This window comes from Trichoderma asperellum, chromosome 6 (assembly GCF_020647865.1).
Source record: "Trichoderma asperellum chromosome 6, complete sequence".
Classification (NCBI taxonomy): domain Eukaryota; kingdom Fungi; phylum Ascomycota; class Sordariomycetes; order Hypocreales; family Hypocreaceae; genus Trichoderma; species Trichoderma asperellum.
Window position 1 is genome coordinate 2,371,527 of NC_089420.1, and position 455,213 is coordinate 2,826,739.

At 49.8% G+C, this 455,213-nt stretch overlaps 157 protein-coding genes and 2 non-coding genes across 171 annotated transcripts; 75 read left to right on the forward strand and 84 right to left on the reverse strand.

The window, feature by feature from the left end:
• Positions 1–2,257: 2,257 nt before the first annotated feature.
• Positions 2,258–3,495, forward strand: TrAFT101_010204 (uncharacterized protein; the record flags this gene model as incomplete). Its single annotated transcript, XM_066128878.1, has 6 exons — positions 2,258–2,308; positions 2,501–2,543; positions 2,599–2,626; positions 2,710–2,777; positions 3,094–3,113; positions 3,180–3,495. The coding sequence occupies 6 exons, from the start codon at positions 2,258–2,260 to the stop codon at positions 3,348–3,350; spliced, it is 381 nt and encodes a 126-aa protein (XP_065985003.1). The 3' UTR covers positions 3,351–3,495.
• On the forward strand, positions 3,478–4,130 carry TrAFT101_010205 (uncharacterized protein; the record flags this gene model as incomplete). The annotated part of the gene is made up of 2 exons (XM_066128879.1): positions 3,478–3,835; positions 4,014–4,130. Exons 1-2 carry the CDS (start codon positions 3,614–3,616, stop codon positions 4,128–4,130), a joined length of 339 nt encoding a protein of 112 aa, XP_065985004.1. The 5' UTR covers positions 3,478–3,613.
• Positions 4,131–6,685: 2,555 nt separating this feature from the next.
• On the reverse strand, positions 6,686–12,141 carry TrAFT101_010206 (uncharacterized protein). The gene is made up of 4 exons (XM_066128880.1): positions 12,108–12,141; positions 10,461–12,051; positions 7,663–10,341; positions 6,686–7,599 (listed from the first exon to the last, which is right to left on the reverse strand). The coding sequence occupies exons 3-4, from the start codon at positions 10,043–10,045 to the stop codon at positions 7,226–7,228; spliced, it is 2,757 nt and encodes a 918-aa protein (XP_065985005.1). The 5' UTR covers positions 10,046–10,341; positions 10,461–12,051; positions 12,108–12,141; the 3' UTR covers positions 6,686–7,225.
• Positions 12,142–13,163: 1,022 nt separating this feature from the next.
• TrAFT101_010207 (uncharacterized protein) lies at positions 13,164–15,146 on the reverse strand. Its single transcript, XM_024902115.2, has 2 exons — positions 14,751–15,146; positions 13,164–14,627 (listed from the first exon to the last, which is right to left on the reverse strand). Exons 1-2 carry the CDS (start codon positions 14,969–14,971, stop codon positions 13,328–13,330), a joined length of 1,521 nt encoding a protein of 506 aa, XP_024756000.1. The 5' UTR covers positions 14,972–15,146; the 3' UTR covers positions 13,164–13,327.
• Positions 15,147–16,033: 887 nt separating this feature from the next.
• On the reverse strand, positions 16,034–18,355 carry TrAFT101_010208 (uncharacterized protein; the record flags this gene model as incomplete). The annotated part of the gene is made up of 4 exons (XM_066128881.1): positions 16,034–16,500; positions 16,740–17,080; positions 17,503–17,766; positions 18,321–18,355. 4 exons carry the CDS (start codon positions 18,353–18,355, stop codon positions 16,034–16,036), a joined length of 1,107 nt encoding a protein of 368 aa, XP_065985006.1.
• A 1,811-nt stretch (positions 18,356–20,166) lies between these two features.
• TrAFT101_010210 (uncharacterized protein) lies at positions 20,167–24,594 on the forward strand. The gene is made up of 3 exons (XM_024910253.2): positions 20,167–21,114; positions 21,188–21,502; positions 21,579–24,594. The coding sequence occupies exons 1-3, from the start codon at positions 21,082–21,084 to the stop codon at positions 24,486–24,488; spliced, it is 3,258 nt and encodes a 1,085-aa protein (XP_024756003.1). The 5' UTR covers positions 20,167–21,081; the 3' UTR covers positions 24,489–24,594.
• TrAFT101_010211 (uncharacterized protein) lies at positions 24,539–27,214 on the reverse strand. The gene is made up of 2 exons (XM_024903977.2): positions 25,260–27,214; positions 24,539–25,162 (listed from the first exon to the last, which is right to left on the reverse strand). Exons 1-2 carry the CDS (start codon positions 26,700–26,702, stop codon positions 24,851–24,853), a joined length of 1,755 nt encoding a protein of 584 aa, XP_024756004.1. The 5' UTR covers positions 26,703–27,214; the 3' UTR covers positions 24,539–24,850.
• An 834-nt stretch (positions 27,215–28,048) lies between these two features.
• On the reverse strand, positions 28,049–29,933 carry TrAFT101_010212 (uncharacterized protein). The gene is made up of 2 exons (XM_024902799.2): positions 29,256–29,933; positions 28,049–29,185 (listed from the first exon to the last, which is right to left on the reverse strand). The coding sequence occupies exons 1-2, from the start codon at positions 29,532–29,534 to the stop codon at positions 28,319–28,321; spliced, it is 1,146 nt and encodes a 381-aa protein (XP_024756005.1). The 5' UTR covers positions 29,535–29,933; the 3' UTR covers positions 28,049–28,318.
• Positions 29,934–30,959: 1,026 nt separating this feature from the next.
• On the forward strand, positions 30,960–34,477 carry TrAFT101_010213 (uncharacterized protein). Its single transcript, XM_024901211.2, has 3 exons — positions 30,960–32,567; positions 32,640–32,844; positions 32,903–34,477. The coding sequence occupies exons 1-3, from the start codon at positions 31,676–31,678 to the stop codon at positions 33,366–33,368; spliced, it is 1,563 nt and encodes a 520-aa protein (XP_024756007.2). The 5' UTR covers positions 30,960–31,675; the 3' UTR covers positions 33,369–34,477.
• Positions 34,478–35,999: 1,522 nt separating this feature from the next.
• Positions 36,000–36,643, forward strand: TrAFT101_010214 (uncharacterized protein; the record flags this gene model as incomplete). The annotated part of the gene is made up of 5 exons (XM_066128882.1): positions 36,000–36,022; positions 36,092–36,157; positions 36,266–36,373; positions 36,449–36,518; positions 36,641–36,643. 5 exons carry the CDS (start codon positions 36,000–36,002, stop codon positions 36,641–36,643), a joined length of 270 nt encoding a protein of 89 aa, XP_065985007.1.
• Positions 36,644–36,661: 18 nt separating this feature from the next.
• Positions 36,662–38,377, forward strand: CMT1 (Alpha-1,3-mannosyltransferase cmt1; the record flags this gene model as incomplete). The annotated part of the gene is made up of 5 exons (XM_024901188.2): positions 36,662–36,982; positions 37,043–37,088; positions 37,136–37,807; positions 37,882–38,147; positions 38,318–38,377. 5 exons carry the CDS (start codon positions 36,662–36,664, stop codon positions 38,375–38,377), a joined length of 1,365 nt encoding a protein of 454 aa, XP_024756008.2.
• Positions 38,378–38,568: 191 nt separating this feature from the next.
• TrAFT101_010217 (Type I Iterative PKS) lies at positions 38,569–46,745 on the reverse strand. Its single transcript, XM_024905548.2, has 9 exons — positions 46,293–46,745; positions 46,181–46,237; positions 46,031–46,118; positions 45,896–45,961; positions 45,619–45,821; positions 45,323–45,563; positions 44,863–45,212; positions 40,382–44,801; positions 38,569–40,314 (listed from the first exon to the last, which is right to left on the reverse strand). Exons 1-9 carry the CDS (start codon positions 46,461–46,463, stop codon positions 38,816–38,818), a joined length of 7,095 nt encoding a protein of 2,364 aa, XP_024756009.2. The 5' UTR covers positions 46,464–46,745; the 3' UTR covers positions 38,569–38,815.
• Positions 46,746–49,186: 2,441 nt separating this feature from the next.
• Positions 49,187–49,824, reverse strand: TrAFT101_012061 (uncharacterized protein). Its single transcript, XM_066129461.1, has one exon. The coding sequence runs from the start codon at positions 49,790–49,792 to the stop codon at positions 49,388–49,390; it is 405 nt and encodes a 134-aa protein (XP_065985008.1). The 5' UTR covers positions 49,793–49,824; the 3' UTR covers positions 49,187–49,387.
• On the forward strand, positions 49,264–53,568 carry TrAFT101_010218 (uncharacterized protein). The gene is made up of 6 exons (XM_024911082.2): positions 49,264–50,422; positions 50,467–50,600; positions 50,658–50,781; positions 50,852–51,058; positions 51,126–51,467; positions 51,522–53,568. The coding sequence occupies exons 1-6, from the start codon at positions 50,253–50,255 to the stop codon at positions 52,291–52,293; spliced, it is 1,749 nt and encodes a 582-aa protein (XP_024756010.1). The 5' UTR covers positions 49,264–50,252; the 3' UTR covers positions 52,294–53,568.
• On the reverse strand, positions 52,265–53,561 carry TrAFT101_010219 (uncharacterized protein). Its single transcript, XM_024908876.2, has one exon. The coding sequence runs from the start codon at positions 53,356–53,358 to the stop codon at positions 52,804–52,806; it is 555 nt and encodes a 184-aa protein (XP_024756011.1). The 5' UTR covers positions 53,359–53,561; the 3' UTR covers positions 52,265–52,803.
• A 243-nt stretch (positions 53,569–53,811) lies between the features above and the next one.
• On the reverse strand, positions 53,812–54,246 carry TrAFT101_010220 (uncharacterized protein; the record flags this gene model as incomplete). The annotated part of the gene is made up of 2 exons (XM_024908877.2): positions 53,812–54,039; positions 54,142–54,246. The coding sequence occupies 2 exons, from the start codon at positions 54,244–54,246 to the stop codon at positions 53,812–53,814; spliced, it is 333 nt and encodes a 110-aa protein (XP_024756012.2).
• A 511-nt stretch (positions 54,247–54,757) lies between these two features.
• TrAFT101_010221 (uncharacterized protein) lies at positions 54,758–57,568 on the forward strand (the record flags this gene model as incomplete). The annotated part of the gene is made up of 2 exons (XM_024904478.2): positions 54,758–54,793; positions 56,453–57,568. The coding sequence occupies 2 exons, from the start codon at positions 54,758–54,760 to the stop codon at positions 57,566–57,568; spliced, it is 1,152 nt and encodes a 383-aa protein (XP_024756013.2).
• An 842-nt stretch (positions 57,569–58,410) lies between these two features.
• On the reverse strand, positions 58,411–59,724 carry TrAFT101_010222 (uncharacterized protein). Its single transcript, XM_024907040.2, has 3 exons — positions 59,572–59,724; positions 59,348–59,427; positions 58,411–59,167 (listed from the first exon to the last, which is right to left on the reverse strand). The coding sequence occupies exons 1-3, from the start codon at positions 59,668–59,670 to the stop codon at positions 58,666–58,668; spliced, it is 681 nt and encodes a 226-aa protein (XP_024756014.1). The 5' UTR covers positions 59,671–59,724; the 3' UTR covers positions 58,411–58,665.
• A 411-nt stretch (positions 59,725–60,135) lies between these two features.
• On the reverse strand, positions 60,136–61,997 carry TrAFT101_010223 (uncharacterized protein). The gene is made up of 4 exons (XM_024901216.2): positions 61,535–61,997; positions 61,242–61,443; positions 60,836–61,161; positions 60,136–60,757 (listed from the first exon to the last, which is right to left on the reverse strand). The coding sequence occupies exons 1-4, from the start codon at positions 61,805–61,807 to the stop codon at positions 60,596–60,598; spliced, it is 963 nt and encodes a 320-aa protein (XP_024756015.1). The 5' UTR covers positions 61,808–61,997; the 3' UTR covers positions 60,136–60,595.
• A 523-nt stretch (positions 61,998–62,520) lies between these two features.
• On the forward strand, positions 62,521–65,287 carry TrAFT101_010224 (uncharacterized protein). The gene is made up of 4 exons (XM_024902800.2): positions 62,521–63,175; positions 63,243–64,221; positions 64,306–64,832; positions 64,904–65,287. The coding sequence occupies exons 1-4, from the start codon at positions 62,942–62,944 to the stop codon at positions 65,147–65,149; spliced, it is 1,986 nt and encodes a 661-aa protein (XP_024756016.1). The 5' UTR covers positions 62,521–62,941; the 3' UTR covers positions 65,150–65,287.
• TrAFT101_010225 (uncharacterized protein) lies at positions 65,196–73,808 on the reverse strand. The gene is made up of 3 exons (XM_066128883.1): positions 73,306–73,808; positions 71,879–73,178; positions 65,196–71,765 (listed from the first exon to the last, which is right to left on the reverse strand). Exons 2-3 carry the CDS (start codon positions 72,342–72,344, stop codon positions 66,205–66,207), a joined length of 6,027 nt encoding a protein of 2,008 aa, XP_065985009.1. The 5' UTR covers positions 72,345–73,178; positions 73,306–73,808; the 3' UTR covers positions 65,196–66,204.
• A 2,633-nt stretch (positions 73,809–76,441) lies between these two features.
• On the reverse strand, positions 76,442–78,228 carry TrAFT101_010226 (uncharacterized protein). The gene has a single exon (XM_024908878.2). The coding sequence runs from the start codon at positions 77,747–77,749 to the stop codon at positions 76,805–76,807; it is 945 nt and encodes a 314-aa protein (XP_024756020.1). The 5' UTR covers positions 77,750–78,228; the 3' UTR covers positions 76,442–76,804.
• Positions 78,229–78,875: 647 nt separating this feature from the next.
• On the reverse strand, positions 78,876–79,304 carry TrAFT101_010227 (uncharacterized protein; the record flags this gene model as incomplete). The annotated part of the gene is made up of 1 exon (XM_066128884.1): positions 78,876–79,304. The coding sequence occupies one exon, from the start codon at positions 79,302–79,304 to the stop codon at positions 78,876–78,878; it is 429 nt and encodes a 142-aa protein (XP_065985010.1).
• Positions 79,305–79,750: 446 nt separating this feature from the next.
• On the forward strand, positions 79,751–85,143 carry TrAFT101_010228 (uncharacterized protein). The gene is made up of 9 exons (XM_024907041.2): positions 79,751–79,809; positions 79,875–81,786; positions 81,843–82,092; positions 82,145–82,177; positions 82,240–82,335; positions 82,386–82,520; positions 82,597–82,665; positions 82,730–83,342; positions 83,437–85,143. The coding sequence occupies exons 2-9, from the start codon at positions 81,269–81,271 to the stop codon at positions 84,783–84,785; spliced, it is 3,063 nt and encodes a 1,020-aa protein (XP_024756021.1). The 5' UTR covers positions 79,751–79,809; positions 79,875–81,268; the 3' UTR covers positions 84,786–85,143.
• On the reverse strand, positions 84,863–88,183 carry TrAFT101_010229 (uncharacterized protein). The gene is made up of 2 exons (XM_024910255.2): positions 87,535–88,183; positions 84,863–87,480 (listed from the first exon to the last, which is right to left on the reverse strand). Exons 1-2 carry the CDS (start codon positions 87,960–87,962, stop codon positions 85,464–85,466), a joined length of 2,445 nt encoding a protein of 814 aa, XP_024756022.2. The 5' UTR covers positions 87,963–88,183; the 3' UTR covers positions 84,863–85,463.
• Positions 88,184–90,545: 2,362 nt separating this feature from the next.
• On the reverse strand, positions 90,546–92,102 carry TrAFT101_010230 (uncharacterized protein). Its single transcript, XM_024908879.2, has 2 exons — positions 91,501–92,102; positions 90,546–91,199 (listed from the first exon to the last, which is right to left on the reverse strand). The coding sequence occupies exons 1-2, from the start codon at positions 91,569–91,571 to the stop codon at positions 90,998–91,000; spliced, it is 273 nt and encodes a 90-aa protein (XP_024756023.1). The 5' UTR covers positions 91,572–92,102; the 3' UTR covers positions 90,546–90,997.
• A 313-nt stretch (positions 92,103–92,415) lies between these two features.
• On the forward strand, positions 92,416–97,310 carry TrAFT101_010231 (uncharacterized protein). 2 transcript variants are annotated; one of them, XM_066128885.1, is made up of 4 exons: positions 92,416–93,781; positions 93,870–94,361; positions 94,433–95,925; positions 96,621–97,310. In XM_066128885.1, the coding sequence occupies exons 1-4, from the start codon at positions 93,758–93,760 to the stop codon at positions 96,790–96,792; spliced, it is 2,181 nt and encodes a 726-aa protein (XP_065985011.1). In that variant the 5' UTR covers positions 92,416–93,757; the 3' UTR covers positions 96,793–97,310. The 2 variants fall into 2 exon arrangements, with proteins under 2 accessions (XP_065985011.1, XP_065985012.1); XM_066128886.1 differs by having other exon boundaries at positions 92,416–93,115; positions 93,176–93,781; positions 94,433–97,310.
• Positions 97,311–99,972: 2,662 nt separating this feature from the next.
• TrAFT101_010232 (uncharacterized protein) lies at positions 99,973–102,101 on the forward strand (the record flags this gene model as incomplete). Its single annotated transcript, XM_066128887.1, has 2 exons — positions 99,973–99,995; positions 101,789–102,101. 2 exons carry the CDS (start codon positions 99,973–99,975, stop codon positions 102,099–102,101), a joined length of 336 nt encoding a protein of 111 aa, XP_065985013.1.
• A 78-nt stretch (positions 102,102–102,179) lies between these two features.
• On the reverse strand, positions 102,180–102,482 carry TrAFT101_010233 (uncharacterized protein; the record flags this gene model as incomplete). Its single annotated transcript, XM_066128888.1, has 1 exon — positions 102,180–102,482. The coding sequence occupies one exon, from the start codon at positions 102,480–102,482 to the stop codon at positions 102,180–102,182; it is 303 nt and encodes a 100-aa protein (XP_065985014.1).
• Positions 102,483–105,772: 3,290 nt separating this feature from the next.
• On the reverse strand, positions 105,773–106,165 carry TrAFT101_010234 (uncharacterized protein; the record flags this gene model as incomplete). The annotated part of the gene is made up of 2 exons (XM_066128889.1): positions 105,773–105,868; positions 105,971–106,165. 2 exons carry the CDS (start codon positions 106,163–106,165, stop codon positions 105,773–105,775), a joined length of 291 nt encoding a protein of 96 aa, XP_065985015.1.
• A 298-nt stretch (positions 106,166–106,463) lies between these two features.
• TrAFT101_010235 (uncharacterized protein) lies at positions 106,464–107,024 on the reverse strand (the record flags this gene model as incomplete). The annotated part of the gene is made up of 2 exons (XM_066128890.1): positions 106,464–106,492; positions 106,661–107,024. 2 exons carry the CDS (start codon positions 107,022–107,024, stop codon positions 106,464–106,466), a joined length of 393 nt encoding a protein of 130 aa, XP_065985016.1.
• A 1,342-nt stretch (positions 107,025–108,366) lies between these two features.
• On the forward strand, positions 108,367–108,750 carry TrAFT101_010236 (uncharacterized protein; the record flags this gene model as incomplete). Its single annotated transcript, XM_066128891.1, has 1 exon — positions 108,367–108,750. One exon carries the CDS (start codon positions 108,367–108,369, stop codon positions 108,748–108,750), a length of 384 nt encoding a protein of 127 aa, XP_065985017.1.
• Positions 108,751–114,209: 5,459 nt separating this feature from the next.
• Positions 114,210–118,951, forward strand: TrAFT101_010237 (uncharacterized protein; the record flags this gene model as incomplete). The annotated part of the gene is made up of 7 exons (XM_066128892.1): positions 114,210–114,309; positions 114,383–114,962; positions 115,026–115,611; positions 116,559–116,955; positions 117,192–117,363; positions 117,461–117,608; positions 117,669–118,951. 7 exons carry the CDS (start codon positions 114,210–114,212, stop codon positions 117,969–117,971), a joined length of 2,286 nt encoding a protein of 761 aa, XP_065985018.1. The 3' UTR covers positions 117,972–118,951.
• On the reverse strand, positions 118,197–119,618 carry TrAFT101_010238 (uncharacterized protein). Its single transcript, XM_024908880.2, has 2 exons — positions 119,321–119,618; positions 118,197–119,188 (listed from the first exon to the last, which is right to left on the reverse strand). The coding sequence occupies exons 1-2, from the start codon at positions 119,405–119,407 to the stop codon at positions 118,394–118,396; spliced, it is 882 nt and encodes a 293-aa protein (XP_024756033.1). The 5' UTR covers positions 119,408–119,618; the 3' UTR covers positions 118,197–118,393.
• A 94-nt stretch (positions 119,619–119,712) lies between these two features.
• On the reverse strand, positions 119,713–122,000 carry TrAFT101_010239 (uncharacterized protein). Its single transcript, XM_024901193.2, has 2 exons — positions 120,762–122,000; positions 119,713–120,684 (listed from the first exon to the last, which is right to left on the reverse strand). Exons 1-2 carry the CDS (start codon positions 121,679–121,681, stop codon positions 119,868–119,870), a joined length of 1,737 nt encoding a protein of 578 aa, XP_024756034.2. The 5' UTR covers positions 121,682–122,000; the 3' UTR covers positions 119,713–119,867.
• Positions 122,001–122,184: 184 nt separating this feature from the next.
• CYP1 (heme binding) lies at positions 122,185–123,253 on the forward strand. Its single transcript, XM_024902801.2, has 3 exons — positions 122,185–122,306; positions 122,387–122,961; positions 123,022–123,253. The coding sequence occupies exons 1-2, from the start codon at positions 122,274–122,276 to the stop codon at positions 122,840–122,842; spliced, it is 489 nt and encodes a 162-aa protein (XP_024756035.1). The 5' UTR covers positions 122,185–122,273; the 3' UTR covers positions 122,843–122,961; positions 123,022–123,253.
• TrAFT101_010241 (uncharacterized protein) lies at positions 122,708–125,578 on the reverse strand. Its single transcript, XM_024901204.2, has 2 exons — positions 124,838–125,578; positions 122,708–124,617 (listed from the first exon to the last, which is right to left on the reverse strand). Exons 1-2 carry the CDS (start codon positions 124,904–124,906, stop codon positions 123,592–123,594), a joined length of 1,095 nt encoding a protein of 364 aa, XP_024756036.1. The 5' UTR covers positions 124,907–125,578; the 3' UTR covers positions 122,708–123,591.
• Positions 125,579–125,974: 396 nt separating this feature from the next.
• TrAFT101_010242 (uncharacterized protein) lies at positions 125,975–128,572 on the forward strand. The gene has a single exon (XM_066128893.1). It carries the CDS (start codon positions 126,518–126,520, stop codon positions 127,697–127,699), a length of 1,182 nt encoding a protein of 393 aa, XP_065985019.1. The 5' UTR covers positions 125,975–126,517; the 3' UTR covers positions 127,700–128,572.
• On the reverse strand, positions 128,236–131,109 carry TrAFT101_010243 (uncharacterized protein; the record flags this gene model as incomplete). Its single annotated transcript, XM_066128894.1, has 6 exons — positions 128,236–128,348; positions 128,403–129,783; positions 129,859–129,938; positions 130,055–130,367; positions 130,837–131,030; positions 131,103–131,109. 6 exons carry the CDS (start codon positions 131,107–131,109, stop codon positions 128,236–128,238), a joined length of 2,088 nt encoding a protein of 695 aa, XP_065985020.1.
• A 441-nt stretch (positions 131,110–131,550) lies between these two features.
• On the reverse strand, positions 131,551–132,172 carry TrAFT101_010244 (uncharacterized protein; the record flags this gene model as incomplete). Its single annotated transcript, XM_066128895.1, has 2 exons — positions 131,551–131,676; positions 132,131–132,172. The coding sequence occupies 2 exons, from the start codon at positions 132,170–132,172 to the stop codon at positions 131,551–131,553; spliced, it is 168 nt and encodes a 55-aa protein (XP_065985021.1).
• A 2,626-nt stretch (positions 132,173–134,798) lies between these two features.
• TrAFT101_010245 lies at positions 134,799–134,893 on the reverse strand. The gene has a single exon. It is a non-coding gene; the product is annotated as a tRNA-Phe (tRNA).
• Positions 134,894–135,922: 1,029 nt separating this feature from the next.
• Positions 135,923–136,284, reverse strand: TrAFT101_010246 (uncharacterized protein; the record flags this gene model as incomplete). The annotated part of the gene is made up of 2 exons (XM_066128896.1): positions 135,923–136,104; positions 136,248–136,284. The coding sequence occupies 2 exons, from the start codon at positions 136,282–136,284 to the stop codon at positions 135,923–135,925; spliced, it is 219 nt and encodes a 72-aa protein (XP_065985022.1).
• A 360-nt stretch (positions 136,285–136,644) lies between these two features.
• Positions 136,645–140,397, forward strand: TrAFT101_010247 (uncharacterized protein). Its single transcript, XM_066128897.1, has 4 exons — positions 136,645–137,806; positions 138,024–138,128; positions 138,188–139,559; positions 139,656–140,397. The coding sequence occupies exons 1-4, from the start codon at positions 137,225–137,227 to the stop codon at positions 139,853–139,855; spliced, it is 2,259 nt and encodes a 752-aa protein (XP_065985023.1). The 5' UTR covers positions 136,645–137,224; the 3' UTR covers positions 139,856–140,397.
• Positions 140,398–141,735: 1,338 nt separating this feature from the next.
• Positions 141,736–142,627, forward strand: TrAFT101_010248 (uncharacterized protein; the record flags this gene model as incomplete). Its single annotated transcript, XM_024907042.1, has 2 exons — positions 141,736–141,753; positions 141,833–142,627. 2 exons carry the CDS (start codon positions 141,736–141,738, stop codon positions 142,625–142,627), a joined length of 813 nt encoding a protein of 270 aa, XP_024756042.1.
• Positions 142,628–142,675: 48 nt separating this feature from the next.
• TrAFT101_010249 (uncharacterized protein) lies at positions 142,676–144,540 on the reverse strand. The gene is made up of 3 exons (XM_066128898.1): positions 144,159–144,540; positions 143,825–143,993; positions 142,676–143,684 (listed from the first exon to the last, which is right to left on the reverse strand). The coding sequence occupies exons 1-3, from the start codon at positions 144,177–144,179 to the stop codon at positions 143,191–143,193; spliced, it is 684 nt and encodes a 227-aa protein (XP_065985024.1). The 5' UTR covers positions 144,180–144,540; the 3' UTR covers positions 142,676–143,190.
• A 268-nt stretch (positions 144,541–144,808) lies between these two features.
• Positions 144,809–145,577, forward strand: TrAFT101_010250 (uncharacterized protein). Its single transcript, XM_024908881.2, has 2 exons — positions 144,809–144,965; positions 145,040–145,577. The coding sequence occupies exons 1-2, from the start codon at positions 144,956–144,958 to the stop codon at positions 145,360–145,362; spliced, it is 333 nt and encodes a 110-aa protein (XP_024756044.1). The 5' UTR covers positions 144,809–144,955; the 3' UTR covers positions 145,363–145,577.
• A 106-nt stretch (positions 145,578–145,683) lies between these two features.
• Positions 145,684–146,141, reverse strand: SOH1 (suppressor of hpr1; the record flags this gene model as incomplete). Its single annotated transcript, XM_024901237.1, has 2 exons — positions 145,684–145,956; positions 146,028–146,141. The coding sequence occupies 2 exons, from the start codon at positions 146,139–146,141 to the stop codon at positions 145,684–145,686; spliced, it is 387 nt and encodes a 128-aa protein (XP_024756045.1).
• Positions 146,142–146,430: 289 nt separating this feature from the next.
• On the forward strand, positions 146,431–148,214 carry TrAFT101_010252 (uncharacterized protein). The gene has a single exon (XM_024908882.2). The coding sequence runs from the start codon at positions 146,506–146,508 to the stop codon at positions 147,868–147,870; it is 1,365 nt and encodes a 454-aa protein (XP_024756046.1). The 5' UTR covers positions 146,431–146,505; the 3' UTR covers positions 147,871–148,214.
• On the reverse strand, positions 148,101–149,392 carry TrAFT101_010253 (uncharacterized protein). The gene is made up of 2 exons (XM_066128899.1): positions 149,163–149,392; positions 148,101–149,031 (listed from the first exon to the last, which is right to left on the reverse strand). Exons 1-2 carry the CDS (start codon positions 149,238–149,240, stop codon positions 148,435–148,437), a joined length of 675 nt encoding a protein of 224 aa, XP_065985025.1. The 5' UTR covers positions 149,241–149,392; the 3' UTR covers positions 148,101–148,434.
• TrAFT101_010254 (uncharacterized protein) lies at positions 149,313–150,426 on the forward strand. The gene is made up of 2 exons (XM_066128900.1): positions 149,313–149,989; positions 150,048–150,426. The coding sequence occupies exons 1-2, from the start codon at positions 149,908–149,910 to the stop codon at positions 150,209–150,211; spliced, it is 246 nt and encodes an 81-aa protein (XP_065985026.1). The 5' UTR covers positions 149,313–149,907; the 3' UTR covers positions 150,212–150,426.
• Positions 150,427–150,662: 236 nt separating this feature from the next.
• On the reverse strand, positions 150,663–153,313 carry TrAFT101_010255 (uncharacterized protein). The gene is made up of 2 exons (XM_024903994.2): positions 152,673–153,313; positions 150,663–152,500 (listed from the first exon to the last, which is right to left on the reverse strand). The coding sequence occupies exons 1-2, from the start codon at positions 152,911–152,913 to the stop codon at positions 151,161–151,163; spliced, it is 1,581 nt and encodes a 526-aa protein (XP_024756047.1). The 5' UTR covers positions 152,914–153,313; the 3' UTR covers positions 150,663–151,160.
• Positions 153,314–155,415: 2,102 nt separating this feature from the next.
• Positions 155,416–156,101, forward strand: TrAFT101_010256 (uncharacterized protein; the record flags this gene model as incomplete). The annotated part of the gene is made up of 2 exons (XM_024901168.2): positions 155,416–155,930; positions 156,002–156,101. 2 exons carry the CDS (start codon positions 155,416–155,418, stop codon positions 156,099–156,101), a joined length of 615 nt encoding a protein of 204 aa, XP_024756048.2.
• A 712-nt stretch (positions 156,102–156,813) lies between these two features.
• TrAFT101_010257 (uncharacterized protein) lies at positions 156,814–158,890 on the forward strand. The gene is made up of 3 exons (XM_024910779.2): positions 156,814–157,386; positions 157,529–158,136; positions 158,299–158,890. The coding sequence occupies exons 1-3, from the start codon at positions 157,271–157,273 to the stop codon at positions 158,523–158,525; spliced, it is 951 nt and encodes a 316-aa protein (XP_024756049.1). The 5' UTR covers positions 156,814–157,270; the 3' UTR covers positions 158,526–158,890.
• Positions 158,891–161,609: 2,719 nt separating this feature from the next.
• Positions 161,610–161,987, forward strand: TrAFT101_010258 (uncharacterized protein; the record flags this gene model as incomplete). The annotated part of the gene is made up of 1 exon (XM_066128901.1): positions 161,610–161,987. The coding sequence occupies one exon, from the start codon at positions 161,610–161,612 to the stop codon at positions 161,985–161,987; it is 378 nt and encodes a 125-aa protein (XP_065985027.1).
• A 1,102-nt stretch (positions 161,988–163,089) lies between these two features.
• TrAFT101_010259 (uncharacterized protein) lies at positions 163,090–164,103 on the forward strand (the record flags this gene model as incomplete). Its single annotated transcript, XM_024901234.1, has 1 exon — positions 163,090–164,103. The coding sequence occupies one exon, from the start codon at positions 163,090–163,092 to the stop codon at positions 164,101–164,103; it is 1,014 nt and encodes a 337-aa protein (XP_024756051.1).
• Positions 164,104–165,205: 1,102 nt separating this feature from the next.
• TrAFT101_010260 (uncharacterized protein) lies at positions 165,206–167,082 on the reverse strand. Its single transcript, XM_024903995.2, has 3 exons — positions 166,333–167,082; positions 166,065–166,208; positions 165,206–165,979 (listed from the first exon to the last, which is right to left on the reverse strand). Exons 1-3 carry the CDS (start codon positions 166,665–166,667, stop codon positions 165,391–165,393), a joined length of 1,068 nt encoding a protein of 355 aa, XP_024756052.1. The 5' UTR covers positions 166,668–167,082; the 3' UTR covers positions 165,206–165,390.
• A 559-nt stretch (positions 167,083–167,641) lies between these two features.
• TrAFT101_010261 (uncharacterized protein) lies at positions 167,642–174,586 on the reverse strand. Its single transcript, XM_024910780.2, has 2 exons — positions 172,909–174,586; positions 167,642–172,853 (listed from the first exon to the last, which is right to left on the reverse strand). Exons 1-2 carry the CDS (start codon positions 173,070–173,072, stop codon positions 168,560–168,562), a joined length of 4,458 nt encoding a protein of 1,485 aa, XP_024756053.2. The 5' UTR covers positions 173,073–174,586; the 3' UTR covers positions 167,642–168,559.
• Positions 173,759–175,002, forward strand: UBC35 (Ubiquitin-conjugating enzyme E2 35). The gene is made up of 4 exons (XM_024908883.2): positions 173,759–174,024; positions 174,100–174,188; positions 174,250–174,381; positions 174,443–175,002. The coding sequence occupies exons 1-4, from the start codon at positions 173,972–173,974 to the stop codon at positions 174,616–174,618; spliced, it is 450 nt and encodes a 149-aa protein (XP_024756054.1). The 5' UTR covers positions 173,759–173,971; the 3' UTR covers positions 174,619–175,002.
• Positions 174,939–175,959, reverse strand: ATP7 (ATP synthase d subunit). Its single transcript, XM_024903999.2, has 3 exons — positions 175,913–175,959; positions 175,279–175,761; positions 174,939–175,222 (listed from the first exon to the last, which is right to left on the reverse strand). Exons 1-3 carry the CDS (start codon positions 175,919–175,921, stop codon positions 175,193–175,195), a joined length of 522 nt encoding a protein of 173 aa, XP_024756055.1. The 5' UTR covers positions 175,922–175,959; the 3' UTR covers positions 174,939–175,192.
• A 359-nt stretch (positions 175,960–176,318) lies between these two features.
• EGD2 (GAL4 enhancer protein) lies at positions 176,319–177,458 on the reverse strand. Of its 2 annotated transcripts, XM_066128902.1 has the most exons (4): positions 177,394–177,458; positions 176,987–177,236; positions 176,861–176,919; positions 176,319–176,799 (listed from the first exon to the last, which is right to left on the reverse strand). In XM_066128902.1, exons 2-4 carry the CDS (start codon positions 177,224–177,226, stop codon positions 176,454–176,456), a joined length of 645 nt encoding a protein of 214 aa, XP_065985028.1. In that variant the 5' UTR covers positions 177,227–177,236; positions 177,394–177,458; the 3' UTR covers positions 176,319–176,453. The 2 variants fall into 2 exon arrangements, with proteins under 2 accessions (XP_065985028.1, XP_024756056.1); XM_024901196.2 differs by having other exon boundaries at positions 176,987–177,458.
• A 204-nt stretch (positions 177,459–177,662) lies between these two features.
• On the reverse strand, positions 177,663–178,625 carry TrAFT101_010265. Of its 2 annotated transcripts, XM_066128903.1 has the most exons (3): positions 178,565–178,625; positions 178,331–178,470; positions 177,663–178,262 (listed from the first exon to the last, which is right to left on the reverse strand). In XM_066128903.1, exons 2-3 carry the CDS (start codon positions 178,457–178,459, stop codon positions 177,948–177,950), a joined length of 444 nt encoding a protein of 147 aa, XP_065985029.1. In that variant the 5' UTR covers positions 178,460–178,470; positions 178,565–178,625; the 3' UTR covers positions 177,663–177,947. The 2 variants fall into 2 exon arrangements, with proteins under 2 accessions (XP_065985029.1, XP_024756057.1); XM_024901212.2 differs by having other exon boundaries at positions 178,331–178,625.
• A 570-nt stretch (positions 178,626–179,195) lies between these two features.
• On the reverse strand, positions 179,196–179,922 carry TrAFT101_010266 (uncharacterized protein). Its single transcript, XM_024901244.2, has 4 exons — positions 179,725–179,922; positions 179,627–179,667; positions 179,517–179,579; positions 179,196–179,469 (listed from the first exon to the last, which is right to left on the reverse strand). Exons 1-4 carry the CDS (start codon positions 179,858–179,860, stop codon positions 179,371–179,373), a joined length of 339 nt encoding a protein of 112 aa, XP_024756058.1. The 5' UTR covers positions 179,861–179,922; the 3' UTR covers positions 179,196–179,370.
• A 1,668-nt stretch (positions 179,923–181,590) lies between these two features.
• On the forward strand, positions 181,591–183,330 carry TrAFT101_010267 (uncharacterized protein; the record flags this gene model as incomplete). The annotated part of the gene is made up of 2 exons (XM_024902802.2): positions 181,591–182,598; positions 182,665–183,330. The coding sequence occupies 2 exons, from the start codon at positions 181,591–181,593 to the stop codon at positions 182,983–182,985; spliced, it is 1,329 nt and encodes a 442-aa protein (XP_024756059.1). The 3' UTR covers positions 182,986–183,330.
• A 219-nt stretch (positions 183,331–183,549) lies between these two features.
• TrAFT101_010268 (uncharacterized protein) lies at positions 183,550–184,265 on the forward strand. The gene is made up of 3 exons (XM_024907044.2): positions 183,550–183,640; positions 183,711–184,013; positions 184,068–184,265. Exons 1-3 carry the CDS (start codon positions 183,629–183,631, stop codon positions 184,146–184,148), a joined length of 396 nt encoding a protein of 131 aa, XP_024756060.1. The 5' UTR covers positions 183,550–183,628; the 3' UTR covers positions 184,149–184,265.
• Positions 184,266–184,517: 252 nt separating this feature from the next.
• Positions 184,518–186,919, forward strand: TrAFT101_010269 (uncharacterized protein; the record flags this gene model as incomplete). Its single annotated transcript, XM_024907045.2, has 3 exons — positions 184,518–184,619; positions 185,310–186,141; positions 186,198–186,919. The coding sequence occupies 3 exons, from the start codon at positions 184,518–184,520 to the stop codon at positions 186,917–186,919; spliced, it is 1,656 nt and encodes a 551-aa protein (XP_024756061.2).
• A 987-nt stretch (positions 186,920–187,906) lies between these two features.
• Positions 187,907–190,544, forward strand: TrAFT101_010270 (uncharacterized protein; the record flags this gene model as incomplete). Its single annotated transcript, XM_066128904.1, has 2 exons — positions 187,907–187,932; positions 187,982–190,544. The coding sequence occupies 2 exons, from the start codon at positions 187,907–187,909 to the stop codon at positions 190,542–190,544; spliced, it is 2,589 nt and encodes an 862-aa protein (XP_065985030.1).
• A 233-nt stretch (positions 190,545–190,777) lies between these two features.
• On the reverse strand, positions 190,778–191,843 carry TrAFT101_010271 (uncharacterized protein). The gene is made up of 3 exons (XM_024901238.2): positions 191,667–191,843; positions 191,256–191,362; positions 190,778–191,128 (listed from the first exon to the last, which is right to left on the reverse strand). Exons 1-3 carry the CDS (start codon positions 191,750–191,752, stop codon positions 191,040–191,042), a joined length of 282 nt encoding a protein of 93 aa, XP_024756062.1. The 5' UTR covers positions 191,753–191,843; the 3' UTR covers positions 190,778–191,039.
• A 235-nt stretch (positions 191,844–192,078) lies between these two features.
• On the forward strand, positions 192,079–193,526 carry TrAFT101_010272 (uncharacterized protein). The gene is made up of 4 exons (XM_024898717.2): positions 192,079–192,149; positions 192,333–192,575; positions 192,687–192,823; positions 192,917–193,526. The coding sequence occupies exons 2-4, from the start codon at positions 192,336–192,338 to the stop codon at positions 193,038–193,040; spliced, it is 501 nt and encodes a 166-aa protein (XP_024756063.2). The 5' UTR covers positions 192,079–192,149; positions 192,333–192,335; the 3' UTR covers positions 193,041–193,526.
• A 308-nt stretch (positions 193,527–193,834) lies between these two features.
• On the reverse strand, positions 193,835–199,856 carry TrAFT101_010273 (uncharacterized protein). Its single transcript, XM_024901236.2, has 3 exons — positions 195,751–199,856; positions 195,023–195,694; positions 193,835–194,957 (listed from the first exon to the last, which is right to left on the reverse strand). Exons 1-3 carry the CDS (start codon positions 199,246–199,248, stop codon positions 193,980–193,982), a joined length of 5,148 nt encoding a protein of 1,715 aa, XP_024756064.2. The 5' UTR covers positions 199,249–199,856; the 3' UTR covers positions 193,835–193,979.
• Positions 199,857–202,839: 2,983 nt separating this feature from the next.
• On the forward strand, positions 202,840–204,456 carry SOD1 (Superoxide dismutase [Cu-Zn]). The gene is made up of 5 exons (XM_024910256.2): positions 202,840–203,315; positions 203,650–203,829; positions 203,896–204,047; positions 204,112–204,208; positions 204,287–204,456. The coding sequence occupies exons 1-5, from the start codon at positions 203,303–203,305 to the stop codon at positions 204,307–204,309; spliced, it is 465 nt and encodes a 154-aa protein (XP_024756067.1). The 5' UTR covers positions 202,840–203,302; the 3' UTR covers positions 204,310–204,456.
• A 144-nt stretch (positions 204,457–204,600) lies between these two features.
• Positions 204,601–208,305, forward strand: TrAFT101_010275 (uncharacterized protein). The gene is made up of 3 exons (XM_024901190.2): positions 204,601–204,904; positions 204,973–205,173; positions 205,480–208,305. Exon 3 carries the CDS (start codon positions 205,513–205,515, stop codon positions 208,171–208,173), a length of 2,661 nt encoding a protein of 886 aa, XP_024756068.1. The 5' UTR covers positions 204,601–204,904; positions 204,973–205,173; positions 205,480–205,512; the 3' UTR covers positions 208,174–208,305.
• A 517-nt stretch (positions 208,306–208,822) lies between these two features.
• Positions 208,823–211,145, forward strand: TrAFT101_010276 (uncharacterized protein). Its single transcript, XM_024904485.2, has 6 exons — positions 208,823–209,357; positions 209,574–209,592; positions 209,660–209,671; positions 209,806–210,089; positions 210,170–210,553; positions 210,617–211,145. The coding sequence occupies exons 1-6, from the start codon at positions 209,100–209,102 to the stop codon at positions 210,851–210,853; spliced, it is 1,194 nt and encodes a 397-aa protein (XP_024756069.2). The 5' UTR covers positions 208,823–209,099; the 3' UTR covers positions 210,854–211,145.
• TrAFT101_010277 (uncharacterized protein) lies at positions 211,125–213,199 on the reverse strand. Its single transcript, XM_024901191.2, has one exon. The coding sequence runs from the start codon at positions 212,756–212,758 to the stop codon at positions 211,556–211,558; it is 1,203 nt and encodes a 400-aa protein (XP_024756070.2). The 5' UTR covers positions 212,759–213,199; the 3' UTR covers positions 211,125–211,555.
• Positions 213,200–214,875: 1,676 nt separating this feature from the next.
• Positions 214,876–215,877, reverse strand: TrAFT101_010278 (uncharacterized protein). The gene is made up of 2 exons (XM_024911084.2): positions 215,729–215,877; positions 214,876–215,631 (listed from the first exon to the last, which is right to left on the reverse strand). Exons 1-2 carry the CDS (start codon positions 215,748–215,750, stop codon positions 215,258–215,260), a joined length of 396 nt encoding a protein of 131 aa, XP_024756071.1. The 5' UTR covers positions 215,751–215,877; the 3' UTR covers positions 214,876–215,257.
• Positions 215,878–216,055: 178 nt separating this feature from the next.
• On the forward strand, positions 216,056–218,870 carry TrAFT101_010279 (uncharacterized protein). Its single transcript, XM_024901201.2, has 5 exons — positions 216,056–216,719; positions 216,790–216,869; positions 216,934–217,029; positions 217,105–217,400; positions 217,459–218,870. Exons 1-5 carry the CDS (start codon positions 216,688–216,690, stop codon positions 218,620–218,622), a joined length of 1,668 nt encoding a protein of 555 aa, XP_024756072.1. The 5' UTR covers positions 216,056–216,687; the 3' UTR covers positions 218,623–218,870.
• Positions 218,871–218,918: 48 nt separating this feature from the next.
• Positions 218,919–223,464, reverse strand: TrAFT101_010280 (uncharacterized protein). The gene is made up of 5 exons (XM_024910257.2): positions 222,638–223,464; positions 222,500–222,580; positions 220,795–222,435; positions 219,762–220,715; positions 218,919–219,683 (listed from the first exon to the last, which is right to left on the reverse strand). Exons 1-5 carry the CDS (start codon positions 223,095–223,097, stop codon positions 219,472–219,474), a joined length of 3,348 nt encoding a protein of 1,115 aa, XP_024756073.1. The 5' UTR covers positions 223,098–223,464; the 3' UTR covers positions 218,919–219,471.
• A 200-nt stretch (positions 223,465–223,664) lies between these two features.
• TrAFT101_010281 (uncharacterized protein) lies at positions 223,665–231,595 on the forward strand. Its single transcript, XM_066128905.1, has 3 exons — positions 223,665–224,396; positions 224,455–230,724; positions 230,795–231,595. Exons 1-3 carry the CDS (start codon positions 223,899–223,901, stop codon positions 231,248–231,250), a joined length of 7,224 nt encoding a protein of 2,407 aa, XP_065985031.1. The 5' UTR covers positions 223,665–223,898; the 3' UTR covers positions 231,251–231,595.
• A 458-nt stretch (positions 231,596–232,053) lies between these two features.
• On the forward strand, positions 232,054–233,143 carry TrAFT101_010282 (uncharacterized protein; the record flags this gene model as incomplete). The annotated part of the gene is made up of 2 exons (XM_024898716.2): positions 232,054–232,362; positions 232,577–233,143. The coding sequence occupies 2 exons, from the start codon at positions 232,054–232,056 to the stop codon at positions 233,141–233,143; spliced, it is 876 nt and encodes a 291-aa protein (XP_024756074.2).
• Positions 233,144–233,672: 529 nt separating this feature from the next.
• Positions 233,673–233,762, reverse strand: TrAFT101_010283. The gene has a single exon. It is a non-coding gene; the product is annotated as a tRNA-Pro (tRNA).
• A 168-nt stretch (positions 233,763–233,930) lies between these two features.
• On the forward strand, positions 233,931–237,329 carry TrAFT101_010284 (uncharacterized protein). The gene is made up of 2 exons (XM_024907046.2): positions 233,931–235,658; positions 235,740–237,329. The coding sequence occupies exons 1-2, from the start codon at positions 235,502–235,504 to the stop codon at positions 237,038–237,040; spliced, it is 1,458 nt and encodes a 485-aa protein (XP_024756075.1). The 5' UTR covers positions 233,931–235,501; the 3' UTR covers positions 237,041–237,329.
• Positions 237,330–237,354: 25 nt separating this feature from the next.
• Positions 237,355–237,695, reverse strand: TrAFT101_010285 (uncharacterized protein; the record flags this gene model as incomplete). Its single annotated transcript, XM_024901170.2, has 2 exons — positions 237,355–237,501; positions 237,609–237,695. The coding sequence occupies 2 exons, from the start codon at positions 237,693–237,695 to the stop codon at positions 237,355–237,357; spliced, it is 234 nt and encodes a 77-aa protein (XP_024756076.2).
• A 14-nt stretch (positions 237,696–237,709) lies between these two features.
• TrAFT101_010286 (uncharacterized protein) lies at positions 237,710–239,723 on the forward strand (the record flags this gene model as incomplete). Its single annotated transcript, XM_024907047.2, has 2 exons — positions 237,710–237,715; positions 238,941–239,723. The coding sequence occupies 2 exons, from the start codon at positions 237,710–237,712 to the stop codon at positions 239,394–239,396; spliced, it is 462 nt and encodes a 153-aa protein (XP_024756077.2). The 3' UTR covers positions 239,397–239,723.
• Positions 238,915–240,571, reverse strand: TrAFT101_010287 (uncharacterized protein). Its single transcript, XM_024901227.2, has 2 exons — positions 240,040–240,571; positions 238,915–239,965 (listed from the first exon to the last, which is right to left on the reverse strand). The coding sequence occupies exons 1-2, from the start codon at positions 240,413–240,415 to the stop codon at positions 239,595–239,597; spliced, it is 747 nt and encodes a 248-aa protein (XP_024756078.2). The 5' UTR covers positions 240,416–240,571; the 3' UTR covers positions 238,915–239,594.
• A 144-nt stretch (positions 240,572–240,715) lies between these two features.
• Positions 240,716–243,064, reverse strand: TrAFT101_010288 (uncharacterized protein). The gene is made up of 6 exons (XM_066128906.1): positions 242,675–243,064; positions 242,377–242,512; positions 242,206–242,307; positions 242,067–242,139; positions 241,924–242,007; positions 240,716–241,872 (listed from the first exon to the last, which is right to left on the reverse strand). Exons 1-6 carry the CDS (start codon positions 242,691–242,693, stop codon positions 241,159–241,161), a joined length of 1,128 nt encoding a protein of 375 aa, XP_065985032.1. The 5' UTR covers positions 242,694–243,064; the 3' UTR covers positions 240,716–241,158.
• Positions 243,065–243,528: 464 nt separating this feature from the next.
• TrAFT101_010289 (uncharacterized protein) lies at positions 243,529–251,566 on the reverse strand. Its single transcript, XM_024905552.2, has 9 exons — positions 250,925–251,566; positions 250,212–250,864; positions 249,875–250,158; positions 248,689–249,826; positions 248,383–248,631; positions 247,093–248,331; positions 246,568–247,039; positions 246,027–246,510; positions 243,529–245,953 (listed from the first exon to the last, which is right to left on the reverse strand). Exons 1-9 carry the CDS (start codon positions 251,490–251,492, stop codon positions 243,718–243,720), a joined length of 7,323 nt encoding a protein of 2,440 aa, XP_024756080.2. The 5' UTR covers positions 251,493–251,566; the 3' UTR covers positions 243,529–243,717.
• A 219-nt stretch (positions 251,567–251,785) lies between these two features.
• On the reverse strand, positions 251,786–254,230 carry TrAFT101_010290 (uncharacterized protein). Of its 4 annotated transcripts, XM_066128908.1 has the most exons (8): positions 253,921–254,212; positions 253,719–253,867; positions 253,397–253,658; positions 253,062–253,343; positions 252,566–253,008; positions 252,451–252,511; positions 252,091–252,400; positions 251,786–252,021 (listed from the first exon to the last, which is right to left on the reverse strand). In XM_066128908.1, exons 1-8 carry the CDS (start codon positions 253,999–254,001, stop codon positions 251,984–251,986), a joined length of 1,626 nt encoding a protein of 541 aa, XP_065985033.1. In that variant the 5' UTR covers positions 254,002–254,212; the 3' UTR covers positions 251,786–251,983. The 4 variants fall into 4 exon arrangements, with proteins under 4 accessions (XP_065985033.1, XP_065985035.1, XP_065985036.1 ...); XM_066128909.1 differs by having other exon boundaries at positions 251,786–252,400; positions 253,716–253,867; positions 253,921–254,230; XM_066128910.1 differs by having other exon boundaries at positions 252,451–253,008; positions 253,716–253,867; positions 253,921–254,230.
• A 292-nt stretch (positions 254,231–254,522) lies between these two features.
• TrAFT101_010291 (uncharacterized protein) lies at positions 254,523–257,013 on the forward strand. Its single transcript, XM_024902803.2, has 2 exons — positions 254,523–255,421; positions 255,490–257,013. Exons 1-2 carry the CDS (start codon positions 254,794–254,796, stop codon positions 256,119–256,121), a joined length of 1,260 nt encoding a protein of 419 aa, XP_024756082.1. The 5' UTR covers positions 254,523–254,793; the 3' UTR covers positions 256,122–257,013.
• Positions 256,411–257,400, reverse strand: TrAFT101_010292 (uncharacterized protein; the record flags this gene model as incomplete). The annotated part of the gene is made up of 1 exon (XM_024908885.2): positions 256,411–257,400. One exon carries the CDS (start codon positions 257,398–257,400, stop codon positions 256,411–256,413), a length of 990 nt encoding a protein of 329 aa, XP_024756083.1.
• A 1,078-nt stretch (positions 257,401–258,478) lies between these two features.
• TrAFT101_010293 (uncharacterized protein) lies at positions 258,479–259,831 on the forward strand. 2 transcript variants are annotated; one of them, XM_066128911.1, is made up of 3 exons: positions 258,479–258,816; positions 258,932–259,494; positions 259,674–259,831. In XM_066128911.1, the coding sequence occupies exons 1-3, from the start codon at positions 258,576–258,578 to the stop codon at positions 259,827–259,829; spliced, it is 960 nt and encodes a 319-aa protein (XP_065985037.1). In that variant the 5' UTR covers positions 258,479–258,575; the 3' UTR covers positions 259,830–259,831. The 2 variants fall into 2 exon arrangements, with proteins under 2 accessions (XP_065985037.1, XP_065985038.1); XM_066128912.1 differs by having other exon boundaries at positions 258,932–259,831.
• A 445-nt stretch (positions 259,832–260,276) lies between these two features.
• Positions 260,277–262,853, reverse strand: TrAFT101_010294 (uncharacterized protein). The gene is made up of 3 exons (XM_024910258.2): positions 260,702–262,853; positions 260,551–260,629; positions 260,277–260,485 (listed from the first exon to the last, which is right to left on the reverse strand). Exons 1-3 carry the CDS (start codon positions 262,726–262,728, stop codon positions 260,417–260,419), a joined length of 2,175 nt encoding a protein of 724 aa, XP_024756086.1. The 5' UTR covers positions 262,729–262,853; the 3' UTR covers positions 260,277–260,416.
• On the forward strand, positions 262,798–264,304 carry TrAFT101_010295 (uncharacterized protein). 2 transcript variants are annotated; one of them, XM_024908886.2, is made up of 3 exons: positions 262,798–263,402; positions 263,473–263,647; positions 263,711–264,304. In XM_024908886.2, exons 1-3 carry the CDS (start codon positions 263,295–263,297, stop codon positions 264,121–264,123), a joined length of 696 nt encoding a protein of 231 aa, XP_024756087.1. In that variant the 5' UTR covers positions 262,798–263,294; the 3' UTR covers positions 264,124–264,304. The 2 variants fall into 2 exon arrangements, with proteins under 2 accessions (XP_024756087.1, XP_065985039.1); XM_066128913.1 differs by having other exon boundaries at positions 263,154–263,647.
• Positions 264,305–264,371: 67 nt separating this feature from the next.
• TrAFT101_010296 (uncharacterized protein) lies at positions 264,372–267,543 on the reverse strand. Its single transcript, XM_024901225.2, has 3 exons — positions 266,532–267,543; positions 265,114–266,461; positions 264,372–265,049 (listed from the first exon to the last, which is right to left on the reverse strand). The coding sequence occupies exons 1-3, from the start codon at positions 266,806–266,808 to the stop codon at positions 264,980–264,982; spliced, it is 1,695 nt and encodes a 564-aa protein (XP_024756088.2). The 5' UTR covers positions 266,809–267,543; the 3' UTR covers positions 264,372–264,979.
• Positions 267,544–269,709: 2,166 nt separating this feature from the next.
• Positions 269,710–271,214, forward strand: TrAFT101_010297 (uncharacterized protein; the record flags this gene model as incomplete). Its single annotated transcript, XM_066128914.1, has 7 exons — positions 269,710–269,743; positions 270,192–270,288; positions 270,381–270,417; positions 270,575–270,707; positions 270,796–270,810; positions 270,971–271,049; positions 271,193–271,214. The coding sequence occupies 7 exons, from the start codon at positions 269,710–269,712 to the stop codon at positions 271,212–271,214; spliced, it is 417 nt and encodes a 138-aa protein (XP_065985040.1).
• Positions 271,215–271,752: 538 nt separating this feature from the next.
• TrAFT101_010298 (uncharacterized protein) lies at positions 271,753–273,765 on the forward strand (the record flags this gene model as incomplete). Its single annotated transcript, XM_024910259.1, has 2 exons — positions 271,753–273,309; positions 273,364–273,765. 2 exons carry the CDS (start codon positions 271,753–271,755, stop codon positions 273,763–273,765), a joined length of 1,959 nt encoding a protein of 652 aa, XP_024756089.1.
• Positions 273,766–274,575: 810 nt separating this feature from the next.
• Positions 274,576–276,466, reverse strand: TrAFT101_010299 (uncharacterized protein). Its single transcript, XM_024911085.2, has 4 exons — positions 275,977–276,466; positions 275,334–275,817; positions 274,883–275,184; positions 274,576–274,828 (listed from the first exon to the last, which is right to left on the reverse strand). Exons 1-3 carry the CDS (start codon positions 275,984–275,986, stop codon positions 274,941–274,943), a joined length of 738 nt encoding a protein of 245 aa, XP_024756090.1. The 5' UTR covers positions 275,987–276,466; the 3' UTR covers positions 274,576–274,828; positions 274,883–274,940.
• An 803-nt stretch (positions 276,467–277,269) lies between these two features.
• On the forward strand, positions 277,270–277,614 carry TrAFT101_010300 (uncharacterized protein; the record flags this gene model as incomplete). Its single annotated transcript, XM_066128915.1, has 1 exon — positions 277,270–277,614. The coding sequence occupies one exon, from the start codon at positions 277,270–277,272 to the stop codon at positions 277,612–277,614; it is 345 nt and encodes a 114-aa protein (XP_065985041.1).
• A 48-nt stretch (positions 277,615–277,662) lies between these two features.
• On the forward strand, positions 277,663–278,595 carry TrAFT101_010301 (uncharacterized protein; the record flags this gene model as incomplete). The annotated part of the gene is made up of 1 exon (XM_024907048.1): positions 277,663–278,595. One exon carries the CDS (start codon positions 277,663–277,665, stop codon positions 278,593–278,595), a length of 933 nt encoding a protein of 310 aa, XP_024756091.1.
• Positions 278,596–280,096: 1,501 nt separating this feature from the next.
• On the forward strand, positions 280,097–282,268 carry TrAFT101_010302 (uncharacterized protein; the record flags this gene model as incomplete). Its single annotated transcript, XM_024910260.1, has 3 exons — positions 280,097–280,183; positions 280,265–281,925; positions 281,983–282,268. The coding sequence occupies 3 exons, from the start codon at positions 280,097–280,099 to the stop codon at positions 282,266–282,268; spliced, it is 2,034 nt and encodes a 677-aa protein (XP_024756092.1).
• Positions 282,269–282,313: 45 nt separating this feature from the next.
• TrAFT101_010303 (uncharacterized protein) lies at positions 282,314–283,467 on the reverse strand. The gene is made up of 3 exons (XM_024901185.2): positions 283,157–283,467; positions 282,858–282,980; positions 282,314–282,777 (listed from the first exon to the last, which is right to left on the reverse strand). The coding sequence occupies exons 1-3, from the start codon at positions 283,345–283,347 to the stop codon at positions 282,417–282,419; spliced, it is 675 nt and encodes a 224-aa protein (XP_024756093.2). The 5' UTR covers positions 283,348–283,467; the 3' UTR covers positions 282,314–282,416.
• A 400-nt stretch (positions 283,468–283,867) lies between these two features.
• On the reverse strand, positions 283,868–288,829 carry TrAFT101_010304 (uncharacterized protein). Its single transcript, XM_066128916.1, has 4 exons — positions 287,994–288,829; positions 287,055–287,919; positions 286,537–286,984; positions 283,868–286,471 (listed from the first exon to the last, which is right to left on the reverse strand). Exons 2-4 carry the CDS (start codon positions 287,130–287,132, stop codon positions 284,154–284,156), a joined length of 2,844 nt encoding a protein of 947 aa, XP_065985042.1. The 5' UTR covers positions 287,133–287,919; positions 287,994–288,829; the 3' UTR covers positions 283,868–284,153.
• A 569-nt stretch (positions 288,830–289,398) lies between these two features.
• On the reverse strand, positions 289,399–290,582 carry TrAFT101_010305 (uncharacterized protein). Its single transcript, XM_024908887.2, has one exon. The coding sequence runs from the start codon at positions 290,516–290,518 to the stop codon at positions 289,484–289,486; it is 1,035 nt and encodes a 344-aa protein (XP_024756095.1). The 5' UTR covers positions 290,519–290,582; the 3' UTR covers positions 289,399–289,483.
• Positions 290,583–291,609: 1,027 nt separating this feature from the next.
• TrAFT101_010306 (uncharacterized protein) lies at positions 291,610–295,838 on the forward strand. 2 transcript variants are annotated; one of them, XM_066128918.1, is made up of 2 exons: positions 291,610–292,002; positions 292,409–295,838. In XM_066128918.1, the coding sequence occupies exon 2, from the start codon at positions 292,576–292,578 to the stop codon at positions 294,862–294,864; it is 2,289 nt and encodes a 762-aa protein (XP_065985044.1). In that variant the 5' UTR covers positions 291,610–292,002; positions 292,409–292,575; the 3' UTR covers positions 294,865–295,838. The 2 variants fall into 2 exon arrangements, with proteins under 2 accessions (XP_065985044.1, XP_065985043.1); XM_066128917.1 differs by having other exon boundaries at positions 291,610–292,335; positions 292,409–295,485.
• On the reverse strand, positions 294,998–297,413 carry TrAFT101_010307 (uncharacterized protein; the record flags this gene model as incomplete). Its single annotated transcript, XM_024901239.2, has 3 exons — positions 294,998–295,023; positions 295,775–297,078; positions 297,388–297,413. 3 exons carry the CDS (start codon positions 297,411–297,413, stop codon positions 294,998–295,000), a joined length of 1,356 nt encoding a protein of 451 aa, XP_024756097.2.
• A 3,310-nt stretch (positions 297,414–300,723) lies between these two features.
• On the reverse strand, positions 300,724–301,772 carry TrAFT101_010308 (uncharacterized protein; the record flags this gene model as incomplete). Its single annotated transcript, XM_066128919.1, has 1 exon — positions 300,724–301,772. The coding sequence occupies exon 1, from the start codon at positions 301,156–301,158 to the stop codon at positions 300,724–300,726; it is 435 nt and encodes a 144-aa protein (XP_065985045.1). The 5' UTR covers positions 301,159–301,772.
• Positions 301,773–303,398: 1,626 nt separating this feature from the next.
• Positions 303,399–305,087, forward strand: TrAFT101_010309 (uncharacterized protein; the record flags this gene model as incomplete). Its single annotated transcript, XM_066128920.1, has 2 exons — positions 303,399–304,743; positions 304,852–305,087. 2 exons carry the CDS (start codon positions 303,399–303,401, stop codon positions 305,085–305,087), a joined length of 1,581 nt encoding a protein of 526 aa, XP_065985046.1.
• A 1,126-nt stretch (positions 305,088–306,213) lies between these two features.
• TrAFT101_010310 (uncharacterized protein) lies at positions 306,214–308,587 on the reverse strand. Its single transcript, XM_024901180.2, has 2 exons — positions 308,280–308,587; positions 306,214–308,209 (listed from the first exon to the last, which is right to left on the reverse strand). The coding sequence occupies exons 1-2, from the start codon at positions 308,470–308,472 to the stop codon at positions 306,399–306,401; spliced, it is 2,004 nt and encodes a 667-aa protein (XP_024756099.2). The 5' UTR covers positions 308,473–308,587; the 3' UTR covers positions 306,214–306,398.
• A 271-nt stretch (positions 308,588–308,858) lies between these two features.
• Positions 308,859–310,220, forward strand: VPS21 (Vacuolar protein sorting-associated protein 21). The gene is made up of 3 exons (XM_024908888.2): positions 308,859–309,201; positions 309,275–309,338; positions 309,436–310,220. Exons 1-3 carry the CDS (start codon positions 309,133–309,135, stop codon positions 309,990–309,992), a joined length of 690 nt encoding a protein of 229 aa, XP_024756100.1. The 5' UTR covers positions 308,859–309,132; the 3' UTR covers positions 309,993–310,220.
• Positions 310,221–310,486: 266 nt separating this feature from the next.
• Positions 310,487–314,373, forward strand: TrAFT101_010312 (uncharacterized protein). Its single transcript, XM_024904488.2, has 5 exons — positions 310,487–311,011; positions 311,068–311,177; positions 311,246–311,574; positions 311,640–311,952; positions 312,008–314,373. The coding sequence occupies exons 1-5, from the start codon at positions 310,971–310,973 to the stop codon at positions 314,050–314,052; spliced, it is 2,838 nt and encodes a 945-aa protein (XP_024756101.1). The 5' UTR covers positions 310,487–310,970; the 3' UTR covers positions 314,053–314,373.
• An 83-nt stretch (positions 314,374–314,456) lies between these two features.
• On the reverse strand, positions 314,457–318,646 carry TrAFT101_010313 (uncharacterized protein). The gene is made up of 5 exons (XM_024901250.2): positions 318,171–318,646; positions 317,830–318,016; positions 315,335–317,759; positions 315,052–315,256; positions 314,457–314,954 (listed from the first exon to the last, which is right to left on the reverse strand). The coding sequence occupies exons 1-5, from the start codon at positions 318,248–318,250 to the stop codon at positions 314,915–314,917; spliced, it is 2,937 nt and encodes a 978-aa protein (XP_024756102.1). The 5' UTR covers positions 318,251–318,646; the 3' UTR covers positions 314,457–314,914.
• Positions 318,647–320,013: 1,367 nt separating this feature from the next.
• TrAFT101_010314 (uncharacterized protein) lies at positions 320,014–320,862 on the reverse strand (the record flags this gene model as incomplete). The annotated part of the gene is made up of 1 exon (XM_066128921.1): positions 320,014–320,862. One exon carries the CDS (start codon positions 320,860–320,862, stop codon positions 320,014–320,016), a length of 849 nt encoding a protein of 282 aa, XP_065985047.1.
• Positions 320,863–322,759: 1,897 nt separating this feature from the next.
• On the reverse strand, positions 322,760–324,867 carry TrAFT101_010315 (uncharacterized protein). Of its 2 annotated transcripts, XM_024908889.2 has the most exons (4): positions 324,430–324,867; positions 324,069–324,328; positions 323,902–323,980; positions 322,760–323,843 (listed from the first exon to the last, which is right to left on the reverse strand). In XM_024908889.2, exons 1-4 carry the CDS (start codon positions 324,554–324,556, stop codon positions 323,023–323,025), a joined length of 1,287 nt encoding a protein of 428 aa, XP_024756104.2. In that variant the 5' UTR covers positions 324,557–324,867; the 3' UTR covers positions 322,760–323,022. The 2 variants fall into 2 exon arrangements, with proteins under 2 accessions (XP_024756104.2, XP_065985048.1); XM_066128922.1 differs by lacking the exon at positions 324,430–324,867 and having other exon boundaries at positions 323,902–324,083.
• Positions 324,868–325,319: 452 nt separating this feature from the next.
• Positions 325,320–326,513, forward strand: TrAFT101_010316 (uncharacterized protein). Its single transcript, XM_024908890.2, has 2 exons — positions 325,320–325,554; positions 325,660–326,513. Exons 1-2 carry the CDS (start codon positions 325,422–325,424, stop codon positions 326,169–326,171), a joined length of 645 nt encoding a protein of 214 aa, XP_024756105.1. The 5' UTR covers positions 325,320–325,421; the 3' UTR covers positions 326,172–326,513.
• Positions 325,559–326,950, reverse strand: TrAFT101_010317 (uncharacterized protein). Its single transcript, XM_024901242.2, has one exon. The coding sequence runs from the start codon at positions 326,821–326,823 to the stop codon at positions 326,332–326,334; it is 492 nt and encodes a 163-aa protein (XP_024756106.1). The 5' UTR covers positions 326,824–326,950; the 3' UTR covers positions 325,559–326,331.
• A 262-nt stretch (positions 326,951–327,212) lies between these two features.
• On the forward strand, positions 327,213–331,098 carry TrAFT101_010318 (uncharacterized protein). The gene is made up of 2 exons (XM_024904020.2): positions 327,213–330,331; positions 330,393–331,098. Exons 1-2 carry the CDS (start codon positions 327,902–327,904, stop codon positions 330,462–330,464), a joined length of 2,502 nt encoding a protein of 833 aa, XP_024756107.2. The 5' UTR covers positions 327,213–327,901; the 3' UTR covers positions 330,465–331,098.
• A 601-nt stretch (positions 331,099–331,699) lies between these two features.
• Positions 331,700–332,555, forward strand: TrAFT101_010319 (uncharacterized protein). Its single transcript, XM_024901208.2, has 3 exons — positions 331,700–331,849; positions 331,978–332,115; positions 332,200–332,555. The coding sequence occupies exons 1-3, from the start codon at positions 331,840–331,842 to the stop codon at positions 332,361–332,363; spliced, it is 312 nt and encodes a 103-aa protein (XP_024756109.2). The 5' UTR covers positions 331,700–331,839; the 3' UTR covers positions 332,364–332,555.
• A 43-nt stretch (positions 332,556–332,598) lies between these two features.
• On the reverse strand, positions 332,599–333,400 carry TrAFT101_010320 (uncharacterized protein). The gene is made up of 2 exons (XM_024908891.2): positions 333,107–333,400; positions 332,599–332,953 (listed from the first exon to the last, which is right to left on the reverse strand). The coding sequence occupies exons 1-2, from the start codon at positions 333,289–333,291 to the stop codon at positions 332,647–332,649; spliced, it is 492 nt and encodes a 163-aa protein (XP_024756110.1). The 5' UTR covers positions 333,292–333,400; the 3' UTR covers positions 332,599–332,646.
• Positions 333,401–333,578: 178 nt separating this feature from the next.
• On the forward strand, positions 333,579–334,449 carry TrAFT101_010321 (mitochondrial 54S ribosomal protein mL60). The gene is made up of 2 exons (XM_024901229.2): positions 333,579–333,908; positions 333,986–334,449. Exons 1-2 carry the CDS (start codon positions 333,629–333,631, stop codon positions 334,036–334,038), a joined length of 333 nt encoding a protein of 110 aa, XP_024756111.1. The 5' UTR covers positions 333,579–333,628; the 3' UTR covers positions 334,039–334,449.
• CBP20 (Nuclear cap-binding protein subunit 2) lies at positions 334,221–335,315 on the reverse strand. Its single transcript, XM_024907049.2, has 3 exons — positions 335,083–335,315; positions 334,909–335,006; positions 334,221–334,838 (listed from the first exon to the last, which is right to left on the reverse strand). The coding sequence occupies exons 1-3, from the start codon at positions 335,146–335,148 to the stop codon at positions 334,469–334,471; spliced, it is 534 nt and encodes a 177-aa protein (XP_024756112.1). The 5' UTR covers positions 335,149–335,315; the 3' UTR covers positions 334,221–334,468.
• A 164-nt stretch (positions 335,316–335,479) lies between these two features.
• TrAFT101_010323 (uncharacterized protein) lies at positions 335,480–338,686 on the forward strand. Its single transcript, XM_024910261.2, has 2 exons — positions 335,480–336,033; positions 336,129–338,686. The coding sequence occupies exons 1-2, from the start codon at positions 335,692–335,694 to the stop codon at positions 338,451–338,453; spliced, it is 2,667 nt and encodes an 888-aa protein (XP_024756113.2). The 5' UTR covers positions 335,480–335,691; the 3' UTR covers positions 338,454–338,686.
• Positions 338,687–339,976: 1,290 nt separating this feature from the next.
• Positions 339,977–342,256, forward strand: TrAFT101_010324 (uncharacterized protein). The gene is made up of 2 exons (XM_024908892.2): positions 339,977–340,547; positions 340,629–342,256. Exons 1-2 carry the CDS (start codon positions 340,295–340,297, stop codon positions 341,921–341,923), a joined length of 1,548 nt encoding a protein of 515 aa, XP_024756114.2. The 5' UTR covers positions 339,977–340,294; the 3' UTR covers positions 341,924–342,256.
• A 1,391-nt stretch (positions 342,257–343,647) lies between these two features.
• Positions 343,648–345,053, reverse strand: TrAFT101_010325 (uncharacterized protein). The gene is made up of 5 exons (XM_024911086.2): positions 344,630–345,053; positions 344,527–344,553; positions 344,294–344,430; positions 343,980–344,214; positions 343,648–343,894 (listed from the first exon to the last, which is right to left on the reverse strand). Exons 1-5 carry the CDS (start codon positions 344,832–344,834, stop codon positions 343,812–343,814), a joined length of 687 nt encoding a protein of 228 aa, XP_024756115.2. The 5' UTR covers positions 344,835–345,053; the 3' UTR covers positions 343,648–343,811.
• Positions 345,054–345,598: 545 nt separating this feature from the next.
• On the forward strand, positions 345,599–348,372 carry TrAFT101_010326 (uncharacterized protein). Its single transcript, XM_024908893.2, has 5 exons — positions 345,599–346,178; positions 346,270–347,552; positions 347,629–347,934; positions 347,999–348,087; positions 348,141–348,372. The coding sequence occupies exons 1-5, from the start codon at positions 345,789–345,791 to the stop codon at positions 348,206–348,208; spliced, it is 2,136 nt and encodes a 711-aa protein (XP_024756116.2). The 5' UTR covers positions 345,599–345,788; the 3' UTR covers positions 348,209–348,372.
• Positions 348,272–349,564, reverse strand: TrAFT101_010327 (uncharacterized protein; the record flags this gene model as incomplete). Its single annotated transcript, XM_066128923.1, has 5 exons — positions 348,272–348,846; positions 348,905–348,990; positions 349,054–349,108; positions 349,162–349,351; positions 349,439–349,564. 5 exons carry the CDS (start codon positions 349,562–349,564, stop codon positions 348,272–348,274), a joined length of 1,032 nt encoding a protein of 343 aa, XP_065985049.1.
• A 2,050-nt stretch (positions 349,565–351,614) lies between these two features.
• TrAFT101_010328 (uncharacterized protein) lies at positions 351,615–352,001 on the reverse strand (the record flags this gene model as incomplete). The annotated part of the gene is made up of 1 exon (XM_024910263.2): positions 351,615–352,001. The coding sequence occupies one exon, from the start codon at positions 351,999–352,001 to the stop codon at positions 351,615–351,617; it is 387 nt and encodes a 128-aa protein (XP_024756119.2).
• Positions 352,002–353,045: 1,044 nt separating this feature from the next.
• TrAFT101_010329 (uncharacterized protein) lies at positions 353,046–354,465 on the reverse strand. Its single transcript, XM_024908894.2, has one exon. It carries the CDS (start codon positions 354,345–354,347, stop codon positions 353,175–353,177), a length of 1,173 nt encoding a protein of 390 aa, XP_024756120.2. The 5' UTR covers positions 354,348–354,465; the 3' UTR covers positions 353,046–353,174.
• Positions 354,466–356,652: 2,187 nt separating this feature from the next.
• Positions 356,653–357,986, reverse strand: TrAFT101_010330 (uncharacterized protein). The gene has a single exon (XM_024908896.2). The coding sequence runs from the start codon at positions 357,540–357,542 to the stop codon at positions 356,838–356,840; it is 705 nt and encodes a 234-aa protein (XP_024756122.2). The 5' UTR covers positions 357,543–357,986; the 3' UTR covers positions 356,653–356,837.
• Positions 357,987–358,411: 425 nt separating this feature from the next.
• Positions 358,412–362,474, reverse strand: TrAFT101_010331 (uncharacterized protein). The gene is made up of 2 exons (XM_024901251.2): positions 361,318–362,474; positions 358,412–361,225 (listed from the first exon to the last, which is right to left on the reverse strand). The coding sequence occupies exons 1-2, from the start codon at positions 361,735–361,737 to the stop codon at positions 358,925–358,927; spliced, it is 2,721 nt and encodes a 906-aa protein (XP_024756123.2). The 5' UTR covers positions 361,738–362,474; the 3' UTR covers positions 358,412–358,924.
• A 2,265-nt stretch (positions 362,475–364,739) lies between these two features.
• On the forward strand, positions 364,740–366,688 carry TrAFT101_010332 (uncharacterized protein). The gene is made up of 3 exons (XM_066128924.1): positions 364,740–365,488; positions 365,557–365,617; positions 365,674–366,688. The coding sequence occupies exons 1-3, from the start codon at positions 365,426–365,428 to the stop codon at positions 366,552–366,554; spliced, it is 1,005 nt and encodes a 334-aa protein (XP_065985050.1). The 5' UTR covers positions 364,740–365,425; the 3' UTR covers positions 366,555–366,688.
• Positions 366,689–367,192: 504 nt separating this feature from the next.
• TrAFT101_010333 (uncharacterized protein) lies at positions 367,193–369,736 on the forward strand. The gene is made up of 5 exons (XM_024908897.2): positions 367,193–367,561; positions 367,676–368,290; positions 368,355–368,537; positions 368,828–369,358; positions 369,438–369,736. Exons 2-5 carry the CDS (start codon positions 368,228–368,230, stop codon positions 369,573–369,575), a joined length of 915 nt encoding a protein of 304 aa, XP_024756125.1. The 5' UTR covers positions 367,193–367,561; positions 367,676–368,227; the 3' UTR covers positions 369,576–369,736.
• Positions 369,593–370,728, reverse strand: TrAFT101_010334 (mitochondrial 54S ribosomal protein mL67). The gene is made up of 2 exons (XM_024911087.2): positions 370,519–370,728; positions 369,593–370,456 (listed from the first exon to the last, which is right to left on the reverse strand). The coding sequence occupies exons 1-2, from the start codon at positions 370,720–370,722 to the stop codon at positions 369,896–369,898; spliced, it is 765 nt and encodes a 254-aa protein (XP_024756126.2). The 5' UTR covers positions 370,723–370,728; the 3' UTR covers positions 369,593–369,895.
• Positions 370,729–370,954: 226 nt separating this feature from the next.
• HSP98 (Heat shock protein hsp98) lies at positions 370,955–375,316 on the forward strand. The gene has a single exon (XM_024908898.2). It carries the CDS (start codon positions 371,391–371,393, stop codon positions 374,166–374,168), a length of 2,778 nt encoding a protein of 925 aa, XP_024756127.1. The 5' UTR covers positions 370,955–371,390; the 3' UTR covers positions 374,169–375,316.
• TrAFT101_010336 (uncharacterized protein) lies at positions 374,287–377,319 on the reverse strand. 2 transcript variants are annotated; one of them, XM_066128925.1, is made up of 7 exons: positions 376,938–377,319; positions 376,678–376,784; positions 376,254–376,547; positions 375,741–376,178; positions 375,393–375,640; positions 374,675–375,316; positions 374,287–374,603 (listed from the first exon to the last, which is right to left on the reverse strand). In XM_066128925.1, the coding sequence occupies exons 1-7, from the start codon at positions 377,025–377,027 to the stop codon at positions 374,452–374,454; spliced, it is 1,971 nt and encodes a 656-aa protein (XP_065985051.1). In that variant the 5' UTR covers positions 377,028–377,319; the 3' UTR covers positions 374,287–374,451. The 2 variants fall into 2 exon arrangements, with proteins under 2 accessions (XP_065985051.1, XP_065985052.1); XM_066128926.1 differs by having other exon boundaries at positions 376,254–376,784.
• Positions 377,320–377,449: 130 nt separating this feature from the next.
• On the reverse strand, positions 377,450–379,511 carry TrAFT101_010337 (uncharacterized protein). The gene is made up of 3 exons (XM_024905554.2): positions 379,034–379,511; positions 378,914–378,971; positions 377,450–378,853 (listed from the first exon to the last, which is right to left on the reverse strand). Exons 1-3 carry the CDS (start codon positions 379,324–379,326, stop codon positions 377,711–377,713), a joined length of 1,494 nt encoding a protein of 497 aa, XP_024756129.2. The 5' UTR covers positions 379,327–379,511; the 3' UTR covers positions 377,450–377,710.
• A 342-nt stretch (positions 379,512–379,853) lies between these two features.
• On the reverse strand, positions 379,854–382,080 carry TrAFT101_010338 (uncharacterized protein). The gene is made up of 6 exons (XM_024902116.2): positions 381,854–382,080; positions 381,318–381,792; positions 381,187–381,255; positions 380,685–381,121; positions 380,342–380,605; positions 379,854–380,235 (listed from the first exon to the last, which is right to left on the reverse strand). The coding sequence occupies exons 1-6, from the start codon at positions 382,020–382,022 to the stop codon at positions 380,099–380,101; spliced, it is 1,551 nt and encodes a 516-aa protein (XP_024756130.2). The 5' UTR covers positions 382,023–382,080; the 3' UTR covers positions 379,854–380,098.
• A 488-nt stretch (positions 382,081–382,568) lies between these two features.
• TrAFT101_010339 (uncharacterized protein) lies at positions 382,569–385,914 on the reverse strand. The gene is made up of 7 exons (XM_066128927.1): positions 385,766–385,914; positions 385,564–385,695; positions 385,153–385,482; positions 384,999–385,102; positions 384,150–384,942; positions 383,279–384,075; positions 382,569–383,212 (listed from the first exon to the last, which is right to left on the reverse strand). Exons 3-7 carry the CDS (start codon positions 385,192–385,194, stop codon positions 382,942–382,944), a joined length of 2,007 nt encoding a protein of 668 aa, XP_065985053.1. The 5' UTR covers positions 385,195–385,482; positions 385,564–385,695; positions 385,766–385,914; the 3' UTR covers positions 382,569–382,941.
• TrAFT101_010340 (uncharacterized protein) lies at positions 385,648–386,735 on the forward strand (the record flags this gene model as incomplete). The annotated part of the gene is made up of 2 exons (XM_024901194.2): positions 385,648–385,822; positions 385,894–386,735. 2 exons carry the CDS (start codon positions 385,648–385,650, stop codon positions 386,733–386,735), a joined length of 1,017 nt encoding a protein of 338 aa, XP_024756132.2.
• A 376-nt stretch (positions 386,736–387,111) lies between these two features.
• TrAFT101_010341 (uncharacterized protein) lies at positions 387,112–388,908 on the forward strand (the record flags this gene model as incomplete). The annotated part of the gene is made up of 4 exons (XM_024907050.2): positions 387,112–387,394; positions 387,501–387,670; positions 387,765–388,517; positions 388,606–388,908. 4 exons carry the CDS (start codon positions 387,112–387,114, stop codon positions 388,906–388,908), a joined length of 1,509 nt encoding a protein of 502 aa, XP_024756133.2.
• Positions 388,909–389,743: 835 nt separating this feature from the next.
• On the forward strand, positions 389,744–393,029 carry TrAFT101_010342 (uncharacterized protein; the record flags this gene model as incomplete). The annotated part of the gene is made up of 5 exons (XM_066128928.1): positions 389,744–389,824; positions 389,963–390,067; positions 390,132–390,442; positions 390,521–390,550; positions 390,620–393,029. The coding sequence occupies 5 exons, from the start codon at positions 389,744–389,746 to the stop codon at positions 393,027–393,029; spliced, it is 2,937 nt and encodes a 978-aa protein (XP_065985054.1).
• A 6,391-nt stretch (positions 393,030–399,420) lies between these two features.
• On the forward strand, positions 399,421–399,662 carry TrAFT101_010343 (uncharacterized protein; the record flags this gene model as incomplete). The annotated part of the gene is made up of 2 exons (XM_066128929.1): positions 399,421–399,459; positions 399,531–399,662. 2 exons carry the CDS (start codon positions 399,421–399,423, stop codon positions 399,660–399,662), a joined length of 171 nt encoding a protein of 56 aa, XP_065985055.1.
• Positions 399,663–400,580: 918 nt separating this feature from the next.
• TrAFT101_010344 (uncharacterized protein) lies at positions 400,581–401,030 on the forward strand (the record flags this gene model as incomplete). The annotated part of the gene is made up of 1 exon (XM_024910266.1): positions 400,581–401,030. The coding sequence occupies one exon, from the start codon at positions 400,581–400,583 to the stop codon at positions 401,028–401,030; it is 450 nt and encodes a 149-aa protein (XP_024756136.1).
• Positions 401,031–403,647: 2,617 nt separating this feature from the next.
• Positions 403,648–404,837, forward strand: TrAFT101_010345 (uncharacterized protein; the record flags this gene model as incomplete). Its single annotated transcript, XM_024904490.1, has 3 exons — positions 403,648–403,758; positions 403,812–404,547; positions 404,611–404,837. The coding sequence occupies 3 exons, from the start codon at positions 403,648–403,650 to the stop codon at positions 404,835–404,837; spliced, it is 1,074 nt and encodes a 357-aa protein (XP_024756138.1).
• Positions 404,838–408,286: 3,449 nt separating this feature from the next.
• Positions 408,287–409,485, reverse strand: TrAFT101_010346 (uncharacterized protein; the record flags this gene model as incomplete). Its single annotated transcript, XM_066128930.1, has 3 exons — positions 408,287–408,683; positions 409,085–409,249; positions 409,298–409,485. 3 exons carry the CDS (start codon positions 409,483–409,485, stop codon positions 408,287–408,289), a joined length of 750 nt encoding a protein of 249 aa, XP_065985056.1.
• Positions 409,486–412,473: 2,988 nt separating this feature from the next.
• On the forward strand, positions 412,474–412,703 carry TrAFT101_010347 (uncharacterized protein; the record flags this gene model as incomplete). Its single annotated transcript, XM_066128931.1, has 2 exons — positions 412,474–412,528; positions 412,570–412,703. The coding sequence occupies 2 exons, from the start codon at positions 412,474–412,476 to the stop codon at positions 412,701–412,703; spliced, it is 189 nt and encodes a 62-aa protein (XP_065985057.1).
• A 1,090-nt stretch (positions 412,704–413,793) lies between these two features.
• TrAFT101_010348 (uncharacterized protein) lies at positions 413,794–417,887 on the forward strand. Its single transcript, XM_066128932.1, has 7 exons — positions 413,794–413,827; positions 413,915–414,868; positions 414,927–415,206; positions 415,269–415,485; positions 415,545–415,847; positions 415,903–416,388; positions 416,446–417,887. Exons 2-7 carry the CDS (start codon positions 414,646–414,648, stop codon positions 417,439–417,441), a joined length of 2,505 nt encoding a protein of 834 aa, XP_065985058.1. The 5' UTR covers positions 413,794–413,827; positions 413,915–414,645; the 3' UTR covers positions 417,442–417,887.
• A 350-nt stretch (positions 417,888–418,237) lies between these two features.
• Positions 418,238–419,292, forward strand: TrAFT101_010349 (uncharacterized protein; the record flags this gene model as incomplete). Its single annotated transcript, XM_066128933.1, has 3 exons — positions 418,238–418,512; positions 418,632–419,202; positions 419,284–419,292. The coding sequence occupies 3 exons, from the start codon at positions 418,238–418,240 to the stop codon at positions 419,290–419,292; spliced, it is 855 nt and encodes a 284-aa protein (XP_065985059.1).
• TrAFT101_010350 (uncharacterized protein) lies at positions 419,275–420,422 on the reverse strand. Of its 2 annotated transcripts, XM_024902805.2 has the most exons (4): positions 420,329–420,422; positions 419,892–420,201; positions 419,647–419,804; positions 419,275–419,564 (listed from the first exon to the last, which is right to left on the reverse strand). In XM_024902805.2, exons 1-4 carry the CDS (start codon positions 420,330–420,332, stop codon positions 419,416–419,418), a joined length of 621 nt encoding a protein of 206 aa, XP_024756142.2. In that variant the 5' UTR covers positions 420,333–420,422; the 3' UTR covers positions 419,275–419,415. The 2 variants fall into 2 exon arrangements, with proteins under 2 accessions (XP_024756142.2, XP_065985060.1); XM_066128934.1 differs by having other exon boundaries at positions 419,892–420,422.
• A 603-nt stretch (positions 420,423–421,025) lies between these two features.
• Positions 421,026–422,823, reverse strand: TrAFT101_010351 (uncharacterized protein). Its single transcript, XM_024910782.2, has 3 exons — positions 422,661–422,823; positions 421,433–422,594; positions 421,026–421,383 (listed from the first exon to the last, which is right to left on the reverse strand). Exons 1-3 carry the CDS (start codon positions 422,799–422,801, stop codon positions 421,250–421,252), a joined length of 1,437 nt encoding a protein of 478 aa, XP_024756143.1. The 5' UTR covers positions 422,802–422,823; the 3' UTR covers positions 421,026–421,249.
• Positions 422,824–425,883: 3,060 nt separating this feature from the next.
• TrAFT101_010352 (uncharacterized protein) lies at positions 425,884–426,395 on the forward strand (the record flags this gene model as incomplete). Its single annotated transcript, XM_024910268.1, has 2 exons — positions 425,884–426,197; positions 426,263–426,395. The coding sequence occupies 2 exons, from the start codon at positions 425,884–425,886 to the stop codon at positions 426,393–426,395; spliced, it is 447 nt and encodes a 148-aa protein (XP_024756144.1).
• A 1,283-nt stretch (positions 426,396–427,678) lies between these two features.
• Positions 427,679–429,611, reverse strand: TrAFT101_010353 (uncharacterized protein; the record flags this gene model as incomplete). The annotated part of the gene is made up of 5 exons (XM_024902806.2): positions 427,679–428,525; positions 428,593–428,835; positions 428,901–429,112; positions 429,182–429,452; positions 429,519–429,611. 5 exons carry the CDS (start codon positions 429,609–429,611, stop codon positions 427,854–427,856), a joined length of 1,491 nt encoding a protein of 496 aa, XP_024756145.1. The 3' UTR covers positions 427,679–427,853.
• Positions 429,612–431,315: 1,704 nt separating this feature from the next.
• Positions 431,316–433,014, reverse strand: TrAFT101_010354 (uncharacterized protein). The gene is made up of 4 exons (XM_024901223.2): positions 432,729–433,014; positions 432,562–432,671; positions 432,333–432,444; positions 431,316–432,270 (listed from the first exon to the last, which is right to left on the reverse strand). Exons 1-4 carry the CDS (start codon positions 432,902–432,904, stop codon positions 431,523–431,525), a joined length of 1,146 nt encoding a protein of 381 aa, XP_024756146.1. The 5' UTR covers positions 432,905–433,014; the 3' UTR covers positions 431,316–431,522.
• Positions 433,015–433,175: 161 nt separating this feature from the next.
• TrAFT101_010355 (uncharacterized protein) lies at positions 433,176–434,551 on the forward strand. The gene is made up of 3 exons (XM_024908899.2): positions 433,176–433,869; positions 433,926–434,018; positions 434,089–434,551. Exons 1-3 carry the CDS (start codon positions 433,415–433,417, stop codon positions 434,522–434,524), a joined length of 984 nt encoding a protein of 327 aa, XP_024756147.1. The 5' UTR covers positions 433,176–433,414; the 3' UTR covers positions 434,525–434,551.
• A 414-nt stretch (positions 434,552–434,965) lies between these two features.
• Positions 434,966–435,384, reverse strand: TrAFT101_010356 (uncharacterized protein; the record flags this gene model as incomplete). The annotated part of the gene is made up of 2 exons (XM_024901178.2): positions 434,966–435,113; positions 435,182–435,384. The coding sequence occupies 2 exons, from the start codon at positions 435,382–435,384 to the stop codon at positions 434,966–434,968; spliced, it is 351 nt and encodes a 116-aa protein (XP_024756148.2).
• Positions 435,385–436,955: 1,571 nt separating this feature from the next.
• Positions 436,956–438,103, forward strand: TrAFT101_010357 (uncharacterized protein). Its single transcript, XM_024901245.2, has 2 exons — positions 436,956–437,675; positions 437,740–438,103. Exons 1-2 carry the CDS (start codon positions 437,228–437,230, stop codon positions 438,048–438,050), a joined length of 759 nt encoding a protein of 252 aa, XP_024756149.2. The 5' UTR covers positions 436,956–437,227; the 3' UTR covers positions 438,051–438,103.
• A 1,164-nt stretch (positions 438,104–439,267) lies between these two features.
• Positions 439,268–440,217, reverse strand: TrAFT101_010358 (uncharacterized protein). The gene is made up of 3 exons (XM_024902807.2): positions 440,089–440,217; positions 439,671–439,994; positions 439,268–439,595 (listed from the first exon to the last, which is right to left on the reverse strand). Exons 1-3 carry the CDS (start codon positions 440,188–440,190, stop codon positions 439,443–439,445), a joined length of 579 nt encoding a protein of 192 aa, XP_024756150.1. The 5' UTR covers positions 440,191–440,217; the 3' UTR covers positions 439,268–439,442.
• A 225-nt stretch (positions 440,218–440,442) lies between these two features.
• TrAFT101_010359 (uncharacterized protein) lies at positions 440,443–442,960 on the forward strand. Its single transcript, XM_024908900.2, has one exon. It carries the CDS (start codon positions 441,017–441,019, stop codon positions 442,619–442,621), a length of 1,605 nt encoding a protein of 534 aa, XP_024756151.1. The 5' UTR covers positions 440,443–441,016; the 3' UTR covers positions 442,622–442,960.
• An 860-nt stretch (positions 442,961–443,820) lies between these two features.
• Positions 443,821–446,969, forward strand: TrAFT101_010360 (uncharacterized protein). The gene is made up of 5 exons (XM_024902808.2): positions 443,821–444,044; positions 444,121–444,891; positions 444,955–445,377; positions 445,441–445,849; positions 445,905–446,969. The coding sequence occupies exons 1-5, from the start codon at positions 443,917–443,919 to the stop codon at positions 446,373–446,375; spliced, it is 2,202 nt and encodes a 733-aa protein (XP_024756152.1). The 5' UTR covers positions 443,821–443,916; the 3' UTR covers positions 446,376–446,969.
• On the reverse strand, positions 446,483–446,863 carry TrAFT101_010361 (uncharacterized protein; the record flags this gene model as incomplete). The annotated part of the gene is made up of 1 exon (XM_024910269.1): positions 446,483–446,863. The coding sequence occupies one exon, from the start codon at positions 446,861–446,863 to the stop codon at positions 446,483–446,485; it is 381 nt and encodes a 126-aa protein (XP_024756153.1).
• A 338-nt stretch (positions 446,970–447,307) lies between the features above and the next one.
• Positions 447,308–449,861, reverse strand: TrAFT101_010362 (uncharacterized protein). The gene is made up of 5 exons (XM_024908901.2): positions 449,600–449,861; positions 448,707–449,544; positions 448,315–448,646; positions 448,117–448,250; positions 447,308–448,060 (listed from the first exon to the last, which is right to left on the reverse strand). The coding sequence occupies exons 2-5, from the start codon at positions 449,341–449,343 to the stop codon at positions 447,364–447,366; spliced, it is 1,800 nt and encodes a 599-aa protein (XP_024756154.1). The 5' UTR covers positions 449,344–449,544; positions 449,600–449,861; the 3' UTR covers positions 447,308–447,363.
• Positions 449,862–451,343: 1,482 nt separating this feature from the next.
• On the reverse strand, positions 451,344–453,439 carry TrAFT101_010363 (uncharacterized protein; the record flags this gene model as incomplete). Its single annotated transcript, XM_066128935.1, has 5 exons — positions 451,344–451,526; positions 451,598–452,756; positions 452,832–452,939; positions 453,012–453,383; positions 453,432–453,439. 5 exons carry the CDS (start codon positions 453,437–453,439, stop codon positions 451,344–451,346), a joined length of 1,830 nt encoding a protein of 609 aa, XP_065985061.1.
• Positions 453,440–455,213: the final 1,774 nt, after the last annotated feature.

Below are 455,213 nucleotides of genomic sequence, written 5' to 3' on the forward strand. Positions count from 1 at the left end.
ACTTCGTACTTGTATCTTTCTCAGAGCTGCCACGCGCCTCGTGCATATGGCGGTCTGGCTCATGTTGATTAGAGGCCGAGAGTGACGAAATTCCGCCGAAGAGAGACTGACATGCTGCGCTATGAAGTTGCTAGTACTACCTAGTACCTAGTATTACTACTGCCAAGGTGAACTTGCCTCGCTGCTCGCACGGGTACGCGCAGCTAGGTATGTACAAGTATGTACCTATATTCTTCGTGGACGTCGGGTAACTTTCCAAACAATATCACTGTCCATTGTGTGGTTCGCAATCTACTTCCGATACTGCCTAGACGGATTCAGGCCGAGACGGGAGGTCGTTATGCGCACGCGGGTACATGCCTCACGCACGCTTGCTCCGCGGCGACTGAGGCTCGTGGGGGTTGTCCAACTTCGGATATCTACAGCATCTGTCTACGCCTACAGAGTAGCAACCTACACTTGGAGCAAAACAACCGTTTCAAATTCTGTAATGAACATGAGGCGGTTTCTCCTCATCAAACCTTAGCAGCGGTATGTAACATTCTCAGCAACCACCCTTTTACTCTCCTCCATGCCAGTAGTATGCATAGGTAGTTGTGGTCTAGGCAGAGGCATTGGTTCACCACCTGCGTTAGATGATAGGTCATTCTCGCCTTACAAGTACTGATACCCCTACAGGCACTCTATACTCAAAGTGTAAAGCTCATGTCAAAAGCAGCTTTAGATACTGCCAAATGCGACAATGGCCTGACACGCCCCCGCTTCAGCTATTTGTTCCTAGATAGCGGTGAGTCGGTGAGCTTCCAGAAGCGAACTGCATGCGAAGTGATACTCCAGAATCCATGTGCGGTTTGTGAGCTGGCATTTTCAACTACGGCTCCGACCGATATGATCAGGTAATATCTCTTCCAAGGTATGTGCTGGTGGCGTCGATAACTATGCGTATGTAGCTTAGCAACCTCCCGCCTCGAGCCAACATTTGCCCCAAGCTGTCGCGTTCAAGTACAAGCACTGTCTAATAGCATGTACTACACGGGCTCCCGCTCGTATGTGTATGTGTGCGGACACAATGCGCTCCACGAGTTCATCTCCCAGGAGTTTCTTAGTATGGAATGCGGAGTGCCTGTGTCTATAACCTACTGTGCTGGAAACGCAAGCGTCCTGCTCACATCGAGTTCCAGGGGGGGGGGGGGGGGGGGGAACCAATTGGTATATCCTACCCAGTGTACTCCGAGCTACAAGCACCGAATGCCGTATGGAGTGCCTAGCACTGAAAGTATTCGAGTGGGCAGAAGTGGGGAGGAGATCTTTCACTTGTACCCCCAATAACCAGCCCCTATCCAAAGGGTCTGCCAGAGCCGGCAGGGGTCCGAGCACCACCACAAGCAGATTGCTATATGGGCATGGAATCCCCTTCCAGCCATATTCCTGGTAAATCTGCATCCCCTGTCGGACAGCAAGCGGCCTGGACACATCGGGTTACATCCTCTGCAACGCGCCCACTGCAGCCCATCAAAGACATCCCTTCTTGCATCCGAAACTCCCTGCTCATCTTCGTGGGGAGGTGAGACGGCCAACACGGCTGCAGCCGCGTGTATGCCATCGTGACCAGGGCATCATTCGCCGCGGTACAGTGGGGAGAGAAGCGTGCGTTCTCGCCGCAACAAGCTAGCCTGTTGCTGGTACGAGCTACGCGCGAAGAATACGCTTCCAAGGCTAACGGAGTCGATTTCGCTCCGCTACCGACACCCCAATAGTCATGCCGTCAGTTCTGCTGCTATGTATGTACAACAGAGTACAGCCGCGTCTGTTCCGTACAAGGATACCAGTTAGGAAGCGATAGCTGTGACTACACAGCACTCTGTATGATGACAGGACTTACTGTTTACTATACAATTTAAGCATCTGGAAAGTCAACTAACACGAAGGAGAGACAATGGTCATGGCGGTCTAAGGAGTGGGTTAGCAGACTAATCTAGTGCGCGTTCAGACCCTTTCTTCTTTTTTTTCTTTAGCGGCATTCGATAGCTCAAGGACTAATAGCCACATAGTTGGATAGTATGTTATTTATTATGCATGGACAAGTCAACGCAACGGCCCGCCGATCACCATTACTCATGCTGAAGTACACATGACATTAGAAGTTTAGGGCACTGCGGCAAATTTTGACGTTATCGAATGGCTTTACACTAAGTACCGACTACTTACTAGCAGCAATATCAAACTCAAAGGCTTTCATCTCCCCCTCCTCTAAAGAATGCGTTCCACAAAGTTAACTAGAACAGGATCCGCGCCAACGTGGCGCGAGGTTCATTGGTCCGGTTGTTTTCTTGCAAAGTGAGATGTGAATGAAGGGGGTGGGGGCTGTTATGCCCGGCTGTACTGTAAATGGGAAAATTTGATATGAACGCGATGTCAGGAAAAAAAAAACCCGCAGGCACAACAGGTATTGTTTAAGGTTTGGAGTTGATAACTCGCGTGATTGGTAATGCTATGGTAGGACCTTTTGAAAGAGGGGCCGGTGTACAGTGATGGAGTACGAGGTAAGGAAGCGGACGCCGTTGAATTTTTTGACGCTCTTGTGCTAACATGATCGAGTTACCAATACGCCTTATCAGATGTTAAGGTATGATACAAGGAAAGAAGCGGCTCAGATTTGAACTTCTATTCTTTGGCCGCGAGACAACGAGGCTGACCATGGAAGCACAGAGAGGCTGGGATAGGTGCAGGGCAGGGGGGAGAGGACCGGCGTGTTCCGGGGACGGCGCTGGGTCTCTGTCTCTGTCTCTCTGCTGCCTGCCGAGCACCGCATTTACCTAGACAGGCAATCAGGGGGATTCCTTGTCCCAGCGCTGTCTTTCCATGGCTTAGCGACAGCATATACCTACTACCGACTTGTAGTACCTACCCGTACTCGCACATACTTGCGAGAGTATCTATCATGTGAGAGTTGTGGAATTCTACTAAGGACGGAGTGGTACAAGTACGATGCTGCCTGGTGTAAGCTGCAGCACCCTATTCTGCATGTATCCAAATCCGAAGTGCTCCGTTGAGAGTGGTGCTGGCTTTTTCCGCATGCTTTGGCTATTCTAGACTTGTTCTTCACTTGCCTTGTACTGCCAAGCTGGGAAGTGAGAGCGTGGGTCGATGCTAACGTTAGCAGATGTGTGTATTATTAGACTGCCAATGATGGACGGTCAGGGGTGGGAATGCTGGGAGCTAGCACCGGGGAGCAGCGCAGAGGCACTCCTAGTGCTGGTAGCAAAGCAAACCGCCACGACGCGCCCCGGGAGCGCGCAGCCAGGAAGCCGGGCAGAAAGAAGGGTGAGATGTACAAGCAGGTTGAATGAACTGCGCATATTAAGGGGGTGTGGGTGGGCTGGCAGGTGGAGAAGCGAAGACAGGAAAAGGGGCGCGGGGGGGCCTGGAAGGATTTGTTGGACTTGGATTAGGGGGTAGGGGGTTGAGGACAAGGAATAGGGGGGTTGGAGCTGGCCGGTCGTCGCAAGGAGGTGCAAGCAGGTACTCTCTACAATCAGCCGCGCTGGAGCCCCCTCACAACCTCGGAGCATACGGCGGAGACGCAGCGGTCTGAAGTGGACACCGGCGAGGTATGAGATACTTGTCTCGACGTGCAAGACTGGCCATGGGCGGCGTGGGGTGTGCAGGCGGCTTGCCAGTCCTAGCACTCGGTACCTGCTTGACTGCTGGGATCTCGAGAGCAGCGCAATCCAGGGTGCCTTGCCGCGGCAGCTTACAGTATAATACAACTATGTACAGTGGATGTTTGAGATTTTCTGATGCTGCCAAACGAGATATCGAGGTGATGGATTGGGTCAGTGGTGACATTCCGGCGGAGGGGGTGGAGAGAGAGAGAGAGAGAATAATTTTGGGGGGGGCTGGGGAAAAGAGACAAAGACAGAGAGAGACGGAGAAGGAGAAAAAAAAAAAAAAAAGAGGAAAAAGGGAAAAGGAAAAAGAAACCCCGAACTCGCTCACACGTACTCGGTTAGAGGACAAACGCGGTTATACAGAAAAAGTGCCTAGAGGCCAAAGAGAGAGAAAAGAACGCCATGATAGAGCCATTTACAGTAGTGCTCTGTGAAAGGCGGAGCTTGAAGACCCCGTAACGGGACACTAGCGGTGACATGTGGTGTCTGGTACTGGCTACACGCTGTGCTTCGGGGAGCTAGGGAGGAGGCTAGTGGTTATATTGGGATGTTCTCGCTGCTGTGGACGAGTCTGGTAGCGATGCGCGACGTGGGAATCCTGCTGAGGCAACTGGATGATATCATGGCATTGATTGATGTGTGTATGTATATACGTACATGTATTCTGTGCGGTATATCGATATCAGGTCCTATACATACACGCTTACTATACTTAGTACATACCGCCTGATGGTACACAGTCAGTACCTGTAGATATGTGCATGATACGGCAAATTCCACTTAGTAACTTCTGCACTTCTACATGCACCCTCGGACATTTGGCAGTCGGAGGGTTTTCTGGGACCCAGCAGCAGCATTGTCGGCGCTATTAAGTACCTAATGATACCAGGCATCAGCTATTACTGTGCTGCATGCTTGAAGAAATAGTGGTAGGTACTTGAACCGATGGGTACTGTACTAAGTAGGTACTACTGCCTTGTTTGGTCATAGCGAGGAGACGCTTCGTGTACTTGGTACTCTGAACGAATGTATTCAAGAAATAGATGATACTTGGAGATATACCTGGTAGAGGCAGTAGAAGCAGTAGACTACATGCAATCGTAATTCACGACTTTGGCCACAGCTGGATATTAACAATTCCTTTTTTTTTTTTTTTTCCTTTTTCCACTGAGACCGGCTATGGTACCTACCGTAGGCGCAGCTCATTATAGAGAGGTACTGCTAGAGTGTATGGATGGCAGCTAAAGAGGCATAGTAGGTAGCTACTAAAGAAAAACTCTCGCCATGGCACGCGGTACTTTTTGGATGCAGAAATCAGGCGACTCGAGTCCCAGAGCAGAAAGGATGCACCCGTGCTAAAAGTTCGAGGTACGTGCTGCTTACGCATTTGCAAGCTGTCACAGAAAAGACGACTCGATAATAGCCGCAACTTGCATGTTTTGAGAAGGACCAAGGGTGGGCTTGACTTTTTTTTTTTTTTTTTTTTTTCTTTTTAGTGAAAGACGTCACCTACGTATTGGAGTTGAAGGCTTTTAAAATAGCGTTAAAAAAACACAAAAACAAAAACAAAAACAAAAAATTGGCTCGTGCTGTGCGACCAACAGAACGGGATCGTGGTGGAGGGGGCGTGAGTGTGGTGGTTGAGTTTGAATAGCACATGCTACAGTCATTTGTGGTAGGTAATAGGTCATAATAGAGAAAAAATTATTGTGGCCAACCAGGGAAACCTGTATTTTTTTGGAACAACGCAGAGAGTACAGAGTACGTTTTGCCATTTTTTGATCACGCTGAAAATCTTCATTTTCATCATCGCTGTAGCCACGTATGAGCAGCAGCAGTAGCAGCAGTAGCATTCATCTACTTCATGGCCTACCCTAGAGTACGTCCACGAAATCTCAAACTCATATCAACATGCAAGCGTTCAAACCCGGCAGCCTTCACTCACACGTCACTACACTTGTCCAGTATTAAATACCTTAGTAGCCAGTCCGTAAATGAAAATACACACACGCAGACTTTCTCTCTCTCTCTCTCTCTCTCTCTCTCTCGTTAATCTGAACCCCATCAGATACACGAGCACAACCCCTCAACGAATATACCTGCCTGTATCCTCCTTTCCACCCCCCCTGGCCTCTTCTCCAGGATTGTAAACGAAAGGGGTGGCAACACAAGGACAAGCACAGGCACAAGGCTTTTTTTTTTTCAAGAATAAAAAAAAAAAAAAAACCATCGCAGCACAGCATCCCAAAAGCAGGGCCCGGGGGCGACAATCTCACAAATCTCTGCAAGGGCCACATGGCGAGGGGGGCAACTTTTCCAGAGATGAGATGGGAAGATGGTTGTGTGGTAGGTAAGGCAGGGGGTTGCAAGATGCTGCTACTCCAAGATAATATCACCCACAAGCAGTAGGATTATCCGCAATAGCCCGTAGACAAGGCGGAATGTCGTTATATTTCCGCTACCTACTGCCTACCTACCTACCTACCTTACTCTCCAAAGTCGCCATGTACTCGCGAAGCACCGAAAGTATGAATACCTACCATACCGTTTGTTGGGAGTAGCCCGAGCTTGATGATCCTTGTTCCTCCCATGTTCGCCGAAGACCAGCTTCTAATTGCAAGTACGTGTAAGGTACCTATGCAAGGAGGGTACGGAATAGGAATGTGCGAATAGAGCAGAGATTCGGCGATGGCGACGACTTGACGAGAAGTAGAAATAGCCATCCATCAAAAGGTAAGCCATCAACTGCCACGAGACTTTAATGACAGCGTTTCGGAATGATACGGGATAGATGGCAAGTAACGCACATCCATCCAAGAGAGCGAGTGAGAAACAATCCCAGTATTTGTAAAAAGTAGCGCTGAGCTTTAAATAGGTATGGATAGATGGGACCATACTTGCATACCGTAACACTGTCAGGGTTCGATCAAGAGAGCAATAGTCCGCAATAAACTCTCAATCACCTGAAAGAAGTCACTATGGGCTCAAGCGTGGAATTAAGATGCAAAAGAAAACCAGCCCAAGCTTTTATTCCCACATATGCCTATATAAATATAAAAAACAGAAAGTTCATCCAAAAGTTTTGATAATATTTCGGTATAACGAATAAAAAAGAAAGAGAAACAGAAAAGAGAGAGAGAGAGAGAAAAAAAAAAGAAGAGAAATAGATCTCGTTTTGCCATCATTCAATCATTGTCACATACCCCTCTACTAAATCGCCAGTGTACATTCGTCAAAAACCCATTCAATTTCGCCAGCATGTAAACGGGAGAAGCAACGATATAAAAGACCCAAGAAGAAGAAGAAGAAGAAAAAAGAGGAAAAAAGGTCCATAGGAAAATGTCAAGTCTCTTCAGTTACGATAAGTAAGCGGAAGAGAAAAGAGAACAAAAAGGTCAAGGAGAAACATCTTCGCAAGGCCGTCATACACATACACGCCCAGTTGGATCGGATTGGCAAAGAAAAGAAACGGGAAACGAAGATAAAGGAAGAAAAGGCAAAGAGTAAAGACGCGCAGGCTCTCAATGCTTTTATAGGACGTCATCGTACCATCTTTACACCTCTCGGTGAGACCTGTGGTGATGGTGGTGCTCTGCGTCTCTTGACCTGGAGTCGTATTCTTCGTCATCGTCGCGCCTGTGTCGACGCCGTCTCTCACGCTCACGATCGTGGTCATGATCACGCTCACGAGGGTCTGCGCCATCCGCATCATCTCGATGACGGCGATGGCGATGGCTTCCTCGCCGCCCTCTATCGTCTTCATACTCACGCTCGTAATCGCGGTCATAATCTCGACCGTAGTCTCTATCATATTCTTTTTCATCATACTCACGATCGTACTCTCGACCATGATTGTCTCGATCACGGTCGCTTCGATCACGGTCGCTGTCTTCATATTCGCCGGTATAGTCCTTGTTTCGTCGCCGCTCTGTTTCATATGTCAGTCAATAGTAAAGCGTCATGAGGGGGTGGCCATGATGTGTCGTCTTACCTCTCAGGACTTGCGTGGCATTAGCATAAGTCTGAATCTCCTCTTTGCTCAAGACTCGAAGCACAATAACAAAATCGTCGCGGATTTCAAATCTCTCCTTGCCGATTTCCAGAGCCTCTGGGTTGACAATCTTGCGGTTGATCTTGGTCCATCGAGCACCCGAAGGGACCTCTTTCAGCTTTTTATCCTCCTTGTGCGGTGCTACGCCTTCACGAATAGGATTGGGCTCCTCCGGGAACTTTGCGCTTGGCTGCTTGAGGATGCCCTTGAGAGGCTTATCCTCTTTCTTCTCATGTGGCGGTGATACAACACGGACCTGCTTTTCCTCCGGGGGACGGACGATAACAAGGTCACGGCCGCGATTTTCTTCCCCGGCAGGCGACTCGGAGCGTCGATCATCCTTCGCAGGAGGAGATGACCGGCCTTTACCATTGGTTTCAGCCTTCTCCTTCTCACTATCAGATACCTTCACAGCAGCAAGCTGCTCGCGGATTTGGCGCAAATCTCCAGTGTCATTGGGATTAAAGCTGTGAGAGGGACGATGCTTGCGAGCCGACTTCTTCTTTCCTTCATCAGAATCCGAAGACACAATCGCTGCCGATTCGCCATTAAGCTTGGCTTCAGCGTCTCGCCTGCTCCGATCTTTAGTCTCTGCATCGGCCTTTGCATCAGCCTTTGCGACTGGACGGTCTTTGTCTTCATTGCGCTTTTGCTCTCGCTCTCGGTCCCGCTCTCGGTCCCGGTCCCTCTCCCTCTCCCTCTCCCTCTCCCTCTCTCGGTCTCTTTCTCTTTCTCTCTCCCTCTCCCGCTCACGATCGCGCTCACGGTCGCGCTCCTCAGCCTCATCAGAGCCTCGGCGTCTCCGCGACTCACTTGGCTCGGGCTTCTCGTCCTTCTTGCTACTCGACGAGATGCCGCCAGCTACGGCAGCAGTAGCGGCAGCTCCCGCTCCAAGGCCAGAGGCAACCTTGTCTCGGACTCGAGATCGGTCATTGTCTTCTTGATCACTATCCCTTCGTCCATCTAGTCTCTCACGGAGGTTGTCTTTGTAGCTTCGGTAATAGTCTTCCCTTTCCCGGTCGGATACTCGCTCTTCATCGGAGTGAGACCTCTGTCCTTCCTTGGGAGCTTCTATCCTCTTCCTAGAATGATCTCTTCTGGCCGAGTCATCCCTTCCTTGATCGTCTCTTGGATCCCAGTAGCGGCCGTGGTGGTCTTTAAGGTCGTCTGTCTGGGCTGTCCGGAGACCAAAGCCTCGAGCAGTGACACTGTCATCGTAGAAACGCCGGGGGTCATAGTCGTCATCCTCATAACCTCTATAATAGTCTTCGGGATGGGAAGCACGTGATCCTGGTTCTTGAACGAGTGAAACAGGCCGCGGGCGTCCGACAGTACGTCGATCAGAGGATCCCCCAGCCATATCCAGCTGCCCAGACGAGCTGGAGTTGGGAGGAGCTGGGGCAAGCGGTGGAATGTCATATGCTCGGTTGATCTTGTCAAATCCACGAACTGAAGGTGGAGGCCCGCCTCGGCTGTCATACGGCCGGCTTGTGCGACTTGGATCCATTGTCGTGTTGACGTTGAAGCTTCGCTGATCCGCGTTATAGTTGATGTTGGGCCGAGAATACCCTCTATCAAAGCTTTCGTGCCTGCGTGAACGGCTGGGAGCGGGGGCAACGCCATGGTCCAAATCATATCGAACCAGCTCGCCGGCGTTTGTGTACTGATATCCCTCGTCCCCGTAGTCTATAGCGGCATTGCTGTGCCGAGAGTTGCTTGGATACACAACATGAGGTCGGGAGCTGCGGTAGGCATCAGCGTCCCGGCTGGCCAACACAATTTCGCCTTGCTCTCGAGAACGACCAAAGTCGTCGCTATTTGTGGAGGTATGGTATGGACGGGCGGTGCTCCTGGATCTTATGGACGACGCTGGCTGGGAGTAGAGTCTCCCTTCGCTTGCTCGGTAGGCATCTCGGACGGGGCTTCCTGTGTGAGCGAGAGCGTCGGTAGTGAGCGCAGAAGAAGTGTGCGGGCGGTGATCTTGCATAGTCGTGACGATGATGGGTGGTCTGGCAGACGCATCGACAGTATTCGAGCGCCGGGTGCGGCTTGGTTCTCGAGGGGCCGGCCTGGGTGCGCGCGGCTCTGGGTTGACCGTGGAATATGATCGTGGAGGCGGCACGACAGCGCCTGCGGGAGCTGCAGCTGTTGTGTAGCCTCTGGGGGTGGCGGCAGAAGCGTATCTCGTAGGCGAAGCGACGTAATCTGCATCGTTGGCATATAAGGCTCCATATCCACCCACGCCAGAGGGAAGAGAGATCCGCGCCGGGTTGTTGAATGTGGCAGGCCGGCCAGCCGCAGGATAACGATATCGGTCACCCATGGTGCCAGCACTGGAGGAGACTGAGAAGCAAGATGTTGTCGTCTAAGACCAGACGGAGAAGTATCCAGAGATGTAGAAAAGAGCAAGCCTTGGCCTAAGCAGTGGGGGAAAAAAGGCGGCAAAATGCACGTTGTTTGGGCTGCGTCACAGGAGGCCAAAGTCTTTTCTTGCAGTCAGCCGAGCAATGGACAGACCGGGCTGGCAGAGAATGAGGGGTCGTCGTCGAAGTCGTCAGATAATAATTACGGCGGGAGAAGTATATATAAGATAATATGATCGCGGGGTTCCTAGTCAGCCTAATAATGAGCTTCTCGGCCGCTCGTTGACAGACTGTCCCCTCAGCCGGGGTTCAAGGTTCCATATATGAGAAGTACATACGCCGGGAGCAGGGAAGGGGGAGAAGAAAAAAATTTACCTGGTGTGCAAAGACCCGAACCATGCAGCGCAGGGTCCAGAAAAAGAAGGGTTTGCGTCGTGGAAACAGACTTGGTTGGACGCAAGGGAGAGGGGACAAACGGTTAATGTGCGCGATGCGGGTTAAAACGGTCTGGGGTCATGGCGACTTTGGGTGAAGCAGCCAGGGGCACGATGTTCAGTGGACAGGCAGTGGACAGCGCCCCCTGTAGAGTTACCGCTAGGAGCTTCCAGCAGCCACTGGGGAGAGCTGTAAGACGGCGCGCTGTCGATGCTAAATGCTCGTGTAAATCGCTGCACGATGCTCCCATTCTTAGCGGCGCAGGGCGCTCTAGCGGCGGTCCGGCAGTTGCCCGCTCGCGGTGGCTTCAGCTGATGAGAGCTGCTGCTGGAGCTTCCCGCTGGCGTCTCGTTCCTTGTGGCATCAAGGTTGCGTTCCCGCAGATAGCGAGGCGCGATGACGGATTACGGCTCTGGTGACGCCCTGGTGATGGGCTAACGACTCGTCTGAGCTGCCGAAACTTGGGCCCGGACGTTCGGATCGCTGTTTGGACTCGACTGTTGTTCAGAAAGTGGAAACCAACGGACCCAGTTCTGAGTCCCCTTGGGCATGAATTCTTTTTTTTTTCCGTCTATTTTCGTCTTGTTTTTTCAACTAGAAGAATTCGTCCATGCCTCGTACAGCAATCCTCCATCCGCCGAATCCTTGGGCGCAGAATTAAGCTGGCACGCTGGAATAGCCTCGCTTGGAGTCTTGGGGAAAATACGATGATGACGTCGCGATTCGTTATTGCCACCACGCCAACGTCAGAACTAGCATCCGGCCACACGCCTCTGGTTGCCTTTTTCTCTCTCGTCGAGATCCGCTTGGTGCCTTACCGAGGGCCTGTGCACGGCTATTCTAATCTCGAGCAAAGTTTGAATGGTTCTCATCTCGAGCAAAATTTTGGCTGAGGCTCCGGTTTTCCTGCTGGATCGAGTTGGACGCTTATGAGGCACGTTTCCGTACGTGCTCGCTTGCCAGTTAGCCAGGAACGGCCGGATACACTAATACGACGTGTGCCATCCAGCATCCAACCTCATGCCATCACGCCCAGATTCCATCTCGTCTGCCCAGCGAAGCCGATGTCGCTGTGCCGGCATGGCAAATTCGCAAAGACACCACAGGCGGGAGATCTGCTTCCACTGATCCCGAGAGATCATGCGTCCCGCGGCTGCTACGGCTCTTTTTGCCAACGACGAGGCGACAACTAGCAAACTTTACTCCACCAGTGTATGAAAATAAAATTTCGCCGGGGCTTCTTCTGAAAGCCTCAATTCTGTCTTCAAAGTAGTGGCACGCCGTCTGATTGATGGACTGATTACCCCTCGGGTGCCTTTTCTCTGGCCATGCTATTCCATTCTCGATAGCTAACCTTTGGGTGGATCTGTGCTTGAAGACTTAATCCCGAGATTGGGCTGCTGTGCTCATGCCCAATCTGACCAGGGGCTGAGCAAACCTCGGTCGATTTCTACGGGGAGAGCTTCAACGCCCTTTTGACCCCGGGTTACAGCCATGTGGGAAGACCTGAGCTCCTTATCGCCCAGACTTGCTATAGCATTGTCAAGTTTGAAGTTGGGAACAGCGGATGACCGAATTTTAGCTTACAATGGCTCTTGCAGATATAACAATGGGGGGCCAATGGGCCAATGTATCAGCCTGATATCGAGCTGGTGCTACTTACATGCCTATACATCCATGTCATATTATACGGCGCATGGTACACATGTATGCTTATATGATCAATGCCTGCCCACATGCAGTGTCCAGTCCGGCACTTGACATTGACTTCTTCCCGTCTGACACGTGCATACAGACACTAGGTATATGACATATGCCGTGCATAGGCAAGAAATACATGCTCATGCTTGTAGTACGCACACCCGTATGTATGAGTATTAATACCTACCAAGTACTAGGTAGTACTCCATACGCACGCATGGAAAAGTGCTTGCATTCCCGTTGCATGCGTGTACATACAAGCTAGGCTTCAAATCCTGACATACGGAATAGCAACCAGCCGGGTGCTCACTTATGGAACCCATAAAAAAAAAAAAAAAAAAAAGCTTGGGCACTGCGTTCCTTGTTTCCATCACCTCCCCATTAGCAAGAAGAACAGATTGTCTCTGAGAATTCCCAGGGCTTTGGTAGCATCGACTTCAAAGAGCCCACTCGGTGAGTCCCACACTTTGCACAGCCGGATCCCTGTTTCTCTTGAAGCCCAATGCAGCTATTTCCCGGCTAAGAGCAAGCGTGGTGTTGGGCATATACGACAATAGCTGCATGTTATTCCAGAAGCGTGAAACGCTGAACCGTCACGGTTGCGTTCGAACCGTATTGGGGCCAATCGCCGAGTTGCGAGCCATTATGACAACTGATCTACAAGAATTGTTTTTTTTTTGCGTGCCATGAATACAAATGTTTCATTGGAAATGGCTCATGTCTCTGAATAAACTTTAAACGAGGATTAGAAGATGAAACAGGGGGAGCAAAGCGACTGAGCCAAATTCATGTAATAAAAGGCTAAAGTGTGATGTAACGTGCGCGTACTTTGTGTTTACCTCGAGTTTTCTTCTTGTTCAATACCGTAAGATATCAAACATGTGGAGAGCTAGATATTGGAGCCAAGGAGCTTACTAACAACCCAAAGCGGCAATATCTGAACGGCTTGTGTGTTCAAAAGACAATAGATTAACGTAATTGGATACGAACTATCTAGATATTGTGACCTGAGCAGGAAGAAAGGGAAGACAGAGAACTACAAGCCAGAGTTGTCTGGACGCCAAAAAAAAAAAAGCCAAACTCACGGCACTCCTCATATATTCCCTCTAAGCCAACGAACCCATAGGATCCCACAACGGGAGCACAATAGGCTCCTGCTTCAACACATCCCTCACCTCCTTGCTGAGATATCTCGGGTCTACAACAGCCTGGTACACAAACTCATCCATCCACGCATCACTCATGACAAACCACCCCTTCTCGCCAACCGCCGTGCCCCAGCTATTCTGCACCCTCCATCTCACCGGCTTCCCCGTCTTCTCATCCACATGCACCGCCGTCAGCACCATGGCATGCGTCATGGCACTCTCGCCCGTCATCAGCCTCTGCGCCTTGTCCATGCCCAGCAGGCTGGTGTTGATGCCCGCCTCATAGTCAAACAGATCCAGGTCCATGATGCCCGCCACTCGATCGCTAAACTTGCCCACGTCGCAGCCGAAGAAGACAGGCACGCCCGCCTTGAGCAGCTTGACGCACGTTGACTTGAGCGTGTCCATCTCGACGTTGACGTAGGTGATGTCGCGGCCACCGACGATGTTGCCCAGCCGAGAGACGGTGAGCTTGCGGAGAGACTCGTGGCGCGGGTCGTGGACGAGCGAGACCATGCTCTGGATGGCGTCGGATGTGACGCGGAACTCGGAGCTGTAGATGTCCTTTGCAAAGGCCTTTGGTGTTGTCTTGACTTGTTGCGCTTTGCCGTCCTTGTCGAGGAACTGCCATGTGAACTCCTCGGTCGGCTTGGGAGGCTGTCCGAGCAGGAGAGTCATGATGAGAGCAATCTCCTTAATCATGTGGATCTTGTGCCCGCTAATGACCGAGGGCGAGACAGAATCTCCATTGACCACCTCCCGCAGTTTGAGCGCGTACTCGCGAAGCTTAGTCTTGACGATGCTGTTGAGCGTGCTCGAGTTCATGGCGTTCCAGCTATCCGGGTACAGGGCCTGGGGAACAAGCCCATACTTCTCGACCAAGTTGTACACCATGTCCCACTGGCCGCCGTCCGAGACGAGATCGCCCAGCAGTCTCTGCACGACGCGGCTGTCGATGTCGTCCTTGGCCGTCTGGACAATCTGCTCAAGGAACCAGTTGGCCTTTTCCAGCTTGTCCCAGTAGAAGAGATAGGCCTGGGACAGCTCAAACGACTCCAGGTTGTGGCGCTTCATGAGCGCCACGCGGAAGACATTGGTCGAGGCGAAGAGCCAGCAGCGCCCGCTAGACCGCTGGTTGGTGATGGGGTCGCCTTCAAAGGGGATCTGAACGTTGAAGACGTGCTGGTTGGCAATCTTGGTCGCTCGCGAAGTGAGAGCTTGCTTCGGGTCAGACGAGCTCAAGGCGGCATGCGCCAGTCTAGATGGTAAGATCTCATGGTCAGCATACATGTATGTATTGATGATGCTATTAATGAGGCTATGGGATCTTCCCACTCATCATCCCAATGTCTTGAGTGCTCAGCTGGAGCTCATGACTCACCTATTCTTAGGATCCTTCACCACGGAATCTATCCAGACTTCCAGCGACGACACAGGCAAGCCCTCGGGTTCTCGAACGAATTGTTCTTCATAGTGCCCTTCAGTCTTTTCGTCACTGGGCCTGATACAATGCCCCTCTTCTAGCTTAAAGCTTCGGAGACGCTCCAATATGAGCTTCTCACTCTCCGCGGCGGTGATCGGCTTGGACGGCTGGCCACCCATTGTGAGCGACTTGAATAAATCCTCCTTCTTTCACACTCAATTACACAGCTCTTCTCCGAGAGCAAATGGGTTACGTTTTCCTTATATCAAGATAAGCCGGATCTTATGTGACTTGATTCAGGGCCATCAGGGTGCCTTTGAATAGCTGTCACAATATTGAAAGATATGGCGTGGCCTGCATATACGCCCTTCTTATCTGCCCCTCACGAGTCCCCTCCCGTCGGCGTAAGAACTGGCCGGCAATCACGAGTTCTACTGTACTTGTACTAACTGTCCGCCGGCTATATTCCTACTGGTTCTTTTGCAGCGCCACCTCTTTTCAGCGATCCCGCGTTGCCCGCTGTCTCTGCCTGGAGTACCTTCTTGTTTCTTCGCTCTTGAGCGCCATAGTTGCGATCTTGCACACTGGTTGTTTCAGTTGGCCTGGCAGAAGTCATCATACATTACTGTACCTATCTACCCGCCTACTGGTTCTGTATGTAAGTCAACACCAAGGGCAGAGAGACATACTACGACAGTTTATCAAGTAGTAGTAGTAGGTACCTACTAGGTACTAGGAATACTACCATACTTAGTAATACAATTAGCAGCATAAAAGCAGGACGGCATACAGCGGGGCTGAGCAATAGCTCCCCGACGCTATCAATACTCACAAAAGCCCGAGGGCCACTTGTGGGGCCTCCCCCATGTTGGTGGCGTTCAGCTGGGTAATCTAATATTACAAGCTACGCGCTCGGAAGCTGCTCGTAACGCGACAAGACGGATGGACGCAATTCCACGATGCATGCGGGATTAATCACGATGGTGAACGGCAAGAGTATACGAAATCCATCTTAATTACAGTGCAACATATAGGTAGATCCTATCTACTGGGCACTCTGCCTCATATCCAAAGTACATCCCAACCCAATCCAAGTAAAATTAGCAAAGCCATCGTCCCACAACACCCTCACTTTCCAAGCCCATGGGGTATTTTTCACATTATTCAGACTAGAAAGCGAGCCTGGAATATCCACAGGATGGATAGAACAGCCGTCCTGTCAGAGACAAGAGATGGCGTCCTTACAAGCGGGAGCCGTGGATGACCTTCATCTCAACAGCGAGCTCACGGCCGCCATCGTTGAGAACGAGGACACGGACGCTGCCGCGGCCAGACTCGAAAGCCTGCTGGAGACGAGACCACAGGTTGGACTGGTCAATGACGGACAGGCCCTGCTTGACATCACCGGTCTCGGTCATGGCAGTGACGTAGCCGTCAGCCATGTCGAGGACACGGTACTGCTTGAAGACGGGGCCGAGCATGGTCTGGACAACAACGCTGGGGGCGGGGTTGGCAATGAAGGAAGACTCCTCGTGCAGCTGCTTGGTGAAGAGGTCAACACCAAGGTAGCGGTACTGGCCGGTGGCAGACGAGGTCGAGATGCGGATGACCTGGCAAGGTCGGCCCTGGAGCATCAAGAAGTCACCCAGACGGATGTGGTGGCAGGGGATGGAGACAGTGTTGGGCTGCTGCTCGGCGGCAGGGGCGGCTGGACGGCGAGAGGTATTAGCATCTTGGTGGATATCAATAATATCAATTTGCTCTGTGATGGTAGTGTTATTATTGTTTTTATGGTGATGGTGGTGGTGGTGGTGGTGATGGGGGAGGAGCCTGTCCACTGCTTTGGCCACGCCTTGGCGGACAGAGTGGTAGGAGCCTACCGGCGACACGCGTTAGCGTACGCTTGCACGCGTCTGGCAGACAATAATAGAAAGTTAGTGAGCTTACCCTCATCATCGTAGTAACCCATCTTGGCTGGTTTTTCGGCGGGAGAAGACTCGCGAATTTCCTCGGTGATCTTGATTTCCTCACGGAAGTTGGGACGAGAAACAGTGGTACGTTCTTCAACGGTGAACTCGGTACCCTTCGATTTCTCGGAGTGGTGGTGGTGGTGTCGAGGACGACGGACTTGAACTAGTTCAAGGCCGGTAGAGCTCTGGGGTTGAGGTTGAGGACGGAAACGTTCTCGGTATTCACGCTCAGCAGCGTCAATGGGGTTTGAGTAGCGGCGAGAAGAGTCAACCTTGACTTGAGTCTCAGTGTAGTCGCGAGGAGGAGGTGGAATAGATCTAAAAGTACTCGAGTTAGTTGGAGGGATTCCCTTTTGTGCTTGAGCTTGCTTGGCCTTGGTCTCTGGGCCAACACTTGTGGGCCTGGACTAGACCCCCTGAGCCGGGATAAAATAGCATGGCTGGGAACCCTAGCTGAACCTCGCCCCCGGCTGTCAGCTCCCCCATAGTGAGCTCCGCCGCCCTCCGTGCTCAATTCGCATCTCCACCCCCAATTGACGCGTTCTAGAAGCCGCGGCAAAAGAGATTGTAAGAATACGAAGAGCAATTTCAGCGCTGCCTGTGGCAGGCGGGTTCCTCTCCCCACGGCTATTTCTCCTGTCCCCCTTCCCTCGCTCCCTCCAATGGCTCACGCAAAATGAGGCCAGGAGAGACAGAAAGCGAAAGGAGTGAAAACAGATAAGAAAAAGGTTGCAACTTACTTGAACTCTTCCTTTACGAAGCGTTCAGAGTGGCGTGAACCGGGACGGCGGTGGCGTTCTTCCTCGCGCGTAATACGGATCTCTTCTTCGACGCGGTGTTCACCACGATGAGGAACTAGATCGGCACTTGGGGGGAGAGAAGAGAATTGACCCTCCCGTCCGGCTGGCTTTTGTTGAGGGAGGGTGATTTGAACCTCCTCGAGAGTTGTAGTCTGGGTTTGAGGGCGGCCTGCTTCGTTGTCCTTGTAAGTGGACGGGAAGATGCTAAAAGGCACGGGGACTCGAGCTTCAAAATCCAGGTTGGCGGCTTGCGCTGGCGCGAGAGAATCTTCTCATACAACCTTCCGTAGTATCACGAAAGGAAGATAAGAAGGATCTCAAGCTTCTGTTCCTGGAAACAAAAGTCGAAGAGGGAAGAAAAGAGAGAGGGATATGATACCTCTGAGAGTCTTTTCTTTCAATTGTCCTTGCTTCTTTGCTGGAGATTCAGATAATTGGAGGAAAGGAATGGCGGATCAGAACCAACGTCGCTCGATGGGCTTTTTGAGGTCGGGGGCCAGGCCTGCGATTGTGGGCGTGCTCGTTGTGTTGCGTTGCCAAGGAGGGTAAGCCTATCGGCCCTCCATGTTTACCTGCCACCAAGACTGGGCATGTTATTGTTTATTCTCATCACAAGAGGATTAGTCCTGTCGTATCCTGGCCTCTCGTCTCCGCCATCAACTCCACATTCAGCCAACCTCATCCAACTCCCCTGCAAGCCCAGCGAGCTCAGCAGGCATCTCGTCCACTGGCCTCTCGAGGCTGCGTCTCAGGCGTACTAGAGTCTCCAGTCGCCAGTGGACTCCTCGGACATGATGCTGCAACCCAGCGGTAAGCGTGATGGGGCCCCAAAGGCAACCCAGAGGTCCCCAGCCACCTTGCTTTCCTTTACTTCCCTTGCGTCCCCCCTGAATCGGCCGCTGATTGACCAGTCAGGCTCGGCGATTGATGTTCATGGCTACTGGGCCACTAGTGGTAACAATATACCGGTAATGTAATCTGGTAGCAGCAGTAGTGGTACCCCGTAGGAGTGGTAGCTCCTCCATAGCGCGTGGTCAGCTACAAGGACGGCCCATTTTTAAGCGTGAGTGTGTGCCTCTGCTCTGTTTATTTTCGGGCCAGCCTTTGGCGCGACTGGTTCCTGGCCTAAAGGGCCTTCCTGTTTTCCCAATAGCCCCAGATCCAGCCTCATCGGCTTACTCGTACCGAGCAGCACGCAAGCGAGAGAGAGAGAGAAGCGCTGGGAGCAGCGGTACTCGTAGTAGTGCTCGTAGCCGGCCCTGTGCCTGTTGAGTACGTAGCAAGCAACCCGTACCCGGCAGTAACTTGAGCCGTACTGGGACCACAGCTCGTACATACATCGTACAGCATTGTACTTTGTAACTCACTGACATGGCGCCACCGGAAAAGCTTTTTGGCTTATCATGGAGGGCAGGCTGCGTCCAAGCTGATGCTGCATCTCGCCCATCGCCTATTCCTGCGACGCCCACGCCGGCTGTATGAGGACTGCCAAGCGCCCACTTTTGTGATGCACATGCCGTCTTAGCTGCAGCAGTGCAATGAAAACAGAGATGGCTGGGGCTCAGTCTTCGCGCTCTGGGCTATTGCTCGCCGGACAAGGCGATCGTCACCCTCGGAGAGCTGCGTGGACTGGGCTGCCATTGGCCAGCTTGGGCGTGCCGCCCGCCTGAGACTACTTTGTATGGTTCGCTGCACGTAAAGGCGCTCCCTCCCTGCCGCCCGTATTGATATCGTGTAATGCCGCCATTGGGCTGGAGCTGTTTCGGTGCTAATGCAGCAGGATAATTGCAGTATGGTAGCGGCGTGGTGCGAGCGCTGCAATCGACGCTGTGCATGTAGCACCCGAAATTTCGTGGCTGGGTGCTGGGAAGAAGCCAGACCTCGTCGGATCGCTCCAACGAGAGGGGCCATTGCTGCTAGCACCAAGCTCAGATAGAGATGGCTGGTCGCCAGCCGTCCAGTCGCGGGCCAGGCCACGGTCCGCTTTTGGGGCAGCTCATTTCCCTCTCAGTTGGCCATGACGCTTGCTGTGGGCTTTGCGGCGGCGCCCGGCACCCAATCCATGGCAGATCTGTGTCTTTAAGCTCCCTCTGTCAAGCCGTCCCTGGCTTGCCCGTACATGTGTCCTGAACATCAGCATGGATCGGGGGACATTGGCGTCTCGTGCATGCTCAAAATGCTGGGGACCTTGATTGCCTCCCGCCTCATCTCCACCTCAATTATCTCGGTTGCTGGGACGATTCAGCATCGCCATCGCAAATGTGTTCTCTTGGAGGGGGGGACAAGGATATGCCGCTTGTGTTTCAATATTAGACATCCAACAAGGTGGCAGGGTAGAGGTCCGTGCTGCCTGCTACGACGCGTCGAATCGCGATAATTTGGGGGGTGGACCGAGGATGAAGCTGAATTGCGCGTTCGATTGGATTGATGAGATTGGATGTGGCGGGTCCAATCGTAGCCGCATGTGCCTCGGTCGAATGGCTTCAGCTGCTGATTTCCCCAGAGGTTTGTCCGAAAAGTGAAGCCTTGTTGATCGCGTTGGAGCACTCGTCAGCTCAACTTAAAAGATTAGCGGCCGCGTGGCCTAATGGCTAAGGCGCTAGATTTCGGTTCTTCAGCAACTTTCCCTCTAGAGATTCCAGGTTCGACTCCTGGCGTGGTCGTTTTTTTGCCCTTTTTGACAACCTTTTGACTTGCAATTGCCATTGTTGATGGCAATGGCCGTCAATTGGGCCCTCTCGACGGTTAGATCAGTTGTGAGTGCTGTAGGGAGACGACGACAGCTGGCACAAGGGATCCTTTGCTACAAGTAATAACCCTAGGCGCCCGCCCTTCTTTGACTGTTATGTCCGCATTGGGTAATTTGCAGCGTCCGTCCCTCGTATCAGAGTGATGAGCGTCTCACCTTTTTGCAGGCTAATTTCTCTACTGCAGGTTTCACTAGTAAATACGACTGCTTGGTCGTAAGCCATGATTTGCACCAACTTCTGCAACTGGCAGGGCAATCAATTAGTGCTTGCTTCCTACCCTGCTGTCAGGTTTCGTCCAGCATTGCTTTTACACATGCTGCATGAGCGCTGCTGCGCATAATTGACAACGTAACTCCCCAGTCAGAGGAACAGTCCGCCACATACAAAGTACCTAACCTATACTCCGTACTAATATAGTACTTGGACTACCACCTACGGCAGTTGTCAAAGATCTCAACACTCACCTAATAGTCTAGATGCCATGTGCCATGTTAATTGGGCCCCTTCTTTTTAAACTGGAATCGCGAATCTTGCTATTGCCTCAGAATCCCAGTGACAGCGACCAGGATGCTGAGCACCCTTATATCCAATATATAGTAGTACATGGCTCTAGTACATGGCTCTGGCTCGATGGTTACCTTATGCGTTATGCGAAGCCACGTGACGCCATGGCGTCACAGCTTGAGAGCTTGCCCCACGGTAGGCTATCGAGCCTCGCACCAAGCTTGATATATACAGCTCGGAGCCTGCACAAAACGCAAATGCCAGTATGAAGCAGAGATTTTCGTCATTAGATGTCAAGGTACTTTGCAATTTTTCTCCCCAGGCGGATTTACGTCTCGGGCGACCTGCTGACTGCCCTTCCCTTACTCTAGGTCATTGCGCACGAGCTCCAGGCGAGCTTGGTGACTCTGCGACTCGCGAACGTCTACGACCTATCCTCCAAGATCCTGCTCCTGAAATTTGCCAAGCCCGATAACAAACAGCAACTGCTAATAGAAAATGGATTTCGCTGCCACTTGACCGACTTTGCCCGAACGACTGCCGCCGCTCCATCTGCCTTTGTAGCTCGGCTTCGCAAATATCTCAAGACCAGACGACTGACGGCAGTTACACAAGTGGGGACCGACAGAATCCTCGAATTCCAGTTTAGCGATGGCCAATATCGAATGTTCTTGGAATTCTTTGCGGTATGTCAGCTATTGGAAAGCAGAGGCATCTTCTCAACCGTATTGTTCCAAGTCGCCAGAGGCTAACATTGGGTAGAGCGGAAACATCATTCTTACTGATGCGGATCTTAAGATCCTAGCCATTTCTCGTAATGTTGGTGAGGGAGAGGGGCAAGAGGCGCAGCAAGTTGGGCTGCAGTATTCTCTGGAGAATAGACAAAACTATGGCGGCATTCCCCCGTTGACAAAAGAAAGGATAAGGGATGCTCTCAAATCTGCTGCGGAGAAGGCTGAAGCAAACGCGGGGGCCGGTACTTTTTCTGGACACAAAGCGAAAGGTAAATCTGGTGGCGATTTGCGAAAGGCCTTGGCAGTATCCATAACAGAGCTGCCCCCTACTCTGGTCGAGAATATCTTACAAGCGAATAGCTTTGATATCACCGCTAAACTAGCTGATGTGCTTGATAATGAGTCATTGCTGGATGCATTGGTCAAACATTTATCTGAGGCTCGTGATATTGTTGAGAACATCACCGCATCTGCCACCTGCACGGGTTATATCTTCGCCAAGAAAAAAACAACATCTTCCAGCGATTCAGTCGAAGCAAATGAGTCTCAAAAGCGCGAAGGGCTGCTTTACGATGACTTCCATCCGTTTATTCCGCACAAGTTCAAGAAGGACTCGTCGTTTGAGATATTAGAATTCGAAGGCTATAACAGAACAGTCGACGAATTTTTCTCATCCTTAGAAGGCCAAAAGTTGGAATCTCGACTTACTGGAAGGGAAGAAGCTGCCAAGAAGAAGCTTGAAGATGCTAGGCATGAACAAAGCAAGAGAATCCAAGGTCTACAAGATGCCCAGGCGATGAATCTCCGCAAAGCAGCTGCAATTGAAGCAAACGTAGAGCGTGTGCAAGAGGCCATGGACGCGGTAAATGGTCTTCTCGCTCAAGGCATGGATTGGATAGACATTGGGAAGCTCATTGAGCGAGAGAAGAAGCGACAAAACCCCGTTGCCGAAATTATCAATCTTCCTCTCAAATTGTCTGAGAACACGATCACTCTCCTTCTCGCAGAGGAAGAGTTTGACGAGGACGAGGACGAGGCAGAAGAAGCCAACCCGTACGAAACCGATGAGAGCGACTCAGAGGAAGGGCAGAATGAAGCTACTTCAACGAAGGATATTAAGCCTGCCAAGCTTCTCACTGTTGACATTGTCCTCAATGTTAGCCCTTGGAGCAACGCTAGAGAGTATTATGAACAGCGAAGATCAGCTGCTATCAAAGAAGAGAAAACCCAGCAACAGGCAACCAAGGCCTTGAAGAGTACGGAACAAAAAATTGCCGAAGATTTGAAAAAAGGTCTGAAGCAAGAAAAAGCCCTTCTTCAGCCCATTCGGAGGCAATTGTGGTTTGAAAAGTTCCTGTGGTTCATCTCCTCTGATGGCTACTTGGTCCTTGGAGGGAAAGACCCCCAGCAAAGCGAAATACTCTACAGGAGATATCTGCGGAAAGGGGACATTTACTGCCATGCCGATATACGTGGCGCAGCAAATATTGTGATTAAAAACAACCCAAACACGCCAGATGCCCCAATTCCCCCAGCAACTCTGTCTCAGGCAGGATCGCTGTCAGTCTGTTCCTCGGAGGCCTGGGATTCCAAGGCGGGCATGGGCGCTTGGTGGGTCAATGCAGATCAAGTATCCAAATCGGCTTTGACAGGAGAAATTATGCCTGCTGGAAACTTCATTATCCAGGGGAAGAAGAATTATCTACCCCCTACTCAACTCCTGCTAGGTTTAGGATTCGTATTCAGAATTAGTGAACAGAGTAAAGGCTCGCATTTAAAGCACCGAGTACAAGACGATCGCTCGTCAACAGCCGCAGAAGAGGCGACCGCTGGCGAAGATGGGCCAGAAGACAAGGAAGAGATTGATGAATCAGATGTCTCGGACGACGAGTTTTCTGAAAACCCTTCTAGCCGTGAAAAACGAGCAAATCCTCTACAAGGCTCTGGCAATGAAGATGAAGCCATAGATGACACGGCTGACAGGCTGTCAACAGTGAATATCAGCCATCAGCCTGCAAACGATGAAGCTGCTCCCTCAACTGTAGCTGCCACTGAGGATGGGCAAGGAGAGGGAGAAGACGAGATAGATGCAGATGAAGAGGAGCATGGCAGCGAGGGAGACGAAGTAGCACCTTCTGAACCTGCCACCGAAATGTCTGAGGCGCCTAGCAGAATCTCTTCACATTCAACAAAAGCTTCTGAGACAACCAAGAAAGGAGCCCAAAAGCGTGGACAAAAAGGAAAGGCGAAAAAGATTGCCCAAAAATACAAAGATCAGGATGAGGAGGATCGCATTACAGCAGAAGCCTTGATAGGAGCTACGGCGGGCCGGCAGCGGGCTGAAGCAGAGGCAGTCGCGAAAGCCCAACGGCAGGCTGAAATGGAAGCTATGAAGGAGCGCCGACGAGCTCAGCATGAGCGTAAGCAAAAGGAAGTTGCAGAACAAGAGGAGATACGCCGCGCTATGATGAACGAAGGCCTCGACGTACTGGAGCCTGACGAAGCTGAAAAAGCGACAAACTTGGACACCTTGGTCGGCACGCCGCTGGCTGGAGATGAGATTATCGAAGTCATTCCCGTCTGTGCGCCTTGGAACGCTCTGGTTCGGTTCAAGTACAAGGTCAAGATGCAGCCTGGTTCTGTGAAGAAGGGCAAAGCTGTCAAAGAGGTGCTGGACCGACTGAAGACCGATTCTGCCAGGAAAGGTGTCATTGACGAGGCTGCAAGAGATAAGGAGAAGATGTGGCCGAGAGAGATTGAGCTCATCAAGGCCCTTAAGCCAGAGGAGATTGTCAATACTATCCCGGTCAGCAAACTAAGAGTCATGCTGGCCGGCGCAAGCGGAGGGGAGAAAGGGTCTTCTGGCGGTGGCAAAGGCAAAGGAGGAGGTAAAAGCCAAGGCAAAGGAGGTAGAGGAGGTAAAGGCTCCAAGAAGTAGCCTGTGTTTATTCTGAATAGAGGCCAGGACTTTACGATTGCATAAAATTGTGCCAAATAAAACAAGCATATATATTTTGTATAAATGGGTAATACCTACTAGTTGATTGCAATCCCCCTTCCTTAGGACACGCAGTAGATGCCATGTCGTGAAAATGCCATGTCGTGACATGGCATTTATAACGTTTCTCCACGCTTCATTCAAATTCCATGTTATTTATTAATTAGTGTCTTTCCAAAAACAGATAATACCAAATCAAGCCCAACATTTCTCATATAAAGTAAGCGTCATCCCCCCTTCTAGCCAGATGAGGTATCTATGGATATATGGGTAATACATATAAAAAAAAAGATTTTCACAATTTATCGAGTATTCTCCATCCTTCGTATCTCGTTGGGCATCCGCGCAATGCACAGCTCGCGGCAGAACATGCCCCATTCGCCGCTGGTGGCGCCGCGCACGGCGTCCTGCAGGTCCTGGCCGTAGCGCTCGCGATAGGCCTTCTTGACGTCCTGCATGTGGAAGGAGTCCCAGTGGAAGCGCACGAGGCGCGAGATTAGCAGTTCGCGGCGCAGAGAGTCCTTGCGGGAGGCGGTGATGGCGTGCTGCAGGAGGAGGGCGTCGCGGACGGGGCGGTTGATGACACCGTTGAGGATGTGTGCCAGGAGCTCGCCCTAGATTTTAATTAGAAAGTTTTTGTTAGCATTCGCTTCTCTCTTTCTTTCTTTCTCCTCCTTTTTTCCCTCTCGAGGGTTATCAAGAGATACATACCACAAGATTGTTGCTCTTCTTGAGAGCGTCACGCGCAAAGTTGCTGCGGTATTGGTGTTCGTACTCCTTGAGGACGGCGCGCAGGTGGGCGTCGCTGCGCTGCACGACAATTGTGATCATCAGGGTTTCTCCGCCCTTGTCAGACTTGACCGCCTTGTGCAAGTCCTCGACATCCTGATCGATGAGCTTATAGTCGAGCGGCAACCGGCGGCCCTCATAGTCGTACTCCTCCATGCGGCGCTCCTCCAAGACTATCAAGACGGCCTTTTTGAATTTATCTTCCTTGAGCTCCGTCTTCATGCACTTGGTCAGGCTGTTGTCGTACTTCTTGTCCGAGAAGGAATCCTTGATGCGGCGGATCTCGTCGTTTGTCCGGCCCATGAGCGACTCGATCAGCAGCTCTCGGCGCGTCTTGTCGCCCTGGTACCAGAAGTTGGCCCAGTAGGCCTCGCTCTCCCACTGTCCCAGAGCAACGGCGTAGCACGCCTTCATCAAGAGGGGATCCTCGTCCTTGAAGCGGGCGCGAATGTGCTTGGCAATGTTGACGCCCTTGCGGTCCGCACCGGTCTTTACAATCTGTTTGTACTCGGCGCGGAGCTCCATGACCTGCTCGTGCGACAGGCTGGGAAGGATTTCAATGACCGGCGCAACATCCGGTCTGTGATTGCCCTTGAGGGCCTGGGCAAGACGAGAGGCAATGTCCTGCGGATCATGGAAGCGAGCTCGCCTGTTGAGGCGGGTGTCGCCTTCACCGTCAGAGAGCGGTGAGAGGGCATCCACGACTCTTGGGAGATCTCCCGGGTGCCTGGACGCCAGCAACAAAGGCGAGGGCATGGGCGAGCAGTTTTGATATGTTCCATGGTATGACTCCAGCAGGGGAGATGCCGGCGCAGAGGCGAGCGAAAGAGAGGCCATTCGAGGCCCGGTGTTGACCGTCAAGTTGGACATGCGACCGGTAGGCGGCTGGGGAGACCTATCACGCCCGCTTCGGCCATCTCTTGACCGTGAGCGGTCCCGCGAACGAGACCGATCGCGAGGATCAACATCCACGGTCAAGGTGTGGGAGCGTCGGTGCGATCTTGAGTCGCGGTCGGAGTCAGAGTGCTTCCTAAGCTCGCTGCCGTAGTCGTGCGACTTGGAGCTGTGATGGCCTCGGCTGGGCGATTGGCCGTAAGCCAAGGCGTCATCGTCGTCACGGCGACTATACTTTTGGGGCAGGTGAATCAGCTTGTCGTCTTCGGGGTATGGCAAATAGGCGCCAGAGCCACGGCCGGATCTGCGATCCAGCTCATCATCGGCGTACACGTAGCTGGACTCGCGGGAGTCGCCGTACGCAGGCCGCTGTGGCTTGGGCTCGTCGATGAAGCGCCCGTCACGGGACCTCGATCTGGCCCTGGGATTGGTGATTGAGGCCAGGGAAATGGTCGCTCCGGGATGGTCCATGGCGGGAGCTTCGCGCGCGGGGTGGCGTCTGGCGGGAGTGAGTTTGTGTCAGTTATTGGTTCGTCTTTGTTTCCGCTGGAGAACAAACGCCGGCCGTGCTCCGCTATTAACAGCCACCAGTGATCGAAGTGGGCTGTGTGTGATGGTAGTATTCCCTGGGGAAGCGCAACAGCAGCAGAAGCAACAGCAATGCCGACGTCGATGATGATGATGATGGAGGAGGAAAAAAAGAGACGGCTGGGCCACAGCTGTCGGAGGACTAGAGAAAACACGAGCAGTCGGCCTGTCAGTCCTTTGCAGCGCAAGAATATGCACCTAGCAAGTAGCCCAGACAGTAAACTGGAGGCAATACAGGCCACCTGCATATGCGCTACGCCTTACAGGTGCTTAGAGGCAGAGCCGCTGCAGGTGGGCAGGGCCAGCGGCAGTTCAGGCGCTAGAGCGGTTGAGGAGCCAGCTGAAGGGCGCCCCTCTTTTTGCGCGTCAGAGGGCATGGACCGCGGTGCGAAGCCATTATCCATTATCCGGCTGGGCTTTAAGGCAAGACTTGCAATGAATAACGGGGTTGAGGACCTCGTGTCAGCCGCCTAGTTCAGGTGGGTGGCAGCGCTGCTTCAAGGCAGTAGTAGTACTTGATTGTTTGCCGCCGCCGAGAGGTACGGGAGGGATACTGCTTGTTAGGCATTCGATCATTATCTGAGACAAAGACGGCGGTACGGGACAAGCATTTGACGTAATGGACGAGTTGATCAGTTGTTTTGTCACGGTTGCAGCTTGCGGCGCCTGTACGAGTTTGCAACGCGTAAACAGGGCCCCCCCATGCCAACAGGGTCACATCGCCGTCCCTGAGTGCCCTGAAAGTTTCTATTAGAGTAGCGTGATCCCGCTATTGTTGCGAGCTCCATAGAATAGACATTCAACGCGTGCTGCTGCTCGGCCCCAAGCAGGAGGTGGAACTTGTCAGTTGGTTTCGATCCTGCTGTTTAACTTGGTTCCTATACTGTCTGTAATCCTCACTACATGTACGCAGTATGCATCTGGGCACCCGGTGGCCCGTGGCAGGCATTCGTACACATGTACCCATCCGTTGATCTCTGCTATTACTACCTAGTATTCCGTGGCATTCGCACACTACCTCCGTACATGATGGTGTGTGTATGTACTCACTCCGTAAGCAAAGGCCGCAGTGGCCCGAAACTAGCGTCATCATTCCTGCAGAGCCTCACGCATGTCACATGAAAGGGCGAAATTCAACGCGATGAGTGCTAGTAAGCATTTGCTCCAATCTATCGCTCTCTAGCGCCTCATACACGGTGTCCTGGAGTAAGCTTACTTGTGAATTTTATCCGAATTCTGCCAACTTATCTTAGCTTTCTTTGATAGAGCCTACACACCTATATTTGAGATTAACAGCAGCTATTAGGCTAAGAAGGATGCGAAATAGCGCTCGGAGCCGCCAGCTGTCCCTATTCTTCCATTATAAGTCTTGATATCATACAAGTCCATACATTAACCATATTCCATTTTACTTCACTTCATACCTCCTTTCATTTTGTATCCCATACCCAAGTTTTCGACCCCCAAAGCATACTCCTTGCATCCATTGATACGTCACTTCAGTTTGAGCTCGATGCGGTGGGCGCTCTCTCTCCTCTCTGGAAGACATACAGCGCCTCGTCCTTGCCAGCAAAGCTCGGCAGTGGAATCTGTACCACCTTTGTCCACTCCTTGTGCTCCTGCTCCATAAAAGTATCCATCGTCATGCCCTTGAATCCTGTATAACCGTTCATGTTCTGTGTTCCAACAACCGCAATGGTGTCTCCTTGGAAGGCACTGACGAGGCCTCTGGTAAAGCTGCCCTCGGCGCCTCCTCCGACGCCCCCTCCGACGACGGGATAGACCAGCAGGAGGACCATGTCTTTGCCATTTTCATTCTTCCGTAGCCATTTCACGCCATCTATAATGGCCGTATCGTCGATCCAGTTGACTCTCCACTCGCTCTGCATATTGTCCACCGGATAGACGGTCAGCCCATACCGCCTCAGCAGAAACGTCCAGTACCCATTACCCGAGCCCATATCCGCAATGGCTCGGCCGTCTGCCAGGATCCTCAACACCTCCAAGCTCTCGTGCGATGGCGTCGCACAACCAAAGTGGTGCATGAAAATAGGGAGCACATGGTGACTCGTTGCTACTCTCTCCGATGAAGCGCACGGCCCGCACCACTCCAGGTTCCGGCACGACCAGGCCCAAAAGTCAAAGTACGGATTGTCACTCGGCGGCTTCTTTGATTTGGGGATGGTTAGTTGAGTGGCCAGAGCCGGGTGGATGAACCGCTTTCCTGCGATATGGCTCGCAACCTCGGAGCGGATAGACGTCTTTTTCGCATTGGTCTCAAAGTTTTTCAGGGCTGACGCTGTGGCAGTTGAGGGGCTGAATATAGAGATGTATGCCTCGATATCCGGCAGGGGTGGAGGGTCTCTCTGTGTTCATGAGATTTCCCACTTTAGCTCATCGCTCATGTAATTTGAAATCAGAAGGGGGCTGGCTCACTGGCGTGCCATCTTCACCACGATACCAGGCGTGCAGGCCATTGATGCCGCCCAGCCCGACAACGTGCTGGACCTCGGCTAGCTTGACGCTTGTCATGGCATGATACGTGAATGTATCTCTCTCAGGAAGGCTAAGCAGGACACGGCTGGCGTTGTACAGATCATTTGCTGCAAGTAGCTCTTGCGCCTGTTTGAGTCGCGGGCCATCTTGGATCACTTCATCTGGAGCAAAGGACGGGCTGCCAACGCAGCGAGGCGCCTTTGTGTTGCTGCGCGACATGAAGTGAGGGGCTGGTAGTGTTATGCGTAGTTTCTCGAATTAAGATGAGTCGTTACGAGATGCGCTGTGCTGCATATGGACGAATCTGGAGTTGAAGGTACCCAGGGGTTGTGCGATATGAGATGTTGTGCTACCAGTACCTATATAACGAATGTTCCGTGTGCTGTTCCGTAGGTAAAGAGGCGCTAAGCTAGATGATAGTTGATATCGCCGATTTGCTAAGGTCCGATGAAAAGCGGGCATTTTGGGATGGAAAGACGGAGTTAAAATGAGGACCACGTCTGCTAAGAAAAAATAAAATAAAAAACAACTGCTATTGATTTTTATGAAATTTACTTTTATCATTTCAGACTGCCGGGTAGTACCATGAATGAGATGAATAAGATGAGATGAGATGAAGTGAGGTGAGGTAGGGCTCGAAGCGCTCTCTCATTCGCGGCCTCATTCCTTGTTGGCGCACATAGATGAGAGTCGAGTCCTTGTTCAGCACATGCAAAGTCCAATGGCTGGCTAAAGGATCTGCCGCTAATGAAACTCCCCGCTTGCCGGCGGCAACGATGGATAGCAAAGCTTTTATTTCATGCATCTGCAAATGAAACGTCGGGCAACGTCCTCCTTGCAGCCAGGCCTGGCAAATGGACGGGGCTCGGATTTCTCACAAAAGTAGTTGGTTCAACAACCATAGAGTGGGTATCAAGCATCCATCTCCTGTCGCACTGCATCTTAGTTTGCACCATTCATCTATACAGGAAATTCTGTTCAATGGAGCTGCGTTGGTTCGAGCCACACCGAAGGCTACCTCATCCTCCGTGCGGTTTGTTGGTTCTGCGTGCGTACCAGAGTTACAAATCACCCAGTAGACGTAATGGAACGCGGAATACCAAATCGAGAGATTTGCTTGCCACCCTCCCATTATCGTCGAGAGAGAACTGGGCGCCCCTTTGAGTCTGACCTCTGTCTGTTCGACAGATTGGGTATATCCTCCGCTGAGAGCTTGAGAACATGAACATCATGTAGCCTTGCACTGAATGCTACACAGAAGGCGCTCGCAACCATACATGGTGGCATGTACCCCAGTTCCACTACAGGACACACAAAATTAAAGAAGAGAAACAGGCAGCTCAACACGAGACATCGAAAGAAACGAAAAGCGAGGCAGAAAGCTGCATTATTTCGTAATAATCTGCCCCAAATGTGGTTCCTGTTGGCCGGCCTAACCAGCACGGAGCACCGATGAAATCTGAGTGTGACGCATCGTATTATGGGGTACGTATCCCCTGTTCGTGGGCGAACATCCCCCAACGGCTCAGCCCCGCAGGTGGCTGCAATCCCACTAAAAAAACGACCTCGAGCGCTGTAAATCGTATCATCAAGGTCGCCTTCAGCTGGCTCTGCACAGAGCGTCTCGGCGACTATATGATGGAGCCCGATCATCCAACCTTTGGCATCTTTAGTGGCCCTCTTTGATTCTAGACTCGTCGATTCTAGCGCCAGATGCTTTGCTCCCCAGCATCGTGATCGGGCTGGGCCTTGTTTAAGCTGTTCTCCGCCTGCTTCAACGTCTGATTGCCGTCCAATTGCCACCACCCTAGATATACGTACGATTGAGAGAAAAAGGCAGCCCATTTGCCATTCATTATACAGCCTTTAATCTTCATCAACGGACCAGGCTGCTTTCACATGTGAGATCTCGAGCTTCAGCCGCCAAGCACGTCCTCAAGTACCCCTGGACTCTGGCAACCAATCCTCCTTCCTTCCCGGCTGCGGCGGGCCACTAGAGCTGCCCTTACCAAGACAATCAATCATTGCTTTTTTTCTTTTTTTTTTTTCTTTCCTTTTGGCGACCATAAAGCGATTCCCCGAGACATTGCGGTCTCCAAGTCCCCGAACAAAGACAAGACAGCGTTATGCATTTTACCCGAAGGCCTCTCTGTGTCAAGCAAGATAGCCACCAGAGGGCTAAATTCACGTGTTAAGGTACCGTCCGTGACTTGGTTTAATCGAGGCCTGGCCTCTGAGCAACACTTAGTACTTCCTTCGGAATACTTCGTTCAGCAAGCCACGATCATACATTCTTTTTGCTTCTCCTATCATATCGGCTACTCTCTTTATACCGCAGATTAACTCGTCTGGCCTTCGCTATGGATAGATATCCCCAGAATGACTTCCAGAGCTCGTCTCACAGGACACGCTCTCCTTCTCCCACTAATGGCGCGACGAGCACTGCCAGCCGCACGGGCAGCTCTTCCAGGGCGAACCACAACTTCACAGCCAACACCAACGGTGGTGATTTGTATCACGAGCCCACACCTCAATATGGCGCCGCCTCACAGGCTCCTAATGCTACTGATTACCAGCAGCCAGCTTTGAAAATATCAAATCTTTTGCAAAACTCGATGGCCATCTCAACTGAAAATGGAAATGGAAATGGAAATGGGAATCTATACGGACATGAACAGAGCGATGGTGTTATGCCTCCTTTGGATCTGAAGCAAGACGCAGAGAAAGAAACAGCGACGGGACCAACAGAACAAACAAAAGGTTATTCAGAAACGCTCAAATCGCCGCAGCACGCGACAGGGCCAGAATCAATAGGCTCTCCCTTGACCCATCCAAATGGCGTCTCTATGTTTCCAGATCTTTCTGCTGCGGAACAGGAGGAACTATCTCGAGAAGCACTTGACCAAGCCGAAGAATCCATCATTGCCGATGATACCGCCGATAGCATCGGATCCGTACATGGCGATGACGCTGGGTCTGATGCCGGCTATGACAGTGACACTGCCAGCTCAGCAAGCACATCTGTCATGTCTTCTGTTCGCGATTATATGTATGAAAATGGCCGACGATACCATCGATATCGCGAAGGCACCTACAACTTCCCCAATGATGACGTGGAGCAAGAGAGGGAGGATATGAAGCACGCCATGGTCAAGCTGCTTTGTAGCCAAAAGTTGCATTTTGCCCCCATCGGTGACAACCCGCAAGAAATTCTCGATATTGGAACTGGGACAGGAATTTGGTCAATTGAAAGTGAGTTGTCATCAATCTTGTTCATGATACCGTAACTCTTGATAGTGGGAATCTCTAACGTCGTCTGCCCAGTGGGAGACAAATACTTAAGCGCCCATATACTTGGAATCGACTTATCGCCTATTCAGCCAGATTGGCTGCCGCCCAATGTTCGATTCATGATAGACGACGTGGAATCGCCGTGGTTGCACCCCCGCAACCACTTCGACTACATCCATTCTCGACATACAGTGATGGCTGTTAGAGATTGGATGAAGCTATTTCGAAGGGCTATCGAGTGAGTTATCTTGCCTTATTTTCCTTTGCCATAGGACAGCTGCTTACAGATATGCTAGACATCTCAAAATTGGCGGTTGGATTGAGCTCCAAGAAATCCACCACACCCCCAAAAGTGCCCTGCCAGATGGAAATGGCGAGATGCCTCCAGATCATCCTGTTACGCGTTACTGGAAACACGTATCAGAAGGATTAGCAGCCCTTGGCATCGATTTGGATACCGCGTCAAATGGTAGAATATCTGACATGATGCAGGCCGCAGGCTTCACCAATGTTACGGAGCGGGTGCTGCATGTGCCCATCGGGACTTGGCCCAAGAATAAAGTCCTCAAGACGGTCGGCCTCTACTGGCGGACTATCCTTTTGGATGGGATTCAGGCAATTGCTCTGGGGCCGTTGACGCGGGGCCTGGGATGGAATCGAGACCAAGTGGAAGTGCTGCTGATGGAAGTCCGGCAGGCCTATTTTGACGATTCTAAGCTCATGTACATGCCTTTTCATGTTATTTATGGGCAGAGGCCATGAGACTCTGCAACATGGTGTTATTAGCGATCTACCTATATTTTGCGTGGCAACACTTGATACGGATCTCGAACTAGCATCCGAAATAATAATTCTACTTTGGTTGGGGATTGATTAAATTAGACACTTTAAATATGAGATTTTAGAGAAATTGCGCGGTATTCTGCGGTGTCTCCCCTCGGTTACCGGTCTATACTTTCCACCCGAAGATACCGTGACGATGATCGATCACCATTAGCGAAAGAAGCACGCACAAGAAAAGGGAATTGCGAATACGACGCAGCAACGTTCTGGATATGGCGGGACGGGACTGTGGCTCCATCTACTCAACACCTGCGTACTGCAAGGGACAACTTGATATACGAATGGGCCAACGAGAGCACCCACCCGCGCTCCACCCGCGCCTCTCGTCGTTTATTACAGGTATACTAAAGAGGAACACATCCGAGACCATGCTCGTTCGCCTCTTTGCCGCCAAGACGGCGTCTCGGCCGCATCGTCTAGCGCCTCCGTACACAGTTCATTTCTCTGACCCGGTTCTTGGGAGCGGTTGACACACTCGTATTGCGTACATGTAACACACTTTGCGGTAGTGCTGTCGACGGGTTGACAGCGAAAAAACAGGTCTCACAAGGTGGCTTGGCTTCCGGTATTCACATGCTCTTGTGCGGTGACATATGGGTAGATGATCAGCCCGCTTGGCACTATTGATGCCAGTAGACTGGTCCTTGGGTTTCCTGGTATCTGGGACAGTCGGCGATGCGGACGCAAGGGTCTTGGAACAGCCAGGAGGATTTGGAGATGCTCCGCCAGGCCACATGGCCGTCCGTGTTGCGTATCATATTGACAGTTATGTTGGTTCGTGTAACTGCGTAGCAGCAGAGCTCACTAGTTCCAAGTTCTTTTGTTTGGCTGGTCCATTTAGTGGCCCTCCTTATACAGTAGATGTGCGAGATGCTGCTAGCTGGCTACATGTATTCTAGGCCTATTTCTGAGCTGGAGCGAAAATTAAACGTCTGAGAACGACGGCGGCGGCGGCGCTACGGTCCGGACCTAGGGATTACTACTTAGTATAGTAGATAGCAGTAGTGCTACTACTAACTGCGACGGGCTGTATATGCAGTATTAGCAGCACCACTATTACGGGGGCATGGCTTGCCGCTAAATGGGCCGGTTTGTGGAGAGACAGACATTGGATGGCAATCCTTCAATCACTTTAACTGCCACTATCATGTGCTGTACAGTAACACAAACTTGTAGAGTATATACATGGCTCCACCCCCAAGGATGTACCATCGGAACTGACATGTTTTGCAATTTGTAATGGTCTGAAAAGTGTGGCTCTGCTTGAAGATTTGGCACTTTCTCGGAACGGAACCGGAAGCTTCCGAATGCTTGTATTACTACTAGGCACTGCTGGGAATATAGCAGCATGTAATATTGCTGTAGCAGTAGCAGTGGGATCTCTCTGCTGGCAAGGGCCACGATCCAGTTGTGCGGACCCTGCTCGGAATACAATGCCAACAGTATCTGGTGAAAATGCCATTGAATAAGGTGTTGCTGGCAGAATGCTAATGGGGTACAAGCTTGTGCCTGTACACAGCTCTTGGTACTCTGGTATATATTCCAGGTACCTATACTACTGCTGCAACCACCACACTTCAACTACGAGTGCATTGTAGGCCGCGGATACATATCCAGAGATTCGAGGCCATTTTAGCCCGCCGGGGGTCGCCGGATAAGATGGGATGCACGACAAGGGTTCTCTTTAGCTTCTCACGAATAGCGGCTCTTGCATAGATCGACCCGGGCCTGCCTGGACCAGAATGACGGCGAGCACGCGGAGGCCGTTTCGGGGGCTTGCTCTAGTTTGATTGCTGTGAGTCTGCATGTCTTGGGCGATGTGGTTACATTTGGCCTCTTCCCTCGTTCGTCTTCTTCTCTTCTTGTCGACACTTCCCGTCCTCTTCTGTCCTCCTCTTTCGCCTTTCTCGCTCTGTTATTCCTTTCCAGATCTGGGGTTTGTATAACCAAAAACTCAGCCTTTGTTGCCTTGTGTCTCCTTTGGTTGCTGGACGTGAGAGCAAAACAGACGACGTCCTCTAGTAAGACAGGATTCTTACTGCCAAGAGACATCCAAGCATCTTCCAGAAGCACGGCTCGACGAAGACAGAAATACGACAAAAGCGGAAATACGACACATCAGATTGCTCTCGTTTCCCCTCACGTAGCAGGGGCATCTACAGAGCGTTTACCAACTCTGGCGCGGAAGAAATTCACTCGGTTTCAACGCAGAATTGCACGTAAGTATAGAGTACATTTACATCTTTTCAAAGCCAACTTGCAACCATTCTTTCAACCCTTGCAACACCGCCTCTTCTTGCTGGATAGCGCAGCCTGCCAAGGCCGTTGCGTTAATTTTGCTGCTCAATTGCGTCGGCTATTTTGCTTGGGTCCTGGATCCTGGCTTGTCTATGCATAACATGGATGGGAACAAGTGGATCGATCTGTTTGCGGCGTGCTGCAGCACCAGTCAACGCAACATACCAAAGCCATTATGCGGTGCTGTCAATCGCTTGTACTACTATTCGTACATGGCCGGGATTGCAAGGGCTCTCAGTTTCATCACACATCATGCGGTCACAGTCTCTTAAATTGTGAGGCTCCTGCAGATACATGATGCTTTGCTCTCTGGGACTCTGGCTTATACTTCCCTTGCTTCTCAGCTTACTCCCCAAGCAATGCAATGGGACAAGAAGCGTGGATTACTGGATAAGCAGTATGAAAACAAGGTACAGCCGCTCCTAGAGTAGTGTTACAGCTGCAATTCGGCAATTCGGCCTCTTCGGACGCTCCATCTTGAAAATTCAAGGACCAACAGAATTATCTTAATGGGACAGGCCATCAGCAACCCACCTCCGCACAATGGCTGAGCTTATTGCTGCGATTTGCCGCAAACTACACCGCTTGGCGGCGAGTTCAGTTCTCCCGCAAATTCGCAGATCGGAGTGGGTTTTGGACCGTTGTGGGTTCACATTCCGAGGCACGCATCGGAAAATAACACCAATTCCGAAGTTGATTAGAACAGGCTCACCTGAGGGCGAGGAACCATCACCAACACGACAAGACTTTAAAAACCTTCCCTTCTCTCAGGTTCAAGCCACCCTGACTTGTCTCACTTTCCACAAACACATCTTGCCACAAACCTTCTCGTCTTGCTTTTAGCTCATACAAGTCCTTCCAAAGTAAATCTTCTCTCTGACTTTGTCTTACAGTAACTCCAATCGCCAACCACCATGGCTAAGCTCAGCATCCCATCTAACGAACGTAACGGTTCGACTACGGCTGCTGGTCAGCATGCGGCCGGCGGAGTAGCATCCCAAGAGTCTCGCATGGGGGTGCTGGCCGAAATTATCCGTGTTGAAACAGAAAAGTTGGAAACATACCTCAAAGAAAACGGCATAACTCAACCGAGTTTTCATGTGGACGCGCCTGGCGATTTCCCCCACTTGCCGGACGATATTCAGGAGAGCCGTCAAAAGATTGTCTTCGCCACGAATGAGCTTGCAAATCTTGTCAGGGGTCCTCGAGAGAGCGTTAGGTTTGGTGCATGGAGTGTAAGTAGTACATTTGATTATGCTTTTGCGTTTTTTTGTTGTGCTAATTCGATCCGGTAGTATTTGGACAGCTTGAATCTACAACTTATCAACAGCTACCAGCTTGGTAATACAATGTACTCTTGGTGTTGAATCGCAACTAACATCAAATAGCTAAGCTCGTCCCGCTGGACGGCCCTATTTCGTTGAAAGAACTTCAGTCCAAGACTACGCTGGAACCCATCTTTCTTGCTCGCACTCTACGCTATGCTATGACAAACTACATCTTTCACGAGCCGTCTCCAGGCTACATTGCCCACACCGCCAATTCCCGTGTTCTGGCTCAAGATACTTCGCTTCAAGCCTGGGTTGGCTTCAACGTAGAGAGCTGCTTTCCTGCTGCTAGCAGGGTACCAGAGGCGTTGAAAGAACACCCCGAGGCAACCGAACCAACTTTTGCAGGATTTAATTATGCTTTTAACACAGTGGGCAAAGAACCCATGTATGCAACTATGAGCAAGAAGCCGATTGAAGCCGACCGCTTTGCCCGCGCCATGCTAAGTTTCACACACGGAGAGGGCTATGAAGTCAGCCACCTGGTAAATAATTACGACTTTTCAGACGTGGATGCGCGTGGGGGTACATTTGTGGACATTGGCGGTAGCCATGGCTTTGTATCAGAGGCTTTGGCAAAGAGGTGGAAGAATATCAACTTCATCGTGCAGGATAGGCAAGAGATGGTAGATTCTGCCCCAGTCCCCATCTCCGAGGATCCAACAGTAGCAGAAAGGCTCTCTCTACAGGTTCACGACTTCTTTAAAGAGCAGCCTGTCAAAGGCGCAGACGGTAAGCCGCTTTCCTGTTTCTTGAATCAATCGCCTCGATTCTCTCTTATAGACGAAGCTAACAGAGATTCCTAGTCTATTACTTCCGCTGGATTTTTCACAACTATTCTACGCCGTATGCTGTTAAAATTCTGAAAGGTCTCATTCCTGCTCTTAAGCCGGGAGCCCGCATCGTCATCAACGATTACTGCATCCGGGAACCAGGTTCAGAGACCTTGTGGGATGAAAAGCTTCTAAGAAGTCTGGATACGATTATGGGAATTCTTTTCAACTCTCAAGAGCGAGACGAGCAGGAATTTCGAGATCTGTTCAAGGCTGCCGATCCTAGGTTTAACTTTAAGGTAAGTTGAGTGTCAATAATTTCCGTGCTCTCTCTTTCTTTCTCTCTGTCTCTCTGTCTCTCTGTCTCTCTGTCTCTCTCTCTCTCTCTCTCTCTCTTTTTTTTTTTTTTTTTTTTTTTTCACTTTATTTCTTTATTGGTGGGGTAATTATTCACTAACAGATTTATCAGGGTGTCTTTAGGGCTGAGAATTGCAAAATGAGCGTTATAGAGGCAGTATGGGATCAGTAAGATCTTGATACGAAGGGAAACGGCACAAGCATACGAAGAAAGGATATGGGCATAACATGAATCAACTGTAGGGAGGCAAAAATGATTTCACCAAGATGTTCATATAGCAAAACTAAGCTTGGTCCTTCAACAAGAAACCCGCGTAATTGGTTTAGTGGTAAAATTCTCCGTTGCCATCCGAGCAACGTCGGGGAGCCCTGGGTTCGATTCCCAGATTACGCAAGCAATTTCTTTTTGCCCCTTTTTTTCTTTCTTTTTATTGTTCATTCATTACTGCTTCAGCATTCAACTTTTTTTTTTTTCGGTTTCAGACGCAACTCATTCTTTCTTCACCTAGGAAACTTTTCATAGACCTAACTGCTAACCGTACAAACAAAACAATTCTCATATCATTCATTCATTGTCCTGGATCCCCTTCCTTTTGTCTTCCAGCATCGCTCACTCTGTCTTGACTCCTCCATACCCTCCCTTTTCCGCAATCGCATTCGCCATTTCTGCAATGGGGGACTCGCCGAGTATGTCAAATACCGACAGCTGCACGCCGTAGTTATTCAAGATCCAATTCCGAAACGTGACGGCCACAAGGGAATCCACACCATAGGCATTCAGCGACTTGTGCATATCAATCTCAGAGGGCAACATGTTCATCGCCTTGCCCAGCATGACAGAGATACCATCGCAAATAATAGACGCTGCTTCCTCGATGCTTGCAGCAGAGGCTAGCCTAGACTTCATGCCCTTATTTCCTGCGCCGTCGCCGGCGTGTAAATTCGGTGAAGGGATATCAACCAAGTTGAGGTAGGAATACAGTGCTTTATGGGCCCAGTATGGATCCGAGGTGTTGATTTGTGCATTGATGCCTCCTGTGCCAACAGCCATGGTTATCTGAGGAGGAGTAGGCACTCCTGGTGCGATCTCTCCGGTGATGGCATGCTTGACAACTGTGAGGAAATCTTCATGCTGAATGCCAAAGAAGCCATTGGAACGCAAAGTATTCAATATTTCTTCATTTTCAGCCAGCATCCCGGCTCCCAGAACTGGGCCAAGGTCAATGGCTATAGCATGCTTTCCTTGCTGTCGTAGATATCTTGCAAATGAGTCTTGGAAACAGTTGCCTGCGGCATAATTGGCCTGGCCACGGTTGCCGATAATGCCGGATGAACTGGAGAGGAAGATGTAAAAGGGATCATGTCCCGTAGCATGCATTGCATTATACAGATTCCATGAACCATGTGTTTTTGGTTTGATGGCCTCATTCCAGTCCTCAAACGTCATGTTGTCAAAGACAGAATCTCTGAGTACAGCAGCGCACATAAATACACCTCTGACAGGGGGCATCTCCGAAGTAAGGACATTTTTGATAAAGTTGTGCAAAGAATCTTCATCGCATATATCCACAGCATAAGCTCGCACGTCAACTCCCTTTAGCCTCATATTCTCGACAAACGACTTTGAGGCATCCGACGATGCGCCGGATCTCGAAAGAAACGCCAAGTGTCGGGCACCGTTGTTTACAAGGAGCTCAGAAATGCTCTTCCCAAGACCTCCAAGTCCGCCTGCCAGAACATATGTTCCCTCGGGCTCTAGAGATTCTTGGAGAGATTTTGTAATATCCTTGTTCAATACAGAAACGGTGCTTGAGTTGTCTTCGGCTACTATTAGCGAAACAAAACCGGTATATGGTGTCTGCTGAAGAGAAAATAGACCATCTGTCAATGCGCCAATGTCAAATGACGGCCTGAGCTCGGTGGATAAAGATGGCTTGAAGTCGACACCCTCGACGAACCGGATCGCCAAGTCAAAAAGCTCCGCCACATACACTGGGTCTTCCTCAAGAAACTGGCGAAGATCCCAATTGACAACAGTCGCAGATGTTGATAGCATACGACTTGAAGTAGGAGCCATAGACTTGTTAACAAACCGAATAATGTTGCCACCTAATAAATTAGTTAGCTAATTAGATAATCGAACACGAATTCGAGAAGCGTAACTATCATCACTTACATCTTCGTACGCAGTCGAATTGTACGTCAAATGCATCCAAGGTGGGGTTAAACACACAGTCAACGCCATGACCATCGGTAGCCCCTAGCAAAGCAGTGACAAAAAGTCCAGATTCAACTTCGAGGATGTGGTTCACTGGGATTCCATGCCTTTTTAAAACCTCTCGCTGTCGATCAACATCTGAGCCGGCAGCGGTAGCAAAGACTTCTGCGCCAATGGCAACAGCCAAATCGACTGCAACGAGCCCAAAAGCACTGGCACCAGCATGGATTAATATCCTACGGCCCCGCTTAATTCTTCCGATATGAATGAGGGCAAAGTAGGCGCTGATAAGGAAGCTTGGGACAATAGCGGTGTCAACACGTTTGACGAACTGCGGTTTGACTCTCAAGAAATTCTGAATCGCGCCGTCAGGAGTCAAGGCAACTACACTATCACCTGGGGAAAATCCCTTGACTTCACTACCAACCCGAGTAATATGACCCCTAACATCTACTCCTATATTTGACTCTTTAGACCTTCCAAGGACAATTTCGAGATCTACGAAGGTCAGAGGCACTTCTTTAACAGCAATCTCTACCTCGTCCGGTCTCAAATCATGTAGTTTAGACTCAACGAAAAATAAGCCATCTTCACTGATACCAGGACTGTTAATTGTGAGCTGAAGTCTTGGGCTAGCTGCGAATGGCTTTTGAGAGAAGCTCGAGGGCGAATTTTCATCCTCGATAATGCTGTTGAGAGGTCGAATTGTAGTGAGACGAGGGATGTAGATTTTCCCGCCACTTTCGGCAAACTCGGTGTCTTGAATGGACCCTGACTTGGATCCGAAGGCTGTATCAAGAAGACGCAATATATGCTTTATAACGGTAGTATCTCCAAGATTTGATCCTTTTGCCAAGTCAAAAGTGACCATAGACTTAACAGAGTCCTCGGAATTAAGTGTTCTGGCAAGTCCAACGATGGGCGACCCACGAGGATTCTTGCAGCTCATCTGAGCCCCTCGAGTAATCCAGAGCATGTTCTTAGCACGAGTCTGCAATACGTGGAAACTGTCAAAGTCTTTCTGTTTCCAGGCAAATACAGCATTGTCACAGGATTGAGGAAAGCCAGAGAATTCGAGTAGCGAAATAACCACCTTGCCTGTGAGAGTAACTGGATCTTCTATTGCCTCGTCGACAGTCATGACAGAGACACCGGAAGATAACTCCCTAGCTTGTTCAAAGCGTCTGATAGAATTGACAAAGTTTTGTACCTCCGTGCCAATTTCTGATGGTATGACAATGACGACGGGCCTTGTTGAAGGGAATGCTTGCTTGATCCTACGAGCCTCGAATATTATCTCGCCTTGGCTTCCGCTGTGACGTACAAGCGCATTATCATCTCTTGTACCCTGAAGTATTGTTTCACTGCCGAATATGCTCCTAAGTTTGCTTGTCTCCAGTTCATGAGAAACCCGTGTCAACAGCAAACCGCCATCTTTTAGGTACGCTTTCAAGATATCGGTATCTAGCCCATTATTGTCGCAAGCCACGATCATATGGTAATCGTACTTGATATCTGAAATATCAGACGCCTTCTCAATGAACGGTTGAAGCGGGGTACCTTGGACAGATTCAATCACCCGAGACGCAGCATCATCTCCTTCTGCCTCAACAATTGTGTACCTCAAAAGCTGAGGGGCCATGCCGTGGCCCGGAGTGATTGCCTTGAGCGTTGCTTGCGACAGCTGATAGCCACCACCTATTTGAAGGATTGATAACCCTGCATACTTATGGGCTAGGATAGTAACTTGCTCGCTATATGAGCTGGGCCGAGCGAAAGTAGCATCCTCGTTCCAGATGATCTCGCTACACAGATTGCGGTTGGTGGGTAGGAAACTCCCCTCATCACGCGTCGAGCTCTCCAGGGCAACAAAACGTAAGCCTTCGATGATAACGTAAGATTGGTCTCTCTTCGTATGACTCATGAAAATCGTTGCTTCTGCGTTTCGAATTCCAATGGCATTGGCTGTAGAATAACCAGAGAAGTCTTCGCCGGATTCCGCATCGCTCAAGTTTGCCGTTACAAAAATGCTCTTGATGAAAACCGGGACCATTGGTAGCGGCTGGACTGCCAACAAAGTATGAATCATTGAATCCAAAGTAGTCGGATGTATGAGGTGTGGGTACTCAAACTGGCAAGGCATCTTTGATTTGGTATCCGGAATCTTGATTTTGCTTACACAGTGATCGCCATGTTTGCGAACTTCCACAATATTCTGAAATAAGGGTCCATAGTTCATTCCAATGGAGTCAAGATGCTCGTAAAGATGGCGTGGAACTATTGACTCCTTGCACATGTCGTTTATGGCACTTTGACGCTTGTCATAGGATTGGAAGGCAGTCTGCCAATTTCCAATCTTGTAGTGGAAACGCAAACTTCCGCTGGCATGTCGGTCCCAGCATCGACCTTGGGGTCTGGAGTAAATTGTAAACAGTTTTGCACCAGTTTTTTCATCATCGATTACGCTTGTTGGATCGTCCTTTATGCTGAGAGATACTTCTAAGCCGAAGGCAGTATCGGGGACGGTCAAGGCCTTCTCAATCTTCATATCTACAAGCTCGTAGCCTAGAATATTTCGTGTATCTTGAGCCAGTTGTTTTGCTCCTTCCAGAACCATTGCGATTATGCCTGAGGCTGGGTAGACAACTGTCTTTTGCACTTGATGGTCTCGAATCCAAGGATTTTCCGAGATCCGCAAGAACCCGCGCCATCTTGGTTCGAAAGGCGCAATAGAATCAACTACTCTGGCTCCGATAAGGTCCATTCGAGGGTATTCCCTCAAACGGCTCTCAATACTCATCGCAGTCTCATGCCAGTATTTCTTGCTGTGGTTCCATGAGTATGACGGTAAATTGGAGAGACACCTCAAAGAATCCCGTTGATAGCCCTTTGAAACGACATTTTTCATGTCAACGGGATAACCTCTAGACCACAAAGAGCCAATGAGGCTGAGTAGTGTCACGCATCCATTTTGATTTCGTTCAAGAACAGAGTAGTATCCAAGGTTAGAAGCCCCGTTGATAGTGGTGAGGATATCAGCTGTGGGTGATCGAAGGGCTGCGGCTGGACTAAGCTCGATCAAGATATCTGCACGGGCATCCGTCGGAGCGTTCATGAGCGATTGAACCGCTGCAACATATTGAACAGGAGAGACCATGTTATTTGACCAATAGCGAGCGTTCAGCTCACTGCCTATAACTTGTTTGCCAGTTACAGAAGAGATCATTTTGACTCCATCGAAACACTGGTTAGCGACAATGTCGTCGAGAGAATCAGCATAGTCGTGCTCGACAAGCTTCATGTGAGATGAATGGTAAGCAACTGAGACGTTAAGAACCTTGGTAAAAATCTTCTTTTGACGCAAGTCGTTTGAGATAAATTCGATGGCGTCGGCTTGGCCGGAAATCGTAACTGATCGGGGACTGTTCACGCAGGCAACTTGCGCAGACTTATTAACCTTGACGAGATATGCTGACGCTTCCTCAGTCGACATTCCAACTACCATCATGCCTCCAATGAGTTTTGGGGCTCTAACCGGAAGGCTGGCCGCGGCTAGTCCACGGTAATAGGCAATTTTCCATGCGTCATATCTTGAAATAGCTCCGGAGGCATACGCAGCAGCAATCTCGCCCGAAGAATGCCCAAAAACATAACTGGGTTTAATACCAAAAGATCTAAGTAGATCGACAAGAGCGACCTGAAGAGCTGTTGTTGCTGGCTGTGAGATTTCCGGATCAGATATGTGTGTGCTATCTGCTCCCTTAAGGATCTCTTGAAAAAGATCGAACCGGGAACCGAGAGCAATCTGTATGAAACAGCTGGCTTCCTTAAGACTGGTGGCGTAGGTGTTGAAAGACAAGAGATCTTTACCCATCTGTGCCCACTGGGCACCCTGACCGCAAAAGATGAAGCCTAGCTTGGGCTGCTTCTTTAGCAACGAACGAGTCGCACAGTTTGCATCAAAAACTCGAATCTTATTTACAAGCTCCGCGGTAGATTCAGCCACAATGAATCCCTTCCATTCAAGATTTGATCGACGACAGCCGAGGGTATATGAATAATTGCGCAAGTAATCTCCAGAATCTTGTTGGATCAATTCAAGAATCGGGATGTGTGAATTCATAACACGAGACACACCCGACTTGTCATTTGCTGAGTAAAAAAACAGTCGTGCTTCATGCCGTTGTTGTTCTGAATCTCTACTACGCTCTAGAGGCGTAATGTCCAAAGAGGAATGGTTTGCCTCCAACTTTTTCTCCAAAAGATAACCTGGGGCTTCATCTACTACAACATGGGCATTGGAACCACCAAAGCCGAAAGAATTGACGCTTACACGACGAATGCCAGGAATTGGCCAATCGAGCATATCTAACGGGACCTTGAGTTGAATTAGCAATTGAAAGCATTAGCATGTCTTTTGATGTGATGATTGCAATTACCTTGACCTTCCAACTCTCGAAGTCGATGTTAGGGTTACCTTTTTCGAAGTTGATGTTTGCGGGTATGCGGCCACGCTCTAAAGACAATATTCCCTTTATCAGACCCGCAATGCCGGCTGCGCCCTCGAGATGACCGATATTTGTCTTCACGGAACCGACAAGTATCGGGTTGTGAATAGAGCGGACCGAAGCAATAGTTTCGGAGATAGCTTGGAGCTCTTGACAATCGCCTGCCTGTGTTCCTGTACCATGACACTCAATGTAGCCAGTCTGGTTAAAATCCAGGCCCGCTGAAGCATAGATCGCACGGATATTGGCAATCTGAGCATCTTTGTTGGGAAAAGTAATACCTAGAGACTCATTAATACCGTTATTTCTTCTCCTTTTTTTTTTTTTTTTTTTTTTTTTTTTTTTTTTTTTTTTGGAGAAAGAGACAGCAAACAACTCCTGTTAAACATACCTTTGGTGCGGCCATCTTGGTTTATAGAACTAGCTCGCATGACGGCGTGGATGGTGTCATTGTCACGGATAGCATCTGACAAACGCTTCATGACTACAACACCAACGCCCTCACCTCGTCCATAGCCATTGGCTCGAGAATCGAATGTGAAGCATTTGCCATCGGGACTCAGCAAGCTCAATGCTGTCATCGGAAGCATCGTCTCAGGGGTCAGTATCATGCCTGTTCCAGCAGCCAGAGCCTAATATTCAAGTCAGATCTGGAGCGTCAAAGGGTTTAAACTCATTTGATCTTACTAGGGATGTCTCTCCTGTTCGAAGGCTCTGCGCAGCCAAATGAACTGCAATGAGGCTTGAGCTGCAACCAGTGTCGACAGTCATGCTGGGGCCATGTAAGTTAAAGAAGTACGATATGCGATTTGACATGATGGCAATTCCGTTTCCCGTTGCGGCATATCGTGGTCCCCAACTCTGGTCACGGAGGCTGATATATTCGTAATCTGATGGCTCGATGTCGTTAACATATTTACTCTTCAACACCGCCTAGATGGCAAGATATGTGGTGCTTGCTTACCTTTGACAAATGATCCCACGTACACTGCAGCATCGCTGCCATCGATGTCCTCTTTTCGAATGCCAGCTAAAGGACAGAAAGTCATGTTAGCTTTTACTTTTTGCAGTGATGGGCTTGACTCTGAACTATGCGCACCATTTTCGAGAGCTTCGTACGAAATCTCAAGAAGCATCCGCTGCTGGGGGTCGACTGCATTCGCTTCTTCTGTTGGAATCGAAAAGAACTTGTTTCTATCTGTGAGTATGTGCCTAATACTAAACTTTAGGATGATTCTTATGTTCTTACCGAAGCGTCAAATGCACTGATATCGTCTTTCAAGAAGTGCGCTCCCCTGAATGAGATCTGCGATAGATCAGTAAAGCAATTAGAGCACAAAAAAAGCTGAATAGAAACATACACTTCCCAACCTCTGACCACTTGGGTGATAGTAGCCATCAATATTGAGACGATCTTTAGGAAACTCCGACCACTGCGATTCCTTACGCTCCAGCACATCCCACAGCTTTTGCGGGGAAGTTGCATCGCCTGGGAATCGCAGTGCGAGACCAACAATAGCGATGTCATCCATGCTGGTGGATCGAATGGGTAGTTTGTAGGTAGTTTACTATCCGTAGTTGAGGCACTTATTTGTTTTTCGGTGTATGCGAATAAGAGTTTACGAGAATGAGGTTGAGAAGAGGTGCAGCGGCAGAAATGAGCTCGCTTGCGCACTGGGCAGTAGAAATTGAATCAATGAAATAAATCCTGAGAGATTTAGAGTGGAGAGTAAGTAAGAAGATATTCAATAAGGCGACCATTGAGAGTCTTTATACGCCAAGAAGAAGTTTTTGAAATTTCGTTTGCAAGCCTGCGTCACTGAATCACAGCTCTCTCTTGATCAAGTACCAACACCTCGCCATGTGAATCTTAACCTAGGTATATTCTCTGCTTTATAATGGCGCGGTTAATATCGTGACAGACATGGCCTGTACCGTATAACGAGAATAGGCGCCTGCAAAGTTTGCCCTAGAGAGAATTGATTAAAAGTTCTAGAGCATGCTGCAAATAGCAATTTGAATGGCAGCAAACAACCGTACCGAGACGAATGGGCGTGGAGACTTCTGAGCTGTTAGCTTTAGCTTTATCTGCACAGGCCGCCGACTTGACCAGGGGGCGTAGCCTCTAATCCGGAAACGGGCCGTCATGGGGACAAGAACTGTTAAAGTGTCGATGCCCCATGAGACAGTTAGCGGTGTTGGGAATCCTGCAGGAAGCTGGCCCATGCTCCTGCATGTGGAACAGGCAGCATCGGAGCGTCAAAGGACAGATGAAAGGAATGGCTACGGAGCTGATCTCATCAGATTTGATTAAGCTCATGCGTCACGCTCCGCACAACATTGTCAGCCTTTCTGCAAGAAAGAGTCTCGCAGGAATTGCCGAAAGGAACGAAGTGATCCCGAAGATTTGCGTCTGGGGCATTCGACCGGCCAATAGGAAAGGTTGTCTTGACATGAGCGGCTGAAAGGAGTAGCTGTATTTCTAATGACTCGGAATATTTTCTTAGATAGTCCTGTGAAAAAGCCTTTTAGAGTGACGGCTGGTATACCATACATTCCTTGTTGAGGGATGCCTCTTAAGCAATTGTGATAATACTCTTAATTTCTGTCGGATATATTTCAATGGTTAATTATAATGCTCAATTCATCAGAATGACATACTTGAATGCATCTCAGAGTCCAAATAGAATGTCTAATTTTGGTAACCCCGGTATTCCAATTGCCACACCGTATATGGCTGACTCCAACAAGAGACGAACCATATCTGCCCCGACTTTGATTAATAGTGTAGCTAACCCTAAGACTTGGTAACATCCACGCGCTTAGAGAAGTTGCGGTCAAAAGATTTTGCTAAGTGGACAGTAGAAGAATGTACGGGTACAGGCATTTGACCTTTGTACTAGTTGACCAATGTTGACGCGTGGTGAATCAAGAAAATCCAGTGCTGGAATATCTTAACAAGGGGCAAAAGAGGAATAGGGAGCACGGTAACGTGGATAGATAGCATAGCTTGTGCTAAAGCAAAGGTACGGAACTGAAAATAAGAACGGGTTTCGAATTTGGCACAACAATGAAAAATTCGTTCTCAAATGTGACTTCAAGTTGGACGCCGCAGATAAAGATTTGGTTTCTCAAGCAGATAAGACGCTTTCATGAAAGAATGTATCAATATGACTAGAGTACAAAAAGAAGGCTGGACCAATTAAAGGAAATGCCTTGACTGTGACGCTCTTGTAGAATATTCGCAGCACGTAGTCAAGCATCTGATTTTGGTACCGTTGGATGAACACTCTGATGAAAGAAAGTAGTGGCGGTCAGCTTCAATGGACCCGAAGCCAAAGCGCTCCAAGATTATATCGAAAATGAGTCTAGTCGCGGAATCAAGCATCGATTGCGCAGCTCCCCGTTTAGTGCTCCTCCTCATGTGATGTTTTGCAGGGCCCGTAGCCGTGGAGCCGGTTGGCTCGATGAATATAGATATCATAGATCTTCAAGGTCTGCTAGCTGGACCATCGGATATAAGCAGCATCTCTTATGGAGCCCCATATGTGGCATTCCGGCTCCCCTCTCGCTTCTGCATTTTGTTTTAACCGGAAGAAATTCCATTAACCACGCCTTTGTTGTATGTTCCACTATCGAGTGCAATGCGCTCAAAGCTTCAAGAGGCTCACTTTGACCGGTATTTCGAGGCAGTCTTGTTCGTTACTACCCTCATAATCTTAGGAGGAGCACCAATGGATTGGAATGTAGGAGAGTGTACTCGTCCAAGTTCATCTACCAAGATTCCATGGACTGTATTTGTGATTTGACCTACTCCCTAGCTCCCGTGATCTGGTGACACAAAGAACGGCTGAGCCGAGAGAATATCTAACGGCGTCTTTGGATCGATATCCTGGTAGACTTCTGTAGACTTCTGTAGACTTCCGATAATCACTCAAGTCTCTTCCCGCGCAAGTATTTTCACGGCGGCCAACTAGCCAGTCTCATGGAGGTTGTCTTTCCGCTATTATGCCCGGGAGCTGGGGAGATATTAGACGGGCAAGCGGATGAGACGCTTACGTGACGAGCCGAGAACTTCTCTTACCTCCCCCACATAATCGATTTCATGCCGTGTCTTCTCTAATCTCGGCCGCTAGATCTCTTTGCGATGCGGCTTAAGCGGCCGCATGCTGGTCCAGATCCTCGTACGATGAAACGTTGACCTGTGTACCACAGACTCATCCAGCAGTCGATCGCTACTTGCTTACTCAAGTGCTCTCACGTCTCATACGCCTGACTGGTTGAAAGAAGATGAGGTGTAACCTGCTTGCAAACGAACGGGTCGGCGCCGGGCGTCAAAAACCAGCCAAGTTTCGTTGCTGCCTGTGCACTTGCCATTTCTCTAGCGGTATAACATCGCGACATATGCCGGAAAAGCCGTGATATCCCTAGGGAATAGAGCATACGACAGTGTCACTCAAGTCAGTGGCCGTTCCCAGTACCCGTGAAGCCGCCCGCCGTCGGAGTAATCGGCTCGTCCAATGTTCGTTGAGCGCGGAGTGAGAGAAGGCTCGAAACACCCCAACAAAGCATATGGCTCGTTGCCGCCTAGCTGGTGCCCAGAATGGACGCCATCCAGCATCGCATGCACACCCTCACGCCAGCCATCGTGGTTGCGCCTCTTCTGTGGGACACAGGTAACGTACATACAGCTCCATGAGCCGCACAGGTGCAACCGAGCCCAGAAATGTTTCGGATACATATTCAATGAGGACCCTCTGGCGCCAGAGGCCGTCATCCATCGCCCAGACTCGCCGACCTGTCTCAGCACAACTATGTCTGACTTCGGCTCCCACGGCTCTCTCTGTCCCAGGATTGCCATGGCTGCGCATGGCTTATCATGGGAGCAATAATCGGCGCAAAAAGAGGTCTGATCTGGGGACAGTTTGCGGTCCAGGTCTTGGTTTTTAGTGCCGAAAACCTTTCACATCGACAGTTCCACGACCAAGCCGCGCCCTGTCTCATACTACCCTGAAATCGTGGCGTGGGCAGTTCCTTCCTTGCAGCTTATCGAGGCGTAGTGCGATCACCTTGAGCCACTCTACCAAGGAAACCTGCCGCAATCATCTCGCTTGGCTCTTCCTTCCCTTGCAGAACAGCTGTCAACGGTCGAGAGTTTAAACCGTAAAAGCTCCCCTTTCTTTGGCCATCTTCATCCCCTTCCTCTTCGCAAGGAATCGATCGCTTGAACGATCAGGTAAGACGCCTGATTTTAACTGCTTGGGCAGTCTTGACTCGTTTGCAATAAAATCGCGATAAAACAGGCGTCATCTCCAGAAACCATGGCAACAGAGTACCGTGTCTCGCTCTCTTATCCGAACCCATCGCTAGGCCAGATGGTGGCAGGATCACAAACTTCCAACTCTATAGATGATGAGGTCTCTCGCTCGAAATTTGGCTATGCAGGCTCGCAGCAGGTGAAGGGGCTGCAACAGGTGGTCTTGGTCGTAACGTATGGTTTATCTCCCGTCCATACTCTAATTCTAACGGTGGCAGGCTGCTTGTTGGTCTTTTAATCTCGACCCTCGATACGTCGATCGTATCTACGTCCTTGGTCACAATATCGAATGACTTGGGCGATTTTGTCAATGCGCCATGGATTATTTTGGCATATTTATTGACCTATATGGGTTCGAATCATGCTGTCAGGCCTTGAAAAAACAGTCTACTCTGACAACGTTTTATAGGATTCGCCGTTTGTATCTCCAAAATGAGCGATATATACGGACGAAAGAACGTTCTAGCTCTTTGCTGGGTCATCTTCTCTGGATTTTCTTTGGGCTGTGCCAACGCAAAAGATATGACTGCACTGTACGTAATCTCTTGATGGCGCTTTCTCTATGGTAAGGAGGGAAAGAAGATAGTGACACAAGCCTCTTAGCATCGTGTGCCGTGCATTTCAAGGCATAGGAGCATCAGGGTTATACAGTTTGACGCAAATAGCCCTTGTCGAAGTCGGCCCTGCCCACCGCCCTAGTCTTATCGGAGCCTTAGTCGGAGCAACACTCGCTGTTGCCTTTATTCTTGGCCCTCTTCTTGGAGGCTTGATATCAAGACTCTCCGATTGGAGATGGCTTTTTAACCTCAAGTAAGTTTGACAACATTTCAGCTCACCTTGACCTGAACTAAACTACGATTATTATTTGTTACCGAAGCATCCCCTTTGGATTGGTCGCTATCCTCGCTATTACAAGCTTCTGGCCTCAGGAGGACGTTTCGAATTTGCTCTCCTGGGAGGCTTTTACGAGCATAGACTTTTTTGGCGGCGCTACTCTGCTTTGTAGCTCAGCTCTGCTCGTATTTGCCATTCAACAGGCTGGTTCTCAGACATTTGCATGGTCCAGTCCGTTGATCATCTTGGCCCTTGTCATATCTGGCTTAAGCTGGGCCGCATTTTTATGCTGGGAGGTGCTTCTAGATTCGAAGAGGCATCGTCATATTGAGCCAATATTTCCAATTCGCTTGATGTTGCATAGGGTCTATGCTTCAGGTCTCATGTAAGAGTCTCGTTTGCTTGTACCCTTTGAACAAGTCTTAACGCGGCGATGCAGACTTACTCTTCTCACCGGATTTTCATACATCTCTCTCACAATCGTTATACCGGAGCGTTTCCAAATCGTCAATGGGGACAATGCTCTCATAGCCGGTATCCATCTCTTCCCACTTCTTTGTGCTTGCGCTATCGGATCCTTTCTTGGTGGAGCAATATCTAGCAAGCAGAATAACACTTCGTATACACTCATCGGATCCTCTTGTCTCCAGTTGATAGGGCTTGGATTGATGACAACTCAGTCAAGAGAAAACAGTACACAGCCCTCCCAGTACGCGTATCAAGCATTGTTCGGATTAGGAGTTGGTCTCTGCTTTTCTGCAACAACAATCATGACGAGCATCTCTACAGCTGAGTCGAGTGAGAAAGCTACGGCGCAGGGCGCCATTGCGCAGGCCCGAGTATTGGGGGGCAGCATAGGCCTTTCAATTTGCACGGTAATATTCAACATTCACGTTAACCGATATCTAGAAGGTCACTTGACCGAGTCACAGCTTGAGAGCCTTCATCGATCGCCGTTATCAGGATTGCAACTTCCCATTGACCAACGAGATCTAGTCAAGACCGTCTACGCCGGAGCATATGCCGAGGAGATCAAGATTATGGCCTGTATTTGCTCTGTCATGGTGGTTGCTGCTTTCTTCACTCTGGAAAGGCACCCTGTGCCACTAACGAGAATAAGGTCAGGATCAGAAGAAGGACGATTTTCGAAGCGTGGAAATGACTCAGAGACCGAAATGATTAGCATCAGCAACGCCCGTCAGACTGCTTGAGTTGACTCATAGCCATTTGGATCACCACATTTTCAGGTGCTTATTTCTTTATTGAAGTGTACTCTTGTGAAGCATATTACCTCTTTGTCCAACCCATACAAAAATGACCAGCTTGACGTTTGCAGATTTAAGGCAAAGCTCAAGTTGAGCCCCTTTCCTTATCATTCTGTCTACCTTATGATATATTTCAGAATCCAATGTGCTTATTTTGTCTCTATTTTTTTTTTCTTTGCTTTTTTCTTTTTCTTTTTCCTTTTCTTTTCTTTTCTTTTTTAAACAATTTTGTGTTTGTTGTCTAGTGTTAGGGTTAACTTCCTAGGTGACAAGCGGTCACGTCAATGTATGATATGAAGTCGTTTATTTTATTTTGTTTCCGCCCCATATGCCTCTGGCATAGGAGAGTATATAGGGTGTATAGATTAGGTGTTTTCGCGTTGAATCTCCTCCATGGTACAAGCTGAGGACACCATTCGATGGTGACGCTAAAGTCATCCATGCTCCAAAGATAATTTACGTATCCAACGCAGGCCCTTGGTCACCATAGATGGGGTCTTTACTAAACCAGGAGAGATTCTTTATGTTGCCTATTTTTGACTCCTCGTCCTGGGTACCGTAGCACATGTCCCAGCTTTCACCCTCAGGGTAGCATCCAACCATCAAAAAATGATCGCGATCCATATCTTCGAGGAGACGGTGGCCCACGCCTGCAGGAACTACAATAACGTCTCCTCTCTCGACAATGGGTTCGACACGCCCAGGGTTGTGTTCACCTCCAAAACAGAGCCTCGCACGACCAGCCGTGACGCAGAGGACCTCGTGAGTTGTACTGTGGAAGTGCGTGGTGCTATACATGGTATAGCGCCATTGAGGGGCGACGACGCCAATCTTGCAGACGTGCGACTCGATCCGGTCTGCTGAGGCGTCCGAAGGGACAAAGGCAGAGTGGTAGATTATGAGGGGCTTTGAATGGAGGGATGAATTGGGGATGAGCTTGTAAGCTGGTATTTGGTGTGCGGAAACGCGGAGCTTGGACAGGGGAGTGAGATGAGAATCAGTAGGGCTCATGATGGGCTGGAGATGGTTGGCTAGAATGAATGGTATGGGTAGAAATGAGAAATGAGGTTTCGATTATATGGTATGCGTGATATGGATTCTGCTATTTCATCCATTTGCTATATTCTGCTTTGGCATCCCTTGACGTGGATATGGTAGGACCTGAGTCAAGATGATGTAATGCGATGGCATGTGGGGTTTGGCAGAAGCAATCAGTTTGCCCCTTGTGCTTCTTTTCTACGCATATGCTATGTGTACTGTACGCGTATGACAGCATTTACGTTGTTAATGGACCAGATCGTTCACGAATGAAGATATTCGTCCCTCAAATTATACGGGTTTTCATTTTTTTTTTGTTCTATAGTCTAGAATGGCAATTTTGTCTGTTGTGCAAGTGCTTATGGAGCTCCAGCACGGATAACTCTGGCTCTCTTTTCTCCGTCCCCCCTCTTTTTCTTTCATGGCCTAGATGCCTCCCGTGAGCAGCTCCTTGAAGTAAATCGTCATCAGTCCATTAACCTCCAAGCCGCGAGCCGCCGCCTTGAGGGCCTGGTGAGCGGGACACACGTCGTCGTAGTACCGCATGTCCTCCAGACTGGCAAACTCAAACCTGGCGGCGAAGTCAAAGCCCTGAGAGCGCTGGTCGGGCTCACAGGCACCGACAGCCATATTAAGAATGTAGGGCTTGCCATCCTATTTCGGGGGGTTGCTCGAGTCAGCTCTTTGGTTTTGTGCCTGTGCTAGGAGGGGAGGTTATGGCTGCTAGGTTGGATAAGGGCCGCAAGCGGGTTTCACCTTGGTGCTCGTGTCTCTGACGGTTCTGTAGAGCTCCAGGAGCTTTTCCTGGTCCTCCTTCTTGGGGATCTTGAACATGGTGACTCGGTGGACGCGTTCAGCCATTTTGATGGGATGTTTCTGCTATGGCGCAAGGCGAATGGGCTGCGGGGGCTTGGACGGAGACAGATGGAGGTGAGCGACGGAGATGTATAGCAGGAAAAAAAGAGAGGAGAGGCCAGAGGACTGCGTGAGTGAGGCTGGCAGCTTTTAATACAGCGACGATGATGTGAGCACGACTTGCTAGTGAGTTTGGAGAATTGCCGAGTTTGGGTACTTGATGCTGCGGCTGGTATCGGGAGAACGATTCAAGTACCTGCGGTGCCGAGGGGGTTCGCAGCGCGGAAAGACGACAGGACGGAAATAAGGTGGGCGAACAGATCTTATGCGAGATGCGGAGATGCGGAAAAAAGATGAGGAGATGAATCTGTTTAGTTTATTTCATCTATGATAGAATTCAAGACTTTTATTTATTTATTTATTTTCTTTCCTTTTCTGATGATTTGATTTGATAGCCTCGGGATTTGTATACTGAGCTGACTTTAGCAGATGTACTACTAATAATTACTAATCCTCAATGAGCCGACCACAGGCGGTCCGCCAGAAATCCGGGGTTGATTGAACTTTGCGGATTGCCGCGGAAGCTTAGCATACATGCATGCATTATCCATATAATACATAATTCCGTGTAGATGCATGCGCGTCAATAGACCATGACTACCTAGTAGGTAGGTAGGTAGGTACCTCTGTGACGACGATGCTGGCGTCGTCGCTTCTCCTTGCAAGCAAAGAAAGGGGCGAAAAAAAAAAAAAAAAAAAAAAAAAACATGGCAGCAGTTGCCAGTCAAATAGAGATTGATACTGAATCTGACTTTGTATAGGAATAAAGTTCTGGAAATGAGGCTCCGCTTGCAAAAATAGCTTTGTGGTGGTGATAGTGTATTATGACCGCCTTGGTTTTGTTTACTGGACATTAATTTCATGCACCTATACTACGTACTAAATAGATGTCGCATCAATAAATAGCCTTTATGCCATGTCTTGCTTTTGGCCTTTAATCAGCCAGTTCCCACCATGCCTCCAACTTTGACCGAAGCACTCACTCAAACTTCAAGCTTCAAGACGATATCTCGGATTTCCCTCCAATTTCCGCAGTAAAGATATCGCCGACAGTGCCAAAGACGCAATGAAGAGAGCGAAGCTATTTTTAGATTAAAGTTATTTGTACTAAAAATACCAAACACTAGACTTGAGAATGGACGCCGCAGAGTTCCCTGGAAATACGGAGACCATTTCTTCCCAACTTTCAGACTGACCCAACGTCTTTTTTCAGAATAAATTTAAATTTTTTTCTTACATATAGTTAAAAAGACATACAGAAGAACAATATTCCATTTCAATAGGTAAAAAATGAGAGATGATGGTGGAAGAGAAGCCGAGTTCTTTCAAAGTATCTCCTCTTCCCCTGAAAGAGGAAAGGTTATATAAGCACCGACACTGCTCTACATCGAGGTCAATATTCCTTTGCATATCAAATAAATATTAAGAACAACATTGTACATGATTTCCACTCATGGAGACGTATCTGCTAGGCGGATAATTCTAATTTTGGTGGTGGCGTCGACTTGTTGGGATTCCCTGTAACTGGGCATACGCCCGTCGTCCGTTTACCGACACGCCCTTAATCGCCCCGTCTCTAGAGATTGCTGTATATCATCTCATGCTGGCTCCCTCTTTTCCACTCTTCTATTCTTGTCCTTGCAAATACATTCTTTCTCCCTGTCTTCCTCTTCCCATCTGAGCAGGTTGCCCCAGGCAGCAGTCGTTCAGCAACTGGCCGCAACACTCTACACTCAAAGGTAATATTGCACTCTCTATTTCTCTAGTCTTTGCACTGTTTCCGCCATCTAGCCAGCCGGCAGACATACCATCGTTTGACTCGGATCCATCCGCCAGCTGGCGGTGGCGCTTCTCGAGGCGCTGCGTGTTTGTTTACCGGCGGGTTATTTATACTCGCCCACCTCTTTTATTTATTTCCCCCCTTTTCTTCCCTCTTTCTTTTCTTCTTCTCATAAGCAACGCGAAACTCTCCTTCCGCCGCGCCTGCTTATCAGCACCGATCGCATCTCAAGCCAAGCAACGCAAATACGCCAGTTTACATCCTCCAAACCACCAAAACTGGCATCATCGCCAGCGTTTCCCCCCCCTATCCTCAATCTACATTGTTACCTGTGCCGAACTTGGGTCGAAAGGCCTCCTGACCGTGTTTTAGACCATCAAAACTCTTACATGCACCATGAACTGCTTGTGCGATTGTTCCTACGTTGTGCCTGCTCGGGGACCTGAGCCAGAATATGAGAACCCTATCTTTCATCATTGGCAGGTCTCCCAGTCTGGCTACAACTTCTACTTTTGCGCATCGCACCGAGCCTATCATTGCATGTACATTGATGGCAACCTCGATCAGCCCTATTGTGGCGAATGTGCCCCCTTTTACTATCAAGGCTACCCAAATATAGTTTGGCAGAAAGATCTTGATAGACATGCCGAGCTGCCAGCCACTCGTCTCAACAATCCCACCATCGTCGCTTATGAGCTGATCATGATGAATCTTGCCATCCGGGCCAATCATGAGGCCCAAGGCCAGCATCGCCACGCCCCAGCGGCCGACGCTGGACCCATTGATTATAGAGAAACTCTAGCGGATCTCCTTCGAATGCCATCTGCTAACGACCTCCCTCGTCCCGGCATAGCCGTCCCGCGAGACCACTTTACGTACGAAGGCCTCGGCACTGTTCTGGTTGGCAGTCCTCGTCAGCGTGGTCTGTTTCGCCTAGCTTTCCGTAACTACGCGGGAGCGGTGGGATGGATGCCCTGTGGCCCAGATATTGGCCGGCGAGCAGAATTCCTAAACCTGGCTCAGCACGAAGAGTTTGGTGATCCCATCTTCAAGAGCGCCCGCCTTTGGGCTTGCAAGGTCCAAGGCTATCTTTACATGCCCAAGGATATCCGCTGGGTCCTGTGGAGCATCTATATGCTGAGCAACGAGGTCCTTTACAACAGCCAGGAGGACGATGAGCAGGTTCTTTGGCTCATGCGCGTGTGGCTCAACGACCTGTACTTCACAGCTCAGAAGCTCTTTGATCGTTACCAGCTTGAAATGCCCGTCCCCATGCCTGAGCATGATTGGCTCGAGCGCCCCATCGGCCGCTTTAACCCTCCTGCGGGCGCTCCCGAGCAGCAAGCCATGGGCGGACAGCCCAACACTCCCGCGGTGGCTGATACGGGCTCTAACAGCGATATGTCTTCCTTTGTTGATCTCGCAATAGTCGACGAGTCTTCTGGAGAAGATACTCCCGACGAGGGCAACTCCGAGATGAACTTTTAGCCCTTGGCTCAAATGAGGCAAAACACTGCCTGCTCTCGTGTTCACGTTTCTCTAGCCACGTCTGCGCTTTTGACAGTCGTCTTGTTCCTGTCAATGTCATCGTTGAGTCAAGAAAAGAAAAGAAAAACCCCCAGAAAAAAACTAGAAAACGGAAAAAGCCGGAAAAAAAGGGCATAAAATAGAAGATAAAAAAAAAAAAAAGGGGGGGGTTCCTTCTTGTTGGTTCGTTCTTGTTCGCAAGTAATAACTGTTTCATCTGGCTGCAAAGGGTTTTTCGTCATTCCGCTTCCACAATAGAGAAGCATATGGTATCTGGCATGGCTACAAAAAGTATTATCGTCGCTCACTTTCCATATCAGAGGAGCAATAACGAATCGAACGCATCAAAAAGACAAAATACACCAAAAAAAGATGGAAAATATAAACTCCAAAAAAAAGAGAGAGAGAGAGAGAGGTTTTACTTGACCTTTGTTCTTGTATCAGCTTCTGGATGAGAGAAGCGATGATTTTATTTGCTTTTGCTACAGTGAGTTACCATACAAAAAGATCCGACTTCACCTGCTAACTTCTTTTGAGTTTTCTGTTGCTCTTCTGTACTTTGGGATACTCATGAATGGATCCTAACGCTTGATCACCGTCGATTTTCCTGCATCTGCTGGCTCTTGGTTGAGGAGATATAGCGCCACAGCAAGGGATAGGATATCAGAGGCACATGGATTCAGGCTTTACGACTTGAGATGAGGATACGAATAAGGGTTTTTTTTTTTTTTCGATTTGGTATGGCAAGCTTGTATTTAGGACATGTTTTTGTCTTTTCTTTTCTTTTCTTTTTTCTTACTATCGTTCTTCCTTTCTTTCTTCTGTTAGGAATAGCGCTAATATACCAGCGCGTGTATGACTTGTGTTAAAACCTATTGTCAAGTGCCAAGTGAGAGTTTAGAAGCAGCAAATGGGATACAGAGTGAGTAGATTGCTACTTTTGATCTATCGTCGTCTATCGTTCCAAAATTTAACCAATATCACGATCGACCGGCCAAAATGCCCACCGTCATCATCATCACCATCATCACCTGTCCCCCCCTCAGCAAACCCCCAGTTCAGCTTCCCATGGCCAACGAAACATAGACTCCCCACACAACTCCCGCCAGCGCACCCACCAGATTCCTCCCCTGGACGGACTTGACGAGCGTAAAGTTGATGAGCGACACGGCGGGCCAGAGCTTGGCGGCGGCAATCATGAGCGCCCAGAACTCGGCCTTTGCCTCCTCCCAGACGACGGCGAAGTCGACAACCCTGAAGTCGACGGCGTTGGGGCTGGACCAGTACTTTGCGGCGGCGGGGAGGTTGGTGATGCGCGGGGCGTGGAGCATGGCATAGCGGAGGGAGCGGGTGAAGGTGCTGAAGAGAAGCGTGTTGAGGGCGGCGCCGACGGTTTGGTCGAGGACGAACTTGATGATTGTGTTTGTGAGGGAGAGCTTTGGGGGAGGTGATGATGGGGACTTGTCCTTGTTCTTGTTCTTCTCTTTGGAAGAGCCTGGAGATGCTTTGGATGGTGGGGGGCTGGGATGTGCGGGGAATGTTGATTCGAGAAAGTCTTGCCTGTTTTTTTGGCGGTGTCAGTGGCTGTGATTCAAATGAGATGTGGGAAGTTGTAGAATGGATCTGGAAAAAAGGGGGATTGCATCTTGGGCCGTGAAGATGTGGCGGGAGGGGGGGGGGAAGTGAGGTGAGTGGTTATAGTAAGGTTATAGTTGGGTATAAAATTATTGAATGGCTCACCAGAGAAAGTTTGGCGGCGTGCTCACTACCGCGAACAGGACGAACTGAAAGACGGGCACCCAGTCGATTGTCACGGCTTCCTATTGCATGTATTAGCTGCTGCTCCGTTTTGGAAAGATGAAAGGCAAAAGAGAGAGAGAGAGAGAGAAAAAAAACAAGAATAATTCAGATAGGGAAGAGGAATTTGAGAATGAAATGCTTGCAAAAAGACGACGCCGACTTACATTGTTCTTGTATGCGGTAATGGCCTGCGCCAAAATATTGGACACGGCTGCCAAGAGAGAAGACTGCAGAGTCGCCTGCACAATGGGTGGAGGAGCCATGATTTCAGTGCTGGAACTAATTCTTCGCTTCCTTCTTGTTCTTGTTCCTCTCTCCTTTGAGTTTTCTTTTTTTTTTTTTTTTTCTAAGCGTTTGGGCAAGCTTTTGCACAAGGCTTGGGGCTGGAAGTTATCAGACTTCGATGGAAGAAAAACAAGCCCAGCACAAGCGATATCGCTATCGAGTACTAATACTAATACTAATGCTAGGGCGGTGAAAATATTCAGTGGCGTGCGCGTTCCACCAAGCCACGGATATCCGTCGTGGCCCAAGTAACGTACTTACGTATTAATGGGAAGAGTGTGATTACAAGCTGCCTAGTTCTAATAACACGTCGAATTATCACAGGGATTTTGCGGGTAAAATACCCGATTGCGACTTAGAGACAGCTCACTCAATGCGGCTCTCGCGAGGAACCAGTCATAGGAGAAAGAACACCTGTCATCATGGACGTTATGATATGATTATACTGCTTTTTATTCTCTTTTTGTCTGCTTTTTCGTATGATCAAATATGCTACTGTATCTGTTCCATGCACCTCGTGTAAAAGACACCTGGCGCATTCTCCTTGCCCCCCTTTGAAAAAGCCCAAGCCTTGGCTTACATCCACAACAGATGCATCGTGTATCGTCTGGTTAGAAATTAACGTGGGATATAGATATGTAGTAGTATCTACCAAACCCCGCAGTGGAGCGGGAACCCTGAAAACGCCGGTGGCGCGGCAGTGAAGCGCTTCTTCCTCTATCAGGACCTCGAACTACGGCTCTTCATACAGCGCCGTGTCCAGCATTCTGGGCACCGCAGATGACCCTCTTTATCCCGTGTCTAACGCCTCCCGTGAAAAAAAAAATATAGTGAACCTTTCTCCTTTTTTTCTCATAGATGCAACGCTTTAGTCGTCGTCCTTGTCTTCCCTTAAATGGACTTTCAAGACCTGGTCAGAAGCCACATGAAGAAAAGCTGGACGAGGTAGGAGTAAAAGAAAAGGAATTGTGTCCTCTGGTTGCGCTTTGCCCTTGTGTCGGTCTGCATAGGACCTCCAGAGTTAGAGGACGTTTCAGGCAAAAGGACATATTTCAGTGATCGCATCTAAACACACGTCGTACCGCTTCGGTCAGCATTCTAATTACATCCAGGGGGATGAGTGATGTGGGCTGCAAAACGTACCAGGAATAGAGAATTGGCCAAGAAGGTGTAAATGAAGACCAGCCACCCGACCCAGCCGCCAGTGCCCTTGCCACCGTTGACAACTTCCGCAATGGCTATGGTAGCAATAATACCAACAAACTTGTATCCAGAGTAGGCGATCAAATCAAGTAGCTGGGACTGGCTGGAGATGCTCAGGAGGTAGCATCCCACCTTCAACGCGATAATCTCGAAAATAACCACACCGAGCGCAGTTGTTGCTGTGTATCCGAAGAGCTCAGGGTTGAATTTGCCCCTTATGCCGGCAACCAGTGTAGACAGGAGGATATATGTGACCAGTGCCATCACTATTTGGCACATGTATTTATGTTAGCTGTCATTCATTCTTGTCCATGATCTTAGTATAGTGTTTCGAGGCGCGACCGACCTGGAATGTACATATCGGGACTATTGATGTCGTCTCGCGGGGGCAGGTAGCGCAGATCCTGGCCATTCGTGCCAGCGACCTGCTTGCGGGACCAAGGCTTATGCCTCCAGGGGAAGAGAACGATGAAGAGCTTGTTGATGACGTAGAAGTTGGAGACGTTGAAGTAATACTTGAGCGCGGACACATTGACATAGCGACCAATCTAGAAACGCAAAAAGCGTCAGTACGAAGTAAGCAATGCACAAAAGTCTCAGTTCAAGATGACAAGACAGAAAATCGAATCAATCACGTACGTTCTGCTCCACGTATTCCTGGCCATGCTTGAAGGCAGTCTGTCCAAACTGCGCCGCGACCTGGGCCGTGGGATCGCTCATAAACTGCCCGTATGCGCCAAAGGCATTGCCCATGTTGCCCCCCTGCTGCTGCTGATAGGGATTCCCCCCGTAGCCCATCTGATGCGACTGCGCGGAGCCCGGCGGCGGAGGCGGTGATCGGAGCTGAGGGACGGTCGACACATGTTGCGGCACTGGATGGTGCAAAGGAGGCGACTGAGCCGCCCGATGCATGGCTGTGGTTTTGGCTTTGACGTTGGTTTTGGGTGGGCGAGGGGAGAAAAAAGATGTCTTTGTATTTCAATTCGAGGCGGAGAGAGCGAGAGCGAACGCGTGGCTGGGCTAGGCCCCAAGGGGTTATCGTTGCTGTGGCCGCTGTTGTCGACGACGAGATTCGAGATGCGAGTTTTGAAATGTGGTCGATAGCTTTGCTTGTGCTGTGAATAGAGCAGAGAGAGTACCCCCCTGCAGCAGCGTCATAGGCCAGCCAAGGGACAGCGGGTTGGTGCCACTACAGTAAGGTGCTGAGCTGCTGCAGACGGGGTAGTGGCCAACAAGGCATCCAAAAAAGCACGGCAAGTACCTGCGAGTACATTTCTACACGTGCAAGACCCGCTGCTACCTCCGGATACCTCCCACCAGGTACGGATTCGCCGCTGCGGCCACTGCTACGGGGCTCTTGATTGCTATACCGTGGCCTCTAAGGCCCATCCGTGGCCAATTACCACGTGATTCGGCTCTTGGCCATCCGCGCATCGGCCTCACTAGAAGTGCCATCACGATAGTCGAATCGCAGGCAATACGCGGCCAATGGCGAGGATTGCGAGTCGTCGCAGTTCTCGGGGATGGTTCGGTCGCCGGCGGAATTAAATGCCAGAATTCAAATAGAAAAAGGATAAATGCCATTAATTTAATGCCTTCTGACGCGTGAAGGCGAGGCGCCAGAGCCGCCATCTGCTGCCCATGTACACGCGCATGTAGACGGATAAACCTTGATAACTTAGTACCATCGCTCCGTTATCTTCAGTGGTGGTCGCAAACCAACTCTCGCCACTCCAGCTCGCAACCAACCACGCGCAGTCGCTTTCTTGCTTGATCTCTACAAAGACGGTGTGGGAATCTCGTTATTGCATCTTTGTTACCACTGCTCCAATATCTGCTGGCTTTGCCAGGGTCGAGACTTCCCTAGCCCGAATTTTTTTTGCCTCCCAATTCCACCACCTTCCACTCCTTATCGTCCATCTGGATGACTACGCCTGTTCCCTGATCTGATCCTCAACCTCCCTCCCTCTCGCGCTCTCGCTGCTCCTACCGATATCGCAAGCTGTCCTCAAGCCTCGTGAATCCGTCACAGCTGGCAAATTCAACATGTTGGATGCGTTCGAGGTTCTCACCACGTCTGGCGTCGTTGTCTGGTCCAGGACTTATGCGCCAGTCAGCCCCGCCATCGTCAACAACTTCATTGCCGACACATTCATAGAGGAGAAGAATGGCAGCATTGCGCCCACCGATTCGCAGTCGGCCGCGACCAATCCCGCCTATAGGAGCGATCAGCACACTCTGAAATGGACCTTTGTTAAGGAATTGGGCTTGATCTTTGTGGTATGGAAATTCCCCATCAACGTCATCCTCCGCCCAGTATACTGACAACTGCCTTGCCTCACACCAGGTTGTATACCGTTCTCTGCTGCACCTATCATGGGTCGATAAGCTGGTGGATAACATCAAAACCATCTTTGTCCAACTCTACGGTGATCAGCTCACCAAGCCCCATACGACCCTCGTCGAGTGCCATTCGTTTGATGAATATTTCGACCAGCAGCTTCGAGAACTAGACAGATCGAGCAATATCGGAACTATAAGCCCTATAGAAGAAGAGGAAGTGCCCTCAAACGGTCAGCAATCGGCGCCTGGCCTGACTTACAGAGGTCGCACACTCAATGGTGGCGGAGCTGGCACTCAGGACCCCGTCTCAACCGACTCTACGCCTATCCCAACGCCAGATGCCTCACGCCCCTCAACCCCTGGCAATTTGGTTGTTGCCAAGGCCGGCCCTGTGGCCAAGATGTCAAGAAGAGCTCGTAAAGCTCAAAACAGTAGCTCGGCGCCGGTATCCTCTGGAGACGAGTCTTTGACCTCGTCTCGGCAGAAGAAGGGCGCCAAGGCGACAAAGAAGGGGCGCAAATGGAATGCAGAGGGATTCGCAGACGAAGAAGACGATAGCCTACAGCTGGATTACTCCCAGCCTAACAGAGCAAGCGAGTCGGAAACCGAGGCGGTTGGGCGGTCCAGTGCACTTGATGCCGTCGAGTCGTCGACCTGGGGATCTAGGAGTAAAGGAAAGTTCATCCTCAAGGATTTGGGAGATGAGGTACATGACATCCTGGCGTCGGCAGAGGCTGAGAAGGCCGAGAAAGCCGCTCGCGCAGAGTCCAAGACGGGCCTTTTGGGCTCTGGAGTCAACACCATTAGCGGCCTCTTCCGAAACATTGTGGGTGGCAAGACGTTGACCAAGGCGGATCTTGAAAGTGCAATGAAGGGCATGGAGGACCATTTGCTGCGCAAGAACGTAGCCCGTGAAGCAGCCGTTCGCCTCTGCGAAAGCGTCGAGAAGGAGCTGGTTGGCGTCAAAACTGGAAACTTTGAAAGTATGTTTGGCAATCCCTCGCCCCCTTTCTTTACCGCCATTCCGTTCTTTGCCAAGGACTTTTACTCATGATTTTGTGTTTTAGGTATCAACGCCAAGATTCATTCTGCAATGGAATCATCTCTTACCAAGATGCTCACCCCCACCTCATCGCTTGATCTTCTCCGCGAGATTGACTCCATCACATCTCCGCCTGTCACCTCGCTGCGAAAAGCTCGGCCCTATGTCATCTCAATCGTCGGCGTCAACGGTGTCGGCAAGTCTACTAATCTGTCCAAGATCTGCTTCTTCCTGCTACAAAACAAATACAAAGTCCTCATCGCCGCCGGTGATACTTTCCGTTCCGGCGCCGTTGAGCAGTTAGCCGTGCACGTGCGAAACCTCAAGGAGCTCACGGCTCGAGAAGGCGGACAGGTAGAGCTGTACCAGAAGGGATATGGCAAGGATGCTGCTGCTGTCGCCAAAGATGCCGTTAGCCATGCAGCTCAGGAGGGCTACGATGTCGTCCTCATCGATACGGCTGGACGAAGGCACAACGACCAGAGACTCATGTCGTCGCTGGAGAAGTTTGCCAAGTTTGCCCAGCCCGATAAGATTCTCATGGTTGGCGAGGTACGTTTTCTGTCACATTACATCCGATGCTCGAAATATATTGATTCATCTACTAACATTCTGTCCTATAGGCTCTTGTCGGAACAGATTCCGTTGCCCAGGCTCGCAACTTCAACGCGGCCTTTGGCTCGGAGCGTGCTTTGGATGGCTTCATCATTTCCAAGTGCGATACTGTCGGTGACATGGTGGGAACTCTAGTCAGTCTGGTTCACGCGACCAACGTGCCCGTTGTGTTTGTGGGAGTCGGTCAGCATTACTCTGACTTGAGGAATTTTTCTGTCAAGTGGGCTGTAGGAAAGCTGCTGAGCAGCAACTAATAATGTATAACAAGAAAAATGAGCACATGAAACCCTTTTTATTTTACACCTTGGTAATTTTGGATATAGTAATTTGATACGATATGCGGAACCAATTGAAAAATTGGCCACCTCTGCTATCATCGTAATACACTTTCACTTCAAAATACATTTACAATATAATAATACCTTGTGGTAGAATCAAGTCGTTTTTCTCTAATCTCCTTTTGTGAGCTTCTTTTTTCATCATTAATACTATAATCCTGCATACTAGTCCATACTATGCATCGAATTAACCATTCTTTTCAATCCAGCATTCCATCCTGTCATATCATAACCCCCTTTTCAATTTCACATTATTCGCCAGGCGGCTACAATGAGCGCGATCTGGGAGTTCATATCCATCCATCCATCCATCCATCCCACCATGCATATAAAAAAGAGAAGTACAAAGGAGATAAGGGGAAAAAAAAAAAAAAATAGGAAATTGAAAAGCCAAACAAAAAAGCTCAACGGGGGCAAAACAAGGCCAGCGTCTGAGTCTAAAAAGGTGTGGTAAAGAAGAAAAGATAATATGTATCAATATCGAAAACCGAAAATCAAAAAACCATCCAGCTTAAAAAACGGAACAAGGCTTTTTTTTTTTTTTTTTTCTTAGATATAGTGCTAGCGAGAATTTTTTTTTTTTTTTTCTTTTTTTTCTTTTGGTAGAATTTTTGCGTGTATCTTCCAAAGATGAGCGACTTATTAAACAAGCAGCACAAAAAATCCAAACGGGTATCTCTTTCTAGGGGTGGTTGATGTTTTCGCATTCTGATATTTGATCCGGAGAAGGTAACGAGTGATTGTGACTCGATGAAAACCTCAAGTTCGATGACATATATAAATATATCTTTGTATATGTATATCTCTTCATTTCGGCGTAGGGGGGAAATAGCGGACATTACCGTTAAAAAAAAAACGAGACAAAGGAAATGATAAAGGGATAACAATCTTGTAGAGTTATAAGAGCGCATCGCTCAGTAATATCAACTTTTATTCTTCCACAACAGCGCAAACATCAAACATCATGCTGCTCAGTCCTCTTCAAAAAAGTCATGGTCGTCAAAGTCACCAGGCTGCGCATCCTCATCATACACACTCTTGTGTCCTAGGTGAGGAGGTGTCACCGGCTCGGCTGCCAACTCCTGACGTCGAAGAGGGAGGCCTTGGAAGGGTTGCTTGTCAGACCTATGAGATACATTTGACTCTCTACGTGTCCGATCATGAACGCTCTGGCCTGTGAATCGTCTTCCGATGCTCGAAAATGCCGTAGGCTGCAGTTGGCTGTCCGGCGTGGGGGGCTGGCGAAGAGCGGTAGCTGGAGGGGTGAGAAGCCCGCTCACCATGCCGCCGTTCTGCTGCGTCGAGTCATTTCTGCTCTTAGTAGGAGTGGAATTGCCCGTGACAGCGGGCGAACTCAACACTCCCGAAATTCCTCGGAAGCCAGACTGGCCACTCTTGCGCCAACTATCCCAAGCCGCAGCGATAGGAGCAATGGTTTGCGCTACACGTGGCGTCGCAGCTTGAATTGTCTGAGCAATGTTGGGGAGAGTTATGGCTGAGCCACCATTCATGGCCCTCTCACGCTCTTGTTCCTCCATCTGCAAGTTGGCCTTGAGTCTGATGGCAGCATCCTTGACAGCGGCACGGTCAAACCTGTCTCCCGAAAGAGCCGTGATGATATCTTGAAGATCTCCCTGTCTCACAGCAAGAAGCTCGCGCAGCCAGTTAATCTCGTCGTCGCGCTTCGAAATCTTGGCTGCCGCATCGGGATCAAGTTCAGCAACAGTCTGTTCAAGTTCCTCAATGTGTTGTTCGCGGGCCTGCAGCTGTTCTTGGAGAACCATGATGGATTCCCGGAGAGCTTGTGGGGAGATCTTTTCAGGCATCTCAACCCGCTCTACTGGTTTAGCCATCACGGGGCTCAAGATAGAAGAGTCAACGCCAGCCGACTTCGCTGCTTGAGCTGCGGCGGCAGCGGCCTGCTTCGTAATCTCAAGTTTCTCTTCAAGGTGAATGACACGGTCTTGGAGAAGCTCGGTCTTGGATGTAGACAAGCTGAGACGCTCCAGGAGGTGCTGCTCTGTTCGCTGACCGTCCTCAGTTGCGTTGTTCAACTGGCGCTCATAACGAGCCTGAATATCCTCCAACTCGTTCTGATGCTTTTGTTTGAGTTCACTCAACTCGGCGATCCTGGTGGACTGCGCTTCCTCTAGAAGCATCTCGTTCTGCGCCTTGGCAGTATCAATCTGAAGCCTGAGGTGGTCAAGCTCAGCGCGCAATTTCGCGTTCTGCTCCTCGTACTCTTCTCGGACAACGTTTACCTGGTTGTTGGCATCCTCGAGCTCGGCCTGCAGAGACATGCGAGTCCTCTTGACTTCGCTAGCCCCAGACTCACGAGCCTCTTCAAACTCGCGTTGATATCGGGCAGCAGCCTGCTGAAGCTTGAAATTCTCGCTGCGAAGCTCAGAGAGCAGCCCCTCAAGGCGATTGCACTCATTGACAGCACGCATACCAGTCCGCTCGTTATCTTGAAGTCGTTCCATTTCGACTTCGAGACGTTCTCGAGTCTTGGATTCAGCTTGCAGCCGAGCTTCCAAAACCTCTTGGCGCGCCAGCATGGCCTGTTCTTTCTTGATGCGTCGCGCACTTTCCTCTGCCACCTCGCGAGCGGCCTGGCCCATATCGTTCTGAAGCGAGAGGAACTTGGATCGCCATGACTCCCGAAGTCGCTCGTTTTCTTCAAGTTGGGAAACGACACTATCAAGTGATTTATGCAGATGCTTATTTTCATTCAAAGCATGGCCGAGCTCACCATTGCTACGGCGTGCGGCTTCATCAGCTCGTTCAGCCTCTGCTCTCCAAGTATTGTTATCTTGGCGAACGTTGCGAAGATCGGTTTCGAGGACATTGATCCTGTTAACCATTTCAGCTTGGTGGTGGGTCCAGTGATCACGAGCAACCTCCATCTTGGATATTTGCAAGGCAGTCTTGCCTGCAGAGTGCTCCAGTGACTTGATGGCCTGGTTTCTTTCTTCCACCACTTCACGTAGTCGGGTCTCTTCTTCGGAGGCATTGCGTAGCAAGCGTTGAACTTCGGACAAATTATCTTCGGCTGCACGCCTAGCTTTGACTTCCTGCTCATTGGTATCCTCTTGCCGTCTAACCCTCGCTTCGAGCTCGGCAACACGGCCGTCGAAAACGCTTCGGTTAATAACTTCAACTTCCACAAGTGCCTCTGTAGACTGTAGCTTTCGGTTGAGCTCAGCAACTGCATCTTCTGCAGCCCTGCGCTCATTAACCTCATTCTCAAGGCTCTCTTGGTCTAAGCGATGTCGCTGCTCGAGATCCATAGCCTTTGTCTCGAGTTCACGAACCTTTGCAGCAAGCTCTTCATTGGACTTAGCTTGCAGCAAGCCCTCGAAAGGAGTAGAGTTGGTGTCATCGCGAGGCGTGTACCTGGCGCTGGTAACCAGCAGTTCTTTGATCTCATCAAGAGACCTCAGGAGAGTTCCATCGCCAAGAGCTTCCGTATTGGCAGTTGGTAGGTTGCTACGTGACTGCGAAGCAAGAGCTTCGACAACAATTGAACGAAGCTGGTCTAGTCTTCGGTCTCTCTTGGGGCTCATGGAGCGACGAGGAGCAGGCTCATCGTCTTCATCGTCAGCGTCGCTCTCCTGATACTCGGTTGAACCACCACGGACATCACGTCGGGACGAGGGAGCCCGCTGGTCTTTAGATTTGAGAGAGTGAGAGAGAGTAAGGATAGCCTTCTCAAGGGGTTCAAGTCTGGATGCCAGGAGCGTACCAACGACGTCGTTAACACGGCCGTCGAAAAATTGGGCACGATTCTCAAGCTTCGAATGTTCCTCCTCTGAGAAAGCAGCTTCCCAGTCACTAACTTGGTCACTCTCAAGCTCGCCCTCTTCAAATCCGCTACCTCGTCTCAGAACTTGGGCGCTCAGTGGTGGGTCTACAAACGGATCTTCCAGTTCAGTACTCAACATTGGCTGAGACGCGTTGTCTGGAATGTCGCTATACTTGCGTGGAATAACGCTCATTTTCTCGCGCGCATGGTCTGAGGGGATATGCAACTCATCCGACGATGCATGAGCTTCGACAGCTGGATGAGGCCACTTGAATGTCTCAATGGATTTGTTAATGCCCTGAGAATGATCTCTCTCCATTCGCTGCATGACCGCATCAATCTCCTCAAAAGTAAGCTCACGCTTATCGCCATTTGTAGTAGGTGTAGCGTTGAAACCGCTTGTTCCTTCTTCTGCAAACTCAATTGTGTCATCGTCATCGTCATCTTGCTCAGCAGCAACAGCCGGAGTCGGCTCTGCGAAACGAGATGAGGCCAAACCAGCTGGCTTAGGCAAAGGAAGAGCAAATCTGGACCCAGCCAGACCTTTAGGAGTAAGCTTGCGTCTGGCAATTGCGAGTTGAGGATCTTCAGGAGCAGATTGAGCATTGGGCTGTGTGGATTCAGATAAGCCTTCTCCGTCTGAGCGAGCTTCGGTTTCGTCCGGAAGGTCTGGAAGAGACGCTGGAGTAGCCGCTGACAAATGTCGAGGAGTTAGTTCAAAAGATGACGTCCATTTAATGGATGCTTCCGCTGGTGAGGTCTCAGAGGGAGCAGCAGTGGTAACTTGGGTATCAATCTGGTCAACCGAAGACATGGAAGTATCGGCAGGCAACACAGCTTCTCCATCAACTGAGCCTTCCTCAGCAATGCTCCGCGATTCTTTAACCGACGATTCAACCATGCCAATGTCTTCACCTCCACCTTCTTCTTCCTCTCCCTCTTCCTCTTCCTCTTCCTCTTCAATCAAGTCGTTTGGTCTCTCAGCAAAGAGAGGCACATCATCGCTATCAGCGGCAGCGCTCTTAGCTCGCTTAGCTCGGGAGTCGTCCTGAATGCGACCATCAGGCTCTCTAATATCACCTTCAGAAGCCACTGGCGATTGGCTAGTAGGTCTCAAGATGGGGATGGCTCTGGACTTCTTGGGAGCAACAGAGTCAGCATGTTGATTAGGTTCAATCCTGATATTAGTAAAGATAGAATCGGTCCGTCTCGGGAAACCCTTGGTGCCAACTTCAGCAGTATTGGATGCGGCGCCTTGGGGTTGGAAAGGTGTAAAAGCGGGGGCATCAGGCCGGAACTTGGGACCAGAAGAAGAAAAGTTAAACTCGCTCTGCCCAGGAGCAAATGCTGGGGCATTGACATTGATCTTGGCTGCTAGAGGCTGCTGTGGCGGGACTCCGAAAGGAGTCTGCTCCATAACATCTGGCGCGCCAGCATGATACACGCCAGGCTGGAAGCTAGGAGTGTTGAAGTTGAAAAGGCCAGGAGTGAATGTGCTTGTTGGGTTAAACTTGAACTCTGGTGCTTCCACGTTGAACTTGGACAAGGAAGACTTGCTGTCGTTGGCTGAATGTTGGCTACCAGCGTTGTTAAGGGACACTGCGTCCTGCCATGGGTTGCTTGAAGCAGACACATTCTTTTGATGCTGGCTAAAGGCAGCAGCAAAGTCGATATCCTGAATAGGGGTGCCGAGATTGCTGGGATTGGTTTGGATTTCCTCATAAGCCTCGTCGACGCGCTGAGTCTCCGGAATGTCGTTCAATGGGCCATATGGTGGCATGCCACCCTGGTTAACGCCTTCAGAAGGGTCATTATCCCGATAGAAATTCTGGGTGAGAGAATGGCCGCGGCTGTGGGGTCGTGGGTGGTGCAAGACGAGAGGCTTGCCAGGTTCATTAGCGAAATGCTCAACCTGCGCAAAGCCGCCAGCAGAAGGCTGGTGAGCATGCGCAGCGGCAAAGGGCGGGTGAGCAACGGATTCTGCTCTAGTCTGAGGATTGTAATCCTCGTGTTCCAACTCATTGCGCAGCTGTTCCTCCAGGTGATATTCGGCATCATCAATCTCGGCCTGTAGTTGGTCGGCGTTGCGTTGCGTAGGCTCTGGAGTCTTGGATGGGCTTTCGACACCCACATGTTCTTCCTCTTCTTCGTCTTCTCTAACGTCCTGAAGACGGGGAGAAGCTCTAGCGTACTGCTGTGGTAGATACTGCAGTGACTGATGCCTCTGGTGTAAGTTGAATGCTGGGCTGCCAGCCTGGTGGAATTCTACACCGTAAGGAGACTGGGGAGACATGATGCCATTGAAATTCACAAGGGATGGCGAATCCTGAGGACTCATAGCTTGCAAGATACCGGCCTGGTTGGGCCATCCCTGCGGTGGCTGTTGGAAAGGTGAGTTATTTGCAGGGAATGAGATGGATTGCCGTGCATTGAATTTCCCAGCCACGCTGAAAGGTACTGGCGAAGCGCCCGATGCCAAAGGGCTCTGGTTGGCGGCAGCGCCGGGGATGAAGGGAGATGGGAACGGAAAACCGGGTACCGCATGGTTGCTGGACGCTGAGGAAGTCGGAATTGGGGGTGAGAATGGCAGTGGAGGATACTGAGCTGAAGGTAGGCGTGAAGGTTGTGAAGATATTGAGGGCGCAGCTTCGGCTTCATCGTCGCCAAATGAGACGCCAAGGGCCCTAAGCTTGGCTTCTTGTAACTCATTGACGTAATTCTTCCACGCTGTGACAAGTAGTAATGTTAGTCGTCAGCCTCTTCAGGAGATCCGTCCATATATATATATATATACACATATATATATAGAGAGAGGGGGGGGCTATCCATATGTAACATACCATTCAGGTCTGGTAAGACTACTGTAAAGTCTCGTTCACAACGCTCTTGCGCCAAGTCCTCAAAACTTGGCCAAGCCTCTCTGCTTTGAGATTCACCAGTCGTATCATCCTCTGCCGGCAAATCAAAGCCGTCTACGTTATACCCCAACTCCACCCATGAATCAAACATTCGCTCAATCTCGTGTTGTCGAAGAGGAAATGGTGGTCGTCCTGGGAGGCCGCGCTCCTCATCTTGTGGTAGCATAATCATGATGCTCTTACCCTTCCATGGTACCTTTTTCTTAATTCGTGGCGCAGCAAGCGGTTCCCTGGGCAGGGGCTTCTCTGAGACTTTGATGGGCGGGATCGAAGGCATCGCCTTGTTGCCGTTTACTTGTTCAGGTCCAGGCGCCGCCATGTCGTTGTGATTGTTTGGGAGCGACAGGCCCACGACCGAGCCCGTCTCGGTGGCGACTGAGCTCGCCATATCGTCGTCTATTTCCGATTGTAAAGGATCACCGGCCTTTAGGGTCTCGACGCTAGAGATAGCACGAGGGTGTCGCGAGGTGGATCGAGACTTGGCCCTATATCTGCTCGACGGCCTAGGTGTTCGAGGATCTCGACTTTGATACCAGTCAGCTTCCGAGCCGCTCAGTGAAGAGTGCTCGCTGCTGTCTCCGTCGCTGAACCAGAGTCGAGCTTCCGTGTTCTGGTCGCCGGCGGTGTGAGTGCGGATCCAGCCCTCGGTAAGTCCCCTGTTCCGACGCCTGGCCCTGTGCACAAGCACGGCAGCGGCAGCACTCGTGGGTAAAAGCGACTGCGCCGGGGTTTGAGGCCGTCCGCTCAGGATAATAGGCGGCGGGCGCAAGAAAGGAGTATTGATATCCAAGGAGTGGATGGGGAAGCTCTCGGACACGTCGCTGTCAGACCCCTCGCTTTCGTAGCTCTGGCGCCTGAGGTTGACGTCGCTGCGGAGATATGGAGAGCCCCAGCTGGCAGTGCCAAACTGGTCGTCGTCAGAGGCGAGGTTGCCGTCACTGTCGTCCTGTTCGTCGTCGTCGATCTGGAAGTCGTGGATGTCAAATGCAGGCGCCCTCAAGATTGCCGAAGCCCGTTCGGATAGCTTGGGGGCAGGAAGCAGAGGAATCGCCGGGGACGATCCGAGGTCGTCGTCTTCGTCGTCGGCCGTTGAGGCTGTCGACAAGGCGGGAGACGTCGGGGTCCTGGATCCCGGGCTAGAGTCTCCAAGGCCGTCCTGCGCAGGTGCAGCAGGAGGAAGAGGGATTGTCGACGTAGCTGGAGACGACGTCGTAGCGAAGTTCTACACGGCGGGAAAAAAAGGAAGAGAAAAAAAAGAATTAGCTACTCTGGACTTTTAAAGCACATGGCGGTGTTGCTGCACAGGAAGCGGGCCCCGGCCAAGGCGTCGGATTGGAGATGCTGCTCACCAGGTGAGATCAGCGCAGACGAAAAACGTGTTCGCCTGCAGCTGATTCTCAACATCCGCCTACTGGGAGTCCCTCTATTTCTAACTCGTCCGTCCCGTCAACTGCCAGGGACACTCCAGGAAACACACAGCGACTGGCCGTCGGGGGGTGTGAAAATACGCGACGCGTTGACGAGGCCACCGCGGACGGATTAAAACTAAATAAGAAAAAGGGGGGGCGGTGGGAAACTGGGGACCAGGAAAAAGGCGCGGGTGTGTGAGTTGCGAGAGTGTGTGTGCTGGTACAGTATCTTTTGCTGGATCGGATCTGGAGTCGAACTCGGGGCAAAGCACTCAAGCAGCGCCGGGACGAGGACAGAGTCGATGAGTGGCCGCAGTCATTGGGGAGCTGGGCTGGGGCGGGTCTGGGGTCAGAGAGCGAGGCTCGCAGCGTCAGTCCAGTCTGGAGGCGAGAGATGGCACGGCAAAGAGGACAGACGGAGGAGAGAAGAAGAGAGGAGGGGAGTGAGCAGATGGATGGGCCCTGATGGAGAGCTGCAGCTCCGACTGAGTGTCGTGGCCCGGTTGCCAGCAAAGAGCTCCAGCGGCCTGCGTTTTGCATCGGTTGGGCCTTCAGCCAATGGCCAGTATACGGGCATGCCTAATCCGACTAGAGAGCAGCCCGTATAGTGCTGCAAATAGTAGGTCGATGCCCCCATCTGGGCGATGCGACTCCATACGAGCGCTACTACGGGCCATATCTGGCCTGGCATCTGGGCCTAGCATTACGGGGAATTAGAGTGCCATTACTAGAGAGACAGTTGAGAAAGAGCAGCAAACAGGCATATGGCCTGCACCAGCGCTCGGTAGTTGCTGCTAAACACAACACCACCTTTTTGCCTCGCACGCCGGTGCTGGACATTTAATGAGAGGTTCCGCTGGCCAGACCCAGTGGCGCGCTGAAGTAACCCAATGTCGGGTGGCAGCGACAAGGGTCCAGAAGGCTGCCACGAAAGTCGGTACGAGGCTTGAGGTACAGGTACTTGGCTCGGCCTGGAAAAGTGACGGTGAAGTGAGCGAGTCGCCGTCTCAGACACTTTACTGTAGGTGCTGAATCGTACGCGCTCGTAGCCAAAATGCAGCGTGGGTGACGTAGCTTTTCTTTTTTTCTTCTTCTTCTTTTTTTTTTTTGTTCAAGCATCGCCGCCTATGCAGAAATGCATGTACATGCAGCGTGAGTTGGTAGTGGCTTAGAAAGATGGAATACCCAGAAAAAGAATTGAAGCTGAGACAATAATGGCGAAATAACTGCTCAAGTGCTTGTGGTGGCTGACCAGTGATCCGCCGCTAAGGGAAAATAAAGCTGGAGCGTGATTGTACCTTGACTTGGGGCAAATGTACCAAAAACGCGGAGAGACGACGTCGAAACACTCGGCCAGACTCTAGAGGGCTATTGGAACTACCTACTACCCCATACCGAAGAGGAGCTGCGAAACAGGCCTTTGCAAGGACTCGGGTACTCATTGTCAACACGGGCCAGGTCAAACCACAACGGCTAATACTTTCTGTTTCGGTACCTGCAGTCTGCGCTCAAGTTGCTTGAATCAGCACAACTTCTATATTGCGTCAGAATGCAAACCCTCAACTGGCTTTTGACCTCTTCTCGGCATGGCAGGAGACCGGGCGCTAGCACAAGCACAACAGATACTCCGAGAGTATGTACAGTACTTGGCAGCCACTTTTAGAGCGTCATTCGCCCCCCACGAAATACCACTAAAAGCCGTCACGCCGGAAAAAAAACATTCTGCTTCACGTGTCGCGCAGATCAATGCTCAACTGCTCATGACCCTTCATGACGACGCGATCGCCCTAAGGGTACTAGACAACGCAATACTGTACTACATAGTAGTTGTAGTAGTATTATTCAATATTCATCTATATTTATGTCATGGAAGAAAAAAAAATATTGCAGCTGCTTAACTTGACATCATGGTGGCCAGCACTCCAAACCGCGGGCACATCCCCGTGCGAGTCGAGTACCTGTACTTTCTCTAGCCCCAGGGGTCGCGGGTTCAATCCTCGGGAGCTAAAAGACACCGGTGGGGGGGCCACGAAGCGGCTGTGAGCCACCGTTTGAGCGTTTGTGCCACACCTAGGCAACAAAAAATGCTGGAGATTTTAGATTGACTTTTTAGCGTCAGCAACATTCATAACAACGTATTGGGAATATCCCTGTGTCTGCTGAAATGAGCAAGCCATGATGCTACCTCGTACTACTCCAGAACTACTCCTACTGTTTAGAAACGCTACGGCTACCACTGATAACGGGCTACTATTAGTACTAGTAACCAAGCCTAGAGAATAAAGGTGGGAGAAGCCAAGGGAGACCTCCAGACACTCCAAGTTTGCTCGACTCACCCTCCCCCCCACAAAAAAACACAATATGGGAAGGAAAGAAGGAAAAGAAAGAAGCAGCCTCGGTGTTGTATGTGACGCGCCCACGATGCATCGCAGCGGCTAGTCCTGCATTGTCCAGCTGGAGCCGCCCTATTGGCCGATTGGAATGAACAGACGGCATTTCAGCCAGCATGGGTGGCCAGGATAATGCATGCAGCTCTTCGGGCGGGACGGAAGAAGGGAAAATAGAAACGAGAAGAAGGAAAAAAGAATCCATCAGACACTGCATTCTATTTGCCCTGGGCAAGCGAATTAGAGAGAGTGCGTTGGGTAGCAGCGTATGTAGGTGTGTGTGTGCGTGTATCTGCCACCTATGAATCCTGCCAACGGTGACGGAGCACTCCGTAGGCCAAAAGAAAAGAAAGAAAAGTCGGGAGAGAAAGAGAGGGAAGCGGTTCAGGTTAAAAGAGAGGCTATCTACTTGCCTAAACACGACAAGGGAGAGGGGGATGCCAGATAGGCGTGCCCAAGTGAAATGTCTCTAAAAGACAATGCCTGAGGGAAGAGAACTGAACACGGTATTCACCACTATGTGAGAGGAGAATGGGCATTGTCTCTTCCTCGCCATTGTTCTCTGGACATTCCAAAGTACCAAGGGAGTGGCAACGTTGCAACAATGTCGTACCTTGAGTGCCCTCGTATGGAAATAAAACCATTTTACAAAAGGCTCATATGCAACTCATCACGTCGGCCGTTCCAGAAGAAGGGAGAAGGGTAACGTAAAAAAAATATATTCGGTGTTTAGAGTAATTAGTTAGGTATCACGCTTTCTTTCCAGAAAAAAAAAAACAATATCGATTCTATATGCCAAGTGACAGAAAAATAATAAGAGCTCGCTATGCAGTTTGCAGAAAACAGTCTCGCATAAACGTATAGCAGCATCGCTCCAAGAAATTCTTTTTTCAACCCTTCACTCTGTTTCCATCAAAAAGTTTTTTGCGGCATCACCAGTCAAAATCTTGTCGACATACATCGTAACCCATGCTTAGGGCGAACCATACCCGTGTGCCGCAACAGCTGCAAAATGAACAACAGCCTCACCGCAAGAAAAAAAAATTATTGTGTTAAAAGTTGGCCGACGCGTTTACTGGCTGGTGATAGTTCTCCAGCGTCGACTGGAATGGGTTCCGCGGACCATTGCCCGACGAGCTACCCCGGGGAGACTTCTCTGCGGCACTGATGTCGACGTCGTAAGCCATGAGGCCGTCAGCCTCTTCGGCATGCTTCTTGCGGCCCCAGACTCGGAAGGCAACCAGTCCGAGCGCGCCGAGGATAACGGCACCACCAACACCGACAACAACGCCAATGATGGTGTTGCGAGTCTGCACCGACATGCCCGAAGAAGCTTTAGAGTTATCCGCGTTGAGGCCCGCAGTCTGGGTGGTCTTTGTTGTGGTAGTCTCGGTTGTCTTGGATCCATCGCTAGCGGTCTTGACGATAACCTCAACCTTGGTCGAAACAGGGGGTGGCGTCGTGGTGGCTGCTGCTGCGTTGTTGTTATCGCCACCAGCAGAAGTCTTGCTGCTACCGCTGTCGGTGCTGCTGTCGTCATCGCTGCCTTTGCTAGATGTGGTCTTGGACGGGGGAGGGGTGGTAGTAGAACCAGAGGCATCTGCTGCTGGAGTCGCAGAGCTAGAGCTGGCAGTGGTAGAACCAGCTGGTGTAGACGCGGGAGTAGAGCTGCTATCTCCTCCGCTAGCACTTGAAGATGGTGCATCCGAGGTTGGGGCAGACGATGGAGAGGAGGCGGAGCTTGATGGCTCGTCAGCTGCAGACTGGGAATGCGCAGGGGTGGAAGATGGGCTCGAAGCTGCTGTTTTGCTGGAGTTCGAATCGTCTGCGCCTGCAGAGCTCGATGAGTCGCCGCCGGTGAGGCCAGAAAGGGGGTTGTCGTCTCGTCGAATCAAGCCTCGGTGGTGAACCTTTTGAACATCCCACCAGGTAGCCTGTACCACACACAGGATGGACACCACCGCGACCAGCACCTGAATAACCCTTGTTGCATACATGGCGAGTGTTTTGTAGAGTGATAAAGAACGTGAAGAGAGAAGAGAAAGAAATCGAAAAAGAGCAAATTTCTCGGCTCTTGCTGACCGGGGTCGTTTGAGGGCCTTTGGCGTCGACAAGGTAGTCGAGTCAAGGCCACAGGGTAATGTTGAGTGCGATTTAGTTCTTAGATACGATCGGTGTTTTCTTCCGCTGTCAATCAAGAAGCTCTCAGGTGGAGGACCAAGGAGAGAAGGGGGACAGAGAGAGAGCGGATAGTTGGAATAGGAGAGAGAGGAAGAAATGAGAGATTGAGGTGCAAATATGCGTTTGCAGGTAGAAAGAACGAACGGCACCGAGATACAGAATAAAGCGGGAGACCGGAAAGGCCTTGCGGGAGTTGAGTAAAACGTCAAAAACGAGAGACAAAAAAGGAGAACGATTGAGAAGTGAGGATAAAACGAGAGTGTTTTAATCTTGAGGTGACAGGGTTTGACAAACAAAGGAACGGCGAGGGCTCGTATTCAAAGCAGCAGCGGAAAAAGGAACCCCCCCGAACCCAACCAAGCTTGCACAGCACTGTGCCGCACTGTACGCGGCGAGCTTAGAGCTACCCGACGCTTTGTCGCATCGGCCCAGTCGGGACTAGGGGCTCTCGGGGCAGGCCGCCTAGCTCGCTATAGCGGCCTGCGCCTCCGCCATCTTCTCCTGTGGATCGGTGCTTGGCGTGCGAATTGCGCCACGGCTACGGTGCTCCAGGGCTTGGCTGCAAAATTCTGCACCGCCAAGGCCTGCGTTTCTGGCTGCCTGTCACGTCACGCGGCTTGCTCGCTAATGAAAAGAAAACAATAGCCATGGTGCTGTTTACCGTTTGGCAGCGTGTAGGTATTTTGCGTCGCAATAGGGCATCAGGCCAGAGCAAAAGCAGAGAGCTGCTGGACGAACGATGATGATCACATCTCATGCTCAGGACATTTTAAAATCACATTAGCGCGAGCTATTATTAGCCCTCGCGGTTCTAGACATACCGCACAGCAACTACAGCGGTCGTAAGATAGCACCTAATACGGTGGGCATAACGGTGGCAGGCACTAAGATATGCAAGTAGTACTGCGCACTCCTGGACGAAGAGCCGGCAGCAGCATCACCTCACGCAAATTGCTGGAGCCATCGGTTGACGGAGCCACATGTGCCGCACGGAGTACCTGCTCGCCGACGCGCAACATGCGGCGCAGCCCATGTACTCCGTATGGATCCGAAATCCCATGCTTTGGCGCCCTCACGAGCATTGACTGGCGCCCATGGCCCGCGCATGCCCTCTTTTCTCCTGCCAATGCTCGCGAAGTCTTGACGTCCACGGACCGTTCGGGCACCTCCTGTGCCCAATCGATGCCGAACCTCGCCAGCAGCACAAGTAGAGGCAGCGGCAGAAGCGCTGCCGATTCGCAGGGTTTCACGGGGGGCCGAGTCAGTGCGACAATCGTCGTAAGCGTCTGCACGCTGTCCCTCCTGAGTGTCGCAGTGGGCGCCAGCGCCTCGGTCAAGCCCGTGGGAGAGTGGCCGATCTAGCGAGGCCATTGGCGGAGGGGACGCACGCTGTATGCAGGAGAGCACCACCAAGACGATGTTGTCCTCCAGAGTTCTTCGCACGGTTCGTCGTGCTGCCGAATTCCTGTTACAAGCACGAGCACCCCGTGTGCTCTGCAGAAACAGGGGGCTCTGACAGCTCTGATAGCGCGAATAGCCAGTGGATGCGGCTTGGCCAGAGGCCTCTCTTGTTGACAAGAATCTTACTGTACAGCACAGCCCACTTCATATCCAACGACTACGTACTAGTCTGGCGTCTTCTCGATCGACATAACCGCAGATCTACCGAGTTATGACGAGCCTTCGTTATGCATATGACAGCTAACCAAGTATTTTGTCGTATTTCATCATATGGGCAGCAATGACGACCAGCAGGTTCTTCTCTCCTGTTCTGTTCGCTCTTTTCCTTTTCAAAGTAGAGGGTTGAAAAAAAAACAAGAAATGGGAGCATCAATTACCAGTTATCAAATTATGTAATCTTCAAATTCCCATAACGGTCAGTATCAGAGCGGCACGAGATACATTTCGCACATGCATGCACGTATAAGCTTACGGTCAAAGCTTTAGTCTCAAGAGGTGCCAAGACTAAGTAGCCAATGCGTTTTGTGCAGCATCATCCTGCCAGTATTAGCAGTCGCTATTTTACTTTTGCTCCCCATTTCGGTGAAACGACTACTATGGTCTAGAACAGGAAGGAGAACGCTGACTGAGAGCAGCTGAGTGCGCTTGTGCTCCGTGGGAGTTGGTATTATGTACGGAGTGGCCATGGCGCAGCCACTGAAGATGATACGTGATGAAACCGATCTGCACCGTGTCATTATTACAACGCCTCCTCAATCGAGCTTGTCGGCTTCAAGGGAGCCCAGGGGAGATCTGCTTTGCTACCACCGCTCCCAGGCTGCCAGATACGACGTATTTTAAACAATCCAATCCGACTTGCACTTCTGAATGAGACAGGGGAAGGATGGATATGACGTCAGGGAGAGCGGGTGCTACGCCAAGCAGACGATGCAATATCGTCTAGATGTTGGATAGTAATTGCAGATGATATACTCCGTACCTGCATGCCGTTTGCTCATCTCGCCAGTTATCAGCTGCTCGAGACACAGAGGGAAGATAGAAACGGCGGGCACACAGATGGTGCCGTGATTGACGTATCGCCTCAGAACGGAAACATCTACCCATGCGGCGGAGGATAAAGCTTTATCCTTTATTTCCGCGATTGCCGTCTTCCTACATACATCACCGTGAATAAAAGAAAACATCACAATCTATGATGAAGTGTTTTTTCCGAACTTTTGCCTCGAGAAGACAATGGGCTTCTTCTTCGATGCAATGCCAATCCGCTCAGCCTCGGCATGCAGAAATGGACGGGCCGTGATCAGCCGCTGCGAACACATCCATTGGAGGAAATGTCTTGGAAATTCCCAGACGTGACGGGAGCAAAAGTTCACCGCTCATCAATTCCGCTGCATCAAAATCAGCCTATCCTCCCAACCAGGTTGCTGAACTCGCTTCTATTCGCTCTGCTCTGCGTGTTATAGGCAAAAATCAACTGCAACTTCGCGATCATCTTACCAACTACGCGCTCCAATGAAATGGCATCTCCAGTCCCGACCCCGCGTTAGCCAAATCTCATCTTGTCTAGCTCATCTATAATTACGGAAGAAAAATTCCACTTAGTTCACATTTGGCGTCGAAGGAATGGCGATGAGTTGCACAAAGTGCTAGTCAACGACATTTGTAAGGGGAAGTGACGCTATCAATATGCAGTGAAACCCTACAGAGTCGGCTTTGGCCCGGACCCCTCAAGAGAGTGTGACATGCGATCTGAGTTGAAGAAAAGCATAAATAAAGTCTGGAGAGCTGATGATCTAAACGAGATGTCTGGATACTCATGCTCGTGTTAATGGGCGGCCAAAAGCAGCCAAAGACAGAGAGTAATCGGAATAGCAATGAGATCAGTTACTCTTCTGACAGCAGCGTCTGCGCTGCTGCTCGCCGGCACTGATGCATTAAACACCGGCGTTCATGCTGGCCGGCCTCGCGAGGTTGTGCTGGACAGTTCAAAGGGCCCTCTGCTTCAAGACATTGTCACCTGGGACGAAGATTCGCTTTATATCCATGGCGAGCGTGTCGTCATCTTCTCCGGCGAGGTCCATCCCTTCCGTCTCCCTGTGCCATCCCTGTATCTCGACGTATTCCAAAAGATCAAGGCCTTGGGATTTAACATGGTCTCGTTTTATGTCGATTGGGCACTTTTGGAGGGAAAACCGGGACACTTCCGTGCGGACGGCATATTTGACCTTGAGCCCTTCTTTGAGGCTGCCACCAAGGCTGGCATTTATTTGCTGGCTCGCCCGGGGCCTTATATCAATGCGGAAGCGTCAGGGGGTGGGTTCCCCGGGTGGCTAGCGAGAGTCAAAGGCATTCTCAGAACGAATGCAACTGATTACTTGGATGCTACCAATAAGTTAGTTGAGCCTTTTATGAAGTCTGTTATATAGTTTCTCAGCTAACATTTACCAGTTACGCGGCACATGTCGCCCGTATCATCGCAAAAGCACAAATCACAAACGGAGGACCAGTGATTTTGTATCAGCCAGAGAACGAGTACAGCGCTGGCAATGCGGGCGTCGTGTTTCCAAACAAGCCGTATATGCAGTACGTCATTGATCAGGCTCGAGATGGTGGCATTATCGTCCCTCTGATAAACAACGACGCGTTCGCCGGTGGCACAAGCGCCCCTGGAACCGGTCTCGGCTCCGTAGATATATACGTGTGTTCTCCCATAACAGGTATCTGCGGGGGTATATGCTAACCTAGTACAGGGCTGGGATGCTTATCCTGTGGGATTTGACTGTGTACGTTTGAGAGCTGCTATCGAATAAGCCTTAAAAACGTTGAGATGCTAATAGTACGACAGGCCCATCCATATTCCTGGCCGGAAAACGGGTTACCTATAGGACAACAGCAAACACACCAAAGGATAAGCCCAAATACTCCATTTTCTCTTGTCGAGGTCAGTACGGCTTGCCTAATGGAGTTATATGCTTGCTAAAATGGAAACAGTTCCAAGGTGGCGCTTTTGATCCATATGGTGGATGGGGCTTCGACCAATGCTCCATTTTGGTTAATCACGAGTTTGAGAGAGTCTTCTATAAGAATAACTTCGCATCCGGCGTAAAAATCTTCAATATTTACATGGTTTGTTTTCCTGCTCTCTTGTGAGATGAAATATATGAAAGAAATGCGAAGCTGATGAGGAGACGTACGAAACTAGATATTTGGCGGTACTAACTGGGGCAACCTCGGACACTCTGGCGGCTACACATCGTATGATTATGGGGCGGTGAGTCAAATATTTATTATTTATTATGTATATTTGAATTGGTCATAGCTGACTAGATGATTAGAGCATCAGAGAGGACCGAACAGTTGATAGAGAAAAGTACTCGGAGTTGAAACTGCAGGGCCAGTTCTTGAAAGTCTCTCCTGGATATATGACAACTACCCCTGGCAACTTAACCCAAGGAGTATACAGTGACAACAAGGACATTTCGATAACGCCACTCCTAGCGAAAGAAAATGGCAACTTTTTCGTTGTGCGCCACACAAACTACTCAAGCCTCGATTCAACATCTTACACAGTCAAGCTACCAACCTCTGCTGGAGAATTAACCATCCCTCAGCAAGGCGGAACGCTCACTCTCAACGGCCGCGACTCCAAGTTTCACGTTACTGATTATCCCGTGGGCAACTTTTCGCTGCTTTACTCAACTGCAGAGATATTTACCTGGAAGCAGTTTGCCAACAGGACCGTCGTGGTTCTATACGGCGGCGCCGGAGAGCTGCATGAATTTGCTGTCAAAAATCCATTTGGAAGCACCAAAGCAGCTAAAATCAATAAGATTGAAGGAAATGGTGTTACCGTTCATACTGCAAGCGATTTGACGCTTGTTCTTCAATTCACGGCTTCGACAGACAGACAAGTTATCCAGCTGGGTGACTTGGTCGTCTACATGGTTGGTAAGTGCTGATTGCAAATACTGATGGCTGGATAAAATGGCATCCCACTCGTGCTCTTGTCTATTAATGAAGATACTGACAATATACTACATAGACCGTAATGCTGCGTACAACTACTGGGTTCCTACTCTCCCTGGAAGCGGTAGCCAGCCCGCTTACGGCAGTTCTTTGATGAATCCCGCTGCCGTAATCGTAAACGGAGGCTATCTTGTCCGCTCTGTTGCTGTTGATGGATCAACTCTCTCTTTACAGGCGGATTTCAACGTCACAACACCACTAGAAATAATTGGCGCTCCTCAAGGTGTCACAAAGCTAGTTGTCAACGGAGAAGAGCTTCCATATACCGTTTCAGAGCTCGGAGACTGGACTACCAACCCAAATACCGTGCTGCCGGTCGTCCAAATTCCCGAGTTAACGAAGCTCACATGGTACCAGCTAGACTCGCTTCCCGAAGTACAGAAGAACTACGATGACTCCCACTGGCCCCTCGCCAACCACAAGACATCAAACAACTCAGTAGCACCTCTGAAAACGCCCGTCTCGCTCTACGGCTCAGACTATGGTTTCCATGCCGGAACGCTCGTCTTCCGCGGCCGCTTCACAGCGCAGACTTCACAGCAGCAACTCTCCCTTACAACCGAAGGTGGCAATGCCTTCGCCAGCTCTGTATGGCTAAACGACAAGTTCATCGGTTCCTTTCATGGTTATGACGCGGGCGTAAGCGCCAATTCCACCTACAAACTCAACAACCTCGTTCGAGGAAAGAGATACGTCCTCACCGTTGTCGTGGACTCCACCGGCCTCAGCGAAAATTGGAACATAGGTCTCGACGAGATGAAAACCCCGCGCGGCATCATCGACTACAGCCTCCTCTCCTCCACCGGCGCCCAGGTCCCCATCTCATCATGGAAGATAACGGGTAACCTCGGCGGTGAGGACTACCAGGACACCTTCCGCGGACCCCTCAACGAGGGCGGCCTCTTCTTCGAGCGCCAGGGTTACCATCTCCCCTCCCCTCCCCTCCATGCTTTTGATGGCCGCCACGGCGTATCTCCCTACAAGGGCATCTCACAAGCGGGAGTCGCCTTCTACGCCGCCAAGCTTACCTTGAACCTCCCCTCAGACGCATACGATATCCCGCTATCCTTTGTCTTCGACAACACCACCACCGCGGCGCCATACCGCTCTCTACTCTACGTCAATGGCTTCCAATACGGCAAGTACGTCAGCAACGTCGGCCCGCAGACGGAGTTCCCCGTCCCGGAGGGCATCCTCAACTACAACGGCGACAATTGGATCGGTGTGGCTCTCTGGGCGCTCGACGGCGATGGCGCCAAGGTCCCAGGACTGGAGCTCAAGGCCAAGTCGCCGATTCTGACGAGCAGGCAAAAGGTAGAGCTGGTTCAAGGCCCGGCATATAAGAAGCGATGGGGAGCGTATTAAGGGGGGGGGGCATTCTCTACCATAATATGAAGTAATGAGGTTCTTTCAACCTTTCTTTTTCTGAAATGTCATCAAGTCATGTCAATTCAAGCTTCTAATAATAACCAAAAAAAGAAAAAAGAAAAAAAATACGTCCAGCGTCCCCCTTATAGATGCCTAGACGCGCAAGTGATTCCCTTCCATCATGTATGTCCAGTAAAAATGTATTGTTCCCTTCAAAACAAGGCAGAAAAAAAAATAGAAGCCTTATACAGATAGCCCACCGGAAAATAGGGGTATCAAAATCCAATATGTGAGCCAAAATGAATGCTAATTAATATACAAGCGCAATGCGATTCCGTATACAGTGAAGAGCGCGCATGGTAGAAAAGATAGAATAAGAAAAAATAGAAGCTTCTGTGCCTGTAGGTAAACAAGAAGGAACATTTTTTTTTTGTTTTGCTTTCAAGTGTGCCAGCGTGATATTAGCACTGAGTTCGAGAAAGCATATGTACCTTATATACCTTATGTGACAGAGCAGATTGTACCCAAATCGAGAAACAAAGATAGGTGACATATATACGATATGAAACAACGCCGGCTGGATTCGGCAGTTAGAGTTGGTAAGTAGAAAGATTGTTGCTTAGGAGCTGATATTGAACTTGGCAAGATGAAAATAATAACAAGCGTATATCGTATTCAGATTCGAACACCCCTATACGTTGGGATATAATGCCTTGTAGGCTGGCCATGCCTCGGAGAAATCGGGCTCTCATGAACGCGGTGTCTAGCAGGACTGCGCTGTGCTGGGTATCCCGTGGGTACATTCTGTGGCTGAGTCCTATCCCAGGATGCTTGAGACTGGGTAAGAGGCCAGTTGGGCGAGCTATTTGGAATGGCGAGCGCTGGAAGCGCATCGAAATTTGGCGCTCGGAATTGCGGCGGAATAGGCGGTGGTACGCCTGAGTCCCTGAGTCCCCGAAATCGTGGGGTCCTTGGCGATGGCGTTCTAAGGGTTGAATGGGAAGAACGATTGTCAGTGTTTCTGTTGGCGTGAGGAGTCGGTATAGCAACTCGAAGCTCTGGAGCGGATGCTCGACCTTTAACACCAGAATTTCTAACATCTCGGTTGGATGCTTTGGGAGATTGTGAAGTCGCAGCTGCTGGCATAGACTTGCCGCTGGCCGCTGAAGATACGTTCCCGTTTACGAGTGAAGACGCTCGCTTCCTTTTTTCAGTAGCTGAAGGCGTCATATTCCCGGCGGCAGACTTTCGACGATTCAAGTTAAGTGACGACATTCTCGATGTTGCAGCTTCAGCAACTTTTCGCAGTGAACGTCGCTTTTTCAAAGACTTGGCTCCATCCATTCCGGCATCAACTTCAAGGAAGCCGTGGCTAGACAGGGCGGCGCTATCAGAGGGAACCAAATTATCCACGCTCATAATTGTATTGAGAGTTGCACTGCTCGCATCCAGTCTGTGGGAAGGTAAGCAAGACGAAGAAGCTAAATGATAGTGCTTATCATTTCGCTTTGCTCTCGGCCTCACAAGTGCAGAGGCCGATTCGGCGGCTCCTCTGGCCGAGTCGTTTGTCGTGGTACTGCTTCTTTCAACTCGAACAAACGGCCTATATAGTCGGCTGTGCTTCTTAATTCCATCAGGAGTTGAGATGGGAGCCATTGTTGGTTGCTCTAACGTGCGTCGCCGTGTTTGGAGTGGGCGGGTATAACCTTTATCATCGGCGTTGTTCGAACTCAAAAAGGAACGCTCCGATGCATTGGAGCTATATCCACTATCAGTTTTTAGCGAAGGCCGGTGCGAAGACTCAGATGAAGTTGTGGAGGCAAAGCCGCTGTTAGATCTCCTTACTACTGCCGTTGCCTTGCCAGAAGTCCCGTCATTCTCTTCGCTATCGAGATTCTGGAGAGGGCTAGGAACTTTTGACAGTGGGCTGGGCATCAAGTCACCTAGAGGATCTGCCTTTTTGTTTGATGGCTGTGGGCTCTTTCCGTTCACATTAAAGCCAGAGATAGACGCCAAGGCACGAGACTCTGCTACTGAGCCAATGACGGTGTGACGCTGCTTGCGACGTGTCATTTTCAGTTCAATACCAGAGTCGTCGAAAGCTGTTGCTGACGATGATTCGGGTCCTGGCCCAGACGCACGCTCCTTTTGTTGCTGCCGCTTAATGATATCTTGAGGACTTGAAGGAGGTGACCCGTTCATGATCTTCAAAGACCCAAACTTCATGCCTCCAAGCTGCCTGTAAGCTGATTCTTGCGGGGTGACAGCTCGCTCCAGTGGCGCAAATCCTATAGGCATAGGAGGCATAGAGATATGTTTAGGCGCCTTGGAGCTGGGCTTGAAGGTATACGAGTCGTCTCCAAAGACCGGCTGGCTGTTTCGAGAGCTTGTTCTGTCTGGGATAGAGAGCATGTCATCTCGCCTTGGTCTCGTTGCTACACCGGGCGTCTGGATCACAGAGCGCCGCCGCATCGGAGCATAGAATGATAAGTCTGAAGTAGTCCTTACAAGAGAGGCACCAGCAATACTAGAAGCTCGACGGTTCTGATGCGCATCGGATTGGCTTTTCATGGCGGCTGCTTGAAGCTCCTGTAAGAACTCTGAGCTTGTTCGAGGCAGTTGTTGAGACTCGTAAAACTGCAGCAGCTCAGACTGCATTGACCTTCCCCTGTCCATGCGATTACCATGCCAGCTAGTTCTCTGTCAGCATTACGAGGCCAGTGGTGAGAATATATAGAGAACAAACCTCTGCGTCCGTGACAGTCGTTGCTCGGGGTCACTATGCATTACAGAACTGGCCCGGCGCATCTGGTTGTTGCTTGCAACCGAGTTTGCATATAAGGAGTGGGATCTTGTGTTTGTTATGGGAGATTCGGGCAGAACTGGGCTCCGCATGTAGTCGGACTCTCTCCTAGACAGCCGCCTAGAAGGTTCATACAGCCTCTCTACGTAAGGCTCTGAGGCTTCATTGCCGCTACCCGCTATATTTTGCGAATCTCTTGAAGAAAAGGGTAGCGAGGCTGCGAGGTAGGATTCAGACATTCGAGTGCTACTGGATGCAGCTGCTCCCGTAGGATTCCGTGGCCTCGGCATAGCTCCATGGCTAGCTGCCCGGGGCTTAGATAGCTTCTGAGGCGCCTTTCGAGGCGCCTCTGCTGATGTTGTATTCCCCATCAAATAGCCGCCTCCGCCACTGATATTCAGAATAAGAAGACAAAAAAGAAAAAAAAAAAAGGAAAGGAGTGTGGGTATTTTCCGTAAAATAGAATGACAATTAAGGAATTGAGGGAAAGTCTTGGAGAAAAACAATAGCCAGGCCAGCTGTGTAGGGCTCAAGTATGGAATGCAGTCGTCTCCATGTCTCTCTAGGTTTGGGTTGGGTGTAGATTTCAAAACATGGAGATGGGGTTCTCCGCAGGGGAATTTGTAGGAGAACTGTAAGAGAATTCGTCGTCCTTTTGTGCCAAAGTTAAAGATGAGAAGAATCGTAATAATATCTCCAGAGCAGGCAAGAAAAAAAAAAAAGGTTTCAATGAGGGCGTAGCGCAATCGGGTATATAGTTTGTTTGGCTTCCGAGAATCGAGGCGACAAACGACACCGTGATGCTTAATCGATGGAGAGAGGGGTGAAGCTTTTGACCAGAACGCCACCTCCAACTGCTTGTTTAAGCCAATGCCCACTGTGCCCCGATGCCGGTTCCGGCGACTGCAAATCGCGGAGTAGAAGCTCAATTGAAGTCGGACTGCATCGAGGCAGTTGGATGAAGGAGTGGCGCGTCGCAGAGCAGCTGGCAGGCGTGAAGAGAAGTCTGGGGCACTCAACTGGCAGCCCAAAATCGCGATGCCAGGGCCCTTGATCATCGCTGTCGCAACACATCATCTCCCACACACTCAGTCCAACAAAGCCCACTAAGCTGTCGTATATGCGGCTCCACAATTATCGCACGCCGCTGATGGAATTGCTGCCGCTTCCTAGCCAACTGTGACAGGGGCGACTAATTACAACCGAAGCTACCCCTGTGAGATTCCCTGGTTGGCGCATTCGCGGCCAAGAGTTCGTCATGCTGCATGTCTGAGACGGCTCGCAGGAAGAGCAAGGATGCCGTACACAATGGCGGAACGCCGGAGCTCTTTGTTTGCGTCTCTTGCTTGTTGCGCAAAATCTTAAGTCTGGATGGTGAGATTATGAGACACAAGAGGGAGCAGCAAACGGCCTGCCAGCTGCAGCCCATGCCCGTTTCCAGACGCCATGCATGAGGCAGTCGGAGAAAAAACCTTGGAGAATGCGAAACATGACTCTCCTATTCGCCCGTCGTTGAGTTTCGCCGTGGTGCCAGCTGGAAATCAAGATTCGGGACTAGCTGGTCTAGCGCACTCGATAGCTAAGAGGTAGCCAGTCAGCTATGGGGGTCTTAGTCCGAAGACCGCAGCTCGTCTCCAACAGGTACGTGCATTGTTCGGGCATGATGCTGGAGACCTACTGGCATGGGCTCATCGTGAAGCTGCGAGGCCCGACCTGATGCGGCCAGCTATTCGGCTTGCGGCACCTCGAAAGACGGATGACCGGCTGCTGCAAGAGCAATAGGTGCTGCAGGTACTGCAAGTAGAGACATGGGCCTGCGGACACTTCGGTGCAAAAGATCCGGCGCAAAGGATCTCCAATTGGTCTCCATGGCATGTGGGGAGCTCTCATCATGGACTGAGCAGAAACGGATCCCACATCACGATCTAGTGATAATTACCGGGCCCCTCACCACGATCCGGCGAGAACAGCTGAGCTTCTCTGCTTCTAATTTCAGACCGGGCAGCGGGGGAGCAGAAGCTGGGCTGCGCTGGCTCGGCATTGTGCATATTCGATGGTTGATCCAGCGCAAAGTCGCAATCGCAGTGGAGATTTTGCCTGGTGAGGGAAATGAGCAAGGCCATGACTAAGCAGGCATCTCCCGTGTGCCCCCTTTCTATTGTAGGTGCCTAGCAGTAATACTTGGACTCTACAGCAGTGGTCTTGTAATATCAAGTAAAACGAGATGCTGGGAGTACGAAGTGGTAATACGAAATTTAGGTAGTTGGGCAGTATTCCCTGTGAGCATTGAATGAAACGGGGCCATCTTTACAGCAGTATTTCCGTGTCTTGGGGTCGTGGCGTGCAAACTACACAGGCGTCGGCTTCTTGGAAAGGAGATGGCTTGGGGTGAGGAGGAGTGAGGAGAAGAAAATAGCTTCTGAGATCGACGCAAGCCATGAAGCATAATTGCTCCATTTGGAAGTCGTGACAGCCGCGGCTAACCAACGCTGCCATTCCCTCTCCAAACAACATTCGGACTGACTGCGCTGACGTTGACCCTGATACTGCCCCCGGCAAGCGAAATCTCGCCTCGTATCAGCCAAACATGGGCTGCACTGATCTCCATGCGCTCTCGCCTCTTGACCATTGCACTTCCAATTACTCAATTAGTGCTCTGTATTGTATCAACTATATTAGTAGCATATTATTAGTACAGTCGATCGAACCGCACGGCATTGCATCATTCTGGCACGGCACGCCCGGAAGGGAGGCTTCCAGCTCCAAGGAGCTATCAGCTCTAGGCATGAGCACATGTCGAATGTTTGGGTTAGAGTTACCCTAGACCATCGTGAGAGTTTGAGCGTATAGTTTTTTTCTTTTTCTTTTTGGTCATCTGCATGCTTGACACTATATTGATTCGATTTCGTTTTATTTCATTTCATTTCACTTCATTTGCTTTTCCTTCTTGGGATGCGATACTCGTTAATAGCAATGCATTAAACCATGAAGTAATTGGTACATAGCTATTCTCACCTTGTGAAGTGTAAATTTACTACTGACTGGTAAACAGCCTTGCCTGTCCCCTCTAATACAAGCAAACTCTCTCGTACGAGAACACCCAAGTATTGGTATCCATAGCTACACACTAGGTATCCATTTCTTACCACCAAAACCATATCACAACATCAGACATGGTGCTAATGCTACTGGCTAGGAGTTGATGCGTGAGACACTGCGCATCTTTGACTTTTTCTTCCACAACTACTACCACAATCTAGGCACGGCGTTACGTGCAACAGAATCCGTCTCTATCCGGACACGGACACATGCTTGCCTCGGGCTCTCCTTGCCTTCAAATTTCCGTTGAATGTATTCAAGCTGAGTTTGTGGCGTTGCATCTCATCCCCGTCTGAGTCGCCGAAGCTCATTCTCCAATCACGTACGTGCAACCTTGGCTCCCAATCCAAACCTCGTGCACTCGCCCAGCCTCCACGTCGACTCTGGACCCGACGCCATATGTTACCTTTTTACGATCCGGCTCGTCAGGATACCACAGGGTCATTTCGCCATCGACAATAAGATGCGTTGTCAGCCCGCTGTGCGAGTGGGGAGCATAGTGCGAGTTTCTGCCGTTGCACAATTAGCGACTGTGAACACAGCCTCCCTGAGAATGCAGCAAAATCGCTATTGCGTCAGAGAGTGCAGTTCAGAGATTCAAATAAAGTGGTTGTTGATCGCTATTGAACATGACGCAATGCCTTGACAAAAGCTAGAATAGGGGCTTTTGAAAAGAGTAACAGGAGAGGAAAGAGAGGTGCGCAGGAGGGAATAAGAGAATATGATGCCATCGTATCATAATACTAGCATCATACAGCAGAGCACAGTTGTGCATACCAGGTTAACCACAGCAAAGTGAAGACGACTTACGGCCCATCACTCCATGTAAAAACATGCCAAAACCCCCACGATCTGACCTGCGCCTCATGCCGGTCACCCATCTTGGCGGGTGCGTGCTTTTTGATTGCAGGCAGCGCCCCGCAAGCAAGATCCTTAGAGAATGCTTGCCTTTTTGAGGCGAACCTGCCGGGACGCCTGCTTGAAAGCCTGAGAGGCAGGGCCTGATGATGCAGCTCGAGAGTGGCTGTGATCTTGGGTGCCTATATTCTTCGGTGACACTTACAAGATTCGGTGTCTCACGAGGAACAAGAAAACGAAGCGAAGAAGATGAGGCAAAGTGAAAAATGCCAATGAGGACGGGATGACCTCACTGGGCGCGGCCCACCGCGGGGAGAAAAAGGAAGCAGCGGTGCCACGCCCGTGCCGCAGCGCTGGGAGGCTTGGACAACCTTAAAAACACCCGCTGAAGCCGTTGGGCGGTAGCGGTTGTTTTAGCGAGGAATGACCCGCGGGGCCATTACTAGATGCCGTATCGATCCAATCCATATCGCACTGGACTCGGTTGCAGCATTGAATTAGGGGACGGGGATCATGGCCACAGCAGACTTCTAATGATTAGAAGATGACATCGCCTCTTAATCAAAGAGATGGGAGACAAGGCAGGATGGCTTGGCAATTTATCCATAATAGATAAATAAATATAATAATTAAACAAATCTGCCCAAGGCGGAGTTTTCTTGGGCACACAGTTGATCGTCTCAACTCGGTTGTGTTCTTCCTCAGCTTGGACGCAATTGGCCCGCCTGGCTTCAACTGGGCAAAAGCAGCAGCGGGAGGGTTGCACTGGCGAATCCTTCCTCCGACAGCCCTGCCCGTAGAATTTAGCATGTACCCTGGCTCTGGACCCAGGTATCTCCATCCTCCATCTCCCTACGACTGGTACTCGCAGTCCCATGGCCAAACCAGCTTGGCCGTCCTAACATTGCGCCGTATTATCGTGCTCCCCTCTTTTTCTCTCTCCATCTCCTCCTCCAATCCCAGGAGAGGCATCCGACGGCGTGTCCGCTGCCGCCAGCCTCGCTTCTCTGGCCCGCCACGGCACACCAATGACCGTCGACCGCATCTCAGTCTGAGCCAGCAGAAGCTGTCACAGACAGGGCACGAGAGCACGCCACGCATGAAGCTGCTTGGTCCAATACCGCACTGCACCAGCATTATTGCACCAGCAAGATGAGGCTGTGCTCGTGGCCCAGTATGCCAGCAGAGCCCCCCGTCCTTTCGAGCCGAAGACGCAAGATAGAGACAGAATAATAAGCAGCGCTGGATGCACGAAGCACGGCTCGCAGTCTCCATCTAATGACTCGCACACTGTGCCATCAGCCGCCCTTGCCAGCCATTCCCGGCGCCCGCAGCCCGATTTTTGAGGCTCAACAAAGGCAGACGCCAGGCCGCCTCACATTCACACGGTGCGCGCCGTCGAACCGCCCCGGCGAGCCCATTCAGGCCGCCTATCCACCAGAACCTCTCCACAAACCCAAACGACTGACTGGGCCCCGGCAAAGCCCCAGGCCCTTGGAGAGCTGCTTCGGCGCTGCTGCTGCTGCTGCACTGCGACTGCTGCACTGCGACTGCTGCTAGTACAAAAGTGAGGGACCCTAGCCCTACCAAGCAAGATGTTGGCAGCTGAAGGCGCTAAACCTGCTAGACACGCAGCGCTGCTAGCACTAGTACTTCTCTCCAGTCCCCAGTAGCGGCACCTAAATTAAGAAGCTGACAGCTCGGTTCCCCGAATCAGTCCCTCTCAGTCAATCCTCGTTTAGATTGCCTCACCCGTCTCTTTCTTACTCTCTTCTTACTCTCTTCTTCCTCCGATCCTCTCCATATTCTCTCGCGTTTCTCCTTTGATACCCCTTTGACAGCTGATTGCCGGGTATACTCGCACACACTCGAATAACAGCAACCCTTTTTGTGATAGATAAGACGGCCGACCAAGGGTGGGAACAGACAACTAAGACAGCCACACGTCAACGGCACCGCAGCTTAATCCAGGCACAACGCACCGCCAAAAGAGCCACAGCCACATCATCTTCCGCCGATATCTCTGCCCTTTGGACCCTCGCATCCTCTGAGCGTCTCTTTCTCTCCTTTGTTTCTTGTCCGCTCCAAGAGCGGCTGACACTTTGTCGCCTCTCATGAAATCTCTACAACAGCGATAACGACGGCAGTAGCGATAGTATCTCGCTTCTCGTCCTGGTCTTTGCCCTCCCACTAGTCTCCCTTGGCCATCATGTCTTTCACCTGCGGCATGTTTGTACGTCTCCAAATAATTTTGCTTCTGCTTCTTCCCCTCCACTCCTCACTCCTCTAAGCATTTTGCTAACATGAGCTGCAACTCCCAGCGCCGTCGTTCCAAGTCGGAAGAGAAAAAGCCAAAGCGGGCCCACACTTTTTCCATCTTTGATCCGAGTCTCGACGCCCTCAAGCGAATGATCAGGAACGCCACCATGATCACCCCCGTGAAATTCCACGGTGATACGGCAGCCTCTCGAGTCCTCGCCCTGACGCGCGAACATAAATTGACCCACTCAATGCTTGACATCATGCAGGTCGTCTTCAACAACCTGCGAAGCAACGATCCTGAGCTCTCAAAGGAGGACTTCGTCAAGTTCCTCTCAAAAGTCCAAGGCGAAACAACGATCCAGCTGGACAAAGACACATACAACGAGGGTGATTTCCTTTACGTATTGGCACACAATTGGGACGCCACTCGGAAGCCGTCAGAAAAGGACTACTCAAAACCCATAACCAATTATTTTATCAACAGTAGCCACAATACCTACATTAGCGGCAATCAATTAGCCTCTAAAACTTCCCCAGAGGCCTATACAACTGTGCGTATAATCAACTTGGCAAAAAATCGATCATAATTTGACAAAGCCATGCTGACAAGTATATCATCTAGGTCCTAAGGAGGGGTGGCCGTTGCATCGAAATCGACGTCTGGAATGGAGACGAGATCCTAGTGACTGCCCCCAAGTCTCAGGGTGGCGGCGGTCATACGAGAGCTATATCGGGAAGCGCTCTTCCCTACGCTGCCGCTGCCCTCATAGAGACAGTGGAAGACAAACTCGAGGCCGCTAGGGATTACCTAGCGAGCTCCAACCCCAGCGGGCGCTCGCGGAGCCCTAGCTCTCATAGCAGAACCACAACTGACGATAGATCGTCAAGCTCTAGCGACGCATTCCTTCCTGGTGGCAATGAATTGATCGAGAAAGAAGAGGCCCCTCGCCTTTCGAGAACTCGGCAAAACCTCCCTAGGGGAGAGCCCATTGTAACCCACGGCTGGACTTTTACGACTCCATGTGGCTTCCGAGAGGTGTGCGAGACGATTCGAGACAATGCGTTTGCTCACGGGAATGACCTGCCTATCATTATCAGCTTGGAAGTTCACGCTGACCATAGCCAACAAGAGATCATGGCGAAAATCATGAAGGAAGTTTGGGGGGATATGCTTGTCCAGCAGCCCTTTGACGGCTGTGATCCCAAGTTTAGGGTGCCCACCCTTGATGACCTTCGACGCAAAATTCTAGTCAAGGTCAAGCGAGCCGCCGCCAAGATGCCGAGCCCAGAGGACTTGACAGCTTCTATGCCAATTTTAGCGACCGAAGACGATGGCTCGACTTCGGACGATGAGCCTCATCTCCCTCGCCTTAAAACATCTGCATCATCGCCGGCCGAAGTACCGCAGCAAGATGCTCATGGAAAAATGACAATATGCAAACCTTTGAGTGATCTCGCTATATACACCCGCAGCGAACGGTTCATAAGTCTCAGCACTCCGCAAGCAAAACAACCTACTCACATCTTTTCCATTAGTGAGAGTAGAATCATGGAATTGCATGAGAAATATCCGCGCGAAGTGTTTACTCACAACAAGAACTTCTTCATGAGAGCATTCCCAGCTGGGCGGAGGATTAACAGCTCTAACCCGGACCCCAGTCTCTTTTGGCGGCGGGGGGTCCAGATGGTGGCCATGAATTGGCAAAACCTGGACGAGGGAATGATGATCAACGAGGCAATGTTTGATGGCGAGGATGGTTGGGTTTTGAAGCCTGGAGCATATCAGAGTTCTGACAAGTCCATGGTGACGCTGGATCTGGCTGCAAAGCATACGCTGCACCTCACAATCACCGTCTTTGCCGGACGCAATATTCCGACTGACGACAGCGACAAAGGCGATGACTCCCAGAGCAGGAAGGACCTTCGCCCCCGAGTCAAGGCCGAGCTCCACATTGGCGAGAATGAGAAAGATGGGCATGAGCACTCTTACAAGCACCACACAAAACCAGCCAGCACAACATATCCCGTTTGGAACGTTCAGAACAAGAAGATTCTCGGTGAGAAATTGCAGTTTCGCAACATCCCCAAGGTGGTGGAAGAGCTGAGTTTCATTCGGTAAGTGATTGAAGACCCCTCCTCCCTCTCTTTTTGCTTTTGTCCATCCTATACCATTCCCTGCAGTGAGCCTCACATCCCCGGAGCATCGCGTAACACTATTGCTATCACCTGTACATCTCCTTTCCCCTCACAACCTCACTTCTGGCGGGATTTCAGAGACTTTCTGTATCACGTCCACACGCAGCGGAATACGATGTGTCTAGGCAATTGTCTCCCCTAAAAAAAGACCAAGCGGTCCGGCTTCATATCGTCTATCCGAGCCTTTAATGCCACATCCCTTCTGTTGTCACTAAAGCTGTGTATGTGTCGCATGACTGGCGGCCGAACTCAGCTTCGGATCCAGTTTGTCGGGCCTCGTGGGTGTAATAGCTCTTGCCCTCCCTTTCACCACTCTTTGCGGCACGTTCCTATCCGCTTGCAGCAACGAAGCCGCCTGTTTTTTTTTTAGTGACCTTGTTTGGTTTAACCTACACTGTTGGCTAGAGCTAGCTTTCTGGTTTGCTACACCAAATGGATGCCTCTTGAGCTAGTTCCGTTGCGTGTTCCCGTCCAAAAAGAGGCAACTGAGCACAAAATGCCTTCTCCCCCTTTTCAAGCCACCTTCCCCGGTAACGCTGCATATCGCCACCCAAAATGAGAGAAGGTTAGATGTGTGAAGCAAAGCAAAAAGAAACTAACGGAAAGAAATATAGATTTAAAGTTGAAGACGCATCTCACACGGTTAGCCAACCGTGCCTCGCCTGGGCATGCATCCGCCTCGACCGACTCCAGCAAGGTTATCGCTTCGTTCGCCTCTACAACAAGAGAGGTGGAGAAATCGATGGCGGCAAGCTACTTGTCAAGATTGACAAGATGCTATACTAATAGGGAGGTGGAAAGAAGGGCGCGGTAAGATGACGCCGGTACCCATCCTATCCGCCTCTTCTCCCTTTGCTTTTAATTATACCCCTGTTGTACAGCAGCTTTGGTTTTATTTTCTTTGGTTGGACACACTATGGTGCCATATTTATTACTTTTTTTTCTATACCTTTTCATTTCCTTTGTATAAGAAAGACTCTTAGAAGGCTTTGGAAAGCGCGGGCTTAGCGTGCGGAAACGGCGTCTCTCGTTTTATTTACAACTTTTTGGATACCTTTGGACTAAGGGATGGGGAACCCCATTGCGTGATAGATACGCATCTACAAACATTGGCCCTGGATTTGGGAAACAGGCAGACACAGAGAGCACCTTCTTAGAGAAGAGTGTAAAATTACCTAGCTAGGCGTTGGGAGGAGATACAAAGCGAATTAAATTATGCCGGCTTGGCAGGTAGTATTAGACTTGAAGTTATTTCAAATGGCCCTGAGCCGCACATATTGAAAGCATTTACTGTGTGTCCTGTCCCCTGCTACCTTTTATTTTTCTTCGTTCCTGGGATAAAATTGTTGTAGTTCTGTTTATTAGGGACCTCATACGTCAGCGCCTATATTTCAAATGCTTCGTAGAATGACAAGCGATGTGATGTACAACTCTGCTGCTCCCTTTGTCAAAAACACCTTTACTCTTCTCTCTTCTTTCACGTTTTTTACGCCAAGAGGAAAAAAAAAGGGGGGCATTTGAAAAAAAAAAAAATCCTCCACTTCACGGGAATGGCACACGGATGTAACTATGCTTCCATCCTTAGTGTAACAAGCTATATATGCATGCAGCTTCATGCCGGCCGAGTGTTGGAATAACATGGCGCCCCCGTCCTCCTCTTTTTTTTTTCTCCATCCACACCACCACAAAGACACATTTGCTGCCGCTAGAGGTTATTATCGAAACACCGTTGCATGAAAGAAACAAAAAAAAAAATTAAAGTAAAAAACAAAAATAAATAAATAAATAAATAAATAAATACTTTGTCACTAGCTCGGGAAAAGAAGCAGCATAAAAGTAGGAATAGTAGCGCGCGGGAGGATTTCCCGGAAATTAGAACACACAGCCATTACGATCAAGCAGCGAGCCAATTGGATGCGTTTGCTGGCCGCTGGCTCGGGCCCCAAAAGACTTTCTTTATCTCTCTCTCCCTCTCTCTCCCTCTCTCTCTATTTGAGCGAATGGTTACCTAGTGGCATTGGGCATGTCCCGATACCCTGCAGCGGTACTATCACGACGCTGTTTGCCGATGCAGGTGATTGGCAGAGGGCTGATAATCTCCATTCTGCTAATTCACGGATGCGGCTGTATCCGCAGCATCCATTTAAAGCACCCGCCGTAACACAAACTCATCCACTCACCGTCGCCGGCAGACATGCGTATGGGGTCACGGAATGGACGAGGGGTCCACCATCGACGGTCGGTGGCCGGGCACGAGCTCGCTGCCAGCCGAGTACGAGTCCTTTCGCCGTCTATCTCTGTTGGAAAACCATCCAGCCTGCAAGCTACCATTATTGCCGTCTTGGCTGTTGGCGATGCGGTGAGACAATGCTATTCAAACCCAAGCACGGATGTCATAAACGATGAGTCGTGTATGGCGTGGTGGTAGATGTCGGTCTGGCAAGCCGCATCTTGTCATGTCATAGTCGCCGTCGACACGTCACAGCAAGAGCTGGCATCGTCCATGGTGCGACTTTTTTTTTCCCTCCCTCACTCTATCCCCTTTTCGAAGTGGGGGAAGACAGACTTAGGCATAAGAAACAAGTGTGTCGAGAGAATTCTCTGTAGTCTGATAGGTCGTGAGTATTGGCTTTCATTGGTCCAGGTGTCTCGAGCTATATATGCCCGGCAAGGAGATGTCTGCAGAGCAGGACATTTCAATGCGTTCTAGTTTACCCGGATAGGCTTGTCTTTCTTTAGGTTGTTGTAGAAACAGGAGTTCTCTCCTGAGGCCGCAGTTTTCGCCGATCGAAGCTAGCTTTATGCCATCACCAAGGGGTGGTAATGCTCGTCGTTAATGTGGTGTGATGGGGCCAGATAGCTCGTAGTTGCTGCCAAAAGCCTGAAGCTACGATCTGATGGTTGCTTAGACGGGCTTGTGCTGCTGCAGAATATAACAAGGAGTAGAGGAATTCAAGCGCGGTGTTTATGCGGCCGGGGGTTTGGCACCTGCGTCAACGTATGAAGGCGGAATCCATATCACACCAACTATAACTAGGATGCCACACAAGCCATTGGCTGGTAGCAGAACCTGGAAAGATGCTGTAGCATCCGTATTAGCCATTCTAAGAGACCATAATCCGTTCTGGTTAGCGGTTGGCGGGCTGAAGCCAAGCGCCTCTGGAACACGCATGTTGAAACCTGGCCCAGCAAGTGATAACAGCATATAGCATATTAATCAGGTCACAATAGTGGCATCATAGAATCAACAACTCCCCTGGCTGCAGCAAATTAACAGTGCTTCTCTTGAGAGAATTTTTTTGAATTTCTTCGAATTTTCCTTCATCCCACGCCCCCCCCCCAACAAAGGTGGCTGGCCTGTCTGGTAGATTGAAACAGTGGACGAGAGGGTGTGGTCACGGGGGCCGGGTATATCTGCATGCCTTGTCAATGGCAAGCTTTGGAAGGCCCCCGGATTAAAATCACGCTGCTGTTAGGTCTATGGTATATGGCTTCTGCGTATCCATAGTTGGCGGCCTCGGTTTACTTCTAACTGGCTTTTGTACTCACGACTTATTTTACTGAAGCTATCTGATTCAGTGGACGAGAGCCATAGTAGTCGTGCTATGCCAACACACTGCACTGAACGTAAAGTATGAATTAGACAATGCTTGTTGTTCCCGAGCGTGCTTCTGGGATCGAGTGCTTGTAGCACTCATATTATGTAGTATTGCAGCATGCGTAAGCGCCATATTGCTAGGCAATAGGTTTGCTGTGCCTAATCACTTGTTGGGCACTAAGAAAGCTCTTCAAGGGGTGTTCTGTCACGCTTCGGATGCGGTTTTGATAGTCCTCCCGCCAGTGTATGTAAGACATCCTTCCGCCGGTGGCTTGGCCAATCTTTCCCCTGATCCCAGAAAGCTCCGCTTTGATAATCTAGTTTGACCGATGGCATGATATAAGCAACGTGGTCTTAGAAGCGCTGCTATGGCCTCGTCTTTGAAGGGCTAGTTCGTGGGTGGTACGAGGTTTTAAGGAGAAAGGCAGTTGGAGGCTGTCCTTGTTCCATGTGCCGCACCAGCAACTTTTGTGCCACAAGCTCGGGGTTCCCCTTTCAAGTTGGCTACGGCTACAAGTATTGGCGGGTAGAACTTGTAAAATCAACCTTGTTACTCGTGTTTGAGTTGGAACTGCAAAAAAAAAAAAAAAAAAAAAAAAAAAAAAAGAAGAAGAAGAGAAACAAAATGTTTAGAACTGCGAATATGCGTCGCCTGTCGTCCTATCTCTCTCCGCTTGCAGAGCTCAGAGGTACGGATGCCACGGACGCCTTTGGGAACATTGCCGCGACGTGGTATGCAGCATACTGTTGTAATTGAAGCAGGTCGAAACTCTGTTTTGCCAAGGCGTCTGGGGTTCTGTAATCCGCCGTTGGCGGCATTGCTGCTGGCTATTGATCACTTTAACATTGGTTGGTCCTCTCGATTATGAAGAGGACCCCTCCCCGCGTCTTTCATGCTCGCAACTCAGCCTAGGATCTGTCTAAGAGCTATATCAGAAGGACACTTTAGTATTAATCCCTAGTCCAGCACTGCCGTGTACTCCATTCTAGTACATACCTAGTGCTTTGCATTTCAGTATCCGCAATCTCAAAGAGCCCAGTGACTGGGGTAAATTCTACTACAAGGTAGCAGACCCAGTAGTTTGCAAGCCTATGACCCACTAGCCTATGCAACCGCTGAGATGGTGAAGTGGGGAACGAAGGCGTGGAACGAAGGTCTTTGTCGCCCTTTTCTCTGTTTCTCTGTTTCTCTGTCTCTCTGTCTCTCTCTCTCTCTCTCTCTCTCTCTCTCTCTCGCCAGGCACAGAGATGCCAGGAGTGATGGATACAAAAACATGTACCCTGGACGGCTAGTTTTTGTGGAGAGATACTGTGTGGAACAGTAGCTGGCGTCCCCGGACCTTGCTTGTTGTACCGTATAGGCTCTGTCAGACATCGTAGAGTCCACGGTAATAAGAGAGCGGCAAGGTTTAATTTCAACAACCGCTAATATCTGACGGAAGAAGGGCCAAAAATAAATAAATAAATAAATTGCTTGCAGCACGAATCATGTTGAACCAGCATTGATTTGGCACATTGAGTGTGCTTGAGAGAACAAAGAAAATAAAAGAAGAAAAGAAAAAGGAAGAGAAGCATTGCATTGCCAGTACTCACCAGGCCAACTTATGTTACAGCCGTCTTGGCAGAGAATTGCTACGGCATGATTGTGGCAAAATAGCTTTCTTGGACGGGGCATGCTTGTATCCAGGTAAACTTGGAATTGAACATACGAGTAATATGACAAGTAGGATACTACTTACCGTGAAAGAACGCCATACATGTACGCATTCGCAATATCTGACGAGAGAAGGAGAAGCTCGAAAAAAAAGGGGGTCCGTTGTGTCAATAGCGCTCTCGCTGGGTTCCCCTGGCTAAACTGCGCAAGCCTAGTTTTGCTTTTACCGTTCAACTTGTCGCCTGACCGTCGAGCCAAAAGATAGAGAGAAGCAACCCATCTGAGAAATGACAGCCGCAATGCGTGTCTCTCGTGACGCCGTATCCATTCCCCCCTCTCTTCTCTGCCAGAATGGAGCATGTCGTAATCTGGTCTTTTAGCACTGGCAGTGGCACAAGACGGCAGATTGACCAATACCCGCGGCACGGTTCCGTCGAAGCAAAAATATGAGCAGAGGGATGCTGCGCGTTGTCTGTTTGCTCCCGCCGGCCGGCCCAGGTGATGGGGTGTTGGCTAAGCGGCGACCTCAGTGCTAAAGGTGGTCACGAGACGCTCATTTGCGTCCGCGTCGTCGGTGGTCCCTTTGAGCAAGCAGGAAATGCTCTTCTCTGCGTGCTCCGTATAAGTCTGCTTGCCCTTTTAATGCAGATCGTCGCACTGGCGGCAGGATCAAAGTCTCAGTCTGAGTCGCTGGCCAAAGGCGATGGCCACCCACGTTGCCGGGCTCTTCTGTGCGCGAGATCGTCAGACATTTTCGCCCAACGACCAGAGCAGTGGTGTCGGGATATCAGAGAGGGGCAAGAGGAGAGAAATCGCACAGATCCCTGTTCCATCGACTACTGAGGGCTGCTGGCATGGGGTCCCGAGACAGACAGACCAAAGGATGAGTCCCGATTCTGAGCATCGCGGGTGGAGGATGCTTCAAATGGAGCAGCAGTAGAGAAGCTCCAGCATTTTGTTTCCCTTCTGGCTTGCCGAGGGCAGCGCCCCGTCTGTTCTTGCCTGTTCCAGCCGCGCCAGCCCGCATGCGGCAAAGTAGACGAGCCGCCTATCTAACATGAAATCCTGGACCGTGATGACCTCAGGGTTGTTGTCCTCGCACAAGTACACATACATGGGCGGGGCTGGTGGTCCTTTGTGCGGCTCGGGTACCTGTACCTGCGCGTACATAGTATGTGCTCGCATCTCAATGCAACTCTGGCACATTACTAGGTGGTAGCCCATGCGGACCCCTTGCCTGTAAGGCACTTGCGAGCCTATGGAGTAGTGGACAGCCCATATGGCCAGCGGCCAGGGCCACTGATGGGCCTATATGCTACGGAATGGGGACAAGGCGGCCCATATTTGTACCAGTGTGGAAGGTAACCCAACGAGGGGGGCATGTGCTGAAAAGTTGATGATTGTCTACAACGATAACATTGCCTGTTAACGCATACAGCAGCAAGTAAGCATCAGTCTCTAGATCAAGGGATGCAGTAGACCAACCTAGGAAGCGAGAGACTTGGATAAACATAGCACTAGAAGCCATCTCAAGGCTACTCAAAATGCTGTTTAAACATGGAGCTATACATAGATACGCAAGAGGAAAAGAACAAAGAGAAGGAAGAAAAGAAGAAGAAAAGAAAATAACACCCAAATCGGAAATACCGGGGGTTCGGCCATCTGTGGAAGGCCCGAATTGCAAGGTGGTTGTATTCAGCTGGCGATAGGGCTGCCCTTGAGTTCGGGCCAATGTCTATACTGCCGGTTGTAGCCTGTCATATCGGGATATCGTTGTAGGTAGGCACTTGCATGGCATCTGCTGCGCTCTCATATAGATGGTTGGTGTACGATACTCTGCTTTTGATACTTACTCGTACTTCGTATAAGCACGTATTGGCTTTGGTAGTAGCCACCACTCTTCGCTGTCAATCTTAGACTTGACACACACGATGATTCGCCTAGAGAGTTGTTTAGTGCGTGTACTTACTATATCCCGTGCCCAATCAATACTCACAGTTCGCTAGTACGAGTGAATGGTAGCGGGCTTGATCCTAGGATAAACGCAATGTCAGGTACGAAGTACTTAGTGCTTTGCATCTAGAGGGCATGTACAGGCACGCCTACACTTGCAAGCACTACTACGACAGAATAAGGTAGTAGTGGTAGTGGTAAGCATACAAGTAGTAGATGGGCCTCTGAGCATGGGCAAGGGTATGAAGAGCGATCTAAAAGCAGATTGATGGTGGGGTCGTCAGTGCTAGAGGCGGTTGTAGAGCCTACCTGTGCCCATGCCTTATCCTGTACTCTGTACATCTCGCAGCAGTTTGCATCTTCGAGACAGGGAGAAGTAATTCTCTGCCAAGTACAGACCAGTGGAGCCAATATCAAAGCAAAGCGAGAGTATCATTTCAATAGCGTGGGTGGGGTATACTGCTCCTGCAAGTACGGCACGCTGGTGTACACGGTACTCTATAAGATTATTAGCAGTTGGGGAGCCCTTTTTCTGAGAGATGATAAGCGATAGTGAGAAATGAGGAGTGACGAAGAGGACAAAACACGGAAAATATGGAGTAAAGAAGATGAATCAAATTCATGGCCTTTTTGATTGAAATTGGCCTACGCCTGCGAAACGAACAAGCCCTAGGACCAACATGGTTAAATGATGCGGCGATGGCCGTGCTGTCTCCGCGGCACAAGTTGGCGATAGTGTCATCTGTATGGCTGCCACAGCGAGAAGCATCAACGAGCGTCGCGAGCCCAAACCAAGGGCTCGAACACTCTACAAAGTTAGCGGTTGCCTGCACTGCTAGCGCACTCGTACTTTCTAGCGATGCATGGGGCACTCGTACATATGTATGTATGTCCAACATGAGTGAACGCCCGCGTCCAGAGCGCAATACCGGGAGGTCCATGCTTCGTATGCGAAGAGCCTTTGTGCATACCCAATGGCCGTTGTCCTCTAAAGACTTATAGCTGCGGAAGCTTTCCAGGTCGTCTCGCGGGGTGGTGAAGAAGATGGCCGCTCTGGACCGCCCGGCTAACACACAAGCACCGGGGAGCAATTCTTTGCCCCTGTGTAATCTTTCAAGTCTAGCCCCTTGCCGGCAAAAAGAGGGAAAAAAGTGGCATCGATATGACTGCTGTCGCTGACTGTCCGGGACACTTGCTCAACATGAGGCGTCCGACTATCACTCGAGTCGAGCGGCAGGCTGGATGTGTGAAGCATTAGCCCGCCCGTAGGATGATACCTACTCCATAAGCATGTTTTACCCACCGGCCGCTTCTGCACACAACTAGGCCGGCCGTCGGCATTCCATCCCATTTGCAAATCGCCGCATCCAAACCGGCTGTGATCCGCAAGTTTTAGCAGCTCTGGTCCGGGTTTGCTCCTAGTGGCTCAGCTCCTGCCGGCAACCAATGCGTTGCCGCGGAGCACCCTGGTCCATCTTCCAAGAGGTTTTCCCATCACAACAGAACCTAGCTGCGCTAGCTGGGGGCACATGTGTGCAGCGCTGTGCTCCGTACCTGTCATCAGCGTGGTGCATGGGTATGCCCTACAGAGTAAAAGCAGTACAGTAAGTAGGTAAGTGGGTATTTACAAGTGCGGCGTGGTTGCATCCTGGATATTGCTTGTTACTGTACATATTGCTGGGCAGGTAGGTAAGTCGATGGAGTAATGAGGAGTATGCAGAGCCGCAGAGCATGAGTATGTTTCCTGCTTTCTCTTTGTATTGATGGCAAGGATAGAGTTCCGTGCGCTGCTCTCGTATATATCTTATATGTGCTCACGTGTGGCATGTGGCATGTGGTCCCGGTGTTCTGGGAGTTATTAAGGAGGAGTAGAGCCATGTAAGAGAGGGCCATTAAAAGAAAACCGATTGGACATGCACTAAGCAACCGCGGCCCCCTTCTGGCGGCCCCCTTTTTTGAGCACATGCATGCCGTAGACTTGCAGGAGTTTCATCAAAAGACTTATAAACTAGTGTAGCTGCACACGGAGTGTTCGTAAAGTTCCCGGCGACCGGGATCTCCTGTATCTGGAGGGGCGATGGTTGTGCGAGATGTCTGATCCAAGATGTAAGATGACTGAGCTGCTCCTTGCTGAATTCGGTAACGAAAGTACAGGCAATACGGAGTGTCTAGTACCAGTTAGGAATTCTCACTTGAGTAAATAAATCAAACAAAAATAAGAGGGACAGTGCACGGGCTATTTCCGCGCCTTACTCGGAGCTCTATTCTCGGTTGCACAAGGCGGGATGTCATACGAAGGAATGAAGGTACTTGTGTGTAGTTGTGACCAGTAGTAGTACGTACTCGTATAGCATCAATACCGCAATAGTGCTCTTGGCGATTCGCAGAGCCGAGTTGCAAATCGCGCCTCGCATCAGCAGGCTAGCATTGGGTCTCAGGGGTTATCTGAGAGGATCGTCGCGGGGGTTTGGGGGCGAAGCTGCAGCAGACCGTCATCGTAGCTAGCAGTAGTCGCCGCGGAGGAGTGGAGGCTGTCCTGTACTCACCGTTGGCGCCCAATATCATCCATCGCCTTTTCTTCTCTCGTTGCCATTTCTGTGCTTGCGTAACCCGTCAATGATGTCGGCAAAGCGCGCCTCGTGCCTATGTAAAGGCTGCTGCTGCTGGTAAGCGTAATTTATCTCGGACTCCGTGGAGTGAAATGCGGAGGCCAGAAATTAACCCGCCCCACGCACAGCAGAGCGGCTCTCTTACTTTACCTTGTCTTTGGGCTGCTCTTGAGTGCATGTTTGCTCATCCATGGCTTGCTGGATGTGATCCGGCCCGTGTAAGTCACCGCCGCCACTCTGCTTACCGCTGAGCACTATCCATCCACCCTCTTGTGCTTTAATATGTCTCCCTCTCCGTTTAGGCTTGGTGTGCTCTGGAACAACTCGGTGGGCGGCTGCATGCATGCTGGAAATGAAGGAGGCGCCTCGTCGATGCTTTTTCTGTCGCAGAAGAACAGGCATGCGGGAAATCACGCGCTCAACGTACGACCACAAAGCGGGCGGTCTCGTACGTTCCCAGGCTGCAGAAGTGGACTTGGTCTCGAGCCATTGCTTTCCATCGTGACTCAATCGTCTGCTCTCTGGGGTCTAATGGAGCGTTGGGGATGGAGCTAGCCGGAGAGAATGGCATCCAGACAGCGTCTAATACCTACTCCAACTCCATACAAGATACTGTACGTGGTGAGGGGTGGATGCCGTGTGCCTAATAAGCGTGCGTCTTGGCAGGCTTGCCTTTCGACGCGATGAGTATTTTTTTTTTTTTTCAACAGGGAACAAGGGAGAAGGAGAGGGAGAAGAAGAGGGAGAGGGAGAGGAGAGGGAGAGGGAGAGGGAGAAAAACATCGTCATAATTGCCGACTTGCCATCAATCAATCGCTCGCATTTGCTGTGACCCCCAACCATCCTTGTCTCTCAGTCTGGCTCTAGAAGCAACGCCAGCCAAATCGGCTCGGTATGCTGCCGCAGGATCCATGGCTCTGCCCAGTAGCAGTTTCCTCTTCTTCCCTTTTCCCTTTTTGAGGGAGAGGGCGTGTGCCATGCGTGGGAGGGGAGCCAGCAGACGAACCAGACGGCGGCGAGAGATAAAACCAAGTCCAACAAGGCCCTTCCCGCCAGCATTGGGCATCCAGCTGCTGCACTGGCTTTTGCCGGCTCGCGTCTCATTTGCTGGGCCCTGCAGCGCTCGTCCGATGCCGTCGGCGACTACGAAAAGGGCATCGCATCGGCGCCATGTGCTTGGGACAGCGGCTGGTGGCGCCAGCATGACACCGAGCGGCTTGGGCTGGTGGTGCTGCCAGCGCGAATGGCATCCAAGGCCACGATGCTCAGAGGCTGAATGGAGCTTCGACGTCAGCCAGCAACAGGCCACCGCAGGCGCTGGGCCGATTGATACCTTGCCCGTGCCTGCCTGTTCCTTGTCGTGCTTTGCCAGGTACTAGCCTGGAAGTCTGGATGGTATCACTGCCCAAGCATGCAGCTTAGGCTGCCGTTAGCGCAAGGCGCGATCAATGTGTAGGTTCCAGTGCAGTCTGTCGTTAGCTCTCTGCAGCCGTGCCTGTAGCGACACGATACCTGTACCATACCTCCTCCTGCTGCTGTTGCTGCTGCTGCTGCTGCTGCTGTATCAGCTACTAGTATCTGTTGCTCAGGATTGCTAGTCCCCCGCGGGCTATTAATAGTGGGCTCCTCGTCCTGTCGGCAGCCTTGCTTTTTCAACAAGCAAGATCGCATCGTGGCAGCTGGAAGGGCCAGGCTAGCCCCAGCAGCTTCAGTGCGGTAGCGCAGCTGGGCAATTGGCGAGCTCTGGGCGCTCCACCGACGTGCGTGTAGCGTGCAGGTACCTTTGGGGCGCTCAGCTAATGCTAAATTGCCTGCCGCGTACCTGTACTAGAGGCATCACCCAACATGTCCAGCTGGGCGTGTACTGCCCAGAGCCGCACACGCCTTGCCCGCAGAGGCACTGGTATCAGTACATGCCAGGTATGACCCGTGAGCAGTCGCACTGCAGTTGCTGCTAGAGCAGGTAGGCCTGGCTAAGACATAGTACACCTGATACTACCCTCGCACTCGACTTCGCACCAATTTTAGGCGGACGAAGCCACTGCCATCATTACATGTAATCGGAACACGGGCTGTAGCGACTGCCGGCTCCATTCCACCGCATCTCTCTCACCTTCCAGCCCGCCATCCCACTCTCATCTCCATGTCTCTGCCCTGTTCCTCTTGACGGCTAGCGAAGCTTCATCTCTGTGCACACGCACCGGTATAAGTGGCCCGGGTCTCGTCCCTACCCTTGCCACACCATCCTTGTCCTGGCCCTATTCTGTTTCTACCCACAATCTACCCACGAACAGCAGGCCTACTGTACACGGCCATGACGTCCATACAAATCTCCTACAGATCTCCTCCTCCGCCATGGGACTAGGACTGCTGCTAGGTAGTGCTAATGCTGATGCTAATGCTAATGCTAATGCTGATGCTGATGCTGATGCTGATGCTGATGCCAAAGGCAAAGGCAATAGCAATGGTAATGGCAATGGCAATGGTGATGCCAACTGACACTCGCACCAACACTAATTCTTAGCTTTGGATTCGTGCGGCCCATCATGATGCACATAAAACAAACCAAGCTCCCGGGAGCAATCGCACACAGCACAGCCCACCAACTCGTCGAATCTGCGCTGCTCCCATACAAGTCCAAGCACCAGCTCCCAGCACGCCGTACCACCGTTACTCCGTACGGGAGCATGAGCACGAGCATGCTGGACAAGTACCGGCAGTGTTCGCACATGCATCCGGGCCAGCATCATGCGTCACGCTGCCAGAGCCTGACTGACTGCTGGACTGGACTGCTCTTCTCCCTTACTTTGCCCTGCCCTGGGGCAAAAGGGGGGCCTGGCCCCAGCTCAGATACAACGCCGGACCAGCATCCATCCTCTACCAGGTTCCTGGACCTGTTCCGCGCTGGCGCTGCCAATGGGAATGTCTAGCCAGCGCCTGAATCGCTGCTCATCTGTGTCTGTTTGCCGTGCCCCAGCCTGCCACCCCTGACCCTGCGCTGCATTCCCTTGCTACAGTATAGCTTCCCCATCTTCTTTGCTTCCTTTTTTCTTTCTGCTCCAGCTCTCAAGAGCCGCCGCACCGTCACTGCCGCACGCCCCCCCGGAAGACTGCTGGCTGCTCCTAGAGCCACCCCAAAAGGGCCTCCAGACAAGACGTGCAAAGTACATGCCCTCCTCGTACAGACGGAATTCCCCGTACTCGCGGTGCTGCCAGGTACAAGGCCCGGCCGTCCAGCGCCGCCTTGCCGCTGGTACTGCTGCCGGCGCTGGTACACGGCGAGCATGTCGTCCAGCGTCTCACAGCCGATATGACATGTCTGCTGCCACCCACGGCCGGCCAACTCGCAAATCCCACCCCCAACACACGGTCCATTCTGCTTCCTCTCAGACATCGGCCTCCCGATCAACGGACGGATAGCTTGGCCGCTGCCCGCATTAGCTCTGGACATGGCTGCTTTTTGCCTTTTGCTTTTTGCTTGTGCCGCCCCTCCCCAGCGCGCCCGTCTCCAGTCTACCACCTAGCGCCATCGACTTGTCACCAAATTCTGGTGTTCCTGGAGAGCTGCTTTGTATAATCTGATAGACGCCAGCCCAAAAGCACAAACAAATGTCAGTGGGCCCCACACGCTCTTTTTTTTTTTTTTTTTTTTTTTTTGGCTCTCGATCTGATCAAGACCAAGCCTCTCTTGGTTTCAATTGTCTCTAGAGGCCTTCCGCCGGGCCCTTTTTTATTCTATCCAACCCCACGTTGGATCCGTCTCGACATATAAGACGCCTGGCCTGCCCGGCCCCAACACCATCGCCATCACCATCTTGTCAATCCCAACTCCAACACCAACATCAACAGCTAACTACTGCTGCTGCTGCTGCCATTGCCATTTCCATTGCCACTACTACCACCTCCACCACTCCTTTGGACCATTATAACATTGGACTATTCTTCCGTCCATTCGACTGGAAATCTCATCGCCTTACATCCGTCTTCCTGCTCAGATATTTCATCAAACCATGCCTCTCTCACACACTCTCCGTGGCATACAAGCCCCCGTCTTTCCTCTCATGCCAGGACAACAGGGTTCCTCACAGCCCTCGGCCATGCCTGCCGGTATTATTATGTTAGGGCCCAAGGTCAGAAAAGCAAGCTTTTCTTTAATGTCTGTTGCCATGTACTCCTTGATACTAACCTTCAATGTAGGTCCCCGGCACAAGATGCCCAACCTGTGCCCTAGCCGGCAAGGAAGTTTGGGTCATCCCGGGCAGGTGCTGCGGTTATTGCGGTACTCCTTGTGACTCTGATCATTATCATGAATAGCGTGAGTTTGTATGAACCACGAGCATTGCCAGATCAGCCCAACTAAGCAGTTTGATATAGTTTTTGATTCTGCTCCTACGAAACCTGCTATTGAAATGGCAGTATAACACCAAGGTTTCCGCGTCAAACTCTCTAATACTTGGCCATTTTTCTCGAATCTCCTTTATACAAGGAGCATCTCTCTAAAATGATTTGCCAGGGCATACAAAAAAAAATCGAATCATACCAAAAGACCAAAAAACAAGCTCAAAGCTGTCTATCTTTCAATTTCGGACATAGATGACACTAATTGCTCGTTTGGACACTGACGAATGGGTATCATCTCGGCTCTTTTTTTTTTTTTTTTTTTTTTTTCGTCTTTTTCTTTAATCTCCTACCTTGTTCTCCTCCTGGTCTGGATGCTTTTACCTTCTTACCCGCTTTCAAAAGAAAAAAAAACAGAGGTTATACTTATACATTGGGCAGCACGCGAATGTTCCATCGTCAAAAGGCGGAGTCTGGAAGGCTTGGGAAAAACAAAAATTTTGGGTAAAAATTTTTTTTTTCTTTTTTCTTTTTTCTTTTTTCTTTTTTCTTTTTTTTTTCTTTTTCTTTCTTTGGACAGGGCAATTAATTTGGCACGAGCTTTGCAGACAGCGAAATCTCTGCATGGATGTTCTGCCTAGGGAACCAGGGCGCTTTTTTGATACCAGTATGTTCTATTTGTAGATTAGATGTAGCATGTACGTTGATATATTATGATTTTACGAGACAAATCCTGTTTTGCAACTCTTCCTGTGATGCCAAATCCGGATTTCAGGTATACAATGCTCGACCACCGGCGTTGGGCACATGCACAGAAACAAGGAGATGCATGCAAGTGCATAAACCAATTACTCGGTATGTGTTTTGGGAGAAGTACATGAGCCACATGTTTCTTGGGTTTATGCAGGGAGTCAATTCCCAACATGCAAGGTTGTGTTTCACAAAGACATGATTGAGTGTGTAATAGTGTGTGGGAGGGGATGAAAAGAAAAGCCATTGGCACCACACAATTCCAAATGACGTGGGGGCAAAAACGGTATCATTCGAAGCAGTACATCCGCTATCCATGCGAGACATGGGCATCTGAAAGGTTGGTAGCGCCGGGTATTGAATGACGAATTTCCGGTTTTGGAGCTAAGGAGCCCAAGGTGGTATTCTGGTGCCGGTATGTATCCTGCATGATTTGATTCGCTGAATGGGCCAGACCGGGGCAGGCCTGCGAAAAGCACCAGTTGGTAGGTACTTGGACCTACTTACATGGAGGAGTGTACTTTACAAGGTAGGCAGGTAGGCGTGATAGGAGAGGTAAGATGCTACCAAAACATTTCGCACGAGTGCTGACTTTGGGCGAGATACGATAACTCATAAAGTGTCTCATCAGAATGAATAGGAGAAACCGGCGCATAAGTTGCTCTTCTGATACTAGTGGTACCGTCGGAATGGACGGGGAAGGCTTTTCGCATCCAAAGGCAATTCCTGCGATCGACCACTCTCTTTTTGACTGGCGGCTTTGCAGGCAGGATGGTCTTCCGAGCAAATAGTCTACATCTTCAAGATTGATGACATTTTGGGGGGGTCCTGGCCCGGGGGAGGCACTAATAAGTGATGCATGTTTCTCCCACTGTGTGCCGTCCAGAAAGCACAAGGACTCTGCCCCCGTCAAGTTGACCTGTCTTGTGTCTCCTCAGGCGCTATAGGTTGCCCAGGGGCGCACACGTCTTGTGACCTTATCGACGAGTTTGAATTGATGTGTAGTCGAGGCACTAACGACTCATCGATGGCAGGCCTGTGCTATGAGTTGAGCGCGGTTTGGCGTTGAGGCTGAGGCTAAAGAGCCATGCCTGAATTAACTTCAGCTCTTCGATGACGCTTTGTCTTGCTGCCCCTGCCGTTTCGCATCTGGCGTTCCCGAGTCCCTGGGTCCTGGAGCCCTTTGAGTACACCTCAATGTTCCAACGGCATGGAGTGTCAGTACGAGTAGTACGGAGCAGGTGCGGCTGTATAAATTGCATATGCAGATTGGCTATCACTAGCGCTTAGTTTTCCGACTTGCCGGGCTTCAGCTAAGCCGCTGACAGTCCCATGCCGGGCTCGATTAGCTTTGGCGTGGCCAGATATATACGGATCATTGCTGCTATCTGCCGTGCTTTTATGCACTCCGGGAATATGGTCAAGGCTGTCTGAGTCGTGAAATGAGGCCTACCGCTATGGAGTACTAGCAATGTCTCAAAATATGGTATCTTTGTCCCTAAGCCAGTGGCGGCCAGAGCATCCCATCTTCCCCCTATCGCCGAGACAGTTTTCGCTAGGATATCCACTCTGGGACGGACAGGGCACTGAAATGAGGCGAACCTGCAGCAGCCGATCGCTTAGAGAGAGAGATCGCATGTCACTGCTTACCGATGGCCTGTTCCTACATATGCCCAACTAACTAGTAATACAGTTAGCCGTAGCCCCTTCGTAGCAGCCGTGGCATCAGCAAAGTCTCCGAGTCAAGCGATGGCGGGGCAGACACACGCTCTACTTGGTCCTGAATCCGCGGTGGCCGCCGCTGTTACGCAGATTTCTCTTGACAGGTTGGGTCAATGTGCGAGCAAGGGGGCCGGCTGCAACTGGGAATGTAATGCAGGGACCACTGACCGCCGCTATTGGAGAGTCCATGCTCCTGGTTGCAGCCTGTACCGACAGATAGTCTGGGTCACTGGACCACGCTAGCTGCAGGCCAAATGTGCCGAAGAGGGAGGGATATGGAAAATTACCAGCTAGCCGGGTCGTAAGTACTGCACCAAGCATGGATGTTGGATGTAGGGGGTGGAAGCTCGGACGTGATGCAAAGTGTGCGTTGGTTGGTCGGCCGAGGTCCAGGCTGTTGTCTGAGACTCAGAAGCAGCTCACCTTGCGCATTGGATTCGGGCTACTTCTTTTGTTAGTGACGGCTGGTAAATATACGAGATGCTAGTTCTAAGCTGGAGGGTGGATTACCTGGAGCCATCTAGCCCCGAATTGTGATAGCGGCAATGACGAGGACGAGGGTTTGTTGCAAGTGACAGCTGCCAAAGCCAACCTGGAATGGTCAAGGGTGTGGTGCGAACCGCACGAACGGGGAGAAGGCTGTTGGCTTCGATGCTGGTAACTGTCATCCCTTTCTTTTCCTCGCTCTCTCTGTTGTTTTCCCTTTTCTACCCGCTACCGCTCTTGATCCCCGCGGGCTTTTCTCCTATTGGTCAGTGCGGGGGCGTGCAATAGTTGCCGCAACACCAAGTCCTAAGGATGAATTGTTATCTCCAGAGCCTCCCTCGATCAGCAGGGGTAAGTAGGAGGATGAGAAGGTTGCGGTGACAAAGCATTTTATGATAAAATAGAACGGGACTTGTGGAGATTGATCAAACTTTATCGCAGTTGCTGAAAATAGGAGTAAAGTCGGGCGGCTTGGAAATGAATTGGCCAGACACAGCTTCGCAAAGGTGTCGAGAAGAAATGCAAATTCGGCATTAACAAGCAAAGGTGGGCTGATGGCTCTTTGGACCAACGACAATAAGAAATTGGTACTGTTGAGGGGGGATCATATACGCGAGAACAGATAGTAAAGAAAAGCACACGTGTGGGAAAAGGAGAAGGGAGGAGAACTGAGGAGAAATAGGAAGAGGGCAAGAGAAGAAGAGAAAAGCAGGGCAAGAGAGGTTCAGATTGTAGTAACTCGTAGCTTCCAAAATGCTGTGTATCCTTGAACAGCCGCGGTAGGGAAGGCACGTCAACTTCGACGGCTGCGAATGCGAGCGTCCAGTGGTTCGTTTTCATGTTTATTTCTTTCGCCACGCAGAATCCCCAGACAAGCTACGCTCACCAAAGCCAAACGGCTAAGGTGCTCTCTGGCTTTCTCATTGGTATTTTCTCCTCGTGTTCCTTGCTGCAGGCTTCTTTAGGCGCATTGGATAGCTGTTGGGCTTGTCTACTGCTGGGCTCTTTACATTTACATCTTACTCAAACTTACGCCGTGCATTTGTTTACGTGCATTTGTATCAAGAGAAAAGCCAGATTTTTGTAAGCAGCGATGGGCGATTCCGTACAGAGACTCTTGGCAGAGGCCCCCAATGCTGGAAATGATGTCTCTTATACAGACTTACATCCCGATATCAACAAGGCAAGACTCTGTGAAGCTGCTCGCTAACCTATAAACCCCCAAACTAACCTCATTACTCTTTCAGAATGAAATTCTACGCCTAGATAGATTGACTGCATGGGGGAAGCTGTTGATCGAATGGGACCAGGAGACGGCGCGTCGTTGGGAGGGATGGCATGAAAGAATAGTAAGCGACGACTCTGGCGATCCATTTACAGGAGACGACGGTCCAGTTCCCAGCAGCTCTGTTCAGGATACTACCATTCTTGGATATCCAAAGACAACAGAGCAGATGCGAAATTATTGGCGGATGGTTGGATGGTCTGTGGATGAAACTTTGCGGACAGATGATTACTACAACTTAGAGAAAGCAGCGACGAGTATCCTACCACCGAAGGGTGACCAAGAAACTTGGCTCCTGCTCGATGCTAGCAATCACAATCTCGTCTATACAGGAGCTTCTGCTTATCACAGACAAGGGCTCGTGAGCACGACCAAAGGGGGCGCCAAGCTGGTCCGAGCAATGGTCATATCACAAGTAATCACGGATTTTGAAAATCGGAATCAACGGTTTGCCACGCATTTCCTAAAGCTCCTAGCTGAACAGATAGATAGCAGAAAGGGCGAGGAGCACATTGCCTTCAGCGTGCTGTATAGCGGCCCCAAGACGCAACTGTTTCAAAGGTGTGGCTAGAGGCCACTTCCTGCTAGACAGCTTCGAATCGCACTGGGAGACTTACAATTCAGCGCATTAAAGGGCTATTTCGACCAGTACCCAAATTATGTGCCGCACTTGGCATATTTGAAGGTGGAGGATCTTGATCTTTGGCATCGTGAGTATAATGGTCTCCCCATGATGGCGATGAGTGCCGTCAAACACCCTACTACGCATGCACAGGTCATCTTGTCTACAGAGCTTATGAAATGGCACTTGCTGCGAGCTTCATCCAGGGAGTTTATGTTAAGACGATGGGCTGCCTGGTTTGCCCCAAACAGCATCACTGTGGGGGCCAGATTTCATGATGTGAAGTCAAACACCACCGTCTCGGCGTTTTGGGTGCACGACTTTGAGAAACGAAGACTGTACTTGGGGTGTATGGACGTGCGGCGTCGCGATAGAATGGAGGGTGGGATCAGGATGGTGCTCTCCATGGCTGTACAAGAAGCCTGTGGATATGGCCTCAAAGAAGTCATCTTGTGGGAACCAACGGCTCAAATCATGGAACAGGCAGAAAGACTTGCCGATGAAATTGGCCATGGCGTGACAGCAACATGCGAGAATCGATCTGAGATGATACCCTGCTTCCGATGGCACGGAGGAGAGTCGAAAGAGGTGATATGGACAGAGAGCGGGTACTTTTGCCATGCCTGAAGCACAATAAAGGACAAGGATCCTTCGACATATTCCCCATCTCGCTATCTCTCTCTTCTTTTCATATATTCTTTGCTTTCAGCCGACTCTGATGGGCGGCCTGGAATGGTTAGCTGTGAGATGGATTGCATACTTGATGAATCAGGCACTGGGAGTCTCTCTTAGAGTACGACTAGGAATATTCTTTGGTCTTACAACACTTTGGGTGAATATCTGAGTATCTATTGTTCATCTGCCAACTCTGTCTGCCAGACGTATGAAGGTGATGCTGAATTTTCTTTCTTGCTCCTTTTCTTATGTTTACGATTACTCTCCTTCTGTCTGCGACAGGACCAGTAAGGAGATATAACTACCAAGACTACAGCCCCTCTTTCATCTTTTTCTTCTTTTATTCATTACTACTTCTCTTCTTCTTTTTCTCCATCATCCTCTTCTACCTCCTCTCCATCTCGACCGCGTATCTTTCTCATATATCGCTACATGGCCATTTCGCTGACATCACCAGCTGGTCTACCCAGACCCCGCCCCCACCTTGCTGAACCTCGGAGCTCTCAGACTTTATGGCCTCCACTTGTTTTCTCAATGGGCTCTGCTGCTGTGCTTTATAATGCCAGTGTTAGGTATGAATGATGCATCCATCCCCGCCTCTGGTCCATCCACAGCCCGAACTTTTATGGGGACATGTAAACAAAACCAGCAGTGGTGTTTGTTGCTTGTATTGTTTTATAGGCCATTGCCAATTCAAGTGGCGATACCGCTGTGTGCAGACAGGTGGTATTGCAGCAGGGCTCCTTACAAAATACCTACGTCAGCGCCCAAAGACTGTCGTCACATCGAGTCGCTTGATTGATAAGGTATGTAAACGTTTAGATGCTCTTCGCACTGCTTGCATCAACGCCAGCACACAGAAGCAACAGCGTCAAGAATCACGCGCTGTTTTGAAGCCCAACCGATTGCCCGCTGTTCGGCTCGACCCGCACCGTCTCATGAGACGTGCCACGCATCTCCAGCTTCCATCTGGTGGTCCCCGCAGCAACAGAAGCCTCCGCCCCCTCTTCGACCTCTCGCAACGCCCCTCCAATCATCTCCAGGCCAGCTCCCGACAGCTTCAACCCCAATCTCGGTCTCTGCACCATCACCAACTCACATCCGAAGTCGCAGCCGCCGCCGCAGCCCAGATCCGCGCCATGTCTGCCATGCCCGCCTCTCACGGCCACAGCGCCGCCTGCTGCAACATCCCTCCAATTGTGTCCAAAGGATACAAGCCCAAGGGCTCATACGAGGAAATCGGTGGCTACAAGACATGTATGTCCATCTTTCTTCAAGCTTCTCTTCTTCTCCCAGCTCCCGTTTTTCTGCCTCCTTCGCACATGATCATGATCACGATGCCCTCCTTCATTTACCGGCGTTGCTTCAATGTGACAGCCACGCAAGCCAGTCGGTGAAAGGGAGGGGTCCTGAGAAGAATGAAGTGAAAATGAAGTGAAAATGAAAACGTAATCAGATCAAAGGTTGATTCTGCTGCTGATGAAACCATCTAGATGTCACTGGCCCCGCCGACGCTACCAAGGCCATTGTCGTTGTCTATGACATCTTTGGCTACTTTGACCAGACCGTCCAAGGTGCCGACATCCTCGCCTTCAGCGACGAACATCAGAAGTATAAGGTGTTCATGCCCGACTGGTTCAAGGGCAAGCCCTGCCCCATTGAGTAGTAAGTTGATCCTACCCCAGGTCACCTAAGTAGACATTCATCGAAATTGTGGATGATATCATGTTCCTGAAGCATCAAATGCTGACACTCGAGGCAGCTACCCTCCTGATACCCCGGAGAAGCAAAAGGCCCTGGGCGAATTCTTTGCCACTTTCCCTCCTCCCAAGATTGCTGGTTATGTTCCAGAGTACGTGGATGCCGTCAAGGCTCACAGCCCGTCAGTTTCCAAGTTAGCCATGCTGGGTGTAAGTCTATCTATATCCATTATCTTAATGCCGTGTTACCCACACTTCTCCCCTCTCAAGTACTATCAAAGCCCACGCAGGAAAGAGACTCTGACACATCCCAACAGTACTGCTGGGGCGGCAAAGTCGTTGCCCTCACCGTCAAGGCTCCCACCAACCCCTTCGCAGCCGCCGCGGCCGCCCATCCCGCCATGGTCGACCCGGCCGACGCCGAGGGCCTCACCGTCCCTTTTGCCCTGCTGGCATCTAAGGACGAGGATGTCACGGCTGTCAAGCAGTTCGAAGAGGCGCTCAAAGTCCCTCACCACGTCGAGACTTTTGCGGACCAGATCCATGGCTGGATGGCCGCGCGTTCCGACCTGACGAATGACCGTGTCAAAGAGGAGTATGAAAGGGGATACAAGACGCTTTTGGAATTTTTTGGTAAGCAATTGTAAAGAAAGTTAAAGAAGGAAAGTGAGAAAAGGTGGACGCGTTTCTCCGCTTTTTCGCAAAAAAAGTCTTTCCATTACAGCAAAAATTGCAAAGAGAGATGACTCTCTCAAAGAAAATAAGCAAATTAAAACAAAGAAAATAAGAAAATACATGCAACTGAACTGTGAGATTTTCCATTGTCTCAAAAAAAGAAGGTTGTCATAATCTGCAATACATGTGCTCTGCTCGCTATCAAATAAATCATGTATAATCCATCGCTTTCTGCTTCATGTCTCTCTTTCATTTTCATCCCATCTCTTTCATGAATAGGGAAGCATACATGCCACAATATATATATATATATATATATATCACTGTCCCAGCTCCTGCAACAAACCCTCCGCAGCCTTCAACGTCTCCTCCAGATCCAAATTCTCCGGCGGCGGCACATCCAGCCCTACATCTCCCTCTCCCCTCCTCACAACGGTGCTAATCATGTACTCGTCCCCAATGGCCCTGTCCAGCTTCACATCCACATCAGTCACCCTGCTGCCCTTGAACCACACTTCCAGCGTCTTGTTGGACCCCTCGGGCGGAATCTCCCCGGGGGGCGAATAGTACCGCATCTCCAAGTCGGCCAGCCACGGCGCAAGCAGCGCCTCGCCCGTCATCTTGACATACGCCTCGCGGAGACACCACAGCGCGTAAAAGTAATCCAACAGCTTCTGGCGGTCGGGGATCCGCAGCCCGCACAGCCGCTGCACCTCCACCGGCGAGAGCACGTCGCTGTGCAGGTTGACGTACGACGGCCACCCCTGCGTCTCAACGTGCCTGAGATCCCGCTCGCGCCGCTCCCCCGCGCAGACAATGTCCGTGCCGATGGCGACGCCCGCGGGCGGCAGATACGCGCCGAAGAGCACCACCACGCCGGCCTGGTGCGTGACGTTGAAGAGCAGCGGCTCGTCGCCAGAGGGCGTGATGAAGACGGGCTTGGTGCGGGCGTCGCGCACGGCCGTGGCGGAGGCCCAGGGCACGCGGCAGAAGCGCGAGATGGCGAGGCGCTTGAGCAGCGATGAGGCGAGGGACAGCTTGGCGTCCCGGACGAAGTAGTACTTGAGGACGGCGGCCTGTTCGGTTTCGCTGAGGAGAGCGAGAGCGCGGCGGGCCTGTGGAAATTGGGTTGGGCGTTTTTAGTCAGTCCCGATGGAAGGTTCAAAATAGTGGGAGTTTGATAGTGTGAGTCTGATGAATGGCTGTGAAAAGATGAAGACTCATGAGAGGGAAGGGGGGAAACGTACTGCTCCGGGAAGCTCTTTGGTCTCTTTAGCTTCGGGCCATAGGTTTCGAGTATCGAGAGCCCAAAGGAAGACGGCAGGCTGGGCCATGATGGCTTGTTCGTGGGGGGGGTTTTATTAAACCTGCTTTCTTTCAAAGCATATGTGTGGATGTATATAATGGCGAGAAGTCGTGTTTCAATAAACGATACGCTGTATCAACGCTGCATATGACTATGTTCTATATGAGTGAAATCTAGCATCGCGGATGAGTGAGATGAGTCTTTGAGACAGACGGGTGAGATTGCCGCTGCCAATCAGCTCTCCCGCCGTCAGTTCCCCGCCTTCGGCCCGCAGAGCCGCAGGCTTGGTTACATTCATACGTGTACATGCTCTTGCATTATTCTTGTACAAGATGGGATATAAACTGACATGTTTTCGGCTTATCAACCCGGTTTTAACCAAATATTGGACCAGGGCACGATGATTATACATTGTTCCTCTATTCCTTTATCTGATAATTCAAGAGATCCGTCTCCTTTGTATATGACAAGGATGCAACTGCTTCATCTTATACTCCCTCTGGCGGTGCTTCCAGTGATATTGAAAAGACTTTGTGCCCTTTTCTGCTCGTTTGTCCGGCTTCAGCACTCTTCTTTTTCTCTTCTTCTTCCTTCTTCTCTTTTTCCTTCTCCTTCTCCTTTTCATCATTATTCTTCTTGTCATCCTTGGTCGTATCTACCACGCCATTCTCCAGCTTGCCAATCGTCTTCACCGCCTTGCCATTGCCGTCCAGATCCACCACGACGTCGACTGTATCAAGGCTTCCATCCTCCGTGTACATCCATAGCTCTTTGAACTCTCCACGCACCAAGCTGGTCAAAAGTAGCGACCCGAGCACGCCTGGCACGAGATATAGCAGCGCCGGCTGCCCGTGCTTGAAGATGAGCAACATGGCGAGCGTGACCATCATTCCCAAAAAGTATCCTACCATGGAGGCATAAAAATACGTCTTAGAAAACTTTGATGCGGCTACATCAGGAGGTAAGCTTTCTGAGCCAGATAGGCCCAAAGACTGGCGAGTCCAGATGCGTTCTCCCCAGTTTCCCTTGGCATCCACATATGGAACCTTGATTTCTCTGTGCTTAGTCTCACTTCGTGTGATGATCTCCCCCGAGGTAGAATCCTTCTCCATAATTTTCAAGTCGGTAGATTCGTACTTGATCTTTCTGTAGTAGTGGATCCAAAGATCGAGTCGCAGCGCCCAGCCAATGACCATTCCAGGAATCACAATGTCTCCCAATCCGAGGATGCTCTTCCTTGATGCCGCCTCAAATGTGAGCTTAATAGGGACATCCAGAGTTGTTGCTACCGTCACCATATAGGGGCTACACGAATACATAACGGGTAAGTAAATAGTCCCAGCAGCATATCAAACGGCGCAAAGAGAGACAAGGCAACTCACGTGTAAAAGACCATGAAGATATCGTAGAAGAAGAGGCCCCACAAAACCAGCGACCCAGTGAGAAAATCAGTAGGCGAGAGAAGCAAAAACGACCCGTAGCACATTCCATAGCCCAGTATGTTGGAGAGAAACGACCAAGAAGTTGCAAAATAGACAATTGCCGTCACCACGGACATCAGAAGCGCCATCATATGCGCAAACTTGATATGGATCGTCTCCTTACCCATGCCATGAGCAAACACCTCCAGCAGCCAATGTCTCGTAAAAAGATCTCTCAGCTCCCAGGCCTTCTTCTGCAGCCACGCAGCTGGCGCAAGGAAGGCCAGCGCTCCGGGGAGCGGGTTCGTCCCCCCAACACCAGAGCTCTCAATTTCGTTACCTGCATCATCACACACGGCGACTGTATTCTTGGTTTGATCGACTCTGCGGAGTTTGCCGTCTCTGCCACGCCAAAAACGAGGGAATACAAACGACGATACCACTTGAATGCCATGAGCATAAAAGGTCAACAAGCTCGCCATAGACGCCGTCGTCATGTAAGACCGTAGAATCTTGTTAATGAGAGCAGGGTCTTGAAGCCACTGGATAAGATAATACAGCCCAACAAGAACGATCGCTGCCATGATTGGGAAAAGGATTGCATCAGAAAGCTCCAGTCCTTGGGTAAACGCCTCGTCATCCTGCTTCCGCCGCTTCTTATCCTTTGAGATGGCCGCAGATGGTGGACGGCGTAAAGATGCATGGGCCCCGAGGTAAATGATTCCCATGGCACCAGTGACGAGCTTGAGCTCAAGAAGGAGGAAATCCATATCCTGTAAGGTGTCCATTATCGTGGCAGGAGTGGCACCAGCTGCTGTGTCATTGAGGGTAACATTAAGGCCGTCCAAGCCCTCCATGAGGGTGACATTTGTGGCAGCCATCGCTCTATATCAACATATACCGTGGCAAATGACAGATGGGCAATAATCTCAGAGATTCGTGGAGATGTTGTCGAATAAGAGAGAGCAAAGAAACGAAAACGTGGTCTGAACTCAATAAGGCTGGCTTTATGGCGTCGGCAGCGACAAACGAACCATTTCAAGTCTCCAATCCGTGCGATACCTTGCTGAATCTCCAAAGACAGTAGTAAAACGCAAAAGGGAGAATGGAAGAAGAAGAAAGAAGGCAATAAGAAGGAAAGTCTGCGCTTGAAAAGGCACTGGTGCCTTATATGCCAAGTCACGAGCTATGAATCAAAGCTGTTGCAAAGCCTGGCCGCTACAAGGCAGAGAGAGGCCACTAAAGCGGCCACTAAAACGACTATCGCTGCAAGCTAGGCGAGGCAGCCAATAGGGCGCCGCGATAGCGCCCAGCAGCAACAGGCATCTCCAGCGCCTAACATCGCAGCCTCGTCCCGCAGTGACAACATTGATCCTCTCCATATCCATTTTTTTAGTTTTCCCCATACAATAACATCACCAATTCTAAGCCATTATTCAGCCTTCAATTGAACCAGCCTCGATCTCAATAACCATGACCACAAACGTCGTCCTAGAAACCTCAATGGTAACCACTCACTTCCAAAGACTGGGTTAAAAAAAAAAAAAAAAAAAGAATACGTGCTAATTGTCAAACAAAATAAACAGGGCACAATCACCCTCGAACTCTACACCACCCAAGCCCCCAAAACCTGCGACAACTTCGCCACCCTCGCCCGCCGCGGCTACTTCTCCTCCACAATCTTCCACCGCATCATCCCGGACTTCATGATCCAGGGCGGCGACCCCACGGGCACAGGACGCGGCGGCTCCTCCATCTATGGCGACAAGTTCGAAGACGAGATTGACCCGAGCCTGAGACACACCGGCGCGGGCATCCTCAGCATGGCCAACGCGGGGCCCAATACAAACGGCTCACAGTTCTTCATCACGCTGGCGCCGACGCCGTGGCTTGACGGGAAGCATACCATTTTTGGCAGGGTCAAGAGCGGCTTGGGCGTGGTGAAGCGAATGGGCATGGTGCCCACAGGGCCGGAGGATAGGCCAGTCGAGGATGTCAAATTGATCAGCGCCAACGTGGTGGAAGGTGAAGAGCAAGATTGAAAGGGCGACGATTCGTTTTATCCATTTTTCTTCAGAATTTTTTTTTTCCGCCTTGGGGCATGCGACGTGCGACGGAGAGGAGAAATAATGATTCGAGATGTACTTGAATCGGCTTCGAGGTATGATACATACGTAATAGGCACGTATATACGTGTGTTGTGGCTTACGGCTCTGTATAGATAGACAGCATAGCAAGGCGTTGGTTGACGAATATCCAACACACGCGTCAATGTAAATGAAGCAGCAGTGGTGGCATCATAAAAAGAAAGAAATCTCACAGATCATGGACAGCACCACAAAGAATTAAAATGGCACAAGATTTAGAACGAAAGAAATGCCGTGCTTTATACATACAGGCTTAGCCAGCCTGATAAAAGAAAATCAAAAAGTAATAGACTCATTTTAGCCCCCAAACGCCAAGTTCCCGTGTTCTCCGGGATGCTGGTTTAATCGTCGTCTTTATGTAAAGCCAGTAGGCCAGCCCATAGCCAACCACCTCCAGAATCCGCACATCAAATCAAATGCAAAAAGCAAATAAGCCTGAGGTTTCGTTCCCCGTTTGCCTTCACCTCTTTTGTCTTTATAGTGCGTTGAAAGAAGAAAAAATAATACAGTTACCATGGATATAAAAGCGTCAAGCCCCATCCGTTTCGAGTCTATCCATATCCAATCCACCAGCAATAGTAGCGATGCAAAACATATGCATGTATGCGCGAATTCCTAGATTGCTTGATTCAATTCTCTTGTTTTTAACGGTGGCCTGCAGGCGGCGAAGAGAGGGTTTCTGAGGACTCGGACTCTGCATCGATATCTCGACCATTCTTCATGGGTGAGCTCATAACTGGTTTGCCCACTTTCAGCTTCTTAACTGGGCTGTCTGTTTTGGACTTGACCTTGTTCAGCACCTTTGGCGAAGGCACACTGTAATCTGCCTTCTGCTCCTGGCTTAATGAACTGCTCTTGATCTTATCCTTCTTCAGTGAGGACTTTGTCTTGATTATGACTTTCTTCGTCAAGCCGTGCTTTATCTTCTTCTTCTTGTGACTAGTCTCCGAGTCGTCATCGTCGTCGCTCACGTCTCGCTTCCTAGGGCTTTGGGCTCGGGACGCCGGCGTGGGCGTGGCCTTTTGGGAGGGTGGAGGAGTAGGTTCGTTCTGAGAGCCGCTGCCATTCATCCTTTGAGCAGCTGCTCGGCTGGCGTTACGACCGCTGTTGCCAATGCAAGACCCCATGTGATTATTTAGCCGTGTAACCAGGATGCATCTCTTGCACTTGCTGCACGTGGCAGAAGGGAAGGAGAGGACATTGGGAGGGCGCTGCTCGGAGCCACCGTCATCTTTCTTATCCGAGTCCTTCTTCTTCTTGCCCCTACCAGGGCCCGGTCCTACCCAGCTCTGGCCGTAGATGTCGCATCCGGGCTTCTCGATGAATGGGTGCTTTTTGCAGTAGACGACGGTAGGGTCGGGCTTTCGGGCGCCTTTGCCGTCGGTGGGATACAGTAATCGCGGTAGATGGCATCGGGGGCACAGGATATCCGTCGTCGTCTTGAGAGGGTTGCCTTTTAGGAGCACCTTGCCATCCTCGTAGATGGCGGCATCCGTCTCGACTCGCACGTCGGGTCTTGAGTCGGGCGTCGAACTCTCCGAGGCATCTGAAGCCAACTTCTCCACTCGAATGGCGGCAGTGGTCGCTCTAGCCGTCTTCTCCTCCCGGTGCGTCTTCATCAACAGATCCGACACGATGTTGTACAGCACATCATCGAGCACCGAATGCGCCTAAAGCAAACAAAGGGCAGGCATTGTCAGCAGCTACATCTCACCAGAGAGATGACTCGAGGCATTGATTGGCGATGCGATGCATGCAGCAATGCTCCTCTTCTATGGGGACGGCGGCGGCAGCGCAAAGCCAGCAGCGCCTTAGCCTCTGGGGCCCAGCAAGAAGTGGTGCTCCGGCCTAAAGGGCGGGAATGGGAAATGCATCAAATCGACGACTCACCAGTTTATCCATGCTGCCAGCATCATCACGGGCACGGATGATGCCCGCCCGACCCGAGGCTGAATTCATGATGGGCGGCTGCGAGCCCTGGATGGGGGACCAAGGGTGAATAAGATAAACAAGGTAAGATAATAAAAAATTAAAAAAGTTCCCAGCACAGCTGAGGTGTGTGTGGTGCGTGGAGTGTGCGTGTGCCGGCTTCTGTGCAACTTGGCGTCGTGTGATGAATGACGGAGGAATCCCGGGCGGAATGGAACGGTGCCGGATGTATCGCCCCCGGCTGATCTGACGGAAGGCTAAAGACAAAGCGAACAGAGGATGATGATTAAGGTTCGAGGTTGGAAAGCGAGTGATGCTGCTAGCATCGAAATAGTGGTTCGCCGCAGCGGCTCCTTTCGTCACAGCACGCTTGCACTTTGCACTAGGCACCGTGCACCATGATTTTCGCTGCGTAAAGTCGGGGGTTGGGCCGTGGGCGTGCTGTGAAGGGGTGATTGCTGGTTGGATTCTTGGCCACGAATCGGTTTCCTCGCGATGGAGATGAAGGATCAAAGGCGACAGATGAAGGAATTGATGGTGGTTGATTCTCCCTTTCTGCGGGCTGCGTCGAGCGGTTTGTGCGCCCTCGCTGTCTGGTTATTTATGCAGCGTGGCGAAAGGCAGAGCGTCTCTCTTTCAGCTCTGCTGGCTGCAAGGCCTTCTGTGGGTGGATTTGCGAAAAGAAGTTTAAAGGCTAAATCGAGCGCAGTGCAGAATCGGAGTTGCGATTGAGGCCAGACGCACCCCATGCTCGCTTGCCTGCTGACTTTACAGTGGCTGCCCGCTCTATAAGGCAGTTGCATGGTCGCTAAAACCTCCGTTGTAGTCACTGGGTACAGGTACTGGGCGCTTCTGTAGCCGCTGGGGGTCTAGGGGCCGTCAGGGAGCCTGTAGGAGGGAGCACTCGCTGATTAGCGGTACTTTACAGGTACCGTCTCGCTTGCGCCGCAGTGCAGCTCTCTGCAGCCAACAAGCCGAGCCCAGCAACATCCCTTACAGGCTTCATACACCCAACAAGAGCGAATCCGGCCAGCAGACGCCCAGAATCGAGAGCAATCTCTTCTCGGCGACCCCCCCTCCCCTGCCCGCATCGCGCAATCACAGATTCGCACATCGATTTGCAGATTACGTACATGTACACACAGATTTGCATCGCACATCGCCGCCCAGTCACAGGCAGCGTCGGCAAAAACCGCCCAGCCACGCGAAACTCTCTCGCAGTTCAGTCCCCTGAAACGCCGCCCAATCTTATCGCTGTGGCTGATAAGAACGCCGCTAACGTAGAGATGGAGTTGATCGCAGAACCGTTTTTGCAAGCAGCCACTCGAGACTCCGGAATTACTCCGCCGTCAGACGGTCCCCTGAATGGATATAAGTCAAGATCGGCAGGCTATCCAGAAAACCCATTGACACGTTCCACTCCAGAATCTACGTGTTTGCTTGCATTCTTGCGGCTCTTCTCCGGAGACTTGGTTCCCTTTGCATTGATTCACTCACTGATCCGAGATTGTTTGTTTTAACTCTCGCCCTCTCTTTAATTCCCCCATCTCTTTGTTCCATCATCCTTCTCTTGTCCACCCACGCGACCTCGTCAATCCCTTCTTCACCCCCCATCCTTCGTTTTATACCTGCCTGCTCGCCATGTCACTCCCCACCACCAGCAAACCATCGCAAATGTCTATCCGATCCTTCTTCCAGGCCAAGACGCCCAAATACGCTCCTCCTCCGTCACAAAGCCAAAATAGCAGTAATAACAGCAGCAAAGACATCGCCGTCGACGCCTCTACGATTCCTCTCTCTTCTGTACCCGCCACATCAACATCACCACCTCAATCGCAATCGCAGTCCCATCCTCTCTCCGATCTCACCCCGCATCGGACGTCTCCCAATCCAAGTCCAAGCTCAAATCCGAATCTACCCCGCGAAGCCGCCATCCGCGCCATCATCCCAGCCGACATCAACGCCCTGCGCCGCCTCAACTCCCTCCTTCTACCCGTCAGCTACCCCGAGACTTTCTACAACCGCGCCGCCGACCCCGTCACCGGCCGCTTCTCCCGCGTCATCACCTGGTCCCACGATGGCAGCGAGCCCAAGCCCATAGGCGGCATCGTCTGCCGCGTCGAGCCCGACATTGACGTCCGAGCCCCAGACGGCGGCCCCCAGGTGCCCCAGAACCTGTACATCCAGTCGCTCTGCCTGCTGTCCCCATACCGCTCAATGGGTCTCATTGCCGCTGCGCTGGACAACGTCATTGCCGCTGTCGTGACGGACCCGGCATTGGATGTCCGGACTGTGACGGCGCACGTATGGACCGAGAATGAAGAGGGTTTGCACTGGTACAAGGCGAGAGGCTTCGAGAAGCACGAACCAGCTATCAAGGGCTACTATCTCAAGCTGCGTCCCGACTCAGCCTGGGTCGTCTCCAAGCCCGTCGGCGCTTCCGTGCTCAATGCCCTTCCCTCATCAACACCGCCCATCTCTCGACCTAATATAACCAGCACCACCGCTGCAGTCATGAGCCTTCCGCCAATGACGAGCCAGATACCGCCGCCTGCTGCTGCTGGTGCTCCTGCCACTCCTCCCGCTGCCAGTAACGGTGCTCCCCCGGCGACAAGGCCTCCCGTCAGAGTCGCATCAGGCCAATCCTTCCAGAACCAGCGCCCCGAGACAGAGTGGAATGACCTCCCCGCGGACATGGCGCCGACTCTTCTCGGGCCGCCAAAGAATGGCAGCGAACCCGGATCTGGCGCGAGCTCGAGGAGCAGCTCCACCGTAAGGAAGAAGAGAGATAGATCTTATCCAGCCGCCGCATTTGGACAATAGGAACAAAAAAAAAAAAAAGCGAAAAAAAAGACATTGGCGCCATAGAACTTCTAGGTGAAACGATTCTATAAACTACGAATAATGCACTCCGTATGGGAGTCACGAATTACCACAGCGATTGATGATGTAGACTTTTCAAATAACAAACTAGAAACACTTTTAATACGACTCTGAGAATAGAAATCACTTCTTCTCCTTAGTGCAGTCAGTCTACTTATTCATCACGTAGACTTCCAAAGAAAAATGAAGACACGGTTACATAAAAACATAGACATACAAACATATAAATAGATAGTTGATGTCTCCATAGCGTACATGACAATCGTACTAAACCCGTCCCATCAACGAGATTCTTTGATATCCAGAAAAAACTTTTTGTCCACAAGTGCAATGACGCCTCCTATAATCTTTGATATCCCCCTTCCAAACGTCGGTGTAAAAAAAAAAAAAAGAAGAAGAAGCCGTAAAACAAAATTAGAATCAGTTATAAAAAAACAGCCTCCCCAGATTATACAGCGCCTAAACATGCCACCTCTTTAGTTGCTGAGCCTAAAGCTGCTGTATCTGCTCCATAAAAATGCAGCAAGTGCGCCAATACCAACGCCGCCCGCAACCAATGCTGGAAAAGACAAAAGTGATGATTCCTCCGCTGGAAAGTAGGTTAGCATGCCTGAGGGCATTCAAGAGGGAGAGGAAACTATACCAGGTGATTCAAATGGCTGAGACAGTCTCCGCTTAATATCCCGTCGCAGGTCAGCAAGGAAATCTCCAGGCTTCTCCATCTTCTGCGCAATCAAAGCAATCAACGCTGCGCCAACTCCACTACCGTCCTTAGCGATACCGATGCGAATCTTATCCGCGCCACTGGGGCCAATGCCGTCGATGGCACGCAGAGCTTCATAAATCATATCTCGGAAGAACGGGTAGTGCTCAACCAGACTGCCGTCCACACCAATGTCGACAATCTCTTCTTCGGGGTCGTCTAGCTTTCCTGATTGGAGAACGATGGCACCAATTGCGACAGCTGATAGTCTAGCCGCTCTGCGGACAACAGCGCCTGCAACAGCCTTGAATGCTTGCGCATCTTCCAAAGAGGGAGTATAAACTTGGAGCGTGTTCTCCAACTCTTGTCGGATAGTTGATAGCTCAGGAGTGTTGTCGGCCGCAGCTACGGACAAGATGGCAGTGTCCAGTCCCCATTGGGACAGAAGTCCAGACTTAGGGCTGATGTTTGTGGTGGTTGACCAATCATTGTAGCTGGAGTTTGTGTCGCGGAATAAGGATGTGTCCTCGTCCTTGATCATGTCTGCAACCGCCAATCGTACAATCTCGCCCAGGAACATGCCCGAGACTCGCTTCTCGTACATCTGAATGCCCGGGTTGACACTGTCTCTGTCCAGAGCGGCGTCCCATACCGTTGAGGGGAGAACGTTGAGCTGGTTATCAAAGGAGCCCCACTCAGTGTTGATGACCATTTCGCCAGTTGAGGTATTGTATTCGCCCTTGATTGGCTTCTTGATATTTGATGTCTTCTCGATGTAGGCGCCATTAGTACCCGTGCCAAAGATGGCACCAAGGATAGAGCGGTGCTTTCCGGCAGAAGTGTATGAACGAGCCATGAGTGTTCCTACGGTGTCGTTGACCAAGGCAGCGACCTTGACCGGAAGACCAAGTCGATCAATCTCGTCTTGGAGAAGCTTGCAGACATCTTTGCCGATTGCATCGGGAATGTCGAAGCCCTTGGTCCATCGGATCAGCTTGCCCTTGTTGATGCCAAGCTGCTGGACTGGGAAGCTGAATGTGAAGCCAAGGCGAAAGATCTGCTCATCGTGGTAGCCCTCGGGGAAGCTACTGGTGTTGCGACGAGATGTCGCGCCCTCGAAGTGCTCTTTGTGGTGCTCTCGGAGGAAAAGCTCAATCTGCTTCGCCAAGAAGGCGAAAAGATCTCTTGCGGTCTTGGCGACCATGAGATTCTTGGGAATGGCAACCTTGTTGTAGGTCAGGTTGAAAGTGCTGTCGCCGTTGAGAGAAACGGAGCAAACGCGAAAGTTTGTGCCGCCCAAATCTACGGCTAGATAGACACCCTAAAAAACGGAGCCGAATTGTTCAGTTTGATGGCCCCTCTTCAGCTAAGCTCGGGAATGAGTGAGATTACTTACGCTCTCAGTGCCGTCGGGCACGGCAGTTACGTAGGAAGGAATTTGGCTGAGACTGGTTCCATCTTCTTTCAATCCCGACTCTACGATGATGTTGATGTTAGTAGTGAACGCAAGCAGTTGAGCGCAAGCAGTTGGGCACAAGCAGCTGCAAGACCAGCTCCAGCTCAATGCCATGAGGAATTGCGGCAAAACATACCGGTCTGCTTCAGGAATTCTTGGACATGGCGATTGAGCTCCTCGTCCGAAAAGTCGAACTCGGAGACAATCTTGTTTGTGTGCTCTGCTAGACCCATGGTGAGGACTCGCGACGTTGGTGGTGAGAGTGTGAGGTGCGTCAGTCGCGGGCAGATGAGGTCTTCTTGGATCGTGAGCTGAGAGGTCAGAGAAGAGAGTGGCCAGTGAGCTGTTGGAGGAAGATGGAGATGGAGAAAGGAGAAAAGCTGGCACGCCCACGGGAGCTGGAAGATGAGTGCGTCGACCTTGGCGTCATGGAGCACGAGATGAACGAGCTAGAAATCGGTAGCAATAAACGTTAGCGGCCAGACACTATCGTGGGTACGTTATACTTTGCGCATTGATGCGGATTGAGTGCAGCGAGCATGGATCGCACAGGGATTAGCCCCAACTCTGGGGACGGCGCGGGGCGGTTTTTGGCCGAGAGCTCCATGCTTAGCGCAGCCTACCACTGAGACTCCCGCAGACGTGGACGCGGCCAGCGAATCATGGCGGCCAAGGCTCAGGTCTCTCCACCCATCACACGCCGGAGCAGCTCCAGAGGCTTTGGAGCTGATGGCCACCGGAATATCCGTCCAAGCTGCAAACTCTGGAATGTTCCCCAAGGGACACGGGCATCCACTGAGGAGCTGGTCGTGCCTAGCTGTTACGTCGGTACGGGGCAGAGGACGGAGTGACGTGGGCGCTGGAGAGTTTCCAGAACAGCTTGGGGCAGAATGACGATGGAAATGAAAGCACACTCACGAGAGCCAGCAGCACTAACAGCATGGATAGCAGCCACACATGATTGGCAATGGGCTGCGTCGACCTGCGTCCGGCGCATTGCTCGGTTTGCCCTCGCACCACCCTGTCGCTCTCACCACCACCGCGCCACGAGGCGCCGAGGCCTCGAACCTTGTCCTGGTGGCACGCCGTCTTGACGGTAGGATCCTGTGCAGCTAACAGAGCAAAATTAAGCAATTGGACCCCCAAAATTCGGCCAAGGTCCCCCAATTCGCGTCATCACTCACAGTACATGCTCCAGCCTACAGCCGCTATCAAGCCTCAAACGCTCCCACGGGATTGTACTCCGTATGAGAAAACCCTCGCGCAGTCAGCCGTGGAGAAACAACCGTCCATGGAGACGCCCGCATACGCAACTGCGGAGCGAATGTGGCCCAAGCTGGAGACGCTGGTGAAAAGGGCCGTATACTGACGATGTACTCCGTACAAGTAGTACTCGTTCTGCGCACGAGAAATTTGGTGGTAAAAATGTCCGTCCTAACAGAATGGAGAAAATTCGCGCGATTTTCGGCTGGGTGGCTGTCGGATTGGCGACTCAGAGCTCCCCAGTGGCGTCCATTGAGTGGTGCTGCGGATTTGGCCCCTGTATGGTTTAATTTCCCCCCAAATGGCCCGAAGATGCAGGATGCAGGCACAGCGTACCACTCAAAACGCCAAACTGCGAAGGCCGGACGATCACGACGCTGCAATGCAATGGCACGATGACCAGCAGCGAGGAATTTCGCCGAACTGCGCAGTCAGGCTGAGCCGGGAACCTTCGAGCTGCAGCTCTATATCACGGCCGGCCTTCAATCGCAGAGACTAGCGTCAAGTTAGGTGCCAGCTCCTATGCGAGACTTGGGAAATGCCGAAAAAAAGGGAAGCCAAACCTGCAAGAGCGAATTGTTGAGGGTGTGGTAAGGGGGGCAACAGAGATAACGCCAGCAGCAACAATTGGAAAAGGGGTTTGCTGAATGCCTGACAAAGCGAAATAGCGTGGTAAGAAAAAAGAGAGAGAGAGAAATGAAAAAGATCGAAAAAAAAAAAAAAAAAAAAAAAAAAAGACACTCAGAGTATCAAGGATCTTCTGCAGTGCGCTCCTCTTCGCGTAGATGGTGGTTTTGCTTGCTTGATCCTGTTAAATTGTCTAAGTCTAACAAGACAAAGAGCTTAGGTACTCGATCACAAATGACAAATGAGAGGGTGTGCTATGCAGCCATAGATCAACATGCTATGTCTTACTCAGGGCTCTTATATAACTTCGTCAGATGCAGACAAAGATGGGGAATTCCCTCCCTCGAGCCGAGCAATCAGCCATTGGCGCGGGGAAGCTGGTCTGTTTTCAGCGAAAAGCGACTGGTCCGTCTCCGGGTCTTTAAAAGGCGGTAGGTATTTGATAATATCCCCTCGCTCGCCCATTTTAGCCTGACTCAAGAATTTTTTTAATTTTTTTCTTATATTACTTGTACGTAACTTGGGGAAATGGCCCATTACCCTCCGGCTATCTGAGTAGAGAGGCCCGAGAGTCTGGGAAAACTGTCTGGCCCCAACATCGTACTGGCCAAGCTGTATACAGACGGCAACATGCATTAATACGGCGGCAAACGTGGGTTGAAAGCGAACCAGCGCTGGGCCAAATCGCAGCAACGTGGGCATGTGGACCACCTTCCAAAAAGGAAGCAAATGAGGCCAGATATCAAAGCGGATCCTAGCAGAGATGAATAACGGCATGGCCCTCAAGTCTGCCTCGAAATAACGAGAAACGCCGCGAGCAAGAGCCCTGAACACACTAGGAAAACAGTATTTCGATGCTCATCGCCTAATCTAAGGGTTAGCAGGATTATTGTATACGGGGAAAGTGGAACGGTTTTGAAGGACCCTGACCATCACGATCGAGACTGTGTACAACAACCACGAAGATATTCAGTGGTAGTCTAAGAGTGCTATACACTCCACCTCGCACAGAATCATCGACTACATTACTTTTGATGAGTGCCATTCTTGGGAAATATATCCCAACACAACCCTCAATAACACAAAAGGCCCAAAAGAGTAAATGCTCATGGCCAAGCATAGTTGAAACGGCAAACGCTGCAGAAGCTATGATGAATATGAACGAGAGTGTATCCATTGTTATGCTGTTCGAAAATAAAGCATTCCGAGTCGTCGATATGCTAGATCCGGCCATCATTGCGCACATGAAGCTCGAAAAGATGAGACCAAGAGGGAGATCATCCTGATATCCTGACTTTACTCTGGCACTCCCCAAGGCGGCCGGCCAGAAGAATACGAACAGGTACATTGAGCCCTCAAAGCAACACGAAGCAAAGACCAGGGCTGCGACCTGGGGGTTGACCAATGTTACAAGCATGCGAAGTTTGAGCGTCTGAGATTCGGGGCTTCCTTTGCAAGTTTCAGTGCTGCCATAATTTTCTCGCCATGCTGCCAAGATGAAGATGCCGGCCCCAATGCAGCAGCCAAGGCTGGCCAGAAACGGTGCCAGCGAAGAATCACAATATTGAACGAGACCATCTCCTAACACGCCAGAGCATACTGCTGTGATGCTGCTGATGGTTGTCATGCTAGCAAAGACGGTGCAGAGAGAAACTCTGGTTTCTTCCAGGCGCGACAAGTGGTATTCAGTAATCATCCAAGCCTCGAAGACACTGAAGAGCAAAGTTGTAGCAATCCCGCCGAAGAATCGGCCAACGTATAAGATCTTAAGATTGTAGCTTAGCATCGCCAGACATGTAATCCCGTAGCAGACACAGTAGGCAACACATGCAGTGCGTCTTCCGTAATGATCTGCGAGCTGTCCAGCAAAAGGGGCGCTGGCAGCACCCGACACAAAGCCAAAAGCATATAAAAGAGCGACTGTCTGTTCTGCCAGCTGCTTTTCGTACTTGTATACAGCGTAGGTGTATGGTCCCTGTGTGTTGTACCTCGTATTAGTCCGGCATGTAGAGGAAGGGAGGCTTGATTATATCTTTGTACACACTTGAAGCCAATCGGCCGCGACCACCAAAGTGTAGACAAGGAGGAATTGCCGTTGAAATCGGACAGCAATTACTTCTTTGGGCTCGTCCTCTTGGGTGCTGCGATGACACGGCTTGTGATTTCGAGGGCGATGACGATAGAGGAAAAAACAAGCATTGACCAGAGCCAAAATGGCCAAGTTTGCCTGATAGAAGTTCATTATGAACGGACCTTTGCGTCTCAATATTGCCGGTATTAACAAGACGGATTCGCCTCTCTTAGCTTTATATGGAGAAGAGTTGCACATTACGCTTGGCAATAGGAGATGGAGCCTCCTGCTCGGGTTGCGTCGCTCTTTCCATTTCAATGCGAACCTGTAACTACCCCTTGAGACAATTTGCCCTAAATCAAGACGGTGCATATAACTGAAGTACCTGCCTGGTAGGCAAGACAACTTAATATTAATGCCAATTGGTAGTAGGCATCTGCAGCAGTAATGATGAAATGGCAAGTATGTTGAGTGTACGTGCTTTAGAGGCGGAATATGCTAATGCTACCCGGGAACGCGTGGTGCAATATGGACGGACCTCAGCAAACTCAACAAGTCGCTTTATAAAATGTGCAGGTTAGATGATTATATTTAGGTGAAGTGGTATATATTCAAAATTGGATAATAAGGAGGAAAAATCAGTTGGAGCTGTCGTACTGTATGTTTGGAAGTAATATAAGAAAGTCACAGGTTTCACATGTTAAAGAGGAAAATTGGAAAGGCAGCAAAAAGATGTGCTACTACTGAGCGTATAGAATCCAACCCATTTCAGTAGCTGACAATTCAATGATGAGTAAATAAATAGTGAGCGAAAAGCAAAAAGAGAAGGGGCCAGCCAACAAAAAAGAAATTTAGAAAAGGATATCCGTTCGTTACAAGCAACGAATATCCCGATAATTTGTTGCAACGGGCAAAAAATTGCGGCCTGTGTGGATCGAACACACGACCTTCAGATATCAAGTGACTTGAAGTTGGAACTTCAGTCTGACGCTCTCCCAGCTGAGCTAAGGCCGCAAGGTTTTCGTTGGAGAAAATGCAAGCGTTAGACGATATTAGAACCATACAGATAACACAAAATATGTGGAGACGTGCGCTTGATTTATAGTGGGGATTTGATTCGCTGCGGCTCTGCGGCGGCGGCGGCCATGCCTGCGAGGGCTAATAATAGCCCGCTGTCTCTTGGAGACGGCTTACACACTACCCACCGTTTTGGGGCATATGAATTGAGGCCGGCCAGGGACGAAAGGAGTTCTACAGCCTACAAGAGATCCATACCGCAGTACGTATGGCATTACCAATTGTGATGCTCTCCGCGCTAGTCGAAACCTATAAATACCAGGCCCCGATATCTCTCGCTGGAGAGTCAGGTCCCTGACAGCTAAGGTAGGTAGGCATAGAATAGTTACTACTGCTAGGTAGTTTCAGTAAATCTGGCAGTGGCCCCACCGTTCCGCGAAGAACGAGAAGCGGGCTGCAGCCCAACCGACCCCCGCCTTGCCCAAACAAAGTCCTACCCGCCAAGAGCAAAAGTCCTGGGCTAGTGCTGCCACAGGACATACAGCGCAATGGCTTCTGGCCCTGGGACAAGACGAGTCCTCCATCTCATTGTGGCTAGCGGAGGTGGTGGCCATTTCTTGTCCTATATCACGACATGTGAGAATAGAGAGATAACTCGAATGAGATGGAATAGGGCGCACAGCCTGTCTCCGGCACGTGGCGCGCCATTTGGAAACAGAAAGGGCAGCAGAATTTTATTCAGCGCTTGTATCGATTTCCGAGTGGCTTTGCCCCGCCTCTCTCGATCACCGCCTCCACCAGTACCGTACGGAGTGCATGCTTGCTTGTACAAGGGAAGAGCAAAAGCCCACTTTGTGCCTGTTTTGCGACTCGGGATGCGGAGATGCTGTTTCGTGAGGCGGTGTTTGCCACGCTCTTCACGCTCTCCAATCCGTTCAGCCACTGAATGAAGATGGACCAGAGAAACGCTGTAGAGCTGCTGGGCCCATCGATATCCTATTGCGTTTTCAATCCAGATCTGCCCTATTACTCGCCTGCATCGCTAGCACCAGGCGAGTTTGTCACTAGCCCCGCTGCTGTGGCTTCTGCCATTGCTGATCGCTGGCGTCTCGACTTCTCAGCCGCACGGGCTACAGCGCCGTGTACATGCGGCCAGACCTGCACCCTGCAGGTTCCTAGGCCAGCTAAACAGCCATAGCTCAAAGAGACTGCATGAGGGACTGAGCATGGTCTGAGCTGAGTGGAGGTGAGGCAAAGAAGGGGGGAAAAGTGAAATGAGTTGAAGTGCAAAAAAAAAAAAAAAAAAAAAAAAGACTTAGCAGGACAGATAGTAGAAGACGGTCTGGTATACAGTTGCGTTCCTGGCACGGTACCAGCCACAGGGCCATATAAGAGGGTCTGGTGGTAGCGCACACAACGCTCTACGGGGACCAAATACGGAGTGCATATACGGGCGGAGAAGCTGGTTGACGTCAAGTCGATTCCGTTTTGCAAGTACCGACGCAAGCAGCTATCAAGCAGTCACCTTGCTGCTGCGTAGACCATGTACAAGTACGTGTAGCTGGAGCTTGCAATGCTGGCAAACGTTCGCAGCGTTCGTAGCTCTACCCGAGTTTCCAAGGGCTGGCGTATTACTGTGGTTCCTGCTGCGCAAGGCACATCGCCGGGCCCTGCTTAGGCGTTCTCAAGGTGCGGCTCAGCCCTGCCAACGCGTTGGGTCGGCTTGCACAGCCAGGCCCGGCCTCGTGTTGCTAAATTCTGACTGCCAGCCCCGGGGGCGCGTTGCGGTGCTTGTCCAAGCCCAGTCCTCAGGTAAGCAAGCGCTCGTACGAGTACGAGAGAAAGAGGCGGCGAGTCCTGGCCGTGTCCTGCGCTGCTACATACATACGCTGGAGAGAGAGATAGCCCTCTGTGCCCTCTGTTACGGAGACATTGAACTGTTGCGTTGCACCCTTTCCGGCTCCCCTCCCCTTCTCCATCTGCCAAGCACGGTACCCAGCAGTACTTCAATCGCTGTCGGGCAGCAGCGCTCGTCCTACCTCTAGCACGGGCGTCCTAACTCTCCGTCCTATCGCAAGCTCCAGAACCTGTCAGCGCGGACACTAAATTTAAAAAAAGAGGAAAAAAAGAAAAGCTGCTGCTATTTCCACCACCACACCTCTGCTGCCGACCTGATCTTACACTATCAATCGATCTAGGCCTAATCCTCTCGCCCCAGCACCCTGCCTGCGCCTTTGCCTTCCCCCATCGTATCGCCCGTCCGGCCTCCCCTCCACTCCCTCCTCCTTCATCTTCCCTTCGGGACCTGTCCTTCTTTTCCTCCTCCATATGAGTTCGCTGAACTCCCGCTTCAAGAGCTTTGGTCTCGGCAAACGCAAATCCGTCGCCAGCATTCACAGCATCCAGCAGCCAGTGCCCCCCACCAGCGCCAGTACCCCTCCTCCCGGCCAAATACCTCAACACCAGCTCCCGCATCCCGGCCAGACGCCTCCTCCAGGCGCCGCGTCGTCCACCACCAGCCTCCCGATGAACCACCCAGGCCAGGGCGCGCGTCCGCCCAGCTACTCTGCCGGCAGCTATCCGCAACCGCCTCAGGGCCAGCCCATGGGCCGCACGAGTCCCATGAACCCCGGCCAGAATCGCACCCCGCCGTCGCAGATGACTGGAGGCCCTCCCCCGATCAACACAGGAGCTCCCGCTGGATACCCGCCAAACATGAATCCCATGGGCCAGATGCCTCCGGGAATGCCTCAGGGCGGCCCTCCCGGCTTTGGCCAGCCTACGGGATACCCTCCTGGACCCCCGCCTGCGGGAGGACCTATTGCGCAACAGTTCCAGCAGGGCAACCCCGCGGCCGAGGTTGAGGGTGCCAGCCGAAGCAAGGCTCAGCTCATTGTTGGCATTGATTTTGTTAGTAACCCTTTGATTCCCAAGCTCTCAAACTTTATTTTGCCCTTGTCCACGTGCTGGGCCCTGTCTCGGCAGTAGAAATACGAGCTATACATGGCCTGCTGGAAGAACATGGGGAAAAGAAAATGAGAGAGAGAAAGAGAGAGAGGGGGAGAGAGAGAGAGAGAGAGAGACAAAAGAAGACAAACGACACTTTCTAACACGCTGCTATTCATAGGGAACAACATTTTCTGGTGTCGCTTTCGCTTTCGCTACTAACAACGAGGCCAAGGAAGACATCATCACAGAATGGCCCGGTGCGGGTTCATACACTAAGCAGAAGGTGAGCAGTGTCAAGACAATGATGGCGCCACACAAACGCTTGAACTAACTCTAAATCAGATCCCCACTGTCCTCTACTACGACCAATATCAAAAGGTGGTCGGCTGGGGCCCCGACATTGCCGATGCTCTGGCACCGACTGGCTACCCCAAGCCAGGAGTCCAAAAGGTTGAGTGGTTCAAGCTGCAGCTGATGCTTAGCGGCAACACATACATTGACCCCATCAACCTGCCTCCTCTGCCTCCAGGAAAGTCCGAGATCGATGTCGCTGCCGACTACCTCTTCAAGCTCCGCCAGGCTATGCGATCATCGCTGCAGAAGACTCTCGGTGAGGTGTTCAACAGAGAAGAGCGAAATATCCGATACTACCTCACTGTACCGGCTATCTGGAACGACGCAGGCAAGGCTGCCACTCGAGCTGCAGCTATTCAGGCCGGCTTCCTGCGTGACGAAAACGACAACCGCCTGACTCTTGTTTCCGAGCCCGAAGCAGCAGCCCTGTTCTGCTCCAAGACGGGTCTGCTCAACCTCAAGGTGCACGATGCCGTCTTGATTGTTGATTGTGGTGGAGGTACTGTCGATTTGATTGCCTACGAAGTCGAGGATGAGAATCCTTTTACCGTCGCCGAGTGTACTGCCGGTTCTGGTGATTCGTGCGGTTCCACAGCCCTGAACCGCAACTTTAGCAACATCCTGCGGACCAAGATTCGAAAGATGAAGCTGCCCGACGGATCCAAGACAGCCGGCCGTGTCTACGCCAAGTGTATCATGGATTTCGAGAACCGAATCAAGGCAGATTTCCGAAACAATGGCCAAAAGTGGGCTGTTGATGTCGGCATTGAGGCTGAATTCCCCGAGGCTGGCATCGAGGAAGGCTACATGACCTTTACCAACGAAGAAATCCTGCAGTGTTTCGAGCCTGTCGTAAACAGAATTCTGGAGCTGGTGCGAAACCAGATCATCGCCATCCAGGCCCAGAACCGTACGCTCCAGAACATCTTGGTTGTAGGTGGATTTGGTGCTTCCGAGTACCTGTTCCAGCAGATCAAACTTCATGTGCCCCCTCAGTTCCAGTCCAAGGTGGTCCGACCCATGGACTCGGTGGCTGCCATTGTCAAGGGTGCCGTTACCGCTGGTATTACGGAGCGTGTCATTACTCACCGTATTGCCCGACGCCACTACCTCATGGCCACCCTGCAGCCCTTCAAGGAAGGCTACCACCCCGAGGCCTACCGAGTACCGTCGCTTGACGGCAAGGACCGATGCAAGTTCACGAGACAAATCTTTGTGCACAAGGGGCAAAAGGTCAAGAACGGAGAGCCTTACAAGGTTTCCTTCTTCAGACAGGTTGCTCCTGGAGCTACCCTCATGTACGAAGATGTTTTGTACGCCTGTGACGATGACGTCTGCCCAGAGTATACCAAAGATCCTCGTAAGTGTCCCTCCTTTTTCTAACTTACCTGATATCTCTTGATAGGTACTCAGTGATATAATTTGCAATTGATAAACTAACGTCTTTACCCAATAGGCATCAAGGAAGTTGTTACCCTTACATCTGACCTGTCTCGCAAGAACCTTGAGAAGGACTTCGAGCGAATGGATACGCCTCAAGGTACCTTTTACAGAGTATACTTTGACATTTACCTGACTCTGGACGGCTCGGAGTTCAGTGCGGAGCTTGTGTGCCAAGGCGAGGTTATGGGCCGCTGCCGAGCCCGCTTCAGGTAAAAGAGGGAGAAAATTAGACGAAGAAGCCTTTAACAGTACATACGTTGTTTGAAGCCGAGAGCTTTGATTCAGACAGCTAGCACGCGTTTGAGGTCAAAGATATATACACATGATACCTACCTGGGGATGCAGGCGAAAAGAGAGGAAGAATATAAACGATCCAGCGGTATTTTAATATAACCGGCGGAGTGCTCGGAGAGGACCAAGGAGGACAAGGGGGGGTTTTTATTGCCACATTAGCAGCATACTTTTTATCTTTTTTTTATTTTTTTCAATTTTTTTTTCTGATGGATGTTGGATTCGGATGAGAAACAAGCCGAAAGCATGGCATGCTTTGACACGTGCTTTTGCTTGTTGATTTGAGGAAGATGACGAATGAAACGAAAGGGAAGATTACGACTGGCAATGTTATTAATAGACAGTCTAAAAGGGTAGACCAAGGAATATGTTAGTCCATTCGAGTGCAGTCTCCACGAGGTGTAGCAGTGATGTTTAGTTCATTTGCCATATTGCTTTACACGATAATACATTGTAGCATGGGAATCATAAGACTTACTGTTCAGGTGCTCACCCAAGGTACTAAGCCAGATATTGCAGACCTCAAACTTGATCTGACTCTACTTGGCAGGTACAAGTATTTGGTATCTGTAGATGCTATTTTTGGCATTATGGCGACAACATCGGGAGGTGTGCTCAAATGGCTCCTGCATTCTCGCAACCCGACCGCGACTCAATTTGGAGATGCCTCGTAGCCGGATGGACTATCGAGCGGAAGGAGGCACATGGGCTCGTCTTTAATCTCGCTGCAGCTTTATAGGGTCAAATCTTTGTTTTGTCATCCCTTTTCTCTACTTTCCAGTATCAATATTTAAAAATTTCCTGCTCACAGCACCGATTTACTATCGATTCACATATTTAGCCCTCGTTTACACTCCTGGTTGTCGACTCTCCCTCTTCTCTTCAATTCTTACTTCTTCCTTGATCTTTTTTTTCTTTCCAATAATATACTATTAGACACCGTTGTACTGGAGACAACGGATACTCTTCAACCCTACTTATCATCTTGATGTGTTACTCTGCACCTTAAGACGCGCTGCCAATTGCCGGCGCAACCGCTTCTTTTTGCGACCTTCTTCTTCCCTTCTCTTGGTAAAGCCATTGTTGACTGTGCCTTCGCCGCCCTTTGTTCATCTGTTGCTGCAAACTTTCACGAGTTGCTTTGGATTAGGACAACTCAGGCGGCCAAACACGCAAACAACTAGATTTTACGACTGAGTCGATCGCCCTCTAGTCCATTAGATCTCAAGAAAAAAAAAGCCTTGCTCGTCTGGTAATCAGGTATGGTAACACCTTTGTCTCTATATAATGGTCCTGAATTTAATTAGATCCACGGCTGTAGTCTCTAAGTGAGTTGGACACGCCTTCATCAGACTAGAGCCATGGTATATATGTCGGGAGCCTCGAGACAGAATACAGGCAACAGGCATTCTATGACCGAGCAAGCGCTACTAACGCTGATATGCGCCCTGCTATTAATTCCTGGCACTCAAGCAGCACAGGATTCATTTATGAACCACAACTGGCAAGCTGCCTTCTTCAGCGAAACCTCGGACAAGCCGCAAAGATTCATACGGGGGCCTCCCGGCGATTCCGACGAGAAAATTCCGCTGGTAGTAACAAACAAATGCGACTCGACAATATGGCCCGGCGTCGCCACTCAATCTGGAACTGGTCCGGGGATTGGAGGGTTCGAGCTGGCGACCAACAAAAGCAAGAAGCTATAGGTAGGCCCTGACTGGCAAGGTCGCGTATGGGGGCGGACGAACTGTACCGTGAATGGGGAATCATGCGCCTGCAAGACGGGAGATTGCTTCGCAAAGATGGACTGTGAATTCAGCGTAAGTGGTAGTTACTCTATCTTTGATATCTTGGACTGCTAGGCGTTGGGAAGACAAGCCTTAATATGAGCTGCAATAGGGAGCTACACCTGCAACACTGGCAGAGTTCAACCTCGCTGGCGGAGTTGACAACATGCAAACCTTTTACGATATTTCTCTCGTCGACGGCTACAATATCCCCATGGGCATCAACTACATCCCTGCCAAGAACACCACCTTTATCCCGCCGAATCTTACAAACTGCGCTTGCATCGCCACCACCGGCTGGGTATTCCCGCCGACGAGCAACGGTACAGGCACCTTTTACTCCAACGTAACTTACCCGATTCCTCTAGAGTCTGAAGAGACAAACGAAAGTGTTAGCGGGTGGTGTCCTTGGCTGAATCTTGCTTTCCCTCCGACTCATCCCGGAAATGGCATCTACCCCTATCCTGATGACAACGTTGAGCGGCCCGCCTTTGCTCCATGCAACAGCGCCTGCGCAGCCACAGGCACAGACAAAGATTGCTGCATTGGCAAATACCACGACCCCAATATTTGCAAGCCGTCACAGTATAGCAAGTCAGTCAAGGCCGTGTGCCCCGATGCCTACAGCTTCGCCTTTGATGATCAGCAATCGACGTTTATTATTCCCAAGGGCGGAGGCTGGGAAGTTGTCATGTGCCCCGAGGGACGGTCGACTGACATTCTCCGCAAGCTGGGAGCTGAAATGTTCGAGTTGGCGAGCGGCGGTAGATTATCGACACATTCGCTCAAGAGACTCAGAAACGCGACGTATATCAGGGAAGAGCGGGGATCCGCGGGTGCGACAAGATCGTCGACTGCAGTACTGATGGTCTTTGCTGTTGCTGCTTGTATCTTGATAAGAGCTTAAGAAGAGGGCTGTGGAAATGTGAGCTTTGGTCGATGATTCCTCCTTAGGATGGCAGACATGGAGTATAATTTTGTATACACACGATTGTTATCCTGGAGATGTATATATCAGCCTCTTGTGCAGCAATAATACCTAAAGAAATCATTGAAGAACACGACAACAGTATAAGACACGATCATGGCCACACGAAGGGTCTATGTTGAGTATGATTTTTCTGGCTCTTCAACGATGGCGTGTATAAGAGCGCAAATCTAGCCACTCCAACATGCGCACTATCGTGTCTTTGCGACAAGATGTACCTATTGTATACAAACGTAGCCTTCTTCCTCTTCGCCCCCTTGTCATTGTAAGAATTGGCAATCCTCCAACGCCTAGCCTCGGTTCGCTCAAAGGTGCTCAGGTGTGCTTCGTTGCTGGCTCCCCCTTTCACCTTTAACTCTTCTCTTTGTCTCTCTCCTCCGCTATAGGCCCGCTCCCGAGATTTCTTCTTCTAGTAGAAGTTGTGCGTATACATTTATATATATATATTGGTGTTTGGTTCCTCCTTGGGTTTCTAGTTTAATTTACCGCCTGTTCTTTCTCCTGCGCTCCCACTCGGCTCGCTCCTCCTCGTCGCTGCCGCTAAACTCGGCATCGTCGTCGATATCGTCATCCTCGTCGTGGGCGCCAACGTGGTTCACCAGGGGAGGTGCCGCTCCGGGCGGCGGAGGGGGCGGCGCGCCGCCGGGCGCAGCGACGCTGTTGCTGCTGCTATCGCTGACGTTGATGAAGTCGCCGGCGTTTTGGACGGCGTAGATGTGCTTCTGGATGAGGTCGCGGAGCTCCTGGTTGCGCGGGTCGACGAGCTGCAGGGCGGTGAGGCCGCCCTTGTTCTTGATGCGCGGGTTGGAGCCGGCCTCGAGCATCATGTCGATGAGGTGGTGACCGAAGGGGCGCTGGGCGGGGGGTTCGGCGTTGAGCCAGCGGATGGCGGAGTGCAGGGGGGTGTCGCCCTCTTGGCGGTTGATGGGGTCGCATTCGAAGTCGGGCTGGTCGAGGAGGTGGTCGATGATGTCGTCTTTTTTTTGGTGTGTTAGTTTTTCTTTTTCTTTTTTTTCTTTCTGGTTCGGATGGATGTGGAAAGGATTATATGAGGGCGGAGAAAGGGGACACGGGGGAGGAGTATATAGTATGGAAGAGGAGGAGGAAGAGACGGACAGTTACCGCGCGAGGCAGCCTCGTGGTAGAGGTGGTTCCCCATGACGGTGGTGGTTTGGTTGAGGAGCCTGGTGATTTCGGAGTCTTCCTTGTCTTCGAGGAGCTCGGTCAGGAGTTCGACGTTGTCGCGCCGGCAGGCTTCGATGAGCTGCTCCTCGATGGATGCGCCCTGTTTTGTGTGTGCGTCACATCTGCTCGTTAGTCTGGTTCTGAACAAAAACAAATGATTCGTTTTTTTTTTTTCTCTTTCTTTCTTCTCTTATTGTATGGTAGATATCCAATATGGGCGTTGGGGGGGTGTGTGTGTTTGAAGAATTGACGTAATTGTACGCACCTCATGCTCCTCGTTACTCATGATGGGGGATGACGACTCTCTCTCTCTCTCTCTCTCTCTCTCCTGTCTATACACAAAAAGAAAGGGGGATAGCACGGGAATGAATTTATGCGCTGAGCAAGGAAAGCCGACGACGATGACGACGCTGAAAGGGGAAAAAAAAGACAAGAGAAGAGAGGAAGAAAAAGAAAACAAAGGTACACAGACGCGACTGCGGAACAGTTGGGAGGTTTAAAAGAGGCGAAGCGATTATAGCACCCACCCCCGGCGGTTGGTCGTGAATGGCTGCAGGCAACTGGCGGTGATAGGCTGGGACGAGCGACGCTTTTGGCGGGCTTGTCTCAGGATGGAGGGGTCGTTTTCGCTCGCTGGAAACCCAGGGGGGAGCAATTGGAAGGCATTGAAGCTTAGCGGGGTCGGTTTTAGCGCTCAGCAGCCCATTTTACGGGGGACTGCCTCTCTGCTCTGCAATGGACTACTGGCTGCTGGGCTGCTGACTCAAGAGCTAGTGCCGCTACGTAATACCTGAGGTGTTGTGCGGACCCCACCATCGCATTTGTCTGGCTTGTCGGTTTTTTTGGCTTTTGGATGCCGAGTTGGACGAACTTCATTTTTTTTTTTCCCTTTTTCAAAGCTGCGACAGATCACTTCCGAAAAGAACCACCAAGCTCCATTCTATATTCTATAGAGCGCGCGCAAAACGGCTACGACATCTTATACCATTATTTGATTTTGTCCATCTATCCCTCGCGCAGTCATAGGGTATTTATAGCATAAGAATATATACAGTCACAGCCATGCTTCTCTGTAAGCACATGATTCCACACCCAGTTGAGCATTTCTCCGTTTTCCCATCTGACCGAGAATTTCCTCCGATATAGTCTGCCCGCACTGCGCAAACATCTTGACCGTCTCCTTGACGCTCAACCGCACAAACCGTCTCGAGTGCCGCACATGCCCGTACGAACACGCCATTACCGATCCGGTCTTTTCCCGCCGAGTCTTTGAGCGCAAGGAGCGCGAGGACGTCTTTGGCGGCCCGGGGGCCTGGGACAACGCGCAAAAGTCCAAGGCGCAGTGCCCGAACGAAGGATGCAACGGCGAGGAGGCGGCGTTCTTCCAGGTGCAGATTCGAAGTGCTGATGAGCCGATGACGAGTTTCTTCAAGTGCATGACCTGCGGTCACCGATGGCGCGAGAACTGATTCTTGGGGGAGAATGCCAAGAAGCCCAAGAGGATTTGCCATTGTAAAACTGAGAGGAAGGACTTTTTCCTCGTTGTTTTTTTTTATTTGTTTCGGCGTTGGAGGATATCGGGATAAATATGGGGGGCATATTTTGTTTGAAGCATTTTAGCCAACTTTTTCGTTTATAATAGACATTGAAAAAAGCGTTCTTCTTTCAACATTGTAATGGTCGCTCATCCTCTTGCTTGCTGATTCGTGAATTGCCTCGTCAAAAGTGGAAAAAAAAAAAAAAGGCATCGAGTAAATAAGCCGTTGGCATCGTGAGGATATCCAGTAGCATCACGGCTCGCGATGCCACTGCACCGACGCCTTCATCTCGTCCTCGACCAGCCTCTGGACCAAGTCTGGGCTCATGATATCCTGCCTGAACCTCTCCTGCTGCAAAAGCTCGAGGTGACGCAGCGTTGGCCCGGGATAGGTGAGATACTTGAGGTACGGCGGCTTGGACCAGTACTGCAGATAGGCAAGGTAGGCGATGAAGGCGGGCTGAGTGAGGAGCTTCTGCGATGCGAGATGGTTGAGATAGTAGGGATTGGCGAGCGATTGGACAAACTGTGTTGGGGGGGTTTTGGCAGTTAGATGGAGACGCAAAGCTGGCTGCAGAAATGATGATGAATCCTCACCTCGAGCTCAATCTCGAAGCGCGAGTAGCCGCCGTACTTGGGCTCGTCGTCTGAGGCGGGGACTGGGGGCGGCGAAGAGCCCATGGAAACATCTCGGGTTGCATCCGAAGCCATTGTGTCCTTGGCGCTGCGGGAATCCAGCAGGCAGAGAGCTTGGGTTGTGGAGATGCGGACGCGAGTTGGAGATTTGGATCGCGAACGGTGTTTCGGTGTCTGGAGATGAAGTTGGCTGCGCTAGAAGCTCCACTAATGTTCAGTGCAGCTCCCCCCACAAGGTCAACTAACTAATCGCGTATCAGTCCCTGGATCTATCAGCCTCACCTGGGCAGCCTTCCTCACTCAACCTCTCATTCGGCCATGTTTAGAGCTTACCCCTTGCATGAGCGTTTCTTCTTTTTAAAATGTATTAATGACTCATTTGAATATTCCTGCTCACTCACCCTCTTCTTGTCTCTCCTTTTTTTAAGGCAGCCATAATATGCTCCTAAGCCTCTGTCCGACGGCCATCTGGAATGCTGCCTGGAGTTTACCGCGGAGAAACATCATTGGCTGCACCACTTACACGCCGTCACTTTATCACAGCCAGCATCTTCATACTCAACCCAAATATCACAGCACATCACCACCTCGACGAAAACCAAAAGTCTCTTCATCCATTCAACAACCATCCAACGGCATCATTAGCATCGATTCCATCATGACAATCCCTCCCAAGCCGAACCTCTCTCCATCCTCTCCCACCATCAAGACCCGCATCCTCATCATCTCCGACACCCACGCCACCGTCCCCCGAACCAAGGAGGCCCATCCCGCCGCCGACACAGAAGACGAACTCAACAAACCGGGGGGCCCAATCAGCTTCCCCACCGGCTTCAGGTCGCCCCTCCCAGAGGCCGACGTCGTCCTTCACTGCGGCGATCTCAGCAAGCGCGGGAGGCCGGATGAGATGCGCAAGACGTTTGACATGCTGAGAGGCCTGCACGCGCCGCTGAAGCTGGTCATTGCGGGAAATCACGACTTGGCCTTTGACGACACGCATTATTCCCATGACGATAGTAGCGATGGCAGTGACGACAATGCGATCAAGCGCAATCCCAAGCCCAAGCCCATGTATATGGAGGCCCTTGAGATTGCCAAGCAAGCCGAGGTCGACGGCGTCAAGTATCTCACCGAGGGGACCTATTCTTTCGACCTCGCCAACGGCTCCAGGCTACGCATCTACGCAAGCCAGTACACGCCTCAGTATGGCTACTGGGCGTTTCAGTACCAGGCCGGGGAGCACAGCTTCGACATCCCCTCCGACGTCGACGTCGCCATGACCCACGGCCCTCCACTCGGCATCCTCGACCGCACTTCCGGCGGGGACAGAGCCGGCTGTGGAACTCTCTTCAGGGCTCTGTACCGCGCGAGACCCAAGATCCATTGCTTCGGCCACATCCACGAGGATTGGGGCGCTCAACTCGTGCAGTGGAAGCCCGAGCCCAGCAGTTCCGCGCCCCAGTCCTCGTGGACGGTGCCGAAGCCATGGAACTCAGAGCCCGTCATCTCATCTGCCACTGTTCTCGATAGAGAACACTCACGCATGCTTTATACGCTCACTCCGCCTCCCATGTCTGTTGCCACCAATACTACGTTGATTGATATGGAGGAGCACAAACACCTCTTGGAGTGGAGCAAGGATCGGGGCTGTTACATTGACCTGGCAGACGGTGAGAACAAGATCAAGGAAGGCGAGCAGACGCTCTTTGTCAACGCATCGATTATGAGCGTTCGATATCGGCCATCACAGATGCCCTTGGTAATAGATATGGACTTGCCGAGAGCAGCAGAGTCAAACCCATGAGGGCGTTATTGGCGCGTATATGAGACAACAAGTTGATATAGTGAAGATGAGAGGGTAGTTTCTTCCAAACGATTCTCACGTATCACGCACGCATTGATTCGAATGAACAGATTTTACAACTTTCAAACTTGAGATTTTGCCAGCGACGTTTCCTATTACCACATGTACCTATATATATATATATATATATATGCCCTTTAGCGAGAGTTTATGCTACGATATTGTATTTCAAGTTAGACATGAGAAATAATACGGGGAGGAAAAGTTTCTATGATATATCAGTCTTTCATATTACTGCGTCGTTGTATTTAAATAACCGCTCCATCAAAATACTGAATTTAACGAAAACAAAAAAAAAAAAAAAAAAAAAAAACAATTCTGACCAGATCGATACATCGTGGTCCCAGAAAAAAGGAGAGAAAGAACAGAAAAAAAGCCCATTTTGATTGTCCACGCCACTTCAAATTATAACTTCGTCACATCATGATTACATGCTAGCCCAACACCTTTGACAAAACTATGAACAGTTATGAATGCGATTGGTAGTAGTAGCTGTTGGTGGATTTACAGAGCCATGAGAGCGGCCACGACGGCGCCGAGGACACCAGCAACAGGGCCGGTGGCATCGTTGAGGGAGGTGGTCTTGGGAGTGCTCGAGGTCTTGGAGCCGCCGCCGCCGCCAACAAAGGCAGTGGAGGTGCGAGTGACGACGGAGCGAGAGCCAGAGACGGTGCTGTTGGAGACGCCGCCAGTCGGGCTAGAGGTAGGGATGGAGGCACCGCCGGAAGCAGCAGTGGAGGCCGGGGCGCTGGTGTCTGCGGCAGAGGTCTGGGCAGCAGAGGTCTCGCCAGCAGTCGTGCTCTGGGCGGCAGAGGTCGTGCCCTCGGAGGTGGCGGCGGCAGAGGTCGAAGCGGGAGCAGACGAGTCAGCGGCTGAGGAGGCGGCTGAGGTGGCGGCAGCAGAGGAAGAACCGCCGGCGTTGGCCTTGCAGGCAGCGGCCGCGGCAGACTGGGCCTTGGCGAGATCAGAGGCGCTGCACTTTTCGATCAGGCAGGGGGCAACGAGGCCGGCGAGCTGGGCCTGGGTGGAGGTCTTGCACTGGCAGGCGGTGTCTGTGAGGGCGCAGCCGGCCTTGGGGATGGCGTCCTTGAGACAGGGGATCTGAGAGCGTGCGTGTTAGTCCAGAGAGAACTCATATGGTGTGCGGCATTGGATTATCCAGCAGGCAGAGAAGGAATTGGTTTGTTTTCCTCGACTCGATCTCTTCAATGCTGGTTTCCGTCTCAACTTACAGCGCAGTCAGGCTGGCCGGTGAAGTCCTGGGCAGCGACCAGGCCGGCGAGGAGGAGGGTGACGACAGAGGCCTTCATTGTGAAGATTTTTTCTTTTTTCTTTTTTATTCTTCTTTAGTTTTTGGTTTGGTTCTGAATTGGTCCAGCAGGCACAAAAAAAAAGCGAGTGAGGTTTCTAACGACCGGACTTGGAGCAACTCTTATGTAGAACGCAAAGGAGAAATCGGGGAGCAAAAAAACTGAAGGGGAGGAAAAGAAGGTGAGCCGCCGGAAGGAAGGGCCTCTTTTTATCAGTCCACCGGTACTACTAGTTGAGTCGCATTCTGGCTGGGGGTCCAAGGGAGGAAGGATCGTGCGGGCAAGCGACTGAGACAGACTCCCAGCGCAAGCTCGTCGGATGGAGATCCCCCGGTCTGGCAGCTAGCTGTACTAGTGCTTTGCCGTTGCTACAGGGGGACGGGTGAGAGCGACTGGAGCGTTCTATGGAGTCGACTAATCACGACCAGCTACACGTCTCTTGTTGGTGACGAAAATAGCACACCCGCAGCGAACGAGCGCCTGAACTGGAACTGGGCCTAGAAAAGGAAGCAATCTGTCAATAATACTAGTACCAACGCGAGCAAAAAAAGGGCGGCTTAATATCAATTCACCCGCGGGGAAAATAAAAATAAAAGTCACACCAATCAATATTGCTCGCTTCATCACAAAGCAGCAGCAGCAACAACAACAAGGTGAGACACCCCAGATGTCAATACGAAGAGCACCGCCCGTTGCTGATTGGCGCGTGGGCCCCCCTCTAGCGCACCTGCGAGAGCGCCACCTGCAAGGTACGTGAGAGCCACTGCGACTGCTTGCTTGCCCTTTGTAGACTCACTAGCTCAGCAGGCAAGAGCACTAGCCGTTTTGCGCGTATAGGGGGATGGGCTCCCGCTCCGATTACGAAGTACTTGTACGAGGAGGGCGGTCGGTCGGTCGCACAGCACCAACGCAGCCCAATTTGGCCCTGCAAGGGTTTCCGCTTCTGGTCAGCTGCTGTGCGCTGTTTGTGAGCTGATGGAGGGTTGTTGTGGCGATGAGACCCTGAGCGGGGGGCTGTTTGGCATACAGTAGAGTCGCATTGGGCGAAGGGAAGGGAGGAAAGGAAGAAAAGACCCGTCGGCAGGGTGTTCAAACGGCTTTGGAGGAGGAATGGTGGTGGATTTCGCCTTTTCCAGTAAGGAGATGCTCGTCGATACGAAAATGTGATACAGCGGCCCAGTGCAACGACCTGCTAGGAGTGGTATTGATGTACGTCGGTGCTTGTACTATTTCAAAACACCAACATGCCACTCGCAAAAGCAAATCAGACGCTTTTTCCAATCGCCTCGGCGGTATTCTAAGACAATCCAATTTCACATCGGAGATGATCCCAATATTTATTATGTATAGCCTTGTGCCGCCGAGATAAACATCCGTACCATCTAACGAGCACAATTCTTTTCTTTCCGAATACGCAAATTGTGATTCGTGGTGGCCAGAGGCCAGAGGATACGCTGCTTGTAATAAATAGTATTGTTGTCTTGAACTGCTTCCTAATAGCACGCACGACAACCTCGAGTCTTGCTTCTCATAAGACATTACTACTACTACTAGAACCTAGTACTACTGCCTAGTAATCTAATAGTAGTACAGCTGCTCACATGGAGCAGCCGGTCCTGTTTCAAAAAGCAAAGAAAATGGAAAAGAGAAAAGAAAAAAAAAAAAGAAATCCTGCTGCCTATGCTTATACCCACTCCAACGGGCATGCAAGACCTATGACTACCTATATGTTTGAATTTCACGCACGAGCACAGAATGCATTACGTTTCACTCTCATATTCCACCTCTTATCCATCCCAGCCCAAGCTTCGTAAGCTGCTATAGAAAACCTCATACACGTCTTATGCCATGAACCCTCACCGCTGAAAGAAGGAGAGAGGCAAAAAAAAAAAAAAAAAAGAGGAGAAAAAGAAGACATCACTAATTTTCCCACCGCTGCCTGCTCATGATAATAGGCCTCGCCGGATCCCAAGGCCCTCGAATCTCATTCTTATACCTCTGCAGCCCAATCAGCCACCAGCTGCACCCGCCCGTCGCAATCGCCGCAATCAGCACGCTCACAACCATGCCGCCGAGGCCGCGCTTCCACGGCCAGTAGTCCGGGCTGGGCTCGCGCATCACCACGCCCACGCCCCATCCCGCCCCGAGGATCAGCAGCACCGTGAGGATGGCGTGCTGCCGGAAGCTGCGGTGCTGGACGTAGCGCCTGAACACGGGGAATAGGCCAAACACCTCGATGCTGAAGAGCGTCAGGCAAAAGACCTGCTTTGTGGAGGGCAGCCGGCTGGCCAGCACGGTCGAGGCCATCAGGGCCGCGTTGGTAGATAGCGAGGCGGGGAACTTTGCGCCCACGCCGCCCGAGTAGTCGAAGAAGAAGATGTTGATGGCGAGCAGCCAGAGGGACATGGCCCATATGCTGTCGCTCGACGTGGATTGCGTAAGGGATTTGAGGATGGGGCTGAGGCCGAGGAGCGTGCAGTAAATCAGTATGGCTGACTTGATCGTCCCGAGACGCTGGTGCAGCCGATTCGCCTCGTTGGGGATTGGCGCAAAGTCCGGAATCACATCTGAGCTGGCTCTGCGCAGCAACGGCTGGCCGCCGTCCGCGCCAGTTGCATTCTGAGAAGGCTCCTTGAGTGATATGGGCGATATAGGTGACGTAGATGACGTAGGCGAAGTAGGGGAAGTAGGAGAAGTAGGAGAAGCCGGAGAGTTGGTCGAAGAGGGAGAAGTGGTAGTAGAAGAGTGGTGAGCTGGGCGGCTTGTCCGCAACCGCTCGCTCTCTGGAATCTGAATCTGAATATTGACCGTCGAATTGCCAGCAGATGGCCTTGAGGAGGCCGCCTCGGACGAAGGACGACTGCTGCTACTCGGCGTAACGGACGTGATGCGTGGTGTAATGATGGGCCGACGAATGCTAGCTGCGCGAGCCCGCCGCCGTATGCTCTCGCTCTTGGTCGCAGAGGCCGCGATGCCGCTCGCGCTCACCTCCTCCTCCTGGTTCATTTCCTCCGAGACCCATCGCTCCCACAGGATCCAGCCGAGAAACGTCGCAAAGGTGCTCCCGCCGACGAGCGAGACGGGCGAGACGCGCTCCTGGTAGATGCCGACGAAGCACACGACGAAGAGGCTGACGGAGCAGACGTGCTGCAGGATGACGGTCGAGTCGGCCACCAGCGGCCAGAAGTCGTAGGGTTTCAGTCTCGGGTTGCGTTGTAAGTTTTCGAGAAATGTTGCCTGATCGGTATAGTTGTCTGGATCTGCATCATCGGATCTTGCCCGTTAGTTTGCCATTCTTTTCCCCTATCCAGTATCTTCTCTCTCTCTCTCTCTCTCTCTCCCCCTCACTTTTTTGTTACCCCCTATCTCGTTCCCGCTCCGCCTCTCTCTTCTCGCTCAGAGTTTCCACTTTCAAAACAAAACAAAACTTACACGACTGCTTCACCCACATGAGCTTCTTCCAAGCCCTCTTGCGCCTCCGGCTCCTGCTACGGTCATCCTTCAGGTGCCTCAAATGGGATAGCGGATCGGCCGCGCCGTCGCCATCGTAGGCCTGCCGCAGCGGATACGTGAAGGCATCGTGGGGCGATAGGTGCGAGCGATCCAGCGCGCTGAGGCTCGCGGAGTGGCTCAGCGCAGGAAACGGCGTTTCGTCGTCAGTCGGCGAGGGCATGACTCTCTCTCTCTCTCTCTCTCTTTTCTCTCTCCCCCGATTTGCTTGTGAATTTTGTTCTTTATGCAGACCCTCCCCAGCCCAGCCCCCCCGTCCGTCGCCTATCGCCGGATCTCGCTAAACTGACTGGGCGAGGCGCAATAGGGTGGTCCTAGCGGGTGTTTTGAAATTTGGTGACGGCTGCTTTTGCTGGTTATAGAATTAGAGCATAGAGCTGAGCGGTCATTTGGGCAGATACGAGCGCGGGCGCCGAGGGTGGTGGCTTTGACCGTTTCATCTGTCGCTGCTTTGACTGCAATTTCGGGTTTTGACAGAGGGAACAAGAATAGTGCAGGTTCGCTGTTTTTTTTGGGCGCAGCTCTCAGAAGAAAGGCACCGCGGTCCTTATGTCACTCGTGGGGCTCGGCGGGTACCTACAGAGAGGTACCTGAGCTGAGGACAGATGGGTAACACCTCGCGTGTGTCTTGCATTGCGTCAGGAATAGGTCCATGTAGTCATTGCTACAACTCAATTGAAAAAAAAGCTGCGTCTGTTGGAAAACTCGCAGTAAACAGCTTAGTAGGAGCTCAAACAACGCAATAAGTGCTTAGGATCTGACACTCGTCAACGACGTCTAACGTCTGAGAACTGCTAAAACTCCGGGCCATGCTGTTACTTACCACTAGCGAGGCGGCATTGGGATCGTTTGCTCAGAAAGGCGGTGTTTACGTAATGCGCCCAGCAAAAGCAAACCTGATCCAGAGACAAACTCGGTTCTTTGCTTCTAGAATGCAATCCAGCTCTCCTATGAGGAGAGATAAAAATAAAAATAAGAATCGCCTGAGTCGAGCTAGAACAATCGATCAAGCCTCGGCTGTCGCTCGCAACGCAAGAGCCAAGGCGCACAACACGCTGTGGCCCGCCGTCCTGGCGCTGGGGAGGATCCGGGTCGCCATGTGAAATCTCCCTAGAGAGAGGTGCCAAGACAAAGGCAAATCTTGAGCTAAATCGTAATTGGGCGATCTACATTCCATTTCGGGAAATTGAGGGGAGGGATTCAACGAGACCGAGAGCCGTTTTTTTTTTTATTCTCTCTGCCGTGTGTGTGTCTTTGGTTTTTTTAAACTAGGAAAAAATGCTCGAACAAGCACAGCCCAGGATATCGGGGCCCGTTGAAGATTTTTTTTTTTTCCTGAATTGCAGCTCCTTACAGCACTAGACGCCGTTTTCAGGCCCTATTCCATTGTTCTAGACTAGTACTGGAACCGGGCACCGACGAATCTCATACAGCAGAGTGGATCAACGCGGCGCCCACGTTCCCTCTTCCCTCTTTATTAACCTTGACAGCTTCGCCGGCTCATCGATTGCGCCTCGTAAAAAGTCGCGTCTTTAATCTTCTTGCCGCCTCACTCTTAGCTCGGATATCTGCCGAAGCGCCAGGTTCTCCACTATCACGAATAGTAGACCCGGCTCAGGATCCTGCTGCTAACTCCTGCAAAGTAGTCGGTACAACTAACCCGCCCTCTCCTCTTTGTAACGTCTCACAGCATGTACGTGGCGTGAGCGTGTAGGTGTGTGTGTGTGTGTGTGTGTGTGTGTGCCTCTTTACCGCCAATGGTATCACTAATACTTGTACCAATCTCGATTGAATGGTCCATTACTTGTCCAAAGGAGACAAGGCAAGGCAATTAGAGCAAGCTGGGGCTAACCCCTGACCAATATTGTGGGAATCGTGTAAGTCGGCCGCCATCTCTCTCTCACAGCAAACAGTTTGGGCGTTTCGGCCAGGGCCCCAAAACACACTCTTCATCTTGGACGGGTAGCTTTTGTCTGGTTATGAATTTTGCTGGCTCCGCGGACAGCGATGCGAGATTTCCGCCCACCCACTCCACCACCAAACAACCCCCCTTGTCCAAACTCAATACGTACAAACAAAATAAACAGCAAGGGGATAAAAAAAAAACAATTGTCTGCTTTCTCGGCTCGTTTGTGGGCTTGCCAAAGGGGGCATGACTGGCGCCTTTTGCTGCGCCACGATTCGCGGATTTCTTTTCTGCTTTGACGTGGACCACCGCATCAAGTACCCAATACTATTTGCCCCCCTCCTCCCACTTCTGACCCGGGGATTTTTGTCAGTCCAAGTTTGACGGGCTGTGCACGCCCCTCTTATTAAGAAAAAAGCTTAGTTGCCTGGTGTCCTCTTTTTTCTCTTTATCTCCGTCTTGGCTCCTTTTCTCTGGGTCGGGTGTAATCCTTGAGAAGTTCGTTTGAATATCGTCACTTATATCGCCACGTTATCTTCAAGTCTTTATTTGATAATCAAGCAAGCACAAACAATAACTATTACAATCTTTGAACTCATATCAAGAGGAGTCTCCTAGTCTTTCTTATTCCTCAGTCAACTCATCATCACCTCAAATCACGCCTGTTGGGGATTCTATAAACCACTAAACGAATCTTGCCCCTTTATCCCTCACCACCATCACCACAATCATCAAAATCATCCCCTCCATCCATCCAAAATGACCGTCAAGATCACATCTCTCCTCATGACTATCCTCTACGTTACGGGGTTGGTACTAAGTGCCCCTACGCCGAAAAACACCGTCTCGGAGCCCCTTGCCGCCATCACAAAGCCCTCACAACCCCAGACCCCATCAACCGAGCGAGCCTCATGGGTCAACGAGAAGCGAGCTCGCATCTTCAGAGTCGACAGGGCCTTGTTGGCAAAACTTTCCAAGAGCAATAAGCCATCAAAATACTTCCTTGATGCAACGCTCGATCTTATTGAGACGAGCCAGGACATCGAGGGGGTTCCCGTCTTTGCCGGTGACAAGGGGAAGACGGTCACCATTGATCCAAACGGCGACCTGATGGCATCATATGGCTCAGAGAAGTTCGTTCCTGTCTGGGGCCACGAGGGGAAGCACCATGGACATCATCATCGTCGTCCTCCTCATGACCTTGGTCAGAAATTTGCCTTTTTCATCTTGGGTTTCTCTCTTGCTCTTGCCATTATCTGCTCCTGTATGAGAAGGTAAGTCAAAACAACAGCACTCAAGGCATTCCAGTATGATTTTGCTCTCTCTCCTAACACCTCCATTCTAGTCTATGTTCTCAGGAAGATCTCGAGACGACTAGTCCTGCCTCTGATCCAAGTACGGCCGAAAAAGGGACGTCCTCGGAGGTCCGGAACGAGAAGGTCTAATGGATAGCAGTAAGCCCCATGTCTGACGGAAAGAAAAAAAAAAACAACGAAGAAAGAAAAGAAACGAAGAAACTTAAACAATAGATACACGCCAACTACATCAGTGGCATGGCCATCATTCTGCATGATTTCAAGAATTGATTTACGAGCTACAGTTTTGCTCTGGCGTTGAGCTACACAGCAAGAGGAGGATTTTTTTTTTAAGAGCGGATGGATAAAGAGCAGGCCTGTGGCAATGGATGGGCCGCGTCTATAAATTCCATAACTTTATGGAGTGTATACATGAACATGTAATAATATTTAATCAGACATGATGAACGCAAAGAAGGGCAAGATTGAATACCCAAATTATTTTAGATATTTCTACCGATTTCCAATCATCTCAATCCCCGAAGCGAAAGGTGCCTTATTTTCAACTATAGCAAAGCAACACGCAGTTTCAGAAGGCCTCGTATTTTCCTCGTAGAAGACGAGGCTCAGGCTCAGCCATTTCCTCATGCCTGTACTTGTATACATTAGTATTTCACAATTTGAGCCCTCGTCAATCGCCGCATTGGGACACAGCGCTAAATGCCAAGAGGCTAGAAGCGAGACGGGCGACGCCTATTAGCCCACCCGGTTCCACATTCTTTGATGAGCCGAACTTTTCTTTTAACCTCGGGCCAAGCCTCGTAGCATTCGTAGATGCTATACCACTGCCAACATTGGAACTGCAGTGTGGTTTAAAAAAAAAAAAAAAGAGAGAGAGGGAAAAGAGAGTAAAAAAGAAGAAGACGAAGAAGGCAAACCAGAAGAATACATCAAAAGAGTAAGCTGGAGATCGCGACGCGCGGTTACATGCCTAGCCGTGAGTCTTCATCCACTCGTGCTGCCGTTCTGGTTCACAACTGAGGGGAATTGCCCACGCGAGACGGTGGGTAGATACGGCGCTAAAAGCACTATAAGTGCGGGAGTAGTTAATAATATCTTCGGACTATGGGGTAATCGCCAGATATAACTACTGCACCACCGCCAAGAAGACTCTAGAGCTCCAGTTGGCTGTTGCTTTTTGTCCTTTCTTGCAGGGCACGCCTCGAGACACGGGCACGAGGACATCTACATATGCACTCCTTGTTTGGATTGTGTTGGGTCTACAATTACAGATTACAGGTTCATTTATAAACGCGGGTATGGCTACTTACCAGGCGGCCAAAACGCAGTTTGTCAAGGTAGACGGCTGTACCTTTGCCTATCGACTGCTCGGCCAATCGCATGGCATCCCGCTGGTATTTATCCCAGGGTTCAAGTAAGTAGTAGTGCCTGAGTGGGTGGTCGCAGTGGCCGCCTTCTACCTCCCAATTCTCTCCCACAGGATCCGAAACAGTGGAGAGAATCTCTCTTGAGAAGACTATTTGCTGATACCTGCCGGCTTGGTCGCTGCGACACAGACAGACCATGGATTACTGGGATCCAGCGTTGGTCAATCCTCTTGCGGCTCAGCGCCCAGTGCTGCTGATTGATAACGCTGGAGTTGGCCGATCTGAGGGCAAAATTCCCGATACCTTTGCCGGCTGGGCAGAGCACTACACTGCCGTAATCAAGCAGATTCTTGGCCAGAGCAGCAAGGTTGATGTTTTGGGTTATTCGATGGGCGGCTGCGTTGCGCAGCTTATGGCCTTGAACGCGCCAGAACAGGTGCGACGATTGGTGCTGTGCGGGACGATTCCCAGTTCCGGAGACGGCGTTAAACCGTCTCCTGATGGCAAGGCATTCAAGCGTCTCAAAGCGGCCAGAACTGCGGAGGAGGAGCGGCAAGCCTTCCTGGATGGGTTCTTTGTGCAGCGCTCTGAGCGTAGTCAGGAAGCAGGCAAGAGGGCATGGGAGCGCATTATTAACAACAGAAGCGATGCCGGCGAGGTGAGATGCGAACCAGTACCCCCAGGGCCAGCTCATAAGCAGGCGCTTGCGTTTGTCAGGTTCATGGATAAGAAAAATGCCTCCGAAGGCAGCTATGAGCGGCTCCGACAGCTGCGTCTGCCCGTGCTAATCGCCAATGGTGAGTCTCTTGCTTCTCCTTGCCCTTGCCCTGCCTTCCCCCCCTTAATCCTTTGCGTGCCCCCCAGCCAATGGAGTAAATATCCGCCTAGCCACTCCATGAAGAAAAAGAAAGAAGCAACCGGATGCTAGTATGCAGCTAACTTTGTTATACGCTCTGTAGGTTGCGACGATTTGCTGCTACCTACTGACAACAGCATCCTGATATGGAAGATGCTTAGCTTCGCGGATGCACGACTGCATCTGTTTCCAGATTCGGGGCATGGGTTCCTGTACCAATACGCCGATGAATTCGCGAAACTTGTAAATGATTTCCTTGGCGCCAATGGCAGCAGCAGCAGCGGCGGCGGCGGCGGCGGCAGTAGCTCGATTCGCGACAGTCGGCTTTGACTGCTCAATGCTGTTTGATAGGACTCCGTACTAGTGTCCATGCCTGTCTCGCATCTTAGTGAGCCTGCAAGGCGCGTCTATCGACGACGACGACGCGACGCCAGTTATTTTCCTTATTGGTCCTTCTTTGCTTTTGGGGTCACTGCAAGCCCCGCCGTGATCAGCTAGGTCGCCATGTAGTAATGAGCAAACGATGACCAAGGGGCAGCTAGATGAAAGGTAGCATTGCAACAAAACAAACACGGGGTACTCTGAATGCTGCCAGCATGCTTCGTGTATTCTTGCCAACTTTCTCTTGTGCGCTCCGTGTTTCCCTTTTGAAGCTGGTGTCATATGCAAGTTGGGCCATCCATTATGAAGCTGCACATCGTGCCCAAGCAGGGAGACAGCTAGCCAACCAATCATCTACAGAGGTTGACGATAAGAACGAAGCCGCTGTTCACAGCGCTGGCCATTTGATCAAGACGGCAAAATACTTCGTAGCTGTGTAGATAATTAAATTGCCCCTGGAAGTAGAAAAGGACCAAACTCTAGCTTCTTAATTGTGAGGTACCTCAACTTATACTCGGCAAATGCGACGGCTGCAAGAGTCCCTCTAAAGAGCGATAGTCGGAATAAACTCTCCTTTCTACCTGGGCCTCTTCTCTCTCCACACTTGCTGACAAGAGAATGGGTAACACGAATTTTTTTCCCCAGTAGCATTTTCCGAGGTCGTGATTGTGCTCTTGTGCTGGCCCTTGTACCAAGAATAATGCCCTTCCGCTCTCTGCAAGCATCCAGGGAGCTAGTAGTACTACTCATAGGTAAAGCGCCGCTCCCGGTATTTGCGTCACCATCGGCCGGTAAGAGCAGGCAGTTGGTAATAGTAATAGTAGTGGTAGTAGTAGTAGTAGCAGTACTTCGTATGAGCAGAAGCCGGGTTGTTAGTCATGCCGAAAGAAGTATTGGGCAATGACGACGACTTTTGTCTTGAAAACGAGTCGGGGGCATCGCGGCCTGGATCTGACGCCGCTCCGGGGAAAAGCAATTGGTTGGTTGTTTAGCGTCGTCCTGTCAGAGTTGGCTGGCCACCAACCTGCAGCTCCGTCCGCCTCAGCCGCTCTTATTCACGAGGACAAGTCAGCCACCTGCCCGCTCCATCGAGCCGAGCCTTGGTAGCCGTCGACGAACAAGAGAGCGAGACCATGGGCAAGATAGGGGCGGCTACCGGCGTCTGTCACGCCACCCGGTAGACCCGTTGGCCGCCATCACTATCCTGCTCAGGGAAAAGCAAGCGCACGAGACACAGCAGCGAGTGACAAGGCAATTGGGCGGCTCCCTCTGCAATCCCGAAGAAGCAGAAGAGACGCGATTGGGAAGCGCTGCACAGGTGTGGAAAGACTTTGTTGGATAATCGGTCTGGTTCAGGCAGAGGAGATGCGCATGCTATGGATACTTGGTACGCCCGCGGGTAAAAAGGTCCAACTGTGCCCTTCCGTTTTGGCTTTTTTGCCCCATTGGCCTCGTTCGTAAACCTTGAGGTCGGCGGAGGCCCACGCAGCCGATGCAGATGATGAGGTACGACAGACGCAGGCTGCACGCCTTCGAGATGGTACCTACATAAGTCAAGTAGCGTCAAAAGCTGTGCTCCAAGCTGTGCTCCAAGCAGCACTTCGTACTCGTAAGGGATGGCAAACAAGATGCAAAGCTGATGGAAAGCAGGGAGGGCGAGACAGGCGGCCAGCCAGGCAAGACGGAGTTGAGAAAGGCATAGAGAGGCAGAGGCGGCAGAGAGGCAAACGGCAACTTTTTGAGCAACACCCAAGAGCTGAGCTGCGCAGGAGCCGACATCATAGCTTTATCATCACCATCAGAATTCATAACCGTAAACACACCGGCCGGCAGCAGGACCTGCTAGTGCTCCTGTTGGATCTAATCACTTACTCCTTTTTGACTCCATGCCCGTGTCCGTGCTGCGCCCGCGGCTGCTGACACTGGAAGCTGAAGCTCATTCAATATATTACCGCGGCATCCAATTGGCGATGATGGCCAGGGAGTGAGCTCGCATCGTTAAGGGTTGCCCGCTGGTGTCCAGCGCTGTCTGCCAACCACGCTGGGAGGCTGGCATCCACTGTAGGTGCGCTAGGCTCTAGCGGCATCCGCCCAGCAGGCTATGTACCTAGCGGGCGAGTGATCAGCGCCTAGGTAGGGAGCAAGAGCCTGCAAGCACCCGCCGTCACAACCCGTCGGTGAAAACATGGATGGATTTGATGCTATCAAATGGGCGGCATCCATCCTTGGAAGGGCCATGTAAGTATGAGTACTACTAGGTAGTGTGGAGTGGTAGTATGGGGCAGTATTGCGTATTACTGATAATACTCGTACGAGTTCGAGCATCTACCTGCCAGGTAGCAGTACTATTGATAGCAGCAGCGGTGCTTGGCCTGCAACAACCCTCCTACTGCCTTAGTACCTACTAGGTAGATATGTAGGTAGCAGTATCACTGTACTCCGTTGTGCGTCCTTGCTTTAACAGCCGTATGGGATGGCAAGGGCTAGCTTTGCCGGAACGTGGCTTGCTCGGCTCCCTTGGCTCCCTTGCACCTGGCCAATCTCGTTGCTCGCCGTCCCTCCTCCTCGCAGCAGCATCTCTCTTTCCCAGGTAGGCTACACATATCCACACTTGTAGCAAACATGAAGGCAAGTCGCAGGCAAGTCGCAGGCACTTGCACCTGCACGCGTGATGGAGTAGCATTGGGTTTGGGAAGGAGGTGCGGATGGGGGCTCTATCGGCCGGCTTCCTCCTGTCTTCTGCTGCTCGTCTGTACAAGCAACACTGGTATTTATACAGAGCCTTGCACACGATAGCTGCAGGTCGCTGTGTACCGCACCTGTCTGCCTGGGTGCTCTCCGTGCTTCCCTGCTCCCGTCCCTGCTCCCGTTCTTGCCCTGTCCCATCAATCCTACCTGCCTGCTGTGCTAGTCGTGGCTACAGCCAGTTAATGCCTGTAAACAGTGCTCCATTGAGGCGGCCCGCGGCCTTGAACTACGGCTAGGACTGGCAAAAAGCCCGCCATCGAGACAAGGCTTTGGGCGATTCAGGCCATGCAACTTGTGCCATCAGCCGCTCGAATGGCTCTGCCTCTCGTCTCGTCTCGTCTCGTCTCGTCTTGCATCGCATCACATCGCCTTGCATCGTCGCGTATTTGCCTTTGCATCGCCTTGCATCGCCTTTCCAAGATTGTGCCTAGCTCTCCTCGCCTTGTCCATCTACTGGTGCTTGGTGCTGGAGGGCTCCGCTTTACTGCCTGTCTTTGCCTGTATCGGCTGGTCATGTTGAAATTCAGCTGCATACGCTACGTCCAGAACCAGAGAAGCTTACTAGGGGAAAAGACAGCTCGTCTTCTCTGGTCACCGGCTTCAGCTGAGCCCAGCGCAGTCCGGCTTGGCTCAGCTCAGCTCACTTCAAGGTTTTGTCGCTGATGAATAGCGCCGCCACCCGCTTGCTCAATACGCAGCGATGCTTATCCACCCGAGCCCACGATGGCCTCACGCGCCGGATCCAATAGCCAGGTACGGAACCCGCCAACGACGAGAAATGGATCTGTCTCCGGTTCTTTTGGCCCCGTCGTCGCCAATCCCACGCCCCCGGGATCCCTAGCCTCATGCTTGCACCTATCCGCTTTGCATTGCGACGGACCACCACCACTGAAATGCTACATACCGCATGCATAACAGCCGACGAGCACGCTCGCGCAGAGCCAGCCATGTACGAGGCATGGACCAAGTGGTATTAGCAGTATTACTCGTACATGCCCTTACATGGACAAGGCCTCGTACGGACGCCCCCGTTTTGGTTTCTTGTGCTTTGCCCGGCCAGGAATCCTGCTTTGCCAGTCGCATTGCCAGTGCTGCTAAGCGTGGTACTTGCAACCGCCGGGCCTTACACTGCTTATACGACGCAGACATGCGCATTGCCTTGTACCTTGCTTGCTCGGTATGACCACCGTCCTGCACATATCCACATCCCAGGCCTCTCTCTTGTGCTTCTCTCACGCGCACATCCGCCAGTCCATCCTCTTTATCCCACTCATCCATCCCTCCAATCCCTCCCTCCCTCCCTCCCTCCATCCATCCATCCATCCATCCATCCATCCATCCTACCAAGACCCCCCCTAGCATCTGCCACGCCGCATATAGCGTCTCCCCAACAACGTGCTCCGTCCGCCTATATGACGCTGCGCCCGACCTCCGGCCTTGTCGCACCCCTTACATTATTAAAGAGACGGGGAGACCCTGCGGCTGTCCTCTTAGCTTCTTTGACCTCCGCGTGATTCGAGTCTTTTTGGTGATAGTGTCTCTTTACCGTGTATGAGACTTGCGAGTCGTGATCCGACATCCGGCTTGTACACTTCTTCTCTCCGTTTTTCTATTCCTGCTCTGCGCCCATATCACACGTACGCTTACGCATACGCATACGCATACACAGACGCACGCGTACAGGCATACATACGTACATATCTATATATCTATATCTATATATATATACGGCATCTCACTTGTGCTGTAGACAATCCGGTTCGCAATGATACCGATTCATTCGCTCCCCAGCGCTGCCGACGGCGAGGCTGATGACCAGTCCAGTTTTGACGATGACCACTCGTCCGCCGTCTCGGGCTTTACTCGTCTACCCGCAGAGCTTCGTCTCAAGATATGGTCTTGCTCGGTGGAGCCGCGTATCGTCATACTGGACGATCTTGTCCACAAGCCAAACTCGTATCCTATCCCTGTTGTCACTCGCTTGAACGCGGAGGCTCGCATTGAGACTAGAGAAGGCTACGAGCCTGTAGGCCGTGGATCTCATATTCACTTCGCCAGAGACATTCTGGTCTGTGACCCCAACATAGCTGACCAGAGCTCCAACACTCCCCTGGAAGAACTGGCCCCGCTTGTCGAGAGGCTCGCCTTTTGGGACTGCTTCCCTGACGATGGGCGTATCGAGGAGCCTGGCCACTACTCTGCCTATCTAGAAAGATGGTACCCCCAGGAGAGGCCTGGAAAGGTCGAATTTGACAAGTTTTGGTTTCCAAATTTGAAAGACTTGTGGATTGTCAAGGTTGGCGAGGTGGACAGGTCATGGATGGTTGGCGTGGACCAGAACCTCCCCTACGACGTACGACTTAGAAAGACGGCCCGGCAATTTCGCTACTGGATAGATGAGAACATTGTGGAGATTGCCCCCTTGGACTTGGATGAGCCGGAAACGAAAGCTGTCTTGCGAGAAGGGCGATGTGGCAAGGAAGATTGCCAGTCGCTGAATCATGGCCGATCTAAAATGGTCTCCAAGGTCATCTTCATGGATGGCAAGTATCGCAAGATGGAGAGCTCAGAGGGTTGGCAGCGCATTCTACCATGGTCCACCAAAGTCACTCAAGCTACAGAGAAAGACACGTCTGAAAATCGAATGAGATGGATTATTGTTGAGAGGATATTAACCTTTTCTCTAAGATGGGAGGGCCCTGATGATGAGGTAACGATTTCGGCTCGACGAAAAACGCCAGAAATGCCATCACGACGGGCAATCTACGAGACAAGATAGGGGAAGGCAAATTATCCCTTCTCAATCTAATACTTTGATGGCCTACACAGACGCAGGTGGCAACATTTCTATGATTTTTCATAGATATTTGTCATTTTCACAACCCAGCCTAGAGCTATGCCGGATTATTGGAATTTAAGCGCTCAACATATATTAATTTAATTTCGATCCACATGGTTGATGGAATCAAGCGCATTAAGCTTTTACCCAAGAGGACGAAATTTTCGACGAGCGTGTCACAAATCGATGCGATTATTGAATCATACGAATAACTGGAGCAAAGTGAGAGGCGCCAAGCAAAATTATATGATTTCAATGAGCCAATCATTATATCAGCAAAAGACGTCAAGAAATATCATTTACATAGTCCGCTCATTCTAACTGCTCGCTTTTTCACTTCATAACGGAGGGATCTGAGCTACCTACCAAAAACTCAACCGTACGGAACATCGCCCGCCTGGATCTCTTGATTAGGGCGACCAGCCTTTAGCTACACCGACGCTGCTTAAATGGAAGTGGTTTATAGAAACAGGGAATTGCTGCTTGAAATTAACCATAGAGACACTAATTCGGTCGATCCAACCTAGCATCTGCTTCTCCGAGCTCGATTAAGCACTAGCGATTTTGTTTTATCCTGCCATGATATTCACAAGAACGCGATGTGTATTCAGTTCACAGAGGGACAGGAATGCGAAGGTACTTATGATTTCTCCATACTCTTGCCTCACAATTTCTCTCGATTTCTACTCTCTCTTTGCTATGCTATTGTTTCTTTGCTATTTCCTTCTTCTTTCTTTTCTTGTCATTTTGTCTTTATTTTGGAGTACACGGATTAGGATGGAAACAAGATTGCTCATTTATTGAAGGGAACTATATGATTTCCTTTTAGAGAAGCGTAGAAGTCGCATGGGCGGCCCGAGATCAAACACGGAGAAACTGGCAGACTAATAGGCCCTTCGCAGGGATGAATGTACGAGTTTGACGATTTAATGGTAAACGAAGAAAATGCTTCATAAAGTTCCATCTTCGTTTATATATACATACAGACAGACATATACACACAAGTCCTGAAATCGCTTCCCTATGTGAGAATACCATCGAGTCTGGGATCAATTATTGTAATTGTTTAATATAAATTATGCAATTTTGCTTGATAGCTTGGCTGGAAGCTAGCTTCATTTGGTATATATCTACGTTATGCACGGCTATAAATTGCAAAAGCTATGGTTACAACTGCTTACAATATCTTGCACTCTCCTAGTTCACCGCTTTGAGAAGTTCGACCGTCTATCGTTTGACTCGATTGAGCAGAGGCTCCCCTTTATCCCACCTCTCCAGATTCTCTAGGATGATGGCTGCTATGCGCTCAGTTAAGCGTGAAGACTGCCAACTGATATGGGGCGTGATAAAGACATTTGGAGCCTTCCATAGCGGGTGTCCCTTTGGCAAAGGCTCTGGATCCGTGACATCAAGAGCGGCTCCACGCAGGAGGCCAGTCTCCAGAGCTTCAACTAGAGCAGGAGTGTTGACGATGGGGCCCCGCGCAACGTTGATGAGAAAGGGCTTCTTCTTGCCGAGGATCTTGAACTGCTCGGCTCCGATGCATCCCTTGGTCTGGGGATTCATGGGAAGGCTGAGAAGCACGACGTCCAGGTCCTGGCTGAGGAAGTGGTTGACAGCTTCGGGGCCAGAGCCGGAGAACCATTTCGCAGGGAGGAGGCCATCCGGGTCGCTGGTTCCGGGGACGTGGTATTCGGAGAGCTTCTTGGACTCCGGGGTGGGCCGGGGGCTGAATGTCTGAACGTAGATTTCCATGCCGAGGGCGTGGGCGAGACGGGCGACTTGTCGACCGATGGTGCCGTATCCCAGGATGCCCCTGGATATTTTGATAAATACATAAATATTGATGAGGGACCAAAAAAACAGCAAATGGGAGAGGAGGAGGTGCCTCGGAGACTTACATTCGAAGACCAGGAGAGTCGGTGGTTGTGCCGCTGAGACTTAACTTCATATCCCAGTCTTCCTCGTCTTGTTGAGCCATGAAAGTCCTGAAGTTGTGTGCGTGGGCGAGCCATGCGCCAATGGCCCATTCAGCAATTTGAACTCTGTGTACGAAAGGCAGTGATTATTAGCCATGCTGGTACGTTTTTTTTTTTTTTTTTCTTCTTGTTTTTTTTTTCTCTCTCTGTATGTGGAAGAATGAGAAGAAAGAAAATTGAAAACACTTACGAATGAGCTCCGCTTGTGCAGCAAAAGGTTATATCCTTGTTCGTATACGCCTCGTGCCCAATCCAGAGATCACTGCCCGCAGACGCCAGCTGGACAAACTTGACATTCTTCATCCTCTCCGGGGTGGGCGGCGGCATCACGCACAGCATGGTGACGCCCTCCCAGGCCTCGTCGGGCAGCTCGTCCGAGTTCATCAGGCGGTGGTTGACGACGGGGGCGACTTCATAGTGGATGCGCAGCTGGGGGAAGCGCTCTGCGACGGCGGTGAAGAAGGATTTGGGGAGGGGCATGGGGAGGTGGAGGAGGAACTTGTCGTCTGCTGTAATGGCCCCCATGATGATTTTTTTGGAGTTGATTTTATCTTTCTTTCTCTTCTTCCTTCTTTTCAATTGCTTTGATCTGTTTCGGTACAAGATGAAGATGAAGAAGCGATTCTTGACGGCGACTGATGAAAAGGACGGAGTTGAATGGGGTGAGTGAGGGGAGACAAGATGACTGTTGTGCTCCTATATAACAAGTCTCTCCCTCTGGGCGCAGAGAGTGCTAGGTATAAGAGAGAAGCTGCTGTGCTGTCATATACGAAACTTCAAGCTACAGTGTAATAAGACCTAGCAAACTCTAAGTATAACAACGGCGATAAGATTTCAAATTCCGGGACGAGAATCGGACACTGCTGGATTGGAGGATGAGATTGGATGAGATGAGATGAGATGAGATTAAAGGAAGAAGGGAAAAGACGGCTACTTGAGTAAAGAGGATATACCTCCTATGTACGCGCTTTTTTTTTATCACAATTGATTAGTTATATTCCTGCAACCCTCTTATCTCTTATACTGCCGCCTCGTCTCCTCTTTTCTACTACCCCATGCCCCAAGCATACGACGCTTCCGCAATACGGCTCAAAGCCACACCACGGAAGGTGTTCCGACTTTTTTTTTAATCGAAATTTAGCCCAGTTCATGCCGAACATTTGTGTGTGGGGGTGGAACAAGACTTGCTTAGGAATATTACAGCACCTACGGAGTACTACTAGTAGTATTCAATATCCTCCTGTTAAAGGCGTCATTTCGGGGGGGCATGTGACAAATGCGTTCGTTATACATACTACTACTAATATCAAAGATCGATCTGGCGCGTGTAAAAATAACCGCCTTGTTTCGTTCGAGACCCACCCGTAAACTCCGAATCTCCGTCACATGTTTTTTTTTTGTTTTTTTAAGAGAAGTTGAATGTAATAATGCCTACCTACTACTACTACTACTACCTACTAGCAATATGATGGGTAATAAGCATGAGATTACAGCTTTGTCATAATGTGGCTTTGGGCTTGTAGGATAAAAGCCACCGTGGAGACTGGGCTACATGGAAACTCTAAAAGTGGCCAGACAAGTCTCTTCCTTTGACTCGAATTGTCAGATCTTAGGGCTGAGTTGTTTTTTATTTTATTTTACATGCTTTGCAGAGGCTAGAGCTGATGGAGCCTCCTGTGAGATTTTAAACAAGGTCCTTAGGGGGGCCTACCATACTCAATACTTGTGGGTTTGGAATCCTCGGGTTTAACTGAGCCTCGCGTCTCTACTAGCTAGTAGCTGTACTTCGTGTTATATTAAGTAGTAGGTATTTAACCCGTAAATGCCCCGTATGAAGAGGATCGCATGTAGCCGAATGCAATGTTATGCCGTCTCTTTTTTCCAGCCCCGAGATGCCATGCCAGATAGGTATTAGGAAATACAATGTGTTGTTCATTCCGGGCATCCAGTATCAGTCCGGCGTTGACTCCAGGATACGATTATACGGCAAGATAGCGCTATAGTATTTATTACAGGGGGGGCCGGTGGCGGAAACCCACGGCGCGGGCAGCGTTCCGCAGTGTCGGGCTCGGTGTAGATGCAGCAGCCGTGGCTCTCTTTCCTGATTCAGCATATGCCCAACTACCGCTTCAAGAAGCACGCGTCACATACAGCCATGACAAATACATGACTCATGCAGCAAGAGGGCATCTGGATCGATTCAATCTCACTTCCTCTCTCTATTCAGAAAGACGTCTATCAATAGCAGCAGTGAACCAACCACCTACTAGGTAGCTGTAGGCGATTATAGATGCACAAGTTTTATATTGCTTCATTTGTAGCTTCAAATCATCAACTGCCTGCATCGACATGCCATGAGCTCTTGTAACCACTGCGGCATACATGGATATATCCTCATCCATCACATTACAACGTCTTCAATTTCCCCTCTTCCCATTTCGCCTTTGGCTCGACGCCCTTGACCATGCCCCCGTTGGCGTTTTAAAGCGTACAAAACTCAACCCTGGAGTCGCCGCCGCGCCCTGCGCTCTGCTTGGCACGTTCTTACCGACCCGTTCCCAGTCACCATTGGCGTCGTCCCCGTTATTATTCATGTTGGTCTTCCTCTCGTACTTGTACCCTTCGTCGTGGTCTCCCAACGCCGGGCCCGGCAGCATCGATAGCTTGGACTGTGACTGTGACTTCATCACGGCGCCTCGAAGAGCAGCCCACGATTCCACTTGGCCGCTGGACGCCTGTTCGACGCAGTTGCATTCATCTCCAGCAGGGCAAAACATCTCGCCCGCCGCGTGCCATTCTGCGAGGCAGTCTTCGTGACTTGCGCAGCCGCACGTCAGACACGGCGGGAAGAGAGCATCCACAGGTTCTAAACAGTATACGCAGCGGAGCTGGCTCTGGATACGGCGGCAGCGGTCGCAGTTACCCACAGCCCCGCCAACTTTAGAATCGGTAGAAGTGTATCTTAGGGGGTCTAACTGAGTCTCATGGACGCGGCAAATTCCCGTCACGTCCAGATTGCGACCCGATGCTGCCAGGATCTGCAGCTGATCCTTCTTGCCCATGATGATGGGCGACGACCCTGTCTTGAGATGGTTTGTATTCCCACTTGCACCATCTGGAAGTGTAAATGAGTCGTGGAAACTTCCTTCTGCTCCAGTAAAGGGCGATTCATCCTTCAAGACATTGAATTTCATGACTTCAAGTCGAGCAAGAGGCTGTCTCCACATCTGGAGCATCTCTGCATATGCGTAGCGGTAGTTGGCATAAATGTTGGCGCGGCTTGGCTCCAGCAGCGGCTCACTTAACCAGCCGTCATCATCAAACATTGTCTGATCTTCCACAAATACAGAAACGCTTACTGGTACGAGAGATAGTGTATCATCTCGACGGTATTCATCATCCGATACGGAATTCCTACCTCCACTGGAGTCTCCCACGGGATAGGATGGCCCAGCGCTGGCGTACCCGGTACGTGGAGTCAGTGTATTCAAGATCATTTCTGCGGGGCTTGGCTTCTTTCTTAATTGCCCTGCAGGTGGTGACGATGAGCTGGCCCCGGTGAATGACCGCGGGAAGTTGGTTGAAAAGGCTGAACTAAGTCCAGTGCTAACTCTTGAAAGAGGTCGATTGGAGGGGGACCGCGATAACATCGTTGGAGGGGGGTCTGCATCGGCAGTCAGAGGCCTCGCTTTTGGTGGTGGGGTCTCGCCGCAGGAATACGAATTTGTTCCAGGCTCACCCGTCCATGTCATTCCATCGTCCGACGCGTGTGAGCCAGCATAAGGTAGTGGTGTGTGGAGAGTGCCGGGCGTAGTCACATTTGAGTGCGGTATGCCTCGGCCATAGATATTCCACATGGTAGCATCCGTAGGGAAATAGTCTAGGGAGAATGACGGTGCCTTGAGAGGGAGCGGTGTTTCCTGAGAAGGAAGCTGTGATTCCACATAGGCAACGCTATCATCCGTCGAAGACTCGCTAAAGATGCATGACAGCATCGCCAACATTTGTACGTCGGCAATCTTTTCAAAATAGTTGAAAAGTTCTTGAATAAAATCCTTGGCCAGCGGGTGCCGACCCCATTTCACCCGACCTAACAAGGCACTGTCTCCTGCTGGGGTGATGCCTTGCTCATCATCGATGGAGCGAGTCTTGGATACAGTGTCCCGGGCAATGACAAGGATAGAGGCTCGTCTCTGGTTGCTAGCCAGGACTTCAAGCGGTATCCCTTTCTTCAACAGCAGAGCCAAGTACTGCCATACGCTCATCAGATCAGGATAGCCATATTTCTCTGCAACTCTTGCGTTATGTTCGCAAACATCTGCTCCGTCGCCAAAGATAGCATACTCCTGAGCAAATTCCCGTTTGGAAGGCAGATCTGGCCGCAGGTCATGGATAGAGATTGCGTTTCGAGGCCGACCAATCCGCCGGCGGCTTGTCCCAGTACCTGTACCGGTGCCGATTCCAGTCCCAGTTCCACCACCACTAGATCGGATAGATCGATCCTCGCTCCAAGCCTTCCTAAGATGTCGGCTTGAGTGATACCATAGACTCATTTTATTTATTGATGTAGACTCGGAGTCACTTGAAGAAGAAGATGACTCGCCTGATTCATCAGAGTCCGACTGATCATCCGTAGCGGATGCCTCCTCAGTAGTATACTTGTACCGCGGAGGTGGATCATGTGTTAAGCGACCAAAGCCAGCGAAGAACGGCTGGTCCAGCCTCGGACGGTCTTTGTTCGCATCTGCAGATGTTTGGAACAAAGCGCGTGCCTTTTCCTCTTTTGTAGGGAAAAAGCAAACAAGTCGTCCATCGTGCGAGAATCGAGCGCCACAGGTTAAAGGAGGCGGTGGGACTATAGTACGAGCCGGGATGGCAATTGCAGTGTCTGCGTCAGCAGGAGGCAATTCCTGAGACATAGATGCCGAACCACCTGCTGGAATATCCTCTTCTTCGTCTGTGGAACTATCATCGGCAAGTCCATCGAGATCATCATCTAAGTCACGAACGTTCTTGAAGAAGGTGGTGCTGGATTCAAGATCGACTTCACCCAGCAGATAGGTAAAGATTACTTCCAGGCAATTTTGTTTTCTTCGCAGGAATTGATCTGCAAGCTCGTGCAGCTCTCGGTCGAGTCGCTTGTGCATTTCCTCTTGCATAAATGAGCTTCTCTCGATGGTGAATTTCGGTGCCTTGAGCTTTGGATACTCTGTAGGTATATCGATTTTCACCTTGATAAAGATGTTTTCTCCATCCTTTCCCCAAGGACCATTAAGCGAGGCACTCAGCGTTAGGTTATCCATATCGATGTTGTCCCATTTGACTTTTGGAATCTGTGTGCTGACACGCAAGAGCTCTTCCTGAATTGTGTCAGGCTCGCCCCATTGGTCATCGGGATAGCCATGGCCCATGATGCCAGAATCCTTGGACATGAGCCGTCTTGGGCCATCCATCAGGCCTTTTCTCTTCGTTATACTAATACCTTTCATCCATCCAATTTGAGCCTGACTTGGGTCCAGTCTCTTGCCCAGTGTATTCTTGGCTTTCATTGATGGCCCGCGCCACGATGGCCTCATCTGACGGCCAAATGGAACAGAAGATCGTGCGGCAGCTGTAAGGGCGCTTTGCTTGTGTCCCAACCCGCCTGTGCTAGTCTTTGAATCTTTCATCGTACTCGCTCGTTTATCAATTGTAGAGGCATCGTCAACTGCCCGGAATGTTTTGTATGTCGCCCCCTTCCGCGTAGTGCTGATTCCGCCCAAAGCTGTAGATCCCCTTTTGTATCCCACGGCCGTGAATATGCTGGGATCAATGCAATGAAGCCTCAGCTCGTTATCCGTACCCCAGGATACAAGTTGGAATTCTCGCTCGTCAATGCCATCATCCGTAACCCCACCTCGAGTTCTCCAGAGAAACTCTTTTGCTTGATGATCTCCATGACCAGGAAACAGAGCAACTGGTGTCCGTGTCGCTTCCATACTCTCGTCTTTTGACCACAGTCGATCATATAAATACAAGTCGCCAGGTTCATTCTGCGGCATCGCAAGGAGACCATAGCCAAACGGTGTATGGCGAGCTCTCCAAACCGGGTATTCCGTATGAATAACATGCTCCAATTCATTGTCGTCCTTGCTATAGTCCCAGAATTTGATACTCTGGTCTAATGAGCATGTAACAATGCTGGTTTCCTCGCTTCGATTCCAGTCCAATCCATAAATCTTCGACGTGTGTGCGGTGATCGACTTGACGGGCTCAGAAACCTTTCGCTCATCCCAAATCCGCAACCAACGATCATGCGACGAAGCTAGAATATGAGGGTTTCGGCGATTATACTTGACCTGAGTAGCTCCGGCAAAAAAGTCGCAAAACGTAAGCACCGGCTGGCGAGGCCGACGGAGATCCCACCAGTGCACATAGCCATCTACAGAGCAGGTTGCAAGGAGATCAGGGTGATGGGCGGAAAAATTGACGTCCGTGATGGCTCTGGTATGGCCCTGAAGGGAGTGCTCGATTGCTCCAGTGTTTGAATCATCTCTGAGATTGAGATTCCACACCAATGCGCGGTGATTTGCTGTCGAGACGACCCAATAGTCTCGAGCAGTGAATGGGGACCACTGCACATCTACAACCAGCCATGGCTGGCCAGAGCCTCGCAGACGCCGTGGCGGGCTGTATGGTGAGTCCAAGTCAATAATCGCAAGACCTTCGGGCCTAGAAAGAGCCATTAGTGGTCATTACAGAGCGCTTCGACGCGTTGTCAACTCACGATGCCAGAGCAATATCTCTTCCTGAAGGCGAAATTGTAGCAGAGCCGACAACGCCCTCAACATGGATTGAGCCATCAGACTCAAAGCTCTCGCTGTCATACTCCGACTTTACGATTCGGCCCTTCTTGGGCGAATCCACGGGCTGGTCAAATGCCGGCATCATCCTCTGTTGTCTCCTGAAGATTGGCTGTGTCTCGCATGTCGCGGCTCATTTGCGAGCCTCGGTGGCGGTATTTGTCCAAGCTGAAGTGACAGTCGTACAGCTGCCGGCAGCTATGCGCAGCTCTCTTTACCCATCCGACGACATAAGAGCGATATGAGATTTCAGTCTGGCCACAAGGGATCCAATACGATGATTCCGGCTGGGCGTCGTCAGATGATGCGAAATGGTGGTTGAACTTTCGTCTGGATGCGCGCCAAGCTGAGAGAGAGCTAGGGAGGTCATTGATCATTGATGGCCAAGTACCCTGTAGGTCACTGAGCTAGGAAGTTGGGCTATGTCAGTACCTGGCCTAAACCTAGACAGCGCTGTAGGGGACCTATCAAGGTTCTGGATCACCCATCCATCCACCCTGAAACGCTAAGCCATATGCACTACAGCACTGTTTAGCACACAATAAACTCATTGCGTACCTTGATCATCAGCGCAAGTTGGAGAAATCATCTGGTCTGGTGCAGCAAGAAGACTTAAATCAAGAGCTCGTTTAGATGAATGTCATACTGTACGGCCAGCCGTAGGAGAAGGGGGCAAAATATCATTGCATTAAAAGTTTGTCTCCAGCCTTTTCTTACTCGCTCTGCCTTGCTGTTTGCCGTGCTCTTATCGCAAACAGCCCCTCGGGCCTGCCTGGGGTCTTTTCAGTGTCGCATGCCCCGCCTTATATTTCCTCCCTGCAACATTCTCAGTCATCACGTCCTCTCTCAAGCCCACCTAAACTAACGACTGCAACATTATCAGTTGGAGTTGTCGGCGCGGGGCCTCCAGACTCCCACTCTCTTTATTTTCATCTTTGCATCATACCAAACTGTATCATTTCTCAGGACAGCAAAAGTTACGCCAAGATGGCCCTCCCAAAGCGCATCGTGAAGGAAACAGAACGGCTGATGGCCGAACCGTGCGCCCCTCCATGCAGCTGCCTTCTGCCATCCAGGTCTTACCTGAGTCGCTGACGTTTTTTTCTTTTGTGTAGAGTCCCCGGAATCAGCGCTGTGCCTCACGAAGATAACCTGCGGTACTTTGACGTCGAGATCCACGGCCCCGCATCCTCACCATACGAAGGTACATGGGCAGTTTCTGAAGACGTCGCAAGCAGAAGTTTAGGTATTGACCGGATGTATAGGCGGCATTTTCAAGCTGGAGCTCTTCCTCCCAGATGACTACCCTATGACTCCTCCGAAGATTCGATTCCTTACAAAGATCTTCCACCCGAACGTTGACAAGCTGGGTCGCATTTGTCTAGATGTGCTTAAGAGTACGTATTGAATGCGAGTCCGTCAAAGTTGAAATGACCTAGTACTCATACGTCATTGCAGATAACTGGTCGCCTGCGCTGCAGATTCGAACGATTCTGCTTTCCATCCAGGCCCTTCTCGGCGCTCCCAACCCCGATGATCCCCTCGCCCCCGACGTTGCTAAGAGCTGGAAAGAAGACGAAGCTGCAGCCATCGCGACGGCAAAGGACTGGACCCAGAAGTATGCAAAGGCATAAATAAGTACAGAAAAAGAAAAAGAAAAACGAGAGATAAAAAAGATATATATATATACGTGTCGAAGACTTGCGATAAGATTCGGGCATGCGTAAACAGGTTTTTTTTTTTTTTTTTACTTCCGGTGTATGAGCATTATTACGGGAGGAGTTGAGAGATTATTATGGCTTGATTTCACATATTTCTAGAAGGTTCATATTGTTTCGAAGAAGAGTATAAACAAGGAATACTGGCAGCGGTTCCCTAGTGTAGGTTATTTTAGTATTTTAAATGACCTCGCAGACAAGATAGGGTCACTGGGCTACATATCATCCTATCATATTGGCTGTTAGAAATTTCATTATTATAACCTATCTCACTCATACACTCATGCGAAGCTCCTCCACCGTTTTGAATCTTTCGCCGCCTCGATGTTTATTTTTATATCTTCTTGTTTCCCCTCTTCTCGTGCACAGGTACATAAAGGGACGCAGGAAATGGACAATTAGCAGAAACTGGACGCCCCTGCCCCAAGTTCTTGTATCTACAATGCTAGAGTACACAAAGGGAAGTCGAAATAGGGTAAAAATGAGTTTCTTAGACCATGGCAAGATCGCCAAACTTCTCCTATAGGGGGGATTAGCGTTGCATATCAAAATAAAATCCGGAGCAAATCCACGAACCTTGTAGCCAGGCACCATCCATCTGCCCTTGGACACCAGCTCGGCGGTCTTCTCGTCGATGGACTTCTCAGCGGCGGCAACCTCGTCGACGGTAAGCTCCTCGAATGGTCTAGCCTCCTCAATGTTCTTAAGGGTAGCAGCAAGATCCTTCAGCTCCAGATCCACGGCCTGCTTGGTGGCCTCGGCGTTCTTGACGGCCTCGACCTCGAAGGCATCAATGGCCTTGATCTGGCGGCTGACATCGTAGGTGGTGGGCTGGAAAGCCTTGAAGCGCTTCTCGATCTCGTCAACGACGGCCTGGTTCTTCAGGATGGAGCGGTACTGGGCGAAGTCGACGGTGGTGGGCTGCTCGGTCAGCTGCTGGACCTTGCGGCGGGCATCCTCGTTGCGCTTCTTGAAAGCCTGGAGGGAGGCGACGGTCTGGCCGCGGAGGCCCAGGGACGAGGAGACCTTGACCCAGTCGAGCTTGAGAGCTGCGCTTCGCTATTCGACGAGAAAATGAAAATTAGCTCATGGATCCTCCCAAGAGTGATATTGCGCATAAATGGTGGTTGAAATTCTTCATCGGTCGCTGCATTATCCGTGCGATACTAGAGATTCAAATATTCTGCGCCAATTAGGGAGGGAAACTAACCGTGGCCATTTTGAGATGCGTTGTGAGGTCTCTTTTAAAGATCAGAGAGCGAGATCTTTAACGGAGGTTTGATTGACTTTGCCGAACTTGCCCAGTCTGGTCCGGTTGCAAATCGTGGCACGTGACTTTTGGTGTGACTTTTTTCTTTAGCCGCACTACCGCTTTGGAGCTGGGTGCATGCCTTGCATAGTGCAGCACTTTTAGTCCCTATAGCTGCTGCGGGAATGAGCGTATAAAGAGCTCAGATCATCGAGTACACGCCTAGACGTATGTGTAGATTCCATAGGATTACAAGATTGGGGATTTCGGGATAAGGTGTAGCTATCGTATGGCCTTTATATGCTCATCGACTACACGGGCACCAGCAAAACTCCTGTCACAATGGCATGATAGAAACATGTCAAGTACGCAATAACTTGCTTTCTTAGAGGACGAGTAAAGCTCTTTGATGAACAATAATACAGATCCCTATGCGCATTTATTCGCGCATACTAATGATATAATTTCAAGCACCCTGCCCATATACCCCGTCATCAGATACTCAGATACTCAGCGCCATAATGGAATTGACAATATCATTGTCGTTCTCCTTTAGTGCTTTCACGGCCTTCTTCCGGCTGACGTTGGCTTGGGTCATGACGAGCTCGATATCCTTATCCTCAAGGCCCTCGGCATCGACCTCCTCACCATCATCTTCCTCTTCCTCCTCCTTCTTGGCCTCAGAAGACTCGCCCTCCTTGCCGTGGTCGTGGTCGTGATCGTGATCGTGGTCGTGGTCGTGGTTGTGGCCGGCGTGCTCAGCCTCAGCGTTGGCAGCAGCGAGCTGAGCGGCAGCAGCCTGCTGAGCAGTGGCGTTGATGTCCTCGATCTTAGCCTCACCAAAGACACTGATAAAAATGTTAGATATTTTACGTCCGTTTTTTTTTTTGTCACAATGCCATTGCTCACATGTAGGTGTTGCTGTTGGGGGACTTGTAGACTTCGGGGTTGTTGATGACGAAGAGGATCTGTACATATCCGTTTTAGCTCCCGTCTGCCAATTTCCAGTTTTCCCTCTCAAATATGGAAACCTACGTTCTTGGGGCGGCGGAGGGTGACACGAGTGATGCCAGGAACTCGGATCAGGTTCAGCTTCTCAAGAGCCTTGCGGGCCTTCTTCTCCTGGCGGGAGTGGACAACGGCGGTAGAGCCAGCGGGGAGAGTCTCGCCGAGCTCTTCAGCTTCGGATTCGTCGCTGGACTCATCCTGTTCCTCGACCGTGGGCTTGGTCTTGGTCTCGTCGTCGGGGAGCTCTTCAACTCGAGGGTTGGCCATTTTGATGTCTCTGGTGGGGGATAGTGGTATTAGCTTGTGTCCCCTCTTTCGTTTTCGCACGAAAATATTCTTCCTTGGAACGAGACGAGCGAGCTTCGTTGTCACCTGATGGCGCCCTAGCTGCTTCGAGAAGAGGGCAGAAAAAAGTCCAGCGGCCGGATACTCACATTTTATGCGATTAACCTGACGATTAATTTGGTTTGTATCTACAACGTGACACTGCGCAATGCCGATTTGTGTTGGAGACTGAGAGCTGCGAATTTCTAGGGTTTGGTGGATGGCGCCGGCTAAACCGAATTAGGTAATCAAGGCATTTGGTTTTCGTCGCAGTATGATGAGCCAGATTTTGGCCTGCGTGATAGGACTCGCGGAATTTAACGTACGCTACGGATCGCATTTATCAAAATGTGAAGGAAAAGGGCGCGATTTTGTAGTGATTTTACATGCATTTCATAGGTATTTTTTTTACTACACGAAATCACAATGATCCACAATGAGAATCCTCCCTATAAGCTTTTGAATTCATTTTGTCTGAATTTCCGTATTGACGCCGTTCATCATAAACGATGATATGTGACAACATACAGCCCTTCCAGAAAGGGAGTGAAAATGAATCCAGCAGAACTTTTGCTGCTGTATATGCGTTTCCTGCCCGGATCCATGCCCTTCATTCTAATACCATCCGATCAACCTCTCCGTGACTCCAGATCGAACAACCAAATTATGCGGAGGCCTTGATCTTGGCCAGAGCCTTGCGCTCCTCGAATCGTCGCTGCTTCTTGAGGCGGAGGACCTTGAAGCGGTCGAAGTCGGTCAGAGCCTTTCTTCGCTCAATCTGTTCGCGCTTCTTGGCCCAGTTGCTGCCCTTCCACTTGGCATCGATCTCAGCCTTCTCCCAGGCCTTGGTAAGAGCGGCCTGTCGGGCGCCTCGGGGCAGGTTCTCGATAACGAACTGGGAAAGGAGAGCCTTGGTGAGGTGCAGGGCTTGTCGGGGAACCTTGAGCTTGGGGTCTGAAGAGGGGCCCTCAACGAGAACCTGAATGTCATCGGATTAGCCATCTGCTTGTGAAGAGTCGCACGCCTTGAGGAAATACGTCAACGTACTCGCTTGTGATCGATGATCTCGACGATGGCAGCCAGACGGCCGCTGTAGGGGTGCTCGCCGTTAATCAGCACAATACGGCCGACCTCAACGAGGCGCCAGTTTGAACCCTCAATCAGTGCTTCGCCCATTGTGACGGAATCTATTTCGATGGCGTGTTAGTCGGATAATGTTGGTTCGAAGAAGTCGCAATTCATTCGGGATAGGAGTGAAGTGGAGGAGGGCGCATATCATACCAACGATTATCTGCCGTTCGGGTTTGTTCTCGGAGTAGCGGTTCACCTCTGCTTTTTTTTTGATTAAAGCATCTGGTGGGCAGAAAACCCTAAGTCGGATAATCGCGGAATTTTGTTGTGCCGTGCTACCGAATGCGCGCTAGTCTAAATGTGCGCACAGACCAATCGCCGTTCCTTTTTCTTCGCCCAGCGTCGAGCTAAAATTTTCGAGCTCTTTGTCCAACAATTTTGCTGGCATTTGTGCCGAAGACGCAAAGATTCTTCACAGGGAATTGATGCATTCCTGTCATTCCTGAATCTTTGAGGTAAGGTAAGGACGATTGTCTCTTTTATTTCTCTGCCATTTTAAGCGCTACGCCAGTACTATGATGAAGTAATTTGCGGTTGATCACATGCGGTGGCTCTCTCGCCGGAGATGCTATACCAAATGTCTAAATGAGAAACTTTTCTTACATATTCTGAGACTGGTGCCTATAATGGCTTGCTCTTCTTTGTTGGGCTCGAGCTTTTCGCTAACAGAGACCATTACAGATGATAGATACATTAGTATTGAAATCAATTGAATATTCTTCGCTCGAGCCTTTACTTGTCCCATCCACATGCAATTGTGACCGTTTTGGTGATTTAAATATGTTGCGCCTTTGTATGAGTATAGTACAGGTGATATATATGAATATCTATATCATGTACGAGGTACTTTGAGAAACATTATCGAATACCCAAGGGAGGGCAGATATACAGAATCCTAATAAACATATCTCCAAAGTTCGTCTCCGACTCGGTTCTTGCATAGCCGTTCAGTTTGTTTACGCCTTGCCTTTCCGTCTCAGGTACTCTTCCTCATCCGCCGCTATCTGAGCGTCGACCTTGGCTCCTCTCGATGGTTCATTGCCGTGCATTTTAGCCTTCATCTTGTCAGTGGTTGTTATAGAGTCTGGAGATGAGCACTTACAGGAAGTGTCGGGTCTTCTTTCAATAAAGCTGTTTCTCTGTCATCGCTGGGCTCTGACTTTCGCTGTGGACATGTTAGTCATGTATAAAGAACAGAATCAAGTTGCGTACCTCTTCCGCGGCCAGCCTGTTAGCGATGGAGCGTTCGTCTTCTAAGAAATAGTCAGTATAAACGGCCATGTACAGCCAACATGGTCGGGAATTCATACTTGAATCATTTCCGATATGTGATCCCGGCTGCCCTTCGTTGTATCGCTCAGCGTTTTCCATCTCGGATCTCTTGACATTCCGCTGATCACCAGCTTCATAAACGCCAGATGTGCCAACGTTGGAGTATCCCGACATGACTGCTAGTTATGTTTGTAGTTTATAGAAATTCGAAAGATTCGATCAATATAGTGATTTACTTTCTTTCGTTTTTACTTTTAACTAGAATGCTGCGGATTTCGTTTCCTTAAATATTCATCGTCTCGAGCAATGTTCGATAGCATTGTCGCCATAAGTCTCCACATATTGATCTCATCATACGTCATGATAGCTGAATCGCGCTGATGGACATGAAAACACTGTTATGTGGAATTAAACGTCATAGATATACATAGGTAATGATGCGCTGTAAAAGCTGTCCAGGTAAATTGAGTTTAGGACAGCGTTGATGTAAAATTGGTGTCAGAGATAATCTTAGCAAGCTCAGATACATGGTGGCAAACGCGCCCACCTACTCACATCTACCGTAGTTGAGCAAAAACAATATCAGGATAGATAATGTTTTAAAGCAACTCATACTGTTTCCACCTTTGACCAAAACATCCACCGTTCTTTTTTTTTCTCTTTTCACATGTCACATTTTGGAACGAGTCGCTAGTTTCTCTGCAGTTGGGTCCTATTGCTGTATTACCCTGCACGGAGACAGCATATGCCAGGCAAGGAATGCATGCTGCACTGTCGCCTAGGTCTATCTATGTTTACGCCTTTCACCTATTAGACCTGCTCTCTCTCTAACCGTTCTGCACTTCGGACTGGAAAAGCTGATGATAGTACTACTACTATGTCTCGGATCTGAGACTATAACATTTCTACATGCAATGTACTTGTGTTATTCGACTGCGGCGCTAGTGACCCTTGTCTTGCCCCCTTTCAAGATGCGCCGCTGAGCGCTGAGCGAATGAGAGCTGAGAGCCCTTCTATTGGTTCTAGAATCAGGCGATTTAATCTGCAACGCTGCTTAGAATGGGCAGTGGCAGACGCAGCTCAGCCCCGAAGCAGTACGCGGACAGGGTTTTTTGTTCTAGGCCAGGGAGCTTCGGACTCTCACAATCTGCCATAGAGCTCGGAATATGAAACAAGGCCTTCAAGGCGAATAGTACTCAGGAAGCATAGAATGACGGCATATATGATACGCTTCAAATGCGTGAAGGTAACAGTTTTAAAACAAATATACACGTCGTCGCGGGCGCAGTCACCTAGCACCAGTCATCAACTCGTGCCATATTCCGTGTTACCATTTTAAGACGACGGTACTTCAATTTGGCCCAGATTCACCGCAACATTGCCCAAGTTGAGATCCACTATTAGGGGACCAAGTTGACCAAATCTGCCAAACAATGGTCTCCTTTGCTTTGCATCAGGCCAAAGTAGCCTGGAGGACCTGGCCCTGGCAGAAAATCAGTGGAGACGCCAGAGCAGCCGGGCAAAGATTTGGCGAAATGGCTTGGTAGAAGCCATTGCTGTCTGCCAAGTTATTAGGCGTAGAAATTGAAATAGTGCCGCAAATACCACGAATAATTGAAACTATTTGGACTATAAGTTCAAGCCATACGGCTTGTAGTGGCTTGCGTAGGTTGGGCTAGGTCTCAGAGCTTAAATCTACTAACACGGCGAAGGCGTGAAGGATAGCAAAATGCGGAGACCCATGCAATCTCGCTGGTGGATGCGCTGGCAGGCCTGTCCGCAGGAAGCGGTTGAGCGATAATTAGGGGGGCTTTTTTTTCTGCCGTAGTTAATAATAAACTCGGTGCGCCGTTTTGAAAAGCTTTGTGAGCTTTTTGTAAATATCTGGTTGCGATAAGCTCACCATGGAGAGCCAACTGTTTTACGACAGCGGTCTCACCCGTGCAGACCATATTGTGCTGAAAAATTTGGAGAACGACATCATCAAGAGACGGGAGGCTCGCTCGGAACTATCTAAAGCTGACAATGACTGGCACCATGTCTCAGCAGAGGCCCAGGCTGAACCGCAAGACGAAAAGGACTCAATTGAGGCTACCAAGGACATTGCTCTCCTCAAGTCTCTGAGAAACCCCAACGATGCTCACTTTGAGCCAACCATATTTGTATCCATTGACGACCTTCCAAATCGTCTTCCCAAGTCTGTCAACAATCTTGTGCTACAGCCATTCGTTCGTTGGGCCAGGAAAACAGCCCGATATGACACGGATGTGGTGATGATTGTGCATTTAATACTCTACTTTACCACCTCAGTACCAAGTGCAATCCTTCTGTTCCGGAACTTCAATCTCATCCACGGATGCATCCATGCTGTCATGCAGGTATACTATGTTGGCACCTACACCCTTATGATGCATCAGCACATTCACCAGCGGGGAATTCTGTCCAAGAAGTACGCCCTGTTTGACAGGCTATTTCCGTACATCACGGATCCTTTGATGGGACACACGTGGAACTCATACTTCTACCACCATGTCAAGCACCACCACATCGAAGGCAACGGTCCAGATGACCTGTCCTCCACGATCCGCTACCAACGGGACGATATCTTCCATTTCCTTCACTACGTGGGGCGTTTCTTTTTCCTCGTCTGGCTGGACCTTCCATTGTACTTTATGCAAAAGCGTCGCTGGGGACTGGCTTTACGAGCGGCGGGCTGGGAATTCGGCACCTATTTCTTCTATTATTCCATGGCAACATTTGTAAACAAATCAGCCACCTTTTTTGTGTACATCATCCCTTTCTTGCTGATGAGACTGGGATTGATGGCGGGCAATTGGGGTCAGCATGCCTTTGTCGATCCCGACGAGCCGGACTCTGACTATCGATCAAGTATCACCTTGGTGGATGTTGCAGTAAGTAAACCCTTATCGTATTTCTGCTGTGGTTCCAAGAACCTAGTAATTGACACGTTTTTGTAGAGCAATCGATTCTGCTTCAATGATGGCTATCATACTTCACACCATCTCAACCCGCTCAGGCATTGGCGGGATCACCCAATCTCTTTCTTGGAGCAGCGGAAGACCTATGGCAAAGAAGGAGCAATCCTATTTCACAACATTGACTTCTTGATGATCACTTACCGACTGATGGTAAAGGATTATGAAACCCTTGCCAAGTGTATGGTTCCCCTTGGAGCTCAAGCAGATCTCACGATGGAGGGTCGAATCAAGTATTTGAAGAGCTTGACGCGCAAGTTTTCCGAAGAAGAAATCCAGAAGAAATTCAAAAAGCAGTCCTAACATTCCACATCGGCTATTATAACGGTGTTGGCACTGAATCCGTTCTAATACTCATTGATGTGGATCTGCTTGCCCGATTACTTGGAGAAATATGGTTGTATGATAGGCAGAAGATCACCTTCCGAGGCATTGAGAGCGCTCTGATAGAAAGGATATATCTGGTTAAAGCTGTACGGTATTATGGTTGGCTCACTGGGTTACTTATTGCATATGATTGCAAGTAATGGCGGCGTTTTGGCATAAGGATGATACGGAATGGCCCTTGGATTGAATCAACACATTGATAGAGTTCACATAGCAAGACACATTGCCAGATGGATAAGAGAGACGAGCATGCATTCGGATGAATTTATAGCCTAGCCAGTGCCTAAGACAAAAACTGTATCTAGGTAACTTTTTCGTCCACCACCGTTAGAGAGGTGCATACCTCAATTGGTAGGTGCATGTAGCTGATGCCTTGGCGGCTGCATGCCAAGAGCTGCTGCTAAGACCCGCACGGGCCACGCTATATGTAGCTTAATCTGCGCGCGATAAGTTCTGAACGCAAATAACGTCATTCTTCACTTCTGCCTAAGTTGCACAACCACTTGCGGCTTTCCGACTCAAACACCAGCAGATATCTTGCACAGCACCACTGCCCAATATGTTTGGATTTGTAGGTCGACTAAGCTACTCCGCTTATCTGCTACAGTGGCAATTGTAACTAACGTGGCCCTGCCGTATAGCGCAAGACCCTCGACATCATCACGCTCTTCCACAAGGCCAGCTCTCCGGCCTCTGTGCGAGTGTCCAATCTGCTGAAGCAGGCGTCCACGAGCGCCCAGACAAGTGCTGTCAACGATGTCAGTGCTCGCCGTGACCCATTTGAGCTGAACATTACCGAGGACGCCCCGACTCTCGACCAGGTGCAGACAATCCTGCAGTACGTTGGCCAGAACGGCGCCTCTCAGGTCATCAAGGGCGCAAGAGACGACAAGGATGCGTTGAGGAAGTTTAAGGAGAACAAGGATAACTTGCTACGGCCCCTGGTAAGCGCCATGGCAAGAAACAGCTCATGGGTATAATGACTAATCGTTTTGCAGACGGTTGACTGGAGCAATGGCAAGGCGATTGCAGGAGACAACGAGTCCGAGATCTTGAAGCTACTAAACGCTCAAAAATGAGCATTGCTAGCAAGCCATCATGTATAAACTAAGCTTTAGAGGCTGCATATTCATATATATACCCCACTCTTTACCATGAAAATATTTAGGAATTATAGACGGCAGTAGGAAAAAAATAGGATTGTTTTTTATATTTTTAAGGCCTCTGCTTTCTATCTGTCTTTAATCTTGATGCCGTCGAACAACTTGAGCCTCTGCAAATAGCGCATATTCCACAGATGGGTGAGATCTCCGACAGGCAAAATAACTCCGTTGAATCACACTTCCACCTCTTTTGCTCACTTGGACAGCGAATTCTGCTCTGCTCAATAGGTCAATATAGGACACTAAATCGTTAAGGGTTCTATGCTATATGGTGGTGCTATAACCATGCTCTGCAGCGACAAACAACCTCGTTACAAACAGCCTCTTGAGGGTGTTTATCTCATGGAGCTCCGCCGCTGCCAGCTGCCATCCAGTTGTCAGACCCACGTTACGGGTCTGTCACTGTTGATTCACTTTATCATCTCTCTTTTTCTATTGCTCTCCCACATCGGATGAAAATTTAGTTCATTTCACCCAATTTATTCACTCAATTTACTGAGCCCGCCCTCTTCTTCTATCTCTTCTACTCTCTTCTCTTCCCTTCCCTGCTCTCACCGGCAACGCACAGTAACTGCAAAGCATTTCATTGCACAACAGCAAAGTCGTTGGATACGCACACAAGATCCTTCCTGTTCTATATTCTATTTAAGACTTGCATCAAGCCTCTTTATAGGTAGCTTGTGAACAGTTTCTCATCGATCTCTTGTGCGCTCCAGAAGCTCGCCTCTATCTCACACTAAGCGAATCTGCAGCTATCTAAGCTCGCCGCACCTTCCTCATTAGAAAGAAGAGCTCGCAAAAAGGTACGTCCATTCATCATCATTCTCCTCGTCTTTTATTTTCTTTTTCTCCCCTACGAAACGTCACGGCCTTTCTGTTTCTCAATCTGCATCTCTCGCAACTTTTTGGATTTCGTTTTTGGAGCTTTGTCAAGCGCCGTCTTTCCCTGCCAGCAATATTTGATGCTCGCGTCCTCTCGTTTCAACGATTCACTTCGCCTTCTATCCCTTTACGCTCGCTTCTCTCTAGCTTCCCTTGGAATATATTGCAATATCACTCTTACTGACAATGGCCAAGAACTCCATCATGGCTGAGGCTATTCGTATGAACCCACTGCCAGCGCCGCATCCGGTTCTCCCTGCGGCTGCCTTCCCTCGTGTTCACGCCGAAAACTTTCCCCATGGAGACCGAGAAGCATATGCTAAATACTATCCATATGGAATTCCCGTCACCTACAAAATGATGTATGGCGTATACTCGCAAGGAGTGGCCCAGACATATCTGGAGGACAATCTTCCTATCGGGTTCTACACCAATATACCTCCAAAGGCGACAGCTATCATCTCAACTTCGAACGGAAGTCGACCTTTCCGAAAGTTGGATCACATTCTACCCCAACGTCGAATCCACCTGTGGTCTAAAGACGAAATCCAAGCGATTTGCAACTCACTTCGCAAGCTCCATTGGGATGGGCTGAAGAATATGCAGCAGCCTTACTGCTGGGATGATTTATGGACATACTTCGACGCCTATGACCTCTATCATAACGGCTGCCTAAACCTCTGGAATGTCATCAACACCATTTGGGATGAAAATAAGCTCATTTCGATCGATGTGAGGCGTGAAATAGCCGCTCATATTGGCCATTGGGCGGACGAATGGTTGAAGCTAGAGAAAAACCAAGACAAGTTGATGCAGTGGAAAGAGTCTCAAGGCTCTATCTATCGTATTCTCGATGATGAAGACCATGAATCGCTGGGCTCGCTGCAAGATGACGTTGTGCCACTTATTGCGAGCGCATTGAAGGGCCGCCGTGCCTATCTTCTTTCTAACGTGGAAGCAGAGAAAGCTGAAGAGCCTGCTGATCTGATAACGGCATTCCGTACAAATGGTGTTGAGAACTGGCTTAGTAAGTTTCCTAACCATCTATATCTCGTGAGACTCTGGGAGCTAATTTATATCTAGCCGGACAGCCTATTTTTGACTGTAATGGATTGCCACCGCCTCCAGTATCCGAATCTCACCGGCTGTCAAACGATCCAGCTCCCTGCTTTGAACAAGATGGCAAACACTACTTTCTTCCGTCAAATTTTTTCCCGCCTCCAGAGTCTTTTCAAAACTCTGTCAAAGATTTTCAAGCTTTGAATAACTCCCCCGAACCTGTTTCGTCTCCAGCAGAATTCCCCAAATCTGGCGTAGTAATCGTCAACGGTAGCAATGTACCAAAACTGTCGCAAGAGCCAATCAACAGGGCCTACCAGCAGACAATCGACGAAGTGCAAAGCAAAAATGGTACTCGGAGAACCTCATCGATGCCTGAGACGTCATCTCCTACGATCTCTGGCGGCAGCCAGGAGCTTGAGCGTGGATGGTCCCCGCTAGCGGTGGATAATGAAACTACTGCCAACGCTGATGTTAGACGAAGCTCTGAGCCGGCAGCTTTATCAATCACTGGGCAAAATCTATCTGATAATCCATCATGTTTCAAGAAAGAGGGATCAGAGGCTATGATGGACAATTCCATAAAGGAGATTACGGGAAAAAGGCAAAGAGAGCAAGATGCTACTCATTTTAGACAATCAAACGATGTGCGAGCAAGTTTGGCATCGGTGAAACCCCACCACCACCACCACCATCATCATCATCATCATCAGCAGCAATCTCAGGCTATTGAGCGATCTGATTAGTACTCAGGAATGGCTCAAAGACGTGGAGGCAGATTTCAGCCAGAAGTTGAAAGTCCTTTCCCAATGCACGATACCGCGCGATTCGATCAACGCCAAGCTCCGAGTGCGGTTACAAATCTGGTTGGTTCTACGGTCCCGAAACAACTACCGCCTACTCAAAGAGCTCGTAGGCTATCTCAAGAACAAAGAAAGCCTACTGATTTCTTACCCGGCGACTCTTTCAAACAGAGCTTCAATCCATCCACTCTGCCATCAGCAGAGACTGCAGCTTTCTATATGCAACCCGAGAAAGGAGGCATGCAACACCATGTAGGGCCCCATGGGTTCCCGTATCAAAATCAACAATTCAATTCTGCACCAAATAAACCAATTCCTCACAATATGACATACAGAGAGTTTTCTGGAGCTCAGCAAGGCATGTCATCTCATCAGTTTCCTATGGGAACACACTCGCACGCAATGCCATCTACTGTACCATACAACACTCCCGCCAATGGCTCTAATGATAGTATCCACCTAGCTCAGCAACCGAGACAGGAATATTTATATGCCTCCTCAATGCCGTCAGCGCACAATGGATACCAAAATAGTGACCGTCCGTACTACAATAACAACAACAATAATAATAACAACCGGGTAGGACACCGTCGAGGATCTCAAAGCCAAAAGCCTCATGGATATGTTCCTGGCCAGCAGCCTCAAACTGAGCACAATGCTGCATTCCAAGAAAGCCATTTAAATAAATCTTGGAGGCGAGGACCTCCACATGACAGGGCCCGGCAGAGCTCTTGGTGTCGCAACACGGCCGGCTCAAACATAGAGTATTGCCATTGCACCTGTGACCAGTGTAACGAACGCAACAGAAGTGTTTGGGTGAGAGTGATTAGCCCTGAATCTTTTGTGTCGATAATGGAAATACTATCATTCCTTAAATTTGGATTAAGCACTAGGTTTGGCAGGGTGGAAGAGGCTTATCCAGCACCATCAATGAGGAGGGATGCGTTTATCGTGAGGTAAGATTTATTATTCAACGACGGGTTTGTTCACACTAACGCCTGATAGATTCGAGAGCGAATCCTCGGTTTCACAAGCTCTTGCTTTTGGTGGAGGCATGGTTCCAGAAAAAGACGTCAGAATAACCATTCAACCGGTCCATCGATCAAAGTGGATGAAGCGCCACCCGCAACACCAACCAAGAAAGCTTCTGCCTCTGCCAATCACGCACCAACAGACATCGCAAGGCGAATCTCTCTCGCCAAGTAAAAGTCTTGTTCATATTCAGGCGCCTCCTAGTTGTTCGCTGGGATCAAGCCATACGTCCACACCAGAACCAGATCAGCACGAGATTCCTTCCCGCCCTCTGAGTGTCTCAACTTTACCCCAAGCGGATTTATCGAGTCAGAGCATGGAACAGCAAATAATCTCGCCAACTGCTGAGTTTAATTGGGATGCAAAGTCTGACAAAGTGCCAACTCCTTCTGAAGTGCCTGTGGCCAATTGCAAACACTTCGCTTCTGAAGAATTGAGGGAATATGCTGCCGATCCAGCTTCTCTCTCTCTTCAAGCTATGAACTATCCAAAGGCGGAGAAATTTGAGAAAGAAGGTTTTCTATATTTAGAGTCACTTTCTGAGGAAGCCGTTATTGAGAAGGGCATCAGATGCGACATTACAACTGCACATTGTGACAGCAGCAAATGTTTGTCGCCAGAGAAAGTCGACAGTACGCTACCAAGTACGCCTATCAACTCGGTCTGTTCTTCAAGTGATACACCTAAAGCAAAATTTTCCAACAAAATTTGTCCAACTACAGGGACGAATACTCCGATGTCGAAGAGTAACAATAGAAAAGCCAAACAATCCTCTTCAGTTGTAATGGAGGACCGTCAGTGCCAAAGTTCTGGAGTAATTGGAAAAGTTGAGAATGCAGTAGGGGTAAAAGAAAACAGTGATAATGAGGCTATAAGAGCACCAAGTGACCTGAGGAAGGCGCAAAATCCCACCAAAGATATTGAGAGACCACTGCTGACCGCAGCATCATCTGAGAAGCACATTGAGTCTAGTATAAACAGCCATGCGCAAGCTTCTAGCTATACTGAGAAGGAGATAAAAGAGCGAAAACAGGCCTGGAATAGGATTCCTATGCCATTGGATCCACGAAAGTCCAAAAAATTAGGAATAATAATTACGTCTAGCCAGCACTCTAGTCTACCAAGCCGAGATGCGTCATCGAACAATACAACAGAGAAGGCGGGTATTGCTAAACCATATATCGGGAAGTGGGATCAACTTGAGTCGATTCATACGCCACGGTTGGACAAGGTAAAACCAGAGCAATTAACAAAAGCTGCTGAAGTATCAATCAAAGATAAAACTCATAATCTTACGGAAGAGAAACCGCTGGACTATGAACTAAGATCAGGCACATTAGCTCAGCTACCTATGGTGCCCCTAGCAAACGAAGTTTCCACCAATATGACGACCACGGGAGAGCCTCAAGCCTCAAGAATGAAGACATCTAGCTCATATCAGACTGCATCAGAGCATACCAGTGCTACTGCTTCGCATTTGCAGCTACCCACTGGTGAAAACAAAACGAACAATACGGAAAATAGCCAAACCAAGCCAAGACCCAAGTGGAACAAACCCAAGAAAAGCAAGAAACGTCTAGCTTTGGCATCGCAGATTGTGCTGCAGAATGAAGGTAGTAGCCAAGAGATATCGCCATCTGTCTCGGAGACGCCCTCTATGGTAAAGGAAGAGCCGCGAGCAGATTACCATATGTTTACGTCGGCTCCTGCAATATCCGAATATCACTCCCATCCTGTTCATTTTACGGGAAAGCCTGACGAGACAGAGCTTTTCAAGGGTTCTATAGAACAGGCTATGACAAATAATAGAAGCCAGTATTCATACGATACTCTACCTCGGAGTCGGCACGATTTCAGAAATAACGCAGGCGGCTCATTAAGGGTTCCCAAAAAGCGGAAGAACAAATATCCTGCAATCACTTCGAAGACATTCGAAGTTTCTCCAACCAGTAGATTCGAACCATCACAACTTGAGTATTCTGAAAGTGGCCAGATGCCCATGAGGAACACCGATAATACAAATATACCGGACCCAGCAACACATATAACGGAACCAGACTCTTCCAAGAGAAGTCGACTTAACCCGCTTGCAACGGCTTTTGAATCTCCCCAAAAGACCACTATTGCAGCAGTGGATATCGGCATAACACCAAATCTTTGCAAAGCAGGCTCACCCCGAATCGGGGAAGGAGAAGATTTGCTCAGAGAGAACCGATCACCTTCAAAGTTTAAGATTATTCAAAGGTCAACGACTACGCATGAATCGCCTACCAAATCGCAGCATCTGAAAGAGAAGCTTGTTCGACGCATTGATAGCTCAAAAGTGAGCGGTAGCCTTGAGATTTCGACAAGGCAGCGGGAGAATAACCCTTCCGAGATCCAGCGCAGCTGGTCCAAAGACAAACATGGAAATGACAGCGAAATCAGGGAGCCAATCAATTCAAAAGCTACATCACCTGGAAGAAAAGCTGCCCTTGATAAAGAGGACTGGCCTTCGTTGCCTGCATCGCGTATAAGATCTGCTACTCTCCAGTAACGGTCTTTCTTTTAGGGGAAGAGCATGCATGCTAGACACATATGATCAGCTGTTACCGCATTGTTATTTTCGTTCTACATTACGATATATCATAGTAATTAAAATATTGTTAGATGAGACGGCTTCTGTCAGGATATTGAGTCATGGGTATATAATCGAGCATTTAGCTATGTAAAAAATCAGACCATTTAGCATTGTTTATGACCATATTGAATTATTTTTGTGATTAGGTCGCTCAAGCCTTTCGTATTATCATCAATAGTTTGCCTGGCTGCTGGCACAAAATTGTATTGTAGATAGGCACAAGTTTGGCATCAAAGTAGTAGTTTAGTGTTGTATCTAATGCGGCTGAACTTGTACACTATAGCGTCTATGTCATTACGCCATATTGAGATCTTGTCCTCATCTTTACTGGGATGCAAGCCAGGAGCTTTGCTCCGACACAATCTCCGCTTTTATTATTCCATTTTAATATATACAATTTTTCTTTCCCATTTATGCCTTGCTGACCAGCCCTGAGACGGTATCCTCGATTTGCTTGTCTGTCAGGCCCTCAAGAGACTGTGACTTTTCATTGCCAAACTCTAGAAACGCATGTGTCCGTTAGCACATGATCAAAACATCTTCTTCCTCTTTTTCATTCTTCCTCCCTCCTAAATTCTTCTCCCACTCTTTAAAACTTTGAGTTGAAGATGGCATTGGGAAACGTACCGAATCTGGCGTAGACTTTGGGAAGAGTGCCGGCGGCTTCGCGGAGGAGGATCGGGGTGTTGGGGTTGGCCTTCTTGATGGCTGGGTACTGGGTTGTGAGGAACGATCTAGACGGAAGCCTCCCAGTTAGTTCTATTTTTGCCTGGATGGTATGTGTATGCATGTGCATGTGCATCTGCCAATTCCTCCCCGCTGCGGGAAAGATTGGAAATGCGCTCTTGGGTTCTGGAGCTCGACATGGGCGATTGGCCAACGGTAGCTGCCTTGGCAACCTAGCAAGGTGGATAAAACAGCTATAGCACTATGCGCAGAGTGCATATCGCGAACCTTTGCTGCTGACTCCATCGATTGACAAGGGAAAGGAGAGAGGTGGTGGGCTGGAAGCGGGCGATATCAAAGGCTTCGACGTACCGAACAGCGGCGCTCTTCTCGGAGGTCTGGCAGAAGAGGAAGCGAACCTCCTTGAGGGACTTGGCGAAGGCGAATTTGGCGGACATTTCGAGGGTTTTGGGTGGGGGGAGAGAAGAAGAGGAGGAGGAGGGACAATTGGGAGTGCTTGGATGGAGGGTCTGGAAACTTGCGCCTTTCGCTGCTGAGTGCACGGTATCGAGATAAGTCGTTTGTCGTTGTTTTGGGGTGGAGCTTGGGATGGTTGTGCACGTGCATAAATTGCTAGCTTAATGCAGCACAGGTATAAGCAGCTTTGCATAACTCCCACTGCGGACTCGACGACTCGGGTGCATAAAGTAAAGTCCGGTGTCGGCTGAATCCCGGTGCTAAAGGAAACGTCCGCCCGCGCATTATTCGGAAGCTCATCTCCAACCACGCTTCCCTTTCTGTCTAGGCATTTACAGTAAACAAGTAACGACTGTTTCCATTGTCCAGACATTTGCAGTGAGTCCGCGCGCTTGCACTCCCACGGAGCACAAACTTTGTCTTTTTCGCTCACCCCTGTCGATTTCGAATTGTGCGAAAACAGGACAAGGGCAGCTTAGAAAACCACCGTCGCGATATATATATATATATATATATATAGAGAAGAGCTTCAGCAATACTAATTCACGGATGTTTTCGCAGGCCATGGCCCCTACGAGCAACATTCTGCGCGCCGCCCGGCCCATCCTTCGCCAGCGCGCTGCCGGCTCCTCCCCCTTCTTCACCAGCCAGAACCAGCAGTTCTTCCGCCAGCAGTTCCGCCAGCAGGGCAAGCGATGGCAGAGCACGGCCTCCGGTGAGCAGGAGTCTGCCAGCTGGTTCAAGAAGGCGTGGGAGAGCGAGGTTGGCATCAAGACGGTGCACTTCTGGGCTCCCGTCATGAAGGTGAGCTTTCCCGACCCTTCCCTGATCCCTTATAGCTAGCTATATATAGTTACTATGGATGGGTATTATACCTGTGGGTGAATAACTGGCTGACTCCTGGTGCTTCAACAGTGGGCTCTCGTCCTGGCAGGTGTTTCCGACTTCGCCCGGCCCGCTGACAAGCTGTCCTTTGCCCAAAACTTCTCTCTGATGTGCACTGGTTTGATCTGGACGCGTTGGTGCTTCGTCATCACCCCCAAGAATATGCTGTGAGTAAAGAAACTTATTTAAAAGAAAAAAAAAACCCCAGTCGCCGTAAAAAAGAATATACAAAACTGACATGGAACTCATCGCATCCAAAGGCTCGCCGCTGTCAACTTCTTCCTCGCCCTCGTCGGAATCACCCAAATCACCCGTATCACCCTGCACGAGATGAACAAGAAGGACACCGTCAAGGACGTCGTTGAAGCCAATGCCAAGGCTTAAAAAGTTGAAGTGCTTCTTAAAAGGAAAACTTTATACAAACCGTTATAAACAAGGCCTGATATATCATCATATCCGTCATATCATGGAAAATCTCTCCGTCTTGATAGACGCGACCATGCCGAGACTAAACAAAAGACTTTGTTAAGAATCATCAAAGGGGGGCAGATGCACAGATGCGAGGGGATTCACTTAATTGCGCAATTGCTATGGGCTTGGGTTTGTTTGTACACACTACTTGCTCGCCTCTAAGAGGGGTTTCAATTTTCAATTTTTTTCTTATTGTGTCAACCCCGATGGCCGACATCGGTATCGAGTAAGGGATTATGAATTCCGCAAGGAAACAAGGGAGAAGGAAGTTGGATTGCTTACGTAGGGCACTATAAGCAATGTTATGTTTTTCTATCCAACAAGAACCTGTCTATTTACCGGAATGACTGTGTAAGACCAAGCGACACCCATGCAAGAAGCACTGAATTTATCTTCTCCAAAAAAAAAAAAAAAAAAAAAAAAACATTGATATTCCAAAAAGACATCAAAAAGTGATATAAAGCACGTTCATCTAGTAGACATGAACTACCTAGACAGATCTCTTATTAAAGTCATCAAGAGAAAAGTGATAAAATAATGAAATTCATTCAGAGGCTTTTTGCATTATTCCCTCATGAGCTTTCTTCTTCCACTGTTGCACCCATCTTCTCCCAAGCGCCGTGCCAGAAAAAAAAAGGAGAAACAAAAGGAGGGGATATATAAGAAGTAAGGAGTAGGAGTTGTCAAAGTCCACTGCTCCGAGATACAATAGAAATAATAGAAATAATAGAAAGATGAAACAGAAGAAAAGAAGAGAATCCAAGCCCTATCTGAACAGGATAATTAAAATAGAGCTCCCAAAGCTCGGCACTCATCGTCAAAAAGCTGCCTCCTTGTGCGTCTAGGTTTTAGTTACTCAGCATGGCCGTCGTTAAGAAGCATCTCCAGAATAATCTGCCTGCCCGACAGCTCTGGGTGAGACATGGCAATCTTGACAGTTCCCTTGGAAACGTCGCCCGCCGTTGACAGGCCACCATTTTGGTTATACACTTGCGAGGCCTGAGCCGCGTTGTCTCCCGTCGGACCTCTCACGCCAAAGTCAATCAACCGCACATCTCTTCCAGCAATGATTTGTCGTAGCCGTCCGTTGTCAGCGTTACGGACCTCGACGTAGTCCTCATTGTACAAGATGAGATACTGTCCGTACATGGTCGCACCCTTGGCCTTCTTCTGCTTGCCCGTATACTCCATGATGAGGGTTCTGCTCACTTCGCCATGTTTGTCGACGTATACGGCACAGTCTTCATATGTGAGGATGAATTCGTTTTCGTTAAGTCGGAACATGCCCAGAGGATGCTGCTCTCGGATACGGTTGGCAATATTGGCAATTGCTGGGGCCTTGAGATCAGGAATGGAGATTGGCTGCTTCTTGTCAAGCGTCAACATCTCAATACCTTTTGATGTAGACACGGCGATATAAGTCTGGAAAAGGCTTAGAGAGAAACATTCTGTCGGGAAAAAGAATTCGTCAAAGTCACGGAAGGATTCAGTGCTTCCTGAGGTACCCTTGCCCCTTCCAAACAATCGCGACTTCTTTTCCGACGATTTCTGCAAAATGGGCTCAAGCACCTTGAACATGGTGTGCAAACCTTCCTTTCGTTTGTGGAATAGCAGGGTTCGATCCTTCATCCTTGCCGTCGCAAAGTAGGTCACGTCCTTGGCCAGCCTCTGAGGAGCTTTTCTGGGATTATCATTGACAGGCGCGGCGTATTCTGAGACTGGGGCCACCACATCCAAAGGATAAGATATCAACGACTTGTCTGCAATTACAACACACACGTTGAACTCCTCCAGAACGGCGATTTGCGTAACTCTAGCGATTTGGACAGTCTAAATTTATATTTCGGTTAGTCACATGAAACTCTCATAAATTTGCAGTAAGTCGATTTACTTACCCGGGTCCATCCTCGGGGATTTGAAGGGTCAGCAATATAAATGCCATAGTCTGTTCCAATGGCAATTACGGCCTTGCCGAACGCTGAGAAAGCTGTGGCGCAATTCACCTGGGCACGACAGACGGGAGCCACGCCTTGCCCAGAGCCAAGGACGCCTTCTAATTCCTGAATTGCTCTGTCGAGCGGCGTACCCTTGACAGGAACACCAGCAGACCTTGCGTGAGGAGAGGCGATGTCATAGTTAAAAGAAGCATCGGCAAGTACACGAAGCCTGAATGGTTCTGCGTTCTGAGAGAACAACGCCTTCGCATGCTTTGTCTTCGCCTCAACAATCTTCGTACACCAGTCTGCTCGATCTCGAGCAGTTGATGCATAGAGTGTGTACACTTCATGGCCTAAATGCTTAATCTTGAAGGGATAGAGGATGTTGGCTTCGCCATCGTTGGAACCCGCTGGCGTGAGCGTCGTTGACGAGCCAGTGGTCGAGCCGGTCGCAGTATGCTCAAGGCCTGGTCGGATAGCATTATTTGTTGGAACTTTGTTGAGCTGGTTTATGGGTCCGGCGGCAGGCACAACGGCTGCTGTTCTGGCCAGAGGAGCTGTAATACCCTTTTGTTTGATAACGGGCTCGTCATTGTTACTTTCCAGGAACAAAAGAGGCATCGGAATTGGCTGTCAAGGTTAGCGCTCGTTTCTCGGAAACTGAAGGACAAGATATAGAAGCTTACCTCTCTGGATACATCATATTTCTTCTCTCCTCTACCATCTCTAGAGATGACCACCTTTGCCAAAATCAAATAGTGGTCAAATAGCAGGGCATGTGTATCCACCCATTTTATACCGCTCGAACTCAATCTTTGCAAATCACCCTGTATTTCAAGAGTTCTACCGAGGTGGTCAAGGTTAAGCACAGACTGGAAGCCTGGTCGCAAAATGAGCATTCTGTCGAGCTCCATCATTTCCACTCTCTTGTTGGTCTCCGCAACCTTGGCATCACATTCCAAAGTGACCACACGAATCTCCTCAATGGCTCGCTTGAGGTTGGTCAGCTCTTCGCTATCCCCTACCATCTTTCGCTCTACCGTTTCAAGAAGGAGGATATATCGCTGGAGACGCTGCAGCGGAGTGATAAGGAAATGAGTCCAATCTTGTTTCAGGGAGGCTTTGTCTTTCTGTTTGTCTTCCAAAAATTTCTTGAATAAGAGGTTTCTGCTGGCCTCCTTGCGTATCATATACGCGGCGCGAGGATATCCAGTAGCATACTCAATGTAGTCATTTTTAGCTTTACGAATCCACTCTCGGAAGAGATCGCTAAAGCCGACAATCCACGGCCCTTGCTCCTGTTGGCGATACTTGAGCTGCGCCAAGAGATTGTCCTTGTTGATGTGGACAACTGTGTCGAGCTTTCCAAAAACTGCGGTCAAGAACTTATCGCGCTTGTCGGGATGGATAATGGGCGGCTGCCTGGTTCGCAAATCGTCTCGGTAGAGTGTGCGGAAGATATCTAGCTGTCTAATGTAAAGCTCTTCACCGGTGACGATTTCGTGTAAAATGTTTTGGCGTTCCACCTCCTTCTTTGGGCGGGATTCGATGTCTTCTTTTGTAAGCTTATAGAAAACGTGCCAGTCATCAGCGGCCTTTTCGTTCAAGCCCTCAAGATCCACCTTTTTGAGTGTACGCATACAGTGGGTTGAATAGCAACGGCCACTGATCTCCACATCGTGAAGCTTGGGAGCGTAACATCCAGACCCGGTCAACTGCCATAAGACTCCCGAGATGTGGCCGCTTCCAAGTTTCACCCATTCCTCATCAGGTAGAAGGACGCCGTATTTGAGCATGTGAGACAGCACAGTGGTACTCAGAGCCTCGGCATCGGCAACATTCATAGTTGGCACTTTGAAAGTAAACATGATGGTTAACGCCTCCTCGATAATCTTCTCTCTCAGGTCAAGCTCTCCCTCGGCCATCTCACGGATCCAAGCTTCAATGCCGCTGAGTGCCCACGGCTCTGGACATCGCCTAAAGTCGGCAGGCGTAAGCTTTGACGGAATAAACTTCTTCTTTCTGCCTCCAGTGGGCAGGGTGATGCTGTCGAAACCTCCTACTGGAGCATTCATTCCGCCATCATATTCAGTAATTGGCAGGGACGGCTGATGCGGCACCCCCTGTTGCTTGGCCAATTTCCTGCGCTCTTCCGCCGCATCTGTCCTTGATCTTGCCGGTGTCTGCACCTGCGGCGTATGGCTATAGCCCGCCAGTGAAACCGATCTTTCAGGCTGATGCGAGGAGGAAGAATTACCAGTATAAAAGTTCTCTGGGTTCTCATACTGCTGGCTTCTTGAATCGCTACTTCGAGAATATGAATGGTACCCGGTAAGACTGGTGAGTTGCCCAGAAGTCATGGAGCTAGTGTCTGAGCCCGGGGCCGGGGGCAGGGCTGGTAGAGGTCGGTTCGAAAGACCTGGGTGATAAAAGAGGTCTTCATAATCATCTTTACTCGGGGATTCAGCTGTTGAACTAAGGCGAGAATGAAGGGAGACTCTCTCATCGCCCTCGTCGAAGCTGAGTCTCTTGGCACGGGGCGCCTGTAAGCCGCCTGTATCACCGTAGTCTACTTGAGCAGGTCGGCTTTGGCCAGGTGTTGGCAAAGGCCGAGGAGATCCTTGAGACAAAGAAGAGCCCGTGTAGTTTCCGATGCCATCTCCATAGGTGAGTGTCCCTGCATAGCCACCGCTGAGGCCTCCCAGGTCCATGAATCCTCCAAAGTCACTATCACTGCTATGATCTTGCTCTTCAGGCGGTGGGGGGAGCGGATTGGACTGAGGTGGGTGCGCAATAGTCGGTCCCTCGTTGTATATGAAGCTGCTTCCGCTGAATCGCCTCTCCTCCAGTTCAGCTTGCTGCATTGCCAGTACGCCGGCAGCTCCCTCCAAGTCATCGGAGTCATCCCCGTCGTCGTAGACGGCTTGCGCCGCAGTACTGCTCGATGGTCGGTGAGGAAGCGTCATCTGGCCGTTAGCCGGGAGCGGCGAGGGCAGTGGCCGGGGATCCGTCCTTCCTAGTTCAGCCTCGATTTCTTGCATGATGCTTTCTTGGTCGTAGGGTTCATCCTCATGGTACGGATGGGGCTGAGGAAGTGGGCGACCGTTCGCATCCCAGGGGGTAGCCTCCTCGGGCAGGTCAGCCATTGGTCGGCTGGGCAGAGGAGCATTGGTTGGGTGCCTAACTACCCCGGGAGATCCAAGTGGCTGCATATATGGTGATGCCAGTGAAGATGAGCCCTGTGAGTCTGACCGCCCAGGTCGAGTAAAATAGGCGGCGTCATTACTTGTAGGATATGCCGGCATCTGAGAGGTGGTTGGGTATGGCGCCTGAGAGTTGGAAGAATAAGCAGCAGGGCTTGGACTGCCGCCGTTAGAGCCATATGCCTGATACTGCCCTGTGCTGTAGGTTGGAGAGGCATAAGCCGAAGACTGAGTTTGAGAGCCAGTGACGGCGAACGACGACGGACTGGTGGGCATGGTCTGCTGATACGAGGCGTTTCTTGTTGGAGACTGCGTCGGATATGGCACGCCTGGGGACTGAGGCGGGAAGGACGGCGATGTCTGCCCAGCGCCAGCACCATAGGATTGGTCATGGCTGCTGTTATGCCCGTGATACGTAGGATATCGCTGCGGCGCCGCAGAAGCATAGGCCGCGGGGTTGTATGTCTGAGGGGCGCCGTAGTTGTTCGGCGAGGGGCTGCTATAAGCGCTGCCTGAGCTGATCGGAGTCGCATTGTATCGTGTCGACATGGTCTGCTGATGGACATAGGGCACGTTGGTAGACTGCGACCGATGGAAGTTGGAAGGCTGCGCAAACGACTGGGGGTTGTACGCAGCGTGCGAGGGCGTAGGCGGCGGCTGCTCTTGTTGGTACTGGTGGGCGTAGCCAGACATTGCGGTGTTGCCGGCAGAGTTGGACGCTGGCCGGCCGGCCGGGTAGTTTGTCTGGCTTGATATGAAGAGTTCGTCGTCGCCAACACTGGCCGACGGCCGATGCGCATGTGTCAAGGCGCCGCTGTATTGGTCCTGGGGATGGCCCTCGTAGTAAGTGCCATCGTCGCCATGGTTGAAGCTCGCCTGGCGGGCCATGTTGGAGTGCTCCGCGGGCTGCTGGCCAGCGACTGGATACTGGACGGGCGGGACGTGTCCGTACCGGCGTCCTTCGTTGTTTCGAAAGGACATGCTTGGGGGTGAGGTGGCCGCCGAAAAGTGTCAGGCGAAGTAGGCTGCTAGCGACGAATCGAGAGACTGGTATGTAGCAGCTGACGCCTTTTTCTGGCGGGTGGGCTGTCTGAGACGAAGCCTCACGGGTCAACTTTATCGCGATAACACTGCAAAGCGAGCGAAGGAGGCCAGAGTCGCATTGGGCGGCATCAAAGGAGACAATGGGCTCATCAACCGCTAGGCTGCTTGCAGTCGAAGGCTTAGCTCCTGTGTTTGCTTGGCCGACGAAAATCCCCTCCGTTGTGCCCGAGAGGCTGACAGGACAGCTTCACGGTGGAGTTTGCCTGGAAGCCAAGACGAGCGCTGGGCGGGTGGGTTCCTGTCGCTGTACGAAGCCTCGCGCAGTAAACGCTCAAGCACGGCGTCGACGAGGTCTCGGAATCAGAACCACGGCGCACGTCAGAAAAGAGGAAGAATTAAAAATAGGTTTAAGACAGACGCAGCACAAACGAGGAACCCGTTCGACGCCAGTCAGCCGTTGTGCGGGAGACGGAGCTTCGATCAAGCCTCAAAAAAGAGGAGGCTTACGCCCATGCGTACGCTGAGGTCACTTCACTTTGGCTGTAGGTGCGTGCGTGTGCTGGAAATTAGGTGCTAATAAGCCCAAAGAGGCGCTGGCGGGGCTACGGACCCAGGGCCTGAAACCCAGTGGCAGTGAGAAGCCGCTGCTGTCTTGCTGCTCTCAGAAAGCGCCGCGGCTTCTGCCACAGCGTGCATGATGGGCAGTAACATTAGAAGGCCTAGCACCTGTGCAAAGTATCATTGTGCCTTATTTAGAAGGGGCGCTAAGAGGTTGAGGGGACCACTAGACCGTATAGTAGTGGTAATGATTGGATAGTATAAACTACGAGAGGTCCCTGAAAAAAAGATCAATTTGATCCCATGCACCAAGGATATGTATAAAATTGAACCTAGAGAAAAAACAAATGCGCTAGCTTCCAGCTGCCATCATTGCCGGCAATGTCATACCTGCAGATCTACTGGAATTAGGCATCGCTTATTTCCTTGAACGCATATCAGGAGTGAATCGAGGAATAGGTTGAAAAGCCTCGCCGTCGCTGAATATCACCAAATAAGGATGTCATTGGTCAGTGGCGCGTGGAGAGCGCACAAGTAAAATACGAAGACTCGCCGGCCCTAGCCTCGGTCGCCGTCCTTGGCCGTCTCAGTAACATTGGATGTTTCTGGTGTTCCTGTAGCGTTCGCAGGGAGTAGTTGGTACTGTGCTTCGTACTCTCAACTCGTATATACGAGGGGCTTGATGAGGATCAGCGCGGCTCTTGTCTGCATACGCGGAAGTACGCCGTATGGAACAGGGCAGTGCACGGTATAGTTCACTCAAATGCCAGATTGCCAACTCCAGGTTGGCAGAAATGGTTCTGTGGGTGTGCCGGTTTGAGCACCAAACAGAGAAAGGCCTCGCTCCCTCTTTAATCAATTAGCATGGCGTCGAAACTTGGTTGAAACCACAAAACACGCCATTGCAGGGGCCATGAGCTCTTAGGAGGGTGCACAGGCAATACGAGGATGCTACCTGGAGCCGAAAATGGAAACTATCCACGACACCAAGAGGGAGCTAGCGGTTAATCTGCAAATGATGAATAGTGGTATTCTTCTGCTTCTAAACCAGAGCTGTCGAACTTATAATCCACGACCGACGGGTTTTATTTTCTCCCCTTTCTTCCTTAGTAGATAGCAGGTAGCTGCCCCCCTGCAAATCAGTGAGTGTGAAGCGGATAGAAACATACCTACCTAACGCTTCAAGACTGCTCCGTACGGTGCATATTGTAACACTATTGTGCAACCACCACTGCCACTTTCGCGACCGGCGCCTCATATTAGAATGAACGATATTTAGGCAGCATAATTAACTCTTTCGAGTCAAAAGCATCGTTCGTGCACACAACCTGCTTGATATCATACACCGTCGTCGGCCTCATCCTTATGCCTTAAGGGCTTGTAAGACAGTAGATCGGTGGGCTTTGTGTTAATCGGGCTGCTATAAGCGTGCAACTTAGACAATGCCTCTGAAAGTCAAGATGATTCTCATCTGAATAATCCACTTTTTCGTAATATCAACCTTGGGAGCCTTTTTGCCCGAGTTCCTGGTCAGAAAACCGTCACTGAGTGCGGTGGTCCCTGGCCCCACCTGGTCGGCTCCGTGCCGAAATTCGCTACCGGCCCTACTAATGTTGAGCCGTCGACGGAGAAGGATATTTCATGGATAAAGAGATGCAAATGAGGTTACTGATGAATGCACTGAGGTAGGTATATTTAGATTTTGTATCAATCCGCCATGAGGTGTTCCGACCGAGGCAGAGCAAGCTGATATCAGCTTACCAGCTTGAAAAATCGACGCGGTTCCAGATGCCGATTCCCCCTCTTTTCTAATATTAGACTAGAATCGATTTACTGAACAGTTGTCGACCCATCTTGGATCGGCAGGCCTATAATTGTTTCCCATACGGTAGATGCTAAATTTAACAGGTTCGCTGACAAGAGACTATAACTCTAAACGGGGACGGAATTATAGTCGGCACTAGACTCGCACCATCAGGAGGCCCGCAAACCGATGCATTATGTTTTCATAATCGCACCACCACATCGTAGCAAACGATAGCAATACATAATTTGTTGTTTTATGTGAGATTCCTAGTTGAAATATAGTCAAATTTTACTAAATAGCATCGCCTTTTGCCGAATTCTACGTTGGTGAACGCCACGATTCGCGCAGATTTCAGCTGTATCCTATAACACCAATTTATATAAGCTAATGTGTCTGTGGAGGAAGTCCAACAGCTGGGCGGCCAATTTTTTTTTTTTAATCCGACTCTGGTTGTAAGTTTGCCATGGTCTTTGATTTTTCTGTTCCCAAAAAGTTTAGGGAGAATTATTCATTACCAGGGCTATTGCAGTTATATAGTACCCGTTATTCAGCTACCCACTCAATATTGATCTCGATTGTTATTATTAAGGTCATGTATCGGTATACGATGCTACCACTTTCCTTGAGATTCTACAATCAACGGTCTTAGACTATACGGATCATGATTGCGGCCATGCTTAATGCTATGAGAATTGAGAGGAAGGAAATGCAAGCGGTATCAAAACCACTCCGGTAGTTGAGCTAACGAATGGACTAGTCCGTCGCCTCAAGACCTTTCCTTGTTGGTCAGTGTCATTTAGGATCCACAGGTGGAAAGGTGAGCGTAAACAGGTAATTATACATAAGATGAGCTGCTGACCTCAATAGCGTCTCACAGAGTGTTCCAGCGTGATATAACAGCCGTGATGCGTAACACTAGCTGTTGTTACCCAAAGGTTAAGGAGAATCATTTTTACATCAGCATGGACGATATTCACCTCTTACAACAAGGGCAGCCTTAGTCATGCATCTTCGCTCCCGCCAATCACAGCGATAGAAGCTTCCGGAGGGGCTGCCAAGCCGAATCTACTCCATACAGGCAACACAGCCTTGCTGCTGATTCGCAGCTCTGCAATCCCGTTCTTGTCAACGTATGAACGCTCCTTTATCGGCACCCAGCCGCGGCTTATATGCACATAGGACCGCCATAGCGATGCGGAATTGCTCGCTTTGTCGTCATTTGTCAGCCATCAATGCCTAGCGTTGCGGGCTTGGAGTGACATTAGAGGTCGCCTTTCGGCAAGTCAGAATGACGACAATGACGCTGCGGGGCAAAATGGAGCTGCACTGAGCTCCCACGAAGACCTCCCCCTCCCCAAGCTCAATCGTGGCTAGTAGTACCACCTGGGTGCAGAATTTCCATGCCCGAAGCTTGCTGGAGAGTTATTGGTAGGCCGCTGGGCAGAGCGCATCGATAGCAATCCCCACCCTTGAAACGAGCTGCGTTCGTAACTCCGGAGCAGCGAAAGGCTCCCTTCTCTTTTAGCTGGCCCGAGCCTCTCCAAACTCTGTCCTCTCCACCTCTTCATCATCGCCATCTCGCCGTCTTTTTCGTGCAAAAAACAATCGTAAAACCCAACCGCCAAAATGGTCAAGGCTGGTAAGACACCTCCCGGCCCCCATTGTGCCAGGCAGTAGCTCCTAGCAGCGCCATGCTCGGCTTTATATAGTCGTCGCTGGTCTAGCGGAGGGGCGCGGCCATGCTGTGCTCATCCCCGAGCTGGTTTGAGGGGGTTTTTGCTCTTTATCTGCTCAAACGGCTTCGTTAGACAGCGGGCCGCGCCGCAACCTTGATAGACATCTGGCCCTGCTTCTTCTTCCCATTGGAAGATGTTGCTGGCGCAAGCGTGTCCCTTGATGGCCGCGGCGCGATCGCATCGCAGCCTGATGTCCTTTTGAATCGTCTGGGAACGTCCGCTAACGACGAGCTGTAGTTACTATCCTCCGAGGAGACGCCAAGGTCTCCGGCACCGTCATCTTCGAGCAGGCCTCGGAGGGTGCCCCTACCACCATCACCTACAACATCACCGGCAATGACCCCAACGCCAAGCGTGGCTTCCACATCCACACCTTTGGCGACAACACCAACGGCTGCACCTCTGCCGGCCCTCACTGTGAGTTGATCCGATAGTATCGGACGAAAGAAGAGGGCTCCCTTTGCTTACCAAGTTCTTCGGCAGTCAACCCCTTCAACAAGAACCACGGCGCTCCCTCTGATGAGGTCCGTCACGTTGGTGACCTCGGCAACATCGAGACTGATGCTCAGGGCAACGCCAAGGGCACCATCACCGACAACCTTGTCCAGCTGATTGGCCCCAACAGCGTCATTGGCGTAAGAAACTTCCATTTTTGTAATATTTCTAGAACTGCAAAGCGTGCTGACAATTCATATTTAGCGCACCGTCGTTGTCCACGCCGGCACTGATGACCTCGGCAAGGGTGACAACGAGGAGTCCCTCAAGACTGGTAACGCTGGTCCTCGTCCTGCTTGCGGTATGTGCCTTCTTTTTTTTTTCCTGATCCATCAGATTGCTTTCAATGTCCAATTGCTAACGCGGGGCGGTCATAAAGGTGTCATTGGTATCTCTGCCTAAGCTCGTCAACGCACTATAGCTATGCTTCACCTAAGCTTCTAGAATATGGAAACAAAAATCTTTTAGGCAACTAGAATGGGCTTGCCTCGGCTAGGTAAAATATAGTAAACAAGCAAACAAACAAATAAAACAAGTTAAAGGCTTCGCATTACTATGCCATGTACATCTCACACGAGAATTATATCACCCGAATACCCAACGTGCCTACCTACATGTAGTATTGATAGCTGGCCATGGAGGGGTAAAGACGCATCATCGGTGCAATTACATCACATATTGCCTCGTGCTGCTGCTCCCTTCCATCTACTTGTGCCCTCTCTGTCCATCTTAGGCGCGGTCCGTTGCAGTGGTTCGTACTTGAAAACCACATGGCTCATGTACCTACAAATGATCCCCAACAGCGCCTTGTCATGTTGTGTAACACAATCCGGCTGCCGATTAGTTGATCTCACATCGCCCATAGCTCGGCACAGGCAATTTCATTGTGCCCCTCCTTCCAAACACCCCTTTGCCGCCACCTTTTGCCCCGCGCCTCCATTTTCGCTTAGTTGCCTATTTCGGGGCCCGGCCAGCAGCACTCAATAGCACGCCAAAGGTCCCTGGAGGTCCCCACAGTAGAGCCACCTGTAGTGTTGAAAGCCGCGTGCTAACAAGCTCTACCAGACCATTAGCTGGCTTCTCGACACTAGGAGAGGTACTCGGCACTAAGAGACTTGACACCTTGCCCAAAGACACACGACAAAGCTGCTTCCTCCATCAGCTTTGCAATCTGCTCTTTTATTACTCAATTCATCTTTCCAAGCTCAGACTCTGCTTGGTAGACCCTCAAAGACCGTCTTATTTCTTCCTTGGTCCTCCGCTCAGGTATGTCTAGAACCCCGAGCCATGCCCAAAGTCATGCCATTGCCACTCCCAACTGTTGTCCCTCTTTCTCCGCCTGGTGGTGACATAAGTTCTCTTCTGCTCGAGTCCAGTCCCTTGAAACGACTCAATTGCAGTTTACGTGCAGCTTTACTTCAGTTACTCCAAGATCCTTTCCTGTTCTCAGCAATTACGGCTGCATTTCCCCATGTCTACTTGAGACATCTACTCCATACCAAAACCACACGGCCAGGCCAGCTCTCTTCGAAGCAGGCAAGCATAGCTAACCAAGTGCCCTATTCCAATTAGGCTTCCCCTTGTTTTCCACCTTACTGGCCCATCATGTCGAAGACCTTTATCGGCAATGTCAAGAGTGTCTTGAGCGGCGACACCTTGATCCTGACCAGCCCCAACAACCCCACGGCCGAACGCACGTTCTCTCTGGCATATGTTTCGGCCCCTCACCTGAAGCGAGAAGGAGATGAGCCTTTTGCATTCCAATCCCGTGAATATCTTCGAAACCTCGTTGTTGGCAAGCCTGTCCAATGCACAGTCCTCTATACCATTCCCACGACCGGCCGAGAGTTTGGTACCGCCCAGCTCAAAGATGGAACTCTCCTTCCCGATGAGCTTATCAAGGCTGGTTGGCTGAAAGTCCGTGAGGATGCTGGCCGCAAGGAAGAATCCGAAGAGCTTCTCGATAGACTCGAGACGCTTCGTTCCCTCGAATCCGAGGCCAAGTCTAGCTCCAAGGGTCTATGGTCAGGCGTCAACGGCACCATCGAAGTTCAGAACGACCTGGGAGGCCCTGAATTCCTGACACAGTGGAAAGGCAAGACCGTAGACGGTGTTGTCGAGAGAGTGCTAAGCGGTGACCGTTTGTTGGTTCGCTTGTTGCTTTCTGATAAGAAGCACGTGCAGCCCCTGACTCTCCTTGCCGGCGTTCGAACTCCATCCACCGAGCGTACGCTTCCTTCTACCGGTGCCACACAGCCTGCCGAGGAGTATGGAAATGAGGCCAAAGCATTTGTCGAGGCGAGGTTGCTCCAGCGCCAGGTCAAGGTTGAGATCGTTGGTGCTAGCGCTCAGGGACAACTTATCGCCAATGTCATCCACCCCCGAGGCAACATTGCCGAATTCCTGCTCCAGGAGGGATTGGCTAGGTGCAATGACTTCCATTCTACCATGCTGGGAGAGAAGATGGCTCCTCTGAGAGCTGCCGAGAAGAAGGCTCAGTCTCAGAAGATTCGCCTGCACAAACATCATGTTGTCAAGGCAGAGACCGGAGACAAAGAGATGACCGTCACTAAGATCATTGGCGCCGATACCATTCTGGTTAAGGCCAAGGGCGATAGTGCAGAGAAGAGAATCAGCTTCAGCAGTATCCGTGGGCCTCGAACCAACGAGCCCTCCGAGAGCCCCTTCAGAGACGAGGCAAAGGAATTCCTGAGATCAAAGTTGATCGGAAAGCACGTTAAAGTTAGCGTTGATGGAACCAAGCCTCCTTCTGAAGGCTTTGAAGCCAGAGACGTGGCCACTGTTACCGAAAAGGGCAAGAACATTGGTCTTGCGCTGGTAGAAGCCGGTTGGGCTTCTGTCATCAGACACAGGAAAGATGATACCGACAGGGCTCCCAACTATGACGAGCTTCTTGCAGCTCAAGAGAAGGCCAAGGAGGAGAAGAAAGGCATGTGGTCTGGAAAGCCTCAAAAGGCTAAGCAGTACCTGGATCTCTCAGATAACATTCAGAAAGCCAAGATTATGCTCGCTACACTACAGCGTCAGAAGAGGGTGCCTGCTATTGTTGACTTCTGCAAGGCCGGTTCTCGATTTACCATTCTTATTCCCCGTGAGAACGTCAAGCTGACGTTGGTTCTGGGTGGTATCCGCGCCCCAAGGGCCCCTCGTGCTGATGGACAAGGTGGCGAGCCTTTCGGCAAGGAGGCTCTCGACCTAGCCAACCGACGATGCAACCAGAGGGACTGCGAGGTAAATATTCACGATATGGACAAGGTCGGTGGATTCATCGGTGAATTGTACATTGGCCGTGAAAACTTTGCCAAGGTTCTTATCGAAGAGGGCTTAGCTTCGGTACACGCCTACTCTGCCGAGAAGTCAGGAAACTCTGTCGAGCTGTTCGCGGCCGAGAAGAAGGCAAAGGAAGCCAGAAATGGTTTGTGGCATGACTATGACCCTTCACAAGACGAGGAGAATGCCGATGAGGGTGCTGAGGAGAACGGCACTCCCGAGGCGGAAGTCACATTGGACAAGAAGCCGGCCGATTACCGAGATGTTATCATTACCAACATTGATGGAAACGGAAGGCTCAAGATTCAAGAGATTGGAAAGGGCACAGCGGCTTTGGAATCTTTGATGAGCGAGTTCCGAAAGTTCCACATCGATTCCAAGAACAACAAGCCCCTTGCAGATGCTCCCAAGACCGGAGAATTCGTGTCTGCCAAGTTCTCAGCCGACGGCCAGTGGTACCGTGCCCGAGTCCGGGCCAATGACCGCACCGCGAAGCAGGCAGAGGTTGTATATGTAGACTACGGCAACAGCGAGAAGATTGCTTGGTCTGATCTGCGGTCCCTGGATCAAACCAAGTTTGGCGTCCAGAAGCTCAAGGCCCAGGCCATTGATGCATCGCTGTCATTTGTCCAGCTGCCCACCGCCGCGCACTACTTTGAGGATGCTATCGGCTTAATCTATGAGCTGACGGAGGGTAAGCGCCTCGTCGGCAACTTTGATCTTGTTGACAGCAAGGAGAACATCAGCTACATCACCCTATATGACACCAAGGGAGATGGCTCTCTGCCCGGACCCAATGATTCCATCAATAAGGAGATTGTAGCCAGCGGATACGGCATGGTGCCCAAGAAGCTCAAGGCGTGGGAGCGCAGCAAGGCCTTTGAATCATATCTAAAGCATCTGCGGGAAGTCGAGAGCCAGGCGAAGCAGGATAGGCAGGGTATGTGGGAGTATGGTGATATCACCGAGGATTAAATGGAAGTCAAAATTTGGGGATAAGGGGGGTTGTTTCAAGGAGAGATTTTCTTCTTCTTCATAGTTTACGTAGCATAAAGCGAGAAACTGCATTCCCGACGATACGTCACAAAGATGGTTTTTGAAAAGGTCCTTTTTTTATGATAATCCAGTACGAGTCTTGGAGGTTTCTTAGGTTCACGAGAATGTGAGTGGAAAACAATTTTGAAGTTAGGTGGCAACATGTGGTCGAGACATCTATCGGAAAGAGCCGAGATAGGCGCACATGATTGATGATGAAGCCATCGCCATCATATTTCCACGGACGGATAGAGTACGATATCCTGACGAAGCGATTATAAACGGACAGCAACAAAAGGGGGCCCCGGATGGAACTCAAAGCAGCATCCTTTTGGTCAGCTGGACCTTACTTTTAGTTGAAAGGAAATACGAAGACCAGACGCGCGCGGCCGGGCGAAGCCGGTTTCCATTTGCAACCGATTCTTGGGCTATGCAGGCTATACAGGCTATACAACAACACCGTGCATGTCATTCACAGCACATCGTGTGCATCGTCGACAGCAGAGGCGTGGCGAGCGGCCCGCGCGGTTCCCGCGTATTCCACGGCGTTCCAGCAAGAAGCTGCCCATTGGCGCCTTGCAAAAAGGTTCCCAAAGTTCCGGCATCCGGTGGAGCCGCAGAGGAGGCGACCCGTTGAGACGCGCCCGGTGACCGGTTCAACAACTTTTCTCTGCTCTCCAGCATACGAGGCCCGGGAAAATAGCGGTTAAGGCCCGCGAACCAACGGCGCATGCCACTGGCCGGCGGGACTTGACTGGCTGGATCCAGGTCCGGCAGCGCTGCTGGGAACTTTGAGGGAACTTTGCGGAACCGCCTGACTAAGGAGAACTGCTCAAGTCGCTCAACCAGGGTGCCACAATGACTTAATGGTCCCCCCACTCCGTGCACCCAAGGGGGGCGAAACTGGCGTCGGAGCTGTGCTGCGTTCTGTAGCAACAGCAACCAGGGCCGAGTACAAGTATCCAATATCATCTGGTCGCAGCCAATCCGCCAAACTCTGTCTCCTCTCTCAACACCATCATCGCCTCTGTACTGGCAACTGCATTATTTGTCTACCGTTTTCACCACAGCAATTCGCATTCACAATGTCCAGCTCTCTCGAACAGCTCAAGGCCTCTGGCACCGTACGTTCCTCCTCCTTTCCCCCACCCCGCCAAAAACCACACCACCTACCGGCATACCCCTCCAAACGAGGGGCGAAGCTGTTGCGAGCTTCGGGCTGCTGTCAGGAGGAATCGGCAATGCAGCTTCTTCCTCGTTGGGGGGATCGCAATCACTAGCATTGGTTTTCTTGAGTGCCTGGAACATATGCTGACAATTGACTTTTTGGCGAACAACAGGTTGTCGTTTCTGACACTGGTAATTATTCCCGCACTATCCGCCCAACTGTGGTTTGTTCCAGCCCAGCTAACTGTTTCTCTCATAGGTGACTTTGCTGGTTAGTATTGCTCTCACCGACGGAACACCCGGGCGCTGCTTTGGCGAGCTGCTACGTGCCGTGCTCTTTTTTTTCCCCTCCCCGAATTGTTGCGTCAGAACAAGAGGCTAATCAAGAATACTCGGTTCCAACAGCCATTGGCAAGTACAAGCCTCAGGATGCCACCACCAACCCTTCTCTCATCCTGGCCGCCTCCAAGAAGCCCGAGTACGCCAAGCTGATAGATGCTGCCATTGCCTACGGCAAGGCTGAGGGCGGCGACCTCGACAGCCAGGTCGACCACGCTCTCGACCGCCTGCTGGTCGAGTTCGGCCGTGAGATTCTCGCCATCATCCCCGGCAAGGTCTCCACCGAGGTTGACGCCCGATTCTCCTTCGACACCCAGGCCTCCGTCAACAAGGCCCTGCGTATCATTCAGGTAAATCTCGACAAGACAAAGCAATGCCACAAAAATAAAATCCGAAGAAGCTAATCGTCTTTCTCCATTCTGAAATATAGCTCTACAAGGAGCAGGGTATCCCCAAGGAGCGTATCCTGATCAAGATCGCCTCCACCTGGGAAGGCATCAAGGCGGCCGAGATCCTCCAGCGTGACCACGGCATCAACTGCAACCTGACACTCATGTTCTCCCTTCCCCAGGCCATCGCTGCCGCCGAGGCCGGTGCCTTCCTCATCTCCCCCTTCGTCGGCCGCATCCTTGACTGGTTCAAGGCCAGCACCAAGAAGGAGTACTCCAAGGAGGAGGACCCCGGTGTTGCCTCCGTCAAGGGCATCTTCAACTACTACAAGAAGTACGGCTACAAGACCATTGTCATGGGTGCTTCTTTCCGAAACACTGGAGAGATCACCGAGCTCGCTGGCTGTGACTACTTGACCATCTCCGTAAGATTTCAGCCAATCCCCCCTGCCAAGTTATCTTATGGCTAACATCCTGCTCTTCTTTAGCCCAACCTTCTCGAGGAGCTCCTCAACTCCACCGAGGCCGTCCCCAAGAAGCTGGACGCCTCCGGCGCCTCTTCCCTGAACATTGAGAAGAAGACCTACATCAGCGACGAGTCCCTCTTCCGATTCGACTTCAACGAGGACCAGATGGCCGTCGAGAAGCTGCGCGAGGGTATCAGCAAGTTCGCCGCCGACGCCGTCACCCTCAAGAACATCCTCAAGCAGAAGCTGTCTGCATAAAGAGCTACTGATTTGGCAGTTAGGGAGAGAGAGATGTGAGAAGAGGAGAAAGTTGTTTCAAAAGGTGCAAAATGACTTGCCCAAGCAACCCAGGAGGTAAAATTGGGATATAAATTTTTTTGTCTTGGCTGTTGATAAGAAACGCTTGAACAAGGGTCCTGTTTAAAATGTGAATATGGAGACCCGCGATTCCCTTTTATGTTTGTTATCTATGCCTTCAAAAAACAAAAAGCTCTTGTTGAAATTTAGGTTAGCAAAATAAAAAAAAAATGGGAAATCTTCCATGTCCGGTATGATGTGCTACAAATAGTTGGTTGTTCTTGTAATTGTATATGGTTGTTTATTATATTGTACAAGACTATATATCCCCCTTAAACACAACGCGATGTGGTATCGAAATCTCGCCATCAGCTTTCATAAATGCAAATTAAAAAACAAAAACGCCGATAATGCTGCCGTTGCTGTTGCTGAATCCAAGGTCCAGATCCCTATCCCCGTCCCTATCCCCACCCCCGTCTCCAATCCTGAGTATATGTAAATAGTACCAACCCAAGCAAAAGAGATCATGAATCAATAGCCAAAGAACCCTCTTCTTTTTAATCCACAAACAGCATTTCCTCAGTCCAAATCGCACTATAAAACAAAATTATGGCACTTTTTCATGAATTAAAAGAAGAAGAAGAAGAAAATCAAGTTACGCTTTCAAGGCTCCTTGCAATGCACCTGCACAATCGTATGCGTAAAACCCCCCTTGGACCCTTCCTTGCCCTCCACCACCAGCGCCGTCAAGGCCCCTCCCCGAACGCAGCCCGAGTCGAGTCCAATGGAGTACTTGTCCTCGCGGAAGCCCCTCTTGGCGTCGTGGCCGTAGACGACGGTATAGCGGTGGGATTTCTTGAGGCGCTTCTGGAAGTGGTTCCACGCATTGGACCACTTCTCGCCATCGCGGCCTTCGATGGGGATAATGGTGTCGCGGTCAGTGTAGGCGTCCTTCTCCTGGATAGATTCGAGAGTTTCGCCTTCCTCTTCTTCGGGAGGTGGTGGTGAGGGTGAAGCTTTTTCGTCATTACTGGCGGCATTGTCGTCGTCGTCGTCATCGCTGCGATACGACTTCCTGCCACCCTTGCCACGCAGCTTCTCGCGGGGGTAGATCAAGGTGCGCATGTTCATGACGGCCCAGGGATCCTGCAGTTCGGGCTTGACGCCCGGGACGAGGCCGGCGTGGACAATGAATATGTGCAACGGCTCGACGGCGAGTATGACGGGCAGCTTGGAGAGCCACTCGACGTGTTCCTTGCTCAGCTTGCGCCCCGTGGCGAGGAACTCGGCCTGGCCGCGGCGGTCTTCGTCATGGGGTGATGCGAGATCCTTGCTGACGCCGGTGAGGTTCTCGGCTTCTGAGAGAGAGAGGAGGATGCGGTCTTCGTGGTTGCCGCGGACGGCGCTGGCGTTGAGGCTCATAAGGCGGGAGACGACGGCAGCTGAGTCGGGGCCTTTGTTGATCATGTCGCCTGCAGCAATGAGATGGTCCTTTGCGGCGTCGAAGTCGACCTTTTTGAGGAGCGTCTCGAGGGAGGCGTCCATGCCGTGAATGTCACCGACAATGACTAGGCGCCGCTTGTTCTCAAAGGTAGGGACAAGCTCATCAGACAGGTTGGCCATCAGCGTGAGGCCGTCCACGTTGGGACGACGAAAGGTGCCATAGGTCATGGGCCGATCGGCGTCGGTGATTTCGATGTGGACAGGCCTCGGGGGCCTCGGGGGCAGAGGCGGAACCGGTTTTTCGTCCTTGGATTCGCGGATAAAGGACATGTTGTAGAGTCGCGTGACACATAAGAAGGCGCTGGCGATGAAGAAGAGGACGGCGGCGACGATGAGGATTCGGCGGTGCTGAGGTTGCGCCATGGCGGCGGGTGGCTGGTTTTAGAGGGATGGGCTTTGACCCCGTCCCGTTGGCCTTTTTTTTTTTTTTCCTTTTGTTTGATTTTACTGGTTCTAAGTCTGTTTGTGCTAAAAGCTGTTTCGGCAGCTTTTGCCGGGTGACGATGGGAGGGGAGGAGTACTGTTCACGGGGAGACTGAAGCCATGGAGCAGCACAGGTGGAAGAAACCGAGAAAAGGGAGGATATAATCAGCGGCAACGAGGAGCCAAGGAGAGACACGGCCCGGTGTTGTTGAAGGGAGGAGATTGAAGGACAAGAGCCGTCGACTTGGGAAGATAAAGAAGGATAGATAGGCAATACTACTAGCTCGAGGTATTAACAGATATCGACTATATATTAAAGGGGAAGCTTCTTTATTTTTTGCACTTCAGCCCGGTCACGTTAGTGAATTCTACCTACTTTTGGTAAAATATTACTGCCACTAGTAAGTAGTACGGAGAATTTAAAAAAATAAAAAATAAAATAAAATAAAACACACACAGCAAGTGTAACGACATTACGCGTCGCCTTTGCTGCTACCGGGGTTTGCCTTGCAAGCCTCACAAAAAGCAAATCTGCCCCCCCAGTATCATCTACTGTATGTTGGTTGCAGCACATCTGCCGTCTAAGCCGTCTAGGCGCCGCAACGGGGTTTGTTTTGGGCAGGCTGGATGACGACAACGGCGGGAATGCCAAGACCCTAAGACGTTCCCAGGAGTTTGTCTCTTGAGCTTCTTGGCTATCTGGGCAGCAGCTACGGAGTATACTAGGCGGATGCGGGCGAGTCAGGGCCGGGGGGGAGCAGAAGCGGGTACCGCTATTGAGGGCAGGGGGGGCAGACATGGCATGGACGTTGGTGTTGTTGGGGCTGATATGGAGGATGGAGCGCGCGCGTGTGTGCCTTGCAGTGTCTTAGTGCTTGAGTTGATGGGTAGGACAACAAGTACTAGGTATATACAGTTTGTAGGGTCGGTAGTTGATGGAATGGTGTTGATCTTTGCCGATGCTGGACCGAGGCGTGACAAAATGGGACAAGATGTAGCGCTTTAAATAGCCATTATTTTGACTCCCTTTTTTTTTTCTCTCTCTCTTCCTGTTAAAATACGCGTGTTTGAGGCTGCGCTTGGTTCAGTTAGTGCGCTGTTCACTGCGTGCAAAGAACGGATATCGGCATCTGGGGACGCACGTGGGGACGGTGGTTGGCGGGCGCCGATCCGAGGGCAGCATTACGTGGAATTGTCTGGACTCTTTATTGCAATTGCATGCTGGTTTAGAGATGTGATATGGTGCCCAAACGTGTCTTTGAGGTAGTCTGGGTTGTAGGTATCAAGGATATGGAGAGAGATGGGAAAAGGAGGGTGTTGACAGACATGGATGCTTTTATCGGTAGCCTATGAAAACTTGTACATATTGTTTTGTTTTGTATGTTCAAGTTGATATCTGAGGCCGGAGAAGAAAACTCCACATACCAACTGGATAATTTAGAAAGCAAAACCTAAAGGAGGTTCGACATGTTATATTACATCTCAGGATAAATAAATGCTAAGTTTTGTGAGCAGCTAATTTTCCAAACTTCAGATAATGAGATACACACTCTTCATCACAGAGGTATAGGTTAAGTGTTCGCCAGCTCCACTTACACATTCTAGACCTCAACTAGAGTATGGAGCACCAGGTCTCGAAAACACTCTGGGCCCACCTCCCAAGATGAAGAGAGAGAAAAAAGGGATACACGGTCGATGAGTGTTCGCATCTGGGAAAGCCGAGCTAGCCTGTGTGCGATATAACGGTGGTGAAGCAAGTTCGACCATTATTACCACATCTGAATGACAGCACTTGGGAATGTTAAACAAAATAAACCCAGTGTATTCCACTCTAGCACATTCGCGGCCTGATACACACCATGAAGTGCTTTGGGGTACAGCTCTGCGATTGAAAATGGCCTTTTTATGGATTTTATTCAAAATCATCAAGGTGGAGCAGAATTGGATAAGCTGCAATCCACTATCCCCTTGTGCTGCAGATTGACGCCATACAAATTGAGGACATACAATCCACGAAAGCCATTGTTTTAGTAGTGTGCAAGTTGCAAAGTTGCTGTGAGAAGAAGGTCTTATTCTACTACTAATATACATATACTATACAGGGCTTCCATCAATGCCCGCCCACCTTATAATAGTACAAGTCTATACCCAAGCATAGGCTTATCCGAAGAGCGTGTCGTATCCTCCCCCCTATATAGACGAGAAGTCGACTCTAGCTGCCTCTAACTCTATCAGTGTGAGATCCGTTAATTCCATTTTGTAAGCACCGGAGACGAGACTCAGCCAGGTGAGCTTCCTCTTTTCTGCTTCCAATCCAACGCCATAACGCCACGCCATGTACCATAATCGCTTTTTATCTGTTTTCACGCCTCCCTCGTTCCTTTTCCCTTCCTCATTTTCTTTCTTTCTTTTTCTTTCTTCTTTTGTATTTTTTATTTTTTATTTCTTGCTCTGCTGAGCCAGTTGCTGCTGCTCCAGTCGATACTTTTCATTCTCAATCTCCCTCCAGTCCTTGGGAATCGGCTCGTTGCCATCCGTCTCCTTGACGCCGCCGCCAAACGCAGATTTGCCCGCATACAGCTGGTAGCCTTTCCCATCAGACGTGTCCACGTTGCGGTATTCCACCGGCACGTGTCCGCGGAAGCGCTTCCGCATGTCGACCAGGCCGCGCTTGCATTCGCTGTATCCCCTCGTGAGCTGCTGGCACTTGGTGGGGAGGGTCGAGTAGAGAGGCTCGCGGAGGCAGTCGGTGGCCTTGTTGCGCTGGACCATGACGCAGTCTGATTCCTGGAGGCATTGTGCGAGGGCGTCTCCTATGTGGATTTATCAGCAATTTTTGTCTCTTTTTGTCTCATCTTCTCTTCTCTTTGGATCTGGCCCTGGGCTGATTGGGCGCCGAGACAAACATACGCAGTTCTTGACACGACGGCATGTTGGGTATATGTACGAGAGCAAGTGTATATGTACAATATGTTAATGAGTTGTTGCAGCCTTGTCTCGAGACTCGGGTTGGTGGTGGCTTCTAGGCTTCTGATGCTGCCTTCTGGAAAAGTCGTTCGATTGAGCTTCTGCAGCCTGGCTGGTGATTGGTGGGTTGTGGATGGCGCTAGGATCGAGGCTCTGATTTGACCAGTTTCCGACGCCCCACTGCCATAACCAGTGCATTATTAATGAGACGGGACATGCAGTTTCGTCTGATCCAGCCCTATGCTTTGTGTCGGTGCTTTCATGAAAATGATTCATTCATTCATTGATTCATCCATTCATTCGTGCGCAACACGCTGGGATGCAGCACCAATGGTAACAAATAGTCAAATCTTACAATCGGTGTATTCTCCAAACTTCACAGCCTTACCCACGATGCTATTAGGGCGCCGCCCATCTCAAAGTCAATGACGGCCCAAGCGCACAGGCCTAATGCCCAAACCCATGTACCGACAATAAACCACCTGCAAGGTCTTACTCGCTAGCACGAGCACTAACAACGCTGCCAACGCACAACTTTGACGCTGCACATGCCAACCACGCACGCCAATCATCTCTATTCCCTTGTGCGCACAAACTCCCTGATTGGCCCATCTCGTGGCTCGCCTCCCCCGGGTTTTCTCCAGGGTAAGCCGCCAATTGGGCCACTGGCGCGCCACCATCGAGGGCCCACCTGACCCTTTGGGAGATTTACATGTGACATCACCGCGATCCCCTTAGACTAAGATGAGATGCTGGAGCATCTCCATGCCTTTTCCTCATCTCGCTTCTCCTGCTGTTTCCTCTTCTTCACAATTCTCCTTTGTGGACACGAGGCGATAATGGAACGGTCCCCATAGCAAGGACAAGCCAAGCACCAGCCGAGTCCTCATTCTCCCGCCGCAATGCCTCTCCCCTTCATCGGTAGGCTGCATGCGTATGTATCTTTACTGTGTAAGCAACAGTTTTTACCGCCGTTTTTACTAATTCGCCATGGCCCTTTGCAGCACCGAGTACATTTCGATCGTTGTCTCCTTCTTCCTCGTTAGCCTCGAAGCGATAATTCGAGTCTTTACTCTAGCATTGCGTTAGTACGACCCTTTCAGACAAAACGACAAAGCAGCCTGCTTACCCCCTTTATACCAATGTAGCCTCATTTCTCGTCAACTTTCTCTATCGAGCCTCGCGGCGACTCTTTAAAATATTCTCTTCGCCCGCGCAGCAGAAGGCGGAAGATAAGAAAAAAAGTCAGTCCTCGCCCTTGTCAGATCAAATACTCTTCGGATGAGCGTCATCTAACTTGGTTCTCCCGCCCCTTTCAGCCATTTCCACGTCCGTGCGCGATGCGTCCGACTTCGTTGAGCTCTGTCGACTATGGGGATACGAAGCAGAAGAGCATATAGTTCAGACAAAGGATGGATTTCTGCTCGGACTGCACCGCCTGCAGTGGCGACGAGGCGAAGAGAATCTGAAAGTCAACTGCGGACCCAAGAGCACCAAGAAGCGGGTTGTCTATATGCACCACGGCCTGCTCATGAATTCCGAGGTCTGGGTCTGTTTGACGGATGAGCAGAGATGCTTACCGTTTGAGCTCGTGGAAAGGGGATTTGATGTTTGGGTGAGTGGCAGTAGCTATTCCTACCGGCCCAAGACCTTTTGCTAACTCCCTAGTTTAGTTTGGAAATAACCGCGGCAACAAGTATTCCAAGAAATCCATCCACAGCTCACCCACGTCGGTCAAATTCTGGGATTTTTCCATTGACGAATTTGCCTTCCACGACATCCCAAACAGCATTGAATACATCCTCGAGACCACCGAACAGCAGAGCCTGTCGTACATTGGCTTTTCGCAGGGCACCGCTCAGGCATTCGCTACTCTGGCCATCCACCCCAAGCTGAACCACCAGGTCAATGTCTTCATCGCCCTTGCGCCCGCCATGGCTCCCGCCGGACTGTCAAATGGCGTTGTCGACTCGCTCGTCAAGGCCTCGCCGTCGGTCCTGTATCTCATGTTTGGTAGGCGATCCATCCTTAGCTCCGCTACAATGTGGGAGACGCTCATATACCCCCCTCTGTTCTGCCGCCTCATCGACATGGGCCTGTCATTCCTCTTCGGATGGAAGACCAAGAATATCTCTGCTAGCCAGAAGCTCGCTGCCTACCCTCATCTCTACTCCTTCACGAGCACAAAGAGTGTTGTCCATTGGTTCCAGATTATTCGCAACAAATGCTTCCAGATGTACGACGACGATGTCTATCAGCCTATGAGCGTCACATCCTCGAGCAAATACTCAAAGGTCGCAAAGTATCCCACCCGAAACATCAAGACGCCTGTTGTCCTTGTCTACGGCGGCAGTGACTCCCTAGTTGACATCAAGTCTATGCTCAAAGAGCTCCCGCGACAGACCGTTGCGACTGAAATTCCGCACTACGAGCATCTCGACTTCCTGTGGGCTCGTGATGTAGACACCCAGGTATTCCAGCACGTATTTGATGCCCTGAACAGCTTCACCGATGCAGAGCACACCGAGGAAGAGTATGACAGGTATCATTTCGTCCGCCATGAAAGCCTTGCCGGATCTGCCTACGCGCCGTCCCATCTGCGCGGGGGCAGCGAAAGCGACGCTTCCATTACTGCGTCTTCAGGAGAAGAAGCCAAGAGCCATCAGCACCGCGCGCGAGAACAGCGCGTGCAGATTGCGTCTGCAAAAGAAGTGGCAAAGAAGACGGAAGAGCTCCAGCCTGTCGAGAAGCTGAAGGGCGTTGGTGTTCGGAGAGGCAGCGGTCCTGCAGCGAATCTTACAAACGGCGAAAGTGTCGATGGCAAGCGAGATGAGTGAGCGCAGACAAGATTACATCTTTTTTTCTTCTTCTTTTTTATCAAGTTTTATGGCATCATTATAGTGGCGTCTTTTTTTTTCTATTTCGATATCCCATACGAATTGATATCCTGGGCGCAATTCGATTAGATGTTACCCTTCTACGTCTGTCTAACTTACATCACCTCCAAGTATACCTACCTGTAGCAATAATAAAATACTATATCCCATTAATTACATATAACATATACTAGGTACTTTCTTTTGCACCCAAAACATAAATCACATCATACAAGCAGAAGCGACATGTAAAGTTCTGTTCAAAGCAACGAGCAATCAATTCAATGCTAGACACTACTTATTCGCTAGCCTTTTGTTCAACAACATCGCTACGAATATCCCATGATATGGGAGCCTAATAGCCTGTACAGCAATGATGATAATCATCATCATTGTCAACCATCCCTGTTCCAACTCTTTCTCGTTCGCGCCACGCTCCACGGCTCGAACTTTCTCTAGATAATTATCAGATGCCTCAATAGGAGAGGCTAATTGACCAAAAGTAGAAAAAAGAAGAAGTAGTAGAAAAAGAAGGGGTATATCGACATGGATCAAAGCATGTCTGTTCTAAATAGTGCATCGATTCGATGCAAATGGACAATTCCATGTCAAGCAAGGATGCAAAGCATTCAAACCATGGCTGGATTACCATGGGCAAAGGCATTGAATACAACGCCGAGTTATTGCCAACTTAACTCGTGAAGTGCATATGATGGCTAAAATTTCTTACGCAAGGTAAATAAATGTAAAGAAAGGTTAGAGTTACGAAAAAAAGGGGCGACTATTGTAAGAAGAAAAGGGGTATGCACGTTAAATCTTAACGCCGCCTAGGGGGAGGATCTTGCTTCTGTCTCCGAGAAATTGGGCTCGGTAGTCAATGATACCCTGGCTGATTGTTTGGAAGTCTTTGACCTTGCGATTGCGAAAGTCTGTCAAGAGATTGCGCAGTCCGTTGATATACTGCTGTTTCTCCTGCTCCCCAAACTCCTCGTGCGCGCCAAGTTGAAGTAGGATTTGATCATCTATATATTGTTTTCAGTCAGCGTTCTTCACACAACAGCTCGCGAGAGTAGAAGCGCCTAGCTCCGAGATATACATACCCGGAGCTTGCATATTCTCGAAATGTTGATACTCGCATTTGCTACCCCTTGGACAGCTTTGATTGGCTAAATCATCCGGGCATATCTCCTGCTTCACGTCTATTTTATTGCTGTATGTTAAAGAGCGAAGGCCACCGGATATGGATTGAGAATACTCGGGATGGAAGCGATATGCGTGGAAGTATCGAAGGGGCGACTCATAAGGCACAAATGCCGTCTTCGGGGCATCAGAGACTAGTGTCATCCGTGCCTCACTTACTGGGTCAACCTGGCTACCTATTAGATATGTCGATCGGCCATCAAAGTGCAGGGCAACGTCTACTTCTCTTCCACTTTCAGAAGCTATATCCGGTTGCACGGTAGAGATCTGCTGTGCGGCGATAAAATCTGTTGTGCTATCTTGTAAGTTATTGGTACTTGTGTCGGGCACCGAATCCAAGCCAGCTGGCGCTGGACTGAACGGTGTTGATGCCCGCGACGATTTTTTCGAGTGGCTGGATAGCTCAACATCTGGAGGCTCGTAACTGTCGGATTCTTCTTCAGAAGCATGGTTGCTGGAATCTGCAGCTTCCGACATGACCATATCTCGAGCTTCCTCCACAACTGCTGTGGCTGTGGCGATGGCATCGTCTTGTGTCGACATAGCATCTTGCATGGCGTCTTGTTTAGCGTCATCAACGGCTTCGATTGTCGTATTAACCTCGACGCCTAGTGGATGAAAAGCGGCATCAACGGTTTCAATTGCAGTATTAGACTGAACGTCTAATGGATTATGCTCTGCCTGGTGAGCAATGAGCAGATCAGGCTGCTGCTCTTTTTGAGACTCTTCTCTTTCGAGTGGCGTAGCTTCTCTGCTTTGTCGGGCGGCATTATTGCTATGAGAAGACATGCTCGCGATATCCATTGCGTCTGTTAATGGTGATGAAGAACTCAAAATCTTGGATGGAGACTGGGCTGTATTGGGGGGGAAAAATATTAGCATCCTAAGTACAAAAATGAGCTGTCTTTGTTGGAATAAGGAGATTAGGCTTACGTTGCTCTTCATGCGTCTCTTCACTATCTGAGTCCGCATTGACATCAATCCTCAATTTTTCTTCTTCTTCCATCGTCTTTTGGATTTCTCGCTGCATATTCTCAACCTGAGCTCGCAACAGCTTCAACTTCAGCTGCTGCTCTCGGCGGCGAGCTTCAATGAGTGGAAGGCGTTCACTAGCCGCAACTGATCGACTACGGCGTTCGTTTCCACTTTGAGGGCTCGCTTCGGATGATCGAGATGGCGCCATTGGAGAGGAATTCGACAATGGGGGCGTTGAACGAGGGAGTTCTTGGGGTTCGATGCTGGTCGAGGGTATGGGAACAACTATTTCCTGGCTCGGAATAACGGCCTCGAAACTGCTGCTGGGTGATTCATTGTTGAGCGCTGGAAAAGCTGGTGAATCCAATCGCGACTGCTTTGCTTTCTTACGTGCCTCGGCCTCTGCGATCCTTTTCTTCATAGCTTCGATCTTCTTAGTCATGTTATCCAAGTTGTCTCTTGTTGCAGAGTTGTCGCTGCTGGTACCAGGAGGTGTTGCCATGGGACTCGAGTACTGTTGAGCTGCTGCCACACTGTCACCAAATGATGGAGCGCTTCGAAAAGAAAGAGTAGTCTCCAGTAGCGGCGGTGCTGCCTCTTTCGTAGCTAAGGGCACTGTTCTCTGCTCGGGAGAATCGAGATCCATCTCGGCATCATCCTCATCGTCGCTAACGTCAATAAGGAACGGGCGAGGCCTTCTCGCATGGCCAAATGGGCGCTTAAATGGCCTCGGATTGGAGTCGACTAAGCTTGTAGAAGCTGGACGCTCTAGATTCAAGACTTGTATGGCATGAGGGGGCTGTGGCGTAGAAGACAGAAAAAGCCCAGGAATTGGCGGAGGCAGCTGTCCATTGGGACTTGGGGTTTCACCAGACGTATGTTCTGGCGAGGTTCGATGTGAACCATTGGCGGCCACATCGTGGGAACTGGTGGTTGTAGGATTATCGACGTTGTTATTTGCTTGGCGACTCTGAAGAGGTAGCTCGTCTGGGTGGGAACGCTTTCTGCCTCGCGCCTCGAGTTCACGAGCTTTTCGTAAAGCTTCCATCTTCTGATGCAAAAGCTTTGATTTCTCAGACTGTTTTTTCGAGGCGGGCGCAAGGACAGGGGCAGGAGTAGACGATGAAGATGCGGTTGCGGCTGCAGTATTCGACTTGGAGTTTTTCGCAGCGAGGAGTCGCGCAATACGGTCCTTGCGCGATTCTGATACGTCTTTCGCTGGTGCACTCTCAGTACTCTTTTCCACTTCGGCTTGTTGTGGGATGCTGTCGGTACGCCCGAGCCCATCCTTTGCCTTCATCTCTGGTGCTGTTGCTCTTTCACGGCTCGATTGAGTAGCCTTTGGATTACTTGATGCGCCTCTCTCGAATCCTAGTTCCTCGAAGAGACCACCCAATAGTGTCTCATCTATCCCCTCGTCAAGGTAATTCTGATATCGCACATTTAATGTCCAAAGCCGTCGGATGGCATCTTGCGCTTGTTTTCGTGTAGCACCAACGCTCTTGACTTGGGGTGAATTGGATATGGTGTGACTCGCTCCGTTTGCTTTAGGAGATGTTTGTGACGAAGCCAGAGGAGTGATCTGGTTCAATTGACCTTCTGGTGTTATATATAAATTAGTGGCTGAAATAAGTCTGTGATACTCGATGTTATTAGTGCTCACCATGAATAGAAGTAGTCATAGCTGGATGGTCCATTTCCTGAGGGGAGAGGTATGGAGAATATGAACCCGAGCGCTCTCGACCTAAGACCTAGTTAATGAAAGGACAAATATTATTCACTGAAATGTTATAGGACGTACTAGCAGGAAAGGAGGCTGGCGGAACATCGCCAAACCCTGCAGCATTTTGTGCGCTTCTATTCATATATGATGGAGTGGGTAAAACCTCAGCATCTCTTGGCTCGTAAGCATCCTCGAGCCCGCCTTCGCTAACTTCCCCTTCCTCACTTGTATCTGTTTGCTGCGATGGCCCATTTGCTTCAGTAGTAGCAAGTGGCCCTTGCCCAAATGAGGCTTGCTGGTTTGGCCAAGGACCTTGCCACTGCATGGCATTTTGTGAATAGCCTAGGCCCAGTCCAGGAATCGCATTGTGAGGATTATATGGGTCTCCAGGAGCCGGTTCGTTGTGCACAACTGTTCGTACCGCGGGATTTGGATAGCTAAGAACAGGAGTAGCATAAGGAGGGTATGGCTGATGCGCGTACGAGGTTTGCGGATGGTAGCTATGCAATGGGTCGTACCCATAACCTGATTGAGCCATCACTAAGCCAAAGAAACAGCCCGTGGGAGCCCAAGCTCACAGGATACCAGGACACTGTCGTTTACGAGCTGTAGAGTTTGCTGGTATTTGCTAATGCATGCAGGAGTGGCGCGGGCAGCCTGTCCAGAGGCTTGGTTATATTTGCTTTGGGAGTCGATATCGATGTCGAGGTGAAGAAAAGATCATCGAACGCAGTGCTATGTCGATAGTGGCGGAACTGGAAAGCCGTGTGAGCGGTACGGATGGGGAGCTTTGGAATGAAAGTAACGCTAAGTAGTGAAACAGATCGAAGCACGATCTCACACACGGGTCTAGCCTATTGTTGATTGCAGCACGAATGAGGTTGTACGCGATGATTACCATGTAGAATGAAAGGGCAATCTCGTTTGGTCAAAGACATCAGCTAGCTTTGGACAAGAAAATCAGGCTATGCCGTATCAGGACTAGGACCTAATCGAACAATGTTATCGCGATTGCTCGGGTCACGTGCAGGAATTTTGTTTACTTTCGCGGGGTCTCTCCCCAGCAACCAGGGTGCTGTAAGCTATACAATACGGAGAAGCTCCCTCAGGTGTCACCGCACCATCATTCCTCATTGTGTTTTATCTGATGCTTTAGTTTTGGCGGAAGCGCCTGTGTGTCTTTCTTGTACCATTGTTTCTTTTTCTTCCCTCAGCTACCAACTTGCCTTTCTTTTCTCGCTAGGCCATTGTTTCGCTAGCAAGAGAGACGTCCAGATCAACATAACGCCTAATAGTCCCCACTACGGCATATCGTTATGAGTTGGCCTTGAAATCAACAATGTCATTCAACCCCAACGGTTCGGCGCCGCGGCGGAGCAATCCGTTTGCGAGGAACGCCTCTCCATCCCAAGCAATGCCCTCCTCTGGAAGGCCGAAATCAGTCCTCTTCGCCTCACCGACGATCTCACCAAGCGTGCCGACACCGCCCTCTACAGCCTCTACAGCCTCGACAGCTTCTACGGCCTCGACAGCCCGGCCTCGGTCCAGCAGCTCTTTTGGAACAGTAATTGCTCCGGCTGGCATTGTATCGAGGCACCATCGAGCCGACTCACGTGCAGGGATGAGCTCAAACACGAGTACCTTTGCTCCCTCTTTCATTAAGGAAGAGGAAGATTTAAGACAAAATCATGATGCTGTAAAAAGCATTGAAGGCGAGAATGACTTTTCTGGAAAGCGGTATGTGTGGCTTAAGGACCCAGAGGAGGCTTTCGTGAAAGGCTGGGTGATTGAGGAACTGGAAGACAACAAAATCCTGGTGCAGACCGATAATGGAACTGTGAGTGGCTTCTTTGTCACGATGTTTTACAGATGAGCCGATGCTGATGCAATTATAGCAACGGGAAGTTGATGCTGAGAGCGTCGATAAAGTGAACCCCGCCAAATTCGACAAGGCAAACGATATGGCCGAGTTGACCCATCTGAACGAGGCGTCGGTCGTTCACAACCTGCATACAAGATACCAATCAGATCTGATATACACTTATTCAGGCCTGTTTCTTGTTACTGTCAATCCTTACTGTCCCTTGCCGATCTATTCGAACGATTATATCAACATGTACAAAGGCCGGAGTCGCGATGATACAAAGCCTCACGTCTTCGCCATGGCCGATGAAGCGTTTCGCAACCTTGTCGGAGAAGGCCATAACCAAAGTATTCTGGTTACTGGTGAATCTGGTGCTGGAAAAACGGAAAATACAAAGAAGGTTATCCAGTATCTAGCTGCTGTTGCGCAGTCAGAGTCTCCAATAAGGAGCCAAGCCCGACACACGAACCTCTCTGAGCAAATTCTCCGCGCCAACCCTATTTTAGAATCTTTTGGAAATGCTCAGACGGTAAGGAACAACAATTCTTCGCGTTTTGGCAAGTTTATCCGAATTGAGTTCAGTCGAGAAGGCGCTATTACTGGAGCGTTTATCGATTGGTATCTACTAGAGAAGTCCAGAGTGGTTAGAGTTAACCCACAAGAGAGAAACTACCATATATTCTACCAGCTCTTGAAAGGAGCAGATTCGAAGTTGAGAAAAGATCTTCTTTTGGATGGCCTAGATATTGGAGATTTTGCGTATACGCGCAATGGCCACGACAGCGTGGCTGGAGTATCTGACCAGGAAGAGTGGAAGGCATTGTTAGAGGCCTTTGACATCATTGGCTTCTCTGACGAGGATCAACTATCTGTTCTTCGAACCATTGCCGCAGTATTGCACCTGGGAAACATTGACGTTGTGAAGGAAAGTCGGAGCGCGGATCAAGCCAGGCTGGCTTCAGATGCCAAATTGCAAGCTGCAAAAGTTTGTAGCCTTCTTGGCGTGCCTCTTGAGCCGTTCCTCAAAGGTCTACTGCACCCTAAAGTGAAAGCCGGACGTGAGTGGGTTGAAAAGGTCCAAACCCCTGAGCAGGTTCGCCTTGGCCTCGATGCTCTTGCAAAGGGTATATATGAGCGAGGTTTTAGTGACCTTGTCACTCGGATCAACCAACAACTTGACCGGACTGGTATGGGCTTAGAAGACTCTCGATTCATTGGTGTTCTTGACATTGCTGGTTTCGAAATTTTTGAAAAGAATAGCTTTGAGCAACTGCTTATCAATTACTCAAACGAAAAGCTTCAGCAATTTTTCAACCATCACATGTTTGTTCTTGAGCAAGAAGAGTATGCTCGTGAGCAAATCGAGTGGCAATTCATCGACTTTGGCCGCGACCTGCAGCCGACTATTGATCTCATCGAGTTACCAAATCCAATTGGTATCTTCTCATGCCTGGACGAAGACTGTGTCATGCCTAAAGCCACTGATAAATCTTTTACGGAGAAGCTGAATACTTTATGGAACAAGAAGTCTACGAAATATCGCCCCTCCCGACTGGGCCAGGGTTTTATTCTTACGCACTACGCTGCTGAAGTTGAATACACCACCGAAGACTGGCTTGAAAAGAACAAAGACCCTTTGAACAATAACATCACGCAATTGCTAGCAGCTTCAACGGATAAGCACATTGCAAATCTCTTTGCAGACTGTGCTGATTCGGATGATCACGGTGGACGAAGAAGTCGTGTGAAGAAGGGCTTATTCAGAACCGTGGCCCAGAGACACAAAGAACAGCTTCATAACCTGATGTCTCAGCTTCAATCTACGCACCCGCATTTCGTTCGCTGTATACTACCCAACTACAAGAAGCGACCGAAGCTGTTTGACAAACTTCTTGTGTTGGACCAGCTCCGATGTAACGGTGTGCTAGAAGGTATTCGGATAGCACGAACTGGCTTCCCTAATCGATTACCTTTTACCGAATTCCGCCAGCGATACGAAGTCTTATGCCCAGACATCCCCAAGGGCCATTCAGACGGTCAAGTCGTGGCCTCCCTCATGCTTGAGAGGCTTAATCTCGATAAGACCATGTACCGCGTCGGTCTCACAAAGGTTTTCTTCCGAGCTGGTCTTCTAGCTGAACTGGAAGAGCAGCGAGATGCTCTGATTACGCAAATCATGGCACGGTTCCAATCTGTTGCCCGTGGATACGTTTGCCGACGGGCAGCACACAAGAGACTTTTCCGCACGGAAGCCACCAGAATCATCCAAAGGAACTTTCACGTATATCTCGATCTCGTCGGAAATCCATGGTGGCAACTCATTGTGAAGATGAGGCCTCTCCTCGGCGCCACTAGAACTGCCGCGGAGGTGAAGAAACGGGATGCCATGATTAAAGACCTCAGCGAGAAGATGCGACTGGAGTTGGAAAGTCGGCAGAAGCTAGAAGATGAAAGAAGAAATTGCCAAGCTGAGATTGCTCGCATCCAAAAAACGCTGGAAAGCGAGAGAGCCCTCGCTTTGGACAAAGAAGAGATTTTTATGCGTCTTCAGGATCGCGAAGAGGAATTGGAGGAGAAGTTAGCAGGCGCACTGGAAGACCAAGAGAGATTGGAAGACCAGCTCGACAGCCTTATGGAAGCAAAGAACCGAGCTGAGCAAGACGTCGAAAAGTATCGTGCACAACTTGAACAGGCTGCTTCTCTCATCTCTAGGCTAGAAGAGGAAAAGACACGCCTGTCGGCCAGAGCAGCGGAGCTGGAGACTGCTATCAACGATCTCACTCAAAGGCAGTCTGAACATAGTGACAAGGAAGCCGCTATGGAAGGTGAAATCAAGATGCTTCAGAGTCAATTAGCTCTTAAAGATCGGAAAACCAAAGATTTGGAAGACAAGTTGCTCAAGCTCGACCAAGATCTCGAAATTAAGTTATTCACAGTGCAGAAAGATCTCGATGCGGCCAAAGTGCGAGAGACTCGACTAGCTCGAGAGAATCAAGAAGTACATGAGCAACTTGCTGAGCTTTCTAAGACTTCGACGGATTACGAAGATCTTGTCCGATCAAAGGAGAGCGAGCTGGCATTGCTACGTGATGATAAACGGAAGTCAGAAGCTGAACGTCGAAGCCTTGAAGAACAGAAAAGAGCTCTTACAGAAGATATGGAGAGAAATGCTGCAAAATTCCGTGATGTTCAAGCAGAACTTGTGGCATTAAAATCCAAGCAGATGCAATTAGAACGCGAGGCCCAAGATGCTAAAGTTTTGCTCGAAACTAGACTGTCTGAAGATGCACAAGCTGAGAAGAACCGAAAAGTTCTTGAGTCTCAGATCAAAGATGTTCAAGACGAGCTCTACCAGACGAAGATGGAGTTGAGCAGAGAGCGGCAGTCCCGAGACGACGTACTGCTACTCGGAGAGCACAAGTACCAGGCGCTCAAAGACGAGTTTGATCGCTTGAATGACGCAAAGATTATCATTGAAAAAGAAATGTATGTCCAGCAAGATACTTTAAGGCGGACTATAGAAGCCCGGACTGCAATTGAAAAAGAGCGTGACGACGCTAGGGATGAAATTCGAAAACTTCGCATCGCAAAAACGGAGGCTGAAGAGGCTCGTCTGCAAGCTGAAATGGCTGGTGAGCGCCAAGCTTCAAAAGCCGCGAGAGAGAGAGAAGCTAGCCTTCGGAAAGACCTTGAAGCTGCTCAAGAGCGCTTGCGCTGGTTCGAAGAGGAATGCACCAAGCTTAACCGCCAAGTCGAAGATTTAAATAAGCTCATTCTTACGTCTGGAGAGTTTGGATTGAAAAACGACCAAGCCAAAGAGAGAATGGAGCGGGAGCTCAATACAATAAGGAGCCGGCTGGCGGCATCTGAAAATGACAACAAAACGTTACTCAATAAGTTGCAACAGAAGGGTCTTGAAATTGCCAGGTCCAGCTCTCGCGCGACAGAAGCAACTCGAAGCCAGCTTGTATCTCTCCGAGGCGAGAAAGCCAAGTTAGAAGATCAGAACACAAAGCTCAACAAGCAGTTAGGCGATGCTCAGCTCAACATAGCAACTTTGGAGAAGAAGGTGGAGAAACTTCACCTCAATCTGGAAGACTTAAATCACGAAGTTGCCAGAGAGGCGAAGGCTAGTAGGACTGCAGAGAAGGCCTCTTCGAACTTTTCCGTTCAACTTGCGGAAGCTAATCGAACGATTGAATCCGAGAGGCAGCTACGGAATCAGACACAGTCGACGGTCCGCACGTTGCAGTCATCAATAGACTCACGTGATAAGGAGCTGGAAGATATGAGAGCTCAGATGCTCAAGGCACTCAAAATGGTTGACCCCGAGGTTCAAATGCCGCAGACAAATTCCAACAGCGAGAAAGCCATGCTCAAAAACTTTGATTTGGTTCGAATGGTTGAGGAGCTACAGCAGAAATTGCGAGTTCAAACTGTAGCCAGGACAAATGCGGAAAGCCAGCTGACCGAGATGAGGGCTTTAAGAAATGAGAGTCCCACTCGTCTGGGGCTTGGTGAAATCCATCCGAACGAAGCGCCTTTTCAGGATTCTAATGGCCTAAAGAAGACAACCAAAGCAGGCCTGCAGTCTAACTTGAATGGTTTGGCTACCGCTCGACGCTTCCAAGACGCCAATTCTCAGGATCTGTCACGCTCTGAGAGATCCTTTGGCGCTTCCGATATCAGAAATGGGTTTGAACTGAAAGCCGAAATTGAACACCTTCAGAGTCAGCTGCAGTTAGCCCAAGTGCGGAACCGACAGCTCCAGAGCCAGCTGGATCGAAATTCATCATCTGATGACGCATATGAAGATGAGGCCTCAATCTTGCGTGTACAGAAGCTTGAAAAGGCCAACAATCGTCTCCATGATATGTTGGATGATTCGGCCAAAAAGGTGGCAGCATTGGAGAAGAGCATGCAAGCTGGTGAGCTTTCTCTAAGGGATATCCAAACGCGATCTCATGAGGAGCTGTTGGATATTTTTAACAGCCAAGAAGAAGCGCGCAAATCGCTCTTACATAGCCACAAAGATGCCCTCGTAGAATTAACTGAAGTGAAGGCCCATTTTGACAAGATGCGACACGAGCGGGCGAACCTGGAAGTAGAGCTCCGTGATTCGAAGTCTGACCTTCAGGAGATGACTGCTGCACGCGAACAAGAGGCACAAAGTCGAAGCCAGCTATTACAAGAATTCACCGACCTCCAAATCCGACTTGATGCAGAGACATCTAGGCTCGCTGATGTATCTTCAAGCTTAGAAATGTACAGAAGCCGAGCCGACGAATATTTCAGCAAGCTTGAACAAGCAGAGATTGCTGTTTTGAAAGCAACTAGAGCAGAACAGTTTGCCAAATCACAAGCCAAAGAGGCGGAAGACACATACGCCGAGGTTATGTCTGAGAGACAAAGGATGGATGCGCTGGTTGAGGATCTACAGGGCCAGAACCATCGTCTTGAAGGAAGGGTAGAAGACCTGTCAACTGACCTGGACGCCGCTACGCAAGCCAGGAGACGTCTTCAACATGAGTTGGAAGACTATCGCAACCAAAGGGCTATGGAGATTGAGGATAAAGAATCCAGCATGGAGCAAACACGCAAGAAGTATCAAACTGAGTTTGCTACTCTTGCTAAAGAGCTTGACCTCGCTCGAGAAGAGAAACTGTTTAAGCAGGCAGAGATTACAAGGCTTCGAGACGAACTCGATGAGCTACGGTCCAAGTGGGATGACGAGGTACTGAACAGCTCAACTTGGTCAAAAGAAAAGGCTCGATTGGAATCTACCTTGGTTGATGTTGCATCGTCTCGTGATGAAGCCGTCAGCGCTCATAATGAGGCACAGAGCAAGATCGTTTCCCTCTTATCACAGGTGCGGACTCTTCGATCGAGCGTGGACGAGATCACTACCGAGCGCGATCTTCTCATTCGAGAGAAGAAGGGCGTTGAGGCTCGCCTCGAAGAAGCCAAGGCAGGCTTTGACGAGCTGGCCAAGGGCGGAAGCCCATCACTTCGCGATGCAGCGGGCATGGACAAGGAAATTCTCAACTTGAAGTCTAGCCTTGCCCGACAAGAGGATATTGCCCTCGCCGCGGTGGAGAAGATGCGACGTGCTGAGGCACTAGTCACCGAGGTTCAGAAAGACATTGCGGGCGAGCGTGAAATCAGTGCGACTTTGCAGAAGCAAAAGACAACGCTAGAGAAGAACTTGAGCGAGGCACAGCTGAAGCTTGTAGACCTGGAAACTAAGGGCTACTCAAGTGGCAGCCAGGACATAAAATTTTTGCACAAACGCATCCAAGAGGTAAGTCTTTTCTCATATCCCCAGTTCACCATCTCATCCAATGATTTTACCTATACTAATTGTACCTTAGCTTGAATCACAGCTGGATAGCCACGAAGAGGAAAAGAACAAGTCCCAGCGTTCTGTTCGAAATGTGGACCGTACTGTGAAAGACCTGCAGACGCAAATCGAACGTAAAGATAAGCAAAACATGCAGCTGTCTGATGACGTGAACCGCATGCGCGACAGAGTCGACAAGCTTCTCAAGACAATTGACGAGCTGCAAGCGTCAGAATCCACGAACCAGCTCTCGGCACGACGCGCTGAGCGCGAACTGCGTGAAGAGAAGGAGAAGTGCCACCGCCTGGAGCGAGAGCTGGAAGGGTGGAAAGGCCTTCGAGCAGAGAAGGGTGGCGTGGGAAGCGTTCGTGGCAGAGGTGTCACATGGAGAGTGGGAAACGAGGGAGACGACTCAACGCTAATTGACGTTCCTCAGAGAAACAGCAGCCTGAACAGAGCTCCTAGTATGACGAAAGGCTTCTTATAAAGCGACCTGAGTGTGGATAACGTCTGAGGGGGTGTATGAAGGAGAAGCGAAATTATGGATGAACGATGGCGTTTTTGTGATAGGTTTGTGGGACCGCCTTTGTGTAATTGGGTATCAACATAAGTGGGAGGACGGATAGCGGTCATGAGCAGCTGCTGATTCTGTATCATATTGGATGTTATCGTCCACGACTAGGGGGATGATTATGTTACATTATATAATTGGTACGATATTAGCTAATGAGAGACGAGAAGAAGTAACAGCTGGGCTGTAATTGGTTTACATATAGTATATAGTATAATGTAGTGAGTGAGCGTGTAGCTCTTATAAAACGCCTGACTTGAACCATCCCGTGCCACATGTAATACGTGTTCTAGTGTATGCTGCCGAAGCTTGAGTCGGAAGTGCGACGCAAACATTTGGCAGAATCGGAACCAGTGATTGATTGCTTTCGGGACTTTGGATTTGAATTGAGGTCGGGTCAATGGGTATTTAGAGGTCGATTATTCCTCCATAGAGTCTCGAGTTTGGGTCGGATAGGAGTGATAATCTACTGGTAAGCTTGATTAACCTCTCCTACCTACGGCTGTTGGAACCCACTCAAAAGAAAAGGGGGAAAATAATCCATAAAGAACAATTAATATCTATTGATATACTTGCTTTATCGCTTGTTTGAAAATTTCTATATCACATTTCAGTAAATTTTTACTCGTTTAGAGCCAAAAAAAAATATGGCTAGCAATGCTAGAAACCCCGGGCATGGCGCCGCGCATTATTTTCATCGACCTCATAGAGATCTCCGCATGAGGGCGGGTTATGTGCTTGTTTCAGAGGAGCGAGAGTCTGGATCGGAGTATTCGGGCTCGACTTGCTGCTGCTGTTCAAGCTGTGAGTCGAGCTGCTCTTGCGAGGAATATAGCGAGGATGACCATGAGGAAGAAGAAGATGATGATGGCGATGACGAGGTTGTTATTGAAGAGGAAGAAGAGGAAGGCTACTGGAGTGATTGCTCTGCGTGCTGGGCGAGACGAATCATAGGGCGAAGGGGCCGGACGGGCCGGACGAATGGGAATCAATATATGAATATCCCAAGAACTGTTGAGGAAAGAGATGTAAGTGGACTTTGTCCTGCCCCTGCGCTCTCTCTCTCTCTCTTTCTCTCTCTCTCTCTCTCTCTCTCTCTCTCTCTCTCTCTCTCTTTCTCTCTTTCTCTCTCCCTTTCTCTCTCTCTTCTCTTCTCTTCTCTTCTCTTCTCTTCTCTTCTCTGTTTCTGACTATCAATTTCGAATACGTTGACTGAAAGCCATATTAACGTCAACCACCTAGTCTCTCCAGGGCCATCGCCATCGCAACCAGCGTGAGCAGCATCGTGGACGTAATGAAACTCCTCAGAGGGACCAGCGAAATGCCAATCGCGTTACCTTTCGAAGCACCAACAGCATCATAAATGGTAGTGATAATAATGGCCACAGCGCTGCAGAAACACCCTCCTTCCGGGGCCTTCTAGACCGAATCGTTTCGACTACTAGACAGCTACGTCAAGGGGAAGAACACACTCGCCATCTTCGGTCATGGATCCGCGTGCTGGAAGACCTTCAAAGACTACAACGCGTAGACTCTGAGCCAGGGGCGAATACGACTGCTGTTTCTGCTCCTCGTACTACTGCTTCTGCTGTCGCTGGCCTTGTCCCGAACACTAGTCCGACAATGGCTGCTGCCAGGGCTGGACAGCAAAGTCCATCTTCGGGGACGGCGCTTGGAAGAGCGGCAACCGCTTCGGGCACAGAGGCTGAGGCTCAGACCCGGGCGTATCCCCGACGAAGAGCAGGACGTGAGTGGTTCATGTCTGGGGGTAGAAGCACCTCGATTCACAGGCGAAGGAGACTGAGATGAATTCCAATGGGGCAAGGAGAGGGAAGAAGTCTCTAGTAGAATACGGCGGAGATGAGCTGCACTCGTTCTTTTTTGCAAGGACTGCCAAGTTGGGATAGGTACATCTATCTAGGAGGGAAGAGGGATGATGGATGATAGATAGCACCTCGTATTGACTAATTTCTTATAGCGGGATGGAGCCGGGCTTGATTAACTAAGTGCTCCATCTCGAAGATGGTCGTCAATAAGGAGTACGGAGCGTATGCAATGCTGAGAATTACATAACAATCAATGAATGACAATGGATAGTTAATGATAGATTATCTATCTATGGCTGGCGAGAAGCGAAGTGAGCGAGGACTTATTGGATGATAATAGCACGCAAATTATTACGAAAATACGAAATAAAGAGTGAGAGGAAAAAAAAAAAAAAAAAGAATCATCGTATCGGTCGGATGTTATTAGAGAACGTCCGCTCTCGCTCCATCACTTACACGCGCGCAGGCTAAAAAGGTTAAAATGGAGTCTGGGGAAAAAAAGGCAAAAAGAAGGGTCTGGCCGGGGATTGAACCCGGGACCTCTCGCATATCAGCTGTAGGGTTTTCCCTAAGCGAGAATCATACCACTAGACCACCAGACCTCTTTGGGTGTTGAGAAATCACGTGCAAAAATATATTTATAAACCATACACGATACTCCAAGCGCCGCACGGATCAGGCCTCCAGACTCTGCAAATTATTTCGACGTCTAGAATCTCAATGTCTCCACACCCACTCAGCCGTACTTCGTATAAACATGCACTTAGTATCTTCCTTCCCGGGCTAGCCTTGCAAAGCGCCCGATGCTACGATCATGACAAGTAAGGAACAGGGACAAGGAAAAAAGGAGATCTCAGACACGGTCGCAGCCAGCCGCTTTTGGGCGCATCGCCCGCCACTTTGAAAAGGGGAGCAACGTCGCGATGCGATTCGCCGCGCTGTCTTGCGTAGGCTTTTGCCCTTACAGATATAACTCGACGCCAACAAAGACAAAAACAAAACGAAACGAACCTTGTCCAGCAGCCCACTAAAAACGAAAAACAATGGGCCAAGACGATGTCGCCCTTGTATTCTTCGTCTTCTCTTTTTGTTGCCTGAAGCACTAACGATGCCTAGGTACCTAGCTGAAAGCAACACGAGCAGACGTACACGGGGGTACTGTACACGCTTCTTTTTTTTTTCTCTTCAGAATTAGGCACTGGCCGCAGCCGCTCCCCCCCCCACACGGAAAAGCCAAAGAAAGCTCGCCATATTACTCGGTTACTAAGCCGAAAAGATAAGAAGGACCCTTGCCCTTTGTTGGTGCATGCAGAGCTAGGCTTTTAAAGCCCGGCCCATCATGCTAAAATCCTGCCACAAGCACCCTAGCATGATGGATGGCGTCCTTTGGAGTCGTTTCGGCTGGACCAGTGGGGACTAAGGCGATGGCACGAGCCCTGTCACTGTCGCCGCGGCCAATGGCTTTGAGCTTGTTCTCGTATCCCGAGAAATCTGGCAGGGTCGAAGGATTCTGGGCTAGCTGTGTACGAAAGTACTACTGGTCCGACAAACGAGAGACCCCCAGAAAGAGAGAGGGCCGAGAGACAAAGAACAGCAGGGAGGCGGGGAGGGACACTGGAGGCTGAGGAGAGGAAAAAAAAAAAATGATGACTTTTTTCTCGTTATCCTCCTATGCGAGGCCATGGGAAGCGAGATGCTGTCACACCGTGTCTCGCAACCACTGCTACATGCACATACTGCGTGATATTCCAGATTTCGGGCAACTCCCTTGTCTGATGCCGGATTGGAGGAACAGATTGGGACGGGATTGCGCCTTTGGTACCTTTTGGCCGTGACTCGACATATAATTCTCGTATCAGCCCGGCGTATCCGTTTTCCAGCCCACCTCGTTCTTAAAACAAGACAGGCCAATGCTGTGCAGAATAATAAGCGCTTGCGGCAAACAAATATTGTGCTAGTATTTCGAACTGAGCTTCCGACCCACTGCTGCTGATGGATTGAGTCGATACCCAAATTGTATTGTCTTCAATCGGTCTAAGCAGATAATCACACTATTACTTACACAGCCTCTCGTCAGCTCCTGTGGCTGGATTCCCGGGGGGTTGAGTGGCTTTTGCTCCCTCTCTCCCTCTCTCTCTTTTCCCCCTCGCCTTCTCTATTCTCTTGCTCCCATTCAGATCATACCGCCAAGCCTTTGACTTTGATTTCCTGTCCAATAGCTTTTGCCACGCTATCGACACTCGTGCCTGTTGGTGCACTGAGAAGCGTGAGGGCATCCCGGATCACTCTGCTTGATCGTTTCGTTTCTCAGTGCTTTTGGTACTCAGTACTGTAGTTCGAAATGCGCAGTAGAAGGCTGCCCGTGGTGGCAGCTCCCTTCATCTTCCTTCTGGTGGTGGCGAGCATATACCTTGGACGTGATAATGTGTCTTGGTTCCCAACCTCCCAGCAACGGCCGATACCTTACAAGCAGCTCACTCAACAGGTGGTGGGAAATGGTAAGAGAAAAGATCAATCCCCCCTCCCTCGAAGCACAGAATGAGGTATAAGTTGGAGAGAAAAAGACACTGACTGTTCAGGCGCTGTTCTTTCCGCCGACAACATCACTGAGTATCTCGAGGCCATCTACAATGCGAAGCCAGATGCGAGATTAGCGCCTCGCCTGGAGTGTCCGGCTATCAACACCACCCGGTATAAGACCCTGAAGTTCAAGAAGAAGCCATCAGGGCGGCCGGCGCCATCGTCTCCTCCTGTTCGTCCTGCTTCACCGGCGTCGACTTCACGTTCATCTCCATCTTCATCATCTTCACCTGTATCGGTCTCTAAATTACTGTCGCTGTCGAAATCATCGTCTTCACCTTCATCATCGTCATCAAGGCCATCGGCCACTCCTGCTCCTCGCTCACTCACCCGCCCAGCCTCTGAGATTCGTTACTTCTTCGCCCTCGACTTGCGGAATTGTATCGGTCTCCTGCCTCGCCTCATGGGCAGCATCATCGAGGCCATGCAGTTCCTCGGCCCTAGCTCATGTGCTCTCTCTATTGTAGAGGGAGATTCTCCCGACGGCACTGGAGACGTACTCGCCGCCCTACGCCCCAGTCTCGAGGCCCTGGGCGTCACTTACATTTACAACTCTTCCACGGTCAAATCCGCCGAGGGCGATCGCATCGCCAAGCTTGCGAAGCTGCGCAACATGCCCCTGGAGCCAATCTTTGAACAGTCAATCCCCATCGCCGACGACGCCAGCGTCATCTTCCTCAACGACGTGGCTGCCTGTGCCGAAGACATTCTGGAGCTAATCCTACAAAAGCAGGAGCTCAACGCCGACATGACCTGCGCCATGGACTGGACCTATCCCGGCGACGAACCCAACTTTTACGACGTCTGGATCGCACGAGGCATTAATGGCGACTCGTTTTTCCACATACCGGCAAACGGGAACTGGGGTGAGGCGCATAACCTTTTTTGGAACGCGCCCGACACGAGGTCCCGCTTTGATGAGCTGCGCCCCTTTCAGGTGTTTGCCTGCTGGAACGGCGCCACGGTGTTTAGCGCCAAGCCCATTGTCGAGGGCCTTCACTTTCGCACAAACTACCATAAGACGGGCGAGTGCTTCCAGGGCGAGCCGGTGCTGTTCTGCAAGGACATGTGGTGGCGGGGCTACGGCAAGATTGCAGTCGTGCCGAGCGTCAACCTCGAGTACACGGACAAGAACGGCAAGAGGATCAAGGAAGACAAGGGCTACGTGTCTGATATCGTTGCGGAACAGGACCCGCGAGACGATTTGATCGAGTGGACGGGGCCGCCGGATACCGTCCGGTGCATGCCGACCTGGAAGGATCAGTTTTTCCAGCGGTGGAATAAGAGTTTAACGGATTAAGACTCTCTCTTTTTTTCGTTTTCTTTTTTTTTTCTACGTTATTTAATGGCAAGGGATAAACCTGCAATGACTTTTGGACAGAGAAAAAAAAAGTGTAAATAATAAATAATGTACGCCGTTTTATGGTATTGGTTGGGCATATAGACTCTCCTGGGGTTGTTTCGGTTATTCTGCATTTTTCAAAACACGAGCCGGCATATTACTTCATTCAATCATTTGCATTTCAAACTTTTTTTTTTTAATTGTACATAACATATTATACATTCATCAGACATTATTTCCCATTTCGATTCATGCTTTCAATTCAATCAAAATCAATTGGTGCTTCCCCGTCCGCCCTGGCCAACGTTGGGGCCCTGCTTGATGCCCTGACTCTGTCCGCCGCTGGCGCTCATGCCTTGCAGGCCGGCGCCTTTCTCGTGCATGCCCTCTGGCAAGGGCGCAGTCTTGTCCTTGGATTTCTAAACGAAAGAGACATGTTAGAATGGTTTCAGTTTTTGTGTTTTTGAGTTTGTTTTGTACATGTTGTTGGAAAATTCAATTTTTTGGAAAATGACAAGTGACATACATCTTCTGAAGTGACGCCATGGGCCACGTTATGGGTGGCTTCCTCAAAGGGGCCGTTGTCGCTTGAGCCGTCTCCTTGGCGAGGCATGATTGTTGTTGTATATGTTTGTATATGTAGAGTTGTGTAGAGTTGTGCTTTTTTTTTTTTTTTTTTGTGAAGAGTTGATGTGATGCGTTTGAATTTGGGAGGACTACATGCCTGACACACTTCTTATATCTGTTTCTCTTTTTTTTTTTTTTCCCCAACTGAAACTGAATTATATTTGACGTCATGTATATCACGAGAAGTCTTTCACGTAACCATGATGCTATTCTGTGGAGCTGATACTTTTTTTTTTTTGGTTTGTCTTTTTGGTTTTTTTTTGGGTTCCATTTCCCCATATCCACCGACCCCAGTGATCTTCTCAACTTAAAAAACAGTGTGCCAAGTGTAGTGCATCATCGATAATTCAGCAACCACCAAAAAGAAAAAATATAACAAATGCATGCGGCTGGCTTATAATACTTTTTTTTTGTTTCTTTTTCTGGTAATTTCTGGTAAAAGGAAGAACCCCCCCTCCCATTGGGTCTTGGCAACAGGTGAAAACAAGCAATGAAGTGACGTCAGCTCAAGACGCAGCATGCCTGTCTGGTTTGTCTTGGCATCTTTACTTTTTTTGCGCCGCTTAGACGGCTATCTGTTCCGAACACCCCTAAAACGGCAATGCTGATAAGCGGTTGGAGTGGCTAGTTCTATGCTTGGCTATGCTTATTACAACGCCCGTAGAAAGAGGTTGGTATCGGTTTTTTTTTTTATGTAGCAGGTGGGTTGGGGATGAATCGGTATGGGCTGCGGTTGGGCCTGAGTTGCTACATATACCAGCATTAATTCTTCTCTTCTTCTTCTTCTTTTTTTTTTTTTTTTTTTTCTTTTTGGACGTGTAACATGCCAAGACCAAATGTTTTACTCTCTTCTTTTTCGTTCATCTTCTTTTTGAGATGTAGCATCTCATCTTAAGCCTGCATCAGCTAACTTCTTGCTTGTTGAAGGTATCACACACAAGTATATTTAGCCAAAAAAAAAAAAAAAGAAAAAAAGAAAAAAGAAAAAGTGTCAACTCAACAAGCTCAACATCAGTGAAATGTAATCCTCTAAATATGCTGCTCCAATAGTGATTCACCCATATATAAAAAAATATAAAATCCATGCCACAGCCCAGACGTCCAAGCCCCAGTTACAGTTACCCCTTGCTAACCCTCCAAGATAAAAAAAGTTGAGCACTCCTTATTCAGTAAATAATACAATTCTAGTAGTATATATATATTTAGCTACTTATACATCTCACATTCCAAGGTAATGTCCAACTCATCTCATATAGACAAAGAGCTCGAGCAAGTCCAAGGTCGCGAAAAGCGAGCTTACACGCATCTCTACACGCAACTCGGTCTCAATCCCTTGCCAGACAGACCATCTGCATCAACATCATTGGCAGGGGGAGCAGCTCCTCCACCCATTCCTCCTCGCAATCCCGCCCGAGGAGAGCACTATAAATGTAATCGTGCAGATATTGTGCCTTGTAATTTACCACAGAATGAAGTCGTCAAGCAGGAACAGGAAGAGCAAGCACAACATAACTCCATGGCCGCAGAAAAGGCCGATCATGGCCGTGCCGAAGAGACAGAGGCTTCATGTGCAGACTATGGAGGAGACATTGATACAGAGAAGAAATCCAATGTCATCATAAACGACCTGTCCAACGCTATTGGCTTAGCACTAGATGAATGGAAGGATGTCTCGAATCACAATTAGCCCAAATCTCGTTTCCTCCCTTTGCACGATGGTGGCGCTTATATTTTCATGGGTTAGCCAGCCCCATATTCAAAGATAGCGTACCCATGCGAGAGTATTCATTCCTTCATAAATGCAACATCCTCCTCTTTATTCCCCTTCCAACACAAGGAAGAGATTTAACAATCAGTCTGCAAATAACCTCCATTCCCTGCCCATTTAATCCAACGTCCCAGCCAGCGCCACAGCACTAAACCGCAAGTCTCCTCCCTCTCTCTCCAAAAACTTCAACACCCCCAGATTCAGCCCCTTATCACTCAGCACATCCTCATCGTTATTCAAAGGCCCCCTGTTGATGGGACCCTTTCTCCGTCCGTCAAGCTCCCACAGATTCCCATCGTTGCCCTTGACAAAGCATACATAGTGCAGGTCAACGTCGTCTTGGGCGTCGGGAGCAGGAGTGTCTCCCTCGGTGGCGGCAGCCTTGTGCGCTTCGGCCAAGGCAGGTGTTTGTTCGATTACTATGGCGCGTTCGGCGGGGTGAAGGGGGGTGCTCCTCTTGACGATGTCGTCGAGTGTAGATCCCTCGGCTGGGCAATCATTACTGTTAGCGAACGCGCGTAGCTCAAAAAAGTATGACTTCAACACGAGAGCGGCAACATACTGATAAACTCTCTCGCAGGTCCGTTTGTCACTGCATGCAGCAGCCCCATCAGGCCACAAGCGTTTCGAATCGTCTGCTTCCACCACAGGACCGGCTCCTTGTCCCCAGTGCCGTTGTACTCGGTCGCCAGGCTGTCCTCCGCCATCCTATGGCTCTCGTAGACTGCTGATATGGGAAACACCAGCAGAAGTGCGAGCGCCGGGCGTGGGATAAAGGCGAGCATGTCTGGATCAGTCAGGGAATACACATCGTGCATCTGCAGCGCGGGCGACACGCCGAGCTTGTGGATGAGCGTCGTGAGCAGCTGAGGATTGGCTTCGAGGGGGATGAAGGCCGGCGCGGTGGCCGCGGGATCGGGATTCGTGTTGGATGACATGACGGAAGCAGCTGCGTGTGCAGAGTCTCTTATTTCTGCTCTCTGCCTGATGTTTGTATTCGTCTGGGTATGATTTCTATGGCAAAGGTTCAATGGAAACGGAGCGTCTGCAAGCAGCTCTGGAGCTGGAGTTCGCAGCACTGCGGGGTGGCGGGACACTAAGCAGCAGCGTGCCTGATGACGTCTGCACGCGCTAACGAGCCCCATCAGCCGGGCGCTAGAACAGCTGCTAGAAGCAGGCAGCGAGCTCCAAGAGCTCCAAGACTTACGAGAGCTTCATGTGCTGATACCAGTAAAACGGGCAGCTTAGTTGCTTAGGTCTCAAATAGACAATAAGACACAAAATAAGACAAGACACTCATGTGTTGCAAGACTTTTCTAGCCATCAGACACACTCTCGGAGAATTTCATGGACGACTTTTGTCGTGCTAATAACAGGACAACCAAGGCAAACCAGCACAATCTGTGCGTACAAGTGCCACTCCCATGTCCCACCATTGCAGCTCTCTCTCTTCTCATAATTAAAACCATCCATAGAGAGAAAAAAAAAAAAAACTAAGAAAAATAAAGGGTTAAAGATAGAACAACTTCTTCCGGGCATTTAGCCTCCAATATGTTGCTATGACATCATCCGATATTGCCTCCTGTCAATTTAAAAGGCATTGCCTTCTCAGTATATAGAACCGTTTTTACCGTCTCGACGTTTGCCAAACAAAACATTTTCTCGATGCAATAATCAACCGCTAGTTCGCCGCGACATCAGACTTGCGAGGACGGCCCCTTCCTTTAGCCTTGGGCGCCGTCTTCACCTCTTCATCCTCAGCTCCCTGGGCAGGTTCAGGGGCAGCCTTTGCGGCGGGAACACTCGATTTGCGTCCTCTCTTCGCAGCGGCCTTGGTGATCTCCTCGTTCTTATCTTCAGACTTGGACACGGATGCGCGCTTGCGTTGCCTGGTGGCAGAGGCTAGAGCAGCCTTCTCGTCACCTTCATCTTCTTCCGGGGTTCCAATTTCAGTCCTACCCTTGGAGGCCGATGGCTTTCGTCCGCGTGCAGCCTTGACGGGAGCAACGCCCGCCTTCTCCTGATTATCATCATCATCCACTGTCTCCTCTTCCGACTTCACAGGCTTTGCCTTTGGGCCTCTCTTAGCAAGCTTCTGAGTCGTAGCAGGCTCTTCAGCCTCCTCTTCAGTTGCTTCACCATCAACCTTTTGCTCTTGCTTGCTAAGTGACTTCCGTGAACGCCCTGACTTAGTCGCAGTTGATTCTTTGGCATCCCCTTCGCCGACACTCTTACCTTTAGTCTTGGACTTGGCCTTGGGCTCCTCCTCGTCTGCCTCGACGTTCTTGGACTTCCTAGCTTTCTTGGTCTTGGGCTCATCATCGTCGTCGTTGGCGGCCTTCTTGCGACTTCGCTTACTAGCCTTTCCGGCGGGAGCTTCGTCTGCATCAGCAGCCTATAAAGCGTGAACAACAGCGATCATTATACATCTTAGACTTTAACCTACCTCTGTCGCGGCCTTCTCCTTGGCGGCCTTCTGTTTGGCGGTAAGGTGAATACCCTTTTCACCTAGCTTGTTCTTCTCCGGGTCCTACAGACTGTCAGATAAAGATATCGTGATACGAAGCGCGAAGGCCAAAGGAAACTTACACCATTGAAGTCCTCCGGATCAATGTGACCTTGCTTGATGCAGCGCTGGATCTTCTCCTTAACCTCATTATCACTATAAATCATATTAGCAGCCGTTCATTGCATTCTTGATGTGGCATGAATCGCAGCTTTTACTTACTCTAGTTCGTCATAGCCGTCAATGGCATCAAAGTCATAATTGTCGGGGTCTCCGCCGCAGAGTTCCTGGAGACCGGCGATCTGAGCACCAGAAACACATCCCCTAAATGATTAATGCGCGGTTAGGAATAAGAATTTCAAGCTGCATGTTGAGGAAAGGGGAGTTGCTCACCAGTGCTTCCAGGACCAAGAGCCATGCTCCTGGATCTCAACCCAACTGCCAAATCTGATTTCACCCTTTTGAATCTTCACGGCCTCTTTCTTGCACACGGTGTCATGACAACCGGCACGCTTGTTGGGCGAGATTTCTAAAGGTTGGAGCAGCGAGGTTAGCATTTACTTCTGCATGTGATACAAAGTTATAGCGCCCCAAAAATTACTGCGGGTGGCAAAGGAGGAAACGAGGGAGGAAAGAAAACAAATGCCAGAGGAAATACGGAGTACAAAGGGGGTTAGAAAAATTTACTTACCAATACGATATTGAGGCATATCTGCAATACGATGGATATAGTCTGAGGGCGTTGAATATTAACAAACAAAGGGAAGAGAATATCAGAAGCAACGGCTTTTCCCGCAAAGTTTCAGTCAGGCCAGAATGCGAATGAAGATGCGACCATAGAAAAAAAAGTCGGTGGGTAGCCCGGGCCACTGCTGCGCTATAATGCAGATGCACGGCGGTCGCGGCAACAGAGCGAAACAAATAAGACGATTAAAAACGTACAATAAAGTGAACAAGAGGTCGCCACTCAATAGCAATAGCTGAAGGCGTTATTAAAACAACTGAACAAGGAAGAAATATTTTCTGATGCCGGGCTGAGGAAGAAAAGAGAAGAGGAAAGGACGGGGAAGCTGCCTATTGTCTGAAATATGGGGGTAGCGCGTCGCGTCCCAGAAAAAAAAAAGGAACTTGGCAGGCAGCGGGCAGGCAGGCACTTTCACTTCAGCTCGCTTCCAGCGCTTCACACCACCAATGAAACAGTGGATGCAACGTCATGCCGGTTTGCAGCGACGCAGTATTAAATTGGCTGCGAAAAAGGGGCGTAAATGGAAAGAGACCGAAGAGAAATGAAATTGAAATAATATGTAAAATAAGTAGAATAAAATTTGGATAAAAACAAAACCATTATTCGCACCCGTTTCATTTAAGCTGCACATTATAATTCAAAGTGTAAGCAAGGGGCTGGTAGATAAGTGATTGGATGCCACAACCACAGCGCATTCGCTGATTACATCGCCGGTGACAGCTCATACGGTGCTTGCCATAGTGACAATCTGCATCATGGCGTGTAATGGAATATTAGGTAAAGCTTTGTTTCTTTCCTTTCTTCTCTTTCTTTCTTTTTTATTTTTTAGGAAAAAAAAAATTCATAATTAAATAGCAAGTATCTTATTTACACGTTACCAAACGTTGCATGTAACTCCGTATGCTTCTCCATTTCAACATCGCCTTCATAACCAAACTCCTCATAAAGTCATACGTGTGCAAACAAACATCATCCACCGCTCATATACTTCACAGAAAAGGGCACCAGCCAATGTACATGGCTGCCAGATTCCTCGGGTTGACTGCCTGTTTAATCAGCTCCTCCACTTGTCCCTCTACGCTCAGGGGAATGCTCTCATTCGGCAATAGTCCTTTGACCTTCCTCTTGATGCTGTCCACCACGCTCTGCGGCTGCAGCCGCACTCCAATATCTCTTTTCGACGTCCGTTTGTCCTTTTGAAGATCCAAGGTGGGATCGTAAATAAACGCCTCCAAAATGGTCACCAATGTTTCCTCTTGCTGTCGGAGAATGCTCAGCGTCAGCTCAGACGATTTTCGAAACGGTCCTTCGTAGCCGTAGATGCCCATGGCTGCAACCATGTTGTGAGTGAGGCGGAAGGGGACGCGCTCTGGTTTTTGAAATGTGAGGCCCTTGTCAAACAGGCAGTTGAAGTCCACGTGGAATATCCCCCCGCTGCCCTCCTCCAAGTTTACATTCTCTCCATGCCGGTCCCCCAGCCCAAGGATCGTGCCTACCATAGACATGACAGCACATGACCGTGTGTATCTTAGACGTGCGCCGAACCAAGCTGAAGGGTTGGGAAACTGCTGGATAAACCACAAAGGAAGCACGGGAGGGAATCGTCCTAGCACGTCATTCGTGAATATGCCAATCTTGCTCTCAGACGTTGATGCTTCCTCCATCAGCTGTCTAAGAGCGTTATAATCTGGGTGTATTTTCTGTGAGGCATAGAGATTTATCAAAATATCTCGCATCGTCTTGATCCCAGGTACCCATTCGATGATGCCGCACTCTTCATTTAGGGGCACGACGGCGTAGGTCCGTATGTATAGCTGTCGCTTGCTAGATTCTGCATCTCGTTTTAGCGAACGGTTGATGATTCCGTTGAATTCCATTAGTCGCTGATCTGTACGAAGGTCGTCCTTTGGTTTGATGAGCAGCATATAAGTCTTCCCGTCACTGCCTCGAGCTGTGAGGCGCCTGGGCTTAGCTATCGAGCTCAACACCAGTACATCGTCCAAAAAGCAATCTATTGACACCACGTCGCGCGAAAATGCTTTGTGCTTCTTTACGTGTTCTGAAACGGCCGGTAGAGTAGCCGTTAGTCCGCTTTCCACGGGAACAACCAATGGGCACGGCGTGCATTTGTGGTTGAACCTCAAATCTTTCGTCAGGCTGGCATGCACAGTCTTGTTGCCACGAAAGTCACCGTTGTGACACGCCAGCAACAATTGTTCTGCCAGCTTCTCACCCGCTCTAATTAAATATTTCAAATCATAAGAGGCCCCATCAGCCTTTTTTGACACGCTTTTGAGTGTCTGAAGAACCTGGGAGCCGCGAGCCTTTCTTTCAGATGCTTGTCGGGTTGTCATGATACCGATTAAGCTCCATAACGCCTGGCGAGGATGGGCTTCCACAACTTTGACAATGATATGCGTCAGGCGTTCAAAGACATTGGCATTGGGGTGCGCTATACGAGCAACAATTTGCGACAGCGCTGTGTAGAAAATGTATGCCGGCAAGCGATGTATGTACTTGTCCAGAAATGAATGCAGTAAGCCCAACTGCTCGAGTCTGCGCTTGTGAAGCTCCCGCGAAAGCGAAACTTTACCTTCCGGAGCTTTATCAACCTGTGCTCCGAGTTCAAGCCAAAGCGTGAGTATTCTTGGGAGGGTTTGGTATAAGTATTTGGTACCCGAGTTCAAAGACCTGACGTAGTTCTCAATGACAAGTCTGGCAATCTCGCCAGTGACATAATTGTCGCTTTGATCATCCACCTTTAGCGGCTGTTCGGATTCCAATATTTTCTTGTAATGCCGGCCAAGGTAGTAATGGCCCTTCTCCCACGTAGAAAACGTCTTGGGTGGTTGCTGGTACTTTTCACGGAGGGCACCGGCGTGTGTCTGGCCAGCTGCATCAAGCCACTTTGCTAGCAAAAGTTGTGCACGAGCTGTGAGCAGTTTTTGATGATTATTTAAATTGCTAGCAGATCCAATACTGAGCGATGAACTTGTTTTAGTCATGAATTTATTCTGCTCAATGGCTCCCTGAAGGAATTGGATTGCTTTGCGGTGTTGCGAATCTCTAAACAGCAGTTTTGCGTTCTCAATGGTAGCCGCATCGTCCCCGAGTTGGGATGCATGTAGCACTGCGTTGAATGACTGGTTCAAAGAATTGGCCTTTCGAGCTAGACGAGAGCTAGCCAGCCATAGCCCAGATATATCCATGTCAGAGAATGTTGGTCTAGAAAGAAGCGAAAGCGTATCAGCGATGAACTGCACAGAGGTAGTCTTGAATTTAAGTGAGCATAACTTACTGTAAAAGCTGCATAGCCGCTCTTTGTATTCCTAAAACATATTGTCTGTCGTTGAAGTATGCTCCAATTACCTCACACCGGCCTTCGAGCAGGGACATTGTCTTCATACGCTCTTCATCGCTCTCTGGTTTAGTGCCAATGATGATTTCTAAATCAGTTAGGACATGGCACTTTAACATTATATCGTGTGCCGCTTGGAGTGATGCGGTTGTCGACGAAGTCATCGACAGAGCAATATTCTCTTTCATCATCTTGGTAGTCTCAATGAAGGTCTCTTTGGCAGCACCCTTGTATATAGCTTCCAAGAGAACTCCTAGAGACATATTGAAGTCCTGCAAGACATTGCCCTGAAATCGGTTAATGAATCTGTCGAGACTTTCCCAGCGACCTGTGACCCAAGCAGCTTCAACTGCAAAGGGCATGATCCTATTATCGTTGCTGAGTGAATCCGTTCGCATTCCCTCAATGTGATTGAGTAGAACATCTGCCATTATCAGTTTGTAGTTCTCAAAATAGAAGAAGATGCGAGAGCGGGACATACCATGCTGGCCAGCCTGTTTTAGGCAATTGAGCAAATCCATCTGCACTTCTGCATTGTCCGGTTTCTCAGCGAGCTGCATTTCATACCAAGTCTGTGCTGCAGCCCATCGTCCCGCCTTCTTGTGACTCAATATCTGTTGGTTGATATCTAGGACATGCAAATGAGCTGATATGCCCTCAAGACCATCTGGCTCGTCGATATTGGCATATATATCTTGTAACTGCTGCAAAAGGCGCGTCCGGTCTTCTGGCTCTCTCTTGGCTTGCTCTGTTTTTTGCGTGTGTTGCTCTAAATGAAAGAGAGCTCGAGCATACTCGTTGCAGTCAATTGCTCGTTGCGCTATCAACTCGGCAGGAATACTATCCAAAAGCCTCTGAATTCTTGACACATTCTGTTTCGCAGCTTCGGTCAACCGGCTTGATCGTTTAGCATGTATCCACCTCATAGCATAGTCCAAAGAGTGGAAAACAACCTATACAACAATTAGAATAACATCACCTGTCCGTTCATCAACAATAAACTTACATGGCAAAAACGCTTCATGTCCTCCTTTTCTTGGTATGACGCATCAGGTGAGGGTTGATAATTCAACACATGCAAAATCTCTCCGAGAATTTGGTCCTTCTCTGCTTGGCTGCTCCTAGGGCCCAAAAGAACATGTAAAACAAGGTATGGAAACAAAAACTCTGCGGTAGATAAATCTTTGACGCGGATAATTCGAGTTAAAGGTTCAAAGATCATATCGGCATATGGGTGCTGTCCCTTTCGTAAGAGATCTACAACGAACGCTCGCAACCAATTCCCGTAAAGTCTTCCCGGATGAAATATGGGATATTCCACAGCTTGCGGATTCATTGGTGCCACCATATATCTTGAATTTAGAAATGGTGCGACCACCTCACGCACATATTCCGGTAGGGTCATCCATTTGCGATATATATCGCTGCCGCCCGGTAATCCGGCTGCATGGTTGCTGCAAGCTGACCTAATTTCGCATCGTTCAAGAAGCTCTTGCATAGCGTATGATAGAAACCCTTGCAGCTTCATATCAGTAGTAGATAAAAAAGAGGGCACCAGCACTTCTTGAAGTAGGAAGAGCACAAAATCGGTAGCTTCCTCCATCACCTCGAAATTATCTAGCACCACAATGGAACGTTGCTCTCGCACTGCTTCGATTCTGTTCGAATCCAGACAACCAATAAGTCCAACACATTCAACGCAGAGTCGAGTAATGTCGACTTGAGCACCGTTGTATTTGCTTGCACAGTCCAGGAGACTCCTCAGTAGCGTAGCAATCACATTATCTGGTCGCTGACTGATAGCCGATGTATAAAGAGCGTTTTGCTGACTTCTTAGGTATGGCGCCAGGTCAATTAACGCTTGATGAACGACGCCAGAATAGTCGTGGCTAATCCTCCGTGAGAATATCTCCAAATTCTCTTCAAAAACAAGAGACGGCCGGAAGGCGTTAAGCTTAGTCTCTATATCACTCAAAGCTGCAACATGAGACAGCGACGGAAGGTATGCAATGTACTTCTCCACAATATGTTCATATTTCTCCAGCAGGTTCTTAAGCATGTCTTTCAAGATGGTCATTGCAGGTGTCTTGAGCTGGGGTCCATAGCGTTTCACAATGAAAAAGGTGGCCTCAAGCTGAGCTTCGACATCTTCTTCATCGAAGTATTTGAGCATTGCTGCCCAGCATGAGAGTGCCGGCTCCCGTAATGAGTCTTGAGATGCGGCTGACAAAAGACAAGCTGATATCTACACCGTAGTCAGTCACCCCGTAATATTTACCGCCGTCTTTCAACATACCTGTGGACGTGCAATCCTTGCATATGACTGGCAAATTCGGATCATTTCCTCCAAAGCACGGATACAGCTTATCTGCTCCATGACCCGCGGATGAATCGAAGTCGAATCATTTATGACATCTGTAAATCGAGCCATAAGCCCAAGAATATGTGATTGTAAAAATCGTCCGACTAAATCAGTCTTCCGATTTCTTGTTTCTTTGACAGAACCTAGAACCATGGATGCCATCATTGTCAAGGCTTTTTGTATCTGAATTTCAGTTAGCCTCAACTTCAAGCGGCATAATAATAAAAGTTCAAAACAAACCTGTCGTTTACGCGCTTCATCAGCACCCGCTGCAGCCTTTAATAGCTCTATAGCTGTCAGCACAGGCTCGGATTGGACAATATCGGCAAGACTAAGGGCATGAAAATGGGGAGATATCTCATCTAGACTAGATTTGACAAACTCCTCAATATTTTCAGATTCTTGTAGTAGCAAAAGCGACAGTACTGAGGCTGTGTTGTGACTATCCATGAGGGGACGCCAGATCTCCGTCTCCTGGCGTGCCTCTGCAATTTTCTGAATTACATCTTTGCGTTTATCCAAGACAAGCCACGGGAGTGCATGCGACTGGATTAGAAGGAGCAACTCATTCACAGAGATCTGTAACAACTCTGCTATCGCTCGGCTTCGTTGTGGGCGTTGTACTATATCCTTGGTCGCCATATAGGCAAGATTCTTCCAGAAAGGTTCAAAGAGGCGTCGAGGAGTGGTACGCCGAGCTTCAGCGAGGCTTAGCAGCTCATTGAAAGCAAACGCCGACTCAATGTTATTGCTGCTGCCCAAATATTCCAAGAGCTTTATCAAGACCAAGTTCAACTCATCTTCTGTTACAACTCTTCCTAGTTGACCCCAGGCTAGGATTCGAGTTTCTCTCAAAAGCGGAGGGTCTGCTTCGGAGGCTGATCTAAGAAGAGCGATTGAATTCTTTCTATTTCGTGAAAGTAAAGCCTCATCTATGTAGTAAGTCGGCTTTTGAGGCATGAATAGCGCCAGGGTTCTTCCTGCTGATATACGAAGCTCTCTTATAGAGCTGTTAAGCGATTGTAGACACCACTGCCCAGGCCCTGAGGTCTCTAGATTTAGGAAAGCTGTATCTTCACAATGCAATACAAGCCTTCTCAGAGCAATCATAGCTGCAATTCGTGGCCTCCTGGATTCCGAGAACGCAGGTAGTCGGATTAACTTGGAAAATATTTGTCTAGCTTCGCCTTTTGCATTATGTGGTGAGATAGTCAGTGAGCTAGAAGAGCCCTCATCACAAATCGGGCATGTTATCGGCGCTGAAAGAGATTCCATAGGGCTTCTTATGCGAGCAGAATTATCGGCGACGCAACATATTCGGGATAGAAGGTCTAAAGCTAGTGACTGGTTTGGTTGGCTACATTTCTCAAACTCGTCCCTGTCTGCATGTTAGATTGAACAATTCGAGGCTACCTTGAAGACTCACAGAAAGATTTGTTCCAACAATACAACGTCATCATCCGACGGTTGAGCAACTTGGAGAGTCTCAAATATCCCGTGCGTTAAAATTTCTAAAGAATCTGTCTTTTCTTCAGACAATTTTCGTCTTTTCTTCGCGTGAATTATTTCATGAGGTGCATTGCAATCTAGACTCAGATCTTGAATGCATTTGCGAAGCTCGTCGTCTTGAAATTTCGACGGATGTATTTGCTCTTGGTTGGACTCCTGTGGTAAAGAACCAATGGCCTGTCTAAGAAAAGTTACACACCTCTTGACAATCGTTAGCGTACAATACGTTTGTTTGCTTCAGCCATGCAACCCACCCAAATATCAGTATCCTCTCCGATGACCAAAAACTGCGACGAAAGTAGAATGAGTTCCTGAACAAGCTTCGAAGCTGCAAAGCGACCTATCGTATAGCAGTTTAAAGATGCTCGGGTGATAATCAAAAGGGCCATGCCGTAGATGGACCTCGCCTGCTCGCCTGCTGGAGTCGATTGAACAAGCTCGTCGGGAGGAGAAATCATTTCGCTGCAGAGTAAGATAAGGAGAGCACACGATTTGTCAACGAGCGAGGCACTCGGGTGGTCATTGGTAATCGCAGATTTGATTATATCCATGATCATTTCAATAAGAGGAAGCGGTGTGCATTGAGATGATAGATCCAGTCGCTTTTGGATATGCCGCAAGTCCAGAAAGGAATCTATAAGCCAGGGCCCAGTCTCTAACAATGATACGCTGCTAGAGAACGCCGGATCAGGAGATATCAAGGGGTATGCGAGCACTCTCGCCAAGCTAGACGCTAAACGCAATCCCTGTGATGCGATAGGAATCGAATAAGAAATGCGTTTAGAGGCATGCTCTCGATTCTTATCTAGAATTTGGTCAAGGGCAAAAGATGGAGGAAGCTCCAGATTCGTATTGGGATCTATGTGAGAAGTGGCGAGAGTTGGGCTTTGGAGATGATCAAGGAGCGCTATTTCGATTGGTTGAATATTAGCTCCAGGCTATAGCTATTCTCATTGGGATAACATACAGGTCAATGATGCACGAAGATACAGTCCCAAATACGGAGCTACTTTCCACAGACTCCCTGTGCGTGCAACAAGAAGGAGAATGTACTGTAAAAATCCTTCGATGGAACTATCCAGTTCAAGGCATTGGGGGTGTCCCAAGAGCCTCAATAGCTGTGGCAGAAGCCAAACCCACAGAGGTTCCTGGCCGCGGAATAATAGTCCCCGATTCTCATTCCGATGAAGCAGCACCGATGGCGTTTCCTTGATTGTAAATCGCAAGAAATTGATGGCCTTTTGGGACTCAGTTCGCACATTCGCACGATCAAGAAATGGGTCATCAAGCTTGATGTTTTCAAGAACCACTCGGCAGTATACATAGATGAGCATATGATTGTGCTCAATTCGATCATTTGGTGTTTTGAGGAGGTCAGGATTGTCTTTTACACGTTGAATGATGGCCAAGAGCCCCTTGAGCTCACTATTCTCATCGGGTCGAGAAACTTTCGTAGACGATGCAATGTTTTCCACCAATTGCGCCGCCAGAGTGGACGGCGGAGGGGGGCCGCTCTCGCCTGTATCACCGGCCATATCCACGCACTCGATGGTAGCAACGACAGTCAGAAACTTGAGTCATTGCCAATCTGCCACCGAAGGTGACTGGCGCCGCGATATGGCATCAATGAGCAAATGCTGCCTGGAGAGACGCGACGAGGGGCACGAAGTCGTCGTAGTCAACCGTAGCACGATGCGATGTCACGTGATGGCGTGAATTGCTGAACACCCACTTTTGAGACGCACCTACCCGAGACTGAGAATTAGAAAGCCTTCAAGTGATCTATACCAAGAGTACGCAATAAAATTTGATTGAATTTATGCATTTTACTTTGTGGTTTACTATCTTCTCGATCAAAATTTTGTCTCTCGCATCTCCAAGAATAGAACAGCCTTCAAAACGGCCAATACACGTTAGCACGAGATATCCGATCTGATGTTCAATATATCCAATACCCGGCAAATCAAGTGTTTAAAAACAGATAGCCTCAAACTTATAATTTTTTTTTTCTATCAAGCTCGCTTCTTTACTCGTATCGAACTCTAATAACGTCGTGTGTCACACCTGCGCTAATGTCAGACCCAATTCAGAGCTCAAAGAATTGTTTAGATTTAGAACAGAGAATATGCAGACCTCCCAGTTTCACGGTGTATGTTATCATGGCTGATCCATAGCTTGCCTCAATCACACCTGTCAAGCAATAATATCGATGCCATCCCATTTTCTTCTTTTTTGCTGATGACTTTGCTGATTTTGTTATTTTATGCAGGTCAAGGAATAGCGTGGCTACTCTCTTTGTTGTGCCGCTCATGTGTATTGGTGCCTCGTGATCATCGTCGTTGCTAAATATCTCGATATCTGCTTGCGGCCTATGTCCCATAAATACGGGTATATCGCATTGATACTCAATTTTTGAAGGCTTATCATCGGGATACGATTGGCCCTAGAGTTGGTCACTACAAGATCAGCTTCCTTTGCACCCTTTCAACGTACCTTGCGAATGAACCAACACATTTCAACGACGACCCAGTCCTCTTCTTTGTCCGACCAGAATCTGTCCCTCAATTTTCAGCAATCATCTTCGTATCTGCTTATTCTGTATACTCACGCTTCATCCCGGTTATGCTTTGCCGGGTCATACTTTGTCAAAAGGCAGGTGCCGTACGATCGCCTGGCGACCCGAGATGCGATCCCTACCAGGGCCATTGCGGGCTGGTAATTTCCTAGACCATAGATGACGGCTCCTTTTACTACTGCAGTAACACCATTCTCTGGCTGAAGTACGCGCACTCTAGAAACGATGACATCGCGAACCCGAGACCTTAGGTATGCATTCTGTCCAAACCCACCAACTAGTACGACTGCCGCAACTTTTTCGTCTGCCATCGAAATTTGCTCCTTTATTAGACATATTATGTCTTTCATAATCGGATCCCATATTTTAGTAGCCATGTCGTCTTGAGATATTGTGAATCGATCACGTTTGAGACCGAGAGATGGATCGACCTTTAGTGTAAGTGGTTCACCCTTTGGAAAAAAATTCCTTTTGAACTGAAGTATGTCAGGCTAATGATAGATATTAGAGTATTTTGGCACAAACATACCGCTTCAAACTCGCTCAACGCAACAACCAGTCGCTCATCTGTCCAATACTTATCTCCATGCATCTGCTTCAAATATCGTCGAAATCTCATGTTGAGCATCGAAGACCCGCATTTCCCTCCAGTGCCTTCCGTAACCTCTCTCATTTGGAGGGGCTGAACTTGAGCAACTTCATATGTTATAAGATCTACCGTACCTCCTCCGGCGTCGCATACCACAAATCTCCTACCAGTTTGTAGGACAGAAGGGCTCAGATATTTGACAGTGTACAGAGCTGCCGCTTCCTTTTATATCGTTAGCACTGCAACAGGCCTATCAAACATGGGTTAAGACAAACAGGTTCTGATATAAGCTTAATTTTTTGCTCTCCGCCGAAGCCAGCGAGTGATGCTGCCTTTTCTGTTTCTTGCTTTGCACTATTTGACCATATCGCTGGAACGGTGACAACAACGTCCATCGGCGTCGATTGTACTACGCTGGGCGACAGCTTGTCCTCTAAGACGCTGATAAAGTGAGAATAGAGGAATGATAGATATATCCTTGTTAGCTCCTGCGCAGATTCTCCTTCGTTCTTCGTATCCGATGGTTCATCCAATCTTCTGATACACATGGAATCAGCTCTAGAGGCATATCCAACAATGATGATTGTGTCTCACAACTTGAACAATCTACTTCTCTTCGCCGATTTCGGGATCTGGAACCCCCACTGCCAGCCGGATGCTACTTTCCGCAGCTCTGTTGGAACTTTAGGGCTATTTTGGGACGAACCAACTGACGGCCAGTCGGATAATACGTGCTGAACATCCGGCTTGGAGGCTTTAGCGCGGCACGAAATCTTTGCGTACTACTGCTTGGACTCACCTGAGTCGTATCTGCCCAAGCGACTCCAGAAAAAGTGGTTCCAAAGTCAATAGAGACGACTATTCTTCTCTCCTCGCTCATGCTCAAGCCTCCTAATGCGAAGTAGGTGTCTCCTCTGGGAATTCCCTGTAAGTAGCCGATATGCTTGCGATGTCCCGAGTTTGGGTAGTCGATTGCACTATACACAATGCCTTAGAAGAGAGTCATTGTCTCTAAGTATAGTATGTCACGGACTGGGGGCTGTGGCTTGTTTCTTGATGGTGCCAATGGGATGCTTCCAGTAGACTTTCTCGGACTCCGCCGAAGGGCAGGATGAAAGACAAGCCGGCAACGGGATTCTTATGCCGACCAGGTAAGCCTCCAGCAGTTATACACATAATTATTAGCTTGGCATTGAAACGCCAGCCATGAAGCATAAACGCGCGCTTTTGCGGAACAGGGCACCCTGGACGTGCATGCAGACAGCCGATCCCGAGGCCGGGTATGTGGTGGAGCCCAATGGATGCTTGCTTCGGGCATGAAGAGGCGCCCAGCCAGTTAAGGGGAATATCCACCAATATGACATGGTCAGGCTGCGCACCGACAATTCATCATCTGGTAACCCTATCCAATTGAAGCTATATGGGGTCATTTGTGCTTTTGCCAGGTCACCAAGTCATTGCATTAGGAGTAAGCCATTGGCTAAAAAGAAACCATTACGCACTACAAACAGAACAGGTGGGATCGATGTTGATATTTCCGTCACTGGCTCCATAAACTTCTAGAAACCAACATTGCCCCATCTATTCTTTTCCATACTCACATTACCAAAAACATACCGCAAACAGCACCCTGCATACATAACATCACAGTGTTAAGAGAAGAAAGGAAGCAATGTCGCCGAACCAAGCAGAGACAACACGGAAGCAGGATGACAAGAGCAAACTGGAGGACGAAGTTCGGCTGCGCCATTTCACCGAGGAGGTGCTAGACTCACGACAGGAAGAGCTTGAAGTTCAGGAAAAAGAGAATTCAAAATTATCAAAGAAACTGGAATTGTTACAGCAAGAATTGAAAGAAGCGCAGAGCCAGCTCGCACAAGCTCGCAGCCAGTCAAACAACGCCGAGGAGACTAAAAGCCAGAGCACTCGCTCATCTACGAAGAGGAAGGACATTACAGAGATCGAAGCGCAGGAAGCATATAAAAAATTGTGCGAAAATGTTAAGCGTTGGGTCGAGTATCGCATTCGGCCTGTCTTGGACGATCTAGCCAGTGGCCACTTTCGTTGCCAGCCAACTCCAGCGCAGTCAACAAGATTCGTATCTCTGATGAGAGAGCCAGCAACAAGTTGTCTCAACGTATGGCATTCCGATGAATATCATTTTACGGCTATTATTATGCAATATTTATGGCTAGTGTTCTTTACCAAGTCATTCTACTGTCCCCTCGATGATGCGGATGGTGAGACTACTGCAGCGTGGATCGATGATCTGGAGAGTGCGATATCTAAACTTCCTCGAGGTATGTCTATCCTCTATAAATCATGGCGATATTTTACATTTTCAACTAAAACTAACATCTCAAATCAGATATTCAGCATTGTAGAGAGTGGAGATCTGAGACGCTCACGGCTTTGACAAGCCAGAAATCTTTCAAATCCAGAAGAGCAGCATACCTCAACCTTATTACCGAAGATCTTGCTTCTCTCCTAACAGTTGTAGTGCCATATTTAACTGCTACAGAACTGCAAAATTCTCTTCGGACAAGCATCATTGACCCGGCAGTGGATCTTGCACACCGACTGCAGCTTTGTCCAAACGTATTCTCTCTTAGGTGGCCAGCACGAACCGCGAGATCAAAATTGGATACTTATGAATGCATCAACCTTGCTGATAGAGGTACCATTATGATGAAGTCGGACGAGAATGGCAAATCATCTGACGCCCTAAGAAACGCATCGTATCTATTCGATATTGCTCCAGGGCTTTTTGTCGAGACGGTCTCTGGAGCAAAGAAGTCGGCAGCAAAAATTGTCTGCAAGCCAACGGTCTTGGTGTATGGAGGAGATAAGGATAGCGATATTCCACAAAAGTCTATGACGTTAACAAGACTCTTGTGGGATTTTGCGAATGGATCAAAGAGCCGATCTCTTGGTCCATCGCGAAATATATCACCCAAAAGTAAGACCCTGATCTTGAGGCGACATCGCTCAAAGCTCTGATTCATGGCCCAAGGGTCCTCTAGAACACGCCTCGATGGCGACTGGAGCTGGTGATTTCTTTTTTCTTTCTTTTTTTTTTCCCCCCCCTTTTTAAAACAAAAACAAAATCAGACATCTTGATGATGTTCTTAAACTTATAGAAGCGTCAGCAGCGCTGGCCAGAAAAGCAATGACAAACGAGCAATAGATCTCACCAAAGATAGATAGATACATCGCAATGAATCACGAAATTCGATCATGACTCTCAAGGAATACAGTACCGACAGCCGCTAAATTCTTCTTGTTTCTCTCATGAAAATGCTGGCCACCAGCCCCAGCTCGAAAGCTGTACCTCCTGTACCGAAACGATAGGAACCTCACGGGGTTGGTTTGACTGTGGCCGCGGAGGCAGGGGTGGTACCTTTGATTTCGCTGATGAGTCTTTCTTTTGGTCATTATCTTTGTTAGGAGGCTGCAAGGATCGAGATCGCCGCTCAAAATGCTGCTTTGATCGGCTCACCGATCGTTCTTTGCGCGCCGGGGAGCGGCCGTCAGACCGCGCAGGAGAATTTGCATTCCTACCCCGGACAACCGTTAGCACCTTGAGCTTGGGGGTTTCGAGTGCCGGATTCGAAGCGGCTCTGTCTGCAGTTTCCGGGATAAAGGGGCGGATACAGTTCCGAATGTAATCCTCGTCAACGCCTAGGGCCCTAGCATCCGCAATACCCAGATTGATTCGATTGACATATTCCTCCTTAGGGCTGCTATCAAGAGTGCACTTTGGATTGACGTATATGAGAACATCATCTTGCCAGTGTATTAAAGAATTTTCTCGCCGCCCCTGAGCTATAAGCCTGGCTTGTCCGCTCACTGCCGCGGGTCCGCCTTTTTCCACTATCCACGATACGGGGCGGCGGTACAGGGCACTTTGTGCTCGATGGAGTAGGACGGTCATGTATCGCTTGTTATATGCATTTTTCGCAACGCCTTCATTTATGTCCAGCTTGGCTTCGTCGACATCGTCAATCTCATATACGAGGCCATCTACCCAGTGTCTCTCTGCCGCAACGACATTGGCATATCCGCGCTCGTTGATTTGCCACCGATAGTTGGATAGACGAGCCTTTCCGATGAACCTGCTATTTGGACATCGACGGTTCATTTGCTTGACGTGCAAGTTGCTCCCATAAGCAAAGTATAACTTTGCCGGCCGGCGGTCTAGAGACACCGCTGATGCTGCTTTCTGGGTCGGCACTTTGGTTTTCTTACTCCCCACTGATTGGCTGCGGATGACATCCATGGTCAGATTGGGGAATTGGCGGGGATATTCAAGTATTGGGCTGTTGTATAGCTGACTGAGACGGGGACTCGGTCCACGAGATTGAACGCTGAAGAGTCTGGAAATGTCTGTTCTTACTGTGTGCAGTATGCTGTCTTACATATTGCTAATTATTGCTAGTCACCCGCATTATGAGGCGAAAACATGTTTATCGCATGAGAGTCACTCGTTTGTTCACCAGCCAGCCAGGATGCTCCGTTTAAGTGCGGCTGCTTCTATAGTGGACCTATGATGCAGCACGACAAGTTGGGCAGCAAAGAGACGGGATGACGACCATGATGCAGGGCATGGAAGCGCAAGCACCAATTGGACCTCACCACGTCTTTGATTCTTGGCATACGGGAGCCTCTTTCGTGGCAGTGAGCATAAAAGTTTGGATAAATTTCATTTTTTCTGTTTCAAAAGAGAGCCACGGACATGCCCGGCTTCGGAGCATCATACCCGCTCCTAGCTGCCACGTTCCCTACCATCTCCACCACCGAGGGCCGCTGTATTACGATAGGGGATAGTCAGTCGTCCCTCCCTGCGGCCCGCGCAAAGGACATACTAGATAGGAGATCTGAAAGGGTAGGGATGGGGAAGAACTTCATGGACAGCGCAACGGTGGCTGGGCAGCTAAAAATCTGCTCCCGGTGCTGCCCCATGGCTTTGTCTGACTGGATGGCAGCTGACCATGGCTCAGTGGGCGAACATGGCTGCCCATGTACTAGGGTACGTGCCATCTAATTGTAGCACTCTGTGCAGAAAGTATGGGTGCAATAATTGGATGGTTCTCTCAAATGGAGAAGCTGGCAAGCAATGGAGGACGTCAGGTGAGCATGCATGTGTCCAATTTGAAATGGATTGGCCAATTATTCGCGCAAGCGTGGTTAAATGTGTCTAGCATCGCGAGAGGAGCAAACACTGGCTTAGCAAGTAAGAAAGCAGGAACCCGGAGTCAGATATCCATTATGTCGACTACACCATCTAGCAGCCAGCACATTCGCTTTATCATCAAGCACACCCTTTCTCAAACCAGCTCGGTGTTTGTTCGGTGGACCTGTGGTTATTTTCGCTTGGGCTGTAAGTGTAGCCTCATCTCCTGGAATTCTGTTTCCATTTCGTGTTGGCTACTTACACCCAACAGCTTACCGAAGATGCCAACTGGTGTTAGGCATTACAACTTTGGTGTAGAGATTGAGGCTGTTGCTAAGCCATATGGGAATTGCGACAGCTTCACAAACGTGGACTGGTATCGACAACTGGCACAGAAACTACGCAACCGGGGCATTCAGGCGGTCCATGATGATTGCTCAAAGTATAGCAAGCACCCAGAATACTATGGAGGGAAGTGGTTCGTCACCCGTGACGGATCGCTGAAGCGGCCACGGCCATATGGTTGGTAATTCCCAATTTTCACCCCACTGCATGATAGAGGTCATGTACGATTACTACATGTGTTATTTCCATTATGCATAGGAGAAATATGCGCTGACATAGATGCAACTGACAGTGTGCATGGAGGTTGTATCCCCAAAACTTGATACAATGCATGGTGTGAGCCCTATCTTCTCCGATTTTTGGGAGGCCATGCGTGTACATTTTAAGCCTCAGGAGGACGATTCATGCGGTGGGCATGTTCATGTCACGCCAGTCAACCTTAAAAACAAATTCTCCCTCAGAACTCTGAAGAAGATTGCCTTTGCAATAGTCGTATATGAGGATTATGTTGCAGAGATCCTACCCGCGACTCGCCGCGATAACCACTATTGCCGGCTAAACAGTGAGAGCCTTGAATGCGGACTGAACAAGACGCTGGGCTGGAAAAAGAGCCTGGGGGGACTTCGCAAAGTGGCTGCCGAGATCAAATCTACGACCACGAAGGCAGATTTGTGCCACTACATGCAGGGCAACCGCTACGTTCTATGGAATTTCCAGAATATCTATCCACGTCGGAAGTCAAGACGATGCACAGGGACCATTGAGTTCCGAGGCGGGAACCAATTTCTCAATACTAAGGGGACGTTGGCCTGGGTGGCCTTTGTGCTGGGATTCATCACTCTGGCGAAGGAAGAGGTAAGCCTGCCTATGTACCCCCTTTTAACTTGTCTGGCTATATAGGTCCCTTATTCAGATCACAGTGAATATGGAGATGGTGGTGAAAGGGGAAGAGGGGAAGAGGGGAAAGAGGAGAATAATCACAGCAACCCACCCACCTGAAGTCATCTCGCTTATTGATACGCTTGTGAACGCAGGACCTTCTCAACAGCTACTATTCTTACGTACCGCCCACGGATCCCAGCTGGCCCTTTCGCGCCAAGGAGTGGTGGAAGCGCATCCGACAGGCAGCTAAGCAGTCCCGGATGGGCAGGCATCTGCCTGACACATATGCAGAAATGCAAACGAAATGACCAAAACAAAAAAAAAAAAAAAAAAAAAAAAAAAAAAAAAAGAAATACGCTGCGTACATAATTTGGACGATTGGGTTGCTTCGGAATTTCTTACTCTATCTTTCCTTTGATGACTGCCTTGGGATTGTCCGTACTATTTGGATCTAGCTTTATGCATGTTTTTAACATTCGTTGGCTATGTCAGATAGTTGATTGCTAGGGCGGCCGGATGAGGTTCACGATGCCATTATGATGTTACGACGATATAATGTTTTATGCATTACGCGGAGTTTAGGACGACTCTTTCGTGTGTTCTATTTGGTCACAGCTTGAGAAGGACCGGTAATATCGGAAAACAAACCCAGGAAAATATGCAACTTGCCAGACACTGATGATACCTCACTAAAGACAAAAAATAAGAAAAAAAAAAAGGCGAAAGGATAAGGGGGAATAAGGGAAAGGAGGCTAGGGTAATGCTTTTTTTTTCTTCTTCTCATTGATATTATGCCATTGATGATAAACGACGTATATCTTGCCCAAAAAAATTTATATATACATGTACATGATTCATAAAATCTTCCGTAAATCAAAACGCCTTCATTATCCCATTATGATGACTCTTCTTTGCTGGGCTCCTCCTCAAATAGAACAAGAATAGTTCCAGCTTTGCAGATATCCTATGAAGGCGGTTAGCTAAACGGACACTTAAAAAGTAAAGTAAGTGGTTTCAAAGTGGACTTACGCCTTCCTTGTGAGCAAGCTTCTTGATAACGCCGTCCTGTGGGGAGCGGATTACTGTCTCCATCTTCATTGATTCAATGCTGTATTAACTTTGTTAGCGACAAAATAAAGACAGATGAAAACTGTGTAAGGATTGTTCGAAATTCACTTACACAACAAGTGGTGCGCCCTTCTTCACGACCTGTCCCTCCTCGACCTCGTTCTTCAGAATCTTGCAGGGCATAGGTGCCGCGACAGAAGCAGTCACTTCCTTCAGGCCCAAAGCCTTCTCATACCACGACGGCGGCAGCAATGCCAGATCGGTCTTGACGCCGTGCTGGAAGATAGCCAGCTTGGTCTCGGTGCCGTTCTCTTGAGGAACGACTGTGGAGTGGATCCTCTCGCCGGGGAATCGTGACTGCAGTTTGGTAACGGCGCCTTCAATGGTGGGCTCGCTGATGACATTGCTGAAGAGCTCGGGCTCCTCGCCCTTGCGGGAGATGGTGACGTTGTAGAGGTTGTGGCCGGTTTGTGAGACAAAGGCCTCGACGACCTCGCCCTCCTTTTCGCTGTAGCCGTCGAGGACCTTGAATGCGAGCTTGCGCTCGCTGGTGGAGTTTGTGTTGCCGAAGCCGAGAGACTGTCCATGCGGGCTGGAGCCGATGGTTTGCAGCTGGTTGCTCAAAACGCCCAGGGCAGCCTGAGCAAAGACTTCGTTGTTGATGTGTCTGGGCTTGAAGAGTTCCTCCCTCCACTTGTCGATGAAACCGGTTTCGACGTCTCCGGCGATAAACGCGTCGGAGGCGCATAGTCTCTTGAGGAACTCAACGTTGGTGCTCAGACCGACGATTTCAAAGGCACGCAGAGCGGTGGCGAGCTTGGCAATGGCGGTCTCGCGGTTATCGCCGCGGACGATGAGCTTGGCAATCATGCCGTCATATGCTTCGGAGACGACGCTGCCGGAGCCGAAACCCCAGTCCAGACGAATATCTTCATCGGCTTTGGCGGAATCCAGCAGCACGGCGTGGATGAGCTTGCCAGAGTCTGGCATGAAGCCCTTTTCAGGGTTCTCGGCATAGATACGAGCTTCGATGGCAGCTCCTCGCTGGTTCATCTGCTCTTCGACCTCAGCCTGGGTCAAGGGCAGCTTCTCGCCGGCGGCGATGCGGAACTGCCACTCAACAAGGTCTAGACCAGTGACCATTTCAGTGACGGGGTGCTCGACCTGTAATCGGGTGTTCATCTCCATGAAGTAGAACTTGCCGCTGTCCTTGTCCAAGATGAACTCGACGGTTCCAGCACCGACGTAGCCCACGGCCTCGGCGGCCTTCCGGGCCTTGTCCCAGAGGTCTTGTCTGGTGGCCTCATCGAGATCAGGAGCGGGAGACTCTTCGAGAACCTTTTGGTGTCGGCGCTGGACACTGCAGTCTCGCTCTCCAAGGGCGACGGTGTTGCCGTACTTGTCGGCGAAGACCTGCACCTCGACGTGTCGCGGGCGCACAATGTACTTCTCCACGAGCATGACTTCTCCGCCCTCGCCGAACGAAGCCTTGGCCTCGGCTCTGGCGCTCTTGAGCTGTGTCATGAACTCGTCCTCCTTCATGACGATGCGCATGCCCTTGCCACCACCACCTCGCACGCTCTTGAGGAGGACTGGGAAGGTGATCTCCTTGGCGTAGGCGAGCAATTGCTCCTCACCTTGCTCTGATCCGTGGTATCCAGGAACGCAGGGCACATTGGCCGCGTTCATAATCTCCTTGCTCCTCGCCTTGTTTCCCATGTCGGCCATTGCGGTTGCGGGGGGTCCCACAAAGACGATGCCTTCCTCCTCGCACCTCTCGGCGAACTTGTAGTTCTCTGACAGGAAGCCATAGCCCGGATGCAGCGCCTGGATGCCGTGCTTCTTGGCCAGCGCAATGATTTTCTCGCCGTCCAGGTAGCCGTTGGCGGGACCCAGGCCCAGAGACTGGAAGCCGGACGAGGCGTGCCATGAGTTTGCGTCGACGTCTGTGTACACCGTGGTGGCCTTGATGCCCATGCGTTCCGCCGTGCGGTTGATTCGGATGGCGATCTCGCCTCTGTTGGCAATGAGCACGGAGCTCAACGCCGCGGTCTTGGGGATAGAGGACGCTGGTGATGCTGTGGAGAGAAATCGCGGAACGGGCCTCAGGGAGAGGCGATTGGCGCGGAGGGAACGCATGGCGACGGAACTGCAAGATCTAGACGACTCTATCTGGGGAGAGAAAGAGAGAGAGAGAAAAGGAGACACAAAGTTGCAAAGGGTTCGCGGATTCAATTAATCTAAAAGAATTCAATTTGTGCACAAGGCCGGGCCAAAGATGCTGCCTCGCATTGCACAGGCTCAATCGGTTAGAAGCTGGATAGAGCCGCCCGCCAGCAGCCGTTTGTAGCCGCGGCAGCTGAGAAGCACCTCGAGCTGAAGCGCCGACGTCACCCTCGGCCGTCGCGTTTGGCGGTACTTGCACGCTTGCGGAGGGGCCCCATACCGAAGCTGGTACTCCCCTAACGGGGCGGCCAGGTATGACTAAGCGCGGTCCGTCTTCTTTTCCCCTCCCCCACGTTTGGCGCCAAAGTGCTGCTAGTTGCAGCGCCTAAGCTTCCAAGCCTGCGAGTCGAACATCGGCTGATCGGATTGTCGGGAAGATCACCGGCGGCAGAAAAGGCTGCGCTTCTTCGAACGTCACACCTTGTGCTGGGCACCGGCTGCATATCTCGGCTCGATCGATACAGAAGGCAACACCCGCCATGGACAAGATCCCGCTGAACTACGAGGCGTCCGAGGGCGACACCCACAAGCGCCAGACGAGCACTTTGCCCACGGAGGTGGTTCAATGCCTTGAAAATGCTCGCTTTGTATGGGCCCAATCGCACCGTCGTCCAAGGCTGTGAAGAGAATGGCGCTGACCTAGAGCTTTGCGAATAGCTTCATCTGGCCACATGCACGGATAACGTGCCCAATGTGTCCCTGATGAACTACACCTACCTCCCCTCCTCGCCCTACTCCGACTCTCCCGTCATCATCATGACCACCAACCCGGCCTCTCGCAAGACCACCAACATCATCGCCAACCCAAACGTTTCTCTCCTCGTCCACGACTGTAGGACCGCCCAAACCAACAGACATGTCCGTCCCAGTTACTGACAATTGAACCTTCTTCTAGGGGTCTCCCACCGTCCTCCAACCCAAGGCCGTCGCATGTCCGGAGGATCCCCCACGCCCGAAACTCGCTCCAGCCTGGCCACCCTGCTCCTCAACCTCAACACATCCGCCGTCTCCAGCATCAGCGCAACGATAGGAGGCGCCGCGCGGATAGCCCCGATCGGCTCCGAGGAGGAGAAGTTTTACGTGGCGCAGCATCTCGAGAACAACACCTTTGAAGAGGGCACGCCACTCTTCCAGCCGGTGTCGAATACGGACAGCCGCGAGAATGATCAAAGCGGGCATTTCGTCGCGGGAGAGGAAGTGCGCGTCATTGTGGTCGACATTCGGAACGTGAGAATCAGCGATTGGAAGGGCACGGTGAGAGATTGGGAGTTGACGACGGATGCGCCGTTGCTCAACGGAGGTGCCTGAATGGGGGGCTTGGATGGGGTTTGGCAAGGTTGTATTTATATGTTCAATGGTTATTATTAGAGGCGTGACTTGGGCATCGGAAATGGGCATAACAAATATTCATAGTAGCCAAAGGGGGAGAAAAAGTGCATTTATATTTATCCCATCTAGTTATCCACAAACAAGCATATCTTCATTGTACGAGCATAATCATCCGCTCAAGCTTTCAGTAATGTTAATAACGAGAGTAATAACAACAGAAGCGAAGCGGGGATTTAGGCACATATTTGTTGCTTCTTGAGACAGTCATTAAGAGAATCAAGAGGCAAGATCTAATTTGAAAGCCAAGATATTGTTATTCCTTCTGGCATCGCAGTAGTCTCCCGCGGATGGCCCGGCGCGGTGCAAAGCTACCTGAAAAGTTTATGTCTCGGCACACCCAAAACAGGCGAGTGGCGCAGGAACTAAAAAAAAAATCCAAGCCCATTTCGTAAAGCGCTATTCACTATGTGAGGTTTCTATCATATCATAGCCTCGAGCATATATGAGAGCAACTCTTTTCACTTTAAAAATACATGAGATGTTGTTCCACAACCAAAATCCTGCCAGCCTCTCTTGTGATAGTCTTCTCCAATCTGAATATCCGAACCAACCCACTAGTTTCTGCCATAGTAATACAATTTGGTTGATAATCATCCACCATTGCTAGTCCGTACCAATCTATGCTAGATAAAATGTCGCTTCTACCTCGCCATTCCGTACCCTAAACGCCAGATTATAGGTGTATTTTTCAGAAAAACACAAAGAGAAGAAAAACAAGTCAAAAAAAAAAGTAAGCTCATTTCTCATAATGGTTCCCCAGCTGGGATAATGACGACTAATTCACTGTTGCCCACTCGATTACCTCGAGTGCCATCATGACAAGGAAAAGAGTAGAGGGAAGGATCCTAATGCATGTGTTAGTGAAAGGTGCAAAACCAGACAAGGGGTTAAGCGTATTGATATGCTTACCAGATAACATAGCTCTGAAAAAGGATTCTTCCCATGGTCTGCTCATAAACATTGTTGATTTGGCATATTTGCGCAAGCTGAAGCGCACTAGGCGCACCAGTAAGAAGAAAGCATACGACAATGAAAATGGGGTCATCCAGAATGCTGATGGGCAGGTATTTTGCTGTAATAGCTAGAATGGGCGCCATGATCAGTGTTGGCAGAACCATTCTGCTCAGTAGCGAGGCGATCAAGAGCTTGGTGCCAATCTTTTCCTCTTCCGTGTCTATGGGAGAATCGTGAGCGGCAGTGTTGCGCGCCAAGTTAGCGCCGAGAACAACCAAGATCAAAGGCACGGCAACACCTCCACTGGACGCAACTGCGTTGGTGACGCTATTCTTCACGAATGAACCATCTTCGAAGAATAGCTGTTGGAGATTCGGGATAGACGCGACGACGACGGCAATAAGCATAGCCCACAAAGGTGGATTCATGAAGTCCCAGACAAATGCGACAGCCTTCATGACTGACATATGGATGAAGGAAAGGCAGGTCCGTACAGGCTGAGGAAGACGCTGGTATTGGCGAGTCATGACCACAGAGGTTTTGTCTTTAAGAGAGCGTAGGGCTTTCTTGACACGAGCGGTAATTCCGTGCTCGACTTCAGCCTCATCTCGAAGACGAATGCGAGGGAATGAAAGAATATCATCTTCCAAGTCTGTATTGGCAAGCGCGCCTCCACGAGTGTAGCCGCCCTTCTTGAAATTCAGTATATCGTCATTGTCGACTGAAGAGCCAGCCAATGAAGCCCGGGAAGTATTCGCAACGGGCGTTCGTCCAGCAGGTATATAATCTTCGGAAGCATTGCTCTCGCCATCATCCTCGGTATCACCGTCCAGGCCACTAATGAGAATCTCTGGCTCCTGTTCGCTGGGCTCTTCGTCCCTGTATCTGTACTGACCTTCCTCGGCAATTTCATCTTGATACTCGGCGTACTTATCTTTGGGGGCCAGCAACACATGATACCCCCAGCTCCATCTGACAAGCTGACCAAGTTGCTGGAAAATCAGTAGATATAAGATGCCGCGAGCGCCGACTTCGTCATCGTTATCGCCAGGTATCCTGTCCCAGTGGAGGCCCTTGATTGTTTGCGAGAGAGAAAGAACCAGAGAAATAGGCAGCGAATTTGAATTGCCAAAGACGCCCATGGCCGTAACAAAGTTGGAAGCTCGCTTGTTGAATCGGAATCCTTTGGCAACCAGGATCGAAACTACCCATGATACGAGGGTTTGTACGACAAAGATGGCAGGGATGATGGCGAGATCGGATAGTTTTTCGGCATTGAGCTGGGATGCTAGCTTGGTGAAGACTAAGGAGAGCAATAGGTTAGACGGCGTTCAGAGAAAAAAAAAGAGTCATTGCAAGAGGGCGCGACATACTAAGGCAGGGCGTGAAGAGCATCACGTTCAGATTAGCCAAGAACTTTTGCTTATCGGCATCGAAGTGGCCAAGGCGCGCGACGATGTATCCCGGTAAGCTCACACAGACTACTTCCAGAACAGCTTCGAAGACGAGCAAGCAGAGGTGCGATAAGGAGGGATGCGATGGCGCAGGCGAAGCTGACTCAAAGACCTTGAGCGGCATGTCATAGGCCTTTTGAGCCAGCACGGCCAGCCGAAACGATGTCGGCGGCGTGAGTGAGGCGGCAGAATCCATCCAATGTGATCCAAGGGCTCAGAGATAATGACTGTGCGTCGGAGGAAAAGCGAAGTTCAATGTTCAATTGAATCGAATCGAGTGGAGTCGTCTCGCTCGTGTATCAGCACTGTTGTGTGTATCGGAGTGTCTCAGGGCGGAATTTCCGGAAATGGGCCAGAAAAGGGAGATGTGAACAAGTGAAAAGAAAAGTAGAAAAACAAAGAAAAGTAGAGTAATGCCTCGGTGAGACCTGCAGAGCGGGAAGCAACCCTTGGGCGGTTCAGAGAAAGCTCAAAGCGTCGTCAGCTAGCCGCTGTCCGGCAATGGAGCTGGGATGAGGTCACCGGGGAGTGCTGTCAGATGTCAGGGGAGTTTGTCAGGCAGGCGATGCCAAACCAGCTAGAGATTGGCCCTTTGCCGTGCAGGCCGTGAGATTGGGGAAAACGGCGAGGATGTGATGCGTGTTAAAATGAGATAGATGGATGCCCAGCAGGCGGCGAGTTGCGCTGTAGAGGAGGGTGGCTGCGCAGCGCCTGTAACGGGGCCATGCTGGAGGCAAAAAGAGAATGCAGCGGATGGGCCTCCAATAGGGCACTTTTCCCCAGTTGCCCAGCACTGTATGATGCCGCGGTGCGACCTGATGCGTATGAGCGCAGGTAGCACGACTCAGAGATAAGGGAGGCGAATGGTCGCGCAACACGCAAGAGTGACATGGACGAGGCGCGGAAGAGCTGGGCCAAACAAGCTCTGCCGGGGCCAGCTAGCGGCCTCCTAGCTCGCTGGGTGGCATCCAAGTGCCCTCTTGGCGCTTGCTTTGGGGCGAGACGACGCGGCTGATGTCACTCTGCGTAGAGGACTGCGCTGCCAGGTACTTGCGCGGGATACTTCCGCTGGCCAATAGAATCCCCGAATGCGCCCATGAGCCCTCCCAAAGAGGCCTGGCCAGGGGAGAGCAGCACCGATTAGAACCAGCTATCCGGCTGCATTGATTGTGGTCACGTGTTGGCCTGCTTTTTCAATGGCTCTCGCCGGTCTACGTCGTATTGCAGAGCAGAATGGTTTGTCGAGCAGTACACAAGCCAGCCAACCAGCCACCATCGTAGATATGCTGAGGAGGCTTATCCATGGCAATGAAGCATTCGTGGTGAGCTTGTTTACCTTGGCACGCTTGGCGCTGGCGAGCAGATTGACAACGGGACCCTTCAAAGCGTGGCATCCTCAATATGGCTTAGCTCTGTGCGACTGTGCAAGAAGAGCAGAGATAAGGTCGGGCGCCTTGTCTCTTCAGCCGTAGCATGGCATTACATAGGCCCAGCATCTTTAGCAAGACATGCCAGTGCAGGCAGGCTTACACAGCCTCAACCTTGCCGCAACCGCATCGCATCGCATCTCATCTCCAAAACATCCATAGCAGCTCGTGTATACACCGCACTTTGAGATGACGGCTGGCAGGAAATGAGATTGTCTCATCCCTTTTAGAAACAGGCTGCCAGTAACAGAGTGCCAGCAGTGCATCGAATAGTCTCGACGCCTAGCGGGATTGACAGCCTCACTTTTCCCATCACGCAAGGGGGAAGAATCCTGCGATGCAATACTGGGATAATCCATGTCTCGGGCGCCAGGCTATCGGATACTCTCACCTCTACATATTATACAGCATATTAGACTTAACAGTACACAACAAAACGCGTAATGATTCGCAATCCAATTGCTGGTGATAATTCTCAGCCTCGCACAGGTCGCTCCACTATGCAGAAAGTACACCACATCATAGAGACTCGAGCAATCCACCTAAAGCCCAAAGAAACACTCAACGTGGAACCAATGAAGAGTATAACCGACCGCTTATCGGCATCGTGGATACGCACAAATGTCGTGATATGCTCGTAGCTGTTTCAGCCATCACCTCCATGGCAGGAACCCAAAAAATGGCCTCTCGATCGAGATGGTTGATGTTGGAGTACGTCATGATGGACGCGATAGAGGGGGAAATGTGCATCAGTGTTTGAAACGAGCAGGGCGCCGATCCCTGCCCAGCTGGGTTGCACAATGCAAAGAAAAAAGCTTCATAGCTACGAAGTATGATGCATATGAACCGCCAGGGTCTCATTTGATTAGTTCATTAGGTGGTTACTACGGAGCTGCAGTCATCCATGCCGGGCTGAGGGTAGCATCGATGTGGGTACTTTGGACATAATTGGGCTGCCTTAGTAGTGTTTGTGCATCAGACCAAGCATCCGGTGCTGCCTGCATACATGCAGTAGACGAGTAATTCATCCACATCTTAAATACAGCAGTCACTGTAGCATATTTATGCCATCATGAAACGAGATTGCAAACACGGCAAAGGCAATTCAACAGAGACATGAGCCGATGCAAGGGCTGCGACTCGTCCGCCCGCGACGTCAGCTTGTCAGGCATCCGCCAGCATTGCCATGGAAGACCTGCCGTAGCCTCACCTCAGTGGCCCAATAACGAGGGCTGAAGAGCCCAATCGAATGCAGGGCCGTGAGAAACAAACAAACAAACAAACAAACAAGACCAAAAGAGTGATCCTGGGGTAGCCCGGCTTCCGTGGGATGGGCCCCAACTTTTTTTTCCCTCCAGTGGCTTCAGAGGAGGTACAATAGAAGGGCCCGTCGCCTCTAGGCGAACTGACTTGTCATAGCCTTGACCAGTGATAGGCCACTGGTGATAGTCCAAGGCACGGCTCGGGGGCCAGAGGCGGTTTCATAATGAGATCTGTCTGATATGGATCGTCGGGCTGGATTCCGCCGCAGCATGTACCCTCCTATCCAGCAATACCTACGCCTCGGGGGAGCAACTGGCGTCATCGCCATGTAGTGCTCGGGGCGAAAGTACGAAATAGAGAGTACCCGCGGGTGGGATCCACCAACCATCACAGCGGAATTTGGTGGGATGTTCCGCCCAAGAAGCCTCAGAGTCGCTATAGGTCCGTCCAAGTCACAGTCATATTCAACACACGATGAGAGACGCAGCTGCCAAACATTAGCAGCTGCTTGTAGCGCCAGGCCGGCTCCTGTTCAGCGTTTCTACCTAGTTAATAAGCGATTACCTACCTCGCCTACTACTTGATAGTACTTCAAGTCCCTCCTTACCTACCTACCTGCATTTGTACCTAGGAGACGACGGCGATATAAATCATCAACCACAGCCATAACCCCCCTCCCCTTCCTTCCATCATCCTTCTTTCGATTCTTCATCTTGCCCTTTTGTTCTACTTCCGCCCTGCCTGTGGGCATTCTATCGAGCCCAACGCTGGACCCCCTTGTGTCTGTCCTTTTTATCTACATCGATCCGGAGTACACTCATTCCCTCGTCCAGCCCAAAGCTGACTGAATCACGTCACCCTTCACGCCCGGCATAGGCTGCGATTTTAGGCATCTCTGGTCTTCTGACTACCTATTCGCCGCCGTACAGCAGGGTCTGTTCTGCTGAGTCCCCTGCCCGCGGCCGCGAGATAAAGGCATTGGATAGGTAGGTTATTAACCAGTGCAGTGCGCTGGCTCCAGCACCTTTTACCCGGCGACATGGACACAGCGCTGATGCCCACTTTTGGGTCACGATAGACGAAGCTCGCCACCAATCCCGGCGCGCCAATTGAGGGTGGCCTGCTTTATATGACGTGCCGGCACACAGAGACACCGCCTGACGATTATCCTGCATTTGACGCACGTCGGGCCTTCGCATCGTCATCGTCATTACCGCGCCAGAAAGCACCAGAATATCCAACCAAACCCCGCACAACTTTGCATCTGTTTAGCACTCGCTTGGCCTATCGCAGGCTAGCATCCACTGCAAGGCTCAGCAAGGTTGTGCCTTGGTAGAGGGAGCAATTGGTTCCATTGTCTGTGCCGCAGCGCCGTTCAGGTCACTGGGCCAAAAACAGCCAGCAGGTACGTCGATGGCTCCGGGAATTGGCCAACGAGCGTTCCTGGCCTTGTCTGTTATTTGTTCCCTGATCGATACCTGACACTGCCACAGCACAGTCTACGTATTGTAAATATACTTCGATGACTTAGCAAGCTTCTCTGCGTTGCTTCAACATCATTGACCAAGAAAAGAACAAAAGAAGAAGAAAAAAAGCTGCGCCTGGGACTCGTATAAGACAGACGACCCGCCACAGCTTCCTGGCCGTTGACAATAAAATTTCTTCTAGCCTTTTCGCAACTGCCGGTGCCAACACAGCCCTGCAAAGCCCTCAGCAAACAAGCCTGGCGGATCCGGGCTCATTTAAGGTACGCTCCATCTATAGCTCCGGGCACATGGACGAGGCAAGCGCCGTTTCATACATAAAAGTCGAAATCCGCTCTGCAAGTGGCGTCGCAAATTCTCAAGCCCGCGATGATCAGGCCGGCGCTGGGCTAACCGTTGCGTGTAGCTTGTCGCTCTGTCTTTCCTAATTTCTATTTCCCCTCTCTTTCGCGTCGCCCCACGAACGAAAAACGCATTGTGTCAGAAGGTGCACGTACAGACCGAGCGATAGCCGAGCACTTCATCGACTGCTCTGCTTCTTCCCTGGGTCGTGCAAAAGTCTAGACCGGCCTAGTCTTTGAGGAGCGTAGTCCGACAGGACCAAACCGTCCGCCGTCCGCCTCCCGCGAATCGGCCGTCATCAAAGGGAATTGTCAGCGACGAAGCATCCGGATAACCCCACCTTGGTCAAGCTTCAAAGCCTCGGACCACCCGCATCGTCAACGTCCACCGCTGAAGAAAAATAACAAGGAAAACACTCCTCGTCCTCATAGTGGCCGGGTCGCTGGGCCTTTGCCTCTGCGACGCCGCGCATCTTCGATCGAGCACAGTAGCTCCGTTGGGTAGCTTCTCTTTTCAAAAACTGGGGTCTCCATCTCTACCACCTGCGAGTCCATCTCCGTCACAATCTCTACCACCTCCGCTCTGAGCAAATATCCACGCAACTACGTCTCTCCAACCGCCACGATGAGCGGTACTGATTCTATCCCGGCCACGCCGGACAGCGTATCCGACGGCACTCGAGAACTCTCTGCGCAGGCATCGCCGTTCTCTGAGGACTCGTCCATAGCCGGAACCCCCAACGGCGACGAGCTGGGCGAATCTCCCAGCTCTCCCAAGAGACTCCCATCCCTCAACACTTTCGCCGATCCCCGAAATATGAACCCTAGCTCAACTGCTCTGGGAATGTTGGGCAAAGCAAGAAATCCTTCCCAGACGGGCTCATCCTTTGCTGCCGGCGCTGGAGCCATGGAAAACAGCGTCATGGCCAAGGCGCGCGCGCTTCACCAACAACGATTGCAGAAAGGAATGGCAGCGGCGGGCAGCTCACCTGTCTCACCAATGCCTTCGCCTGGGGGACCTGTAGCTCCTGGCCTCCATAATCTGCGCATGCCCCCAGCAATGCAGCGTCCCGGTCCTGGACCACACCACAGATCAGCTCCGGCCCTACCAAAGCCTTCTCTCAGCGAGCGAAGAGCCAACATGGGCATTGGAGGAATGAAACTATCGGATATGGGTGGCGGCGGTAGCCCTGGTCCGGGTGGCATGCGCCGAGCGGGAGCTCCATCTCTCTCCGGATTGCCTCAACCAAGCGCGGTGCCTAATGGCAAATCGTCTCTGGGGTCCAAACTAGACGACTTTAAGAAGTATATCGATACAGAGAAGGGCTGGATCACTTTTGACGGCGCAGCTACCATCACCCGCACTGGAGTAAACTTTTCCAATGGCCAGACCTTTAAAATATCCCTGGATGAGGTGGAGATAATAGACGAGTTAGGAAAAGGCAACTATGGAACAGTGTACAAGGTCAGACATGCGAAGCCGAGTGTACCACGCTTTGGGCCAGGATTATCTGGAACCAAGCTGCAGCATCCACAGCCGCACCGAAGTCAATCAGACTCTGCTGTCCCAGATGCTGCAAATGCGCTGGAAAGTCAAGCTGGCAAAGTCATGGCCATGAAGGAAATCCGCCTCGAGCTCGACGATGCCAAGTTCACCACTATTCTCAAAGAGCTGGTCATCTTACACGAGTGTGTATCGCCATTCATCATCGACTTCTACGGAGCTTTCTTCCAGGAAGGTGCCGTATACATGTGCATTGAATACATGGATGGTGGCTCCATTGATAAGATCTATGCCGGAGGTATCCCCGAAAACATCCTTCGGAAGATTACTTATTCGGCTGTGATGGGTCTCAAGTCACTAAAGGACGAGCATAACATCATCCATCGAGACGTCAAGCCGACGAATATCCTGGCCAATACGCGAGGTCAGATCAAAATCTGTGACTTTGGCGTCAGTGGCAACCTTGTGGCCAGCATTGCCAAGACAAACATTGGGTGCCAGAGTTACATGGCTCCCGAACGAATCTCTGGAGGGGCCATGTCACAGGCGGGCAACTCAGATGGCACCTACAGTGTTCAAAGTGATGTCTGGAGCTTAGGCCTGACAGTCATCGAGTGCGCTATGGGTCGATATCCATACCCCCCTGAAGCCTCGTCCACTATTTTCAGCCAACTGAATGTAAGTTGTTATTGACCTAGTGATGATATCTACCGCTGACTAACTGCGTCTTAGGCCATTGTTGAAGGCGAGCCGCCGGCTATGCCAGAGACTGGTTACTCCGATTTGGCAAAGGACTTTGTCAAGAGCTGTCTTCATAAGATACCAAAGATGCGCCCGACATATGCCATGCTACTTAAACATCCCTGGATCCAGTCTTTATCTAAGCCAGAAACGATTACTGAAGTCGCCGAAGATGACGAGGCCACAGACAAGATAGCAGAAGCGGTAGGACATATGGATCTGAGCTCGGGCACGGAAGATGCCGAAGTTGCTGAATGGGTCAAGTCTGTGCTGAAAAAGAACGCAGAGGGGCACAACGGCGTTGGCCCCAGCAAACCCGCGCTTCATGCTGCACCTCTCGATAGCATCAGCCCTCTAGGAAGCCCTATCCTCAGCCAAGGCCAAGGCCAATGAAAGTCGCAAACCTACAATGAAAGAAAGGAATCTGCATTACAACACACGCCAACAAGAGCTGGCATCTGAGTTGGCTCAATCTATCAGCACCAAGCAAAAGAAAAGCATAGAGCGGGAAGGCAAATTGATAGCGGAGGAGACACTAAACCGGCTCTTCCTCTGTATAAAATTAAGCAAAGGTCCTTTTTTTCCCCAGAAAAAAAAAAGAATTAGCTGTCCTACCCCTCTTCAATTGCACAAGCATGCGGACATATATATATACACACAAAAAAAAGCATTTCGCCCCTGCCTATGTTCACACAACGAACACATGTATACACACGCATTTGGGCCACAATTTTTTCTTTCTTAGACGGGGGTTCACATATATTCAAAGGGAGCTATAAGCGGATGATACTCTTTCTTTGTTCCATTTTTCTCTCTTTTTGCTTGCTCATACTATCGGCACAAATTTCTTTCTATTCCCCCCCTTTTTTTTTAAATCCAAATTTCATTTGCTTTTTTTTTTTTTTTGTCCTTTGGTAGGCAAGATTTGGGAGGTAAAGTTTGGCAATTGAAAGATTTTTAAGGGAGTTGGGGGGAAGGGGGGATGTCATGGTGTATACGGCGGGAAGGATTTTTTGGGAGGACTATTTTTTTCTTTTTTTGTTCGTATATTAAGATAACGCACAAGCATGGTCAAGAAAACGAGGGCAGCCTGCACCGTAATTAAAATTATTCATATACAAGATTGACATGACTGAGAGGCAAGATGCAATGACTAGTACATTTTGAAGCGTTTGAGAAATTGATATTTCATTATTATCATTGGGCCCCTATGTAACCATGATTGCTTATTACCAACTAGCGAGGGTCTTGTGCTACCAAATAATAAGAATAAATTCATAAGCTATCATCAAGGGTCAAAACAGACATTACTATAACCCCCTTCACGTTCCTTTCCTCCACTCATTAATTATTGCTCAGAACGTGATGTCTTCCACCATTAGGTACTAAAGTAAGTGTATTATTATACGCTCGGGAGACAGCATAGGCCAGTCATCGCCCGCTTTACACTGCAACTCTTGTCGTTCCATCAGCCCCAATACTAACATTACTTCTTTCCTGTTCAACATACGTGTCTTGTCAAAAAGAAAGCTGTAAGCGAGATGTTGTGTTTTGCCATAGAGAAAGATTTACGAATACTCTTCTTTGACTCGGCGACCGTCGTAGGAGCGGCCCCGACTTCCAGTCGGTTCGCGAGAGCTTTGCCGGCGACGAAAGTCGAAAGTGGGATTTGAGCGTATGCCCAGCGCGAAGAGAATGACAGCGATGAGAAGGGCCGTGTAGGAACCCCAGAGGAAACCAAAGGCCCAGGGTCCAATCTTGGCAGAGCGGCCAACGTCGTGGAAGCGGTTGCGGGCTTCGCAGAATGTAGCGCTGTGCAGCGTGAATCGTTTAGCAAATTGGCAATTTTTTTTTTTTTTTGGAAATAATACGTGACATAAGGAGAGACAGAGGGAGAGGGAGGGAGAAGGTAATTAAGCAAGAGATGGGGATTCTGCAAAGGGTATTGGGAGTCAACATACGTTATGATAGATACGGCGAGCGTATAGAAGAAGAGAGCAATGCTAGAGACGACAAAGGCTAGCGCTGCGCCGAGACGGCCGCAGCAGGCCAGGATCGAAGTGAAGAAAGCCACGACTTCGAAGAAGAGCGTCATGAGCAAAAACACCCAACCAAAGCGCCACATGTAGAAGTAATGGAACGACGTCGTGTGGCTGCCATGGCTACCACCGAGCCCCGGCGGCACGTTCTGCGCATTGCTGGCCCAGGCAAAGCCGAAAGGAATGGCTGGATGAGAAGGACCACAGTCGTTGTTGTTCAGGCCGCAGATGAAGAAGTAGGTCCACTGGGAAACGTCGCGGGCGCCTGTGATGCCGCTGGTGTCGGCGCGAAGATAGTATGTGTGGCGGAAGGGCGTGTCGTGCGTGACGCCGGGGAGGATGATGAACCAGATAAAGAGCTGAGAGACGCAGAGGAGTATGAAGCCGATGGAGCCTAAAAGAGCGTCTGTGAGGATGTGGTTTGGTTAGCCTAGGCTGTAGTTGGTGTTGTTTATTTATACGTTATATTTATATTTTCTATCGGACCTTGTGCAATTGATCAAGTGGTTCATGATATTTCCGATGATGCTTGACAGTGATCTCAAAGAGGAATTGATTCACTCACTCTTGGGCATTGTGGATCAGCTTTGTAATGCGTAATCCCCGTATAAGTGGCGAGTAAGGAGGTAAGGAAGATAGAGAGATAGAGCAAAGAAGAAGTAAAGTAGAAGCCTTCGCGAAGCTCGCTCTTTCAATCCAATTAATTGTAGTGGTTAATTGTTATTATAATAGTATCAATATCAATATTGATAGCGATAGTGATGCGAGATGTTATGACGTCGCGATAGATCCAGCTAGGCCATGCGGTTGCAGGGAACCCTGTTTGGGCTAGGATGATGCAGCTAGATCTGTAGCCTCTTGTTGGACAGGGGAGAGCTTCAGCGGAGGTCTGCCGGTGAAAGAAACACAAAGCCGGTGAAGGCGATCAGAGGAGATTAAAAATATGCGCTCGTTAGTGACAGAGATTTAGAGTATACGAGCGAGGGAAAGAAATACGCAGAGCAGAGGCTGAGCCTGGGGAGGAGAGAAATGAGCTGGATGGGCAGCTCCTGGGGGCAAAGAGCGGCGGGGCTGATGATGCAGTTTCTCGAGCCACCGAGGGCGGGAGTTACTCGAGCAGGTATGCGATACATTGATGCCAAACGGGGAGTGCCCAAAGCCGCTTCGTATCATGTACACCACGCAGTAATCCAGGCACTCGCAGTTCACAGTCAGGCGATCGGCCAAGATGCAGCAGCAGCTCCAAGATGCTAGCGCCAAGAAGCTTTTTCCAGCGGGTTAGCGCTGGGAAGTGCCTGCCGTGTGGGCGTGGCGCTGCACTCAATTCAGGCGACGAGAGGCCATCGTGGAGAGGCGATGACGACACGACGGTTGGCGAATGGCAGGAGAGAAGAAGCCTCAATTGACAATTTCTGGGGCCGTGAGACTGTCGTCGTTTGTACATGCACATTCTAATGTGATGAGTGAAGCCACCACGACGAGTGAATGCTGCCTATTCCAGCTAGACGTCGGAAGCTTGGACTGTCTACTATCTACTATCTACCTTACATGTGAGCAGTACGAGACGAGGCCTCAGCACCTTAAAGTGCCACCCAAGGTTCACCGCGACTGGAGACGAAGCTTCATGCTAGGTCCCCTCATAGCACCAGAACAAGCACGTCGCATTCCACGCATTTGCGTCCTGACAATGACAAGTGCTACACGCCATCACCTGCACCATTGGCCGACGCTTGCGCAAACCTTGTTGGTTCAGCCTCCACAGCGGGTGTATGAAGCTTTGATGTCATAAAAGGAGCGGCCAATTGGGCGACGGCCTGGTGGTGCAAAAGCTGGATGAGGTGGCCGCGGTGGACGCGGGATGAGGCGTCAACAAGCACGGCAGCATTGCATCATCTACACGCCTTCCGGCACAGGTGGCATTCCGATTTGCTTCCTCCTTGATCTTATTCCATCGCGCTGGGGATTTGGAGGCTGTCACCGGTCCAGCTTTCGCCAGCAGCGTCACGTCAGCAGCATCCACCACATTGCCTTTAGCGGCCCCCCGGCGCTATCCGCCATATTAGCGTTTGGTGGTGCTACGACACGATTTCGCAATGTTAGCAGCAGCCTGCTAACGCCTACCTTAATCACTAATGCTGCAACATCACATCACCAACCTTGTCCCAGTTTCTTTATTCCTCTTACGGCCATTTCGTTTTTCTAAGAGTAACTCAATTCAGAGCTGCTGCTAGTAGCGCAGCCAAGTCACAAGATGCGGCACGTGCCCCGCTTGCAGCTCAGAGCAGCATTGGCGGCATCGGCATCTCACAGAGCTGGCTTGTCAATTGCAGGCCGACGTTGCCAGACTACATCTTCAAAAGCCTCCTTGCTGGAGCACCAGCATCTCATAGGGGATAACTCTACCGGCCTCACGAGCTATGAAGCTGCTGAAGATGTCCAGGAGGAGCATCGAGCCAGATTTCTGACCTGGAAGGGACTCCCTGAGAAGTCGAGAACACAAGGTGATTGTCCTCGGCCTCAGCTCATCTCATTCGAGTCTACGCCGACCTTTACTCTTGGTCGTCGACAAGATGATCTTATTCCGGAGCAAAGGTTCCATCTGGAACAGCCGCTGGACGTCCATCTCCTTCAGCGACCTCAGCCCATCGAAGGGCTCTTTTATCCTCAGGTGAAAAAGACGAACCGCGGAGGCCTCACTACTTACCATGGCCCTGGTCAACTAGTTCTTTGGCCCGTATTGGATATGCACTCTCCTCTGTATCCCAAGTATAGTGTCTCCTCGTTTGCTAGCCACCTAGAGGCAACCACGCAGCGCTTTCTTTCTGAGCTTTTCGATATCCAAACATACACCAACCGCGATGAGCCCGGCGTTTGGGTTCAAGAGTCGTCAGGCCCGCCTCGTAAGATTGCAGCTCTCGGAGTCCATCACCGGCGGTATGTCACGGCACTTGGCACAGCCATCAACATCGATGTCTCCGTCAAGGGTTTAGAACGTTTGAATCCGTGGGCTCGGTTCGTTCCGTGCGGGCTCGAAGGAAAGCTGGCAACTTCTGTAGTAGCTGAGCTTGGTAGTGCTGCTCAAGGCATGTCCTTTGACTTATTCGAATTGGCACAACATTGGGCTACCATATTTGAACAAGGGTTGAAAGATGCATCAAAGCGAGGTGCCGATCTGGGACGATAACCTGTCGTTTTGACGATAAGCAAAGACAAGAGTGTGACAATTTGATCGCTCGGCGTGAGTAAAGAATATTATTTCCTTTCACATGATCGCCAAGAGATGTCAACCGCCGCCCTAAAAGATATGAGAGGCGAGAGAGCGAAACTCACCACATATCGAAGCTGCCGTTATCATTGATCAACACTATGAAAGCTTTACGTACAGCAAAGAACATTGACATGAAAGTAGTTCAGCTCTGTCCAACCCCCACGGGAGTGCATTCCACGGAGAAGCAGATATAGCCATAACGGCAAATAATATCCAATGATATCTTTTATGTCATGAAAAGATTCCTTTTTTTTTATCATACAAACATTTCTTTACGTGTTATCTATCCGAGGAGATAGACGTCTCCACGGATATATCAGCCTATGATGTTTTACGAATGCACGCTGACGTCCTTTTTCGCGTGTTTCAGTGGTATCAGTGCCAATCCGTCTATCTAGAAAACACGGACGTCGAAAATAAGTCAAGAAAGCAACCGGTATTGCCCGAGTAGGCTGATGAACGCCCTTGTATTCTGTATATGGCAGATATCCTTATCTGTCTTCGCCAGGACGAAAAGAGTGGGGCTACCCCATGGATCATCTGCCATTGCGATCTCCTTTATCGTCGCATTCATACAGATAGGAGGGCAAAGCGATTAATTGCCTGATGACTGTTATCTGATGAATCATTGACACCCCGCCTTATCTCTGCCGTCGCCAGTCCAACGGGCCGCTCTCTTTATTTGCTGGGTGCCGAGTCGGAGTATGGGGTAGCTTTGCGGGGGCAATCTGGGACAGCGATTGCTATCATGGCCTTATCTCAGCTCGTAGCCCGCAAAAGTGCTGGCATTCTCGAGCCAACCAGATCCCTACAACGCCAACGACGTTCCTGATAAGCGATGCATCTGCAGCTATCTTGCCATTTAGCCTGCATTTGCTTCTGATACAGCATTGATCCTATATCGGCTCCCTTGCCGCAAAACCAGTGCTTACCCAGAAGCCGTATCTTTTGATGTGATGATGCTAGTACTTCACTGCAGATCAGATCAGCAGCCCTACGAGATTGATTGCTTCGGTTGGCCGCAATCCATGAGCGCGCAACTTTATTTTGCTTATTCTCGTTATAACTAATAGAATTTGACTTTTAATCTTATCGTTTTTTAAGCTAAAATATCGCAATCTGCAAAATGGAAATACTACTGCTGCGGATTGAAGATTTGGGGGTTTGATGCCCTGCAAAAAGAAGACGGGTTGGTTTTGGAACGAGAAAAAGAAAAGAGCTTTGCGCTATTATCCATGGGTTGAGATGGAATCGGCAGCCTCCGTGATCGAATGCAGAGCACCAAGATAACATATCGTGCAATGTGAGGCGCTACATAACTAAGCATCTCTCCCTTCGCTACCGCATTTAGATAGTTTTACAAGTAAGACATTCTGGATGAGACGAAGCATCTCACAGCTCTTTGCGTGGAATCGTCATGTCTGACTCGAGTGCCACTCCATTGGGTCAAGGCTATGGCTATGGCATTGTCCTTGGCCTGGGCTTTGCATTTGCCATCTTCATGGTGAGTTTGAATGCCTCTATCCCATCATACTATCCGGCCATTCCTAGATATGGGAAATATGTCCTAATACGTGGCTTACAGATTACCGTTACTCACATTCTCAAACGATTCAACAATGAAGTTCAAACATCGGAAATGTTCAACACGGCTGGCCGCACCGTAAAATCCGGCCTAGTAGCCTCTGCCGTCGTCTCCTCCTGGACCTGGGCTGCGACCCTATTACAGAGCTCCGGCGTGTGCTATCGTTACGGAGTCTCAGGCCCCTTTTGGTACGCCTCAGGAGCTACCGTTCAGATCTTACTGTTCGCTACGATAGCTATAACGCTCAAGAAGCGAGCGCCGAATGCCCATACATTCCTGGAAGTCATCAAGGCGAGATACGGCAAAGCAGCACATTTCACCTTCATCGTATTCGGCCTCATGACCAATATGCTTGTATCCCTCATGCTGATTACAGGAGGAGCCGCAACAGTAAATGCTTTGACGGGAATGCATGGCGTGGCCGCAATCTTCCTCATCCCCATTCCTGTAGTAGCTTATACTGTTTCTGGAGGCCTGAAGGCAACCTTCATTACAGATTATATTCACACCTTTGCGGTCCTCATTATCATTATGATATTTGCACTCAAGACGTATGCCACTTCGGATGTTCTTGGTAGCCCGTCAGCCGTATATGATCTCCTGGTAAAAGCTGCCCAGGCCCATCCCGTCTCTGGCAACCGGGACGGCAGCTATCTCACCATGAGATCCCAAGGCGGCGCCATCTTCTTCGTCATTAATATTGTTGGAAACTTTGGCACTGTGTTCTTGGACAACGGCTATTACAATAAATCTATAGCAGCATCTCCAATTCACGCGTTGCCTGGATATATCATGGGCGGTGCGGCGTGGTTTGCCATTCCGTGGTTGACGGCCACGACTCTCGGCCTCGCGGCTCTGGCCCTTGAGTCTAGCCCTCAGTTTCCGACATATCCTAACCGCCTGACAGATTCTCAGGTTTCTGCTGGACTGGCGCTTCCTTATGCCGCAGTGGCTCTCATGGGCAAAGGCGGCGCAATTGCAACTCTCATCATGCTATTCTTGGCCGTCACTTCGGCTTTCAGTGCTGAGCTGGTGGCTACCTCTACCATCTTTACTTACGATATTTACAAGACTTACTTCCGCCCTAATGCCAGCAGCAAAAGCCTTGTCTGGATGTCTCACATGTGCATGGTCGGCTATATGATTGTTGTCTGCTGCATCTCCACGGGCCTGTGGTACAATGGTATCTCCATGGGTTACCTCTACCTCCTCATGGGTGTGTTGATCTCAGCTGCCGTGATCCCAGCCACGTTGACTTTGTTATGGAACGGTCAAAACCGCTGGGCAGCGATACTCTCGCCTATTCTCGGTACAATCTGTTCAATCGTCGCCTGGCTAGTAACAGCAAAGAAGACGTGCGGCAAGCTGGACGTCGACTGCACGGGCTCAAATGACCCGATGCTAGCTGGCAATGTGACTGCGCTGCTAGCACCGGTTATCTTTGTGCCACTGCTTTGCCTTATCTTCGGTTTCGATAAGTACGATTGGCAATCCATGATGGAAATTCGAAAGGTGGACGATCACGATATCATTCAGGAGTCGGGGCTCGACCGCGAAGCACAACGAGAGTTGGAGAGAAACCAGGAGCGAACGGAGTCTGAAGAAGAGCGACGGAAGCTGAACAAGGCGTTCAAAATCGCTTCCTTTGTTACTGTTTTCATGTAAGACTGTTTCCACAAGTAAATCACCCTCCACCTTTTCACTAACATAACAAACAGGGCTATCGCTTTTCTCGTCCTTTGGCCAATGCCCATGTACGGCACCGGTTATATATTCTCTAAACCTTTCTTCACCGGCTGGGTAACCGTAGGCATCATTTGGATCTTCTGCTCGTTTATTTGCGTGGGCTTGTATCCCATATGGGAGAGCAGAGCGACGTTGACGAGAGTGCTCGGAGGAATTCTCACGGGCAAGAGACCTACAGCCGTTACGATGGTCATTGAAAGCGAAGATAGCGGGACTTTGACACCGGAAAAGGAGTATATGAAAGAAGGGTCCATCTAATGAGAGAAGAGAGGGCAAAGTAGGAAAGAAGATGTTTAGATTTTGTACAGGTTTCAAGACTATCTACTAATATAATTTCTATCAACCAGAGAAGTGTAACCCAAAGTTGTACGCTCCCGTCTATAACAAACGTATACTAAACTTTCTCTCACGCCGCATCATTTTCTTCTTCTCTAACAATCTTCTTCAACACCCTCGCCGGATTCCCCACCACCACAACTCCCTCCGGCACATCCTTCGTCACAACGCTGCCCGCACCAACCACGGATCCCTTGCCAATCGTCACTCCCGCCAAGACCGTCACGCCACCACCGAGCCAGCAATCCTCACCAACGACGATTGGCTTTCCAGACTCTGGGCCGCGGGTGCCGTTCCGCACGCGGTGGTCCAGCGGATGTGTGCCCGAGTAGAAGCTGCAGCCGGGACCCATGAGGGTGCGGGCGCCGATAGTGATGGAGCAGGTATCGATCCAGGTGCTGTTTGCGTTGACGAAGACATTTTTGCCGAGACTTTTTTTGTTTTAGCACAAGTGTTGGTTTTTGTTTTTCAATTTCTTGTTTGGGGGGCTAAGAGTGAGAGGAACGTTTACCTGACGTTGTATCCGTAGTCCATTTTCAGGGGCCCTTCGACGATTGGGTAGTCGTCTAGGAGTGCTTCGTCTTCTTCTTCGGTTGGTGCTTTTGGGGGTAATGGGGTTTGGTCTCTGGTGATTCTGACGCGGAAAATGATGTGAGTAAAATGGTGGAAATCTCACATTAAATGAATGAATACAAAAAAAAAAAAAAAAAAAAAAAACATAATCATAGGAATTACAAAAAGCCATATTTAAATAAAGAAAAGAAAAAAAAAGGGGGGGAGGTTAAAATAAGTAAGTAGATCAAAACATACTCTCTCCAAATCTCAGCCAACTCTCTCCTCGTGGGCTCCACAGCAGTGTTCAACTTTCTACACGCCCTCGCGCACTCCTTTCGATCTTGGATGAGATCCGGCGTAAAGGCATAGTACAAGTCGCCGCGGAGCATGCGCTTTCGGTTTTCCGCCAGATCTATGGGCGCACCATCGGGGGCTTGGGCTGCCATGGTAACAATAATTGACGATGTGATATATATATAGGTATATATATATATATATAGGTATATGTATCAATATTTACGTGGGAGCCTGCAAGAGTGTCAAACAAAGTCGAGAGAGTTGGTTGCTTTGAAAGTGAACAGGTTGAGAATGAGCATAAAGCGGGGGGTGATGGGGACTCTAGTTACTTAGTGTCGGTGGGCCTTGGAGCTTCGTGAGTTGAAACATGGGGGGGTTGTCAACTCTGTGAATACGACTCCATCGAGGCTTAGACTCGATTTAGCCGAGTCAATCGAGGATATCGCATCGATTGCTAGAGTCCATGTTTGGGTGAAAAGCATCCACTATTCTATTTTGGAAATGTTTCGGACTAACTCCAACTTATTCCAAACTTACCTCCGGGTATATTATACCTCCTACAACTAATATCACGTCCCTAAATCAAACTTCATGCTTTTTTGATGAATAGTATCACGGCTCTCCATCAGACTACACTCTGCATTAGCTCACTAATAATACTCGAGAGCCATCAAAATGAAAATTATATACTAACATTTTCAACCCGGATATGCTCCGTTAATGGCTTGCAAAATTATCGTCATAAGCTAAAGTACAAAGCAAGCCCTACATTTATCCAAGACCGTATCGACATAAAAAAAAAATAAAAAATGGACAGTAAATAGTAGATTCCTCCCCAACCTACTGTTAGGTAAGGCTCAGAATGAAAACCCTTTTTTTAAAAAGGAAATAGAATAATGGCTCCCATAAAAGACACATAAACCAAAAAAGCCCCAAACTTCTATGAGTCTATACCTTATAAGACAATCTGTACAGCCATAACAATTGCCAGGCCAACCAAGCTAGCACTCATCACAGAAGCACCGTTCGCTCCGGGAATGCTAGGAATCGTGGAAGGTCCAGATGGAACACTGCTCCAGCTTCCAGAGGGCGACGCGCTGCCAGAGCCACCGCTAGGGTAAGGCGAGCCCGCACCAACGGGGATAGTTGGCTGGCTTGGGGGGCTGGAGAAAGCACTGCTTTCACCAGAAGAGCCCTGGGGAGCCCCAGCGGAGGTGGCGGGCTTGACAAGCGTTTGGAGACCGCTGGAACTAGCCGCACCAGTAGGAACGGCAGCCTCGACAACTGGGCCGGAAGGTTGTCCAACTGCCGTGATCTGTGGGAAGCCACTGCCACCACCGAGTCCAACAGGGCTGCTAGTTACCCCAGGCTGGGAACCCTCCTTGGTCGCCGTAGCCTCGGGAGTCTTGGTTGCATCACTAACAGGGCAGACAGTGGTGTATAAAGCAATGGTCTCTGTAGTTACGTAGCCTCCTGCTGGGCAGTCGATAACGTAGGGTGGACACTTTGTAACAGTGTGTACAGATGTAGTATAAACAACGCTGGTTGTCAAAGAAACGGATGCAGAGCCAGAGGTCGTTGTTGCTGGGTTGCGAACAGCTGTCGAGGCAATCGATGAGTTTGACCATCGACTGATTGTCGTGGATTGCAAAACAACGACCGAACTAGAAGAGCTTGGAACCGCGCTCGAGGTAGTAACGCCTTTGTTCACATCCGACACCGAGGATGTTGGCTTCACAGATGTAGTAGAAGAGACAGACTTTGAAGTTGTAGAGGCCTTGGTGGATGTGGAGGCCACTGAGGTCGTGGCTTTGGATGTAGTGCTTGGCTTTGATGTAGTGCTTACTGTCGACGAGGTGCTCGCTTTTGACGTAGAGCTCGCTTTGGAAGTGGAACTCGTCTTAGAGGTGGTGCTTATCTTGGAGGTGGCGCCGGCCGTTGAAGTAGAGCTCACCTTGGTAGTGCTGGCCTTCGTCGTGGTGCTTGCCTTTGACATGCTGCTTGCTTTTGACGTCGTCGAAGCCTTCGAGGTCGTAGACGCCTTAGAAGTAGTGCTTGCTTTCGAAGTCGTGCTTGTCTTCAAAGTGGTGCTCGCCTTGGAAGTTGTGCTAGCCTTTGACGTAGTGCTAGCCTTGGAAGTAGTACTGGCTTTCGAAGTAGAAGATTCCTTGGACGTGGTGCTCACTTTCGAGGTAGTGCTTGCCTTCGAGGTCGTAGATGCCTTCGAAGTTGTAGATACCTTGGAAGTAGTGCTTGCCTTTGACGTAGTGGACGCCTTAGATGTTGTAGAAGCCTTGGAAGTCGTGCTCACTTTGGAAGTAGAGCTTGACTTGGAAGTAGTCGAGGCCTTTGAGGTCGTAGACACCTTTGAGCTGGTAGTTGCCTTAGACGTGGTTGACGCTTTGGAAGTTGTCGAGACCTTGGAAGTTGTCGAGGCCTTGGAAGTAGTAGAAGCTTTCGAGGTTGTAGAAGCCTTTGATGTAGTGGACGCCTTGGAAGTCGTGCTCACTTTGGAAGTAGAGCTCGCCTTGGAAGTTGTAGATGAAGCCTTGGAGGTTGTAGACGAAGCCTTGGAGGTTGTAGACGAAGCCTTGGAAGTCGTAGACGAAGCCTTGGAAGTCGTAGACGAAGCCTTGGAAGTCGTAGACGAAGCCTTGGAAGTCGTAGACGAAGCCTTGGAAGTCGTAGAAGAAGCCTTGGAAGTCGTAGACGAAGCCTTGGAAGTCGTAGACGAAGCTTTGGAAGTGGTGGTGCTCACAACCGTGGTCGTCGAGGAGGTGGGACCAGGGTAGGGGTTGCATCCGTACTGAAGCGCCTCCAGAGCCCATTGGTTGAACGACGTTCCGTTGATGTTGTTAACCAGACCACGAGACAAATCCCACAGGGAGAGACCACCAAAGTGGGGTCTACCCTGGTACTGGCAGATCAAATTCTTCACAGCAATGGGATCGATATAACCAGTTTCCTTCTCCTCCTGAATGGCAGGGAGACCAATGTATAGTTTCGCCGACTTGCTCTTCGCGCTGTTGGCAATAATGGTTTCCCAGTCGTCATAGTTGAACTTATCGCCAGGGGAGTTACCAGCAATAGCATCACACCCCGGGTTGTTGTAGAACTGAATAAAGAGCTTATCAAAGGCAGCCTGCGTGATCAAGTCCTTGAGGTAAAAGTTCCCAGAGTCAGTAGGGCATTGAGGAGCAGCGGTAATGATCAATGATGGGTCAAGGGAACGGAACGTGTTGACCATATCGATATAGGGTCCATTTCCTTTTGCTAACACACAACTCGTCTTAGCAGTCGGTATCAACCAGAAGTCAAAAGGGGGTGGGACAACTCACGAAACTTCATCTCGATATCGAAATCAAAGCCATCAACCGAGGTATGGTCAGTGGGACTCGCATCAAAAGGGCGAGGGCCCGTCCAGCTAGAATTATAGGGACCAAAAGCATTGTAAAGGAACGTGGCAAATTCGGTACCCGTGGAGTTATCCGGGACGGAATAGTTGGATGTCGCCGAGTAGACTCCTCCGATACTCAGAATGACCTTGACGCCTTTGGCCTTGCAGTAGGGGATATCGGCTTGAAGGGACATACAGTGGCTCAAAAGATTTGACGCCACACCGTTTTCATTAACATAGACATCTCCCCAGCAGTTGGGTCCAAAGTTGATACCGGGATAGCCAGAGTCATCGACGGTATCGGGGGCATTGTTGACAAAGCCCAGCGTGATTGAATCAACACCGCTATCACAGTGTGTTCGAATGCCTTCGAGGGTGCCATATTGCCCCTTGATGTTGGTTGTTAGCAGGATGCTCCGTAGTTTGGGGAGGGAAAGAGAGAGACAATCGTCAACATACCCAATAGCCATTAAGAACGCCGGCGGCGGCAGCCAGACCAGCGTTCGCCACAAGGGCAGCAGCAGTGAGAGAAACCATATTAATGATTGACTAGTTTAAACAGGAAAAAGACCGCAAGATGGCCGAAGCCAGTGAAAAATGAGTGTGGCGATGATGCAAGATCAACGAAAGGACGCAAACGAAACCGTCTGCAGCTTGGCTGAGGGACCGAGCCTTCTCTGGAGTTGACAGAGACAGAGTTGTACAGAGAGAAGAAAAGGAAAACACAAAAGGAGTCAACAGCTGAGAGACGACCATCTAGTTTTTTACTTGCCCACCCTTATTCGGGCCCTACTGTAAACTACCACCGCCGAAAGTGCTTCCATCGTGGACTCGGCCATTTCCTTTCTCGGCCACCCAAGGGCCTCACTGCCTAAGGCCCATCCGATTCCAGCGCGGAACTGGGCTCATATGCGAGTTTGGGTCTTGGCACAATCTCCCCGTCATGAGCTATGACGGATGGAGGCCCCCGTGAAGCCTGATTTGTCTAGACATGACCTTTCAACGGCAAGAAGGTGGGCAGACTGCATGGAGACCATGGGTAACGTAACCCAACCAACGCTGCAGAATCTAGGAACAGGTTTAGTGATATCTGGTGCCGGACACATGGACAACAAACGCCATTGGCCAAACCCAAGGGTTCCTTGTCCAGATTTCAACGTTTTGGGGCGTGTACACCCGTGGTATCCGTGATAGAGCTTCTGGAGTGTGCGCTCTTTTCCGCACGCATGACCACGGCGAAATGCTACGCAGTGTTGGTCTTGCAACCAACAGCGTGACCATTCAGGTACAAATCATTTAAGTGCTAGCACTAGCAGCCATGAACCTAAGGCCATTGTCAGCCTGATTGGCTACCTACTTGTGGTAGTGCTTAGAGCGGCAACAGTGGTTCGAACTCACCAAGCTGAAAGCCGAGCGTTTTCGAAGGCAATTCGTATTCCATCAAATGCCCAATATAACAAAGCAGAGTCACCCGAAGATACCATGGCCATGGGAAGTCATCGTCATCTCATACATATCACAGATTTCACGACAAAAATAAGCTTCTCGCTCCCAGAGTCGAGGGTGAACAGTGCGACAGAAATGGTATGAGGTTCGTCTCGCCTACTTCGATCCCGCGTGTGGGCCAAACAAGTGTAAACGTCGAAGGATTCACGGCGTGGAATTCCCCATAGCCGGCGTAAACCCACGAATCACAACCGCCAGACGTACGGAGAATGTTTGCATGTGCCCGCATCCCCTGCATTGGCATCCTTGAAATAGCGCGTGGCGCACGAGTAGGCTGCTGTTAGCGGCTGCTGTTAAAAGGTTTTTCTTGTAAGGCTAAGGCTAACCCTCCAATGAGGAAGGCCACGAGCCGTTCTTGAGCCTCGTACCTGAAAGACCAAGGCGCTTAGATCTCTAGGGCAGGGGGAGCGTATTTCGGATTTCAGCCGGATTGTCGTAGGATTTTACCAGTTGTGAACAGACAGTCCCACGTGCGCGGGGGTTCAGAGAGCTGAGGTCAAGAGGGGAGAATCGGCGCCTCATCAACTGCGAGAGATGCAGCCGTTGCTGAAGCAAACAATGCAGCACTGCAATTGCCAGGGCTCCAGGTCCCTGCTATACTGCTGCGAGAGGCAACGGCCGTAAAAAGCAAAACAATGAAACGTTATCATGGCGCCTTGAAGTGGGCTTCATTTCAGTCGGCCACTTCCCATTTGGGTCTTGTTGACAGCAGATGTGGAGTACGGAGGCGAGGCGGAGAAGTGGTGTTGAAGCGAGAACCGCCACTTTTGGTTTTTGCTGGTGTTCAAGCTTAACCTGCAGTATCTTATCGGGCGCGCCAAGCCAGAAGGGGTATTATCTCCTTGCACACGGAACCTCCGAGAAAATGGCGGTTTATGCCCTGAACAACTCTATAATAAACCGAAAGTTTTTTTTTTTTTTTCCTAGATTTTCAATGCTATGCTTTTCCGTTTACAATCATCAACATCAGGCAGCTCACACGGCGAAAAGTCTCCATCGATTCAGCTTGAGATACTCAGTGCAGACCCGCAACTACATGCACACAGGAATTGCTCTCAATTTGCCCAAATAGGCCCGCAAAGAGGCGCTTGTGTGCCTGCGTCGCCAAGCCACGCCATTGGATCTAGCCTGCCGACTGACAGGGGCCCGGCTGCAAACGCTCGGACTAACTTAGCCCCGCCCTCCTCAGTCGAGAAATATCCCGCGTCATCTTTGATATCTCGCCTTTCGGCCGTTGCCTCTTTGATCACGCTGAAATTGCTAGCGACATCTCTGCCGCTCGCTGGTTTGACTCATACGGGCCTTTTGTTTTCATCATGTCATGTTAAATTATTACAAAATCCTAAGCCAATCAGTCTCTATTCTACAGTATACGTGTCCGCTCAAGCCGTGTCCAGCACAATCACCTCGGCCTCCGCCTCTCCAATGCTCTCCACTGTCAGCTTGTCGCCAATGAAAACTCCTTCAATAAATGCGCCATCTCCTTCGGACAGCTCTGCATTCTCCCGGCCATCAAGTCTGATCTTGGCCTTTCCTCCTTTCAGCATCGGTAAGTGGACGAATACCTTGCGCTGTGTCTTGATACCTGCACCGCCTCCCACTGTCCACTCAAACCTGCCCTCTGGTGCGATGATTCCTGCGCCCATGACAAAATCTGCGTGAATGGGAATTGTGTTGGGAATAACAGGCTCAGCCTCTGCCTCCTCTTTCACGGTGGCGTCCTCACCTGCCTTGAGCGGGCTGAGGATCTTGACAAAGCCCTCCCTCTTATCCTCTTCTGAAAATGTGCGAGTGTGGTATCGGGGAATCAGGCCTCTCTTCCACGGGAAGGCCCAGATCTGAAGAAAGTGGACCGTTTCTTTGTTGTGCTCATTGAATTCCGAGTGAGCTATGCCCGTGCCGCCTGTAGTAAACTGTACATCTCCACGTCGCATCCGGTAGAACTTGTCCGATTGACCCCCTTCGTTGCCCTTGGCGAGCATGGAGTCCCGATGGGTCAGTTCTCCCGATAAAATGTAGCTGAAGATTTCGAAATCCCGATGAGGGTGGGTGGGGAATCCAGAGAGTGGCTTTACTCTGTCTTCATTCAAGACCCGTAGAGCCCCGAACTGAGTGTATCTGCTATCGTGCCAGTCGGCAAAGGAGAAGCTGTGGTAGGTGTCCAGCCAGCCTATGTTGTTGTGCCCCCTGGTCGACGACAGGTGAGGCGTGATCTTAGCTTGTCGGAGAATTGATTTCGACATGTCTGTGGTATTTCTAGGTATAGACAGATTGGAGGAAGCTGGTGTATCCGTGGAAATGTTTTTACTGAATGGGTTTCTGTGGTAGATTTGTGTGTAATTCTCAATTGGTACGATGTAGATGAGTATGGAAATTGAAGCAGCAAGAATTGCGAAAAACAGAGCAAAGCGATTCATTTATGCTTGTCCTACAAAAATCATGCAATGAAGAAAGCGAATGCTAAAGAATTCTCGAGAAGGAAAAAAGAAGCTCCATGATATATCCGCGAATTGTCAATAAATTTCTAAGCCTGACAATACTGTGCAAAATTTCGCTTTCATCATCTTACTAAGGTTTTGCTCAGCAGGTTCAGCAGTTCGCAGGCGCTCAGACCAATCACCAATAATTACGCTAGCTTTTCTAATCGCCTTCCAAAGTATGTACGTACACACACACTACTACTAAGGTTAGTAGTATTTTGAGTTTCGCAGCCTGCCCCATAAAATCGAACCAAAGTGGCGCTCTGACAAATGCACTTGCCAGATCAAGCACAATTGTTTCTATGTATATGTCAAGTATGGTAAACACAATGAAACAGATCGAAGTTTGCAGCAGATAGACAGTAGCCTTGCTATAGCGAGTGAATATCTACCTAGTAGCTACACTAGGTTAGATACACTTTGCAAACATGTAATATGACCTTACAAGATGTTTTATTGCCATGTACATCTTTTGCGAGCGCTTCAAAGTGTTGAAGGTGTATAAAGCTGACTAAGTACTACTTAAAACAGATTCACTCGCTTCAAAGCTAGGAACAGCTTCCGCGGAGTCCAATCTCCATGTCTCAGCTTGAGTCGAGGTTACCCACATGCTTTTCGATGTACATTCGACAAGTGGCTAATATGAGACAGCGTGTGCAATCTCGCATAGAATAGCTACAGGGTAGGAGGATGCAAACCACAGCTTGATAACATGGCGCAATCAAGCATATTTTTACTCCATCATAGGCGCCTCTGGCTCTTGTGGTATCGATCAACTAAATCCATGCAGCCACTTCATCGTCCAAATAAATGCAATTGCTCAAAGTGCCTTGCGCCAGTACAGATCCTGATAAAAACCTTCAACCAAACATCCAATGAGATGCCGAGGCGGCTAGCTAACTCGGCTTTCATTGGCCCGATATTGCATTAAAGTGGGCCATGGACAACTCATCGCCAGCATGGCAGGAGCAGAGCCCCTCGTTTCTTGCCTTGCACGCTGGACTTTATACTTTGGGTGCGCCCTGTGCTGTGCTGCCTAAGAGACTTCCCATTCAGCTTCATAAATTATGCTCATCTCCTCCTCTGCTATTCTTCAAGCTCTCCAAAAACCCTCATTGGCAGTCCAATCTCTCGAATCGGCTGCCTCAGCTTTGGCTTGATCAAGCTGCCGACCCCTGCTCCCCAGCCACCCGATTTTGCGGGCCTCCGGCGGCTGTTTGCGCCACCCGTCTGCTAGAGTTTCAGCACCCGACGCCCGAAGATCGACGAGGCCCAACGGCAGCTTCACGAGCAGCCGGCAAAAAGCTGTGAATATTCTGTACTATCGTCGAAAAACAGAGTCTGGCTTGGCAGCTGTTCGTTATACTGCCATCGCCACATCCGTGTCCCTCTTCACATCCTGCTCCAGCGTCTTTTTCAAGGTCAGTATGTGGTGCGATAGCGTCAGTGGTTTCGGCCTCCTGATTCGGCCCCATCTATCTGACAGCTCCCGTGCGCTACGGAGCTTCGTGGATCTTCGGTGGCTGGGACACCCACCCAGCTCTCCTGCGTCAACTTTCCCCAACCCTGTTTAAAACCCAGCCATACACGCTCTTGGGCTTGATTACCCATCCCACACCATACACCTTTCCCTCTCTCCTGCATTGCGTTCTGCAGAAGCAATTGGCCAAACTCCTCCTAGTGCAGTTGGCTTGCGTCGAGCGCTGCAAGAATGAGTTACCAAAGTATCGCCCGTGACGATGAAGAGCCTTCTCGTATGTTAGCGCAGGTGACCGGCTGGATCATAGACATACTGCGCGCAGCTGCTAACCGTCCCCCTCTTTATAGGCTGGCGGCCGTCAAATAACTCTCGATATCAGCCCGTCCCCGACAGCGAGGCCTCTCCTTCGACACGCCATAAGCGACAGCAGAGCAGCCGTACAAAGCGTGCCTCGGCATCGAATCGACGCTCCTCCCGCCGACCCGATTCTCAAGCCAGCGATGTGTCTGATGGTATGGTAGCCCCGCTAAGAATCATAAAATCACATTCTTCTGAGCTGCAAGCAACGAACCAGCCTTCAGCAAATCAATCCACACATCCTGCGGGATACCATGCCATCGAGCCAGAAGAAGACCCAACAGTGCGCTTTGACGAGGCTCAACTAGCAATGTTCGCCGCCGATAACGCTTCCCGCATGCCTAACATTAAAGATGAGTTGGCTTTGGCGGCGGGAAAAGTCACTCCCGGAGTCGACGATACACCGTACATTCAATATGCTCTGCAAGCTTTGGTGGGCGGTCAGGGCACATCGATACCGTCGCATCTCGTATCCAATTCGTCTGACGGGTATTCCGAACGCTATGAGCCAATGCGTGGATTTGATGAGTCCGCGGGATACTCTTCGCCAACCCGTCGGGATCGTATAACGAGTGAGGCCGCCGCCCCATCAGCTCCACTCAGGGGCCCTTCCCCTCCTCTTCAACTCCCACGACGCAGCACAGCTTCCTTTGACCCAACCGGGGCAAGCTCATCACGATGGATTCCCGTTTCAAGCAATATGCAACAGGATCTTGACCCTCATGGCAGAACGCATCAGCCACTCACCGTCAAACCGCAGATTTTACGGGCATTCTCAATGATAATCTTGATTATCCTAATTTTACTTATGATGGCTGCCCTCACCTTCTGCGATAGATACTCGACCTTCCATTCAGGCTTGACTCCATATCCTGGCAGTATATATTCGGCTCAGTACTTTGTATTCCGGATATTGCCACAATTATTGGCCAGCATTATCTTTATTTATGCTCAAAGTGTAGTAAACGCTTCTTTACGAGTTCTACCGTTTACTGCAATGGCCAGTGAGGACCCTCGAGTTAGATATCTGGGACTGTTTCAGAGATTATATCCTGCTTCTTTTCTACTGCCCCAGTTCACTGGACCATGGCAGTTTAAGATTTTCGACGCTGCAACATGGCTGGCTATATTTACGATTCCCTTACAAAGCTCAGCTTTTACGTGTATCTTTGTCAATGATGAGTGGGTTTGGGCGCCAGTTCAGGTGGTCGTTTGGGTGCTTGTTGGCATCTATGGCGTTCTGTGTCTCGCGGCAGTGATTTTGATGGCTTATTGGATCGTTCAATGGACCGGTCTTGCCTGGGACATTCGATCGATTGGAGATCTTTTGCCATTGCTAAACCGCAGCAATGTCATGCACAGCTATAGACGCAACGATCTTGCTGAAAACGCCAAGGTTTTTAAGAGCCAATTGCGTGAGAGATGGTTTGATCGACTGGGGTACTGGAGAGCTGAAGATGCGACCATTGGAGGTATCTGGTATGCCATTGGAGCCTCTCCCGATGAATCTTTTGAGTTTATCTCTGGTACGATGAACAAAAAGGGTAGCAACGACTTTTCTATCGACCTGAAAGCGGCACAAAACTCTGCTCTTGGGGCTCCTCGTGGCAAATACCTACCGATACACCTCCGCAACGGCCCCATCATTGCGTCTGCTTCAGTCAGCTTTCTTCTACTCGTAGCCCTACTCATCGTTTCCTTCTTGCCGCAAACCCGACTAGAGGATGGCTTCTTGCCGAGACTAAGCGCAATGCCTAACGACGACGCCTTTTCCCCAGCCAACTTTGTCTTCAGCTTCGTGCCCGCTTTAATCGGCATGATCCTCTATTTGTATTTTCAAGGCATCGATCAGTCGCTGCGCATTCTCCAACCCTGGGCCGACCTATATGATGTGAACGGTTCTTTGGCGCAGAGATCTCTTTTAGCAGACTATGCAGCTTGTCTCCCCTTCCAGTCAACATGGAGAGCACTGAGAAATGGACACTGGAGAGTAGCGGCTGTGTCGCTGCTGGCGACGTTGTTTATTTTCATCTCAATTCTAGGCGGCGGGCTCTTCATGGCTTTAACAAGGCCTGATCAAACGGTCCGAATGTATCCTAACATGCCAGTGTTTGGCGTCTTGCTAGCATTCCTGTTCCTCTACGTTGGCGGGCTAACTCTGATGGTGCCCCACCGCCGCCAATTCCTACTCCCGCGGCCGGTCAGCTCGATCGCTGGAATCATCAGCCTCTGCTCTGCCGAGGAGCTTACACAAGATGCTGCGTTTCGATCCGTTCGAGGACGGAAAGACCTCGCAAGCCGGCTTGGTGTCGGACGCGACGATGCCCGAGAAGAGAGTACGTGGTTCTTTGGCATTGTGCCAGGAAAAGACGAGCACCGATTGAGCGTACGGCGGATGAACAATTTTTCAGAAAAGCTGCCAAGGTCTTCTAGATCCATGGTTTGATGATATTTTCCTCCTTATTTTTTTCATGTTAAAAGCCTGAAGAAGCAGAGCGTTTCTTTTCTTTTTCTTTTCTTCCTCTTCTTTTTTTGTGCAATTATCGCATGACTTCAGCATGCATTTGGAGTTGGAGGGACTACCAAAGTTTGACATTCACGATATCTATGAAAAATGGGGACATGGGGCGCGATGGGTGATATGAGCGACGAGTATATAATGCGGCAATGAAACTTGGTTGACGATGCTTGTTTGGAAGACAAGACTATGTATGTAATGTTGATATGATACCAGTATGTAGTGGCTGATGGCTCTCAATTCATGAAAATAGGTTTCAGAATTAAAATTACGATGGAGACATACAACCACCAGCCACATGCTGGGTGATACACATTTGTGAACACATAGGTGCTTAAAAATATGTTTAAAATCTTAAATATGCTGGGCTTTGGAATGCGCTCAATGGTGACGGCGTTGTCAACACGCAGGTTTTTGAAGCGCGGGTAGCTTGGCACATGGCATTATTGCGAGAAGAAGATGAAGAAACAAATCGAATTATGATTAAGTTTCATGATGAGGAACATCTCGTGACTCTACCAGTACTCCTTTTCATGCTGCCGTTATTACCACCCATCCCGTTGGACAAAAAAAAAAAAAAAAAAAAAAAAGCGAAAAGAATGATCCAAGTTGTGGTTAAAGCGTGTAAAAAAGAGTGGCTATGGTCCGCTTGCTTTGAAAGAAAGAAATGTGATGCATGCAAATGAGTGAGTAGCTGTGGCCAAGCTGGCCTTCATTATCATTAAAAAAAAAAAAAAAAAAAAGAAAAAGAGAAAGATGATTGAAAGATGATTGAAAGTTTGAATGAAAGATCACGTATATCGTCAAACTCATCGGCCCCGTAGCCCTAGCATTCTACTAAACACGTCCGACTGCTTCACTACACGGGGCAGGCCGTCTATGGTGTTGGTCCTCTTGCGCCGTTTGCAATTCTCCTTTTCCGTTGCATCAATCAAGGATTGGTGAGCTGTTGACACTACTTTGGAGGCAGAGCCACGGCGACGGGTGAAGATGTCGTCGTTGCTCTTGGGGCTTTGACTCCGTCTGTGGAAACGGAAGAAGGAGAGGGCGGGAGATTCCAGAGGAGAAGACTTGTCGTCGGTGCAGTCTGTGTCGGAATCGTACTCAAAGACAGAGACTGGTAGTGGCTCTGGAGGAGGGCGACGGAGCTGGGTGGTGGATTTGTAAGGGCGGATTGTATGACTCGGTGGCTGAGGAGGTTGTTGGGTATGGCTGTGTTGAGAGAGATTTGAAGACCGAGGAGTGAGATGAGGGGCTCTTGGACAGTTGGTTGGTAGTGCTGGCAGTGGCGCTGTTGGTGGAGGCGAGGGATATGGATAGTCCATGGGGCTGGATGGCCGTGAGCTGTGAGATGTAGCTGGACGCTGAAATGCCTTTAAGGAGGCGGGCGAGAAGGCCCTGGGATGAGGACTTCCCGGACGGCTGTAGGGCGATATGGGCCGGTGAGGAGAAGGAGCCTGTTGGAGAGGGCAGCGGGCGTCCATTCCCGAGAGGCGGTCCTCGCAAGCACCTGAGGGTAGCTGAGAACTCGAGCGCGGGCTTGTACGTGGTGGTGAAGGGATGTCGACTATCTTTGGGAACGCCGAATATGTCGGTGATGCTCTTCGTGGCTGGTGTGTTTGCGGTTGTTGGTCAGACAGTGGCCAGCCATTGCCCCCCTGAGAGCGAGGGCCCTGTGGGCGTCTTCTCGGGCGTTGAGGCGAGGATATCAAAGCTGGATAGTCCTTCTCAGGGACGTCTGGAGGACTACAGCTGGGAGCCGCAGAAGCAGAACCTGCCGCAGCCATTATCGAAGTGTTTTCTATGATGTAACTGCCAGGAGTATGACACTGATGCTGATGCTGCTGTTCGGACATCCAGAAGCTGTCCCAGAGCTCGTTGGCGTGGGTGTGGTAGCGATAGTCATCGACATCCGCCGAGGCCTCGGAGTCTGTGCGGTCGTCGACCAGGCTCGGCGGGGATGATAAAGGACTCGGTGCTGGCGGCTGGGAGTCCACCGACGACCTCTTGAAGAAGTCTTCGCGGGACCACTTGTACGACGGGCTTCTGCTGTTGCAGGGAGTTGGGGCGCCCTCGCTGCGAGGGTAGGAGTAGTTCGCCACGGGGTAATATTTTGATACGAGGGTGAGAGGAGCGAGCTTGCTTGACCTCTCCATGGTACGGGTTGGCGACATGGAGATTGGCAAGCATATGCGAGCGATTGGGAGGGCAAAGAAAGAACAAAAAGTGTCAATGCGTCGTATAAGAGAAAGAAAAAATTGGCATAAACTGAGACTTGATATGAGAGGGGAAGGAGGCAAGGGGATGCTAGAGGTATGATATACGAATAGTCCTGTCTGTGAGGGTGGTTCACAAGCAAAAGTATAAAAAAGGTGTAAAGTATGGGTTTCTCATAAACACATGCTGAAGAAACAAAGTCAACAAGACATGCATAGCAGACGCAGGACTCACTTTCGATTTTCGATGAGACGAGACATTGTTTTGTGTGGAGCAGGCCGACTCCATATAGAGAGTACTATCGAGAAGTCTCCTTTTCCCCTTCCTTTATGTACTGCCTCTTCTCTTCTCTAGCGTCGCAAATGTCTAAGTTGGGCGATGGGAGGAGTTTGCGCGCGCGCTCGCCCTGGAGACGGGTAAAAGCATTCCTTGCTGGGCCTAGCATATGGAGCGAAGTCTGGCTTTTTCTGCTAGAGGCAGGGGAGAGGTGGTCGGCTAGCTACCTTGGTACGCTATCTTGTGCTTTCTCTCTTTTTTTCTCGATCTAAATAAAGCTTTGTGGATATGTTTGCTTTTTGCATTCTGGCTGGGGGCTTGCGGAGTGGCTTTGGCGGGATGAAGGCTTTAGTACGGGGAAACGCAAGGGATGAAGGTTAATTGTTAGAGTAGGAGAGCCGGGATTTAGAAAGGTGCCGTGCTGGATTTCATTGCTAGGTAGAGAGAAATACTATTCATGTGTTGTGCTTATGGCTCAAATAAAAAAGTTTAACTGCAGCAAAGGATGGCAAGTCAGCATATGCATCCTGCATCCTGCATACACATACATACAGAAGAAGCTGCAGGGAGTCTCATCATGGCAAAGACAAAATGCTGATAGAGTTTTTATTCTGCTTTACCCATCAAGGTGCCAAGCCACGCAGAGGGGGAGGAATTCTGACAAAGAGAGAGAGAGATCGACACTTTGTCATGTCCTGGTACCCTGGCGACGTGGAGCCTACTGACTTTGAGCTGGAGCTTTCAGCTGAAAAATGAATCCTGCTCGGCATCACCGGAGCGTGCCTAGAATTGATATGCAGCAACTGGCTTTCATTTTTCGAAGCTCCAAGCAAACAAACAGACTTGGCGACGACACCATCTCAGCTTCTGCCAAATACGCCCAAATCTGTCACGAGCCGCAGCAGATGGCAAGCAACTTTCGTTGCGAGGGGGTCCACCAACAGCCCGGTACATGTATTGTCGACCGTAGTAAGAAACTATTATATGTATCGAGTAATACCTACTACTACTACCTGCTAAGATACCTAGATATGCTCAAGTACAGCAGTAGTTCTGCGATTAAGGCGGCTGGTCTTCCCTGCCTCCCCGCAAGGGATAATCCCTGTCTGCCTCTTTTTTACACTCTCCATGTCCCTCCCTTGTTTGCCTTTTCTGTCCTGTGGTCTCATCCGATCAGCTTATAAACTGCTACCCCGGTCGATCGGGGTCCTGCTTGACAAGGGTCGTCTTCTAGGTATGGGCAAGATTTGGACCAAATGCTAGTCCCAGCTGAGACCTGCATGACTGGATTCCTATGACCTAAAACTCTATCAGGTCCGGGTGGCTTCCGCGAGCCGCGATAAATGTAGGGGACTGATAATGGTCTTTGGACGGAGTACTCTGTAGATACTACTACGGTAGTAGTAATACCATCATACATCCGGTAGTAGTATTCCGGTAGTAGAAGCGAAACAACGGCGACCATCCGGGGACTGGAGCAGTGCAGGGAGCTTGGACTGTATCTCTTGGGGAAGGTCATACTCATTCGTTAATTGTGATTCAGCAGCATTGAAGGTGCAAATTACTATAGCAGACTTCACGTTTTTCATCCCAAAAAGCGCATTTATCCTCCAAATAGCCCGATCTACAGTGGCCTACTCAGCAACAAAGAGCTTCTCCCGGCATACTAGCCATCTTTTAGACCCGTTGTACCAGTGACACAGCGCAGGCAATCGGGCCATCTACACGTGGTACAAGAGCAACTCTAGCGGCATATCGTGTGAACCGCCTCGATCTGAAGAATGCAAGATGTAGTCTCCATGGCTACGAACGTGGACGGACTGAGATTTGCAATTCCTTGGAGAGAAGCGCCATGCAAGTATAAAAAGTGCTGCGCGCGCACCGCGTCCAATTCACCGCAGACGCGTCTTTATTCTCTTTGGCCGTCATTACGGCGTGAGTCTGGGTTGCTTATCGCACAAAGATTCCATGCCGGTGGTGAAGGAAGCACAGAGTATACATAGGCATCTATGCTTACTCTTTATTGGCGGGGATGCAGGGAGAGAGATGGAGGTCGTATAGCAGTGGTGGAGAAGCTGTGTGCAGCGTACGGCGTCTGTCTGACTTGTACATGATGATTCAGGCCAGTGGCAATTCTCTGTGACACTGCTGCATCTACAGTGGTGCTAGAATGGGGATTTTAGTTAGAGGAAGAGAAAGTGGTTTCATGATTCTTGGTGGGCATCTTGTTAGCATGTCTCGTATGACACATTGATGGCGAATTGTCGCTGTAGTGCACAAGCGACCTCGACAGCTTCATATGCGCAATGGACCAGCAATTATGGATATATATGGGAATGAATACGTTTCGAATTATTTCAAAGTATATATATATATATTGCCCAGGGCTGTTATTTGGGCTGAAGTATGTATCAGAATAGTGACCAGTTTCGAGAGAGCCTACCCTGTATTTGCCGGGGCGAACTATATGTCACTGCCTAGGTACTTAGGTAGTATTAATGCATATTTTGCGTGTACATCCATTTACATCACGACTTACAACTATCGGCACCTATTTTAAGAAGCTGATGACAATTTCAAGAGGCCTCCCTTCCAATTCTAGGCTATCCCAACTGTCAGTCATCAATAGTTCGGTGTATGCCATATCGATTGTGAGATCGGCAAAAAGGGGCTCCAGAAGGCAATCGGGGCCAACTCATGTATGTACCATGACAGTATTGGATTGCCACACCGCTGGTATAAGTCCACTCACACATGCGCCCAGCAGGAAAAATTGCAAAGCCGCATAAACAACAATTGGAGAGAGCATCTAATTCAGGCAAACGTGACGTCGTCCCGCCCCCAAAGCCACGCAGCCATTGGCAGAAAGCTTGCTGGCGCTCGACGGCGATTGGGCCGCCGGGTCGAAGCTTTCGGACATCAAGCCATCACACACAGGCATGGGCGGGCCCGAGCCGCGCCGCACTGGGACAGGATCAGTGGCTGCCGCGCTGTGCTGTCCCGGTGGCACAAGTCGAGTTGCGACAGCGAGTTGGACAGGAAGAGAACCGCTGTGAAACATGTTGATACTACTACTACTGCCAGATGAGCGTGCGAGAGGGAGGACGGCCCAACAAGATGCCCGGCAGCCGGAAGAACAGCGCCGGGGCAGTCGGTGCTGGTGTTGGGCGCATTGATTGATGTGTTCAGGGTTGATGTGGATGTGACACAGCATGCATATACGGGAGGCGGGCGCACATCTTTTGCGGTGCATCAGCATGAGGTGTAAATTGTACAGTAATGAGGTGTGCTGCTTCAGCGACGACGCGATCGCTGCGGCATGGCCTGGTTGTGGCCATCGCCGTTGCCCGATTCCTGGGTCGACAGGCTTAGGCGTGGACTAACGCATGGTCGACGCTTGGAGGAAACCTCCGCGATACTCGACCCCGACAGCATTTTCCAGTGTCTGCGAGAGGTATGTCTGCCGTACAGCAACAAACGTGGCGCACTTGCGACGTGGCGCAAGGTACCAATGGCATGGGCATCAGCCTCACCTGGCGGGATGCTGGGATTCGCTATTCGCTGGCACTTTGACAACCTGTCCACGTCAAAATCCCCAGCGCTGGAGCAGAGCCGGTCTGCCTTGGGCGGTCGATCTGCTGCTGTCGTGCACTGTTCCTCTTCCTCTTGCTTGCCATCCATCACCACCACCTCCTCGCCGGTGGTCTTCACGCCGCCAGCCCACGGCATCGTCGTATGTATTACCGAGTCAAGGCGCCCCTTGGACCGTGGACTAACGGCCGGCGTCAGGGATGGCCCCGGTTCTCCCCCTCCCAGATCCCATCTTAGCGATTCGCATCGCTGTCCCCGGCCCAGTTCAGCTACTGCCACTTGGTGCTAGCTGCGATATGAGCTTAGCAGGTCCGTCGGTCGCTGGATCGCGGTGGAGCGCTGTTCCTCTTTTCGAACGCATTTCCATGGCCCAGCCGCTGCTAAGCTGCGCCCTAGCCTTTGGGTCTCAGCTGGAGTTGCAGACAGGTCCTCGTGGCTGAAAGGATACATGCAGCAGCCATAGCCCCGGAGCACATGCTGCAGGTACCTGGGCTGGCCACGAGACCTGCTGGGTACGCCGTCAGATGGGGGCCGCGACGACAAGTGCGAGGCCAAAGTGCTTGCTTGGGATTTTGCTCTGGTTCCTCGCATCTTGCATCTCGCATCTTACCTCCATAACCGCCACCACCTCCTTACCAGGAGTTCCCGCTGCTGCTTGTACGAACGTCCCCTGAGATGGCACCGTGCCGGGCGCTTTAGAGGTCAGCATTGGGCCTCGAACATGCAGCCCGAATCTCCACCAACTGAGCTTTGCTGGCCGCTTCTGTGACCTCGTGGAGAAGTTAGGAGAGAAGGAAAAAAAAAAAAAAAACGAGGACGACGCATTGCTCTGGCGCCTCGCTCGACACGACACGACCCGATTCCACCACCCCTTTCCGTCCCTTTCTTGCTTTCGTTCTTTGCTCGTCTGGCGCAAGGCAGGGCAAGGCGCGGCCGTCAGCTACGGCTTGGGCCAGCAGAGTCCTGGGTCTGCATCGACAACGCCAGCGCAGCGGGAGGCATCCGGTTTCTTTGACTGCTAAAGAGACGCACAAAGAGACTGGGCAAAAGAGACCGTCTGCTTCTCTATCTCTGCCCTCGAGACTCTGGATATATATCTACAAGAGCCATTCGTTCAGCCGTCCATCATTCATTCACTACCGTATCATCCATCAGCCGCCAACTGGCCCCCTGGTCCTTTTGGCCAACCACTACAGCTGCTACTTATCCTAGGCCTTCCATTGCGCGGATAACACCTGCGGCGCCGCGCTTGCGCACTCCAGCCCCCCATTTTCCAGCCGTTTTCCCCTGCCACCACCTTTTTTTTTGACATCACCGCCCTGGCTCTTTTGCGCCTTTGTCTCTGCTGCTCAGTCGAGCTGAGCCAAGCTTCTCCCAGCTTTCTGCGGGCAATTGGGTCTTCTGCCGCCTCTTACTGCACGACTCACCTGCGTGCATATTGTGACGGGTTCCTCCTTACCACCAGCTTCCACCCTTGAGTCGATCAGCCCGGCCTCGATATCCTGACCTGGCGTCTGTGCTCTGCAATTCAGAGTCCCTTTTCCTTTGGCGCAAATCACCTCATCGCTCAACCTGAGCCTGGATAGCCGCGACGTTCCAATTTCTGCTTTCGCTGGAGTCGCCCGCGTCTAGGGTCTTTTGGCTCGCTGCCTACACTAGATACTAGTAGGACCTAATAATTTACCTACAAAACTAAACTTGCCCTAGAGTGGCATCTGCCGACGACTGCGAGCTTCTCTGGCCTTCGCTCTCGCTCCCTAACATCACCGCCAATTAGCTGGCGGTGATCAGCCTCGGTCAACTTGTCTTTCCTCCCCTCCTCAGGTGGCGCCGCAGACTTGTCTCAACGACTGCCCTCCGTCTCTAACGACCGTTACGCGACCCACGAGAACACACACCCACCAACGCAACGCCAGCAGCACACGCTGCCGCAGACAGCACAAGAGCCTCCCAGCAGGCTCTCCACTCCGTCTTCGCAACACAAGTCTCTTCGCCGGACGCCGAAATTTGATTCTGTGCCGAAACCTCAGCCGGAGCGCCGAGTCCATATCGCCGCTGCTTCGGCGGGCTTCTACCCGAGCATCGTATCCATCCCTCAGGACTCCGAATCGTCCATTACTGGGCTTGGATTGTCTCTGTTTGACGAAGAAGACGGGGACAAGCGCCAGCGCCGTCAGACTTCGGGATCGCATCGCGCACCTTCTGGTTCAGCTGAAGCACAGAATCCTCCTGCTTCCAGCAGCGTCGCGCATCCAAGGGCTTTGCTCAAAGCTCCTCGCATTTCCAAGCATACTCACAGCGCAATCCTCTATACCCTTGAGGAAGCTCTCCGCCAACCTCATTCCTTCACACCTGACGAGATCGAAGAGTCCGCAAGTATGTCCGACTTAATGACCGGTGGCCTTACTGCCACGTCCAATGGCGCTGCCCTTGGTCCTGGTCGAATGCCGGCTGCTGCTCCCGCGCCGACAAGCTCTCCATCGGGAATTAGAGGTCCTAGGATGATCATGCAGGAACGTGCAGCTAGAGAAGCGCGCCAGAGGGCTGAAGCTCAGCAGAGAGCCGAAATTGAGCAGCAAGCTTTGAAGAAGAGTCGCGCCGAACAGGAGGCGCGAGTGCAGCAGGAGACAGAGCGTCGCTCCACAGAGCGGCGCGCTGCTGGCGTTGCCGCTGGCCAAGGCATTACTGCCGAAGCTCAGCAATCTACTAACCCTTCACACCTGGGCCAAGCTGCTATGGACCCGTTACAGCACCCACGCGGCACAACCACATCCGCCCAGGTTTTACCAACTCAACAGCTGCCTCCACAACAGCAACAGCAACAGCAGCGCCCCGTCCCATTATCTAACCCCCAGCAACAGCATACTCCTCCACAGGCTTTCCCCGCCGGAAATTTACCATCGCAGCAGCCTACTTCTGGAGCACTTCCTGGCGATACAGCAAACGATCCTACCAAGCCGCGCAACTCGTTTCCCCATGCGTTTGAGCGGTGGGAAACGCTGTCTGCTCACTGGGAGGGATTGACGAGCTACTGGATCCGTAAGCTGGAGCAAAATAAGGATGATATAAATCGCGATCCAATGAGCCAACAGCTGGCACGACAGGTTACGGATTTGTCGGCGGCGGGCGCCAACTTGTTCCATGCGGTAGTTGAACTTCAGCGTCTGCGGGCCAGCTCCGAACGAAAGTTTCAGAGGTGGTTCTTTGAAACTAGGTCCGAGTTGGAGCGCGCCCATGAGGTGAATGCTATGTTGGAGGCGGCTCTCGAGAAAGAAAGGAGGGAGCGCGAACAGGCGATCCGTGAGGCCGTCGATCATGAGCGTGGAGTGTCCAAGACTCAGAAGCAACTCGTGGAGATGAGAAAAGAACTTTCCATCTCGAAGGAAGAAGCCCGCCGGGCATGGGAAGAACTTGGGCGTCGTGAGCAGGAAGAGCGCGATAGGACTCTATCTCTTCAGTCAGGACACCCCACGGTTGTGGGAGGAGTTCAGGTAGTACCAATGACCCAGGGTGGCGGCCCAAGCAGACATAGCAGCACCAGGGAGCAGGCAAGCTATCAATCCGATTACCAAAGACCATCATACTCCATTGAGCAGGGCACTCCGGGCCGAGGCCAATCCGCACCAGGAAGTAGCGGTTCCGGACAAGGACAATACCAATCTGGCCACCAGGAAGATCCGAGCCGTCGCACAGGCGCTGGCTCCGAGGGCGGTTACAGCGAAGGTGAGTACCTTATCGATGCGCAGGGGAATTTCATCCTAGACGGGGACGGCCACAAGATCCCCTTCGCTGTGCCGCCCTCCACGTACACAGGTTCTGATTTGGATCCAGAAGACTACGACACCCCGGCGACCACAAACCCCAGCGGCCAGAATATGCCATCATCAACCTCTGCCCCTCAAGGCCAGTGGACCGGCGCCTATTCAAACCCCCAGGACTATTCCGGCCAGGGCTATGGGAATGCTGGGTGGGAGACGGTGCCACGGCACCATCACCCGACTCGGCTGAGCGACGTTATTGAGGAAGATGATGAGAGGAGTCGAACGACTAGCCACAGTCGAATTTAGGAATCCGAGCTGACACTATAACTCAAAACCTTCCCCCACCTTTTTATCTCGATACCTAAGAACAAACTCCTTCTAGCTCTGGATGTTCATTTTTTTTTTTTGAAATGACTTGTTACATAAGACCCAGATGACCCAGCTACGATTATGAAGCCCTTCTGGTCAAAATACGCCTAACCTTGCATTTTGAACCAGTGAGGGCCATTGCTTCGTGCTTTATCCTCTACTTTTTATTTGCGTTAATAAAGCATAATTGCTTGGGAGAAAAAACATCATATCTGAATCATTCGGCCATAGCCTTTTTTTTTTTCAGCTCCCTCGGTATAAATTTGCGAAAGACGGGACGTTCTTGTTCCAACGAGATAAGCATCAGCACCTTAGAGCAAAACACCCTGGAACCTATAAGTTGATACACCTTTATGATACGCTGCGTTGGTTTGCATTTTGCATTTCTTTTTTCTTTTGCTTCAACCCCTCTTTATGAAGTGGGTTTTCTTCATCGCCTATTTGCTTTTTATCTTCATCCGAAATGATCAGAGAAGAGTGTATTTGTTTTGTTTGAGTTTTTTGTTTTGATTTTCAGCAAGAAGGGGAGAGGGATGGGAGAACGAGAGAGAGCGAGAGAGCGAAAAGATAGATGAAGAGCGAGGGCCGTTTAATATCTACTGCGACTTTATTTGCTCGCTCTAGTCGTTTGATGAGGGGTGGAGTTATCTTGTTCTTTTCTTTTTTATTTCTCAGAAGATGCACTTGGGGAAACTGGGAGTACGTAGACATACAGAGAGACAGAGAGAGAGAGACAAAGACAGACAGACCGGGAAAGAGGAGTTGGATGATCCTTTTTGAGTGTATTCATGTAAATGCTTAACGTTTATTCTCATAGGATATGATTATTTATTGTTTACACGTACTTCTTATGACGTGGTGTTTTGTGTGTGATTGTAATGTCTGTGAATTTGAAGTATTCTGTGTGATGGGACCGACCCTTTTGAGGCCTCTTACAAAAAAGAGAAGAGATATGTATATGTATAGAACCGCCTTTAGTTTTCAAGAAGCGCGTATGTTGATGTACTGACTGATATGGTGATGTACAAGGTATATCAATATTATCTGTATAGGGAGATAGACAAACAATTTAGGTTCGATGTGTGTGGTATTATCATGAAAACCCAGTAGAGATCTAAACCCATCTATATATATATGGTACTACTATTATAACAACTAGAAGAGAGAGGGAAAAAAAAAAAAAAAAAAAAAGAGGCACCCTTTTTACATATATACGCGCGCGCGCAAAGTCCATCAATCTCTCGCTCTCTACTCCTTGGCCGCCTTCTTTCCCTTCGACCTCTTCCGCTTCTTCCTCGTTCCGTCTACATCGCCAATGATATTGCTCGCCTCCTCACCATCCTTGGCCTTGGACGCCGCCTTGTCCTTCTTCTTCAACGACCTCTTCTTATCCCTGACGTCGTCGCCATCCTCCTCCGTAGTAGCAACCACCCGCTCAAACCCGTACGTCGGGCCCGTATTCTCAAACTCTCCGCCAAACACGTCCCGTCGCCACTGGCGCAGCCGGGCCTTCTTGCCGAGGTGCTTCCTGTCCTTGCGCTTCTTCTCGGCGTCACGGAACGTGGCGAGCTTCTTCAGGCCGGCGTACTCGTTGAGCACCTTGTCTGACGGGGCGAGCAGAATGTCGCGCGCCGTCATGCCAAAGGACTGCGGCGAGGTCTCGCGGTACCGGAAGCCGCCTACGCTGCTGCTGCTGTTGCCTTTGAGGATGTCGTGGTCTGTGAGGTTCATTTTGGCGTCGACGAGGGCTTCGAGCTTGGTGCGCTCTTGGCGAGCCTTCTTTTGGGTCTCCTGGCGGGCCTTCTTGTGGTCTGATGATTTCAGTTTCTTGGCGGAGGGTTCTTCGTCATCGTCATCGTCATCTTGTGCCTCGTCGTCTGTTAACGTAATGTTTGGTTTTGCCTCGTCGTCCTCGAAATCGGGGATAAGGTCCTTGATGTCGATATCATCATCCCACGTGGGTTTCTTGGGCTTCTTCTTTTTGCTCTTCTTGTCGCTGCTGCCCTCTCCATCGACATCCATCTCATCGTCGTCTGAGGCAACGTTCGCTTCGTTGATGGCGTAGTAGCCCTCGTCGAACCACTTCTTCATCTCGTCCTCCCACTTGTCATTCTCCCACGCGTCGTCAAGGAATTTCATCCATTGTTCGTCTGTCAACTCCTTGCCGAATGCTCCAGCTGCTTGCTTAATCTTGCGAAGCTTGCCCTCGGTTTCCTCCAGCTTCAGGTTTCGTAACCGGGCCTTGTCTTCACGGCGCTGCGCCTTCTCTGCCTCCTTCTTCTCACGCTCGAGCTCTCTCTGACGTTTTCTTCCGGTTTTCTCCTCTCGTCGGACTGATCTAGCAGCCGCGAAGTCTCTGGCATATGATTTCAAGACTTCGTTACTTTTTTCGGGATTTTCGAATCGCAGATTGTAGGCCTCTTCGAATTCATCTGCTCTGTTGTCTTCTTCTCCATCATCTGACTCAAAGGCCTCCCATCTGGAGCCTTCATCAGCCACCCAGGCTCTCGCCGCCATAAAGTTTGACAAGAACGTTTCTGGATCTCTGTCTGCATTGTCCACATCCACCTCTGAAAGCTTTACGGCCTTTGCTCTGGATGGATGTAAGCCGTTTTTATCTGTCTGTGCTGGTGCTTTTCGCTTCATGAATCCGTCGTCGTCCTCCTCATCATCCGAGTCTTCTTCATCCTTGGCAGCGTCAATCTCGGAGAGCAGTGACTTTTTGATTGCGTCTTGCTCTTGCTGGTATGTTTTCGGAGCGTCCTCTTCGTCGTCTGAAGCGCCGACATCTCCCCTTAAAATTTTCTCTCGTTGATAATCGCGGAGGAAAACTGGTTTCTGTTTCTTCTCCTTGTCTTCACCATCGGCGTTTTCGTCGTCTGGGGCATAGAAAGTGGTCTCCTTGTCGTAGACGCGGGGATCTTTGTTTCGAATTGCCTGTAGTGTAGCAGAGATTTGCGCGTCGAGGTCTTCCGTTGCAAGGAAGCCATCTTCGTCCTCGTCCTCATCGGAAGAAGAAGAATCCTCATCGTCGCCTTCTCTCTTGAGCTTCTCCTCCACTAGTGTATGTTAGAGAGATTACACTTTCATGTTGGTGGGGGGAGAACAAAGGTTCCAATTCGAACGTACGTCTGTGTTTTTCCTCTCGTTTCTTGTTATGTTCAAAACGGCGCGCATATTCCTCATTCACCTTGAAGCCAGAGCCTCCAATTGTTGCTCCCGCATCATCTGAGTCTGAGTCGCTATCGTCGAGCAGCTTTCGCTTATTGGGATTAGACGGCTTGCTCTTTGAAGCCGCCGTTTCGGATATCGGTCCAGCCATATTGAAGCCTGTATCAATTTCCAGTTCTCGTAGAATTGAGAAGCTGAAACTAGGCACTGAAGAAACAGGTACGTATGGAAGAAAAAAAAAAAAATGCTTGAATCTTGAGACAAGGATCCGCACCTGCAGCAACCGCGCTGAACTTTTTTTTCTGCCGGCAGATCGAAGCCCAAAAAGTTTGGCGGGGAGCTGTCGGACGTAGGCGTAACTTTTGGCCGAACTACTACCAGCAGGGTCCCGCCAAAAACGCTTCTGACAGTTACATGTATAGAGGTAGATAGTACTTGACTCATCATGGGATCCACATGATATCTGAAGTATCTTTAACCTACCAGGCAACCTTACTCTTTAGCCCCCGGCTCTCAGTGTGGCTGGTGAGCTGGTTCGTTCGCAGACCTCGTCATCATTGCGCCTCTCTTTCGCTGCTCCAATGCAGCCGGTACCCACCACGAACTCGCCTGCTAGAACCATCCTCGCGCATAGCAGCCTGTACACACAAGTACTCTCAAAGGCAGCAGCATCAAACTGAGCCGGCGCCTGTGCTTGAGCAATTTGTTCTTTTTTCCCCATCTCCACGACGGTCGCTTTTGCTTCACATCCATCTCCTCCCTTGACAGAGCCGAGCCCTCGGCGGAACGATAGAGAAACGAGCCGGAAAAGATGGCGGAAGCTCCCAAGCCCAGCAGCAGCGTCAAGCTGGTGCTCCTCGGCGAAGCCGCAGTCGGAAAGGTCGCCAATCCTTCTCTGCGATATGTTTTGGCTGGTTTATATGGTAGACATCGTTATTGACTTGTGTCCGCAGTCATCTCTGGTCTTGCGATTCGTCAACAACGACTTCCAGGAAAACAAAGAGCCAACCATTGGTGGTAAGCCAACCCGCCCCGGCGCTCCCGCCAGCCCTTCCCCTCCATCCCATCTATTGCGGCGAACAGTAGGACTAAGTGTTGGATGGATGAATGACAGCGGCGTTTCTGACGCAAAAATGCAATCTCCCCACCCGGACTATCAAGTTTGAGATCTGGGATACCGCCGGTCAAGAGCGGTTTGCATCTCTGGCCCCCATGTACTATCGAAATGCCCAAGCTGCCCTTGTCGTTTACGACATCACCAAGCCTACATCGCTCGTCAAGGCCAGACACTGGGTCGCTGAGCTCCAACGACAAGCTTCACCCGGCATCGTCATCGCCCTAGTGGGAAATAAGCTAGATTTGGCTGGCGAATCGCAGAGCACAAGCGACGAAGGCGAGGGCGAAGACGGCGGCGATGCCCGCAAGGTGTCAACAGAAGAGGCTCAGGCATATGCTGAAGAAGAAAGCCTGTTATTTTTTGAGACAAGTGCCAAGACCGGCCACAATGTCACCGAAGTTTTTACAGCCATTGCAAATGCGATCCCGGAGACGTCCCTGAAGAGTGCCAGAGGTTCCGGCGCAGCAGGCACGGCCAACAGGGCCGGAGAGGAGCAGAGAGTGAATTTATCAGGACCCCGGGATGCGGGTGCAAAGGACGGGTGTGCCTGTTAGATAAGGAGCTGTTTGATTTGTTGTACGAGGCACAGCCAACCATGATGTTGTTGCTGTGGTGCTAACGCTACTGCGCTACCATAAGATGAGGTCGGATTTGTTATGGCATGCCATTCGGGAGTCAGAGTCTTGCGTTTCGGGAGTCATTCATGTGTTTTAGCTTCGTGCGCCATATCGTTTATTATTTTAGACGTCTAGTTTTTGCTACAATAGTACCTTGCTAACGCTTGCCTGGTTGTTGTTGGTGTTGTGATGAATGATGTGCCCGCCTATTTATACGAGACTGTCTACGATGAAGGTTTACTGTACCTACATAGCATGGTTTATATGAGCCCATAACCGATACACATCTGGGTCTACCGCCTACCAATCTCATCGACGTGATTCGTCATCAATGAAGCCCATGCAAGGCTACGCTCTTGGATCCCAAACGATCAGCCAATCCCGCCGAGGCTACGCTTTTAGGCTGCAATCAACCCAGTCAACACCCTCTTCTGGCACCAGGAGGCTTCCATTTTGGCAGTATCTTCGCCCGAGAAGCGAGATCAAGCACAGGCCACCACGTTGCATTCGATATATCTATGCATCTGCTTTCCTCTGCAGCCAACGTCTTTGCGCTTCTGAGCGTGGCAGTCGGGCACGTGACCTTCTGATCGCCGCTAGCGGCTTGCTGGTCGTGGCCGCCGTCCGCTGTCAGATCCACTTCTTTTTTTCGAAGCGCGTCAAACTCCTCACAATCTCAGACCTTCGCCAGACTTTTCATGATAAGGGGTTGGGAGATTGCTGGTTTGCGACAATACCTGCCACTCGGAGCGTTGTGATTTTTGGTGCCACGGCTCATTGAGGTCACGCCGGTGACGTGGCCCGCTCTACTTGATCCTTCGTTGTGCACCTAGAAATCCAAGTCCTCTGCCTTTTCTGCTACGCAAAGCCTCATGGTGGTCATCGAACGCAGATAGACCTGCTGCCGTTGGCAACATGGCCACGTCCATTTCAGAGGCTCAGGCTGAGCTGATCAAGTATGATCTTTCTCGATCCCGTCTTCGCTGTCATGGAGGATACTGACTGGTGGCAGCTCGTTGGCTCCCGACGATATCCCACACAAACTGCGATGCGCCAACTGCAGCAAACTGGCAGTCAACGCCTTAAGGCTGCCATGCTGCGAACAAGCCATCTGCGAAACATGTGCGTCCATCCTCTCGGCCTTGGCGTTGTTGGAAGTATCCTTCTGAACCTGTTCTAATCGTTTGTAGGCCACTCGAATCTCCCTCAGTCGTGCCCCGTTTGTGAACATTCTCCGTTATCTGCCGCGGACTGCAGCCCCAACAAATCTCTGCGAACTACCATCAGAGTGTTTTTGCGCACGGCGGAGAAGAAGAGAGAGGCGTCCCGATCCAAAGAATCTAATGATACCACGCCCATCACACCGGTTGATGCGCCGAAACCATCGCTACCCGATGTGAGCGCTCCTGTAGCAGAGTCGGCAGAGAAAACGGCAGACGCGAGTGGAGATGTGCCAGTCGAAGATGCGGCGCCGCAGAGCGCTGATGAGCCGGCTTCTGGCCACGAAGAGAACAAGCAGGTATGGAATGGAGCTACAATAAGCGATTCTGTGAGCAATATACTAATCAACTGCGACGCTAATAGCAGGAGGTGTCATTAGACGGCACGGAAGAACCGCGAAAGGAATCGACCGACGTCATCGAGGCTCAGGAAGCCAAAGATCCGATTGTCGAGGGCGATGACGCAGCCAATAATCAAGAGCAAGACGCTGCTGAAGGAGACGATGAGAACGCTGAACAAGCTGGCGAAGGCCAAGAGCAATTTAACGATGCCGCAAATGGTGGATTTCAACAAAATATGATGTTCCCTGGGGGCGGCGACTTCAACCAGATGCAAATGATGATGGCAATGCAGAATGGGATGGGACCAAATTCATTTGGTGGGTTTCCAATGATGGGTAAGGCTCTCTGTCTCTCGGTGTAATCTCAACTCAGTGGCTAACTATGCAGTAGGCATGCCGGGGATGGGCATGGACCCGATGATGCAGAACATGTACATGAACGGAGGCTTTCAAGGCATGGGCATGAACGGCATGGGGGGCTTTGAAGGAGGATTTGGACAAGGCTCCAATGATAACTGGAACGGTGCACAATCATGGAATTTCGACCAAAATAATTACAATCAAAATGGCCAAGGCATGGGCACTGGTGACTTTGGCAATTTTAACTCAGGAATCCAGACAGGATACAATCAAGGTAATTATGGCCATTTCAATGATTATCGTCGCAACAACTACGGCCGTGGCCGTGGCCGCGGCCGCGGATTCTATGGGGGGTATGGCCGAGGGGGCTACCACCAGTATGGCGGTGCTATGACAAATTATCATGACCAAGGCCACTATTCCCAGTACAACCAAGGACAAGGGGCAGCCGGCTTCCAGAGCCAGGGTGATCTTGGACATCAAGCAACACCCATGGCGGCAGGTGCTCAACTTGACGAGAATGGCAACGAAATTGCGAGCCAAGCCAAGACATCAGACGGCGAAGGCGGTGGTAACGTTGATGGCGCCAAACAGGATCCTTCCGAGTCTGCATCTCGTGAAAACTTAGGCAATGAAGCGTCATCTGGAGGTGTTCCGCGCCCGACAACCATGGCTCAACCAGATGGATCTAGTATGCAGAACCGAAATGGCGTAGCTGCCATCCGCTCCATTTTGACAGCCCCAGATGCACCAATCAACGCCCCCAAGGGCCCTAAAGCTATGCGCCAGGGCCTTCCTAATACTAGTCTACTGAATCTGCGAGCCAGAGGTTTCCAGATTGAAGATAGTGGTTTGCCAGTACAAAAACCTGTTGCTATTACATCTCAGCCGCCACAGGCGCCGCCGCTATCGAATCCAGCTACTCAGCCAGGCTCTAGAAGTAGTACTCCTAACCCTGACAAAGTGCGAGATCGTGATGCCCATCGTGATCGCAGCAAGGAGCGGCCCAAGGATCACGATAAGCGTGAAAGAGGAGTGGCGTCTGAAGAGTCCCATATCGCGCAAGAGAGAGACCGAGACAGAGACCGAGTAGATCGCGATCGCGGCAAAGAGCTAGAGCGTTCCGGCTCCAGAGTTAGTAGTAGAAGCCGAAGTATAGATCGCAGCAGCCGCAGTCCGAGCCGCAGCCGTGGTCATAGGAGCTCCCACAGACGGCAACGGCGGCAACGCTCCGAGTCTGTAGACGCGGATGATAAAGATGACTCTTACCGCCGGAAAAAACACCGGAGCAGTAGAAGGCATTACTACGACGATGACGATGACCAGCCGTCTCAGCGGTCCAAGGATGATAAGGCGGCTGAAAGGTCAAGGTCAGGCTCCCCAGATGATGGTAAACGTTCAAGCTATCGCAGCCGTAAAGACAAGGACAAAGACCGAGACTACGAACGGCGTAAAGACAAGTACCGAGCAGAAGAAGACGACGACCGCCAGAGATCGAACCATCGCTCTTCCCACCGTGACCGAGGAGATTATGAGCACTCCTCTAGACGTTACGACAAGGAGAGAGAGCGTGATAAGGATAGCAGCAGCAGTCGGAAAGAAAAAGACCGCAAAGATCGATATCGAGACCGAGACCGAGACCGTGAACGCGACCGCGACCGCGATCGGGATCGGGATCGTGATAGGGAGTACAGCAGTAGGCACGGCAGCAGCAGCAGGAAGCACTCCGTCGATGGCACTGCCGCCTCGAGTGGTGGCGACAAGGGATTTGATCCGCCTACGGGTCCGCGTGGATTTGACATCAAAGGAGGCTCTCGCGGTACTGGGGCGGCCTCAGCGCCACAGAAAGATGCACATACTCTGGAACGGGAAGCGCGAAACCGTGAGCGTTTGCTTAAAGAAGCCCAGCGCATGGCTGGCCTCGCTGGCTTAGCGGGCTCAAAACGCAGTCGAGATGATGCCGATGATGGCGGCCGCAAGGGGCGACGCAGTCGGCGGAACGACGTTGTTGATGGTGATAGCGAAGAACGCATGCGAAGGTTGGAGGCTGAGAGAGAGGGAGGACGATGGGGTTAGATGCCTCTTCGAAAGCTTAAATCGCGTGCTGAAAAAGAAGGTTAATGGCTGTAGGTGCTGCGGCGCATTACCCTCACCACTCTGCGACAATAGCCTGAACCCATACTTCAATGTGAATAAACAAAAAAGGCGCTCGACAAAAAGAACCAGAGCCGATACCAAAAAGATAACTCTGAAAGAAACTTGACTGGACTTGATTATGACGACAGACAGAATAAAAAACAAGAAACAAAAGGGGAAAAAAGGATTATTGACTCCGTATAAAGTGAGGAGCCAAAGGGTGGTCTTGTACTTGTATGGATCATGCATGTAGGATGTACACACACACACATATATATATATATATATGATGTATATGTATACAAATATTAGTTAAATAACTTTTGCATTCATCTTTGTTTCAAGTACTCCATACGTGGTATCTAGAGTGTAACGAGGGGACGTGATAGTATAGGATTTGCTATACATCCTTCTCATAGTTTTGTTATTATTTATTTTTGTTCTTTCAGGGGTTGTATTTGTTTTTCCGCTTCTAATCAACGCCGATCGCATACATACCCATATGTAGATATATATATATGCATGTGTATATGTGTATGTAGCTAGAGTATCTCGAAAAAAAAAAAAGGTAGCCAAGTATATTCCAAGTTGCGCTACCAAGGAGAAGAGAGCGTCGTCTTCTTCATCCTGCGCATATCTGTGTGTATATATATATATAAAAGAACCTCCCTATGGTTTGTTGAACACCACTGCCACACCTCCTGACCCCAACACATACTAATCCTTTGCCCCCTTTTCCCCTCATTAGCATGGTCATCCCTCCTCCCCTGAGAAAGGGGAGTGCCATCGGCAAGGAGCCCGCTTAGTATATACCCTGTGTGCGATATTGGAAGGTATCATAGCTATTTGTACATGTTAGCTTTCCATTTTTCTCGTTTCTTTTTTTGGCGTCAAATCTCAAATTGGGGGGAAAAGAAATTAGGCGTCAATAATACTTACAGTCGTGTGTAATAACTGCCGACCGACTTCGCAATCAAGTCTGTCTCCACGAAATTCTCTGCTTCGTCGGCACTCAGATGCAGCTGGAAGCGCTGCCGGAGGGACGTTGTCGCATGTGTCACGCCGACGGCGAAGCACGGCATTTTCGAATCCCTGCCCATAATGGCGACCAAGTCAATGATAGAATCTGCCGATCGTCGCAGAGCTGCATACATGGTGTTAGAGAACAAAATTGGGTCAAAAAGTGAGATGTGTCATCTTTCTTTGAAAGAAATCTCCTTACCTTGGAAAGCTTGTTTACACAACTTCTTATAGTCCTCCCAGTCCTGTGAGCCAATTCCTCCCAGAACTTCCACATATTCGTTTGTGAGCTTGAAAGGCGCAGCTTCAAAGCCAACTGATCCGGGAGAGTTGGAAAGCATGAATCCAAAGTCGATGTGGATGATGTGTCCCTCACTGTCGATCAGAACGTTTCCGTTATGCCTGTCCTTCAGCTGCAGGACGTAGGAAATGATGCTGTATGCCGCTAATGAGCGCTTGAATGCGTCCAGTCCAGCCCTATGAGGCTTGCTCTCAGGCGGGCCAAATGCTTTGACAAAGTGGTCTCTGAGCGTAGCAATGCGATGACGAGGGTTGTTTCCAGCCTCGATTGACGCGAGCGTGAGACTGCGCTTGAGTGAATGGAGGGATACGCCATTTGCTATTGTTTCGATGAGTCCGGAAGACTCTCCAGTGACGAGAATGCGCATCAGCTTCACCCAGACGTCCACCTTCGCGTCCACCCAAATCTTGTGGCAGACGCTGATAAGTTGGCAGGCGAAAGCTTCCTGTCGCAAATCAGCGCCCGTCTTTACGATGACACTCATGAGGTCCCAGTTTTTCATCCACCCGTAGGGCGAGGATTTCCGAATTCGCTCTTTCTTGGCCTCCCAGGCTTCTCCAAAGACAGCCGCACTAGGGTCGTCGCGATCGCCACGGCGTTGTACGCCTCCTGTCTTGATATCGTTTTCCATCCTTTCCCTGCCTGCGCTGGCGTTGATGTTGGGATCGATTGGTGCCTCTTCCTCGTCCAGATCCGGGTTCATGCCCTGTACGGTGCTAGCAGTGCTGGCTTTGGCTATAATAGTGTCAAACGTGGGACCATGATCGTCCGCGTCAAAGCTTTGCTCCTCGAGGCTTTGCATGCTCGCAATAATCTTGGCTCTAATAGCTGCTACCTCATGCTTTGGTCGCTTACCACTCGTCGCCTCAAGCTGAGCAAGCATCTGAGAGGCCGTCCTCATATGTGTGGCCAACGCTGAGAAATCTGGCTGATCGGCGCGAGCCATATTGAGCGTCATTCTTCGTCGAGAACCAGGACTAGGAGATCTAGATGAGAAAGGACCCGATGTGCGCGGTGTCATTGCATCCAACGTCGTAGTCGCGGTTGTGGCTCCGCTAGAGAATCGCTGGTCGGAAGAATGCTTTGGGTGATAGGTGACTGGCGACGGCACATCGTCATACGGCTTCAAAAGTGGCGAGCTTCCCAAATCGCCCGAAACCGGTTCGAATACGCTGTCTATTACTGGCTCCGGAGCGTGAATGACCTGAGCAGGTCTAGGCGTCTCTGAAGAGAGGTCAAACAGTCTTTTTGAAGGCCCATCACCACTGAGTAGCCCAGTTAATAGCCTCTGGTTGTCTGGAGTTTCGGGATCAAACGAAAAATCGTCTCTTAACACTTCGATCATTAGCAAGTATGGCACCTTCTCGGCGCTGTTCAGAACCGTGGCCTCGGCAGGATTAAGCCGTACAATTCGGTGATGGCGGCTCTTCCCTGGTGCTCCGTCAATCAGTGTCGGGGGGCAGATGATGGGGATATCGATCTCGGCGGGCAAATCTCTCCCTATCAGCGCCAACTCGGCTCGCAGAGCACTCATACGGGCAGGTTTCGGCACGGCGACCAATCGGTTGGAAATAACTTCCAGGGCCGATAGGAACTGAGTTTGCGACCTGAAGTAGTGTTGCCTTAGGAGCCGTGCTTTCTGGGCTGGTGACAAATTGCTCGTGCCCGTGGGCGATTTGAAATGATGAGAATGTCTTCGATGGACGCCATCCGCGGGTCTAGCAGACACAGGAGTAGCTGGTCGGGATGGGCCTTTCGGGGACGGGAGAGGTAGGGACGCGGTGCTGAGTCTTGCCTCCAAAGACTTTAGCTCCAGAGCAGACGGCCTTTTTGACTCTTTTGCTGTAAAGTTAGGATTCAATGGCGAATGAGAGAACGCTGTTTGGGTATTATTTCGGCGAGAGAGGCGGGTGTCGATTGCCAAGCTATCGTCGGATGGGTTTGGATTTCTCGAGTCCTTGGTCCGCCGAGATTTCGAGCCTGGCACGGCCACGGTATTCGCCCTGGTGGGTGTTTTCGCCGTAGGCTTCGGCGTTTCAGTTCCATCTGAACTATCGTCGGTGATGGGCTGGGGTTTTCGAGCTTGTGCGACGGCGAGAGGTCCAGCCCATCTCGGAAACATTGGCAGGGCGACGCTTGCAAGAACGAAGCTGGACAGGACAGTCACGGGCAAGACGTTTTCCTTGATCTTGTGGTGCCGCACGGTGTCTGCGACCCCAAACACGATGTGCTGTACCTTATTATAGACTCGACGACATGTCTGAAAGGCGTTGGACTGCGGATTGGAGGACAAGTCGTGTAGATATGTCTGGAAGAGCCAAAATGTCTATAACAGACGAGGGTTAGTGTTCTGGTGTCTTTGAGGACAAGTTTCGTAATTTGCCTGAGCTACGCACCAACAATGCGGCAGTCACAGACTCTTCGCATAGATCCAACAGAAACTCCTCCAGAGCCATTGACTCGTTGTCGACGCTGATAATGAGGTGGCATAGCTGCGGCAGGAAGAACTCGATATCCTCGTAGGGAAACTGTCGCAGCTTGGTGCACAGAACATAGTGAATGCCTACATGGTCGGCATAGCGGCTGCAAGACGTTAAAGGACATATAGATTAGCTACTACCGATCTTTGCACCAGCTGCGTGCATAAGCAAGCTCCGCGGCAGGTCATTCGACCTAGGCGACGCCCCATTGCAGCTAAGCAGAGCTGGCAGGAAGATGCCAAAGGTGTACAACTCACGAGAGGTATGAGACGGAGAGGAAGGGATTCGCGTTGAAGACGTCGGATTCGAGGAATCGCTGCAGCAGATCCCACGACATTGGGCTATTCGACGCAGTGCGCGGGCGGCGAGGTATGAGGCGAGATGCGATTGCGATTAATATGGAGGTGCCTCATTTAGATGAGGGTTGAAGGCGTAGCAATATTCAGCCGGTCTCGCATGGCTTTCGAAGCGGGGGATCAGTGCAGAAGCGCAGAAGCAAGCTGGCTCTTTTGGGCGGTGCGCGCACACGCAATTTGGGACAAAGAGGGATAAAAATAAAATGACAAGGTAAGGAGTGGATTGATCTGCGAAGCTCGGGCAGAAAATGAAGGTCGAGGAGGGAGGAAGCGGAAGCTTTGGCGGCGCCTCTAGTCGACGGACGAGGCGGAGATGGATATGGATAGACGGGTTGATGGAACCAAGAGGTGGAGTGAGTGACCTGTCCACAGCGACCCAATTCGGCACTGCGCTTAGTGCCTAACGTTTCTGGCGGCCATTGGCCTGTGTGCATTAGGGGTCCAAGGGAGCTACAGCGGCTACGGTGCGGGCAGAGACGTTGGCCATGGAATCAACCTATCCTAATCTTGATCGAGCAAACACTGGCCTGTCTGGATGACGGCTGACAGCCCGAGAAGGTAGGTGGCTCGAGGCCACGAACGCCGAATCTCCGCTGCGGTGCGAGATTCCTGATGCGTGTGCTGGTAAGCAAAGAGACGAGGTGGGTTTCGAACTGCAAAGCGTTTCAAACTCCGTCTGGGCATGGCCAGTGCTGGAATTACTGCTGGCAATACTATACCTATAGGAGGTACTATAAGTGCTAGGGATTGGCTACCAAGAAGCCAATGGGAGGACTCCAGGCCGCAGCCCGAAGCAAGGGGCCTGTTTCCCAGAGTCTCAGCCCATTCTCTCAGTCTCATCACAGCATTTGCACAGGCTTGCATTTCACTGCAACTCCGTAATCGCCGTAGGGAAAAGAATATCGGAACTTCGAATGATGACCTATCAGGCTGACGCAAGGCACCAGACGGAGGCCTGCAAGTGCCCCGTTACCGACCTGACGTTGCTGCATGCACTCCGGGACAGTCCCCTGAAGCTTACCTGTACGCGGACATCAACACCATGTTGCCCGATACAACCGGGAAAACCCATATGCAGCTCATTCTAGGCCTCTGAATCTAGACTGTGTCTCCACCCCCATGTGCTTGGACGGCGCTGAGGCTTTTTGTGTGTCGCAGAATAAACAAGCAGAAGGAGGCGGTAGCTTCAATGTTTAATTGAACAGCTCCCGGCCGTTTCGCCCCAATCTTGGCGAAACAACACGCAAGCTCCCATCACATGTCACCAGAGCACATGCGTAACAAGCCAAGCCAGGGGCAAAGAAAGCACCATAACACAACTCAAAAGAAAGCGGGAATATGGTAGCGTTACAGCTTTGCGAGCGACGAACGTAAGCATTTTTCTTTATGTTGAGTTATATTTTGGATTGTTTGTTTTGTTTTTTAAAATAAAATTTAAGCTAGTGGAACCTGAAGGAAAAAGCTAAAACAATAATACGCAATAATAAAAAAGGAAGAGTCAGTTCCTTTTGACAAGTGCAAGTGTAAAAGCGCCACGCCCATCCAGATAGAGACCGTGCTTCACAGCTACGCAACCATCTAGAATCAATCCTGTCCTTTCAATGAATCCGTCCTCCCCAACGCCGTTTGTATGATATAATGACTTGAAGGTATATCTTTCTAGTAAACGCCAGTCAAATCCCATCTTCGTACCCACCCATCGTCGTATGCGCCTCCAGTGTGCACCTGATGGCTTCCAGCCTCCCTACTGTACTGCTTTCTTGCGACGGCCACCACCTCTGCCTCGCTTTTTGGGCTCTTCCATCTCTTCGTCGGTTTCGCTGTCCCCTTTGCCCTTGGACTTGCTGCCCTCCTTCTCATTCTCTACACGGCTTACTATGTCTCGCAGGAAGTCCCATTGCTCGTCTGCCTCCACCACGTTTTTCAGCATGGATGCAGTAACCCTCTTGGAGCCCTTGTCTTTGGCGATGTCCGCGCTCTTTGTTACCAGTTGGATCATAAACAGCTCCAGTGCCTTTCCGACGGCAATAGGGGTCTGCTGAGCAACCTTGCCTACTTCTTCGTCGGCCTGCATGATCCGCTTAATCCGGGCTGTAGGAAACTTGGTCTTGACGGGAGACGGCTCGATGACCGGCGCAGGCGGCGGAGGCACCGCGGCCTTTCTGGGCGGCATGCCTGAAGAGGAGGACGAAGCCTGGCCCGGGTACGGCTCGTACGAATAAGGGGAGAATTCGGGCGGCGGCGGCGGCTTGAAGTCGTGCTGCGGCGCGAGGGGTGCGGCGTATTGGTAGCCGGCTGGGTTTTGCCCTGGATACCTGACGGCTGGCGGAGAGTATGGCTCGTGGTAGTAGTCGGGCTCGATATAAGGCTGGCGTGCGGCCTGAGGGTCGGCGCCGAATGAGTGGGAAGGTGGATAGAAGGACTCTGCGTTGCCCGGTAATGCGGCAAAACGGCTGGCGGGAGGCTGTATTTTATATCCAGCCTGGCCGTGCGCTGTGAGGTGTTGCGGTGCGGCTTGGGTGGGGCTGTCCGAGAAAAACGACGACAGGTCCGGCGACCGTGGCGCGTAATTCGACGATTCCTCGGCCGACATTTTTTTTTTCGAGCTGCTGCACTGCGTCCCTTAGCGCTGTTCTAGTGCATTAACGCACCTGCTCCCAGGGCAGCGGCCGCAAATCAGTGGCCTGAGAAAACAATGGACCGCTGCAACCTGCAACCACGATTCTCCGTGGACAGGGAATCGACACTGTCGTGTTTTTCCTTCCTTCTTCCTAGCCAAATCCGCGGCCCTGGCAGCGGCTTTTCTTCAACGACGAGCCTTTCGGCAGCTGCCTTTGACGCAGCTAGTTCGCACAAACACAGCACTGTCGATCCTCCTATGGCTGGCTGAGCAATGCTGAGACGGGCTCAGGATCGTCGGGGGCTATAGAAGGCAGCGATGGGGCTTTACAGTTGGCTGATATCCACGATTGGATAGACGGTCGATCTCTTGCACCTTCGCACGCAGTTCTTTGAACACTTGATGCCGGTAATTGCAATGCCCTCACTTGGCATTGAATATCCGGACAAGAGAAACAATTGGCGATGACAGCGTGGGTGTTTGGACGAGGCGAGTTCTTATGTATGAAGGGCTCTGTTATTCAAAGCTAGAATATCTAGCTATTGTGAGAAGAAAAGAGTGCCTTATTATCAAGAGACGCCGTTCACTCTCCCAGAGCACTTTCTGCTCTCTTTCTGAACGCTTTGGAAACGCCTGCCTCGATTTCTATCCCCAGCCAGCTGAGTGCGGGGCGGTGGTTGGAGGATGCTACCCAGCAGGTCTTTGGCGCTCGAATCGCGAAACTGCCAAGACGATGTTCTGCGCGCAGGATCTAGCAAAAAAGCGAAAAAAAGGGGGGAGAGGCAACCAAGTGCTCAATCTTTGCAAATCTTTGCAAATCGGCAGCTAATAACACAGCACTCCGGAAGCGACACACAAAATACCACGCATGACAGCTCGGTGACGTTGCGCTCACCGTGGGCCAAATCTGGAAATGGGGTGGCTGCGATACAGCGTGTGGTTCGTTGACCAAGACGGCGGCAAGGTTGGGTCTGAGCTGGAGGGAGGGGTCGGGCTCTGCGCTGCGATGCCAGCAAACCAAGGCTGGAGCTTAGGGAACGACCGGCCGTTTATATGTGCATTTCAGGGCCCTTGGTATTGAGCCTGAGTTCAGCCAACTGGGCGTAGTGCCGATGCCCAAGTTACACCAAAATGGGGGGGTGACAAACCCACGGAGGTCCATCGCAAAGACGAGGGAGGCTGTTGCACCAACACAGCGACTGGCGCCCGCCCTAGCTCTGAAGCTACTGGCGGAGAACCGGCTGCCTTGGATAAGAGACCGGAGCCGTGGCTGGTGGCAGCACCATTTCCATTTGATGACAAGCCTGGGAGGGGGCGTGCCGCTATGAACCCATGCCCACGGTGGATAGTTCGTGGGAGACAGCCTCAAAAAAAGAGGATGCGTGGTCGATTCGATTTGGCGGGAGAAGACACGGGCTCAGCACGACATATGCATTGCAACTCTTCGCGTGCGTTTCCCGGGCTGGCCTTTTCTCAGACGGAGCCAGAACGAGACCGCACGAATGCTCGGCCGCCAGGGGAAACGCTGCCGTTACATCGGGCGTGGATGCGGCTCTTTGCGTGAAGGAATAGGTGCTCCTGCGCCGCTAATAATCATGCAGCCGTTTTGCTGGTGCCGGATCCTGCATCTCTCTTCGTCACTTCGTCCACCATCCATGGCTGCTGCTTGGTTCTGGCTTGAAACTGCACTTTCAAGAAATGCCTACTCCTGGCATGCAAGGGATGCGCGCATTCTCTGTCTCTCGCCGTTGGGATGCCAGCGTCCTTGTGTCCGCCCAGAGTCGAGTCTGTCCGTCTCCCTTTGCCTGTCTTGACGCAACCTGGTATGCGTCAGGACCTGAGGCAGACAGGTCCAGTCGCTGAGCTGCCTGGAGCTGCCTGGAGATGATGCAGGAACCCACACCAGGCAACAAAACAGCCTCACAGGTCAGTAGCATTTCATTGAATCATTCCGTCAAATCACGTCGATTACTTCTCTTTCACCCCTCCCCTCGTCTTTGGCTGTGCGATGATAAACAATAGTGAGCTTTAAATCTGAGCCCGATCAGGAAAATGACGAAGCCGAGCCTTGACGCTCTGGTTCCTGACTTTCCATATTGTTGATCTCTCTATGATTACATTGTAGAACTTGATCTAATCTGAAAGCCTCTTCCTCTGCCTCACCTTCCCTGCTGGAGCCTTGTCGAATCTCTTTCTAATTTCTCCTACTATAGTCTGCAGCCCATAGAGTCGCTTCCTCCTTGTGCTGGATAAGAAGAGCGATGCTACAGGCCATGCGTGAATTCCACCGTCGAATCTTCGAGCTTCGATTTCGACCTTGCCGGCGCCTAGACGCTCCACAAAGCTCTCGATGTCTGGCGCTAGGACCTCATCGCTGCCGTATGTGATAAAGTAGCCGCGCTCGGGGCTGGCTGCTTTCCACAACTTGACGTCGTCGCACCTCCCAGGCGATGCCACCCCGCCGTGAATCATTGCGTCTCCCGCATACTCGTTCGCGTACTTCCAGAGAGTGCCCCTATTCAAGTAGTCAACGCGAGACGGAAAGTGGAGACTTGAGGCCAGAGTGATCCACGGAGAAATTAACATGGCCATCTGCGGTATAGCAAATTTTGGTCGAATGTCTTCCAGATCGTGTTTGCTCATCCCCAGTTTAGCCCCCATCGCCTGTTGATTCTGAACCTGAATCCCAACCTCGAGCAACATGCTCAGGATTAGCGTAGCGCCGGCAGAATCGCCGGCAACGCACACTTTGGAAGCGTCCTCTACCTCTTCCAACACATGCTTATAGCCCTGTAGCGTTTGGAGAATCTGGGTGGGATACACCTCATCTGGAACTAAGCTGTAGTCCAAAGCGAAGATGGCTGGGTTTTCATACCCAGCATCAACCAGTAGGCTGTGCCATGCGAGAAGAAACTCAAAGTAGAAGTAGCTGGTGCCCATGGCGAACCCGCCGCCTGAAGTGGTTTGCATCAGTTAGCGCTTCGGCAACTCGCGTAGTGTAACATGTCTTACCATGCGCGTAGTAGATGACAATATCCGGCTCAACCTCGCAGTTCTGCTTGATCCAGATCCCTTTAACTTTGGCGTCTCCCTGCATAAAAGTAGTAACACAATGTCGTTAGCTCAACGTCCACCCCCACGTGGAATTTTCAGGAGAGAGGGGAAAGGGATATATGAACCTCTCCCATGGTTTCTTCTTTCCAATACACGGGAAAATCCTTGAATCCATGTCTCTTCATGCGCCACTTGAGAAACGGGAGTGCCACGTCCCGGGAGAAGAAGACTCTCCCGACGTTGGCTGGTATAGTGGCAAATGCATATCGCACGCAGCGGATGACGATATCTTCGAATATGGTAGAGCCTTTGAGGTGAGAAGACTTGTGAGAAGAGTAGCTCCTGAAGTAACGGTTCCACACGAATTGAAGTGGAAGTGTAAATACTGTAAAGTGGTGAATGTGTTAGATCAATACCTCAGCTGTTTTGTATTGTCGAAGGGAAACCAGCTCCGTATATATTACTTATGGGCAGGACGTTACATACACAGAAATGGTATAGCTTTAAGAACGACAAGTGCGGTAGGGAAGAAGCCAGCTTGATGAAGCAGCTGCGGTGCGAGGTAAAAGCAAAAGACTAAGCAGTCGATGAGAGATACAGGACCGAGGATCATGATGCCGGTAGGCGGAGCATGTGGCTCATGGCAGTATAATATTACAATGAGATAATGGAAACCCTAGTTCGATTAGGTCATACGCGCGAGCGAATGAAGTTGAGAATCAAGATGAGAAAAGAAAAGAAGAGAAGATAAAAGGAAAGGAGGCGGCGGCCTATAGGACAAGTGTAAACATGGGGAAAAGAGATTTAGAAGAAGAAAGAAAAGTTAAATGGAGTGAGCGTGTGTATGTGAGTGAGAAAAAAAAAAGATATATCAAAAGAATGAGGCAGCAAAACAGCTAGAAAAAACAGATGTTAAGAAGCAAGACACATCTGATGTTTAATACTGGGGAGGGGAGGTGGAGGAACAGCCGCGGCAGATTAAGACGCGAAAATCTGGGGAGACGTCTAATATTAAGGGTCAAAAATGCTCCGAAATGGGCTCAAGCACTAAACAGGCCAGGTCCGGGGGCACCGCCTCCCGATTCAGAAGGCCGGATCGCAGGCCGGCAATCTCAATTCTACTACCTAGCAGAGCAGTAATTTGAATGCAGCGTGGCTTTTGGATTTTGGGCTTTTCCGCTCGGGGGATTTAACTACGTGTGGTAGGTAAGAGGCTTGGATGGAGAGCACTGGCTGGGCGGGCAGTTTCGTTTAATTTTGGATGGAAATAGGGATCCTGTTTTAATATTGGGTGTCATGTTACGAGTACGAGATTGCGAGGCGCCAAAAATTACATAATACGGGGGATGAGGCTGCGACTAGGCAGTTCAGCGCGCGGAGAGACCCATGTCAGCCAGACTTGGGGCCCAATTCAGCCCATCGCCGCTTGTGGCTTTTCGATCAGTTGAAGCCTTGAACTGCATCTCAATCTGGAAACCATGGGGGATCAGGGTTCCCTGCAGGCCCTTGCCGACGCGCCGTTTCCCTTGACCGAGGTTGATAAATGGGTCCTTGCGCAGTCGGACGAGGATTATCGGCTTCACGACTGGGAAGATCTGAGGCACATTATTGGTGAGTGGACTTGCGCTGTATATTGCAGATTCTAGATGGTGACCGTGAGAATTGCGGCGATTGTACGTCTCTATCAAGAACCGGAGAGCTAACAAGAGCTTGAAGAAACAAATAATTTGGGCATTCTGAAAAGAAAGCCCTCAGATCTCCGCCGCTATATTGCCTGGACCGCGGAGACCAAAGCACAATATGGCACCATAACGGAATACATCCTGCAGACTCGTTTGCCAAAGGCCTGGGGGGTGCCACCCTTCATTCCCGAATCGCTGGTCCCCTTTGATGCCGCCTCGGACTACAAGGTCCTGCTGAATGATTGGCCGTACGGCCTGACGCCGGAGATCACGCATATTGTTGTGTGGTCCCGCACTCCAATTCCTACTGATCCCGAGACGGGGGATCTGACGACTGAGAGCAGGGCCCAGGTGGAGGATTTTGTCAAGGCGTACTTTGTCGATACGCTGGGCGCCGGAGGGGAGCAGCAAGTGCTGTGGTTCAAGAACTGGGTTGCGCTGCAGAGCGTGCGGACGCTGGAGCACTTCCATGTGTTAGTCCGTAATGTTGACGATGATATGCTGGAGCGCTGGACGGGGGAGCGGCCGCGACGAGGCGAGAAGTGAATTAATAGAGACTATACAGTTGGGCCGCTCCTAACCTTTTGTTGGTTTATTGTTTGACTTTTATTTTTATTTTTTTTTGCTTTGCCTAGCATCCAGCTATTTTTTTTTGTATAGACAGCCACAAATAGACAGACAGACCACCGTTATAAAATGCCACCACCTAAGCAGTCCTCCGTGCTCGACGGTTCCCTTGCGGCGCAGCGTTGTTGTCGGCATTGCCACCACCTTGCATCGAAGCGAGTGCGTTCTTGCCCATGCCTAAAAGTCCATAGGCGAGATAGGCGCCATACGCAGGAACCACGGCATACAGCATCCAGCCCCATTTGCCAAACAGGATCGCAGAAATGATCGATGCCCACGTCACCCAGATGACATCAAACATGTACTCGGTCAAGCCAGCGGCTGCCAGGTCCTCGCCCGAGCTCTTGAGGGCGCCAGTTGCGGCATCGTATTTGGGTCGGCCAGACGTTTCGAGTATGTATTCGCAAATCAGGCTTGGAACCGAGAGTAGGCCGTAGACGAGCAGAGATCGAGAGCGGAAGAGGAAGTGCGAGAGGAGGAAGAGCACGTGGACGATGAGGGACCCGATGTGCAGGTTGTTGAGAGAGGCCGCGTTAGATTTGGCGCGGTCCTTTTTCGCTTTTTGAGCCATTATGTTTTTTTTTTTTTTTGTGATTGTCTTGTACAATTGGCCGGTTGGAGGAGCGGGATTGATTGGAAAGTGAGGCTTTGGTGAAATCTGGTTTCTTTGATTCGAGGTTAGAGGATCCGACCCTGCAGCTCGGGTGGGGACCTGCTGTCGATAACCGAATCGTCATTAGTGGCGGGCGGGCAGTGCAGTGGCACGATATATACAAGTACAGCGGGCAGCCGCTAACGAGACAGCGCCCAGCCCGCTGTGCGTTTACCGCTATCCCTCCGCTCAGTGGTGGACCAGCCCGCCGCTCCCTTGTTGCTAGGCAATGGCGGTACGTCGCCGCGCCAATCGACAGCCGCTACCACAACAAGCTGGGTCTGTCTTTGTGTTGCCTGCGCGCCGCGACTCCGGTTCAAAAGTTTGGAAACTTTCCCATAAACCCGCCACGCACTCCCTCCCTTCGAAACGGCCTCGCGAGGTTGCTACGCCTGCGAATCCGAGACGCAGCTTCTTTGAACATCGCCAGTGTCTGCTGAAGAGATCGCAGAGGCAGGAAATAAATCTGTATCTGCTCAGGAGATTGTCGCCCCTCCTCTCTCCGCCGAAGCGCAGTCCACCCTTTATTTCGTTCACGCTCGCTAAGACCCGCCATTCCATTCACGGTACCTTTTTTTTCTTCTACCGGTTGCAGCGCTCTTGTCTTTGATTCATCGATAAGAGAAAGAAGGAGGAGGAAGAGTCCTGAGAAGTTGAGGCGGAATGCTCAGGGCTGTTCATATTCTTCGTCATCGCCAATAGCTGTTTATCCGAATCTCTTTATACTACTTGCGCCTACTGGCTATCCTTTCACGACTATCGATAATACTTCACACACGCATATTTTCCGGCCTTGTCGACCTCTCCTTTACGATTTTTCTGACGACGGTGCGGCACGACCTGTCTGGGAATTCAAACAGCCGGCACTGCCCCTCGTCATCTTGATATTCTGTGTCGACCAAAGTCTCATGGCCCAGACACATCGGTGACGACACTTCGCAGTCTTCAGTGACTTTTATCGTTAATCCGCCTTACCTGGGCCCTTAACACTTCCAGGATGGCGCCAAGCCCGACTGCTGTCGGAACTCTCTTGCGACAAGTGGTCTATTACCATCTCGACAGCGGCTCCTACGACAATGCTCTTTTTTTCGCCGAACGATACGCCGCGCAAGACCCTCGATCGAGCGAAGCCGCCTACCTTTACTCACTATGCCACCTTCGACTCGGCGACTACCGATCCGCCTATGATGCCAGTAAATCGATGGGATATCGTGGTGTGCATTTGGGGTGCACTTGGGTCTTTGCTCAGGCGTGTTTAGCGTTGGAACGGTACAAAGACGGCATCGCAGCTTTGGATAAGGCCAAAGGCTCATGGTCGCAGAAAAATACCATTGGCAAACACAGCGCAACCACCCGAGCTGCCTACCCTGATACCCCTGCGGTTCTTTGCTTGCTGGGAAAGCTGTACCGCGGTTACGATGACAAGAAGAGAGCTGTGAGCTGTTTTGAGGAAGCATTGAAACTTAATGCTTTTCAATGGGACGCCTTCAAGGCTCTATGCGACATGGGCGTCAAAGTTCGTGTGCCAAACATCTTCATGGCTAGCGACAGCTTACTGCAGAACCTTGGTCAAGACTTGACAACAGTAAATGCTGAGCTGAACCAGAGCCAGAGCACCATCTCAAGCTCCTTCGAGCAGCAGCAGCAACAACAACCGCAGCAACCTCCGAAGAAGTCATCTATGAGACCTGTGACAGCCGACATGGGGCCTGATCCGTTTGGCGTTAGCTTTTCTGCCGCGGATATGACCCCCATGACTGAAAACATGTTGGCAAATACTGAGAGTGACTTCATGTCCAGGATGCAAAATGCTAGATTCAAGCTTACGAGCTCAGCCAACCACCATCAAAACGACATGGAAGGCCTAGAGACTCCAACAGGGCCACCAGCGGAGGCAATGATGTCTCGGTCTAACAACCTGCAGGAACCGCCGCATGCGCCCGCCAGGAGGACTCGAAATGCCCAGCATGTCGACCAGACACTCGAAGCGCCGCCACGAATGAACCATCGACTTGGATCGAGGAAAAATACTGCTACGCGAGAGAAAAATAGCCAAGAACAGCCTTTGGAGCCCATCTCAGATACCCCTAGTGCCCCTACTGGAAACTCACGGTCTAGTGTTATGTCGACAGCCGATAGGAAACGAACGCTTGCCGGACACCCAGTGTCACGATCAGTAAACACGGAAGAACACGCTACGAGACGAAGCGCCCGATTGATAAAACCGTCGGGTAAGCCGAACTCGGCAACGTCAACTCCAGCTCCTGGAGGAGCCCCCGGTGGACGAGAGTTGAAAAAGGCTAGACCCCCAGTCTCTCGTATGGTGCGGCCGGGTTCTAGTGGCTCCAACGCCGTAAGAGTTGTTAGTGGAAATCGAAAGCCTTTGGAAGACCACAGCGGAGACGGGGACTATGATGAGATGGTCAAGGTCAGAGAAGCCTCAGCTCCGCCCTCCAAGGTTACGGAACACAGCTTAGCAAGATTCGAAGAGGCGTTGCGATGGGTAATGGATTTGATGAAGAAGCTTGGGAGTGGGTACTTTTTGCTATCGCAATTCCAGTGCCAAGAAGCAATTCAGGCATTGAGTGCGCTGCCTGTAGCTCATCAAAGCTCACCCTGGGTTTTGGCGCTTATGGGACGTGCTCATTATGAGCAGGCTTCATATGCAGAGGCAGAGAAGTTTTTTCGAAGAATGCGCGCACAATGTCCTTCGCGCCTAGAAGATATGGAAGTGTATTCCACCATCCTCTGGCATTTGAAGCGGGAGACAGACCTCTCCTTTTTGGCTCATGAACTTGTGGACGCCGCATGGCACTCTCCGCAGGCGTGGTGCGCTTTGGGCAACGCCTGGTCTCTTGCACGAGACCCTGAGCAGGCCCTCAAATGCTTCAAGAGGGCCACCCAACTGGATCCAAAGTTTGCGTACGGCTTCACGCTGCAAGGACACGAGCATGTTACCAACGAGGAATACGACAAGGCCCTCACAGCTTACCGGCAAGCGATATCAGCGGATAAGAGGCATTACAACGCCTACTATGGCATTGGACGAGTCCAGCAACGCTTGGGCGCCTACGACAAGGCCCTTACCCACTTCCAGGCCGCCCATCTCATCAACCCTAACAATGCTGTGCTAGTCACCTGCATCGGAACAGCGCTTGAGAAGCAGAAGCAGATCATACCCGCACTACGTGCTTATTCCAAGGCCGTCGAGCTCGCTCCACGTGCAGCTTCCACAAGATACAAGAAAGCACGAGCTCTCCTCGCTGTTGGACAGACTGAGGAGGCACAGAGAGAACTTGTCATCTTGAAAGATTTGGCCCCAGATGAGGGCACGGTGCACTTCCTCTTGGCAACGCTGTATAGGAGTATGAATGAGAAGCAAGAGGCGGTTCGCCATTATACTATTGCTTTGGCATTGGATCCAAAGGTAGGTTCTTGATCCGAGATATTTTTCCTTGTTCTTACGTGTGACTGACAAATCTTCACAGGCTGGACCGCAGATTAAGGAGGCGATAGAGAGTTTTGAGGATGATATACCAATGGACGACTCAATGATTTGATGATGATGCTCATGAGTATCTTTTTAAAGAGGGCTTGGATGGTCATCTGAGCATTTTTGATAATAGGGGCTCAGAGTAGCACCACGTGTAATATGAACAAAAAAGGGGGAGGTTCGGTTTTTCTTTTTCTTCTCTTTTTTTTTTCTTACAATCCCATTTTTCAGCACTCATCGCGCTTGGGTATGAATTTTGGAAGCTTACTCGCTTATAAAAGCCAGAAGGAAGTATAACTTTTTTTGGGCTGGTCAAAACTCGGACAAAGGGGGCGGCGTGGTTGACGGCATGGCAGCCTTTTGCATGGCATCGGCGTTTTTTGGAGTAGGAGAGGATTTCGCCTTGACAAAGCTACATTTTTGGCTTGCTTGGGCTAGGGTTGAAGTTGAGAACATGGTTCCTTTTTTTTTTTTTCTGATTCCCTTTTGCCCTATGTATTGAATAACATAGCACAGGAATGGAGGGTGGTAAGGGGATGCCTTTATTGCTGTATACTATTTTGCACGTCTTCGTACTCTGCTTGATGTGGTGTTTTGCTTGGCAGTGATACTGAGCTTCTTTTGACGTGGAATGAGGGAGATGATGATGAAAATACCTATAGCGACCTAGCTGCCTCTTACCTATAAACCTAAAGAAGTGCATCATCATTAAAACAGAGCATTCTTAGTGGCTCCTTGTAGTACAAGCTGAGATTCCTCAAGTACCTATAACATGGAGAGTTACCGTTGCGTCTACAAAGTACCTTTAGCTAACAGCGCCTCAGCCTCAGCCACAGCTCTGCTCCAGCATCCATTTGGCTCCATTCAGTAACGGTGGCGCAGCACTAAAGCAGCTGTCAGCTGGCCCATTTCGGCTACCGTTTTGTTTACAACGCGCTCACAAACAGCCGAATCTCTGCCGAAAAAAAAAAGAGGTAACCCGCTAATCCCAAAAACTAGTCGCGTGTGTTGTATTCCGCGCTTCCGAAAAAAAATAGGCGCACCTGAGAAAAGGGAGGGAAAAAAAAAAAAGCAAAGCAGCCAACCACTTAGGTTGCTCGCACCAAAATAATAACACAAGGTACCTGCACCGCAAGTCGAGAAAATGAAATCAGCAGGTACCATTTTCAAAAAAGGCTCCCGCCACCCCACCCCCAAATAGGAATAGCATTAAAAGGAAAATAAGAAACGCGCAAAAGCTAAATGGTACTGATCTGGCGCTGATTGCCTGCGCGTATTTATTCCTCGCGCTGTCCCCCCCGCATCCAGCGCCTCTTTCGCTCTTCCAACCTTCGTTCGTCGTTTTTTAATATTTGCATTTAAACGTCATTTGCAAGCAGTGACGCGTTTTTAACGGATACTATATCCCGACACACACGTTTTCATAACCACATCTATCAGACATGACTGGCCGTAAGTATTCTTTGTTGCTTTTTTATTATGCGTTTTATAACGTTTCTATGTGCGCGGCTGTGCACTGCGTCGGCGCGCTGAAACACCGAATCCAAGAGTTGGTGATGCTGACTGCTGTGGTGGTTTAGGTGGAAAGGGCGGAAAGGGCCTTGGCAAGGGCGGTGCCAAGCGTCACCGTAAGATTCTTCGTGACAACATTCAGGGTATTACCAAGCCCGCTATCCGACGTCTCGCTCGTCGTGGTGGTGTCAAGCGTATCTCTGCCAGTAAGTATCCTGCCCATTCTCCTGACGGATGTGGTCATTGTCGATCGATGGTGTCTGAACCGAGGGGCTAACGGATGGCAATAGTGATCTACGAGGAGACCCGTGGTGTCCTCAAGTCCTTCCTCGAGGGTGTCATCCGTGACGCCGTCACCTACACCGAGCACGCCAAGCGCAAGACCGTCACCTCGCTTGACGTTGTCTACGCCCTCAAGCGACAGGGCCGCACCCTGTACGGTTTCGGTGGTTAAGCGTAAGAACACGCGTGTTTTTTGCTGTTCTGCGCTGGGGTTATATGTGCAAATAACGTGGACTCTTCTGTACTTTGTGATCGAAATGGCGTTGGGGGGATTGGGCTTACGAGGAGGCGTCATGGTAGACGACCTTACGTTAAATGAGAATACCACATGAATACAAATACCATAATCATCTAAACTTTTGACGTGTTTATTCAAGAAGTTAGATTTGCAAAGTGATCATTATTGTGTGTTATTGAAATTGCATGCATTACGCGCTCATAGTAGTAGTATATAGTTACAGGTATTTCCGTCCAGCAGCTGCTACCCTTGCTCTAAAGATGGGACTCCGTACTTCCATGTTCACCTTGTAAAACGGATTCATAATCGCTTTAACCCAGTTGTCGTAAACTTCTGTAAAGAACATCTTGATTGCCTCTTCGGTCGCTGGACTCGTCGGATTGGCGCCGATAGCGGTCGACGATCTAGAAGTTGCCGTTGAGGTCGGGGTGGTGGGCTGATGTAGCAGGAGGAACTTGACGTTGCCGCCGGTGACGAAGCAGGAGATGTAGTTGTTGAAGAATTTGTCGATGCACTTCAGGTACCTGTTTTATTGCATGGACATGGTAAGTCCGGCTTCGTCCTTCGGTCGTGATGTGTATATGATATCCAGACAAGCCTCCATAATCAAGGTAGGTAGATAGATGTGTATAACAACAAAAATGAAACAAGGAATAGTATAACTGTCAGAAACTTACATCTGACCATGCGACCATTGGACTTCCTCGGCGATATCCAGGCTCGAGTGAAGGATGAACTGGTTCAGGTGTCGCACTTGCTCGGTGAAGCGGGACTGGCCATCGCCGCCTTGCTTCGAGGTGCCGAACTCGTACTCGAACAGGGGATTGTCCTGGGTGCCGACAATGGCAAAGTAGTAACTCATCGTGCTGCCGCTGCGCCGCACATCGGGCGGGGTTTCTGCGCGCGGAGAGAGAGAGGCGTGGAAGCTCTTTGATCGTTGGTGCTGGAGATACAGCCTCGATACAGAATGATTGGCGCAGTACCTAAGGTATGATGCTGGGGGGAGAGATGGGAGGGGCGTGCGCGACCGCTAAGGCGCATCGTTGTTCCGACCGGAGCGCACACCCCCCCATTCCGGAGGGGCCAATCCGATGCAACTAAGTGCGGAATAACTGTGAAAAGCTTCGAAAACTCGCCTGAGCAGCTTTGGCAAACGACTTGTTTTTCGCAATTCGCCGACAGCTCAGCGCAAAGACACGATGTTCGGCCCATTCCGCGCTACGAACCCGCTCTCGGGTGGTCTTTTGTGGAAGATCCCCTGGAGGCTGTCGAAATTCCAGAAGAGACGACACAGGCTGCGACTGCGGGCGGTGGATAGCGTTGTAGCGACGCTGGACGCTGCGCTGGCGAAGAGGGGACAGACTTTGGAGGCCATTGAGCGGTGGAAGGCTGAGATGCCGACCGAGGAGGAGATGCTGCCGAAGGATAAATATACCATGTTTGATCGGAAGGAGAAGAAGTACCGAAAGGGCATTCACAGTATGGCTTGGTCCTTGGCGGCTTTTTGGTTTCTTTTACTTGGAAGGATGGAGTGCTAACGTTGGAAAAACTAATAGAACTGCCAAAGTGGACGAGAGTCTCACAGAGAATCAACCCTCCTGGATACTAAATGCCGGACGAAAATGGATACCAATGTACGACAAGCGAATTGCAATGTATTCTGGCTGAGGAAGCTCTACGGGAGGAGAAAGAAGATCAACGATGAACATATACGACTATATATAAGCAGCGACTTATTGTATACTATTTACCACTTTACACTACGATGGAGTACTTTGGACTTTACGGCTGCATAGAGATATAACGGGGGAGGAAAGAGAGGAGAAAAAAAGAATATCATCTGGCTGTAGGGCATAGCGGCAAACTGTAGGAATACTCGGATGATGGCGACCAATTTGAACGGCGCGTTGAAATAGAAGAGAGAGAAAAAAAAAAGCTAGAAATTTGCGCTGAAAGAACCAAAATGAACCAAATCTAACCCCCGTAAAAGGTATCGTTCCCAAATGCCAAAATTCCATAAACACACCCCCGCATGAGGCTCATCTGCTATACCGACTCTCGTCGTCAAAGTTTCGCGATCTCTCGGCCTGCAGCGCTCTGCCCATGCCGCCTCGGCCCTCGTCGTAATCCTCGCGGTATTCGTCTCTGACCTGGCCACCTGACTTGCCTCGGCCAAACTGTCTTCCTTCTTCAAAGCCCGGGTCCAGGTCTGTACGGATGATACGCTCGTCCAGCTTCGTGCCACCGATGTACTTCATGCAGTCGAGAGCGTCCTGGTGGGTGTAGTATTCGACGAAGCAGAAGCCGCAGGGGGTCTTGTTGAATCGGTCGAGGCCCATGACGAGACGCTTGATCTCGCCGCACTTGGAGAAGAGCTCGTGGACCTGCTCTTCTGTGGTGTAAAATGACCTGTAGATGCTGTGTTAGGTGATATGCCAGGAAAGAAAAAAAAAAGTCTAATAGAGAAGGTTGAACCGACAGGTTACCGACGTAGAGAGTCGTCGCGTTGGCAAGAGGATCGACGGCGGGCTCCGCGGGCTCCTCAGCGTTGTCATCTCGGTCGCGTCTGCGCTTATTCTGATGATTGGTGAGTATCAGTTATACAGACTCGCTGGGGGAACGAGGCAATGGATGCCGGCGATTTTGAACGCACTCTGCTGAGATAGTAGGCACTCGGCCTGTCGAGCCGCTCGACGGTGCTTCCAACTTCGGTACGCATCTTGAGGTTGAGTTTTAAGTTGGACTTGGAATAGATAGATAGGCCAAGGTTCGAATGATGATTGCAGAACCCCCCAATTGTAAGAAAGCTGGCTGAATTGACGTCAATGCGGAGAAGTGAATTGGGTGGTGGTTAGATGAGGCTTGGGAAGGTACAAGCTTAAGCAGAAAAACCGGCCAGCCTGATGGAGCATCCAGTCGCTGATGCAAGGCACCTGTAGCACTAAAAAGGGATCTCACAGCGATTGCGGGCGGGCCCCCCTGCCACCCAGTTGCCCCAGATAACGCGCTAAAGCTTACCTGGTGCTTCGCAGAGTCCAAGAGCCGCGCTTTTTACAAAAAAAAAAAGCTTCGAGCCAGCCTTTCAATCAATTTTTCTTCGTTTTTAGATCCGGCAGACGCAGCTCTCGCTGAGCCGTCAGGACGAAATACCAGCTTTACGCCAGCTGGTCGCTGAATTTACAAAAGAGAAGGAAGGGGGAGTTGGACAAGGAACGGAAAGGGTAACGAGCTGTAGAGAGCCAATCTCGCAAACGAGCCCAGCATGCCCAAGGTCAAGCATTATTCGGCAGCTTGGCTGTCCAAGAACGCACCGGGCAACCAGCTCTTTGAGCCTTCAGCCGACTCCCTGCGATCCAAAGCCCTATCGTCGCCCTCGAAGAAGAAGCAGGTTCCAGGACCCCGGAGAACCATTGCCCGTCGCGGAACAGAGGTGTTTGTTGCCGTGGGGAAGGAAATCCGATGGGGTGATCTGGTCTACCTCAAGGAAGAATGGACGGAGAAACAGTCTAGGAGGAGGAGGGGCTCGAGCGCTCGAGTGAAGCAGGAGGATGATACCTTGCAATCAATTGAGTTTGAGCCGTCTGAGATGGCCGCTGGATGGAGGGTGAGTTTCTGATGGCTGGAAAAAAAAAATAACCTGATAACATATATCATGGTCAAAGCATCATCTCTGCTACAACAATCGCTAACAATCTGCAGATACTCAAGATACCGGTGGCCGACGACATCCGGCAACTCATCATCTCTCCGAATACGAATCTGCTGGCAGTTCTCACGACGCATACCGTCCACATCTGTGTGCTGCCCGACTCATCTCACCTGACGAGCGACGATGCCAGCCCGTTGAGGCCCAAATCATACACTCTTGGGCCGACGACCCACGTCACGTCTCGCGCTCCCATCGCATCCGCTCTGTGGCACCCCCTAGGAGTTAACGGCTCTTGTGTTGTGACTGTTACGGTGGACGCAATTGTCCGCGTTTGGGAGCTGTCAACGCAGGACCGCTGGTCGTTTGATTCTCCGACAACATCAATAGACTTGAAGAAACTGGCGGACGGCACGAATGTGGACCAGGACTTTTCTGCGTCGGTATCGGCCACGAGCAAAGCTTTTTCCCCCGACTCGTTCGAGATGGAGGTGGCCGCAGCAAACTTCGCGACTAAGGGATCCGGCGGCTGGAATCCGATGACGTTGTGGGTGGCCATGCGGGAGGGAGATGTGTATGCGCTGAGCCCCCTTCTGCCACAGCGTTGGGCACCTCCGCCAACATTGATCCCCTCTCTTTCAGTATCCATCGTAACCACGGTGGCTGCTATTGAAGATGATCCTAGTGTGGACGACAAGACCAGGCTGTTGGCACAGCAACAGCTACAGTGGATGGGCGAGATTGATTCTCAGGAACCCCAAATCATAGATTCCGTGATCCCAGGAGAACCTGCCCTTGAGGTTTACGCGAGACCTTCACGGCCTGGCGTCACACCCCGTCTTCAGGGGCCTTTTGATCTGCAGTCGGATCCAGAAACAGGAGATGACTTGGATAGCTCCATCACGGACATCCTCGTCATAGGAAAGAAGACGGAGACGGAGGATCTCATGCTAGGAGAAGAAGACGAGCTAGATTTCGACAATGGAGATCAAGAAGGTCTCTCTCTCACCATCATCTGTCTGGTGTCAACGAGCGGCCAAGTACGAGTTTACTTGGATACCGACGGAGTTCAAGCCCAGTGGCTTCCTCCCAAGGGCAAGAGCAGGCTCATCCGCGCGCTGGCGGCCGAAATGGATCCGCCTACTTTGCTGGCGTTCCAGGCCATTGACACCATGACCCCAGTCGAAGTCAACGAGGGCAGCTGGCCGGTCTTTAGCCTGGATGTTACGTCACGATACAACTTTTTTGTCACACACCATGCAGCCATCACCTTCATTTCGCTCACTCCCTGGATTTTCAGACTGGAAGGAGAGCTACAAGGGGAGTTTGAAGCTGGTACGGATTTTCGTGTTGGCCTTCTGGCCAACTCACAGTCAATCAGAGATAGGGTCTACGCACAACAGGCAGCAGATGTCAATATTCCTCTGGCAGCTTGTGTTACCATCAGAGATCCAGATCTTGAATACTTCCTACTCTCAGCAACTCCCTATGAATCCATCGCCCTGACATTTGAGACGCCTGACGACGAGCGCGTCCTCGTAAAACAAGAACAGGAGAGCCCCGTCCGCGAGCGTGAGGCTAGCATGGCTCCTCTAGACTTTTACGAGCCCCGCCCAGTATACTACCCTCCACACACCTTTAGTGAATCATCTGCTCTATCAGAGCTGCTGGAGCGCCTGCGTACATCTCGCCACAAGACTATAGTTGGCCAGGAGGTGAAACTCAGCCCACTAACACTGTCCATTTTCACCGACGCGCACAAGGTGCTTAGCGAGGAGACGTACAGACTGGGTGTAGCTGCGGCTGAGGTCTTCCGTCGATGTGAACTCCTACAAGCGGAATTACGGCAACAGGTCCGGAAAGCTAATGAGGTTAAGGGCAAGATTGACACCATCAACGGAGCTCATAGGGAGAATAAGGAACCAGATAATGCAATGTATGAGAGGCGGATCAATGAGGCCAGGGAGCGGCAAGAAAGACTAACGCAACGGATGGAGGACTTGCGGAAGATGGTGAGCAAGGGAACTACGCGGGATCTGAGCACCAAAGAGCGGGCATTCGTGGAGGAAGTCAAGTCTATGGAGGCTAGCGTATGCGGCCCGGCTCCTGGGACAGAAACCGGATCTCGCAACCAGGCGAAGCAGGTATGGAAGCGATTGGAGGAGGTCAAGAGGTTGCAGGCGGAGCTGGTGGCCGAGGCCGAGGCGCAGAAGAATACCAGCGGGCCCGAGTCCCCAGCATCAACGAGCGTGGATCTCCGAATCCCACAAGACATACGACGCAGCAAGCTGCAGCAAGTACAAGGTCTGCTGTCCAGAGAATCTGCGCTGGTTGAAGCTGTGACATCACGGCTGGAACGTCTCCAGGCGAGCATGTAAACCCCCGGCTTGCTTGATCGAGGCCGGGAGTATGAAAAAAATGATGTTGCTGGTACTACTTGCCTGAGGAAGAAGGGGGAGGAACGGCTACTGTCATATAGGATATGTTTGTAATGAGCTTGCTTGAGGTAATGGATTATTTTATTTTACACGGCGAACGAATGAAGACTGGAACCAATGCATATTTTTTTTTCTGGGTGTATGAAATAGGACTTGTTACTCTTTGATCTGCCTTAGCATGTCCAATCCGGGATCGTCTTTCCGGGCTCAAACTACATTGTGACACAACCGAATGGCCTTGATTCACACCACTACTTTGTATAAGTACTCATGAGACCGTAAGCTGGGCTTCTCAAGGCCGGCTGCTCTGTTCTAGACTCTTGGACAGGTTACACAGGAGCATGCCCCTGTTGATATGTCTCCATCACCACCACCACCAACCATTTCATGCCGGGTCTGGGTCTCGGAGAGCCAATGAGCCGGACGCCACAACGGAGGCAAACAGCGGTCGACGAGACGCAGCGGACCAATAAGTTCACATTGCAATGACACGTCTGAGAGGATCGGTGGTTGAGCACCGGCTCTTTCTGCTCCTTTGTTTTCTTTTCTCCTCGTTGATTTTATCCAATCTGTGTTCTAGGATCTTTCAGGCATGAAGCTGGCTATGCGTGAAATGAAATTGACTGCCTAGGTGCAGCCTTGAGTTACGATTAAAAGCAGCGCGACTGATTTGAGCTGCTCTCAGTCTGCGGGGGGGGATCTTGATAGGTTCAGATGACAGCTGGAGGTGTTTCATTAATGACCAGGTTATCGGAACGTTTGAGGGGACTGATCAGCTGTGGCTTGAGGCTCATGAGTGACAAGACACATGTACTACGGTCCTGCATGACGTACGCCGCTGGTCGAGGTGTGAGTATCTCGCATTGTGAAGCCCTGTGAGACGGACGAACTGGGTACAGCTACTTGGGTCTAAGGGGGGGTTCAGAAAGCGAGATCAAACCTTAGGTATCAACATGATGAGTATCTCTTGTTGAAGTGACCTTGAAGGGCTGGACAAAAGAGGCTGCTATTGATATTTTGGTGAGGACCAGGGTTGTGATTTGCTTGCGACTTGGGGACGTGGCCTGATTTTGCTGATGGATGCCTTGTACTCTGTCAACGTAGGCATACATACATACGACTGCCTTGAGGAGCAAAGAAAAAAAAAAAAAACTAAAGAAGATGCAGTAGTTGGCAATGCTAATAATGCAGGTCCTCAGTGTCTACTTCCCGGATTCGATGCTGCCCCTGGTCGATGCTTGTCTCAGCCTGGGCATTCGATTTCCGGGTTGATGGCTCTGATTTGCGGCCAGGAAATATGTGCTTGATTTGACTGTTTGGGCAATATTCTATTTCATTTCACCTTGCTTTATTTCATATTGTTTTATTTTATTTTATTTTGTTTTATTTTATTTTCCTCTTTCGTGTTACTCTCCTCCTTGATGCTTTTTTTTTTTTTTTCGGTGAGCAAGGGGGGCAAGGAGACAGCAGCGGACGGAGTGGTTTCGCTTTTTACTTTCTTTTTTGTGCTCACGCACTACATATTTTGATGTGACTTTTCTCCGCAGTGGCTTGCTGTCGTAGCACGAGGGCATTGGTAAGGATCATGTTTGTTTGCTACAAAGTGGCAGACTAGGCTGCATGGAACGCTCGTGTAAGGGGGTTGGGAGTACGGAAGTGGATGGAAGTTGAGAGATGGAAAGTTGAGCGCAATAAAGATATGCGGAGGACGTAGATTATGATAGGTGAATTACAGAAAGTATACCAGAGCTGGGAGGGCTTTCCTCGGGTATATATAACTCATGATGTTTCCCGTCGAGGTGTTGAAGCTTTCTTACTTCTCTACCGCTGCAGACCAGGCACTCGTTTACTTGTCGAGTTTCCGTTCAGCAAACCATCTTCAGACTTTTGGTCGACTCATATCCTTGTTTGCTTTCGTCCTTGTTCTGTTTCTTCTGCTATCTTTCATCATGCAGCTCGGTGCTCCTCTTGAGACTCCTGAGGTGGCTGCTCTTTTGCATCATGGAGGCACCAATTACATCGAATTGATCAAGAGTGGGTTGACAACTCTCCTGAATTTCTTCCTCCAACACCGCAAAGCCATACGGGCTACTGACTGTTCTTATTCTCCCTTAGCCAACCTTCAATTCCTCTATGGCAGAGACGTCCCCATTGAGATCCTATCCCAGGTCACGCCCCCCGACACTTGGCAAATCACCGTCCTCAAGACCGAGGACGGCGTCCGCACAGTTGCCATTGCTGAATCTGGCCAAGGCCTCACCAATGCCCTCAAGCAAGCCCACTACCAATCTGGCCAGCTGCTTGCCGAGTTCGCGTGTGATCCCACAAAGGACAATTCCACCCTGGGCAGGCGCGAGGAGCTCCAGATTGAGATTGCGACCTCGGTGGCCAATTTTGCCACGGGCAGAAACGACGACAACAAGGACGGCAAGGCTGCCGAGAAGGCCCCTGAGGATCCTGTCTGGCAGGCGGCGTTCGACAATGCGCGGCGCATGATGGGCCCGAACAATGGCGACCCTCCGCGGATGCTTGCTGCCGACATTCGCTGGGTGAACGAGCTGAACCGGAAGAAGCTCGATGAATTCTACGCCAAACGGCCGGATCTCATTCCTGCGGGCGTTAAAGACTTCCGTCCTACGTATACTCTCTTGCCAGAGCCCGCCGAATCGGGGCATCCGCACTCTGCAGGCGACTCCTGGCACAATCGGCCGCGGACCATCGCCGACCAGGACATCCAGGTCACCGGCACGACGGCCAGAGAGGCCAAAGCGGCTCCATCTGCTGCTGCCGAGTCCTCTGCCCAGGGCGCTGCTTCCGCCGCCGCTGCCCCCATATCGCCGAGGGAGGAGGCTTCAAAGTCGTACAAGGAGGCGCTCATGGAGCGGATGCACTCACAGGCCGCTGCCAGGCGCATGGCCCCGAACAAGCAGCGCCACGGCATCGTCCTGTACATCCATCTGAGCGGCTGCGGCGAGGCCGTCGTTGCGGACGAGTGCCAGCTCAGCGTCAAGGCGGTCGAGAGCCGCGTGCGGTACCTGATGCGCATGCACGGCAGGGCGCTCTTTGGCGAGGCCAACGCGAGCAAGATGCCCGCCATCATGTTTACCCCTGGAAACGCCACAAAGTACAATGTGCTGGTCAAGGGGATGCGCGTCGGCGACGCTGTGGCGATCCTTGGGCCGCAGTTTGGGGATGACTTGGAGGCTATGGCGGAGAGTGTCCAGGCGGAGAGGCCGGTGAAGCTTCAGATTGAGCTGTTGTGGAATGGAGAGTATATTCCGGGGCTTGATAGGGCTGCTCTGAGTCCTACTGCGGCGGTCACGGCCAAGGCTGCTGAGGCTTCTAAAGCTGCGGCTGATGCTGCTGCGGCTGCTACTGCTGGTGTTGCCGAGGCTGAGGCTGCTAGCTAGGGGTGAGTGTGAGGGAAGGGATTACATTGACGGCTTTACTTGCTGGGTTGTGTTGAGAGGGCCAATGGCGTTTCCTTTTACTTTGCGCTTTGTCTAGATAGAAGAGATGGCACTTGTTAGAGCGTATAAGGGGCAGAGGACAGTGATTGTTTTATGTTGGGGACATGTAAAACTGTGACAGACAGTTGTTGGTTGAAATATATGCGCTCTACCTTCATGTTCTCGATGGCTGTCCAGGCACTTCTGGTGAGATTGCTATTGGTATCGGGCGTGGCGTTGAGGAAGCCCGGTTTATTGTTTAGTCGTAGTGCAGTGGACTATTTATAACCTGCTTTGAATTTATTTGAATCGGCTTATGAATATGTGTATATCATTTGTAGTTTGCAAATAGAAGTGTGTATCTACGTAAACAAGATTACCTAACCCTTCCTATCAAAACTCATGATTAAGAATGCATAAATTGCTCTCACTGCACATACGTTATGCTTCACCTCTTGTCCTACAAGAAGTGAATATGGCTTGACACAACTCGAGCAAGCTGCAAGACTGCGGTGATGGAGGAAACAACCAACTCATGCACGAGGATACGGTCTGCTTTGTTATACAGCTGCATGCGTCTCTCTGCATAATTTTGCGCTGGCCTAGACTCAGGAGGAAGCAAGCCGTTTACACCATAGCCCGTAATACTCAGCACTCATATCGGTGTGAATCATCACTCTTGGTGCATGTTAACTTGTCCAGCTCCATACGGGACGATCTTGTACGACCGTGGCGGGCTATAAGCGCAAGGAGAGACAGAGATTGCAGATGGTGGTACGCTACGGGAAATGCTCTAGCTTGCTTGAGACGCCACATAATTTATAATATCCTGTCAATGTATTCTATGGGATGCCTCTTCAATCCTTGCATTACTACCACAAGGAGAAGCTACTTCCTTGTTTACAGCACATGTATGACATGAGTAAGCATTGTCTATTACTTAGATAACATTTAAGAGGCGTCTGTTAGTAGAATTATGACACATTCGGCTATGTCCGAGGCGTTAATCTAGATAGGCGTCAAGCATGCGAATGTAACCTCAGCTGCATGTGAATGCTACACAAACAAATCTTAGGTCTAGACTCGACAGTGATCAGCATCACCGTGGAGCTGGCAATTGCGATTAAGAGGAACGGATGTGCCGAGACGAGCCTTTCAGCCAGCCAAGAATGCGTACTAATACCCTTTTCTCTATGGGTAATTCCTTTGTATATAAGCAAAGAAACCGTTTATGAGTGTATCATACATGAAAACTCGCAGACCACTTTTAGCCCGGGAGTATGATCAGCGGGGGAACAAAGTGACACTTTCGGTTGATGTAGCTGTCGGGCCACTTGCCCTTTGCAACTCAGCAGCTGTTTGTTTTAATTACCGCTATGCATAAATGCCTGGCGTCAATTTGGAAAGGGGAAGAAGCTTATTTGAGGCTGAAAGATGCACGCAAGGGAGTTTACTTACTGGGATTGGAGGCTGGGATACCCAAGTAATACCGTAGTTGGGGCTATACTTCATCATACGATAACCACGAACGTGGTCAGGGATAGGTCAAATGAGTACATGGAGGCCCTAAGCTGAAAGGCGAGCCTAATGCTCGCTGCCTCAAGCTGGGCGGATGTTCACGAGTAAATGCTCTATGAGTGGATGAAGACTGGCAGAAATTAAACGCCACGCTACAGGGGAGCAAAGGAAATACGAGATATATGTGACACAAATGACGCTTTCTATGTGCTTCGTACTTGAAGCATTGCCAAGGCGTACATATACAAAGTATCTACTCAAAGGGACGTAAGAAATTACATATACACAGGAGCATGTATCTCTAGAGGAACGCGCAGCAACTTGCACCTCGTCACTCCCTCTTCTGCTGAGCTTCCTTTTCATGCAGCGCTCGAAATGCCTTCACTATTCGACTGTAGCTGTCGGCCAGTAGCACTATGGCAAGAAATCATTAGTTTCTCAGGTTTTTTTGACCTGGATATGTGCAAAGGAACGGAAGACTTCCACTGGAGAGACTCACGGAAAGGGACAACGGCCCACGGGGCGTTGAAACCGACATAATAGACCCAGAAATAGAGAAATTCAGGTCGACTGTAGGACACGCTGTGAAAACGTTGCTCGGCCCAGTTGGTGGCGTAGTAGAGGGCTACTCCATAGAGGTGAGCGACGCAGACGATGACCTGGAAGACATGTCTTGACGGATGGTTGGTGCGGATACAGAGGACTGTGAGGAGACTGAGAGGGCCCCATGCAAACTGAGGAAATTGAAGCGTATAGCTACGTTAGCTGATGATACTGAAATTTATCTGAAAGTTGTTAGATGGGGGAACGAACAACGGTAATAGTTTCTACGCAGACGGTGAAGACGTCGGAGGTGAGGTAGCGTGAGTCGGAGAGGGCGTACTCTTTCCAAAGCTGAGCGAACAGGGTGTTCATGCCGGAAATGTCGTTACGGTGGTAGATGTAGTATCCTTAGATTCGTCGTGAAATTAGAGATTGCTCTGAATAGAGATATGTTGAAAAGAATAGCAGTGTATATATTCGGAGCAAAAAGAAATGATACGAACCTTCAAAAGCTACATGCAAAAAGCCACCTAAGGAAAAATTAGCATCATGCAAAAAAATTGTCATATACCTATATATATATATATATATAGATTAACCACTTACACAGAGCAAACCATAAAGCCGCAAACCGATCAATGGGCCGGACATGGCGCCGGGTGCCGGAGCCGGAGAGGAAGACGGCCGAAACTATCACAGCGCCGATGAGAGCTCCAAAGGCAGGAAGCGAGTGGATGAGTGGACGGTCATTTGGGATGTAGTTGGAGATGGAGACACCAAGAGGGTAGTATGGATGCGCGGGCTGCTCCATTGGCAGTTTGATTGAATTTGACCTGAGGGTTAAGGAGCGAGGTTGAAGCTTGGAATTTGTGGAGCTTTGGCGGGCGTGATTGTGATTATATAGTACGTAGCGTGTATTACTTTTATAGAGATGTTGAACATCTGCAAGGTGTGATGTAGGGTAGGTAGCTGTTTAGTGATTTTAAACAAGAATGATTTGGATATTTTTAAAGTGATCGATTGCTTGTAGAATTTTTGTCGCATCTATTGCTAATTGATGTTACTGGAGGTTCACGGTATGGGTCTCGTCTCAGGGTTGTGATAACATCAGCACAAGAGCTCTACGTAATATTGCATAAGTCCCTCAGTGGTATATGGTACATACGCCGTGTCTGTTAAAAAACATAATTATGATGGAAGAAAGAGAAAAAAATTAAGGGAATACATCGAAATCCTAAGATACAGAAAACGTCATTTTTTCAGAGGCTGGTATAGGTTAACTGCAATCAAGATGTCCCGTGGCTGGCTGAACCCTCTCGCAAACCCGTCGAGGAACACGGCACAGTAACCGCTACATAGAGCAATTTTCCCTCATATGCGTGTCCAGATGCTTCTCTATAGCGTATATATAGGCAAAGCAGGAACATGGTAGCTCGGATCGGCTGGCAGCGAATGTCTAAATCTGCTAGCAATGATAATGCTGGCATCTATTATCCACCTTGCATGCTACACTCCTGCCAACAACATAACCCTTGCATACGATATTACTGCTACTTATTCAACGTACACGTAATATTTCAAGAGGTCCTAGAGTGGGATAAATGAGAATGTCTCTTCGTTATTGCTGCTTCTGGAAAGGATGAACAGAGCCGAGTAAGACAGTTATCGGAGAGCATGAGGTAATATAAACCAGGGAATCCAAATAGGAGGAATTCTTTTCCTTTTTGGTGTCTGCATCTCGGGATTGTGGCTGGCTGGACTCGAGATGTCCCAGACCTGTGGCTGGCGGGAGGGACTTGGCGTGCAGAGTCCGGATGTGGTTGAACAGACTCTTGGTTTGCGATGGAACGAGGGCGGGTCGCTAATTCTATCCGTGCATGTATTTAAATCTGCCAACCTGCCTGGTAGCCTTCATTTATCTACATCATCCATCAATTTCTTCTTATTGAGCAAAATGAAGACTCTCACCGTCACCAGCGGGCTCGTGGCTTTGCTTCCCGCGGTGCTGGCTTGCGGGAGCGACAATTCGTGCTATGGCCCGACGAACACGGTTGAACATGTTCGCCATGTCAAGCGCATTCAACCTGGGGCTCCAAACGCTAGATATGGCCCCAAAGCGCCTCTTGAATGGGGGCAGCTCAACTTTCTCCACACGGTATGCCATGATTGGGACGTTGAGAAATCAAGAGTCTCTACCCCTTTATCCTTACATACACTTCAGTTGCTCATACACTCCATTATCCCAGACTGATTCGCATGGCTGGCTTGAGGGCCATCTGAAAGAGCAAAACTATGGCGCCGACTGGGGTGACTTTGCCACCTTTTCGCGTCGCATGAAGCAGTCGGCTCGTGACATGGACGTTGACCTGCTGCTGGTCGATACGGGCGATCTCCACGATGGCAACGGCCTTTCAGATGTCACTAAAGTTGATGGCACCAAGTCGATGCCCATCTTCAACGAGATTGAATACGACCTGCTAACCATTGGTAACCACGAATTGTACATGTCTGAGGTATCTTATGAAATGTTCAACGTCTGGGCAAAGAAATGGGGCGAGCGATATGTCACCTCCAACGTCAAGGTCCTAAACAGGACCTCTGGGAAATACGAGTACGTTGGCGCCACGCACCGCTATTTCAAGACCGAAAAGGGGCTCCGCGTCATGGCCTTTGGCGTTTTGTTCGATTTCAGTGGCAACTCCAATGCCTCGCAGGTGATTAAAGCGCAGGACATGATCAAAGAGCCGTGGTTCACTCAAGCTCTTGCAACCAGCGAGCCTATTGACGTCTTTATTCTCCTTGGCCATAACCCTGTGAGTCAAAAAGATCCGCAAACTACTTTCAAGGTTGTCTTCAACGAGATCCGCAAGCATCATCCCGCCACTCCTATTCAGATCCTCGGCGGCCACTCCCATGTTCGCGATTTTGCTGTCTACGACGATAGCTCCGTGGCGCTTGAGTCTGGCCGCTACTGCGAGACGCTGGGGTGGCTATCAATGAGCGGTTTCAGCTCCTCCAACAGCGGCTTTTCAGGTCCTGAGAATCCAAAAGGCGTGGCCAATCCGACCAGACCAGCACGGCCAGGCGCGAAGTCTCCCTTTGTGTATTCCCGCCGGTATCTTGATTGGAATCGGCAGACGTTCATCTACCATACCAAGCAGACGGATAAGACCTTTGACCAAGCCGCTGGTCTGCGCACCACTGGCGAAATCACAAAAGTGCGTCAAGAGCTCAAGCTGGGCCAAGTATTCGGCTGTGCGCCTCAGATGTGGTGCATCTCCTGTGTGGCTTTTGATGACCCGTCCAACATCTTTCCCGGCGTCATTGTGCCCGCTGTTTCTACCATTGTTGTCAACAAAGCGCGCGAGCACAAGTCCCGTATTATCATTGGCAATACGAAGGGAGTCCGCTTCGATATTCACAAGGGGCCGTTTACATACGATGACAATTTTATCGTTTCCTATTACCGAGACATCTTCTTTTACATACCTGATGTGCCTTATGCTTTGGCCAAGACCGTTCTGCCAAGGTGAGTTGACCCGGTTTGTCGCTGATGCTCTCAAGACATGTCTTAACTAACCAGACCTTTCAAATACTTGCTTTAGACTCAACAAACCCTCCCTCGCCATGCGTGATGATGATCTCGCCACTATGCCCAACCTCCGCGACTCCTGTACCGACCCCTCTCTGGGCTATTTGACTCGACGCGAAATGCGACAAAACCACGGGGTTGTTCACCGCCAGGAGGCCGTCACTTCAGGCTACGTCACTACAGACGACTGGGGCACTGACGGCGATGATACGACACACACCAAGATCCCAGATTATCAGTTGCCCAGGTACTGGCAGGCTCAGGCAAACTGGCCCAAGGGCAAAGACCCTGAGTTTGTGGATCTGATCTTTTACGACTTGTAAGCTGGTCATGGACAAATTCTAACCGTAGTATAACTGACAACTAATGCTTCTCTGCTACAGTCTCCAGAAGTCCATCTTGACCTATCTTGGCGCCAATTACACTGCTGCCATGGTAGAATGCTACATTGACTGTAACTTTAGCTCACAAGGTGCATTCTTATGAACCCATTTTCTGTTGTGATATTTGCTGATTGTGTGTTAGACTTTTTGCTGCCATATGTAAAGCTCATGTGGCAAAAGAATATCGATGACTGCCCCATTGAATCATGAGGATACGTTGAGAGTACGATATGAATAGTAACGATAAAGTAGATGGTAGAAAATAAACTGTAATTACAAACTACCGGCAGCACCATCTTCACTCCATTTCAAAATTGGAGCCATATTATGTACTCTCTCCCACAAATCCCCCCGTTCTGCCTCTTTCCTAAACCACTCTTCTGCGCTCCTGATCCGATTAGGGTGAATTTCGTCAAGAAGTTTGTAATTTATTGTAATAACACCATTGTTGCCTTGAGTTTCTCTCCAAATGTGCCAGAAGCCAGTAAAGTTCTGTTCAAAAGTCATTACACTTGGGTCGGTGGGGTCGCTATTATATGCAGAGGGCCTTGAGGTAGAAAATTGGAGGCCAAATTTGAGTTTTGTCCAAATACTCATATTGGGGATCCTCAAAATAGATCCCACCGAGCCAAGCGATGCAAAATCCTGGAAATACTTTCCAAAGGGTACGTCAATGTATTGCGCTGGTCTTCCGGTCACCTTTGTGAAGGCTGCAGCCAACTCTTTGTATGAGATGTGAGAAATGGCTACTTCGAGGTCAAGGCCATTGGCGCGGCCTGGGTTATCGAATATCCATCGAGCGTAAATGCCGCAATCCGAAAGAGCTACGTGGGCAACTTCTCCGAGACCTGTGCGTGTTTTTCTTCTTTTAGAAACAATGGGCAAAGTAGGGTATATAATACTTACCCAATGGAACTGCCCACGTCACAACACCTTCAATGACTCTCGGGGTCATGATTGTAAGAGGTGCAAGAGTCATGTCAATGTACGGACTGCAGCCAACTCGCGTTAGAATATAGAATATACCAGCTTTGGCATTATGGGAATTCATATACCCAGTTGTTAAAAGAGCAACACCCATCTTTGAGGTCTGTTGCTGCAAGATCCATTCTAATAGAATTTATTAGCAATTTTGACCTCTTTGACCTATACCGTCAACTCACCCCCAACTCTGCCCTTGCCATCGTAGTGTCCACAGCGGAATTTGGGATCCCAGTTGGCCTTTTTCAAAGTGTAGTCAAGGTTTCCCCAGACATAAAATTTTATACCAGCATCTAGGGCTATTTCATAAGCACGCATGCCCCAGAAGATTTCCGCTTTTTCGCCGCAATTGAAACCGTCAATGTTGACGTACTATTGGTGGAATGGCAGAACCTCATTAGTTGTGCAATCAAGATGAGTAGATTTTTACATAGACATGATGTATTGTAGAAAGCTTACAGCACCATCGCAGCCCTTGAATCCATTCGTAAGATCAACTTCGTTGGCAAATGAGCCTTTGAACAGCTCCACGCCAGGCAACGCAGCAAGTTCTCTAGCTCGTCGGCTCTCTGGGTTTCGAGTCATTCACTCATATCGAATATGGGATACAATAAGTTTGTGTATAACAGCAAACCTGTCTATACTACTAGGCACCTAATGGTACTTTGTTACCAATTCTTGACCTTGACTAAGCCCATCATTTTCAAGAGCAACAGCAGCTTCAGAGTCTCTAAAGCCGGATGGAAGGAACTATTGACGATACAAGGTTTGCTTTTGTTCCATATCATGGAGCAAATCTGCCGCATGATTCAAAGCAACGTGAGCTAATCCGACGGAGAGCCATGCGAAATGTTGCAGAAACAAAGAAGAAAAGGGCGACGGAAAGTAATTGCAACTCGGGACCGTGTCTTCCAGCTACCCCCTTCATGTCTAATTCTTCTACAGCAAGAAATGGCATCAAGCCACGCAACTGTTGTCAGAAGGGTAGGCCGCGGTCACGAATGTTGAGGACTGAACATCATCAGACAATTCAGCCACCATTGTCATCCTCCTACTCTAATCTCCTTGTAACCGAATTCTTCTCAATGTTAAACCTAGCACCCTTCACTGGGCTTCGACTAGGTGCCACTACCCTCTCCTTCTTCACCAAAAAGCCTTCAAACATCATTCAAGCTTTGTCTCCATCCGTTCCAGGGAGCTAAAAGTTTTTTGTCATTCGTCTTTCCACGCTATGGCCAGGCCCTTAGTTTAAGCCTCGCTGTGGACTGTATTATGGCGAAGCTTCAACAAATGATAACGAAAATTGAGAGCACCTCAGCTCAAACTATTGTGTTGCGGCAACACACCAGGCTTCTTGAGTGTATTCAGCATGACTTGGACGATAGAAGCCAGTGGATGAGCTCTGAGACATTATGTGCAATACAGTTATTGGGATTATTTGATGTAGAGATAATGCTACAACCTCGGCTCTTACGCGCATTTGCTTACTTCTTATAGTTGATCAGTAACGCCAGCCTTCAATCATGGTTGTGCCACGCTGCGGGTGCCTCAAGGCTGATTGAGCAGCGCGGTGCTCGGAATTTCAAAACAGACTTTGATTTGGCTATACTCGCAGCTCAGATTGGTCCTATAGCAAGAATCCATTTTAAATGCCCGTCTTCTTCATCCCTCAAAAGTGGATAGAGTTGAATAAATCATTTCATTATGATTGCTGAACAGGTCATTTCTTTAGATTACGGAAGCGATTCTTCATAATCGAAATTGTTTCCTCACGGATGAACCTTGGAAGGCGGTTATTTGCAACGCTATTCTTTGTGACGAGTATTTCTCTAATTACCGCGATATTATAATTTGCCTATGAACACATCTTGTCCGAGGCCCAAACCATTTTAAATCAGCAACTGATATTATCACAGCGACGGAGCCCCCATCGCCTGAAGACTACAATACTCTCATCAGCGATATAATGAGCCACAACGAGAGCTTATTAGGCGTGACGGATCTTTTCCAAAAACGGCTTGCTGCTGCAGATAGCCAAGTTGGACTCACCGGAACAGAGATCATGCCAGACTCCAACGGACATTCCTTGCGGGTAAATCCGCTAGAGATTGAGGGAACCTTGACTTTATGCCGTTTAATGAAGTTGCGACTGCTGTTCGCATTGGCACCAGCCCGGTTTTCTGGCATGGAAATCGAGAGCCAGAAATTGGCTATCCAAGTCATGGACCTTGACAGGAAATCAAGTGAGCAAAAAGAAGATAGAATCATGGGGGCATTGTTTATGTCACAGACGACATGGATAGCGAGGGCTACTATAGAAACGTATGATATTTGGAAAACTGCAGTGGAAAGTACGGGTATGATTGCGAAATGGAAGTTTGAGGCGTGGTGTCATGCCATGGGAAGAAGAATTGATATCTCGGCTTGTACTTCCTTGCATTGATGAAAACTAATTTTTGAATAATTTTTAATTCATAGAATAAAGATGAATAGCAACAGTGGTTGTTGATTCTATGCTGTATGATAATACTCCTACCAAAACATTGGAGTAAAGCTGAACCAGGCACTGTTTGAATGCTCCCACGATTCTATTTGCCTATTTCTCTCATTACGCACAGGCTTCGCATCTATATACTTAGTTCTCGTTGCAGATGACATTAGCCCCTATGCAGACCCATTTTCCATTCTGACGCTGGTATTCGTCCGTGTATCTTCCGTAGCACACCTTGCCCTCTAGATTGCGGAAGCTCATTTTCGCCCTGACCAGCGCTACGCTCCCGTCGCCAAACAAGCCAATGTTGACGTCGTGGCACGACAGCTCAGTGAACGGCCGCGGCTTCGAGATCATATCGAGAAATTCCTCTCGAGAGTACAGTTTCGTGTCTTGAAGGCTAGCCGTAAAATTCGGATCAAGGAACGTGTCATAAGTTGCAACATCGGAATTTTGGTCGCTGTTTAGGTATTTCAGGTTCAGCTGCTCAAGCTCCTCAAGATCCTTCTGTCGCTGTTGCTGGGTTGTCATCTTGTTCTCTCGGCCACGTATTTTGTGCTATTGTGCGGAATTTTAAGTGCTGAAAGCGCGGATATAGAGGCCGCGCTTGGTTGTGATGTGTGTTGAGCGTCGTAGAAGGTGAAGTCTTGAAGATCGATAGATTAGGTCGATCGCCCTGGCCATCTTATACTCGATTCAAAGCTTCGGTAAATAGTTAAACCTTCTTGCGATCTACGCGTGTGTAATTAGTAGATAAAGTCGAGAGTGAATCAGTTAGATTTGCTGTCTGTCGATGCAATGTGCAGTGCTGCAAGACGGAATTCGTTTTCACGCATTCTCGCGGCCAGCCCTCCCAAGCAGGTGCATGCGCTCGGCAGCTTTTAACATCAGCGTGAATCTCGCGACTCTATCTTCGCACTAAAGCGATATATGGCATCGATCTTGGATCGTCCTTAGATCCACCTCCCCTGGCGCTTATTGGATCTTCTTCATCTTGGCCACAATAGGTAATTTGATGAGGAAACAATTTCCCGGCAGTGCGAGCCGCCATTCTCAGGAGAACACTCTAGAAACCCCATCGTACGGCATCTAGCCCCGGATTTCTATTGCATTGGCCAATCTCGTGGGGGAGCTTTGGTGTTGGCTCCTCTGCCTTGGGGGCACTATCTGTTGATCTCGGGGGATGATATCGTCATCACGCTTGTTGCGTCGCTGGAACACCAGCTTGACTGTAAGTTACGTTATACAGCCCACCGTGAATTGAAATATTAGCAAATGAACTTATACAAGTTTTTGTCTTGAGACGCAACTGATTTGGAATCAAAGTCTCGTTTTCGGAAGCATGAGCGGAGACTCTTTCGTGCTCACCCTGACTCATTGAAACCCGTCGTAGTTCATTGACGAGTATTTATCATCTAGATGGTAATAGTTCCTTCCCAGAGGGCTGAAATGTGATATCTGTGATTGACATCTTTCATATAATTAAAATTTACTGACATAACCTCCTAGCATCGCTTAGATACCCAGATATATATGCTTGTCGTGATACTGCAGATCAGAATTTTATGTTGATATGCCAATAACGCTGCGCCATCTACACTTGTTAAAGAGATGGAAAATAGCCGAGGCTGTTAAGTCTTTAATGCTGCGCTTTCTAATTAAGACATATTGATAATATGAGTTACATCTTATATCCCACCATGTTCAATAAAATACATCTCCTTTCATCAACACTCGCGCCGTCCGTAGCAGTTTCGCCTCTTCAATCTTGCCATTTCTCACTGCCGTACCCACGTCCACCACGCCGCTCGGATGCCCAATCCTGATAACATCCTTCTTCTCTCCACCTATGAGCCCCGCGGCAATCGTCCCGTCAAGCTGCGATGCCGCACCCAGACACAGCGATAACGTCAGGGGAGCGGCCTTGTGTGCCTGGCCCATGGACATGGCGAGGCACTGGATGTCGATCTGGGAAGACTTCCTGGCGCGGGGGGGCAATAACATGACGACCTTGGGGACACTCTCAATCTTAGGATCGAGGCCCATTGCTGAGGCGCCGGCTCGGCGGATCTCTTCGAGGCGGGTTTTGAGGGCGCCATCTGCTTCAACTATGGCAGGGGTGAGATTTGCGGCTGTGGCATCGTCGAGGCCGAGACTTGAAGTTGTAATGAAGACGCCAGGGTTGCTGACATCTACTAGCGAGACCTTGACAGTGCTTCCATCGGCAAGTGTTAATTCGTCAATGGGATTCCCCGTGGGCAAAGCCTTTCCTGTCTTTGCACCCGCGGGATCCAAGAAGCTGAGCGTGATGGGGGATTGCGTGCCGGGGACGCCGTCCATGGAGTAGTTCCCTTGTGGGTTGTACATGGGAGGGTCGCCTTCGAGCTTGAAGCGAGAGACGACAATCTTGGAAGTGTTTGTGTTGAGGATGCGGAGAGTTGCCCAGCGCGAGTGAGTGCCCTCGTCGTAGGACACGAGAGACGGGATGCGAGACGGCGGCACGATGCCCATGTCCCAGGCGGCAGGGCCGACGATGGCCGACATGTTGCCGCATGTGCCGGCGAGATCCAGAGAGCCGTCTCGGATGCCGACCTGGACAAACGTGAATTCGGCGTCCACGCCCGGCCCCACCTCGGAGCCATGGCCGGAGGCTGGGCGGGAGCCGGACGGAGGAGGACCAATGACAACGACTTTGGAGGTGGAGGAGATGCCGGAGCCCATGCCGTTGAGCTGGCGACCGTAGACCGGGTCTGGAGAGCCCATTGCAGGAGCGAGGATGGGCTGCCACTGGCCGTGGATGGGAGGGAGAGAAGCGCGATGGAAGAGGAGGCCGGTGGAGGTGCCGCTGCGGACGAACCAGGCAGGGAGGCGGCGCATTTTTAGAGATATTGATGACTTTGGGGGGTTTACGAGTGTGTTTTAGTGTATGTCAGATATATTTGTACAAATTGGTGAAGATGAATGTGCATTTGGAGTGTGGAATGCAAAGGCTAGCAGGGTGGTATGATACTGAATGTAACATTGATAGTTGGCCGCCGGTACAAAATCCGGGTCCAGTAGATCTGAGATGGCCGAGGAAGATGGGCGGCTATAAAAAATGGAGATTGTCTTCGATGCAGCCAGTGGCCAAACACGAGCCCATATTTGCTGAATTGAGCAAACTTATCAATGCTGCATCCAAGTTCTCCTCAACTTTATTTTAATACATCAATCTCTTTTAAATAAATCATATTAGATTTGCGCATCTTATTTAGTGCTGGGAATATACATGTATGTTGGCTGGGCACACGTGGCTTATGCGACCCTCATTCTCCGCCAGCATACTACGCTACTATGCCAGTTAATCCTTGACGGACTGGGCTGCCACCAACGATGTTTAGACTTCATGATTCACATGTTTTTATTGCTAAAAAGGGACAAAGTAATTGTGAAATTTGTTACTTTGCCATTACCAGTCCAACTTTCGCTCATGCCATTGGAGTAAGCTTCCACTGGCTCCTGCTCCTTGGTCCAGCCATATACGCCACCTCGTTTCTGGAAATCCTCCCGTCCCCTTTGATCTCTTTCATAGGTACCCTTCACCTGCGAAGTTGACCTTTTTCAGGCGAACGCGTTGCAATAGCTGAAGGCCTCTCTGTGCACGGGAGATATCTTCCATGTGTGAAGTCTTTACTGTGTGAAAGCAGAAGTAGGCCAAGCTAGCGAACGTTCAATCCCAATCCAATTACAATCGTCTATAAAGTTCCAGTCATAATCTCATGCGTTGGTAGGTTACGCTGCTAAGAAGCGAGATTCCCGTGGCGCATCCTTTCTCATGATACAGCAACAAATCGAAGCCCCTAAGACGTGGGCTTGAACGACCCATATGACTTGTTGCATTGGCGTGCAAAAGTTGTTCATAGAGGCGAAAACCTGACCGTTTCTTTGTTAGTGAACAATTGAAGCTCAGGCGAAGACAAGGGTCGCTACAAGTGCAGCTAAGCTAACAAGTACCAGAGCAAGCAACATTGTTTGTTTTGGAAAATGAATACATGTATTTAAGGAGACGGGTGTATGGGAGGCATAAATGGCGATGTACAGGGTAGAATATGACGATGTAGGGAAGAAGATCACTTGTTAATACGCTCATTGGGCACGATAGAAACGCATTTGGAGAATATTACATGCAACGGCTGAAGCGTGCCCTTTGTAGAGAACACAAAAATTGTGCGGGTCCGTTTTCGTGACGCCGTGAAGCCAAATGTTTGGCCTTGCTCATAGACAGCTGTTCAGTGTCTGCAGCTGGTGGGCGCACCAGAGTAGCATGGGAATAAGGGATACGTGTAACTTTGAATATAGGAATGTAGTGTCTAATGACTTTATGAGTGGATTGAACAGTCAATCACCATCATGTCACGGATTGAGTAGTATATTAAAGCAGGTATTTATTTCGTCCGAGACGTGGTTTTAAAAGCTCACATTAGGGCCAATACACTTGAGAATTTAGTATATCATCAGATACTACAAAGCGAGAGCTGCTTGCGTTCAAAGATACATATCTTCAAACGCTACCCTCAAACTCGTGAGAAGATATCGTTGAAGGTGTCACCACCCTGCCGGTAGCCATTTCGCGTCTCATCTACAAACCTCCTCACTTACATATCGTCGAGTTTTGGCTAATAGCCTCAAGCCAAAATGGCCTACTCTGGTATTGATCAACCTGCTTTTCATTTTTTATTTGCCTCACCACCCTGACATCACCATCCTCCTGCAACTCAAGGAGCAACTAAGGCTTGGCACAATATTGAAAAGTCTTGATCTTTCCAGCCCTTTACGGGCACGATGTATAGACAGCTAGCAAAGGGCTATTGTCGAAATGGATGATGCGCTCAAGATTACAAGCCTCCAGAGTATCAGCCAAACGATAAGATGTGTGATTAATGTGCTTTTCCATAAATGAGATTAGGGACGCAAGTTAATAATGTAATCGATTCTGTTTTATGCCGCGAAGACGCAGTCCAATGCGTGTTGAAGACAACATCTATGAACTATAAATGTGTAATCCAAGTATACCATAATGAGCTTAAAAAAAAAAAAAGCGAACAGTCCCAGATGAAGCCATTAAAAGCATATGAGACATAGTAATACACTGAGCCGCATCACACGCAGCTTCATCGTACATCATCTTAGCATACAGCTTGCACACGGCTTATAAATTCGCTTCTAATACAAGTTGGAAAAAAAAAAAAAGAAAAAAACAAAACTCTTGCTCCAAATCTATTCAACTCCCAGTATGGCAATGAAATGCTCAGCAAACAGCAACAGCAACACCAACAACCCAAAACAACACAATGCAACAGCAACACCACACCATCACCAACCTATTCATCACCCATCCACCCAAAACCTCCTCATCACCCGCTCCGCATACTCCTCGCTCATCCCCCAATTCGCCACCGCATCCCGAACCCCCCTCTCCATCCTCCCCACGTATTCCTCCTTGGGCTTCCCCTCTCTGGTGCGCTTGCGGTCAATGTAAACCAGCACCTTGACCGGCGTCAATTCCTCCCTGACAAAGGTCCCGCCGTTTGTGCTGATGGCCTGTGTGTGGCTCACCCAGTCAGCTTCGAGATAGGCCTTTTCGTAGGCCCACGGAACGCCCTCGTATCTGTCTAGGCGCTCTTCGTCTTCTGTCGGGAGGAGATAGAGCATGCCGTATACTTCGCTCACTTCTTGGCCATTGGTTTGCATTACGCCTTTGCCCTTTTGCTCCTTGACTTCTTCTTCTTCTTCTTCTTCTTCTTCGCTGTCTTCTTCGCTGTCTTCTTCTTCATCCTCTTCTCTCATTTCAGCGTCTTCGTCTTCTTCTCCCAGCTTCACAATGTTTGCATATCCCCTTCTGTTAATGATCCACTTCCACCCCGTCATCTTCCCCAACCCAACGGCTGTCGAGTAAGGGCATCTCTCCCGCATCTGCTCTGTAGACAAATTGCTTCCATAGGCAAAATACAGAATCTCTCTTCTGTTCTCGTCTGTAATAGTAAGGGTGCTGTCTTGGGAATCCTGGCTGCTATTGCTGCTCTGAGACTCCATCGTGATTATCCCCTCTTTGCTCTCTGTGTGCGTGATGAGTTGTTGGTGGAACCTTTAGTGTAAGTTGATCGATGGATCCCCCAGAATGCAGGACAATGCAGAGAGTAATGCACGTCCGCAGCGAAGGCAGCGCTGACTCAAGTAAATAAATACCACTTGTTAACAACAACAAAAAACGCCCGGTTGATTGAAAAGATGGTGTGATCGTCAACTGCCTAGCGCCACCCAAATCTGCCCTGTACCTTTTTTTCCAATAAAGATTAATTATAAAGTAAATCAGACCTGCCACCACCGCTTTGCGATTGCGCCCCCGGGAGGCCGTTGGCACGGTTTCCCAAAGAAGCAATTGGATCGGGTCGCGTAGAATTATGCAGGGCTGAGCACGCAAACGGCCGCTCCGAGCAAGGCAAATCCAGCGAAATGTAAACAAAAATAATACTGAGCACCAGAGAGGACCGCAGGGAGAATCAATAGTTTTGTTTCGTCCTTCGCTTTCCTCGATACAACAGGTATTTTTCCACTTTGTCTTAACCGAGGGAGGGGAGCTATGACACACAGAGCCTTGCGTACTGGGTACATTGGTCAGCCGACTGTGGTCTCCCTCCAGGCAGCAAAGCAGAATGTCACCTTGGCCGGATGCCTTCATGCGCCGTGCAGTCAGGCCGCCAGCCGTGAAATAATAATCCACAGCCCAGTACTTTTACTGGGCTTTCTTTTCTCTTCTCTGCGGGCTTGCGGCTCTTTTCGCAGAGCAGCGCAGCTTGCGTGTTGGAGATGGTTTCGATTGACCAGGTACAGGGACATGGGATGTGCGTATCTCAGCAACTCATACAACTCGCAAAAGTTACAGACACAACGCATCACAGCACGGCAAATGCTACTCTTTAGGTATCAAATAATCATAATTCATGCCGAGTCTCATATAATACACTCTTTAAATGCCCCCTCCGTCTTATTCCCATACTCCGCCATTACCACCGCAGCCCTGCCCTCCGCAGGCTGCCTCCGAACTCTCGTGAGGCTTCTACTTTGCAACAAGATCCCTAAAAGTTTTCCCTTCTTGTCAAGTTGCCTGATAGCAGATTTCCGTAACAAATTTTCTTTTTACCATAGCTGTAAAGCAATCCAAATTTCCCGTCTCTGAAAATGATGTAATGAATAAATATCCTCCTCGTTCTCCTCCTCCATAAAAAAAAAAAGGGCAAAAAGAAAAGGAAAAAACCACCGCAATTGCGTCTATTGGTAACTTGTTCATCTGGAATGGTGCCTGCCTTGTTGGGTCCACAGAAAATGCGACGCATAAATTAAATCTCAAGAAGAAGAGAAAGAGCCAAAACCGAAAGGAAATGCAAAAGAAATTAACAAAGGTGACCTTCTTCTCTTCAAGTAATCTGAGCGAGGAAAGGGCTGAGCATCAAGTCGTCGGCACTTGGTCGCTGGTTGTGATCCAGCTCAAAGGTCTGGTTCAGGAACGTCTTCGCATCGTCACTAGCATGCTCTGGAATGGTAGGAGTTGCTTTCCCGCCGCCGATCCTGAAAATGGCCTGGAGCTGACTGCAGTCTGGGAACGGGTGCGACCCAGTCATCATCTCGACAACGAGGCATCCAAGAGACCAAATGTCAGCCTTGCGCGTGTATGAGGTTTGCTTCACCACCTCGGGCGCCATCCAGAACACTGATCCCTGCAGTGATGGCCGGTGCTTGTTGTTAGCAGCACCGTTCAGAATATTGGACGCCTCCAATTTCTTGGAGATGCCAAAATCGGAAATCTTGATTGTGCCCTTGTTGTCGACCAGGATGTTGGCACCCTTGATGTCGCGATGAATAATGTCCATGTTGTGTAGGTACGACAGGCCCGTCAAAATCTGCCTCACAAAACTGCGAACCAGGGGCTCTGGCAGGGCTCCATACGAGTTGAGCATGGTCTGCACCGAGCCACCAGGAACGTACTCGAGGAAAATGTTGAGGTTATCGGTAGAGGAGCTGCAGCCCAGATATTGCACAATGTTGGGATGGCGTAATTCTCGGAGAAGGCTGATTTCGCGCTTTAAAGCCTCAATCATGCTCTTCTTCCGGCTATCAGCTTGACCGTTGTCGCCAGGAGCAGGCATATCAACTTGCTTGACAGCCAAGAGTTCGCCCGTCACGGCATGTAGTGCCAGGTAGACACTGCCGAATGATCCCTGGCCAATAAGGGCTCCCTTCATCCACTTGTTGTCATCCCACGAGTCGCCAGCCAAAAAGCTCTCCAGCTCTTCATCAGCTTCATCGCCGTCGTCGTTGAGCGCTTGCTGCAGCTCCTGGAAAGAGCCAGAACCTGTGGATCCATCTGCGTCGTAGTAGCTCGTGCTCGTTGTGTTGCCTTCAGGGTCCGTAACACTGAGACCAGTAGTCTCACTTGCGTCCGAAAACGACACATAGGACTTGCGGTTTGGCTCCACGGGTGACGACGACTCCTCTTGCAAAGTCCCGAGCATCGATGAGGCAATCGAATCCCTGCTATATATGGTAGGGGCTCGCCCTTGGGAGCGAAACTTGGCCACATGGGCGTTTCCGCTCAGCCAAGAGTCGGCAATGGTGGGAATGGGAGGAGCATCCTGGATGCTCGAGGCAAAACTCAAGTTGCTCGCCACGCTGAGCCGGCTATTGATCTTGCTCAAGCGGGTCGATCTCCTCATAGATAGCCTGGCGGTCCGATCAATATCCTCGCGGGCGTGGTCAGGGAAATACGAGGTAAGATCTGAGGCAATGAGCTCGCTCGGTGGACGGAGCCCGCCAAATTGACGGAGTCCTACCTTTCTCAGAGGGTTGCGATCGGGCGATGAAGAACGGTCCAGTTCTCTGTATGCGTTGGCAGTGTTTCGCTCTCGCGCCGCAAAAGAAACAGGCGATAGGGGATTCTGGAGCTTCTCATTCCAGCTCTCGCCCAGCACCTTTTGTACTTTTAGCTGACTCCTCTTGTCTACGGATTCCAGCGCCCGCGCGTGTTTCTGCTGCTCCTCCTCCATGGCAATTTGAGCGGCGCGTTGCAGCTCTGCCTCGCCTGGTTCTCCAGCCGGCACCCTTCTGAGAATCAAGCGGTTACGCTCCGGCCTACGTTGATTCTGAATGATGCGCCATAGCTCTGTGTCGCCCAGGCGGCGGCACTGCTTGGGGTCGGCGTCTATACCGGCCAAGACCCAGAAACAGTAGTTTCGCTCATGGTCTTCGCGGAGGCCAAACTTGCGCAGAGTGACACGCATGACATCTTCACATGTGTTGCACTCGGCAATTTTGACGACCTTTGTCACGCCACCAGTTGAAATCACACGAATGATGTGTTGGCCCTGAGGCAAAGTAGCCATAAGCGAGCCATCCACGCTGGACTGGTTCCTTGTGTGAGTGGGGATCAATCGGGCACCGGAAGCACCAGGGGTCGGGTTGCTTGAGTTCCCGTGGGCCACATATCCTCTCCCAGGGAGATATTGTTGAGATTGCTCGGGCTGCTGTCTCGTTCGCACGTCCGATACTTGCTGAGGAGAGCCGGGCCGAGATGTAGGTCTTCCGTGGTCGGAGGCGCCGGCGCCAGACATGTCGACCTGTCGTGAGTAACGCTTGTTGACGGGCGCGGATCGTGCGCTTGAGACCTTGGGAGAGCTGCCATAGGCCTGCACAGGGAGGATATCTAGGCCAGCAAAGGAGTCCTAAAGCAGCCACCGTTAGTTATTTTCCTCCTGCTACCAAAGCATACCTGATGATAGGAGGGATAGAATAAAGAGAAGAAAGGAAAGCTCACTCTATGTCGCTTCTTCTGATTGGCATATGCTTTTGTGCGAAGCTTCTTGATGCTGAGAAAGAGGCGCACGCGGTCGCCAACCTTGTCGATTCCCATCTCCTTGAGGACTTCCTTGTCCATCTCTAGTAAGTTCTCTCCATTGATGTGATTCTTACGAAACAGCTTCTCGTATTCTCCACACTTGACGCTGGCAAGATAATCGCACACTCTATCTTCGTCCCAGTTCTTGACTGAGTCTGGGCCTTCAGAGTCGGAGTAGTCCGATTCTGTCGGGCTTGCATAGCCGCCGCCGCCGCCGCCATGGGAATTGCCAGTCACGGCGGGAATTCTTCTCGAAGTCGGTAGTCCAGACGAATAGTCGGTGGTGACCATGGTAGGAGCACCCCCAATGGGAAACGTGGTTTTCGCGAGCATTGCCATCTCGTCTGTGTCTTTTTATGTGATTGTTTGCCTTTTTTATATAATTTTGCGTTGGTAATTATTAATCATGAAGAGCTTGTCGGGGTCCTGGTGCGAAGGGGAGATAAATTATGTTGTTATTTCGATTGCAAACGCGGCCTGCTGCGTCTACAGATGGTGTTGAAGGTGGATGGGACCTGCAAGCGATTGTAGGTCCGATGTCGTGGTGTCTCTCCGCCGCCAGTTCTTTCAAGTTCGTCTTCGTCGCCGTGATCTTCGTCTATTTCTCGTCCGCCTTCGAATTCACGCCCAGAACTGCAAGCCACCTCGTGCGCGGGCTGCTGCGGCGGTTCGTCACGACAGAGGCTCCCGGCTGCTGAAGTCGCTCGACGATCGAAGAGAAAGGAAAAACAGAGCGAAAAGGGGAGCCAGCGGGAGAGTTTAAAGCAAGCCACGATGACCAGCACGAAGTGTAGGAGAAAATAGTGGCGCAAGGAGGCGAGGCGGGGGGTGCGCTTCTCCTCCTACGGTAGGCAGATGGGCGATTGGTGGCGATTGGCCGCTACGCTACGGGCGGGCCTCCCCCCTGTAACCTCGTGGAAATCAGCACGATGCGCTAAAAAGGTGCGCTGAAGAAGCGCAGGTTTTGGAGCCGCGGGCAGTGCAGGAAGAGTCGCCCAGGCCCGGCAGAGTGAAACCTGCGACAAAGTGCGACGAGCGTTGGGCTGGAGCTGAGCGTTTCTAATGCGCTGGTTGGCGCTGCGCCTGAAGATCTTCGCGGCTTGCTAATGAAAGGAGCGACCACCAAGTGCCGGCTGGCGTTATCTCAGCTTGCGGTCGATGTTTCTGGGGCCTGGCGCTAAGAGCAAGTGGCTCAGGTACGAGCACAGAAACTAGTATTTTTCAGGCACAAAGAATGGGCAGCGTGTTTGTCGTGTAGAGCAGCCACCGCAAGGACAGGCCTGGCACCTCTAGAGCTGCTGGACTAGAATAACTTGATGTTTGCACCAGCATAGCGAATAAACAGAAAACCGCTCCCGCAGATGGGCAGGGCGTCAAGTCGTGCCGAGGTGGCCATACCGAGTCAAGATATTGATGGCGACATGGGAATTTAGATGGGATTACGATGATGCCGTCTTTCCTTATCTGGCCTGCTTACAATGTACTGGAGCAGATATATAGATAGAGATGCTACAACGAGCGCTTCCGCTTTGATTTAGCAGCAACTTACAGCCGGCTCTTGTCTGTTGATGGATCGGTGCCCATACTCAGGGAAAAGATACATACCTACTACTACCTAACATGGCATTCAATCTCATCCCCATCCCCATCGCATCGCATCGCATCGCATCGCATCGCATCTATATAAGCGGTGCAAGGTGTCCGGTAAATTACAGTAATACCAATATACACAGCTCGCACAAGTATCTGCTTTTGGAATTGAATCCCACTGCGCCGTGATAAAACCCCGTCTTTGCTGGCATCATCATCAGCATCAATCTGTACGCTCTTCCGATTTCCGCGAGCCATTTCCAGGGTTCGCCCAATATGGGGCCCTTTTACGGTGCGTTAGCCCCACGACCCCTGTGGAGATTGGCGCCGGTGATAGGCCCGTCACCTGCAAAACGTGAAACGAGCGGCGTTTCGAAGTCTCATCGCACCCACCGCATTTTGATGGCCCGTTCACTGGTAGTGGCCGCCACAGCTGCGCAGTAATACGGGGAGCTGGTTGTTTGTATGCAATCAAGTACTCTGTGCCCTCCTCAGTACAAACAGCAAAACAAATCGGCATACTAGGTACTAGGTAGACAAGCGTCAGATTGGCCGCGGTTTGCTATTTTCAATACAAGGAAGATGCTGGTAGAATAAACTCAAGACGAGAAACCGGCGCGTAAAGGAAAGAATCTTGAAGACAAGAAAAAAAATAAAAATAGAGGAAGACCCTAGCGGGAGCTTGGACGTTAATGACGACTTTGCTGGAGACCCGCCTGATTTTCTGATCTCATCACCAAGGTATTCTTCCACTGCGGATGCTAGTACGAGTACACCAATGTTTGTGGAATGAGGTACCTGCTATAGCACTAGCACTCATTTTTTCTTTTTTTCCTTTTTCTTTTTCGAGATCATCGCATGCGGGCTCACTGATCGGCTGTTGGCGTATTACAAGTAAGGGATACCCAGGCTTTGCTTGACTCCTAGCTTCTAGAAGGCTGTAAGAATTTTTCTTTTTTTTTTCCTCTCTAGCCCACACAATCAATCAAAAATAGAGTCGGCCGGCTGCTGGCGACGTATCAAAGCTGCTAATTGCGGTACGTGCAGTTGGCAGTGTTTGCTGCAAATATGGAGATGCAAACACGGCCTTTGTTTTCTGAATTAATGACTACCGCTGCCTCTGGGATTCCGATACCCAGTGCTCTCTTCCCCAGCGTGTTTCCACCCAAGTGGCCGGCCGTCCACTCAGATCGGCACAACTGCACAAGTGCTAAATAGCGCCGCATGCCTCGACACGGCGCATGATGTTTCACATTCACGGTGACAGGCTCTGGCGCTCGAAACAGCTCACCAATCAAGCAGTGGCAGACGGCTGGGCCGATGCGAATCACGGCAAGCCCCCCTAGTCAGATGCGTGATGCGATGCACCAGAGGCCCAGACTGCCCAACAAGGAAGGGTAGAGACGATATCCGGAATGCTCCGCACGGGCGAAGCAGGACGAGGCGGGTTTGCGTAGCATTCAATCTGTTTGCATGCAGCAGCTCCCGCCGACCTTCATTTCGCCCAGCAATCAACCCCAAACGGCGGACGCCCTCATTTTGCGCCGCCGTGACAACGTGTCTCGTGTCGCTCTGTCTTTGTTCATCACGCCCTTTAATTATACCACAAGGAATCACCTGTGACTGCGGACTGGTGCCCTTGTTGATTAAATACACAGCAGCAGGGACGATACGCGACAAGATAAAGACTACTGTATTAATGGAAGTGGGACATAGATCTGCTGTGCGCAAGAAATGGCGACCCTGCACGGCAAGATTCGCTGATTCGGCAGCATGTAAAAATAGCAGCATCTTGTCCGCATCTCTGTCCTAATGCCTGGGATCCCGTGACTAGTCCGTGAGACCCGAGATTTGCTGCTCAGGCTCCGCAATTGTCGGTTCATCTAAAGTTTTCTATGTAAGCTTCACGCGATATCGCAGCAGCTGAAAGATCGCCTGCTCCAGCGCTCGTAGATGGCGCCCTTTTTAGACCCCGCGATGGCGCCAAGTTGCGCACTAGCAGCATCTGCCGAGCAAACCGCTGGATCCCGCTAAGGCGGTACTTCCCTCCAATGCGCCCTGTTGAGATGTCGCAGTCATCCTTATGTCAGGCACCACAAAAGAAGCTTGACGTCTCTGAAGCAGTCACGTTTTTATCGTCTTTTTTTTCTCACTTCTCGCAGAACTCTGGACAGCGACAGTAGCCAATACGAGATTTGGTGATACGATACGCTCACGATTTAGCAAATACCGCCATATTCTTCCCCCCACTTTCCCTGGTAGCAGTGTATCCGATCTTCGGCAGCGTCGACTGAGGGACGAGCTAGGAGCTTGGAGCTTGGAGCTCACAAGCTACAAACCCGCGTTTTCTCTGGACATCAGCGTCAATATTCACAGCCAGGCATCAATTAGCTTCACACTTTGCTCTTACGCAATCAGCCAGCTCTATACAGTCGGCATGGCTTCATCTGGGAAGCCTGTGGTTAGCTTTCTGGGCCCCATCGCCTCATATTCGCATCAGGTAATGAATGCTTGTATTAGTCATTTTGAAAATATAGAGGCAAAGACTCATGCAAATCCGTTGTCCAGGCAGTCCGCCAAGTTTTCCCAGAAGCCTCTTGGGAGCTGAGGCCTGCAGCTACGATAGATGGTACATTAATCCCCAACGCTACATTATGTTAGCCAGCTAATAATGTTGCGTCTTAGACGTCTTCGACCAGGTCCAATTTGGAGAGGTCAAGGCCGGCGTGGTTCCCATTGAGAATTCTACAAATGGCTCTGTCGTGTTCACGCTTGATAATCTAGCCGATCGCAATGGCCGGTACAAAGATATCACAGTCGACGGAGAAATCTTTGTCGACGTTCATCATTGTTTGGTCGGACACAAGAATCCGTCGCCACTGCTGGACCTGGACGACCACGGCGACGGATCGGGAACATGCACTCCTACTCTGTCAGATCCTCGCCCGTCAAAGCCAAAATCGAAACCCTTCACAAATCTGAGGCACATCAAGAGGCTTTATTCTCACCCCCAGGCTTTCGGCCAGTGCAACGCTTTCATCTCGACATATCTCAAGGGCGTCGAGATATTCGACGTCAGCTCGACCAGCAAAGCCGCTGAGATTGTGAGCCAAGACACAACTGGCACTTGGGCGGCCATCTCCAGCGAGCTTGCTGCCAACCTCATGGAAGGCTTGGATATGCTGGCCAGGTCCATTGAGGATCGCGACGACAACACCACGCGCTTCCTCATCATTGGAAAGAATACCCCGGTTCCTAAAGACTGGGGTCTGGTGAACCAGTCAGTGGGAAAGGCCAGCACCAGGACTTTAATATCGTTTACCGTGCCGCACACCTCCCCGGGTGCTCTCGCAGAAGTTTTGAGCGGCTTCAAGGCATACGACCTGAATCTTACGAGCATTAACAGCAGGCCTAGCCTATTGGCGCCCTTTCAATACATTTTCTTCGTCGAGTTCGAGGGTAATAAATACGATGACCCCGATGGGAGAGTGAAAGGGGCGCTGGATACCATTGATCGGGTTGCAGAGAACTGGAGATTGTTAGGAAGCTGGGAGAGGTACAGGTAAAACGGTGCATTAAAAAAAAGAAAACAAAAAGGGCAACAAAGAAGAGGAGGAAAAAATACACATAAGGGAAGCGAATCTCGCCAAGTACAAGATACCTTAGTTTCCTAATTGAGTCATTGCGTGGCGACTGCTGCATCTGCTCTCTGCATGGCCTTGTCCCGCTGTTTGATGAGCCTCCTTTGCCAGGATCCAGCTGACGACGTCTGCTTGACCGCCTCAACGGCAAGAATCTTGGCATTTGCAGGAGGTTTGTCTTTGTCTTTGTCTTGAATGTCTCTGTTTGTGATGGGTGTGGTGAAGCGAGTTGATGATTTGACCGTTGTAAACCAAACTGAGAGTCAATATGCATTGTATTGCATCAAACAGTCAAGATCTACAAGGCACATACATATGTGCATAGATGCGAACCGATGATCGTGAGACACGCGCATAAAAATAGCACCGCCCAGACCGACTGACTGGTTGCAAGCCGCTTTCAACCGCCCAGCGGTGACGTGTGGCAGCCCTCGATCCCACGGCCTCTCAGCGTCTCTGCCCTAGTCCCTTTTGTCTCTGGGACCGCCAGGGCCAATAAGACGCTTCGGTGGCCACCAGCTTCTCGCCGGGCTGTCGGCGTGGGGTCACCGTTGGGATAATGGCCTGGGATCCACGAATATCTCTCCGTTTTTGTCCAACGAAGTGTTTTTTATTCTGGGGTGAGAAACGCTGCCCGCTTTTGCGGAGAGTTACGGGCATTCCGTTGAGAGAAGTCCGGAGAAAGATACCTACTTTGCTACTGCAGTATACACGCTGAAGCCGCGCTCTGTTCCGAGGCCTTATCCGGTTTGGACGGCATGCCATCTCGTTTCTCCTCTTCGCTGACACACCACCTATCACAGCCGTAAGCTCGGCCACGTCCAGCCAAGCTACAGCCCAGTCCAGTCCTCACCCGCCGCCATGCCAGCCATTGCTGGGAATTTTATAATCAGTCTTGAGTCTTTTTTGGAGCCTTCCTAACCCTCATTGAGGTTCGTCTAGAATGACACGCAGCAACAAAAATAGCGCCCCCAACCCATCTGCCCTATTGGCCTTGCTCGATCCCCCCCCTTTGGCCCTTGCCGACGACCAACTGATGAAGACAGCATGACGTCGACGGAAGCAAGGCTGGCCGAACGGGAGCCAAAGGGGTGAATGGCGACAGGCCCTGTAGGGCTTGGTCGGCAAGGTACATGTGGGGACCGGCCCATATAAGTGCTCCAGGGCGAGGAGCTAAAGGAACGGCTGCGAGCGAGGCGTCCCAGGGCGACGTTCCGATGCTGGCATCCCTTCCAGACATGTGAGTGGTGATCTAAGGGACGCTTGGGAACGCCGCCTGGGGAACCTTGGTCCAGAAGAAGAAGCGACAAGGTTTCGGTCCCTCGGGGGTGGGCAGGTACTGCATCTTCCTAGTCGTAGGAATGATGTTGATGGCAAGGTTCAGGTACCTGGAGGGTTCCCATCTCAGTCTCCTCGCGCGATAGCCCGAAATCTAGGTGTTATTTAACGTGCTCTCTCCCGTCCCGTGCCCCCCTGTGAGATTTCTAAATTCCCGCTGATCTACCTCGCATTTACTTACTATCCTCTTATTTTCTACCCTCCTCTGTCTTTTGTATTTACATGGTAAACTTGAATCTCCAATTTTGCTAGTAATAACCATGGCTCCTCGACCTATTTTTGCCGCAACTCACCCCAGAGCTTGCTCTACAGCTTTTGAAAGGGTATGTGAAAAGCTTCCTATGGCAAAAAAATCTGTTACTAAGGCGGGAGAAAAAAAATCTATAGGTCTTTATGGCCCGGCGTGATATCTTGGAGTGTGCTCACGAGCCTTTTGGCGATGCCTTTTACTTTGGCCCAGAGTTTATGAGCGACCGGTTCAGAGACGATGTTGCCACTCGCCAGAGCTCAGAGTATCGTGATACCACTTTCAAGAATGTCCTGGAGAGACTTGAAGATGCGGAAAAAGAGGTATTATTTCTCCCATGCTGAAGAAAAAAGAGGAATTGCCCTTTTTATTCAACAATGGTCTGAATCCCGAGTGGGAGAGACGTCACGGGTGGCTTTTATGCAAGCTGCCTCAATACCATGTTGGTGTCTTATTTAAATTGCTCTCGACTCGGCTTACTGTTCCCCCCCCCCCCCCCCCCCCCCCCCCCCCTCATACATATGCACATTGAGAATCTCCGTTTCGATTGTACTAGTGATTTTTTCGGGACTGAATATTGAAGCTGAATTGGAACGATGCTTACACTTACTAGGGCAAGCGTCTTTTCATCAAGGACATGGCATACTACCTGATGCCGCCTGATGACAAGCCATCACAAATCGCGCCCTCTCTCGGAGGCGGCGAAGAGGCCGGAAACCCAACAGTTCTGCCCGTCAACATCTTGAAGCGTTTCCACTTTACCTTTCTCATCCGCCACCCCAAGCGCTCAATCCCTTCCTACTACCGCTGCACTATCCCTCCCTTGAGCGAGATCACCGGGTTCGACTACCTCATGCCCAACGAGGCGGGCTATGTCGAGCTTGTTCGACTCCTCGACTTTTTGATTGAGCGTGGCATCGTCGACAAGGACCACATCACAGCCATTGACGCGGATGACCTGCTTGACAAGCCGGAGCAGGTTATTCGGGAGTACTGCGCGAGGATCGGCATCGATTTTAAGCCGCAAATGTTGAAATGGACTGAGGAGGATAAGGAACATGCGGCAGAGATGTTTGCCAAGTGGAATGGCTTCCATGATGATGTGCTCAAGACAAATTGTTTCCAGGCACGATCTCATGCTCAGGTATGTTCATTCATTGCTATCTAGAACACTGGTACTTTGTTGTCTTTCAACATGTCACTAACAATGAACCTTTTTGCAGAAAACCTCAACGGTTGAATCGGAGAACAGAGAGTGGTTGGAAAAATACGGTCCAGAGGCACAAAAGCTGATCCGTCAAACCGTTGATGAGAATATTCCCCACTACGAGTATTTGAAGCAGTTTTGCATTTCTGTTTAATGAATTATGACATCTGGGTAAAGGGTAAATATACGGGATGAAGTGATATCTTTTAGAGAACTTCTCTCTTTTTGTGTTATTGGTCTATGATACAGTATATCGGTCTGGCTCATAGGGCCCACCGATTATCTTCTTTATATATATCCGTAATCAACATCGCCTTTGGTAACAAGTCTTCGTGTAACGTAAACAACCATCATACCGTTATTGTACACCCATCCAAAATATCCTTTTGCAGCTCGTACCGGTTGGATTTTTTGTTCCCTGGTAGTCGCCAAGTCGCTTCCCAATTCCTCAATATAATTTTTTTTTTTCTACTCTTACGCGGCTGCGGGCTTCGCAACCTGCTTTTCGGGTTCTCCGCCGGTATATGCGGGGACCTCAAAAAGTGAGTGTGTAACATTTTTTGACCACGATTCGGCAAACTTCTTATCTTGGTCGTTGGCCCAGCTGACTGTAACATCCACCAGCTCCTTCTCTCCTCCCTCAGTCTCTGCAGCCACAATTTTATTGCCGCGGCCCTGGCCCGCTAGGACAGCTGCGATATCGGCAATTGCGTTTTTCTTCTGGGCATTGAGGGCGATGCCACGCTCCTGTTTGCTTCGGATGGGCTGGTAATCGATTCCCTTGTCCTTTTCCGCGGCAATCTTCTTCTTGTCCTGGCTGCTGAACTCCTCCGGTCGCTTGTGTCGCAATTCGTCTGTCCACGCAACCTCGTGGAGGTGCTTCAACTCCCGAAGTTTCTGGAGTACTGAGCGGCCAACGGAGCCCTGGCCAGGCTGGAATCGGATGTGAGCGAGAGGTGACCAGTAATCCTTGCGAAGTTTTGCTGGCTTGGTCTTCTTGCCATTGAACGGCAGCTGTTTCAGGCCGTGGAACCCCTGTGAAACCCGGTAAGCACTACAATGCGGCAGAGAAGCATCTGGGATGAGAGCCCACTGACGTCCAAGACTTTGCTGAAGCTGTAAATCACCTGGTCCGACCTCCTATGGGCGAAGACCCAGATATCCTCGCCATGGCTCTCTGCGCTCTGTGACCCCGTTGCAGCCCCTCGAGGCCGACCTGAATGCGCATACCGCACTCCGGCTCTCAGGAGGCCCAGCAATTGGCCTTGCCCAAGTCTCGAGTGATTCATGGCTGCCGTCATCGATCTAAGCGTGTCATGCCACTTTTGCTGCAAGAAAAGCCATAAACCAAACCAACTCAAAGATTCTACGGAGCCAGTCATGTGACAAGCCAGCTACAGGCGCGATAAGATTGCAGCGGCCAATCACGCGGCGAGCTCCCCACTTCGCGCCCAGCGCCTAACCTTCTAGTGACATCAGGATGAATCTTCAAGGTTCCAGTGACTTCTGGGCAGCTCGAGCTACTGCTCGGGGTCGCTCGCAGCTTCATGGAGGTGCCAGCTGTCTGCCCACCTGTCGGGCTGTAACTCCACCCAACGCTAGATAAATTGCTGACGCCGTTTCCTCGTTTCTTGACGCCTTTGAATCTTCATCCTTTAATCTCTACATCTAGCAGAGGCACACGCCCGAGACTTGCAACGCTGTTTGCTTGCTTGATTGCTAATCCGCTTTGCTGTGCAAAAACGACAAAGATAAACAATAAACGAACCAACGAACGAAGCAAACGCATACGCCGTTTGTTCCCTCTAATCTTCACACACCAATATCCCGCTTTTGCATATTATCCTAAATTCTTATTACTTCTAACTTCTCCTTCGCTTACTCTATAACTGCTACTCTTACAGAGTACAGTACATCAAGTCATAATACCTTTTCTACGCATTACAACTGATTTTCACACATATTCACCATGACTTCACGAATGGAATTCACGGACCGTGCTCAAAAGGCCATCGAGGACGCCATGTCCATGGCTGAGCAGTACGGCCACTCACAACTCCTGCCAGTGCATCTGGCTGTCTCTTTACTCGAGCCCTCTATCGACCAGTCCAAGGATCAGCAGAATGGACCTCCGCAGAATACAATCACCCTATTCCGACAGGCCATCGAACGAGCACACGGAGACCCTCAACTACTCGACCGAGCTCTGAAGAAGATTTTGGTGCGACTACCAAGCCAAGATCCTCCTCCAGACCAGGTCTCTCTGTCACCTTCGTTCCATGCTGTCTTGCGAAAGGCCCAAGACCTGCAGAAGGTCCAAAAGGATACATATATCGCTGTTGATCACTTGATTACGGCCCTGACGGAAGATGCTAGCATACAGACTGCCTTGAAAGAGGGCAACATTCCCAAGCCCAAGCTCGTTCAAGAGGCTGTCCAGAACATCCGTGGCACCCGCCGGGTCGACAGCAAAAACGCAGATACAGAACAGGAGAACGAGAACCTGGCCAAGTTTACCATCGACATGACTGCTCTGGCCAGAGACAAGAAAATCGATCCCGTAATCGGCAGAGAAGAAGAAATCCGACGAGTCGTGCGAATTCTATCTCGCAGGACAAAGAACAACCCGGTTCTTATTGGTGAGCCCGGTGTTGGAAAGACCACCGTCGTCGAAGGCCTGGCACAGCGAATCGTCAACAGAGATGTTCCCGACAATCTGAAGGCATGTAAGCTGCTTTCACTCGACGTTGGTGCGCTTGTTGCCGGCAGCAAATTCCGAGGTGAATTCGAAGAGAGAATGAAGGGCGTCTTGAAGGAGATTACTGAGTCAAAAGATATGATTGTTCTCTTTGTTGACGAAATTCACCTTCTCATGGGAGCCGGTTCGTCTGGTGAGGGTGGTATGGACGCTGCCAACTTGCTGAAGCCCATGCTGGCTCGTGGTCAACTGCACTGTATTGGTGCTACGACATTGGCTGAGTACCGCAAGTATGTTGAAAAGGACGCCGCTTTTGAGCGTCGTTTCCAGCAGGTTCTTGTCAAGGAGCCTACCATCCCCGAGACCATCTCCATCTTGCGTGGCTTGAAGAGCAAATATGACAGCCATCACAAGGTTAGCATCCTTGACAGCGCTCTTGTGGCTGCTGCCAATCTTGCTGCTCGCTATCTTACCTCTCGACGAATGCCCGACTCAGCAATCGATCTTATCGATGAGGCTGCAGCAGCAGTCCGAGTTGCTCGAGAGTCTCAACCTGAAATTATCGACTCTCTAGAGCGCAAACTGAGGCAGCTAAAGATTGAAATCGCCGCCTTGGAGAAGGAACACGATGAGGCATCTCAGGTCCGCTTGCAGCAGGCCAAGAAAGATGCCCAGAATGTGGAAGAGGAGCTTCAACCCCTCCGTGAAAAGTACCAAAACGATATCAAGCGAAACGATGAAATCCACCATGCCAAAGACAAGCTCGAGGACCTGAAGAAGCGTCTCGAGGATGCCATCAACGCAGGAAACCACCAGCGAGCTGCCGATCTCAAATACGGCGCCATTCTGGAACAAGAAGCTTTGATCAAGAAGCTTGAGGAGAAGAAGAATGCTGCAGATGTGGCACTCAACGCTGCTAGTGGCGGCGACACCAGTGTCATGGTCACCGATATTGTGACTGCAGACAACATCAACGAAATCGTGGCTCGATGGACTGGCATCCCCGTTACTCGACTGCGAACGTCAGAGAAGGAGAAGCTTATTCAGATGGAAAAGGTCTTGAGCAAGGTCGTGGTTGGACAAAAGGAAGCTGTCCAGTCAGTCGCCAATGCTATCCGACTTCAACGCTCAGGACTTTCCAACCCCAATCAACCACCCAGCTTCTTGTTCTGTGGTCCATCAGGTACTGGTAAGACGCTTCTCACCAAGGCCTTGGCTGAGTTCTTGTTCGACGATCCAAAGTCTATGATTCGCTTCGACATGTCAGAATACCAAGAACGACATGCATTGAGTCGAATGATTGGTGCCCCTCCAGGATACGTTGGACACGATGCCGGTGGCCAGCTGACTGAAGCACTTCGACGAAAGCCTTTCTCCATCCTGCTATTCGACGAAGTGGAAAAGGCAGCCAAGGAAATCTTGACTGTGCTTCTCCAGCTCATGGATGATGGCCGCATCACTGATGGCCAAGGCAGAGTTATTGACGCCAAGAACTGTATCGTCGTCATGACCTCCAACCTCGGAGCCGAGTATCTCGTTCGCCCAGGCGTGAAAGAGGGCAAAATTGATGCCAATTCACGAGAACTGGTCATGGGCGCTCTTCGCAACTACTTCCTACCCGAGTTTTTGAACCGTATCAACTCTGTCGTCATCTTCAACAGACTTACACGCAAGGAGATCCGCAAGATTGTCGATTTGCGCATTACCGAGATCCAGAAGCGTTTAGAAGACAACGGCCGCAAGGTTCATATATCAGTCTCAGACGAAGCAAAGGACTATCTAGGCAACGCAGGATATTCACCTGCATACGGTGCTCGACCACTGGCTCGTCTGATTGAAAAGGAAGTGCTCAACAGACTGGCCATCCTTATTCTACGAAACAGTATTCGCGATGGCGAGACTGCTCGGGTGGAGCTTGATGACAACAAGATCATCGTGCTGTCCAACCACCCTGATAGCGGAACAGATGATGATGACGAAGACATGTTTGACTCGGATGACGTTGAGGATGTTGTTGGAGAAGATATGGACGAAGACATTTATGATTAAACGCATCTTTTTTTTTTTTTTAACAAAAACTGGGTTGACAAAAAAAAAGTCATTCCTTGCATAAGGCATATTCGGCGTTCAAGGTGGAACAGGCAGGCAGTGTTTGGTTTTAATGACTGTTAAAAAGTTGATTATCCGCTATAATGTTTCATAGAAAATACATAAAAAATAATTCTAAAAACTCAAGATGGCTCTATATGGCGTGATTTGTGGTGATTAATGGTAGTATATACCGCGAAAGGGAAAATTAACAAAGGTAAGAAGACTCTTAGTTGTATGCATTTTAGATGAGGCTTATTAGTACGCCATCTTCGCCAGCCCAGCCGAAATCATCCATAAACATGGACCAGTCCACGTCCTGGAACGGATCGGTGACTTGTGCATTATTTGTCATTTGTTGGTCTTGTGCCACGGCGTTTGTGCCTGAAGATTGATCTGTACGGAATTCTCAGACCGATGTTAGAAAAGGAGTTTCAACATTAGAGAGGATACAAATGGGAACTTACGAATAATCTCAAGGCACTTATTCACGCCATCTGTGCTCTTCTGCGCCGTGAGCAGGCCGTTCTTGAATTTTTCTAGACAGGCAAACGTGATGCCCGCCCCGCCACGGCTCACCCACGAAGGAGGCACGGTGTCGAACCGGGGCACGTATCTCCTGAAAGACCAAAAGGTTTCCATGATGACGCTGCCCCGGTACCAGATGTCCTGTTCCTTGACGGAGCATCGCATGATGGCGGTGTAGGCCTGCTGGGCGAGGAGGTCGGCCTCCTCGGCGGAGAGAGAGTCCGGGCTGGGACCCCATGTGGAGTGGAGGAGATAGACGATTGTGTTTGCGGCGTCGGTGAGGGCGCGGCAGAGGACGGCGGGGCAGTGGACGATGAATTTGGAGCGGGAGTCGAGGTCGAGGACGGTGTGGATGAGAGTGCGGGCGGTGGTGAAGGTTTTGAGAGCGTTGAGCTGGAGGGTTGGATTTGATGAGGGGGCTGGCGCTGGGGTTGAAGCTGGGGGTTTGGGTTGAGGTGGGACGGTGCTGTAGTTCGTGTGGATGGTAAAGTTGTTGTTGTTTGCGGTGATGGTGGAGGGAGACATGAAGTAGAAGAGCTGAATTTCTAGCTGGGCTGCGAGTCTAAAGACACGAGATACCTCTAAAAGATGATGTTAGTATAATATATCTTCTCTTGCATATAAGTTGGCGTTAATTCGTGGGGGAGGGGTCTTTACCTGTGTCGAAGCGGACAAGCAGCGGTTTGAGCGTCTCCAGCTCGTTTTCCCATACTGCGACGGCGCTCTCGGGGACGCTGCCCACGTTGGATGTCTGCGCGTACATTGCCATGTGAAAGCGGTTGAGGAAGCGCTGGAGTTCGTACGTGGCTAGCAGGTCGGCCCAGTAGTTGGATTCAAGAGAGGCTTTGCAACGCGTGTCGCTGTACTGAATGAATGGAGGAGGAAGGCCTGCGCCTGATGATATCCTGATGAATTCGAGCAGTGGTTAGAATATACCTTGAACATATCGAGGGACATGGAGGGAGAAAGAGAATCCGTAGAAGAAGAGGAAAAGAATAAACTAACTTTTGGGCTAGTAGAACGCACGCTATCCAGGTTGACGAAGCCTCCTCATCGGTAGACGTATAGCCATGTCGACTTCCAACACAGAACTGAGGGTGCGATCCCCGGCCGGTGTGAAGACCAAGCGAGGTACACGCGTTCATGGCAATGCTCACCAACATAGATGATGGATCCGTAACGAAGCGGATGGTCGGGTAGGGCCATGCGCAGATGAGGAGGATGGCGTGGATCTCGTCAAGGCCCAACACGGCGTTGGACATCATGGACCAGAGGTTCTTGGTCATATGCTCGACGAGGGCGGTGAAGAGCTGGGTATCCTTTGCGTACCGGCGACATGACACGTATAGTACGGCCCAGAAGAGCATGGGCTGTGCATCGTAGCATTCATCAGGCTCCTTTTTGCGTAGGATTGGGAGAAAGGGATGGAAGTGTTGGAGATATCTGACGTTGATCTTATTAACTATCTGTTTTACTAATAGTCGCATGAGAGGTAGATTGTAGCAATTCTGAACTCACTTGCTAAAGTAGTAGTCGATATCTTGCCCGGAAATAATTATGGAATCAAGAACGCGAGTTTCTGTAGGCCCAGTCTTCTTTTGCCTCTTCTCAGGAGGTTGCGGCGACGGTACAAGTTGAATGGAGAGAGGAGTTCGCACTGATTTCTGGGCGGCTGAGGGCGTTGCCTTGACTGAAGATGCGGAGAAGGGTGCCAAGGGGCTGGGAGGTGACCAGGCAGATTCATCGTTGGCCTTTTTGTTGTTGACGACTTGTTGGATGCTTCGTAGCTCTTGTTCGAGCTGTTCCAGCTTGCTTTTAAGAGGTGAGAAATGTTAGCTTCATTATACGAACGGGATTCACTTAAAATTTGCAAAGCATATTGCTTGATCTCAAGTAAAGGAGCAAATTCCTTCTTGAAGAGAAAGTAAACTATGGTGTTTACCTTCGTTTAGTCACCCTCTTGTGAGATTTGTCGACAACACATGAGATTTGCAGTTTGGCACATCTCTGGCATGGTTGGCCAGGAATGGCACTTGATTTGCACCGAACCTAAGGGTGTATCATGATTAGTTCATACACTCTGGCTCAGGATTTCACAATTTCACGAAAAAAAGATAAAATGAAAACTGCGTAAGAAATAGAAACAGCTATTATAGGGAGGAAAAAAAAAACTCCCAGTATATAAGAGCGTTTCATACTCACCTTTGAATTCCGGCAGTTCACGCACGCCACATTCCGTCTCGTCTTCTCATCGTGACTCGGTGAATCTGCTGACGGGGGCGTCGGCGCCATTTGGGCAAAGCTTTCTCCTGCAATTCACCTCCTCTCCAAATTCTTCTGAGACATCCCCCTCTGAGGCCGGCGGTATCTTCCCAAATCCGAAGAAAATAAAAGCGTTGCCTTGTCTCTTTTGCCAACTCGGGAGTGGAGACACGCTGTAGCGGATGTGCCCCCAATTAACGTAGTGTGAGTGCCGGGGCTCCGAGTACCATGTCGGAGAATTTAACGGCAACAATAAAGGGAAAACACTGCAGCTAAATCCCTTTCAGCTTCTTTTCATTTTCCCCTTCCGCGTGTGTCGCAGATGTCGGTGGCATCGTTGCATAATGGAATCCGATCGGGGGTCTGGCCATAAACAACCACCGGGGCCGGGAGTCCATTAACTCCGATTGCCGCTGGAGGTAGGTCACGTGCTCATACGGGATTGGACTATGGCTTGATATTACTACGAGTACAACACTGAGCTGGGACATGTGTGAAGCAAATATAGTACCTATTTTAATCAGGATTAACCATGGTCATATACCCGTCGGGCATCTTGCAAATCGGTGTTCCAGATATATGAAAATAAAATTGACCCTCTATAATAAACACCTGCAACACACTGCTGCACCTACACAGGTATGCCATGCCTCTCCCAAGATCCCATCCAATCCAGCCATAACCGTATTATCTCTTCCCGCATTCTACCAAATCTACTGCTTCTTCTTGCTATCCCCCGCCTTTTTCGTTGCTGTTGAATGACCAGACTTGGCATATCCTCCCACCAGCTTCAACAAGACCCAAACAAAGCCCACCGCCACCGCTGCCGCCGTTCCAACTCCCACCCACTGAGATGCGCCCTCCGTCACCACGGGGACGTTGATGTTGTTGATAAGACGGCCGCCAGCTTCAGACTTGGGACTCACGTGCCAGAATTTTGTGCTTGGGCTAAACAGGCCATCATAGCCCAGATTGACACGATCAAATGGATTAACTGCGTAGGAAATATCTTCGCCGCTATCGCACGCCCAGAATACCACAGGATATGGGATTCCAGCTTCTTCTTTGCCTGTTGGGGTTGGCTTGAGATAGCGTAAATGAAGGGGGACTTCGACAGTCCAAGTCTCTGCCGCAGCGCCGCCTTTGGGAGGTGCCAGCTCCAGAAGCACGTTCGATCCCCAGGGCTTGGTCGTATACGCAGGTGCTTCGAGATCCACCGGCTCGCTCACGTACTTTGTGGCTGTCAGGTTTTTAGACGCAAGGAACAATTCGTCTGCTAGCTGGTATCTGTCTGCGAATATCACCTTGGGGAAAGTGAAGTATGCATACGGAGCACATTCGGCCTCGCCATCAGAAGGAGGAGCTGCTCCGCTCAGACTCAGCTGCAAAGCGGGATGTAGGCCCGTGGGTTGCTGGAATTTAGACGTAAAAGAGCCAGACGCCGTCCTGTGCCGGGCTTCAAAGGCGAACATAACCGGCGATGGTTCCTTTTGCTCACCGATGACGGTTAGAACACCTGAGGCGCCAATCTGGTGAGCTTCCATGTTTGGCGGCGCATCTATACCTAGGATCCCGACTTCTGTCCGACCCTTGGGTGATGCCGGAACGGATATCTCGCGTTGTTGAAGCGGCCATAGGGCTTGGACCTTGACGGAATCAGAAGTAGAATCGTAAGAAATGTCTAGGCTGGCGGCATCTTTGAGGTCTTGCAGCTGTTTCCTGCACTCACTGGCGGTTGGCCCTGAGCAGACAACCGGGCCGAGCCTCTTTGCAAATCCGTCTAGTTTTTCAAGCTCATTGTAAAAGAACAACGTAGAGGGTTCTTTTTGCTTCTCATTGCCAAGTCTAATGTATACCTATAAGCTTGGTTAGGTATACAATTCTAAAGGTCATGCCTAAGGTAGTAATGACGATACCTCTTCTGATGAGCAGTCTAGACGTCCAAATGCCTGCAAGGCTGTGCACAATTTTTCTCTACATCAGGTGTTAGCCACAAAGAGTCTCATTTTATAAATCTTTGATGGAGTCAAACTCACGGATCGTGATCCTCCTTCAGAGGTGTATATGATACGTGGAGACCTGGAGAGACGCGGGAGCTAAAGGGCTCCAGGGTTTCATAGCCAGCTGAAGTCGCCCATCTCAGATGCAGGTCCTGGACATCACGAAGAAGGCCGGCCAGCTCGGAAGGGAGCTCCGGCAGAGTCAGAGTGATCTTGTGCTCCCGTACCGCCTCTGTCGCTGGGCCTTGGACTTTTGTGTCCTTGATTTCCAGCTGCTTTGGGTCGACGGCGGCACCCGGCCGATGGAAGTAGGTGATTCTCTCTCTCATGGTCCTGGCGCTGATGCTGATGCGATGAAGCCCTTGTTTACGATGAGCCTATGGCAGAACCGAGTGCCAGATGGTAAGGAACAGCTCTGGTTGTCTTTGCGCCTACGGCTTCACGACGGCTGAGGTTGAAAGCTGTTTGTTTGTTTCAATGTTGCGATATGACCATCGGGCTGAGGTGTCCACTAAATCAAGCTGCAGCTGCGCCTTAAGCTGCCGTGTTAGCGGCATGAGCCGGGCGTCAGGCGCCTCCACAGCCGTTATAGGGGAATTTACCCCACTGCCTAAGGGGGAGCTCATTTAGCTCTGTGATTGAAATTAAGTGCATAGTACGTAGGACAGGCATGTACATGTGTCCAGGGCTTCATGTGTACATCATCCCTTTTCTACGAGTCGTTGGTTGGTACATGCAAAACAAGATGACAAAATAGAAACGCCAGAAACATTCCAACGGCGTGGTTTGGGCTAAACCAGAGGTTGTCAGCGTACGTAATATGAGGCTAACAGTTTGTAAGCCGCAACGCCGCATGCTGCATTATATGTGCTCTAAGCATTGATGTGAAGAGGATTAATTGGACATTGGGCTTCAGATGGATTATCATCATTATAAATCGGCATACATAAACAGCTCGTCTCATGTAGCCATCATGTTTCGACCCCCTTTATCCAGGTACACATGCGCTATCCTTCACCCCCTTGTGAACAGCGCCAAAACAATCTCCTATTCGTGTTTGGTACCCTGGACTGCTGCTCTTGATTCCAGGCTTTCCTTCGTTCAATACCGCTTTTCTGCCTCGTACAGCGCAATCGGCACTCCTTGCCCAGGGCACCCCACGATATCTGCCTTGAGATACTGCGCCGCCCAATCTCCTCTGTATTCAATCCTCTCGTATTTTTGCAGTAGACGGATCACTATAGTGACAAGACAAAATCAGCTCATGCCCTTCGACGCACCCTGCATCTCATCACATCAAAACATTCTGTCGTAATTACACTAAATCTCACAACCATCACTTACTCATAAATGCCATCTCCGTCATGGCAAAATTCTGTCCAATGCAGATTCGAGGCCCGCCGTTAAAAGGCACAAACTGCCACGGCTTGGGCGTCCAATGGTCCCATCGCTCAGGACTAAAGATTGCTGGATCGGCGAATGTCTCGGATACTGGAGGGTAAAGCTCCTTATGACGCTGCATAGCCAGAGTACTATAGATGATGTGATCGCCTTTAAGCGTGGCAATGTCGGGTTGACCTGGTTGGCCTGGCAGTGTTGAGTTCTCAACTTATTTTTATCAACTAATTAGCTTGCATCTCCTTTCTAGCACTGAGATATCTTCCCAGTTACGGCTGCATGTACTCACGGCATGTTCTGATGTTAAACGGAACTGCGGGATACAGTCTCATCGTCTCGTAGAGTGTATGAGTAAGGTACGTCAAGTCCTTGATGTCTTCGTATGTTGGCACTGCGTCTGGCCCGACTTTCTGCAAAACATGACTCCGCAGCTTGTACCAAGTCTCAGGATAGTTAGATAGCTCGTAAAGTGCCCACGATAGAGTCGCTGCAGTGGTGTCTCTTCCCGCCAGCAGAACCGCCATGATCTGATCCCGGATGACTTTGGGGTCTCGCGAAAAGAGGGCAATTTGATGCAGAAACGTGAATTCTTTGTCTGACTTGGATATCTTTTCCAGTTCTTCGGGAACAAGAGCCAAAGTTGCTTCGATAAAAGGCTGAATGAAGGCTTCGAGGACCTTAATGCCCCTCTTATATTCGCCTTTGGGTATGAAGCTACGCACAGGCCTATTAGACAGCAATAGTTAATACCAATCGACGATGTATACACACATCTAGGTGAATATACATACGCGAGGAGTGTGAGAAGCATCTGTTTCCGTTGGACGTATGTGAAAGCTTTTGAGAATTCACCTTTAGGGCTGGCAACGAGTTAGCTAGCTTGTCATGGCCAAGGGGATAAGCCTTGTAATGCTCATCTTACTTCTCAAGACTTTCGACGCTGTGGCCCAACAGATAGTCAGTCGTAGCATCAAGCGTCATGCGATAAAACAAGTCGCTGATATCAACTGTCTGTCCCGAGGCAGGTATTTTCGAAATCATCACATCGCTCCATCTTTCGACAATGTCCATGTCTCGAATCTTTTGTTTCAGAAACATTGGTCGGATCAAGGTCCTACTCTGTTGCCACAGCTGTCCATCTGTAGTGAAGATGCTATCACCAAGAAATGGCTCCCAAGTCGAGTGGAAGCGTTCACCCTTACCGAAGTGCGTAAAATTCGTGGCGAGAACCGCCTTAATATGTTCTGGGTCAATGGTCACTATGGATCGGCGGCCCATGATAGTTATTTCGACGGCACTGGGGCAGGAAGGATCAGCGCTATCGAACATGCTGAAATAATATTCCAAGAGTCGGTTTTGTGAGTGCATGTAGGCGCCCTTGAAGAAGAAGAAGAATGCTGGGATATTGGTCAGTGTTATAAACCAAGTAAGAATCGTGACAATGCAGAGTATTCGTACAAGTGATTGGGTTGCCACCAAGGATAGAGGCTCGAACTCCGTCAACTTTGCTCAACCGGTAATCCGTTACCAGCCGTTCAATAATCCAAAATGAAGCGAAAGCGCATGACATAGCAATCGCCAGCGACGATGCTGATGCTGGAATCAGCCATGATAAATGTTGCAACATGGCCAGTATTGAATGGATGGAAAGTGAATGAGTTGAAACGTGGCCGGCAAGTAACAATGCCAAAGAATAGTACTAGTATTATATAACCCTGAAACAAGGGTATGAGTTATACCTGGGCCTTGGCAAGCTGAACTTTGGAAAATATTATATAGATAGTTCGTGCTTATGATACTACAGTCATCATTCTGGAGCCCCGCACGAGACTAAAATTGCAGCTGCTGCAGACTAGAGCTCTAAGTCGCTCACATTTAGCCAGTGTGTGTGAAGATCCTTCGTTTCCCGAGGGTTGATCCTTCAGTTATTAAGAGACGCTGGAAATCCAGCAGTTTTGACATCTGATTGCGCCCCTAGGATTTCGACTACCTTTCTATAGCCAAGCTTGCAGCGTAGTGTCGTCGTAGCGAAGACGAATTATCCCCCTTTAGAAATGGTAGAGTGGAGATCGAAAAGTATATTGTCTTAACGTTGGACTAATCAATGGTTTGAAGGAAGAGATGAAATAACATCACATGTGCGTTACATGTATGATATCTGAGAACTCAAAGTGCGTATTAATAGACAAAAATAAGAGAATGTCGCTTTCCGCGGTATCCGTGGGGCCCGATCCCGCAGTATTTATTACTATAAATGGTATTATTCAAAGTAGAACAATGAATGCTGTTCTTTGCTAGGTACAATCTCAATCAACCCGGTCACAAGCTGCTAGACTATCTTCTCCTTCTCGAATGGCAGTGCAAACTAGTCGATTCCTGGCAATACTCGCGATTAAATCTGTTCGTGCATAGGCGGGAAGTTCAAGCCCCACAGACATCGCCGCAGTGTGTCGTCAAGTGCTTTATAATAAATACCTAGCCGACCTATAGGCAATTACTTGTTGGAAATTATGCGATGTCATTAGCCAACATCAGTTGTACACGGCTTATTTGGCAGGTGGCTTATTCGCGGCAGTGATTACGTCCGCTTTTAAGATGGCTGCGTTTGCAAGTTTTAATAATTCAGTGATAAGTTGGTGCGCCTGCTCAGCTTCATTCGATTGGTGATCTGAAATGGCCGGTAGTCGCATCCTTTCCGTGATCTTCAATGCCAAAGCAAGTGATTCCGCGTCAGCTACAGCTCGAGGGCCAACAGGATGTATCAGAATATTGACGTATAATGACATCGCGGCTACAAGCGGGTAGATGATGCTATACCTGTGGCTCGGTGAGTATTAATCTGTATTCCATATGACAAGTCTAAAAGCGCATATTGGTACTTACCAAAATGTTTCTCGCTTTAACATGGCGATTGGCTCATTTAGCAGACGCAAAGTTGAGCGGCTGGCCTCTAGGGATAGATCAATGCTTGAATGCATGACACTATGAAGTTCCTCTGGTGGACTAGTTTCCGCGTCTTGGGCAGCTCCAAATCTTCTGACTGGTGTGTGGATAACTGTCAAAAGGTAATGATATTCTAACTGTAACTGCACGGATATCAAATAGCTTGGAAATGTGCCAGTAGGTGACACGCCTTGACCCTGGGAAATCGATAACTTGGGACGTATTGCATGAGAAATAGACAATCGCCAGCCCTCGAGCTCATCATCCAAGTGGCGAATCCGAGTGAGGAGTTCACTATCGATGATCTTGAGGGCCGAAGGGGAGTAAAGCAGCCGAAATATCTTCTCTTTCAACACCCCGAGATGCGGGTCTCCTGGAAGAAATGGGATAGCTCTATCCCAAGAAATAGTCTCAATGTCGTTGATATCGGCGCCTTGACCAAACCCATGCAAGAAAGTATTATGACTCAAATATTCTCCGAGTACACCCACGTCGCAATACTCGTTAGCGAGGGTGGGGGGTAACCCGGATAACAGGGCGAGATCCTTGTCAGCAAGATAGCATAGCCAGAATAACTTTCGAATATGATCTTTTCGGCGCTCAAAGAGAGATATTTGAATCTCATCACGCTTTTTTGGGTGATTGAAGTGTCCATTGAGCTCACAAACCATGCGGCAAGCTGCCGAATGCAAGGCTGCAGCGCTGCTATATTGGCCAGTAGCTGTTCGGTATTTATACTAACGGGAGGGGTGGGCTATCTGTTAGTATTAATGGATTTCAGATCAAAGCAGGTTCAAATAAATTATCTCACCAGCAATATTAATGCTTGTAAAATATCCAGGTTTGCAGGCCCGTTGGAGAGTTCCAAAAATCGCTCTGCTCTAGCTGCACATACATTGCAGTCGAATGGTGAAGAGGTCTGACTGGAGATTTTCAAATATGATATGATGGCACATGCGGCCCAAAAGCACGCTCTCGCAGATATATTCGAGTGAGGTGTGTGCATCCCTTCAAACGGCCCATAGACTGTATTTACAGTCTCCTCGAAGAGCACCTTGTCGAGGGAGGGGAACAGAATTTGAAAAGAAGAAGGCGAGAGACTATTAAACAATTCGTGAGCCAGGCTCTTATCCGGCAAATCCCATGATTCTGTGGTGGAAGCATGCCCTTGAAGGTTCAGAGACTTCCAGTATGGCTGGCTGTAATGGCCTAAAGATAAATATGATCGCAAGGCTGTAGTGCCGTGGTCAGTTCTGGAAGCAATCCATTCTAAGCCATCTTTAGAAATAATTGGCATTCCTCTATGATACCAATTCTTCTCAAAAAGCCGAGTCGCAAAAAAGATATGTGCATGGATGCCATCTCCGGGTGTTTGACTGGCTTGCCCAGTGGGCAATAGGTCTCGGGTAGCACTACCATTTAGCCGCTCTAGACTCTCAGATATTCCACGAGTTCCGTCTTCATCAGCAAAGCATGATTTGAAATATTTGCTTGCGCTTGGTGTCTCAGCAATAACTTGGCTCTTAGAAGCATGAGCTTGAGCAAGAGCACTCTCAAGCTGCTTAATCTGTTCCCGGAGCCTCTCTACATCTTTCGCTTTGATCCTGCCACTTCAGTCAGCAAATAGGCATCAGCTGGATCATGCTATATCTAAATTTACCTTTTTGCAGAAACTGTTTTCTTTTCTCTACTCACTGTGCATTCCAATTTCTGATGGTTACACCAATTACAGGGTACATTGGGACCTGGCCGGCAACACTCTATCTACAGACGAGTCAGTATGAGTGCGAATATCCATTGAGCATGCAACGTGCCTTTCTTTTGAAGCACACATCGCAAGCCCGGATTGGTGGCATAATAGCCAGAGAGTAGAACAAGTCCAGGCATAAAATGAGCTATGACTGACAGAGCGCCCAAGAGCCAATCTGCCTCCCACGACGAGTGAGAGAGAATGTCAGGCCACAGGAGGCGAAGATAACTGACTTAGTAATCGGCCAAAATCTTCCCAGTATCCGATTATGTAACATGAGCCATCCAGTAGTTGTTCTCAACCATCTACATCTGCCAATCAATTTATACATCACCATGGAGCGCTTTACGGCCAGGGTAATTCCATGCTCAAGAAAAGCATTCAATAAAGAATGCTCGTGCTTAAGTTAATATTGCACTTGACCGATTTCATACACGCATAATAGGTGGAAGTTTTTGGTATAAATAAAACTCACCTCTCCCTCTTGTAACCCCGTTTTTCCTCCTGCCATTCTTGAAGAGTGATACCAGTCTTATTCTATTTTGTTAGTCTGAATATAATGGCCCATATGGCTGCTCGTTGGAGGAAGCTGGTATCCAGCACCGGCCTTTCTCGCTCCTCGCATCTTTTGTCAGCCAATGCTCCTGATATTTGGATTTTTGGAGGAGAACTCCTGCCTCGCCAACCAGTAGGCAATGATATAGATTTAGTCGGCATGGGTACAGAATCAGAAGGTATTTCTCTTCATCACAATGCCAATATCCCACCCTATTAGTTGAGGTGTGTTTGTCTTAACTCTGCTTAGAAATTGGAATAAAAACGCTGCCGGCGTCAGCAGGTGCACCTTCAGCCCGTGTTGGCTCAGCCAGTGTGACGGCTAATGGGCGCATTTGGCTCTTCTCCGGACGTGGGGGGGTGGCCATGGATCCAATTGAGGAGAATGGAAGTCTCTGGCAATACAATCCTGCCACCTACGAATGGCAGCAATTTTTTACCAAATCATTGGCTTATCCTACGTCACGCAGCTATCACGCAATGACATTTGATGGCGAGAAAACTATATATGTCCATGCAGGGTGTCCATCTCAGGGACGACTTTCTGACTTGTGGGCGTTTAATATCGAGACACTAACCTGGACCGAACTCCCTTCAGCTCCTGGCCCTGCCCGCGGAGGAACGTCAATTGCCTTTTGCAAGGGTCAACTCTATCGCCTGGGCGGATTCGATGGAAAGTCGGAGCAAGGGGGTGAGCTCGACATCTATGACCCAGACGCCAAAAAGTGGAATACTGTTACCTTCACGGCTGATGGTATTCACGGCCCCGAAGCACGCAGTGTAGCGACGCTTCTGGCAGTACAACTGCCTGGAAAAGAACATGCTCTAGTCACCATGTTTGGAGAACGGGATCCTTCATCGCTTGGACACGCAGGAGCTGGGAAGATGTTGGACGATGTGTGGGTGTTTGACATCAAGTCTTCAAACTGGAGCAGAATCGAGTTCTCAGAACAAAGCGCTGCCCCCGCAGCCCGAGGATGGTTTGCTGCAGATGTGTCAAGGCAGTCAGATGGAGATGCGATCATTGTTCATGGAGGCCTTGCAGAAGACAACACTAGGCTGGGAGATGTATGGAGGCTCGACTTCTCGTAACGTAACAAATACTACGGTCTCTTTTGGTTTCCGCTCAACTTTAACAGCAATTGAGTTGCGGCAGAGAATGCAACTGTCAGGCCATGCTTCTAAGTCCAGACCAGAGCTTCTCATTGGCAGGATGATCTTATATAAGCGGAGTAGATGCTGTCCGTGGCGTTTTTAGCGTCTCGTTCGACGTGGGACGCAATGCCGAGCAGTTACATTCATTGCCCTCGACTTGAGTCGTTTCATGGGTCCCAAGCAAACTCTTAGCAAATAGCGGTTAATAGGAGAAGAAGGAGAATACGAATAAAAGTCTCATCCCTCTAGAGAATTGTAGAATGTAGTTTTTTACTTATAATTATTTGTCTTATTGTTCTGCACAATCTGCATCATGGCGTCCGATGATGAGCGCACCGCTCTGCTTGAGCCAGCCTATCGCCACGTCTCACCCGCAGTCTCTCGACGGCTATACGTGTCGCACTTTTTGTCAACTTGGAATTCTAGAGTTTTTGAGTTTGGCGCAGTGCTTTACCTGGCGACTGTTTTCCCGGGAACTTTGCTGCCAATGTCCTTGTATGCCTTGATTCGCGGTGTATCTGCAATCATCTTTGCGCCAGCGATTGGATGGTACATTGATACAGGCAACCGCCTTCAGGTTGTTCAAGTCTCCATAGGTGAGTCGTGCAACTAACTGCATAATTTAAGTCCATATCTCTGCATTCAAAAGGGGAATGATTGTATGATTTTTTGGTACCCTGTTCTCTCTCTAATACGCCGCAGTCTTCCAGAGGCTAGTAGTTGCAGCATCCTGTGCAGTCTTCTATATCCTCGCTGTCGATACACAATTTTCCTCTGGTGTAAGAGCAGGACTAGTCGCCGTCGTAACATTCTTTGCCTGTGTGGAGAAGCTATGTTCGATATTGAATCTAGTGTCTGTTGAAAAGGATTGGGTGAGCCAATGATGTCTAGCAACAGCAACGGTTTTGCAGCCATGTTCTCATGTCATTGAATCATACGCTAATGGCTGCAACTATATGTTATCAGGTTGTTGTCGTATCGGAACGAAATCCGGAAGTCCTTCGAGACATGAATGCGCAGATGCGACGAATCGACCTGCTCTGCAAATTATTTGGGCCTTTATTCATCGCCACGATAGACGCTTATTCGTCCCGGGTAGCTATCATTGCCAACTTTGCAATGAACGCAGCATCTATATTGATCGAGTACTTCGCCATCGCTCGGGTCTACTACGAAGTTCCAGAGCTACAAGAGGCAAAGATCAACGGACGGCACGAAGTTCCCGGGGAACCGGAAGCTCAGTCGTCTCACAACTCAAACCCTATTGTTAGTGCCATCTGGCAGCGACTGATCGCCATCATTCACAAATCGGCGCAGGATTTCTCTTTATATCTGAAGCATCGGGCGTTTCTCCCATCCATTGCCGGCGCAATCTTGTATTTCACGGTCCTTAGCTTTGGAGGCCAAATGGTTACGTATTTACTCTCTGCGGGCTATAGCTCCTTGCAGGTCGGCATTGCGAGAACGGTTGGCGTGGTATTTGAAGTCCTGGCCACGTGGGTGGCACCGTGGCTCATGGGACGAATCGGGGAGATCAGAGCGGGCCTCTGGATGAGCACCTGGCAGGTCACAATGCTGGTTGCGGGAGTATCTGTATTTTGGATGTTTGATATGAACAGCAACTCGCTCATAGCAGCAAGCGGCCTTGTGGGAGGCACCGTCTTGAGTCGTTTGGGCCTTCGAGGATTTGACCTCTGCGTCCAGCTCATCGTGCAAGAGGTATGGATATATGAACACTTTGTTGTGATTTCTGCGCAAAATCTCTCGTGCCATGTATCATCGCTAACGGCATTGCCATCATCATTAGGAAGTCGAAGCCGAGAATCGCGGCGTCTTCTCTTCCGTTGAGGCTGCTTGGCAAAGCGCCTTTGAGCTTCTCGCTTATACGTCCACCATTGTCTTTTCTCGCCCCGAGCAGTTCAAATGGCCGTCGCTCATCTCAACCATTGCCGTTGCGTCAGCCAGCAGTGCTTATGCAGCGTTTGTTTACCTGCGCCGAGGCCACTTGCTGCATCTCGAGGCTCTCACATGCTTACTGCGGGCCGAGAAGGGGAAACAGCGCGACCGAGAGAGTGACATTGAGCAAATCTCAGTTAGATCGGAGATGTAGAGAGATGCAGAGAGATGTGCTTGCTATTTTCGGTATCGCTTCATGTTCCACCAGCGTTGCTACCGTATTGCACAATTGATACTACTATCTACTACGTGTAGTAGTGTTCGTATTAGTTCTGCCGCCGTTTCTTAGAAGAAAAGGATGTTCCTTGCAAGTGAAGCATAATCGGTCACTCATTTTGGCAGCTGTTGCTGCGGGCGATATAAGCCGTAGCTCCATCGCCCGCTGCGTGGATCTTTTGCGGCTCGGGCAATTAAAATGAGAGGCACAAGCAGCATTTCCTCATAGGGCACCGAGCCGCATGGGACTGCCTCTGAACCGTGCCTGCGTGTGGCTGATGCACCGCCTGTCAGTTGCTGTCTGGCGATCGATTGGCGCTGCCGAAGCGAGAAATGCGCGCTGTGGCAGCACCTGTGGCGGTTTTCTGCTGCTGCTGCAGGGCGCGCTCAGGCTCTGCGGCCACTAAGCCGCTTTGGGGACCGAGTGGCCTGTCGCACCGCCGGCACCTTCACTGACACTTCACCGAAGCCCACCAGAAATGGGCGGCCGATCCACGTGCAACGGCGCTCTCTCCACTTGGTCTTGAGCATCAAAGTCTCGCTGCGGCCTCGCTCGATGCCGCCGATTTCTACCATCGCACGGCCGCGATGTTTCTTCTCCTGCTCTCTGCGCGTCCGTGCTAGTCCAGCTCGCCAGCTCTCGTCACATCGTCGGAGAACGCGATAGCCTCTAGGCAGGCCGGGTGCATGTGGGGTGACTTGGGGAACGCCCACTATTTGCGTGCGATTAGCCTCCGAGTGCTTGCCCAAGCGATTCCACCGGCAAGCAAACAATGAGCGATCAGCAGTCGTATGTCACCATCCGCGCACGGCAGCCCGCCGATGGAGCTGGTATATCTAATGGCGCCTCACCCGTACGTTGGAAAGCCGAACCCCCCTGCCATTTCCTTCCCTGTCTCTCTGTGTAATTTGGCGCATACAGGCGAGGAAGAAAAAGACAGCGAGAGTGTGTGAGCATGAGAGAAGCAATGGGCTCACTGGATGTGCTACAGGGAATGGGCCCGCGAGATGCGTATGCTCGATCTGCAACCCATGACATTAGCCGAGCGAGCTTCCATGTGAAGCATATCGGGCAGTTTGCCCAGAGGCTCGAAGACGTGCGTTTGGACCAACCCCCCTTTACAATGGGGTAGCTGCGATCTAACTAAAGGAATGTGATAGTCAGCGGCGAGAGCGTTCCCAAACCGTGGACGGACATCTCAGCGGTACAAGAATGTCCAGTCGCTGCTGATGCATTGGGGCTCTGACGACCTGTTTGTTCTTCCCGAGCTCGAAGACTTGGGCAAGTGTCTGCGCGATGACTATGCATTTGGCACTGAAATCTACTCAATCCCATCAGAAAATTCTCATCTAGAGCTCATGATGAGAATTGGACAGCTGATAAGAGATCACGAATCACCCGATACGCTTTTTATTGTCTACTACGGCGGCCATGCTCGGATTGATGAGTCAAGACAGAGCACGTGGTGTGCGTAAGTATAACTTTGATCTCACTCATTCACTCAGATAGAGCTTCCGGCATAAGAACAGCTCTCTAACTTGGGTAACAGTACGCGAGATCCCGGCTCTCCTTGGCTACAGTGAGTATCTCAATTATGATCAGGGCCTTGAAAAGTGATCAAGCAAAGCATCCCCCTAACGTCTTCTAGATGGTCCGCGATCCAGACGCTCTTGGAAAGATCAAAATCCGACGTTCTCATCTTGTTAGACTGTTGTGCCGGGGCTGCTAGTGCCACATTCCCTACTGGCAGCAGCGTCACAGAGACGATATCGGCTTCCAGTTGGGACGCCATTGCCCCTGATCCTGGAAGCTATTCATTCACGAATGCGCTCATAGAGGTCTTACAGGAATGGCGTCATAGAGCGTTTTCTGCCGCTATGCTCCATGCCGAGGTCCTTGCGCGGTTGAAGCATCCGAGGCCCATTACTATCAACGGCAAGCATTTCGAGGCTCGGTCGACGCCAGTTCACTTTATGATGACAGCTAACCACAGAGCGCCAAGTATTGAGCTATCCAGGACGCAACCAGTGGAGAAGAGATCCATGTCAGCTCCTACTATCCCTCACATGGACGTAGAGCCTATTGGAAGTCATGTTGGGGGACCTGTCGGTGGTCTTGCAGCTATGGAGTCCGCTGGACGAGCGGCAAGTCCTGCGGGTGCTCTCACAGGAAACCCCTTTCCGAACGAGCCCACCGAGGATACTCCTCATGTGATGATATCTCTGGCTTTGGAAGATGATCAGAGACTAGATATCAATGCGTGGGAGCAATGGCTGAATGCCTTTCCCGCCATGGCCAAGTACGTCAAGATTCAAGGTGTTTTCAAGAGCCACTCTACCTTGGTCTTGGTTTCGATGCCCGTCATGGTCTGGGATCTTCTGCCAGAGGATCCGGCAACTTCATTCATCGCCTTCATTCGCTCCAATAATATAGCAACTCAGAAACCGCAGCCGTCGCCAATTGTCACTCCTGTGCCAGCATCACAACAACAGTCTGAAGCGGGAGCGCCGGATACAGCCTCTTATGTATCTGGTGTTTCGGGCACCACTTTTGCGCCAACAGAGGCAAGCCGCTTCGGCGACCAGTTTAGGCAATCTTTCAGCTTCAGCTCTACTCGAGACATGAGATCAGCTCGGAACGCGACCTCTTCTGGTCAATCTGCATTATCACAACCAGGCCCAGCTTCGTCTCACCAGCCACCATTTTCTAGGTCCATGAGCGCTGCAGCCTCCCTCCCTCCCGTATATTCAGGCTCATCCTCATCAAGTACAAGTCCTGTGATTTCCAGGCAAATGATTCTCAATCAACAGCAGTCCCAAAGACGTACCACATTCGGTGCTGACGTCCCCGAACCTCAAAGCTTTTCTGCCCATGTTGAGAAGCGGCTAGAAGAATATTACCAGAACCACCCTTTTCCAAATGATGGCGAGAGCGCTTTCCTCGCGTCGAATCTTGGAATAGAACCTTTACACCTTGGCCTATGGTTCCATCACCGTCGCGAACGAGACTTGGTCACTAACCGGCTCGCTACCATGAAAGTTGGCGACATCCCATTTAACGAGGGCGGCGGTCCTCTCCTGATACTGCCGGCAGATCTCAGCCAGTTGCTAGAAATATCTCAACCTGGACAGGTTCTGTTATTTGATATCCGACCACAGTCGGAATATCAGAGATCTCATATCCGTGGCGCCATAAACTTTCGGGTGCCGCAGAATTTTATCAAAGATGCTTCGCTTGATATGATTGGACGCACTATTTCCGAAGAACATGGTCATGATGCCTTCTCAAAATGGAAAGAGGCAAGGTGTATGGTGTTTTACTCTCGTGGGCTGGAGAGAACATGGGGATGTCCCTCTGCAACATCATTATTACACAAGTTAGCAGAATCAGGATGGACAGGAAGAAGTTTCGTCCTTAAAGGTCACTATCGCGAGTTTAGTGTATCTTTTGGGCAACATATTGTAGTCAGCAAAAAGGTTCTTGGAGCCGAAGGTCTGGAGAAAAGCGAAGAGCCGACGACTGAAGCCGCTGCTGATCCAACTCTCAACCATGAACAGTATACCCAATGGCTAGCTCATGTAGAAGAGGAGGATCGGTCACGAACGAATGCATCCTCTCCTACGCGAACCACGGAGAGGACAGAATTCGTAGAAAACCAAGAGCAAGAATTGGAAGCGGAGTTAATGGCTCGGTGTGGTGATCTATATCGAAAAATTCGAGACGTTCAAGCGGACAGAGATCCATCTTGGGACGATAACTTCGACATCAAGGCTCCAATGGTCGAATATCTCGATCGTGGTCTGAGGAAAGTGCGTGCTTATCAGACGACGCCGCCACAATTGCCACCCAGCTCCAAGCTGGCTGCTGAGTACTTCGATCGGTCTCCTCATGAGCAGAACGAAGTCGAGGGCTATGTTGAAGTTGGCAAGGACGGTGATTCTACCGGCGCTATGCGATCTGGAAGTCAGGCTTCGACAGACAAAGGAAGTCCCAGCGAAGAACCTCTGCGCAGGGGACGCGGCGGTGGGTTGTTGAATAAGGTGTTTCGGCGGACATAGTGCATTTGGGTGAGTTTACAAAGGTGGCATGATTCTGGCATAAATGTGCTCGGGTAGCATTACGGTTGTTTTGGATGTCATGATACCATGGATATATATCAGCGGGGGATAAAATCTCTGGCGTTAGTCTGCCTTTTGAAGTTTACAATTATTATTTCGTATTGTCTTAAAACAGCTTTTTTTTTTAACTACTTTTGCGATCTTAAGAGTAAAGCCTATGGGTTTATTGAGTCTATAACTGTTGGCTTAGTGTTAATCCTTTATGTCAAAATGTTGGATTGAGTATATCTTATCTGAAAATATAACCAAGCTAGCAAACTACGGCAATATCTTGAACTTGCAAACAGACGACGGCAGGCGGCAGTACGAGGCTATATTTCTCTATGCTATACAATTCAAGACAGAAGATAGCAAATCTATTAAACTGCCTATGCTCATGTATGACAACAGCTCTGGCTTATATCCAAAGCTTCTCCCAGCGAGCGAAAAGGCTGACCAGCATGACACCCATCTTCATAATTTTCTACCCAGAATTTGCTGCTTCTTTTCCCCGGGTAACATTCTTCACTGAAAGTTAACTGCTTGCCATGGAATTATAACCGTAATAGAGTAAAGAACTGCGCGCGTGATATATATCATCAGGCCGTCTTTACCACAGCGATTGGTTCCAGTATGATGTAAACGCTCTACCCTTACTTGTCGCTTTTCCATAATTACAAACCTTGACTCTAGCACAATTACAAGCGTCGCCTATACATATCTTATGGCGATTATATGCAAAAGGTATGTTTTAAGAAAACCGCAGTGCAGCTGTCCAGGAAAAAATCTTACTGTACAGTTGACCAGCTTTGCGAGTGTCTCGGGCAAGGGTCAGCCATATGACAAGTCCGAATTTGGACCGTACTTGTTTTTCCGTCTCTGATGATGGACAAGCCCCCCCTGTCAATGTCAAAATTGGCATCACCTTTTTTACAGGCTATAGATGTCAGGATTCACGCGCGGCCTAATACCAAAAAAGACAAATGACTTCAAAAAGGGAAAGACAAAGCAAAGGAATAAAAAGACGAACTAAGACCAAAGAGTATGGCAGCTCCGGGTATGTATGTAAGATTTCCGGTTCAAGATCTGTGTGCAAAAGGGACAAAATCGGACTAATAAAAAAAAATATAAGCAAAACACGAATGATGCGACCTCTTTTCTTTTTTGGGGGGGTTTGCCTCTCTTTTCATGTTAAGCGAATGCTACACTCTGCGCCAGTCTTTGCCGCCTTTTTATTTTTGGTTTTCGGTATACTTCTATAAATATACTGCTTTCAAACACAGTAGCGCAGTAGTCTTGTCAACATCTGACAAATCTGAGCATGCCAAGGTCTCCCTAACGATCTACTTGAAACGTTTAAAACAAAAAACGTTCGGCATTGTTTGCAATGTGCTCGAACGGGAACGCACAATGCATTTGCCGCTTTCTTCTTCTTTAAACGAGCTCACCCCCCTGAGAGTCTATCCAATAGCATGCTCGGTAATCTTGCCTAACAGAGGAGGTATTGAGAACACCCACCAGCCGATATCATCTCAGGCCGTTGCCTCCAGCCATCTCTCCCTCATCTGCACTGTTACCCAGTAAAGTGGTACAGATAGCTGTCTCCTGCGCATGGAGAGTGAGCTCTCCATGTCATATGTATCCCGCCACCCACTTATGCAAGCAAGGTTGCTCATTTTATCCCAGTGCCAACAGGACGGGAGATGTAGGAAAAGAACAGGAAATATCACTTTCCGCCCCCTCCAACTTCTCTTCCTCCTCTTCTTTCTCACCCTCCATCCACTCAGTCTCATTGCACGTACGAAAGACGGAGCACGAAGCAGAACCCCTCTTTCTGACGAGGCATTACTCGCTCTCATTGCTCTCACATGCTCAGTGCAGGCTGTCTCTGATAGGCCCATTACCCCTGTCTCAATTGTACTTGTACTGCACAACAATGTGTCTCTCTCACCGGCTGACTTCGCAGAGCCAATGGTTTTAGTTCTGTAAATGAAATGCCTGCGGGCGCTAGGCAGGGTCAGAAAGTGTGCGTGGCGGCTCTCGGCCACCCTGGCAAGGCAGCCCTACCACCGGGATCACCGTGACAGTTGCAGCCCAAATGATCAAGCGACGGCCCTTGCAGGAGCGCGATGGTGAGAAAATAAGGCTACTGGCAGCACGCAGTATCAACTATGGAAAGTTGTCATTATCTGGCCCCCTTCCGATATGCAAGTTTGCTACTTTGTGTACTGCCCGTAATTCAGGTACAGCGCCGGATTGATATATGCGTGTCGCATGTGTGACGTGTGAACGCATGTCGGGTGCAAAAGATGGATGCATGATAGTATTACACCAAACATGCAGAGAGATACGAGCACCGTGGACGGCAAGATAATCATAATGACGACGGGTGTGGGACATCACAAACCGTTCACAAAGACAACAAGATCTTGATGCACCAACTGGTCACACCGAAAGGAACAGGTTACCGATGCCCTTGGAAAAAAAAAAAGAGAGAAGAAAAGAAAACCTGCGCAGCTACCTGACAACACCACGTTGATGAATGAGCACATCTCGAGATACACAAATCCAGGTGCAACACGTTGGTCTTACAATCCAGCCAGCCAGGCAGGAAAGGAAAGGACCAAGCACGGCGTTCCTGCCCTTCAAAATGGAAAGGCGGGAACTTTTCTATATAAATTGCCATTGCGGAGTAAGTCGTAGGAGTCCAATCATAACGTCTGGGCGGGAGAAATGAGAAATGGTCTGATCCTGCGCTCGAAGGAATCGCAAGTCCTCTCCATGTGAGGCCTCTGCCAAGCAAAGCAAGTTGGGCTGGCAATATAACTGTGATACGGAATCCGGGAGAACTCTTCATTCCTCTCCCTGTAATACTTTGTATACTTTGTACACCAAAGCAATATCGGACATTAATGGCACGTACGCAGTGGCCTCTTGGAGACTTTATCTTTTGAGTAACATGACGACGCACGCGAGCTCGTGTAGGTCGATGTCGTGCCATGCGTTATCCGAGACAAAAGCACATCAAACCCCATCTTTGGGAATAATCGCACATCTGCATGGACACTGCAATACTCTGAAACGAAATGGCTGGTCGATGTTTCGGTTACCTGCTTCAATGTGCACCTCCCTCACACCTACCGAACAAGAATTCGTTGCGATTCCCAACAAGCCCATCGGCGTCTGTGTAGTTGACTGGACGGCTTCGTGGTTATTGATACAATATGATTTTAGTCTGCCGACTTTGTATTTTGTGCCTCAATATCCTCAGCCATGATGACACGTCCTCATTATCCTTGAAAGCGGGCGCACTTGCTGATATATAATACCCATTAGCTAAGAGTGCTCATTGCTGACACAAGACCAAGTGTGCCCGCTGGAGAACGAAAAGTTAGTAAAAGGAGCTATTTGGTTATAAGATTCTAGCCTCGCAGTGCTCTAAAGAGACGGATTGGTGACGGGATTTCGTTCCGCGCCGCTTACGGGGCCGCACATGTTGCTTCTTACGATAATAATGTGCATGTCGTGCCCAGGGTCGTAGCCGATCATCTCTCACCAAATTCCGAACCCGCTTCCGGGAGATATGATCGTGGAGTCAACGGTTGCTCAGAGGCGGTGAAAATGCGACTGTCGAGGGGCACAGCTGCTTGATTAAACCGAAAAGGCGCTAACACTTGTCTGTGTCGCTACCCAGCGTGGCATTCAATTCATTGTCGAAGATCCGGAGACCGGCTACTGGCTGATCTTCGAAATGTGGCACTGGATCTTGGCGCAGCACCAGGCCTTTACGGCCGCTCTAGACACGCGGCACCAAATGTCAGCACCATAAATCAAAGCGCGCGTAACAGCTAGGCGCTCGAAATAGAACCAAGGGACGTTTGAAACCACGATGTTGGCAGGCATAATAAAGATCCCACAGCTAGTCGCAGTCAATGCTTGGCAGCGGCAGTAGTGGCTCGCAGCAGTTTTGAAATATAAAATCGTTATAAGTCTTGGCCACTGGAAGATTATAGATTCTCCGGTTTGCTCCCTGTCGGCGAATAATTCTTATTTATTTTCTTTCTTCGCCTTTAATAACAGGCGCCCTCGGTGTATATGCAATATCACACTTCCAGCTGCAAGTCGAAATGAGTCGCTCATAGGGGGCTGAGGGATACAGGTGCTTTAAGCATCATCGTACATTTGGAGTAGCACTATGCATTTGTATGGACGTCGATTGATGACAGCTGAGGCTGAGGCGTGTGTCAGGTATGCCTGTAGTTCTGCTTCGTGGGGTGTGGCGTGCTAGCACCGCGACCAGCTACCGAGTTCCAGCAGCCACCTTGTGAGTAGGAGATGGTACCTTGCTCGATGGCCAGAACGTCTTTTTCCAAGTTGAGTTGGGCTTGCGAATGCACCTCCCCTGCTTCGGGAGTGTGGGTAGGGGATGCTTGCCCTTGCTGTCACCAGACCTGTTATTGTCAAGGCCGGCAATGCGCCCGATTCTTCACTCTGTGCGTCCTCGCACAGAGCACCCCATACGTACAAGTATGGTCAAATCAAGGGCAACGTAATTCTGTAGTAGTATTACGGAGAAGCGACGAGCCAAGTGGGAAATGGCTGATGGAGCAGAGCAAGGGCATCGGCATCCAGTGGTAAGGTAATGCAAGCATGTACAAGTTCAGTAATTTCCGTCGCATTAGCCTTTCTCGCTCTGCTATACGGTAGTAGGATTTGGATTTCTCAGCACGCTGACCTGCCAGACTCGATATCTTCGATGGGACGTGCCGCAAGACGGGGTATTTTGGCAGCGGCATTGGTTGCCGACAAGCCTGTGTGTCCACCATGCGATGATAGGAGATCTCTGGGGTGTGCTGATACTAGGCGCATCACGTCAATCTGCAACGTCCGGCCATTTCGGCCCACTGACTTTGTCCCTTCTCGCACGACAACACGCCCGCAGGCCAGTCATGAACTGAGCATACTAAAGATGTAACCGGCTTAGCGCAGAGCGAAACGTGGGCATATCAGAAAGCTATCCCAGCATGCTGGCGTTGTTTCAGGAAATCATCTCCGATAGCGTAGAGGTCGATGTGGGCAGCTGAGATCCAGGTTAGGTGAAAGTGAAACGCAGCTTGGCTTTCCTTAGCCAGCCGACTACTCACTCATACGAGTCGTGAGGCGGCCTTGGCCGTGCCGCTATCAACAGTACCGCATTCCTTCTACATCGTATACTGTAGGGAGAGAAGTGTATATCATCCTTATCTTGACCGTCATTCTCGTATCTGCATAGGCATCATCGTTATTGTACATGTACGTGCGAAGGATGCTGCTGCCTCTGCCATTGACAAGCACGCCCGATGTAGGTGGCTATCGAGCTTGTGCTCTGTAAAACTTTATTGTTTCACGGCGTTAATGCTAGTTTCGAAGCTTCATTGGTTTGTTTATGTTTAGCCGAAACCAAAAACGCTATTTTTGGTGTGTGATCTGGCGATGAAGCCTGTTTTGAAAACATCAAACTCGATGGCACTTGTACTTCGCAACCATATTTGTTCCAGAGTGGCATAATGAACAAGGGGGATGTTGTTGTTGTGGTTGAGCGGCTATCAAGACAGCTCCACCCCCATGTTAGTACAAGCAAGTAGGTAGGTATCAGCGTCGACGCATAAAAATAGAGGGTTTCTGAGAGATGTTTGAATCTGCGCTACTGTTCAGCTCCATATGAACTTGACTCGGCCTCAAGTCCACGATGCGAACTAATAATTCACGGGGAAAGCACCCTGCAATCCCTACAGCCGTTCCTGAGTACGACCAAGAGATCTGGCGTACGCTACTATACGCATGGCAGCTGTACACCAAGGAGCTGCCCCTTCTCCTTCTCTGTACAAGTATGGCGCATCCATATTTCAAACTTCGTACCGTATTTGATAATCCCCCGTAGAAAATTACTGCCGCATCGGCTGCGGAGGGGGTTCAGTCCCACATATTATAGTGAATATTGAACCCCAGTCCCCTTTAGTTAAGCGATGGCAAGTAGTGGGACATATGCAGTAAATCATGCTTGGGAAACTCTGCGCCTACGAAGACGCACGAGTAATGCCTTGTACGAGTATGCTTGCCTAGTCGTGACCCTGGTTCCAGAACTCGCCGTGGCATGAAGCTCGCCCATCCATGACCTGCAACTTGCCTGCCTGGATCCCAGCCCGCATGCCGTCGGATCATGGTGGAGCAATATTCGTCGACGTCTCTGTAGGCCAGCGGGAAGAGCCTGGTCGAGTGCAGGTGTCTCGCCAACAAGCTCACCATTCAGCCGGAAATACCTGGGAGAAAGGGCTTATTTACGTAGCCCCCACATGCCAGAGCACGGAGCACCATGGTGCCAGCGTACGACGACAAGCTCATGGAGCTTGGAGTGCAAAGAATAACAGCTGCCTGGCCGTCTCCATACTGTACATGTACTGACATTTTGCTCTGATGGCACAGGGCATGCTACGTCGCACTCGCACGGGGCGACTTGATAGGTTCGGCGTGCATACAGCCCTGAATCTAAACGTACGAATCATGTCAGAGGAAGGCCCTAGTCTGTTCGCTTCAGAGATCCCAAACCTGTCATGATAGATTGGAAGAGGGGCTGGACGAACACGCCGCCCAGTTTTACGGTCCGTGGTCAACAGCAGAGTGACCGAGCTAGCACTTTTAAACATTCTAGCAGGGTAGATAGCAAGAAGTCAGAAAAAAACTTTGCCGGCAGCCATTGCCAGAGACAAGGCTGGTAGCTGTGCCCGCTCGTTGCTCAATGCCGCCCTGTCTGCCGCTTGGGGTTTTTGCGACGTTGGAGATGGAGGGGCTGAAGCTTTGGCAGCCACAGAGGTCCGGGGTGTGGCAAGCGACACTGTGCTTGCGCGTCGGCAGTACCATTATAAGCGCGCCAGGCGGGGGCACGCCGCAGGTACTATGAGGAATCTCGTACAGTGCGCTGTAGGCCGTGGGCAACAGGTCTGCGCACTGGCTCCGTACATTGTCCAATCGCATCGCGCCAACTCTAATTTCCAAGCATTCAGGGCTCGGAAAATTGATCTCCTGCCAGCTGCCGTCTTGTCGGCCAGGCCAGGCCAAGCCATCAACAGGCCTCCCTCGTCGCCCTGCTAGACGGCCAAACGACGAGCACCTCCTCAGCCCATTGCTCGAGTTGGCCATGGCAAGATCCCCACCCGTCTAGGCCGCGTTCTGTCACGCTCGCCGAACGATCTGGCCCCTACATTGAGAGATCGCCAGGTCCCCATCGCCGCTCTCCTTGTACATACAAGTACAGTATGAGCGACCAGGAGCCTCGCTGGGGCCGTCCCGCTAAAGATCCAGTTTAGCGCTGTCAACGCTGAGTGCGAGGGGGTCAGACGGGGGGTTGGGGGCATGGCGCTCTGAGCAAGTGGTCGTCGCAGAGGAGGCACTTTGCATGGCGTCCTCAAATTACCTCGTACGAGTGACACGCGGCTGGCCCAGGGCAGACGGGCAGCACACAGAGAGAGGGCACAGATGGACCGGGCTGGCGTTGCGGTACAGTCCACGCCGAGCGGGTGCCCCTGGGGACTGTCACTGTGTTTGCAGGCACAAGGTGCTTACAGGGTGTGTCCAACGTGCGAGCAGGCTGAACGGCCCAAGCTGGAGCGGCCAGGCGCGGCTGCACAAGATTTTGATTTTGACAGCTCCTTGTGGTGGACCCAGAATGCCAACCACTTGCGAGACAAGCCTCACACAAGAGCGTGCATTGTGTCGTGCACCACGACGACCTCTCCCCTCGTGTCTGATAGCCCCGGCAGGCAGCCGGGGGGTACAAGTGCACCACTAGCAGCAATACCAAGTGTACGGGGCTGGCTGAATACGATAGACGCCGGCTTGATTGTCTACTATGTAGGTCTGCAGAGGTGGCAAGGCAATGAATCAAGACCTGTGCTGGCTGCCCAACTAAGCAGGCAGAGCGAATGAAAGAAAACGATGCAGCCCCAGGAATGCGGCATGGGGATGGGACATGATATCGGCAACTAGCAGTTCTGCAAATTGCAGCGAACAAATGCCGCCCGCTTCTCTCTCTTCGTGGCGTCGACGGCGCGCCTTGTACCCAAGCACTGCGGAGCTGGAGCAGAAGAGACATGACTCTCTCGCCCCGTTGCTCCAGAAGTCTTGCCCAAAAATTATTGGAACGCTAACCCACCGATATGGAGGAGGGCCTCGGCCGAATAGACTGAATCGACAAAATTTGGTTTTCGCTAGAGCTGGGACTGATGCAAGGGTGCAGAATGGAATGCCTTGGCCATTGCTCGTTTATAGAGAAGGCTCTCGCGTCGCAACTACGCAGAAGCACAGAGTCTTGTCTGCTCTCTCTTACCAGCACTGCATATACATACTCCACATGGAGTAGGTTCTCCATATACAAACAAGTACGGCATTTCGTTGCTCCAAGTGCGCGCTTTGCATCGCACCCCGCTATCTGTGACAGTACATACTAGTAAATTCGGCTGCTAGTGTCCACAATCGCAGCCGCTATAGATTCAGCGGTTCCCCTTGGGGCAGCCTTGACGCTGGACGATCGGGTATTAATATGGGGACTGTGTTTTTGCTTTTGCCTGGGATGTCCTGACATGGCTACCGAAACAGCTACACCGCTCACATGCCGGCCCATCGCTTACGGGATGCGCACTTATATTATTGATTCCAGAGGGAGACATGCTGGAGTAAGGCCGCAAATGGCCGGCAGCTGCTCGGTGTCATTGCTTTCAACTCAATAGAATGTCACGCAAGCTTTGCATTCTCTTCGTACTTTCAACTTATATCCACTTGGCCCCTGGCAAAACGGTGGTACCTTGTACTCGCAGTGCCTTGTTCTAGCCTCCTAGCCAGCGCCTCTTGATTACAATCACACGAAGCACATGTACGAGTACATTGCATGCACCGATATCAGTATACGAGTGCAGGTAGACGACCAAGGAGAACCCAATGGATGCACACTTGCATCCTGGATAAATTACATAGTATTTCCTGCAGTTATCATGGGAACTACTACTAGATGGACTTAGCACGGGCCAGCTCTTCCATCAACTCGTACGTGGGCAGATTAGTGCTTGCTGCACGTCGACGGAGCATTGATCTGACTAGTATGATTTGTAGCTGCGTATTCTAATGATCAGATCTATTACTCCGTATGTGTGCAATCGGATCAGAGCCGTACATATGGCAGCTCGACGGCTCGGATGGGACTCTCTTTGGTTCACCCACCGACCATCTCACGTACCGCTGTTCTCTCGCCTTGACTCTCAAGCATTGTGTCTTCCTCCCGGTTACACTTTTACTTTTGGGAGATGAGACAGACCGGCCGGACAACTCGCGTCTACGGGCGCCTCACCTTAAAAAAAAAACTCTGCCGCTAGCATCTTGTGCCTCGTCCGCGCAGAAATTTCTTTGCTATACGAAAAAGCCTTCTCCCAACCCCGTCATACAGGACCGAAAGGGTTGCACGGTAATAACTGACTGGCCTTGTCAGAATACCATTCAACGCACACCCCCCGATCATTTCTACATGGACACCCACTTGGCTTGAACCCACTCACACTAGCCGCTTGCCTGCGTTTCTGTGGCCTTTCTATCTGGCTTCCCTAAATCGAAGGTTCATCAGAACAGGCTTTGGGCCCGTGGAGCCGTGGCCCACTAGCACTTGTCCATTGACTTCCCTGTCCATGCTCGTGGCGACCCCGTGCTGTCCCTGGACTCTTGGTCGCGACTGGCATACATGTACATGCACACTGACTTGACTGGAGTTGTCAGACCAGCGCCACTTGGGGGCCTGAGTCGCGAATCCCTATTCATTTTGTTGCAAGCCTAATAATCCATGTTGCCGCTCCTATCGCAGAGGCTCGTCTACAGTACAGTACATTGCTCTTCTCCATCCCCATGCTACCACTCTATGATGCGACGTGCTCTTTTTAAAGTTCCGTGAGCCCACTTTATACTACTTCTCCATGCTGCCCATTCTGCTACCAGTACAGCAACCGGGCCCTGGTGTACACTACTTCCATCACTACTTGCCTACTTATAATATTGGCCTGCCCACCTCCCAGCGCCTTCTACGCAGCTTCTCTTTTGTGATTGCTATACTTTTGCATCTGCGGCTCTCAACAATTCCCTGTTTTGGCAACCTATTTAGTTCGGTGCATCTACCCGTCGTCAACACGACAAACCCTGGCTGTGTAATTGCGTTATCCCCAACATTCTGAGATATAACATTCGCAAACACCTGGACACTTGTTTCGTTATACTTTGGTCGATCAAGATTTATTACCCCGTTTAGCTTTCTTCTTCAGTCTCTTTCCAAGAGTTAGTTTGGCGTCGACAAGAGATATAAAGCTGGCAAACCCAATCCCCTCGCGCTCTCTCTTTCACACGCATATACACATACACATACAGCTCTCGCTCCTAACTCTGGCTCCCTAAAAACTCGACTCTTTTTTTTCCGTGTGTTCTAAAGAGGGTTGCCTCTATGGACCCTAACCCTTCCCGAAAAGAAACATCATATACCATCAGGCCTTACCCATTCGCATCATCATCCAACATGACTGTTATTGCTCAGCCGGCATCATTCCCCCGTGGGGACAACTTCTTCCATGGCGAATGGGAAACTTCTCGGTCAGCAGACGAATTCAGGCTCCCTCCGATCAGACAGGTATTTTCTTCACTGCCGCAAGACCTTTGATCATGTTTGCTGATGTATGCTAGATGTTCCCCGAAATCAACTTGCCTTACACGGATGCCGGTGAAAGATCACAGACCAACGGACGTGGCAGCATCTCCTTCTTGTCACCCGACTACGTTGCTTCACCCACAACTAAAAGGAGAAGGATCCAAGACGAAGCCGAAGAAGAATCGTTCAGATCAAGCCATGTTCCGCGAACATATCGTGGCCCTCGACACCGAGTCCCCCACTCTCCTCGATTAAGCCCATCATCAAGGGACTCAGAAAGATGGAACACCCCAGCTACAGTCTCACCCGTCACGACAATGGGCGTTCCTGCCCCAGTTGAGGTTCAAGTGCCATCTCCTGCACCTCGGGTTGCTCTTCCAAGCGTCACTCTGCCGAGCTTGAAATCAGCCGTCAACTTTGATAACGAGGTACCAAGCAGACCTCACGAACTCTCGCGGGCTTACAGTCACGATTATACCATGTACCATTCCCAAAGCCACTACCAGTCGCAACCTTCAAGCCCCATTCGGCCATTTGATCGCACTCCGTTCTCCAGTGTATACTCTACGCCTCATTATCATGATGCGGCCCACTTTGGGGATTTGGGATCCGCAACCGCTGGGGCGGATACGAAGCAGCGAAAGAGACGCGGCAACCTTCCCAAGGAGACGACAGACAAGCTACGGGCATGGTTTGTGGCACATTTATCGCATCCTTATCCTACAGAGGATGAAAAGCAAGACCTTATGCGTCAAACTGGGCTTCAAATGAGTAAGTGTTTAGCCCCTCTAATCGCCAATCTTGAGAATATAGGCTAATAACATCCTTTTTAAGACCAAATATCTAATTGGTTTATTAACGCAAGAAGACGTCAACTACCAGCTATGATCAATCAACAGCGGGAGTCTGATGCCCTCAACAGTGGGCGAACTGTTTCTACCCGAGAAAGCAACTCCGCTGCTTCGCCAGCTGCTAGTGATGGAGACGCAGTCCTAAGCGACGAGGGCATCGAAGTGCTCCGACATCGTCAGCTAGGAAACATGAAGCGGGGCAGCGTGTGAAGCTAATTTTGGGAAAACACTATAAAGGGGAAAAAAAGAAGAAAATAAAAAATCAGCCAAAAAGAAGCCACGAATAGTGGTCTAAAGAAATGACATCACGACATTATATAATGATCGGTGGAAGCGTGTTTTCATGTCTCGATGGAGGCTTTTGCATTTGGTCTCTTCCGGTTACTTCATGTGTGGAGTGGGCGTTTAGGAAGATAACTGGGTATAATTGGTTTCAAAGAATTATATAATTATGTCTAGAAAGGGCTTTTTTTTTTTTTTTTGTATTAAAGTACATGGCGATACTTTTGCGCAACTACTTGCTACTCTAGATAGAGAAACGAATGGGTAATAGAAAAGGTAGATCCGCCGAGCTCTCTGTTCTGCCTAGCAATAATACTATGACGATCACATAAACTGGATAATGCAGCCATTACATCTTTAGAGTTTGCCTCAGTGATGGGTTTCTCTAGCTGCCAAGTTTCCTCTATGGCGGTGATGATGATTATGATGAAGGCGAGGAGGGTATTTTGGGGGAGGCGAAAAAAACAAAAATAAAAAAATAAAATTATAAAAACACGACGATCACCCCTCCCGCGTCAAGCCTTTTTTTCCCAACAAAGCGCCTAAAATAGTTTAAGCATCGCCGAAGAAAAAAAAAAAGTGATGGCAAAAACCTTGTTTGCGCCTCTTGTTCCCCTTAGCACCAGTTTATAAGTTGACGTATTATACAGAGTAAGCCGGTACGGCGCGGACTCAGCCCCCGACATAGGCCTGGGTATCGGAAAAGCATGCCCCTAGTGTAGTGCGAAAAAAAAAAAAATAGAAAAAAAATTTTGTTCATTCTTAAAAAAAAATAAGTTGCTTATTTGTTTATCCTTTTCGTTAGAGTAGGTAGTGTATATGCAAAATTTGATTGATTTTATCCTCTGTCACAAGTCAATTTTTTTTTTTGCCAAGGAGAGCTGAATGCGCTGTGGCTTGGGGCCTGTAAGTCGCCGGTCGGTCGGGACTGGCTTATGATTTTATGCAGGCGCACCGATTGGGACTTTTATCACGCACTGCCACATTGAGAAGTTGGCGTGCAAGCGGCACAGTTGACAACAAGGTTTAGATCCCACTAGTAGTACTTTTTTTACTACTATTGTGTAATGTAGGTAGACCTATGGGACTTTGCTTCAGGGACGTGGATATGTGGCGGTGGTCTATACATAGGCACCACATAGTCTAGGGCGCATATAATGTAGCCACTATATAGGTTTGTATTAGTTATTAGTATATTGCCTCAAACTCGAAGTAGGCGATGCCTAGAGAGAAAGAAGATACTCCGCCTAGGAGGAAGGGATCGGGAATGTCACCATGCTTAGGATTGCCGAAGGAGGAAAAGGATAAACCCTGGGCCATTCGGCTTGGCACAGCCTTTCGATTTGCCTTTCGGCTGGGCTGGGTAAGAAAGCCCAGCTGAGCAGATCCTAGCCACGATTTGGTGTAGCATGCTGTATAAGTGACATTCTCTGCTGCATCACTATGTTTTGGAATTCGTATTTAAGATGCTCCTAGGAGAGGGGGAGCAGTGCGAAAGCCGGGCAAAGGAAAATAAATTATTAGCCGAGAAATAGTATTTATCAAATGAAAACTATGACGGTGCTACTGGTTGCTGTTTGGAGCTTCTTCTGCAGTAGCCAAAAGATTAACGAACGTAAAAGGGGGCACTAATGCGGGACGTAGAGTTTGACAGCAGGATGGGCGAATGGTAGCGTAAGAGATACTTTGCACGCGGCCGCTGCATGATTTGAAGGAGGGCCGAGACTGACTGATGGGCGCGGCCTGGCTGCTGCAGGCTCTGGAAGAAAGGGAAAGACGAGCAAAAATAAAAATTGGACATGAGGTTAGGTTAGGGGGATGTTTCGGTGATCCATGGCATGTAACGTGCTATTCCGGTAAGCGAACGGGGTCACTCGTACGAGAGCATTTGACGTAGAAGACTTGTGCTCCGTGCCCTGTGCCGTTGGACAACTGACAGCTACTAGTACTACGCACATGCGTCGTTACGAAACATCAGCAAGAGGCCAGAATCGGGAATCGCTAGGGTTGCTGCCACGGCAAACGGCGACGGATGTGGAAGGTTCTCCATGCAAGCCAGGGGTTCTGCCATGGTTGACTGGCCACAGGGCTGCCTTTTCCTTCTCTTCTGCTTGATGCCCGGAACTTACCATGGCCAGGGTGAAGTGCTGCTATCCATGCTTGTACATACGTACATGCAAAAGGCCTGATATTGGCGATCCGGGCTTGCTAGGATGCATGGGTGCTATGGCTCGATTCGGTTTATGCCATGAAGCATATTGGTACGAGTAACAAGAACAGCTGTAATGCCTTGGCTGCTGAAACATGGGGATAAAAACATTAGTGCATCCTTTCTCATATCCCAGTATGCCACTAAAGAAAACGAATCTCGTAGCGTTATGACGGCATATGCCTATTGGCAGAGCATACGGCAGAGGGAGTCTACAGTATGCATGCGAAGCGAGCCAGCTACAAGCGAGATGCCTAGTACAGGTACGGAAAACTCCATGCTCGTAGCATCACGATCGCTCACGGTGCTGAATACCTAGTATTTGGGCATGTACAATCCATACAGAGTATATGTCGTGGCGCATCCACTTGTCGGTTGAGGTCAATGTCAAGTAATGGAAGCGAGCACTCGCCTCGCAGAAGGAGACTAAAGATGGAGCATGGCGGCACAAATAGGAGGTGAAAGGATATTGACGGCATGCTGAAGCCTAGCCTTGCTAGTCGTATTCTTGCTGGTCCGCAGCCTGCCCCCCCCTCGTACGGAGTACCTAGGCGTAGTGCGTATGATGCTCGTACGAGTGAGTACAGTAAAGTCCGTGTGTACATTGCAGGACTAGCATGCAATAATGGACACGACGCGACGAGCTGAATAAAGCTTGAAGAGATGGGATCCAGCAAAGCGTGTGATTGATGTGATGGTGCAGGGCGTGCTAGGAGCTCATGCATGGGTGGTTGACGACTAGCAGATCCCTGCCGCAGCAGAATGCGCTACAGGGGCGCTTCCCCTTGTCATGCAGCTCCAGGGAGTTGGTAAAAGTGTCAAAAAAAGGCGCTGCTGGAAATAGTAGCAGCATGCTGGATCCTTCCGAAGAGCCGCTTGCTGCTGTTTGCTGCCGTGTCTCATTGGATCGGCCGTATGTCTCTGATGCAGCGTGATCCCGTGGCGTCAAGGGCGCCAGCTCCTGGCCGGCCGGCTGAGTCAGGCTCGGTACAGGAACGTACAGGAACGTGCAGGAACAGAGAGCAGAGGGCAAAAGCCACGGGGTACAGGCGGAAAAGCTAAAGGCGCTCGTCGCCAACTCCTTGGCTGTGCATACAGCGCCGAGCTCCTTGACGTTGCGCGCGGGCGGTTTTCCCGGTTCCCCGAGCGGCCAACTGGGCGGCAATCTTTAGTGCGCTGGGATGGTTTTGACATCTGCGGGTGTGGGACGAGCAGGGCCGGCAAGTGGGAAGCGCAAGTGGGCGTTTGGGGGGATGTCGATCCAGGTGCGCTGTGCGGCTGATGGTGGAGGCGTCCGTGGTGAGAGTTTGCCCCGGCAGCGTCGCAGAGGATTGTGGGCGCTGCGCTTATGCATGTATGCACGTTGCACATACGCGGCGTTATGCATGTAAGTGTGCCGGGAGGGCTGATTGGCCGCGCCAGCATGCACAAAGTCACCGAATACCACGTCGGTGAGCGCAGGATGCGATTGCACGTGCCGGGCTGCGACGGGCAAGGGGGCACTGATAGGCATGCGCCAGACTGCTTCGGCGAACATCAGGGACGCTGGCTGCTGCTGGCGACGGCTGAATCCAGGCAGTGGATGGGGATGGGCAGCGGATGGGCAGCGGATGGGGCCCCCTCTAGTCCTGGGGAGTCGTCGAGCATCTCCGCGCCAATGCAATGCCATATGTACACGCGCAGTCCAAGTGGCTGGCAGATTTGCGGTCCGAGTCGATGCTTCAGAACTGACTAAGCGAGCCGCCAGGGGTCTTGGCCAGCTTTGCGTCGGGGGCAGCTTTGCCGAGCTGGCGCGGCAATCTGGCAAATGCGGTCCGAGGTGCTGACTACGCATGAATCTGGAGGCTGGTCTGGGCCTAGCCCGGCACTCCCCCGTCGCCACTCTTATCTGCGGAAACCGGTTTGGGAAATGAGGCTTGCTCCATTCAGCCAGCCCAGTCGTCTGTGCTGGTGCTCGCCAACTGACCGTGCCGGCGCTGCTATTGGCGGTGCCGCGGGCGCGAGCGCCACAAGCGTGCCAGCTGAGCCCAGCTGAGCCACTTGCGTTGAGCCACCGACCTCGCAAACTCCTGCCTCTGCTACGAAGCTCTGGTGGGTTTGGTGGGCTTGTGGCTGGCCTGGCGGGATCTCGCTAACGCTTTTTGCATGTAGCAGTGATCTCGATATCGGCAAAACCTACATCCAGCGCTGGGACTGCCGAGCCACCTTACTGGCCCTGTGCATTGCATAAGCGGTGCTGGCGGCAGGGCGCGGAGCAGTGCCTGTATATCGCAGGTCCTCTGCGCTGCGCTGCGCCGCCGCCCCCTGTCCATCTCTGGTCGCGTTTCTGGCAATGGGCTTGCCGCCTCTCGAGACATCAGAGCACATTGCCCGCAATCCGTTTACTACATGCGGAAATTTAACCAGCACAATGCCAAAAAAAGATTCCGAAGCCGGGGGGCGCCCATGCCCATCCAAACGGTGCAACGTGGGGGCCATGGGTCCTTGCTGCTACTAGTACCAAGCACTAATAGCAGTACATGCTAGTAATGGTAGCGGTTCTCCGTATTGCTATCGCAAGATGATACTGATAGAATGCGTTTGCATGAGCAACCTGTGGGCTCTTGCGGAGTACAGCACTCGACAATCTAGTCTAGGCCTCAGGTCGCTCTCCAGAAGCTGGGAACGGCCCATTGCACTATTGCAAATGGTGGGTTTTGGAAGGATGAAATAGTACGTCTTGGCTTTCGGTATGTTGTTCGGCAAGCTGGCCTTGAATGGCATGACACTTACACACTATGGCTAGCGGGATATCCGAGGACAGCGGTGCATATCGCATTGTTGTCGCGGCTCGCGTCTAGGTCTATCCATGGCTGGCCTGCTGCAGATTTGACGCGGTGGGTTTCAAACATGTCTTTATTTTTTTCCCGCCTTCATTCTCGGAATAGCTTGTACGCCAAGTACGCGTACGAACTGACATGACATGACATGACACATGCCCACCCTTCAATTAGACTATCTCCGCGAGATTTGTCGGGTTGTGGGTTCTTATGCTGCAGTTGGCACCGCGACTTCGGCCGATATCTCATATTCATATCAAGCGTTGGGCCCCGCCCGCCACGCTTCTTTAGCCTGCATGACGGACTCCAGGTGTCGAGATGAACTCCCTTTGCTTCATCAGCCTTGCCAGGCAGCAAGCCCCTTTTTGCCCCTCTCCAACAAAGGTGCCCCTCGGGTGCCCCTCAATATTACCATCGCCCATTAGCGTTGACACAAGCACTGTCTTACAAGTACAGTACTAGTATGTCATGTACAACTGCTACCTACTCTCCTACTAGTGTAATGGGCAGATTAATCTATGGAGCTTTGACAACTTAGCTCAATACTTAGTGTCCTTTGCGGTATGGCGTTATCCGCCGTATATGCGGAGTACTAGTTGACGATCTGTCTGGCACTTCATTTGACGGATTATCCGATCATTACCTAATCCTAGGATTATTATTCTCTTTGTTTTAAAGTTGGATCTAAGAAAGCACCGGCGTGCAGCTCGACTTTTAGGGGGGCGTGAGCCAAGAGATACGAGAAAAGCGACGGTGAGGCAACATGGCGTTCTCAAGTTTCTCGAAAGACTTCCCAAAACGTTTGCGGGATCACCTACCCGCATGCTGGGGAAGAGGATATTCCCGGTGGCAAAATGTTCGCCTGACAGTGGCAAAAGGTTGACGTTCCATGACTAGGAAGACGCTAGGGAAGTTTTTTTTTTTTCCCGCTCCCTATGAACTTGCTTACCGTCTGGAAGCATCTTCGGGTGTTCTAGCGGCCACTCAAATTTTGATAGATGTAGCGTTAGATTTTAGTGCGTGAGACATCTCCGAAATTCGAGAATTTGATGTGGTTGGCGATGGTAGCTAAGAGAATGGAAGGGGGTTAAGCGCCATGGCACCATACGATTTCTGAGGTGAGCGGTGAGAGGTGAGAAAATTAGCAGCACGCTGAATCCGAGACGTGAGCAGTTCATAGGAAAATTGTCATGGAGAACGAAGTAGTGCTGTCACCAGTAGCTCGGTAGATGATTCATGCATCTGAGGTTCATCTATCTCAGTTAACTTGTAAAATAGTCTTTCAGTTTTCAGGTATTTATTAATGTGCAACGCAGTAACTCGTGAATGAATCACCGAGTCAATGATGAATGGTGTAAATATAAAGCTCACATCGTGTGAATCTGTGATTGTAGGAAAAGTGAGAGAAGAGTTGCTCGATATCTGATTCATTTATAAGACAACTTTCTAGCTGTGACCAAGTCATTTGGGAATGAAATAGACTGAGGGAAAATTACCACCTTACCGAGAAGTGAAACATGAAAACATGTAGAATATTTCAGCCAGATACGAGTTTCAAAATTCTTTGCGCAATGTGCTGGCATCTTTCTTTACCATGTGCTATCGCATATTCATCAGCTAATTTTATATGCCATCGTACTGAGATATATTATTAATGCAGCGCACAAAAGCTACAGCTTATTTACAGTAAGGTTTGAATTGTCTGTAGTTCAAATGAAAATGAATTCCTCACTTTGCAGAAATATGTCATTGCAAAAATTGGCAACTGGGCTGATGATTGTCGTTTCTTATACTTTGCGTGAACTTCATTTTCGGTATTCACCGCTCATGGATTCAACAGACTGGGCTGCTAAGATGGATGTAATGACATATTTTAACATAAACCGAACAATTTTCACAAAATTTATTATCTTTGGCGATTTCTTTTCGTCGCGTAGAAAGATCTTGAGATTTGTTGCATAACGAAATATGAGGAATCAATACATGATAGCTCTATCGTATTTCACACAGTATTAACGAAGGAAGGGCGATGCGAGATAGTCAATCGCTCTTTGAATCTATGATATTTATTATCTAAACAATTCGTTCATCAGCAATTTTAAAATTCTTTAACATTGCGACTTTCTTGAACAGTATAGAAGCTTGGCGTATGCTTGTCTTGCGAAACGCTTCTTACCGAACGGTCTCCCCCCGTGTGTTGGATATTGGATGAATGCGAAAACTTAATGAATTCTTTATCATTTATGTTCTCTGCGATAATTTAGCATTAAATTTGCTTATACTCTCTAGAAAAGGACATATTATGGGGACGAACACTGCGCAGAATCCTGGATGGGAAAGATTAACCTACAGACGCCATTGTCTATTCTTTTCTTCTCCCCTTGTCAACCACAGAAAGAATATGAATGATGAGGCATTGAAAAAGAGCACTTTATCGTAGAGAACACGTGAATACAAAAGTACATGGAATCCGCGCATAATTGTACAGACGCCAGAATATGATATGTCTCTAGTTTTATTGGATTTATACTACACCATGACCAACTTACAGGCCATGGACCCCTCCGCCTGTGAGGTTGGTCTCAGCTCCTGTACGTGAATTCAATTCTATCACCATTATCAATGATTAAAGATCCCATGTTTAGTGGCAAGACTCTGAGCGTCTGGTACGAGGAGGATCACTCACGCCTTCGCAATGTCGGCAGCGGCAATAGCAGGGTCGATGGCATAGAGAGCTTTGAATGGAAGCAGGAAACTCGAGGATGAGGGTAACCAAGATGGCATCTCCGTGATGAAAGATTCTGAACATCTCGCCGGTTGCGAATGGGATCAACCGACATCGACGCCCCCTTCTATTATTCAGCCAACAAGTATCAAGCTATCCGCTGGATGGATACACAGCTTAGGCCTTTCTGAATTATATCATAGCCTCCGCGAGCCTCATAATCATCGTAAATCGTGTAATAGTCATGTGGTATATTTAATCACACAATGGTTGGCAATGACTCACTTGGCCTCAAGGCGGAAAAGAAGACACCACAATGAAATGAAGTTTGTATAGCAGTCAAAATATAAAGGCCCGACCGAGAAATAGTTGAACAGCCCAATTTCCCATTTCTGGCCAATTTGCGACGCTGACAGAAGTTGTAACTAAGGTTTCCCGCTGGCTGTCATTTCCGTTTATTGTCCCTCTCTTCTTCTGCCAATATTTTCATTTCATTTCATCTCATCTTAAATTTTTCACAAACACCATTCGTATTGTTGCATTCATTGCATTTGCAATTATATCCAGTGTTATAAGCCTGCTGCAGTTGGATGGTCTACAAAAGCAGAACCTTATGCTTGCTCTTGGAGGCTAAAAAAATTGCCAAGAGAAAAAAAAAAAAAGTATCCCTGGATCTTTTAAGCCAACCCGCTTCATCTCTCTTTGTGGCGTTATGAGCCTTCCTTTGGGGACTTGCAAATGCTGTGAAAAGCGTGAACTCGCCCTCATTCTGAAATGTGATGAGATACTGCAATGAGCCCTACAATTTTGTAATGGTGCGTAAATGTATGGAGATCCTCTCATTGGATAAGCAAAGCCTGAGCTATTTTTACCTCAGCCTTATTTCTGATGACATAGCCTATATATAAGCATATCTCTCACCACTCTCTGCAGAGCTCCTCTTAAAATATGACATTGGCGATTTGAACGTTTTTTATATCTCACGTCTAGCGAATGTGGCTCAATGCGCCCCATATTGCAAGGATGTTTATTTACGATACGTGCTGCTCTATATACCATTGGCAGGTAGGCTCATTCCAGTTTACCCCACGGCATCTGCTACTTGTGACTGATTTCGGTTTAAAATAGCCGCGTATTTATCCCATATTCATCATAATCAACAACCGTAAGCCTAATTTAATTTTTTTTTTAAAAGATGCTATGGGCTATGGTGTGTTACTTACGTAGCCCTTGGAGGTTGATGACTGAATAGGAAACTGGTGCCTCTCCTCATTAGTTGCATCTGCGCTGTGCGAGTATGACTGCTTTATCAGCACGGCGACGTAAGCCAGGGCCTGCCTGTGACCACAAACCGACGTGGACGAACGAAAGCGCCGCGCACGTGTGACACACACTTTCACAGAGGATTTGGACACGTCGCTAGAAGGGTCAGCAGCTCTTCCATATCAGCAGCTACTCGGGAACCGCGAGCCAGAGCAATGCGCTGCTACCAAAGCTGGACGTGGCTGGCCAGTGGCTGATATGAAGGAGCCTGGCACGCAGGTATCGGTCTTAAGTCAAAAATCCGAGTTGAGAAACCAGATGCTTTTATAAGCTGCCGAGTGCTGGCCTTAGCTAACATTCATTCAATTCAATTGGCTGGTGATTGATAACAGCCCGTTAATCCGGCGATCGGACGTCGGACATCGGCGCAGAGACTATCCGGGCGTTCGGTTCAAGGTGAAAAAAACGTGACTTCGCGCCCCGGATGCGAGCTTTGTAAGCGTGGATTTAGGTCCAGATCGAAACTGGGTCGATGTTCACGTCACGATTCTCAGATAACGTATCTGCATCTCATCAGAGTTGAGTGCAACCGAGAAGAGTCGTTCTGTTTCGGGTTCCAGCGCTTATATAGAAGCCCTGGTGGCTTCTGCCGTGTCTCACCAAGTCGAACTGCCCTGTGACGGGCAGCCAACTGCGCATGTGACTCTCCTTTTTCTCGCCATGTCGACCGATGCCGTGACCCAGGCCGACGCCTCCGCGGCGTCTATGCAGGGCACAGAGCCCCTTGCCTGCGTTTCTTGCAGGGCGAGGAAGCTCAAGTGTGATCGGACGAAACCTGCCTGTACTCGCTGCGTCAAAGTAAACAACGAATGTGTGTATCCCGAGTCACGAAGGAAACCAACCTTTAAGCGGCGGAATGTCAAGGAGCTGGAAGCTCGATTAGGTACTTTATATCTGTCAAAAGCGCGTCATAGTGTGCAGGCTTACTCATTCTTTCATAGCTCAAGTTGAAGAATACCTCAAAGAGGTCAATAGGGGGGGCCATGACGACGGGGCAATTATTCTGGACGAGCCTGACATTACCCTGGGCGACCTTCCGTTTCCTGCTGATAATATTAGCCAGGATGCCAACACCTCTAGCACCGCATCAGATCCGAATTTGTCTTTTGATATACCACACCTTGCTGGCCAAGAGGATGGTACCGGCACCTTTATGAATGGTCAGTTAATGGGGCTAGGCATGTCTGAGACGCTGCCTCCCTTCGAGGTGATCGAGGAATTGTAAGCTGGATATTTCTTCTCCTCACTATCTCTTTTGAGAGGGTAAATGCTAATAGTTGTAGGCACAACGTCTACTTTTCGACGCATTATCATTATCTTCCCATTATTCACTCTGGCCGTTACTACCAGGCATTTTATGGACCACCAACGAGAAAACCACCAATGTGCTTGCAGTACGGAATCTGGGCATACTCTGCCAGCGGACATCCCAAGTACGATCAGTATGCCGAAGCATTCTATAAGAGGGCACGGCAGTACATAGAAGCGGATGAGATGAGAGTGAGTCCACTTTTTCCTCTACTTAGGTGGCCTGTTCTCCTCTAACTCAATATGTCCAGAGCGATGGCGAGCATTTTGTCACAGTAAATCACGCCCAGGCATGGGCTATCATTGCCAGCTATGAGGCTAAAACGATGCTGTTCACGAGAGCATCCATGAGTGCCTCTAGGTATGTTCGACTTGTCCAGATGCTGGGGCTGGATAGGCTTGATAGAGAAGGGGACGACATTCCCCCTACGCTCGGCCCAATTTCCAACTGGACAGAGTTGGAAGAGCGGAGGAGAGTTTTTTGGGGCGCATTTGCAATTGATTCGCATGCAAGCATGGCAACGGGCTGGGCAAACATGATTAAATCTGAAGATGTAAGATCTTATGGACTCGATCGCTTTTGAGGTACAGAATACTGACCTGTTTTAGGTAATGACGCGCCTTCCAGCTTCCGAAGAGGCATTTGTGTCGGGGACTGAAGAGAAAACGGTGTTCTTGGAAGAGGTATTTACGGGAGCGCCTTTCGAGAGCTTTTCTGGAGCCATTGTCATCTGTGAGGTCTTCAAGGTTATCCTGCGACATGTGCACGGGGCGAAACCTTCCGATCACGCCGATGATTTGATAAACGGTTTGTATTGGAAGCGCCATCGCGATCTCGACAATAAGCTATCAAGTCTTTTCATGTTTCTACCCGAGAGATTTCGTCTTCCACAAAGGATTGGGGACCCATCTGCGGTGCATGCAAATTTGAATTTGCATGCTTCCATTATCTGCCTACATCATGCTGCTATTGAGACTGCCGAGAAGTATGGTTTTAATGAGAATATTAAACAGAGCAGTCTATGCAGACTGAGGGCTGCCGCTGAAGAAATCGTCAATATCATCAAAATGACATCGCACCACACCTCATTTTTCGTACGTATTCTCTTTGCCTGATTGACTGTTTAATTTCAAACTAACCGCAGCAAACAGAAAACTCAGCTCTGTGCACTCTCCTTGTATTGTGCTACGACTGTATACGTTTATCTGGCCAAGGATGACCCTGTGGGTGGCGTGACTCCTATCGACGTTTCCAACCTGGAAATTATCATCAACGCAATGGAGGCCATCGGTCGCGTTCACATGGTTACAACTGCCTTTCTACAACAAGCGTGCCTTGATATCGAGCGCAATGGCTTGACGTCAAGTCTCAAACTTCCATCCCTAGCAAAATACCGCGATCTTTTTGGCGGCCCCGCATCCAGCATCCCCCTATTAGCCCGAAGCTCGATTTCGAAGCATACTGAGATGTCGCCGCCGTTGCCTGGAAGGCTACCTCTTGGGATGCCCAAGGGAAACAGGCGACCGACTAATTTAAGAATGAGCAAACCACTTGGCTCTCTAACAGGTGTCATCCCAGACGTACATCACACCACAGACTGCTTCAATGCTATTCTCGGCGCCGTTACCCGAAACGTGGCGCCAAAGCAACCCGCCCCTGTGAGCAATAAGCGGAGGCGTGTAGCCGTAAGCCCGGTGCCAGAGCCGGTTATGACGGCTAACTCTAAGGCATCTGGGACGTCGGCGGCCGGCTACTTCCGCTACAACATCAGTGATCAAGCTTGCGGAACTCTGTGGTCTCAAGGGGAGATGGATATGAATATTCAAGTGGTTGATCCGATTTTTACACTTCCGGACCGTACCACTTCCTCAGAATCATCACCAGCACAACGCGGAGCCGGTACAGAGCCGTTCTCAGGCAGTAGCCATACCTCACCCGGCCTGGGCCTTGGAAATACCCCCGAAGAAAATCGCATAGATCTTCGGCAATTCCAAGGCCGTATCGCAACGCCCATTTGGCAAAGCACGGAAGAAGGGCTTTTTAACCACATTACAGAAACAATTGCTCAATTCTCGGGAGATGGTGATGACCCCTGGGCGATACTCAATGGAGAGAATAATTGGAACGGCGGCACTACAACATCGTGAATGGCGTTTGGGTGCGAGAATTTAACAATCATTACTGGTGCAATACTTTAGAAGCCGATTAGTTACGCGGCTGTGGATAAGGGAACATTTCTCTTTTCTGTGCATAGCGGTTTGGATAGGGCAGTGTACGATACGATACCCCGGGCGTGAGACAGCACGCTACTCTTGTGAAATAGGTTACTTGGGCGTTCAGGATGGAACAGGATCAAAATGGTTGGTCTCATCACCTCTCTTTCTCGAAACAGGAACATTATATACAGAGATCTACCTATAGAATCTATGATGAAAATGCTATATAAAGCGGCTTTTGAAACGCCAAATTGCTGCGATGACCAGACTGCATGTAGATATAAGAGATTGCTCCGGCTGCAGCCAATCGGTGACTAGCCAAGATCCTGAATAGGGAATCTGCGGAGTGACTGGGTTACAGCTTGATGGGATAGTTTAATGTCTCCATTAATATGCCGAAAGACTTCCGAGTGTTGCATGTCTCAACGCCAGGGCAGATGCCGAGAGACTATGCTTAAAGAGCGGTCAGGTGACAAAGCGATCTATAACTGAAGGTGTCCCCACATTGAACTCAGGATAGATTCGTTATTTCCGAGTTTATGGGCTGACTTGGGAAACATAAATACGTTTACCAGAGTCTGCATGCAAGGAATTGGCATTAAATTTGTTCTTATTTCCTTTTTTTTTTTGGTCCTTATTTTTTTTTTCTTTCAAAATTTCTTCCATCCTCACCCCTGGTCCATTGTTGTTGATTCTCCTGGCACAACAGCAGGACAAGGCGGCAAAGATGGTTTCTTATATGGTCGGCCTATTCGCCATCCTTGTCCTCGTCGCAAATCCAATAAGCCAGTATTTCTTTCCGCAAATCTCTCGCACGAAGAATTCGCTGTCTCCAAGACCACAGCTGAATGAATCGCTGTTGGCAATAGATGGCGCGAATGCGAGTGCGCCGAATTGTCCAGCTGACGCGTACGGGGCGCGGATTTTGAGTCGAGAGCCGTTGGTTGTGTATCTGGAAGGGTTTTTGAATGAGCGCGAGAGGCAGCATTTGCTTGAGATTAGGTAAGTCTCGAATCAAAGATATGGGTTTGCTTTTCACTCTTCTTTTTAATTGAGGCCAAATCAATTGTTTGAATGTGAACTCTGGTGAGCGCTAATGGATAATCTTTACATGCACATAGCGAACCTATTTTTGAGCCGTCAACCATCACTGATGACTCTAGCTCTACGCATCGTGACAATACTATCCGAGACTCCGCTGTTGCTCTTTTGCCACGAACAGATATTGTTCGCTGCATTGAGGCTCGTGCAAAGGCTTTCCAAGGCTGGCGACGAGACTTATGGATTGAACGCCTGCGGACGCAGCGATATGTCGCTGGTGGGCATTATAGCCATCACTTTGACTGGAGCCGCAATGCAGATGGGTGGGGTAGAGTGAGCAGCTTCATGGCCTGGATTGATGCTGCAGATGGATTGCAAGGCGGAGGAACAGAATTCCCACTGTTGGAAACGATTACGGAAGGAAACAGGCCGAAGTGGTGTGAGTTAATCGAATGCGAAGATGAAGGCGCTGCGAATGGTGATGGCCAAAGAGACCAGAAGAAGCTTGGTGATGAAGAGGGAGCTGAGGGAAAGGGCACGACATTCAAAGTGGTTCCTGGAAATGCTGTATACTGGGAGAATTTTGCATCTGATGGGAGGGGATATGATGAGACTTGGCATGCTGGTTTGCCCGTGAAGAAAGGAGTCAAAGTCGGATTGAACATTTGGAGTTTTGGACGGATTGAGTAAAAAAAAAAAAAAAAAAAAAATTCGCATTTAAATCGCCTATAGACCATCTGATGAAATGATTATACTGTAGAATGAATAGCCCTTGGGTGGCTAAGTTGGCATTAGCCAAGTCTGGGAGTATCAAGATGTAAGAAAATAAAGCAAATCCGGCCAAGGCTTATGTGGTGTCGCTGCTTATTTCCATACTCTTTCACATTGGCCCACCCATCGGCCCCAGCCCAAGACCTTGCCGTCAATTTCCTTCGCGAGCTGTTCTCGAGTGGGCTTTGAGGCCGCGAGTGTCTCGTCCAACGGTTCACTTAGAGCGATGATGTCAAAGAAATCTGCCAAAATTCAGTTATTAGCGGACTCTGTTTCGTTCTTGTAACGAGAGTAATTAATGCGAGGGAATAGCGAGGCACTCACATCTATGGATGCCATGGTTGAGGAGAGGCCGAGGGGGGATCCAGACCCCGTCGACGCCATAGTAAAAGCCGCCTTTTAGTCGTGTAGACTTTTCACCTTCTGGCTTGAAGTCACTGTTTATAACAGAGAGCTTGTCTTTGGAAATTCCGAGATACATGCTGTTGTAAGTGATAAGAGTAATTGTCAGTTGCTGCATCTACCTCACATGTTTTACCCGTAAAATACCACCCTCGTTTTCGACTTACCCGTGACAAATGGGATTTGGCAGCGGCGCATCGACATCTTCACATATTAACAGCCACTGCTTCACGCCCGGCACTGAATCCCACTCCAACCCGGGTAAACGTCCATCTCCTCCAGCCATGTACTCTGGTGATAGCGTTGCGGGACTTGCGCCGCAGTCGGGAGATGTGATTTGGATGGTGGGCTCTGGGTATGAGGCGAACGGGGGGCCCTTTGTGAACGTTTTGGCGTCGCGGCCTCTGGCGTTGGCGAAGAGCCAGCTTGCCGTGACTTCGACGTATTTAAGCATTTTTAATTTTTGAATGATTGCCTCTAAAATAGAAAGTCTGTGAGAAAAGCAGTACGGATGGTGAAAAGGTGTAAGTTGCCTGAGGGGGTGGAGGAGGATTGATTTGGTTGTAAATGGCGGAGGCGCTGCTTATTGATTAAAATGACATACTCATGATTTAATAAAATAAAGAACCAGTTCGGAGATAACAAGGCCTTTTAATTTCTTGGTTTTTTGAGTAAGGGATCATAGATTTGTTTACGTGCCGACTGCATCCTGCATTTGCTGCGAATCCTGCATTTATTAGTGACGGTTGTCGCAAGTAAGCAGGGATTCGGTGCCGAAGCGGCGAACATGGATTTTGGCCGACATTCGCCAAACATGATCCACACTTTTCTCATGATGCCGAGCTTCGGCTGAGCTACGGCTTGCATTTTGACAGGAGAGCATGGGAATAAAGTTGGACTTGTATATCTTGTAGGGGTGCATGGGCGGATAAGCATATCTGCGGTGTGGGACTTTTCAGCGAATGGCTAATTATATGCAGTGGTGCTAGATGCTGCCCTTTGACTGCGGCTACGATTAAATTTACATGCAGGCTTTAGGCATAGTACTACCACGAAGGATACGATTTAATGAAGATGCTTACCAAAAGAGCTCTCTTATTAATTAACTATGTATATATATGTGAGGTGACATGGAATATAAGAGCTATTCCATTATGTCATGAATTCGTTCATCAGTGTCTGTGATCACCGAATAGACATCTTTCTCTAAACAAGTACAAGGTCACTTTTGCATAACTCTGCAATACGATACCATTAGGTATTGAAGACTATCACATATATTGAACTTATGGCAAACAGATGGCTGCTAAATATTATGTTGTTTTCATGAAGAGATTGTTCATAATACTGGAAATACTGGATAGTTCATAGCGCATATCGTAGTAAAAGGTCTTCGAATGTCCCAAATAGCAATACATTGGTGTATTGGAATATATGAATCGTCTGTTACATATAGAGATGCAAGCTTTTCTTCGTTAAACGAATGCTAAACATAACAAGGAATCGTGTCATATAATGCTGACTTTCAGTTGGCTTCGGCGCGCAGTGGCGTAATAGGGCTTGTTTTGTTAAACATGACATCGGGGTCATATTTGTGTTTCAATATAGCCAGTCGTTGTTGATTGCCACCAAATGGCTTATCAGTAATAAGATCGCCAGCTACATCAATTAGCCATGTTGAGAGATTTAACGAGTCGGTAACACTTACGTTCAACATAGTTGGCATATTCCAACGAGGTCTTGGTATCCCCAGAAAACTCCTTGCTGTCGATAACAGCTTGTCGGCACTTGGCCTGAATCATTCGACCCCAGGCTCTGTTTTCCTCATCCATCAGAGGATCAGTCCATTCCAAGCCGACAATACCGGGTCTATAAGACCCTCGGTTAGAAAACGCCATCGCTTCCAAAGGTACGCTTTGCATTTTGGTTGTGTCATGAATCTCTATGCCCAAAAACGACGCGGACATGTCGGGATTTTTCTCTACTTGCTGTGCATAGTCGTTGTAGAGTTCCTGAACGAACGCGACATCGATGTGGTCCGTAACCGTGACTGCTTTCAAAGCTTTGCGGCGACCATGCGTAGCCATCGGATTCAATAGCGTATTAAGATGGTTATAGGGCATCATCTTTGCGGTGATGGCGACAGGCTGTAAATCGAAGAGAAATTTGAAATATTCCCGTGCCGCAGCTTCATCGCCGTTATAGAATACATTGACCACAACCACCGCAACAGGCATGCCAGGGGGCTTTGCAAAGATGAGGATGCCCGCACCTTTGGGATCTGAATTCTTCATCCTGGTATTAAATCCTTCCACGAGAGGGACTAGCTTATCAGGAGTAAACACCACGCCACCGGCGTAAATTTCATTTGGTTGGTCATATCCTCGAAGGGTGAATTCAACTGCGACACCAAAGTTGTGGCCTGCTCCGCGTATCGCCCAGAATAGATCGGCATTCTCATTTTCTGAGACAGAAAGGATGCGTCCGTCAGCAACGACAACTTTAGCTGCGACGAGATTATCAACAACAGTGCCGTATAAGCCTGAGAGCCAGCCCATGCCGCCACCTAACGTTAAGCCACCAATGCCTGTATGATTCACAGTCCCGCCTACTGTTGCCAGGCCTTTTTCAATTGCGGCATTGTCGACGTCTTCCCAGAGGGCACCGCCTTGAGCAACGATCAATTTCGAGTCTTTGTCAACCTTCACGGCACGCATTCCCGAGAGATCAATGGTGAGCCCGCCTTCGGTGGAGCTGGTTCCTCCCGTGGAATGGCCACCTCCTCTCACGGCAAGATCAAGCTTGTTATCAGATGCGAATTTGACCAGCTTGGATACTTCTTCATATGAAACAGGCACAGAGACAGCACCCTATGGGTGTGAGCAATAATCCAACTATGAGCTTTAATTATCAGGCTCCATTTAATGGTTACATACTGCACGTTTTACAGCGTTATCTGCCCATCGGGCAATTAATCTTTCGTATTCATCGCCATCTGCGGCAGTGAGCAGTCGAGTAGAAGGATCTAGCTGAACGGCGAGCTCCTTTATCTGCTGCGCTGTGATCGGCTGTCTCATTTTTGCTGACAATAGAATAGAGGGCGTCAAGTTTGTTTTGTTTTGTTTTGAGGTTTAGAGATGAAAGAAACATTCAGCCGGATGCTGCAGCTCTTATATACCTGTTGGTTTGGTCTTTAGCGTTGCTTACAGCTATGAGTGAGGCGAAGTCAAAATAGTTGGTCACTAGAAGTGGATCCAACGGGTAGGGCTACTTTGTAGCTTAAAGACTTATAGATGGTTTAAAATGCTCTTTCATATTAAAGAAGAAAAAAAAATAACGTGGGAGAAGCGCTTACTTCTTTTCTTTTCATACTCTACAAGAGTTTTTAGCGATAAAAGTTGATCTGTGGTGAATCGGTTATGAGCTGTCTACCGCATACCCATAGCTTCAAGATAGTCAAACATATTTCCGTGGCTGTATTGAAAGCTGAAGGATCGCATGGCTTAAAGCCACGACGTTTACACTAAGCATAGAGCTTACGTTATATGAAGCTAGCCTTGTCATTTTTGAGATTTGCCAAGGGCAGTGTTTGTGCTATTTTCTCATTCATAACGAAACCTTTCCCTTTTATAGGCTAGTTTAGTAGCTCAAGTGATGAATTCAAAATTTGGAGTATGAGAATTATGATCGGATCGTGCGGAAAGTATACCGCAACACCCGCATGCAAATCAATGCTACTAGTAGGTAGTACTTAACTAATATGCCCCCTAAAGTAGTTTGCTTACATTTTAATGAGAGGTACATCAGAAAGTGTCACGGAATAATTGGGCGGTAATAAGATTCGCTTATTAATTCCTCGTTACTATCGCCTATCGCGCGATTATTTGAATAGTCGGACTAGATTATTGAGATCTCTTAGACTATATTTGTTAACATTGTAAACTTTTCTATGGAGGTATACAGTAGGCTTTGAGGAAGAACCGTTAGCATCCTGATAGTGATCATGAGATGATACGATTTTAGGCTTGGGAAATTGTCATTGGGAGCCGAAAACTATCACTTCAGTTGACGAGTAATACTTAATACCATTACAAAAGAACACATGACGTACGAACAACATTAAAGGAGGGGATATATGCTTGTAGCTGGAGCTGCAGTTTAATCCTCTTAGAGCTTTGGGGCAGCTTGTGGAGCAAGTTGAGCACCTAATGCATATATATGCATAACCAGGTCCATCCTGGTTAGCCCATCCTGACATAGACTTTCGTAAGGAAAGATATTATAATCTAATCCACAAGTATGCAGTTAATAACAACCAATGCTAAAAGAACCCGCTTTATGCCAATGTTCATGTGCTGCCGTAAAGAATGAATAACTTATTCTTCTATATATGCTGAGGGCGTAAAGACTGCAATACTCAGAAGACTTCCTTTAAAAACTAGGGAAATTCACAGCGACTATTTCCACTGCTCATGGAGCCACTAGTAGACTGAAATGTCCATGTCAAACAGCACCCAACCTAACAGGGGGTTTCAACCTGCATAACATTGTTTTCCCACGGCAAGTAGAACATCTTTAGAGACGGTGCAATAGGAGCTAGAAAGAAATATTTGCAACATTAAAGGGTAAAATTGTTCTTCAAATGATGGGGTCGACAAAATGAAGAGATGTAATTGATCAATGGACAAGTTCAATCGGGCTTTGCCGTGAGCGCGGAGAGATGAAAAGATTTGTAGGAGAACAGCTCCAGAACATAGGAGAATAAGGGTAATCTTGTAATTATGAGCGCAACGTGATACACTGCTAAGTATCATTTACATCCACAGACACAGGTATTTTAAGTAAAAGCGGCGCTTCTGACTAGATCTGAAGCTAAGAAGACTCAAGTGCCTCTAACTGTGGACAAGGCTTGCAGCATGTTAGTAGGCGCTAAGGAACAGATAACCATTGTGCTTCTATATAACTATTACCAATTTCTTTTCCAATTGACAATGTAGTTGACAAAGCATACGTAAAATAAATAATTCCACTTCTCTCTAAAGACAAGGTCTTTATTCTTTTTTGTGCTTACCAATACGAGTCATAGATGTTGTGGACCTCTTGATTCGTATACGCTTCGACACCTCATCGATAAGTTGGTTTTATAATTATTCATGCATTTCATGCCAATATCATAGAACATTAAAGGGAGAATAATGATGAGTAAAACGCGAATAAATTCAAGCCGAAGCATATCAGAGAAAGCCAGACTGACGTCACAAATGGATGATGTAGCGGATATTATTCACCTTAAAGAAGCATGTTCAAGTTCTCTATGGAATCGTATTGCGCCCAGAAACAATAAGATAATAAGAAGGAGCTTCTTAAGATCTCCTAGCTACTCGGCTTTCACCACACCGGGGGTACAGGCAATCCGTCTCTGACATAGGTGGAAATTTATTACCTAGGTATCCTACAAGGGCCTAGCTAGGGGGGTAGTATTATGCACTGGGCGGTCTGAACAACATGCCTAAGCTGCATGTAGCATGTAGATATGTATGTGCCTCGTTCCTCGCAAATGCTTGATGTTTACGCCTGATCCCCCTCTCGTTGGTGTCGGGTACCCATGTATAGCATTTTTTTTTTTGTGTGTTTTTGTATGACGCAATCAAGTATAGACTGACATTCAATAGTATTGTTCACGGATCTAGGATATACCAGATCATGGATGGATGACTATGACAGCATGGCAGTATCGCTCAGACTCAATGCGGTAATATGTGTGTGCCTTTCGAAACCTCTTTAGAAACTTGGTGGATCATGTATAGGATCCATTGCCCGATTAGTATAGAATTGGAAGAGACGCTCCCATATTGAAAAACAAGGGAACAAGTGGCGGAACCCTCACCGATCTTTGCGTGCGAGTTCGTATTGACCTGCAGATCTGAACTAGCAGCTATACGCGTGATTGGCAGCGTTCGTATTGCTTTGGGAAGTGTGCCGAATTTGCCGATAGCCGGAAACAGCTCATTACTCGATTTAAGCTCATTTGAAATACCATAGTCGATAGAAACTAACGGGCATATAAATAAAGACGGCGCCCTTTCTGTCAAAATCGCCACTCCAATAATCTCACAACCGTTCATTACAAGCACCTCGAAATTATAAATATAATTCAAAATGAAGACTTCTACTTTGGCCGTAACTGTTTTCGCCAGCCTGGCTGCAGCTGCTTCTCCCTACTGGTACATCACCGAGCTTCAAACTCTTGATACCACTTCCACGACTCTGGAGAGCAGTCTTCAATTTACATTCGAAGATGCAAGCACTTCGTTGACCACGAAATGCTCATATGTCAACTCTCCGGGATCTGGCCGCCCAGTCACCGTGTTGACAGCTACACCATGCGAAAACCCGCAGGTGCAATTTACCTATATCCAAACGAGCGCAAAGACTGGACAGATTGCCATCACTCTTCAGCATCTCAATGCTGCGTAAGTCAGAGTGGTTTTAACTTCAACCATGCATTTATAGAGCTAACACTGCATGTGAACAAAAGTGGCAATCTCCAAGGAGAACAGCACGGAACCGGCATCGCCGACCTCGCTTGCCACGCAGATGAGGCCCAAAGTGGGACAGCCTGCTATGCCCAGAATACTGAGATTATTCCTGGGCCTGAGACTGGCGCTTAAAGTCGATGTTGACTTTGCAACGGTTCCTTCTATGTATTCGGGAGCATAGCGGCAAATAGTATCGGGGCAAAACTGCGATTATTTGTGAAGATTTGGTTACTTATTCAAGCTCCTACTCTATTTTTGCTACGTAATATTTATGTATTTCTAGGATCACAGTAGTCCTCTAGTGAAACGATGGTACTATGGCTTATATCGCTGATCTCGGGTCTTGAAGTTAACTTATGGTGATGGGTCGATAGGGGTTGGTGAGATCAATGTACATAGCGAGATAGCAAATGGACAGCATAACTCTAGATTTCCCAGCTCTTAGTTATATTCAATCAGAAGACGTTGAACAGCAAACATAACTCGATCTAGCAAATTACTTGAATTAAGCTGTGCCTTGCATTCACTACTGAAGATAATCATTTCAGGGAGTCGAAGTGTAAAGAAGTGCTGTCATATATGCTAGTGCGCGCTATATTTTGTTCAAGCACTCCTCAAAATGCATATTCTTCAAATAATGTTTCCTTGGCAGTCTGACTCAATATCTTTCGTATTCTGTTCGATTGTGATGCAGCATTGGCACGCACGCTGACCAGTGATGATGATGAACAAGCAAAATATATCACGTTGGAACAAAAGGTTCACTATATTGTACCGCTTCTTTGCCACAAGAGCAATCCAGGATTCACTCGCTCTTTTGACTTGAAGAACGGTACCTTAAATGTACTCCAAACACAGATGTATCTAGGAAATTAATATGTGTGTATGTGACAGCTGAAAGCCGCAACAGCTCCAGAGACGAGGGCTAGAATTCTCCTGGGAGTACAAAAAAAGCATACTTAAAAGGGTGATTTAAAAGATATCGCCAGGTACCTTTCTACTATAAACGAGAGAGCTATAGATACTCCTAATCATATGAGCTAGGGAATAGGAACTCGGAAATTCTTGCCCAATCCACTATTTAAGTTATTGCTCCGTATTACTACCAAAAAAGCCGAGACTTGACACGTGGGGCGTAATCTTGGGCTTGCTGATAGCTAACCAGCCGCCATCCTGTAATAAAGCTAGACTAAAAAGCAGGCTCGCTGTATGCGCTTTGTCTTGGCTTAGGTACTATAGGCAAAGTTTGTAGTACTATCTCTCATACAACTTCATGAATAATGAAGATATTAACACCTGAGAAGAACTAAGTATAAGGTCTGGTATACTGTATGAGATAAGAAAAGTTCAAAGCGACTGGCACTTTGTATTATAATTCATTTTAATAAACACTTATTAATTTTCATTTACAATGTCTATACTCAAAGCTAGTTACTACCTATTGTGTCACAGTCGCCTATATATCATGCTACAGCACCGTTCTAATTGCTTTTACCATTTTCCCTCACCACCCTAATTACATCGTTGTTATTGCATAAAAAAGCGTTCTAAACACATGTCGTTTGATCACCATATCCGTATTTGTTTGGCTCACAATTCATCCTTCTTTAGATGACTCTTTTGCTTAACCTTCTCGCCACTTACACTGCGCAAGCGGTACGCTTTAGCAGCATGTCTAGGCACATGCACGTCAAAGCGACCGCCAGACTTGATGAGGCCAACGCGCTCGCCAAACAACCGCGGATCTTCGCGTTTCAAGCCCTCGGCATAAGACGTCTCCGTTGAGTTGTACCAGTTCAAGTTCTGTAACTTCTGCTTTCTTGCAGAAGCACTGTCGGCGTCAAGGACAGCTTGAGCGTCCTCATTGCTCATAGCAGCACCAGTCTTGCCCCATAGATCATAAACAGCCCAATCATTCTTGTTCTGAGGAGCAGTACCGCCAACTCCATTCGTAAGGAAGATTTCCTCAAGCGTGGCGCCCATATCAAGAGCCTCGTCAGCGACGTTGAGGAAGATGAGGATCTGATCTCCATTTGCTAGAGGACCGCTCCAGATATGAGTCTCGCCGACACCCCACTCGTCCTTGGGAACATTAAAGTTGCGCCTAACACGCTGAACGGCGCGGCCACGGGGATCTTGGTTGATAGCAATCATGGCTGGGTTGGTGACAATTGAAAGGTCAGAGCCTGACCACTTACGAAGATCGGTTCCAAGAAGGAGCGGTGCTTTCAGGGCAGCCCACATGGTGAAGTGAGCTTTGTACTGTTCATTGAAGTTAGCTTTCCATACCTAGATATGTCTTGATTCTCCAAGGAGATAAAAATCTTACCTCTTCCTCAGTCATACCACCATGACCGACCTCAAGCATATCGAGATCATTCCATCCACCAGGAAGGCCACGATCGATATAGGGAACGACTCGGTTGATGATGGCAAGAACCGAGCAGTGAGTGCCAGGAGCAATACAAGCCGGGTTAGCAGGATCATTGCAAGAGCATAGATCATCTGGTCGGGCAAAAGAGTCATAGATGTCCCCAAAAATGCGCCAAGAGTTGCCAATAGATGCAGCCCACTATGATATTTTAACACGTTAGTTTCAATGGATGTTAAGAACTAAATCGACATGATGAGACTTACACTATAGGAATAATCTTCACCCCAGTTGCAAAGACTGTAGAAAATATTCTTTCCTGTGGCTTTGAGGGCCTCCGCCATGGCGTTAAAGCGCTGGAATGAAATGAGAGGTGTGCCGAAGCGACCCATGTGGTAGCAGTTATCATATTTGAGATAATCGACACCCCAATCCGCAAAACTTTGAGCGTCATCCATTTCATGGTCCAAAGAACCAGCTGTATGGTATTAGATATTTTCTCAGACTTTTTTTTGTGCTGGCACATTTGGAAGTGAAGGTCCCTTACCATATCGTGCGCATGTCAATTCGCCAGCGCTCGAATACATGCCGAACAAGAAGCCTTGGGCATGCAAATCATCTGCAACGGCTGCCATTCCACGAGGGAACTTCTTCTTGTCTACAACCAGTTTACCTTTGCTATCACGACCATCGGACCAGCAGTCGTCTAGGACCACATATCCATATCCCAAGTCTTGAAGACCATATTCTGAGATGAGCTTCGCATGATCAAGCAGCAAGTGCTCAGAAACATCGCAGCCGAAGGAATTCCAGTTATTCTGTCGTGGGAATTAGTTATTTCTCAACAAATACTTGACGCTCCGTAGACGTAGAGAAAAGCTTACCCATCCCATCTGCGGGGTTCTAGCTAGACCATTGTCAATTGCTTCTACGACAGCCACAGAGGCGGCGACGACCAGCGCACTTTTGGACAACATCTTAGACCTGTAAAACTAACAGGCGTTTGGGTAAAATGAATGGATGATCAAAGTTCCAATTTACTTATTGAACTGTTACTTTTATAGATATATCCCATATAAATATAGAGCCTTCAGCTATCTTGGACGGCTTCAGGCTCACCCCACCAAGTCCCATCTATAGTTGCTCCCCACGATTAACGGAATCATACTTCCAATATGCGGGGTCCTACCTGGGTATCCCCATCTATTTGTCCGACCCCACGACGTTTTCCGACTTCTCTACTCAATAGCTAGCAGGAAAATTCGACGAGAATGGTCACGAGGAGCTAGCGGCTGATTACCCAGCGTCTGGAGAATTGCTCGGGAGATTGAAGGGCTCCACACGGATAAGAGATCCGAGTCAGCGGAAAAGCTGGCCGAAGCTCGTAGCCTTAGTGGAACACAACGCCGAGGATTCTGGACATGGTTAGTCGTGCGATTGAGTTCACATTTGCCATGGGGGGAAATTTGGCACATTGTTTTCAATTGCGGGGACGAGGAACTTGAAACAGGGTTCTGTGTAGATGAAGAAATGGTTTCAAAGTCCCTTGGGTCAATGGCAACAGTGTCAAACGAGGAGAAGAAAGACATGCATGAGTATTGTTTGTTGTTGCTCAAGGTTTTGGAATCAAAAACGGAATATAATGGGAATAGAACTACTATTTTGGCTTCAGTCCTATATTGTATACTGTTCCTGTAGGTTCTGAGCCTACCTCAGAAAGTTTTGACATGTTATTTGAGCGTTACTGTGTTCAATCGCTTCCTTGACAGCAAATTTGAGGCAGTCAACCATTTATTAACTATCGGTCCATAATTAGCAATATTCATATAGAGTAGTAATAGTCCCTGAGATGTCCCACTGTTCTGGTACATTCCAGGTATTTTTTTGGCGAGGGTTTCATATCCAGTTCTCTTCTATTTTACGTGAAGAGAAAACAGGATACGCGCCTCGTAGTATGACCAAGCTCCACCGTAATACAGCTGTTAATTGGGAGATTGCTATCCACTGGCACTTTTAAATCGGGAACTTAGGCACATGGACATGCAGGAACGGGAAATGATCTCGGAATCAGGTAACCGTAGTACATGCATTCTTATCTCTAAGCTTGTGGTGTGTAAGTTTATGCAGTTCATGATTGGTCGGGAAAGTAGATGCGAAAAGGAAGCTGACGCATAATATTAAAGCAGTGCATCATTTCTTGAAACGGAAAGAGATATACGTATGGGTTGTTAGATGGACTGATCATTAGTGATACTCGAAATAATATAGATTTAAGCTGTCATCTATATAAGTAGTAGACAGTACCATTTGCCAAGGTTAGATTAGGGTTAGGGATGATTTGAACGTGGAACCATCTCAAAGAAGAGCTGGCATTAAAGTGAAATGATACTAGGCCCCCGAAACACTTGCATGTCATGCTCAGGATCCTTGAATATAGAGGAAGCTCCTAAAGAACTAGATATACTACCAGTTGCATACTAGGATATCATCTCCAGCAAACTTCTATTCCGGCACTTTCACATCTAACTCCCAGAACTTTCATCATCTGAATAAAAGTATATTTGTATACAATAGATCTAGAAGGCGTTCTAGTTTGAGTGGATTGTAGTAGGCCCATGGCCGCAATCTCCCTCCTTGGTGAGATCGACCTTTTTTTTTAGTAGTATTTCGTATTACTGTAGCCATTTATTTGATTTTAATCTTAATACTATTTCATTCCGTGTTCTATCGACATATATAGCACAGGCAACATCGTATTATCTCAAGCTAATAAAGCCAAGCTCATCCTTGGAGCCTAACCGAAACACCTGTTAGAATGCAGCAGCACAATAGCACCATCTATCGAAACCAAGCACTTCTATATCTAAGCCAATATCTGCAGTGTCCGATTACCATTCCCTGATTTCGCCATCCGGGCCCCTGAAAGAGGGCGACTCCCATGGTACGCAATCCTTAGACAACTTTCGGATTACCTCTTCGTCTACCTCAATTCCCAAACCAGGGCCTTGAAGAACCTTTATGTAGCCGTCATTAACTTTCCAGACTTCAGGGTTCTTTATGTACGTTTCGATATCCTGCCCTGTGTTGTTATAATGGATTCCAATGCTCATCTCCTGGATGGAGAAGTTGGAAGACACTGCATCAACCTGTACATTTGCGGCCAAGGCAATTGGCCCTAACGGACAATGTGGCGCTAGGGCAACATCGTATGTTTCGGCCATTGATGCAATCCGTCTCAGCTCAGAAATGCCTCCAACGTGGCAGATGTCAGGCTGTAAAACGTCCACGCACCCTGCTTCCAAGTACGGACGAACGTCCCATCGGCTGTAGAGACGCTCGCCAAGGGCAATCGGGCAGCTAGTGAGCTGAGCCAACTCTTTAATTCCACCAATATTCTCAGGCAGTAGCGGCTCTTCAATGAAGAGAGGTCGATGCGGCTGGAGCAGAGCGGCCAGTTGCTTTGCCATTGGTTTGTGAACACGACCGTGAAAATCAACTGCGGCATCCATTCCTAGGCCTTTGACGACTTTGACCCTTTGCACTACATCATCAAGCACTGATGGCGAATCCAGCCAGCAAACATCCGCGGTTCCGTTCATTTTGACTGCGTGAAACCCTTGCTCTTTGCGAGCTATTCTGTTTGAGGTTATCAGCCTGGACCGAGCATTTACAAGGAGTGAATAAAATTTCCAGCTTACGCTTGTTGTTCTACCTCATCTGGGCGGTCGCCTCCGATCCAAGCATATACCTTGAGCTTATGTCTCACTTTACCGCCAAGAAGTTCATATATAGGGACGCCAAGTTTTCTGCCTAGAAGCCAGTCAGTATTACCGTCGCCATGCATATAAATTTCGTTTTTTTTTTTTTTTTAAAAAAAAAAGGACCAAAAAAAAAAATACACAGCAGGTTATTTAATGATTAAATCACCTTTTAAATCCCATAACGCAATATCAATTCCAGAGAGCGCACTCATAAAAACTGGCCCGCCTCGATAAAACCCAGTGCGCCACGCCATTTGCCAAATGTGCTCGATCTCGCTGTATTTGGTAAGCACATTTCGTATTTTATCCAGGTGCCGGATCTGGTAAACCTACTCAGCGTCATGTCCTTTGAACTTCTCAAACCACGAATCTAAACATCCTTCAACTGCCTGTGTATGCCCCTCTAGAGATGCTTCACCCCAGCCAACGTTTCCAGCTTCATCGGTTACTTTTACGAACAGCCACCGAGGCGGGACGCGAAAATACTCCATAGATTTGATCCTCGTCATTGTGAAATTTGCTGTAATTTTGAACTAAATAATGCAGCCTTTCATACCAATGGTGGTGAGGTAAGATGACAATTTGTTGCTCGTATGATTTGGAAGTACAACAATACTTGTATAAACGTATAGTACCCACGGCGAGAAACCAAGGAGAAACATAAAAGAGAATGCCGCCGCGGAGCTCCACCATTTCAGCACGGCTTACTTCTTTGAGAGCAAAAACGCCTCCCCGCTGAGTGGAACACAGCCCCCCACCACTCCACAGCGCACGGAAAAGCAGAGAGGGGGGATGAGGATCAGGTGGGGATGATGTCTATGATCCGGGAGAATGCAGCCCGAGTACCATGGGCCGATGATGCCCCGGTAGGAGAGTTATTTGAAGTGGGAAGACGCTGTTGATGATGAAATGAGGGACAATTTGATGACTTGAAATATCTGGGCTCTCCTTGACAAAGGCGGCAATTTGGTATTTACTGTGATCATATAGGAGAATCTCACATATCCCAGCAAGCAAAGATGGTCTCACAGACGGCACCGCCGCCGGGGGTCTTTGTCCCCGTCCCTACTTTCTTCAAGCCTGCTGCTGATTCGAATGAGCTCGCGGAACCTAGAGTCGATATCGAAACCCAGGTGGCTCACAGCGTATTTCTCGCCAAAGCCGGTATCACTGGACTGACCATCCTCGGATCAACGGGCGAGGCCATCCATCTCTCCCGGAAGGAAAGATCCGACCTCGTTGCCGGTGTGCGGGCCGGGCTTAAAGATGCTGGCTTTGACAATTACCCGATAATGGCTGGGGTACTTACAAACGGCATTTCTGAAACCCTCGACTGGTTGGAAGACTACGCAGCGGCCGGAGCTCAGTGGGGTTTGGTCCTGGCGCCTGGCTATTTCGGAAAGGCTGTAAACCAAAGCAACCTTATCGAATGGTTTACGGCGGTCGCCGATCGAAGCCCATTGCCAATTCTAATGTGAGTTCTAAGTCTCGTAATTATCACGTGGGCACAAGGATCTAACAGATGATCAGATACAACTATCCGGGAGTTACAAATGGGCTTATCGCGGAGCCGGATACATACAGAGCGTTAGCTAAGCATCCAAAAATCGTCGGATGCAAAATGTATGTGCTGCCTTCAATGTCGTTTTCCGTTCCATTTCCGAGGACTTTCTCTAACTTGCGATATGATCAGGTCGCATGGAGATGTTTCTTACCATGTCCAAGTATCCCTTGACCCTCAAATCGACCACAACAATTTTCGTGTATATAGCGGCTTTGGGCAACAGCTGGGGCCGATCGTTTTGTTTGGTGCCGCTGGTGTGATCGACGGGTTGGCAGCATTCTATCCTAAGACTGTGGTCAGACTTATGAAGCTTGCGAACCAGGGATCTTTCCAGGAAGATGTTTTACAAGAGATTAGAAAACTGCAGTTCGCTGTTAGTCGCGCTGAGGAGTTTATTGTTAGGTCTGGAATCATTGGCATTCGAGAAGGCATTATTCGAAAAACTGGCCTGGGAGCATTCGAGGGAGGTAGACTACCCCTGAAAGGCAGGCTACCTGAGGAAAATTGGACCTCGTTGCATCAGCTGTACTTATCAGATATCGAACAGATAGAGGCTACGTTGTAAAATTAGAACCTTTGATAGAAAATCGAGCCAGTTATTACAGCTATTGGTACGATATTTTCCTATGGTATTAAATAGCAAGATTATGGTCCTGGCACAGTGAGGGGGGTAGATCAACTTACTGTCACTTCTGAAGAGATCTATTAGCTACCTATGTAAGTTTACTATCATTACTTATCTAATCCGGCGGTCTAGCGTTGGTGTCGTAGATAGGTGGAGACAATTCTACATATGACTCTGAGATCTCATCAGGATACATTTTTACAATATACGTTAGCGTAGTAATGGCTTTGACTGTTCTTTAGACCTGTTGTATCATATCCATGACTTTGAACGACATTTAAATAGCCAGTGTTCCTAAAAATTAGTACTGTACTGTATACTATAAGGTTTTGAGTGTATGAGACTTTGTTAAGAATACCCTAACCCTAAAATTCTTCAACTCTAAGCAGTAAAATCGCAAGGAAGTGAGCCACAGCACCATCCGTGGCCTGCACTCAAAGCACCCTGAAAGTTAATGTTGTAGCATCCATCATCAGTCTCCCACATAAGAGCATAGAAATCGTAACCGCCAGGAGTATCCTCTCCAAAGCTAATCTTAGGTCAGTTATTTCCATGCCATGGTCTTCTCCCTCCCCTCTCATGTTCGGATTAACTTACAAAAAAGTCGCCTGCTCGCTACGAAAGCCGCCATTGAGATCGCCAGAGTAAATCGATCCAGTATTGTAGTCGGTTAAGGTGATGAGTTGATAGGCAGGGCCCTCTCCACTAACTGTCAACGCGCTGGCAGCCATTTGGCCATAAAAGGCGGTAGCTGGCCCAGCAAGGGCAGCGACAGCACCGAAAATAACAGCAACCTTCATTTTTAGCAATTTTATAAGAGGGTTCATAGAGAGTCGGTTGTCATGTAGTGCAGGAGTGGTAAACTATTCCAGAAGGTTTATATGCAGGTCTCATGGGCTATTTATCTTTAATCGTCAACAAAGCATAATTTCATCACCATGGGTTGCTATTTTTAATCTTGGATTTTATAATGCTATCTTATATTCAACGTTTCTTTGAAAAGCGTTACATACCTTCTACTCATGTCAAGGTGTCTCTGAGCTTCATTCTCATTTTGCTTTGATTACTACCTGGTCCATCGTAACAGGTTAAATCTCTTTTAAGCAGCTGTTTCCTTTACAAACATTGCTAAAATTGCGATTATTGGCCTAATCATTTGCCCTGTTTGGCTTAACAGTATAGCGGATCGTTACAATATCCGTGTCAGATTTAGGCTGCTTAAACAGAACCTTTATATGGACTTAAAACTAAAAGACATTCTCAAAAGATTTCGAAACAGAATAATGAGCCTAGCTCCATATTTGTTTCTTACACCGCTTGTATCAGATGTTAACTGACAGCGTAAGCTACTGGTATGTTTGGTGGAAAAATTAGATTTTTCGTACTCGCATATCGTTTAACAGGGATTGTCCTGCCATCTACCCAGATAGGTAGTTATGATCTTACCAGAGTATTATATGACCTTCTAATACCCACTTCTATATTATCATTAAGCGATAAACGAATGGCTGAATCGTTGACGACCTGATAAAACTAGTTGCATCTGAATTAAGGTCAGAGGGGCTGCTATGGACACTATTAGAGATATCACTTGCCGAGAGTTCTTATATGGAGTTGATAGTATCTTCGAAGTTCACATTAGGGTAACTAGAGGAACAGGCTACATAGATTGCGTTGAGTGTGAGAGAAATACGCCGAGCATCAGAAAAATCAGCTTCTATACTGCTTCTTTAACATTGTAAAGATAGAATTCATGACTTTACTTGCGTTGGTTAAGAATTTAGCATAATATAATCGAGATCATTGTGGATGTTCATTCAGAGTTCAATATGATCGCTTGCTGACACGGGCGCCTCATTTCCATGAAGTGCTTAGATATGCTTCAAGAATCTCGCGCGACAACGAGATTCTGAAAGCTCTTTAAATAACTCTAAAAGTCTCGATGGTGATTTTATTTATGACTTCCTAAGTTCTCATGAATTGAGCGCCGCAAAAAAACTGAACCAGAGTTGATCATGTTTGTAAACTCGTTTGTCCATGATAAAATGCATGTGACCCGGAAGGCTTTTTTTTATTATTACGAAATATGAGAGTTCCGAGAGGTTGAAGAGAAGAGTTGATAAGCATATAACTCAGATATTCTTTATAACCCCATAAGCCTAACTCACAGCTTCCATTTTAGCAGGTTAGCTGCGGAGGAGTACGTACTGGTTGGTTTTGCGCGCAGGAAAGATATCTGTACTGTTTCCGTACAAGCTTCAGACACCGTGGAAGGGGTGCTTGTTCCGGCGCTTGAAATGGGCCGCGGGCTTTTTTTTTTAAGCGGAAGAATACGAGTAGCCATAGTGTGTCGGAAACAGTGGAGCTTGCCCGCACTTTGAACTAAAGCCTCCGCATCGTGAACTTGGTGAGTCTAGCCTGTTGATTTATGGAGTATCGAAGAACAGCGCGAATTCCTCTCGAGGCTTCATCCACTTGGCCGTAGTATATAGTGTGTTTGCGAGCAAAAGATATTGAGACAGGCCAGTCTTGTTCTCTATTTCCCTTTTCAAGCTTTCAGCCATCTGCTATTTTTCGCCACCTTGGCCGCAGAGATAGCTAAGTCGGTTATATTGACCCTAGCATCCAAACAGGAAGGGATATATGATGGCCTTTGCAGGAAAGGTTTACGCCATAACTGGGGGTGCAAGTGGAATTGGATTAGCTACGGTTAAGCTATTAGCTGAGCAAGGAGCTACTGTGTGCTTTGCAGACGTGGACACAGCTGCTCTGGCGGCAGCCGAGAATTACTTGAAAGAGAAGGGGTCGAAGTTCTCAGCTACCAAGGTAGATGTGTCAAAAAGATCAGAAGTAGACGCTTGGATTGAGGGCATTGTCAAGACATTTGGACAACTGGATGGCGCGGCCAATATCGCTGGCATCATTGGCAAGCATCACTCTATTCACTCGGTTGGGGAACTTGATGACGACGAATGGGACAAGATCATTGCAGTAAACCTTACGGGGTGCATGTATTGCATGAGAGCTGAGCTTAGGAATATCAAAACTGGTGGCTCCATTGTCAATATGGCTTCAATCCAAGGAATCACGGGTAAGTGGCCAGTTCCGCTATGCTGCTCCAGTCTACACACCATCTAACTATTAGTAACCAACAGGTCTGGCCTATCACGGTGCCTATGGTGCGAGCAAGCATGGAGTTGTCGGCTTAACTCGGATAGCGGCAAAAGAGTATGGCAAGAGGGAAGTTAGGGTTAATGCTGTGGCTCCCGGATCAATTTACACCCCGATGATGCAGCAGTCTTGGGATAATACCGGACGTCCAGTAGATGCCCCCTTTGATGACCCCACTGCTTTTCAGAGGCAAGGAAAGCCAGAAGAGGTTGCAAAGGTTGTTCTCTTCTTACTGGGCCCTGACAGCACATTTGTTAGCGGCAGTGTTTATTCTGTAGATGGTGCTTGGCTCTAATTCCATAATGTAACATTAATATAGAATATATATGTGTTTCATTGAGTACTGGGATATAATATTTTGATGATGCAGCTCGTATTTTATGGTCTTGTCTTTCAAGATCTAATGTAAAGTTTAAATGATCATTTAGTTTCATAGAGCTGCTGTTTACTAAACACACACTGCTGTTACATTCTGAAAAGCTCATATAGAAAACTTGACATAGACGGCAATGTCATTAGACTATCATCATTCCTTTCTTCATGATTACTTGATTACTGTCTCCATATGACTTCTCCTGAATGCAAGGCCATCAACCAAAAAAAAAAAAAAAAAAAAAAAAAAAAAAAAAAAAAAAGGAGGGGGGGATTCTATTGAAGTTTACCAGCTACATTATTGATGATATTGTTGTCTTCTGTCCCAGCCATCAGCTAAATAATGAAAATTATAAACATCTTGGCTTTCTATTACTACTAGTGGAAGCATCTTCCGATATTCGTTTTTTTTTTAATAGCTCGGGTTAATACTCGGTAAGTAAACCGCTCAAATGTTAAAATAAACAAGATAGATAAGTCTCAATACTTCAATAGATTAAATCTATCGGTGAATGCTATTACTGTGAGTATAGTTTATCGATGTAGTGCTCTATTTGGCGGACAAATACGTGGTACCTTTTTCCGACGGAAATGCTCCTCTTTGTTGGCGGAAAAATCAACCGTTTCCCGCTATGGACGACAGCCCGTTTCGAGTTTGGCTACTTAGCCAAAGCGGCGTGCTCTGTTCGGAAATGAGAGTTGCTCACTTAACTACTGAACGAACTAGATCACTTTGTCAAATTTGGAGTAATGTTTGGCATTTTACTAGGTAAAATAGGTGGCCATCCACTGCGAATTGGTTGAACGTGACATTCCTACAGGGATGACAGGCGTACCCATCAGACGGAAATTTTGTTTCTTAAGGAATCTATTCACTAAGGACATACGAACATACGAGTATACGTAAAGGCAAGGGTAAGATGCCAAATTAATTACACGAAGATTTATGTATTCGAATTATTGCGTATGCTCGGGGTAACATGTAGATACCCCTGAGTGCCTCATTATTCCATTTTCACTGGCAGCCTTGCGCTGGAGTTTAAGCTGCCAAGTTCTAACTTGCCCTAACAGCAATTGATTGATGACCTCATGATACTAACGAAGCATGCATCGGTCTTATTTCCCGCAAACGGTTTACTACTCTCATTCTAGCGTCTCGCATTATACTAGAGCCTTTCAGTAGACCAAATGATTACATTCAGTTGAAAAACCACAATATTAATCGTTTCCCCTGTACTATGTCCAATTATATCGTCCATATCGCGCTTTATATCTATATTACCACCGTACCTGTTTTCTATATACTCTTTGACCACTACGTCATTTGGTTAAGACTCAAGAAGATGCCCCAAAACAGTCCAGCTACACTGCCAACTAATTGTCGGTAGTCAAAAGGCACCACACTCAAATTCAAGAGACCAACAATTGGCCATACACGATATCCTGCAACTAGCATGGGCCAGAAATCCTGCATGTTGGTGATTAGTCTTTTCTTAACCTTCCCACACAGGGATAGCTAGCCTGTAAAGGTGGAGTGACTTACGTTTTGGATATTGTCCCAAATCTGGCTGTTACTCTGTAATGTCATGCCACCCATGAGGTAGATGAAAGCCACCGTATTGAGCGGTGCACTAAGTGACTGATCCAAGAGAAATTTGACCGCCGTATTAGTTAAGCTAAGACGATCTTTAGCTACGTCTTTGCTTTGCGTTTGCGATGATTTCAAGTCAGATGTGGATTTGCTTATTGGCTTTCTAGACGGCCATTTGCGCTCTAAGAATTCTTGCCATTTGTAATTTGGCGGCGTAACAAGAGCAGTGTATAATACAAACCGCAGAATTGATTCTAGCTCGACTTCGTCAAAAGACTTTTGTTCAGTGGCAATTTTAGCACCCAATTAAAACAATTGTGGAAGAGAGGCGAATTAAGGGAATCGCGCAAATTGAGGATCTTCAACGAACCTTGGTTCTGTAGGCCGTAATGCCCTGAGCACACACACCAGAAAATCCATTTAGCAATGTTGCTTGGATAGTCGCTTCCGTAACTTTGGAATCCAATATCATCGTGGAAAACCTTAGTGGTACCGATCAATAATAGTCTGCTGCTCAATATGAAATCTTAACGGCATGCTTGCGATGCAATGAAGCTATTTGAACGCCACTACCGGATAAGCCAGTTTTGGCGGCACAAGATATCCGTCAGACTAAGAATCATCACTACGGCCCGGATTTACCCTCTATTACTGAAAAACAGTAGCCAAGAGTGACATGTTTCGGCGCCGTATTGGATAAAAACAAAGTAGGCTACTCCGAAATTGACCTTTTAGCGCCAAAGCTGAAGGCAAAACCCCAGGCCACGAGGCTATCCTGGCTGCCGTTCCAGGATTCAGGGCGGCCGAAAGCCGGCATTACCCCGCGCCAAAGTTCCATACAACAACACGAAGGAGAAATGCTCGGGAGTTGGTAAGCGACTTGTTCGAGGAGGGAAGAGAGTGTTCTTAGTCTAAAAAGCTCTTTGAACGGATGGCTGATCCGTTAAAGGCTCGTTCTTGTGGGGGTTAGCCGATTGTGGGGTATGGGGAGTCTGGATCTCACCTTGTCGCCTCGCTGGTTAGCAAGGGTCAAACAGGGCCAAGTCCTTGAAGAGAGGGCGTAGAACGTTGCTCATGGTGGTTGTCATGCGGGCGAGGTAATCTATAAATTCTACCGGCCTGGACATCTCCAGCATTGCGACAGTCGATCGTCACAAGGCGAGGCGAACGATACAGAGCAGTTATAAAGAAGCACTTTGGGCGCCTTAAACGGCCATCAATTCTTCTCTCCCTCTCTTCAGGTACCATTACAATTGTATTGCATTATCAGAACTCCACACTTTTTGTCGATCCTCAACATGGAGAAGGCCGCTGTGTCCACTCTCCACGAGGAGAGCCTCCCCGTTGGGACTGGGGAAAAGGCCACGATCAACGAGATCGCAGATAACGCGAGGCTGGCTGCAGAGGCCGAACACGAACTGTCGCCGCTTCAAGCCGTCCGACGATATCCCAGAGCTGTCCTCTGGTGTCTTCTCATATCAGCTTGCGTTATCATGGAAGGCTACGATACCAGTTTACTCAGTAACTTCTACGCGTATCCGGAATTTGCGAAGCGATATGGAAAATTCAATGAGAAGTCTGGCAATTATCAATTGTCAGCGCCATGGCAAGCCGGTCTTGGAAACGCCTCTGGCGTGGGATCCTTCTTTGGAACCCTCCTTAATGGCTACCTCGTCCACCGGTTCGGTCATCTGCGAGTCATCACCGGTTCCCTCTTTTTCCTCAGCTGCTTCATCTTCATTGTTTTCTTCGCTCCTAACACCAAAGTCCTGCTGGTTGGCGAGTTTCTATGCGGTTTTCCCTGGGGAATCTTCGCGACAACAGCCCCCGCCTACGCGTCCGAAGTCTTGCCTATGGCACTACGAACGTACCTCACCAGCTGGACGAACATGTGCTTCATCATTGGGCAATTAATTGCGTCTGGCATTTTGGCAGGATTGGTGAACAACACAACGCAATGGTCTTATAGAATCCCCTTTGCTATCCAATGGTTCTGGCCAGTTGTCTTGGGACCTATTCTTTTCTTTGCCCCTGAGACTCCGTGGCATCTTGTTCGGGCAGGAAACATTGATGAAGCAAAGAAATCACTCAAGAGGCTGCGCCCCAATGATAGCGAAGAAGAACTACAGGAAACTCTCAACTTGATTATTTATACCAATAATCTGGAGGAACAACTCTCTGTCGGAACTTCATACTGGGACTGCTTCAAGGGATTCGAGTTGCGTCGAACTGAAATTGCCTGCATGTGCATGGTTGGCCAGGTTCTTTGCGGCATTTGCTTTGCGTACAACTCTACTTATTTCTTCCAGCAAATTGGGTTGACCTCTACCCAAACATACCACCTTAATGTTGGCGGTACTGGCATGGCCCTATTTGGTACCCTTGTGTGTTGGTTTTTCATCATGCCCAACTTTGGCTACCGAACTACTTACTGGGTAGGAATGGGAGGCATGTGCGCCATTCTCATTATCATTGGCGGCCTAAACGTCCATACCAACGAGAAGCCTGTTGCGATGACTCAGGCAGTTCTGACACTTATCTGGACTCTCATCTTCCAACTGTCTGTTGGCCAATTGGGATGGGCTCTCCCTGCCGAACTCGGTTCAACTCGTTTGCGCCAAAAGACTATCTGCCTTGCCAGAAACTCATATGCTATTACTGCCGTCGTTGCAGGTGTCCTCCAGCCTTATTTTATGAACCCAGGGGAATGGAACCTTAAAGGCTATACTGGATTCATTTGGGGCGGAACCGCTTTTCTTATGACCGTATGGGCCTATTTTCGTCTTCCTGAGTCCAAGGGCCGCACTTATGAAGAGCTTGATGTCCTATTCGCCAGGAGAGTTTCGGCCCGGAAGTTCGCCAAATACAGAATCGACGCTTTTAATGAAGATGTCCTGGCATAAACGTTTCATTCTGTTTAAGAAGATAAGGATGGATGGATGGCGTAAGCTTTATCAGGCTTCGAAGTGGAGAAGACGCCATGACAATATTGAAGATGCTGATTACTTCATGGAATGTACGGATGCCGGCAAGTTGCGGATTTTCGGTGTAATGTTTGAAGTGCTTAGGGTAATTTTTTTCGCCGCTTACAATGCCGTTCCTTGCCTGGAAGGATAGGTAATCAAGTATCTCGCAGGCCTATTTGATTACAGCAGTCTACGTAGTCTAGTAGTCCGAAATCTAATGAGACACGTTTATTTGCATCTTGCCTATATCTGCGATTATAATAAAGCATTCAGTTACACCGTGGAGACTTTCAAGATGTAAGGTATCTAGTTCAAAAGTATCTACGCAAAGAAGAATAAAGTGAGGCATGGAGCAGTGTTTCGGCAGTTCCGATCGGCATATCGAGCCCTCAAAGACTTAACTGAAGTACATATAGTGAGATCGTGCTTATTTCTTACATATTCTCCGTAGTATGACAAGGTACTACTATTAACTGGTAATGTCCTTGAATCGTGTTATAACCCATGTAACATAAGCGTTGCATCAGATTATCTCAGCCATCACCCTGCCACATTTAGTTGTCAAGGGTATTTTTTATATACTATACTACATAGTAGGATAAGATGCACGTCCTACATTAACTTGGATTTGTTTAGATTATCTTCTTCGTAATAGCTACACCACATCAAACATCAACCGCCTAGAAACACGGCTCGTCTTCATCTTCGGCGGCCCATCTTCATAAATCCGGTGACACGGGTAGCAGCCCATAAATCCGCCGAGGCAGAGGTCCCACCCCCCATTCCATCTTTGTTTTAGGGGCTAATGCCAAGAATGCCCTGCTAAAGCGCGGGGAACTGATGCCGCCGGTTTAACATAATTGGCTCCTTCGAGTTTGCAGGGCCTGTCTATACTTTTAGTTGGTGCGAAGTCGCCATGAAAACCGCAAGTAATGGAGCGTCGTAGACACATAGTAGCACGCTAGACCAACAAACCTATTGCTTATGGCTAAGCTTGTCTCCATTCTCGCATTTGTTTTAAGACTAAAAACACGAACGTTGCATTTTACGAGGTGATTAGCCAGGTACCTAGTTTTGTATAAACCTACACAGTGTCTTTGAAATAGCTCCTCCAAACACATTCCTAGCCCGCTCAAGCTCCCAGCAGCAGCGTCCTATGCATAGCCGTCTTTCTCCGAGTCCATGTCTCGGAAGTCAATCCTGTTCGGATATCAAAGCTGAGCAAAATTAATATGGACGGGTACACGATATCCGTCGCCGAGCAAGGCGCACAACCGTCAACGCCTTCGCGGCAGACGAGTAGAGACGTCAGAGATTCGAAGCGGATGCGGGTGACGCGCGCCTGCGATAGGTGCAAAAAGTGAGGCTCATTTTATACCCCCTTTTACGTTTCTTAAGACATCTCCACTAACTCACTCCTGCGCATTGCCATATAGGAGGAAGATTCGCTGTACTGGATTGCAACCATGTCGGCTATGCATTGAGGCCAACACAAATTGCACATATGACGCCGCCTATACTCGGGGGAGACACGGCGCGGCGGTGCCTCGTAGAAGCAGTCGCGCCTCTCCGCCGTCACAGGCGTCACAACACAGCAGCCAGCATGAGCGCCAGACATCAGACTCAGCACGCTGGCAAGCTGCTAACCGGCAAAGCCCTGTGCCATCTGGCCGACATCAGCAACTCAATGGCGAAGCTCCGGAGTCTTATTCAGCTCTCGGAGACCCCACACAGCCCGGGACTGAGCCGTTATCTCGGGCCTCTCCTGAGCCTGTACAGACCGATCTTGAGGGCCACTATGTCGGCCCATCCTCCGGAGTCTCGTTCCTGCTCAGGATTCAAAAGAGGCTAGACCAATTTGTATCATTTCCGCAAGGGTCTTCTATCTTCACTTTTGGTGACGTGCCGCTGCCGTACCTTGACTCTCTACAGAACGAGGCGCCGTACTTTGATCCAACGCTCTACATGATGTTGTCTAGAAGTGAGACTACGCGTCTTGTTCAGAGGTACTTCGACTTTGCTGTGCCTGTCGACAGGTTTCTTCACCAGCAGACCATAGAGATGTGGCTTGAGGAGCTGTATGAGACCAAAGGGAAGATGCATAATAGAGAGGATGCGTCCATCCGGAAAGCAGTCTTGTTCATGGTATTTGCTCTTGCTCAAGCGCACATGAGCCAGAGGCCAACATCTGATGATGCCGATGTGAGGTATTGTCATTCTATAAACCAATCTTGGACCAACACTTTGTATCATTTCTGACTTTTCCACAGCGTCCGATACTTTCTTGCAGCACATCAGCTTTTATCGAGAGAGAAGGGGGCTATCCGTCTAGAGAGCATCCAGGCTCGGCTACTGCAATGCCTCTGGCTGTTATCCGAGTCACGAATAAACCATTGTTGGAACCTCTTTGGAACCGCTGCACGCCTTGCATATGCTATTGGCTTACACCGAAAGCGTCATGCTGATCGTATCGATCGCATAGAGGTTGAATGTCGGAGGAGGACATTTTGGAGTGCCTATGCTCTAGATAACTATCTGAGCATGGCACTTGGAAGACCACGGACGTTTCATGATGATGATATCGACCAAGAGCTTCCATCTTGCGTAGACGATCACCAGATTTACGCCGATCACATCAACCAAGACAGCAGCCTCGGACAATCTGTAATGTTAGGGCCGGTAGCCTATGCCAAGTACGAAATACCCTTAATTGATCTCGGAGTCGTCAAAATCTGTAAAGCTAATCATTGCTGTAGGATGTCTCGAATTTTGAGCATGATTCTTCGAAACGTCTACTCCATCCACCCAACATCGCGTAATGACAAGCACGCCTTTGCTACTATACATACCAAGGAACTTGTCGAGTGGCGAGAAGACGTCGCTCATTTTCTCGACCCTATAACCCATATGCCTCTAATACCTATTTTCCAACGCCAGAAGAATGTTCTCAATCTGGCATACTGGCATACTATGATCCTCACTCATCGGCCCTTTCTTCTACGTAACTTTGCAAACCTGCAGAATGGTAGCAGACCAAGACGTGACGATCACGAATTCGAATCACGTATCGAGCAAAGTGTCAACGAATGTTTGCAGGCGGCTATGAATATCACCAGAACGGTTAATGATATGTATCAAGGAGGGCAACTTTTCCGAGCATATTGGGTATGCCGCGAGCAATTTTGCATTGTAAAGGAGCAGCGCTAACTTAGTCACGTAGTTCACATCATATTTCGCCTTTTCCGCTGCAGTCATCCTCTATGTTTACACAATTCAGAAAAGCAATGAGCCTGAGGATGTATACAGCGGATATCTCTCGGCCGCAATTCGTTGTCAAGACCAGCTCTCCAATCTCGCAGAAGATGGATCTTTAGTCGCGAGATACTGTTTGGTATTAGAAGAATTACGCCTGGAGGCTCTAAGGCAAACAAAACAAGGCCGAAATTACGCACAGTCGCCAACACAGAAACAGGTCGCCTCGTTACCAAATGACGCGAATGGCACTGAAGCATTCGAAAATACCGGCGATGGGACGATGGGCGTGGCAGACCTCGGAGCTGGTATAACGGATATGGGTGGCATTGGCGATATATACGTGACGCCGACCGACTCTCTCGCTGAGATGACTGGATGGGCTCAATTCGACGCTATGGTCAGCGTTTCCATGGATGGATTTTCACTTAATATCTAATGGAAACCATGTTCGCCGTAACATCACTTGCTCTATCGTGTACATATGAATTAAGGGAATAAAGCAGTAATATTCCACTCTCAAATAACTTCCTCAGCCGGTGCCTATCAATCCTTCGAATTCACAACTACTTCCTTAATCCATTCAATCCTCCCATCTTCCGCAATCTCCGCAAACATAAAAGTATGGGCAGGCAGCCCAGTTCCATCCTGTAACGTCGTCTTTGATACGTGCCGCTCCGCAAGCTGATTCCCATCACGCAGGAATTGCACCGTCGTGAGATCGACAACAAGCTTCATTTCACGCAGGCGGCGCATATGCGCTACAAAACCATCAAAGTCGTAACGTTCGTCTCCAGCATCAAATTGAAATGAAGGGGTAAAGATTTTCGCCAAGTCGGCTTCGGTTTCTTCAGGTTTCCCAGAGAAGAGGCTCCTGAGGGTAGCTTGATATGTTTCAGCGCTGTCGGCAAAAGTAGCTCGAGTCATGATGGACAGAGTATGGAGTATTGAATGATACTAAGAAAATGTGACTTGGTTTCTTCCTTTGTCTTATGAGTTCATAGACCATAATGTATTTGGAGGAGCAACTCCCTGGTTTTATGCGTGGCGTGAATATTGCTGCCTGAAGTATGTATTCGTCACCAACTCCGACGTTAGTAAATTTCTTCGCGGATGTATCTTGGGAACATCAGGAAAATACTATAGTAGAATGTCACTGCCTAAAATCAGGCTACAAAATCATTGATCACATAACTCTTTCTCAAAATTGCTAGTTGATGCACCGTGATATTTCTATGGTGCTGTGATGAGATTCTTGATTTTTGGCTTGGTCGTGGAAGTTTTATTAGTTTTTAGCCTTTCAGTTGGCTGCAGTTACAAAAACGAATCAAACGAATCTTCGATGGAAATCACAAATAGGCTACCAAATATGGCGAAAGATTAATCCTGCTAAGATTACCAGCATAGATTTGTGTTCAAGCCTTAATCTATAGCGAAAATAAGATAACATTTGGCTCGCTAAAACAATCATTCCACTCAGTTTGTCCAGACGCCCGAGCCTTTCTTAATATCTCCAAAGCCTTTAACGACCCCGGACCTGAGTAAGGATCACCAATTCCCATGTGAAGATGTTCTTCAACAAGTATCCGCTCCTCTGCGGTCCCGGTCAACGCAGCCACGCCGGCCACCACCACTGGCCAGTAAATGGTGTGCATTCGAACTGGTGAACCAATCGCCGCTTTCAGAGTATTGAAGAGTTGAGCCCGATATGTCTGTTTAAGATCCGCACACGACTTATCCACGTGAATTTTCAATGCGCAAGGTAGTGTAAGAGCGGCGTATAAAGCTACAGCGGCTTGAAAGATGTTTGACAATAGTAGAAATTCGTCGCGATTGGGAAACCCGGATGATTCAATCCAGCCAATGGCAGAAAAATCATGTATACGCTTCATAATATCGCATAGAGTCACCTGAGTCGACGGTAGAGAGTATATGGCCGAAGTTGTTGGTAGCCGCAACCGCAAACGGTTTACATAGAGAACATCGAGAAATAGATTGGGCGGACAGAGAAATGGCGGATATATGCTCACGCTGTAGAGATTGTAGAACTCTTTGGGGTCGAGGTATGTTGCTTCAATAATCTGATGTTCTACCGAACTGGTTGTATTGACCACGACGCAAGCGCTGTCGCAAAGTTCAGACAAGAGAAAGCGGTTGGAAATCTAGAATCGAAGGCTTACATCAAAAAACTTAGTATGATAAATTTTGAATTACCCGGCCTCTGCATAGAAGTTGTAAGGCCGCCTCCCTGTTGGAGAATAGATAGGAAGCCCGTGACATGCGCCCTCCAATGAGGTGAGTTGAGTAAGAAAAGCTGGGCAGAAAGTAATTAGACTTTGGTTTGCATAGGCGCACAAAAAAAAAAAAAAAAACCTTGCCTCTGAACTAGCTATTAAATGAATGCTGCGAAAAACATTGGCCAAATAATAATCAGGGTCATCTCGGATCTCATTATTTAGGGAAGTCAGAGCTAGGCCGACATGACGAAAGAAAGACGTCCACAGGTCGCTTGCAGGACCTGCATTATGGGGATTGATGCTAAGGCGATGAATTTGAGTAAGGGCTAGAATACGGTAGCCAATTGACAGAGAAATAAGAGAGTGACGATTGGAGGGCACAAGCTGAGACAGTCGATGTATGTCGAAGGGCTTGGAATATATGTTTGGGAAGAGTTGGTTGGAGTTAACTATCGGAAATACTTGACAATTATCTGCGCCAAAGTCAGCGAATGATTCGGTTCTACATACTGCAGGGCACAATATCAATGTACAGTAATCTACTGCTTCCTCAAGTTCGAGCTCAAACGAGTATAGGCTGCGAGGTATAGAACGGATTCTCTGGTTCTGGATTAATCTGCTCCACCGCCGATCCTGAGAGACAAGACTCAGGCTTGTAACTCGAGTTTGAGGTATGATGATATTTGAAGATGAGAGTGTCCGGCCGCTTTCGCTCATGTGCTCATCTTCGTCGTTGTTCCTGCCCCTGTCATATATTTCGTTGCCTCTAGTTTTATTCCCTCTAATGGTCGATTTTGAATCAAATTTCTTTTCAGTAATCTTATCAGATCTCGACATTACGCTGGATAGCGCACTGGATTTAGATTCTATTAGACTCAGCTCCGAAGGAGGTGATAACAGCTGTTGGCCCGTCTGGAGGCGATACTTTTGAGATATAGCAGGCTTCGATGCCGCAGCAGAGGCTACTTTGACCCTTCGGTTGCGTGTCACAGTAACATAGCCTGGAGTAACCCAAATGAGAGGTCGACGATCTTCACATCCAGGACACACTATACCAGACGAGCGGCAACAGTCGCAGATAGGGCGATGGCCATCGCAAATCAGACCACGGCGGAGACACTCCCAGCACTGTTGTATCTTGTTGCTAATATCTAATTTTGGCGGCATCATGATGATGCGCGGCAGATATGGCGTCGGTTCTTTGTCGTAATATTGTAATTTTGTCAATTCCTCCCCTCAGCCTGTGTGTAGGCGTTGCCGTGGGTTGTGAGATTCTAAGTCTTGGAGAATACCCCAATTTCGCAATAGCTCAGTCTCCTCAGCTCAGTGTGTATGTTCGTACGTTAGGTTGGCGGTCTTCAGCTGTGTTCTCTGTTGATCGGTGAGTATCAAGCACATGACTGGTTGGTAGAGAAGGGCGCGTAACTTATAAGGTTCCCTGAGTCAGCTAGAATCTATATGGGAGGTTGGTTTGGGGAGCTTGGATGGGGTTTTTAAGCGCAAGAATCCCTCGTTAGCTCTATAGATCGCCCGATGGCTCTCCTATAGACAAAGAAGGGGATTCGTAAATTCCGCCTTAGTCTCACTGGAGTTGATGATAAACAATTCCAATTAAGCTGGATACTTTGCGCTTTTGAAAGGCGTATTTGGAAAGAACAAATTCATCCTTCAGCAACAAGTAGTGGTGCGGGGGTCTTGCATCCAAATGCAGGTTCCAGATGTCCAGATGCCATTCGTCGAGGCCGTTTGGTGGCAAAGGAACGCGGTGATGCCAAGCTTGGTAGTTGTGGTGAGACATCCCGTGACTTGAGAAACATAGCCACTTTGAGATTCTTTCTTTGAGTTTATAAATGATCTACTTTAGGCAGAGGCACGTTAGAGAGGAAATACGCGTAGCGGTTCCATCCGTCATGTAAGTCTGAGCTGAAATATATCGCTTCAATTCGCTGACCCGCTTATGCTTAATTTAGTACACTTTTAACAGGTAGACTTTCTTGGCTGTCAATTGCGCAACTCCACACAAAGTTTCCTGTCTACCCCGTATACAGAAACTCGAGAAACGATCACACGGTTTGTTGAAAAGCATTAGCGCTGAGCTCAAATCTTGAAACCTAGATCGCAGATTTATACAATCCATGCAAATAATAATCGATTTTTAGGAGCAGGCACAAAAATACCAGGCCTAAAAGCATGCGCTCTAGATTGAAAATTGACTGAGAAATAAAATTAATGGTCGGAATGCTTGCACCCATGTTAGAAAAATATCTCCACCTCATATACGAGCAATGTGAATAAAACCGTTGAATACATGTAACACAATGACTGGCAGAGTCGTTAAAATCTCGAGTTTAAATCTATAGATGGTTCTCACTTTTCGTTAAGATCGAAGTCCGACGGAAGATGCCTGTATGATACATACATTTGGACTATTCGAGCTTTAATGATAGTTTCTATATTCACAATGTGGAAGAAGAAGAAAAAAACAGAGATAGAATCATTAGTTGCTCCTTATTTTGTCTTATTTACTTGATAAGGTTATGTGGATCGATGGCGAAGCAACTGCCTGACCTCTGATATTGGTATAGCTGCAGAATAAAGACATACTCCTGTAATAATTGCATTGCAAATAGAACTTTGGCCATGGATGTTTTGCTTTAGTATTGTTGCCTAAGCCGCGCGCTACTGGCGAGTGACTCATCGCCAGCCGCATGAAAGTCATCCGCGTTACAACACGCCCCGAGAAGTAATACCGGGTACGGTAGCAGCCTTCTGGTCTAGCTATAATAGTTTAAGCACCAGCTGCATCAGGATCAATTCGCTTCATCGCCAGCATTAAAATGAATCCTTACAAGCAACTCACTTTTGGAACTGCCCCGTTCAAAGCAACCCGAAGCCGACTCGGCACTGGGTTCGGCTTCGGAGTCGGGCTTGTCATGTACAAGTGACGCTACGACCAGCCGCACAAGCACTTGAAATGGGCGGGTAACGATTGTTTTTATTTCTTTTAAGCCTCCCTTTCGAGACTTACTGACTTAAACCTGCTTCCCTCGCCTTTTGATCCGCTCTTATCTCCAGCACATATAATACAACACCACTGCAGACAAAATCGTGTAAGGCTCAGCATAACGTGGATTTCTGGTTGCTTCATGGCTCTTATAGCTGTAAGTCCTTTATGCTTTCTCTACATCTCTTACAACATTCTCCTCCACTGGCTCCGATTGTGTCAGCTGAGCCTGCGACTGTGTAGGTGTGTCTTGCTCTAGCATATAGACATCATCATCGAGTTTATGGTGTCTAACCCAGAAGACGATTGTTTGGACAAAGAGTGCAATGGCTGGACCAGCCCAAACCCACTAGATTAACCAGAGCAGTTAGCATTCTATTACAACACACATTCAAGTTTAGCAACGTCGCGTCGACTTACGATCAAATGCGGGTCGATAATGGCCGGAATCAGAATCTCGCCGAGTGCGCTTGACAGGGCGGTGGTGAATAAGAAGAGAGCAAAGACAACAGACTTGAGATGAGGCGGAGATCGCGCATATGCCAACTCATATGCAGTGACGTTACAGAAGAGCTCGGAAATGGCACCGAGAGCAACATTGGGAATCTGCCACCAGATGTTGATGGGAGACACGTCGTCGCAAGTGCTGGCTTGGTAGCCGCAGGGGCTCGTTTCATAAACCCTCCACTGGACGATGGCACCAATAGCACCTGAGATTGCTGCGAGCATGAAGCCGAATGTCATGCGGCGGATGGGACCAAATTTGATACCATATCTGGCCAAGAGAGGATACAATCCGTGCGAAAGGACTGGCGCGACGGCAATGATGACAAGAGGATTGAAGTTACCAAGCAAATCGGTTGGTGCTCCATTATTCGTCATGGATGCGCCCTGGTTTGACTGTACGGCACCAACACCTCCGTCGTTGATATTATAAACGGGGAAATAGAGGAAGATGACACAGGCTTCGATGGTACGCTGCACGTCTAGCACAGCTCGATCCGTCCATCCTACCTGAATCCCTTGCTCTGATAGCTTGGATGGAGTGGCTGCGGACCAAAAATCTTTCTTCCAAACTTGAAACTTATTATATCTGAGGCTGGCCCAAATGATTTTGAAGAAGTTGACCAGCTCAGATCCTTGAGGCCTCTTATTGATGATCTTTTTATAGATACTCAGCAAGAGGAAAGGCAGCAGGAAGTAGACGATACCCGGCAGGAGGAACGACAGCCAGAAACCAACATATTTTTCGGTGTACGTGGTTGCAATGGCGAAGAAGGCACCAACGTTTACCGCGGCATAGAAAATAATGAGCACTCTTTGAATCGTCGTCTCTGGATCAACGATGACCCTTTCGCCCGACTTGAGCGTCTTGATAATCTGTCGCTGATCTTTGTATTGGTCAACGACGATCGGTGCCACGTTGGGCTTGAAGATACCAGCACCGATAGCCAAGGTAAAAAACGATACAATGAAGGGCGCGAGCCCTTTGCCGGCTTTGAGAAGAGACGGAGCAGCTCCACCAATCATGATAACATGGGCAATAGCACCAATGGTAACGCCAACGATGATTGTCTTGCTAATGATTGACAGATATATTAGCACCTTCGTCGCGCTCAAAACTGGATTTCTTCCTATTTCGATATGTACTTACAACCGTCCGAGATGTGAATCAGCGATATAGGCACCCAGGATAGGAAAGACATAGGCCAAAAAGGTGAACAAGGTGCTAAACGCTGAGGCGAACTGCAGACCTTGGTTCCTAGATAAGTGAAGACAACGGTTACTCTTTGACTTCTCGTTGTGGTGTTATGGCCATGGCGTTTTCACTTACAATGCGCCGGAATGGCCATTAGGGTCGTCCTTTGGGACGGCACCGCTTCCATTGCCGCCCTCGGGAAGAGGGAACTGCATATAATCGTTGAAAACCTGACTGGCGCCATAATAACTTGCGCGTTCGGCCACCTCGGCTGCGCAGAGCACCCAAGAGATCCATGGGATGCTACCAGCGACCTTCCGAAGGGCAATCTTTTCTTCGTCCGTTGGCTCTCTCCCGTCGACATCTAGAGAGACCTTTTCTGTGTCATCATGGAGCCTATCTATAGCGGCGCCGACCTCCTCGCTTTCGATGGGGGCAGCACCGGAAAGGATCTCTACGGTGCCATGGACATGCGTGGGTCCGTCGGCAACGTGGTCTGCATCTGTGCTGGGTGTTGAGTAATGGTGATACACTGGAATAGAGGCTGGGTGTTACATACTCATCGTCGATGTCGTGATCCAGACGACTTTTTCCAAAGCAACGAAGTTCAGTTGTAACGGATTATGTCGAAAGTGTCCCTTATCTCACAACACATCATGGCGACCCAGTCCTTTCTTATTTATCACAGGGCAGACCGACATACTACACAACCATACGCGCGCAGAGGCGAGCTATCCACCTTAGTCCCGCCTGCAATCAAGTGCGTATTCTAGGGTGGAACATTACATATGCAACCTAGGGATTGATTTCATATTGTCTCTTTACGCACACAAAGGAATATGCCTCCAGCATTGGATGAAGCTGGCGAGTCAGGGGACCAAAGGCCGAAGCTAAACCACGCCTGAGACAAAAGTTCCCAAATAGTCCTTCATTGCCGGGCTTATTATGATACGACTGGGAGGTGTTGATTTGGCCATTTATGTCTGCCAAGAGTGCATTTTGTTGCTCAGCTGCACTTATTGATATGCCCTTCGGTTTGGGAAATAATCTTCCGCCTCCTCTATCTTTCCTTTCCATGCTGGGGGCTATTCATGCATCGCGGTTTTTACAACTTTAAAATAAACAGATGCAATGTTCCGAAAGATTCGATCACTACGACGCCGCATCTTAGGCAGAAAGCACGTTATGACTAGTAGCGAAGGACGAGGAGGTGAGAGAAAGGAGAAAGAAGACTAGAACGACCAGCATACCTCGTCCTGTTGCTCACCCACATGGATCATCTCGCTAAGTTTGGATATTAAGTATATGCACACGGAGAAATATTATTTGGATACAGAAATGGACAAATGATAAGAAAGCAACAGCATGCTCGCCTCTGTTTTGACTCCGTCGCTGCAGACGTTAGTCCAAGAGAAGCGTAATAAACACCAGGCACTCGACCCCCCACATACTTCTTAGTCTTATCCAGACATAACAAGCCGGAAAACCGGCACCGCAGAGCATCTGGCGCAATCGAATGGTATGGTTGCGACAAACGCTGATTTGCCGGTCTTGACGACGCAGCGGCTTACCCCAGCTTTTGCCCTTGCTCAATTTACCCTTTGAGCATATCGAAAAGGGCCCCCCTGGCATCCAAACGCAGCAGGTTGGTTCGGTTGCGTGATAGCATCACTGGGTGAGGTGCGAGACCCTTTTAGCAGCTCTTTGATTCCTGATAACGAGTGTGCCTGCGCCGGCTAACTGTCCACATGTGGGTATAAAAGCCGCTCTTATCGTCTACTGATTATCGACAGCGTCTAAGCGCCTTTCAATTCTCCTCTCTTTGCCTCTCTCTCAGCGCCTGAGTTGCTCTGCTGATGGCATACATGTCTCTCTCTGTTTTTGCCATTCATAATCATCAAAACGAAGGACGTTAATGACGAGAAGAATAACAAGGAATAGGCGAAGAAAAGAGCCCGGCTGGCTTTCGACCTAGCACAGGCAGAGAACAAGACCCCGCCGCCGCCCACCTGTTGCTACTTTACCTGCAGTACGGAGTGCTCCATACGATACGACTAAAAGAAGTAGTACATGGGTTAACCATGCCTATCTTGATTTTCGCTCTCCACCGAAGATGTCGTTCAGCCATTTCTTCATTGGCGGCCGCAATTTCTAGAAGAAATTGGGCTGATTCTGGCGATCATTGCACGACGGCAACGTGAGTGGTGGGGACTTTTAATCGATGGTCAACGGCCTAAACCCATTGCTCAATAATGGCGCAGATGAGACAACCCTAACCGTTCCGACATGGGCACGTTAGTCGTTGTATATGCGACACAAGTGCTGCTAGTGATGTCC

Coding starts and splice junctions, on each gene's coding strand:
- TrAFT101_010247 (XM_066128897.1), top strand. CDS start 137,225: ATGAGTTCGCTGAACTCCCGCTTCAAGAGCTTTGGTCTCGGCAAACGC. Junction 137,807..138,023: donor TCATTGTTGGCATTGATTTT/GTTAGTAACCCT, acceptor TGCTATTCATAG/GGAACAACATTTTCTGGTGT. Junction 138,129..138,187: donor GTTCATACACTAAGCAGAAG/GTGAGCAGTGTC, acceptor ACTCTAAATCAG/ATCCCCACTGTCCTCTACTA.
- TrAFT101_010213 (XM_024901211.2), top strand. CDS start 31,676: ATGGATAGATATCCCCAGAATGACTTCCAGAGCTCGTCTCACAGGACA. Junction 32,568..32,639: donor AGGAATTTGGTCAATTGAAA/GTGAGTTGTCAT, acceptor TCGTCTGCCCAG/TGGGAGACAAATACTTAAGC. Junction 32,845..32,902: donor CTATTTCGAAGGGCTATCGA/GTGAGTTATCTT, acceptor CAGATATGCTAG/ACATCTCAAAATTGGCGGTT.
- TrAFT101_010288 (XM_066128906.1), bottom strand. Junction 242,308..242,376: donor TCTTGGTCCTGGAAGCACTG/GTGAGCAACTCC, acceptor TTAATCATTTAG/GGGATGTGTTTCTGGTGCTC. Junction 241,873..241,923: donor AGGAGAAGGCCGCGACAGAG/GTAGGTTAAAGT, acceptor CACGCTTTATAG/GCTGCTGATGCAGACGAAGC.
- TrAFT101_010241 (XM_024901204.2), bottom strand. CDS start 124,906: ATGAATTCAGCCTCGGGTCGGGCGGGCATCATCCGTGCCCGTGATGAT. Junction 124,618..124,837: donor CTGGCAGCATGGATAAACTG/GTGAGTCGTCGA, acceptor TGTTTGCTTTAG/GCGCATTCGGTGCTCGATGA.
- TrAFT101_010332 (XM_066128924.1), top strand. CDS start 365,426: ATGGCTTCATCTGGGAAGCCTGTGGTTAGCTTTCTGGGCCCCATCGCC. Junction 365,489..365,556: donor TCGCCTCATATTCGCATCAG/GTAATGAATGCT, acceptor TCCGTTGTCCAG/GCAGTCCGCCAAGTTTTCCC. Junction 365,618..365,673: donor GCCTGCAGCTACGATAGATG/GTACATTAATCC, acceptor GTTGCGTCTTAG/ACGTCTTCGACCAGGTCCAA.
- TrAFT101_010281 (XM_066128905.1), top strand. CDS start 223,899: ATGTCATTCAACCCCAACGGTTCGGCGCCGCGGCGGAGCAATCCGTTT. Junction 224,397..224,454: donor TGCAGACCGATAATGGAACT/GTGAGTGGCTTC, acceptor ATGCAATTATAG/CAACGGGAAGTTGATGCTGA. Junction 230,725..230,794: donor TGCACAAACGCATCCAAGAG/GTAAGTCTTTTC, acceptor ATTGTACCTTAG/CTTGAATCACAGCTGGATAG.
- TrAFT101_010260 (XM_024903995.2), bottom strand. CDS start 166,667: ATGGGGGCCATTACAGCAGACGACAAGTTCCTCCTCCACCTCCCCATG. Junction 166,209..166,332: donor TGCACAAGCGGAGCTCATTC/GTAAGTGTTTTC, acceptor TTTCGTACACAG/AGTTCAAATTGCTGAATGGG. Junction 165,980..166,064: donor GACTCTCCTGGTCTTCGAAT/GTAAGTCTCCGA, acceptor CAAAATATCCAG/GGGCATCCTGGGATACGGCA.
- TrAFT101_010223 (XM_024901216.2), bottom strand. CDS start 61,807: ATGCATCGGGCGGCTCAGTCGCCTCCTTTGCACCATCCAGTGCCGCAA. Junction 61,162..61,241: donor TCCCGATATGTACATTCCAG/GTCGGTCGCGCC, acceptor TGTGCCAAATAG/TGATGGCACTGGTCACATAT. Junction 60,758..60,835: donor TGGCCAATTCTCTATTCCTG/GTACGTTTTGCA, acceptor ACGTGTGTTTAG/ATGCGATCACTGAAATATGT.
- TrAFT101_010271 (XM_024901238.2), bottom strand. CDS start 191,752: ATGTCCGCCAAATTCGCCTTCGCCAAGTCCCTCAAGGAGGTTCGCTTC. Junction 191,363..191,666: donor GAGAAGAGCGCCGCTGTTCG/GTACGTCGAAGC, acceptor GCTTCCGTCTAG/ATCGTTCCTCACAACCCAGT. Junction 191,129..191,255: donor CAAAGTCTACGCCAGATTCG/GTACGTTTCCCA, acceptor ATGCGTTTCTAG/AGTTTGGCAATGAAAAGTCA.
- TrAFT101_010326 (XM_024908893.2), top strand. CDS start 345,789: ATGTCCCAGACCTGTGGCTGGCGGGAGGGACTTGGCGTGCAGAGTCCG. Junction 346,179..346,269: donor AGCTCAACTTTCTCCACACG/GTATGCCATGAT, acceptor CCATTATCCCAG/ACTGATTCGCATGGCTGGCT. Junction 347,935..347,998: donor GATCTGATCTTTTACGACTT/GTAAGCTGGTCA, acceptor TCTCTGCTACAG/TCTCCAGAAGTCCATCTTGA.
- TrAFT101_010284 (XM_024907046.2), top strand. CDS start 235,502: ATGCGCAGTAGAAGGCTGCCCGTGGTGGCAGCTCCCTTCATCTTCCTT. Junction 235,659..235,739: donor TCAACAGGTGGTGGGAAATG/GTAAGAGAAAAG, acceptor CTGACTGTTCAG/GCGCTGTTCTTTCCGCCGAC.
- TrAFT101_010357 (XM_024901245.2), top strand. CDS start 437,228: ATGATGGCCTTTGCAGGAAAGGTTTACGCCATAACTGGGGGTGCAAGT. Junction 437,676..437,739: donor TTCAATCCAAGGAATCACGG/GTAAGTGGCCAG, acceptor AGTAACCAACAG/GTCTGGCCTATCACGGTGCC.
- TrAFT101_010211 (XM_024903977.2), bottom strand. CDS start 26,702: ATGGACCATCCCGGAGCGACCATTTCCCTGGCCTCAATCACCAATCCC. Junction 25,163..25,259: donor AGAAGAGCAACAATCTTGTG/GTATGTATCTCT, acceptor ATTAAAATCTAG/GGCGAGCTCCTGGCACACAT.
- TrAFT101_010257 (XM_024910779.2), top strand. CDS start 157,271: ATGGCTACTTACCAGGCGGCCAAAACGCAGTTTGTCAAGGTAGACGGC. Junction 157,387..157,528: donor GTATTTATCCCAGGGTTCAA/GTAAGTAGTAGT, acceptor GCTGCGACACAG/ACAGACCATGGATTACTGGG. Junction 158,137..158,298: donor GCCCGTGCTAATCGCCAATG/GTGAGTCTCTTG, acceptor TACGCTCTGTAG/GTTGCGACGATTTGCTGCTA.
- TrAFT101_010293 (XM_066128911.1), top strand. CDS start 258,576: ATGCCAACTGGTGTTAGGCATTACAACTTTGGTGTAGAGATTGAGGCT. Junction 258,817..258,931: donor GAAGCGGCCACGGCCATATG/GTTGGTAATTCC, acceptor TGCAACTGACAG/TGTGCATGGAGGTTGTATCC. Junction 259,495..259,673: donor TCACTCTGGCGAAGGAAGAG/GTAAGCCTGCCT, acceptor TTGTGAACGCAG/GACCTTCTCAACAGCTACTA.
- TrAFT101_010255 (XM_024903994.2), bottom strand. CDS start 152,913: ATGCCCTCGCCGACTGACGACGAAACGCCGTTTCCTGCGCTGAGCCAC. Junction 152,501..152,672: donor CATGTGGGTGAAGCAGTCGT/GTAAGTTTTGTT, acceptor CCGATGATGCAG/ATCCAGACAACTATACCGAT.
- TrAFT101_010219 (XM_024908876.2), bottom strand. CDS start 53,358: ATGAGCCCTACTGATTCTCATCTCACTCCCCTGTCCAAGCTCCGCGTT.
- TrAFT101_010330 (XM_024908896.2), bottom strand. CDS start 357,542: ATGGAGTCTCAGAGCAGCAATAGCAGCCAGGATTCCCAAGACAGCACC.
- TrAFT101_010239 (XM_024901193.2), bottom strand. CDS start 121,681: ATGGCTGCCACAAATGTCACCCTCATGGAGGGCTTGGACGGCCTTAAT. Junction 120,685..120,761: donor ATCTTCATGGTCTTTTACAC/GTGAGTTGCCTT, acceptor GTATTCGTGTAG/CCCCTATATGGTGACGGTAG.
- TrAFT101_010320 (XM_024908891.2), bottom strand. CDS start 333,291: ATGAGTTACTACTTTGCCATTGTCGGCACCCAGGACAATCCCCTGTTC. Junction 332,954..333,106: donor CAATGGTCGCATGGTCAGAT/GTAAGTTTCTGA, acceptor GCAATAAAACAG/GTACCTGAAGTGCATCGACA.
- CYP1 (XM_024902801.2), top strand. CDS start 122,274: ATGACCACAAACGTCGTCCTAGAAACCTCAATG. Junction 122,307..122,386: donor TCGTCCTAGAAACCTCAATG/GTAACCACTCAC, acceptor CAAAATAAACAG/GGCACAATCACCCTCGAACT.
- TrAFT101_010315 (XM_024908889.2), bottom strand. CDS start 324,556: ATGATCCTCGGTCCTGTATCTCTCATCGACTGCTTAGTCTTTTGCTTT. Junction 324,329..324,429: donor TAAAGCTATACCATTTCTGT/GTATGTAACGTC, acceptor ACCACTTTACAG/TATTTACACTTCCACTTCAA. Junction 323,981..324,068: donor AAGAAGAAACCATGGGAGAG/GTTCATATATCC, acceptor ACTTTTATGCAG/GGAGACGCCAAAGTTAAAGG.
- TrAFT101_010354 (XM_024901223.2), bottom strand. CDS start 432,904: ATGACGAGGATCAAATCTATGGAGTATTTTCGCGTCCCGCCTCGGTGG. Junction 432,672..432,728: donor TTCAAAGGACATGACGCTGA/GTAGGTTTACCA, acceptor TACCAAATACAG/CGAGATCGAGCACATTTGGC. Junction 432,445..432,561: donor TGCGTTATGGGATTTAAAAG/GTGATTTAATCA, acceptor ACTGGCTTCTAG/GCAGAAAACTTGGCGTCCCT.
- TrAFT101_010225 (XM_066128883.1), bottom strand. CDS start 72,344: ATGGCGAGCTCAGTCGCCACCGAGACGGGCTCGGTCGTGGGCCTGTCG. Junction 71,766..71,878: donor AGTCTTACCAGACCTGAATG/GTATGTTACATA, acceptor TACTTGTCACAG/CGTGGAAGAATTACGTCAAT.
- TrAFT101_010266 (XM_024901244.2), bottom strand. CDS start 179,860: ATGTCGGGATACTCCAACGTTGGCACATCTGGCGTTTATGAAGCTGGT. Junction 179,668..179,724: donor ACATATCGGAAATGATTCAA/GTATGAATTCCC, acceptor ACTATTTCTTAG/AAGACGAACGCTCCATCGCT. Junction 179,580..179,626: donor ACAGGCTGGCCGCGGAAGAG/GTACGCAACTTG, acceptor ACATGTCCACAG/CGAAAGTCAGAGCCCAGCGA.
- TrAFT101_010316 (XM_024908890.2), top strand. CDS start 325,422: ATGGGGGATCAGGGTTCCCTGCAGGCCCTTGCCGACGCGCCGTTTCCC. Junction 325,555..325,659: donor AGATCTGAGGCACATTATTG/GTGAGTGGACTT, acceptor AAGAGCTTGAAG/AAACAAATAATTTGGGCATT.
- TrAFT101_010261 (XM_024910780.2), bottom strand. CDS start 173,072: ATGATGCCGGCATTTGACCAGCCCGTGGATTCGCCCAAGAAGGGCCGA. Junction 172,854..172,908: donor AGAGATATTGCTCTGGCATC/GTGAGTTGACAA, acceptor GGCTCTTTCTAG/GCCCGAAGGTCTTGCGATTA.
- TrAFT101_010217 (XM_024905548.2), bottom strand. CDS start 46,463: ATGGATGACATCGCTATTGTTGGTCTCGCACTGCGATTCCCAGGCGAT. Junction 45,564..45,618: donor GAACAGGAGAGACATCCCTA/GTAAGATCAAAT, acceptor CTTGAATATTAG/GCTCTGGCTGCTGGAACAGG. Junction 40,315..40,381: donor ATTCGACTGCGTACGAAGAT/GTAAGTGATGAT, acceptor CTAATTTATTAG/GTGGCAACATTATTCGGTTT.
- TrAFT101_010304 (XM_066128916.1), bottom strand. CDS start 287,132: ATGGTTTCTCTCACTGCTGCTGCCCTTGTGGCGAACGCTGGTCTGGCT. Junction 286,985..287,054: donor GCGTTCTTAATGGCTATTGG/GTATGTTGACGA, acceptor ACCAACATCAAG/GGGCAATATGGCACCCTCGA. Junction 286,472..286,536: donor CGATATCGAGATGAAGTTTC/GTGAGTTGTCCC, acceptor GTTGTGTGTTAG/CAAAAGGAAATGGACCCTAT.
- TrAFT101_010303 (XM_024901185.2), bottom strand. CDS start 283,347: ATGGCAGCCCAAGCCCCCGATGGTGCGCCCATAGATCTGGCGGAAAAC. Junction 282,981..283,156: donor TTGGCTGAGATTTGGAGAGA/GTATGTTTTGAT, acceptor TTTCCGCGTCAG/AATCACCAGAGACCAAACCC. Junction 282,778..282,857: donor GACTACGGATACAACGTCAG/GTAAACGTTCCT, acceptor AAACAAAAAAAG/TCTCGGCAAAAATGTCTTCG.
- TrAFT101_010252 (XM_024908882.2), top strand. CDS start 146,506: ATGCTCCTAAGCCTCTGTCCGACGGCCATCTGGAATGCTGCCTGGAGT.
- TrAFT101_010355 (XM_024908899.2), top strand. CDS start 433,415: ATGGTCTCACAGACGGCACCGCCGCCGGGGGTCTTTGTCCCCGTCCCT. Junction 433,870..433,925: donor AGCCCATTGCCAATTCTAAT/GTGAGTTCTAAG, acceptor ACAGATGATCAG/ATACAACTATCCGGGAGTTA. Junction 434,019..434,088: donor AAAATCGTCGGATGCAAAAT/GTATGTGCTGCC, acceptor CGATATGATCAG/GTCGCATGGAGATGTTTCTT.
- TrAFT101_010359 (XM_024908900.2), top strand. CDS start 441,017: ATGGAGAAGGCCGCTGTGTCCACTCTCCACGAGGAGAGCCTCCCCGTT.
- TrAFT101_010277 (XM_024901191.2), bottom strand. CDS start 212,758: ATGGCGCAACCTCAGCACCGCCGAATCCTCATCGTCGCCGCCGTCCTC.
- UBC35 (XM_024908883.2), top strand. CDS start 173,972: ATGGCCCTCCCAAAGCGCATCGTGAAGGAAACAGAACGGCTGATGGCC. Junction 174,025..174,099: donor GAACGGCTGATGGCCGAACC/GTGCGCCCCTCC, acceptor TCTTTTGTGTAG/AGTCCCCGGAATCAGCGCTG. Junction 174,382..174,442: donor TTGTCTAGATGTGCTTAAGA/GTACGTATTGAA, acceptor ACGTCATTGCAG/ATAACTGGTCGCCTGCGCTG.
- TrAFT101_010324 (XM_024908892.2), top strand. CDS start 340,295: ATGATGTTTCCCGTCGAGGTGTTGAAGCTTTCTTACTTCTCTACCGCT. Junction 340,548..340,628: donor TTACATCGAATTGATCAAGA/GTGGGTTGACAA, acceptor ATTCTCCCTTAG/CCAACCTTCAATTCCTCTAT.
- TrAFT101_010351 (XM_024910782.2), bottom strand. CDS start 422,801: ATGAGACAGCCGATCACAGCGCAGCAGATAAAGGAGCTCGCCGTTCAG. Junction 422,595..422,660: donor ATAACGCTGTAAAACGTGCA/GTATGTAACCAT, acceptor TCACACCCATAG/GGTGCTGTCTCTGTGCCTGT. Junction 421,384..421,432: donor ATATGCCAACTATGTTGAAC/GTAAGTGTTACC, acceptor TAATTGATGTAG/CTGGCGATCTTATTACTGAT.
- VPS21 (XM_024908888.2), top strand. CDS start 309,133: ATGGCGGAAGCTCCCAAGCCCAGCAGCAGCGTCAAGCTGGTGCTCCTC. Junction 309,202..309,274: donor GCGAAGCCGCAGTCGGAAAG/GTCGCCAATCCT, acceptor TTGTGTCCGCAG/TCATCTCTGGTCTTGCGATT. Junction 309,339..309,435: donor CAAAGAGCCAACCATTGGTG/GTAAGCCAACCC, acceptor GATGAATGACAG/CGGCGTTTCTGACGCAAAAA.
- TrAFT101_010337 (XM_024905554.2), bottom strand. CDS start 379,326: ATGAGAGAGAGAATCACCTACTTCCATCGGCCGGGTGCCGCCGTCGAC. Junction 378,972..379,033: donor CTGAAGGAGGATCACGATCC/GTGAGTTTGACT, acceptor CACCTGATGTAG/AGAAAAATTGTGCACAGCCT. Junction 378,854..378,913: donor TAGACTGCTCATCAGAAGAG/GTATCGTCATTA, acceptor CCAAGCTTATAG/GTATACATTAGACTTGGCAA.
- TrAFT101_010231 (XM_066128885.1), top strand. CDS start 93,758: ATGTCTTTCACCTGCGGCATGTTT. Junction 94,362..94,432: donor CCCCAGAGGCCTATACAACT/GTGCGTATAATC, acceptor TATATCATCTAG/GTCCTAAGGAGGGGTGGCCG. Junction 95,926..96,620: donor GAAGAGCTGAGTTTCATTCG/GTAAGTGATTGA, acceptor AAAGAAATATAG/ATTTAAAGTTGAAGACGCAT.
- SOD1 (XM_024910256.2), top strand. Junction 203,830..203,895: donor CACCTCTGCCGGCCCTCACT/GTGAGTTGATCC, acceptor GTTCTTCGGCAG/TCAACCCCTTCAACAAGAAC. Junction 204,209..204,286: donor TGGTCCTCGTCCTGCTTGCG/GTATGTGCCTTC, acceptor GCGGTCATAAAG/GTGTCATTGGTATCTCTGCC.
- TrAFT101_010230 (XM_024908879.2), bottom strand. CDS start 91,571: ATGGGTGACCGGCATGAGGCGCAGGTCAGATCGTGGGGGTTTTGGCAT. Junction 91,200..91,500: donor TTTACATGGAGTGATGGGCC/GTAAGTCGTCTT, acceptor GTGCAACGGCAG/AAACTCGCACTATGCTCCCC.
- TrAFT101_010290 (XM_066128909.1), bottom strand. CDS start 254,001: ATGAGCGAGGAGAGAAGAATAGTCGTCTCTATTGACTTTGGAACCACT. Junction 253,868..253,920: donor CTTGGGCAGATACGACTCAG/GTGAGTCCAAGC, acceptor AAAGCCTCCAAG/CCGGATGTTCAGCACGTATT. Junction 252,512..252,565: donor AAGCATAACCGGGATGAAGC/GTGAGTATACAG, acceptor ATTGAGGGACAG/ATTCTGGTCGGACAAAGAAG.
- TrAFT101_010287 (XM_024901227.2), bottom strand. CDS start 240,415: ATGTCATCCAACACGAATCCCGATCCCGCGGCCACCGCGCCGGCCTTC. Junction 239,966..240,039: donor ACCTGCGAGAGAGTTTATCA/GTATGTTGCCGC, acceptor ATGATTGCCCAG/CCGAGGGATCTACACTCGAC.
- TrAFT101_010265 (XM_066128903.1), bottom strand. CDS start 178,459: ATGGGCGAAGCACTGATTGAGGGTTCAAACTGGCGCCTCGTTGAGGTC. Junction 178,263..178,330: donor AGATCATCGATCACAAGCGA/GTACGTTGACGT, acceptor GATGACATTCAG/GTTCTCGTTGAGGGCCCCTC.
- TrAFT101_010254 (XM_066128900.1), top strand. CDS start 149,908: ATGTCAATACGAAGAGCACCGCCCGTTGCTGATTGGCGCGTGGGCCCC. Junction 149,990..150,047: donor GCGAGAGCGCCACCTGCAAG/GTACGTGAGAGC, acceptor CTAGCTCAGCAG/GCAAGAGCACTAGCCGTTTT.
- TrAFT101_010224 (XM_024902800.2), top strand. CDS start 62,942: ATGTTGGATGCGTTCGAGGTTCTCACCACGTCTGGCGTCGTTGTCTGG. Junction 63,176..63,242: donor AATTGGGCTTGATCTTTGTG/GTATGGAAATTC, acceptor GCCTCACACCAG/GTTGTATACCGTTCTCTGCT. Junction 64,222..64,305: donor CAAAACTGGAAACTTTGAAA/GTATGTTTGGCA, acceptor TTTGTGTTTTAG/GTATCAACGCCAAGATTCAT.
- TrAFT101_010325 (XM_024911086.2), bottom strand. CDS start 344,834: ATGGAGCAGCCCGCGCATCCATACTACCCTCTTGGTGTCTCCATCTCC. Junction 344,431..344,526: donor TTTGCATGTAGCTTTTGAAG/GTTCGTATCATT, acceptor GACGAATCTAAG/GATACTACATCTACCACCGT. Junction 343,895..343,979: donor GTGGGCCGTTGTCCCTTTCC/GTGAGTCTCTCC, acceptor TTCTTGCCATAG/TGCTACTGGCCGACAGCTAC.
- TrAFT101_010338 (XM_024902116.2), bottom strand. CDS start 382,022: ATGTTGCAACATTTATCATGGCTGATTCCAGCATCAGCATCGTCGCTG. Junction 381,793..381,853: donor TGGTGGCAACCCAATCACTT/GTACGAATACTC, acceptor CCAATATCCCAG/CATTCTTCTTCTTCTTCAAG. Junction 381,122..381,186: donor ATGCTTCTCACACTCCTCGC/GTATGTATATTC, acceptor GCTGTCTAATAG/GCCTGTGCGTAGCTTCATAC.
- TrAFT101_010272 (XM_024898717.2), top strand. CDS start 192,336: ATGGCCCCTACGAGCAACATTCTGCGCGCCGCCCGGCCCATCCTTCGC. Junction 192,576..192,686: donor TCTGGGCTCCCGTCATGAAG/GTGAGCTTTCCC, acceptor GTGCTTCAACAG/TGGGCTCTCGTCCTGGCAGG. Junction 192,824..192,916: donor ATCACCCCCAAGAATATGCT/GTGAGTAAAGAA, acceptor TCGCATCCAAAG/GCTCGCCGCTGTCAACTTCT.
- TrAFT101_010226 (XM_024908878.2), bottom strand. CDS start 77,749: ATGTATGCAACAAGGGTTATTCAGGTGCTGGTCGCGGTGGTGTCCATC.
- TrAFT101_010296 (XM_024901225.2), bottom strand. CDS start 266,808: ATGGATTCTGCCGCCTCACTCACGCCGCCGACATCGTTTCGGCTGGCC. Junction 266,462..266,531: donor GCTCTTCACGCCCTGCCTTA/GTATGTCGCGCC, acceptor TGCTCTCCTTAG/TCTTCACCAAGCTAGCATCC. Junction 265,050..265,113: donor TTTCAGAGCTATGTTATCTG/GTAAGCATATCA, acceptor CACATGCATTAG/GATCCTTCCCTCTACTCTTT.
- TrAFT101_010212 (XM_024902799.2), bottom strand. CDS start 29,534: ATGTCGCGCAGCAACACAAAGGCGCCTCGCTGCGTTGGCAGCCCGTCC. Junction 29,186..29,255: donor GTGGTGAAGATGGCACGCCA/GTGAGCCAGCCC, acceptor TCATGAACACAG/AGAGACCCTCCACCCCTGCC.
- TrAFT101_010278 (XM_024911084.2), bottom strand. CDS start 215,750: ATGCCGTCGTGTCAAGAACTGC. Junction 215,632..215,728: donor GCCGTCGTGTCAAGAACTGC/GTATGTTTGTCT, acceptor AAATCCACATAG/GAGACGCCCTCGCACAATGC.
- TrAFT101_010249 (XM_066128898.1), bottom strand. CDS start 144,179: ATGAGTAACGAGGAGCATGAG. Junction 143,994..144,158: donor TGAGTAACGAGGAGCATGAG/GTGCGTACAATT, acceptor CACACAAAACAG/GGCGCATCCATCGAGGAGCA. Junction 143,685..143,824: donor GGCTGCCTCGCGCGGTAACT/GTCCGTCTCTTC, acceptor ACCAAAAAAAAG/ACGACATCATCGACCACCTC.
- TrAFT101_010331 (XM_024901251.2), bottom strand. CDS start 361,737: ATGGCAATGCTCGCGAAAACCACGTTTCCCATTGGGGGTGCTCCTACC. Junction 361,226..361,317: donor ATCAGAAGAAGCGACATAGA/GTGAGCTTTCCT, acceptor TGGCTGCTTTAG/GACTCCTTTGCTGGCCTAGA.
- TrAFT101_010275 (XM_024901190.2), top strand. CDS start 205,513: ATGTCGAAGACCTTTATCGGCAATGTCAAGAGTGTCTTGAGCGGCGAC.
- TrAFT101_010242 (XM_066128893.1), top strand. CDS start 126,518: ATGTCACTCCCCACCACCAGCAAACCATCGCAAATGTCTATCCGATCC.
- TrAFT101_010206 (XM_066128880.1), bottom strand. CDS start 10,045: ATGGGTGACCGATATCGTTATCCTGCGGCTGGCCGGCCTGCCACATTC. Junction 7,600..7,662: donor TGCCACGCAAGTCCTGAGAG/GTAAGACGACAC, acceptor CATATGAAACAG/AGCGGCGACGAAACAAGGAC.
- TrAFT101_010218 (XM_024911082.2), top strand. CDS start 50,253: ATGGCAACAGAGTACCGTGTCTCGCTCTCTTATCCGAACCCATCGCTA. Junction 51,059..51,125: donor AGATGGCTTTTTAACCTCAA/GTAAGTTTGACA, acceptor TTGTTACCGAAG/CATCCCCTTTGGATTGGTCG. Junction 51,468..51,521: donor GTCTATGCTTCAGGTCTCAT/GTAAGAGTCTCG, acceptor GCGGCGATGCAG/ACTTACTCTTCTCACCGGAT.
- TrAFT101_010238 (XM_024908880.2), bottom strand. CDS start 119,407: ATGGCCCAGCCTGCCGTCTTCCTTTGGGCTCTCGATACTCGAAACCTA. Junction 119,189..119,320: donor CCAAAGAGCTTCCCGGAGCA/GTACGTTTCCCC, acceptor CAATTTCCACAG/GCCCGCCGCGCTCTCGCTCT.
- TrAFT101_010280 (XM_024910257.2), bottom strand. CDS start 223,097: ATGGCTCAATCAGGTTATGGGTACGACCCATTGCATAGCTACCATCCG. Junction 222,436..222,499: donor TATGACTACTTCTATTCATG/GTGAGCACTAAT, acceptor ATATAACACCAG/AAGGTCAATTGAACCAGATC. Junction 219,684..219,761: donor CGAGAATATGCAAGCTCCGG/GTATGTATATCT, acceptor AACAATATATAG/ATGATCAAATCCTACTTCAA.
- TrAFT101_010310 (XM_024901180.2), bottom strand. CDS start 308,472: ATGGCTGGACCGATATCCGAAACGGCGGCTTCAAAGAGCAAGCCGTCT. Junction 308,210..308,279: donor ACGAGAGGAAAAACACAGAC/GTACGTTCGAAT, acceptor AACATACACTAG/TGGAGGAGAAGCTCAAGAGA.
- HSP98 (XM_024908898.2), top strand. CDS start 371,391: ATGACTTCACGAATGGAATTCACGGACCGTGCTCAAAAGGCCATCGAG.
- TrAFT101_010318 (XM_024904020.2), top strand. CDS start 327,902: ATGGCGCCAAGCCCGACTGCTGTCGGAACTCTCTTGCGACAAGTGGTC. Junction 330,332..330,392: donor CTTTGGCATTGGATCCAAAG/GTAGGTTCTTGA, acceptor AAATCTTCACAG/GCTGGACCGCAGATTAAGGA.
- TrAFT101_010362 (XM_024908901.2), bottom strand. CDS start 449,343: ATGATGCCGCCAAAATTAGATATTAGCAACAAGATACAACAGTGCTGG. Junction 448,251..448,314: donor ATTTAATAGCTAGTTCAGAG/GCAAGGTTTTTT, acceptor CTTTCTGCCCAG/CTTTTCTTACTCAACTCACC. Junction 448,061..448,116: donor ATCATACTAAGTTTTTTGAT/GTAAGCCTTCGA, acceptor ACTTTGCGACAG/CGCTTGCGTCGTGGTCAATA.
- TrAFT101_010210 (XM_024910253.2), top strand. CDS start 21,082: ATGAAGCAGAGATTTTCGTCATTAGATGTCAAG. Junction 21,115..21,187: donor TTTCGTCATTAGATGTCAAG/GTACTTTGCAAT, acceptor CCCTTACTCTAG/GTCATTGCGCACGAGCTCCA. Junction 21,503..21,578: donor TGTTCTTGGAATTCTTTGCG/GTATGTCAGCTA, acceptor AACATTGGGTAG/AGCGGAAACATCATTCTTAC.
- TrAFT101_010348 (XM_066128932.1), top strand. CDS start 414,646: ATGTCGACCGATGCCGTGACCCAGGCCGACGCCTCCGCGGCGTCTATG. Junction 414,869..414,926: donor GGAGCTGGAAGCTCGATTAG/GTACTTTATATC, acceptor ATTCTTTCATAG/CTCAAGTTGAAGAATACCTC. Junction 416,389..416,445: donor CGCACCACACCTCATTTTTC/GTACGTATTCTC, acceptor CGCAGCAAACAG/AAAACTCAGCTCTGTGCACT.
- TrAFT101_010336 (XM_066128925.1), bottom strand. CDS start 377,027: ATGGCGCCGACGCCCCCGTCAGCAGATTCACCGAGTCACGATGAGAAG. Junction 376,179..376,253: donor ATCGACTACTACTTTAGCAA/GTGAGTTCAGAA, acceptor GATCAACGTCAG/ATATCTCCAACACTTCCATC. Junction 375,641..375,740: donor TGCGTTCTACTAGCCCAAAA/GTTAGTTTATTC, acceptor CGAATTCATCAG/GATATCATCAGGCGCAGGCC.
- TrAFT101_010207 (XM_024902115.2), bottom strand. CDS start 14,971: ATGGGTGGCCAGCCGTCCAAGCCGATCACCGCCGCGGAGAGTGAGAAG. Junction 14,628..14,750: donor GTGAAGGATCCTAAGAATAG/GTGAGTCATGAG, acceptor CTTACCATCTAG/ACTGGCGCATGCCGCCTTGA.
- TrAFT101_010294 (XM_024910258.2), bottom strand. CDS start 262,728: ATGCGTTCCCTCCGCGCCAATCGCCTCTCCCTGAGGCCCGTTCCGCGA. Junction 260,630..260,701: donor AAGGGCGCACCACTTGTTGT/GTAAGTGAATTT, acceptor AAGTTAATACAG/CATTGAATCAATGAAGATGG. Junction 260,486..260,550: donor AGCTTGCTCACAAGGAAGGC/GTAAGTCCACTT, acceptor CCGCCTTCATAG/GATATCTGCAAAGCTGGAAC.
- TrAFT101_010319 (XM_024901208.2), top strand. Junction 332,116..332,199: donor TGTCAAGCGTATCTCTGCCA/GTAAGTATCCTG, acceptor GGATGGCAATAG/TGATCTACGAGGAGACCCGT.
- TrAFT101_010333 (XM_024908897.2), top strand. CDS start 368,228: ATGGCTCCTCGACCTATTTTTGCCGCAACTCACCCCAGAGCTTGCTCT. Junction 368,538..368,827: donor TTGAAGATGCGGAAAAAGAG/GTATTATTTCTC, acceptor TACACTTACTAG/GGCAAGCGTCTTTTCATCAA. Junction 369,359..369,437: donor AGGCACGATCTCATGCTCAG/GTATGTTCATTC, acceptor ACCTTTTTGCAG/AAAACCTCAACGGTTGAATC.
- TrAFT101_010268 (XM_024907044.2), top strand. Junction 184,014..184,067: donor ATAACTTGCTACGGCCCCTG/GTAAGCGCCATG, acceptor ATCGTTTTGCAG/ACGGTTGACTGGAGCAATGG.
- TrAFT101_010279 (XM_024901201.2), top strand. CDS start 216,688: ATGCCTCTCCCCTTCATCGGTAGGCTGCATGC. Junction 216,870..216,933: donor AGTCTTTACTCTAGCATTGC/GTTAGTACGACC, acceptor ATACCAATGTAG/CCTCATTTCTCGTCAACTTT. Junction 217,030..217,104: donor GGCGGAAGATAAGAAAAAAA/GTCAGTCCTCGC, acceptor CGCCCCTTTCAG/CCATTTCCACGTCCGTGCGC.
- TrAFT101_010306 (XM_066128917.1), top strand. CDS start 292,293: ATGAGTTACCAAAGTATCGCCCGTGACGATGAAGAGCCTTCTC. Junction 292,336..292,408: donor TGACGATGAAGAGCCTTCTC/GTATGTTAGCGC, acceptor CCCTCTTTATAG/GCTGGCGGCCGTCAAATAAC.
- TrAFT101_010350 (XM_024902805.2), bottom strand. Junction 419,805..419,891: donor CCAAATCCCATTTGTCACGG/GTAAGTCGAAAA, acceptor CACTTACAACAG/CATGTATCTCGGAATTTCCA. Junction 419,565..419,646: donor CAACCATGGCATCCATAGAT/GTGAGTGCCTCG, acceptor GAATTTTGGCAG/ATTTCTTTGACATCATCGCT.
- TrAFT101_010312 (XM_024904488.2), top strand. CDS start 310,971: ATGGCCACGTCCATTTCAGAGGCTCAGGCTGAGCTGATCAA. Junction 311,012..311,067: donor GCTCAGGCTGAGCTGATCAA/GTATGATCTTTC, acceptor GACTGGTGGCAG/CTCGTTGGCTCCCGACGATA. Junction 311,575..311,639: donor GCCACGAAGAGAACAAGCAG/GTATGGAATGGA, acceptor CGACGCTAATAG/CAGGAGGTGTCATTAGACGG.
- TrAFT101_010358 (XM_024902807.2), bottom strand. CDS start 440,190: ATGATATTGGATTCCAAAGTTACGGAAGCGACTATCCAAGCAACATTG. Junction 439,995..440,088: donor TTACGGCCTACAGAACCAAG/GTTCGTTGAAGA, acceptor ACTGAACAAAAG/TCTTTTGACGAAGTCGAGCT. Junction 439,596..439,670: donor TTTGGGACAATATCCAAAAC/GTAAGTCACTCC, acceptor ACCAACATGCAG/GATTTCTGGCCCATGCTAGT.
- TrAFT101_010339 (XM_066128927.1), bottom strand. CDS start 385,194: ATGCCACCAATCCGGGCTTGCGATGTGTGCTTCAAAAGAAAG. Junction 384,943..384,998: donor AAAACAGTTTCTGCAAAAAG/GTAAATTTAGAT, acceptor CTGAAGTGGCAG/GATCAAAGCGAAAGATGTAG. Junction 383,213..383,278: donor TTAAAGCGAGAAACATTTTG/GTAAGTACCAAT, acceptor ACCGAGCCACAG/GTATAGCATCATCTACCCGC.
- TrAFT101_010305 (XM_024908887.2), bottom strand. CDS start 290,518: ATGAATCGCTTTGCTCTGTTTTTCGCAATTCTTGCTGCTTCAATTTCC.
- CBP20 (XM_024907049.2), bottom strand. CDS start 335,148: ATGCGTACCGAAGTTGGAAGCACCGTCGAGCGGCTCGACAGGCCGAGT. Junction 335,007..335,082: donor GTGCCTACTATCTCAGCAGA/GTGCGTTCAAAA, acceptor ACCAATCATCAG/AATAAGCGCAGACGCGACCG. Junction 334,839..334,908: donor ACTCTCTACGTCGGTAACCT/GTCGGTTCAACC, acceptor CAGCATCTACAG/GTCATTTTACACCACAGAAG.
- TrAFT101_010291 (XM_024902803.2), top strand. CDS start 254,794: ATGTCGCCGAACCAAGCAGAGACAACACGGAAGCAGGATGACAAGAGC. Junction 255,422..255,489: donor GATATCTAAACTTCCTCGAG/GTATGTCTATCC, acceptor ATCTCAAATCAG/ATATTCAGCATTGTAGAGAG.
- TrAFT101_010273 (XM_024901236.2), bottom strand. CDS start 199,248: ATGTCCTTTCGAAACAACGAAGGACGCCGGTACGGACACGTCCCGCCC. Junction 195,695..195,750: donor AATATGATGTATCCAGAGAG/GTAAGCTTCTAT, acceptor TAACCTTGACAG/CCAATTCCGATGCCTCTTTT. Junction 194,958..195,022: donor ATCCCCGAGGATGGACCCGG/GTAAGTAAATCG, acceptor ATATAAATTTAG/ACTGTCCAAATCGCTAGAGT.
- TrAFT101_010229 (XM_024910255.2), bottom strand. CDS start 87,962: ATGGGGAATACAACATCAGCAGAGGCGCCTCGAAAGGCGCCTCAGAAG. Junction 87,481..87,534: donor CGACTGTCACGGACGCAGAG/GTTTGTTCTCTA, acceptor ACAGAGAACTAG/CTGGCATGGTAATCGCATGG.
- TrAFT101_010317 (XM_024901242.2), bottom strand. CDS start 326,823: ATGGCTCAAAAAGCGAAAAAGGACCGCGCCAAATCTAACGCGGCCTCT.
- TrAFT101_010295 (XM_024908886.2), top strand. CDS start 263,295: ATGGACAAGATCCCGCTGAACTACGAGGCGTCCGAGGGCGACACCCAC. Junction 263,403..263,472: donor GCCTTGAAAATGCTCGCTTT/GTATGGGCCCAA, acceptor CTTTGCGAATAG/CTTCATCTGGCCACATGCAC. Junction 263,648..263,710: donor TTCTCTCCTCGTCCACGACT/GTAGGACCGCCC, acceptor ACCTTCTTCTAG/GGGTCTCCCACCGTCCTCCA.
- TrAFT101_010329 (XM_024908894.2), bottom strand. CDS start 354,347: ATGCGCCGCCTCCCTGCCTGGTTCGTCCGCAGCGGCACCTCCACCGGC.
- TrAFT101_010334 (XM_024911087.2), bottom strand. CDS start 370,722: ATGACGGCAGCCATGAATCACTCGAGACTTGGGCAAGGCCAATTGCTG. Junction 370,457..370,518: donor GCTTCAGCAAAGTCTTGGAC/GTCAGTGGGCTC, acceptor CGGGTTTCACAG/GGGTTCCACGGCCTGAAACA.
- TrAFT101_010299 (XM_024911085.2), bottom strand. Junction 275,185..275,333: donor CTCGCCGTATCTATCATAAC/GTATGTTGACTC, acceptor CACGCTGCACAG/CGCTACATTCTGCGAAGCCC.
- TrAFT101_010360 (XM_024902808.2), top strand. CDS start 443,917: ATGGACGGGTACACGATATCCGTCGCCGAGCAAGGCGCACAACCGTCA. Junction 444,045..444,120: donor GCCTGCGATAGGTGCAAAAA/GTGAGGCTCATT, acceptor ATTGCCATATAG/GAGGAAGATTCGCTGTACTG. Junction 445,850..445,904: donor AACTTTTCCGAGCATATTGG/GTATGCCGCGAG, acceptor TTAGTCACGTAG/TTCACATCATATTTCGCCTT.
- TrAFT101_010289 (XM_024905552.2), bottom strand. CDS start 251,492: ATGGCCGGTGATACAGGCGAGAGCGGCCCCCCTCCGCCGTCCACTCTG. Junction 248,332..248,382: donor CAAGGATTGCACGTCCACAG/GTATGTTGAAAG, acceptor ACTACGGTGTAG/ATATCAGCTTGTCTTTTGTC. Junction 246,511..246,567: donor AAAACAGGCTGGCCAGCATG/GTATGTCCCGCT, acceptor TGATAATGGCAG/ATGTTCTACTCAATCACATT.
- EGD2 (XM_066128902.1), bottom strand. CDS start 177,226: ATGGCCAACCCTCGAGTTGAAGAGCTCCCCGACGACGAGACCAAGACC. Junction 176,920..176,986: donor CCCTCCGCCGCCCCAAGAAC/GTAGGTTTCCAT, acceptor GGATATGTACAG/ATCCTCTTCGTCATCAACAA. Junction 176,800..176,860: donor CCCAACAGCAACACCTACAT/GTGAGCAATGGC, acceptor CATTTTTATCAG/TGTCTTTGGTGAGGCTAAGA.
- TrAFT101_010323 (XM_024910261.2), top strand. CDS start 335,692: ATGCCCAAGGTCAAGCATTATTCGGCAGCTTGGCTGTCCAAGAACGCA. Junction 336,034..336,128: donor AGATGGCCGCTGGATGGAGG/GTGAGTTTCTGA, acceptor AACAATCTGCAG/ATACTCAAGATACCGGTGGC.
- TrAFT101_012061 (XM_066129461.1), bottom strand. CDS start 49,792: ATGGCAATCCTGGGACAGAGAGAGCCGTGGGAGCCGAAGTCAGACATA.
- TrAFT101_010313 (XM_024901250.2), bottom strand. CDS start 318,250: ATGTCGTGGGATCTGCTGCAGCGATTCCTCGAATCCGACGTCTTCAAC. Junction 317,760..317,829: donor CTGTGACTGCCGCATTGTTG/GTGCGTAGCTCA, acceptor CGTCTGTTATAG/ACATTTTGGCTCTTCCAGAC. Junction 315,257..315,334: donor GTGTAAACAAGCTTTCCAAG/GTAAGGAGATTT, acceptor CCATGTATGCAG/CTCTGCGACGATCGGCAGAT.
- TrAFT101_010228 (XM_024907041.2), top strand. CDS start 81,269: ATGAGATCAGTTACTCTTCTGACAGCAGCGTCTGCGCTGCTGCTCGCC. Junction 82,178..82,239: donor ATCCTGTGGGATTTGACTGT/GTACGTTTGAGA, acceptor ATAGTACGACAG/GCCCATCCATATTCCTGGCC. Junction 82,521..82,596: donor AAATCTTCAATATTTACATG/GTTTGTTTTCCT, acceptor GTACGAAACTAG/ATATTTGGCGGTACTAACTG.
- TrAFT101_010321 (XM_024901229.2), top strand. CDS start 333,629: ATGTTCGGCCCATTCCGCGCTACGAACCCGCTCTCGGGTGGTCTTTTG. Junction 333,909..333,985: donor GTACCGAAAGGGCATTCACA/GTATGGCTTGGT, acceptor AAAAACTAATAG/AACTGCCAAAGTGGACGAGA.
- TrAFT101_010222 (XM_024907040.2), bottom strand. CDS start 59,670: ATGGCTCCTCCACCCATTGTGCAGGCGACTCTGCAGTCTTCTCTCTTG. Junction 59,428..59,571: donor TTACCGCATACAAGAACAAT/GTAAGTCGGCGT, acceptor TACATGCAATAG/GAAGCCGTGACAATCGACTG. Junction 59,168..59,347: donor ACGCCGCCAAACTTTCTCTG/GTGAGCCATTCA, acceptor CCAAAAAAACAG/GCAAGACTTTCTCGAATCAA.
- TrAFT101_010276 (XM_024904485.2), top strand. CDS start 209,100: ATGGTCCCCCCACTCCGTGCACCCAAGGGGGGCGAAACTGGCGTCGGA. Junction 210,090..210,169: donor AGGCCCTGCGTATCATTCAG/GTAAATCTCGAC, acceptor TCTGAAATATAG/CTCTACAAGGAGCAGGGTAT. Junction 210,554..210,616: donor GTGACTACTTGACCATCTCC/GTAAGATTTCAG, acceptor GCTCTTCTTTAG/CCCAACCTTCTCGAGGAGCT.
- TrAFT101_010253 (XM_066128899.1), bottom strand. CDS start 149,240: ATGAAGGCCTCTGTCGTCACCCTCCTCCTCGCCGGCCTGGTCGCTGCC. Junction 149,032..149,162: donor CCGGCCAGCCTGACTGCGCT/GTAAGTTGAGAC, acceptor GCACGCTCTCAG/ATCCCCTGTCTCAAGGACGC.
- ATP7 (XM_024903999.2), bottom strand. Junction 175,223..175,278: donor GGATGGTGCCTGGCTACAAG/GTTCGTGGATTT, acceptor TCCCCCCTATAG/GAGAAGTTTGGCGATCTTGC.